At 47.2% G+C, this 566749-nt stretch overlaps 3 protein-coding genes and 1 pseudogene across 9 annotated transcripts in view; all 4 read right to left on the reverse strand.

Annotated features, from left to right (window-relative positions):
- Window positions 1-55562: 55562 nt before the first annotated feature.
- LIMK2 (LIM domain kinase 2) lies at window positions 55563-400593 on the reverse strand. 2 transcript variants are annotated; one of them, XM_086942843.1, is made up of 16 exons: window positions 400382-400593; window positions 372538-372640; window positions 245839-245974; window positions 219504-219613; window positions 209753-209941; window positions 191635-191740; window positions 189500-189702; window positions 187944-188130; window positions 163319-163405; window positions 163065-163196; window positions 136756-136812; window positions 136588-136653; window positions 128267-128438; window positions 116997-117052; window positions 103560-103717; window positions 55563-57645 (listed from the first exon to the last, which is right to left on the reverse strand). In XM_086942843.1, exons 1-16 carry the CDS (start codon window positions 400440-400442, stop codon window positions 57432-57434), a joined length of 2037 nt encoding a protein of 678 aa, XP_086798969.1. In that variant the 5' UTR covers window positions 400443-400593; the 3' UTR covers window positions 55563-57431. The 2 variants fall into 2 exon arrangements, with proteins under 2 accessions (XP_086798969.1, XP_086798970.1); XM_086942844.1 differs by lacking the exons at window positions 372538-372640; window positions 400382-400593 and adding an exon at window positions 299475-300077.
- On the reverse strand, window positions 58593-99802 carry LOC147679076 (uncharacterized). The gene is made up of 3 exons (XM_086944660.1): window positions 99740-99802; window positions 62669-63587; window positions 58593-58627 (listed from the first exon to the last, which is right to left on the reverse strand). The coding sequence occupies exons 1-3, from the start codon at window positions 99800-99802 to the stop codon at window positions 58593-58595; spliced, it is 1017 nt and encodes a 338-aa protein (XP_086800786.1).
- Window positions 400594-482216: 81623 nt separating the features above from the next.
- Window positions 482217-566749, reverse strand: part of RNF185 (ring finger protein 185) — a 121106-nt gene continuing 36573 nt past the window's right edge. For 4 of the 6 annotated variants that reach the window (XM_086942834.1, XM_086942836.1, XM_086942835.1 and 1 more), the window contains exons 2-7: window positions 512988-513202; window positions 508545-508563; window positions 504566-504678; window positions 504218-504272; window positions 490046-490163; window positions 482217-484651 (exon numbers count right to left, since the gene is read on the reverse strand). In XM_086942834.1, coding sequence (XP_086798960.1) covers window positions 484554-484651; window positions 490046-490163; window positions 504218-504272; window positions 504566-504678; window positions 508545-508563; window positions 512988-513157 — 573 coding nt within the window. In that variant the 5' untranslated portion in view covers window positions 513158-513202 and the 3' untranslated portion in view covers window positions 482217-484553. Of the gene's footprint in view, window positions 484652-490045; window positions 490164-504217; window positions 504273-504565; window positions 504679-508544; window positions 508564-512964; window positions 513203-566749 lie in introns of all 6 variants that reach the window. The other 2 variants (XM_086942838.1, XM_086942839.1) reach the window with 1 other exon arrangement.
- On the reverse strand, window positions 538854-543419 carry LOC147679078 (uncharacterized; annotated as a pseudogene).

The following is a 566749-nucleotide window of genomic DNA, read 5'->3' on the forward strand; positions in this document are numbered from 1 at the left end:
ATCACATGTCTGGGGTGGGTGACAACTGGGCTTTGTATTCAGACACACACACACACACAATAGGAGCTTAGGTGTGACTTGATGGGCCATCCTGGCAAGATGGGAGGAAGGAGCTGGATCAAGCCTCACCCGAATAGGCTATGTCCTGTCCCCACACAAAGGGATGCATAACCCCTGTAGGGAGTTTGGCACCATGGCAGTAATGGTAGAGCCTTTGTGCACTTCAAAGTCCTGTCTTTGAAGTCTTCGCCACTTTAATGGCACCACTTGGTATAAGTACTGGACCCCAGGCACCACCAAGACAGTACACTTCTGGGCTTGTGGATACTCTGCCAGGAAGCAGGCCTGCTGTGCTGCTGAAGGACTGACACTTTCCTGGACTGCTGCTTTGTAGGACTCCTGATTTGCTGTCCTGACCTGCTGCCCTATGTCTAGGGGAGAAGGACTGGACCTGCATCACTTGACCCCAGAACCCAGAGTGACTCCAATGGCTAGTTGGCTGGCCTCCTAAACTGAAGTCTCAGGGACATACAAGACTTCCAACCCCAACACCTGGACTCTGCCACCTGTGAGTCTACCCTGCCAAGTGGTGCCGCTCTAGTCCTAGACCCTTGGAAGTGGGCCTAAGATGCTTGCCAGCAGAACTTCTCAACGTGGATTTACACAACACGCAAAATTCGGCAGCAAGACTTCTTACGGGCACTAACAATCATTGCTCAGCAAAGCCTGCCCTACGTTCCCTCCACTGGCTCCCGATACAGGAGAGAATACATTTTAAGGCCCTCTGCATCAAGCATAAGGGCTTGCAAGGCAAAGTTCCTCCTAGCACCAAAAATCTGGTTAAACCATACAAGGCGACTCAAAATCTTCGCTCTGATGAGCTTCACTTGGCGGTGGTTCCCAGAATTAAGAAGGCTAGAACAGGCGGTCGCCTTTTCTCCTACAATGCCTCTAAGCTCTGGAACGCCTTACCTCTCCCTATCCGCAAGGAAGCTAACCATCTGTCTTTTCGCAAACATCTGAAAACCTGGCTATTCCCATAAACTGCCCCCCTCTCTAGCTACCCCTGCAGCGCTGGGATGCCTCTGGGTAGCCATGCGCTATACAAAAGCCTCTTTCATTTCATTTTCATTTCACTCTGAAAACAGGATTTATGGTACCTTGTTTTACTATTTGAAGTGTTACATAAATACTTTACACATTGCCTATAAAGTTAAGCCTGACTGCTCTGTGCCAAGCTACCAGAGAGTGAGCACAGGTTAATTTAGAGTTTGCCTGCCTCTTACCTGGACTAGGATTGCGGTTGTTGCTTGAACAGGGCTTACACCCCAGTCAAACAACAACCCAATTTCTAACACCAACTGTGGCACAGCCGAGGAGAGCGCATCAATAAGGCAAGACCAACTAGGGATGCTGGGCTGCAGCTGGGAGCGGCAAAATGACATGTCAAGTTGAAAGGTGCGTAATGGCCTTTTGTCTGAGACACTGAAAAGGTTTGAAATTCATTTGAGACAGTCACGTATCCGATTAACATTCGCTAATCATTAATGCACTACCAAAATGCAATGCTTCGATTCCAGTGAGGTGGTTGAAGTATTTGGGGACAGCCCTTTATATTTGCAAGTGTTCTCCCTCATTCCCCTTCTCTGAAATCTCCCCCCCCCCTTTTTCCTCTTCCCTTTCAGTGCTAGAGATAGCCTCTGAGCTTCATTCAGTGCTTCATAAGTACCAACTATGTACCCAAAGCGGGGTCTGTAGTCAGAGGAAGAGGTAGACTGTGTGTGGACTTTGGTGGCATGTTGCTGATGCTTCTGCGAGCGCGGTAACCCATAGGGGTGTTCTGAGATCACTAAGGGACATTAGACTGTGTAGAAGGTAGAGGAGCTGCAGAATCTGGCAGTGGGTGAAGGATGTCCAACTTGGTCTTCTTCATGGGTTTAGCTGATGCCATGATTATAAGTGAAGATATTCGCCAAGCCTAGGAACCAACCTTTCCACGATGGGGGACTGAGCCGAGAACAACTCTATTGGAGGTTCTCATTGATGAGTCTTTCCTGTAGTGTCATTTCTTGTGTGAATCATATCTATCTACCAACCCAGGAATCAACAAGCATTGGCATAGCCAATAGATAGCGCCTTTTGGACCTTATAAGTGTTTAGCCATGTAGACACAGCTCCCCACTGGCTGGTGTATTTTTTGTACTATATGGTTTGGCAAACATAGGCCTGGCTAAACAGCTAAAGCTGCCTTTGGGCCAGACCTAAAAAGATGGTAATTATGCACAGTGATTTGGAACCCTTTTAGCGCTTTGCTGTCCAAAGCAAGGATGTAACCAAAGTGTCTCTAGGGACGTGTGCCCACACAGGGAAAAAATTATAACAATGCAGTGGTTGGGCTTGTGGTCCAGATCAGCCTTAAACAGAACCACATTCCTAAATCCTACTTCTCATCCCTCCATTCTCTTCACTCACATGAGCAAAGAGAAGGAAATGGGAAGCAAAAGGGAACTGCACAGACTCAGGGGCATGTATGCACTTGTCAGTTTTTCATCAGAATATGTGCAAGGATTTTTAGTTCTATGTGTGAAATTACATTTTTGATGTTTAGAGGAGTGGACATCTTTTGCTCGCCTTCCGGAGGCAACAGTGGCAGCTCTCTGTGTTTTTTGTTAGGTCTTGCCTAGGCATCGCTTCAAGACATGCTGTATTCCGGATATGTGGATAAAGCTCTGCATACTTCCCACACCTCTTTTTGAATGGCTCTTGTCCTTTGTAAATGGTGGCTTTTCATTGGTCTTTAGACTTTGTATTCCCTCCTTAGTACCACCTTATCTCTTCTTGTAACCTCCATGAGGGCACCCTCTGTCACATGTGTTGTTACGCCCTAGGTTTTAATTACAGCCTCAAGACACTATTTTCTTAAAGGCCTTCAGACAGGACACTCACTTGGTCCTAAACTATGTTGGCAGTGGTTACTCTACTTGCTAGCATATCTTACATTTATATTAGACCTTCTATAAATTTCCCTTCATCAGCTCCACAGAGTACAACCTTATCTAGAATTAATATAATAATTATTGTCACATTTCAAAGCTACTAATTGTATACATGGACATGGCTATTTGAATGTAGTTGTGGTACTGTCTTGCATGCAATGCATTATGGATAGGGTGGATTTACCTTATCTTAAAAGTTTGTGATGCTCATTAGGGACCTCTAGGCACAGCTTGTGGTACTGCACCTAGACAAGCAGTGCTGATGCCTTGCTCACGAGGGATCTCTAGGAGGAGCTTCCGGTACTGCAACTAGACAATCAGTGCTGGTGCCTTGCTCACTAGGGACCTCTAGGAGTAGCTTGCAGTACTGCACCTATTCATGCAGTGCTGGTGCCTTGCTCACTAGGGACCTCTAGGAGCAGTTTGCGGTACTGCACTGAGACATACAATGCTTGTTCCTGGCTCACTACACTACCATTTGCAATGCACTAAATCTCGCCTAGCTGAAAGTATAAGCTATTGGTGTTGTATTATTATTTACAATGCCAATACCTCAAATTATCAGTAATGCGAGACCCATTGCATTGCAAATCCTGGTCTTAAACTGCAGTCTGCTCTGCTCTTTACCCCCCCCCCCCTGTCCATCTTTCATTTATTCAGTGCTAGGTGCAAACAGCTGTTTTAGAACAGTGAAGGATAATGAAAGTCTGGCTTGCATTTTAGCCTTGACTAAAGTATTGCAATAAAGATTGCTGCAGGGAAAAAACAAAACAGAAAAATTATTGTTTTATTTAGACAGTGCATCTGTGAGATACAAAAATGCAATGTGTAATGGCTGGGTTTACTTTTGAGGTGTATAAGTTCCTCGTGCATTCAAATGGCAGCAGGCGATTGGAGGTGAAATGATCCATCAAATATCTAATCATATCAGTAGGTGAGAGATCTGCTTCTCTGGTTGGACCCAAAGCCCACTCTATGTAGATGTTAAAAAACTGGTAACAGAAGGTCTTGTGGCCGGAATTATCAGATGTAGGCAGCTATAAATGTCTGTTGAGGCCGAGAAAGCTAAATGCATTATGGGAGGAGAGAAGAATGGAGGCGAGAGGAGAGGTGGAAGAGGGTGGTGGGTGGGGGGGTGGGGACATAGGAGAGGCGGAGGACAGCTTAACACGGGGCACTGTTTGGTGGAAGGACTCCAAGAGATGTTGCTGTTGGCTTTTACTATCTAATGGTGTTTTAACCATCATGAACCATTGTTTGGTGTTATCTGGCTGTGCTCTGAGAGATCTTCATGCCTTTGTTTCAACCAGACATAAAAAAAAATAGTTTAATCTGGGATTCCACACTGACAATGAACAAACTGCCCTTGTGTTTTCCAAAGAGCTGCCTTTCAGGGACTTAACGAGCCAGATTCTCTAATTGCGGTTTCATATTTATTTATTGTATTGCGTTTATTGTATTTTAGTGACTGTTTTGCATACTGCTAATGCTACAGCAAGAGGGCTTCATAACACCTATCTACACTAGCAACGCAACACACCACAGTAACCTTTTATACTGCAAGCCGCCGTCAATAAGATTTAGCTAGTTACTATTTCAGGTCGAATCCTGGTTTCAGGACATAATAATTTCAACCAGGAGCAGCCCGTGCAGGTAAGAGCGATGGGGCCGCGTTGAGGGGCGATTGGACTCACGCCCAGAAGGGAAAATTAAATAAATTATACATTTTCCCTTGTCTTCTGTGGAAATCCCCGCCCGCTCCCCACCTGGCCCCACCCCCTCACCTGCATAGGCCCTCCTGATTTCACCTTTCTTTTCTTTAAATGGCGGTATCCTTATGAATACAAAACCTGGGCAGATTCTGCAGAGCATGCCCGCACCATCTACTCATGGTCTCAAGCAGTCTGGCGTCAGAGACAGTCGGTCCTTGCATTTAACTTCTAGTAACCTCAAGTCAGCGGACTCTCCAGCAGAGGAAGGTGTTTGTCCTGGATCGAGCAGACACAAGCGAGGCTCCTGCACAGAGAGTAGTAGCCACTTGATCTGTCAGCAAATCCAAAACAAGATCAAAGCCTCCCCCTTACTGGACTAATGGACCAATCTTGGGTTTTGGAGCAGAGTGCTCTATAGTAGCGCTTAAATGACTTGTTAGAGGTAGTAAAGCGCCATATAAGTGCAATGAAATCCAATACAATACCACATTCTGGGAATTGCAATCTTGGAGCGCTTCTACTAAATTAAAGTACCTATTTATAGGGATTTCGAGGATTATAAATTTAGGTTTTGGATTTTGTAACATAGTAAACATAGCAGTGTGCAGAATTTTCAATTACGTGTGCGTGAGTAAAGGGGCCGCGACGGGGTGGGGGCACAGAGTCACATACAAGAGGTTGAAATTTCACACTTAACCAAGCAGAATTTAGAGATGTGACATTGCCAAATTCAAAACTTAACAGCTATGAGTATGAACTCACCTCTATATTCAAGTTATAAAATACAGAGGCGGGAACAACGAAGCGCATGCGCAGAGCAGCTGTATGTTCTTTGACTGAAAACCTCGACAGCAGGCCCTACCCTCTTATGGCATCAGGTATCAACACTTCCTCAGACGTCACTAAAGCCAGCGTTGCCAGTGCCACTGGGAGCCACTTTACTACTTGCACCCACATCACTCTGCCTTAGCCAGTGATCTCAGGGCAGCTGAACTGCTCCTCTTTGCTTGACGCGTTGATTTGATACTGAACTGGGAGAGGCGCAGCCCACTGTCCACATCTCAGACTCAAACCCGTGCCTCCTAATTGAAGCTAATCCATGTTCAGGAGAAATATTTGCACCTTTTAATACAGTTTCTGCTCTGCCCTTTTCAATTGTCCTAAGCATGCATGAGTCTGTAGTATTTCTAGTTCTCTGACCATGGAGAGATAGACTTGCTGTCACACAGCTTACCAATCAGTAATCAGGTTAGTATGCTCCTTTTAACCATGGCTGAGACTATTTGTAGCTCCCTACTCCTTGGGTAGCCCAAGGGCAGCCTATGCACAGTTCTGTGTACCTCCTCAAAACCCCTGGCTGTGTTTCCTTTGGAATAAAACCTATCCCTTAAAACCAGAGTATCAGCCAGGTGTAGTGTTCCAGTGCCCCCTACCACTGTCTGCATACAGTTGTGTTTCTAGGTCACCAGCAGTGCTCAGGCCCCCCTAACAGCCTACTAACCCAACAAGGACCGTCACTCCACCACACTGATCCATGAATGAGAGGATAAAGGGTGCTTAGGGGAAGGGCTCCTGTGTTCAGTCCTTCTAGAGTTCTACTCAAAGCTCAGGGCATAATGGAGGCCCCTGCAGCCCCCAGGGTGTGGTGGACCCCCAGAGTTTCTTGTTTTGGAGGAAACCCCCCTCACCCTCTAAGCCAAGCCTTTGAAAGCCTTACAGAATGTGTGCAACGGCATGGAATAAGAAATAGTTAAACACTTGGGAAAGCCACTTTGATTTTCTGATCAGGCCGCTGCAGTGCAGGGGAACCCAACCATTCAGGGGGGTCCCCATTAAGCCTATTCTGCAAGGGGCCCCCATCATTTTGCGTTACGCACCGTGGTTTGAGGCATGTAAATGCTTGCAGGAGGCCACCTCAGCAAGAAAAAGGTTAGTAGGGTTTGCACAGGGTTTGGTGCCCAGGACTGCCGGGCTTTACAAACACTACCATGGACGTGGCCGTGACCCAGCACAGATAATGTCGGTAGTGAGGCTGGGCTGACGACACCACTCAAAGTCCATGTCCACAAAAGACCCTTGCTCAGCAGAACATTTACTGACCTCTTACTACACATAGGAGGCAATCCGACTTGTGCAAACTCAATAGCAGACTCAGATGTTGGAGCGCCTGGCAGAAAGTGCCTTTAAACCGCAGTAGCTGGAACTGTTCTGCACTGTAGTACCCGGGGTCACTGCAGTGCAGGTTCAGGGGACCGGCAACATGTGAAGGTAGAAACAGCAGGTGTATTAAGCAGGTGTAGCCATGACAAAGGGCATAGCCATAAGCACATATGGTGAGCTTCACTCACATACTCCTCTGAATCTATAGTGTGTGTGAGTATAGTTCCCCTGTAGATCATACATAGACTGTCGCGTCTGTAAAAGAAAATACATCAACTAAAGCCTTCCCGGATAAGACACAATAGGGATTGTAGCTCCTCCAGAGGAACAAGCATGGACGGTAACTCCACCACAGTAACAAGAACGGATGCTTTCCCATGCAGAGGAACAGACACGAGTTCCAGCAGAGGAACAAGCACGGATGCTAACACCACCACAGGAAAATGCATGGATTGTAGCTCTTCGAGAGGAACAATGATGGATTGGAACTCCTCCAGTGGAACAATCATGGATTGTAGCTCCTCCAGAGGAACAGTCATGGATTGTAGCTCCTTCAGAGGAACAGTCATGGATTGTAGCTCCTTCAGAGGAACAGTCATGGATTGTAGCTCCGCCAGAGGAACAATCATGGATTGTAGCTCCTCCAGAGGAACAGTCATGTGCAAACTCCTCCCCTTAACTACTAACTTTCCACAAACTCCCATGGCCATCAACTCTACTCCCTCAGACACTTCCACCTCACCTCAGGTGGCCCAGTAAAGTCAATGACATTTTCCTCTCCCTCACCTCTAAACCCTTCCCTCATATCCCTCTCTTAGCCTACTACACCCTCTTGTGCACGTTCAGAAGTCCTCGCTTCCGAACCTGAAAATTCCTGAACGTTAGATTAATGAATAAAAATCATCTGAGAATCTAAGATCTTATACTGAAGTGCAGCCCTGATCAATTATTTATGACTGAAATGTGTTGAATTGATGATGTACCATATATTTAAAAAAACATCGTTATTGGATATAAGACCTACAGAAGAATTGTCTATCCAAAAAGACCCTAAGGGGATAGACTTTGTCCACAAAATTGACTTACAAACCGCAGATACAGAGCATTCAAACCTCCTATGGCGAATAATTATACATTCAATGCTTACCATCACAAACTTTCACTTGTCCTTACTCCATAGCAACAGACTCCCCCACCCCTCCATACAAGCCAGCATTCAGTGCATTCATGAACCCTTTCTAGACTTCCCAGCCAGGGCACCATCAAGGTGCAAAAAACAAGGCAACAGCTCTTCTTCATCTATGCACCCAAGATCAGCAACAGAGTCCCCATTTCTTTCAGGACCTCACAATCCTGCTCTAATTTAGGATATTGCTCAAGACCTGGCCAGGTTTGGAACAAGCTTTACAAAACATATAAGCAATATTACGTTTCGATGGAAAGAGCAACGGAGAAAATGATACGTCAAAAATCTGCACCTGTAATGACAGAGAATTGAGATCTACCAATTGATCTCTTATATATGCTGCTCTTGGGCAGTAAGCGGATATCCTGAATCACGTACAGCAAGGCAATAACCGTATTTCATCAGGAGCTCGACAATAATAGAAGTGACAAAATGCATAAAAGGGGTGGGGGGGGGGGGGGGGGAGGGAGCTGGTTCTCAAGCCCCAGATAAGCTATCCATTTATGTGATGAAATACAATACAATAGTAGATTGGGTTTAACACCATCGGTGCAGCGCATATTTCCGCTGTGCACTGAAGATTTAAAAATCCCGCGGTTCAGGACGAGCTCAGCTCGTCATGAGCGTACGAGAGGTGTACTTCATGACGAGCTGAGCTCATCATCAGCGTCAAAGGGGTTAACAACTGCAACCTGTATTTAAAAATACTACATTGTCAGCTACTATTCTCTATTCTTGGAAATAAAATTCAACATTGCTCGTGTTCAAAGAAGGGACCCGTCATGAACCTACAGCGTGATAGCTTTATGTGACAGTTTCATCATATTAATTCAGCAAATTATTTGCTAATGCAGCATTTGGGACCTGAGCCAATGCAAACATCTAATCAGGTTGAGGAGGCCAGGTGCAGACAAGTCCCATTTATTGGTGCTGAGTGCAGGAATATGTCCAAAGCTGAAATCAAGGCTGTGTCTGCCACATTTATTGACCTCTGAAACTACTTTAAAACGTTGATAGATACAGGCTAAGACTCGCCTTAAAAAGGATGGGCATACAACAGTAGCTGCTGAAGTTGTTTTTTGAATTACATCAAGAATTGCTGGGCCAAATTCAACTGAAGAACAGAAATTGATACACTCAGCAAATAAGAGTCTGAAAAAAGCCCGCAACCATGTTTGTGTATCGGCCCGCTCTTATTTATCTGCATGTGACCGATCTACCCCAGTATCTATTGAAAACACGGTTGTTCCCCCTGTTGGAGTCAGAGAAGAGGTCTCCCTGTTGATGTTTTCATATGATACGGTTATGCTAGATCTCCAGAGGAACCTAGCATTTTTCCAACAAATGGCATCTTATACAGTAGTTTTTTCCAAAGAATTTGCAAATGAAGAAGAAATAGCAGTTAAATGGTCAAATCCTGAAGGCCATGAAGGAATCTTGTTATTTAGGAATAGTGTAGAGGCAATTTCTGAGCTGAAAGGACCATGGACAAACAAGTTGCCAGAACAATAGGTTTGGAGAAAGGACTTTTTAATCTCTGGAATATATAACCCCTGCCTAGACAATGCTTACTCTAAGCCGCTACTCTCTATTTTCAAAACCTGGAGGGCGTTTAGACTACGCACTGCGTATACGGACGACGAATGGGTGGAACTCCTTCCAACCCATGACGAACACATCAAAGATGACAGGTTGGATCCAGTGTATTTTAAGCTTATACATAGGTGCCACTGGTCACCCAACAAACTTGTCAAAGCTAGGATATCACCCTCCCCCCTCTTTTGGAGGTGCAAGCAACCAGAAGAGGACATAGTTCATGTAATCTGGGAATGCTCAAATTTAAAACCATACTGGGATATGGTATGGAAGATATGAACAGCAGCCCTTTTGCATGACATAGCGTCATTCCACAAAATCACTCCACAGAGATCACAGTGGTTTGCCACAGCCTTAACAGGGGCCAAAATGGGAGTATTGCGCCACTGGAAAACAGCCCGGCTGACGATGACCGAAGGTTGGCTGGAAGAAATGTACCAGATAGCTACTTTTGAACAGTTGATATATAAATTAAATGACAAACCGAACAGTTTCAAAAATGTGTGGAAGGTTTCTCCACTGCTTCCTGAAAAAGTGATAATATTTTAGACATGCACAGATACAAGCGGAGAGAAGGTACATGAATAGAACAGCCTTAGTAGTTTTTTATGATTCCTATGAATTTAGAAGGACTGTGTTTTCATTTAGTCAACAAATCTTCACAATATAGAGACTGAGTCTTCATATATCATCATTATATGTTGGTTCAGCTGGCTCACAGTCCCACATCTAAACTCCTAAACCTTCAGAGTTGTAGATGCGATCTGTAACCTTGAACCTGACCACCGTGATTCCCAAGGATTTAGTGGAAATCCGTCTAAATCTTTCATTTGTCATTTTTGCATGTCAAAGGTTGTTACAAAGAAAAGATACAATAGTGCATTTTCAAATGTTTATTGAAAAAATCTAATCCTTGTAAATGAAACCATTTACACCTCCACAGTGGGTTTGGCGGTCCCATAGACTGCCCTTAGTCTCCACAGAGCCACGCCCCAAAGTGCTCAGCTCTCCAATCCCTGGACAATGGTAAACAGACCTGTTGGATTCACGTTGTTAGGTGCCAGTGGCAGCTTCTCTGTTAAGTTGGAGAAGTATTGCACACTTCTCTCTCAGCAGTGCAAACACATCTTCTTTTGAATCAGGACCTTAACTTCACCATTAACATCAAAGTAAACTCAATTGCAGACACTGAAAACAAAGCCAAAACTTGTCTATGGCAAGACCATTCGACTGACAGAAGTAGATAAGAGGAACAGAAGGCAGCGCATATGTGTGCATGTCGGTTTGGCCGGCTGTCTTAGGACGGCCAAACCGACATGCACACTTAGATTTCTCCAACCTGGGCACTGATGAACAGCCGGGTGAAGAACAGGCACAGGGTCCCAGGCGCTCACTAAAAGCGAAACCAGCCCACTCAGGAATAGTATTACCAGCATGACAGCAGCATCTGGATTGGCATAGGGGAGTCTAGGAGCTTGTGCCCCATACCAGGTTCTGCTGGGAGTCGACAGGGGCAAAAGAGCACAGAGGTGGTGGCTGGCAGGTAAATATTTATTTTTCTCCCCCGCGTTGACCCAACACTATTTTTCAACAGCAGCCGCCACAGTTTGGTGCGAGAGTAGAAATCTCTTGAAAAACGCTACATTTCCTTGCTTTTCTTCCATAGAGGGAGGTTTCACAGAGGGGGGGGGGAGGACTAAACCTGGTCAGACTGCCTCACCAAGGCGGAGTGAGCCTGGTAAGGCACCTGATGTCGGATTCTCCATACTCCCATCTTAGTTACTGTTCTTGATATTGACATGTCCCCTCTATTCGGCGTGCACCCCAGACTCTTCCTGTACGAGCTTGTACCAATTTTAGCCTAAAGAACATAGGTGTGTGCATCGTATGGTTGTTTGTAAAAATGACAGGGTATCGTAGGTCGAAGTGGGAGGGATCTCTTGGGCATGAAGTGCACATACTTTAAGAAAAAGAGCTCCCCTACTTTTTGCTAAAAGAAAACCGTCCGGGGACCATTAATTTCAACACTTGAGATGGCTCGGCTAAATAAAGTAGAAGGGTGGGAGTCTCCTGTGATGTGATCTCAGGGTGGGTCTGATTGGGAGAGGGGCAGACAGCTAGACAAGAAGCAAACCTTCTTGCCTTAAAGAAATTTAAATGTGGCCAATGGTAAACCTGCAAACATAAGGGCTGCTTACAATCCGGCATTGGCTTGAAGCTTCATGACAGAGAGGCATTTTTTAGAAGCATTGTAATAAGATCTCAACTGACCTGTGGAGTGTGTGTATTTAATGGACAGTTGTAAAAAATGTTTGTTCCAGGTACAGTCTACACATCACTAAAGTCTATATTTTGGAAGAACATTTTATCTTAAAACTCAATTTTTGTGGGCATTTTGTGGCAGCCTATCATTATACTGTGTGTAAAGCAAGTCTAAAATAATGACCTACATCAGTTGTTTCTTTTACAGACTGGGACCTCGCAGCATTAAAAATACACAAGTCACTATTTCCTACTACACCAACCAGGATTACATTCTATCGTTCTATGGTTACACAGACATCTGCTGTGATTCCATTAAACGATATAGGTATCATATCATAAAATAGTGCATTTGCCACTGGTTAGTTTAACTTCCATTTAATGTTAATTTCAGGTGTGTGTTACTTTAAATGCAGTTACTTGAAGGGAATATGCAAACAAAACAGGTGATGGACCGAATGTGGATCAATGTCACAAACTCACCCCAGTCCAAAGATCTGGGCCCAAATCCATCGTTTTTTTGCACTCCACACCACCCTGGGTTAGACAATGGCGATATGCAAATCAGCTCGGACCCTGTGCCCCATGGGAACAGTCCAGTCCGAACTACAAAAGCCATGTCCTTCCCAGAACGGAATCAAGCATCCGAGGACCGGACCGGTTTCGAGGTAACACCTCTCATCAGCCCGGCTAGCTTGACTCCAGTGGTGTGGAGTGCCTGGGACCCACGTCTGGGCATCCCCAGCGCACTTAGGGCGGAATATGCAAACAAAACAGGTGATGGACCGAATGTGGATCAATGTCACACACTCACCCCAGTCCAAATATCTGGGCCCAAATCCATCGTTTTTTTGCACTCCACACCACCCTGGGTTAGACAATGGCGATATGCAAATCAGCTCTGACCCTGTGCCCCATTGGAACAGTCCAGTCCGAACTACAAAAGCCATGTCATTACTTGAAGGGAAGACAAAAGAGAACAAAACAGCTACAGAATATGTAGTTCTGTTTAGCCGTGTTTTTGACCCCGCCCCCCGCTCACCGACTTTGTTCCCTGCACTCAAGGTCACTGTTCCCATACATTATTAATGCACTTAGACCGGTGCACGGTATGCCGATCAACTGTCCAAAGCTGTGGTAAAACACGAATGGGGTAATTCTGCAGCAACATTGAGATGCCAAGAAGTGCCGCAAATCACTCTCGTCCTCGAGGTCTGTAGCAGCTTTTGTCAACTACTAGGCCATGGCAAGTCATTTCCCAAGATTTCATTACAGCCTTATCAATGTTATGATTTCATTCTGGCAGTCTTACCAAGAGTGCGCACCTTTGGCCTATAAAGGATTACTAAACACAGCTCAATTGTCAAGAATCTTTTTGATATAAACATAGTTTGCTTACATGGTTTATTTAGAGGAATCAATATAGACCTATGTTCCCAGTTTACCTCAAAGTTTGGGCAAACTTAGTATGCTGCAGTAAAGGTTTTCTCAGCATTATCAACCAGTTATCACCTGGAAACCAATGGCCAAACAGAACGGGTCAATCAGGCTCCGAAAGAATATCTAAGTTGCTACGTTGCTATCTGGCAGATTCTCCTGGTTCTTGGGTTAATCTGATTTAGCTGCATGAATTAGAATACAACACATGTGATATCCAGATACTCATATCACTGTACCAGAAGTTTGTATATCCGACAAACCTTGTACAATAGTACCTGGTAACAGCTATAACTACCTTCTGAAACAGTAAGCAAGCAGATTGTAAATATCAACCTATAAACTTGGAGGTCTGGTATGGTTATCCACACATCTGACCTTCAGAAGAAACAGTTGATTTCATTAGTGATTTATTGGAATGTATGTAGTGAGTGAACAAATCAATTTAATCTTCTATGAGCTTCAGATACCCAAGTCACTTTATATCCAGCCAGTATTTCACACCGCACTTCTGAACCCAGCAATAACGAAAATACATACCCATCCAGTCCAGTACAAACTCAAGGTCATCCACAATATTAAGTACTGCAGATTTTAGCAGCTACAACTAAAGGAGGTGGTAAGATGCACATCCCTCACAAAGCACACTATTAAAATTCTGATTTGATCCGTTGTCATCCAATAAGTCTCCCTGTTTGTCTGGAGTGAATCTGTGTTGTCTGTCGTGGGTAGTCAGGCAGGCACTATGCGTTGGGGATGCTTTTTAGGTCTCGGGCCTGGCGTACACTGCGCAGCAGTGTCCCGCAGCCAGAGTCCTTTTCTCTGGGTTTTGAAAATGGACCTGGAAATTCCACGCAGCTCGTGCGTGTTATTTCCTAGGTCCATTTTCATTGGCCTTTGTGTGCGTGTGTTTTTAAAACAGAACACGCAATACACCATGGGTGGTTGCTTAGCTCCGCCCATGGCCTATTGGTGTCTTACGCACACCAAAGGCCATATATCTTCAATTATCCTGGCCAGACGCGGCCGTGATATTTGAAGACATATGCTGGCAGTGGCCCGCCCTCCCCGACATGTCCGCTCCGCTCGCTGCTGTGCCCGTCCCGCTGCAGCCTTTGTCTGCGTCTGTGGGCCGCTCCGGTGCTCGGTCTCTGCACCTCCTGGGAGAGGAGAAAGGATGCCAAGAAGTGCCACAAAGCTGACGTAAGTCATTAAGGTAGCTGACTCGCTGCCGTGCCCGTTCCGCTGCAGCCTTTGTCTGCTGATGTGGGCCGCTCCGGTGCTCGGAAACATGAAACATGTCGACCTAAATGGTTGTAAAACATGATGATGTCTTGCACATCCCATTTTCGTTTTGGTCATCCCCTCGCCACCGGTCTAGTGGGGTGCGCATTTCCTTTGTGAGGGGGACCGGGAGTTTGACATAGATTCACCTGTGACCGAGTCCCAAGATAGTCTTCTCGCCCTCTGGTCGTCAGTCTGGGCTGAAGGGTAAGTTGAAGATCTGTCTCCAGCTTTCCGCTCATTCAGTCAGTGCCAGGGCTGGCCGCGCATTATCACACACAATCAAATCTCTGTCAGATTGTATTTTGACTAAGTCTGCGGCTCATGCCATTCATTCTTAATTTCATAGCGAGTGTTCCGCAGCTAGGCATGTCAGGATAGGAGATGACAGCAGTTTGATGTCTGCATTATCAGCTCAACTTAAACAGGCAGCCCTGGGAAGGGCGCTTGAAATAAGCTGTGGGTATCAAAAGATGAAAAAAAACACACAATCAGGCTCACATTGAGAGCTTCACACACTTCTTGACTTTTCACAGGACTCGCCGTGATTTAAAGGTATAACTTCAAGGTGAAGTGAAGTTGAATACTGCATCTTTTTTTGATCTGCTTCAAATATTGAGACCAGGTCAGAACTGCTGTGAGAACACGCTAACCCCCCTCCTCTCCCCTCAGCAGTGACTACAGCCACCTTATTTCCCTCTCCTTCATGCCTGCGACCCACCCACCTAAGAATTGAACGCAGCCACAGTTCCTCCTCTCCTTTCTGACAATGCACCCTCTCCACATGATGCTTATTCATAGATGCTTTTTGGAGCAGGTAAAGTAGAACTACTAAGGTACTCTTTTATATATTCTTACTTGCCTTCTTGACTCGCTCCCAAAACATTTAAAATAAGAATAATATACGAATATTCACATAATATTTCTGTAAAACTGGCTCCAGTCGAAAAAAAGACTATGTACCCTTTGCACTTTTAATAATAGCGAGTGGATGGTTTTGGGGTGACGACCAAAGATTTGTAAGAACGTGTAGAACAGTACTCCTATAGTACTAGTACCTGTACTCATAAGTGCCTTTGTGAGTCACCCCAAACAATTGAATGCAGCAACACTAATCCTCCACTACTTTGTTATGGGGTACCGCAACAAAATATTGATTCCATCCAAGCTATATCCCTCTTTTTTAGAGCTCGCGCCCCCTTCATAAGATACAAACTAGGTGTTCGACAGCACAGGCAATGCGGATTTTTAGTACATTATACATGCATCAAATTAAAAAAGGCTGCTTTGATACGTGATTCATGAGTTAATTATGATCATGCAAAAGTATTTCTTGCTTCTCCTCCTAAAATCGGTTAATAAAGCTTGGAAATTAAAACGTGTGTTTTCCACCTTTTCTACATGATGTCCCTCGGTTCTGTGGACAATACATTGAAAAAGCCAGTATTTTAAAACCTTAGCTGTTTAGACACACAGCAGTGATACCAATATTTATAAATAAGCCATGTTGGGATATTTTCCACTGTAGAACATATTATTAAAGCCTTTGGTGCTCTTTTTAATTTTGATTGCATTTGCTACAACCTAAGAAAGCCTGATAATATGTTATTGTTTTACATAAATACATTGGTTGCACGTGCTCTTTATGCATATGCAACCTATCCTTTGGAAACAGGGATCCTCTTTCAGTGGTGAAATGAGCACCGACCTCAGTGGGACAATGCAAACTCCAGAAGGGGGCATCTGACTTAAAGAACAAGTTACTTACCTTCGGTAACGATATATCTGGAAGAAACAGTAGTTAGTATTAGATTCCTTACCTTAGAATATCCCCATGCGTCAGACTGGATCCGGAAAATTTTGCATAGCAGTACCCCTGCGTGTCGGTAGGCGTCGTGTGCGGCTCCGCGTCCATCGTCAGTGTCGTTTGCGCCGGGATGATGTCACCGGAGTACTTAGACGCCACCCTCGCGCGCTGACATCAGTTCTTATACACAGCTTTTCCACGCCAGAAACGCAGAGCCATGATAAAAACCAACACTGGTGCCATGAAACCAGGGCCCTGAAAGGGGATGACCTTAACCCTAGATATCAGCTTGCAGAATGGGGAGGATGGGTGTGGCGGTAAGGAATCTAAACCTAACTACTGTTTCTTACAGATATATTGTTACCGAAGGTAAGTAACTTGTTCATCTGAAAGAAACAGGTTAGTATTAGATTCCTTACCTTAGAATAGATACCCCAGCAATACCAACCCAGTGGTGGGTCTGCGAACCAATGATCACACCAGAAAGTCCGGGAGAACGGAACTGCCAAAGAAGCCATCTCTCCGGACTTGGCTGTCCAGGCAGTAGTGTCTTGCAAACGTGTGCAGCGAGGCCATGTAGCTGCCTGACAGATGTCCTGCAAGGGGACTCCCTGACCCAGGGCAGTAGTAGCCACCGTGGCCCGAGTGGAATGGGCCCTCAGCCCAACAGGAGGCTCCTTTTTAGCCAAAGAGTAGCATACCTTGATGCACAACACGACCCACGGAGAGATGGTCCGCTTGTGCACCACCCGACCTTTCTTAGCGCCCACGTAACCAAAAAAGAGTTTGTCATCCATCCGGAACTGGCGTGTGCGATCCAGATAGAAGGAGAGCGCACGTTTTGGGTCCAGGCGGTGGAGCCTCTCTTCCTCTGTCGAGGGATGCGGAGGCGGAAAGAAGGTGGGAAAGGTGATGGACTGCCCGATGTGGAAGGCTGTGACTACTTTGGGCATGAAAGAGGGTCGCTTCCGCAACACAACTTTGTCCGGATGGACAGAAAGGAAAGGAGGTTTAGAAGAAAGAGCCTGGAGCTCACTCACTCTCCTGGCAGAGGTGATGGCAACCAGGAATGCAGTCTTAAGAGTAAGGAGACGAAGAGGACAGTTATGAAGTGGCTCGAAGGGAGCGCACATCAGATATGTCAGAACAAGGTTCAAGTCCCACTGAGGCATCAAGAAAGGAACAGGAGGAAAAATATGATGCCCTTTTTGAAGGGCATCACAAACCTATTTACAACTGGGGACTTGAACAAAGAGGGCTGATCAGGTAGCCTTAAGAAGGTGGAAATGGCAGAGAGGTAGCCCTTGATAGTGCCCAGAGCAGAGCCCTGCTGGGCAAGAGAAAGAAGGAAGAGGAGAACCTCTGAAAGAGGGGCATAGAGTGGATCCACAGCCTTTGCTGTGCACCATGCCACAAATTTGTACCACCTGCAGGCGTATACCGATTTTGTGGAAGGATGCCTGGCTGCCAGAATCACATTACAGACTTCAGGAGGCAAGTCAAATGGCTTCAACTGCCGCCGCTCAACCTCCATGCATGTAAGTGGAGACTGGACAGGTTCGGGTGGAGAACCGTCCCCTGCTGCTGCGACAGAAGGTCCTCCTGAAGAGGCAGACGAATCGGGGGAATCGAGAGACATGCTGAGTAGCTCGGGATACCAGTATCTACGTGCCCAGTCGGAGACACAAGGATGACTTGGGCCCGGTCGCGCCTGATCTTCAGCACTCTGGGCAGAAGTGGTATAGGCGGAAAGGCATACAACAGACCGCAGCTCCACTCGCGATGAAAAGCGCTTTCGAGCGAGTGCCACCTTGGAAATTCCAATTCGCAGAACTGATGACATTGCACGTTCTCTTCTGTGGCGAATAGATCTAACCAAGGCTCTGCCCACTGCTGAAAGAGACCTTGCGCCACGTCCGAGTTCAGACGCCAATCGCGATCCATCATGCACCGACGGCTGAGTTTGTCCGCCCTGGCGTTCAGGGAACCTGCCAGGTGGTGAACCACCAGGGTCACACCCTGATGTTCCAGCCACTGCCAGAGGCGCATAGCCTCCTGGCAAAGGGTCCACGACCATACCCTGCCCTGTTTGTTGCAGTACCACATGGCGGTGGTGTTGTCCGTGAACACCTGCACTACACTCTCCCGAACAGAGGGGAGGAATGCCTTCAGTGCAAGCCGGATCGCACGCAGCTCCAGAAGGTTGATGTGGAGCCAGGATTCCGCCGGAGACCAGAGGCCTCTGATCTCCGCCTCTCCCATGTGGCCCCCCCAGCCCTGGAGGGACGCGTCTGTCACAACTACGTGCTCCAGTTGGGGTAGGGAGAGGGATCTGCCGCTGACCCAATCGCGGTCCGTGAGCCACAACTGCAACTGTCTTGCAGTGCCCTCCGAGATCAAGACATGGTCGGACAAGTTGCCCTGATGCTGGGCCCACTGAAACTTCAGGTCCCACTGCAGATCCCGCATCCGCCACCTGGCGGGATGCACCAGAAGGATGCAGGAGGCCATCAGCCCCAGAAGCCTCAGCGTCAACCTGACCGAGACTCGGGATAACGGCTGAAAGATCGGAATCAGAGCCTGAATATCCCGAACCCGCTGTTCGGGAGGATAAACCGAAACGGTGCAGAGTCTAGAACCGCTCCGATGAAAAGGAGCTTCTGAGAGGGACACAGGTGTGACTTCGGCACATTGATGGAGAACCCCAGCAGGTGCAGGAGGTCGGCCGTAGTCTGGAGGTGGTAACGACTGTCTGGGGCGAGCCCGTCTTCAACAACCAGTCGTCGAGGTAGGGGAAGACTGAAACCCCTAACCTGCGCAGATGAGCTGCGACCACCGCCATCACTTTCGTGAACACCCGTGGGACGCTGGTAAGGCCGAAGGGGAGCACGGTAAACTGAAAGTGCTCGTGGCCTACCGTGAACCACAGGTAACGCCAGTGTGCCGGCAGGACGGGGATGTGAAAATAAGCGTCCTGCAAGTCCAACGCTACCATCCAGTCTCCCAGGTCCAGGACAGCTAAGACCTGAGCCAAAGTCAGCATCTTGAACTTCTCCTTCCGGAGGAAGCCGTTGACGTTCCGCAGGTACAAGATAGGGCGTAGGCCCCCTTTGCCCTTCTTGGGAACCAGAAAGTAGTGGGAGTAACAACCACACCCTACTTCTGACCCAGGAATGCGCTCGATGGCCCCCTTGGCGAAGAGGGTCGTAACTTCCTCTCGCAGAAGACTCAAGTGATCCCCCGACACGCGGTGGTACTGCGGTGGCATGGCTGGAGGGGAGGGAGTAGCCCCTTCGGACGATTTGCAGCACCTACCTGATCAAACGGCATGTCCATAAGGGTGTTTTGGACATCAGCCGAAAAGTTGGCGGACCTCAGCCAGGCGTGGCGACGAATCGCCACAGTCGTTGCCATCGCCCTGCCCAGCGAGTCCGTGGTATCCAGCCCACACCGGATGGAATATCGTGCTGCATCTCGACCCTCCACAAGGGCTTGGGTGAGTTTAGTCCGGACCCCCTGCGGACATTGTGGCAGCACGTCTGAGACCATGTCCCACAGAGAGTGGGTGTAACGGCCTAAGAGGCACGCGGTGTTGACTGACCGCAACCCCAAACTAAGTGAGGAGAACATATTTTTACCATACTGTTTGTACCTCTTGGATTCCCGATCGGGGGAAGCTGTCGGGAATGCGGTCTGGGAATTAGAGGCCTGGATGACCAGGCTTTCGGGGGTTGGGTGGGGTGAGTGGACAGAAAGCAAGGGTCGCCGGAGCCGGGCCATGGCGCCTGGCCACGTTCCTATCTACAGGCGGACCTGTAGCGGGCTTGGACCAAGTGCCCAGAAGAACGTCTGACAAGGCCTCATTAAACGGCAGCAGAGGTCAGCCGAGCTTGCCTGCGGTTTAAGGTCCTCAGTGAGGAGGTTAGTCCTCACAGCCGCGACGGGGAGCTCAAGGCCCAAGGCCTTGGCAGCCCGTGTCAGCACCACACTATAGGCAGCCCCCTCCTCTGTAGCTACGGTAGGAGGGCAGACAAAACCAGTGTCGGGAGAAGTGTCCAGACCACTGGCCTCCCCTAGCTCACCTGCCTAGTCCTGAGAAGACTAGGCACTCACGTGCCAGAGGGTCCTCGGACCCCTCCCAATCCTCCTCGCCACCAATCTCCTGATACTCAGGTTCAAAGGATGGGGCTGGGTCGTAGAAGTAGAAATCACCTACCGGATTCGAATACGGCGTCGAGCGGCGCCGCTCTGACGCCGGACCCGAATCGAGGGTAGGACCGGGGACGGCGCCGGGGGCGACAACCTCGGGGACGGCGCCGGCGAAGTCGGGAGGTCGACCGGCGACGACCCAGATCCGGAGCCGGCGGGGCCCTGCGGCGTCGGGACCAAAGTCACGGACGGCGCCGGTGCCAAAGCACCAGACGGCGCCGGGGCCAAAGCACCCGGCCCGCTTGGGGACCCATTTGGGGCCGCTCTGCCCGAAGGCGCCACACGGAACCCGACGGAGAAGTGAGCGACCTCATGGCCATGAGGAAGGCCTCGATCTCCTCCGGCGTAGCGTTCTGCCGAGGGACTGGCTGGTATGGAGTAGCCCAAACCCCCGGCCGCGTCGGGGGGAGTCAGAAGAGCGATGTCGCCTCTTCGACTTCTTGTGCCTCTTACCTGAGGACTTCGAGCCTGAAGACTGATGACTACTCCCGGAACTGTGGGGACTCCGGCCCCGCGACCGGTCCCTCTACCTCCTTCTGAACCCAGGACCTGGAGCGGCGCGGGGCTGACTGCTGGATCTTGAGTCGCTTGCGGGACCGCTCCCGTCTAGCTTTGGACGTCAGGGCCCGGCAGTCGGAGCAGGACTTGTCATCTTGGTCAGGCCCAGACAGTGAAGGCACCGGCGATGGGGGTCGGTAACCGACATCAGTCGGCTGCAATCGACGCATGGTTTGAACCCGGGCATCCCTACCGGCACCGTCGGAGCAGAGTGACTTCGAAAGATGATCAAAAAGGATCAAAAAAGTTAGTGAAAAATTGACTAAGGGTACAACTTTTTGCAGATTGGCGCGGAAAAAAGAAGAACTGACGTCAGCGCGCGAGGGCAGCGTCTAAGTACTCCGGCGACATCATCCCGGCGCCGACGATGGACGCGGAGCCACAGACGACACCTACCGACGCGCAAGGGTACTGCTACGCAAAAGTTTCCGGATCCAGTCCGACGCCTGGGGATATTCGAAGGTAAGGAATCTAATACTAATCGGTTTCTTTCAGATTCAGCAATTAAGCTGCTCACAATGACCTCTACAGACCTTCGTTCCTTGGTAGCTTTATCACCAACACACCCATCCCTACAAAATGTGTTTCGAGGAGGAAATCTACCCTTGTGTGGGGAACTTCGCTAGATGAGCCACTGTGCGCTCTCAGACCAATAAATCAGTGAAAGGTGAGTTACACAAATACCCAAAATTATAATGTAACGATTTTCCTTAACCCTTTATTAATGCCCATAACGTTCTTGCCGTTTATTAACCATTTCCGTTGTACTATTATCCCGCCGGCTGCCCCACACATCACTCCCACCCTCTCCCCTATGCAACAGCACCTCGTCCCTCCCAAGGCCCACTGCTCCCCACAACCCCCCGACCCTCCCTCCACACCTCACACTCTGCAGCAACAACCCCAACATCACCCTTCTTTTGCTGGTCAGTGTTGCTTCTGCTCAACTTGCTCTCCTCACACAGCCTCTCATCTCCCCACCCCTCAACCATTCTCACCCACTTCACTTTCCGTTCTCTCCTGGCCTCGCCTGAGCGCCCCCAAGGGAGTTCCAATCTGGCGATTCCGACCACCATTAAACCTAATAATTAGGGGTTGGATCAGACTGCCGGTGTAGTCGTTGTCTTTTATAATAAACAGAGCATTTATTTAACACCTCTTCCTATTACCTCCAAAAATATTATTACCTTTCCCCTTGTTCTCCATATGCTGGTTCTCCAACTTTCTCTATGTATATATAACCCGGACAGTGTGTAAGCACTGAAGCTTCTGGTCTCCACAAACCTGGACCTATCAGAAGCACTTTGAGAGACTTCACACTGAACCTGCTGTCGTATCTAACTCCCCTAACCGAACTATGCACACAAGCTCAGCGTTCATTTTCGGTGGATCTGCATTAGCAGCACACCACAGTGCTCAGTCTGCACTCCCTGGAAACCGCTTCCAGAGGTCTTTGAGTATAGGCTGGTGTTACCATCCACTAAATCGCACCCCATCGGTAGTTCTTGACGTCGCACCCATGGTTCTGCAATTTGGCTGAAGCAATAACAGAATCCAACCCCTAAATCCGCACGAGATGCAAGGCATCCTCCCATCTAGGGGTTTGGCTTTGATTGATTGGGTGACAGAAATCCAATAAAGGAGAGGAAGAACCAATCTTGAATTTTTAGCCAGCATCACTTTGTTTAGTAATTTTAAATCCCGACACGTAGTGTTAAAAGTGATAGTGCTTACCTCAAAATGTTGGTACAGCCTACTTAGTTTTGTGAAAGAAGCTTGCCAAATAGTTGACCCTGCTGTAATACCCTGCGAGAAATCTATTAATCTGCTGCTATGGCGAGTCAGATTTGATCAAGGAGTACTGTTTTTAGGGCCTGCCGGTGGAAGAGGTCCGGTTGACAAAGAACAGGTGTTCTGTTCATTCAGAAAATTAATGAGAAATAAAGGTGTATTTTAGTTTTTATCTGGTCTCATTTGCTGTGCATTCAAAGGTGAGATGTCAACTTGAGTGGTGCTGTACACGGTGGGGGTTGAGTGGTGCTGTACGCGGTGGGGATTGAGTGGCGCTGTACGCATTGCAGGTTGAGTGGTAATGTAGGCGTTGCAGGTTGAGTGGTGATGAAGCCTTTGCAGGTTGAGTGGTGATGTAGGCGCTGCGGGTTGAGTGGTGCTGTACCCGGTGGGGATTGAGTGGCGCTGTACGCGGTGGTGGTTGAGCGGTGCTGAGAATTTGGGAGTTGAGCGGTGCTGTACACGGGGTGGGGGGGATTGAGTGGTGATGTAGGCGTTGGGGGTAGAGTGGTGCTGTAGGTGGTGCACGTTTTCAGCAGGCACACTCCTCCTGCCGTCAGTGCACACTTTCAACAGGCACACAATACTATCCGTCACTGCATGCTTTCACCAGACATACACACCACCAGTTGTCAGTGCACGCTTTCACCGGGCAGAAACACCACCACACGTCAGTGCACGCTTCCACTAGGCACACACCACCAGACGTCAGTGCACGCTTTCACCAGGCACACACACACTGCCAGCCGTCCGTGCACGCTTTCACCAGGCACACACACCACCAGCCGTAAGTGCACGCTTCCACCAGGCACACACCACCAGCCGGCAGTGCACACTTCCACCAGGCACACACACCACCAGCCATCAGTGCACAATTTCTACAGGCACACACACCACCAGCCATCAGTGCACACATCATTTGTTAACGCATCCACAATGAGCTATTGTAGCAATTGCAGTATGGTGCACTTTACTTTTAAACATATTCATCTAAAGTGCAGCATGCCACCATTGCTACAAAAAGAAATAAATACATTTTTGGCCTACAATTTATAGACTTTTGTTGCAGTTGGTGTTGCAATATTTAGCAATGCCAATAGCTCAAACTTAATTATCCCGAGACCTATTGCATTGTAAATGCTTGTTTAAAAGGTGCTAACATTAGGTGGCAACAGAGAGTACTGGGGAATAAGAGAACCAGAGGCAGTAACACAGCAGCAACAATGTTGGGCAGTTCTCTGGATGATAAGGGACATCCACACACACTCACTATTGATGAACGAGAGGCGGTTATAGTTTGCTGCGCTGCAGCCATTTTCCATCTAGTTGATAACTGCAGTATTTGGAGGAGCAAAGTCACCCTATATTCTCTTGGGATCTCAGAAAGATTGACAGAAACAGGCTGCATAAGCTGGAATGAATACAATGAAAAACATTGGGAGAAAAATAAGGAAACCATTATGGTGCATAACTTACGTGGTGCAATCAGTGGTTAATTTGTAAAATAAAAAGTGCCGGGGCTCTCCTCAAGAGGCAGCGCTAACAGGAGAAATAAGCTGGTGCAAACTGCCTCCTGACCAGAGCCCTGGCACTTATCATTCTGGAGAGGACTGGGCCCGAATAGCTAGAGCTGCTGATTTCGTAGCTGGGAAACCGGGTTCGAGTCTTGGCGTGGCTCAAAATCCTGTGATTATGGGGAAAATTGCCTGCCTTCCAAATGAGTGGGTCCTTTATTGGTGCTATAAGCACCAGTGCTGAGGATTAGGTGCCGGTGCTGAGCACCTAAAAGCCCCTGCTCAAATTAAGCACTGGGTGCAATTGTTTACTTTAATATATGGTTATGGTTCATCACAAGTCCGTCATAGGCATCAAAGAGGCTTTCTGTAGAGAAGACAGTCACGCTACCAGTCAGCAGGGGGAATCAAAGTGCATTCCTGCATTGGCATTCCTGCATATGCATTTCCCTCCAGTGCATTTCCATCCTTTGTCTTGATTTAACCTTTTTTTGGAATCTCCCATTTATTGGTTGACACAACTACCTGGATTCATAAAGTTGCGCCTTGACTTCTACAACTGGCCTTGTTCCTCATGGCCATTTGTCTATCCCCCAACAGCTAAGTACTATTTTTATTCCTTGATTGGCAAGTGCACTCAACTCCTTCATTTTATCCCTCACACTTGTTCTGAATAAGAATAATCCTGTACCTTACTCTGTAGTACCCATATTTGTTACATATAGCGGATCATAAGTGACAGACTCCTGTGTGTGCTCAAATTCTCATCTACGTCCTGACTATGACTCTATAAATGTATGCCATCGATATATAAGGCCATACAGAAATTTGTGAAAGTATTTCAGATGCAGAGTGCAAAACAATTGATTTATACAGACATGGTCTTTGCAGCTGTGAGAAGGTGGTTCTTACCATCTGAGCCGCCAGGATTTTTCACTTTTTGAACACCTGATTTTTGAGCTTTTATTGTGGGAGAGTCTCATAAGCTGGGACTCATAAAATGGACTGCATGTGGATTTCACTGGTGTCCGCCTTGTGATATAAGGCCTCTGCGCTGCAGCCAGGGTAAGGGGCACTGGACTGGTTACATGTGGACACGTGTGTGTACCCTTGTAAGGGCTGTGTGGGGGGGATTCCTGTCATGCGCAGCACAGGAGCTGGTACAAATAGAATGTTGTGGCAGGGATTATGCAGAGTTGGGTGGTGACATGGAATAGGCTTTATAATATGGGGAAACACATGTAAGGGATAGTCAGTGTGCTTTACTGTTTCACTGTAGGAGCACTCCCTTACTCCCCATTGGAGAAAGAGACCACAAGGGGCAGTTTCAGTTCCCTAGAGCCTACAAACTGCAGACACACACCAAAGTACACTTTAAGTTGTGTAAAAAGAATTATTCTGTTGAGTCTGTTCTGCTTATGGGTCATCCAGAAGTGTCATATTCCTCTGACTCAGCTCATAACCAAAGCATGTGACCCTGTCAGGCTGGATTAATTACCTACCTCCCCAAGCTGTAGTATCAGAGGCCTAGCCCTTCACTTCAAACAGTAACAAGGGCAAATGTCTTCTCTCCAGGAGGGAGAGATGGGGTGAATCTGCAGAAGGGGGGGGAAGGGGGTGGGGGGGGTAAGGGTGAAGGGGAAGGGAGAGGGGGGGGAGGGATAGGAGGGTTTTCAGAGACCAAGTGGCATGAGACCCTTGGACAATGCCATTTGAAGTATCCCAGAGGCCTGTGCAGGAAGAAGGGATCAGGGGCAGAGAGGTGATATGTAGCTGCAGGATAGTGCAGAAGTGCCTTCCAGCCAACCCCCCTACTACAATTTCTCTTAAAAGATCTTGCACAGGAAAAGGAGCTCTCTATTGGGTGCGGTCTTGCAGATGTAGACTGTTGCTAGAACAGACGCCATGGAAAGTTGGATGGAGGAACCCACTGACTGTCTAAGAACCCTGGACTGCGCCTTTGAGGGAGTTCAGAGCCAATAAAAGGAAGCCTGGGAATCTGCGCTAAGAGAAAAGCCAGGTGAAGGGCTGGCACAGGGAGCCAGTGAAGAGAGCTTCTTGCCGAGTCACCCTCTTGGAGCCAGGAGGGTGGTAAAAAGTGCTCCAGATGGCTAGGGATGGCCTCCAGGAGCAAGAAGAGGCCAAGATTGTAAAAATCGGCCACATTGGGGCCGAGATATGCCCCCAGAAGGTAGGCGACCTTTGCTGGGACCAACGACGAAGCATGTGGTGGCTCTGCCAGCAGTCTTTGATGTGCCCCCAGGGTGGGTCAGGTCCTGGGGGCAGCCCCCAGAGGAGGGAGATGTAGTTGCGCCCCCCTGAAGGTGCCTACAGGGACCAGGCTCTCCAACCTGGGCCCCCGTGAAGTCAAGTCGGGGAGCGGGCCCCCAGGGGCCCAGGAGCCGACCCTGGACCCAGCGTAAACCAAACCCGGGGAGCGTCATCGCGCACCCCCGCTGAGATTCCTGGGGCCTGGCCCCCACCGAAGAGGAAACTGGGGAGCGCTGTCGCGCCCCCCCCCCCCCCCCCACCTGTGAAGAGGTTTGAGGGACCCAGGACCCCATCTCCGGGCTGCCCAGAAGCAGTTGGGGAGTATAGTTGCGCTCCCCGTGAAGGTGGGTGGGCCCAGGACCGTTTCCTGGGACCCGCAGCGGGAGGAAGGAGGGGGGTAGTGCCATTGCACTCTCCAGAGGCCTTGCCCGGCCGGCTGTGACGTCTGTGTCTCCCCTCAGGAGCGGGCAGACCAAAATGAAAGGCCGGCTCCTGTGGCAGGACACAAGAGTGCTAGCCAGTCAGGGAGCCGGCGAGAGCCGCTGGGGGTCGGCTCCCTGAGCTGCTGTCCACCTTACTTGAACGTGGGCTTGCCGGGTGGGACGAGCCCCCGAGAAGTCGTGTCATTCCAAGTGATGCATAGACATATATTCTTGCTACTGCGTTAGTTGAACAACCAGACTGTCAGCCACTGTGATTTAAGTGTGTATCCTGTACGGTCAGTATGAGATGCTCTCAGTCAGGGTTATGTGTCACTATGGCAGGTGTTCCCATTATAAATGATTGTTGAAATAATGGGGTGTGTCGCCACTGGGAAGGGCAATCGCTCCAGGTTATGGTCTACCCACTGCATTGGGGGGCAAGATGATGATCAGAAATGTGAGTGGTGGTACTAGACCCCCACCCCCTGCGGGAGGGGTGGGAATGTTTAAGAAATGTCAAAAAGTATTTACAACAGCTTATGTATGTTACTACATTGATGCATAGTACGGAGTAGTGAAAGGGGGAATAAATGTACTTATCTTTTTATAAAGAAAAGTACAGACTGGACAATGAATTATTGAGTGTTATTTCTGCTTACCTGTAAATGGCTATTACCAGCCCACACCACCTCCCTTAAGGAAGTCCCATTATTTGTGCACGCCTCACAACTAATGCCTCGTTTTCCAACAGCGGCTCTCTGCAATTTCTCTGTATATAGCATGTGAACGTTATTTTTGGCTTGATCACTTCATTTTATTTACTAGCACTGAGTTCATCTTTTTCCACTAAGCAAATATTGGTATATTATTTTATTACCTAAACAACTGGTGTGTCTCATACTTTATGACAATCTCTACATACACGGTCCTAATATGAAAGTTTCTGCATCACGGATTGCATTTTGTTGCATACATAGTATACTTTGACCTGCTGCTTTTCTTTCATGAATGATAATTTTATGGGCATTCTTGTTTTAATTTTAGCAGTACCCACCTAACTCCCTGGTCGCACTCCTGTAGTTGATGCGCCCTCCAACATAAGCAGATTGGCATTACGTTCCAATTTGCATCAGCTCTGAAGGTAGCTCATTTATTGTCGCCTTTCTTGGGCAGATGCCCCACTCTTAGAAAGATCTTGTAGTTTATGGGCCCGTGACGCCGATGTTGGGCATCCATGGGTAGTGTTGGAGATCTGCTGTCGATGTGTTTGTTGATGTAATAGATAAACGTGTTGTCTGTTTGAAGTAAAACAGCCAACTTATGCTAACTCTGAAGGAAGTATTGAAGATCTCACCCGACAACTTATCTGTGGCATATTGATGAGTATTTGTTATGTTGGTCCTTTCTCACTTTTCTTAACCCTGCCCTGCGCGTGCCCTTTCCAGCGCGTAATAGGTCAGCCTCAGCTGGAATGTTGACAGCTGAGGGCTGTGTGACAGTTGAGATGAACGGGCGAACTGCATGCTGAGCAGACGTGCCCTTGGTGTGCTGTTGTGACTAAATAAAGTAATTGACGACCAGTTGTGTGAGCGGAGTCGTCTTTACAAAATTGGCGACGAGGTGACAGCACGCCAGCGAACCTACGATAAGCCGGTTTAAAATAAAATGAAATAAGAGAAATATTTGCGAGAAGAAAAACTGATGAAAAAAAAAACGGTACCGGAATGAGAAACGACTAATTGAAAAGAAAAAAGGTACTGTTTAAAGACTTATCGAAACCATATGAAGTAACTTAAAAATAAAATTTGAGTTCAAGAAACCGAGTTAACAGAAATGAAATCTTGGACCACTTAAACGTGCGCATTTTGAAGTTGAATACTTGGTGATAAGGAATTGAATTTAAAGTATACTTGACAGCGGTGGCATTTGCGCTGTATCGCTGGAGGAGGTCGTATCAAGCATTTCACTGTGCTGAAGGCTCTGGGCGAGACGACTGGTGGCAAGGGTCAGGCGTGGAGGAAACACTCTTTGAGGCATGTGCAGTGTGAGAGGGGAGAGTGCGCTGGGAGAAATACCTCACTTCTGACTGCATCGTGTCAAGAGTAATCTGAGGAGAAACGTTAGACACTTCAGCGCACGTGACGTCATCGCGCTAAGGCGCCATCTGGGGAGAGAAAAAGACGAAACCTGCACGCATAATCTAACGTGGATAATGAGCTAAGCAACGGAAAAAAAGAAGCTGCTTTTGGCATTGTATCCTTTAATGTGAAATATAAAAAAAAGGAAAATAATCTTCAAATAATAAGGTAAAGGAAAAAAAAAAAGAGCATGGCAAACAGCAATCTGTACAACCTTCAGCCACCAGAACCATTTTTGAAGGGGGAAGGTACGCCCACAATAAAATGGGAGGAATGGAAAGAACATTTTTGCAACTACATTAGTACTTTTGACAAGGAAGATGAGGCATTAAAACCTGAAGAGAAGAAAAAAATTTTGTTACACAGTTTAGGGGCTGGAGGATTAAAAGTATACAATAACATTGCTAAGAAGGTCCATGAAGGGGCTGACAGGAACGTTTTTGAGGATGTTATAGAGGATTTAGATGCATATTATAAGCCAGTGGTTTGTGTTGCTGTACACAGGTACAAATTTTACAGGAGAAAGCAGAGTAAAGAAGAAAGCATAGATGAGTATGTGGCAGCATTGAAAAATATCGCAATCACATGTAAGTTTGGGGGTTTACACGATGATCTGATTAGGGACCAAATAGTGATGTGTACTGCAAATCAGAATATACAAGATGCCTTGTGGGCCAAAGGCGAAAAACCCTTACAACAAGTTATAGAAATAGTTAAAAAAGCGGAACTCACAGGAAGATGTGCAAAGGAAGTGATCAGTGAGAACAAACAAAACAGAAGAGAAACAGAAGAGACCAGTGTAGTGGCTAGAGTAAGTGCTACAAGGAAAAAATCTAGCAACTTTAAAAGCAAGGAAATTGACAGTACAAGAAAATACAGTAAGGAAAGAACTCAAGGTGAGCTAAAATGTTATCGCTGTAACAGTAACAGGCATTTAGCAAATGACTGGAACTGTCCAGCGAGGAGCACTAAGTGTAGCAAATGCGGACTGGTAGGACACTTCCAGAAAGCATGTAAAAGAAGTGGTAAGATGAAAGTTAAGTATGTGCAGGAAGAAGAGGAGGAAGAAGAAGACTCATCAGACGAGTCAGAGTATAACTTTTGTGTATTAAACGTAAATGAAATAACTGGAAAAAGAGAAGACAGGGTAGGTCAAAAGAAGAAACCTGTTTGTGAAATAGCAATAGGAGGAGTGGAACTAAAAATAATCGCTGACTCAGGGTCACCCTACACCATAGTCAACCAGAAGGTGTGGAATGAGAAGTTTAAAAAGGTTCTGGGTAAAAAGTTGGAGGAACCAGACATTACACTAAAAACTTTTACTGGGGAAAAAATTGGACTTCTGGGGTACAGAGAGTTATCTTTCTTGTTCAAGGAGAGAGAAATGCACAGTAAACTGTATGTGGCAGAAAGGGGTCCATCAGTACTAGGATGGAGAGACCAGGGCAAGCTAGGCATAACCCTAGACCCCAACCGCTCTGAGCCGGTTCTTGTTGTACAACATGAAATAACAAGTGACAAGAACATAATAGAAAAATATCCTGGTGTATTTAGTGGACAAATTGGTAAGCTAAAGGGATTCCAACATAGAATAAAACTAAAGGAGAACGCAATTCCTTGCTTACACAAGGTACGACACATACCAATAACACTTAAGGATGAAGTTCAAAATGAAATCAACAAATTACTAGATGCTGACATTATTGAACCAACTGAATCAGCAGAGTGGGTCGCACCCTTAGTTGTCGCAAAAAGACCGAATGGCAGACTGAGATTGTGCATGGATCTTCGCGATCTTAATAAAAACATCTTAATTGATCAATACCCATTACCAAGGATAGGAGAGATGTTGTCACTCACTAAGGGTATGTGTGTGTTTTCTACCATTGATCTAGCAGCCGCATACCACCAGGTACAATTGCATCCTGAAAGTAGACATCTCACCACCTTTATATCACCCTTTGGATGTTTCAGATTTAAAAGAGTTCCTTTTGGCATAGCATCAGCTGCAGCTTTGTTCCAAAGGCTTATGCAAGAAATATTTAAAGGCGTCAAGAACATTCTCGTCTTCCAAGATGACATTTTGGTAATGGGAAAAAATCAGGAAGATCATGATAACAGACTCCACCAAGTACTCAAAAAATTAGAAAAGTGCGGCATGACCGCAGAGTACAAGAAGTGCAAATTCAACAGAAGTAGCGTAAACTATTTGGGACATGAAATTACGCATGAAGGAATTAAGCCAAAGAAGGAACTAATCAAGGCAATAAGTGACGCACCAATGCCAACTAACAAAGATGAGATAAGAGCATTCTTGGGACTAGTTGAGTACTATTCCAAGTTCGTAAAGGATTTCTCAACCAAAACCTACCAAATTAGGTCACTACTAAAGAACAAGAACAAATTTGAATGGACAACAGAATGCGAGGAATGTTTCAAGCAGCTAAAAAAAGAAATATGCGCAGCACCACCACTGCAAGGATTTGACAGAGATTTGGAGTGCATCATCACCACGGACGCAAGTGGAAGAGGAATTGGTGCAGTACTTACCCAAATGGAGATGACAGGAAAGGAAGTGACCATCGCATTCGCCTCACGTTCATTGACGGAAACGGAAGAGAGGTACTCAGTCATAGAGCGTGAGGCGCTAGCCTGTGTGTGGGGTATGGAGCACTTTCGTCAGTACATTTGGGGCAAGAAAATCATACTACGATGTGACCATAAACCTCTAACCAAAGTGTTAACGGTAAAAGGGTTGTACACAGCGTCACCCAGACTAGCTCGCCTTTCTATACGGCTTTTAGATTATAACTATGAGGTACAGTACTTGCCAGGTACAAAAAATGTGGTGGCAGACTTTTTGAGCAGGCTACCGTTAAAAAACAAAGAAAGAGTTGAGCAGGAAGAAGAGTTGTGCGTGGCAAGCGTATGTGAGGAATTTCCTACCATCGGTAAAGAGGAGTGGATTCTGAGTAGCAAAGAAGACAAAACCCTAAGGAAAGTACATGAACACATTATCAAGGGATGGCCAAAGAAGAAATGTTTGGAGGAGGAATTGAGAGCATTTTGGGAACTGAGAAACGAACTTACAACAGAAGACGAACTCATTTTCAGACAGGGGAAAATGATTCCACCAGAAAGCCTAAGGAAAAGAGTAATGGACATATGTCATGAAGGGCATTTAGGAGTAAACAAAACAAAACAGAGGATTAAAAGTTGGTATTGGTGGCCTGGGTGTGACACGGAGATAGAGAGAATGGTAAGACACTGTGTGACTTGCGAAAATGCTGACAAAACCCAGTCTACACTCAGACCAATGCTAAAACCTATAACGTGCCCCAACATGCCTTGGGAAAAGATTGGTGTGGACATAACTGGTCCCATAAAATGGCAAGGTGAACCGATGTATATAATTGTTATGGTGGACCATCTATCCAAATGGCCTGAAATTAAAGTATGCAAAAAAGTGGACACGAGTGACATAATAACATTCATGGATGACGTGTTCACCAGGGAAGGTATACCAAAAACCATCATTAGTGACAATGGCAGCCAATTTACCTCGGAGGCTTTCAAAAAGTTCATAGACAGGAATGGCATCAAACACAAAACAACATCAATATATCACCCTGCTGGAAATGGTGCCGTGGAAAGGTTCAATCGAGTAATAAAAGGAACCATCCAACTTGCCAACAAAAGTGGAAAATGTTGGAGAAAAGAAGTGAAAGAGATGATATGGGGGTACAGGATTACTCCAGGTGAAAAAACTTTAGCAAGTCCATTCGAAGTTATGAGAGGTAGAACACCCATGTCAAAAGACAATATTGGATGGCTTAAACAAGCGAGATCATCTAAATGGTCAGTGGAAACCATCAGGGAAAGAATAAGGAATGCACAAACTGTTCTCAAGGAGAAGCATGACAAGAGCAAGCACTGCAAGGAAGTGTGCATAAACGTTGGAGACAAGGTGAGGATAAAAAGAAGTGGACACATAGTAAAAGGGGAAGACAGATATTCCTCACCACTAGAGGTGGTAGAAGTATTTTGTAACTCAGCATTACTCAGTGATGGGAAAGTATGGCATGCTTCAAGGATGGCAATGTGTCACAATACAGAAGATAAGGAACATAAGGGTAAGAAAAGTAGAGCCAAACTAAACGGACACCATCTGGATAGTTCAGATGAAGAGGAGAATGCAGAGGACAACAACCTTGGTGCACCTGAAGGTCGTACAAGCACCACGACTCGGATAACCCAGAAAGGAATAGAATCGGTCGGAATGGATAGGACATACAACTCCGATGACTCTGTGGAACCACAGGACAGTGCAACTACAGGAAGCTCCGACTCGGAATATGAAACCAGCGATGAAGGAGAATTAGGGTGTCAGGCCAACTCAATGGGAACAAGTGACATTATAAATGCTGAACACATATCCACAAAATATAAGGGTAGTAGGCATACAGAAGACGTTGGCGAAGCTAGTGAGAACACCAGCAGTTTTGGCCGAGTTCTATTCAAACCTAACAAATATAAAGATTTCGTGTGTGACTGACAATTACGAAATGTTACTGTTGCGGGGGAGGAAATTTCTGCGTTTAACCTTCTTTTGCTTTCTAGGGAAAGAGATGTGTTATGTTGGTCCTTTCTCACTTTTCTTAACCCTGCCCTGCGCGTGCCCTTTCCAGCGCGTAATAGGTCAGCCTCAGCTGGAATGTTGACAGCTGAGGGCTGTGTGACAGTTGAGATGAACGGGCGAACTGCATGCTGAGCAGACGTGCCCTTGGTGTGCTGTTGTGACTAAATAAAGTAATTGACGACCAGTTGTGTGAGCGGAGTCGTCTTTACAGTATTTTAGCTTCCTTTGCCGACCACCACCTCTTGTCTGATAATTCCTGTAAATGGGTCCCCATCCCTCCATCCTCTCAGAACCAAACCCAAGCCACCCTAGACCGGCTTTAGCCTGTTTGGGCCTCTTCAGTCCGGTGAAACTTTAAGTGATATGGTGGGAAGGTTCAGAGAACACCTGGCTTGGCAGTTTGGGCTGGACTGTTCCTATTGCAGCAGCCAAAGGCTTATTTGCATATATCTGGATCTACTCTCAAGTGGCATGGAAGCCAAAGGAAAAACGATGGACTGTGATGCGCTTCAGAGAAATTACTCGTGGCTGAGATTATTGGAAGTATCCCACCCATCACTTTTTTGAATTCTTCATTGTGAGATTATAATAGTATGTTTACTACTGGGATTGTTGCAGCTGGTATGATCATTACATGTAATTTTGATAACCTCCATGAGTATGTGCACATTCTTCTTTTCACCCCTCTAAAATGCTTTGGGAAGTCAGTTTTGTAAATCACCTAGATATCTTGCAGTATCCATAACAGATGACATCAGTTTGAAACTTTGAAAAGCATCATGTATATGTTTTTCAAAAGAAAACCTCTCAATTGAATGGTATATCCGGAATTCTTTTCTTAATTTCCAGTCTAAAAGAAGGTTCTGTATGCCTAAAGAAAACAGCCACTCCTGCCAGCTGTTAGAAACCCAGATTCACCACATGTATTGCTGCATCTGTGGAGGATACTGAAGCCTTCTCTTGTTCATGGGGAATCACCAAAGTCTCTTGGCAAAAGCTGGATGTAGGCATCTATGGCTGACCATATCTGGTGATCATACCTGCCAAGAACGGCCATGGCATTAGTCTCTTTAATTGAAGAGGCTGCCGTTGAAGGAACCATCTTGCCGAGAGCATTCCTAGCTCCTGCTTTCGCTGTCCAGAGGTGCTGTACAGGAAGTACCTCGGTCTCTAAATCTTCTGTGGGTAGCTTGCATGACCAAAGCGTCCACTTTGGTCTGGCCTGCTGAACAAATCCCAGGTTTGTCAGGTGCTTTATAGTGCTCATCCGCGTTAATTTCTCTTGCCGCCAGAGGTGATTAACTATTGGTATAGCTCTGACGGTTTTCTGGGTGGTTCTGAAAAGTCGTAGTCAGATTCTTTACAACGGGAAGTTTCTTTACAATTGCAATCCCTTGAACACTTTGTATGATGATATAAAATATGGCAAGGTCATCCAGGGGTTAATCCGTAAATGGACGCAAGGTTGGTTCTGCCACTAGTACTATATAATCGTCCCTCTTGATTCCTCAAGCTCTAATGGATTCCGAAAGGTCCCTCTCCTCCATATCATCAGAATATTGATTTTCGTCATCCAACGTATCAACTTGCTTAGGTTCTTGTGATGTGCTGGCAAGATTGGAGTCTGAGGCATTGGAGTGGCCAGCAAGATTTGTGGGACCACAGTTGGTTGCAGATGCTCAGTCTGAGGCATAGCTGGCAATAGAGGAGCGATGTGGAGGGTTGGAGGGGGGCAGAGGCTGAGGTCAATGTGATGTCTGTTCTAACAGTATAGCTGGTCTTTTTTACGTTCAGTGTTTCAACGTTAACGGGCCAGTAATGGATAGTTCAATTGTCAATGGAATGCCTATCAACTGGAGTGTCTTTGCAGGGCTCTTCATTGACAGGACAGTTGTTGCAGAATTGGTCGGGGCCTGGCGTTTCTTCTTCATCAACATTGGAGTGTCAGTGGGACAGTGAGGTCTAGAACTTTTGTGCATCAGTTGAAGCAGTTGACAATTTTGATATTTTAAGTTCAAGTGAAGCTAGTGGTCACATTGAGGCTGATGGTCACCCTTTTCTTCACCTCACAAACGGGGAAAGGAGTACTGCTAGATTTAGCGAGGGCATTTTTAGGGACTTTTTCCTGAAGCTCATAAAAAGAGGACGGTTTATCTATAGAAGGTGAAGTTTTCATTGATTTGGCAATATCCAGATGGCATTTATCTCCTTTTCAGGTCTCGGCTAGCGTAGGCTGCGCACATGCACAGTCTCGCCAGCGAGACTTATTGACGGAGTAGTGAGGGGAAACCCCGCCCCTCTTCTCCAGTGGCTGGCCTCCTAAACGGCAGCCAGCCATTGGAGAAGAGGTCTCAGTGATGTCATTCTTTCCATCTCAGCCCCGTTCTTTTCGGATTGGGGGGGGCTTGTTTTTTAGGTTTGTTCTACCCTCTTCTCCATTGGCTGGAATGGTTAACAAGTCAAAAACACGCCCGTTGTTTACATTCCAGCCAATGGAGGGGAGAAAGAAAAACACAACCCCAGTCTGAAAAGGACGGGGCTTAGAGAAACTTCCATCTGTGCCTGCTACCTCGCTGTAACCCATGCACACTTGCAATTTTCTCCTCATGTAACATTACTGTTCCTATTTTGAAGTGCTACGACATCAGTTCGGGTAAAGTCCGCGCTATATAAAAACGCATAAATTAAAAAAATCCCCTTGTCATCGTAATACGTAAACGTAGCAGCCATCTTGATTAGGGAAACCTGTTTATTGGGAAAGATTTATACCATGAAGGTGGCCCGCCCTACTGAAATGACGGCAGTAAGCTTTTTTTTACGTCTAATACAAATTTTATATCGGGACCCTGGCTTCGCCCAGTCTATGATCGATCACAATTAGGACCAGTAGAAACATTAAATGATCATCGATATGTGCGTGTATACGTGTGTTCTACTGTCCAAGGCAGCTTAACGCAAAGGATGTGTCAGGGAGGCAGTAGCTGTTAATCTATATACACCCGGAAGCGGAAGACATGCTGTCTTCCTAGCCGTAGCAACTTCCGATGTCTGAGTGACGGTTTAGCCGAAGGAAGATGGCTGCGCCGCAGGAGCTGGATCTGACCCAGGAACAGACCAGGCGGCTTTTGCAGTTCCAGGTAAGGGGACTGGTGTTTACAGGCGGGTGAGTTTTAGAGAAAAAGGGAAGATTGGAAAATGGTTACGTGTTGAAGAAGAGTCTTACAGTGACGGGTTAGAGATGGACTGTCAATGACAGGATGAAGATTGGGCTCCCACAGTCCCTGGCTTCTTCCTTTTGAACCAAGGGTTGTCCTCTCAGAAAGAGAGCGCTCACATGGTAAGGGGCAGGCTGCTTTCAAGAGTGTGGTGGCTGCTATGTCCTATTCCATGATCACTTTCGCTTCGGAGGTGTCGTGTTCTGATGGTGCTGCTCTTTCTCTTCGACTGGCACTTCTGCCAATGGGAATGGGTTGGCGATAGTGCCTAAGGAAATAAGACGCCTAGTCAAGTCAAGTCAGAATTTATATAGCGCACTACATACCCAGAGGGTCTCAAGGCGCTTGAGGAAGGGCGGGGGGGGGGGGAGGATTACTTATCGAATATCCAGGTTTTAAGCTGTTTTCTGAAGGCTAGGTGGTTTTGAGTATGGCGGAGGTGGATGGGAAGGGAATTCCAGGTTTTGGCCGCTAAGTAGTAGAAGGATCTTCCCCCCATGGTGGCTTTGTGGATGCACGGAACAGCAGCGAGGGCTTGGTTGGACGAACGCAGCTGGCGGGTGGGGGTGTAAAATTAAAGGCGCGTGTTGAGACAATCAGGTCCAAGTTCGTATAGGGCTTTCTGTGCGTGGGTGAGGAGACGGAACGTTATTCTTTTGTTGACGGGGAGCCAGTGAAGGTCTTTCAGGTGAACGGAAATGTGGTCTGTGCGGGGGATGTCTAGTATGAGTCTGGCTGAAGCATTTTGGATGCGTTGGAGTTTTTTCTGCAGTTTTGGGGTGGTACCGGCATAAAGGGTGTTTCCGTAGTCCAGACGGCTTGTAACCAGTGCGTGGGTGACCGTTTTTCTTGTTTCGGTGGGGATCCAGCGAAATGTTTTTTGAGCATGCGTAGGATGTTGAAGCATGATGATGAGACGGCGTTGACTTGTCTGGTCATCGAGAGTGAGGAGTCCAGGATGATGCCCAGGTTCCGTGCGTGGTCCGTCGGTATGGGGGCTTTTCCTAGGGCCGTTGGCCACCAAGAGTCGTCCCAGGCAGAAGGGGATGAACCTAAGATGAGGACTTCCGTTTTGTCAGAGTTCAGTTTCAGACGGCTGTGCTTCATCCACTCGGCTACTTCTTTCATCCCTTCATGTAGGTTGGTTTTGGCGGTGGTTGGGTCTTTTGTGAGTGATAGGATCAGCTGAGTGTCATCAGCGTAGGAGATGATGTTGAGGTTGTGTTGACGTGCGATGGTTGCGAGGGGGCTCATGTAGACGTTGAAGAGGGTGGGGCTGAGTGATGATCCTTGTGGGACGCCGCAGATGACTTCGGTGGCCTCTGACTTAAAAGGGGGGAGGCGGACTCTGAGTTCTTCCAGCGAGGAACAAGATGATCCAGTCCGATGCTTTTCCTTGAATTCCGATGTTTCTGAGGCGTTGTATCAGGGTGCTATGGCAGACTGTGACGAAGGCTGCGGAGAGGTAAAGGAGGATGAGGGCGACTGTGTCTCCGTTGTCCAGTAGTGTTCGAATGTCGTCTGTTGCTGCGAAGAGGGCGGTCTCGGTGCTGTGTTTGGCTCGGAAGCCAGACTGTGAGGAGTCGAGTGATTTGTATGTTTCGAGGAAGGCGGCGAGCAGATTGTTGATGGCTTTCTCAATGACTTTGGCAGGGAATGGGAGGAACGAGATGGGGCGGTAGTTTTTGAGTTCGGTGGGGTTAGCTGTGGGTTTCTTCAGAAGGGCGCTGAGCTCGGCGTGTTTCCAGCTTTCTGGGAATGTGGCGGAGTTGAGGGAGCAGTTGATGACGTCTCGGAGATGGGGTGCGATAATGGAGTCTGCTTTGTTGAAGATGTGATGGGGGCATGGGTCTGTAGGGGATCCTGAGTGGATGGAGTTCATCAGGCGAATGGTGTCTTCTGTGGTGATTGGGTTCCAGTCGAAAAGGTTATTCGGAGGAGGTACAGGTTCGGAGGTGAGTGGGGTGGACTGGTTTACGGGTTGGTTGTCAAAGCTGTTATGAATGTCGGTGATTTTGTCATGGAAGAATGAGGCGAGGGAGTCGCAGAGGACTTGAGAGGGGGTGATGTCGTTAGAGCTGGCGGTGGGGTTGGTGAATTCTTTGATGATGTTGAAAAGATCCTTGCTGTTGTGGGCGTTGTGGTCTAGTCGGTCTTTGAGTGCTGATTTCTTGGCTGTCCGGATTAGTTGGTGGTGTTTGCGGGTGGCGTTTTTGAAGGCGGCTTGGATGATAGTGTTTGGGTCTTTTTTCCAAGTTTTCTCAAGGGAACGACAGAGCTTCTTGTATTTCTTAAGGTCATCGTTGAACCAGGGGGCGTTCTTGCTTCCTTGCTTGATTTGATGTTTTTTCAGGGGTGCTAGTTTGTCGGCGGTTTGGGTTAACCATTGTGTGAGGTTGATGGCAGCTTGGTTAGGGTTCGTTGAATAGGCAGGGGATTTTTGAAGAAGCGATGTGGAGATCTGGTCGATGGTGATTTTGTTCCAATTTCTTCGCAGAGTTGGTTGAGGGTGGTTGTGGATCGTGGTCTTATTGTAAATGAAGTGGATGCAACTGTGGTCCGTCCAGTGGAGGGGTGTGGTCTGAGTGAAGGAGATATGCTTGCTGGAAGTGAAGATAGGGTTGAGTGTGTGTCCTGCATAGTGTGTGGGGGTGTTAACAAGTTGTTTGAGTCCGAGATTGGCGAGATTGTCCAGAAGGGTGGTAGTGTTACTGTCTTTGCTCTTTTCCAGATGGAAATTGAGGTCTCCCAGTAGAATGTATTCTTCCGAGGGGAGGGCGTGTGGGGTGATGAAGTCAGTGATGTCTTCGCTGAATTTTGTATGGGGTCCTGGTGGTCTGTAGAGGAGGGTGCCTATGAGTGTGGTCTTGGGGTCGGTGTGGATCTGGAAGTAAAGGTGTTCGGCGATAGCGAGATTGTCTTCTGAGCTGGTTGAGACGCGGATGGTGTTCTTGTGGACGATGGCAATGCCTCCTCCTGTTTGAATGGTGCGGTCCTTACGGATGATCTTGTAGCCGTCCGGGATGGCTATGGTGATGTCTGGAGCTGAAGAGGCATTCATCCAGGTTTCTGTTAGGAAGGCGATGTCCGGAGAAATGGTGTCGAGTAGATTCCAAAGGTCGATGGCGTGTTTGTGAACAGAGCGGGTGTTGAGAAGGATGCATTTAAGGTGATTGGTGTTGTATCTCTGTTTGGTGTTTGTTGGTTTGGGGTGGGTCTAAATGCAGGTGAATTTGCAGGAGTGGCAGCTGAAGGGTACATGGGTGTGTCCTGGTGCTGCTTGGGCGCAGTTAGGGAGTCGGCTGGGGTTTAATGCTAAGAGGGTGGAGGCGTCGTATGTAATGCGGGAGGGATGGGTGAAGCGGGGACCAGGGGGTCTGGCGCTGGGCGCGGTCCAGGCGTGGATGGGCGTAGACGGGCTTACCTTTGGCGCACCTTCAGCGCGCTTAGGGCACGATCGCTGCGCGTAGGTCCATCTGTCAAATGGAGAGTTGAGGGGGCGGTGCGAGGGGGGGGGTCAGCTGGGAGGCGGGAGCGGGGTGGAGAGGCGGTGCTGGGAGGCAACAACAATCAACAAAATGGCAGCGACCCTAAAGCCAAACAGGACGAGGCTGGGATCACAATATTTGGTCAGAGAGGGAAGCGTCACCGGTTCAAATCGCAATAAGGAGCAAAATAAGTAAAACAGTAAAAGGCAGCAATGCACAGACGAAAATCAATGACAATTAAAGAGTACGCAGCTCAGCGTGTAATATAGCGCTACGATGCAGTTACAACCCGGTACAAATGAGGCACAAATGAATGCAGGGTCAATGCGAGCAATGGGCAGTTGTTTTAAAAATGCAAATGTCAGTCTGGCAGTATAGCGCTACGATACCAGCTTGGGAGCAGCTTGAGGAGCGACCGCTTCCAAGCAGACTTCTTTAAAAGAAGATGGGACACTCTCTACCCCTGCTTTGAGGCACGGACCTCCTCCGTTTGAGTGACGGGGAAGAGGGCCCTGTTTTGAAATGGAGCGACTTTGAAAACGTGTCAGGATCTGTCTCCATAAATAATCAGGTCTCTCTCTTGCTCTGAGGATAAGGCGAGCAGGGGGGTACTCTATGAAAATATGGCGAGCCAGGCCTTTTTCTGAGGGGAAAGGGTCCCACTCCGAGGATAAATAGCAAGTCCCCACATACCTCTGAGGATAGGGAATCTGTGAATCTTCACTGAAGAAGGATACTGGAGCCTGTCTGGTGACGCTGTATCTTAAATATTTAAGGAGGGAAGGATGGCATTTTGTGGCTGTGTATGTGTGTTTGGCTGTGTGTGTGTGTGTGTCTGTCTGTGTGTGTGGCTCTGTGAGTGTGTGTGGCTGTGTGGCTCTGTGTGTGTGTGTGTGGCGCTGTGTGCATGGGTCTGTGTTTGTGTGTGTGGCTGTGTGTGTGTGTCTCTGTGCGTGTGTCTCTGTGCGTGTGTGGCTCTGTGCGTGTGTGGCTCTGTGCGTGTGTGGCTCGGTGCGTGTGTGGCTCGGTGCGTGTGTGGCTCGGTGCGTGTGTGGCTCGGTGCGTGTGTGGCTCGGTGCGTGTGTGGCTCGGTGCGTGTGTGTGTGTGGCTCTGTGCGTGTGTGTGTGTGGCTCTGTGTTTGTGTGTGGCTCTGTGTGTGTGTGTGTGGCTCTGTGTGTGTGTGTGGCTGTGTGTGTGTGTGGCTGTGTGTGTGTGTGGCTGTGTGTGTGTGTGGCTGTGTGTGTGTGTGGCTGTGTGTGTGTGTGTGGCTGTGTGTGTGGCTCTGTCTGTGGCTGTGTGTGTGGCTGTGTGTGTGGCTCTGTGTGTGGCTGTGTGTGTGGCTCTGTGTGTGTGTGGCTCTGTGTGTGTGTGTGGCTCTATGTGTGTGTGTGGCTCTGTGTGTGTGTGTGGCTCTGTGTGTGTGGCTCTGTGTGTGTGTGGCTCTGTGTGTGTGTGGCTCTGTGTGTGTGTGGTTCTTTCTGTGTGGCTCTGTGTGAGAAAGTATGGCGAGCCTGACCTTTACCTGAGGGGAAAGGGTCCCACTCCGAGGATAAAAAGCAAGTCCCCACATACCTCTGAGGATAGGGAATCCGTTAATCTTCACTGAGGAAGGATACTGGAGCCTGTCTGGTGACAATGTATCTTAAATATTTAAGGAGGGAAGGATGGCAGTTTGTGGCTGTGTATGTGTGTTTGGCTGTGTGTGTGGCTCTGTGAGTGTGTGTGGCTCTGTGTGTGTGGCGCTGTGTGCGTGTGTCTCTGTGGGGTGCTGTGTGTGCGTGTGTGGCTCTGTGCGTGTGTGGCTCTGTGCATGCGTGTGGCTCTGTGCGTGCGTGTGGCTCTGTGCGTGTGTGTGGCTCTGTGTGTGTGTGTGGCTCTGTGCGTGTGTGTGGCTCTGTGCGTGTGTGTGGCTCTGTGCGCGTGTGTAGCTCTGTGCGTGTGCGTGGCTGTGTGTGTGTGGCTGTGTGTGTGGCTGTGTGTGTGGAGCTGTGTGTGTGGATCTGTGTGTGTGTGGCTGTGTGTGTGTGTGTGGCTCTGTGTGTGTGTGTGTGTGGCTCTGCGTGTGTATGTGTGTGGCTCTGCGTGTGTGTGTGTGTGTGTGGCTCTGCGTGTGTGTGTGTGTGGCTCTGTGTGTGTGTGTGGCTCTGCGTGTGTGTGTGTGTGGCTCTGTGTGTGTGGCTCTGTGTGTGTGTGGCTCTTTCTGTGTGAGAAAGTATGGCGAGCCTGACCTTTACCTGAGGGGAAAGGGTCCCACTCCGAGGATAAAAAGCAAGTCCCCACATACCTCTGAGGATAGGGAATCCGTTAATCTTCACTGAGGAAGGATACTGGAGCCTGTCTGGTGACGCCGTATCTTAAATATTTAAGGAGGGAAGGATTGCAGTTTGTGGCTGTGTATGTGTGTGTGGCTGTGTATGTGTGTGTGGCTCTGTGAGTGTGTGTGTGAGTTTGAGCGTGGCTCTGTGTGTGTGTCTGGCTCTGTGTGTGTGTGTGTGGCTCTGTGTGTGTGTGGCTCTGCGTGTGTGTGTGGCTCTGTGTGTGTGTGTGTGTGGCTCTGTGTGTGTGTGGCTCTGTTTGCGTGCATGTGGCTCTGTGTGTGCGTGTGGCTCTGTGTGTGCGTGTGGCTCTGTGTGTGGCTCTGTGTGTGTGGCTCTCTGTGTGTGTGGCTCAGTTTATAATACCCCACTCAAACTATTCTAAAAACTATATCTGCAAAAAACTACTCACTCATTACTACTCACTATAACACTCTGTATTATAACTATTGAATACTCTACTACACTTTACTAACTACTCAATCTACTACTACTACTGTAAGCTACTCACACATTACTCAATCTCTACTACTCTCTAATACTGTCAATTCACACTACTACTAACTCAACTAATCACACTAATAAACCCTCTAACTACTCTCTACTACATACAAGTCACACTCCTCACAACTCACTAAATAAAACTATCCACAATTTTATACTCACTCTCTACTACTATACTACTCTCTACTACACTCTAATACTAAAAAGTACTAACTACTGCTCTCTAATATATACTTATTTTAAAAGTCATTCGCTACTCACTCTACTAAATACATATACTACTCCATATACTATCTATAACTCACTACACTACATCTATTTCTATCTAGTACTTTTCATTACTCACTACTACTGTCTCTACTACTCACTAAATCCTACACGCTCCCTACACACTATCTACTACTCACTCTATACTACTCTCCACTAATCTACACTACTCACTAACTACTATTGCCTACAACTCACTCCTACTCTATACAAGTACCCTCTCTATTAATCAACTAGTCACTCTCTACTAACTATTAATAACTGCTAATACTCTCTACTAATCTCTAATGCTTACCTATTGCCATTGTAAATGACAATACCATATATGTATTGGTTTAAAAAAAGAATAAATGAAAACAATAACATTTGCAATGCCAATAGCTCTAACTTTAACAAAGACGAGACAATTGCATTGTAAGTGCTTGTTTTTCTCCTGCAGCAAGTGCTCAATACGTGCTAATTCCCAGATGATGAGGCCTTGTATTTCTGCAACAACTTGAAAAGTCTTCCCTCACAATCAAAGAGAGTCTTTGACAAGAATTTTCTACAAATGTTGCAAACTTAAGTCTTAGATTGGGGTACAGGCAGTAGACACTTCTCGTTTGACTGTTATGTGTATAAACTCTCATCTATCCACAAAACTCATTGGCTCTTAAGAGACATCTCTTTGAAGTGATTTTTTTTCAGGTTTTTCACCTAATCGGAAAGTGGTGGTGAATAATGAAGTGGTTTACCAGTATGAGTAGTTTTGCCGCTTTAAAGATTTTCTAGATTCACATGCTATGCATTACTCCGCTATCTACTGGTTGGGTCCGGAATGGTCTTTTTTTTTCAGCATCGACCACCATTTGGTAGTATGCCCGTCACACACACGCATCTAAACAAAAGGCTTTAAAACGCAATTCTAAGGTAAAAGTACACTCATCTGTTTGAAGAGAGAGAGCAAAGCTTCCTTTTCACACAATGTGCAGTAGAAATCTGCAGTGAGATGGCATCTGAGAAGGACAGTGAGAGGGAGCCAGGGAATACTCGCCCCATTGGTTGGACTTGATGTGTTTTCAATTTGTGTTAATTGGCTACTAACGGCTACTCCAGCACTGTACCCACCAGATTCACCAGATGACACCAGTTAGCCATTTCTCTATTTGAGCCCATTTACAGGAATTATCAGACAAGAGGCAGTGATCAGCAAAGGAAATGCCATTGCCATTTTTTGGAGCGCTAAATGGTATTGCTTTGGAGTTTGGTCCTGCTCCTGCGGGTACTGGTTTCTAGTAAGATGCTTTGCAACTGTGTATTCAGTGTAATCATACAACTCTGTGGGATTTCACCTTGTTTGTTCCAATATATTTCATGCTGCAGATCTCGATTCTGTCCCCAGTGCCAAGTTTCTTTGGGGCTTGTTTTCCTCTATCGCTCCAGTTTATTTCATATTAGCTTTTCTTCGAGCTATCTGCATTCTCGTACAGCTATCTACTGTAAGATGCTAGGAACTACACTAGTTATTTTCTGAAGACCTCTATGCTTCAGTAGGTTCCATCTCAGACGCCCTTGCTCCATTGAGACTTGCCTTGCCTGAAGTTTAATGTACAGTTACAGAAAGTTCCTTCAGTCAAGTTCCACATCTTGTATCTATCAGAGTTCTGATAATTCCCTTTAGATACTTCTTAGGTCTCGGCTAGCCAGAGCATGGGCTGTCTCAAGGAGACATGTTGTGTTCTATCAGTGTGCTTATGGGGCGCCTATCTCCTACCATTGGTAAACTTCAGTGTTGCCCTTATTTTCTTTGATGCCATTCATCATGGCATGCAGGCATCATGCCCTCTTCTTGTTTTTGGCCCTCCCATTGCGCATGGACCAAGTACATGTCTCCTTACACTGCTCCTGGTTTGAGGAGTGATTTGTTTCTTTGTTTTCAAGCACTCCATAGGAGTACTTGTGTTTTCAGGCCATCTCCCTTGTACACATACCACTAAAATGCATGCATCAGTCAATAAACAACCACATTCCTTAAAATGTTGTTTAAACACAAACCACACTTGTTTTTTTTTTTGCATAAGTCTATGGTACTGGATCCCCTGCTTCGTCATCAGTCTTGCCATAGTGAGAACACAAGCCAATGGTATTGGAGCTCTTCAAGTGCTCACCAATTCCAACATTCATTTTGTTTGCCGATTCTGCTTCAATTAAGGTTTTTTCCCCCCTGTAGTTAATTGCCCATCTCCCCATCCCCTCCTGACCTGTCCCCTGACTATCTCCCTCGTCACTACTGCTTTTTTTTTGCATGACCCAATGGTATTGGGTGTCCTCCATATCGCCACCATGCTAACACCAGCCGAGGGCATTGGAACACTATGTGCTCACAGATTACACTACATGATGACATTTTTGTTTGTGGTAGGCAGAACCACAAACTGTTCAGCTGACCCAGAGATTCGAACCTGGTTCCACAGTACCCGTTGGCAGCTCTAGCCGTTACAAAACATCCTTGCTTCACTTCAAAGCTCCTCAACGGTTTCTCACTATTACTTACACATTTGTTCAGCAAGACCCCATCAACACCGAACAAACATTGGCAAAGCCAATCAATCTTGGCAATGCCCAAGCAAATGGCCTTGTCAATGTGAATGTCTTTTAGCCATGGAGTCTAGAAGCTCATCTGCTGTTCAGCATGGCTGAAAGTCACTGAAAAAAAAAAAGCGCGATGGTGCGGCCTGCACAGGTCATGTCATAGTACTTTTTAGGTTTTGCCTGTCAAAAGCTGCACACTGCGCAGCCTTTCGCACAGGCGAAATCTTATGTTAGAACAGTGTGGCCTTCGTTCCGCCTTTCTCTTCCATTGGCTAGCTCCATAAATGGAGGCTAGCCATTGGAAGAGAGAACAGTCAGTCATTTCCCGAGGCGATTGGTGGGCGTTCCGCCGATTCTTTCCCTCTCCGCAACGTCATGAAGATGTGGCCACTGTGGGCGTGTACTTTTTTTTTTTTTTTTTACACCGATGTATGTGTTCATTGTTCGCCTTGTCCCTGTCCCGCTGGCTGTTTCCTGACCCCCCTCCCGCTATCCGTGTGCCCGCCCCCTCCCGCTGTCTGTGTGCCCGCCCCCCCTCCCGCTGTCCGTGTGCCCGCCCCCCCTCCCGCTGTCCGTGTGCCCGTTAACCCGCCCCCCTCCCGCTGTCTGTGAGCCCGTTCACCCGCCCCCCTACCGCTGTCCGTGAGCCCATTACCCCGCCCCCCCCCTCCCGCTGTCCGTGTGCCCGCCCCCCCCTCCCGCTGTCCGTGTGATATTTTCTTCTGTCCTCTCTCTGGTCCTTGATCTAGAATCTGAGCTCTTACCTGTCTCCTTGGGACCTGAACCCCTTCACTCTCATCTCTGCCCCCTAAACTCAGTACTGCCATTTTCAATTACTTGCTTGCCCTGTCCTGCGTGTGCGGCTCCCTCACATGTCCATAACATACTGTTCATTGTCCTCGTTACTGCCCTTCCTCCAACTTTCTTTGCTTGCTGCCCCTTGGTCTTTCTTTGCTGTTTCCTCATCTCCCCACTTCACCCTTCATGACCCCCCTCCCGCTATCCGTGTGCCCGCCCCCCCATCCCGCTGTCCGTGTGATATTTTCTTCTGCCCTCTATCTGGTCCTTGATCTAGAATCTGAGCTCTTACCTGTCTCCGTGGGGCCTGAACCCCTTCACTCTCATCGCTGGCCCCTAAACTCAGTACTGCCATTTTCAATTACTTGCTTGCCCTGTCCTGCGTGTGCGGCTCCCTCACATGTCCATAACATACTGTTCATTGTCCTCGTTACTGCCCTTCCTCCAACTTTCTTTGCTTGCTGCCCCTTGGTCTTCCTTTGCTGTTTCCTCATCTCCCCACTTCACCCTTCGATATCCTGTCACCACCTGCATGGGCTGCTACATGATATAGATTTCGCACCTGGCCTGCCTTTTGTTCCTTTCTTTGCAGTTTTATATAGCGCGAACTAGACATGACTGTATTAGAGCGCTTTACATGAGCATCAGTTGCACTACAGACGGACACGTTCATTTATAGGCACGGGTAAATTACATGATTTGCCCGGAATCACAGGATGCTTGAGCCCCCCCGCCAGTCTCGTCCCCCAGGGTCAAAGTCGGCCGCTCTAGCCGTTAATCCACATCCTCTCCTTGATTCGTTCGCGGCGATCCAGGATCTGCCTGACTGCCTCTACACTTTTCTGAGTTCTCTGATGCTCCCTCATTTGTTCCTACCCGTTCCTCCTGATCGATCTGTGATGCTCTCTGATCAGCCTCTAATAAATATTTCTAAATTGTCTGAATCTTTGCACGTGCTGCTCCTCGAGCTCACTTTCGAACTTCCGGGTCACTCTGTGCTCCTGCTCTTTTACCTATCTTTATTTCTTCCCCATCTGTTTGTAGTGATGTCTGCCGTTTCTACTTATTCTGCATGACTAGTATTTGCTGCTCTTTAGTTTGTCTCTATTTTCTTCTTTATCTGCCTGTGCTGGTCTCGGATTTTGATCTGTTGCTACCTCCCTCAATCACTCTCTACTTCCCCATAACTGTCTCTGCTTCTTCCTGGTCTGTCTCTATGTCCCTCTGATGTGTCTGCATGTCCCTCTTGTATGCCAGTGTTGCGCTTTGATCTGTCTTTATTCTCCCCTAATATGTTTCGACTCCCCCCACCACTCTGAACTGTCTGTTTTTCCGGGGTCTGCTTGTGCTGCTCTCATGTCTCTCTCTAATCTGTGATTTCTCTGTCTTTTTCCGCTCTTTCTCATCTCACTTTTGCCAGCCAACTCGGTCCTCTGTGTCTTCCCCGGCCTGTAGGTGATGCACCTATCATGGTGCTAAGAGGTCTATGTATGGCCCGGGACAGGACCCCTGAAGTTGAACACTAAATGCTGTACATAATGCCCAGGCGAGGCTGAGCAGCAAAGACCCTCGTTGCTGTTCCCCCGACTTGGGACTCCCTCACGAGGAATTAGGGGTGCTCCAGCAGGAGATTTTTAACCTAATCCCTCAGATAACTGCATTTATCCTTCCACCGACACCCATTTGCATTTACCCACCCTAGTCTCTTTCTTACATTTCCTCTTAGTGTTAGAGGTTCACAGCTCTCCTTTGTGCCTTTTGGTACCTTCAAATATGCACCGCAGGATAGATTTCTCTTTGCTTAATTTTCTTTTTTGTGTTCCTATTTTGTTTCAATGCAGCCAAACTCCCTCTAACCCCAAAGTGCTATCACTGACCTAAATATGAACTCCTTCTATACTCTATGGCCCACTCTCCGCAACTCTCTATGCCCTTATACTCCAGTTCTCTCCTCTCTGTTCCTTGGTCCCGGTCTCCCCTCTAGGGCATCAGTCTGCACACTGTGATTCATCCTCCAGTCTCACTATGCCCCTAGACTTTGTTCTACACTCCAGTTCTCTCCTCTGTTCCTTAGTCCCCTATGCACTCTGTACTCCGTCCAATCTATGCCCCTAGATTCCTTTCCCCGATGCATTCTGAGCTCCGTCCTCTCTATGCCCCTAGACTCTTTTCTACACTCCATTTCTCTCCTCTGTTCCTTAGTCCCCTATGCACGCTGTGCTTCATCCTCCAGTCGCTATGCCCCTAGATTCCTTTCTACACTCCAGTTCTCTCCTCTGTTCCTTAGTCCCCAATGCACTCTGTACTCCGGTCTCTCTGTGCCCCTAGATTCATTTCCCCTATGCATTCTGTGCTCCGTCCTCCGGCCTCTCTATGCCCCTAGACTCTTTTCTACACTCCATTTCTCTCCTCTGTTCCTTAGTCCCCTATGCACCCTGTGCTTCGTCCTCCAGTCTCTCAATGCCCCTAGACTCCTTTCTACACAATCTATGGCCCTAGACTCCATCCTACACTCCAGTTCTCTCCTCTGTTCCTTAGTCCCCTATGCACTCTGAGCTCCGTCCTTCACGCGCTGCTCTCGCCAATACGAGGGCCTTTTGGAATCGATACGGATTCCAAAACGTGCATGCGGAGAGACAGAAGAGACATTAGATGTGCATGCGGGGATTGGATACTTTACTGGCGGTGTGACACTCTGGGGACTTTTTTTTCACCACCAGTAAAAGCATCCAGTCCCCGCTGTTATGAACATTGCGCATTCCGGGCGCGGGCCGCCTGGGTCGCGCTTGTTAGGTTTCGCCTGTCGAAAGCTGCGCAGCAGCGTTTCGCGCAGGCGAAATCTTATGAGAATAGTATGTGGGCTTTGTCCCGCCTCTGTCTTTCATTGGCTAGCTCCATAAATGGAGGCTAGCCATTGGAAGAGAGGCGTTCCGTCGAATTTTTCTCATCCCGCCCCTTTGTGACGTCATTCCGGCGGTGGGCGGATGTTATTTTTTTTTTTGGGACGCCATGTTTTAATCATTTGCCGCCGGAAGATGTCCAGGTGAGTGCTATTTTACTTTTCGAGCCTTCTTGTGCCCGTTCCCGCCCCCTCCCGCTGTCAGTTTGCCCGTTCCAGCCCCCCTCCCGCTGTCCGTTTGCCGGTTCCCGCCCCCCCCCTCCCGCTGTCCGTGCTTAATGCTTGTTTTGGTGTCCGAGAGCTAAAGACCATAATAACGAGACTCATACCAAGAAAACCATAGCCTTCTTATTTCTGAGAGGGGAGATTGCAATGTGACATTAAGAGGAACAATTTGTCTAGAGATGGAGCATGCGATTTTGGGTTCCTGCCTCACAAAAACAAAGAAGCAATGGTACCATAAATCAGAAATGAAGTAAAAACGCTGTAATGTTTATCAATAAAGTAGTCGTCTTGGTTATGGATCTTACTTCAAATTGATCTCCTTTGAGCGCCACACAGAAGCATTGCCCCGGTCACCCTGCCTGTCGACGCACACGCTGCTCCACTGCCTGTCCCTCGCTAAGGTCTGCCTTCCACACTCGCTCTGGAGCGCCTTCTCTCTCCCTCCTTCCTCGCTCTCACCGCAGCCCTTCATGCCCACGCCTCATTGTTGCAGGCTGGCGCAGCTCGGCTGCCGACTTGTGCAGGCTCGCCCCGACTCAGCCCAGCTTCCAGCGGTGCCCCGGCACTCAGGTGGATGGGGTGGCCTGCCGCACTGCTTTCACTCTCCACTTGTTAAAGTGCCGGTGCTCGTGGCTTCTAAGGCGACCCCCTCCGGCCAGTTGCCCGGCGGACTGCCCTCAGCATGGCTCAGCCCATGGCTTGCTCCTGGGCGGCAACGCAGGACAGGCTGCTGTGTATTCCGCATCACCTTGCTGCAGGTACGTCGTGTGCGTCTGCACATGTTTGTGTGGTCCAGGGCTGCTTTACAGACATTCGCCGGCCCGCTGGTGAAACAGGAGTCTGTAGAACTGTGTGCCCTCTGCTATAATCGAAGCCACGGGAGGACACTGGCAGTGCTGGGTGTTGGTGGTAAGCATGCAGCTAGCTACGAGCGTACAATAACTCATAGTGCAGGCTGACTTGTCTCCAAATGCTTACATAGATTAATGCCACCCACCTTCTGTTTGGCACCCATTTTGTCGATATCAGAAAGAGGACAGTAAAGCTTTTGGGGTATAGACCCTGTTGGTGGGACCTGTCCTGGTAGAGACGTGAAGCATAGCAACGGATTGTGTACTTTTAAGATGTATGGAGAGATGCGAGACAATGAAAGAGCCTCCGAGGGGCAGCGGCAGCCGGCACTGCGCATGCGCACAGCGCAGGATTCGACCGGAGGGGCAAAACAAGCGCAGCGTGGGGGACAGACAATGATCCCCACACACCACATACAGCTCACCCCGCACAGCTCACAACACACTGAAGGATCACGAGATACAGCTCATCACACACAGCTCACCACACACTGCTCACGAGACACACTCACCACACACAGCTCACTATCATACATGCCAACATTTCAGAAGAGCAAAGTGGGTGTGGGTGTGGCTCTGGGTGTGGGTGTGTGGCTCTGGGTGGGTGTGTGTGGGGCTCTGGGTGGCTGTGTGTGTGGCTGTGTGTGTGTGTGTGTGTGGCTGTGTGTGTGTGGCTGGTGGGTGTGGCTGTGTGTGTCTCTGTGTGTGTGTCTCTGTGTGTGTGGCTCTAGATATGTGTGTGTGTGGCTCTGGGTGGGTGTGTCTGTGTGTGGGTGGCTCTGGGTGTGTGTGGTAGTAATTGCTGTCTGCTGAACTCGTCCGTAGGGTACAATAGGTCTCACATTTGCGAGAGATTAAGCTAATGACAATGTAAAGGACAATGCCATTTATTTATCTGTTTTAAAAACCAACACATAAATACAAAATTTGTCATTTACAATGCCAATAGCTCTAACTTTTGCAAAGGCGAAACCATTGCATTGTAAATGCTTGTTTGTGTTAGGAGGGGCAGGACAATAAATTCAACATATGGGGTGAAGAGACTCGGCGTCGGCCCAACATCCTGTGAACCTGGGCTTTCAGTAACTTTCAGCCATTCAGCTTTACCAATACTTGTTCTTTCAAAATTTGTACCCCTGCTCTCCTGCACATTTCTCCTTTACTGTATCCATAATATGATCTATCACTTAAACACAAAGACCAGTGAACTCATTTAAGGTCAATATCTCGAGCACACCACCACTGAACACTATGGCACAAATGGCTTACCACATGTCCCACAGATGTACAGGAATTTCAAAGGCACTACTGACCTGCAGAAGTGAACGGCCTGCCTGTCCTAGCACACTAAAGCATGGCGCCTGCTCTGCAAAGAGGACCCAAGGCCCGTACAAGTGCACAGGAATAATTCTCAGTGCCAGAACACCCGCAATAAAATAAGAGCTGTGCTATGTATGCATGAATGTGGATTTTTTTGAGTGCATGTTTAGGTCTCGGCTAAGCGCGCGGAAGCGGGTTCTCGCCGAGAACCTATTGTCGGCGTGTGTGCTTCCCAGGAGACAATCCTGGCCGCGCGCATTGCCTTGGAGGCGATTTCAAACTGACACGCACTCAAGTACGAGCGCTGTTGCCAGTTTCTTGCAATGCGCGCGTTGCTCCAGTACGAGCGCTGTTGCCAGTTTCTTGCAATGCGCGCCACTCCAATACAACACACTCATGCACAGAAACACACACACACAAGGGCACACACACGCATACACACATATAGAGACACCACCCCCCCACATACACACACGCGCGCACACACACACACACACACACACACACACGTGCACCGAGCCCCCACTGTCACCGTCGCACACATACATACATGAGCATACACACACGAGTGCACCAAGCCCCCCCAGCCCTTTGGGAACTTAACGGGCCAATGTCGCGCAGCCTCCTGCTGGCGGCACCGGGGCTCTCCACCGCTCACAGGAGCCCCGGGCCGCGAGACGCATTGACTCCGCCTGCCTCCTCTTCCGGTCCGGACCAGGCCCCGCCCCCGTCACAAGCGTCCTTGCCTGACTTCTGGTGCTGGCGCGGCGGGATTCCGGTGGTGTAGACTTTTTTTTTTGGAGGAAGTGAGTTTGTGTCAAAATATATTTAATGCTGATCCTGCTGAGCCGGGGAGACATACATCCGGTGTTATTTCATTAACCTCTTCAATGCTAATGACAAGGGTAACTCGTCATGCCCCTCCCATTAATTTCAATGGAAATCTCATTATATGGCACTAATTCCCTTAGCAGCCAAGTGGTTAATGCCACAGAGCACAGGAATTCGTTCTGTTTTTGTAAAGAGAACGGACAGATTCAAACATGCTCTCCGCAAGAGTTATAAAGCGTCCACAGCACGGACTTACACAACTTGAAGGAACAAACAATGAAGCGTATGTACTGGTATCCCCATGTTCATTAGAAAGCGCAGGATCCTTTTTTGCCCCGAATTGTGTAGCTAACAAACAGCTCTCTGATACATGGCGTTATTTTCGTTCTATTGGCAAATATCAATCTGTTAGGCCGGCTTTCTGAGACCATCAGAACTACAAGCCTGCTTCACCTCGCACTTGCCAATGATTGGGCAATTTCCATCCGCCTCCTGTCGAGTCTGTTCTCACGATGAGGGTCCTCCTGAGAGCTGGGGTGAGAGTACGGGCTGGAGAGAGGAGGTGCGTTTCATTGACATGAAAAAGAATTAGAGGGGTTCCTGTAAAGGTGTACGTAGAAACTGACAGATACAATTGAAAATGAGCAATAGGCGCAAAACGCAAATATGCCTGTGCACACAAGAGCTCTGCGCACCCGGCATTTATGAAAAATAACCACAAAAACTGCACATATAAAGGGAAGCCCTCGGCTTATATGCATCCCTTTTTGCACGACTCAACTGTCCATTCCACCTGTGCCTTCCAACATACCAGTTGTGTAGCCAGGCGTCCTTTTTATCGTTACCTCACTTGTAAGCACGCAGCCAAGCCTGTCTCTTTTGGGTCCCTTTTAGGAATAGCAACGGCGGGCACAGGGGGTGAGTGGCAGAAAACGTGAAAAGCCTTGGTGCAAGGTCATCGGTTTAGAGAGAAGAAACGTGACCGCACAGATCCAGCCCCGAGGGGACGCCGAGAGAATGTGTCCCTGTGTATCTAGGGTGCGTTTCCACCAGCTGCCCGGGGCCCAGCGCTGTTTGTTCAGCCTGGCTCTGCCGATAAGCCAGGATTCCAACTTGTGCAAGAGCTTTTGACTGGATTAATTATCCCCGCCTCTGAAAATCCAGTAAAAGTGGCGTTTTGTAAACAGAGCTAGATCTTGCAAATTGCGGGGGCGGGGCAGGGGTGACACGCTTGGGTGACTTTATTGGGCGGGCGTGTCAAGGCTTAAAGGGACTCAGCGAGGGCAAATCTGAGGGCTGACCTAGTAGCGCTCTTTACAGCACAACTATGTAAAACGGAGTCCCGTTGTGAGATGAGACGTGGCTGAGGAGCATCATCAGAGCTGTGTGAATAATAACAGCTGTGAGCCCGTGCCTGAGGTGCATCATCAGAGCTGTGTGAATAATAACTGCGTCAGCCCCGTGCGTGAGGTGCATCATCAGAGCTGTGTGAATAATAACAGCTGTGAGCAACAGAATACTCTTGCACACACTCTCACTGCTCACCAATTCAAAGTTTGCTAAAAAAATTTGTGCAACGCATTGTCATACACAATGCCAATAACTCAAACTTTAATGCTGCGAGACCTATTGCATTGTAAATGCTTGTTTTTTTTAGGCTGTGTTCTTGAAGTAGAGATGGACTGTTACTATGTTGTAAAGTGTTCTTTAAAGTGGTGTGTCATCAGCTTTTGGTATTTGGAGCGGAGTGGGGCAGTTCTGTTGGCTACAGGAATGTTGTGGCAGGTATTAGGTGCATAAATATTTTGTACTTCTTAGGCTCCAGTCTGATGGTGTCCTATTAGCCAGAGAGGTGGGGATGTGGAAGAGCGGGGAAGAGATGGAAAAGTGAGGGTGGCTGCCATGACGACGTAGATGTATTCGGTTGAAGGTGATGCGAGTCGACTAAGGCAACCAATGGAGATTCATAAGGCTGGGGTTGATGCAGTCATATTTCCTCATTCCCTTGTTGAGGCTTACTGCGGCATTTAGAATGCCATTAAGGTAGTCTAGTGTGGGAGCCCTGAAGCGGGCATTGCCACAATCCAGATGGGAATGTATCGTTTAACCAGATGTGATCCTCCATCAGTGCTAACAAGCCACAACCTGCTCAACACACACAAGTACTTACTTTGTTAGCAACCCTTCTGTCATACAAGCACCCTACTATAAGCTTGTTTACCCACAGAGCTTCCATTCATGTACAGGGAGGCAAGTTCAAGGCACCCTACAAACTCAGCAAGGTCAGACAGAGGCTTAATCTACCTTCAGAGTTTATTGATCGGTTATCAACATGATGTACAAAACAGAACTATGCCACCAAAATCTGTGTGAACTGATCTCAACACGCAGATGCACTCGTTCATTTCCTTGGAGAGGATCAAGGGAAATGTGCTAAAGAGAATGTCCTCTTTACCTTGATCAATAATCTACTTTAGTTCAACAAGCAGATCTATGGTTGATAGGTCAGAAAGCAGACTGGCCTGCAGGGAAATTGTGACATTTGTAAACAGATCTGTGCTGCAGAAAGGCTGACAGCGCGTGTTCAACTTACAACGGACTCTGCCCCATTGGCATTACTAAGGCACTGGCCAGCTAGGCAAAGAGTTTTCCCTAACAGGCAAGTCCACTGCAGCTAGGGGTCACAAAAGAACTACAGGGGTGAAGTTACCACTCCCTTCCACAACACCACAAAAGTACACATTCTTTTAGAGGTATCATAGGTACAAAATGTCACACGAACTCAAGTCTTTAAAAAAATCTGAAATTCATAATCTTACAAATATAAACAGCAGAAAATCACACTTTTCGCAATACTCTAAAAAGCAAACAAGTGCAGCTTTGTCACACGAAATTCTAGTCATTTTTGTCATTCCAACCCACCTTTTGAGAGACCCTTAGGTGTCATGGTGGATGCTGAGAATGGGTAGAAGGGTCCATGGCAATGCATGGTGGATTTGGCTAAATACCTCTAGTTGACCCATGGGCGAAAACAGCTCAATGAGATAGCAGCATTTTCTTGCAGTTTGGAGGCATCGATGTCCACCCTAGCCTCTGTACATTTTACAAGCTTTGAGGGAAATGCTTTTGGTTTCCATTTTGCTCAGTCGATAGACGCCACTCTACTTAGCAGGATATCTAACTGCTTTGGAAGACACCTAGCTGAAAGGGAAGACTTGCATTGGCTGTTCAGACAGACAGTGGGGCTTAGAGTAGCAAATGTGCGCCCACAGAGATATCTTTTCTTAAATTTAAGTTTAGGGCTTTCTGCACAAGTCCTTACACACCTCATAGAAGACAATATTATGAAAACATAATTATAAAAAAGTAATATGAGCAGAGAGAGAAGTTGGAAAGAGGACTAGCTGAGGAAGGGCAAAAAACAGGCAAAGAGTGGTCAATCTTAAGAGTATAGTCTAGAAATGGGGAAGTGAAGACAGCTAGAAGGAAAGGACAAAAAGTGGAAATGAATTTAGTAATGAGTGGCAAGGGAGAAAGATAAGCAGTTCCCACTAAGGGATCTGAGCTAACTACGTAGAATAAGATGAGGTCTTCATATTAAATCAGAGGTGTGTAGTGCTTTAGTTTGCCAGCTACTCGAGGTTGGTTTACATTGGGCTGGAACCTGCTGGTCTGCTGCACCCCTCTCCATGCAGCAGAGTATTGGCTAGGAGATGTCATCCCTGTGCCTCTCAAAGGAGTTTTGACTAGGGGACACCACTTATGTTGGCCAGAGGCCGAAATTTCAGTCTCTCAAAGTCATGGCAGGGCTAGGGCAGACGCCATTTTAGTCTAGTAGTGTTAGCCAGGAGGTGTTGTCGGTGTCTTTCTCAGTGTACTGTTGGCCAAGAGATGTTATCTGTCTCCATCTATGAAGAACTGGCCAGGAGAGGCCATCAGTCTCTTTCAATGAGCACTGCCCAGGAGGACAGCAGTTCCGCTGGTGTCAGCCAGAAGGTGCCATCTAAGTCTTTGAATGGTGTTTTAACACGCAGGTCACCATTTTAGCCCCGCTCAATGTAGTGTCGTCTCGGTGATGTCATCTCTTATTGCTCAATGAAGTGTCAGCAGCGGGTTTCCATTTCAGTCTCTCCCAGGGGAGTGTTTGCTGGAGTGCATTAGTATTTACAGGGACTCTCCAGGACTTGTAATGCCTGCAGGCTTGGCTGCAGGGCCCAGTGATGCTTCAGCAGTCTTCGCCAACTTGTCGCGGAGAAGGCTATACTTATTGTTCACATTTTGGTCCAGTTCCTCCAGTTCTGCAGGAAGAGGGATTGACAGCTCTCCCACATACAAGGAAAGTGCTTCAAAATAATCCTCCAGCTTGGAAGAAGGGGGTCTGTGAAGAAAAAGAGTGACACACATTAACAGAAATGAATGAAAGAAGATGCACACAAAAACTGAACTGAAGGGAAAAGTGGCATGCATTATTATGACCGATTAGAAGGAGCACAAATTAAAAGGACTAAAGGAGTGGTATAATTAAATGAAAGGAAGATGAAAATAGTAAACTGGAGGGATGTTACACATTATTAGGGCAAAGGGGCAACAGTGACATTAAAAATAATGATCATGTTGTGCTCAGTGTAAGTGTAAGTTTTGGTTTTATATTTAATAGCTCTTGATTACCTTAGAAAGTCATGCACCGCAAATGAAAGTGTGGGAGGGTAGAGCTAGATCAGAAAGCACCATCCAGAGTAACTCTTCTGATCACATCACCTCAGTGGGAAACTCAAATGACCACACATCACTGAAAAATGCAGATTGTGTGTCTTCAAGCATGAAAAACTGTATACATTACTGCTGAAAAGCAAATGCTTTGGGCCCAGATGCATGCACTGAAACAAGCTTTTAGCTACGTGTTACAACTCGTCAAGATGCCCTTTGAAGTCTTTCATAGCCTGTTGAAGATTTCGAGTAATAGAGCAATGAGGACCCTAGAGAGGAGGCTAATTCCAAAGACTGAGCTCTAGAATACTCTCACACTCAAGGCGCACAATGCCACCAGTCAACACAAGATTCAAGACAATCTAGGACTGATTTAGCCATCCAGATGGACTCCCAAATCCTTAAGGTTCCAAGAAGTTTTCCTAACGAAAGAGAACAATTTAACCCTCAGCAGAGACTCTCCCTCACGAATGTCAGCGTACTGATACCCAGTCACACTCGGTAACACTCCGGACAATGAAAAACTATTGTATGTGAGGACAAGTGGAATATGAAACTAGTCACTTACCTGTAAGAATAACGTAAGGCTTGAATATATTCTGACTCGCAGGCTGTGCATTATTCTGCCATCAACTGTTTAGGTCTGGAAATTTCTTATGAATAAAATGAAATTATTACTTACTGTGTAAGCATCTGCTCATGGCGTGTTGGGCTGTAGAATCACATGCTGTGCCTACACCTGCCATCCAAAGTTGGGCTTGAACATGTGCAACTATTTTGTCTTCTAATAAGTCTTTATGAGTCACGAGGTGAGGTGACTCTCCATATTGTAGGTAATGAGCATGGGCATCAGCTCCATAGTTAAACAGTTTTTTTTCTGTCCGGAAGTCGACAATGTAGATGGAGCATACACTTACAAAAAAAAATGACTGGGCAAAATAAAGAATTATGGTAAAAGTATCTGCAATGAACCACAGGTAGTAGAGGAGGAGGAGGGTGGGCACATATGAATCTACAGCGCTAAATGGCACAAACAGATGCTTAGAGGGAAAGTAACATTTTAAGTTTGTGGCATGTGTAGCTGTGCATATGCTGTAAAGCGGTCCTCCCGAAACGCAGTGGCTTAGCCTAAGGATGTTGCAGTGCCTAACCAACTCTAGCTTGCTAGCTAGCTAGGACATCCACCCAGTAATGTTTAGTAAAAAGTGTGAGGAGTGAACTAATGCAAATGCTACTTACCAGTATGCATCTGTTCTTGGCATGTAGGGCTGCTGACATTCATATCTGTGCATAGATCGCCGCCTAGTGTTGGGTCCGGATGATTGCACATTGTTGTCCTGGAAGAGTCTTCGAAGTATCACGAGATAGGTGGCTCCTCCCCTGGACTACAGTGCGCATGGGCATCGCCTCCATCCCCAGATTGTTTTTAGCCATTGGCAGAGACGGAGTGAAATATGTGAGTGATGCCCTATGCTAAGAGTATGAAAATATGTGTAAAGAAATACTGCAGCTGCTACAGGCGCCGGGGAGGAGGGCGGGCGATATGAATGTCAGCAGCCCTACATGCCAAGAACAGATGCATACTGGTAAGTAGCATTTGCAGTTCGAGGCATGTGGGCTGCTGAATTCATATCTGTGCATAGAATATATAGCAGTCCCTCCATTAGCGGCGGCCGCCCGTGCCAGCTGCAGCAGTTTGAAAAAGCGTTTTGAGAACAGCCTGACCAACAGCTGCCTGCTATTTAGAGTGCACATCTACACAGTAATGTGTGGTAGACCATGTGGCTGCTCTACAAATATCTTCTAAGGGAATGTTACCTAGGAAAGCCATAGAGCCCCCATCTTTCTGGTGGAGTGGGCTCTCGGTGGAATTGTGAGAGTGCGTTTAGCTTTAGTGTAACAGATCTGAATGCATTTCACTATCCACCTAGCGATCCCAGCTTTGGAGATAGCATTTCCCTTGTGGTGTGAGGCAAAAGCAACAAAGAGTTGCTTGGTCTTACGAAAATCTTTAGTCCTGTCAACGTAGTACATTAAGGCTCTTTTAACATCAAGGGTGTGGAGCATCCGCTCCGCCAGTGACTCTGGGTTTTGAAAAAACACTGGTAACTCAATTGTCTGATTCATGTGGAATTGAGATACAACCTTGGGTAAGAATTTAGGGTTAGTGCGGAGCACCACCCTGTTAGCGTGTACTTGGAAGAAAGGTTGCTGGATGGTGAGCGCCTGCAACTCGCTAACCCTCCGTAGCGATGTAATTGCTACTAAGAAAGCAACCTTCCAAGTCAGAAACTGAAGCTCACAAGAGTGCAGTGGCTCAAAGGGAGGACCCATCAGCCTTGTAAGGACCACATTGAGGTTCCATTCGGGAGCTGGTGGTGTCCGCGGTGGAATGACTCTCTTGAGTCCTTCCAGAAAAGCCTTGATAGCAGGGACCTTAAAAAGGGATAGGTGTTGCCTATTCTGAAGGTATGCTGCCATCGCAGACAAATGAATGCGGATGGAAGAGTACGCCAAATTGCATTGGTACAGGTGGAACAGGTAGCAAATAATGTTCTGAATGGAAGCGTCCAGTGGGTCAATATCGTGGTTTACACAGTACATGACAAAACGCTTCCACTTGGCCGCGTAACAAGCTCGAGTAGTGGGCTTCCTTGCCTCCCGAATGATGTCCATACAATCGGGGGGAAGATTGAGGTAGCCAAACTCTAGGACTTCAGGAGCCAGATCGCCAGGTTGAGCTGTTGCGGATCTGGGTGCTGAATGGCGCCATGGCTCTGCGTCAGAAGGCTGGGGGTGAGATGAAGCCTTTGATGCGGTACCACGGAGAGTTCCAGAAACGTGGTGTACCATGGTTGGCGAGCCCACGTTGGAGCAACCAGGATGAGAGTCATCGAGTGCTGCCTGAGTTTGCGTGCCACCAGCGGTATCAGAGGTGCTGGGGGAAAAGCATACGCAAATCTGCCTGACCAGTTCATCCACATCGCATTGCCCTGCGATTGCGGGTGTGGGAACCTGGCGGCGAAGCTTTGGCATTTTGCGTTCTCCTTTGTGGCGAACAGGTCTATCTCTGGATGACCCCACCTTTGGAAGTACGGTTGGAGTACTGATGGATGTATCTCCCACTCGTGCATTTGGTGGCTGTGCCTGCTGAGCAGGTCCGCCATCTGGTTGTCTTTGCCCGGGAGATGCTCCGCCATGAGGAAGATGTTCCTCTGAATGGCCCACTTCCACATGCTCTGAGCCAGATGAGACAGCTGCGGAGAGTGTGTTCCTCCCTGCTTCTGAATGTAGTACATGGCCGTCATGTTGTCCGTCCGGATCAACACGACCTTGTTGCACAGATGTACTTTGAATGCCTTTAAAGCCATGAAGATTGCCATCAGTTCCAGAACGTTGATGTGCATCTTCCTCTGCTGTAGTGTCCATAGTCCCTGCACCGTGTAATGGAGTACATGCGCTCCCCATCCCTGGAGAGAAGCGTCCGTTGTCAGGATGATCTGTGGCACAGGCTCCTGGAACGGTCGGCCCTTGCAAAGGTTTTGTGGATTCCACCAATGCAGAGAGTTGCACGCCCGACCGCTCACCAACACTAGGTCTGTCAGTTGCCCATGAGCCTGAGTCCACTGACGTGCCAAGCACTCCTGAAGCTGACGCATATGTAGTCTCGCGTGCGGGACGCTGGAGATGCAGGAGGCCATCATGCCTATCAACTGCATGAACACCTTCGCTGGAAGCGAGTGCTGAGGTCTGAATCGTTGGATCAGCATTTGGATGCTGGCGATTCTCACTGAGTTTGGCTGCGCAGTGGCTGCCAGTGTGTTTATCGTCGCGCCCAGATACTGCCGTACATGGGCAGGCTGGAGATGGGATTTTGGATAGTTCAGCGAGAATCCCAGATCGTGCAGGAGATGAATAGTGCGTGACACGTGGTCTGCGCACTGCTGTTCTGTTCTTGCCTGAATGAGCCAGTCGTCCAGATAAGGATAGACGTGGACGTTTTGGCGTCGCAGATGCGCCGCCACAGTCGCCAGGCACTTCGTAAAGACCCTTGGCGCTGTGGTGACCCCGAACGGCAGAACCCTGAACTGGTAGTGCTGGTCTTGGATTGTGAATCTGAGATACTTCCTGTGGGAAGGATGCAGGGGGATATGAAAGTATGCATCCTTTAGGTCCAGTGTAGCCAGGAAGTCCCCCTGTTGAAACAGAGGGAGTACCTGCTGTAACGTGAGCATATGGAAGTGCTCCGAGAGAATATACCAGTTGAGGGGCCTGAGGTCCAGGATGGGCCTGAGGGATCCGTCCTTTTTGGGGATTAAAAAATACAGGGAGTAAACCCCTGTTCCCCTTTCTTGCAGTGGAACGAGCTCTATTGCCCCTTTTTGCAGCATGACTGTGACCTCCTGCTGCAACAAGTGCAAGTGCTCGCCGGACATAGGGCGGCTTCTTGGAGGTATGTTTGGTGGAGTGGAAGTAAGTTCCAGACAGTAACCGTACTGGATAAGAGATCTCACCCACCTGTCCGTGGTGATGGATTTCCACGCGGGCAGGAACTGCTGGAGTCTCCCCCCGACCGGTGTTGTGTGGTCGGGGGGCAGTGACGAGACGTCACTGCTTGTTGGCGGTGGTGGACCTGGAGCTATTGTTTCCACGTCCCCTGCCCTTGACGTTGTTGCCTCTGTAGCCACCTCTACCCTTGTTGGTGTATGAGGTCTGGGTATTGCCCTTATAGTACTGTGTGGATTGCGATGCTTGACCCCTTGAAGTGCCTCTGGTATTGGAGCGGCGAAAGGAACCACCCCGAAACTGCTGAGATTGGAGGGCCCCCATAGACTTAGCAGTGTCTGTGTCTTTTTTCATTTTTTCCAGTGTCGCATCCACCTCGGGGCCAAACAGGTGGTCAGGATTAACTGTTTGGTTGAGTATGGTCGTTTGTATATCTGGTTTAAAGCCTGATATTCGAAGCCATGCATGTCTTCTCAGCAACACACTAGTGTTGATTGCCCTGGAGGCAGTGTCAGCCACATCTAGCGCACATTTGATGGAAGCGTTAGTGATTAGCTTGCCCTCCTGAATTAACATCTCCCCAGCCTCCTTGTACTGGTCAGGTAAGTGCTGCAACAGTGTTTCTAGGGTGTCATAGTGAGCCCTATCGTAGTGTGCAAGTAGGGCCTGCGTGTTTGAAATACGCCAGATGTTAGCTGCCTGCGCAGCAATCCTTTTTCCCGAGGCCTCGAATATTTTCGACTCTTTGTCTGGGGGAGGAGCGTCACCAGTTGTCTGTGAATTCGCCCTCTTCCGAGCGTTGGATACAACCAAAGAGTCCAGTGGCAAGTGTCCCTTGATGTATGTTGGATCCGAGGGCGCTGCCTTATACTTTTTATCAATTCGAGGATTGATGACACGCGCCCGAGTGGGCTCCTTGAAGACCTCCGGCGCGTGCTTTAGCACACCTTTGAGCATTGGCAATGTCTTGACTGACTTCTCGGCCACTGAGAAAGTGTCAAACAAAAAGTCCACATCCACAGGATCTGAGTGGAGCTCGACATCATGGTTAGCTGCGGCCCTCTCAATCAAGGCCTTGAAGGCTGCAGAGTCCTCCGTCGGTGAGGTCTTTGCCGCAAAGAGCTGCGGTTCCTGACCCGATTGCGGGTCGTCTGGGTCGGCTCCGGCCGACCAAGGTTCATGTTCCTCCTCCGGATCCGAGTACGCCGGATAGTTGTACTCGACCTCCTCTTCATCGTCACCTTCCCCCGCGTTTGAACGCGTTGGAGAATGTTCCACATGTTTTGGAGACGAAGGCTCCATAGGGGCCGAAGCGCCCGTCGAGTCCTTCTTGTTCTTAAGAGGAATCCGAAAATGTTCTAGCACCGGCTCCGTGGTGATTTTCCGCTTGAGGAGGGACAATTTCCCAGTATTGGCGACGATGATGACCTCTCGGCGCTCTTCCTCCGCGAGTGGCTGGAGCCGAAGCTTCGACACCACCAATGAGGCTTTGGACGTCGACATCTCCTTCGAGGGCACGTCCGCCCCCTGCTTCGGAGCGAAGGCTTTCGGCGTCGACTTTGGCGGCAGGGTGTAGCGAATAGGCGTTTGCACCTTTGCCGGCTTCGATGCGGTCTTCGGCTTCACGCCCTCCGGTTCGGGAACCACAGCGTCCTTCCGAATCCGTTGCAGGGACTCAGCGACCTTCTTCGTCAAGGTTGAAGAGGGCTTGACCGTCTCGAGCGATTTCCCCGAGTCGGGAGTCGAGTCTGCCGGGGGCAGCGTCTTCGGAGCCGACACCTTGCCATCCTTGGCCCCGACGGCCGGAGCCGGCGCAGCCGGAGCTTTGGAATCGCCTTGACGCTTCTTTGGAGCCTTTTTCGGGTCGTCGACCTCGACCATCTTCGGCGCCGACGCAGCCGCGTCGGCCGCCTTTGCCTTCGGCGTCGACCCCGAGGCCTTGGGGTCGGCCATCTTGGCGTGGCTCTTCAAGTCGGCCATCTTGACTTTCTTAGGTGTTGACGCCTCTAGAGCCTTCTGTCCCACCAGTGGAGCTTTCACTTTCGGTTTCGAAACCGATGGTGTGGATCCCGATGGCTTCACTTTCGTTTTCTTCAACGGGAGTGGCGCATCAGAAATGTCCGTGGCCGGGCCGAGAGGCGGGGCAGTTGGACTATTAGCAAGGTCTTGGGTAAGGCCCGAAGGCGATCCCTCGACCTGGGCCGTATGTTGGGGATTGACCCCTGAGTCAGTTTGGGGGTGCTCTTCCTCCGAGCTATCCCCCACGGTGGCAATGGCCCCATCGTCGTCCCCTACCTCGTCGCCGGCTTCATCAAACTCCTCATCTCCCGCGTCGTAGTCATCTCCCTCCGACGCAGGGCTAGAGTCCGAAACCTGAAAGACATTTTCGTCTTCTTCAAATTCTTCAAAGATGTTGTCCGGCGGGGGCGCAGGGGGTGCCGACAACTGGGCCTGGAGTCGAGCGGCCCGACGATGCTTTAGGGTCTTCTTGCACCGGAACTTTGAGCAGGCCATACACCTGGCCTCGTCATGGTCCGGTGATAAACACTTGTTGCACACAGGGTGCACGTCGAGGTGTGAATACTTGGAGGTGCACACCGGGCACCTCTTGAACGGAGTCCGTTCCATGTTCAGGAACTTGGAGCGTCGAGTAGGCCCGTCCGCGCCAACAGCATGCGGAGGGGCAGGAAGCGTTCGGAGCTGAGAAGGAAGACAAACCCGAACGAAAACAATACCGACGCCCAGCCTAAAGACCTTTTGGTCTCAAGTAGAAACGTAAACGACTATCGGTCCCGACAGAGGGAACCGAAAACACATCCGAACCCAATGGCGGAAAAAAACAATCTGGGGATGGAGGCGATGCCCATGCGCACTGTAGTCCAGGGGGGGAGCCACCTATCTCGTGATACTTCGAAGACTCTTCCAGGACAACAATGTGCAATCATCCGGACCCAACACTAGGCGGCGATCTATGTACAGATATGAATTCAGCAGCCCACATGCCTCGAACATAGCTGCTTTACAAATGTCAGCTGGTGGTATATTCCCTAAGAAAGCCATAGAAGCTCTTTTGTTGTGAGTGGAATGGGGTCAGGTAAGGACCTTTTAGAATTAGCATAACAAGTTTGAATACACTTGACAAGCAATCCCTGGTTTGCAAATGGGATGGCACCTGTGTAGCTTGGAGAGCTGTTGTGTCTTATGAAAAGGTTTTGTCTATTAATGCCCTTCTGACATCTAGGGTATGGAAGGCGTGTTCCTCTACAGTCTCTGGATATGGAGAAAAAAAAACCATGGCAATTCAATCGTTTGAGATAAAAACCATCTTGGGGAGAAGTTTGGGGTTGGTTCTAGGGACCATCTTCTCTGAATCAACCTGGAAGAAAGGATCCTCTAAAATGAGAGCTTGTACCTCATTGCCTCACCTAAGACATGTAATGGCTACAAGGAAGGCTACCTTCATTGAAAGAAACTGAAGTAGACAAAAGTAAAAGGGGTTCAAAAGGAGGTGCCTGGAGCCTTATTGTATTGTACTGTAATTGCATTTATATAGCGCTTACTACCCCTGAGGAGACATCCAAGTGCTTTTTTCGGTGAGTAGCGTGTTATTATGGGGCCAATAAAGGATTAGTGGTGAATTAGTATAGTGAAATATGAAAATAATTTTAGTGGTGGATATGTTAGTCAGTTATTTGGATTGAGAAGGATGGTGGAGTGATAGAAGCGGGAAAAAGGTTTGTATTTATATAACACTTGCTACCCCTGATGGCGTGTTGGAGTACTTTTCCAGCGAGTAGCACGCTACTACTGAACCCTTAAACTATTAGTGGTGAATTAATATAGTGTAATATAATATAAAAGTAATTTGAGTGGTGGAGCTGCTGTATACACATGTTAACCCGACAACGGAGAAAAACAATTTAGCTATGAAGCAGATGCCCAAGCGTATTACCTAAAATAGGTGGATTCACCACACCATGCAACTCGAAAAGACTTCTTCGATCAAAAAGAAGTTACACACGGCCGAGTCCAACTCTAGATGTCAGGAGTATGCACAGCACGAGTATCCAGAGCTTTACATGCAACAAATATAATGTTTTCTTTTGGGTGTCGACTATAGACAGAGTGAATATGACCGGCAATGATGCTGCCTGTAAGAACACCATCTTCAGATTGTGGTTTTCCCCTGCAAATGTGATGGTGCAAGTGCTAGCTCCCTTTCTAACCTCTATAATGCACCATTATAAATCTAGTATAATTTAAAGATGCAGAAGTTTTGTTACAAATAACAAAATGTTTTTCCATACCATGAAGCTATTCTAGATTCACATGCGGTCGCTTATACAGCAATACACACCCTTGAAGAAAAGAGTGGGAAGGGTGAGAAGGAGCATACAAATGGTTTAATTCAACCTGCCCTACTCCAGTTGAAACGGAACATCCAATAGGGTATTGTTTTGTGAATGTACATATGGATGGCTAAGTTGCAGCTGCAAACTTCACTTAGACACATTTCCAAATTAAATAAGTAGCTTCCCTTCGGTAACACTCTTTATAGTGGATACTCTACCTAACCACAGCTTCTTCATCTAGCAAATCTCCCCAGGTGCCAGACTAGATCTTTAAACATCATTCCCTGCCTGTAGACATGGCGAACTGGAACCAAATATTGGCACCACACTTGTGTGATGATTTCAGTTGTACTGTATTTTTTTCACACCCTCCGGTGCAGAGCAAGGAGTTTGTACTAGCAGTCGGTAAAAACTAACGTAGACCCTTAGCATTCCACAATAGTCCATTGCACAGAACGGGCCGGCTGGTGGGCAGTGAGGAATCTGCAGTCAAGAGTATTCACCAGGCAGCAGAGGCAGCCTTAGGCGTGGTGAAGCCCCAAGGCCCTCAGGTGGATTTTATTTTGGCTATGGCACAAAATAGGTTATTGCAGTGGACAATGCATAATATTAACATTAGTTTCTGGACCGCTTTTCCTTATTTTGCACCAGTGACCAATATTTGCTCTTTAATTTGATTGGTCAAAAAAAAAAAACTTTTGACAGGCCCAAACGCCCATTTTGAATATGAATACCTCACTTTTGTAATAAATAGTTTGGAAAATTTACTTTTAATAAATCATCTTTGCTCTGCTGGAAGTTCCAGAAACCAAATCAGAATTTTGCTCCATCCCTTCTGCCAGCCAGGAATTAACAATGCAATGAACTTCAATGAGGTGTGAATTTGCTGCTAGGACAAATGACAAAGGCCTTGGGTGCGGGGAGGTGTTGAGCCCTTGACAGGATGGTGTGCCCAAGGACTCGAACTTCAAAGAGGCCTACCTGTTACAAGCAAATGTAGCTAACACCCATGCCTGCACAGTTCTACTATCCTCCCGGCCAGACCGACCACCATCACAGGGGGCCGCTTGTTGACACTCAAGAAGGATTTCACACTATGATGTCAAGAAGGATTTCACACTATGATGTCAAGATCTACTTGAACGGTCTACTGAGGTTTTTCATAGAACAGTCAGGTGCACGTCAAAAAAGAGGGAAACAGAATGCCAAAACAATTTGTGTGTATCCACTATATAGTTGCTTAAGGCTTAGCTTTGTCCTACCTAACTTCTATCTCGGAGGTTGTTGTGGGTACAGGGACTCCCTTAAACTGGATTTTGGTGTTGTATGAGGAAGGACAGTGAGTTTACCACACACACTCCCCATGCACAACCCCAGTCCTCAGAGCCAAAGTTTAGTGTGGCAGAAGACTTCAGCTATCTTGAAAATACTGAAAGTAGGTAGACTTAGCCCCAGGAATCTGACATAAATGTGGCATCTCCAGGCACCCACTTTAGAGCACTACTGGACTTATAGAAGATCAGAAGAGTACTAAACCTGCGAAGAGACTGGAAGACTGGACCTGCCCTCCCTCTTGTACCCAGGACAAAGAAGTGGCTTCAAAGGGTAGTAAGGTTGACCTCCTCTTCAAGCTACTGGGAGACAACAAGCTACAAGAAGCCTTTTCTTGAGCTGCCCAGCTGATCAGTGGCAACAGGATCTGCTCAGGAGTCTACTGCCACCCTGTGAATCTCAAAACGATTCCCCTGAGGTCCTGGGGGACTTTAGAAGTGTACTCCTTGGGTGGTTTGAGACTTAAAGGACTATAGTACGAAGGTAAAATGGTTTGACCAGGACAAATCTGGTTAGTTTATCTGATACGTGCTTGGCGTCAAATGATGCCTAGGTCCTGTTCTACTGCAACTATCAACTATCATAGGACCTTTCGGCATCTTGCTGCTATTTCTACTTAAAACGTTAAAAATTTGTATCTCCGGCTACCCTTATTTGATTTTTCTCATTTTGTTAATTACATTTTAGTCTATTTTTTCATTAGTTTGGGGATTTTTATTGTTTTGCATTTCGACTTTGTTACTGTTTTAGTACTACATAAATACTTTATAGATTGCCTCGAATATTTAGGGTTTCTGCTCTGCGCCATACCTACCAGTGGTTTGAGCTCAGGATTAATTAGTGACGTTAGAGGTGCACCATGGCAAGGATGGCGATCATTATTTCAGGTAGGTTTTTACCGCCCTCAACTAATAATGGAATTTCTTACACCTCAGAATCATACTCACCTGGATCGAGAAGAAAGCCCAAAGCCTGAATGTCCCCGACATGTAGCTGTAGAGGGAAAGCATTGAACTCCATTGTATCCAGAATCACCGTCAGTGAATGTCAGCTTCTGACCGAGAATAATGTAGAACTTCGGCTTGTTGATGGTGAACCCCAGTGATGTCAGGAGGTGTGCGGTTGTTCACGACTAACCACGGCAAGCTTGCATTCAGTAGCCAGTTGTTCGGGTACAGAAATACAGTAATTTCCTGCCTCCAACGATGGATGGCACCCGCCGTCATCACTTTTGTTAACACTTGAGAGGCACCAGTGAGGCCGAAGGGGAACACTATGAACTGAAAATACCCCTTATCCACCATGAACTGCAGGTAACGTCTGTGGGACTGCAGGACCGGTGAATGAAAATAAGAGTCCTGCAAGTCCAAGGACCTCCTTCCATTGCCAGAGTCCAAGGCGGAGAGGATCTGGGCCAACATGAGCATTTTCAATCTGTCCTTCTGTAGGAAGGCATTGAGAGGGTGGCGGTGCAAGATAAGCCGGAGGTCCCCTCTTTTTCACAACAGAGAAATAGCAGGCGTAACAACCCCAGCTCTCTCCAAGTCCTGTACAATCTCTAATGGCACCGCTGGAAAGCAGCAGGAGAATGGGCAAGCGCTCCTCTGAAATCCGTTCCAGAATGGGAGGGATATTGGGAGGAAAGGAAAGAAAAGGGAGGGCAAAGTCAGCCTGAATAATCCGGCAAACCCCACCTGTTTGACGTGATGCATCGCTAACCTTCTCAAGTAGTCCCTAAATTTCCAAATCTGGTGTGGAAATTGTTCAGTAGGGACCAACAGCTCCAAGAAACATGCTGTAGCTCTACTAACATTAAAATGTTCCAAAGAGAAGTCTGCCTTAAAGAGGCAGGACCCATCAAAGAGCATGTAAATTAGCAAAATCGCCATACACCCAGTGAAACTCATTCAAGCGTTCATAAGAAGCTTAGCAGTGGAACCATGTGGTATCTAAACTTGCCAACATAACATAATTGAAAGCATCTTGTCCACCATGTATCATCTGGGCTAAAAATGCCCTCAGGTCTTCCGAGACGGTCTGCGAAATCTCTCTGGACATGACCCAAAGGCAGAGTGCAAGGAGAGACAGCAAGACAAACGAGCTGAAGAAAACATCCATCTGACAGAGGCATCAATCAAATTAGATTTCCTATCCAGAGGAGTAACAGAGAATTAACTGGAATTCACTTTATTTGTCAAGGTCTATACAATAAGACTCTCTGGAGTGGGATGTTTGGCAGGCAAATAAAGGTCAGCAGGCACTAGTTAACAGATAGGCAAGGACATGGTTTCAGACAGATCGCCATTGGAGTATCCATAACAGCATCTCTTAGAAGAAGAAAGGTCCCAGATGTTGCTGGCTTAGGCTATGGGATTTCAGTCAAAACATATGTTTTAGTCTCAGTGGTGGGCACCTGTAGCTCTACCACCTCGGCCGCCCTGCAAATCACCACTGCAAATGAGGCATGACCCATCACTGGTGACCCATGTGGTGAACCAAGCTCTGTCTCTGGGAAGGCTTGAAGCTCACTGGTGTTTTATAAATCTGCGCAGAAGGCATCCTCTGTGCAATGAGCAGGGAGCAAGCCATCCACCTAACCAACATCCTTCTCTGGCGCAGGATCAGAGTAAGAACCAAAAACGGTAATGGTGCCTCAATTGAGAGTTGTGATGAGACAGAAGAACAGGATTGGAGTTGAGCTACAAGACAATCTGTTGTGCCTGTGTTATTTCATAGCCTGATATTGGCCGAGCTCAGACCGACATTGGTTTGGGCTCTAATACAGACACCAGGTCATCTCCAGGCGCCCCTGGTGTCACAAACTGGCGTGGATTGTGAGGCCAATTTGGGGGTCTGTACCACATTTGGAACGGGCCCGGTGAAACGGTCCTCAGGGGACACACTGCACTGGGGGCAGGGGGGGGGGGGGGGGGGGGGAGGGCATCAGAAGATACCTGACTGGAGGCCCTTGGGGCCCAAAGGCGTGTCAGAGGTGCACTGAATATCTGGTGCATGTCTCTTTTATGGGCTCAATCCGCTGCAGGGTTGAAGATGGGCTCGAAAACTCAAATTAGGTCAGGAGAAACTGAAAAATTAGTACACTGACCAGCAACCTTGAAGAAATACGACACCACACAACCCACACATACACACAATCATTCACACCCTCGCCTTGGAGTAACAGTGGTGGGATGGGGTTGAGTCCACTTCACATTTTTAGGTCTTGCGCCTAGCGTTGCAGTGCGCAGCACTGCTTATGCAGTGAGAGACTTCATGTAGGGGTTTTTGAAATCTGCCCTCACACTCGCACACGCTCATGCTTTTTCTTTTGTCCTACACTATTGGCCTTTGCATGCGTCTTTTTAACAAAGAAATCACGCAATTGGCCTATTAGTGGCGGTTGCCCGCACGGCCACCATTTGGTTTCAATTATCGTGCCCAGACACGGCGCGATAATTGAAATCACATGTCTCGCTGTGGCGTGCGCGCACCACTCGCGGGCGTGTTTGCTTGTTGTTGTACCGCAATGCTGTTTCCATTCGCCGTGAGGGCTTGAGTAGAAAGGAGTGAGGGGTAGCCCATTTAACGCATATTCAGATGCCCTCGGTGTATGACATCACCGGACACCGAAGAAGGCGCAGAGAAGTCAGAACCGGGCCACAGAGAGCCTTCAGTAGACCAGGACCGGTAAATGTATATTTTTGTTTCTTTCCACAATATCTTTTTACTTTTCCTCTTTCTACTATTGTGTCAATATCTAGCATTTCTCTTTCCAGATATGCAACTTTGGCCAAATACGCCCCTTTCTCTCTGTCTGCTAAAACTTGCATTCAGAATCTTATTTCTTGCACTGCAGACCTCCTGTTTACCTTTCTAGATATTCTCTTCTTTTGTTTCTACTTAGTAAGTGGACCACCGTCGACTACTTAAACTGCTCTATGCCTCTCAAATTTCACCCACTGGTGCCCCTTTCCGGTAGCCACTGCTCTCCTGACGTTATACATTTATGTATTTTCTAATTAAATATACTCACCCGCTTCCGTGAAGCACTTGACCGTGAAGTGAAATGAAACCATGTTAAAGTGCTCTTCACTCATTCTTGGGCAGTTCGGGCTGGACTGTTCCCATGAGGCACAGGGTCAGACTGATTTGCATATGGCCATGTCTGAACTGGGGTGGCTGAGTGAGCTAAAGAATGGTGATGGATTTAACCCAGATCAGTTGACTGGGGGTGAGTGTTTGATTTGCTCAAATGCTCCGTCCATCATCCCCTTTTGTATCGCTTTGTTTGCCCTAAGTTGGCAGGGTATGCTTAGACATGAGTCCCTTGCTCACTTGGCCACTGGAGTCAAGATAGCCTGGCTGATGAGGATTATAAATCCAAAACCGGTCCCAGGATGCTTGTTTCCGGTCCAGGGAAGACATGGCTTGGCAGTTCAGGCTGGACTGTTCTCATGAGGCACAGCGTCAGACTGATTTGCATATGGCCATGTCTGAACTGGGGTGGCTGAGTGAGCTAAAGAATGGTGATGGATTTAACCCAGATCAGTTGACTGGGGGTGAGTGTTTGATTTGCTCAAACACTCCGTCCATCATCCCCTTTTGTATCGCTCTTCACTCAGACGCCACGTATTAAGTCAAGAAAGTTTTTTTAATATTTATTTTTTACTTTTTTCTCTATATGAGAGACAGGGTTTAGAGAATGAACAGATAGGCCTGTTCCCATGGCTTATTGGTAAATAAATGCATAAATAAAATTACAAAGTTAAGATCAATGGCCCTGCGCTTTTCTAAGCAACACGCCCCCAGCGCTGCTAAGAAGCCACTAGGTTGCTTCGCCTCGATTCCGCACCATGCCTTTTCTTCTTTGATCCTAAACTTCCTGTTTCTTTATCTCATATTTTCACTTCCTTTCTCGTTTTTATTTATATTGAGTTAATAAACTTTGTTCAAAAATATTTAGTTACTTTGAGCCTGTTTCACATGCTAAATATGCCCCCTGCACAGACGCAGCGGGAAGCGGGCGCTGTGGTAATGAGGGAAATCTCCTTGGATGCTTCTTCCATTGCCTCCCCCTCAGTGCCCTTTGTGTTGCTTGCGTATTTTAAGAGACACAGTATCAACTTCATGGTTCCTTAATATATCAGAGTTGGAAGTGACTATTCACTACTGAATGTTCGTCTCATAACAAATAATAACGGCATGTATGTTGTAAACCCTTAGTAGCTTGCCGGTTATGAAGGCTTCCACCCAGAATCACGCTGCATCAATATTTTGCAAAGCGACCCCCTCACAGGGCTGTGATTTGTGACTGCGTTCCAGATAATGGTTTTCTTCTTGTTAAAGCATTGCACGCCCCGGTTTAAAAAGATAACCTGAGCCCTCCATATTATGTGCAGAATGTCCACTCTCTGATGCGGCTGCCTACAGAATAAAGCATTTTCAATGCAGTGGTCTCGCATTTGCTGGAGTTGGAGCTATTGGCATTGTAAATGACAATGCATTTTATTTATGTTTTTCAAAACCGATAAATAAAAGGCACTCATTTACAATGCCAATACCTTAAACTCTCGCAAAAGCTTGTTATGCTTGCGTTGGAGCTGGACTTACCAGAAGGTTTTGATTGAGAAGTGGAATGGTTGCAGGAAAGACACAGTGATCGGTACAGAGTATGGGCTCCTGACTTGGAGGAGGGCGAGCGGAACTTAAGTGAAGGCTACAACTACTTCCTGTGTTTGCCAACAACTTCTCCTTCAAGTCTCAAATTTCCTCAGATGCATGACAGCACACTTTCACACGACTTAGAGTTTAGTGCCAAGCCAAAACACACCTTGTGCAGATCTGTGACCAACATCTACTTCCTGTAGTACAAGCAAAGTTTCTATCCTGACACTTTCTTTGGGGGCACTGTTCCCTAGCACACTGAATAAAAGGTGAAAGTCATTGGAAAACCAACAAATTAATGTGCAGACCTTCGGAACCGCATTAACAGGCATGGAACAATGACTCTGATGTTATGAAAAAGTTCTGAATCTAGTCCGAAGCCTGAGGTATACATAAGGTGAGGAATCTTAAGTTAGATGTCTCCATCAGAAACTGAACATCTTTTAGATGCTTTCGATATCTGTAGTCTTTCAAAGTCTAGCCTCATTTTTCAGAAACTGCGTTCTCAGTCTTTATCTTTCGACCTGAAGGCTTGGACCATTCAGTAAAGGAATATGTCTTTTCTTTCTTTCCTTTTTCAATCATAGTTTGTTTCGATGATAAAGATGCTACTTCATGAGTTTTACATTTTGTGCCGAAGTTTTTCAACTGCTACGACTATTCTAACAAGCAATACAAGCTTTGTTTTTTTTTGGCATCGACAAGATGTAATTTGGAACTGTTTGTTTTGCTCCTGTGTCCTGAAAAGGACTAGAATCCTAGACAGTGCAGTCAGTGAATTATTCTTCTTTTCGTCCTTTGCTCCTTCAACTTTGTCTGAGCGATCGAAGACCAGATCCATGTCTTGTACAGAACTTTGCATAGTGGCACAGACTAAAACGTCGAGTGTTTTTTTCTCATGTAATCTTTATGGTTTAAGTTTTGAATATGGTCCACACCTCAAATGATCAGAATGTACATATCGATTGCGGTCTTCTGTTTATCCAAATTTGCAAACAATTGGTGACATAAAGGGCATAACAAATCCTCGGTTGATCACTCCATTATCAAAAGTCCAAAAAGTCAGAAAATCCAGCAAAGTCAACACAGTCATTCTCCAACCTGGACCTCTTGTAGTTGAAGTATTAGAAGCTGGAGTCCAAAAACTCTTTCTACACATTTGATGTGGTCGCTGTGGACTATGATGTCTCGTGCCTTCTTTTCCCCAACCCAGCTACAGTCAGGAACAGAGTGTTGTTGCTGATGGCTGGAACCAAACAACAGAAGTAAGTCGTTCAGTACCTCACCTGTTTTCTTCCAAACCCATCAGCAGAAAAAGAATCCAATGATGGAGTTCATGGTATGCAGCCCTGTGGGCTTATGGCCAACATCACATTGGGTAAAAATGAGCTCCACCCATCGTCGATTGCCAAAAGATAAAACTTTTCTTCCTTTTTATTCACAGTAAATTTTGAACCTACCCCCTAGATGGTGTTTAAGCTGCAAAAGTATGATCAAATTCACCGGAAGAAGATCCAACAACTTAATTTTCTACCTTCTCTTCTATTGTATTTCTATCTAGGACCCTAATTCGATATTCCCGATTCATGCCCTTATGTGGTTATATTTAATAATATCCTTATAGAGGCATAAGAATCATATCCATATTCAGTAATAGCCCATGCAGTCCAAAGCACAGCACGGCTACTCCCATCGACTCCTAGAAAGCACAACGCGTTCTTTAAACAAACCAAGCCTCCAGCAGCCCGGGAAATCCCCCCCTGCTTTTGTTTTGATTTGAACAAGAACTCCTGGAGTCCAGAAAGAACTGTTAGTTCTTATTGACGTCTTATGTCCAACCTTCCGTCAACCTCGGCACCTTTCAGGTATAAATATACCAACAGTTGCCTTAAGCAAACACACAGTGGTTTGGAGCAGAGCGGCTATCTACTTGCCCGAGAGCCCAGCTGATACGAGAGCCCACGGAAGCCGCCCCTCCCGTTTTGACGCACTGAGAGAGACGCTGTCTTTTTCTCCAGCTGAGAAAATCCAGCTCTGGTGTTTCCAGCCACCCTTGCGGGTTGCTGGTAGATCGAGTCCTGAAGAAAGAGATACCAGATCTCCCACATTCTATTACCAAGGTACGGAGCGGACTAAACCCGTAAGAGAATTCTTGATTCAGATTCTTGGCAAAACAATCTTAACCAACTTAACTTAAACTGCTACTTACTTACTCCTTCCCAAGTATTTGGCTTAGGTCAGGTACACCGGGGTAGGCGAAGTTAGAAGCACCAGTTGAGTACGTTAGTCAATGTTTTTATGTATGTATATATTTATCCATTTTAAAGTACCATATGGCTAAGAAACCATATCAATGCTTTTACAGTATTATTTCATAATACTACTTTTACTGTACGCACTTTACTATATGATAAGTATTGCAATTGTGGCAATTCATTTCTCTTGCATGAGAAAGAAGACTGCTCAATAAATACCACCTTTTATTGAAAACGCCTGTCACTCTATTTCTCTGCACTCTGGTGAAACTAAGTATGCACGGTTGACTGAGTGAAATAGCTGCCTATTGTTTTCACACAACTCTAGAGATACACTCTTTTCTGAGGGAGCAAAGTTGTCATGTTGGTATCGTTGTCAGAAGCTAATCCCTTCTTGTCTTAATCCGGAGAGTTAACTCTTTCCTGAACATTCGAGAAAGTTTCTAGTGACCTCTGAGCTAGCTGGCAAAACTAATTAAGTCTAATATAGTCAGTAGAGAACTAGTCGACCTCAGTCCTACGTCTACACTGCTGTTTATATTATTCCAATGCGCAGAGCCTATTGGGAAAATAGGAACTACACTACATGGCACCCAACGTTTGGTAAGGCGATAATCTAACGCAAGGCACTACAGTAACTCAGTCGTGCTTTTTCACACAGAACCCTTTTCCCGTAAAACTCCAAAAGACGTCTGGAGTGGGTGAAAGGTTAATATCCGCCGGAACTTAGTAGGAAGAGATTCCTATGCATTAGTTTTTGGTTTAGTCAACGTTGAAGGATACAGTGTTCCAAAATATTGTGCACCTAATCTTTGTTTCCTTGAAACTTGATCTGCAACAAAAAATTTTCAGTCAATAAAAATGTCAGAAAGTGATAACAAAAGGGAAAAAGCTAGAATAGCAGCTCAACTCTTAGTGGATGACACAACCATCCAAGAAAATGACCCGAGTGCTATACTCATTCCGGTCAACGTAAGGAGAACTATCACTCTTAAACTTATAGAAAATGGACTGACATCACGAGGTGGTACAGTCAAATTCGTGGTAGAGGCCCATGAATATCGGCAGAGAGAGGTATTCTATTCATGGATACACTTTCCAGCAGCAAACGCTGTAACAAAAGAATTCCACTATTACAAAATAGAGGAACCTCCGGATATATACACTCCTTTCAAGGACGTTGAAATCCCACTAAATTACCAAGAGCACCTGCTCTGGTTTAATGGCGCCCTAAAACATCAAAATCACACCACCAGGCATGGCCCACTAGATAGACCAGCAACGTGGCCGGTTACACACCACATCCAGACATTGATAAAATGTCAGACCGGGAACTTTTAGCTCAGCTAAAACTTTTAATTAAAATACATAGACAATTGGTCCAATATGTCATGCGGACTTCAACAGTCCAACCCACAATTAATATTCCACAGCTGACCCCTCATCAGGGGAACACAAACAAAATTACACCACAGAACATACAATCATGTCTTGGTAAAGTACCCACAAAACGGGAACAAATTCCATTCTGGTTAGCACAAAAAATTACTCAAATAGAGGCAGTATTTCCAGATACTACTCCTACTGAGAAACACAGAATTCTTACTATCTGTCTTCCAATGGGGATCGCACCACATGCGGAAGACTGTGACACTTGGGGCATGATCTTTGCTTCCATCTACACAAAAACACGTGGTGTTCCGTCTATGGCGGTTATACCAGATGTACTAAGACAGATTCAAAATGAATACGGTCCAGAACCTGCTTTAACTCTGGGTATGAATTACTGAAAGACTTCAAGCAGGTCTCTGCTATATTATTAGCCAACATAAAAGGAGAAGCAGCATCTGTGGTGATCCGCCAGAAATTGAAGGAAACAGATATAGCAGACCAACCTTTTGAACTAGCCAGAATTATAGAAAAATCCTATGAAGAACTAGGAAGAGATAGTTTGGGTGGGAAACCGGTAAAACACCAACTAACTGAAAATCCTGAAAAAACATTTATTAAATATAATTTAAATACTCCAAAAAAGGGTTGGGAGGTTAATAAACAATCCACTCCCAGGGAAAAACGATTCCAGTCCAGAGGAAGGTCTCCTCAACGGAGAGAAAATTCTCCAGACTGAGGAAAATAGTCTCCCCAAAGGGAGCCCTCTGAGAAAAGATACAACTTTAGAAATAGGGATAATTTAAAAAAACCCGATATATATCAAGATGTTGATACACGTCCCTCTCAATCTTTTCAGACTTTCTCACAGAAATCGGAAAGAAGAGGACGGTCAGAATACAGAGAAGAGCACGTAAAGTCCAAAGACAAGGAACCTGCTCATCAAAGTAAAAAATTACAATATCCAAGAAAGAAGGTAGATAGTATTAAAGTTAAACATGCCGAGGATACTGAGGACACAACTGAAAAACGGAGAGTGGGCCCAAACAATGCTAGACAGAGCAGCAGAAGTGACCATAGCTCGCAAGATCCTGATGAATCTTCTGGAGACAGTGGACACGAATTAATACATTCAGGTGGAAACTGCAGACACACGAGTTAGTGTGCCCCATAAACTATATGAAATAACTTTACGTATAGAGGGAGATAAAACTAGGAAAATAAAAGGTCTCTTTTGGGAGAATTTATCGAAAGGCTATGACATCCTGTTAGCTGAAAAAGACTGGCTACCAGAGTTTGTCAGGGAGTGCCCTCATGGCGGAGAAATGATTATGCCTGCCTTCTCAAATCATATTCCGATTCATAAAAAATACACATTGGCAAGAAAATGGGCAGTGGCCCAAGCTCCTGCTTTATACATAAATCATGTAGGATGGGATGAGGATTCGCCTCACCACAAAATCCAGTTAAAACATTAGCCCACTGCACAAAGGCAGTACCCAGTTAAACAAGAAGCTAAAAAGCAAGTCAGGGAGATCTTAGATCAACTTGAATATCAAGGGGTGATTGAAACATGCACCTCACAAATGAGCTATCCTATGTTTCCTGTCTCCAAGCCAGACGATTCATATCATCTAGTTTTGGACTACAGACACCTTAACTCCTGTTGTAAAACATTTACAGTACAAAACTCACATAGTGCAGCACTAATGAATAACAGTGTGCGCAAAAAATATAAAACAACATTAGATATCTCTAATGGATTCTTCTGTCAAAACATTGCACCTGAAAGCAGGTATTTGACCGCTTTCTCAATAATGGGGTCACAAAAACACTTCTGTCGACTCCCACAGGGATTCAAGAATAGCCCAGGGTTATTCTCAGCAAGGGTAACAGAATTACTACAAATATATGATGATGAGGCATTATGCTATGTCGATGACATCTATCTCACAGATGATGACCTGGAGACTCACTTAAAAAGAGTGAACACCATAATACTTGGGTTCGCATCAGAGGGTTACAAATTCAACTTTAAAAAGTTACGAATTGCCTATGCTCTATGAATTAATAAGACCTGATTTCAAACCAATAAATTGGACTCAGAAACACACAGAAATTTTAAGATCACTACAAACAGACATGTTAACTAAAACAAAATTGCAAACTCGCGAAAACATACGCAATCTTGTAATCCGAGTCATCCCAGGAAGATGCGGATTCACATACCTGACCTCTAATGAGGGAGAAACGGTACCTATAGCTTACAAATCACATTTGTACACTCAAGCTGAAATGAAATTCAGCTCTACAGAGAAAATTCTGACAGCGGTTCAAACTGCTGTAGCAAAAGAAAGAGCCCTAGCCCAAGGCAAGAGAATATCTGTTTATACAGCGGAATCAGCCCTTGAGGCATTAACAAGTCCACGCAATCTGAATACAGTGGCATTAGATCCAAACTGGATACAATGGGAAAATTATTTTGCTACAGAAGACATGAAATACTATTTTGACCCGAAACTGAAAAAACTAGATGATCTAGAATATGAAAAAGAATATCCTCTGCCAATCGATATTCTGCCTCTGGAACAATGTACATGCGTAATCTATATGGACAGATTCGCACAACACTACAATGTAGATAAAAAATCCTACAATGCAGCGTGTGTGATTGTTAAAGGTCGCTGGCGCTCTGGTAAATTCAAACCGATAATTACCAAAACTGAATCACTCAGAAACTGTTCAGCTCAGCGAGCTGAAATAAGATCTTTAAAGATGGCGCTTGAAAATGCCGATCGCGAATTCCCCACACTAATAGTGTGTGATTCACATTTCTGCATCAAGTCATACAACAGTGACATGCAGACATGGAGTACAAACAGTTACAAAGATGACACAGGTGCCACAATAAAGCATAAAACGCTTTGGGAACAAGTAGTTCTTTTAAAGAAAGAACTACAAAAGACTCACGTGATACACGCACTGAGTCATCAACGTGATGGTGTTCACGTTGCAGGGAATTCATTGGCTAACACAGCCACAGCGGAAGCAGTTCAACCGGCTTCCGTAGCCACTAAAATGCGTTAAGAAAAACACATAGATGGGGAAACTATGCTGGCAGTAAAAGCCTCATTAAAAGGCGATTATGCAGCATTACCTCTCAACTATCCACTCAGTAATACATACATAATTGATGCAAACTCCGTTCCTTTTGCTCAAATCCCTGGAGTGGGGGATAGAGTAATTCCAAACACGAACCGGAGAGTTTTCTTGATTGAAAGCGCACACAGGGGACTGGGTCCGAGGCACCAACAGATCTTGAAATCTCTAATAGAATTACAATCAGAGTACTGGTGGCCGGGAATGAGCGTGCAAATTTACAAATTTGCAATGGATTGTCCAGACTGCAACATAGATCGCAGTTGTGAACCGGACCAGACTATTGCCAGGACATCTTTGTTAGAAAGCACCAGGCTATCTATAATGCAGAAATCCAACCGGAGAAATGCGTCCCCATAATTATTAAGACAAAATTAACTTAAAAATGTAGACCAGTAGCACCTGGCTAACGCCAGAACTGTTATAAAAAGATTTGCGAGTCTTTATCGGCACATACGTAATTGGCATGCTACATTCTGATCAGGGTCCTGCGTTTAGCTCTCGAGCTTACAAAGAGGCCATGAACAGCATGGGCATTGCATTGCGGTACTCTTCTCCCTTACATCCTGAGGGAAATGCGGTAGTGGAAAGAAGAAAACGGGACATAAGCAATCTATAACGGCGAGGGTATTAGGTTCGGGTGATGGGTGGGTCAAACATTTAACAAGTGTTCAACGTAGTTTTAATAATCTGCCAAGAAATTCTCTAAAAGGTCTCACTCCATACGAACTATTGTTCGGTACTAGAATGCACATTCAGGATCTTGATTGTCACACTTCAGTGGTAGAAGAAAAATCCTTTGATATCAAAGACCGTTTGGCTGTTTTACAGGATTTAAATGAAACAAGAAAAAGCCTGAGTAACAAATTTGAAACAACAGCCGACAGCCACTGAAGAAAAACCACCTGTCCCAGCAAGACCTGTCTGGATTCCAAAGATTGGGGATCTGGTCAGAGAGAAGATCGCGGTGAAGAAGGAATTTGGGCCTGCTTACAGAAAAGCAGTACCTGTCTTAGCTGTCAGCGGAACAAGATGAGTTGTACTACCGCCCCTTGCTGGTAAAAAGGAGAACAGAGTTGTATCCATCGACCTGGTAAAACCACAATCATGTGACCAATAATAAGTAGTAGGCCCAGTGGACTCCCAAGAAATAGCAGCATACCGATATTTGTTACAATCCAAGAGGCTCAAAATGAGAGACTAATCACATTTGATAAACCTGCAGTGAATAACAAAGGACTATGCAATAATGCCATGGAACTTGTGCCTCTTGAAACCCAAATTGCAACAGTTAGTCAAAAAACACCAGTCTACAATGATGTAGCCTCTGAATATGCTAATAAAACAAAGAAAAATGCAAAAGCAAATGAAAATCCGGAAATAATTCCAAAAATTGACAGAACTGCATCTGGCTACTTCATCAACTTCGACGACTTTTCTGAAGATCCAAGCGAGCATGAAGAAACGTTTGCAACAAAAACTTTCAAAGACAAAGTAATTGAACTTTTTCACCAACTAAAAGAAACATCTGATTTCACCATGGATTGAATTTTGGATTGTGTTAGGTGTACTTACTCTCCTGCTTTGGCTCATCATGGTTCTATGTTTGGGAAAATTCATTGATGGAAAATATAGTACAATGGGCACAGCAAGTCAGAACATCAACTTGGTCCTAAAGCCTCACACATCCTCCCACATCGAGAAAAGAGAACTGTCATCAGTAAACATCTCAGCCAATCCAATACCCGGTGGGGTAGCATGGGACAGAACTGATTATGACATTTTTGGCCCGGTTGAGCTCTTGAAATATCCACACCAGTTCAAAGTTTCATTAAGTGACTTTGTGACACCAAGTACCTTCTCTGATGATTGGGACTTTGAAAACATTAATAATATGATGTCAGATTTAGTGATGTCAGCCAAATTTACAGAACATGACTACTTACAGGGTTCATCGAATTATGAAGAGTTATACTGTTATAATCATTATGGTGATCACTATTTGCATAAAACATCTCAGCCTAGAAATGTTTTATCTTATAACCAATGGGAACACTGTCCAACTCCGCCAAAAGGCAGCTCGAAAACATTTTATGAGAAATTCCAGTACTTCTCAGGGTTTGACAACAGTGATCCAGAAACGTTTTATTTTAAAATGTTAATTAGAACAGGAATGAAAACAATGTTGACAAATACTAAATTGATTTTTTCTGAAAAATTTTATGACAAAATGTCTACATTTGGTTTCGAATTCTGGAAAAACAACATTGAAACAAAAACGATCTGGGGTACCAAAGATTGGCAAGTACAAGGCCTAGAAGCATTATTTAGGGCCTGCATGATCCCAGAACAAATGATATTCTTGAATGACACAATTCAACAAACTACTTGTCTTGGCCTAGCTAAGATAAAAGACTTAAATACAGTCTATTCCGAAACCCATAACTGATAGTGATAGCACTACAGATGTGGAGATAGACGTATCCCATATTTTACACCAAAACAGAACACATCCTGATTGGAAAAAGTGGTTGATCTGGCCAATAGACACAAATAACTGTCAAGATAGATTCCTGAACAAAACACAGGGGTTCAAAATGACCAGGCCAGACCCAAGATACTCCCAGAGACAACATCCAGGGACAGTTACAACATACAGTGTAGGGAAACTATGCCTTGAGTGGCTACAGAAATCCACACTGGCTGAAATTAAGCAACACTTGACTACACTTAAAGACGGTGCTGACTTGCGTGATTTCATACTGGGACCACGCAAACAGCGTCGAAAACGTTTCATAGCGGCCGGTATATACGCTGCGTACAACGAAGCTTGAAAAGTAATGCAAATTGAAACAGCAGAAAAAATACGAGAAATTGATCGTATAAATTTGGAAAAATCACTTTTTGTAGTGGACAATTTGTTAACGACTCTGTCCTCCAGAATATATTCACTGGGCAGCATTGTATCATCTGCTATTGATATAATAGAGCAGGACCTACTAATGTTATAACATGGTCAGTCTCAATTATGTTCTATTGCACAGCTTGGTTGGACGTTACAAAATCTGCGTTCAGGCTACGTACCATGGCTTTTAATCAACACAACGTCATTATTCAGTATCTTTAACCTTACTGATAAACAAATCAGTTTGGCACAAAAAGGAGCAGACTATACGATTCTGAGCATTGAAAAACTTGAGAGATTACCATTGACAATGTCAGAGAGACCGGTCATTGAATGGATAATACACAGAACAATTACAATTCTGATAACAACTTTCCAATTTAAATACTGCCAAGAGTACATACCTGCGGGCCAGTATGAAAGGTTGGGTAAAGAATACATCAAATCAACCTGGGGTTTACCTTATACACACAGATGTTATAGTGAAGGGAAAAAGGCGTTACACTTCTGTGTCAAGGTATTAACTTGCATGGAGCCTGCGAAGGGTCTTCAAATAACCTTTCATGTCACCTGCAAGGCACACCTGCAAAACAGATAGAGCCATTTTTTAGACAAATTTCTAACGGCAGTTACGTTTTAATAAGTGACCACAGCGGTTGTGGAATGGTGCCAGAGAAAGCCTATCTCGTGAGCGTAACTTCCAGGGTCGTTTGCTGTATGCAAGTATTGTATCGACACAGCAATCCAGATATGGGGGCTGCGTTATGGCCTTCCTTGAATATCTCTTCTATTCAAATTGATACTTTAAGCAGAATGAAGTCTATTCTTTTACAGACAACTGTGCCTTTAACGTCATCCAAAGAAACGTATGATCTGCACGTAGCAAGGACATCGGCAGAGATACATTCCCTTTTATCGACAAATTGCCCTGTGCATTTCGTAGAAATGTTAAGCTAAATCTTAAACATGTCTGATACCAGTGGCATCGCACATGTATTTAAGACAGTTTTTTTGGGACTGTTAGCACCCTTTGAAACAGTCTGGGCATCTTCCTGAATTTTGTCAGTTCTGTCTTTGGCGGCCTACCCTTAGTCATGGGACTCGTGGCAGGAATTGTATTTTTGTTCCTTCTGCTTCGATATGGCAAGCCAATCCACAGACAAGACTCCAGCAACGATGGAAGAAACGATCCTAGCAATACGATACCGAGACGTATCACTAAGGTCCTCGGATTGGCCCGGCTAAGAGATCTGAGTACAACCTGGTTTCTTTCATTCAGACCGATCTGGCAGGATTGCATCTTACCTGTGTTTCGATGTCTGCTATGCGGAGAAGAATGCGTGTTGGACGTCTGTCTTACACTACCATCAGCAGTACCAATGGATATCGATACTTTGCTAGGTCATGCATCGTGTTGTCCCCAGCGGCTACCTATTCTGATGACGGCATTCGTTGAGACTTCACCACTACGAGTAGGTGGCGGTGAGGTACAAGAGGAAAGCAGCACCAAACAGGTACAACCTTCTGTGAGCATTGCTCATCCAAACATCGATGATAGCAATCACGCTCCAAACTGCCCAATTACAGCTTTTTCGAACTTGGTTGAACTTTGACCTGATGTTGTAGACCAATTTTTTGCGAGACTGGTATGATGTTCTCTCCAGTCAACGAGAATAATTCTTAAAAAACAGTGATCACACAGCGTTCCATGAACTCTGAATTCGGCCTTCAGTTTTGATAAACGAAGCTACCGAAAATATTTGGAACTATTTTTTCCCCTGAAAGCGAAATAATTTTTTTCCATTTTTCAAAATATTTACTTTTTTTTGGCACATGGTACTCTGCTTAAAGTAGAACTATTCTTAGAGAACAGAGCTTCTATTTTTAGGATACTATAGAGACAATATTTTACCTCAGCCTCTAGCACATATACGATTTAGAAAAGGGGGTGGTGATGAACAGAGTGTCTGAGTTAAACAGACCACTCTTACCCAGTCCAAAGATCAGGGCTTGATCCATCACCGTTATTTATCTCACTGCCCCATCCCAGCTCAGAACCTGGCTATATGCAAAGCAGTCTGTCCCTGGCCCAGTGCATCATGGGAACAGGGCAGACTAAACTACCAAGCCAATTCTTCACCAGAAAGGAGACAAGCTACCGGGGACCGGTTTCTGGCATTTCAGCCTTCTTCGGCCCGGCTTGCTTGAATCCTGATGGAGCAGTGAGAAAGGGACTCATGTCTGAGTATACCCTGCCACACCTATAGTGGCCAAAAACGATTTAGAAAAGGGGGTGGTGATGAACAGAGTGTCTGAGTTAAACAGACCACTCTTACCCAGTCCAAAGATCAGGGCTTGATCCATCACCGTTATTTATCTCACTGCCCCATCCCAGCTCAGAACCTGGCTATATGCAAATCAGTCTGTCCCTGGCCCAGTGCATCATGGGAACAGGGCAGACTAAACTACCAAGCCAATTCTTCACCAGAAAGGAGACAAGCTACCGGGGACCGGTTTCTGGCATTTCAGCCTTCTTCGGCCCGGCTTGCTTGAATCCTGATGGAGCAGTGAGAAAGGGACTCATGTCTGAGTATACCCTGCCACACCTATAGTGGCCAAAAACGATTTAGAAAAGGGGGTGGTGATGAACAGAGTGTCTGAGTTAAACAGACCACTCTTACCCAGTCCAAAGATCAGGGCTTGATCCATCACCGTTATTTATCTCACTGCCCCATCCCAGCTCAGAACCTGGCTATATGCAAATCAGTCTGTCCCTGGCCCAGTGCATCTTGGGAACAGGGCAGACTAAACTACCAAGCCAATTCTTCACCAGAAAGGAGACAAGCTACCGGGGACCGGTTTCTGGCATTTCAGCCTTCTTCGGCCCGGCTTGCTTGAATCCTGATGGAGCAGTGAGAAAGGGACTCATGTCTGAGTATACCCTGCCACACCTATAGTGGCCAAAAACGATTTAGAAAAGGGGGTGGTGATGAACAGAGTGTCTGAGTTAAACAGACCACTCTTACCCAGTCCAAAGATCAGGGCTTGATCCATCACCGTTATTTATCTCACTGCCCCATCCCAGCTCAGAACCTGGCTATATGCAAATCAGTCTGTCCCTGGCCCAGTGCATCATGGGAACAGGGCAGACTAAACTACCAAGCCAATTCTTCACCAGAAAGGAGACAAGCTACCGGGGACCGGTTTCTGGCATTTCAGCCTTCTTCGGCCCGGCTTGCTTGAATCCTGATGGAGCAGTGAGAAAGGGACTCATGTCTGAGTATAACCTGCCACACCTATAGTGGCCAAAAACGATTTAGAAAAGGGGGTGGTGATGAACAGAGTGTCTGAGTTAAACAGACCACTCTTACCCAGTCCAAAGATCAGGGCTTGATCCATCACCGTTATTTATCTCACTGCCCCATCCCAGCTCAGAACCTGGCTATATGCAAATCAGTCTGTCCCTGGCCCAGTGCATCATGGGAACAGGGCAGACTAAACTACCAAGCCAATTCTTCACCAGAAAGGAGACAAGCTACCGGGGACCGGTTTCTGGCATTTCAGCCTTCTTCGGCCCGGCTTGCTTGAATCCTGATGGAGCAGTGAGAAAGGGACTCATGTCTGAGTATACCCTGCCACACCTATAGTGGCCAAAAACGATTTAGAAAAGGGGGTGGTGATGAACAGAGTGTCTGAGTTAAACAGACCACTCTTACCCAGTCCAAAGATCAGGGCTTGATCCATCACCGTTATTTATCTCACTGCCCCATCCCAGCTCAGAACCTGGCTATATGCAAATCAGTCTGTCCCTGGCCCAGTGCATCATGGGAACAGGGCAGACTAAACTACCAAGCCAATTCTTCACCAGAAAGGAGACAAGCTACCGGGGACCGGTTTCTGGCATTTCAGCCTTCTTCGGCCCGGCTTGCTTGAATCCTGATGGAGCAGTGAGAAAGGGACTCATGCCTGAGTATACCCTGCCACACCTATAGTGGCCAAAAACGATTTAGAAAAGGGGGTGGTGATGAACAGAGTGTCTGAGTTAAACAGACCACTCTTACCCAGTCCAAAGATCAGGGCTTGATCCATCACCGTTATTTATCTCACTGCCCCATCCCAGCTCAGAACCTGGCTATATGCAAATCAGTCTGTCCCTGGCCCAGTGCATCATGGGAACAGGGCAGACTAAACTACCAAGCCAATTCTTCACCAGAAAGGAGACAAGCTACCGGGACCGGTTTCTGGCATTTCAGCCTTCTTCGGCCCGGCTTGCTTGAATCCTGATGGAGCAGTGAGAAAGGGACTCATGTCTGAGTATACCCTGCCACACCTATAGTGGCCAAAAACGATTTAGAAAAGGGGGTGGTGATGAACAGAGTGTCTGAGTTAAACAGACCACTCTTACCCAGTCCAAAGATCAGGGCTTGATCCATCACCGTTATTTATCTCACTGCCCCATCCCAGCTCAGAACCTGGCTATATGCAAATCAGTCTGTCCACCCTAAGCGTGGAAGGGTATTCTCAGATGTGAGACCCTTGCTCATTGCACCATCAGGATTCAAGCAAACCGGGCCGAAGACGGCTGTAATGCCAGAAACCGGTCCCCGGGAGCTTGTTTCCTTCCCAGTGTAAGAATTGGCTTTTGTAGTTTGGTTTGCCCTGTTCCCATCATTCACTGGGACAGGAACAGACTAATTTGCATACAGCCAGGTTCTGAAACTGGGATGGTGCAGTGAGCTAAAAAACGGTGTTGGATCTAGCCCTGATCTCTTGACAGGGTGAGAGCTTTCTGCTTAATTCAGAGACTCTGTCCCTCACCACCCCTTGTTGTAAATATTTTTGTCCACCCTAAGCGTGGAAGGGTATTCTCAGATGTGAGACCCTTGCTCATTGCACCATCAGGATTCAAGCAAACCGGGCCGAAGACGGCTGTAATGCCAGAAACCGGTCCCCGGGAGCTTGTTTCCTTCCCAGTGTAAGAATTGGCTTTTGTAGTTTGGTTTGCCCTGTTCCCATCATTCACTGGGACAGGAACAGACTAATTTGCATACAGCCAGGTTCTGAAACTGGGATGGTGCAGTGAGCTAAAAAACGGTGTTGGATCTAGCCCTGATCTCTTGACAGGGTGAGAGCTTTCTGCTTAATTCAGAGACTCTGTCCCTCACCACCCCTTGTTGTAAATATTTTTGTCCACCCTAAGCGTGGAAGGGTATTCTCAGATGTGAGACCCTTGCTCATTGCCTCATCAGGATTCAAGCAAACCGGGCCGAAGACGGCTGTAATGCCAGAAACCGGTCCCCGGGAGCTTGTTTCCTTCCCAGTGTAAGAATTGGCTTTTGTAGTTTGGTTTGCCCTGTTCCCATCATTCACTGGGACAGGAACAGACTAATTTGCATACAGCCAGGTTCTGAAACTGGGATGGTGCAGTGAGCTAAAAAACGGTGTTGGATCTAGCCCTGATCTCTTGACAGGGTGAGAGCTTTCTGCTTAATTCAGAGACTCTGTCCCTCACCACCCCTTGTTGTAAATATTTTTGTCCACCCTAAGCGTGGAAGGGTATTCTCAGATGTGAGACCCTTGCTCATTGCACCATCAGGATTCAAGCAAACCGGGCCGAAGACGGCTGTAATGCCAGAAACCGGTCCCCGGGAGCTTGTTTCCTTCCCAGTGTAAGAATTGGCTTTTGTAGTTTGGTTTGCCCTGTTCCCATCATTCACTGGGACAGGAACAGACTAATTTGCATACAGCCAGGTTCTGAAACTGGGATGGTGCAGTGAGCTAAAAAACGGTGTTGGATCTAGCCCTGATCTCTTGACAGGGTGAGAGCTTTCTGCTTAATTCAGAGACTCTGTCCCTCACCACCCCTTGTTGTAAATATTTTTGTCCACCCTAAGCGTGGAAGGGTATTCTCAGATGTGAGACCCTTGCTCATTGCACCATCAGGATTCAAGCAAACCGGGCCGAAGACGGCTGTAATGCCAGAAACCGGTCCCCGGGAGCTTGTTTCCTTCCCAGTGTAAGAATTGGCTTTTGTAGTTTGGTTTGCCCTGTTCCCATCATTCACTGGGACAGGAACAGACTAATTTGCATACAGCCAGGTTCTGAAACTGGGATGGTGCAGTGAGCTAAAAAACGGTGTTGGATCTAGCCCTGATCTCTTGACAGGGTGAGAGCTTTCTGCTTAATTCAGAGACTCTGTCCCTCACCACCCCTTGTTGTAAATATTTTTGTCCACCCTAAGCGTGGAAGGGTATTCTCAGATGTGAGACCCTTGCTCATTGCACCATCAGGATTCAAGCAAACCGGGCCGAAGACGGCTGTAATGCCAGAAACCGGTCCCCGGGAGCTTGTTTCCTTCCCAGTGTAAGAATTGGCTTTTGTAGTTTGGTTTGCCCTGTTCCCATCATTCACTGGGACAGGAACAGACTAATTTGCATACAGCCAGGTTCTGAAACTGGGATGGTGCAGTGAGCTAAAAAACGGTGTTGGATCTAGCCCTGATCTCCTGACAGGGTGAGAGCTTTCTGCTTAATTCAGAGACTCTGTCCCTCACCACCCCTTGTTGTAAATATTTTTGTCCACCCTAAGCGTGGAAGGGTATTCTCAGATGTGAGACCCTTGCTCATTGCACCATCAGGATTCAAGCAAACCGGGCCGAAGACGGCTGTAATGCCAGAAACCGGTCCCCGGGAGCTTGTTTCCTTCCCAGTGTAAGAATTGGCTTTTGTAGTTTGGTTTGCCCTGTTCCCATCATTCACTGGGACAGGAACAGACTAATTTGCATACAGCCAGGTTCTGAAACTGGGATGGTGCAGTGAGCTAAAAAACGGTGTTGGATCTAGCCCTGATCTCTTGACAGGGTGAGAGCTTTCTGCTTAATTCAGAGACTCTGTCCCTCACCACCCCTTGTTGTAAATATTTTTGTCCACCCTAAGCGTGGAAGGGTATTCTCAGATGTGAGACCCTTGCTCATTGCACCATCAGGATTCAAGCAAACCGGGCCGAAGACGGCTGTAATGCCAGAAACCGGTCCCCGGGAGCTTGTTTCCTTCCCAGTGTAAGAATTGGCTTTTGTAGTTTGGTTTGCCCTGTTCCCATCATTCACTGGGACAGGAACAGACTAATTTGCATACAGCCAGGTTCTGAAACTGGGATGGTGCAGTGAGCTAAAAAACGGTGTTGGATCTAGCCCTGATCTCTTGACAGGGTGAGAGCTTTCTGCTTAATTCAGAGACTCTGTCCCTCACCACCCCTTGTTGTAAATATTTCTAGCACATATACAGCATTTTATATAAATATGTGATGGAATGGTCTCGACCTTCTTTTCTGTATTCAGAGCCATTTCATGTGTAATTTTCGCAATTAATTCAGCTGATATATATATGCATTTAACTGAATGATGACACTGCTTGAAAAGCGTACAGTACCAACACTCATTTTCGTGTATTTACCATATACCATTTCAAATGCGAAATATGTATTCTGGGGTGGGTTGGAAAACACACATGCATCGTTATATGTTTACTATTGCTTAATTTTTTAGTAATGATGGACATTAATCCGTGGAGCGGGTGTTGTATTACTACCTAGGACCCTAATTCGATATTCCCGATTCATGCCCTTATGTGGTTATAATTAATAATATCCTTATAAAGGCATAAGAATCATATCCATATTCGTTAATAGCCCATGCAGTCCAAAGCACAGCACGGCTACTCCCATCGACTCCTAGAAAGCACAACACGTTCTTTAAACAAACCAAGCCTCCAGCAGCCCGGGAAATCCCCCCCCCCGCTTTTGTTTTGATTTGAACAAGAACTCCTGGAGTCCAGAAAAAAATGTTATTTCTTAGTGACGTCTTATGTCCAACCTTACGTCAACCTCGGCACCTTTCAGGTATAAATATACCAACAGTTGCCTTAAGCAAACACACGGTGGTTTGGAGCAGAGCGGCTATCTACTTGCCCGAGAGCAACCAACCGAGAAAATCCAGCTCCAGTGTTTCCAGCCACCCTTGCGGGTTGCTGGGAGATCGAGTCCTGAAGAAAGAGATAACAGACCTCCCACATTCTATTACCAAGGTACGGAGCTGACTAAACCCGTAAGAGAATTCTTGATTCAGATTCTTGGCAAAACAATCTTAACCAACTTAACTTAAACTGCTACTTACTTACTCCTTCCCAAGTATTAGGCTTAGGTCAGGTACACCGGGGTAGGCGAAGTTAGAAGCACCAGTTGAGTACGCTAGTCAATGTTTTTATGTATGTATATATTTTATCCATTTTAAAGTACCATATGGCTAAGAAACCATATCAATGCTTTTACAGTATTATTTCATAATACTACTTTTACTGTACCCACTTTACTTTATGATAAGTATTGCAATTGTGGCAATTCATTTCTCTTGCATGAGAAAAAAGACTGCTCAATAAATACCACCTTTTATTGAAAACGCCCGTCTCTCTGCACTCTGGTGAAACTAAGTATGCACGTTGCCTGAGTGAAATAGCTGCCTACTGTTTTCACACGACTCTAGAGATACACTCTTTTCCGAGGGAGCAAAGTTGTCATGTTTGTATGGTTGTCAGAAGCTAATCCCTTCTTGTCTAAATCCGGAGAGTTAACTCTTTCCTGAACATTCGAGAAAGTTTCTAGTGACCTCTGAGCTAGCTGGCAAAACTAATTAAGTCTAATATAGTCAGTAGAGACCTAGTCGACCTCAGTCCTACGTCTACACTGCTGTTTATATTATTCCAATGCGCAGAGCCTATTGGGAATATAGGAACTACACTACACTTCTACACTAACCATGACAACTTCCAGACCTTTAACACAGCCACACAGGGCACCAAAGACCATATCCCAACCCACAATTCATAGGTTTTGAGTGAGATGCTTTTAACTCCCACATTGGGTAATCAGCAATTCGCTCTATATTGGCTCAAATGGCAAAACTGTCTAAAGAATGAGTTTGGTTATCCCTTTTCCTTTTGGGTAGATAATACAAGAACTGGCGAGATCCAAACCAGTTTCTCAGCGATTGTCTTATTAGAGACTAATTATATATCTATAGCTATATAATAGTAACAATAGCTAAGAAAAGGGCTGGAGCACATGAGAAAAATCAGGGGCACCAGCAGGTCACAAGAATGAGTGTTTAAAGGTGGTGGGCATACGTGATGGAATCAATGCAGCCAACAGCATGAGAACTTATTTGCTAGCTAGATATGACCGAAGACAACGAGAAGCTACTTGAGCAACTCCAAGAGCTTTACAGGAGCAAGTGCTGAGATCAGCCTACAACGGCAAACTGGTGCTAATACCACTGATAAGTCATGAACATACCAGGCAGCGATCTGGTCTAGACAGATACTTTAAGGAGTATTAAATGTGTGTCTGGATTTGGACAACAGGTACATGGCCACATACAAGACACTAACTTTGACAAAGTTGCTGTCTTTGGGAAGCAGAGAGAAGACATCCTGGAAAAAATAACAAAGGCGACCAAGTCAGCATACTCAATAGGTGCTCACAAACCCATGTTCATACTGCATGCCCTCTCCCACTCCCTTCTTTTTCTCAGAAGGAAACAGACACCAATTCAGTCCATTTTGTACACTGCCATATACAGGATACTTTTAACTGGCTGCACAACAGAGATAGCCCCAGCACCCATAAGTGGGGTCCAATCATGTGCCAAGGCAGGGATGGATCTACAAAAAGGTCTCATGTCTCAAAGCAAACAATGCATTATAAACTCCTGCCCCTTCACAGCACTTCAATCGGAGGAATCCTAAATTTCAATGCAAACCAGTGAGAGGTTCCGACAAATCAGAGCTGGATTTTCCAGAGAAAGGACATTGTTTTCCAATATTTGGAAAGACCAAATATCATAAAAATATACAGAGGCAGCCATCTAAAGAATACAGTTTGTGAGTGAATATATGTTTTCACCACATGCAGGACCTTATGGCAGGTGGTGTGGCCGGCACTCTTCAGCTGCTTTCTAATTTTCAGGCGAGTTTCCTATACAGCGCTGTTAAACATAGATTACCTTTATTTGCAGCATATATCAGAGCTCGCCACTATGCACAATTTTGAGTATACGGTCTACATCCCAGGAGAAGTTCCATAGGGCAGACTACATAGTCATGATACCAACATCATCCAGTTGCACAATACAGATCTGTGAATCTCTGCATGGATACCTTAGAGCTTTCAACTGTGCCTCTGTATTAATCATAATATTAATCATAGTGCAACATTTGCAATCTCAAAGTTCAGACATTCTCCTGCAATTCTAGTTGATGCCGGCAGGTTACCGAGAATTACCCTTTATTGCCTTTGCAATTATGCTAGTTTTAGAGCACAGGTCAAAGTCAAGTGAGGTCAGGGTACATATTAGGTTACACTATACTGTAGTCCATTATTTCTCATCATTTAGAGACTAGCTAGGGATGGCAGGCCATAGTTTAAATAAGTCAACTCATGATATTCTTGCCGACATTATATTGTTCAGTTTCGCCCACCAGTGCAGATGCAGCGATCACCAGAGACTAGCTCCAATTTCAGGGTAAAGTTTCCTAGTGAAAGCTGCCACATATTGTTGACGTAATCCAAGTCCAGCTTCAGTCACAACACCCTCTTTCCACAGGTACTATTTGGCAGACTCAGGCTAATATTCCAGACTTTTCAGCCTAGCTCTTCCATCCAAAGCAGATTGTTTCTGTCTTTCTGGGTCCAGAAATGTTAAATGCAGCTCCAGTCAGATTGTGATCCCAAACAGTCAACTCTGCAGTCCTCTCAAATCCTGCATGCCTCTTTGTGGACCACACTACTTCCAAGTGCCAATTATGTCAGGTGATGTCCCCCAGGACATCTTGACTAGCGTTTGAGAGAGAGAGGAGAGCGCAGGCCTCTGTTTTGGCTGGTAGCAGCATGGATCCCGGTCAAAGCAGCATCGCCAAAGTATGGGAAGTGACAATGGAATTCAGTCACCCACCTCTCTGTGACCTCTAGCATGGTGGTGGGGGGAGAGTGCAAATGCTACTTACCAGTATGCATCTGTTCTTGGCATGTAGGGCTGCTGATATTCATATCTGTGCATAGTCCGCCACCTAGTGTTGGGTCCGGATGATTGCACATTGTTGTCCTGGAAGAGTCTTCGAAGTATCACGAGATAGGTGGCTCCTCCCCTGGACTACAGTGCGCATGGGCATCGCCTCCATCCCCAGATTGTTTTTAGCCATTGGCAGAGATGGAGTGAAGAAAGTGAGTGATGACCATGCTATGAGCATATGTGTATATGAATGAATACTGCAGCTGCTACAGGCGCCGGGGAGGAGGGTGGGCGATATGAATATCAGCAGCCCTACATGCCAAGAACAGATGCATACTGGTAAGTAGCATTTGCAGTTCGAGGCATGTGGGCTGCTGAATTCATATCTGTGCATAGAATACATAGCAGTCCCTCCATTAACAGCGGCCGCCCGTGCCAGCTGCAGCAGTTCGAAAAAGCGTTTTTAGAACAGCCTGACCAACAGTTGCCTGCTGTCTGGAATGCACGTCTACACAGTAGTGCTTAGTGAAGGTATGTGTGGTAGACCATGTGGCTGCTCTACAGATGTCTTCCAAGGGAATGTTACCTAGGAAGGCCATAGAGGCCCCCAACTTCCTAGTGGAGTGGGCCCTTGGTGGGATAGTAAGAGTGCGCTTAGCTTTAGCATAACAGATCTGAATGCACTTTACTATCCATCGAGCAATCCCCGCTTTGGAGATTGCATTTCCCTTGTGTTGTGTGGCAAAAGCAACAAAGAGTTGTTTAGTTTTGCGGAAATCTTTTGTCCTGTCCACATAATACATCAAGGCCCTTTTCACATCAAGAGTGTGGAGCATGCGCTCCGCCAGCGTCTCTGGGTTTTGGAAAAACACTGGCAATTCAATTGTCTGGTTCATGTGGAACTGTGAGACTACTTTGGGTAAGAATTTAGGGTTAGTGCGGAGCACCACCCTGTTAGCATGTATTTGGAAGAAAGGTTCTTGGATGGTGAGCGCCTGCAGCTCGCTCACCCTCCGCAGCGATGTAATTGCTACTAGGAACGCAACCTTCCAAGTCAAGAACTGGAGCTCACAAGAGTGCAGTGGCTCAAAGGGAGGACCCATCAGCCTTGTAAGAACCACATTGAGGTTCCATTCTGGAGCTGGTGGGGTCCTTGGTGGAATGACCCTTTTGAGTCCTTCCAGAAAGGCCTTGATAGCAGGGACCTTAAAGAGTGACAGGTGCTGCCTATTCTGGAGGTATGCTGCCATGGCAGACAGGTGAATGCGGATGGAAGAGTACGCTAGATTACATCGATACAGGTGAAGGAGGTAACATATGATGTTCTGAATGGAAGCATCTAGCGGGTCAATGCTGTGGTTCGCACAGTAGATGACAAACCTCTTCCATTTAGCCGCATAACAAGCTCTCGTAGTGGGCTTCCTTGCCTCCCGAATGATGTCCATACAATCGGGGGGAAGATTGAGGTAGCCAAACTCTAGGACTTCAGGAGCCAGATCGCCAGGTTGAGCTGTTGCGGATCTGGGTGCTGAATGTCGCCATGGCTCTGCGTCAGAAGGCTGGGAGTGAGATGAAGCCTCTGATGCGGTACCACGGAGAGTTCCAGAAACGTGGTGTACCATGGTTGGCGAGCCCACGTTGGAGCAACCAGGATGAGCTTCATCGAGTGTTGCCTGAGCTTGCGTGCCACCAGCGGTATCAGAGGCGCTGGTGGAAAAGCGTACGCAAATCTGCCTGACCAGTTCATCCACATCGCATTGCCCTGTGATTGGGGGTGTGGGAACCTGGCGGCGAAGCTTTGGCATTTTGCGTTCTCCTTTGTGGCGAACAGGTCTATCTCTGGATGACCCCACCTTTGGAAGTACGGTTGGAGTACTGATGGATGTATCTCCCACTCGTGCATCTGATGGCTGTGCCTGCTGAGCAGATCTGCCATTTGATTGTCCTTGCCCGGGAGATGCTCTGCCATGAGGAAGATGTTCCTCTGAATGGCCCACTTCCACATGCTCTGAGCCAGGTGAGACAGCTGTGGAGAGTGTGTACCTCCCTGCTTCTGGATGTAGTACATGGCCGTCATGTTGTCCGTCCGGATCAACACGACCTTGTTGCACAGATGTACTTTGAACGCCTTTAGGGCCATGAAGATTGCCATCAGTTCCAACACATTGATGTGCATCTTCCTTTGCTGAAGTGTCCACAGTCCCTGCACAGTGTAGTGGAGTACATGGGCTCCCCATCCCTGGAGAGAGGCGTCCGTCGTCAGGATGATCTGTGGGACAGGCTCCTGGAATGGTCGGCCCTTGCAAAGGTTTTGTGGATTCCACCAATGCAGAGAGTTGTATGCCCGACCGCTCACCAACACTAGGTCTGTCAGTCGCCCATGAGCCTGAGTCCACTGACGTGCAAGGCACTCCTGAAGCGGACGCATATGTAGTCTCGCGTGCGGGACAATGGAGATGCAGGAGGCCATCATGCCTATCAACTGCATGAACACCCTCGCTGGAAGCGAGTGTTGGGGTCTGAATCGTTGGATCAGCGCCTGGATACTGGCGATTCTCACTGAATTTGGCTGCGCAGTGGCTGCCAGAGTGTTGATAGTCGCGCCCAGATACTGTCGCACGTGGGCGGGCTGGAGATGGGACTTTGGGTAGTTCAGAGAGAATCCCAGATCGTGCAGGAGGTGAATGGTGCGTGACACGTGGTCTACGCACTGCTGTTCCGTCTTTGCCTGAATAAGCCAATCGTCCAGGTATGGAAAGACATGGACGTGCTGGCGACGGAGATGCGCCGCCACCGTCGCTAGGCATTTTGTAAAAACTCTTGGTGCCGTGGTGACCCCGAACGGCAGGACCCTGAACTGGTAGTGCTGGTCTAAAATCCTGAATCTGAGAAACCTTCTGTGGGAAGGATGCAGGGGAATATGAAAATAGGCATCCTTCAGATCCAGCGTCGCTAGGAAGTCCCCCTGTTGAAGCAGGGGAAGCACCTGCTGCAATGTGAGCATATGGAAGTGCTCCGAGTTGATGTACCAGTTCAGTGGCCTGAGGTCCAGGATCGGCCTGAGTGATCCGTCCTTTTTGGGGATTAGGAAATACAGGGAGTAAACCCCCGTTCCCCGTTCTTGCAATGGAACGAGCTCTATTGCCCCTTTTTGCAGCATGACCAGAACTTCTTGCTGCAACAAGGTCAAGTGCTCGTCGGACATAGCACGGCTTCTTGGCGGTATGTCTGGTGGAATAGATGTAAGTTCTAGACAGTACCCGTACTGGATAAGAGACCTCACCCACCTGTCCGTGGTGATGGATCTCCACGCCGGCAGGAACTGTTGGAGTCTCCCCCCGACAGGTGTCGTGTGATCGGGGGGAAGTGACAAGACGTCACTGCTTGTTGGTGGTGGTGGACCTGGATGCATTGTTTCCACGTCCCCTGCCTTTGATATTGTTGCCTCTGTAGCCACCCCTGCCCTTGTTGTTGTTATACGAGGACTGGGAGCCACCCTTGTAGTATTGCGTGGATTGGGATGCCTGGCCCCTTGAGGTGCCTCTTGAGTAGGAGCGGCGAAAAGAACCACCCCGAAACTGCTGGCTTTGTAAAGCTCCCATAGATTTGGCAGTTTCAGTATCTTTTTTCATTTTTTCTAGGGAGGCATCCACCTCTGGGCCGAACAGATGGTCAGGATTCACTGTCTGCCCCAATATTGTGGTCTGTATGTCGGGTTTGAACCCTGAAATACGAAGCCAGGCATGACGTCTAAGTAGAACACTTGTATTGATGGCCCTTGAGGCAGTGTCAGCTACATCTAGGGCACACTTGATGGACGCATTTGTAATAAGTTTACCCTCCTGAATGAGCATCTCCCCCGCCTCCTTATACTGGTCAGGCAAGTGTTGAAGGATGGCCTCTAATGTGTCATAATGGGCCCTATCATAACGTGCGAGCAGGGCTTGAGTGTTAGAGATCCTCCAGATGTTTGCTGCCTGTGCAGCAATGCGTTTGCCTGATGCCTCAAAGATTTTGGACTCTTTGTCAGGGGGAGGAGCGTCACCAGTCGTTTGCGAATTTGCCCTTTTTCGAGCGTTGGAAACCACCAGGGAGTCCAATGGCAAGTGTCCCTTAATATAAGTGGGATCCGTGGGCGCCGCTTTATACTTCCTGTCGATGCGAGGATTGACCACCCGCGCCCGGGTGGGCTCCTTGAACACCTCCTGTGCATGCTTCAGCACTCCTTTAAGCATTGGAAGCGTCTTGACTTGCTTTTCGGCGACTGAGAAGGTGTCGACCAAAAAGTCCGCATCCACTGGATCCGAGTGGAGCTCGACGTCATGGTTCGCCGCAGCTCTCTCTATCAGTGCATTGAATGCCGCCGAGTCCTCCGTCGGGGACGTCTTTGCGGCGAAAAGTTGAGTGTCTTGCCCCGACTGCGGGTCGTTTGCGTCGTCGCCTGCTGTCCAGGGCACCTGCTCCTCGTCCGGATCCGAGTACGCCGGATAGGTGTACTCGGCCTCTTCCTCGTCGACGTCAGGCACGGGGGAATGGGCCGGCGAGTGTTCCAGGGCTTGTGGAGACAGTGGTTCCATCAGAGCCGAAGAGTCCGCAGAGTACTTTTTGCTCTTGAGCGGAATCTTAAAAGGTTCCAAGGTCGGCTCCGATGTAATCTTCCTCTTGAGGAGCGATAATTTTCCCGTGTTGGCGTCGATGTGCACCTCACGACGTTCTTCCGCCGCGAGCGGCTGGAGCCGAAGCTTCGACACCACCAAGGCAGCCTTCGGCGACAAGATGTCCTGAGAGTGTCTGCTCTGCTTAGGCGCGAAGGCTTTCGGCGCCGACTTGGGAGGAAGGGTAAAACGAATGGGCGTTTGCCCCTTGGCAGGCTTCGTCGTGGGCCTAGGCCCCGCAGGGTCCTGGCTGGGAACCACAGACTGCTGGATCCGCCGTAAGGATTCTCCCACCTTCTTGGTAAGGGACGCCGAGGGCTCAAACGACTCGAGCGACTCTTCGTCTTCGAGAGCGTGTTCGACGGTAAGCCTCTTCTTCGGCGCCGACGCCCCATGGCCTGGCGCACTGTCGGCGTGACGCTGTTTAGAAGCCGTCTTCGGGTCCGCGACCCCTTTCGGTGCCGACGCAGCCGCGTCGGATGTCTTCACCTTCGGCGCCGACCCAGATGACTTTGGGTCGGCCACTTTTGCGCGGCTCCTCTGGTCAGCCATTTTGGCGTGGCTCTTCAAGTCGGCCATTTTGGGTTTCGTGGAAGTTGACGCCTCCAGAACCTTTTTCACCAGCGCCACTTTTGGTTTCGGTTTCGCATCCGAGGGTGCGAGACCAGTTGGCTTCACTTTCGGTTTCTTGTGAGAAATGTCCGTGACCGGGCCCGGAGGCGGGGACGTAGGACTGGTCGTTAGATCTTGGGTAAGGCCCGAAGGCGATCCCTCGACCTGGGCCGTATAACGGGGAGTAACCCCGGAGTCTTGTTGGGGATGCTCTTCGTCCGAGCTATCACCCATTGCGGGACAAGCCCGGTCGTCGTCCCCTACCTCGTCGGAGACTTCGTCATAGGCCTCATCACCCGCGTCGCCGGTCTCTTCTTCGGACGCGGGGCCGGAGTCCGATTCTTGTACGTCGTCTTCTCCCTCAACCGATTCCTGGAAGATATCATCAGGTGGGGGTGCCGAAGCCGACAATTGAGCCTGGAGCCGATTAGCCCGGCGAATCTTCAAAGTTTTCTTGCTCCTAAATTTGGAACACGCCATGCAAGTGTCCTCACGATGATCCGGTGACAAGCATGTATTGCACACTGGGTGCACGTCAAGATGAGAATACTTTGAGTGACACAGCGGACACTTTTTGAATGGCGTCCGCTCCATAGCAAGAGTGTAGTGTAGGCCCGTCCGCGTCGAAGCACGTGGAGGGGCAGTAGGAGATCGGAGCTGAGAGTCAGTAAGTAAACCCGAACGCAACAATACCGACGCCCAGCCTAAAGACCTTTTGGTCTCGAGAAAAGTAGAACAAACTATCGGTCCCGAGAGAGGGTACCGAAACACATCCGAACCCGATGGCGGAAAAAAACAATCTGGGGATGGAGGCGATGCCCATGCGCACTGTAGTCCAGGGGAGGAGCCACCTATCTCGTGATACTTCGAAGACTCTTCCAGGACAACAATGTGCAATCATCCGGACCCAACACTAGGTGGCGGACTATGCACAGATATGAATTCAGCAGCCCACATGCCTCGAACAGTGTGTGATCACAATGGTGAAGCTTTGCAGATGCTTCTCCCACTACCAAAAGAGAATTACACCTTATGAAGAAAACACATGATATGCTACATAAGGGTGCTAAAACAAAATTCCCCAGTGGGCAATAAATCATTGGGTCTAATTAGAGCATTCCTGTGCTTAAGACTACTCTCAACATGGTTTATCATACTGGGGTTCAGGTGACAAAAAGATGTCATACTTGCAACTTTAGAAGGGAAGTTCCTCTGTATCAACAATGTGAAATGCACATGTTTCCCATCGTTCTAAACCCAAGAAGCAACACACAGTGTCTTGTATCCAAGGACACAGAAAACACTCCGTTCAAAGTTTTACTCTTTGGGAAAACACAGCAAATTATCAGTCAGAGGTTGCAGTGTACTTGCGAAGGGAGGGGATTCATGTGAACCCCTACTTAGAGGAATAGCTGGTAAAGGGAAATACCTAATATTCTTGTCTAGAAAACCTTTTACATTAATTGGATGTAAAAATACAAATGTGAATTTGATACCCAGCCAACACAAGAACTCTCTCAGGGTGATCACCTGAGAATGGAAGCCTTTACCACAGGAGAGGATTCTTTTATCTGTGCAGAAGGTTTACCTTTACTTGTCAACAAAAACTCCAACAGTAGGGAAGCGGATGAAAGAAGCTACAGTGTCTTGCAATTATAGAGCTCTGGCTGTCTGACTGAATCTGAGAGCGCAGCAAGAATGGCTTTACAATCAATGATGACAAAGTAGTATGGATTGGAAGGATCTAATGATGGTGACAAAGGAGTTAGAGAAGCCCTTACATGAACTGGTATACAGACAACATGAGGAGGCAGCGAACCTTGTAAGAATTAAAAACCCTGGTGATTATTACTACAGATACATCCCTGATAGGATAAGGAGGCAATATATTGGAGAGTTATTTTGAGTTATTTTGTCACCTCCAGCGACCAAGCTGACTTGGGATGTTTGTACAAGTTCTCAAGTTCTTTGCAACGGACGCAAAGGACAAGATGGTGCTGTTGCAGAACAAAAACATTACAACCATTTGCTGGATTGTAAAACAGGACAGAAAACATTTGCCCCAACTGTGCAGAAAGGTCAGAACTGCAGACACTGGGATCTGAAAATAAGGAAATAACTTAAGGCACAACACCCGGTGAGTGGAAAATGATCTGATGCACACACACTCAAAAAGAAAGAATTTTTTCCGTTCTAGCTATTTACAGGACTTGGCGCCAACCATACAGACTTAACAGCCACTGGAAACCGAAAATGCTACAATTATGAATCCAGGAATCCCGAAAGAGGGTCCATGGGGAATGCGCTATGAACACACTGGTAAAGTAAATTTGCTTATCCTTTTCCACCAATTCCAATGATACAGAACGTGATCAGAAAAATGGGATATCCTCGATGAGGAAGCAAATAGCAGCGCCCCATGAACAGAGGTATGATACTCATCTACTAGAAGCGTCTATATATGCTCCCTCTAAGCTTACAATTAGGGTATATCTCAGACAACTCCTAATGGAGCAGGGTGCAGTGACCTATGCTAACCAAGTATTAACAAACAAGTTACTTACCTTCCGTAACTGTAAGAGACAGATTAGTTATGGATTCCTCACCTTAGAAGTACCCCCAGACGTCAGACTGGATCCGGAGAATTTTTTCCCTCAGCAGTACATCTACGCGTCGATAGGTGGCATCAGTCTTCTCCGCATTTAACGTAACATAACATAACATAACATAACATACAAATGTGTTCTTAACTGCTTTAACCACTGACCCACAAGCCCACTAGGATACTACTCTCTACAAAATGTGAAACTATGAGATGTATGTCAAAGGAAACAAGTTACTCACCCTTAATCTTAGTTTTTCAGATAGAATCACATGCAAATTCTCTTTCCGTAGAGGTCAAAATACTAAACTATACATACACACACCCACAGAATTCGATCAAAAGAGGGCACAAAGCTTTAGACAAGGTGGAGCTGCATCTCAACGTTATACAGCAATTCAACTGCTCAAACTTCCTAGTCATTACCCACCTTGCCATGAAACATTTTTGTTAAAGGCAGCGGAAAAGAATTTTCGACTTCACCACTAGATGCTAATATGCATAACATATTAATCTATACCATCTCAAGCTCCAAAACGATTGTTATACACAAGTAACGAATTTCATATTAATTCAATGAACCATAGGATGAGTTTATGATGAGTGTGTTTGCATCAAAAAAATTCCTGTATAGGAAGTATAGAGGACCAGAGTATGCTGGCAATATACAGGGGACAAGTGCAGACTGTAATATAAAGAAGGCACATGCCTTCTGGGAAAGGACAGAGGATAAGAGCAAGGTGGAAAAGGGATGAGAAGGTATGTTGCGAGTGAACAAAGGCAAGTCTGATCTAGTGAATGGAAAAAAGATGCATGCTCAGAATAGGAACTGATGAGTGCATTCTAGGAACAGAGTGAAGATCAGAACATCCTGGGATTAGGCAAGTACGCACATCATAAAGAAGAAAGGACTAGTGAATGCTGGAATGGATAGCGGACAAGAGAAAACCTGGAAAGTTCACGGGCACACCACGTGCAATGGAAAAATGGCAAGCACATGCTTCAAAGTGATAAAGAACGAGGGTACGATGAGGTACACAAAGGATGTGGACATCAAGCTAGTGGACATCAAAAAAACTGTATGGGTATCCCTACCTGCTTTCAGGCTCCAAGTAGCAGCAGATCACAGCCAGGGGGAAGAAAGCAGGAGGACAGTCGCGGGGTACATACCGCTCCCAGAAAAGCCTGACATTGAGGCCAAAGTCCAGTGTGCGTGGCAAACAGTCCGGGTCGGCGTACACCTGCCCAATAATCTGAAAAAGGAACAGCATGATTAGGTAACATCTGACATGAGCTCTAATTGTGGTCTTCCAAGGTCGAGGCATGGGGGTAGTCTGACAAACCCTTCCCCATTACTCTGTTAGAGATGGCTACATTAAACAGTGAGAAATAAACAGCTAGATTGGTGAGTACACAAATACAGAGGTTAACAGTAGAACAAACACATTTGTGTTACATTGCTTCTTAAAGGTGTTGCGTCACTTGACCTGGGGTAAAATAAATGACAGCTTAGAATACAACTGAATGTAACCTGCAAGATAACTTCACATATTGTAGCAAAATAGTCCACTGTTCCCTGTTCTCATTTAAGTCTCATGGAATTTCCTAGGCTTTTGACTCACCCTCCCCCACTAATTGAATAAACTTCTACCCAGTGTTTGCAAATCACACTAATCCATCGGGAGGCCTCCTCACCCAATTGAGTAACTGAAGAACAAGTTACTTACCTTCAGTAAAGGTATATCTGTAAGAAACAGTTGTTAGTATTAGATTCCTTACCTTAGAATATCCCCAGGCGTCAGACTGGATCCGGAAACTTTTGCGTAGCAGTACCCTTGCGTGTCGGTAGGCGTCTTCTGCGGCTCCACGTCCGTCGTTGGTGCCGGGATGACGTCGCCGCAGTACATGGACGTCGCCCTCGCGCGCTGACGTCAGTTCTTATACACAACTTTTCCGCCCCAGAAACGCAGAGCCACGATAAAAACCAACACTGGTGCCAAGAAACTAGGGCCCTGAAAGGGGAAGACCTTAACCCTAGGTATTGGTTCGCAGAACGGGGAGGATGGGTGGGTCGGTAAGGCATCTAATACTAACTACTGTTTCTTACAGATATATCGTTACCAAAGGTAAGTAACTTGTTCATCTGAAAGAAACAGGTTAGTATTAGACTCCTTACCCTAGAATAGATACCCCAGCAATACCAACCCCAGTGGTGGGACTGCGAACCAATAATCACACCAGGAAGTCCTGGAGGACGGAACGACCAAAGAAGCCATCCCTCCGGACTTGGCTGTCCAGGCAGTAGTGTCTTGCGAATGTGTGCAGCGAGGCACACGTAGCTGCCTGACAGAGGTCCTGCAAGGAGACTCCCCGGCCCAGGGTAGTAGTAGCCGCCTTGGCCTGAGTGGAATGGGCCCTCAGCCCAACAGGAGGCTCCTTCTTAGCCAAAGAGTAGTAGGCCTTGATACGCAAGACGACCCACCGAGAGATGGTCCGCTTGTGCACTGCCCGTCCTTTCTTAGCGCCCACGTAACCAACAAAGAGTTGGTCATCCACCGGAACTGGCGTGTGCGATCCAAATAGAAAGAGAGCGAACGTTTTGGGGCCAGACGGTGGAGACGACCTTCTTCTTTAGAGGGATGCGGAGGCGGAAAGAAAGTGGGCAAGGTGATGGACTGCCCGATGTGGCAGGCTGTGACTTCCTTGGGCAGGAAAGAGGGTCTTGTCCGCAACACAACTTTGTCCGGATGGACAGAAAGGAAAGGAGACTTGGATGAAAGAGCCTGGAGCTTACTCACTTTCCTGGCAGAGGTGATGGCAACCAGGAAAGCAGTCTTAAGTGTAAGAAGACGGAGAGGACAGTTATGAAGTGGCTCGAAGGGAACACACATCACATAAGTTAGTACAAGGTTTAAGTCCCACTGAGGCATCACAAAAGGAACAGGGAGGAACATATGAGTGATGCCATTCAAAAACCTATTTACAATCGGGGACTTGAACAAAGAAGGCTGATCAGGTAGCATCAAGAAAGCGGAAAGGGCAGAAAGGAAGCCCTTGATAGTGCCCAGAGCAGAGCCCTGCTGGGCAAGAGAAAGAAGAAAGAGGAGAACCTCAGGAAGAGGGGCAGAAAGGGGATCCGCAGCCTTTGTTGTGCACCATGCCACAAATCTGTTCCACCTGCAGGTGTATACCGACCTTGTGGAGGGAAGCCTGGCTGCCAGAATCACATCACAAACTTCAGGAGGCAAGTCTAATGGCCTCAACTGTCGCAGATCAATCTCCAAGCCATACTTCTGGCCCAGGAACGCGCTCGATGGCCCCCTTGGCCAAGAGGGCCGTAACTTCCTCCTATACAAGTTGCAAGTGATCCCCCGACATGCGGTGTTACTGCGGTGGCATGGCTGGAGGGGTCGCCTCTAAGGGGAGGGAGTAGCCCCTTCTGACGATTTGCAGCACCCACTTGTCCGATGTGACAGTGCGCCAGTGGAAGTGGTGATGGCGAACCCTGCCCCAAACTGGCGTCACATGGGCCTGAAAGCTCGGACTAGGAGGGTTTTGAGGCAGATGCTGCAGGGACAGGTGTGGACTGGCCTCTCCGTTGCCCCCGACCGCCGCCACAGCGGTTTCCACGTCCGCCAATGCGCTGGATGGTAGTCTGCGGCCTGTGGCTGACTGGACGTGTGGGGGCGTCCCTTCCTTGGCCACGAAAGGAGCGAAAGGCAGCCGTTTGCTGACGCGGGCCGAGAGGCCCAAGGACTTGGCCGTAGCCCTGGAGTCCTTAAAGCGTTCAAGCGCATGGTCTGCCTTGTCGCCAAAGAGGCGATGGCCATCAAACGGCATACCCATAAGGGTGTTCTGGACATCAGCCAAAAAGTTGGCGGACCTCAACCAGGCATGGCGACGAATCGCCACCGTCGTTGCCATCGCTCTGCCCAGTGAGTCCGTGGTATCCAGCCCACACCAGATGGAATACCGTGCCTCATCTCGACCCTCTTGCTTGGGCGAGTTTAGTCCGGACCCCCTCTGGACATTGTGGCAGCACGTCCGCGACCGTGTCCCACAGAGAGTGGGTTTAACGGCCCAAGAGGCATGCGGTGTTGACTGACCGCAACCCCAAACTAAGGGAGGAGAATGCCTTTTTCCCGTATTGCTCATACCTCTTGGATTCCCGATCGGGGGGGAGCCGTCAGGAATGCGGTCTGGGAGTTAGAGGCCTGGATGACCAGGCTCTCTGGGAGGGGTGGGTGGACAGGAAGCAATGGTCGCCACGAGCCGGCCGGTGGCGTCTTGCCACGTTCCTATCTACAGGCTGACCTGTAGTGGGCCTGGACCAAGTGGCCATAAGAATGTCAGACAAGGCCTCATTAAACGGAAGCAGAGGCTCGGCTGAGCTTGCCTGTGGTTTAAGGACCTCAGTGAGGAGGGTAGTCCTTACGACCGCGACGGGGAGCTCCAGGCTGAAGACCTTGGCTGCCCGCGTCAACACCACACTATAGGCAGCCTCCTACTCCGGCGCCGGACCTGAATCAAGGGAGGGATCGGGGATGGCGCTGCCCGGAGGCGGCGCCGGAGGCGACACAATGGGGGCCGGCGTCGGCGAGGTCGTAAGGTCGACCGGCGACGATCCGGATCCTGCGGGGGCCTGCGGCGCCGGGACCGAAGTAGCCGGTGGCGTCGGGACTGAAGTAATCAACGGCGTCGGAGCCAAAGTACCCGACCGGCTGAAATCCCCAGTCGGGGCCGCTGGGCCCGAAGGCGCTGCGAAGCCCGACGGAGGAGTGAGCGACCTCATGGCCGTGAAGAAGGCCTTGATCTCCTCTGGCGTCGCGCTTTGCCCAGGGACCGACGGGTATGGAGCAGGCCGCGACGCCTGCGGCTCCGGTGGAGCCGCGAGGGCGGTGTCACCCGAACCCCCGGCTACGTCGCGCGAGCCTCGGGGGGGGGGCGGGAGTTGGAAGAGCGATGACGCCTCTTGTGCTTACCTGTGGACTTCGAGCCCGAAGACCGAGGACGACTCCCGGAGCTATGGTGGCTCCGACCCCGCGACCTGTCCCTCGACCTCCTTGCAGACCGGGACCTCGAGCGGCGCGGGGCCGACTGCCGGAGCTCAAGTCACTTGCGGGACCGCTCCAGTCTAGCTTTAGACGTCAGGGCCCGGCAGTTGGAGCAGGCCTTGTCGTTGTGGTCGAGGCCCAGACAGTGAAGGCATCGGCGATGGGGGTCGGTAACCGACATCAGTCGGTCGCAGTCGGAACAGGGTTTTAACCCGGGCATCCCTACAGGCACCGTCGGAGTGGATAGACTTCGAAAATGATCAAAAAATGATCGAAAAAGTTTAGTCAAAAATTTACTAAGGGTACCACTTTTACCAGATCGGCGTTTGCTGGTGCGGAAAAAAGAAGAACTGACGTCAGCCCGCGAGGGCGGCGTCCAAGTACTCCGGCAACGTCATCCCGGTGCCAACGACGGACGCGGAGCGCAGACAATGCCTACCGACGTGCAAGGGTACTGCTACGCAAAAGTTTCCGGATCCAGTCGGACGCCTGGGGATATTCTAAGGTAAGAAATCTAATACTAACCTGTTTCTTTCAGATACCCATTTACAATCGGGGACTTTAACAAAGAAGGCTGATCCGGTAGCCTTAAGAAGCAGGAAAGGGCAGAAAGGTAGCCCTTGATAGTGCCCAGAGCAGAGCCCTGCTGGGCAAGAGAAAGAAGAAAGAGGAGAACCTCAGAAAGAGGGGCAGAAAGGGGATCCACAGCCTTTGCTGTGCACCATGCCACAAATTTGTTCCACCTGCAGGCATATACCGACTTTGTGGAGGGACGCCTGGCTGCCAGAATCACATCACAAACTTCAGGAGGCAATTCAAATGGCCTCAACTGTCGCCACTCAATCTCCAAGCATGGAGGTGGAGACTGGACAGGTTCAGGTGGAAGACCGTCCCCTGCTGCTGCGACAGAAGGCCCTCCTGAAGAGGCAGACGAATCGGGGGATCGACAGACATGCTGAGTAGCTCGGGATACCAGTATCTTCGTGCCTAGTCAGGAGCCACAAGGATAACTTGGGCCCGGTCGCGCTTGATCTTTTTCAGCACTCTGGGCAGAAGTGGTATAGGCGGAAAGTCGTACAACAGACCACAGCTCCACTCGCGACAAAATGCGTCTCCGAGCAAGTGCCGCCTTGGAAATCCAACGCGCAGAACTGATGACATTGCGCGTTACTCTTCTGTGGCGAATAGATTTAACCAAGGCTCTCCCCACTGCTGAAAGAGGCCTTGCGCCACGTCCGACTTCAGACGCCATTCGTGATCCATCATGCACCGAAGGCTGAGTTTGTCCGCCCTGACATTCAGGGAACCTGCCAGGTGTTGTCCGGGGGCAGCGCCAGCACAAGACGCCGGAGACTCTCCAAACTGCGGCCTGCTTAAAACCCCGAGGAGGCCTGACCTAATGAGCAGCAAGGAAAAATATTCCTTGTTCAAATAACTGAGTGGATATAACAAAATCCACAACCACATACTACACAACTAGTGTAAGTATTCTTACTGTTGTTTTGTCCTGACGAAAGCTCCACAGACCCGGCTGGGTAAATACGGAGCTGAAACATGTCGACTATATGTTCTAAAAAATATACCTAGATCCAGTAACTCGATCTGAAAGTATACACCCAATTTTTATTACAAATCACACCCCCCTTTTCTCTTGAATAAAATGGTCACTTGGGTGAAGGTTTGCTTTTTAAAATAATTCTACCCTCCACATTCACCAAAAGTGGTAACAGCAAAATCCATTTCTGGACACTGCTACGCTGCTCCAGAGTGGTCCTCATGGTTTGAGGTTGGCATGCTACACGAATAGATTACCCAATGACGAATGCCAAACGTCTATGAGGGGCGGAGAACCAGAACATACCGCACTCACGAAAAATCATAGCGTTTATGAGGGTTTTCTATACCACTCCATGTAACGTAGTTACAAGTGTCCTAGTCTATTTCTTGATAATATATGTTGAACCACCAGGGTCACGCCCTGATGTTCCAGCCACTGCCAGAGGTGTAGAGCCTCCTGGCATAGGGACCACGACCCCACCCCACCCTGTTTCTTGCAGTACCACATGGCGGTGGTGTTGTCCGTGAACACCTGCACTACACTCCCCCGGACAGAGGGGAGGAATGCCTTCAGTGCAAGCCGGCAGCTCCAGAAGGTTGATGTGGAGCCAGGACTCCGCCAGAGACCAGAGGCCTCTGATCCCCACCTCTCCCATGTGGCCCCCCCAGCCCTGGAGGGACGCGTCCGTCACAACTACGTGCTCCGGTTGGGGTAGGGAGAGGGATCTGCCGCTGACCCAATCGCGGTCCGTGAACCACCACTGCAACTGTCTTGCAGAGCCCTCCGAGAAGAAGACATGGTCGGACAAGTTGCCCTGATGCTGGGCCCACTGAAACTTCAGGTCCCACTGCAGAGCCCGCATCCGTCACCTGGCGTGATGCACCAGAAGGATGCAGGAGGCCATCAGCCCCAGAAGCTGCAGCGTCAACCTGACCGAGACTCAGGATAACGGCTGAAAGATCGGAATCAGAGCCTGAATAGCCCGAACCCCCTGCTCGGGAGGATAAACCCGAAACTGCGCCGAGTTATGTTATGTTAATAACTATTCGAAAGCGCACGTACACCCATAGGTTTCATGGCCGAGTCTAGAACGGCTCAGATGAAGAAGAGCTTCTGAGAGGGACACAAGTGTGACTTCGGCACGTTGATGGAGAACCTCACCAGGTGCAGGAGGTCGGCCGTAGTCTGGAGGTGGCTGACGACTGTATGGGGCGAGCCCGCCTTCAACAACCAGTCGTCGAGGTAGGGGAAGATGGAAACCCCTAACCTCGCAGATGAGCTGCGACCACCGCCATCACTTTCGTGAACACCCGTGGGGCGCTGGTAAGGTCGAAGGGGAGCACGGTAAACTGAAAGTGCTTGTGGCCTACCGTGAACCGCAGGTAACGCCGGTGGGCCAGCAGGACGGGGATATGAAAATAGGCGTCCTGCAAGTCCAACGCTACCATCCAGTCTCCTGGGTTCAGGGCAGCTAAGACCTGAGCCAGTGTCAGCATCTTGATCTTCTCCAAAAGGCAGCCGTTTGCTGGCGCGGGGCCGAGAGACCGAGAGGCCCAAGGGCTTGGCCGCAGCCCTGGAGTCCTTAAAGCGCTCAAGCGCATGGTCTGCCTTGTCGCCAAAGAGGCGAAGGCCATCAAACGGCATGTCCATAAGGGTGTTCTGGACATCAGCCGAAAAGTTGGCGGCCCTCAACAACCAGGCGTGGCGACAAATCACCACTGTCGTTGCCATCGCTCTGCCCAGTGAGAGTCCGTGGTATCCAGGCCACACCGGATGGAATACTGTGCTGCATCTCAACCCTTCGCAAGGGCTTGGGCGAGTTTAGTCTGGATCCCTCTGGACATTGTGGCAGCACGTCTGCGACCGTGTCCCCCAGAGGGCGGGTGTAATGGCCCAAGAGGCAGGCGGTGTTGGCTGACCGCAACCCCAAACTCAGGGAGGAGAATACCTTTTTGCTCATACCTCTTGGATTCCTGATCAGATGGAGCCATCGGGAATGCGGTCTGGGCGTTAGAGGCCTGGATGACGAGGCTCTCGGGGGTGTGGTGGGTGGACAGGAAGAAAGGGTTGTCCGGAGTCGGGCAGTGGCGTCTGGCCACGTTCCTATCGACAGGCTGACCTGTAGTGGGCCTGGACCAAGTGCCCAGAAGAATGTCAGACAAGGCCTCATTAAACGGCAGCAGAGGCTCGGCCGAGCTTGCCTGCGGTTTAAGGACCTCAATGAGGAGGGTAGTCCTCACGAGCGGGACGGGGAGCTCTAGGCTCAAGTTCTTGGCCGCCCGAGTCAACACCACACTATAGGCAGCCCCCTCCTCCGTAGCCACGGTAGGAGGGGAGACAAAATCACTGTCCGGCGTGGTGTCCAGACCACTGGCCTCCCCTAGCTCACCTGCCCAGTCCTGATAAGACAGGCACTCCTGTGCCATAGGGTCCTCAGATCCCTCCCAATCCTCCTCGCCACCCATCTCCTGAAACTCAGGACTAAAGGATGGGGCTCCCATCGGCGTCGAGAGCAGCGCCGGACCTGAATCGAATTGAGGTCAGAGTCGATAGACTTCGAAAATGATCAAAAATGATCGAAAAAGTTTAGTCAAAAATTGACTAAGGGTACTACTTTTTCTGGATCGGCGCTTGCTGACGCGGAAAAAAAGAAGAACTGACGTCAGCGCGCGAGGGCGGCGTCTAAGTACTCCGGCGACGTCATCCCGGATGTTGGACAGGCCTCGTGAAGGGGCCGCTTCCTCCCCGCATCATAAAGACTCGGACACCGGCTCTCCCGGTGTCACCAGAAGAACCACCCCGGCAATCCCCAGAAGCAACCCGCAACCCGTCTCAAACGGGCCGCCTGCCGCCGAACACCCCGACATCGGCCGGCCCGGGCCACCACCGGCAGCATTGCCCCAGCCCAGCCGCCATCTTGGACACTGCACCACGAGGCCGCGTGGCCTCAGCTCGACCCCAACTCTGGGCCTGGCCAGGCCCCGACATCGAGGCACCACCATCCACCCAGGAGGTGAGCGGACCACTTGGCAGGTCAATGGGAGAAAGGAGTGTCGATGGCTCTCCCCCGCCAGGTGCCGATCACCCCCAGCCTCCCCGGGCACTGGCTCCACCCCCCTGCTGGGTGTCTGGACTCCCTCATGCCGGACCTCCCGACCTCCAAGAGCGAGGGTCCGGACATCAAAGGAGGCCAGACCTATAACTGGGGCAGCTCCAGAGCAGGAAGACAGTTGTATCCTGGAGTCGAGAGACACCTAGAAGAACTCATCCTTGACGGACTGCTGGCGCTGCCGCAGCCCTGCCTTGTGAATCAACGTCCTGCCTGCTGGCGCTGCCGCGGCCTTCTGCAACCTACATCTCCGTTGGGACCTGCTGGCGCTGCCGCGGCCCTCTGCAACCTACCTCTTCGTTGGGACCTGCTGGCGCTGCCGCGGCCCTCTGCAACCTACATCGTCGTCGGGACCTGCTGGCGCTGCCGCGGCCCATCCTTGTGTGAACCATCGCCTTTGCCGGCTGGCGCTGCCGCGGCCCTTCTCAAGTGAGACTTATCCACCGAGCCTGCTGACGCTGCCGCGGCCCGACCTTCCAGAACTCCGAGCTCGAGGATTGTGAGCTATCTATCGTACCACCTCAGTACCAGACCGGTACCAAGACTGTCCCGCTACCCTTTCCCTTCCAGAGACTAGAATTGAGAGGACCCTCGTGTCCCGATCTCCCTGTATCCCTGATATCCTTGCTTCAAGAATCGTATATAAAGAGAGTTAACCTCATCTTTGTGTGGTGTACATCTGTGGGGGGGAAGTTACCTGTCTGTACGATCGCTGGAGACGGCCCTCTCCGGAGGCCTCTCCCCTTGTCCTCGGCCGACCCTCCAGATCTCCGTCTAACACCGGATCCAACGACGACTGACGCGGAGCCGCAGACGACGCCTACCGTCGTGCAAGGGTACTGCAAAGCAAAAGTTTCCGGATCCAGTCTGACGCCTGGGGATATTCTAAGGTAAGGAATCTAATACTAACCTGTTTCTTTCAGATACATTAATAGATCCTACCTACCTCAGAAGAGTGTTCTAGATGTGCTCGTTAGAAGGCTGACAAGTTAGGAGTAGTAACTGTACATTGGGGTTCCTGTATGGGTTCCTGTATTTACAGGCAAATGGAGCCTTTGTACCTGGATTCCAATTATTGGTAAAATATGTAAATGACAGGATTTTCATTGGTATTCTCACTACTTAGAAAATGAATCATTGTCATAAATGGATATTAGGAGTGTGTCATACATACTTTCGCAGGATTGAAAGTTCTAATAAATTAATGACAAATATTTGTGAAGCGTACTGGTACACACAAAAGGGATGTCCTGGCACTGAGAACCAACAGATTAAATGCTTGAAAACAACCAGGACATTCATTTTTTTAATAACGCTAACATGGTCTGCAATAGTACAAATTATCAATGGAAAGAGTTTCAATGTTTCGTCACACGTATTGAGAAATATCTACATCTCTCAATCTGGCTGAAAGAAGATTGGCAGAGGCGGGACAAAGATCTTGGTATGGAGAAAAAAGCCTCTATAGACAGAAAGGACAGACAGTGTGTTAAATATGGACTGGATTCCAGCTTGAGAGATTACCAGTGGCTGAGTCTTCTTTAAGCATCCTATCCATCACCTCTGTGTTCCACTACCATGCCTCAAGTCCAAGAGGCATGCACAGATGAGGGTCCCATGCTCAGCGCCTCACCGATGAGGGTCGATGAGGATGGAGGCAATCTTTAGTTGTCTGTTTTCTTATAGGGTGCACCTGAATTTCAAGGAGGGACTGTTCCTATCTATGTTTGATGTGCATATGGAACGTTCCGGGTTAGAGTGGCATGGTGGGAAAACATGTATTGGCTGGCATGAGACCTGAATGACTCGCAGCAGCTGAGACTTCTGCAAGCATTGCACCCATCGCGTTTGAGCTTCAGTTTAGTTTCAAGTTTGCCAGCACAGGCAATATAATTAGGCCCGGACTATATCTCACACCCTGTTCCTAACACGAGCCAAGATTGTGAAATTTTGCAGTAATGGGAACAAACGGTCTGTGCAAAAAATCATGGTTTGGGTTCTATGAGAAGTCACTGTAGCATGACCAATTCGGAATAACACCCTCTTTCCTTAGCGTTCAAAAGTCAGAAACCCAATGTTTCTTGTGGGCATAGTGTCAAAAATCCCCATGAAAAGCCCTTTCACAAGTCTGCTCCTAGTGGTTCGAATCCTTGGCATGTCTCTTGGGTATCTCAAACAGTTCATTGCAGGGGTAAGCCTAAGTCGGCCGCCTATTTTATCCCTTCACAAGACATGCTTTCCATCCCTTGGTGAGGTCATTGTGCCTGCTCCCCTTCCTTCCTCCTAGTGCTGCAGCTGGCCAGCTTGTGTACCTCCGATTTCCATTCTGCAGACTGAATGTGCAAATGAGACCCAGCGGGCATCTTTTGCAATGAAAACGCAGGCTGGATATTATCTGCAAATTCTACCAAAATGAAGAGGTCGTCTACTCCTCTACAGTGCACTGTAATACTGGAATAACCAATTCAGAGACCTCAGCACTGTACTAGTGATTTAAAAAAAATCAGAGACCTTCACTGCACTGCACTGCACTGCACTACTGATATGAACAAACCTGAGACCCTCATTCCACTACACTACTGCTATGAACACAGAGACAGTCTTTGGACTGGACTACAAATATGAACAAATCGCATACCTTCTTTGCACTGAACATATCAGAAACCTTTGTGCTGCTCTACTAATATAAACAAGTCAGAGACCTTCTTTGCACTACCGAGATGAACAGATCAGGGACCTTCTTTGCACTGCAGTACTAATAGGAACAAATAAGAGACCTTCTTTGCACTGAAATACGGATCTGAACAAATAAGTGACCTTCACTGCACTACTGATACGAACAAATCGCACTGTAATACTGATACAAACAAATCAGTGACCTTCACTGCAGTACTGATACAACCAAACTGGGGACCTTTCTTGCACTGTACTACTGCTATGAATAAATCAGAGACCCTCTTCGCACTGCTCTGCTGGTATGAACTGAGCTGGTTAGCCCTTGGTGGAAGGCCGCAGGGGAGGGAGGGATGCGTGGGTATATGGGGAACGGGTCTTAGACCAGGATGCATCTGGAGAATCTCAAAAATTCATTTTCTTCTCGTTGTTATAGGAATTTTACATATCAGCTTTAGTTTCTCCTGTAGAAACATTCCGGAGCGAACCCCCACTCCCCACAACCCCTGTTAATGCACCTCCGACACAATCTCTTGCACTACACATCCCAAATCCAGCTGTATTTTAAATCTGCTTTTATTTGACTAGCATCTCAAACATAAGTGCTGAACAGGTGTTACATACAAAGCGATGCATGGGACAAATGCTTGAAATCAACAGGATGTGGGAAGGAGTTTGGCTTGTGAGGTAGAACAGGAGATACATTAGTTACACAGTGGTCCAGGAGTGGCACATGATGCTGGCAAACAAGTGAAGGGCAATACAGCATAAATCATTGGAATGCCCTACATGGACAATACACAAGATGCTGGGAGACAAAGGGGTCAGGAAGCTAAAGTTGCTGCAGGCAGGAAGACATCACCTATATGGATCTCACTGGGTCCAAGGAGGAGTTAGTGACCAGCACGTGCCACCATCCTAACCTAAAGAATAGAAGGTAAAGATAGAGAAAAGTAAAATCAGAGTTACAGAGCAGAACGAAATACAGGGAATAAGGAGAGACCAAAAGGATAAAAATTAAAAAAAGAAACACAAAGCCACAGAAATGAAGGATTTTTTTACTCATGTGAACTAAGCGTGCAAGAGAGGTTTGCACATGTCCCTTTCCAGTACCAGTTTAATAATGATATGTGTTCAAATTACGTTAGGATACAAATATTTAGAGGTAATTACATCAAAATAAAAAACCAAAGTTAGAATATCGAGGTGAAAGGTAAAAAGCTAGGGATAAGGAAATAAAGCAAACAGGGTAGACAGCAACGGATGAAAAGGTGAGTAAGGTATGGTTAAAAAGCAAAAGAGGGCTATGGGGCTTTGAGGTCGCCCCTCAAACACAAAAGACTTTTTTTTAACCAGGGTTAAAAAAGGGGATATTACCGGTAAAAAATATAAACACAGGTAAAGGTATACATTTAAAGCTTTTAAAAAACAGATAAATATAAATAGTGTCTCGTAATTACCACACAGAGATTAATCACCAGAGATGAATCCTGGAGTGCCGATGGAAACCAGTGGAAGCATAACCGGCTCTTAGGGTCTGTGGGCGGACGCTGGCTACGGCAGGGGATATTCGCTAAGTCCCCACAGCAGGACCTGGAGGTTTCTTGTTGCGCAGATAGAAGCCTTTGCCGCTGTGAGGGTGCCAGGATGGGTGAGCTGGCGCACTACGGTCACTGGTGTTGGACGGTTCCATGTGTTTACACCATGACCATTCACTAATATGGGATTAATCTCGGTTGATAAAATCTAAACATGCAGGACATTATCTACAAGATTTCCAAAACCTCTGTGCCTCTGTTATAGAGCAAAAGCTTCACTCTTGACAAACACCCCACAAATTAAATTACCCCCATTGCTTCTTCATACACTTTATATAGAGCTACAAATGAGCCAAGTTACACAGAAAACCTCCCCAGAGCATACTATTCACGGCTCCATGAATAGGTACAGGCTTGAACACAAACCTTGTAAATGCCGCTGCTACACAAAGACCAGTGACACCTACCCGCAAAACCTAGATTTATCTTTCGCACAAGCCCATCAAAAGGGCACAGACCTGGATGCATGACCCAACCTCAGCATGGGCACCAACCTGATCCACATGCAACCCCACCCTCCCCCGCCAACTCGTTACTCACCTCACATAAGACAATGCCGAAGGAGAAGATGTCGACTTTTTCATCATAACTTCTCCCTGGGGATGACAAAGCAAAATATGCCCTTTTAATTATAATAACAGCCTCCATCAATCTTTCGATTCGCAGGTCAACCAAACACACCCATTCATCGGCAATCGAACCTACTGAAATTGTGTCATCAAAACTGAAGTCGACTAACATTGTCGAATATCTCAAATAGAAGGGCAAATAAGGGGAAAGAGTCCATCTAGAGAAGCAAAGGAAAGACCTGAGCTGCTGGCATGACCAATCATGGATGAAGACCAGACCCGTGCATAGGTCCGGGCGGGAAAGGAGGGTTAGATATTCGAAGATCACAGTGAAACCAAAGTCAACCTCTGCAGGTAACCAAAAGTTTTGTCGGGCTCAAAGCAAAGAACTGTGTAAAAGAAAAACAGGTAGACAAGCCTATTCAAACAACATAACCAGAATCTGGAACTTCATCCCAAAAGCTCTTCAAACAGAATAGGCAAATCCAATAGGTCTTGCCTTTGGGACCTCTTGGCTTGGACAATGCCTTTTTGGCGATGCTATACAGCATTGAAGAAAACGCAAAATGCTTTTTCCCTCTGCTGTGCAGTATTGCCCAAAAATAAAAGCCAGCAGCAATGATCTCATTCGGCTGATGTGCATGTCACAATGCATACGCTCACTAGCAGAATGATGTGTGAACAATGTAATTTGCTTTTTTATTTATCGACCCAAAGTAAAGGCTGACACTTGGATCGGGAATTAATAATTAGGACATATTGAACGCAAAAGCACAAAATAAAAAAAAACAGGACCTCAGAGATAGGAAGACAACAAAGGAGAAGGTGGGCGGGGGTAGTGGGAGGAAGGGAAAAGCAGCGAACACGGGTGAGAGCAAAAGCGGATGAAAGTATGAAAGACCCAAAGTTGGAGAAGCACACAAAACAGTTAGTAAAATGAAGGTGAGAGAAGAAGCACACCAGGTTGAGAGATACACAAGAGCAGAAGAGAAGCACACAGAGTGCAGGAGTAAGGAGGTACAGGAGTGAGCTAGCAAGCACTTCACGTGAGAGAGCAACAGAGCACCTGGGTTTTGTGTACGTTTAGGATCACACGAGGGAGAGAGATGGAAAATAAGCGCACTCTCAAGGAGTACTTTACTAAAAAGAAAAACAAGTGAGCAGTGGAAGGACACAAGTCATCCAGTTAAAAGGGTGTTAACGAATTTGTTCTCCAGCGGAAGGACAAACACAAGATGGGACAAGGAAAGTCATTGAATAAGCCGCAAACAAACGGGTGACAATAAAGCCAAACAAAGGTAAGCATTGGGCAGGGTGTAAACCCCTGTAGGTATTTGGTAAGCCCACAATATTTATTTCGCAACCAGGAAGCTTGCGCCTTCTTGAAGGTGAAAATAAACAAGGAATTTAAAGCTCACCCTTTCAAGGAGCAACATAAATCACTGATTTTCTTGGCCCTTTGTACTCAAACTAAAGAGTGCTCCCACTCCCAATTCCCTGTGTCCAGACATATTGTAATTCTTTTGTACACAATCCAGAATGGTGCCTATTCTATTGTGGCGTGCTCCGTTGCATCCTAGGAAGGCTTGCACTTTAAAATACCAACACAAATGTAACTTTAAAACACCAATGTGCAGACTTAAAACCCTATGGGATTCGTTACTCATGTCCTTGGACGGTAGTGGTATTTCTACATCCCTGGAGTTCATGAAACAGGAGTACAATGAACTGCAGGGGAGTGGATTCAACAGATTCTGGGATGAACTCCAAGATCCCCAAAGGAATGAGGAATTACCTGGCAATTTGAACATTCCAGATGAGATTTCCCCAGTAATTCTACAAACTTCAGGAGCTGAAATCTCAGGGGGAAATATGGGCAGAATTCAAGATGGGCGGGTAACGGCATGACCAATCCCACACTAACAATTACCAGACTTTCCTAATAATGGCTTAAGAAACTACAATCTAGCAGCTTAGAGACTCCCCTTAAAGTGCTGGCGACAGCAGGTGATGGCTCTACAGTATGAAAAAATGTCCACTGCAATAGTTAGCTCAGAAAAGCGAGAAACGCTGTAGATTAAATGCTATATGATACACAATTAGTTAGCAGATGTGACCAGAGCGATCAGTTTGACCATAACTGTGCCTTGAAAATACATCACAATCAGACATACACACTTATTTCTCTTAGATGCAAAGATATACATAAGGAAAATGTTTCTTACCCTCTAAGCATCCCTTCGCAGCTTGCAGTGCTGTCGATTCACATGCTCTGTATAATCCTGACATCTAGTGTTGTGCTCAGACATTTGAAGCTTATTTGTCCTTAAATTATGCTTTCAAGTTACGAGGTATAGGGACTCCTCCCTAGGTTGACCAAGCAAATAGGATCCAACTCCATTGCCAATTGTCTTTTGCAGAGCAGCTGAGCATACTGATGTAGCAGTAGGTAGGTCAGTTTGCTGACCATGCGTGAAGATGTGTATAACAGGTTAAATATGTAAATTAAAGAGAAGAATATCTGTAGCAACCATTGGCTCCCAGGGAGGCGGGTGGGGGCATCTTAATCTACAGCACTGCATGCCACAAACAGATGGTTACAGAGTAAGGATAATGTTACTTACCCAGTAAGCATCTGTTCCTGGCACGTAAAGCTGTAAATTCAGATGCTTCAGTGCATACCCCTGCCATCTCGTGTTGGGCCCAGATGTTTGCAAGTTGTGTTTGTTCGCAGAAGTCTTTGCAGTCATGAGGTAAGGGGACTCCTCCTTTTGGTGATAGTTCGCACGGGCATAGACTCCATTGTTACAATGTTTTCCAGCAGAGGATGAGAATAGAGTTAGTAAGTGAAGAATAGAGATGTCCCTGTGTATAAATGTAAATTGAGAACTACAACTACAGGAGACCGGGGTGGCGGGTGGGCACATGTGAATCTTCGGCCCTACATGCTAAGAACAGATGCCTACTGGGTAAGTAACATCCGTTCGAGGCATGTGAGCTGTAGAACACATGCTTTGCATAGACTATATAGCAGTATACTCCCAAAGCTGTGGCTAACCTTTGGAGTTGTAGTTGTTTGAAACAGTGTTTTAAGTACTGCTTGGCCTACATTTGCTTGTTGTCTTGCTAACACATCTACACATCAGTGTTTGGTGAATGTGTTGGGTTTGGTAAATGTGTGGGGTATAATCCATGCTGCTGCTTTATAGAGGTCGGCTACGGAAATATTTCCTAAGAAGGCCATAGTAGCCCTCATTTTGCGAGTGGAATGCACTCTGGGGGTATTATCAAAGTTATTTTTGCTTTTGCATAACATGTTTGGATACATTTTACAATCCATCTTGCATTACCCGACTAGGATATGGGATTGCTTTTGTGTGGTGGAGAAAAAGCAACAAATAGCTGCTTTGTTTTTCGAAACTCTTTGGTTCTTTCTACGTAATGTGAGTGTGTGGAGAGCTCATTCTGCTACAGAATCAGATTGAGGAAAGAACACAGGTAACTCAACTGATTGAGTGATATGAAAGGCAGGAACTACTTTAGGGAGACATTTTGGATTAGTTTCCAAGAACCACTCTATCTTTGTAAAGTTGAAAGAAAGGCTCTTGTATAGTTCATGCCTGAAGTTCACCAACTCTCCTTAGTGAGGTTATCGCTATGAGGAAAGCAAATTTCAATGATAGAAATTGTAAGTGACATTTGTGATTTGGTTAAAAAGCTGAACCCATTAGCCTTGTAAGGACTACGTTTAAGTTCCACTCTAGAGCAGGGGGAATTTTTGGCAGTATCACCATTTTCAATCCTTCCATGAAGGCTTTAATCGCTGGTACTCTAAATAGAACTGTTGTTCATTTTGCAAGTATGCAGCTACCGCTGCTAGATGCAAACAAATGGATGTATAAGCTAATCCAGTTTGCTGTAAATTAAACATATACCAAATGATGTTCTGTAAAAAAGCATCAAGTGGATTGATATTGTTGTTAATACAATAGATAACAAACAGTTTCCATTTTGCTGTATAACATGCTCTAGTAGTAGGTTTTCTTGCCTCCTTGAGAATATTCATACAATCTGGTAGTAGTTGTAAGTACCCAAATATAATATGAGAGTGGCTAGAGCTTTGAGAGTGCGGAGGGAAGCTTCTAGATAAGACTTCACTTGTGCAGGGCACAGGTACTTTGCCCCAGCCGAGCGGGCACCGAGTACCCAAACTCAATGATTTCCGGAGCCAAATTGCTAGGTTGAATTATTTGGGATTTGGATGTCTGATTTCTCCATGGCTCTGAGTGAGGAGACAGGGTGTGAGATGTAGCTTTTGGTGAGGAACCACCGTCAGTTCTAACAGGGTGGTGTACCAAGGTTGACAAGCCAATGCAGGGGCTACTAAGATCAGTGTGAGGGATGTTTGTCTGAGCTTTCACACCAGTAATGGAATTAGTGGGAGAGGCCGAAAGCATAAGCAAATATCCCTGGCCAATTCATCCACAGAGCATTGCCTTTGGATGCATAGTGTGGGAGCCTGGATGCAAAGTTTGGGCATTTTGAGCTGTGTATTGTGGCAAACAGATCTATTTGTGTAAATCCCAATTTTTGAAAGTAGGGGAGGAGAACTTGGAGATGACGTTCACACTCGTGAAAGTGCTGCCTGTGTCCTCTAAGCAGGTCGGCAATCTGATTGTCTACTCCTGGAAGGTGTTCTGCTAGGAGATAAGATTTTTGATTAATTGCCCAATTCAAAATACTTTGTGCAAAACGCGACAGTTGGGGAGAGTGTGTCTCTCCTTATTTCCGTAGATAATACATTGATGTGATGTTGTCTGTGAGGACCAGCACAGTTTTGCCTACAAGGTGAGTGAGAAAAGCTTTGAGTGCTAACAACACTGCTAAAAGTTCTGGGTAGTTGATGTGGAGATGTTTGAATTGTACTACCACAGCCCTGTACTGTGTTATGTTGGAGATGGGCACCCTAACCAGTTAAAGATGCGTCTGTTGGCAGTCTGTGGAATCGGGTCTATAAAGGGCCGCCCTTTTGTTAAGTTTTGAGGGTTCCACCCCTGCAGAGACCGATGGTGACGCTTTCTACCAACACTAGATCGGTTAACTGACGTAGTGATTGACGTTCTAGACATTCTTTCAGAAGATGCATGTGAAGCCTTGCATGAAGTATGATTGCAATCCAGGATGCCATCATTCCCAGCAGTTGCATTAAGACTTTGGCTGGTAATGATTGATTGGGTTGAAAATTTAGTACTGTAGATTGAATATTGTGAATCCCGACTACATTGAGAGTGCGGAGGGAAGCTTCTAGATAAGACTTCACTTGTGCAGGGCACAGGTACTTTTTTGTGCATTTATTCTGAAACCCAAGGTGTACTGTTGTCTGAGTGTGTAGTATACAGTTCTGGTAAATGCTTGCTTTGATATGCCAGTTGTCCAGGTAAGGAAAGACATGTATCTGCAGTCTTCTGAGATGAGCTGCTACTACTGCGAGACATTTGGTGAACACTCTGGAGGCTGTGGTGACGTCAAACGGAATTACCTTGAACTGGTAATGTTTGCCTGCTATCACAAACCAGAGGCATTTGCGATGTGCAGGATGAATTGGAATGTGAAAGGAGGTGTCTTTTAGATCGAGTAGACAGAAAGTCGCCCTGCTGTAAAAGAGGAAGTACTTGTTGAAGACACCATGTGAAAGTGCTCTGACAATATGTATTTGTTTAACTCTCAGAGATCTAGAATAGGCCTTAACGAGCCGTCCTTTTTGGGAATCGGAAAGTAAAGGCAATAAACTGAACCTTGGTACTGAAGTGGGGCTGGTTCTATAGCCCCTTTGAGTAATAAATATTGCATTTCATATTGAAGCAAGTGCTGGTGGTCTGGTGACAATTTGTGACATCGAGGAGGAATGTTTGGAGGATTGTTGATAAGCTCCAGGCAATAACCAAGTTGGATAATTCCAAACACCCATTTGTCGGTTTTAATCGATTTCCAAATGAGGAGAAAATCTTGAAGTCTCCCTCCGATAGGTGTGGAATAGTAGGAGGGAAGTGTTGGGAAGCCACTGTTTATTTGGGGAAGGGGAATTGCGGGATGTGGTGGATTTTACCTCTGCCCCACGGACTATTTCCCCTATAACCTCATCTGAAAAATCCTCCTGTAAAAGATTATTGCGAATTAACTCTGTATGAGTATGTGTTTTGGTCTGTCCCTGTGGATTTGAACCCTCCCCTGTAAAATGAGCAGCAAAAGGAACCTCTATTTGAGGAAGATTGAAGTGCTCCCATCAATTTTGCTACATTGAAGTCTTTTTCATCTTTTGAGCGCTTGATCAACTTCAGGGCCAAAAAGATATTTCTGATCGAAAGGTATGTTAAGAATAGATTGTTGGACTGCAGGTTTGAAGCCTGACATTCGTAACCAGGCAGGTCTTTGGAGTAGGATGCTAGTATTTACCCCTCTAGTCGCAGTGTCAGCCACATCTTGAGCGCACCTAATAGAAGCGTTGGAAATGTGTTTATCTTTTTTTGAACTAAATCCTGAGCTTTTGCCTTATGCACGTCTGGGAGAAACTGTAGTAATTTTTCCATTTAGTCCCAGTGGGCCCTATCATATCTTGCAAGGAGGCCTTGATTATTAGCAATATGCCAATGATTGGCTGCCTGTGCAGCCAGATGTTTTCCAGAAGCATCAATACGCTTTGACTATCTGGGGGAGGGGCATCCCCAGATGCTTGAGAATTAGTTCTCTTTCAAGCATTGGATACTACTAAAGAGTCAAGTGGTAACTGACCTATAATGAAAAGAGGATTTGCTGGTGAAGATTATTATTTTTTTTTTATCAACACTAGGTGCGAGGATCCTACACGTACAGGATCTTTAAAAAATGTCTCCTGTGCGCCTCAACATACCCTTGGGCGTAGGCTAGACTTATGTGGTCCTAGACTATCAAAGAGAAAGACTTCCCCTAGGGATTCCTAATGTAGCTCTACCCCATGCTATTGTGCATCTCTAGCAATGAGCTCTTGATATGACAGATTGTCATCAGGTGGAGATGGCCTGGCAGGGTAAAGATATGTGTCTGTATCCTGTGGAGGATCAACAATATAATCGGTCCAAGGATCTAAAGGTAACTGTGTGTCATCATCATCAGTATCACCTACATCAAATTGAGGTAGAGGAGACTGACTAGATGTGATTTGTAAAGGATCAAGCTGTGGTGGAGGAGATGGTAATGCTTTAAAAGGACTAGTGCCCACGTTCTTCCTTTTCAGTGGAATTTTGTAACAGCTGTCATCATCAGGGAGCTTGTGCTTAGATGGCGGTTTAGCGTTGATATGTCCTGTTTCAGGATGAATATATAGCTTCTTCTGTTTCATATCCATAATATCCATGTCTGGATACGGCTGTATTGCAGGCATCTCTCTAGGTTTCGGCACCAAAGATTTCTGAGCCAAGCCAGAATGTCCTTTCGGCGCTGAAGATTTCTGTTCCGAGGAATGTTTCTTTGGTTTCGTGTCGAATAATAATCCACATTTGTAAAGCGCACAATCACCCGTTAGGGCCTCTAGGCGCTGGGGGCCGTCGGGAAGATTAAGCAAGCTATTGCCCAGAGTCACATGGTGCTGGGCTAATCTGCCGCCGGTGCCGGGGATCGAACCGTGATCCCCAGATTCCGGAGTCAGTCACCCTAGCCGCGGCGCCACACCTCTTCCCGGCTCTGAACCAATCTTGTGCTTAGAGCTTGGTTTCGGCTCTGAAGTGGGTTTTGGTCGACTCAGTCCTGAGCAGGAAGGCTTGGCAGAGTGTTTCGGTACCGAGCCAGAAGGCGGAGAGTGAAAATCTCTTCTCTGTGCTGACCTTGGCCTTGAGACAAAGGTGATGTCAAAGCCTTAGATTTATTTTAGAGATGGTGGGTGGGGGTTGTCGTCAAGGTCAATCTGTAACTGATCCGGAGTCAGACGCAGCCGAGGCCTGTTCTTCGGCCGCTGAGACCTCCTCTGGCTCGGAGTCTTCGTCAAAGAGATCCGGTGTGACATCTAACTGCTGTCGCTGCATCTCTAGACGTTGAACCCAACGATCGAGAGTTTTCTTCGATCTGAATGATCGGCACGTGTCGCAGTCTTGTTCCTTGTGCTCTGGAGATCAGCACAAATTACACATCTGATGCAAGTCCATACGTGAATATTTCGTGTGGCACACAGGGTAGAATTTAAATGGAGTCTGTTCCATCGACAAGGAGCGGAACGGATGCGGATGGTCCAGAAGGCTGCCCGGAAATCTTCCATTTCTTGATGATCAAGTCGAACCGCGGAGAAGGAAACACGTTCGAAGACAATACCGTCGAGAGTAGTGAATTGTGCAACTAGGGGAACTTGAGGAATGATTGCGAAGTGGAACAGAGCAATACACGTCCGAACCCGATGGTGGAAAAAAACAAGTAATTGAGTAATTGCCAGTGGCTGAGATTTCAAGCCTTCCATCCATAACTTTTTTGTATAGTTTTACTGCACAGACTGTAAAGTAGTACTCCCTTAAGCAGTGGTCAGCCAGTGGATGGTGCGGATGTTTTAAACAAAGTCCTTAAGACAGTCTGACCAACTCCACCTTGGTGGTGAGCTAGAATATCCCCCCAGTAACATTTAGTAAATGCCAGTAAAGGGGTCCATGTAGCTGCCTTATAAGTATAAGCTACAGAGATATTACCAAGTTAAGACTTAGTAGCCTCTTTCTTATGAGTGGAATGGGTCTTATAAAAGACAGGCAACATTCTCTTGGATTTGAGGTAGTGGATTTGGATGCACTTGACAATCCTCCTTGCTATACCCACCTCTAATAGTGGGTGACCTTTTTGAAGTTTAGTGTATGCAATGAAAACTTGCAGACTTTTACTGAAAGTTTTAGTCCAGTTGATGTAATACATAAGGGGCGTTTTACATCAGGAGTGTGAAGAGCCCTTTCTGCAACAGGGTCTGGTTAAGGGAAAAAGACAGGGAGCTCTATAGTTTGGTTAAGGTGAAAAGAGGATAGTAGCTTTTATGATGAATTTTGGGTTGGACTCTAGGACAATTATGTCAATTTGGACCTGGAAGATGGGCTCCTCTAAGTGAGGGCCTGTAGCTCACTAGCATGTCTTAGGGATGCAATAGCGACAAGGAAGACGACCTTTTACAAGAGGAATTGTAAAGGGCATGAGTGAAGTGGATCAAAAGGAGGGTCCATAAGTCTGGTAAGATTGACATTAAAGTTCCGGACCAAGGCAGGATGACCTGTTCGAGTCCTTCATAAAAGCCTTTATGACCGGGATTTGAAGCAATGAAGAGTGTTCCCTGTTCTGAATGTAGGGTGCAAAAGCTGCTGAGAGAAGCTGTATGGAATTGTAAGCTGGAAATGAATTCTGCAGGTGAAGGCGGTAACAGACAATATCCCCGACTGAAGGTCTGAGAGGCTCCAGGTGCTTTGAAATGCAGGAGTGAAAATAAACGTTTCCACTTGGCAGCATAATAGGCATGTGTAGTGGGTCTGTGTGCGTCTTTGAGATCACCCATGCATTCCTGAAGCAGGTGGAGGTAAATCAAACTCTGTAACCTCAGGAGCCATACAGCTAGAATGAGCTGCCTGAGACTGGAGTCTCAGATTCCGCCTTGGTTCTGCATGAGAAGGTTCTGCATGAGATGGTCTGGCCTGTTGGGGACCCTCTCTTGGGGAACAATAGGCATCTTGAGGGTTGAGGACCAGGGTTGTCTGGCCCATGTGGAAGCCAACACGAGGAGATAAAGGGAGGTGTGAAGAAGCTTCCTGTGAGGACGCAGAAAGCTCGAGGTGTATTGCACAGTGGCGCATAGGTTGACCTCAGGTAATGCCTCCCCACTCCCTCAAAAAGTGATGCGCGGGAGAAGGACTTGCCGGTGGAGTTCCTACTCATGGAGATGCTGCTGCATCCTGCTAAGCAGGTCTGCAGAATCATTGTTCACTACTGGAAGATACTCTGCCAGGGTTGCATTCCAGTTTTGGAAAAGGTGATGGACAGAGTTTCTGAATGATGCAGAATACTCCTACCCAGTCAAGAGATCAGGGCTTGATCCATTACCGTTTTTTAGCTCACTGCACCATCCCAGCTTCAGAACCTGGCTATATGCAAATTAGTCTGTTCCTGTCCCAGTGCATGATGGGAACAGGGCAAACCAAACTACCAAGCCAATTCTTATACTGGGAAGGAGACAAGCTACCGGGGACCGGTTTCTGGCATTTCAGCCGTCGTCAGCCCGGCTTGCTTGAATCCTGATGGTGCAATGAGCTAGGGACTCACGTCTGAGTATACCCTCCCACACATAGTGTGGATAAAATCAATTTTGGAAAAGGTGATGGACAGAGTTTCTGAATGATGCAGAATACTCCTACCCAGTCAAGAGATCAGGGCTTGATCCATCACCGTTTTTTAGCTCACTGCACCATCCCAGCTTCAGAACCTGGCTATATGCAAATTAGTCTGTTCCTGTCCCAGTGCATGATGGGAACAGGGCAAACCAAACTACCAAGCCAATTCTTATACTTGGGAAGGAGACAAGCTACCGGGGACCGGTTTCTGGCATTTCAGCCATCGTCGGCCCGGCTTGCTTGAATCCTGATGGTACAATGAGCTAGGGACTCACGTCTGAGTATACCCTCGCACACATAGTGTGGATAAAATCAATTTTGGAAAAGGTGATGGACAGAGTTTCTGAATGATGCAGAATAATCCTACCCAGTCAAGAGATCAGGGCTTGATCCATCACCGTTTTTTAGCTCACTGCACCATCCCAGCTTCAGAACCTGGCTATATGCAAATTAGTCTGTTCCTGTCCCAGTGCATGATGGGAACAGGGCAAACCAAACTACCAAGCCAATTCTTATACTTGGGAAGGAGACAAGCTACCGGGGACCGGTTTCTGGCATTTCAGCCGTCGTCGGCCCGGCTTGCTTGAATCCTGATGGTACAATGAGCTAGGGACTCACGTCTGAGTATACCCTCCCACACGTAGTGTGGATAAAATCAATTTTGGAAAAGGTGATGGACAGAGTTTCTGCATTCCAGTCCATGGTTTACTGTACCGCTCTCCCCAGAAAACTGCCATATATAAATCAGTCTCTTACCAAAGTCCTTGCCCTCTCAAACATGTTAAATCATTTCTTGTCCTGCACCAGCAGTAACGGAGGATGTGCAGCTCTGCAGATGAAAATGGGGAAGACAGAAACCTATCCTTACCATTAAGCATTTCTGGTGCCATCCAGTATGGATTTCCTACCACAGTGTAGCGCTTCTTGCGGTCACTCTTTCGGAGATTTCGCTGTAAGGTAGGTTTCACTGGGGGAGGTTTGGGCTTCTCCTCAACAATTAGGCGAGACAGACCGAAGTCGGCGACCACAATGGTACCATCCTGGGGGGACAAATAACTTTTGAGTCATGATTAGGTTAAAACTCTGTACAGAATACAAAAATGATCCCTTTCCTGCAACAACAGTTTTATATCACAGTTTTTTCACAGATTCATGTGCTGTGAACAATTCAACTTTTAAATTGGTTCGGAAGTTGCATTTAGTCTATTAAAAATCAAAACTGTGGTCATCGATCATGTATGTATAGATGGACTCTGACCCGAAGCCCATACACTCTTAATGACACCTGTTGACAGTCTACTTTGGACCTCCCCATTTAATGGGAAGGAAAAGTAGATCACATTGTAAATCTAGAATGGACACAAGCTACAAAACTACAGGTAACTATCTCTAGAATGAATACATTACAGAGTCTCAAACTACGGAGGTCACTTAAAAAACGGTGGTTTTGAGGGTAACAGGCTGAAATGTTAAGTGCTCACTAACAAGTGGTCTAGATTTCTGTTTGACATTAACATTAATACAACTGTGACATATAGAAGCCCACACTACAGTTCTGTATATGTCTGGTCTCTAAATAGCACTGATCAAGGGCATTTAATGACCTTCTTACAAGCTAAGCGTGCTCTTGGTCCTAACATGGAGCAGTTTGTAAGCATTTTTGTAACACTTCTGAATACCAGTTATCTTGCAGTTCCATCCTTTTATAAGTGATGTTGCAAACAAATTCGGTGGAAACTGGATTATCCTTTCCAAAATCTTAAATCATATTCATTTAATTTACAGATGCCCTATGAACAGATAATCCATGGTATGGCCTCTTCTGGTGGTAGTGGAATTGAGAACTGTAAGGAAATGGGGCGTATTATATGGTGTGTTTGTGCAACCTTACTGTGTAATACTCTTACCAACAACCCCTTTAGGACCAGTTGGTTTCGTTTGTTAAACCCTTAGCTCAACCCTGGGTAGCTATGGCTCTGAGCAGTCAGGCCTATGCACAGGAATATGCATTTAAACAGCACCAGAATATTTGCAGAAGAAATACACAAGACTCAGGAAAACCAACAATAATTTATAAAAATAGATTGTTTTGTAATGTAATAGTTCTTTTTTTCTTAACACAAACTGAAAAAGATCCACTGAGTGGTAACTTGTCTTTTGGGCAACTTGATTGCACTCCGAGAAGTCTCCCAGACCCAGCAGTCTTTGGGGCAACTTGTGAGCATAGTATCCTGTTTCTTGGTATTTCACAGCAGCCTTGAACGGCAATTTAAAGATATGGGCTACCAACTCACTCCAGCAGGCTTCTTCAGCTGCTGTGGGACTGTTTTGCGAAAAGGGCATTAGCTAACTGACCCTTGAAGCCTTTTTCTTCGGCCGGGCTCAAGAGTGGACTTCTCCACAAGCACAACACAGCAGGCACAGTCCCATCTCCTTTGCTAGTCACCAGATTCAGCCGGTGTGTTCTTTGAGGAGAGGCTGCACAGACAGTGCCCTTTGGGCAGCAGGGCAGTTCTTCAGTCCTCTTCTGCAGTTATACGACAACTCAGGTCTGATGCAAGGTAGTGCCCCTTTAATGCCCAGCAAAAGTACCCCACTGGAGATTATGGTTACTAGCCCATGGGCTGCCAGGTTTCCTTTCGCCTGATGACAGCTTCCTGTGAAGTGGGGTCTCTAGCTATCCCAGAAGCCACTCTTCACCCCTCTCTAAAGATGGCAGAACCCCTCTCTCGACGTGTACATCTCTCAGCCCACCCCAGACGTGTGGCTAACAAAAATGAAAATACAGTTTGCCAACTGGCTTACATTCTCAGTCCCTATTGCCAGCCTATCTGCCTAAACAATGAGCAGCCCCTCTCCCAAGTGTTTTCCATTTGCCCTTCAAACACAGCTTCACCTTTGAAGTCAACACCGAGTGGCTTACTGCCACAGAGAGGTAACACATGCTCTCCCACATGCAGGCTTCTATCTTATCTTTCCTGCGAGTCGTTCACACGTCTCCCCAGGAGGGCAGAAGTCGGTCTATGAAGACAGACCTTGTGCACAAACATAAATGGGCACTGGATACCCTGGGACAACTACCGTGGCAACTTATCAAGTTGCACTTTGTCGACCAGTGAGATAAATTCAATTTAACCCTTAAACCAGATTTAATGCATGAATTTTTTTGATAGCTTACAGTACTAACTTTAATAGTCATCATCAGGAGTTAGCAGGACTGAGGGGTCACTCTTTAACTCTGCACTTGCCAATGAAGCCACTGTCCTTTTCAATAGGAACAATGACAATTTAAGGTTTTTACTGTTGGACTATGTTAAAGTAAATATTTCATCTTTTAATATACAGCACCCTGCCTTCGGGCTCGACGGGCCTACTTCAGGAAGACCTCTATATTAAAAATGGAAGACTGGGCTTTGCCATGACCTTAAATCGCAAAGTAGAGTTAGTACTTTTAAACTGTCCTTCCAGTCTGTGGTGGCAGTCTAGGAGCCATGTTTTACATTATCCTACTCCGGCTGGCACAACAAGTGCTGCGGTACCGGAGGGGACACTAACTTATAGGACTGAGTACCCCTGGTACCATTTACTAGGTACTTACAATTGAGTTGGGTTATGCCAACTGGGTATAAACTAATCAACCATGTACATTTTTAATGTTTGGAGCCCATGCACTGAGTCCGGATCACGGCATTACAGAGACATTACACCAGTTCCTAGTAGTCCACATGGGGCAAACTTGCAAAAGCAGGTTTCATCACATAAAAAATCCAGGCAGACGGTTGTTTTGTTTATATTAAAAACAGCCAGTCAGTCACAAAATTGCCTAAATGTAAAACTAAACTAAATTAGAATAAAAGCAAGCTAAATCAATGAACTTAGCTAAATAGGTTGTCATTCGCACATATAAGCTGCTAAATGTCAATACAGCTTCTGAACTGCGTTATTTCTCAACATTCGTTAAACAAAGGTTTAATAATTTCTTTTTATCAGAGTCTAAAACAAGACAATTCCAAATAAAGTGAAGTAGCAAGTGTTACACTTACACAATCTGAAAGCAGCAGTAATTGTGTTAAAATCCACCCAGCCTGATGTGATTAAAATAAAGAATAAAAAGCTGCATACAACTATTTTCCATTTTATGCCATGATTGTTCAGGGGTAAATTTAAACAGGTAGAGAGACACATTTGTGATTCTCTTTGATGGGCTTAGTTCCCCTCCTAGTTATAAAATCATTCAAGCCCAGTTACTGTGAAGGTTGTGTCATCTGGTTTTTCATCAGTAAATGTTTTGACATCTGACACGGTATCTCAAAACTCTTGACATTGTAACTACAATAATGGAAAAGCTATGTGTGCCTAGGTCAGAGCGGGCATGAGCTTTAATTAAATCCCCAGGAAAGGTTTGAGAGTAGAAGTGTTTTATTATGGACTTCAATGAAGCATGATGTAAACTTCAACCTCCCCTTTCTTTGAACCGAAAGGCCAGACGTTCAAAGTTTGCATTTGCATAAAACTGTTGTAAAATGTGCACCAAATTTTTGAGAACCAATGTACTAATAGGTCAGTTCACAAAATAAAGAATCACAGGGATTGCAAAATTACCCACCCAATTAATATTCATTAGGTAGGTCAACATTTGGGACCCCCCTGTGATTGGCTGCAAACCCAGGGCTGGTGTCCTGCAAGGGACAGCAAACCACCATCTTTGTGACTCCTTAATGCAACGTGGGCTGTTATTTAGGAAAAAACTAAGTTTTCAGTTTTGGAAAATTTCAATGGGAGCAGATAATGGTTTCCTGGATATCTAACTATTCCTCCAAGTTAGCAGCCCAATTTAATTTGGATACTGATCACTGGTGTGCAACTGAATTATAGTTGCAAACCTTTGTGACATACCATACGTAATAACAATTTGGAAGGAATACCCCGTCCAAATTGCATCTATGGAGAGAACATGAACAGTCTTGGGAGTTTTATCACAGATGCGTCAGCTGCCTTGCTTCGTAAAGCCCAGCATTCTTTAGAGAAGGGATCATCTCACACTAGTCGAGGCAGTTTGGCACAGGGAACATGAGAAAACAAAATGACTAGTCTAACTATTAATTAATGTATGGCACTACAATGGGGGTGGGGGAGGTAATCAAGCAGGTCAACATAACGGAGTACAGATGCAACAGTGTTTTAAACAGTGTACACAGAAGGACTGGTCACCTGCTGGTGCTTGCAACTGTCCCACAATCATCTATAAACATGGCTGATTAGTCCCAAACACAAATTTTAGAATTTCTTTAACAACTGCATTGTATTTATTTGAAAATATTAAAACCACAGGTACAAGGCAGAAGTAAAAGTTAGAAAAAGTATCAGTTAAGAACTGAAAGAAATGAGATAAATTGTCTTTCAAAAGCGACAGGCGTGCATAGGAGCAGTATTACCACTCGTTTCTATTTTGAAGATCACCACAAATCATGCACCTAAAGCGTCTGCCACCCTCTCTTCTGGGCACTGGCATCGTCCTGAACATGTACATAAACAAAGTGGAATCCACTCAAGTGATAGTGATCCCTAGAGTGATGGGGAACACACAGTGTTGTTAAAATGCCCCTCACACACCAACAGGCCCCTTGGTGTCATGCTTCATCATCGGGGCCTTCGCACCCCTCTACGGGATGCGGCGTGCTACGACTCGCGAATACGCAGGAGCACTTGAAGTGAACTATGTGTGGGGGTGTGTGTTATATACCAAGATGTGAGTGAGGTGAGGTGAAAAAAGTGGATAAAAAATACCTGGCACGTGGGAAGAAAAAAACTTTATTAAATCCCCGGCTGGTATTGTTAAAATTAAAAGTGCAAGGCGTGGTTTCAAAAAGATACGTGTTAGGGTATCAAACCACTGTGTTAAAAGTCAACATGTTTCGGAGGTCAAAGCCCCCTTCTTCAGGACAAGGGTGAAAAGCACTTATCCTCGCCTTACTCACATGTAAGATGTAAAAGTGAAGCATAAAAATTACCACAATGTGTAATGTTCCTCACTATGTTTTTTATGTAAGTGAGTGTCGTTGCGCCCAGTTGGCGTAAGAACCTGTGAAAACAAAATCATAGATAAACATACAGGTCTAAAAATCACTGTTCTTAAGGAGAAGAATAATGCTTCTCTAGTGAAAACATCAGGTAGGACCCAAAAAATGATTGGAACCTGAAACAAAAATAAGGAAAAAGGACACTACAAACATACACACACGCAAACCAACACAACTCTCTGCTCAGATGGAATGAGAGCAGAGCAGTAAGGACAAAGAGATCTTACTTTAAGTTCCCAAATACAGGACTTCATGAGCCTTTAAACGTATATTGGGGAATCCTTCCTTTCTAATCAGAAACCTAAGGGATCAATATTAGGGTTTTAGTAGAGGAATATAATCAGCAGAGTGCTGAAGCCAAAAAAGGTACAGGTTTTTTCATGGTCTTATAACTCACGGTTACAGCAACAGCTAATCGCCTGCCTTCCCTCAACGCGGCTCCGATGAAGTGAGCTGCCAGAGGGTTAGGGCCCTTTTATATGCTTGCCTGTGGGTAATTAGTGGGAATTGATTGAATAATGCAAGCCGGTGTATGCCCAAATACGGAGAGAAATCTCCTCGCGTCCGGTAAAGACGCTAGCGATGTGCGCTGATCTCCCGCGCATGCGCATAGCAATGCCAGCTGGACGCATGCGCGACTCAGTCAGCAAACGCGCCTGCGCAGACGGAGACGCTTCGTGAACTGCACGAAGCTGCCGATGCCGAACTCAATGCCTGGTACAGAGTGGCAATCGGGATAGGAAAGTCCCGGGGACATGAATCCAAGTGCCCAGGATGCACTGGTAGGGCACAAAGGTGATTATAGGTCTGAGCCCCGATGTTGAAATAGAATAAAGTAGTAAACCAGGTGAATTGTGGAGATGTGCCTATAGTTATGACAGGCTACTCTCACGGATAAGGGGAGTAAATAATGAATGAATCAGAGGGAGTAACACATACCACATTCTGCTGATGAATAGACCCCTACAGTAACAGTAACAAGCATGAGACCATACGTGTACTGAAAAACGTTTTCACCTAAGGAGGTTCCAAGGAATGGAATCATTCAGTCCAGTGGTGTCGGTTCCCAACCGGAACACCCACCGTTGTTCTTTTTCAAGGAGACCAATCTCTGAGGACAATTGTTCAATTATTGTCCACTGCAACTCATTCACACAGTGTTGACTTTCAATGTAATGGGTTGACATTTTAGTAGTTTGTTTTCTACACCTGATGTTACTCTTGTGTTCGTTCAGCCTGACCCTGACAGGTCTGGTGGTCATGCCCACATATTCCTTTCCACATGGGCAGGTGATTAAGTAAACTACATTTTTACTATTACAGTTAGTAAAAGCTCGCTGTTCCCATGTAGTCCCATTGGAAAAAGTGAGCGTCTGTCTTTTTGGTGAGGTGGCAGTTATTGCAGTTGCCACATGGGTAATGCCCATGTATGCCTTGTAGCCTCGTCTGATCATTGACAGGAGGAGGAGGTCGAGTGTGAACGAGCATATCCCTCAAATTCATACCCCTTCTGTGTGCAAAGAGAGGTTTATCCAAAGTTAAGCCACCGCTTGTTAAAGTGCGCCAGTGTTTGTGGACCAACTTCGTCACTTGGTTGCTGACTGGACTGTATGTGGTGACACAGACAGTCCTGTTTGCGGCATCCTCCCTACGTGGGTTGTCCTCCAACAGGGCATCTCGGTTGTTGTTTCTTGCTCTGATAGAGGCTTTGCGGATCACAGTTTCCGGATACTTTCTCTGTCTAAGTTTTTCACTCAGATCCTTGGCTTGGGTCTTGTATCTGGCCACATCAGTACAGTTCCGCCGTAGGCGTAAGAACTGCCCATAAGGAAGGTTCTCTCTCAGATGACGAGGGTGAAAGCTGTCAAATCTGAGGAGACAATTCTTAGCCGTGGGTTTGAAGTGTGTTTCTGTTTTCAGTATGCCGGCTTCATGGTAGATATTTAAATCCAAGAACACCATGTTGGTATTCGATGCCTGGAAGGTGAATTTCAAAAAGGCATTCTGATTGTTGAGCCAATCAATAAAATCAGTTATCATGGTCGCATCTCCATCCCAGATAACCAGGATATCATCCATATACCTACGCCACATGCGAATCCTCGCCCTGTGGGGGTTATTGGGGTGCAAGATTTTCGTGGATTCCAAGTGATGGACATATAGTCCAGCCAAGCTCGGGGCAAAAGTACTGCCCATACTGGTCCCATGCTTCTGCCAGAAAAGGGTGCCCTCATACTCAAAAAAGTTCTTAGTGAGTGCCAGGGATATGCACTCCATCACTACATTACGTGGGGTGTGATATTCCCAGTTGGTAGAGTACAATACCTCTTCAATGATTTGGATGGTTTCATCATGGGGGAGACTCGTATAGAGGCTCTCCACGTCCAGGCTTAACAGCATCTGGGAAGTTGGATCAAAGGGCTGATCATTCAGCAGTTGTAATACTGCTTTAGTGTCTCGTAAATAGGTGTCCGTCGCCTGTACAAGGGGTCTCAAGAAAGCATCCGCAAACTTGGATAAAGGTTCCAGGATAGATGAAATTCCCGAATCAATGGGGCGACCGGGTGGGTTCGCCAGATTCTTGTGTACCTTCGGGATGGTATAAAAGTAAGGGGTGCGAGGGTTCCTCTGGGTCAGAAACTCGGACTCCTTTTTTGTAATCCAGTCATGTGTGAGTGCCTCTTCCACCATACCACCTATGTGAACTCTTAGAGATTCAGTGGGATCCTCCGTCAGGATCTGGTAGTTCCTATTGTCTGACAGAAGCCGCCTGCATTCTTGGTCATAGGCTGCAGTTGTTTGAATCACCACTGCGCCCCCCATCACTCTAGGGATCACTATCACTTGAGTGGATTCCACTTTGTTTATGTACATGACTCGGGAGACTGAATCCACTGACTCTCTCTCTCTCCCCCCTCTTGTTAAAAATCGTCCTGAACATATCAGTTTAAAGCGGTCTGACAGATGCGAATAAGATTGCCCACCCTGACCAGAGTCAATGTTCCTAAACATGAGTATATTGTTTCTGCAGCGTGGCTATGACCAACAGAATATAAATGGACAGACTTTGTTCACTTTGTACCAGTGTCCGCCCCAACGGTACTCTTACCAGTTTCAACAGGCAGTTGTGTGAGTTCAAGTCCCTGTGAATGATGGACATCGAGTGCAAGTACGCCTAAAAGAGGGCGACAAAACAAGAAAAAGAGGGAATAAGTCTGCATCAAAAGCACACGTTATCAGTGTGCTCCTCAAGTGGTCTTTAGGATAAGAATCTCACCATTCCAGAGGAGATGCCTTTTGCAAAGCAAATCTTCTGCTGCCAAGGACAAGGATCCTACAAGACAAAGCAGTAAATGTCAGATTATCTCGATTGCAGTGGGCCGACCTACTGTAACATATTTGACAGCGAAGAAATCACGCATTTGTTATCAATAAAACGATGCAAACAAGTAGTAATGAAGGCACAACCCCAAAGGCCCTAGGAGGAATTATTGCCACAAACTTTAGTGCTAAATAAGGAACCCAAAAAAAGGGCAATTTCCAGGGCCCGCAATATAAAATGTTTAATGTGTGGAGAAATCTTAAGATGGTTTCTGTGCAGGAGGCCTACATGGTGGTTTGAAATAGAAAGAACACTTGTGGCCGTAACACAAGGCAGGTGTTTGGTTGACCCATCCAACACCATTTGCATCAGTGTCAGATCCGCCAACTTAACCATCACAAACCACTAATTTTCCTAAATGGGTCAGTGGTTCTAATACGAGGATGGACAAGACAAATATTTAAAGAAAGCAAAATAGCCCAAAACCTGTTTAACACACTGCCAATACAAATGTAAAATAAATGAAAGAGGGCAGTCAGGCAGCAATGTTCTACAGAATGGACAATGCGCAGTCTCTAAGACAGTCTGAGCCTTCATCCCAGAGACGACGACAGTGATCAATCAAGGGAAAACAATAATCTAATAATTAAAAAATGGCGATAAGGAGCAGCTTTACTGCTCATTGGTCACTTCTAAAACACCACGTTTGGATAATTCTTTAAAGATAAAAGATAACAGAGCAAACCCTTCCTCGCTAAACCCTGGGGATTGCATACCAGCCATATTTGCTAAATCTGTAGGCATTGTATATTTTTCAAAATCATTTAGCAGAACATCATGTATTCAGTCACCAGATCCGATCTTGAATCAACAGTACATAATTGAATGCCCCTGCAATAAGTTTTACATTGGCAGTACCACAAGAAAACTAAACATTTGGACACAATTACTTTCAAAAGATTTTACAAACTCAACACTTCCATGCCTTTAAGCGAATATTTTCAGAAACATTGTGAGCACAAAAATAATAAAAATTTATTGGGCTGGAACAAACTCACAAACATCTAAGAGGAGACAATAGAGAACTTTAGCTGACCAAGCGAATAGATTCTGACACTAGACAGTCGGCAATGGACTACATAAAAAGGCTGAACTCTGTTACGGGCCTATTTCGTTTTACTTAACCCAATCCCCTCCAATTCCCTTTGTTCCAGTCCAGTATCTCACTTTCTTACTGACAACATAGAATTATCATTTCATTCCTCTGCAAATAACAATTACTGCCCAAGTCTTGCCTTCTCGGTCTAAAATGATATGAATGGCTTCCAATGAGTATTAGATCGAAATCGTTTCTGTTTATTGAGAATGATGAAATGTATCAATTGTTTTACTTTGTATGGTAAATAGCTTTAGTGTGGATTGGATAGAAACTATATTGATGTGCTTACTAACAATATTATCACATATTAGGTTACTTTGTGCACTTTTTCGTATGGACTAATATCATAGTCGCTTGTCTGCGTCGTTGATTAAGCTATGTCGTTAAGTGCAATATATTATTCCTCAATTGTATATCCTGCGATATGTCTAATAAGTGATGCTACTTGATTAACTTCTTTCATTTCTACTACAAAAGATTGCATTTTAAATCTTATAATCCGAATGCAGAATAGAAACTATTTGTATACGCTTCCTAGGAAAGATAACAATGCATATCTCGCAACACGACAAATTTATTCTACTTTACGTTGATTTTATTGTATAGGGCTCTTATATGCTCCCTGTGCAACCCTCGTTTTACAGTGTCTGGTAATCACTAGTGACAATTTCCCTTTACAGATTTCTTTAAAACCACCTACAGAAATATCTTTTCTTGGATAAGACTGTAGAAATTGAGAACACGATTTTGCATCCTACATAAACAAAATCCTAATTATTCAATCACTGATTACCCCAATATTTATGCCCACATATGATTACACTATCCCTGATTCACTTTAAGCGATTCGTGAAAAAATAATAAAACCTACTTTCAATCTCGTTCACACAACCAATCCTCATCGTATACGACAACCTGTCATACAGTCCGACAATGATGTAACAAATTGCTTCATGCCGCGACCAGAAACCGATTACTATTTAATTCATACTGCTACCAAATTAAGACTCTTACTCAATCCTCTCTTTTGCCCATCTACTATTCTCTGCCTAAGTGTCTATTCAACATACTCGCACTATTACTCTTTAACTATGACCATTTAAAAATGTCACCTTCCATCCTAGTCAATAGGCTACAAGGTGCAATGACAATGGATAATCATCTTCGGAGATGGTCTCACAAATTTGCTATAAAGTGCTTCCTTTCACATGCATGTTCACAGATCACAACTGACTGACCATTTCCTGCTAACAGACCCAAATCTCAATGACTAAAGCTATCTCCCATAGTAAGATTGTGTAACCTATGGATGACTCCTTTGCGTTCTGCTATATTTGCTTCCTTTCTGATCCATAATTATCTTACCAGCATACTTTTTTTGAGTTTCAAAAACCTTTATTGCTTTCTTGCACATTACAGCGTTGGAGAATACAACAACAATCGGATAAATCTCGCAGATTATCACATAGCTGAATGTTAGCCCAATAAGGTTCGAGAAATACAAACAACCTCCATCCCTCCACCAACCCCTAAACCAAATACCTTCCCCATACTATAGTTGGAAGTATAACAGTGTTTTGTAGGGCATAGCAGCACGTTTCCAGGAATCAGAATCTCTAACGTCCTTTGTTTAGAAAGTCCGCATTTAGAGCTGTTGGGTATATAGTTTAAGTTTAAGTTTATTAGCATAGTTAATTAAAACCATTGCAAAAGTAGCACTACAAAATTCGTGTAACGTGGTTAAATCATTTTAAGAATTAAAATTAAAAAAACATTGTAATAAAACATGATCGGATTACGGTATTTGGAACAGTCAATGGATCACGAGATATTGTGACTTTTATATGATTCGGAAAACTGGGCAGCGACCATGCATGCTCAGATATCGTAGCGAGATTGTCTCTGCTTGTTACAATTAAGTTACCGACATTTCTCCATGTCCACTTCCAATAGCTGTTTCACACAGTTGGCTTTCAGAGCAAAAAATGCAGCTAAAGTTTGCTCTGAAAGCCCAACTGTGTGAAACAGCTATTGGAAGTGAACAAGGGTATATAGGGTTACCATCACATTCACATGTTGATAGCGAGCTCTAGGCGCCCCCAGTCCATATCCTACTCCTATTCATCCCGTCCAGACGTCAGGTATCCAGGGCGGCGACTACTTCCAGAGGTACCTGAGGATGTTACTCTAACTCTACCTCCGTTCCTGCATCGGTTCCTTCTGTTTCCCAGACCCCTTCCATGTCAGACCCCTGTGTTAGTACATATGCATTCAGAGCCCCCCAAATATCTCTTGGCCGCGATTTCAGGGGTAGCAGTTCAGCATAACAACTCAAATGTTCTTGCCAAGTGGTTAAATCATGTAGCCAATCCTTAAACTTTGGCGCGCGGCCTCTCCCCCAACGACAGGCTATGCGGTGCTCTGCAAGAAATAAGCCCATTGCAAGATATTTTTGTGCACCGTACTTATATCTTGGATGTGGGGTCAGCTGTATCCTCACTCCAATCATATTTGACATGCCTTCACCAACATGTGCCCAGTATTCCCCCACCTGTGGGCATTGCCAAGCCAAATGAAGGAAATCTGCACCTTCCCTCCCGCACATTTCACATCTGTCATCCTCCCTCAACTTGAACTTATGTAGTTTAACTGGGGTATGGTATAATCTATGTAACATTTTCAAATGGATGAGTCGTAGTCGTCTATTAGCTGTGACTGCCTCAGTCTGTGTGCAACTGAACTCCAATTGCTCATCCGTAAGTGGGGTCAAAAGATCCGTATCCCACTCCTTCTGAGCATGCGGGACTTGGGAAGGTGGTGCGGCCTGTAAGTGTTTGTACAACAGGGACGTGATGAGCTTAGGGGCGTCGGTCTGTAACAATGCGTGTAGAGGTGGTAGCGTAATCGGTTCTGCAGGAAATGCCGGAGTCTCAGCTTTTATGCTTTGCCTAAGCCTTATATACATGAACAGGTCCGTAGTGGAAGGTGTGTGTATACCAAAAAAATTGTTCTTTGGTGCGAAACTGTCCCCCCACATATAGGTCCCCCCCAAGTGCTATAATGTAAACAATCAAGCAACCTACTACAAATCCCCTCGTATGTGATCTGCAGCAGGGGGTGGTGCAATAACGTCATCCTAGGGGAGTACATCATGGTGGTCTCCAATCTTTTAGCAATTCTACGCCATGCAGTAACAGTGCTGTCTACCGGGGATAGTTCGCGCTCTCGCTCCTTTACTGCAGTAAACAAGTAACCCGCTGGCTTTGTCGGAGCCATGTATCCGTCCTCTACTGCCAGGTGCGGCATAAACAGAGGTGGATAAAACCAATGGACAGCAAAGTGTGCCTGGGCACAGTGGAAGTAGTGTTCAAAATTAGGGACTTGGTACCCTCCTTGATGATACAGCAGCATCAGTGTTGCAAGAGTAGGCTGTGCCCGTTTCCCTCCCCATATTAGGCGCGGGAGTTGCATATTAACTGTGTTAAAAAAAAAATCTCCCCGGGTGATACGGTATGTTATTAAATAGATAAAAGAATTTTGGCAAGATTACCATCTTAATAAGGAATATCCTCCTTGCCACAGAGCAGTAGGCACACCCATTTGGATATATTGTCAGTCACCTTATCAATTGCGGCCCGATAGTTTGTACGCATTAGCGCAACAGTATGTCTAGTTATGGTTATACCTAGATATTTTAATTAGTCAGTCTGCCATACTAAGGGGTAGTCCAGTAGGTGCGGTATGGTCTTCTCCGTTAGATGACATATAGCAGACTTAGCCCAATTGATATGTATACCTGAAATGGCTCCAAATTTAGTTATTTCCCAGAGCACCAGGTTTAGGTTTTTTGGGGGCTTTTTTATATACAAAGTCATATCATCTGCATAATATGATATCAGCTGCCGAGATGGGTAAACCAGTGCCCTCTCTGTGATGCTGCTTAATTTTTGCAGCTAGGGGTTCAATCGCCAAAGCAAATAAAATTGGGGATAGCTGGCAGCCTTGCCTTGTGCCCCTCGAAATATCAAAGATGGTGGACTTGGCTCCATTCAGCAGTACTGTGACTACTGGCTGCTTAAACAGCAGTTGTATCCAGTTAAAAAAAAAAATCAAGGGCATCCCCATATACCCCAGAGTTCCCATCAAGTAGTCCCACTCTACTGAATCAAATGCCTTAGTGGTGTCAAGAAATACTGCTACCGCCGAACTGTTGGGGTATATGTCTTGCAGTGGTGTAGCTCACTGGTTAGAGGCGGCAGACCCATAGGCAGAGGACGGCCCGGGACCAGGGTACGATTCCAGACGCGGCAGGGTCGTGGACCAGGGTCAGCGGGCTCGATAATTCTCGCCTCGGTGCCTACTCCAGTCAGGGACCACACTCGGCAACTCTGGGCATTAGCTTGCCTCATCTTCACAACGGCCCCCCCAGACCGCCGGGGATGCTTGGTCGCACCTTAGAGATACCCATTAGGGACCATCTCTCAGGGTGAGCCAGGACGGGTTCCCCAGCAGTTGAAGCGCGGAGATACTCCTCCGGGAGTCAATTCTAGCGCTATATAAACCCGCAATTAAATTTGCATCACCGCTAAGAGTGTTCTGAGATTGTGTGATGTAGCACGATTTGGGATAAACCCCGCCTGATCCGGCAGCACCTGTCGTTCCATCAGGAGACTGAGACGAGTATCCAAAACTTTAGCAAGAATCTTCGTGTCGCAATTCAGTAATGAGAGGGGACGGTAAGAGTCACAGTGAAGTGGGGATTTGCCCGGTTTTAACAAAGAATCTATCTGGGCCTCACGCATAGTTTTCGGGAGGCAGCCCTCCTCCCCCGCCGCATAGAAGACCTCTTTCAGGACGGGGGCCAATTGTGTCACATACCTTTTGTAAATTTCTATTGGTAATCCATTCAATCCCGGCGCTCGGCCAGATTTCATGTGCATAATTGCGTCAGTGATTTCATCCACTTCTAATTCTAAGCTCAAAAATGTACGTTGAGTATCCCCTAGCCAGGCTAGAGCTGTGTCCTTAAAGTACTGCGTCAGGTCAAGCGTGGGCCCCCTTTGGGAGGTGTACAATTAACTAAAATATTCCACAAAAGTTGTCAATTGCTCTGAAAGGTTTCTGTGTATCGTGCCCTGTGAGTCCTGGATTTCTGTTATATAATTAGTAACCTTGAGAGGGTGCACTGCATTCACCAGGACTTTCCCCGGACGATCCCCCTGATCATACACTTTTGCCCTGTGGTGTTTTCCTCGAGATTTGCATTCTCTGTTCGAGGCGTCTTCATATTCTGTCATTACATCCAGCAGTTTGGCCCTGGTAACACTTTCATCTTTGCCTAAGGTAAGATCCCTCTCAAGAGCTTTAAAGTCCCCTTCTAATCTGTGTAGCTCTTTACGTATATCCCTAACTATGTCCCCCCCTAGAAATACACCACCCCCTGGCTGTGACTTTTAATGCCTCCCATCCAGTTGTGAGACTAGACACTGATGTTAAATTACGCGCAAAGAAGTCTTGTATTTCCTGTTTAATTTCGGTTTTGAAAACTAAGTCATGGAGGTGTAGGGGGTTAAGGTGCCAGTTAACATAGGGGGCCTGAGCTACCAGGGTTTGCGTGGCCATCATTACAGAGGAGTGATCGGAATACGTACGGGCTAGATGAGTCACTTTTTCTAGCCAGTGTGCCAGTCCCATGGATACAATCAAGTAGTCCAACCTAAACCATGTCGAGTGTACCGCTGAGTAATGCGTGCCTTCCTTCTGCATTGGATGTTTATATCTCCAAGTGTCGAACAAGTAATTAGTGTCAATCAGTTCCTTTAGTGATTTTTGCGCATTTGTGTAGTGTAAGGGAGACGCTGGATCTATCCATCTGTGGGCACATCACTGTATTAAAGTCCCCACCCCAGATAACATAAGTGGTGCCTATTGTTTGGATCTTACTCCACAACAGTAATAATGCCTGTGTATCATCAGTGTTAGGGCCATAATAGGAGGCAATCGTTACATCATGAGCATCTAGTCGCCCCCAAATCAGGCAAAACCTCCCATTGGTGTCCGTTTCCGAACCACCCATCACAAAGATCACTCCGCATTTGATGAGGATGACTACCCCCCTAGAATATCCGGAATACGATGCAGAGCAGCGTTGTGACGTCCATTTCGCCGCAAACTCGGGTATGGTTTCTGAGTTTAAGTGCATTTCTTGCAAGAGAACTATCTTAATGTGATGCCTATCTAGGTACCCCAATACCTGCCTTTTCTTCCTAGGATTGTTAAAGCCACAGACATTCCAGGATAATATGTTGAGTGTATCTATGTCATGTGAGGGGTCTGTTATTTCCCCATCTCGTATGGATTAAACTTAACCACATGTTGCTTCTATTTGCGTGCTGAGTGAAGTACAACCCAACCGACCCAGTACATCCTCGCCCCACCCACTCAGACATCTCCAACTTGTTGGGCATATATACCCTCCCAAACAGTTGGAAACTTAGTTCAAACAGTTGCTAATGCTCAGTGCAGGTAAATAGGGGGATCGCCCTCGTGGGAAAGTCACTAGGGGCTCACGACTTGCCCACTCCACTCCTCTATTGCAACCACACGCCACTCCACTTTTGGCGAGTGGACAGCTACTGCGGGATGGAGGAGAGTGTCCGGGTGTAACAGAATACAATGCAATGTAACAGCTAATACATCAACAGTCGGGAACCATTCGCTAAGTTTCTCGATACAAGAGCTACCGACTTCAGTCTGGGTTCGACAGCGGCGATTGGGATCTGGAGCATTGACGTGTCTCCGCTTCCTTGAATGATGCTCGGCGGTACTGCTTGAGGTAGTCCTCTTCCTGCTGTGGATTCTGGAAGAAATGTTGCTTCTCACGGTGTGTTATTCTTTAGTTTCGCCGGGTACATCAAGGCATATAGGATCTCCTGAGCTTTCAGTTTTTTCTTTACCGCTGCAGATTTGCGTCTTGCCTCTTGCACTGTCTGCGTGAAGTCCAGGAAGAACGCCAAGGTGGTATTTTCAAAGGGGACCTGTTTCTTCTCCCGGGCCAGGCGCAGAATCGTGTCCCTGTCCCGGTAGTTCAAAACGAGCACTATCAATGGTCGTTGAGGCGCTCCTGGGGAGGGCGGGCGGCTAGGAATCGGTGTGCTCTTCTCACTGTCAGGTGTGCTGAGAAGGAGTCTCTCCCGAACAGTTCGACAACAAGTTTTTCTATGAAGTCCTCCATACGGCATGTATTGGTCGATTCAGCCAGGCCAAGTATGCGGACGTTATTCCTTCTGGACTGAGCTTCCAAGTCCTCAATTCTGATCCGCTATTAGCCTCAGAATCTTGTCCATGTGTAAAACTCGCTCTTTATTTGTTATGGCCCCATCCTCAAGTTCCGCAATCCTTGATTCTGTCTCTTTGATGCGTTGATCATGCTGCTCTGGTTTGTTGACCACAGAGACCAACCGAGCCATCACTGTGTCCATTTTCGCATCTATGGACGATAGGCTTTGTTTCATACCAAGTAATAACGTTTTCCAACCTTCTTCCTGGTGTTCCGCTGTATCTGATTCTGTCTGCTCCACTGAGCTAGATTTTTGCGTTTTGCGTGATTCAAATGGGATTTTCATCTGCTTAGTGTCTGTCCGTCCCATGGTTCCTGGCAGGTGCGCGTAAGGTACTTTTAGGTGTGATTTATAGTCCCTCTCCCCCCTCCGCTCTTTGCCATGTAATTATCGTCTCTCGTGCCTGCTGTGGTCTCTTCGATTCCCTAAACGGACAGGCCTTTGTGCTCCAGAGACAGTCCCCGTAATTATACATTCAAATCTCAACCCCAGGAGTCCAATCCTCGTGATTGGTGGTAGCGTCTCTCTGATATCCCGCTGTGGCAGGTGTCAAGCCTTGCTGCACCGCTGCGGTGCCGTCCGGCCCCTCCGCCCGTGGCAGTAGCTGTAAGTTACTAGGCACTTTTATTATGGGATGTAATATCCTACGAGATTCCACAATATGCTGCTGCAAATTGCTCCCAGTGTCCAGACTAACCAGTTCACCGTCAGCATCATCATTATCTCCCCAGCACCATCGGGGCTCGCTCAGTGTCTAACTCCATTCAGCCGTCCGCTCAAGCATAGGCAGCTCTCCCCTTCTCACTGTATGTCTCAAAATGGTCCCCTCCAGTGCCAGCCACGTGTTCTCTCCTCCACTGCCACTAGCCGACAGAGCACGTTCAATTCCTCCCCAGCAGCAATAATTGTCCCTCTCAGTTTTGGTGGTTTAACAGATAGATCTGACAGCATAGATTGAAGCGGCAGCGGGCGGTGTCCCTGGCGGGCCCCTTATGCATCCCCAGCCGTGTCTGCCTACTAAAATGGCGGCCGGTCCTCCCGGTCCCGTTGAACGCAGTGCTGTGCTGTGTGCAACACCAACAAGGCACCCAGCGTTGTGCGATATCCCAATATGTTGCAATGACGCCCGCCTGCTAATTAACAGCGTCGATTTACGGATCACTCTCGCTTCAGCATTGGTCGTGAGTCGGGGCTCGGGCTATTCCTGCCAGCATATCTTTATTGAGCCTGCCCTGCTCTTCGTGTCAGCCGCCGGACGTTGTTTTCAGCACCAGAGTGGTGGCCCTTCACTCCTGTTCTCCTCTCACCTCAGGCGCATGTGGCAGGACGTTGTTGCGAATGCCGCAGCCGCTGCGGTTCAGCCTCGGCGCTTCCCGCACCTCCACCCTCACAATGGCCGGGCTTGAGAAGTGCCGCCGAACCCCGGACTTTCCTGGCTGCTGTCCCCGGTACTATGCACCGGACGCCTGACTCAGTGCTCAGTTCGGGTATCTTCGGTCACCGCTGCCCGACTGTCTGCTCCTCCCGTTGTGGACTTGCACCGCAGGTATCAGCAATATCCGCCGCCTACTTATGCACACTCTTGCCCTTATAATCATTTCAGGATGGGGAATATGAATATTAATCCACCTGGCTCGGCAGGAGCCTTACTGGTGATCGTCCATTTTGGTCGCGCACCACCTAGCGCCCCCTGGAACCAGCATACTTGACACTTCGTTGAGTTCTTGAATTTTTCAGGTAAGGAACGCTGGCCTTACTCTTGATATTTTAAACTTGTATCCACTATGGACTCTGTCTAAAAGAGACCTTTTACTTCCTATTTCCTTCTGTCAGCTTTTCTGATAGGCTTTCAATACCATAGTGGCCAGGGTTTGGGACCTATCAATTTTACCCACTGTAAAATCAAGAAACCCTTACAATTCATATTAACAGGTATGAAATATTACTTATTCTGTCTTCCTTCTTTATGTATGTATGCATGGTATGTCTGGCTGCTCACCCCTAAATGCAATATATATATCTTTTTGTTTTGATTTCTTTATTATCTTACCCAACATGTCCTTCCACTTTGAACTTCTTCTGTTGTCTGCTTGGTCGCAGAAAAGATTCTCAAGAAATCAATGAATATCTGTACTTTTGTATTTTATATTTCTCAAAGTAGTTTGCACCACATACTCCCATACTTTGGCTTATGCATACAATACCCCTATGTGTATCTTAATTTATGTGTCTGCATTTTACCATTACCCAAACACTGTCATGAATGCTGCATGTTTTTCTCCTAATAGAATTAGATTTTTTTTTAAACCTCTTCACATTTGTGGGGGTACTAGAATATGTGCTCACAGAGAAATAATTGTGTACAAGTTTTACTTAATAAATGTTATTTTTTGCTATTGACTCCCCATTTCATCCTTAAAAAGACTGCAACTCTGTGCCAAGTGAAAGACCAAACATATGTTGGCTGGCCTGAAGTGTGAAACAGAAGAAGAATAAAATATTGCAAAGTCTTTGTTGCTTTTAGAATGTTTGATTTATACTCTGGAGCAAAATTAATGTATGCCAGATATGATACTTTCCAGTTTTGGAGTGCTGCATTCACATTTCTAGCTATACCAAATAGGTTCAGTGGGTTAATGGGTCCTGCTCACAATATGATTGTAATCTTACACCTCCCTAACACTTTCTCTTCCAGTTATGAATGAAATAAGGTTGACAGGTTCTGCATCTTCTCACCAAAATTGGAATGAGTCCACAAACCATTTTTGGCACCGAAGAGTAATGGAATTAACATCCGTTGCCTCTCTCCTCGTAGACACCGTATCTCGCTCGGCCAGGAATGACTGAACTGTGGTTAGGATTCAAAAGAAAGAAGTAACCACAAAAGACAACCTGCGTGTCAGCTTGGCAGATAAAAACACGTATTCTGCCCCCAATGATTACTGGTTACTCCTCAAGGGGAAATGAGTGGTGTGGCAGTGTCTTGGGAAGAGGAAAAGTAAAACTAGCTATGTTGATTGTGTCCATGTCCTCTGTCACATTTATGCTTCCTAGAACCTAAAAGAACAAGTTACTTACTTTGAGTAACGCCTTATATGTTAGAGACTCGGCCGCATCGAAAATGATGTGTGGTGCGTATGTAGGTGCCACCCAAGAGCGCTGACAGATTTCTTCATGGGACTCTTTCCGTGCCAGAAGCACAGAGCCACATCAGAAGGCTGATTTATCAGTGAGCTGAAACTAAGGGCCTACAGGTACCTTTTTGGGTAGGAAGATCAGTTTGCAGAAACAAGGAGACTGGCACGGTCAGGTAAGGGATCTGTGGCTGGGTAGAGTACCTACTAGACAAGGCATTATCAACGGTAAGTAACTTGCTCATCTGAAAGTCTTCTAGCTGCAGATTCTTTATCTTAGAATGGATACCAAACCAATACCTCCCTGGAGGTGGATCTGCAAACTAATTCAGACCAAAAAGACTTTTGAGACCGAAAGGGAAAAATGTCCATCACGATGGACCAGACTGTCAAGGCAACAGTGTTTGGTGAAAGTGTGCAAGGATGTCCACATCGCAGCCTGGCAGATGTCCAGGAAAGGGGCTCTGCGAGCTCCTGCAGTGGACGCAGTTTTGGCTCTGGTGGAATGAACCCACAATCTCTGAGAGTTACTTTTTGGCCTGTTCATATTCGATCTTAATGTAGAGTATAATTCATCTGCAGGTGGTCAGTTTCTGCACTTCTTTACCTTTTTCGTGCCAGTAAACCAAACAAAGAGCTTATTGTCCACCTTGTGTTATTTGGTGCAATCAATTTAGAAAAAGAACACCCTTTTTGGGTAAGAGCAGTGGAATCTCTCCTCCTTCTTGGAAGGGTGAAGTGGAGTAAAAGAAGGTAGACTGTGTGATGCTTTAGCTGATATGGAAAGGTGTCTTCAAAATATGCATGGGTGTGAAGAACCAGTTTGGCTGGGAAGAAGTTGGTGTAAAGAGGGTTAGCAGAGAGCGCCTGCAGCTCGCTGACTCTCCAGTCCACTGTGATGGCCACCAAGTAGACTGTCTTGATAAGAGTGTAGTATGAAAAGGCAATTATGCATGGGTGCAAAGAGTGAACACATTAAGAACGTTAAATCCTAATTAAGGCCCCATCGGGACATAATGAAAGGTTGGAGGGGAACAGTTGTTGAAGACCATCCAGAAAGCGCGTCACAACAGGTGACTTAAACGGGGAGGGTTGATCCAGCAACCGCAAAAAAAGAGGATATGGCCAACAGATATCCCTTAACTGTGCCCAGATAGGGTCTTGCTGGGCTAACAACAAAACAAATATCAAATATTCGGAAAAGGATGCATAAACAGAATTAACATTTTTCAGGTAAACCAAACCTTAAACCTGTCCCAACAGCAGGCATATACAGTCATTTTGGAGGGACGCCTGCATTCCAAATTATCTCAGACTTCGGGAAGGATATCTCCAAGCATGAAGGGGACACCTGCGCAGATCTGAGTGTAGAACCCTGCCCTGTTGCTCAGACAGGAGATCATCTTCTTCAGAACTCATGGCAGAGGTACTATAGGTGGAAAGGCATACAAGAGTACTGAGTCTCACTTGGGATGGAATGAGTCTCAGAGCAAGAGCCGCATTGGAAAATCCAACACGCAGAAGTGCTGACATTGTACATTCTCGGATGCGATGAATAGATCCAACACAAGTTCTCCCCAGTACTGGAAGAAACCTTGCGCCACCTCTGGATGTAGATGCCATTCGTGATCTGAGAGGTATTGTTGACTGAGGTCCTCCACCGTGGCATTCAGAGATGCCGCCAAGAGTTGCTTTACCAGCAAAATGCCCTGCTGTCCCAGCCATGTCCTGAGGCGCAGTTTCCTGGCAGAGTGTCACACAACTCCACCCTGCCCTGTTTGTTGCAGTGCCACATAGCAGTGGTGTAGTCTGTGAATATCGGAACCAGATTTCCTTTGATGAAGGGGAGGAAGGCTTTTAGAGCCAAGCAAATCGCTCTCAACTCCAACAAGTTGATGTGGAGCTGAAACTCCGACTAAGGCCATTGTCCTTTGACATCAATCTCTCCCAGTGGATGCCCGAACCCAGAAGTAAGGCATCCATCATTAATGTGATATCTGGGTGGGGAAGTGAAAGAGGTCTGCCGTTGACTCAATCATAGTTCATTAGCCACCATTGCAAGTCTTTTCGCAGTTCCCTCAGATCTCTGGACCATATCTAAGATATTCCACTGATGCACAAGTGACTTACCTTCGGTAACGATATATCTGTAAGAGACATGTGTTAGTGATAGATTCCTTACCTTAGAATTACCCCCAGGCGTCAGACTGTATCCGGAAAGTTTGCGTCAGCAGTACCCTTACGCGTCGTACGGCTCCGCATCGGTCCTAGGCGTCGGGATAGCCGGGATGACGTTGCGGCAGCTACTTAGACACCGCCCTCGTGTGCTGATATCAGTTCTGCACACAACTTTCTGTGCCAGGAACGCAGAGCCATGAAAGATACTGACCCCTGGTGCATTGAAACTTGGGCCCTGAAAGGGATAACCTTAACCCTAGAAATCAGTTTGCAGAACGGGGAGGATGGGTGGTGCGGTAAGGAATCTATCACTAACTAATGTCTATTACAGATATATCGTTACCGAAAGTAACTTGTGCATCTGAAAGAGACAAGTTAGTGATAGATTCCTAACCTTAAAATAGATACCTCAGCAATACCAACCCCGTGGTGAGTCTGCGAACCAAGATCACACCAGAAAGTCACGGAGAACAGAGCGGCCAAAGAAGCGGTCTCTCCGGACTTGGCTGTCAAGCCAATAATGCTTAGTAAAAGTGTGCAGCAAGGCCCACGTGCTGCCTGACAGATGTCCTGCAGGGGGACACCACGTTACAATGCAGTAATAGCTGCTGAAGCCCTGGTAGCATTGGCGCGCAACCCCACCGGAGGTTCCTTTTTAGCCAGAGAATAACAGGCTTTTATACACAAGACGACAAAGGGGGAGATAGTTCGCTTGGGCACAGCCCTCCTTTCTTGGCGCCTACGTAGCCAACAAAGAGCTGGTCATCCACCCGGAACTGTTGTGTGCAATTGAGGTAAGATGAGAGCGCACGTTTTGGGTCTAGACGGTGGAGCCTCTCTTCCTCTCTGGAAGGGTGCGGAGGCGGAAAGAAAGTGGGCAAGGTGATAGTTTGCCCACTATGGAAGGCAGTAACAACCTTTGGCAAAAAGGAAGGACGAGTGTAGAGCACAACTTTGTCTGGATAAACAGACAGAAGAAGAGTTTTACAGGAAAGAGCCTGCAGCTCACTCACGCACCTAGTGGAGGTGATGGCAACCAGGAAAGCAGTCTTTAAAGTCAGTAATCGAAGAGGACAGTTGTGCAGCGGCTCAAAGGGAGCGCACATCAAATAAGTAAGAACCAGATACAAGTCCCATTGCGGCATTACAACTGGAATAGGAGGGAAAAGGTGAGTAATGCCTTTGAGAAACTATGTACAACAGGGGACTTAAAAAGAGAGGGCTAATCAGGTAGCCCAGGAAAAGGCTGAAATTGCAGAAAGGTAGCCCTAAATAGTGCCCAGAGCAGAGCCCTGCCGGGCTAAAGAAAGAAGGAACAAAAGGACTCCTGAAAGAGGGGCAGAAAGGTGATCCACCGCCCTGACTGTGCACCATGCCACAAATTTGTTCCACTTGCAGGCGTATACCGATTTGGTGGATGGACCCCAGGCTGCGAGAATGATATCAAAGCCTTCAGGAGGCACGTCAAATGGAATCAATTGTTGCCGCTCAATCTCTACGCAAGGAGGTGGAGGCTGGACAGGTTCAGGTGGAGGACCGTCCCCTGCTGCTGCGACAGAAAATCCTCCCAAGAGGCATTCGGATCAGGGGATCCACGCTCATACGGAGTAGCTCGGGATACCAAAATCTACGAGCCCAGTCCGGAGCCACAAATATGACTTGGGCCCGGTAGCGCTTGATCTTCTGCAGCACTCTGGGTAGAAGTGGAATAGGCGAAAAGGCGTACAATAGACCGCAACTCCACTCGCTTAGAAAAGCATCACCGAGCGAGTGCCGCCTTGGAAATTCCAATGCGCAGAACTGCTGACATTGGACGCTCTCTTCGGTGGCAAATAGAACCAAGGCTTTCCCCAATGTTTAAAAGCACCACCTCCGAGTGAAGACGCCATTCGTGAACCATCATGCACCTGTGGCTGAGTTTGTCCGCCCTGACGTTCAAAGAACCCGCCAAGTGTTGAACCACCAAGGATATACCTTGACGTTCTAGGCATGTCCAGAGATGCAGAGCCACCTGACATAGCCACCCCGCCTTGCTTGTTGCAGTACCACATGGCGGTGGTGTTGTGTGTGAACACCTGCACCACTCTCCCTTTGAGGCAGGGAAGGAATGCCTTCAGTGCAAGTAGGATCGCCCGGAGCTACAGAAGGTTGATATGGAGCCTGGACTCTGCCGGAGACCAGAGGCCTCTGATTTCCGCCTCTCCCATATGGTCTCCCCATCCCAGGAGGGACGCATCCGTCACCACTGCTCCGGTTGGGGAAGGGAGAGGGATCTGCCGCTGACCCAATGCTGGTTTGTGAGCCACCACTGTAATTGTCATGCAGAGCCCTCCGAGATCTGAACGTAGTCAGACAGGTTCCCCTGATGCTGCGCCCACTGGAGCTTCAAGTCCCACTGCAGAGCCCGCATATACCATCTGGCATGATTGATCTGCAGGATGCAGGAGGCCATGAAGCCCAGCAGCCTCAAGGTCATAGCCCAAATGTTCCGGACTCGCTGTTCGGCAGAAAAGGCCCGAAACTGCACTGTATCCAGAACTGCTCTGATGAAAAGGAGCTTCTGAGAGGCATTCAATTGTAACTTCAGCACATTAATAGTGAACCCCAGCGAGTACAAGAGGTCTGCCGTAGTCTAGAGGTGGGAGACGACAGCCTGGGCCGAGCGCCCCTTCAACATCTAGTCGTTGAGATAGGGGAAGACTGGAAACCCCTGATCTGCGCAGATGAGCTGCGACCACTGCCATCCCTTTCGTGAACCCAGAGGGGAGCTGGTAAGGATGACCGGGCTGATCGGAGGACGGGCGGACTATTCTTGTGCGGGCTACGATCCACGCTATAGGATGAAATTTACTGCCCAGAGTTGTGGGAGCAGGAGTTAACGTGGACGGTGTGATATATACATGGAGCTCAAAGATAAAGTGGACATTTATTGTCAAAGGACCCGATATGTACCTGGTGATTGAGAAGATGCTGTGATCAGTAATCTGGCATCTTACAAGTGACGTCGCCTTGCGAATATTTGAAACTTCTGATACATCAGGTATTTATATTTGTGAACTTTAGACTTCTGAAGTCTTACAAGTGACGTCGCCTTGCGAGTGTTTGAAACTTCTGATACATCACGTATTTATATTTGAGAAGTGAACTTCCGGCGCAATCTAGACTTCGGACAGGAGAGCAAAGCGTGGGATAGTGGCTATTTTTACGAGAAGCAACCTTATACTATCATCAGTCGTTTGCAGGAGAGTAGAGCTGTAGTTTGCGGCAATCTGTGTGAGAAGTGGCAGATCACTTATTCTCAGTTTGTGAGGACATGTGAAACAACCAAGTTTATCCTAATAGAAGTGGAATTTCATCACTAGTTGTGTCTTTGCTCCCCGGGTTGCGTGGCTCATTTTAAGGCTCTATATCTGGCAGGTCCTGAGGAAGGTGGCATTCCATCACTCTGCAGCCACAGAAACGCGTCGACCATTTGCCTTGTTAGATCCTGCTATATGCAGTTGTTGTACTTGGTCATCTACACTACAATGTTACTCTGTAGTTAAGCTCCCCAGATATATGTGTGAAGGTTGGTCTGGGACAGTGAGAGTGTGGTATGAATGGTGGGTTGTGAATCTGGTTTGTGTTTCTCTACCTGGGGATATTCTTTATTTACTGTGTGTCCACTGAGATATGATTAGAACATTTCGGTATGTTGAATTATTTAAATACAGATACAAAAGATTTATAAAGAGTATGATGATGATAACATTTTTGATATAAGACATGAAATAAAATATATTTTTTTGCTAATTATTTGAGTTTTTTGGTTAAGGATTTCTTTGAGCTCATGGTCTGTGCTTGTACCAGACTAAGTGAAAAAAATATATATAGGTCGAGAGGGAGACTTTTTTGTTGTGGTCTTATTTCCCCTCTTCTCCCTGACCTTGTAGGGTTTCCAGAGGGGGTCCTCATCATATTGCAAGGCCAAAGGGGAACACAGTAAACTGAAAATGCTTGTGGCCTACCATAAACCATAGGTAACGCTGTGGGCTGGCAGGACGGGGATGTGAAAGTAAGTGTCCTGCAAGTCCAACGACACCATCCAGTCTCCAGGGTCGAGGGCAGACAAAACCTGAGCCAATGTCAACATTTTGAACTCCTCCTTCCGGAGGAAGCAGTAGACATCCCTGCGATCCAAGAGGGGCACCAGAAAGTAGTGGGAATAACAACCACAACCTACTTCTGGCACAGGGACTCGCTCAATGGCTCCCCTGGCCAAGAGAGCTGCCACTTCCTGATGGAGAAAGGCCAAGTGATCCTCTGACATGCGATGAGTGTTGGTGGCATGAAGGGAAGGGTAGTCTTGAAGGGGAGGGAGTAGTCCCTTCGGACTATCTGCAAAACCCACCTGTCCGACGGGATGTTGTGCCAGTGGGGGAGGTGATGGCGAATCCTGTCACCCACTGGCAACTGGTGGCCCTGAAAGGACTGACTAGGAACGCTTGGAGGCTGATGCAGAGGGGGCACTGGTGGAGACTGGCCTGCCCATTGGCCCCCAGACCCATGCTGCAGGGTCCCACGTCCCTGGCCGCGCAGAGGCTGAGTAGCTTACGCCGGCCTGTGGCCCTGGGTGGAATATAGTGGCGCACCCCTTCTGTAGTCACTGAACAGGCCGACAGGTGGCAGCGAGGCCCAAGGATCTGGCAGTAGCTTGAGAGTCCTTGAAGTGCACAAGCGCATTGTCCGCCTTGTGGCCAAACAGGCTACGGACATCAAAGGGCATGTCCAAAAGGGTCAATTGGACATCCCCGGTGAAGCCAGTGGACCTCAGCCAGGCATAGCGTCTCAAGGCTACTGACGCAGAAATCGTTCTAACTAGCGAGTAGGCAGTATCCAGCCCACATTAAATGGCAATCTTCGCTGCGTCTCTACCCTCTGCAAATGCACAGGAGAGTACAGTGCGGGCCTCCTCCGCGCACTGTTGCAGCACTTGTGCAACCATGTCCCACACAGAGTAGGTGTAGCGTCCCAAGAAACATAAGGTGTTCACCGACCGCAGTCCTAAGCTAGCGGAAGAAAACATCTTCTTCCCAAGATGGTCCAGCTTCTTGGATTACCTACTTGGGGGAGCAGTAAGGAACTTGCCTTTGGATGTTGGGGCTTGGACTACCAAGCTTTTGGGGATAGGGAGTTTGGGAGAGGAAAATGGGGTCACCCGGGGCCGGCTGGTGGTGTCGGGCAATCATCCTATCCACAGGAGCCCCTGTGCTGGGCTTGGACGAACTGCCCAGAAGGATGCCGGTGAGGGCCTCATTGAATGACAGCAGGGGCTCCGAAGAGGCTGCTGCCGGCTGAAGCACCTCAGTCAGGAGGTTAGTCCCGACTGCCACCGTAGGAAGCTCAAGGACCAAGGCCTCAGCCGCCCTACACACCACCACAGTGTAGGAGGCTCCCGCCTCCATGGCCATGGTAGGGGGAGAAAGCATACCCAGGTCTGGGGAAGTGTCCAGACCACTGGCATCACCCAACTCCTTTCTCCAGTCCGGCTGTTCTAGCTGGTCTGCCAGAGTGTCCACAGACCCCTCCCAGTCCTTGTCACCCTCCTCTGGCTGACACTCAGGGCGAAAAGGAATGCCAGGACAGAACAGTGGTACAAAAGTACCGATCAATGCCGGTCCGGCTCTGTGTTCAAGTCAAGGGGGAGGCTGGGGACATTACCGGCATCAAAGGCGGAGGAGGTATTGTGAGGTCAACCAGCGCAGATCCGGATCCAGGCCTGGATCCCTGGGGGCCCTGCGGCGCCGGAGCCGGCGGCATCGAAGGCCTAGAACCCCCAGCTGAGTCCGTGGGGCCCAAAGCTGCGGAGTCGGGCTGCCCAAATATGGAGTGGAGGGCTTCATAAAATGCACAATGCTGGGCAGGGGATGCTCTGACTACCGGGAAGGGAGGGAAGCTCTGAGCCGTCCCAGCAGACTCCGTGGGCGGAGCCGAAGGAGGAAGCCCTTCAGTGTCGGCCGACAGACGGGGAGAAGGCTAAGAGTGACGGTGCTTTTTCGCCTTCTTCTTGTGCTTCGATTTACCAGAGGACAAAGACTTCGAAGATGAATGATGGTTGTCACTCCGTGACCGGTCCTGCGACCTCCCTCTCGACCTGGACAGCGAGGGGTTGCAGAGCTGACTGCCGGGCCTCCAGAAGCTTTCGGGACCACTCCTGCAAAGACTTCGGGTTCATGCACTGACAGTCGGAGCACGACTTGTGGTCGCGCTCCAGACACCAGGGGCACACAAGGTTTGTGTCCGGGACCGACATCAATTTGTGACAGGAGTCACAAGGCTTGAAGCCAGTAAGTCGATGGGACATCCCTACATGCACCAGAAGTCGAATGACTCAAAAAGAGGTCGACAAAAGTCTAAAAAACTTTGGCAAAAAGTGACTAAGGGTAGCGCTTTCTCCGGACCTGCGCTGGCTGGCACGGAAAAAAGAAAGAACTGACGTCAGCGCGTAGGTTCGGCGTATACGTAGATAATGCAACGTAATTCCGGCGATCATGACACCAACGAGGAATGCAGAGTTTACCGATGCCACCTACTGACTTGCAGGGGTACTGCTGAAGAAAATAATTCTCTGGATCCAGTGTGACGCATGGGGTAATTCTAAGGTAATGAATCTATCACTAATAGTCTCTTTCAGATAACTTGCACCAATATGGACCAGATCTTTGTGGCTGGCGTCTAGCTGTCTCCCTCCCATGCTTTTAAACCTCTCTCAAGTTCAAAGCCAGTTAAGGCGATCTGCCTTAAGCAGTGTCCTTCATCTTGGACCCATGTGGCTCTCTGGGCTTCACTTTGCCCTCCGGCATCTATGTTTATGACGTTACAGTCAGTTTTTGAGAGTCCGAAATTTTCAGCTCAATGGTGTCGCAACCCAAAGGGTTTACCCTCAGTCTGGGCTCCTCTCTCTGGGTGTTCTTGGGCCCTTTGCTAGTCTGGCCATTGAGGACTACCTCAAGGTCTGGTTCTTCTCCTCGGACCCTACTCAGTATTCTCCAGAATGCCCTTCTCAATTGACCACCTGTGTTTCTTTAGGGAATCCTGTTTTCTCTGTTGTGATGCCATCACTTAGTTTTCCCACCCTTGCTCCTTCCTTGCCCAGTTGGTCTTCAGCAAGAATACTCAACACGCCGCGCAGTCCTCCGAACTGTGGTTCTTTGGGAGGCAGAGGTAACAAACCATGTACCCTTGTTTTTGGGTGAATTTGTGGTGGTACTTTGGGCAAAACCAAAAAAGGGGTTATCCTCCACACGGTCTATGCGTCAATCCTCACCTCATTGTTTCTCTGTGGTTTTCAGTTTTCAGTGGTTTTCTCAGAGTCTTCCCCCAGTTTACCAGTCAGAGTTAATCCCCTTCCCTAGACAATTTTCCAATGAAAATTGACTTCTGCGCCCTTTTTTTCCTCTGCTCCAGAGCTCTCGCTTAAACTTCCATATTAAACTGCATAAAAAGATAATCTGAAGACAGCAAGTTTGTCGAGGGATTTCCAGAGCAAATGTCTGACGTCACTCAAGGATGGTCGACAATGCTTACGGAAAAGGAAAAAAAACACGAGAGAAGAGATACTACAGTAATTATGGACCCAACCACTAGACAGCGTAATAATGTACAACAAGTGAATACAGAAAAGTTTCACGCTGCAAAAACATTAACTGTGCACAGACTTTAAAGAACAGGCCTTGCCACCTTAAGTACACCCTGTGAAATAGAGTACCCATTTCTTTGCTGGTTTTAGGTCAATACTTGATCTTCATTCTTTCTAAAGGCTTAAACATTCATTCAATTGCAGCCTCTGCTGAGAAATTAAAAATTATCAAATGAGTATGTCCAGATGATACTGCTTGAACTTTGTGGGCAGGATGATATAAACAGAGATCTTAGGTTTTGATAGGGTCTTATGCTGCAAGTTCTCAAATATTAGAAATTACCTGGCTTGATGCACACCAAACTATTTGTTTAGTTCTGTTGCTCCCCTACTCAGAACTTAGTATAAAATGGCTCTCCACTAGCAAGACTTGAAGATGTAGATTTATATATATGTTTCGGGATAGGATAAAATGTAACATGTATATGGTCTCTAGAGAGATTCCATTGCTGGTACCAATTAATTAGTAGATGACTTTATAAACAGATGGGATGTCCCCACGGTATATTAAATTTCCAAACTACACAAATTCTGGCTGACAAACTCGCTGAGTATTATTTGGATTTGTTCCACAAGGGAATTTTTTCTTTTTTTTCTTTTTACACAAGATTAGAAAGTTCTGAAGAAGATCAACAAGTGTTGCCTGTTGTGTGAAGCTCTAATAAAGACTAATTTGACTTCAGTTTGGATCTGTGTGGAAGTTATTTTGTCACAAAGAAAACCCATTTAAGGAGTGCTGATGCCATTTAGAAATTCATGCATCTTCAAATAGGGTGATATAAGTTTATTTGATCTCAGACCATGGGATACGGTCTTGGAGGTATTTGCACTGGGCCTGTGATGCCTTAACCTCATTCTTTCTATTCGGTATTTGAATTAGCCTATATATATCAAAATGGAAAAGCTGGTACTCCAGATAAATGTGTGCATTTCAAACCACCTAATTCGATGTTTGAAGAAAATTGGTTGCATTTCCAAAATATTTATTTAACTTGATAGTGAAGTAATAAATCATGCGACACTGGGTAGACTTTTACTCCTATTATTTAATTTGTGCTAGAAGCATTGTAGCTTTTGATGTTATGTATTATCCACGGAGTGGCATTCCACCTTGGCAAAGCATTTATATTTTTAAATATTACTGTTGGCAACCCAGCCAGAAGCTGCTAGGTCATCACTACTGCTAATCTTGCATATGATGGGCACTAAAGTAATCTTGTCGGATGTTGTCACTTTTACAACACTAATAATGCGAGTAGCTCAAAATGATTTTCATCGAGCTGAACTAGTTCTTCTTGCAGAAAAGGTTAGAGACCCCTGGTCTACCACAGGCTTCCTGGATTCAAATTGAGGTCGTTTTTCTCAACTGGTCTACGAAGATAAGCTGAAACTCAACTCTACGTCCTGAAAGGTGTATTCCTCAATGATGATGGCCTTCATGACGATTGACAGTGGACACTTAGTAAGTTTGGATCTCCTGATGCCTAAGGGTTTTCCCGAGACGATACCTTGAGACATCTATAGGAAAAGAAGGGAATTAGGTTTATGCCTCTGCTTGCTTAAGCCCTCGCTAGGGACAGGAGGGATTGATTAAACAGTTGCTTGATAGAGGCTAAGCTGGAATCAGAAGCTCCCCTATGCTTTACGAACGTTTTAATTCTGCAGCAGACACTGAATATTTTCTTCAAAGTTCCCTCCCTCTGAACTAAATTTAATTCATCTTTTAGTGTCCTCGTGAATATTTTCTGGCACACAGGATATTCTGTGACACTGCCAAAATGTACAAGGTATGCCAAAATGTACAAGGTATGTGAATGTTACTCAATAAAGTTGTCCAAAAGAAAAAGATCTAATAGTTTGGGTTCAAGTCAAATGCTGACTGAAGGATTCAAAGTTGGTTAAAAATTGTAAACACTCAGCGTTTGTGGATTTTACTGTACACAGCTGAATAATGGTCTTCTCAAATGCGAGAACTATACTTTAGAGAGTCAGCCTGGATGGCATAAGGAAACAATGTAGATGCGTCCTCTCTAAAGCAATGCTCAATTTTGTTTTAGATAGAAGAGATGGGTGGCCGCTCATTCAGTGTTGCAGCGGCCAAACTTTGGAACTCCCTGCCACTCTCCTTGAGAAGCCACAGAGACTACCTTCCGTTCAGGAAAGCGTTAAAAACGCACTTGTTTCCTAAAATTGTTCTGTAAGTGAACAGTGCCACCGGTCAAGTTCAAGAGCCAGGATGCCCTTTGGGTGACAGGACTGCGCTTTATAAATACACTAAATAAATAAATAAATAAATAAATAGAACAGAAACGCTTAATTCTCAGAACTGGTTTTGACGAATTATTTTGCTATTTTTGTTTATGAAATGTGTATTTAGATATGCAGGATTAAAAATAGGAGAGCTCGCTTTCAAGTGTTTCAGAATCTCTTCACATAGGTGGAGATTATTGTATGTTTAGAAAAGGACTCCTCAGAAGAAGGAAACGGACGAAATTCATGAAAGAAGTAAGAGCAGGTTTATTTGCAAATTAACTCCAGCGATGCACCAGTTAAGATGAATCACAACCGCCAGTCATACTCTTTATATGAGGCGCACACATTCAAAAGACAACACGCACACGAGACACAAATGCACATGCACACAGAACCCACGCGAACAACAACCACGCGACATACACACATTTAAATCACAACACACGCATATTGTTTGTGGATGACGCGCGTGCGTTCACGCGCGTCATTCCAAACAATAACTTATACCACACACCTCCCTCCTTTTTTTTTTAAGTAAGAACAAAGTCTCTGAACCGTACCGGAGATCTGCGACTTCTTGAGCCGATCGTCGCCAGTATTGTATGTTTAGAAAAGGACTCCTCAAAAGAAGGAAACGGACGAAATTCATGAAAGAAGTAAGAGCAGGTTTATTTGCAAATTAACTCCAGCGATGCACCAGTTAAGATGAATCACAACCGCCAGTCATACTCTTTATATGAGGCGCACACATTCAAAAGACAACACGCACACGAGACACAAATGCACATGCACACAGAACGCACGCGAACAACAACCACGCGACATACACACATTTAAATCACAACACACGCATATTGTTTGTGGATGACGCGCGTGCATTCACGCGCGTCATTCCAAACAATAACTTATACCACAGAGATACTCGCCATTAATGGACATGTGAAGATACTAGAAGGAATAGTGTGCATTTCTGTAGATCCTGCATGACAAAGTTAAATAGTAGGTAGATGAGCATGATACAGTACTACCATAACTGACATCTTTAAGTTTCTTGCACATGTAGTCTGGAGAGACTGCAATAGTATAAAGATGGGAGTCAGAAATAATAAACATGAACAAGACTGTAATAGGTTTATCTAGATGTAGTACTTAAGGTAGACACTTGCAAATAGATACAGCACACACAGACACTAATACCACGTACTAGAGTAGTCAGATACCCCACTCATAACTGCATCAATTAAACAACAATGAAGTATCCTAATCTCAGGCGCTGTATTGTCCCTCCCTCCCATATGCCCCTGCAAAAAGGTAGAGGCAAGTAGAAGGGAAACAGGCCATTGGCTGAGATTGTGCTCTCCAAAAGCTTTCAATCTCCCTAAATTTAACAGCACATTTTCTTTTTTACAGTGTATTGTTTATCCTACCTACCTAGGGGTTTTAGGATTTCTGTGAGGATTAATAGAAATTAACATATATACCAGCTAAAGTACACACTGGAGTAGTGCTTTTATTGACTGAAAAAATTGCTGAGATTTTTTGAATCTTTTGATACCCTAGTATATCTCAATGCTATTAAATATTAATTCCAATAACACCGGGGGAGCATATATTCCTACCCAAAGTTAGTGAATCTCTTAGAAATGTTGCTTTAAGACATTTGATCATAAAAAACATGTGATTAGTGTCAGCTGTACAGAGTGGAGTGACGGTGTCAATCCACCATATCCGCCTATGCACTCTATTCTATCCATAATGATAAACAACCAACAGTTAACCACATACATGCTACTTAATGTAGATCACATCTGTTTTTACTTCCCCCAAGTAATACTTCACTTCTCAGTCTTATTAAAATGTGTTTCCATCCCTGCTCTACAAAAGTCTTGCTCCAATCCGCTACTGTATGCTTTTAACCACTACTACCTTCCAGGAGCCTCAAATAACCTCTTTCCTTTTCTCTGAGAGTTTATTTGGTTGCTACATTCTACTACTTTGCAGTCATTTCAGTTTTGACCATCAACTAGGATTTTTCATCCACTGTGCGTACTCTAGCTATTTTTATTCTTCTATAGACTTCTATCAAGCATGGCTGCCATCAGAACAGATCTCTTCTTCTGCTGCCTACCATTAACTAATGCAAAAAGAACAGATGATTGCTTGTATTTGCGATGGGACCTGGCCTGGCAGTTCGGGCTGAACTGTTTCCATGACGAGCAGGGTGAAGACTGATTTGCATATGGCTGGGTCCTGAGGCCTCATGGTTGGTGAAAAACAATGTATTGGGATGCAACCCGAGCGACTGTCAGTGGCTGAGATTATTTCAAGCATTCCATCCATCACCTTGTTGTTTTTACGAATACCATTACCTAGCCAGTGTCTACTCTCCAGTTGGTTCTCATAGACCATCTTCTAGTTTCTGATTTCAACTGTGGTTGTACTCAGGCTCAGCCCACCTCTACTCATAAGTTCTTGTCCTTTTCCTAATGCTCTGCCATGAGCAGAGTAACACGTAAACTCACCGAGCTCCGCAGAAAGTCCTTCAACGTGCCACACTCTATGAATTCAGTCAGAAGGTTCAACCTCTTGTCTTTGTACAGAACACCAATGAATTTGAGCACGTTGGGGTGATCAAGACAACGCATCACTTTTACCTGAGGGATGGAAAAAAAACTATGATGTATGAAAGAATGCCACAAGAGAAGGCACAGCATTTCGAAAATGCTGTGGCACCACCAGGCCAAGTAACTGCTCCATCATAAGCTCATACACCCACCTCAGTTAGAAATGTTTTCTGCGTCTCTTCATCACAGCGAATCAGCTCCTTCATCACCATCACCTTTCCAGTCTCTTTGTGAGTCACCTATGATACAAAGACAAGTTTCAGACTGGGCTCTACATGCACGATGAAGAACATTTCAGGGGAGGAATGAGAGTGGTCCGGAGGAGGGGAGCAAATTACAGCGGGTTTGCAACCACACACACGACATTCTATGAGTGTAGTGCAAATCTACTCGATAAAATTCTGATTCAAAGAGGACCTTGATGGAATCTTTGTGACTGGAGGAGCAGATGCTTATACTGAATGTTTAAAACATAGAAAGTCCACCCTTCACTCACGAAAATAGCTGTACTTCCAGTGATTGCTTTTAGTATGCTAAAGAAAACAATGAGATTTCTTAAAATAACCCTCACCCAACAAAAGGTCCCTTGGTGGTAAAGCTTCATCATCGGGTTCTTCCCGCCCAGCTGCTGGATGGGGCGTGCTAGGATCAACAAAGACGTGGGAGCACTTTTGTGAAGTAATGCCATGTGTTATTTGTGAAAGTGGAAGAGTCCGAAAAAATGTGAGTTAAAAAATACTTGGCTACGTTGAAACTATACTTCAATAATTCCTGTGGTTGGTATGGTTGAAAAGGGGGGGAATGTACACTATAATGAGTGGTTTTCTCCTTGGTCTACATGTTTCAAGCCTTCTCCTAGGCTTTTCTTCAGGACCAAAGCGATTGATCCCAGTCACCCCTCTTTTGTTAACCTAAATGGTCTACCTGATTAATATCAAGGTGTAATGTGTATTTAAACATGCATGAATACAATACCTAATTGGTATATTTCTTCAAAACAATACTTTTGGTGTCCAACTAAAGCCCGATTACTTAACACGGGAGGGGAGGGGCGCTTGTAGTCGAACAATCACCAAAGCTGCTATCTCACTCTAGCAATGCCTAACCGAGGCTCCGAGGAACACAGTGCACCTAATATCTTTTCTCCCTTCCTTATTCTTGGTTACTATATTGAATGTTTGTCAAAACTGGTGCCCACCAGCTTCTGTGAGCACTTAGTAACTAAGTGATCATCTCTCTCTTCCTTCTTGCTGGAGTTGGGTTTTAAACAGGTACTAATGAGGTGAAACCTTTGCCCAGACAGTGGGAACCAGTGTACAAATGACAACATAATGAAGTTGTACTATCATTACAGCACATAATTTGCCTTTTCTTCATATATAATTCTGTCTACCCTGCTGTATTATTCCAGTGGCTCTGACTATTTCCAGCGTCTGGGACAGGAGTCTCCAACCTTTTCTGTAGTGAGAGCTACTTCTGAACAGAGAAAGTCATTGTGAGCTACTGAAGACCATGTAAAATGCGCATTGTTACTGGACACCCCCACACCCAACTTCACTTCATTAGGGACCCTATGACAGGGCTGCCATGTGTGTCAGTCAGTGTGTGAGTTATGGGATAAATTAACAGGAGTGCACATGAAAGGAATATATGTGATGAGTGACAGAGTCTATGTTGTATGTATTTGTGGAACAGGACATGCCTTTCACCAAATGTGGTACCATTACATGTATAGCACAAACAGAACCATTTTTTTTAAATGGGAAAAATTTAACATGCATAAAGATGTTCTGCAAACATTTTCAAAATATAGAACATTTTCTGCCCTTAAAATGTCTCCCAATTTAAAAATGATTGTATTTTTCAGTTATACATATGGCATAGTGTCTACTGGCCATTAAAAGCAAGAGGCCCGCTGTTTGGAAATGAAACACTTTTTAATGAGAGAAAATTTAAATGAAAAGCTACCTTAATAAGGTAACACTTCAATTTTAGTTTCCTCCCACTGCTAAGTATTCAGAAACGTCATTTTGTTCTTGCGCTCCAATATTGAGTTGATAATAGCTGTTATTTAAAAGTTGAACACCTCAGTGCTTCAGTTCTTCACCAATGTGACCCAGTCTGTGGCATAAATCTGATTGAGCAATGCTCATCATCAGGCCCTGCTATCTTCAGCCTGCTAATAATGTAAAATAAACACAACCTTCCCTTAATTTTAAAAGAAAAATGTGACCATATGCTTACTTAGAAATTAACTCAAGGCTGCTAGGTGTCTGGGAGCTACTTGCAGCTCACAATGGACTAGTTGGAGACATCTGGTTAGGTCTTGGGCTCCTATTGGTTCTTACGTTTAGGGTTCACCTCATCTCTAGGGCTATTTAAACAGTCTTCAGTGTGTCAAGGTACACGTTGTCCGATGTAGCCCAGAAAGAGCAAAGGGCTTGAAAAATGCCTAAATTTCCATCCATAAGAGGTGAGCAGATATAAATGTACCGTATATACCGTCTCTACCTACAAGGCATGATAATAATCTACTCCTGCAGTAAAACCCTGCTCCCTGTACCACTCACAACCACTACACAACCACACCAACCCATCCCATTTCACTCTGATTTCTCCTCCACACAGTTTTAAACATCTTTCTACCTACTCCTTTAAACACACATCCTTTCCCACTGCTACCTCAAATAACTACTGTAATATCTATATCTTTCCCACTCACATTTTACCGAACCTACACCTACTTTCCACCACTAATACATCATAACTACCCGTCCATCCTCCAACTCTACTCCCATCGGTCTGCTACCTCTTCCTACACCCATCTCACATCAGTCCAACATTCAAAACAGCATTCTATCTCAACTTCCCCCACATCTCTTACCTATACTACCACACCTCAACTCACAACTCCCTTTCCTAAATAATCTAACACAGGGCCAGACTGGCCGCACCAGGAATCTTGAGTTTCCCCGGGAGGCTGGAAGGGTGTGGGCCACTTTTGTTACTGGGGGCCGGTTTTGTGACAGTGCTGCAATATCGGCCCCCAGTAACAAAAGCAGCAGTGCTTCACACATGCGCCCCCTCCGGGTCTGGCCCAACAAAATTGCCAGGGCTACCTGGAGTACCCAGTCCGGCCCTGATCCAACCTCTCCTACCTCCAACTTCTAAAACAATTCTGATACACAATAGTAACAACTCTTAATATTCTCCTACTCCAAACACACATCTCACTCTCAAACGCATTCAACACATACAAGCTGTCACTATCAATCCTCACCATAACCAACCCTACCAGCAGAAAAGATCACAACCCTTCCCCACCCTCTCCTCCTACAATCCTACCCCCACAATCTCCTTCTCCATACACCTTAATCACTCCACCAGTCCAATAGTCTGGTGGCGCTGAAGCGGGGAACAGCCACAGTGTCACATCACTTTAAGTGTTCTTATAGACGGTAGTAGCAAAGCAGACGGTAGTAACGCTGTTTGTACTTTGAATAGGAAGGTACTTCACCCAATATGGAATGACAGTAAATAAAATGATGCTCCTACTTAAGTGTGTGGTGGACACAGATGACCTGGAAGTTAAGAGGGAGATGCCCACACCTTTTGAATTGCTATGGCAGTTTATTGCAGGGTCTAAAGTAATATGTTACTTACCCAGTAGGCATCTGTTTTTGGCATGTAGAGCTGTAGATCCCTATGCTTTGCATACAACTGCCATCTAGTGTTGGGTCCGGATGTTTGCAAGTTACTTTTCTTTGAAGAAGTATTTCCAGTCAGGAGGTAAGGGGACTTCTCCTTTCGAGGATAGTGCACAGGAGCATGGACTCCATTGTTCGATTGTTTTACCGCAAGAGGGTGAGAATGGAGTAAGTGAGTGTAGTAAAGAGATGTTCATGCGTAAATAATGAGAACTGCAACAACCACAAGTGCCTGGGGATATGGGAGGGTGCAAGTGAATCTACAGCTCTACATGCCCAGAACAGACGCTTACTGGGTAAGTAACATGTACCCTGTAGATACACATGCTTTGCATAGCTTATATAGCACTATTCTCCCAAAGTAGTGGCTAACCAGTAGATGTTGCAGTTTTCTGAAAAGAGTCTTTAGCACTGCTTGCCCTACACTGGCTGGCGTACTAATACGTCCACACAATAGTGTTTGGTAAATATTGCTTTACAGGTGTCAGCTATCAGGAAGTTACCCAAAAAGGCCATAGATGCCCTTAATTTGCGAATGGAATGCGCTCTAGGGGTATAGATAAAGTTATTTTAACTTTTGCGTAGTAAGTTTGAATGCACTTAACAATCCATCTTGAAATGACAGATGTAGAAATAGGATTGCTTTTGTGAGGTGTTATAAAAGAATTGCTTTGTTTTACGAAAATCTTGTGTTCTTTCAATATAATACAACATGCTCTTCTTGACGTTGTGTGTGTGAAGAGCCAATTCTGCTACTGAATCAGGTTGAGGAAAGAACACAGGTATCTCAACTGGTTGGTTAATATGAAAAGCAGAAAGCACTTTGGGAAGGAATCCAGGATTGGTGCAAAGAACTATCCTATCTTTATGGAGTTGAAGGAAGGGTTCTTCTAAGGTTAACGCCTGTAGCTCACCAACTCTCCTTAATGAAGTGACTGCAATGAAGCATTGTTAGAAAGTGCCCTCTTTTTGCATGGTTGCAACCACATTTTGCTAAACTGCTGATGTACAGAGTGTGCCCTGGGTTCCTGCCAAACAGGTATCCAGGGCCTATGTTTGTTCCCTAAACTGCATTGAAAACAAAACCCAATTGGTACTATTTGGCCACAGGTCAGTCCCTCAGGTACCAAGGGCACTATGGCTAGGGAAGGCCTCCAAGGGCTGCAGCACTTATTGTGCCATCGAGGGAAAGAGAGTAAGTGAGTGAGTGAGTGAGTGAGTGAGTGAGTATATATTTCTGAATCTTATGGAGGGGGCATGACACGCTCTGGTGCGCACCACATGAAGGACTGCCGCAGGTATTGGTAGCGCTACCAAGAGAAAGGGAATAGGAGGGATGCTTCTCCTCTTGTAAGCTCTGCAGTAAAAACGCTTATCATGGATGGGGGCAGCATAACTGTGCATTTGCGATGAAATGTTATAGTGTGCACCCTACGCCTTGGATGATTGTTTGGACATTGCTTACATTACGCCACTTGGGCAAAAAATGAACTCTGTGCAATGCTCATTTCAAACCAAACAACCATGGTGCATGCTGGGGCCTGTAGTTGAGTTGCAAGGCTTCGTGACCACATGGAGGGAAACGTAACTCACCTGTGAGCAAGGCGTGGTGACGCCGAAACCGGTCAGGACTACGAGTTATTTAAATGCTGCCTCAGACGAATAAAGTCTTTTGTTTTATACAGAAGTCGGAGTGGGGCTCTGTTTCTTTGATAGAGATATATATATATATATATTCCAAAGAAATAGAGCCCCACTCCGACTTCCTTAGACCATGCCTCCTCAGACAGAAATTGACCAGAAGAAGAGAAGGAGGACCGAAGAACCAGTGTTGAACTAAGAGGAGGAGGAGGAGGAGGAGGAGGAGGAGGAGGAGGAGGAGAACGCCCACTGACTTGGCCCCAGCACTACTGGCCTGTCCCCACCTCAAACCTGCTCCAGCGAAATCCCTGTGTGTCCTGCAGCCAGCAACCTCAAGAACCCTGGGGACCTGCCCTGCCTTCCAAGTCAAAGACTTTGTTGCCCATGAGCACCAGATTTGCTCACCAACACGCTCTGGCAAGGTTCAAAAGAGTGAGTCTGCACCACTATGCACCAGACGCCTACGGCCAGAGTTTGAGTGGCCCAACACCACAAGGATGTCTCCTCGGTGATCCTGACTTAAGATCTGGTGATCTCCAACCTGCCTCGTACCTCTAAGCGGAGCCTGCAGCCTATTTCTGGAGGATCTCCCCTCTCCCGACCTGAGCTGGTAAGGAAAACCCACTGCCTTAAGACACCTCTGCACCCGGCGTCCCACGGCCTTCGGAGGCCCAATTGACGGTGTCTCAGCATCCCCAGGCATCCCAACGTACCTCTCCAACCGGGTGTCACTTCCAAAAGATCTTTGTTCCCGAGCCTGCAGTCTTTCTTGCAACTGGACAATCGCCACTGAAAACAACAGGGCACCAAACACCAAACACCAAACCTGCACCCAGCCGCCCCAGCGTCGCTGCAGGTGTACATTGGGTGCTAACTCGTATCCCGCTTTCCCTGAGCCAAACACCAGGAGCTTTGCTCCCACAACCTCGTGGCTTACTCGTGAGTAGTCACTGAGCGGAGGCCCAATATTCGCCACTGGATAAAACTGGGCCTCAGCACTCTGCACCCGGCCGCCCTAGTGCAGCTGAGAGGGCTTTAAGAGTGTATCCTTGACCCTGGAGGAACCCTGGTCCTACCCCCAGAATACGAACTCCCACAACCAAGTACTTACATGTTAACCGATAACCATATTTTCCCCAGAGGAATTCACTGACTGTTTGTCCTTGAACATTGTGGAGTTGATTTTGTATGAGAACTTGAAAAACTGCTAATAATTGAAAACTGCTTTACCTACATTTTTTCTAGGAAATGTCCCAGTGTGATACCTAGGTAGATCACATGGAGTACAAAAAGTAATCCATATAGTAATCTGAAAAGTAATCAAAAGTAATCTAATAGTAATCTTGAAGATGGCGGGACCCAGCCAAACAGAGTGAGGCATATGCCCCCTCCCACTGGAGGGTGGCATAATAGGGGGTGTACCCACCCCAAGGAAGGGACCCATTGGTCCCAACCTTTTACACACCTGTAACACGCCTAAATCTAGTATTTAGGGGCACCCCTGAACCTTGCCTCCTCAGACCAGCAACAACAAGAAAAAAAGAAGAAGGACCGAACAGCAGTGCTGAAGCTAAGAGGAGGACGCCCACTGACTTGGCCCCAGCCCTACCAGCCTGTCACCACCTCAAACCTGCAGAAGCAAAACTCTGGTTTGTCCTGCAGCCAGCAACCTCAAGAACCCGGAGGTCCAACCGTGCCTTAATAATAAAAGACCTTGTCTCCTGTGAACACCAGTTTAACAACCCACAGACTCCAGCTCCGGCTAAATCTGCACCATTCTGCACCCGTCCCCAAAGGCATGAGTTTGAGTGGCCCAACACCACAAGGAGGTACAACAGGGATCTGTGCACTCGTCAACTTATTGCAGTGTAAGTACTGTAGGTAATATTCCAACAAAAGAAAAAAACACAATAAATGCAGAGGAAGTCTTGATAGATGTATTCCTTCAATTCAGATTCTTCAATTCAGATTTTATTCACAACGCCCAGCCAAATCTGAATTGAAGAATCTGAATTGAAGGAATACATCTATCAAGACTTCCTCTGCATTGATTGTGTTTTTTTCTTTTGTTGGAATATTACCTACAGTATTTACACTGCAATAAGTTGAGGTTTGCACAGATCCCTGTTGTATCAATTGTGTAAGGATCTTTGTCCTAATTGGAGGTTATGGGTTCTCCTCCTTTCTGTGGCACCGTCACACATGGGAGGCGCCATTTTTGATCGACAACGAAAAACCACCTGTTCCGTTGACCACAAGGAGGTCTCCCCCACGGTCTGGTAATCTCTGGGAAGCCCGTTGTTGTAGCAGCGAGAGGGAGGGGGGGGACTGCAAACCCCAGCATTACCTGCGGCCCGAGGCCGACCAACATGACCTGTTGCCCGCGCCCGGAGGCACTCAAAAGGGGCCAGGGCCTCCTGCAGCGCGGGAGCTTGTTGTAGTGGCGAGAGGTGGTAATGCAAACCCCAGCATTACCTGCGGCCCGAGTGCTGCCAACATGACCTGCTGCCCGCGCCCGGAGGTGGTCAGAAGGGGCCAGGGCCTCCCGCAGGGCAGCCCCTTCTGCGACAGTCCGTGGCCGGGCTGACCTTACTCTCTTGGCTGGCTACTCTGGGAAGTGGAGGCAGAGTATACGACATAGCATCTGCCTTTACGGCTTAGGAACTACTAGCCAAACGCCACAAGACAGTTGAAGTTCGGGAAGACGCAGCAGTGTGGTGAGCACTCGTTTATTTGCTCTAATTGTGAATGACCTTTGCTCAGGCCCCATAGGATCAGTAGGAAGCATCTATATTGATCTATTTATTATAGGGTAAAGAAAAGCTGCTAACACCGACCATCTGACGAACAACAAAAGAGCTACTATTGATTAGTTTTTAGCAAATGCAGTGGGGGCCATTACTAAGGAGAGTATTAAAGCAGAGAGGAGACCATCCATGGGCTCGACCGGTCTCTCAGCGCCTGAAGTTTCACATGTTGACTTAACAGAAGTAATTACCATGAACCCTCAGATTGTTATTACCAATAGTCCGCAGGCTGCTGTCATAGGGGCTGTGGCACTAGGGGTAGGTGAGCAATGTGTTAGTGCACCTTCAGTGGGTGCCTCTGGGGAGGGCTGTGGGGTACCCCCAGCTAACAATGATAAGTGTATGGGGTCTGAGGCCTCATCGGTACAGAGGAGACTGAATGAGGCAAAGAAGAGAAAAGAGCCCTCACCAGCCATTAGCCTGACGGACATGGGGGAATTTTGGAATACTTTGAGGGAAATAGTTACGAATATGAGTTTTATCAGACTCCAAAGAAACATTTGGGAAAGTGGAAATTATGTTGAATACATTTCTAAAGTACCACCCCAACCAGTGCCCAGTCACCGGTAGTAGGTTCTAGCTTGTTGGGGCAAAATAAGCCACAAAGTCAAACATTAAATTATAATAGACCACAGGGTACCGGGCACAGAGTCACGGTATGGATCAGAATAACGCGGCTGGTAGAAGGCCTAATTCATAAACACTTGGTTTAGAGAGAGGAGTTGGGGGTGGCAGGGACCAACATTCTTCCCTGCGCAGGTATGAGGAAGTGAGGGCTAGGTCCAAGAATACAAACAGAGCAGGCCTCCCAGTAATCGTTTTGCCTTCGGCTTGTTGCCCTTATATTGTGGTTCTGGTTGTTGTTCAAAGCTAGGAAGTAGGCATTGAGGGATTCGCAGTCAATCTGATTAATAAAGTATCACATTGGTTGGGGAAACATAGCAGATTCAACGTAATGGATCATCCACACATTCCGATGGCAAGAAGGGTCTCATGGATTGGGCCATCCAAAAAACCTTTAACTGCAACGCCATGATTGTCATCTTTGGATTCCCAAAATTGGCACATAATATTTTAAGTCACTCGGCTGAGCTCCCTTTTATGCATCAGAAATTAGACCACTCCCACTAGGTTTTTTTCTACAGACCAAGTCCTACGGCCGTAGTAAATAATAATGCCCTTGATAGGGAGGGTGATCAACAAAACAAATGCCATTCCTGCTCAATTATTTGTACCGTAATCTGGGATGAGCACCCAATCTCTCATCTCTAAAGACCACTCGTACAGTCAAGAATTAATCTAAAAAATGATTCTTTATTTTAATTTTTGAATTGACTTCTTTTTAAATCGAAAAAACTTTTAGTGTTTGACGGATTTCTTTTGGTCAACACCTTCATTTTATATAGGAATGGAGGGAGAGTCCAAATATTAAAAACTGTGTGTAGATGTATTTACAAGGAAAGTGAAGACAAGCTATAAGTAACAAAAAAAATCATCTATCCATCGAGTCACAATTCACACATACATTTCATACAACGTTTCATACAGCATACATCCAAGAAGGAAAATGTGGAAAGAAAGGGAAGAGAATGTGTCAAATTCCAATCACCCTATACTATTTTTTGTATTCTAGGGGGAAACACAAGAAATGGCAGAATTATTTGACATATTTCTTATTCAAACACTTCATAAACCATTAAGCCATCATACATTTTTCAAATAATCGATTTTCAAATGATTGGCCTAAAAAAACAGAAAAAAGGTTGACGCGTTTCGAATCCCTGAGAGTAGTGGGATTCTCCTCAGGACCATATATGAAATAAATCTGATAAACTTCTGGTATCTTGTCCGTACACAAATGTTGTAGAAAGAAGACACTTGTAGAATTGATTTCCAATTCGTCAGGTAGACTGGTGGAGTAGTTTTCCAGTTAAATTTGGGAACTGATGGATATTTTCCATACTAACACATCTTAAAATCGATGCGTGGAGTCTCCTCGGGCATAGATTCGAACGCCGTCAACTCGAGAGGGAGGGGGCCGCCCATATTTAGGTGAGAATGGAGTTGGCCCTGAATACTTCCGCCCCCCTTGTCGGATATTAACGACCTGGATTGACAGGTTTTGGGAAGCGAACACAGCGTAGTACAGGAAACAGAGACTAACTCCCAAATGCAAGCTCTCCGGCTTAGTGAGTATTGGTAGAGAGAGAAGGTTTCCCACTCCCCAGATTATCCTAGACAGGACTGCCAGACAGGTAACCAGGGGAACAAGATAATATCTATTTTACCCAGAATCCAAGGGGTGTGAGAGGTCAATTTGATCATCTGGAATGTGGCAGGACTAGCTTCAAAATTTGAAGATGACATTTGGATTCAATTTTTAACTTCTTATAAGATCATTTGCCTGCAGGAGACCTGGGAGGCGAAAAATAAATTCTTCCTAGAAGGTTACAAATCATTCTTCCTCCCAGGGGAAGGCTCGGTCTGCGGGCGAGCGAAAAGGTGGGCTAATTATATTTAGTGCTCTAGAGATTTGTGGGTGTTTGAAATATTTGCTGTGGAATTCTGCTGTGGCACAAGGTTTGGAACTCGTGTTGGGGAGAACGTTACGGTTCACGATAGTTAATTTTTATAATGCTAAAAAATTAGTCTCCTTGAACAGCTACAGGGGGAGGATCTACCACAGGGTAACCTTATTCTGTTAGGCGATTTTAATAGTCCTTTGTGTGCAGACATCGGACAAAGCACGAGGGCCTCTCCTATATGTCCGGTAGTAGAAGACTGGCATATGGAGCATTCCACAGATGGTCACGATCCAACTGCTCTTTTAAATACTAATGATCTAATGTTTACCGTACAAATTGCAGTAAAGGCCCGCTCTACCCTCCTACTTATAAAGGAAGGGGCTGTGCTACGACAATTGATTTTATTTTTGTCATCCTCATTGGGCTCTACCATATTGTACTTCAGGACTCTAGACAGTCCGTACAGTGATCATAACCCTCTGACTCTGGGGCTGTGGGTTTAAGGCCCCAAATTTGTACAGTGTAGTAGGATGGTGGGGACAATTCTGCTAGCTGATCAGGGGAGGTGTCTGAGATGGTCATAGGTCGACATCAATGCTTTTAATTTTTCCCTTTTCAAAGGGAGGCTACAGGAGATCCAGAAGCGTTTAGATATATCACCCTCAGAGGAAGATGTAATTAGTGTCTTTGAGGCCATTGTATAGTCAGTGGCTGCACTCTTAACTGCCCGGCGGTCACTCCTCATGCATATAATCCAAGGGGGTTTGACAGTGGGCGTTCCTAGGCATTGAGGGAACTTAAAATGGCTTTAAAAGAGATCCCTCGTAATAGATATTTGGTAAGCACTTGCTGTAATAATTACAACCAAGAATTTGAAATGCAATAGGTCTCGCATTTACGCAACCTACCGCATGGAGAATAATTGGAATCACGACAACGGGAGGGCGGGCGGGGGAGGCACAGACAACGGGAGTTAGGTGGGGGAGAAGGCACTGATAACGGGGAAGGAGCGCGGGGGTATTTTGAAGACACGGACACAGAGGGTGTGGGTGGGGGAGAAGTCATGGACAATGGGGGGAGAAGGCACGGACAACGGGAGGGCAGTGAGGAGAAGGCACGAACAACGGGAGGGAGGGCAGGGGGAGAAGGCAGCAAAGCACGTTGTGCCTGTAGCAGGAGAACCTCTAACAAAAATAGTGCTCACAGTCTAAATACCACTACAGTGCAACACTCGATGTAAAGGGGCCAGTCGCCATGGGAGGTGACGCATGAAGAGGGGGCGTTACTAAGGAGGGACTAATGAGCCTATTGACAAATCAGAAACCAGCATTTAGGACAATGACAAACCAATCGCAAATATGGGTGGAGAGTGGATGGAGCTTTTATTAACCTACTCCTCTACAATAAGCCTTGCAGAGCAGCACATGCGCAGTGGCTCTAGGCTTGACCTAAAAAAGCACTCAAGGAACGTAGGTCTTCATTACAAAAACAGGCTTGGAAGGAACTAGTGCATGCCAGTGAACTAAAAGATAGTTTCCTATTCTGGAAAGTTATCAATAGACCTTGTTTCTCAGAACCTGACAAACCGTCCACGGGGCATCATATTACACAGGACCAGTGGAAGAATCACTTCCAGGAGGTTTACAATCATCGGGATGGAGATCATCATAATAAAGATTAGTAGCTCCTCCCATGCGACTCTCAGATTAATTTTCATATAGATGAGGTTAAAATTGGTATAGAGGGACTGACTAAGAATTAGGCCCCGGGCCAAGATGGGATTCTCCCGGACTTGTTCCGAAGTAATATAGACATGTGAGCCCTGATTTTGACTACAGTTTTTAAAGCGGCAGTGTTATCTGATATGCCCCAGTCCTGGTCCAATGCTATTATCGTCCCTATCTATAAGAAGGGAGATCAGGATAATCCGCATTGTTACCGACCCATATTCCTGATTGCTTCTACTGTTAAGGTTATGGGGCGGGTCTTACTAAATAGGTTAATGGAGTGGGCAGATAAAAACCAAATCATCTCAGAGGTCCAATATGGATTCCGAAAAGACATTCTTTTTTTTTTTTTTTAGACAAGAGTACATGGTCTGTGGCAATTTTAGTGTTTTATATAATGAAAAATGTTTTTATTTCCTTAATGGATTTGATGTTTGTAGGAAGGTACATCCTGACTATGGTTGCCCCCAACTTTTTTTTGCCCTGTGTTTTAGCTGGTTTTGGACATAGTCGACCTGGGACCCTGCCAATCAGGACCCCAGGCCTACTGCTCTCTCTTTAAAATGGATTCCATGTACCCTAGATACATTTCCAATTGGTACTGGGCCACCTTATCAGACCCCGTAACGCAGGGCATAGGTGTACCCAGGGCCGCCAGGGACTGCAGCATGTATTATGCCACCCCTGGCTGGCCTCCTAAATTTGACACAACTGGCTGCACGACAGCTGGGGCGAAGTCGTGTAATCACCCTTCGCTTTAGGTATAGTAGCTCTATATCTAACCATACAATGGACACCCGAGACCCTATCAGTCACTCCTATGGCAGGCCTTAACAATCCTGAAGGCAGAGTGAGTGGGCTCGTGTGAGCTAGGTTCAGGCCCGACCCGAGCCCGGTTGCAGCTTGCGGAATCAAGACCCAATGGCTGTTCCATGATAACGCGTACCACATCGGTAACTTCGGTGTCGCGTTATCAAAACATGTCGAGTAAGGTGTCATACGAATCGGGATGCGGCCCCCTCACCAATTCTGGCGACGAGGTTAGCATTCCGCCCTTCTAGAGGGACACGACATGTACGTAACTGTGAACCCCGGTTAAAGTTAACTAAAGCCTCAGCTCCACAAAATGGATGCTGCCACCACAGACACGAGTCTGACCTCCTGCTGCTGGGAGTCCTTCCAGCGGGGAGAGCTTGGACAAAGGGTTTCCTGTCGAGAGCGGTGTTCGCACCGTCCCAGACAGGGTTTGTGTATTCTGGGTAGGTAGGGCTTTTGCGAGAAGGTGACTGCGGAGTGGCACCCCGGTGCTCACTACGCATCTGCCGGTCAGAACCAGTTCCAGGGGCGCCAGCCCTGGCCTGGGGAAAGTCCGGCAGGGGAGAGGGGTGTAACTACCCCCCTTCTTGGTCCCACCCTTAGGGCAGGACCTAGTCATGTACCCACCCCTTTCTTTAGGATAAAGGCCGGAGCGGGGACCCTTCCAAATTAGATCATCTTTGAATCAAGAACTACTTTCTACGAAAGGACACTCAAGACTCTTCTCAAGATTTCTCCCTTGTGACTAAGGAGTAGTCACCCTGCATCAGCGGGCACCATCTAAGAACTCTGCGGTTTGCTGCAAGTCCTTCCTCAAGGATCCGACGGCCCAGCTCGACGAGAACCGGCTTCCCTGGCACCTCTGACCTCTACCCGCGTCATCAGCTCAGCTGTGATCTGTGGGTGCGACGAGACCTCGAGGGACCGGCCATCATCAGAACCTGCACGCTCTCAAACCAGCACGACCATCGAAGCGATTCCCTGGTGAGTGCTCTGGGGTCCGAGAAGCCCCGACCCTGAGCCGCTCTAGCACCGAAGTGCAGTCTCCCAGCATCTCCACGATCTGCGTGGGGCCCTTCTGCTCGCTGCTCAGCCCGTTGTCTGGTCACTAGCCGCTGGCTTGTGCCCTTCTGTGACGACATCCGACAATCAACACTGCTGGTCTGGTTGCTCCAGACTGGCCCTTGCTTCCATCTCTGCGAGAAGCACCCCGGACCCTCCTGGTCCACTCAAGACGCCATCTTAGGCCCACCACGTGGCCCTGAGATCTGCCAAGGCTTGTTGCCCCATCCTGGGCCCAGCGACGCCGACAGCATCATCCTTCGTGGGACAGCTCGCACCTCCGCCGTGGTCGCCGACAACGCCTCCTGGTCCGTGAGACTGCAGAGCCTAGCGTCGCCCACTCACCTGGTCGAGGTGACGGCCAACCGGTGCCATCCTGGTACCCTCTGACTACTGGCTAGTAGTACGAACTTGGTCCCCTCTGCTTTCAGGTATCCACAATCTCTGATCCAGGCTTGGATCTCTACGAACTATTCATCACTGGTCGCCGGCCAGCAACTCCTTTTCTTCCGGCTCCTGGCTCGTCAGCGAAGACCCCGACGCCTGTAAGACTTGTGCAGCCGCAGCCCTCGTGGCTAGGTAACTCGGCATTTCGGTGCCTGCATAGCCTCCTTACTCTAGGGTCCCGAGTCCCTCGCTTCCGACTTGCCTTATCGGGTCCGCCCGAGACCTTAAACTTTCCGTGTCCTCGGACACTTGTTTTAATTGTGCACTTGAAGTATTTTCCTAAGAGATTTGGTTTGTGCTTAGTACCCTGTCCTCATAAAGAGTCCAGGGCTGTTGTGAATCTTAATAAATATCCTGTTTATTTTCATAACACTTGTGTGGTCTCCTTTCACTGGGTGTTCAAGGGGTACATGTGTGGTAAACAGCTGGCTTAACGCGCCCTCTCGAGTCTTTAGCCTTAGACTGCTCGTATCCACGCTACTAGGATAGCTGGTCTATAGGTTGACTTACAACCAAACACCATAAGGGTCGTTGGAACGATACATAGCGGTCGCTAGAATAGCGAACGTTGCATATCGGGCCAACTTCTCACATTGGTGAGCAGCGGGTTGGGATTTGAGCTTGCTGTTGTTTTACCACACGTATCCTAAGAATATCTTGTTGAAAGATCGCATAAGTACTGTTAGTACATATAACTAAAGCTTAGAATACTCTGAGTTCTACTGAACCAGCTGTTGCAGCTCCTCAAGGCCTAGCACACCTTGGCTGCAACTCTTAGCAAGGGAACAGTAGGTAAACACATAGTGTAGGTAGGTGCATCACTTACACCACACTAGAAGCAGTATGTCGGACAAAGGAGGAAACTCTGAGTCTCCCCTTGTGTCAGTTGAGTCTCCCCTTGTGTCAGTTGACCCTCCACAGGTCATCCCTTCAAGATATACTGCGCTTAACTTCCATGAGTTACGACAAGTATGTACCTCTAGGAAGATTAAGCAAGGGGCTAACCCCACCACCTCCTTTCTGATTGGTCTCCTTGAGACTTATGATGCCAGAAAGGCTGAGAAGCTTCTTAGCCATTCTAATCCAGAAGGAGACATGCCTCCCCTCGAGGGAACCAGAGGTGACCCTGACCTAATCCTCCTCTCAACCGAGAATGAGAATGAGGAGGAGGATGAGGATGAGGATCCCTCTGGGGATGAGGTAGATAAGGGACAGGTAGAAGTCGGCAGACTAAGCAGGTCCAACTTAAGCAAACATGATAGCGGTACTGGGGGACCCCTGGGGCCACTATCAGGTCAGCTTAACATTGGGAATGGACGAGCCCGATCTCTGTCAAGAGACTCTGGCAGATCCCTTCAAACCAATGGCTCTCGCAACTCTTCTCAGAGAGGGATGACGTCCCCTCAGCGGAGAGTGTACGAAGCTAAGGAAAGGGCAGCTAATCTGAGGATCGAAAGGGAAGAACTTGCCCTGGCCAAAGAAAGGCTTGCCTTTGCGAGAGAGCAACAGTTAAGTGGGGTAGTCCCCACTGGTGGCAGCAATGTACCTAGCAATAGGGAAAAGAGTTTCGATACGAAACACCTTGGTAAGATAGTGCCCCCCTTTAAGCAAGGGGACGATATCCACAAATGGATTACTGCTTTGGAGAGGGCCTGCACTGTGCAAGGTGTTCCCCAGAGTCAGTGGGCAGCTATCTTGTGGCTCTCCTTTGAAGGTAAAGGAAGAGACAAGCTCCTCACCACAAGGGTGGAGGATGCGAACGATTACCAAGTCTTGAAAAATACACTCGTTGAAGGGTTCGGCCTAACCACTGAGCAGTACAGGGTGCTGTTCAGGGATACCCAGAAAACGCAGTCTCAAGACTGGTCTGACTTTGTCGATTGTGCCACTAAGGCTTTTGAGGGCTGGTTGCTGGGTAGTAAGGTTACTGATTTTAAAGGATTGTATAATCTAATTATGAGGGAGCAAATCTTAAATAATTGTCAGAACCAGTTATTACATCAGCACCTGGTAGACTCTGATCTGACCTCTCCACAGGAATTGGGTAAGAGGGCAGACAAATGGGTCAGAACCAGGGTTAGGCCTAAAAACCAGGGTGGTGACCAGAAAAAGGAATCAACCAAGCCTCAGGAGAAGGGTGGGGATAAATCCACAGAGAAGACTTCCCAAGGGCCCCAAAACTCCAACAAGGGTGGTGGGTCCCAGAACACTCCTTCAGAACAGAAGAAACCTTATTGCCATACCTGTAAACAGGTGGGTCATTACAAAAGTGATGCCAGTTGCCCTAAAAATGGTAATAAGGGAAACATACCCCCAGGTAATACTCCTAAACCTCCTGTTACCACTAGTGGTAATCCCCCAGGTGGTGGGAGTGCCCCCAAGAATGTGGTGGGCATTACTTTGGGCAATCAGGAGGACTATGGCCTAGCCAGGTTCCCTGACCACACTCTTGTCTGTGAGACTGGCATGGGGTTTGCCAACTTCACTACTGGACCCCACATTTTGGGAAAGTATAGACAAGAAGTTTTAGTGAATGGTCAGAAAGTTGAGGCATTCAGAGACACAGGGGCCAGCCTCACCATGGTGAGTGACCATCTGGTCCCCTCTGCTCAACTGACCCCTGGTTTTACTTATCAGGTGACAGACATTCATGGAGTGAAGAGAAGGCATCCCATGGCAGTAGTCAAGCTCAGCTGGGGTAATGTCACAGGGCCCATGAGAGTGGCAGTGACAGATAACCTACCTGTAGATTGCTTACTGGGGAATGACCTGGAACTCTCAGCATGGGCTGAGGTGGAGCAAGAAACTCACTCCAGAATGATAGGCCTATCCAGACAGGTTAGTGGGGCAGTAATAGCTACAGCCCCAGTCCAAGCACCATTCCTCCCTGAAAAGGTTGGAAGGGCAGTGGTAGCCACTGCCCAGGCTAAGACAGACTTTCCAGAGCAGGATAGGAGGGCTGTGACAGTCACAGCCCAAACACAAACTGAGTGCCCTCCTGAAAAGGTTGGCAAGGTTGAAATGGTCTCAGCCTCTACTCAAACAGATAGTGAGGTTGTGAAGCCTGAAACAATGGATCACTCCACTCAAACAGAGAGCATTGAGGAGGAAGAAGAGTCTTCCCCCTCCCAGACACTAGGTGAGAGCCAGCCTCCTCAGGGAACTGACTCTACCCCTGTTGAAGGAACTGCCCCAGAGGTAGTCAGGCCCAGCCTGGCAGAACCCCTGATGGCAGTGGACCCTTCCCAGGTGGGACCCAGTCTGGAGCAGGTAACCTGCACCTCTCTACCCTGCCTCAGTCAGCCCAGGGCTGAAGAGGACAGGGAGGCCAGTGGTGGACCCCAAAGGGCCCCCTGTCCAAAAGAACCCCTTAATCAGCAGATTAGGATCACTGAAGCTGGTAAACCTAGCCAAGTGAAAATAGAACAGACTCCTGAGGGATCCCCCTTAAAAGTAGTTAGGGAACTCCCACAGCTGGACACTGTTGGGCACAGCCAAACATGGGGCCTAAAAACCCCAGACCTGACCTGTCCCTCCAGTAAGCCAAACAGAGGGACTCAGCCTCCAGCTTTAGGTAGCCAGAGGCTGACCCTGAGAGCTCAGTGCATCTCAGCTAAAGAAAGAAAGGCACACATGATGGATGGTGATTGGAGGAAGTTGAGCCCAAAGGTAGAGGAGCCTCACTTCAGTACTCCATCCCAGCATCAGCCTACTTCTTTCCCAAGACACACCAGAGACAGAGATTCCCTATGGTGGAGACCCTCAGATACCCTTAGGGTGAGGGGTTGCCTAGTGGACCATGTCACAGGGGGAAACCAAGCCAGAGCTGGTCCTTCCTTATATGGCCACTTAGGTAATAGAGGCTTACCTGGACAAGGATAGCCTTATCTCCTTTCGTTTGGGGGGGGGTTGTGTAGGAAGGTACATCCTGACTATGGTTGCCCCCAACTTTTTTTTGCCCTGTGTTTTAGCTGGTTTTGGACATAGTCGACCTGGGACCCTGCCAATCAGGACCCCAGGCCTACTGCTCTCTCTTTAAAATGGATTCCATGTACCCTAGATACATTTCCAATTGGTACTGGGCCACCTTATCAGACCCCGTAACGCAGGGCATAGGTGTACCCAGGGCCGCCAGGGACTGCAGCATGTATTATGCCACCCCTGGCTGGCCTCCTAAATTTGACACAACTGGCTGCACAACAGCTGGGGCGAAGTCGTGTAATCACCCTTCGCTTTAGGTATAGTAGCTCTATATCTAACCATACAATGGACACCCGAGACCCTATCAGTCACTCCTATGGCAGGCCTTAACAATCCTGAAGGCAGAGTGCGTGGGCTCGTGTGAGCTAGGTTCAGGCCCGAGCCGAGCCCGGTTGCAGCTTGCGGAATCAAGACCCAATGGCTGTTCCATGATAACGCGTACCACATCGGTAACTTCGGTGTCGCGTTATCAAAACATGTCGAGTAAGGTGTCATACGAATCGGGATGCGGCCCCCTCACCAATTCTGGCGACGAGGTTAGCATTCCGCCCTTCTAGAGGGACACGACATGTACGTAACTGTGAACCCCGGTTAAAGTTAACTAAAGCCTCAGCTCCACAAAATGGATGCTGCCACCACAGACACGAGTCTGACCTCCTGCTGCTGGGAGTCCTTCCAGCGGGGAGAGCTTGGACAAAGGGTTTCCTGTCGAGAGCGGTGTTCGCACCGTCCCAGACAGGGTTTGTGTATTCTGGGTAGGTAGGGCTTTTGCGAGAAGGTGACTGCGGAGTGGCACCCCGGTGCTCACTACGCATCTGCCGGTCAGAACCAGTTCCAGGGGCGCCAGCCCTGGCCTGGGGAAAGTCCGGCAGGGGAGAGGGGTGTAACTACCCCCCTTCTTGGTCCCACCCTTAGGGCAGGACCTAGTCATGTACCCACCCCTTTCTTTAGGATAAAGGCCGGAGCGGGGACCCTTCCAAATTAGATCATCTTTGAATCAAGAACTACTTTCTACGAAAGGACACTCAAGACTCTTCTCAAGATTTCTCCCTTGTGACTAAGGAGTAGTCACCCTGCATCAGCGGGCACCATCTAAGAACTCTGCGGTTTGCTGCAAGTCCTTCCTCAAGGATCCGACGGCCCAGCTCGACGAGAACCGGCTTCCCTGGCACCTCTGACCTCTACCCGCGTCATCAGCTCAGCTGTGATCTGTGGGTGCGACGAGACCTCGAGGGACCGGCCATCATCAGAACCTGCACGCTCTCAAACCAGCACGACCATCGAAGCGATTCCCTGGTGAGTGCTCTGGGGTCCGAGAAGCCCCGACCCTGAGCCGCTCTAGCACCGAAGTGCAGTCTCCCAGCATCTCCACGATCTGCGTGGGGCCCTTCTGCTCGCTGCTCAGCCCGTTGTCTGGTCACTAGCCGCTGGCTTGTGCCCTTCTGTGACGACATCCGACAATCAACACTGCTGGTCTGGTTGCTCCAGACTGGCCCTTGCTTCCATCTCTGCGAGAAGCACCCCGGACCCTCCTGGTCCACTCAAGACGCCATCTTAGGCCCACCACGTGGCCCTGAGATCTGCCAAGGCTTGTTGCCCCATCCTGGGCCCAGCGACGCCGACAGCATCATCCTTCGTGGGACAGCTCGCACCTCCGCCGTGGTCGCCGACAACGCCTCCTGGTCCGTGAGACTGCAGAGCCTAGCGTCGCCCACTCACCTGGTCGAGGTGACGGCCAACCGGTGCCATCCTGGTACCCTCTGACTACTGGCTAGTAGTACGAACTTGGTCCCCTCTGCTTTCAGGTATCCACAATCTCTGATCCAGGCTTGGATCTCTACGAACTATTCATCACTGGTCGCCGGCCAGCAACTCCTTTTCTTCCGGCTCCTGGCTCGTCAGCGAAGACCCCGACGCCTGTAAGACTTGTGCAGCCGCAGCCCTCGTGGCTAGGTAACTCGGCATTTCGGTGCCTGCATAGCCTCCTTACTCTAGGGTCCCGAGTCCCTCGCTTCCGACTTGCCTTATCGGGTCCGCCCGAGACCTTAAACTTTCCGTGTCCTCGGACACTTGTTTTAATTGTGCACTTGAAGTATTTTCCTAAGAGATTTGGTTTGTGCTTAGTACCCTGTCCTCATAAAGAGTCCAGGGCTGTTGTGAATCTTAATAAATATCCTGTTTATTTTCATAACACTTGTGTGGTGTCCTTTCACTGGGTGTTCAAGGGGTACATGTGTGGTAAACAGCTGGCTTAACGCGCCCTCTCGAGTCTTTAGCCTTAGACTGCTCGTATCCACGCTACTAGGATAGCTAGTCTATAGGTTGACTTACAACCAAACACCATAAGGGTCGTTGGAACGATACATAGCGGTCGCTAGAATAGCGAACGTTGCATATCGGGCCAACTTCTCACAATGTTGTTTTTATGTATTGTTTCTTTTATGGCCGGGTTTACGGCCAAATAAAGATTGTTTAATAATAATAATAATAATGGTGATATCTGACCTGCCTCAACTCTCCCAGGGAAGGATGAAGCCTCTTTCTGGAGGATCCCTTCGACCGGAGCTGGTAAGAGAAATCAGACGCTTAAAGACACACCTGCACCGAAGCCCCTCAGGCCTTGGGTGGCCCAACCGACGGTGTCCCAGCATCCCAACTTACCTCTCCAACCGGTGGTCACCTCCAGAAGATCCGTCTCCGAGCCTGCAGTCTTTGTTGAAACCAGAGAATCCCCATTGCAATCAACAAGGCACCCGAAGCCAAAACAGCACCCTGCACCCAACCGCCCCTGCAGGTGTACTTTGGGTGCTAACTCGCATCCCCTTTTACCCTGAGCCTAACACCAGGAGCTTTGCTCCCACAACCCAGTGGCCTGCCTGTAAGCAGCCACCAACCGGATGCCCCCTATTCCGCATTGGATAACATTGGGCCTCAGCACTCTGCACCCAGCCCTAGTGCCGCTGAGGGTGTAACGACAAAATCGCCTTGTGTAGAAGTGGATGAGGCTGTTGAAGCGTTACCATATGGAAATGTACACCCCTGAACCTTGGTACTGAAAAGGAAGGGGTTCTATGGCTCCCTTTTCTAAGAGAGATTGCACCTCGTTTGAGTAACTGCAAATGGTCCGACCAGTTTGTGTACTAGAGGTGGAATGTTTGGTGGATTGGAGGTGAGCTCAAGGCAATAACCATATCGGATAAGGTCGAGCACCCAGTTGTCGGTTGGTATAGAATGCCAAATGAGGAGAAACAGTTGAAGGCTTGCCCCGACTGACTTTAAATGATCGAGGAGGAAGTGTGGGCAATAAACTGTTTGTTAGAGGAAGGGATGTTAAGTGGTGTGGCGCCTTTACCCCTGTCTTTGGAAAGGTTTTCTCTACATCCTCCACTGTAGACACCTCTATAGGAAAAGGATTGGTTGTTGCCTTTAGAAGAGAAAGCATTTGGGTCTGAGGAAGTTGTTTTGGAGCCTGCTCTGTAAAATGAGCAGCAAAAGGAGCCAATTGGATGGGGACTGGAAGGGTCCCATGGACTTCGCCACTTTGGTATCATTTTTCATCTTTTCTAAGGACTGGTCAACTACAGGATCAAACACGTGTTCCTTGTCAAAGGGGGTGTTTAAAATGGACTATTGAACTTCAGGCTTAACCTCTGAGATCCTAAGCCATGCATGCCATCCAACGAGAATGCTGGTATTTATCTCCTTAGCTGCGGTGTCAGCTGCATCCCAAGCACATCTGATTGAGGAGTTTTCCCTCTTCAACTAACTGCTGTGCCTTAGTTTTGTGTTTGTCTGGGGATATTGGAGCAGTTGCTCCATCTCATCCCCAGTGTGCCCTGTCATATCTAGCTAGTAGGCCCTGTGTGTTTGCAATGCACCAGTGGTTTGCGGCTTGAACAGCCACTCATTTTCCTGAGGCATCTATAAGTTTTGATTCCTTATCTGGGGAGGTGCATCCCCAGAGGTCTGAGAGTTCGCTCTTTTGCGAGCATTGGAGTCAAGAGGTAATTGTCCTTTGATAAACACAGTATCTGATGGTGAGGGTTTATATTTTATATCTACTCTTGGAGTTAAAACACGTGCTCGGACAGGGTCTTTAAAGACATCATCTGCATGCCTTTTCATGCCCTGCAGCATAGGAAGTGTTTGACTTGACCTGTGTGTCAACAAGTGTTTCAAATAAAAAGTCCTCTTCCAATGTCTCTTCATGTAAAGCCACCCATGATACTCTGCTGCTCTATCAATAAGCTGTTGGTAAGCCATATTATCGTCTAGTGGTGATGGCTTTGAAAGGTAAAGATCTGGGTCATTTTCTACTGGAGGGTCAATGTAGTTATCATTCCATGGGTCTACAGGCAAATTAGTATCACCACCACCATGATCCCCATCTGGATCTGTATGTGGAGATCCCTGAGGTGTTATGTGTAAGGGATCTTCAATTAGTAACTGTGGAGAAGATGGTGGAGGCAGAGTGGCTTGGGGGCAGGATAAACAGGGCTGGTAGTCATGTCTTTCTTCTTCAGAGGAATCTTGTTGACAGTGTCCCCTGAAGGAAGTTTGTGTTTTTCTGGTGTTTTAGCAGAAATATGTCCAGTATCAGGTTTAATAGAGATCTTTTTCTGTATAGGATCCAAATTGGCCTTAATAACATCTAAAATTGGTTCTGGAAGCTCAAAGACACTGTCCTTCGATTTCGGCATCGAAATAGACTTCTCTTTGGCAGTAGAAGGTTTCGGCTCCGTAGCGTGTTTTTGTTCAGAAGCCGAGGGTTTCGGCTATGAAGCATGCTTTTGTTTTGGAGCCGAGGGTTTCGGCTCCGAACTAGATTTGTCCTTGGAGCCTGATGGTTTCAGATATGAAGGTCATTTCAGTCAACTCGGTCCCGAGCTGGAAGGCTTGACGGTTTGTGTCGGTGCCGAGCCCAGAGGTGGGGTGTCAGAAACTTTGCCTCAGTGCCGACATTGGCCAGAAGGCAGAGGTGGTGCCGGAGCCTTATGTGTTTTGGAAGAGGATTTAAGGGACAAGGGGTCTCCGGTACTCACAGTACCTTGTCCCAGAGGCACATCTTCGGAATCTAGATCGATCTCAAGCTCTGAATAGGATTCTGGAACGGAGAAGGCCTTTTCTTCTGCGGTGGGCACTTTGATCTCTCTTGCTCGGATTCTTCCCTGAAGATATCCGGAGTGTGTAGGATGCTTTGACGTTGCAACTCTCGTTGTCAGGCCCGACGATCATGTAGAGTCTACTTGGACCAAAACAATTTACAAGCGTTGCAGTCTTACTCCCTGTGCTCCGTGTAGAGGCACAATTTACAAACTTGATGTAGGTCGGGCGAGGGTACTTGGCGCGACACCGAGAACATAATTAGAATGGAGTCCGTTCGATCGGCAGAAGGCTGGACTGACACGGTTAGGCCTGACGGTAGCCCACAATGTTTAATCGAGAATGGAGAATTTGTTGAGCGGTTCAATAAGCGGAGAACAGAGAAACGCATACGGAAACAATATTGTAGAGGGTAGAGTGGATTGCGCACTAAGGGGAACCTGAAGAACGCATTCGAACCGGAGCGCAGCAATACACGTCCGAACCTGATGGTGGAAAAAAATAATCTAACAATGGAGTTGATACCCAAATGCACCTTCACCGAAAGGAGAAGTCATCTTACCTCATATCTGGAAAGCCTTCTTCGGAAAAAAAAACCAACATGCAAACATCCGGACCCACCAGTAGATGGCAGGAGTATGCAAAGCAAGGGTATCTACAGCACATATGCCTCGAACATTCTGTTACTGCAGGGTCTAAAATTTTGAAAGTTTCTGCTGTGTTAGAAATGAAAAGAATTCAGACATCCAATTACCATCCTTTTGTGGAATACAGTAACTTGGATACTAACAACTATGATCACATATTAGAACTTAATTTTGAATGTACAAATCTTCTGAACAAGGTGCCTTTCTTGAGTATATATATATATCCTAGCTTCCTACCTTCTTACCACCCTCGTATCACCCTTCCTGGTATCACAATATCAGTCTATTCCTTCCTTTATAATGGGCCTTCTCACCTTAATGGCCTGACCAAAGAAGCCTTTACCAAGCACCTCTCCATGCACAAGGTCGCAGGGCCGGAATATCTGTTGTGAGTAGCTGCTGGAGGAGCGGAGAGACTCTGAGCGGCCAATGTCTCTGCTTGCTGCACTCTGCTCCTTTGGAGAGGATGGCCCTGGGGATTTGCTGATACTGTTACTGCGCCTGAAGAAAAGGAGAGGGCAAAAACAGCCATCATGAAACACATGCCTCTGCTCTCCGGCCACTTAACTGATGGCTTGCTCGGTTTAAACAAACTCATTACACAAGTTCTACAACCCTTGGGTTTTGTTTCTCGATAGGTCATTCTTCATTGCCTTTTACTTCCCACTCTCAACTTCCCTCACCCCTTCGAGGCAATTGTCTTGTTCCACACCTGCTTGCAGCTTCATTACCTACTCTTGCTGCCTCTCACTGTCCCCTCGTTCCTCTGTGCAATTTCTTGCCATATTGTTAACCTCCTTCTGCCCCTTCACTGTTCCGCTGTCATTGGTGCTCATCTTCTTTGTCCCTTTGCTTTCCACTCGCTCACACCTTCACTTGTCTTTCTATTTACCTTTACTACTTTCTTTTCACCAGAATTAACTTCAATTCAGGTTCTTTATTCTTATTCTCATCACCTTTTGTTCCTTTTCACTATTTGTTAGTTTATCTCTGACCTCCTTTACTCTGCTCTCCCTTTTCATCATCCTGTCACTTGATTCAAAATCCCCTGCGATGGCCTAACTTCTTACGACTCATATCCCAACCTCTTAATTTGATTTCAGTAGCACCGAACCATTGAGCCACTTCTGTAGACTCCTCTCCATTCACCTACTGTAATCCCTCTCAAAATAATGTTCCTTCCTGTTGGACCCCTGATTAATCCGCTTGAACACAGTTACTCCCTTTCCTCTTTAGTGTTCTCTGCCTACTCTTCTCTTTGACCTTTTACTCTGACTCTTGCCCATTCACCATCTGCCTATCCACGACCCTTTTACACACTCATCTTTCACTTGTGGCTTTTGCCCAACGTTGCTACTCCTCACACCAAGAAATTTCTCACTCCCAAACACCAATTAAAGCAGTTTGCATTTTAAACACTGCCACTAGAGTTGTGACAAGTTCAAGGACATTCCTGATACATGAAACAGAAAGGATTTTTTTCCGGTAAATTCCACCTGGAACAAAGGATTTTTGCTATTTTTTTATACCCTATTTTTTCAAAAAATGTTCCTCACACTAACCGCCTGCCCTTAATAAAATACTAAATTTTAACCGATTCAGCCTGCTTGTCTTTGTTCTCATGCTTTCTCTAACAGTCCCCCACCACTGTGCTTTGCCCCTGCTCCTTATCCACACTCTGCCCTTCTTTACACCACTTCTTTTACAGAGTCTGCTTTTCCCTACGTGCCACACATGGTCAAACCATAATGCCTGCAGTCCCATGCATTATAATTGCCACCGCTTGCCGCCTTCTCTCACACCCTTATGTGTGCTGCCTGACCCATCGTCCCTCAAACTGTATTCTCATATGCCGGGATTAAGGATGTACCGGAGTGAGCGTCGCCGGTGTGTGACATCAAGCACATCTTTGCTGTCCGGGCCGGAGATGGTGGGTGAGGAAGGTCTTGATGAAGGCTGTGATGAAGGCTGCAATCCAACCTCCGGCTGAGTTCGGATGCGCTGCTGTGACACAGGGTCATGTTCGACCAGCAGCTGCAGTTTCTGTCCAGCACGGTGAAGCAGATCTTGCACCTGAAAAAGAAAGCAGCAGAGATGAGAGCAACACCAGAAGTGCTGAGCACTTGATGGAGGAAGGGTTGTTGGGGTTTCCTTCATAGTCCGAAGAAGAGACAAGGTAAGAGCAATGAAGGAGGTAGGTCACGGCAAGGGAGTGAAGGTGGTGACAGCATTGCGGCAGATGAGAGGCAACCAGAAAATTATGTTTTACCTGGTAGACAGCAGATGGAGGATAATGCTCAGCAAGCAAATCAACAATATGTTTACATTGAAAAATCTGAGAGCAATGCAGTGGAAATACTGATAGTGCGCGAGAAAGATGGGAAGATCCCAGTGACAGCAATTAGGATAAAGCTTGATCAGGGAGAAGAGAGAAGATCTAAAATCATGCTATGGTAGAGCTGGGGAGGTGTTAGGAGTAGAAAATGAAAGGAGGGTTTAAGCACAATGATGCAACGTGAAATGGAGGAGGGGAGACTAGGAGCAGAGGAGAAAGCGGCTGGGAAATGGAGGGTGGGCCAGGGAACATTAGAGGTTTGAGGTAAGAGTATTACTTCGGATCAGCAAAAGAGGGAGGTTCTGTGAAAGAAAAAGAAACAAAGTGGTAATAGCACTGTAGGGGAAGGTATGGAGGTCTGGGGTAGTGACGCAGAGGAAGCGATGATGGGTGAAGGCTATAAAGGTATCACCAGACCAAGTGTAGAAGGAGGATAGTGTTCTGATATAGTAGGGCTCGGGAATCAGGTACAGAGAATGGGACATTACAGTAAGAGCTGTGGGATAGAGGAAAAGGGGCATGCCTCAGGTTATAGCTCGATACAGTGTAAATACAAGAGAGGAAGAGTTAGCTACAGATGGAATGAAGAACAATCAAGGGCACGAATGGGAAAGGGTAGAGGTCATAAGAATAGATAGTGTTTAGGAGGCAATACAATGCTAGAGAATGGTTTGGGTGAGGATTTGGGGATTATACAATAGAGGTCTAAGGGCAAGATGTCATTGGGGTTAGGGGTGGAATATTCCAGAGACGCGACATGGACGAGAATGCAGGTTTCTGGACGACAATAGTGAGACAGAGGTTAGAGTAGAGCTAGGGGTTAGGAAATGAGCCTGAAAACGAGAAGGTGCAGAAATAGCAGAGCTAGATAAGAGCAACAGGAAAAGAGGTAGAACACTTCTGGGGTAGGATTGGAGGTATTGGAGGCAAGGGAAAAGGGAGCCAGATGTCGTAGGAGCACTACTGGGAAACCACCATGGGCAAAGAAACAGAAAAGGAAGGGAAAGCATAGGGTCCTCAGAAATGTTTATCTTTCAGTAGTTCTTTTGCTTCTTCTGATATACAAGGGCTAATCCTCAGCTGTGTGGCAACAGCAGCTAGCCAATGCACTGCATTACAGTGGTAGGTTGTGCTGAAGTGGAGGACATCAAAAACAAGGTAATGGGTGGAATGCTTGAATACATTTCAGCCATTGGCCATCGCTCGGGCTGTATTCCAATCCGTCTATTCTCATGTGCCGAAGTTGAGGGCAATAAAGAAAGACTGGAGACAGCTGAAGAGCACTTGCTGGAAACGCTCGTTTCAAAATACAGATGGGAACGAGTGAGTGAGATTGCAGGTCAGAAAGTGCTTCAATGTGCAGGTCACAGCATGGAAATAAAAGTGCTTCATAGCACTGGACGGCACCGGTGGGAAAGCCTTTCATAGCAAAAGTCTTAAAGTGCTGTAGAGCACACATCAGACAGCACTTTACAGTACAGACCGGAGAAAGCTTGAATACAAATAGAGCACTTCAGAGCATAGCGGGAAGAGGGTTTAGGAAGGAAAGGCTGAAGAGAGTTGTAAAAGCACAACAGCTTTAGAAGAATAGGACGAAGACCACTTTAAACGCACAGCTCAAGAAGTACAGGCTGGAGAGTCTCTAAGGAACAGACTGGGGACAAAAATACCTCTTCCACCGGCAGTGAGCGCACTGGTTCACCATTGATCTCCAGGATATTGTCCCCAGGGTGGATTGTGTTGCGAACATCAGGGTTGATTAGCATTCGGCTCACCCTTGCAGCAATGAAAGAAATGGTAAATGAAACAAGAGGGCTAAACTTCATCAATAGCATTTTAAATCAGGTGCATCATGAAAGGAAGTCCTTTCAATTTGAAGCTAGATCAAGTTGCGAGCCTCTTGAAAATCACTACACCTGCTGTGCTCTCCAGCAGGAAGGTTAACAGCCACACATACCTTACAGAGTAAGCCTGCACAACCTGCATCTGGTCAGACCTGGGGAGCTAACGTCTACAATGGGAACTCCAAATACAAAAACCCTTCACTGCGACACCATTTTCACACCACCTATGGAAGTTCACAGTCCGTGTACCATCCCTTGAAGACTCTTGCCAGGTCAGTATGGAGCAAAGCTCCTAAAGAGACCATGCACAGCCTTTATATAATTTCCTGTTACATCTCCAGCACAGCTAAGCTCCATAACACATCTGCTTATCATCTGTTTGCTGTACCCAGTCACATGGTCATCTTGGTCAATCACAAAAAGCTCCAATCTATAAAGTTCACTTTAGTGTCTTTTATTCACCTATGCTCCCTGCACATACCATGCTGAGCCACCTTCTATTGTACTGGATGAAAGCCAGTGATTCTAGTGTCTGAGCAGATTTGCTCTTAATTCAGCTCTTCTTCAGGGCAACTGACGTAATGTGACTGTGGCCATCTTCTGCCTTTAACACAGAAGGGCACAAACAGTTGCATGACAATGCCTCTGGATGATGCGTAAGCTATGACCCTGGCGTAGCTCTCCATGGTTTGCTTTACCACCCGCAGGTGGCCTAAGTGAACTTAGTTCAATGCACCAGCGCTGAATGCGCAAGACAGGTTCTTGTAGTCCTGCGAAACTCCACTCAATAGGTGAAATTATTTGCTTTTGGGTTACTAACATTCTCTAAAAGGGAATTAGTGGCATTGTGGTTACAGAAAACCTATTTAATTATTCAAAGCTACACACACACACACACACACACACACACACAAAAATAGACACTTAACACCTTAGCTGCGTGTAAACATTTCTCCCCAGTGCTGCGCTGTCCATTAGAACTAGTGCTGAATGGACGTTCAATGGTCGTGCGCAGCACTGGGGAGGTAGCGCTGCTGACGACCATTGGCCGTCAGCAGCACTTGAGGGGTTAAATAAAAGTATTAACTACAAACAATCACACAGGATATCATAACTCCAAGAAGTAATGCTGCGAACAACGAGAATAAAATAAACATTTCTAACATGGTTAAAATGTCATATAAAAGCCCAACATCCAAAACCTACTACTATGTGGTATCCCAGGAGAGCGCAGAGTAGAGCAACTTGTGAACTAGAGTTTCTTGGGGGAAGTAGCGCACTATATTATCAGAAGAGCCACAGAGGAAGTGTTCCCTGCTAAAGGTAAACATGCGCTGCGGCAGCAGCTCTCCTCAATACTCGTCTCTTATCTGCTTCAGGCAGCAGCATCAACTTCTCTAAATGCCGCAGTAACCAAGATTGTCTTCAGACGGTATCTTGCGAGATAATCTCGGATGAAGGACCCCTCTAACCTAAGGGATCGAATGGTGGTGCTGCAATATGGAAAGGTGATCAGGGATGGAAACCTCTGGCATAGTTTTAGGAATGTTGTATATAGATTATGGGCACCAGAGAAGGGGTCCAAGACAGATCTTCAAGACTGCACCTCTGATAAATTATCTAGGGATGTTTCTTGATGGCCCGAACATATTCATAAAGGGACACTTGTTCCAGACTGTGTGTACCATCAAGTGTTCTATCGGAGTCATTATCAGAATGCTGTGACACTGTCCTCTTTTCAGTTCAATGAATTATAAGGGTAGACCACATTCATGGTAGTATTGTTTACAGCAGATACAACAGAATTTGGAAGGGGTGTAGTCAGAGATGGATCGGAGGGCAGGACTGGCATGGAGCTGGACATTAGGGGCTTTACGTCATCGTTGTACATATTGGCCTACCTGCACCCATAAGGCTCTCATGAAAGCTCACAGCTAGGTGCACAGTCACAGGAAAGATGCAAAAGGTATCACCTATTTGTGGCGCCGACTAGAGCTACAGGGCTTGCTTTTCTACACCACTACAACAGAGACAATCCCTTTCGAAAATTATAGTCAAATAAATGTTTCATTTACACTTACTGTGACTCAAAAGATGCAATGTATGCATATTTCCAAATGTCCACAGACACCATACCCCCCACTGCAAACAAAAACCACATCTACCCTCCAGTACATGGATTGTTCTAACTATCCATGTACTGGAGTCGAGGTCTGCTCCTACCCCTGTTGACATTATACTGCTGTGCTACGCTGCAGTCTGGGCGAGTTCTCACCCTCAGTAACTCTTTTGGAATCTCAGATCCTCCCATGCCTTGGATGCCTCAGACGCTCAGGTCTCCTAACGAACGTACAAAATCTTATTTGGAGGATTAAAGACCAGACCTCGGCTGGCCTGATCGGACACATAAGCCACATTGGAAGATAACATCATAATATACCATTATGCTGCTCCTAGATTACACGGCTAGACACTCTGTTTGCGGAAAGTGATTTTAGCAACTTCTATGGTAAGGGTTGGCCAGTGCTGAAAAGAGTGCAACAGCAGCATCTCAACGTCCATGGAAACCCAAGCCACTGCGCTTTACCCCACTAGGGTCCAAGGCGAGGGAGCGAATGACAGAGTAAAGGGAGCGGGACCAAAGAAGTGCCCTTTGCCAATCTCTGGCACTCTTTGACATCCCCACACAAGCCGACTGCCGGACCATATGATAATGGCACGGTTTACCCTGCAGGTTTAACTGCAGAACCGCAGCACTTTAGCGCTTCCTCTTTTCTTTGACCAGGGGAGGCATCAACGTGGAGGGTAATGGAAGGAACACTTTCAATTGAATGCTTTGCTCTGTATCTGAAGTACGCAGCTTACAGCCAGGAGATGTTCCCTAAATGTCTTCCTATCAAATCATTAAACAGAGTGTGGACTATGCACACCTTTTAACTGATACTTTAAACTTAAACCATGAGATTGATCATTGTGCTCTGCCTGACGGTGTATACCTATTAACACATGAATGCTACATATGAAGGGGGGACCAACCTAACAACCGGTCTGCTGGACTCAAGCATGCACAACTTTATGCGATATACATCCGATTAAATAATTTTTTCACAAACATTTAAATAATATTCATACAAAGACTCTTGTTTCTTTAAATATTCTATTTGTAGAACAAAGAATATCAATAGTAGCCATAAGTACTATTCGTACAATATATATAATTAATTACATGATACTTAAAAAACAATTTATGAGTAATCTCTTGATATCACAACATTTGTAAATCACAGATGACTTGTTGAGCCCAATGCATTTCGGGACTGAATTGTCCCTTCTTCAGGGGATTCATCAATGGAAATTTCCTATGTGTATAGGACAGTAGAAAGGTGGATTCTCGGGATCACGCTTCTGGTGTGAATAATGAATCTCATGATGAATATTCTGTCAGAAATAGTCAGCTGCGCGGTCTTTGCACAACACGGTATTCCGATTTCTGCCTTTCGTTCCACACTATGCCAAATCCTCTGCGTTCAATTCCGTAACTGAACCACACGCCTGAAGTCTGACTGAGATCCGATCACGTGACACGGAACGTCTTTTCCGTGAGATTCACTATTCACACCAGAAGTGTGATCCAGAGAATCCACATTTCTACTTTATGCGATGTATATCGCATAAAGCTGTGAATGCTTGAGTCCAGCAGACAGGTTTTCAGGTTGCGTCACCCCCCCCTCCCCCCGATTTCATTCTTATAAAATCACACACAAAATGCGACTTCATTTAACACGGAGCAGAGTTCAAAACCATGTACAGCGGACAAACTGATATTAAACCAGGTATCTTAAGGGCAAAAAAAAAAACTTGTGACATGATTAGATGAACGAGAACTGTTAAACACTAAACATTGCTCAAATCAGACCAAATAGATAGACTGGCACTAAACAAGCTGAAGCAAGGGGGTTGTATGTCGTTACAACGTATTCCGTTGCAACGCATACCTTTACCACGCTTACCCTTTACCACAAATATTCCTTTACCACGCATAGATTAAGAACTTTTTCGTTGTTAATTTATGCATGGTGAGGGCATGCGCGTGTTAAAGGTTATACCTCTCCCCTTATACCCCCCCAGCCTCCACTCCTTATAATTACCCCTGCCCTTAACCCTTTTTTATATTTTTTTTATTACATTTCCCCGTATTAGGGCTCGCCTATCCCGTTCCGCAAGGAATGGATAGGGGAGAATTTTAGTGGGCAAGATCGTTCTCAAACCATCGGGCGGATTTCTGAAAGTTCACGTGAACACAAGCACACGCTTTTCCCTCTGAGAGCTTCACTTCAAAGGGCTACCCCGTCCACTGCTTCACACTTCACGGCCGCTAGGCCGTGTCTCCCATTTCTCCTCTCCCCGCCCACTGCTTCACGGCCGCCAGGCCGCCAGGCCGCCAGGCCGTGTCTCGCATTTTTCCTCTCCCCCCTCCCCACAGCAATGCCAAGAGCTTGTTTTCTTTAAATTTATTCTCAATTGAGGTCTCTGCCGGTTCGCTTAAATTGATCCCTAGTGTTTCCTTAGATTTGCCAATCCTAAAATGTAGTTTAGGATAAAGTGCATAGCAAGTGGAACTAAGAGACCTAGGTTCTAATCCCAGTTTCACACTTTATCATGGATCCTGTAGTTCTGGGTAAAATCACTTGTCTTGCTGTGCCTTAGCTTAAAAATATGTACAGTTTCCTGTGAATGTTTAATTAGTATTCCAAGAATGTCAACTATGCTCTCTAGTAGTTTCTTAAACATATGTTCCACCTTGCATCATATTCTGTATTATTTTGGTAATCCGATTTCCGCTGCTCGCAACATGCCTTGTCCTGGTATACTGTCTTATGAATACTTCTGCTACAGTAAAAAAAAACATGTTGCTATCTAGCTTTTTGGATCCAGAGCTGCATCCATTCCGGAGACGAAGTGAAATATATAGCACATCACTAGTCAGTGGGAGCTGTAATGAAAATTCATGTCCGTTAGACCCCTAGGAGTCCTGCATTGATCTACATGCTGCTTTGAATGTGGGAACATCCATAAGAAATGTGGTATTTTTTTTGTTCTGAGATGTTTTCTTATGTTTTCTCACGTGTGGAGCTTTCAAATGGGGAAATGTATTGCAGTAGTAGTGGAAATGTGATCGAATGGCTTTCTTTGGTTTAACTTAGCTGTTTTGTGGCAGCCTGCCTTCAGCAAAATTATTTGCTGTTTAGTCGAACTGCCTGGACACATGGCTTTCTTCCATAAGCATTGTTCATAGCGTCTCTCGTTGTGTTCAGTTTTGCATCTAGGGACTTTCATGTTTTGTTCGTGTATGCTGATGTACTAATTAATGGCTGTGGTCCTCAAAGTGCCTACATGCGCATCCCCTCCGCTCCCCCATGTTGTCGTCACTTACTTTGTAGTGTTCTAACTTTCTGAATCCTTCTTTCTACCTTGATAGTTTCTCCTCCGCGATCTGTTGTCCGCCTGCTTCATTCTAAGCCTTGCACTGTACAGGGTGCAAAACCCCTTGCCGAAATATTCCCGCTCGGTTTTAATGTCTGCTTGAGTTTTCCTCGTGCTAATATGCAATTAGCGGCCAATGCGCTTTTTTTGCGCTGTAGTAATCTTCTTATTTCAATGTTGTCTTTAACGTTTTCTCCACGTTTATGGAGGTTACTATGGTTAAAAAAAAAATCCAACAAACCTACTGAGGTTTTCGTCCCCCGCCGCCCTACCCCCCTCTCAACCCCCCCAATAAAAAACTATTAACGCTGTCCATCTTGATGGATGGATGCGATCTACCTGCGTGTATGCCCGACTCGTGCACTGGGCGTAAATGATGGTCCTGAATTCAAAGCTAGCGCAACACTTGGACCAAGAAGCAATTTCAGTGCCAGAAACCTCCTAGGATGGTGTATCATAACATCCCTATAACCGGCCAAGTCTCTATCCGATCTTTCCTTTCTGTAGGTAAGTGACTCTGTGTCCGAGGAAGCCAGGCGGTTGCCGGGGGCTGGCCAGCACGTGCCCGGTGCGCCTTGCTTGTTCGCACCTGTATGGTGATCGTGGTGCATAATGAGCTGCTGTGTGGGGCACAAAGGCTGGCCTGTGTCGGGGCATTTTGCAGCTGGACTGCATCGCTTCCAGCCGCCGTGGCAACCGGCATACCTCACCCAAACCTCTGTAGCATCTACCCCGGGCCACTCCACTGTACCTGCTCAAACCAGTACTGAGAGGCCGCGCTGTGGGCAGGGGAGTCCCGCCCGCTCCCTTGGGCGTCGCTGGAACGCGTGAATCAGACTCAGTCTTTCACCTTCCATTGTCTATCGTGTCCCAGTATTGCTCTGGTGTGGAATGTGCTGGAAAGGACGAGGCTGAGTGTGGAAGTGAACTTTTGGAAGAGATTGAATGAGTGATTGGTGCTCTTGGTACTACTTGTGCCTTCGTGCCAGTCAATTTGCGTGAAGCTTGTGCGAAATGCAGCACAGCCAGTCTTATATTGCACTATTCTGTAACGTTACTGTCTTGTTTAACTAGTTTTTAGCAGTTGCTAGAGAATGTAAAAAAGAGAGTACTTACTACTTTCGTTGATAATTAAAAATGGCTGCTGGTCCATTGAAAACAATAAAGCCTACCATTCCCAATATTAAAGACTAGGGTACACTTCTGTGGGGGCAAGATAAAAACAAAACAATTTGCATGAGTAACTTTTTTAGGTTTTCCCTAGAAAGCGTATGCGCCATCTTTGCAAGGGGAAGTTCAAGTTTACCTAAGCAAAAGGAGATTACAAAAACAGTGGGTAAAATAAACAAAAATATGCTCCAATAAAGCCTAACTCCAATATTCACACAATGGTTTAACATTTTTCAAGAAGAAAAAAAAAAACACTGATTCATAAATTGTGTGATAATTCAGTCAACGTAATTCAGTCAACGACAACTCCTGCAATACTCCTGCAATATATCATGAGTAACAATAAAATGCAAGAAAGGTGGTAATGAGATATCGAAATGGAGACAAGGAATCTTACCCGTAGTTTGGCATAATATCAGTACTGGATCTAAGTAACACCCATCCACACCAGAGAACTACATTAGAATAGCTTGTTACAAGGAATTGTTCAGGTATTAATGTGATAACTAAACATCCATGGATTAACATGGATGGATGCAATTGTTGGCCAAGACAAACTTAACATAATACATTGAAAGTACAAAACTTTACACAAGAAAAAACAAACATTTATGACCTTTCTTGGATTGCAAATGAATGAATCAATGTCCAAATATAAGACAAAATGTTTCTAATCCAACGGAGCAATCAACCAAAAATAATTGACAAATTTAAATGATAGCAAAAGTAAATTCGGACTATCACAAAGCCAAAGTTTGGTTTCCTTATATTATTATGCTCCTTTATTGTGCCGACGCGTTTCGAATCCAGGGAAGTAAATACCCAGATTCTCATCAGGGCTTTCTTGATTTTCTGTACAAAATGTACAGGTTTGCTAGTTTTCCATGGGTGCAGACTGAACTAGGGCCCATAATCCACAACCACTTATATTGCAAAAAAAAAAAAAAGGGGGCCGCTTTCAGTGGAAAATGTGGTGTGTCCATGTAGCGTTTTAGGCCATTTCCGGGCACGAGCACTTGGCCTACCCACACAAGGAAGGTGTGATTTTCCATGTTGCGTTTTGGGCCATTTCCGGGCACGGGCACTAGGCCTACCCACACAAGGCAGGTACGATATTTACTGGAACACATGTAGGAACATAGAATAATAGGACATTTGTTATTATTTATTTTTTATTGCTATTTATTGTAGGACATTTGTTATTACAATTGAATTTCACTGCATATGTGTCTTCCAAATGTAAGCCAGCGTGTAAGAAAGAAGACATTTTGAGAAAAAAAAACATACCATCTGAATCACATGCCAAAATGGGTACCCACAAATTCAGAGATGTACAAATAACCACTGCTCCTAAACTCCATTTCTGGAATCAATTTCAGAAATACACAGGTTTCCTCGATACCCATTATTCAGTCTAAATATTTCACCATATGAATTGGTCTACACGCAGTAGATAATAAAAAATCATTGTAAGGTGTAGCACAGTTATTGGCTCAAGGTACCCTGGGTTCTTGGACAATTTAATCTCCCTATATGCCCACTACCAGAACAGTTTAGCGGACGTAATGGTATATTGGTTTTGTAAATCGGCCATCGTGACAAAAAGTTACAAATGAAAACAATGTCTAAAATGGTCAATTTTTTCCACTCTTTTTCAATATTCCTTTATTTCAAAAGTTATTTTTTTTTGGGAAAACCTGGCTGAAGTTACACATATGGCCCCTTGCTAAATTAATAATTTTGTCTTCTCTTCAGAAATATGTGGCTTTCTAGTCACCTATGGGTTTTACACCAGTTTCCACCACAACCTGAAATTAGGGTGAAAACACACAAAAATTGTAAAAATAGGCTATCACGTAGATAAATTTCAAAAACTGTAGCAACAAAAAAAAAAAATTTGATTCAGCTTTGCATGTTTCCTGGACCTGGGAAGACGGTAAGTTTAGCACTGCACGTCCAGCTACTTACACGCCAGCCGTGAGGGAAATGGCTTCCAAAATCAGCTCTCCTCCCTCCTGACACTCGCCGTGAGGGAAACGGCTCCAGTACCTGCCGCAAATCACCTGGTGCCACACGCAGCTGGGAAACTACATAACCCAGCTGCCCCGGGGGTCCACGCGGCAGGACTGACGCAGAACACGCGCCAGGTGGCGCCTTATCTTCAGGGAGCGCCGAAGCGCTCGGGGGCACGTCCAGCTATTTACACGCCAGCCGTGAGGGAAATGGCTTCGAAAATCAGCTCTCCTCCCTTCAGACACCCACCGTGAGGAAAACAGCTCCAGTACCTGCCGCATATCACCCGGTGCATCACGCAGCTGGGGAACTACATCACCCAGCTGCCCCGGGGGTCCACGCGGCAGGACTGACGCAACACACGTGCCAGGAAGCGCCTTATCTTCAGAGAGCGCCGAAGCGCTCAGGGGCATGTCCAGCTACTTACACGCAGCCGTGAAGGAAACGGCTTCGAAAATCAGCTCTCCTCCCTCCTGACACCCGCCGTGAGGGAAACGGCTCCAGTACCTGCCGCAAATCACCCGGTGCCACACACAGCTAGGGAACTACATCACCCAGCTGCCCCGGGGGTCCACGCGGCAGGACTGACGCAGCACACGCGCCAGGAGGCGTCTTATCTTCAGGGAACGCCTCTCGCCCCGCGAGAAGTCCGGGACAAGGGCGGGGCCATCTGTGGCCATTAGGGGCCAGAAGAGGCTGGGCACGGCCACCCCCCATAGCTGCTACAAAGGTGAGCCTATCATTAAATATGGGAAAACGTAACATTAATCCCACTTCCAGGCCTACTAAAGCCCCCTCTATTATACCTGCCTCAATCGAAAGCATGCTGGAAGATGCCTTTAACTTAGTCTCTACAGAGATAGCTAACACTGAAAGAAGAATGTCTATGGGATTGTCAAACTCGCATCGAGAACAACCAGAACCTCAGTCTATTTGTACGAATGATGTCTTGCCGCTCTCCCCAGTGGTTACAATTTTAAAAAACAGTTTTGCCGGCAATACCATCCGCTGTTTCACCAGTGGACTGTAATACAATCACCATCATAGACTCACAGCAAGATCTCACGGCCCTAACTGCTATTCCCACCCGACTCCTAGTGATAACACTGCTGGAGGGAAAAGGAAGAGAGGTCCCACTAAACCAACATTAAATAAAAGAAAACAACCACCTCGTAACAAAGGGCAACCAACTCCACAGAGTATGTGGTCCCGAAGGAAAACCACATCCAGCGGGGGACCAGACAGAGATTGTACCATCATGTGAGAGCGACACTGTCGCTGCCTCTAGAGGAAGAGAGATAAACTTTGCCTGTACACAGACTGAGCCTACAATGGGGAGTGTTCTACAGGACAAATTAAATGGGAACTTTATTGAGACCATAGTTGACTCCGTTTTTAAGCAAATGAAAAGTCAAATGGACAAACAGTTTAATATGATTTTTAAAAGATTGGATAGATTAGAAAGCCTGGTAAAAAAGGAAGATGTGAAAAGGAAAGGTGCCATTAGTATTGATCAGCTAAGGGGAGACAGATTCCTGAAAGACATGGAGGCTGTCATCAGGGGCATTATGGGGGGAAGGCCCACCTGCGGCGCATTAGGCACTAAGAGTGTAACCAGGGATAATGATACAGGGAAAAACCAGCTTCTGCCCTCACACAGTCATACTGCAGCTACACCATCCCAGATTGCTTTGCAGGCAGTAGATGGTGGGCTGATGGGAGCCCCAACGGGGGACTCCCAATCGGCCTCTGAGAAACCGGAAAAAGTAGCTTCCAAAAACGGTTCTATAGACGCTGCACGGCCCAAAAAACAACTAGGGCCAGTCCTCCATTTGCCCCCCGAAGCTTGCCCGTATGTCCTAATCCTAGCAGGTGTCCCCCCACTGAAAGATGATCAAAGTGAGTCTTGGGTTCAGCTAAAGAATAAGTGCATTGATTGGCTGTCCAGGCACAAAGGTGTTGGGATGCAGATCTCTCGGGAAATTCTGACAGTACGACGGGTAAGTTGGGTTGGTCCCACACCTAAGAATATTAATGGTGACTGTATAGTCATGAACTTTAGGAATCCCTTAACTGTAAAACATATATTAAAACTGCAACATACCCACTTTAGTCCTTCAACTGCTGTGACTCCATTACCTTTGGGTTATTTTTATAGACCTCCACAGAGATTATATAACCCAGTCACACCAATTTACCCATTATCTAACAGGTTTAGTGCCCTATCCGACCTAGAGAGTCAGAGTTGACCATCAACGGGTGCCCTTGATGCTATAGAAAGGTGCATGATCAACGACAATGGCCCCCTTGATAATAATAAACCAAGCACTACTACTATAGCTCCCATGGCCTGTGCGGGGGCAGCATCACTACGGGAATTAAATATAACTGATCCTGTCACTGTCATGGCTACCCCTACCGATAGGCTAACTATATTAAGCTGGAACATTGCTGGTCTAAAAGCAAAAATGGAATCTATAGACTGGACTGAATGGATTAATAATTTCGACATCCTAATGCTCCAGGAAACATGGTGCACCAGTAGTCTGCTTCTTGAAGGCTATATTTCCCATAATTCCTTTGTACCATGTCCGGCTGTGGGACGACCTAGTGGAGGTCTATCAATATGGGTAAAGATCACAGCAGGATGTCACACTAAAATCCTGGAGACTAATGATGAGAATTTCCAGGCCTTCATCTATTCAAGCAGGATAAAGTTGTGTCTAATTAATTTTTATAACAATGATTTTATATCACAACCGAATAATAATTTTATAAGGCTGTTCGATTTCATAGACAATATAGTGGTTGGACAAAGCTACGGTACATTAGATGGAAACATCTTGGGAGGGGACTTTAATGCCCATATTCACAAGGGTTATGCCAACACAGTTGCTCCTCTTGGCCGGATGTTACACTGTAAAAGAGGGGAGGAACTACTTAATCACTTAGCCACTCATGATTTAATCAATGTTATGGAGATAGCTAGTCGCATTACAGGCGAAGGCCCTTTGGCCACTTATATAGGGTGCAGCTGTTCTTCCACAATTGATTACGTATTTATATCCTCCCTACTTGTGGACTGTTTAATAAAGGCTGATGTTCCTAGTACTGCATATAGCGACCATAATCCCATTCTGACCACCTTTAAATCCATTAAAAGGTCGGATAAGCGACTGGAAATAGGGGCAACTAACCTGGCGGCATCAACTGACAAACTCAGGGGAAGGGGATAGACAATAAGGGGCTTTTAGCATGCATTATTAATAAGTACCCTCAATTGGTTAAAATCTGTTTATCCGGTTAACACCAAGGTCCTGAAATTATTGAGGCTTTTGCACGGCTATGTGTAGCTTTTAAAAAGGAGATTTCCAAACCAGTTATACGTCCTAAACAAGATCCTAGGTGGTTTGATAGCTCCTGCTCCAAAGCAAACTGGGAACTACGAGCAGCACTCTCAGCAGAACCACAGGATCAGCCCTGGAAAGACTACTGAGGATACACTATAAGCTCGCCACAAAAACTTGGGCTGAAGAGCTATTGAAGGACCAGTGGGAATCCCTTGCCCGCACAGCCGCACTGAAAGATGTTGCCGGGTTTTGGGGTGAGGTTAAATCTTTGAGGTCCATAGGATCAAATATCACCCCCATTAATTGTAACATAACAGGCAAAATGTGGGAAGATCATTTCACAAACATCTATGCTGCGTCTTGCGCATCAGCTAACATCATTTACCCAGTCATGGCACCTAATATTACGATAACGGAGGTAAAAGATGCCATAAATCAAAGCGCAGGCAACAAAGCACCCGGTCCTGACGGACTATCCATCAATCAAATCAAATCAGAGCCTGAATTCTGGTCACCTCTACTGTGCAACATTTTTAATAACCTGTCCCATACCCCTGCCCCGGAAACCTGGTCTAATAGCATCATTGTCCCCATCTTTAAGAAGGGTGACAGACTCAATCCTAATTGCTATCGTCCAATATCCTTAATCGACAACACCTTAAAGATTCTAGAAAGAGTCATTTTTAACTAGATTAGGTCTTGGGGGGAGGACAATAAGATTTTACATTCATGTCAGTTGGGTTTTAGAAGCAATGTGGGGACTGTGGAGCAATGTTTGAATTTAAACCTAATAATCGGCAAATACACTATAGCTAAAAAAGTTCCATTGTATCTGGGTTTTATGGATTTAAGTTCTGCTTTTGATTTTGTTAACCGTTCTTGATTATGGGTAATTCTTTTAAACTATGGATTGGATAAAGCACTTGTATATTTCCTGGCCCATTTGCACAGTGACTTGAAAGCCCGCGTTATGACAAACAATGAAGGGGAGGTTTATGGGGACATTTTAATAGGCAGTGGGGTCAGGCAAGGTTGTGTCTTGGCCCCCCTGCTTTTTATCTTGTATATAAATGAATTAAGTAACTTACTGTCCAAATTAACAAGTGATGTCCCCAACATCAATGGTACACTACTCCTTGTCCTTTTATACGTGGATGACGCTGTCCTTATGGGCCGCACACCCAATGCACTGCGCACTTTAATAAAGGGCTTTGTCTCGTATATGGCGGATCTTGGCCTGTGCACCAATTTTAATAAATCATACATAATGTCGTGCGGGCCCAAGAAACATAGCATCCAGCACATTGTGTCTGGGAGCGATACCCTAAAAAGCACTAGCACTTTCCCCTACCTAGGCCTGATGTTCTCAAATACAGGATCTTGGCAGCCTCATGTGGCGCATGGGAGTAATAAACTGGGTAAGGCAATAAATTCTATAATCAGCCTTTGACAGCCTAAACGTGCTGAGGTAGTAATTCCGCTACTACAAATCTATAGAACTCAATGCCTACCTACGGCAACCTATGGCGCAGAGGTGTGGGGGTACTCAAATAGCGCCAATATACAGAATGAAGAGAATAGATTTTGTATAAAAGCCTTGGGGGCGTGCATCTCAGCACCCACTTACGTTTGTCATAGGGAGCTGAATCTTTTTTACGTGGAGGATTTCATTAGGTCAAGGCCGGCATTATTTTGGTTAAAAATATGGCGGAATCCGGCCGCTCATTTGACCCAAGAAATAATTACGGATTGTTCCAGGTGCGACAAGGCAAATCACATACCTTGGCTAGGGGCAGTAAAAAGAAGACTGGCAAGTGTGGACATGGAGTATTTATTTTCCCCTGCCATAGTTACTGATCAATCACAACATAAGTTAGTAGGAGGGGCATTGTATAACTTATATCAGAAAGAAAGAGAAAGGTCTGAGTTTCAAAAACCGGCCATTATAAGATAAATCCCCCTTTTGGCACAGTGTGGCAGGCATAACAACATGCCGCAGGGATACCTCAGAAAAAACCTGGGGAGGTGGAACCGAAATTTGCTCTTTCGTCTTAGGGATGGGAGTATTAAATATTCCTGATCATTCCCATTGGGCTTTAATAAAAACCTGGGAAATTTGCAATGCCCCTGTAACCTAGGGTGTAAACAAACCTTGTTACACTTTTTGTTCTTTTGCGGTTTTTATGCTAGATACACAAAACATTATCTAATTCCCACTTTAAAGAGCATGCTGTGGTGGACTTTAATCTAGCATTTAATGAATTACTGTTGTTGAACTGTGATGAAATGATTTTTAGAGTAGGTTGCTTTCTCCAATCTGCGATACGTTCTCGAGCAACTATGGAAATGCCCTGATAAATTTGGATCATTTGCACATTACTGCGGTTTTAAATAAGAGCTTGCACATTTATTTATTGCATATTTACACTATGCAGCAGCCCCCACTGTTGATTTGATGATACGTATCATAAATGTTTGTTATATAAAGTTTGCACTAAAGTTAATTAGTTTACTCTGTGCCTACATCTAATGAACCCCAGCCTAGATTATAAAGTATGATGTATTTTTATACATGTTTTTTAACGGATTGCTCCCATCTAATATAGACTGTTAGGCTACCATTGTACTGATCGGCTGGGTTTTTAAATTGCTTTTAAAATGTTTTAAATTGTTTATAAAGAAATTGTCGTGATGAATATGTACTTTTATGGATGTTTTTTATGTCCGAATAAAGAGCCCTTTGACTTTGACAGCGAACCTTTTTATTGATGCCATTTTTTGGGAGGGTAAAACCAAGACACTTTTCTTGCAGTGCAATTTGATTCAAACTTCACATGGAAGCATCACTTTAAGGAACAAACAAATAAGTCTATGGACGTTCTAGTTCTATCAATCGATTTTCAAGGAAATTTGCAGGCAGGGCAATTGACCTATTTAATATGGCAATAACAAAAGCTTCCCGAATACTTCCATACAGCAGAGAGGTTTATAAACAACAAACACTAAAACTAGAGAAGGATAAAATGAAAACTTCAGTCAGAGTTGAATCCAAGATCAGCTACACCGCATTGAGGTACAAGACTTGAAATTGGTAAAACCTCAATGACCGCTTTAAATGAGGTGAATAAATAAACTTTTAGCAATTGCATCATCCCCAAGACAGAATCACAAACTTTATTAATCGAGAAGTAACTCACTTTGCAGGAAACTCATTATACTTAAAGAGTCGGGATATAACTGCACAGATTAGCATAAATCAACTACCTTCCTTGAAGTCCCTTCACACACACACACACACACACACACACACACACACGCACACACACGCACACGCACACATGCGAAAAAACAGCAGTTAGACAGTGCCATTTCAAGGAAGATATGTAACTTGAGAGTACAGAATTCGATAGATACACCTATGCAATAAACAACAAATGTATTTGGTTTCTGCTCTCGAATCACAAATGAAATTTTTTTTTACGATTATATTTATTATATATTCCAACTTGAAGGTGCTAGGAATGCAAGAGATCAAAAACAACAAACTATGTCAGGTATGTGGTTCAATCGATGAAACAACTGAGTACACGATTTGCCTAAGCCCCAATTTATTAGACCCAAGAAAGAAGTACTTACTACCTATATATCAACCTCTAAAAGCTAGAACTCTACGGAGGCTCTATCTTCCAGCTTCTCCGGCACAAATGCTACATAAATCAGTTCCACACTGCTATTTTTAAAATGAGGGTATAGTACGTTAACATAATGATATTATTATATTAACATTACAGGTTGACACATTTGAAAGTTAACTTGTACAAGCATGAGGGAGGAGATACTTTGCTACACGAGAATACTGTGCTAAATGCTGCTTCTGACAGCTCTTCCTGTGATCTTTTCCTTAGAAGGAAGTGATTAGCTAAACATTCATGTGCCTTGTATCGGGCTGGGTGACTCTGTCCCTCATTGAAGCACATATTTGCTGCTTCAGTCATGCCCTACGTAGTGTGTTCCCCAAAGCAGGTAGTGAACCTGCCAAACAATAAGCAAAAGGTTCAATGATGTTGCAGTCTGGCTGACATCAATTTGGGATCATCTGTCTGCTAAGGATAATTATATCCTACAGAGGATCTATTCTAATGATTTTAGTTGCATCATCTGTGAATGAGCTCAATGGAGGCCTGGTTTGAGGTGTCACAGAACCACTAAATCCTTAACCATAACAGCTTGAGTTTGAGCCAAGGTATAAGCAGTGTGACTTCTTCTTTTACCTATCAATGTTTATATCTGGTTTGCCCCGATTGCTAGCCTTCTCATAGTTAAGTGACAGGATGTGCTTTCCAAGATGTTTTATTCAACTTGAATTAGGTTCTAAATAGAGTCGGAAAATTAAGGCTGGTGTTGAGTGGAGACTTCCACATGTCCATGGGTAACAAAGGAAAAACAGTGTACCTACAGACCAGCCTCCGTGCAGGAATACTGAGGGAGTGAGGACCAATCAGATCGACTACGGTCATCCTACCAGAAGACATTTTTTGCTATTAGTTTTAAAGAAACTTGATCGGTAGAACACACTGTGTCCCGATGTCTCAAGATATTTCCTGGTAGCTATGTGGCAAGAAATACTGCATGTGGTCTTTTAAGAGCTAATATGCATCCTCTTTACTCAACCACCAAACACCATAATGACCCATTCCATCCTACTTGGCTGTCTGGTGTTGGATTCTTAGTCACGGATGCACAGTGATCTGCCATGTTAAAAGATTTTCATTTATTCTGATTCAGTTACTTCTAGACTGCAGGTTCACTCATTTTAATTATGTGGGCTCTTTGCCATCTTGTGATGGGACCGGTAGATGTTTCCATAACTGTTAATTTGGAGCTTGCATGTCCAGTACTAGTACTGTGGCTGCTCATTATATGCAACCAAACCTCTTACACCAGCATTTGTAAGAACTGCTAGAGGAACCAATTAGAATTCTGAGTTTAGTCTTCAACAGTAAGATGTAGATAATCTTATTCTCAATGGTAGATTTCACAGGGAGTACAATGAGAGGAGGAGAATGCAGCCGAAGTATTGGGTGTTTCATGCCTAAAACAAAGAGATTTTCCAAACCTTCCTGCACATATTTTGCACTGTTTAACAGTACGGGTACAAGGGCTCATCCACACAGACTGTGTAAAGAAGTCCAAGCGTGACCTACACTAAAGTTTTCACTGACAAATGCTTGGAGAAGACAACTGAAGCAGCCTCAGGTCAGCCAGAGTGGGTGCAGACATCAGAAAAATGGCCATCCCATGCAATGTATAGAAATCATTGCCATCAACAGATGCTCTACAAAATGCAGACCTGGCTTTAAGTGAGGTCTGCATACACAAAAGTTGTGGGCATGTCCTCAGTAAACAAAAGCATGCGGGCAGGCAGGTTAGAAAATATTTAGTGTGTATGTGGAATGTAGTAACGAAACTTGTTGAACAACTAGGGAACAAATGTAGAATCAGTCATATGCACAAATCATGTCCAGATGGTTCTGAGGTTCTCAAAGCGTGAATCTCATTCATGCGCCTAGTGGAAGTAATAGTGTCAGCAAAAGAAGTCTATCCGGAACAACCCTTATGTTGCAAGAGGCCATGGACTTGAAGAGTTTGTGCGTTCATCATGCCATAAACAGGTACAAATTCCTACTCAAAGCAAGATGCATCACAGGAAGAAATGAGTGCAGGTTGGTCAGATGCAGTTTCATGAACTACAAAAACAATGGAGAAGGGTCCATCTAGCCTGGTTCTGTAAGTGCCAAATCACTACAAGATATGTCTTACTGGTGTCTACCCAAATGCCATAGTTACTTAAGCTCCATCAGAACTACATGCATTCCCAACACACTAACCATTTAGGAAAGAGATCCCAGCAGTAGAATAATACTCACTCTTTCACCTGAACTCCAGTGCTGTTGCTGGACGAGGCTCCTTCGACAGATACTGAAAAGCCTCTATTGCCATTGGTCGCGGCAGGGATGGAGACCAGAGTAAGTGTGTACGGAAGCTGCTCATGCGGTGGGTTAGTGGACAGACGCTCGAACGTTGGTGCAAGAATTAACAGATTGTGGCATTTCCCACTGTGAAGACAAAGGAAAATATCCTTGGAGCTCAATCTTTGAGCGTAACATCACAGTCAATTAATAAGGGATTTGCATGTCTACACAGCCCTGATCGTACAAGTCCCCCTCAACCAAGAAGCATAGCTGCTAAAGTATTAAAATGCCATTTTAGGAGTTTTCCAATATGCAGTGTAAGAAAATGTTACCTACCTGCAATACTGGTTTTCAAACATAAAAACATTCTTTGAAGGACTTGCAATCTAAAAGGTGTCTTGGCGTAATGCAAAGGATCCAAGAATACTTTTTCAGCATCACTGCCCGTTTTACTCTATGGTGTCACTGGCATATTTATAAGTTTCTATTTCAAATTCCCTTGTGTAAAAGGAACAAGGATAAACCAGGAATGCTCCACAAAGATTAAGGTAGTAGAGCTTGAAACAGCCCATGCAAGAAACTCATGTTTCGAAGAAATAACACACGTGTATTCTTCAGCACACAATTTTTTGTAAAATGTGCAATATTTTACAACCTACAGAAAGAAACGATAAAGAAAGGCTGAGGAGGGTCTATAATGGATGAACATGTCATTTTAATGTTTTTGGGTGCTTTCCTGGTCCATTCTGGCGGGACGGTTATTGCTGTTAGGAGGAGTAACATTTTCGAAGTGAACATTCTAAACTGTATCCTGTTGCCAGACACATCTCTCCTATTGACAGATACTTCATTTACATACAAATGAGTCTGGATTTCAAAAAGCTTTTTTTGGCTGTTCAAGTCACATTTACTGGTCATACTAGGCTGGTTTGGCTCATTTATGTAAGATGACTCCTTACAGGACAACCAGGCTTTGAGTCCCGGTGCCTCTTCACATCAGTGTGATAAGTTCTGGAACACTATTATACTATCTGGTAACAAACCTCATGTCATCTTCCTGGTGTGGCAGCATCTCTTTAATGTCACATATGCTGTGCCAACAACACTAGTTTTCTTGCTTCTCCCCTTGGCCTGGACTCTTGAAGCATCAGACCAGGATTTAAATGTTGTAATGCGTAGAATTTGCTTTTTTCGCTCCAATTTCCAAGGAGAACTGGATAGCTACAGCAAAATGCTCCATGTTCTGCATGCACAGTTAATTCAGTGTGGACCCCTTAATGACCACTGTTTGCCCACTGGTGTTTGTTGTCTTAGGAATCGTCAATTCACAATGGCGGATGTAGTCAGCTGCAGAATATGAGTTTGCTCAGACAGTCATAAAGGTACATCCTTCCTCCGATTCAGCTAGCATTGCCACATGGGATAATATTTAATGTAGGAACCACAAAGCCATAGTGGTCTCCATTTCTTAACCTCTGCTTTCCATCCTTTTACCACCTTGTTTCTAGTAAAATGGATTGTAATCTAAAGGAAAGGTCAGCATTTGTGGCTGTATTAACCTCCAGGTACCTTCAGATTTTAAAGCTAAATACCAACCAGAAGTGCGGACTAATGTTGTGCATCGTGCTAGAGCTTTTTGCGCGCACAGGCAGGCCCCCAGATTACTCAAGTTGTTTAGGTTATTCACGTTCAAGGTTTGTTTGTTTTTGGAGATTGTTGAATATACCACTGAAGACTTTCATAAGCTTTGTTAAGATAAAGGCTGGAACACATGAGAATGCAGAAGGAACATGAAAACTCCTTTGCCTTTGGAATGCTTGCATGGAGAGTGGCCAATTCCAGTAAGTTTCCTTGGTGCAGAGGATAGGCCTCTCGGAACCTTCTAGTGTGTTTTAAGATTATAAAGCTGAGGCTTGCTGACTTGGAAACCAGGATTTGAGCCTGAACGGTGGACGCATCTTCAGTGCAGGAATCTGGTTGCGGAGTCTCCTGACCCCGGCTGTGAATCTCCCAGTCTGGAGTGGGCCAGGATGAAGTTTTCACCACGTGATGAGTTTTATTTTTGATTGTTAACATTGTGATGCGTAACTGTCAGTGTGCACATTCAGCATACAGTGGCTAGAACAGTCATGTTGATGTGTGAATCTCTGTGTGCAACTTCAGTTTCCAGTGGCTATAATCATATGAGATGTTTTCTTTGAGTATTGACTTTGTGATGTGTGAGTGTCTGTGTGCACATCCACGTTAAACATCTGATGTATTTGGTGTATATATCCTTCTGAATTCTTGCAGAACGTCCAGTATGATCTACTTGTGTTTCATTCCACATTATCCATGCATTTAACAGTTGCATTTGCCAAGTGTTTAATTATTGCTTGCACATATTTTATAAACATATATACACACATATACACACACATTTGAATGTTGTTCATTTGACATCTGGGAAAGCCTTTCCGTTAGAGAGCATTGCATAAATAACATCCCTAGCCTTATTCTGAAAATAGTCTTTGATGTGCGTCATTTTATAAAGTGAAATCCCTTTCCAGGTGGTGTTGTCTTTATTGCTTTGTCATGTTTGAGGCTCCTTGTGGGAGAGAGGTATTCTCCATTATCTGGGAGTGCGAAGCAATACAGTCGGCGGTGGCGGCGGTTTCTACTCCATGTCAACCCTGGCCGAGAAAAAACAAAGGGCGCCATAGAGGGCCCCCTGTGCTTCATCCCCTTGTGGAGGACTTTTTTAATGGCAGCCTTTGAAAGAGGTACCGCCCTGGGATCGCCACGCCACCCGGCAGACTACTTTAAAGTTGTAATTGGGTGGACGGCGACGAGTCTCGTGGTGCAGGGGCATGTCAATGGAATATCACCCGCCCCAGCACCGCCGAAAGTCATAAATCGGGCCCTTGGTTCTGCGAAAATTACTGTCTTCTCGCATTTCAAACTGTAAATACATGCAACGTAATACGAACATGTGATATAATTTGATACGGTGAACATAAGTAAAGCAAATATGTAAAGCAACCTGATCGTGGGCTGAATGGTACAATTCCACATGCACCACCACAATGCCTGCAAAACATGTTTTAGTTTATCCTGGTCTCAACCAAAATGGATTCACAAGAGGTCTATCCATAGCACCTCGTATTAGAGATGCTACTACCACATAAATATCTTCACTGTAAAATGGTTGGTCTGGGCTCCACCAAATATTATGTGTTTTCATTCTGTGTCGTTCACTCACCAATGTTTTTTTATTCATCATTAGCAAAGAACGTGTTTGTTTTCTCACATCGGGCTGCACAAGCAGTGCAGTTACAGCACTACCTGTCCTACTGGTTTGTTAAATTCAGGTGCTCAAACAGTAATGTTGAAATCAGCATTAGTGCAGTAACGTCAAATACAGAATACTTGGGGGGCGTGGCTAGCAGCCGATGATGGCAGCAGCAACCTAGAGAGGCTCCCGTAGCGCGGCGGCTTCCCGCATCAATCCGCATGCCTATCCGCTCAATAATCAACCCAGAAGGGGTGTCCTGGGTTCGGTGACCGAACGACGGCTGCAGGAGAAATTTGGGAGCGTTCCCGCCCCGGGAAGAGGAAGAAGGAACTACTTCGACTCATCACAGAAGTGCGGCCTGGTGGCGCGAGTGCAGCCGCGGTGGTTGAGTCGAGTTCTATCCGGGCGGAAGTGGACCTTCATCGGCGCGGCCGACCGGAAGTGCCTGCTGCGACCACAGATCGACACCAGCGGACCTCCGGACTGGCGGGTCCCTCTTGAACACTCAACTTCTAGCTCTACCTCTCCGGCGACAAGGCGGAGCAGTGGATTACGGCGGCGAACTGCCACAACTGAAGTTCGAAAATCACTGCCTAGTCGCCGCCATCTTGCACCTCGTCTGCCAGTGCTGATGCAGACTCACTGCCGAAGGGTCTAAAACGCCATTAGTGGTTTACAAACTGTGCCTGGCGTGACTATCCGTCAAGACGCCTTGGCGCCACTGGACAAAGGCGGCCTGCTTACCCTTCTACCGAGAGTGCCCCGACGTCGAGCCAAAATGGCGGGGAAGGGACTCCGACAAACCGCCGCTCAGGCGAAGCTCGACAAATTCGCCTACGACAAACAGGCACTTTCCCAGTCGGAGCAGCGCAAATCTCTGGGCAAAGGTGCAGACAGTGACGGGGCTAAAAAGGCTACCCTGGATGATGTCCTACACGCCCTGGAGCAGGTTCAGGCAACGGTGGGCGCAACTGCTACCGAGGTGACCCTGATACGAGCTGACCTCCAAAAGATGAGCGAAAGAGTAAAACAGGTGGAGGTGGTAGCCAAATCGCTGGTGGAAGATGTCTCGGATCTACAGGTAGCGATGGAAAAGTTGCAGGCTGATAATAAACTCCTGAAAGACAAGCTGGACGATCACGAGGGGCGCTCCAGGCGGAACAACGTCCGCATTTTGGGGGTCCCGGAATCTGAAACTAAAGGGGCCATGGACTTGTACGTGGAGGATTTGATCAAAAATCAGCTAGCCCCCAAGGGGCTCTCCAACTTTTTTACTGTAGAACGAGCCCATAGGGTACCCGGTGGAACACCTAAGCCGGGGGCTCTCCCTCGTCCTATCCTGGCGAGACTCTTCAACTTCAGGGATCGAGACACGATCCTCCAAGCGGCCAGGGTGGCACCACCTATCCAGATCCAAAACTCACGCGTTTCCTTTTTTCCGGATTACACAGCGGAGGTCACGAGAAGGAGGAGAACTTTTCTGGAGGTGAAGAAAACACTCCGCGAACAGGAATTGCCTTACTCCATGCTGTACCCGGCCCGGCTACGAGTGGTGGCCGACAAGAAGGTCTGGTTTTTTGACTCTCCTGAGACGGCAAGGGACTGGCTGGAGGGATGGCGCACAGTGGATCGCACGTCTGGCCAACAACGCAACAGGCCCCAGAACGACAGCCGGCCCGGCTCACAGACATCGGCTAGAAGGAGTGCGAGTGCATCGCCAACGCAAGACCTATCGGGGCTGCCGGGGGCGACTGAGATTCACAGGCCGCAAAATGGTTAGACTCTGACTTCCTCACACAATGGTTGCTTAACCACGTCGTTATTGGACACCGGCCTGGACGTCCCGAGGGCAGCAAGGGGGCCGCCTGCTTTGGGGGACACTCTCCCCCGACGCGCAAGTACTCTGTTTGTGGGATGGATTAAGGGCTCTGCTAAGTTGGGGTGGCGGGCAGTTGAGGGTCCGTTAAGCAGGGAGGCAGGGTGGGAAGGGGTGGGGAGGGGTTGGTTCTTTTTCATGGGAAATTCACTAAGTCGATCAAGAACTGTAAAGTGTGTTACTACTAAAATTGTGTTATTGCAGGTGCGAATGATTCCTTCTGGACGTTTTGTGTGTTGGGTGATTGAAGATGGCGGATGAACGACTCAATGCCGTGGGGCTGGATGGGGCGCGGACTAGTGGCTCCGCCCTCCGAATACTTTCCTGGAACGTGCGGGGCCTAGGAGACAAGGTGAAACGTGGCCTAGTTCTGTCTGAGCTAAAGCGCCATAAACCAGACATAGCACTCTTGCAAGAAACTCATTTGGTGGGAGGGGCTACCAAGGCCTTGGACAGGAGAGGGTATAGGATGATTGTACATTCGGAATTTTCAGCTGGTTCACGGGGCACGGGTGTCCTGATTAAAAAATCCTCACACTTCATCACACTGAGTACTAAAGCCGATAATCAGGGGTGTTTTGCGGCGGTGGTCGGGTAGTGGGACGGTCGACCGTTGACGGTGGTCTCGGTGTATGTTCCGCCGTCCCTACATTCAGTGATGCTACCAGCCCTGGGTGACTTCTTGTTATCTCTCCCGGACAGTGATGTGATCTTAGGAGGGGACTTTAATGCAGCTGCGGACCCGCAGCTTGACAGGTTTCCGGTAGCTGCTTTGCCGGGGGGACCCTCCCGGTTTCAGCGATTCCTAGAGGCACTGGGACTGATAGATATTTGGCGTCATGTTCACCCTCTGGTCAGACAATACACGTTCCACTCCACAGTCCATAACAGTCTCTCCCGCATTGATTATTTCTTAGCGTTGGGGGAGGGAATACAGCGAGTAGACACAGTAGACATACACCGAGGCATTTCAGATCACTCTCCGTTAACCCTCACCATTTCCACCCAGACAAAGTCTCGTCGCCGCATATACCCTATTCAGGCCTCTTACCTTAAAGTCCCGAAAATCAGGAGGGCTCTTCAAAGGGCCACGGAGCAATACTTTGTTGAGAACGAATTGACTCTGGCATCCGCCGAGGTTCTCTGGGAGGCCTATAAAACAGTGTTGAGGGGACAGGCTATAAGCTCCATATCGGCGCATAGGAAGGAACAGGCAGCTGAGCACTCTGCTCTCGAGCTCCAACTGCGCGCAGCCACAACCACGCACGAAGCTGACCCCACAGAGGACACAGCACACAATTTTGCACTCCAACAGCGACTATACACGGACCATGCACGCCTCACAGTACAGGGACATATTACTGAGACACAGAATCGGGTGTATGATGTAGGTGACAAGGCGGGAAAGATGTTAGCCTGGCTTGATAAGAGAGGGGGTAGCTCCAAGGGGATCTAGCAGGTGAAGGATGGGAATGGTACGATGCTGACTGACCCCGAACAGGTAGTGGAGGCGCTGGCGACCCACTTCGAAAAGGTGTATACTCCCGAAAGGGAGGTGACCGCGATTATGGCCCAGTGTGCGCTGAGCGACATAGATATCCCGACACTGCAACCGGAGGCTATGGCCGACCTGGATGCGGCACTGACCACCGACGAACTACGGATAGCCATAGGGGCGCTCAAACCCGGAAAAGCACTTGGTCCGAACGGCATTCCGGTCGAATGGTACCAGGCGCGCTCTGAGGACCTTTGTCCTTATCTACTTAAGATGTATGAAGAATGTCGCAAGAGGGGGCAGCTCCCACTGGACCAGCGAACAGCCACGATCGTGGCTATACCAAAGCCCGGCAAGCCTCAGGAAGAATGCTCATCCTACCGCCCCATCTCCCTGCTGAATGCAGAAAGTAAAATCTTGGCGAAGCTCCTGGCCAACCGACTGCTGGCTCACCTGCCTGATCTTATCCACCCAGATCAATCGGGGTTCATGCCTCATAGAAACACTGCACTTAATCTTCGTAGGGTTCATGGGGTGTTGGCGAGGGCAGACCAACTTAGTGATAGTGCAGTTATATTGGCCCTGGACGCGAAGATGGCTTTCGACTTGGTGGAGTGGGTCTACCTTTTCGAAGTACTGTCTCACATGGGCTTTGGCCCGAACTTCATATCTTGGATAAAGCTACTCTACGCGGCACCAGTGGCACACGTAGTTGCGAATGGCCACATTTCACGCACGTTTCCACTTGGAAGGGGCACCCGGCAGGGTTGCCCTCTGTCTCCCCTGCTCTTCGCACTCACCCTGGAACCTCTGGCTATTCGCATAAGACAAACTCCCTTGCTCAAGGGAATTCAATGGAAGGAGGGATGGGAAGACCGCTTGTCCCTCTATGCGGACAACATGCTGGTGTATCTGACGGATCCCGAGCGTGGAGTTCCGGCCCTTCTGCACTTATGCGACGAGCATGGCAAGGTTTCTGGTTACACCATAAATTGGAACAAGTCGGAGATGTACGTGTTGGCGGGTCAAACCCCGACACTCGGGCCAGACTGCCCTCTGAGACTGGCTGATTCCTCCTTTAAATACTTGGGCATCCATGTCACGGGGGACCCATTTGAATACAAGAGACTGAACTTGATACCACCGCTGGAGCGTCTCAAGCAGGACGCCAACTTTTGGGCAGGGTTGCCATTAACAATGCTGGGGAAAGCAGTGTTGTACAAAATGAAATCGCTGCCCCGCTTTCTGTACATCCTAGATAACACACCATTCCCGGTGGCAGCTGGATATTTCAGGAAGGTTGCAGCGGTGGTTTCCAGGCTGTTGTGGGGCAATCGGCCGGCGCGCATAGCTCAAGCTAAACTTTGCAGAGGCTGGTATGATGGGGGCATTGCACTTCCGAACTTGCACCTGTACTACTGGGCAGAACAACTTAGGCCCATTAATCAGTGGCTACACGCCCCACAGTCTGACCCGGCATTCCAAGCAGACAGGGCGCAGTTGGGCATCAATAACATACTTGCCCCACTTTATGATCGGAGAAAGTTGAGACTGCTCATAGGACCCACTAAACTCACTGTGGAAACCTGGCACGTGGCGACAGCTGCGCTAGGATGGAAGGGTAAAATCACCAAACTCACCCCGCTCTGGGACGCACGCGCTTTGGGCAATTTGAGAACCAGCAAGGGGTTTTCCCACTGGGACTCCATCGGCATCTCCACAGTGGGGGACATGTGGGAGCGGGGGGATGTTATTTCTTTCACCCGCCTGAGAGAAATATTTGACCTTGGGCCGCACGAATCATATCGATACGTGCAGATTCGCCATGCACTGCTCTCGGCCATCCCTTCCGGATCGACTCTCCCTGAGTCCTCCCCGCTGGAGGATCGCCTCCTGACCGACTTCATGGTGGAGAGAGCAACTTCCTTGACGTACCGTAAGCTCCTAAACAATTCGCCAGATCCTCTGGCTCCCCTCAAGGAAAGATGGGAACAGGAGGTAGGCGCCCTAGATGAGTAAGAGTGGAATGAGGCTCTGGCTTCCCCGAAAGAGGTGGGCATATCGGCTAGGATGAGGCTAGTCCAGCTAAAGGTCCTTCACAGGGTATATTACACGAGGACACTGCTACACCGCATCCACAGAACACCACACCCATTTTGCTTGCGTGGCTGCAGGGATGAAGGCACCTTCTTTCACACGTTTTGGGAATGCCCACGCATACAAAATTATTGGCGACAAATACTGCGTACTGTATCCCAGGTGCTAGAGATCTCGGTTCTCCCGGAGCCAAGGCGGTGTCTCCTTAACATATGGGAACCGACAGATCTGTTCCGGCATGGTCGACTCTGGGTGACACTGGGAATGATGGTAGCGAAGCGGGACATTGCGCAGCGTTGGGGGGCGACGGACCTTCCAACAACGTCACAGTGGTGCATGAATATGGACAGAACAATGGTAACTGAAAGGGCGGTGTACTTGAGTCGGGCTTGTCCAGGCAAGTGGAATAAGGTGTGGTCCCCATGGAATGTATACCGAGGCGACATCTGCGATCCACTGCCAGAAGACGATCCGCTGGACTCAGATGATGAGGGGGGGATGGAGTGAGGGGGAGCGGTTGAGGTAGAGGGACCTTCGGGAGGGAAGTGGGGGGGTGGTGGTTTCTACACATTCCACATTGGTTCCTAGATAATACACGGCACCTTATCCTGTCCTGGGGAATCTTCCTACAGCTATCCTGCAATGTTATTTATCAATGATCGCACTGTGATTTCCTGCTGTTCTTTTGTTTCCTTTTTTATTTTTCTTCAAAAAATGGAAAACGAAAACCTCATTTACTTTGTATGAAACGTGTACTAGTGACCTTCATTTATTTCTGTGGCGAGCCTTTCATTACAGTGGCTTCTTTACCACATGGACTTTAATTCCACAAGGCTGTCATTGCTATCTTTTTCCATTTAGCGGCCGGCCCCTCGGGGTTGTAGGCGACGTGCTGTGTAACTGTAAGAAGGTACAATAAAGGTTTAAAAAAAAAACAGAATACTTCTGCAAGTTTCACTCTTACCAGTAGAGTGTAGAGCGTTTTACTAGAGCGTACGTCTCACCATCTTCTATGATTACCTTACAGCTCATACAAGCAAAGCACTCAGGGTGATACTTGTAGTCTCCAGCAACCTGTGAAGACAGAAGATGAGAATGAGTAGAGTGGGGTGACACACCAGCAGAGGGCACAGATGTTACTGGCGTAAAGTTGCCAGTGAATAAACTACAAGGCTTTATCTGCAGAGTCTTTCTCCTGCCACACATTTTTATACCCTCCAGCTTCCCATCCTTTCTGGGAGTCATGAATAAAAATAGAGATCTAGAGTGTAACATTCATCTAACGGCTTCATCGCTATCCACAATTCATCCAAATTAAAAAATAGAAAATCACTAACATTTATGCGTCCCTGAAGACATTCAGATATTGTTCAATAACATATGCATTGAAAGAGGACAAAAGAACTCAAAAGGAGTGTAGGAAATCTGCTTTTTCTGTGTGCTCACCCCGTATTTCTAACCTTTAGAGGAACCCTATTTATTTGGTGGTTTTAGAAGCCTGTGCACTTTACCCCCGCTAAACAGTACTGAAGAGCCTGTGCACCCTCTTTCAAAATGGTGAAATTGCCATAAACCTAATTGGCATATTTAACTTACCAAAAAGTCCCCACTGTGTCATGCACTACAGTGACAGCGCAAACATGACTGCAGGCCAGCATTTGTAGTTTGGCCTTTTAAATATGTATAAGTCAACCTTATGTAGGCCTTTTGGCCCCTAAAGCAAGGTGCATGGTATTTATTATTATTTTTTTAAATTTTTGGCGAACCTTTATTGTTCTTTCAAACAAGTACAGGCAGAGGCCTACAACCACCCTGGCCGGCCACTAAATAAGTCATGAGTACCGCAAATCAATTACAAGAAAACAAGGCAACACGATGTCAGGAGTTCTAACAAAGGTTCAGGATATAGCATGTGTTCAGGTGTGCTTGTAGCCAATCAGGATCAAAGACGGTTCATTTTATAATATCAAAGTAACAGGATCAATGCCATACGATCATACCTGGTCCTACCAGTAGCAAACATAAAGCGGAAGGTCAACAAGCAATGCAATCACAGTAGGAGTGATGGAGATGAAGTATACAATCAGGATAAACGTCAACACAATCACGTATCAGAGCAAATCAGCGCCCCATCCCTCGAAGCTGGATACACTGCAAGACCCACAGGAGACTATAACACCACCACAGAAAAGAGAAAAAAAGGCCAATAGAACCAATGAGGAAACAAAAGAAATTAAAAGAAGAAAAGAACCCCCTCCCCCACCCCGCAACCCTGCAGAAGGCCAAGGCCTACCCCCCCCCCCAGCAGTGTGCCTGTCGCCCTAAATAAGAGACCCGAAATATAGCAATAAGAGAAGTAATGAAGACGGAGGAGGAGAAAAAAATCACTATAAGAGCTCCCAGCCACCGACCCCCCCAGAGCCCCGGACTGTCAAACCTACACAGAAGTAGAAAAGGAAATGGGAGAAAAGGAATCGTGGAGGAGAGCCGTCAAACAGGCTCTCGGCCTCTCCCTCCTGCAAACTACAAGCCTCCCCCGGTAGTCATCAATCTCGGGAATAATAGTCAATTAACATATAGTAATGCAAATCGTAATTTGCCACATGACGCTAGTCGTTATACTCGCTATAATGCGTGTCCCACTTTGTCACCAGCCAAACAAACACCAGAAAGCACCCAAACATCCTCAGCCCTGGCCCGTGCGATCAAGTGTACATACAGAGTTCAGCTGGCCAGCCGCCATTTTAGGTGGTTTGGGAGACCAGGGTGACCAGGATAATCCGTTGGACTGCCCATCAAAGCCGGCTGGAAACAACAGTGTGTAGTCAAAGTCAGTGCGGGAAAGTTCCATGCACGACCGTAAGTCCCCAATGCCTGTTATCTGGCTCAGTAATACCAATTACGGGAGAAGAGGGAGGGCCACCCGATCGATCCACAGCTGAAATGTCGGAAGCAGCATCCGGAGCCGAATCTCCACCCACGGTGCAGGTCCAAAACCCCCGGACCCCTCCTTACCGGCAGCAATCAGCCCAGTAGCTGTTGTGTGGTCCTGGTCCTCCAGCATCACCATGTCCGCCGGAGCAATCAATACACTCCGCTCGGGTGCAGGGTGTGGCCCAGTGCCCTGCACCTGAGAACAATCCCGTATAGCGCGTCCCGCAACATGAGTCATGGCGTCCAATCTTCTCCCCAGGTCGCGGGCGGTGCAATCCAGGGCAACATGTAGGGCATCAAGAGCCGCCATAACATCCCCGATCCCTGGCGTTGCCCCGTAGTCATGAGCCGCAGCACTCCTCCTCACAAGTAGCTCCCCGGCAGGCTGCGATTCAGTAGACAGGACGTTGCTCTCCCGAGCGTCCAGCCGGTCACCATCCTGCCGTCCACATAAATACGTTCGAGTCGTGACCAAAGGAGTGGCAGACTTCATGGCGTTGCATACATTAGCGTGGAAGCGGACTCGACAAGCGCCAGGACGGCTATCACCAACTAGAGCCTTCAGTGCCCAAGCATAGCTCACGTGATGCCAAAAATGTCGCCCACAATAACATCGGGAGAAAGAGAAAGAATGTCCGAGCGGCACACGGGCAGGGAAAAGATGAAATGTGAGCACCCGGGTCCACGGTGTTACGCAAGCCCTCGACCCGCTAGGTGAGCTGGATAGTTGCGGCAAAGGTGATTAATTCAATCGACTCGTTCTGGCAGGCCGACTCCTCCCCGCAGCAGATGGCCGCTGTTGTTGCGTCAGGGGCTGGCCGTCCCACTCACCCAAAGCCCCGGTTCCATGGCTGTTCGGGGCCGGAGACTGAGCGAGGACATTTCTCCAGTTCTACAGCTGGTAGAAATCTCGGGAGCACATTACCGGAGGCAGCATCATTTCTCCGTAACAAAGTTGTGGCTCGGGTTCAGGATAAGTTGCAGGATGAGTGTGCAGGACAAGAAGGTCGGCGGAGCTGAGAGCCTAAGCGGCCATTACGGTCGCTAGCTTGGCTCCTCCCTGAAGGTGCATGGTATTTAAAAAAGTAGGACATACAGAACTTGAATGTTAAAAATCCTTGCAGTGATAAAAGCCACAAAAGCTATTATGCACTTCAGCAATGTTGACTGCCATAGGAAAACACTTGGTTACATTTAGTAATTCTAATTGCAGTTGGGAAACAGCAAGAAAAATATGTAGCTATTTTTAATAGTTATAAAAAATCTGATTCAATGGTTAAGTCGGATTTTTGATAAATATTAAGCAAAGGTTACTTTTAGAAAGGTAGCCTGTCCTTGCCTAAAGCAACTTGAGGCTCATTTGCATTTTGCTCTCTTACTTCTGCCAGACCGAAATTACCATAGGTATGAATGGGTGTGAAATGAATCCCAGGAGCAAATGCTAGGCGGACATGAATGAGCAAAAATGACCCTCTGACCCGGACAGAATATGCAGGACAAGGCTTTGGCATACTTTTTGACATTACAGCGCCAAATCCTGCTCGACAAGTCTGCTGGGGTTTTACATATAAAATTATAGGGTGGTGGGGGGGCACCTTACCGGGTGGAAACAGGATGCCAAAACATTTCTTGTGTATCCACTGTCTGGTTGCTGGAAATCCCTGGTTTGAGCTACCATACTTCTGTCTCTTGGTTTACTGCCGTAGCATGGCTGCTTCAAATTAGATTTTGGTGTTAAATGGGGGTAGACACTAGCAGTGTAATAGTTCACTCCTCACAGTCCTTAGTACCCAAGTTTAGTGTGGCCATCTTACACCATCACATAAAAGGACAAAGTGGGTAGGGATGGACCGAGAACTTTTACCCCATTTGTTAGGGCTTGCCCAGAAGTCAATCCCACCCACTAGCTCGTGCCTGCCATAAATGTGGTATCTCCAGACACTCACTGCAGAAAACCTCTGGAACCGCGGAAGATGCGAAGCGGACTGAATGTGCAGACTGTGAATGGAGAGGACTACATCTGCTTATTCATGTACCCAGGACAAAGTGACCCTTCTGGTAAAGTAACAGGGACACAAAAAGCTACGACCAGCCTATTCCTGCAGCTGCCCAGCTGACCTGCGGCAACTGTAACTGGACTGGAAACTTATGTGTGGCCTCTGCCTGATAGCCTATAAGTCTATAAGTGCCTCTACTGAGATCTTTGGGGGGAGAAGGGGGACTTTACCAGTGTACTCCTCTGGTGGTTTGGGACTCAAAGGACTAAAGCCATGAGGTAAAATCTTTGGTAAGGACAAGCCTGGTTGGAGTATTCGATCAGGGCTGAATTGAGGTCAATCTCAAATTACGCCTAGGTGCCAGACTAAAATGCTTCCTTGGCACTTTATGCTTGTTGGTGCTATTCACTCGTTCCCCTTATTGGAATTTTGTTATTTTGGTGTCATTTTATTTATATTTTACTCTATTTTTCTTATTCAGTTTGGAGTCTTTGTTGTTTTGTATTTCAACCTCATTGCTTTTTTAGTACAGCATAAATAATTTATAAATTGCCCTAGTTAAGCCTGGCTGCTCTGTGCCATAGCTACGAAGGGGGTTGAGCTCAGGTTAATTTAGTGACTTTGACCTAAACCTGGAGCTGAACCACCTCCCTGGTACCATCGCGCTTATCTGGGTTCTACAAGTCTAAAACTCCTTTTGAGGTATTCCTGGTGGTACTGTTATCTGGATACCCTTGCAAAAATGACTTGAGTCATTTCATCTCTGGTCCGGTGGTACACCGCACAACACAAGGGTGTTAACTCACCTCTTGCTAAGTTGTTGCGTTGGTCTCTACTCACTAGACTAGAAATGCCCCTGCAATTCTGTTGTGAAATTGACTGTGCCGAGTTGGTTTGTGAACATTTCAAATCAATTCAGTTTCAGATGATTTACAGTCTGAGCCAAGCGAGCATGTCCCTTGAAAGTCAACCTACACCCACATCTGAGCAGAGACACTTTCTAGATGTTTGGCAAGCAGGACGGACCTTGGAGTACTGCCTTCTTACACGGAAGACAGTTCACCCTAATCAGGACTCTCTTGCCTGTGTCAGGTTCCAGCAACCTACTGCTAATACACAGGCTTTTGATGCAGGGTTGACTTCTGTGAAGTTGATACTATGTGGATATATTGCCTCCAACTAAAGGGAGACTGGGAGTTAATTCAGATGTAATAAGGCAATCATCCATAGCAGAAGAGGGAGGCTAAATGCCAGTCACCCAGAGGGAGGTTTCTGACATATGCATACATCTCTTCTTGAGATGAAGGCCAGGATGGCATGCCGATCCTACTGGACCGCTAAGCAGTGTTACACACCATAACATATAAAGTGCTGATAAAAATGACTTGCCTCATTTGCTGGACGTACTGGGACTGCACGGACATGCTTTTCATTGTTCATCTAAAAGTGTGTCAAACGAGCGATATTGGTTCATTTTTGCTAAAACCACTCCTATCGACTACAGAGTTCCCATGGGTTCAGCCCTCTCCCTGAGCTCACACCCCTGTAAGGCATCTCTGATCACTGTTCTAGATAGCGGTTATTTTTACGTGGATCACGCTTAGAAATACCTCAAGCACTAAAAGATACGTAAACGACAGGCAAACTGCCTGAAGAAAGTCCAGCAGTGGATGCAGTTTAATTGGCTTATTTTGTAATGGTTACATGACAGGTACTGCTCTGGAGTCCTGTAGGCCCTATACCTTCTGTTCTATTGAACTGCCGAAGCCTTCCAATGGCACGAGAGAACAGGATACTTACTGTGGGCATATTGATCTAAATTCAGCTCTTCTTTACTTTCCAAGTCAATGCCTTCAAAAAGTAGGCTTTCATCCATCTTGGACACATATATGGGGCACTGCAAATTCGACGTTATTGTTGCTAAATTACCTCGATGCATTGCATATTGACTTTTCGGCTTGATTACTACCTCATTCTTTTATGCTGGACTCCTGGAAACGGATCTCAATCATGTCTAAAGAGTACCGAACAATGCAGCTCGGGACACCTTTGTTGCTGCTCTGAAACCCCTTCACTGCCTTCCCATCAAGGTATGTAGTTCAACCCTTATCCTTCACTCAAGGGGCACTTCATGATCAAGCAGGTAGCATATATCTCCCACATATTTGCACATTAGTAACAATCTAGACACCCGAAGTCACTTACTCAAACTGGGCTCGTCATCCACCCAGCTACATTCACAAGATGTGGAGGGCTACGTTCTCTGGAATAACATCTATTCTCATCTAATATTAGAAAGAGACTTTCCAGAGTTTTGCAAGGGACCTGGCTTACGACTGTGGCACACCACTATTCAGTATTAACCATATTACTGGCACAAAGCTATACCAACACTCTCACAACAGAATATACTGATGACAAGTCAGATGTCTCACTTGATCTTGCATCTTCCATGAACTGCAGATCTGTTTGCTAAAATGTATAGTTCTCTCCACCAAGGCTCTATCATCTTGCTGCCTCCACCTCATGAGATCCATTCACTCAAATGCCCAGTGCATAGCAATAAATGCAACCTTACATTAAGCAGGATAAATAGAGTCGCTGACCCCAAAGTAAAGGAAACCAGCATTGGCAAAGCCAACATAACTGGAATGCCTGTAATACACCCAGTACATACAGGGTGGCATCACTGATTCATGGATGCAACTTTATGAAGACAACATGACGGGTTGCTTCAGCCACATGAAAAGGTCTCCATCCATGAAATGTCATGCCTTAATAAGTAAAGATCTCATTAGTACTGGCAACAGACAGCTAAGGCGTAGGCTTCTTTTTAGCATTTGGCTACAGACAGGTGGTTCTAATCCACCATGCACAGAGTTAAACCTAACTCAAGTGATAACGCCTGGTATGGATCAGAGTGGGTAAGGAAAGGCACATGGCAAGAATGTGCATGTGAAGGAACAACAGCCAACACATTTTTCTCCATTTGAATACGATGTTAAACACTTTCTTATCCTGCCAAAAAAAACAAAAGTTCATTTGTTTGGCAAAAGCAACAATCTGAGCAATAATACAGGCTTCTAATAAACAAACTGTTAAGATTAACAACAAGCATTTGCAATGCAATAGGTCTCGCATTAGGAAAGTTTGAGCTGTTGGTATTGTAAATGACAAATTTTATATTTATCTGTTGGTTTTGAAAATACCAAAATTAATAGCTTTGTCATTTACAATGCCAATAGTTTTAACTTTCGCAAATGTGACACCTATAGCATTTGTAATGCAATATGTGTTGTATTTACGTGACTTAGATGTTGAGTGCAGTGTAATTATGTGGCGTGTAATTATGTGGCACTGAGTGGTATTTGGAGTGCATGTTGCATTGAGTGCAGTGTAATTATGTGGCACTGAGTTGTATTTGGAGTGTATGTTGCATTGAGTGCAGTGTAATTATGTGGTGTGTAATTATGTGGCACTGAACTGTATTTGGAGTGTATGTTGCATTGAGCGCAGTCTAATCAGTAGAGTGTAATTATGTGGCGTGTAATTATGTGGCACTGAGTGGTATTTGGAGTGTATGTTGCATTGAGCGCAGTCTAATCAGTAGAGTGTAATTATGTGGCGTGTAATTATGTGGCACTGAGTGGTATTCGGAGTGTATTTTGCATTGAGTGCAATGTAATTATGTGGCACTGAGTGGTATTTGGAGTGTATGTTGCGTTGAGTGCAATGTAGTTATGAAGCATAATTATGTGGCACTGAGTGGTATTGTGTGGAGTGTGTTGCATTCAGTAGAGTATAATTATGTGGCGTGTAATTATGTGACACAGTGGTATTTGGAGTGTATGTTGCGTTGAGTGCAGTGTAATTATGTGGCGTGTAATTATGTGGAGTGTATGATGTATTCAGTAGAGTGTAATTGTGTGGCGTGTAATTATGTGGCACTGAGTGGTATTGTTTGGAGTGTATGTGGTTCTATGATAAATACAGATATACAGGATGTAAAGAAATCTCATTACTCAAAACCGGTCTGTCATCTGTGTGGAGAAGGTGAGGATGCGAAGGATTTGAGACTAAGCACGTGCCAGCGGTGCTATACAGGACATATATTATATTATATTCGAAATAGCCAGGGCATAACGGGGACGCACACTGCTAGCAGCAATAATGTTTTTTTCTAGTGTTCATTAATGATATGTTTTCTGCAGAACCTTCTGAGGGTTGCGGACTGGTGTTAGCGTGCCCGATGTAGAAAGTCTGTTTAGGGAAAAATAAATGGCAACGTTAATGGATACAAATAAGTTAACATGGGGGTTGAATTTTGAGGGACAACCACGCATGTGACAGGTTAATCTTGCATGAACCACATGACACTTCCTCAGTAGGAAGTGATGGAGAAAGCTACTTGGTTTATTAAAAGCTCCATTATCTGTGGACAGTATATATACTCAACCTGAGAAGTATGTTTGTAAATTATAGAGGTCCATCAAGCTAATAAAAAGAAATCCTCCACCCACTAGCTTAGAAGTAGGCCAGGGTGGTATTTTATAAACACAGGCATATTCTTGCAAAATTTCCAACACTAACGTTACAAATGCCTGAGATTACGCCAGTACGCCATGCTGTGAAATTGAGACTTCTTTCGAGTAAAAATCCTATCGCAGGAGTATGGGAAGAACAGAATAGAGGGTGCCTACCGCTGTTGCCCCCAAAAGAAATCACCGCCGCAGCCCTGCTCCGTGAAAACCGGAAGTCAGGCACTTCTGGCCGAGACGGGGGCGGGGCCTGCAATCCAGCAGGAAGTTCCGCCCGCCGCCGCCGAGGAAGCAGTGAAGCCGGCCAACTCCGACCAGCGCTGCAGAGGAGACACGCCGAAATAGCCCGGTGAGTGGGAGGGGAGGGGGGTGTATGCGTGTGTCTGTTCGAATGTGTCTGTGTGTGAGCGCGTGGGTCTGCGTGTGTGCGCGTGGGTCTGCGTGTGTGTATGCAGTGTGTGTGGCTGGGTATGTGCGCATGCGTGACTGTGGAGTGTGTTTGCGCAAGGGAATGAGACACGAGAGGGGCAAGGCGACGTGCGCGCTCACGAGGTGAAATCCGCGTCTGCGCTCGTGCCCCTCTCGTGTCCACTCTCCCAAATACGGGCAACATTAGTTGTCTTCGCTGACAGCTTGCAATGCTTCGCATTGCAAGCTAAGTCAGCTCGCCCTAAAAATGACATATATGGTGCTTTTTAGGTCTCGCCTGCCTATCGCGTAAGCGATGCTTTCGAGATATTTAGTGGGGCTTCTGAAAGTGCTCCCAAAGTCTGCAGGCGGATCAGGCACAGTGCATGTGCGCAGGGTGCGCGCACCATTTGTCAGCCTGCGTGATCACTCTCGCGGCCGCTTTGATGTTCTCAGTGAGTCGCGCGGCCACTGAGAACATCAAAGCGGCCACGAAAGTGATCACCATTTGCCATCCGAAGGATTAGTACAGACTCAGCCGTTACCAGGACTTTAAGATATGCACAGCCTTTGGCCAATGTATACTTTCTACAGTGCAACTGCAAGCAAAGCTGAGAACTGTACTGTACCCTGGCTACTCAGAAAGACAAATACCGGAATACTTGGGTTAATCACGCCCATTTATGTTTATACAATGAGACTTGAAAAACTGCACAGATCCGGTCGCTCTGAACTGGAAAAGCACGGTCTTTACAAAAGAACCACCATAAGAATCTTATTTCATTACAAATGACAATTCCTATTTTAGTATTCTACTCCATTATACCAGAGCGTCCTTGCTGACCGCTTGGCAGCGCTTTGTACTGGTATATACTGAACGCTTCAGCACTGGAATATACTGAAAGCTTGACAGCGCTTTGCACTGGCATATAGTGAGCGCTTTGCACTGGCATATGCTGAACACTTGGCAGCGTTTTGCAGTGGCACACTGAACGCTTGGCAGCGCTTTGCACTGACATATACTGAACACTTAGTAGCGCTTTACACTGACATATACTGAACACTTAGCAGCGCTTTGCAGTGGCACACTGAACGTTTAGCAGAGCTTTGCACTGATATTTACTGAACGCTTGGCAGCGCTTTGCACTTGCATATGCTTAACACTTGGCAGCGTTTTGCGGTGGCACACAGCGCCTTCCACTGACTGAGCGCTTGGCAGCGCTTTGCACTGGCATATACTGAACGCTTGGCAGCGCTTTGCACTGGCAAATACTGAAAACTTGGCAGCGCTTTGCACTGACATATACTGAACACATAGCAGCGCTTTGCAGTGGCACACACTGAACACTTAGCAGCTTTTTGCACTGACACACTGAACGCTTGTCAGCACTTTGCACTGGCACATATTGAACACTTAGCAGCGCTTGCACCTAAACAACTATTTGATGTTCTCAGTGAGTCGCGCGACCACTGAGAACATCAAAGCGGCTGCGAAACTGAATGCAGAGTGATGTTGCGCCCGCTTCTGGTAAGCTGCTGCATGATGATGTGCTCAGACACAAGCCTCATCACACAATTGAGTGAAAGGGGCCCTGGTTGGGAAGGGGCACGAGAAGGCCTGCTACGGACCAGATGTTTTCCTTACATTTAAGCCTTTAGATAGATTAGTCCGTTTAAAAGTCATTTACCGAAACGTCCCAGGTCTTTCCAATTAATTGTTAAACTCCTTCTTTTGACCGTCCTCAGTGGCGAGGTCATGTTTTGTCTTTGCACGCTCTTTAAGGGCTGGTTGGTTTAACTCTGTTTTCTGTTTCAGACACAGAGCCCCAGCCAGGCTGAACAATGGAACACATGGTGCTTGCAGGGTCAAGAGGAAAACGGATACTCCACGGAGGGGTTTTCACGAATTCATTGCACTTGACTCCCAAAAACCCAGCCCACAGGCTCTGTGCTCTCAAAAATAGGCTGTGTACAGTTTAATTATGGAACATTACATAAATATTTTTTAAATGATTGCTATGCAGGTTTAAACTTTTTTAATCATCAATAACTATTATAACAGAGGTCTTTCTTTAATCAAATTTGTGTTCATGGTGTCGCAAAAGTCGATCCTTAATTGTTTTTAGAATGCTATTTATGTCTTTTACTTATTCCAACTGAGGTAAACGCTGTCCTCGTACCGACCAAAATATCAAACATTCCCGCAGAAAAATGCCGCAGTTTGGCAGACATTTGACAGAATGACCCTAGTTAATGGTTTAATAATGAGTGATCTCTTCTCATGTCGGCGTCTGTGCAGTTACAGCGGTTCCTTTGCTTACGGACAGCACCCAGATCACCCATCACTTCGCATGTGCTGCTGATAGTTGAGTGATGGCTCCTGGGAGTGGAACATGTCATTTCCCTCATCTTTTGGGTCCGTGGGTGAACTTATCCGCCATTGTGAGAATGTGTGCTTAGCCATGCCTTGTTTGAGGGATCTGGAAAGAACAGTTTGGGTGACTAGTGGACGGGAAAGCGACACACACAACCACGTATACAACCACACAACCGCAACCACACACACCCACAAACACACACCCACAACCGCACCAACACACACACCCACAACCACACAACCACACAACCACACACACAACCACACCCACACCAATCAATCAATCAATCAATCAATCAATCAATCACGCCATTTGTAAAGCGCGCTACTCACCCGGGAGGGTCTCAAGGCGCTGGGGGAGAGGGGTATGTTACTGCTCGAACAGCCAGGTCTTGAGCTGCTTCCTGAAGGAGAGATGGTCTTGGGTTCGCCGAGGGTGGGTAGGGAGGGACTTCCAAGTCTTGGCTGCCAGGTAGGAGAAGGATCTTCCTCCGGCGGTGGCTCTGCGGATGCATGGCACGGTGGCGAGGGCATGGCTGGTCGATCGTAGCTGGCGGGTGGGCGTGTAGAAGGTCATGCGGTCGTTGAGGTACTTGGGGCCCAGGTCGTGGAGAGCCTTGTGTGCGTGGGTGAGGAGTCTGAACGCGATTCTCTTGCTGACGGGGAGCCAGTGCAGGTCTCTCAGGTGTCCGGTGATGTGGCTTTGTCGGGGGATGTCCAGGATGAGTCGTGCGGAGGCGTTCTGGATGCGTTGGAGTCTTTTTTGAAGTTTGGCTGTGGTTCCGGCGTAGAGGGTGTTCCCGTAGTCCAGTCGGCTGGTGACGAGTGCCTGGGTAACTGTCTTCCTGGTTTCTGTGGGGATCCATCTGAAGATCTTGCGGAGCATGCGCAGGGTGTTGAAGCATGATGCGGAAACGGCGTTGACTTGTCTAGTCATTGAGAGGGAGGAGTCCAGGATGAAGCCCAGGTTGCGTGCGTGGTCCGTTGGCTTGGGAGCGGTGCCCAGGGCAGGGGGCCACCAGGAGTCGTCCCAGGCGGAGGGTGAAGATCCCAGGATGAGGACTTCTGTCTTGTCTGAGTTCAGTTTCAGGCGGCTGTTCTTCATCCAGTCGGCGACGTCTTTCATCCCTTCGTGTAGGCTGGCGCTGGCGGGGTCATTGGTGAGGGAGAGGATCAGTTGGGTGTCGTCGGCGTAGGAGATGATGTTGAGGTTGTGTTGGCGTGCGATGGCTGCGAGGGGGCTCATGTAGACGTTGAAGAGGGTTGGGCTGAGTGAAGATCCTTGTCGTACGCCGCAGATGACTTCGGTGGCCTCGGATCTGAACGGGGGGAGGCGGACTCTCCGAGTTCTTCCGGCGAGGAACGAGATGATCCACTCCAGTGCTTTCTCTTGGATTCCGATGTTGCTGAGGCGCTGTACTAGGGTGCGGTGGCAGACAGTGTCGAACACCGCAGAGAGGTCCAGGAGGGTGAGGGCCGCTGTTTCCCCGTTGTCGATCAGGGCTCTGATGTCGTCGGTGGCTACGATTAGGGCGGTCTCGGTGCTGTGGTTGGCCCGAAACCCGGACTGCGAGGGGGTCGAGGGATCCGTTCATCTCGAGGAAAGCGGCGAGCTGTCTGTTGACGGTCTTCTCGATGACTTTGGCAGGAAAAGGAAGGAGCGAGATGGGACGGTAGTTCTTGAGGTCGGTGGGGTCCGCCGTTGGTTTCTTCAGGAGGGCGGTAAGCTCAGCGTGCTTCCAGCTCTCCGGGAAGGTGGCTGTTGGACCTGGCCTTGTGGCGTGGTTCCTCTCCCTGCGACATGGCTCCCCGGTAGCCCAGCTCCGTACCCAGAGACCCCTAGCTGCCCTGGCCATGTCCGGCCAAACGCCCACGACCCGCATTGGCCTGCCCCCGGCCACCTTCCCAGCCCGTGCGCCCTGAACCCGCAAGGCCCCCATAGCCCCCCTCAGCCATTTTCCCTTCCCAAGATCCCTGACTCCGTGGGCCTAGCATGACCCCAGCCCCAGCGCAGCGTAGGCTCCAGACGCGCCAGCCCTCGTTGGGAGGGTGAGGGCTACCCTACTGAGCGAAGACAAGGAGTTTCGGCGACACCTCCGGCCTACCCTGAGAGACTGGTTTCTGTCACACCTCTGGCCTTCCCCTGGGGGCCAGTTTCGATCACACCTCTGGCTTCCCCGAGTGCTGGCTCCAGACCTGCTGGCGTCTGGGAATTCCTGGACTCATCCTCAAAGGGATCAAAGGACCAACCGCCAGACCTCACCCACGGGCCGCCCCCAAAGCCTCGGACCTCCGCCTGTGAGGGTCCGGACATCAAAGGGCCACTGGACTATATCAAGGCCCACCCCTGAACTAGCTGTAGTGGTATCTTGGACAAGGAAGCCCTGCTGATCTGATCGCGGCTGAACTGAACCTCGTGAACTCTTGGAGCCCTGCTGACGCTGTCGCGGCTCGTTCTTAGAACTGAACCATCGGAGCCCTGCTGACCTCGTCGCGGCTCGAGCTTGAATCTTGAAGACCTCTACCGAACCTGCTGAGCCCTGCTGACGTGGTCGTGGCTCTCCCAGAACTTTCTCCAGAGCGAGCCCTGCTGACGTCGTCGCGGTTCGAGGAACACTTCAGTCCGGCTGGACTATCAACGCTACCAACTCGAGTTGAATCATCCTCAAGTGAGTAGGATCACCAGTGCGGTTACCATCTTCCGTATCTCCCCGGCTCAAGGATTGAGAGCTGTGCGCAGGGTACGCTCCGTACTGGCAGACGATACTAAGACTGTCCCGCTAACCCATTCCTAAAGACTTGAGACTTTCTGCGATCCCTCGATCATTGTATCTAAAAGTGATTATCCTTTTTATGTGCTTAAAAAGAAGTTGATAACAAAACCCACGTTGTGGTGTCTGTTCGTAAGTGTGGTGTGGTCCTCGTGTGTACGATTCGCTACCTGAGGTCTTCCCCTGTGGAGATCTCTCATAAGGCTCGGCATTATTGGTGGGAGAGGTGGGTCACGGAGGAGTCGGGTAGACATAACCTGGCCTCTGGGATCGCCCCTTCCAACATTGGTGGCAAGCGACGGGATAAGAGCCTACGTCTAGAATCGTACAGTAAAGCGACTGACACACCACCCGAACAAGGGCAACCATGAGTCTCACCGGAACCAGCGAGAAAACCTCATTTCAGAAAGAAAAACTGGAAGATTATACACACAAGGAATTAAAACAATTCTGTAAAGATTTCCACATCGCTACCACTGGACTGAGCACCAAAGATGACTTCCAGAAAGCCCTGACGGCCTGGGTAGAAGCCGGGGCTCCCCTCCCCGTGGCAGAAGGAAATGTGGAAGAGGGAGAGCCGCCAACGGAAACTGACGGCCCGAGGGACGAGGGATCCAAATCCCTACCAGGAAATACCAGCACAGAGAGAGGTCTGTCAATAGAAGAAATGGCAGACCGAGAGCGCAACCGAAACCACGAGCTAGAATTAGCCCGAATTAAAATCGAAGGAGAACTGAAGCTGGTGGAAAAGCAACTAGCCGTAAAGCAATTACGGCTGCAAGGGGAACTGGAAGAAAAGAAGCTCCAGCGGGAGCTGGAAGAAAAGAGGCTCCAGCGGGAGCTAGAAGAAAAGAAGCTCCAGCGGGAGCACGAAAGGAAGAAACTCCAACTCGAGCACGAGCGCAGCTTGAAAGAGCTCGAAATTAAAGCAGGAAATGAAGAGACCCGACCCCCGGGGAACAGTGACCCTGGACCCCCGGTCGAACCGAAGCTACACATCCCCAAGCATGTAGTAAAGGAATACTACAAGAAAGACGATATCCAACAGTGGTTTAAAGCTTACGAGGTCGCCATGACCGCCCACCGAGTACCTTAGAAGGATTGGGGGGCCGGATTGTGGGGCCGCTTCCTCAGCGAGGGAAGAGACACCCTGCTGGATCTGTCCTCCCCCGTCGTGAACTCCTATACCCATATGAAAGACGTCCTTATGACTCGCTATGGGCTCACCCCGGAGATGTACCGGCAGAGATTTCGAGACTGCAAAAAGATCTCCGGCACCACATGGGTAGAATATGTGAACTTCTACAGCCGGGCCTTGGAAGGGTGGATCAAGGGCAGCAAGGTGTCCACCTTCGAAGGACTTGTAGACCTCATCGCCTATGAACACCTATCCAACAATTGCTTTGTGGAACTGAGACAGCACCTCCTGGATAGCAAGTTGGCCGACCCCCGAAAGTTGGCTGTCGAGGCTGATCGGTGGATGAACACCGAGTCCCCCGCGGGCCCGTGGGGGACTATAACCGCAACGAACAAGGATCTTACCGCCAGAGAGGCGCAGGGAATCAGAATAGACAGAGGGGGTTCCCAGGCAGGGCCTCCCCGCAGTCCCCCTAGGAAACAGACAGGGACTCCCCCACGGACCCCAAGGCCGGGTTCCCCCCGTTAGATCAGGACCCAGAATCACCACAGCTTGCTACAGATGTAATCAGACAGGGCACTATGCCAATGATCCCAACTGCCCCCTGCTCAAGAAGAGCCCTGCTGCAGGTCCCCCTGCACGCCACCTCGCCAACGTAGCCCTAGAAGAGGAAGAAGAGGAGGTGGAGGACCCCGAGGGGTGGGAACCAACAGCCATGACCCTAGTTACCCTGGGGGATAGAGAATTGGTCCCCGGTACCTTCCTCCCTTAATTGCCAAATGGGGGGTCAAGGCGATTTCGTATGCTGATGATACGCAACTAGTCTTCCCCTACACTGAGGTGTCAGAAGCAGCGTTTAGCAAAATAAAAGGTTGTCTTAGAGATGTAGCCAGCTGGATGAACACTAACAAATTAAAATTGAATGCAAGCAAAACGGAGGTACTTTTCTTTGGGAAAAGTACTCACCCCACCCCAGATCTATGGTGGCCTTCTGAAATGGGCCCAGCACCTACCCCTGGCACCAATGCAAAAAATCTGGGTGTAAGGTGGGACGAGACGCTCTCCTTCTCCTCTCACATACAACAAGTCACCTCTGGCTGCCACCAAAAACTCCGTAACCTCCGAAAATTTCTCTCCCTTCTACCAACTGACTGTCGAAAAATGGTGGTCCATGCGACAGTCACATCCAGACTGGATTATTCCAACGGCCTTTATCTTGGCCTCCCGAAATATCTGATACAACGCCTGCAGAGCGTGCAGAATGCGGCTGCGAGATTGATTAAACACATTCCTTTTAAACATCATATCTCTCCGCATCTGCACGAGCTGCACTGGCTCCCAGTGGCGAGCAGAATAAAATTCAAAGCGCTCACCCTAGCGTTTAGAGCACAAAAAGGGACATGTCCCAATTATCTTAAACTCCGACTTCCCCGTTACCATCAAGAGAGACACCTGCGTTCGAACTCTCAGCTCCAACTGGCTGTACCACGAGTTAGAAGGGCGAGACTCGGGGGTAGGTCTTTTTCTGTAGGCACGGCAAAACTCTGGAACTCCCTCCCCTTTGCCATCCAATCTGCCACGTCAGAAGCTAATTTCAAGAAACTCCTAAAGACTTGGCTTTTTGGGCGGAAAGCTTAGTACTTCACCTTGCATTCCTCTCTGCTGCTGTGGTTTCTTTGCAGCGCCGGGACACCTCCTTGCGAGGTAGCTGTTCGCGCTATACAAGAATCTGTATTATTATTATAACACCGAGAAATACCGACAGCAGGTGACTGTCAACGGGTTCCGCATAGGAGCTCTCCGAGATACCGGAGCCAGTATCACTGCCGTAAAAGAACACCTAGTCACCCCAGACCAGATCGTACCCCGTGCCTCCTGCAGAGTGATCTCCGCGACAACTCTGTCCGCACCTGTAAGATAGCTCAGGTCCCATTCGAGTGGGAGGGTGTTTCCGGAGAGTTACGAGTTGCAGTCCGCACCGACATGCCTGTGGACTGTCTCCTCGGTAACGATCTAGAGAGCTCCCCCTGGAAGCAAGTAGAGCGCAAGACTCACCTCGAGATGGTGGGCCTACCCGAATGGGCCTGCGTGACCACCCGGTCCATGGCGGCCCGGGTGGCCACCCCGAGGAGGTGACTACCGAATTACCTCACCCCGTTCCCGCCAAACCAGAGGGTAGCGGGCAGACGGAAGGCCTTGACCTCTTTCCCGGTGAAAGCAGCGACCCCGACTCCAGTCCCTTGGACCAAGCTGGTGAGCCAGCCCCGAGCACGGACGATCTCCCTGAGTTGGCCCAGTGGCGCCAATAGGGGGGGCCCTCCGAGAGGAGTTCTGCCTGGAGCAGACTTCTTGCCCCTCTCTAGTGGGGCCGCGGCAGCAGGCCGCCGGTGACCAGTCCGGCTCCCACCACGTCTATTGGGAAAATGGCCTGCTATCTAGTGAACAGAAGTCCGCCGAACTAGGGTCAGCCAGAGTGCTGGTGGTACCCCTACGTTTCCGCGGATTCCTCCTGAACCTGGCCCACGATGTGCCCTTGGCGGGACAATTGGGTCAAGACAAAACGTACCACCGGTTGGTCACCCATTTCTACTGGCCACACAAGCACTCTGATGTGGAGGCCCACTGCAGGTCCTGTCCCACGTGTCAGGCCAGCGGGAAGAGCGGAGGGCGATGCAAGGCTCCTCTCCAACCCTTCCCTGTGGTCAGTACCCCATTAGGAACGGTTATGAATCGATATCGTGGGGCCTCTTGACCCCGAACGTCCTTAGGAAACCGGTTCATTCTGGTCCTGGTGGACCACGCCACCAGATACCCCGAGGCCATCCCCCTCCGAAGAGTGACAGCCCCCGTGGTGGGGCGGGCCCTCATGGGGATATTCTCCCGGGTGGGGTTCCCGCAAGAAGTAGTGAGCGACAGAGGAACGAACTTCATCTCCAAGTACATGAAGTCTCTCTGGCAACAGTGCGGGGTGACGTACAAGTTCACCACCCCGTACCACTCCCAAGGTAACGGCCTGGTCGAGCGGTTCAACCCCACCCTCAAGGGGATGATCATCGGCCTCGAAGAATCCCTGAGATGCAAGTGGGACGTTCTCCTCCCCTGCCTCCTGTTCGCGTACCGAGAAGTCCCCCAGAAGTCCCTAGGGTTCAGCCCCTTCGAGCTGCTCTACGGGCACCCCGTCCGAGGACCTCTCAGTCTGGTCAAGGAAGGGTGGGAGACGGCGTCCTTGGAACCCCCACCAGATGTATTTCGATACATTCTGGCTCTTCGCAACCAAACTCGGAAGTTCCGGGAGCTGGCCGAGGCAAACCTCAAGGCCAGTCAAGAGGAAATGAAAAGGTGGTATGACCAGAATGCCACTCTGGTCGAGTTTCAACCCAGACAGCAGGTCTGGGTGATGGCCCCTGTGGAACCCTGTGCCCTGCAGGACAAGTGGACAGGTCCCTTCAAGGTGTTGGAACGAAAAAGCCAGGTTACCTACCTCGTTGAAGTCCAGTCCGCGAGAAACCCCTTACGGGTTCTTCATGTGAACCGCCTGAAACCCCACTTCGTGTGGTCCGAGTTGAGTTTACTCCTCGCCACCGACGATGGGGCAGAAGAAGAGACGGATCCTCTCCCCGATCCCTTGTGTGTGAAGGAGAAAGACGGCTCCGTAGAGGGAGTGAGCCTCGCCCCCTCCCTCACCCCCGAGCAGCGCGAGGACTGTCGCCAGTTATTGGGACATTTCTCTGACCTCTTCTCCCTCATCCCCGGAGTCACAAGTTGGTGCGTCCACGATGTGGACACCGGGGACAGTCCTCCGGTACGGCACAGGGCCTACCCGTTCCCGACCGAGTGCGAGCCTGCATCAAGGCCGAAGTCTCCAAGATGCTAGCCCTGGGAGTGGTTGAAGCCTCCGACAGCCCATGGGCCAGCCCCTTGGTGCTGGTTCCCAAGGCCGCGGCCCCTGGCGCTGTTCCCGAGCTGAGATTCTGTGTGGACTACCGAGGGCTCAACGCGGTCACCAGAACCTAGGCTCACCCCATTCCCCGAGCAGACGAGCTCATTGACCGCCTCGGGTCTGCTCGTTACCTCAGCACCTTCGACCTGACCAGTGGGTACTGGCAGATCGCCCTGACCGAAGGAGCCCGAGAGAGATCCGCCTTTTCCACCCTGGATGGTCACTACCATTTCCGGGTGATGCCCTTCGGCATGAAAAACGCCCACGCCACCTTTAAGGACTGGTGAACCAGGTACTGGCTGGGTTGGAAGAATTCAGCGCCGCATATCTGGACGATATTGCGGTGTTCAGCTCCCACTGGTCTGAACATCTCCTCCATCTCCGGGAGGTCTTGTTAGCCCTACAGAGGGCGGGTCTCACCATTAAGGCCAGTAAGTGTCAAATCGGACAAGGGTCCGTGGTCTACCTGGGGCACTAGGTCGGCAGTGGCCTCGTATCTCTCCTCCAACCCAAGATCGATGCGATCGTGGCCTGGGAGGCCCACTCCACCCAAACGCAGGTGCGGGCATTCCTAGGGCTCACGGGGTACTACCAAAGATTCATAAAGGGGTATGGTAGCATCATAGTGCCCCTCACAGAATTGACCTCCAAAAACCAGCCGAAGAAAGTTAGCTGGACCCCCGCCTGCCAAGAGGCGTTTGAAGCCCTGAAGCACGCTATGTGCACTGCCACTGTTTTGAAGGCCCCCGACTACTCCAAAGAGTTCGTCGTCCAGACAGACGCGTCCGAGCATGGCATCGGGGCCGTCCTGCCCCTATTGAACGAGAAAGGCCTGGATCAGCCAGTGGCCTTCATTAGCCGGAGGTTACTCCCTCGAGAACAAAGGTGGAGCACCATCGAGCAGGAGGCCTTCGCGGTGGTTTGGGCCCTGAAGAAGCTGAGGCCCAACTTGTTCGGTACTCACTTCCGGGTCCAGACCGACCACCGACCCCTCCGTTGGCTAATGCAAATGACAGGGGAGAACCCCAAGTTGTTGCAATGGTCCATCTCCCTCCAGGGGATGGATTTCACTGTTGCGCACCGACCAGGTGTTGACCACGCCAACGCCGACGGCCTGTCCCGATTCTTCCACCTCAGTGTAGAGAACCCCCAAGGGGATGGGTAGTTCTCTCCACCTTTCAGCTGGGGGGGGGACGCGTGTTGGACCTGGCCTTGTGGCGTGGTTCCCCCAGAACTTTCTCCAGAGCGAGCCCTGCTGATGTCGTTGCGGCTCAAGGAACACTCCAGTCCGGCTGGACTATCAACTCTACCAACTCGAGTTGATTCATCCTCAAGTGAGTAGGATCACCAGTGCGGTTACCATCTTCCGTATCCCCCCGGCTCAAGGATTGAGAGCTGTGTGCAGGGTACGCTCCGTACTGGCCTACGATTCTAAGACTGTCCCGCTACCCCATCCCTAAAGACTGGAGACTTTCTGCGATCCCTCGATCATTGTATCTAAAAGTGATAATCCTTTTTATGTGCTTATAAAGAAGATGATAACGAAACCCACGTTGTGGTGTCTGTTCGTAAGTGTGGTGTGGTCCTCGTGTGTACGATTCGCTACCCGAGGTCTTCCCCTGTGGAGATCTCTCATAAGGCTCGGCATTATTGGTGGGAGAGGTGGGTCACGGAGGAGTCGGGTAGACATAACCTGGCCTCTGGGATCGCCCCTTTTAACAGTGGCGGTGTGGAAGGAGGTGTTGATGATGTCCCGGAGATGGGGTGCGATGATGGCGTCGGCTTTGTTGAAGACGTGGTGTGGGCAGGGGTCGGTTGGTGATCCGGAGTGGATGGAGTTCATTGTGCGGGTGGTGTCTTTGGTGCTGATCGGGGTCCAGTTGCAGAGGGTGGTGGTGGCGGGCGTTGGTTGGGTGGTAGGGTGCGTGGTCTGTGCGTCGAAGCTGTTGTGTATGTCGGCGATCTTGCGGTGGAAGAACGAGGCGAGTGAGTTGCAGAGGTCTTGCGAGGGAGTGATGTTGTTTCCGGCGCTGGGGTTGGAGAACTCTTTGACGATGCTGAAGAGTTCCTTCCTGTCGTGGGCGTTGTTGTCGTCCAGTCGTTCTTTGAGTGCCGTCTTCTTGGTGGCGCGGATCAGCTGATGGTGTTTGTGGGTGGCGTGCTTGAGGGCGGTCCTGTTGTCTGTGGTCCGGTCGAGCCGCCAGGCTTTCTCAAGGGTGCGGCAGTTCTTCTTGGAGTTCTTGAGTTCGTTGGTGAACGAGGGGGTTTTCTTGCTGCCGGGTCTGCTGGGAGGGTTCTTTAGTGGTGCGAGGTCATCGGCGCAGGCGGTCAGCCACTTGGTGAGGTTACTGGCTGCTTCGTTGGGGTCCGATGTGCTGGTGGGAGTGTTCTGGCTGAGGGAGGCGGTTAGCTGCTCGGCGGTGATCTTGCTCCAGCTCCGGCAGGGAACCTGTTGTGTGTGGTTGTGTGTGTGTGGTTGTGTGTGTGTGGTTGTGTGTGTGTGGTTGTGTGTGTGTGGTTGTGTGTGTGTGTGTGGTTGTGTGTGTGTGTGGTTGTGTGTGTGTGTGGTTGTGTGGTTGTGTGTGTGTGGTTGTGTGTGTGTGGTTGTGTGTGTGTGGTTGTGTGTGTGTGTGGTTGTGTGTGTGTGTGGTTGTGTGTGTGTGTGGTTGTGTGTGTGTGTGGTTGTGTGTGTGTGGCTGTGTGTGTGTGGCTGTGTGGGTGTGTGTGGTTGTGTGTGTGGTTGTGTGTGTGTGGTTGTGGTTGTGTGTGTGGTTGTGTGTGTATGTGGTGTGTGTGTATGTGGTGTGTGTGTATGTGGTTGTGTGGTTGTGTGTGTGTGTGTGTGGTTGTGTGTGTGTATGTGGTTGTGTGTGTGTATGTGGTTGTGTGTGTGTGTGTACGTGGTTGTGTGTGTGTGTATGTGGTTGTGTGTGTGTATGTGGTTGTGTGTGTATGTGGTTGTGTGTGTGTATGTGGTTGTGTGTGCTTCTGGGTGTGTGGGTGTGGTTGTGTGTGTGTGTGTGTGTGTGTGTGTGTCAACCACAACCACACACAACCACAACCACACACACACCCACAACCACACACGCACACAACACACACACACCCATCCACACACACACACACATCCACACCCATCCACACACATCCACACCCATCCACACACACACACATCCACACCCATCCACACACACACACATCCACACCCATCCACACACACACATCCACACCCATCCACACACACCCATCCACCCACACACACCCATCCACCCACACACACACACCCATACACACACACACACACCCATACACACACACACTCACCCATCCACACACACACACTCACCATCCACACACACACTCACCCATCCACACACACACACACACACACACACACACCCATCCACACACACACACACACACACACACCCATCCACACACACACACACACCCATCCACAGACAACCACACACACAACCACACACACAACCACACACACAACCACACACACACACATCCACACACAGACAGACACAACCACAAACACACACACACAGACACACACACACAGACACACAACCACACACACAACCACACACACAACCAAGTTCAAGTTCAGAGATTTGTATAGCGCACTACTCACCCAGAGGGTCTCAAGGCGCTTGGGGGAGGGGGTATTTTACTTATCGAATATCCAAGTTTTGAGTTGCTTTCTGAAGGAGAGGTGGTTCTGTACAAGGCGAAGGTGGGTGGGGAGAGAATTCCAGGTTTTGGCCGCTAAGTAGGAGAAGGTTCTTCCTCCCATGGTGGATCTATAGATGCGGGGGATTGCGGCGAGGGCTTGGTTGGATGATCGAAGTAGAAGGGTGGGGGTGTAGAAGGACAGTCATGTGTTGAGGCATTCGGGTCCTAAGTCGTAGAGGGCTTTGTGTGCGTGGGTGAGGAGACGGAACGTTATTTTCTTGTTGACGGGGAGCCAGTGGAGGTCTTTCAGGTTATGTTATGTTAAATAAACTTGTTGAGCGCAACTAACACCATTAGGTTCCTTGGCGCTTTGCTGAGGGAGCAGGGAAGAGAGACATAAAAATTTTTTAAAAAGCGGCTAATTATAAGACTCAGTGAAGAGGAATGTTTTGAGGGAGGATCTAAACTTAGGGTAAGAAGAGGACAACCTAAGAAGAAGGGGCAGGGAATTCCAAAAAGACGGGGCTAAAAAAGAAAACCTAAGGCCACCGTGTTTCTTACTCTTGAATCTAGGAACTGACAACAGAGCCATCTGGGATGATCGGAGGGTACGAAGAGGGGCATACCGATGGAGCAGGGAAGAGATGAAGAGGGCTGTGACCTGCAAGGGATTTAGAAATAATGCAGCCAAGCTTGAATTTGCATCGAGCAGTAACCGGAAGCCAGTGGAGACTTTTTAAAAGGGGGCGAACATGTTGATCTTTGGGTTGGTGATGAATCAGGCGGGCGGCCTGATTTTGGATCAACTGAAGTCTCCTAAATTGATAAGCAGGAATGCCTACATATTATGCATTTGCGTAGTCAAGCCTAGACATGACTAACGCAAGCAGAGCCAAAATAAGGGCATCAGTGGTGAGTAGGCAAGAGATTTTACGTATTTTCCTGAGTTGGAAATGGCTTAAGGATACTACGGCGCTGATCTGGGGTGTCATTGAATGGTCGCTGCTAAGGTGACCGGAAATGTGAGCTTGACGGGGGATGTCCAGTATGAGTCTAGCTGAGGCGTTTTGGATGCGTTGGAGTTTTTTCCTGTAGTTTGGCTGTGGTTCCGGCGTAAAGGGTGTTTCCGTAATCCAGACGGCTTGTGATCAGTGCGTGGGTGACAGTCTTTCTTGTTTCGGTGGGGATCCATCGGAAGATTTTTTTGAGCATGCGTAGGATGTTGAAGCAAGATGAGACGGCGTTGACTTGTCTGGCGATCGAGAGGGAGGAGTCCAGGATGAAGCCTAGGTTACGTGCGTGGTCTGTCGGAATAGGTGCGGTTCCCAGGGCCGGAGGCTACCATGAGTCGTCCCAGGCGGAGGGGGATGATCCTAAGATGAGGACTTCCGTTTTGTCCGAGTTCAGTTTTAGCCGGCTGTAACCGCACACACAACCACACATAACCACACACACACACATAACCACACCGTCAGTGCACACTTTCACCAGACACAGACACCATCAGTCGTCAAAGCACACTTTCACCGAGCACAAACACCACCAGTCATCAGTGCACGCATCCACCAGGCACACACCTCCAGACGTCAGTGCATGCTTTCACCAGGCACACACACACACTACCAGCCATCAGTGCATGCTTTCACCAGGCACACACCACCAGCTGTCAGTGCACGCTTCCACCAGGCACACACACCACCAGCCGGCAGTGCACACTTCCACCAGGCACACTCACCACCAGCCATCAGTGCACAATTTCTACAGGCACACACCACCAGCCATCAGTGCACACATCAATTGTTAACTAATCCACAATTAACTATTGTAGCAATCGCAGTATGGCGCACTTTACTTTTAAACATATTCATCTAAAGCGTAGTATGCCACCATTGCTACAAAAATAAATACACATTTTTTTGGCCTACAATTTATAGACTTTTGTTGCAATTGGTGTTGCAATATTTAGCAATGCCAATTACTCAAACTTAATTAATGCGAGACCTATTGCATTGCAAATGCTTGTTGAAGTAGCTAACTGGTTAACCTTATTCAGTGAAACTTAATTCAGTAAAGATTAAACCGACATTTATTTTCAATTACAATTAGGCACATTATTGGAGACCAGAACAACCCAGTGCAGTAATCAGCTAAGTGGACTATGAACATAAGAAATATTATAAAGAGACCAGCAGAGTTGCTTAAAGCTGCCAGCTTACTGAAAACCATAAAATGCACGCCTGTCTCTCATAATCCCTCATCCATCACATTGCTAAGCGTAATGCCCCATAACACGATAACCACACTTCGGAGGTCCTCACACACGACATTGAGACACTTCCCACACAGGGTCAAATTTAAAGGCAACACCCTTCTAACCACAGACCCCACATGGGAGCGTGCTACCCATGTAGGCAAGCGTTTCAGTGTCCCACACAGGAATAGTAAGTGCAATATAAATGTTGCAATACAATACAGAAAACCATAAAGATGAGAAGAGATCTCTGTCCAAGGTTGCATGTTGAATACAACCAGCATGGCTCACAGATGTGTTTATCTGGCTCATCATTGACTGACTGGTTGCATTTTATGAGACAAAGAATAATATCAAATTTTACCGAAAAAACAAATGTCGGGTTAGATGTACAAAGCAATGGGTGTAAACTCTCTGCTTGCACAGATTATGGCTTGCAGCATGACCAGATGTTTGTGGGCTGCTTTGAAGCACCAGTTCAGCACAATACAACCAGGCTGTTCTCAATGAGTCACATAACTCCGACTCATTATTATTCACAAGACAGGATTTATTCTGCAACTGCCTGCAAACAGTTACTAATGCTGAGATAGAGTCTTACAGCAGACAGCTGGCCCATCACGACATTTGCATCCAACATGTGCCAGAACTGCAACTCACTACAGAGTCGTAATGCCTATCACGTGGTGCTCCTCTTCCCACTTAGTGCTTAATGGCAGCTATCTGCACAGTTGATGCGGTCAGTGATGGACAGATGCCACTTTCCAAATAGGCTGCTAAATGCCACTGTGCATTTGCAAAGGAAACTGAATCACATGGTGTAATGGTTTAAAGGAAGTTTCATTACATATTCCCTACTACCCTTACTGTCCTCTAGCAATAGAATTTAGACCGACATAGGGGTCTTCCAGGTTTTGCTGCTGAGGCTGCACTTTGTTTTTGCTCTCCTACATCAAGATGTCTTCCTTCTTCACATTTACAGGTCAAAGAATGCACCTTTGCAGAGACCAACGTAACTGACCCAAAGCTGCGAAGATTCTGTCACTGCTTCGGTTAGCTTACAGGGCCCATGCATCAGTCGCAGTAGTGTGTACAATAGTAAATAGATAGACTGTCAGGATATTATAATTCAGACTATCATTTTGTCCGAGCAGATGGCAGTGAATTGTGGAACCGCAACACCTGGTATTCACAGTGCTAAAGAAGTGCAAGAGGCTAGAAGAACACAATACACAAAAAAAGGCTACTTAGCAGTGCTCACCATCACTGGGCCTGTCATCAGCAGAGAGCAGCCGTGGCACAGCTCGCCGAACTTTTCCCAGTAATCTTTGTGACAATACAGCTTACTGTCCTTTTCATAGTACAAACTCGTTAAGGCATCGCAGCACTCGGAGCACCTACAGGGGTGAGGGAGATAGAGAGACAATGCTTAGCCTGGCCTTCACAAAATAAACCTCAAGAAACACAGTATGTACATAATGATGGTCAGAAATGATCGGCCATAGGAATATGCCACAGAGTAATATCGCAGGGTGCTGGTACTTACGTTGCCAGGAGGAGGTTTGGGCGCCACTGTACCCACTCCCCCCCCCCCTCAATGAACCAATGTTCTCAATCCCACATCATTGTGGGGGTTCAACAAGAATCTTTTTGTAGAAAATGTTATTCGTGTAAACATGATGAAAATGATCATTTATCGCTCTTACTGATGTTAGTGGGGTTTTCAAACGTTAAATAAGGTTTATACTTAGAGTTCAAATATCCAAAGCAACTCATCACAATACACCAAATAAGCTTTTGACAAAACCACAATGCAATTTATAAGGACACAGATGGTGAGGTTATCAGTAACCCTGGGCGGTGAACTCCGCTCCGCGAGTTAGCGGAATTTTCGACACTCTGCGTTACGCGGAGATCCGAAAAACTCCACTCCGCGTAGCGCACCAGAGTTTTTATCCCCGCTCGAGCTCGTCAACATCAAAGTTGGCGAGCGCGAGCGAGGAAAATCCACCTCCTGGAGAGATTTTTCCAAATTCGCGCTTGTCAATGTCAAGTTGGCGAGAATGAGCGAGGGAAAAACAACCTCCCGGCGAGATTTCTCAATGCGGACGGTTTGTTTTCACAAAACAAGTGGTTCTGAATGCTTGCGACTGCTCGTGTTGAGAAACCACCCGTTCACGTTGAGAAAGCTGCCACTCGAGTAAAAAAACTACTTGAGTGGCAGAAAGGAAGCAGCGCCCACTTGCGCTGTGCATGGTGCCGTTCGCAATAATTTCACAGCGGCGCTGAAAATTACAGCAAACTCACTTTTCTAACGCACCCCGCTGCCTGCAGAGCTCCGCGCAGCAGTGGTTTTTTTTTTGCACTTTGCAGAATTTTGCAAACTCTGCCCCATGTTTAGTTATCAGCCCTTTCATTTGGTACAAGCATCTAACTTCACAATTAGCTGGCTGTTAAAGAGAGAAGTGAATAGTGAAAGAAATGTAAACCAGCTGAAGAAGGAGCCAGGTCGATGGTTATAATCATTGGTTTAATAAGGAATGTATAGAAATGAAAAGCGAAAAGAGGGAGAATGCATATTATTACAAAGCGGAGAGAGGAAAAATGTATAGTATAAAAAAAATTAGAAAGAGGAAGAATGTATAGTATAAAGAGGAAAGAGGAAGACTGTATAGTGTTTAAAAGCAGAAAAGGAAGAATGTATAGAATTTAAAAGCAGAAAGGGGAAGAATGTATAGTTTAAAAAGAGGAAGAATGTATAGTATTAAAAAGAGGAAGAATGTATAGTATTAAAAAGAGGAATAATATATAGTATTACAAAGAGTACTAAAGGCTTAAATAAGGGAAAAAGTAGCTGAATATCAGAACCTTTCAGGAAAAAGAGGATTATTATTAAATGACTGTAAAACAAATGAAGAAGGTTTTAGCGTAAGACCTGTAAAGAAATGCTCAACATCCTTCAGGCGGGGGGCTCTCAAATATTTTGGCGTGAGATAAACATGGGGATGCAGTCAATGTCCAAATGGCTGGTGTATAGTCTATTTCCCAAGTCAGATTGCCATCAATTAATGGGTTTGGGGCCCAGAGTAGATCGAGACTATTACTATTTATGAAGATGTCATGGAATAAATCATAGTGGAGACCATCTCTAGAACAAGTCAGCCTAATGAATAATTCTAGAGCAGCTGGTACCAACTAAATTCCAGTTTGTGTATATATGGCACCAAGTATATTTATATACTTAGAGATGGATTATTCTGAATGCTACAATTTTCCAATCCTGAAAGGGGGCCATACATGATCCCCTTTTTAAGTCTCTCGTCTGGCGTTGCAGTGCGCAGCACTGCTCTCGCAGCGCGAGACTTCATATAGGGGCTTTTGAAATCTGCCCTCACATTGGCCTTTGTGTGCGTCTTTTTAACAAAGACCGCACACAATTGGTCAAAGGCAGGCGCATTGCTCTGCCCATGGCCTATTGGTGGAGGTTACCCGCAGGGCCACCATTTGGTTTCAATTATCGTGCCCAGACACGGGTGCGATAATTGAAACCACATGTCTCGCTGTGGCGCACGCACGCGCACCACTCGCGGGTTTGTTAGTTTTACAATAGCGATCGCTTTCACTTTCGCGATCGCTTTCACTGCCGCTTGTTTTCTTTCCCAGCGGTATTGTCACAGGCCTCTTGTTCTCAATGAAAGGACGTATGGACATATCAGGAGCAGAGCACCACACAGCTTGGCACTGTTATCCCCCACAAAGCCCCTGTACTGCCTTTGCACCTGCCTGTCCAGCACTGGAAGCACATATTTCTCCCCATGGCTCCACGCCACGGACCCAGAGAGACGAAACTGAAAGCCAAGGGCTGGTAGCGGTGGGAGGAGCCGGGGAGGGGCGATAGCCAGATTGGGCTATGGACTTTGCTTTCCTCTGCCTTCCGACCAGGAAACTCTGTCCGTGGCCTAACATGCACCCCGCATCCCCGTACTCCAGTGACCACCGCGGCTGGCCCATTCAGCTCCAAGGCGTCCAGTGTCCGGCAATGCACCAAGGCGCAGAGAACGAGTTGCAGGTAGGGAGGCTGTAAAGTCGTGTAGTAAGGATTTGCGGCGTTGTCACTAGTTATATTTGATTAAGCCGAGTGGTAATTGGAAACAAGACCCTGCTTGCCTCCATCTCTGGCCGCCTGCACTTGACTTCATTATGTAATGCGGATGTGCGCGCGTCGCATTGACCAAGCGCTGCTGGGATATATTTAGTGTCATATTGTCTCCTTCTGAAAAGGAACAAACTAACAGTTTTCAAGACACATCTGTTAGAATCCAATGCATTAGAATAAAAGAAATGCAGGCCAACTCGTTCTGTACGCACATATTTACATGAATAATATAGAACTACACACAGGTAGTCCGTAGAGCTATTTGTAGTTATCCCACATCTTCTTGAGAATCCTAAATCTCCCCGGGTTTTTGTGTGTGCTTATTCTGCTGTTCTTTTTAGAGTGAACCATACAAAGCCAAATATCAGAGATGACTCTTTAGGACATGCTTACATTTACGTTCTGAGACCGTATCAGGTAGGGTGTCTTATCTGGTAACCCAGTTAGTATTGTTGGTCTTAACTAACTGTTACTGCTTTGGAGCAACTTGAATAGGTAGATTTGTATTCTTGTTTTGAAACGGACAAGTTTTTGGGACCGAGTAAAATGTGGGGTCTCCAGGCTAAGGTTACTGTTAATTAGCACTAATCCTAACTTTTTGGAAACTATCCGCTTTTTATCATAGGTTAACCTAAATTATTATTCTGTCTGCCAAGTAAACCATCTTAAAAGTATATCTGGTTTGTGGTGGGACCGAGTGTAGTGGCCATAGGATTAATGTGGTGTGGGTTGCCTTGTTGACTGGAAGAGAGATCCTGAACCATCGCTATGAGGAGGATCACATCGATTTGGTTATTTGCCTAGTCATTAAGGTTTTATCATATTGGATGCCGGACTCTGAAATACACTGCTGATGTCAGTGGCTGATGTGCATTTTTAGGTCTCGCCTAGGCAGCGCTTGCACTGTCTCTTTCAGACCTGCTGAATTCAGGTATGGCTTTTAGCTCTGCTCATTTTCCGCCGTTCTTTTCATTTTGCTCCTCTTAATGTCCTTTGTAAATGATGGCTTTTAATTCATGAATAGGCTTAGTAGACCCTCCTTAGGACCTCCCTCTCTTCTGTTACCTCCCATGAGGACAGCCCCTCTTAGATGTGTCCTAACTCTCTAGGTTTCACTAACTGTTAGTGTGCACTATTTAGTTAATTAATGTCTTGCTAAAACTGGCACGACATGCTGCATGGGCAGCCACCGCATTTCTTTTCCATTAATTTACTTTTGTAGTAATGACGGCACTGTGCGCTTTAGTTTTAAACTTCTGAAACTAAAGCGTGGCATGCCGCCATTGCTACAAAAGTCAATAAATAGAAAAAAAAGGCGGGGGGACTTCGCATTTGTTTTCCATTTATTTACTTTTATAGCAGTGGCAGTATGAAGCGCTTTAGTTTTAAACATCTTGAGCTAAAGTGCGGCGTTCCTCCACTTGTTACAAAAGTAAATAAATAGATTAAAAATACGGCAGCCCACAACATTTTTTTTAATTACTTTTTTTTTTAGCAATTACAACATGCCGTGCTTTAGCTTTAAACATCTGAAGCTAAAGCACGGCTGCCGCAATTGCTAAACAAGTAAATAAATAGGAAAAAAATGTGGACGGCAACTGCATTTCTTTTCTATTTATTTACTTCTGTACCAATCTTTTATTAGTTATGCTACTGCTAAAATATTTGAGAAAAAATTCTAACAAACATTCTAATTTGCAACGCCAGTAGCTCTAAATTTCATTAATGCAAGACCTATTGCATTGCAAATGCTTGTTAAAAAGGGAAGCATAGAAAATCCTGAATGTTAGCAATTCCTTTTCCCAAATGTACATGTATTTATACAAATGGATATGACTCTAAAGGTTTTCTTTACAAATGTGTTTTAAAGCGATTAAAAAGTTGGTACATTGAAGCGAACCCTTTATCTTTAAAATAAGCAGGGACAGAAAATGGACAGTCTACAGGGGATTAATGCGTTGCGATCAACAGTTGCCAAAAGATCTTTATTTTGTATTGTTGAGTAGAAATCCTCTTTCAACTCCATGACTACCAATTATGGTCTAAGTGAAAAGAAGGAAGGGCTCCTGTCGATCATACAACTGCTGTCGACCTGTAACTGTCCCAGAGTAGAGGCACTGATAAATGGTAGACTAACTAATAGAATGGCAAAAGGAAATGGCATAAGGCATGGCTGTTTATTGGCTTCAAAATGTATTTGGTTTCTTTTTGGGTGATAATCCGGCTACATATACAGCTTTTGTTCCTTTTTCCTCTAAAATAGGAAGTTGCCATATTGTTTTTTATCTTGCTGAAGACAGCCTCACTGGACCGAACTCCAACAGATAAGCAGAGGAAAATGAATGTCCTAAATACTCATTGAGAAACTAACGCATTAGGAATAAACACTGCTAAAACACAAGTTATCTGTTTTAGACATAATTAGACCGAGGCACATTTTAAATCGTGCCTGGCTAATTCATGAACTTTCGAGTTACACTTGTTACTCAAAACTCCTGAAATGACACTCCGTTGCGTAATTATGCACTGTTTGTGGCACAATTTACTGAGAGCTCATGGAAATAATGCGACTAGCAAGAATGGGAGCAGATGTTGCTCATGCTACTTGTGTTTTTGTGCTATTTTTTTCCTGCAAAATGCAAACACATTTGCATGCAGATTCTACCCTTATTGCTTTACCTATGGAACAGTATGTTCCAAGGAAGCTGTCTGGCACCCAAACCTTACCACATGCCACATACCACAGGAGCGCCTACTCAAAGGAGTGTTTCAGGGCAAGTGCAGGAAAGGTGGAGGGTGATAGGAGAGGATTCATCCGGGACATAAATGGCCTGCAGCAGGGGTGTAGTGAAACACCCCACCCATATCAGGTTAACCACAACTCAGAACACAGCCAGAAGGAAGCAGAGAGGGCTATCTCCTACTAACGAGTGCATGGCTGGATGACATGCATGGAGGATACAAAGAAACATCTGCCTGACATCACACAGTGGTACTTGCGTTTATAGTATATTATGATAATGGATAAACTGGCCTGGGGTCTAGAAGATTATACTACTGATCTTGAAGCAACATGGGACCCCATGCTGAGATATGGTTCAGGGGGGATATCTTCACTGACTTACCCGGCCTCCCTGAAGGCTCTACAGCTATTCGAGATGGTCTATCAAAGTTTAGGGCAAACTCCAAAACACAATTGGATACTTTGGATGGAAGTGGGAATTCTTGAGAATCAACAAAGGAAAGCAAACGAATGATAGAGAAAGAGGCAATTGCAATTGCACTGTGGGCAGGGAAGGAAAATGTGGGGTTATATTTAAAAATGTTTTAAAAATAAAAGAGGTGAACAGATAAAACCTGTATAACTGCAATCACAGACTACTTCTGCGGTTCCATGTGAAAACATCACAAAAACATCTACAAAAAAATACAGTCAAACTCTAGACCTTAAATCTCGCTCTACAAAAAGTCTGACATGTAATTCCTACATTCAGCCAACTCACTTTCCACATAATGTACTGGATAGTTTACTATTATAACTGCATTCTTTGTATATTTGTGTTTAATGGTGGAATTAGGAGAAAAAAATAATGGTATAAAGGGATGCACCTGAGGCCACAAGTAAACACATGGGATTGGCGAAAAGGCGTGATCTTGTTTTTAACATGTAGAAAGGACACAATGCAAAAGTCACACAAAGGCAGTGCATGCAAGGACACCTTGCAACAAATTATGAAGATGTGAGAAGAGAGCCACCACATGGTACACATAATGCAGATGTAAATCACAGGTCTGCACAAATACCTTTTCTATTGTGAGATCATCCCTTTAGCAAAACAAATTCAGAGATATCACGCATCCAGGGAAAACAATTTATGTAAAAGACAACAATCCGCACTAATCAGCCACTTACGTAAATAACATCCTCATTTATTTACAACATCTAGCTGATATCACCTGAGTGCTCCCTATCTTGTGCTTACCTTTTCTCCATCACACCGCTAAGTGCTACAAAAAGTGCACTGCACGGGTCACCCACGGATTAAATAAAAACACACTACACACAGGCTTATCGCAAGTACAACACCCTAAAAACGAATTCACATACGCTTATCGCAAGCACAATACAGCACTTCACATGATGCAGCCTCCCGCCCCTACGATAATGTGTTTCGGAGTTCCACATTTGGGTATGAAGCCCTGTATTAAAATGCAATTACAATACAATGAAAATTATTTTTTATAAACCTGATTGAGTCACATTTTGCTGGCAATGTGCCTCAGTGAGTTCAACAAATACAGTTGTCTTCAACTCTGATCTGTACGTCACATGTCAAATCCCCTGGCAAGGTAAGATCAGCCCTCCATGTCAAAGTCAGTAAATCAAGTATCATATCACTGGCTTATAGTAACAACTGTTCTTTTCAGTGCTAAGGAAAGGCAGAAGTGTGGTATGATTTATGTAGTGCTATATAAAACAACTAAAAAAAGCTACATCTGCAATATGTCACTGAATGATATTCGCTCAGCCGGAGCACACTTCTGATTAGGATGGGCTATTTACAGGTACAGTGAACAATTTTATTTTGTTTATGCCTCCTTCCTCCGTACTATTTGTGAGACAGGAAAAGACTGTGGACCATACATGCAAACACTGCCTTTGTTGGGACGGGAATGCCTCTGCATGGTAAAGGAAAGGAGTGTATTCCTGCCATGAGAAACCGAACAGCAAGTAACTCTAGAATCCGGACTACTTTAATCCTAAAAGCACCCTGCAAGCCTGTGCCAGAAATTGACATTGAGCCCATAGTCTGGACGCCAGGACATGGAGGGGTGCCAAAAGCATGCCCTTGGTTGGGCAAGAGATTACCCTGTCTCCCTGGCCAAGTACAGATAGTGAAAGTGGCAAACGTACCGTTTATTAGTGGCTGAACAGGCCTTTTTAGCTATTCAGGGATATGAACATGATGCCGACTAGCCAGCTTAAGTAAAGTTCCACTCACGTGTCATGATTAGACCCCTCACTGACATCAATGTGTGAATATGTATGTATAGTAGGGCTTCATACTGTTGCAGAGTCTGTATATATGCGGTTACCAGTGGGATCCATTTTGATTCGACCCAATTGCAATACTGTAGAAAAGGGAGGTTGCGGTAATGTATTAACTGCATCCCAGAGGATGAGAGTGTAATTCTAGATACAGAAGGATGGAGACAGGACTGCTTTTAGAAATGCTGTGAGCTCGGAGCACAGGATTGACATTTAGTCCTTCCTGGTGGAAGCAATGTTGTTAATAGGGAAATCGGGGTAAGTAAGCAGAAACAGTTGCTAGTGAAAGAAGTTTCCGAGGAGAGAGTGGGTCCTTTGTTTTCCTGAGTTGTCTAGCCTGGAAGGTTGACGAGAGCCTTGTGTACAGCTTCACAGCCATTGTGCCAGTTTTGTAGGTAATCCTGCTTGTCACTACCTACTCTAAGGTGCCCTCACTGTGTGCAAATAACCTATACGTCCTTTAGAGAAGAGCATAACTATGAAAAGAAAATTGAACCAAGACTATTTCTAAACTCAGACAGTGGATATCCATCCCCATATGAAAATATTTTTATAAAAATGGGTTCCAACTTCCCCAATTTCCAGTTCGAGCTGATTCACTGCCACAGGAGAAGAGCAGCTGTGTACCAAGACGGATATCGCTGATAGCTAGTCTCCTGAAGGTGAGAAAACACAACCCGATTTCTGGCAACCTTACTGGAAGATGTGGGTCCGCCAGTGACCCTGGGAGCTGCCTACTTGCTGACAGAGCAGTGCAAACAAAAGGCTGTCTAACTGTGAAGGAGAACTCGGCAGCAAAGCTTAGTTGTGAGGAGTGGCCCAGTGTGAGTAGATGAAGTGTAAGAGTGTAGATAAGACCAGTGAAGAGCCCAAGGTCCCTTCATGTCCCGGCCCAACTGCCAAGTCCTGCTAAAGAGGGGCCATTTTGGACTTGCTAGTGTCCACTGCAAATTAAAGACTGTCTTTCGCCACAGAGGCCTCCAAATTGGCCAGACGTCTTGTGCTGATTGTACTTTCATTGCACTACAGCGATTATACCAGCTCCCCAGGCCGAAAGAGGATGAGGTTTCCATCACAATCATTGGAGCAGACTGCTGAAGGTGTCTTGTGGACCTGCTGCTGTGTCACACAGTGGCCGCAGAGAGGAGACAACAGGGCTTCCAGAATGAGCCTTGGTGAGAACAAAAGCTTGCTTCGTGCCCAGTCACACTTGTGCTTGGTGATCCAGAGTCAGCATCACGTCAGTAATTACATACACCTGAGGGACAATGACTGAACTTTGTCTAATAAAGTTTGTTGGGTCGAATTAGAAAACAATCCTATCACTGTACAGAACTGAATAGTCAATAATATTTGGTATGTACTGACCTACTAGTTATGGAAGGTTAGGAAGCTGCTCCTCTGCAACATAGTGAGCCTGCGCCTAAACTTTAATCGTGGTGTTCTCATACGGGAATCCATGCAGTGCATCCCTCTAGCACGACTTACCCCATGAGTATAATTTTTTCATTAGATCTGTTTATTTGACATGTATGAGCTGTAAAACCTGGACATTAGTTGAATAACCAAGAAGAATGCGGCATATGGGGCCCTGAGCACTAGCTGGACAAGAGCAGCGTCTTTCCATGGATCCGTCAAAGTCGAACCTCTCCTGAAAGCTTGAGGCAGATTGCATTATTGGATGCAATTGGGAAATTGTTTGCTATGGACCAGTCTTCCAGCAGACAACGTCTGGTTGTTTCCACTATTCAGAGACAGGTGTGTTAAACTACAATCTAAGTGTCAGCCTTGATGAACCTATGAACAATAAACTAAACTGCACCCAATCTGTGTTTGTGAAATGTTGGATTGTCACCAGTATGCCCCCATGTGTATCATATTAAGCTGTGTTGATATTTAATACTTATTATTTTTGTTTCAAAAGCACGTTATCACCCGCAGTTTTCCTTGCAGCAGACCAGTCATAGAATAAAAATAAATTAAAAGGAACTCCTTATTAGAAGAGCAAAAAGATTTTCAGGGATCAGACATTAAAAGGAAAAGCCTCCTCAATGTCCCTTTTTAGATCGGAGCCTATCAGACAGCACAGCTGTCTGGTTTGCTGAAGACATCTTGGGGGCACTCGGAAAACTTACCTGGGAATGCATTCCGACCGCTGCTTACCAATGGCTTTGTGGTTTGTAACTCACATTTGCTTGATTTCCATTTGCTTGCTTTATTTGCTTTAGGCTGTCCTGCTTGAATTAGTCAATTTACTAGAGCATGCCCAGTTTACCAGGGCTCTTTGTATTCTTCCACGACAACTCGCTTTCTGTAAACAGACTTTTAAATCTTGTTCTTATCTTGGCACTTTTGCTGAGAATTCAAAGACACAGGTTACATGTCAGGCTCAGTGTTCGGAGGGAGTTTGGTGTTTACTTTTCTTTCTCTGACCTCAAAGTGAGATAATTTATGAGACAATCCTGCTGGGCGCTCATGTGAGACGAAAGACTATAGGATGTTATTTTTTCTAGCACACAACAAAATGTAAATGTCTGCAAATGAACTGCGAAAATATATCAGAATTTGCAAAGTACAAATGAAGCAATTTTTTTTTGTAATTCTGAAGGGTGGAGGAAACAAATATTTTAATACGATCAAAACACGTGGTGATGCTATTGCCACATCACACAACACTATACTTCCCTCCACGCCACACCACGCCAATTAACTCTGGCACTCTACTCCACGCTACTCTAATCCACTCCACTCCGACACTACTTTATTCCACTCTATGCCAATCTACAACACTCTGTGATACTCTATACCACTGCTTTCCATGACACTATGCCACTCCACACTACACCACTCTCCTCTACACCACTTAGTTTTAGCTATGCTGAACAGCAGTCATGCTGGTGTACAACATGGCTAAAACATTGGCAAAGCCAACAACAGATCTTGCATAGGCGAAACCGAATGGCTTTATAAATGCTGGTCTACTCTGGGGAATCTAAACAGTAGGTGATCTTTAGATGGGAGAAGGACAGCATTGGGTGAGGATAAGCAGTATATGGAATGAGGTCAGGCTGTGAGCGATTCAACTATGCTTATGTCTGCCTTTAAAAAGAGTGACAATTCGTAGCTTCTAAACAAAGCTTCACACTACAAGTTTAGTCTTTTAGGTATGTAGTTTATAAAGGTTAGGGACCTATGACAAATCCTAAACCATCTGGTAAATCGGAACCAACACATACCTCTCCTGATGACCCAAATCTCACTACCTGGAGGACACTCCCCTCATGGTCGATCTTCTCACTAGTTTCCTGCCTACCTAGTGGTCTCAGGTTCCCAGAAGACAATACTGAGGCTCTCTAGAAAACACCAACATAAATGAATATACAAACTGACAGATTTCCTACAGGTTACTAGCCTTGCACGTGTATCATGATCAAGGGTCAGCATCAATTCTGTTTTGACTAGTGTTCAGTACTGAACATGATCTGCTTACCTTTCTTTGTGCAACAACTCTGGGGATAGACTCCATCTCTTGTCGCTCAACATATGCTAAAAGATGTGCCTTTTTTTTTCTAGACCGCTTTAGCTTCCCGGATTCACCAAACTACTTTATAGATTAAATTTTTTTAATCATGTTGAGTCCCTTTATCTTTTGCAATATTTCTGCTGGCTAGTCCAGAAACAGAATATTACAGGGCTGGCTGGTGTAGGCTACTGGCAAGAATCCTTCATTATGCCACATACGATCTAGGCTACTGGCAAGAATCCTTCATTATGCCACATATCCAACAGCCTAAATACAAGGCAGGTAGGTACCAGTGTCGAACTTTTGTTCCTTTCTAGAGCTGCCCGTTTTTATTTTATTGCAGCAGTCCCTTTTTTATTCATTTTTACTGAGGAAATATAGGGAAAAAAGAACAAAATAAAAACCAAAGCTAGTACAAATATAGAGGAACCATGACAACAGTATTATCAGCGATTGCGAATACAAGCTTATAAATCACATCATCCATATTTCAATCCCAACGACAAAGCACATTTCATGATATTTAATTCTTTACTATAGAACACACTGCAGTATCCAACTACCTGTTCACTGCTGACCATAAAAAGCTCCTCTAGCTCTTGCTCCCGTACCTTTGCAGAGATACAAGCTCTCATCTAAGTAAAATATTGCAAAAAACCTAGAAAAACAACTGAAAAAAAGGGGTTCTGGCTCCAACCATGCTGCTGAAAAGCATATCCTTGCAACAGCTACAAAGAATGAATAAGCTATGAGTCCATCCCTCACATAATGATTATCCAATCCTAATAGCACTTGCTGGGGCATAAGATTAACCCGATTATTTAAAATCCCTTCTAAAAATGTACAGATTGTATCCCAGAGCTCGTCAAATTTCCCACAGGAAAAAAAAATTCACATTGCGGGCCTTTCAAGTCCGTTCTTTTACCCCAGCTATGCAATTTCAAAGGAGTATAATATAGATCATACAACATCTTGCAGTGCTCGCTTTTTAACCTGGCACTTAATACCTCATGCCCCAAACTTGAAGCTTGTTGAAAGCATATATATTAGGGATCAAGGCCAAATCTACTGCCCCATGTACCTTGTTGAGTGGCTAAGTAATCTGCATTAGATCCCATTAACAACCTGTTTATTCCGGATTGTAGTTCTGCCAGTAGCACTCAGATTCCACGACTGCTATTTTATCCAGCAATTTCGTTTTCTTATTCAATTTTACAATAGTCTCTTACCTGTAAATATTTAAAGAAACTTTGCTGCAGTATTCCGTATTTAGACAGTAGTCAATGTAAAGGGTCGTCTGCAATACCCAAATACAGATCCACATGCAAATCAAGATTGCAAAATCATCAACTGTGCACTGAAGGAGTTAAGGTTACTACAGCAAAGGGGAGTAAGTGTAGGATAAGAACAGCGTTGGAAGCTCTGTTTCCCTTCGCCTCCTAATCCCATGTTAGCTGGAAACTAAGTAGGAGTTTAAAGAAACCACACTGGCCAAGGTTTATTCCATTATCAAATCTATAAAAATTAATCGCCCTGAAGGGGATGGGATCCCTCCAAACCTTGACAGGGAATCCTTGGATGATATCCTGTTTATCATTTACTCCAGTGAATTTAGAATCAATAATTTTTATTGCATGGTAAAATATCTCACAACACAGCTCAGCTGCCTACATCCAATGGCCGGCAGAGCGTATTCTCTTGACAAAAGACACAGCGTACGAGTCTACAACCGAGAGGGCGACCCCGCAAAAGAAGTATCGGGCCATAACAAACAGCCAGAGCAGTTGCGTAGCTACCACTTTTAAAACAGAAAAAACAAACAAAAGAGACAAACACCCAACACCCCCCACCCTCCAAACCCCTGTACCACCACCCCCACCCTGCTCCGCATCAGCCTCTAATTCCACCGCCCACTCCCCACCACTCCCAGGCACGCCCCACCACTACTCAGACAACCTTAGTGACCCCCCGCCCCCCCACACCCCCACCCACCACTACTCAGACAACCTTAGTGACCCCCCGCGCCCCCCCCCCCAAGGCTCTAAAGGAACGAGCGGAAGAATTTATAGGTACTTCGGGCACGTGACCTCCCTCAGGTCTTTAGAAAGGAGTTGTAGGAATGGGCCCCATAGTTTCGCATATTCGGCACCCCTCCCATCCATGCCCAACGAAAGGCGTTCCATAGCCAAAAGGTGCCAAAGCCTTTGAATCGAATCCAATCCCGCAGGTCAGGTGAGGCCGAGGAACCCCATTGTGCCAAAAGAACTAGCCGCGCAGCCAGCAAAGCCAGTGCAATCGGTCTACCCCGCAGCGAGCGCAAAGGGAACGACTTAGGATGAGGAAGTCCCAACAGCGTATGCGCAGGTGCTCGGGGGAATGTGATCTGGAAGGCATCGTCTAAGTCATCAAGAATCGTTTTCCAATACCGCTCTAACTTCGGACAGTGCCACAGCAGATGCACCAAAGTACCCGAGAGGCCACACTCCGCCAACAAAGGCCCGACTTCGTTGCATCCCATGCCTTGATGCGTGCCGGAGTATAATACCAATAAGCGGCCACCTTATAGGCGGACTCAGTACCCGCTGTGTTAGAGGTGGTGTGATGTACGAGATAGAAAACGTGCTCTCACTCGTTAAGTGTCAGCGGGAGCCCCAGCTCCGTCTCCCAGCGAACCTGCGCCTTCGTACGCTGTGTTTTGGGATGAAACAGAATCATAGAATATAGGTCAGATATAAGCTTACAGTCATTTTTTTTGCAAACTAACCATTTTTCAAAGGCAGTCAAAGGGAAGGACATAGAAGTGCAATTATATGGCTGGGTCACCTAACGCGCTACCTGCAAGTAATGAAAAGCATCGGACTCTGGCAGAGAAAAATAGTCTTTACATAGCTGGGGAAAAGGAATCAGGCCTTCAAAGTCAAAGAGGGAACCCACCCTTTTACAGCCCTCCTCCCACCAGCGGTGGAAGACCGGAGACGCACACTCAACAGCAAATCTGGATTATCAACAATGGGAGTCATAGGGGAGGGATATGTAGTCCAACCCCTACGCTGCGCCAATTGATCCCAGGCTTTCAAAGTCTGCAAGGTCACCGGGGAAGAGTAGAGGCTCCATGCTTTAGGTTTACGAGGCAGCCATAACTCACGCCAAATGTTACACCCTGCTACCGTCTGATCCATAAAGTTCCAATGTTTTCTGGACCAGGGCCTATTCCACTCAATGATATATCAAAGAAAGGACGGCTGATAGTAGGCCATCAGCGAGGGGAAGCCCATCCCACCTGCAGACTTAGGAGCGGTAACAAGAGGCAAAGCAAGTCTTGGCCGTTTGTTGTTCCACAAAAATGTATTAAGGAGCCCCTGTAAATTCCGAAGAGTGCCCCGTGTGGGACTCGATGGTAGCATCGGAAAAAAGGTAAAAGATACACAGGAGCACCGTCACTTTTACTGCTGCCAGCCTCCCGTGCCCAGCCAAGTTGAGGCAGGCCCAATCAGAAGGCGACTTGGTAGTCTGATCCACCAGCAGCTTATAGTTAAGAGACCGTTTGAACTATAGAAGAGGTCAGCCGGATTCCCAGGTACTGAATATCAGAATGCACCCATAGGAAGGCAAAGTCCTGCCGCAAATCTTGCACCTCTGCATCGGGAAAAGAAATGTTAAGGATTTGCGATTTGGAGAAATGGACTTTAAAACCTGCAACCTTAACAAATTCGAGGAGCTCTGCTGATAGATACCCCAGGGAAGAGTGGGGCTGGGTAAGCGACAGGATAACATCATCAGCAAATAAACTAATTTTGTGCGTATCAGCACCAAACTTAATCCCCGCAATACCCATATTTGACCGTATGCGTTGGGCAAAGGGCTCCATATAGAGTGCAAAAAGAAACAGGGATAGGGAACACCGCTGGCGTGTTCCTCTACTGAAGGGGAAGAGGGCTGACTTGCACCCATTCAGTCACACCGTTGCTTTAGGGGCCGCATAGAGGCACCGAACCCAACGCACAAAGTTGTCGCCCATTCCGAAGGCCTTCAATACTCTAAACAGGTATTCCCAGTCCACGAGATTGAAGGCCTTCTCTGCATCAATGGAAAGAAAAAAAGGCCTGCGCCAGAGAACGGTGAACCAGGTCTACGAGGTGAAGAAGCCGTTTGGTATTATCCCCTCCCCTGTGGCGTTGGAATAAAGCCTGCCTGACCCGGATCTAAGATTCCATCCATCAGCGGGATGAGTCTCGCCGCTAAGATACTCGCAAAAAGTTTGGCGTCAATGTTAAGGAGAGAAATCGGCCTATACGAACACCCCTCTCTAGCATCCTTCCCAGGATTTAGAATAACTGTAATTACTGCTTCCGACATGGAGGGAGTCACCTCTCCCGTATCCAGAAATGAGTTGAAGAGGCGGGTTAAAAGAGGAGCCAGCTCCACACAGTAAGTTTTATAAAAGATGGCAGAAAAGCCATCCGGCCCCGGGGATTTGGCCACCTTCAGCCGAGCAATTGGGGATAGGACCTCCTCTATACAGAGCCCGGTATCTAGTGCGTCCGCCGAAGTCTTAAGGAGAGGCGTAATGTTACAGGACGCCAAATAGGCCGCTATTCCCCCAGAGTCTGATGCCTCCCCTCTGTAAAGGCCGTGGTAGAACTGCCCAAAAGAGTCCATAATAAGTGCATATGTGGTATGCTCGACTGCCTGAGAGTCCCTAATGGACTGGATGGCGTCAACTGCGCTCGCAACCTATGCGCCAACATCCTCCCCCCCTTTATCCCCACTGAGTTAGAATTTGTGCCGCAAGCGCAGGAGGGCGTGCTCTGCCCTATCTAAGTCGAGGTGTTTCAGCATGCGCCGCTTTGTCTCTAACTTCCTCAAAACTCTTAGGGCCCCAGTCCTCTTATGGATCGCTTCCAAGGTACCCACCTCCTTCTCTAGCTATGCGCGCTTTTCTTTGAGTATCCGCGTAAACGACGTCGCAAGCGCAATAATCCCCCCCCCGCACTACAAACTTCAGGGCCTCCCATACCGACACTAGGGATATACCATCCTGGTCATTGTCCGCGAGGTAGTGGGTGATAGTGTCCCTTATTCGTGTGACCGTGGACTCAGAGTGGAGCAGGGAGTCGCGGAGGCGCCAGCCAGACGGCAGCGGTCGCTTGCCATGGGAGGTGAGCAGTACCGAAATAAGGGCATGATCTGAGAGGGAGCGTGGGGTAATGGCTGCTGCTGACAAGTGAGGCAGGAGAGAGGATGTAGCTAAGAAGTGGTGCCACTGGATTCAAGCAAGCCCGGCTGAAGACTGCTGGAATGCCAGAAACCGGTCCCTGACATGACATACTGGCAAAAGGTTCGGAAGCTTGTTTCCGGTCAAGGGAAGACATGGCTTGGCAGTTCGGGCTGGACTGTTCCCATGAGGCACAGGGTCAGACTGATTTGCATATAGCCATGTCTGAACTGGGGTGGCAGAGTGGGCTAAAGAACGGTGATGGATAAAACCCAGATCTTTTGACTGGGTGTGAGTGTTTGATTGATTCAGATGCTCCGTCCATCACCAACCCCTTTTGTACCGCTAAGAAGTGGTCTAAGCGCTCATAAGTTTTGTGTGCTGCAGAGGAATAAGTGTAATTGCGCTTGAAGGGGTGATGGACGTGCCACACATCATGCAGCCCACCCTCTGACAACCACTGCCTCCACCCCTGCGACATTGCTTCTGTTTGGTCAAGTCAAGTCAAAAAGATTTGTATAGCGCGCTACATACCCAGAGGGTCTCAAGGCGCTTACGATGGGGTGGGGAATTACTTGTCGAATATCCAAGTTTTAAGTTGCTTTCTGAATGCTAGGTGGCTCTGAGTAAGGCGAAGGTGAGTGGGAAGGGAGTTCCAAGTCTTAGCTGCCAGGTAGGAGAAGGATCTGCCTCCCATGGTAGTTTTGTTGATGCGAGGTACAGCAGCAAGGGCTTGGTGGGAGGAGCGTAGCTGATGGGAGGGGGTGTAGAAGGACAGTCGTGTGTTGAGGCATTCAGGTCCAAGTTCGTAGAGTGCTTTGGGTGCGTGGGTTAGGAGGCGGAAAGTAATCCTTTTATTTACGGGGAGCCAGTGGAGGGTTTTCAGATGACCAGAGATGTGTTCATTACGCGGGATGTCTAGTATGAGCCTGGCAGAGGCGTTCTGGATGCGTTGGAGTTTTTTCTGGAGTTTTGCGGTGGTACCAGCGTAGAGGGTGTTTCCGTAGTCCAGGCGACTAGTGACCAGTGCGTGGGTGACCGTTTTACGAGTTTCGGTGGGGATCCAGCTAAATGTTTTTTTGAGCATGCGGAGAATGTTGAAACAAGACGATGAAACAGCGTTGACTTGTCTAGTCATCGAGAGTGAGGAGTCCAGGATGATGCCCAGGTTCCGTGCGTGGTCTGTCGGGATGGGTGCCTTTCCAAGGGCCTCTGGCCACCAAGAGTCATCCCAGGCGGAGGGGGAGGTGCCTAAGATGAGGACTTCTGTTTTGTCGGAGTTCAGTTTCAGACGGCTGTGCTTCATCCACTCGGCTACTTCTTTCATTCCTTCGGGTAAGTTGGTTTTGGCGGTGTTAGGGTCCTTGGTGAGTGAGAGGATCAGTTGAGTGTCGTCAGCGTAGGAGATGATGTTGAGGTTGTGTTGGCGAACGATGGTCGCAAGGGGGCTCATGTATACGTTGAAGAGGGTGGGGCTGAGAGAAGATCCCTGTGGCACGCCACAAATGACTTCAGTGGACTCTGACTTGAATGGTGGGAGGCGGACTCTCTGGGTTCTTCCGGTGAGGAACGAAGTGATCCATTCCAGTGCTTTACCTTGGATTCCGACGTTTCTGAGGCGCTGTAGAAGGGTGCTATGACAGACTGTGTCGAAGGCTGCGGAGAGGTCGAGGAGGATGAGGGCGACTGTGTCTCCGTTGTCCAGTAGAGATCGAATGTCGTCAGTTGCAGCGATGAGAGCGGTCTCAGTGCTGTGTTTGGCTCGGAAGCCGGACTGTGAGGAGTCGAGGGATTTGTTGGTTTCGAGGAAGGCGGCGAGTTGATTGTTGACAGCTTTCTCGATGACTTTGGCCGGGAATGGAAGGAGTGAGATAGGTCGGTAGTTTTTGAGTTCGGTGGGGTCAGCTGTGGGTTTCTTCAGAAGGGCGCTGAGTTCGGCATGTTTCCAGCTTTCCGGGAAGGTTGCGGAGTTGAGGGAGCAGTTGATGACGTCTCGGAGGTGCGGTGCTATAATGGAGTCTGCTTTGTTAAAGATGTGGTGAGGGCATGGGTCTGTGGGGGATCCTGAGTGGATAGAGTTCATCAGACGGATGGTGTCCTCCGTGGAGATAGGCTTCCAGTCGTTGAGGATGTTCAGGGGGGGTGGGGGTCCTGAAGGGGGTTGGGAGGGTTTGTCTTCGGGTCGGTTGTCGAAGCTGTTGTGGATGTCTGCAATTTTGTTGTGGAAGAATGAGGCTAGGGAGTCGCAGAGGGCTTGAGAGGGGGTGATGTCGTTGGAGTTGGCCGAGGGGTTGGAAAATTCCTTGACGATGTTGAATAATTCCTTACTGTTGTGGGCGTTGTTGTCTAGTCTGTCCTTGAAAGCGGCTTTTTTGGCGGTCCGGATCAGTTGGTGGTGTATGCGGGTGGCGTTTTTAAAGGTGTCCTTGGTGCTGGTGGTTGGGTCTTTTTTCCAGGCCTTCTCAAGGGAGCGGCAGAGTTTCTTGGATTTCTTAAGGTCATCGTTGAACCAGGAGGCCTTCTTGCTGCCTAGCTTGATTTGTCGTCTTTTCAGTGGTGCTAAGATGTCGGCGCTGTTGGATAACCATTGTGTGAGGTTGGTGGCTGCTTGGTCTGGGTTTGAAGAGTAGGCGGGGTGGTTTAGAAGAAGCGATGAGGAGATCTGGTCGATGGTGATTTTGTTCCAGTTTCTTTGCAGAGTGGGTTGGGGGTGGTTGTTGGAAGTGGGTTTGTTGTAGGTGAAGTGAACGCAGCTGTGGTCAGTCTAAAGGAGAGCTGTGGTGTGGCTGAAGGAGACATGTTTGCTGGAGGTGAAGATAGGGTCGAGTGTGTGACCTGCGATATGGGTGGAGGTGGTGACAAGTTGTTTAAGTCCGAGGTTGGCGAGGTTGTCCAAAAGGGTGGTGGTGTTGCGGTCGTTGTTCTTTTCAAGGTGAAAGTTGAGGTCGCCCAAAAGGATGTAATCGTCGGAGGGGAGCGCGTGTGGAGTGATGAAGTCCGTGATGTCTTCGCTAAACTTTGCGCGGGGTCCTGGTGGCCTGTAAAGGAGGGTGCCTCTGAGTGTGGTTTTGGGGTTGATGTGGATCTGGAAGTGAAGGTGTTCAGAGTTGGCGAGGTTGACATCTGAGCTGGTAGAGATGTGGATGGATTTCTTATGGACGATAGCGATACCTCCTCCTGTGTGGCTGGTACGGTCCTTGCGTATGATCTTATAGTCTTCTGGGATGGCAATGGTGATGTCTGGGGCAGAAGAGGCGTTCATCCATGTTTCTGTTAGGAAGGCGACGTCCGGAGAGATGGTGTCTAGTAGATTCCAGAGGTCAATGGCGTGTATGTGGACCGATCGGGTGTTGAGCAAGATGCATTGTAGGTGGTTGGGGTCGGATATCTGTTGTGTGATCGTAGCGGAGTTGTTGTCGGTGCCGTTTAATTTGCAGGAGTTGCATGAGAAAGGTCCGTGGGTGTGTCCAGGAGCGGCTTGGATGCAGTTGGGGGAGCGGCCGGGGTTAAGGGCTAGGAGGGTGGTGGCATCGTAAGTAATGCGGAAGGGGTGGGCATTACGAGGACCAGGGGGTCTGGCGCTAGGCGCGGTCCAGGCGTAGACGGGCTTACCTTTGGCGCACCTTCGGCGTGGCCGTAGCGCGTGGACGCTGCGCGTGGGGGCATTGGCCATAAATGGATGGTGGAGGGGGCGGAGCGTGGGAGGGTGAGCTGGGAGGCGTTAGCGAAGGGGGAGGGACGGGCTGCAGGAACAACAAAATGGAGGGCTTCCAAACAACAACACGACGCAATGCGAGGCCAAAGTAAATGCACAACAGCAGATACGATCAGTCAGAACGGCGGCGCTATGCACACAGGTAGTAAACAATATTAAAAATCCTGAGATGAATAACTGCAGTGACAGCACAATACGCCTAAGACAAAAACTGCAAAACTGCTATGAACTACGCAAATGCGGAGCGCTACGCTGGGGACTGGGCGCTTAAACACGAGTGAGAGAAATGCCAAATAGGAGATATTGCCAGTGAATGAAAAGTCAGCGCTACGATACCCCAATGGCGCTTGTAGGTCGGGAGGTGAACAAGGAGCAACCGCTTCACAGGGAGTTCAGCTGGTCACAGGGGCACCTCAGCCGAGTGCTTCCAAGTGCTTCGTGGGTGGGAGGGTGAGCTGGGAGGCGTTAGCGAAGGGGGAGGGACGAGCTGCAGGAACAACAAAATGGAGGGCTTCCGAACAACAACACGACGCAATGCGAGGCCAAAGTAAATGCACAACAGCAGATGCGATCAGTCAGAACGGCGGCGCTATGCACACAGGTAGTAAACAATATTAAAAATCCTGAGATGAATAACTGCAGTGACAGCACAATACGCCTAAGACAAAAACTGCAAAACTGCTATGAACTACGCAAATGCGGAGCGCTACGCTGGGGACTGGGCGCTTAAACACGAGTGAGAGAAATGCCAAATAGGAGATATTGCCAGTGAATGAAAAGTCAGCGCTACGATACCCCAATGGCGTTTGTAGGTCGGGAGGTGAGCAAGGAGCAACCGCTTCACAGGGAGTTCAGCTGGTCACAGGGGCACCTCAGCCGAGTGCTTCCAAGTGCTTCGTGGGTGGGAGGGTGAGCTGGGAGGCGTTAGCGAAGGGGGAGGGACGGGCTGCAGGAACAACAAAATGGAGGGCTTCCAAACAACAACACGACGCAATGCGAGGCCAAAGTAAATGCACAACAGCAGATGCGATCAGTCAGAACGGCGGCGCTATGCACACAGGTAGTAAACAATATTAAAAATCCTGAGATGAATAACTGCAGTGACAGCACAATACGCCTAAGACAAAAACTGCAAAACTGCTATGAACTACGCAAATGCAGAGCGCTACGCTGGGGACTGGGCGCTTAAACACGAGTGAGAGAAATGCCAAATAGGAGATATTGCCAGTGAATGAAAAGTCAGCGCTACGATACCCCAATGGCGCTTGTAGGTCGGGAGGTGAGCAAGGAGCAACCGCTTCACAGGGAGTTCAGCTGGTGAGACCGCTGCTAAGATCTATCCATCCCCGGATCCATTACTATATTCAGGTCCCCACCCACTAGCACCGATGAGTCTGGAGATGCCAAAACTTCTGAGAGGGCCGCCCGGAAGTAGGGCTCTTGTCGTTCATTCGGGGCATACAATGACCCCACCCTTAGCTGCGGGTCTCCCCACTGTACGCGGAAAGCCAGAAATCTCCCATCAATGTCAACCACCTGGGAAAGGATTTTGCATTGCGCGCGAGCACTAAAAAGGATCGTCACTCCATGCTTCTTCGCTGGACCCGAGGACCAAAGTTGTACGGGGAAGTGCCTATCTTTCATCCGCTTAGTATCCCTAGAGAGGAGGTGGGTCTCCTGCAACAAGCACACGTCGCCTTCAGCATTTTCCAATAGGGAAAGGATGGCCGAGCGCTTGATAGGGCGGTTCAAGCCCCGAACATTCAGGCTCACAATCTTTAGATCACTACCCATAACCCCCGGAGCGAAGGTAATAGACAGTGCGGTACCCAAGGACAACAGAACTAAGGGGACTACGGTGTTTGGCCTGCGGGCCGGACCTTCGCCTGTCTGTCTGGAGAACTGATGCAGAGCCCTAAAAACAACCCCAACCCCCAAACAAAACCCCAAACCCCGAACTACAATGCTGAACCACACAAAAAAGAAAGAAACTCAAGAGTCGCATGTAGTGACGATAGTCCGTCTGACAGAACCAACTGTTAGGGGACCATGGCGCCATCATGGAACTTTACACACTCCTGATATAGGGCACTTCCGACTCACAAGGACAGAAATAACAGAGGAAACACTCTCTCCTCCCAGAACATCCCACCTCCGGCGCCGCAGAAGGACCCAACCAGTGCCAAGCATGTGGATCTCAAGGGACCCCAGAGTTGTCAGTCACCAACGCCACCGAGGTAACAGCAGCTTCTCTCTCCAGCAGGCTCGTGGATAGGTCCGGTTTTGATAGTGGAGGAGACTTCCCACCTCGCTGCCATTCAGTGGAGCGTCTGCGCCGACGAGTAGGTGACCTGATGTTCCCGGGCAAAGACTCAGACCGCTCCAGACCCAGGATCTCGAAGGCAGCGTCCAGCGAGCGAACCTGCAGGAGCTTGCTCTTGTGCTTGAAGATAAGCCGAAACGGGTGGCCCCACGAATAGGGGATGCCCTGCTCCCGAAGGTAGTTAGTGATAGGCTCAATGTCTCTGCGCTTGATGAGGGTGGAGGCCGCCAAGTCCTGAAAAAGCGCCGGTTGATGGCCTAGAAATTGCACAGGATTGAGGTCACCGGCTTTCCGAAGAATTGTCTCTTTAATCTGAAAATGGTGCACACACACCAGTATATCCGGCGGCAGGGTTTTGGCACCCCTCGGCAAGCCAACTCTTTTAGACGCGATCCAACTTAATTTCCTGCTCGTCCCCTTCGTCAAGTATCTGTCGGAACAGCGCACCAACATACTCACGCAGATTATCTCCTTCCCCCTTCCACGGGACGGCCCGGGTTCTAATATTGTTCCGCCGGGATCAGTTCTCCAAATCGTCGGCGAGGACCTGGAGATCTAGATTTTGTACCTTGAGGTGAAGGACATCCTGCTGAAGTTGGAGGATGTCATCCGCGGTGCCCAAGTCATGTTCTTCCAAGGTCGCCACTCGCTCCCCAATGGCGTCAACATCCCGCCGCATCTCGCGTACATCCGAGGATAGCCGAGAGCGGAGTTCCAAGATGTCCTCCTTTATGGCCGATAATAGCTCTATCATAGCCCCACCCTCTTCAACGTCTACATGAGCCCCCTCGCAGCCATCGCACGCCAACGCAACCTAAACATCATTTCCTACGCGGACGACACCCAGCTGATCCTCTCCCTCACCAACGACCCCGCCCCCGCCAGAGCCAGCCTCCAGGAAGGAATGAAATACGTCGCGGAATGGATGAAGCTCAGCCGTCTGAAACCGAACTCAGACAAGACGGAAGTCCTCATCCTGGGACCATCCCCCTTCTGCCTGGGACGACTCCTGGTGGCCCCCTGCCCTGGGCACCGCCCCCCAAGCCAACTGACTATGCTCGCAACCTGGGCTTCATCCTGGACTCCTCCCTCAGGATGACCAAGCAAGTCAACGCCGTCTCGTCAACCTGTTTGAAAACCCTACGCATGCTCCGAAAGATCTTCCGGTGGATCCCCACCAAAACCAGGAAGACGGTCACCCAGGCCCTCGTCACCAGCGGACTGGACTACGGGAACACCCTCTACGCTGGAACCACAGCCAAACTCCAGAAAAGACTCCAGCGCATACAGACCGCTTCGGCACGACTCATCCTGGACATCCCCCATCACAACCACATCTCTGTCCATCTGAAAGACCTGCAATGGCTCCCCGTCAGCAAGAGGATCACGTTCAGACTCCTCACCCACGCACACAAGGCTCTCCACCACATGGGTCCCAAATACCTCAACAGCCACTTCACTTTCTACACACCCACCTGCCAGCTCCGATCCGCCAGCCTCGCCCTCGCCACCGACCCACGAATCCGCAAAGCCACCGCCGGAGGAAGATCCTTCTCCTACCTGGCGGCCAAGACATGGAACTCTCTCCCCACTCACCTACGGCTGACCTAGGACCATCTCTCCTTCAGGAAACAACTCAAGACCTGGCTGTTCGAACAGTAGCGGCGACTCCTCCTCCCAGCGCCTTGAGACCCTAATGGGCGAGTAGCGTGCTATACAAATTTGGTTGATTGATTGATTTAATCGCCGGAAGATCATTATCTTCAGGTTGCGAGGAATGGACATCCGACTGCGAGGCAGCATGGCCGCCGCCTTTTGGAGCAGGTCTTTCAGGGGTTTGTCCCTCCTATTCCTGGAGGTCGACATTGCGCCGCAGTCAGGGGCCCGAGCACGGGAAGGTTATAATCAGCTCCACAGGGATGCAACTGTAATTCACACCCATCGGGGCACAAGCCCAAATCGACAGCTCCTCACTCCACCACGCTACACGTCCCTTGTGGCAGTCCAGCAGAAGGAAGGCCAGAACCAGGCCAGGATCCAGCCCCTCAAAGTACCATAGACCTCCTGGACCAAAGTAGTGTCTCAACTAGAAGCAGAGGCCTCAACCAAGGGCCCGGATGCCAGCCACAGAAGACGTATACCAAGGGCGGCGGCACTCCACCCAACACACAGCGGTGACCCCCTCAGCCACTCTGTCTCCCACCACTGGGTCGCTCTGCCCCGCCGACCCCCGAAACACGAACCGAGCAGGCGGTCAAGAGGTACCACACTACACCAGGAACTGGAAACCCAGCTACAGCATGAGTCAGTTATTAACACAAAAGACTAAATGTTCAATCAGTGCTGTATCTTCAAAGAGGGATATGGCATATTTACAGGTGGGTAAATACAGCAGTAGAGATTTATCACATGGAAAATACCGGAAATTATTAGCACCACCTGGTCTCAGATAAGACCCAAATACTTTATAAATTGAATGAGCCAGGGCAATGTTCATCTAAGGGGTAGTGATTGGATTGAGCCTAGGAACTTGAAAGCTTGTCAGGTTTTTTTCTGATATAGTGATCCTCTGTGTAGTCTCCCTCCTTGCATTTCATGTTGGTCACTTACAGAACTCTCCATCTGATGCAAATCATACTATGGTTCTTCGTCTTCCCTTTGGGAAAAAATGGTTAAAAATTTTCTTGGATCGATCACTCATTTCATCAGTATTTGTATCAGCGTTGGAAGTGTTCTAAGTTAGCTGCATGACAAAAGTGGCAATGCAGTGGAGGCAAACTCAAGGTCTCTACTTCACAGGGCACAGGAGGTTCCATGAAACTCTGCTACATGTCTGTCAGTGAGCGTACATATCAGTACCTCCGTTGCCTCAGGGTAATGCTCAAATAATCAGATGCACATTGTTTTCCAGCAAATAACATAGAAAATGGCAGCCATCTTGACGGGTAATAAAATATAAAGTGACACCTGCATTAACCGAGGGGCAACAAGCTATCATAGGCTCGATATTTCGACCAATGGGAAATCTCAGCATGAACCAGACGATAAATAACTGAGCATTGCAGCCCTTTTCACTTTTGACAAACATGAAAAGGGTTGCCACTTCACTGTCAGAAGAGGGAGAAGAGATACATTAGAGAGTTGCAAATACATTAGAGCATGGAAGGCCAAAGTTGTGAAGTAAGACTACCCGAGAATTACAGAAGATGCTCTGTAAACCATAGAGGTTTCTACGAAAGGAGACTGCGAGCACATATGGATTGCAGAGAGCTAGCCAGGAGACCATACAGTTAAAACACAGGCTGTGAGTAAAGAGGGCATTCTGGGAAGAATCTGAATGCAAATGGCAGAGGAAACCAGAGAAAGGTTACTGGCAATACCTGGTTGAACAAATGAAAGGAATAGAAAAGGGGGTGACTTGAGGACAGCAGAGGGACTGAACCGCCAAGCACAGAGATGAACAGCAGCTCAAGTGTTAGTTAAGCACATTGTGGAGGGAACAGAAACATGCATAGTTTGAAAAGGAGTTATTCAGCTTTCTGCTCTCTTCTATTTCCCCATCTCCTCCTCTTCTAGATGTGGGAAAACGTGAAACCTGAAGAAGCAAGCAAGCCGTAATACAGCCGGGAAGAATACTCGTGGAAAGGCTGGACATGAGTGGAATTGTGCATTTTTCTCTTTTCTGTAATAAATGTATTTTGGCAGGAAAAGACGGAACGTTGGCAACATTTCTGAAAAGTGCCTGTGTTTGTGCGACTATTTGACGCGCTCCAGCAGAGCCAATTAGAAGGAGACAAAAGGCTGACAACATATACTGTAATAACTCCACAAAGTTAGCTTTTGTTTATTCATGAGGAAATAGATTCACTGGTTGTGGCCAAACGGCTAGAGCAGTCGACCTCGAAGCTGGCGAACAAGGTTCGAGTTACGGCAGGAAAGATCAACATCCTACGATTCTGGGCAAATCACTTAATCTTCCCGTGCCTAACAAAATGAATGTGTCCGTCTATAACGCAACTGGTGCTCATGTAGAGTGCTCGGAGGCCTTTGGGTCTAGTTCACGCTATATAAAACTCTCCCAAAAACACAAAACGTAAAGGTAATCGAAAAAGGTACAACATCCTTTGAACAGTGGTTCCTAACAGCTTATGGAAGCACAGAAGTGGGAACTGGAACTTACAAGTGTCAACTGGAGAATTGCCGCCTTCAGCTTGACTCCGTGATAGTCCAGTGAGTTTCTGCATATGGATATGTTTAATTTACCAACACTGAGCATATACATAAAAGACCTAAGATGTGACTCAAAGAATAAATTTTTAACATGAAGCGAACCCTTAGGTTGGACTAATGTCAATGGGAAAAACCTCAACTCTACCAAGGTCCATCCCCCTTCTCTCACTGGCCCTGTCGCATTGCACGTTTTGCTAGTGACACTGCCAGTGGCTAGCCCCATTACCCATTTCTTCTCTGTTTCCCACAGTACTGTGCGCTGCCTGTTGATTCTCTCAGTGTCCAGTTGGAATTCAAGGTGCCCTTCTTTTTCGGAGGACAAGTGAAATCTCACAGTGCATGGTGCAAAAATAAAATGTCTGCAATTGTGTGCTTGGTCATGGTACAGATCCATCCTTTCTTCCTTTTATCCCACTTCCAATTGAATGAATGAATGAATTCGCACTTGTATAGCGCATGGCTACCCAAGAGCATCCCATCACTTCCTGTGACTACTTATCATTCACCCCGATCATGGAAAGAGGAAAGTCTAAAACTGCTTCCTGAACCTAAGATAATCGGATTCAAGACGAATGTCGTCTGGAAGCTGGTTCCAGAACTTGGCCGCTTTGTATGGAAACCGTCGGCCTACAGTCCGTGACCGTTTGATCCAAGGGACCACAAGTAGTTGCTTATTGTTGGATCTGAGAGTCCTGTTGGTGCGATATAATTGCACCATGGACTGAATCAGAAGGGGGCCATTACCAGCAATGGACTTCTGAATGATACACATTGCCTTAAACCGGATTCTTTCCTTAACAGGAAGCCAATGCAGCTGCCTGAGGGCCAGCTTAGCATAATTAGGTTTTGGGACCTTCATTAAAAGACGTGCCGCGCAGTTTTGGACAATCTGCAGATCTTTGTAGTTCCTTGTGGTGCACCCAAGTAAACTGCATTCCCGTAGTCCAACCAGGATTGAATGAGAGCCTGGACCAACATGCGCCTGGCTTCAAACGGAAGAAGAGGAAGAATCCTCCTTATCAACCTGAGAAGACCATAGCAGCTAGCAGCAACTTTACGTGCTTGAACTGTTTCAGGTTACAATCAAACCAGACGCCCAGACTCTTAATCTGTTTTTTTCGGAATGGGAGGGGGACCAAGACAGCTAGGCCACATGGGATCTAAATTCCTGTGGGCCGCATGGCCCAGTATCATGTCTGACTAAATGTTCCCACTAGATGTTTATCTCTGGTCTCTCCTCTTAAGCAAGGAGGATTATATGACTATTTGCTAATAGTAAATACTCTGGCTCACTAGCAGATCTGCTCCCTTAAAGATGCATATTAATCTGCTACTTTTAGCACATTGCCTGCAGAGAGCACTTTTAAACACTCCCTTACCCCTCAGGTCTGTTCCCAAGAGATAAGTTTGTCAGCATTTCTCCCTTATTACAGCAACCTTTTCAAGAACTGGACAATTTGGCTGACTTTTGTCCCATATCCCAACTGCTGTATATCGCCAAATTGGTAGAAACAGCAGGTTTATATTCAACTGATATTGCCGACAGCAACAGCTCTTGCACCTTCACAAATGGACTTTATTCCAGGATATAATACCAAGAATGCCTGAAGTGGCACTTTTGATTTGCACATCTGCACTGATAATCTCCCAGACACCTTCATTTTATTAGTCCCCTCTCTGTGCTGTTCAATAGGCGAGCCTTCAACTCCTGTTGAGCAACCTCATGGGGTTGGGTGTCAAGGATACAGCAGTGTTCTGGTTTTCCAATTTTATGGCGGACAAGATGCAACAAGTGATGCTTGTGAGAAGTTGGCCCGATATGCAGCGTTCGCTATTCTAGCGACCGCTATGTATCGTTCCAAACGACCCTTATGGTGATTGGTTGTAAGTCAACCTATAGACCAGCTATCCTAGTAGCGTGGATACGAGCAGTCTAAGGCTAAAGACTCGAGAGGGCGTGTTAAGCCAGCTGTTTACCACACATGTACCCCTTGAACACCAAGTGAAAGGACACCACACAAGTGTTATGAAAATAAACAGGATATTTATTAAGATTCACAACAGCCCTGTACTCTTTATGAGGACAGGGTACTAAGCACAAACCAAATCTCTTAGGAAAATACTTCAAGTGCACAATTAAAACAAGTGCCCGAGGACACGGAAAGTTTAGCGGTCTCGGGCGGACCCGATAAGGCAAGTCGGAAGCGAGGGACTCAGGACCCTAGAGTAAAGAGGCTATGCGGGCACCGAAATGCCGAGTTACCTAGCCACGAGGGCTGCGGCTGCACAAGTCTTACAGGCGTCGGGGTCTTCGCTGACGAGCCAGGAGCCGGAAGAAAAAGGAGTTGCTGGCCGGCGACCAGTGCTGAATAGTTCGTAGAGATCCAAGCCTGGATCAGAGATCGTTGATACCTGAAAGCAGAGGGGACCAAGTTCGTACTACTAGCCAGTAGTCAGAGGGTACCCGGAGGGCACCGGTTGGCCGTCACCTCGACTAGGTGAGTGGGCGACGCTAGGCTCTGCAGTCTCACGGACCAGGAGGCGTTGTCGGCGACCAGGATGGAGGTGCGAGCTGTCCCACGAAGGATGATGCTGTCGGCGTCGCTGGGCCCAGGATTGGGGCAACAAGCCTTGGCAGATTTCAGGGCCACGTGGTGGGCCTAAAATGGCGTCTTGAGGGGACCAGGAGGGTCCGGGGTGCTTCCCGCAAAGATGGAAGCAAAGGCCAGTCTGGAGCAACCAGACCAGCAGCGTTGGTTGTCGGATGTCGTCACAGGAGGGCACAAGCCAGCGGCTAGTGACCGGACAACGTGCTGAGCAGCGAGCAGAAGGGCCCCACGCAGATCGTGGAGATACTGGGAGGCTGCGCTTCGGTGCTGGAGCGGCTCAGGGTCGGGGCTTCTCGGACCCCAGAGCACTCACCAGAGAATTACTTCGATGGTCGTGCTGATTAAGAAAGCGTGCAGGTTTTGATGATGGCCGGTCCCTCGAGGTCTCGTCGCACCCGCAGATCACAGCTGAGCTGATGACGTGGGTAGAGGTCAGAGGTGCCAGGGAAGCCGGTTCTCGTCGAGCTGGGCCGTCGGATTCCTTGAGGAAGGACTTGCAGCAAACCGCAGAGTTCTTAGATGGTGCCCGCTGATGCAGGGTGACTACTCCTTAGTCACAAGGGAGAAATCTTGAGAAGAGTCTCGAATGTCCTTTCGTAGAAAGTAGTTCTTGATTCAAAGATGATCTAATTTGGAAGGGTCCCCGCTCCGGCCTTTATTCTAAAGAAAGGGGTGGGTACATGACTAGGTCCTGCCCTAAGGGTGGGACCAGAAAGGGGGGTAGTTACACCCCTCTCCCCTGCCGGACCTTCCCCAGGCCAGGGCTGGCGCCCCTGGAACTGGTTCTGACCGGCAGATGCGTAGTGAGCCACTCCGCAGTCACCTTCTCGCAAAAGCCCTACCTACCCAGAATACACAAACCCTGTCTGGGACGGTGCGAACACCGCCCTCGACAGGAAACCCTTTGTCCAAGCGCTCCTCGCTGGAAGGACTCCCAGCAGCAGGAGGTCAGACTCGTGTCTGTGGTGGCAGCATCCATTTTGTGGAGCTGAGGCTTTAGTTAACTTTAACCGGGGTGGGGGCGCTAGAGGGCGCACTTGCGGAATGGCTGCCTAGGTGCGTAGCTCCCGCTCCTTGGTAAATAATCCTTAACAAATCCTGTGCCACGGAGTGCTGTATTGCCTCCACCTTTTGGACCCTGCTTCAGGTCATCGCCATAGACACTCGACCAAACTCTGAAGTCCCTACGTGCTCCAGGGCCGGAGTTACAGGCTGCTGGAGTTCTATCCGGTGCTCGCTCTGGAGCTGCTGTGAGCGTGTGGCCGGCCGCTGCTGCTGCGCGACCCCGGGGACTGCGGACACCGATCTCCTGCGGAGACATCGCGGGGGGGCTTCAACGGAGGTAAGCGGCTGCTGTCCTTTCTGCCGCGAGACCCCCCCACCCCCCTCCTGCTGGCTCCCGTTATCGGCGCTAGGAAAGGATTTCCTTCCCACTCGGCGGAGGAGCCTGCTGGGCCGGGCGGCCCCCACGAACCATCGCTCCGACTCTCTGCCCGCTGCAGCTCCTGTGCTAAGCAGCGCGAGCAATCGGAACCGCTGATCCAGGGTCGGGACTGGCCCCCTCGCACTCGGCGCTACCATCACGCGCCACTCCTGCTGCCATCAAGCTTCTGCACTAGCGGACGAGTGGGGGGGGGGGCTGTCGCCTGCTTGGTGGGTGCGTGGCTGTCACGTGGAGAGGCCCTGGACTGCCCCCCTGAGTGCTGCAACCCTTCACTGCGCACTACACAGTGGGGTCTTGCCATCCTTTGCCCTGCTTGATTGGATCACACTGCCTGCAGCAGCAATATATACCCGGGCCGCTTCCCTGCTGGCAGTGGGCGGGGAGCATCTATTACCACGATCCACTACTGTTGGCTGCTGGACCCCCTCACCATCACAGCGCTTGGTTGCCACGTAGCGCCGCTTGCAGATTGGGCCCCCCTCGCAGCCCCTTTGGCGGCCCTGCGTTTGCTCTCTCCTGTCCGCTGACAGCTGTGCACTCTCTGGGTGGACTGCACTCATCTATCCCACGGCCGCATATTCTACCACCACTCTGCTCCACGGCCCGGAAGCCATCCCCCGGACACCGCTATGGGACGGACTGAGAATCGTCAGCCTAAACTGAGCTTCGACAGTGTGAAAAAAGGCGCCAAATCGGTGCAGATGAATCCTGGGTCCAGCGCATCTTCTTCGCTGCCTACTCCGCCTCCTACTAATGATGTAGATCTTACCAGCCTGATTCAGGAGATGAGGCAGGGTTTCGCCACTGTCGTGGAGAAAGTGGACGGCGTCACGGCCCGGCTGGATGCTTTGGTACACAAGGTCGACCGCCATGAGGAGCGGATCACGACTGCGGAGCAGCGGATATCCGATAACGCCGATGTCGCCACGACCCATACGACGCAACTGGCCAGGATGGATAACTTACTCCGGATTATAGCGGCAAAGAACGAGGACCTGGAAGCGCGAAGCCGCCGGAACAACATACGCATCACGAATGTGCCGGAATCCACAGATACGGGTAGGATGGAACTATACGTTGAAAGATTGCTCAGAGGCTCGATAGGAGAGGATGCTTTCTCGCCTCAATTCATTGTGGAGAGGGCCCACCGCTCCCTGGCGCCTGTGCCCAAGCCTGGCCTTCCACCAAGGCCCATCATTGCGCGGCTTTTGAACTACCGTGATCGTGACACTGCTCTCAGGGCGGCCCGCACTCAAAAATCACTGCAGTTTAATGGAATTACCTTCTCTGTCTACCCGGACTTCACGCCGATGGTTCAGGATGAACGGCGAAAGTTTCTGCCGGTGAAGAAAAAGCTACGAGAGGCTCAGATAGACTATGCTCTCTTATACCCTGCGAAGCTTCGAGTGACCCACCAGGGTAAGCAGAGGTTTTTCACCAACCGCAAAAGGCAGAGGACTACCTAAAATCGATACGTAGGGCGCGCAGAGCAGACGGCGCTGCTGCTGATGAACAGGACGATGCCGACCTGTCACCAGCGCCACATGATGAATAGCTGTCCATGTGCACTACGGATCGAGTCTTCTCCACGGCAGCTGGCGTTCATCCAGCGGCTCGGACTTCGGACTTCGGGGCGATTCATGATCGATGGACCTGCATGGACTCTGCACCCCTGTGGTAACGTACACCAAGGACCACTTTCTCGTCCCTAGTCTCCACCGAGGGCGGTTACAGTTCTGGAGCTACGGACCGGGAAGTGGCTGTGCGCACTCTATGTTTTACCCCTACTGGGCGATCCCCACAGTCTTGTTGCTGTTATTGTTGTTCATACCACTACAGTTGGGGGGAGTTGGGAGGAGGGGCGGCTTCTGGGGGGGGGTTCCGCGGCCACTGGCATGATTGGGATGCTGGGGTGGGTGGGGGGAGGATGGACTCTGAGAGGCTTTCATTGACTGAACTGTGTATATCTGCAATAACCTGGTGTAAACGTTGGCACTGGCAAGGCGGGGGTGGTTACATTTTGCGGCCCTCTCGGGCACTACCTTATTCATTGTTGCTCTGTCCATGGCTGCTTTGACTGCGAATGCGCAACTGACATGCTTATCTTGGAATGTCCGCGGATTGAACAATGCTAAGAAATGCCGAAATGTTATTGCCTACCTTGATAGACATTGTATACGGGTGGCCATGTTGCAAGAAACTCATCTGCCCGCACAGGGTAGCGCCACTTTTGCGAAACGATGGGCCGGACACCGTATCTTTTCCTCTTATTCGACTTATGCCAGAGGAGTGGCAATTCTCGTTGCCCGCACTGTGCCTTTTCACAAATGTGGGAAAGTGGCAGACAGGGAGGGTCGTTATGCTCTGTTGTGGGGTAGAGTGGGCCGTGATCTGTACCTGTTTGTGTCCATATATGCGCCGAATGTTGACTCACCTGCCTTTTTCACCACTCTATGGGGTAGGATTGTGGCGGTTGGGGCACGACACATAGTATGGGGTGGGGATTTCAACCTTAGACAGGGCGGATGGTGTTGGCTCCTATAAGCCTAGGGCCAGGGAGGCACTGGAGGGAGTTGTGGAGGAGGGTGGTCTTTTAGATGCCTGGAGACACTTACATCCTCATGAAAGGGAGGGTACCCACTTCACTTCTCATACCGGGACATGGGCACGCTTGGATTACTTCTTAGTCACTAGGGGGGTTGCTGCGGAGCTGGTGGGAGTGACTCACCTACCGAGAACCTACTCTGACCACGGCCCTGTGCTTTTGCAGTTTCGTACTCCTGGGTGGGACAGTCCGCGACCGCAGTGGAGACTACGCCCTGACGTGCTTCTGGATAACCTGTTTCGCACTGAGCTGGGGGAGGAGATAGCGGATTTCTTTCCTAGAAACAAGGGGTCGGTTGAATCAGTCGAGCACATATGGGAGGCGTTCAAGGTCACTGTCAGGGGGTACTGCATATCTAAGAGCCATGGGGTACTTCGTGATATCTTACATTCCATCACCACACTTGAAAAGGAACTGCGGGCTCTGGAACTCCGCATGGTATCAGACACTGACCCAGAACTGCATGCTACCTTTAGGGAGACACTGTCACGGTATGAGGAGGAGGCTGCCAGGGAGGCGAAATACCGAGGCAAACACTGGATAGCCCGTAAATACTGTGAAGGAGATAGGCCGGGAAGGTACTGGCTACACTCACGCAACCCTCACGGGTACACCATACCATATTAGAACTCACTGATACCTCCGGTACCACTATCAGTGACTCAGAAGCGATACTGCACACATTCACAGCACATTACTCCTCACTGTACACTTCCACTGCGGAAGCGGACGCGCCATATGCTTCATACCTCAGCGATGTGGCGTTATGCTGGCTCAGCGATGGGGACAGGGAATTTCTTGCGGCGCCTTTTGAGCTCGATGAGGTGCGCGAGGCCATCATGTCCCTCAGAAACGGCAAGGCTCCGGGCCTCGATGGCATACCTGCCGAGTTTTACAAAGCCTACATCGATGTTATGGCGCCAGTGCTCCGTGAAGTGTTTACGGAATCTCTTGCTGACGGGATACTTCCCGGCTCTATGCGCGAGGTGGTGATCACCTCCCTCTTAAAGCCAGATAAGGATCCCACATCCTGCGATTCTTACCGTCCACTCTCCCTCTTAAACTGCGACGTCAAAATACTTGCTAAGGTACTGGCCACCCGGCTATCGCTATTGATGACCAGACTTGTATTGCCTGATCAGTCTGGCTTTGTGGCGGGCAGGTCTACGTCCCACAACCTTCGCACCCTCTTCTCCCTGCTCCGCACGGTTCACCCTGACATCCCTGTGGCAGCTGTATTCCTCGATGCCACCAAGGCGTTCGACTCGATTGAATGGCCTTACCTCTTTTCGGTACTTGCCAGCATGGGGTTCCCTAAATTGTTCCTGTCTTGGGTCCGCCTTCTATACACGGATCCCACGGCTAGGGTACTAATTAACGGACGACTGTCACAACCTATCGCGCTCACGAGAGGCACCCGTCAGGGATGCCCGCTCTCTCCCCTGTTATTCGCCATCGCGGTCGAGCCTCTTGCTTGTCGCTTACGACAGCTGCATCGTACTGGTGCTGTGCAATGCCTGCAGCGACAAATTGACGTATCCCTTTATGCAGGACGACATCACGCTGTACGTAAAATATCCTGAGACACATCTGAATCCCCTACTTCGGGAATTTATTTTATTTGGCGGGGTGTCAGGAGTCCACATCAACTGGGCCAAGTCGCAATTTTTCCCACTGACAGACGCGGTGCGCGACTTCCCCCTCGATTACCCATTGGAGTGGTGTAGTGCGGATCTCCGTTACTTGGGTATCCGCATCTCTCGCGACAAAGACGAGACGCTGCGATCCAATTATGGTGTGGCCATGACCAAATTAACTGCCTCCGTCGACAGATGGATCACGCTGCCACTTTCCATGGCCGGGAGGGCCTCGCTTATAAAAATGGTGGTACTACCCCGCTTTCTGTACCTTTTCCTCAATATTCCCTATTTCCCTGGCGCTTTCTTCTTCAAAACGCTCCGAACGGAGTTACGCAGGCTTTTCTGGGGAGGCAAAAAGCCCCAGCTAAAATGGTCGACGCTGACCCTTCCCTATGACAGGGGAGGTTTCGATGTTCCTGACTTTGAGGCATACTACCAGTGCGCACAGGCGCACTTCGCCTACCACTGGATGTCTCCTACCCCTTTTATGCCGCACATAGCAGTCGAAGACTGGATCGTGCACCCGGTCCCGCTCAATGGGCTGTTGCACTGTCCAGAGGCGTGCATAACCACGCCGAATACCTCAGTCTCCTGCACTTTGGATGCGTGGCGCCGCATAGCTAAAAGATTGTCGTGCCCATTGCTCTACTCACCCAGATTACCGCTTGTCTATCACCCAGAGCTTACATTGTTATCGGAAACGGGTTTCCGACATCTCTGTGATACATTACATGTCACCTGTTGGGGCGATTTGTTTCATGAAGGTCACTTCAAATCGGCGGACCTGTTTTTTAAAACACACGAGCGTACTCCCCTTGAGCTCTTTTATTATATTCGTTTGCGTGCAGGGATGAAAGACATCTTACCCGATTATCCTGATGAGCCCGAGGCCCTGCCTCCACTACACTTCCTATTAGGATCACAGGACGGGGCACACCTGGTCTCTGGACTCTACCGTCAGATCCGCAGTGCTGCTCCAGACCCAGACTCCACTGCTCGACTGCGTTGGTCTGCTGAGCTTGCGACTGATGTGTCGGACGACCAATGGCACTACTGCTGCGCGTTCACTGCTCGCATCTCTGCCAGTAGCAGGTTGAAAATTATCCACTATAAATTCCTTCAACGAGTGTACTACACGCCGGTGCGGAAACGTAGATTTGGGCTGGCGGATGATGACCGATGTGAGCGCTGTCGTGCTGCCCATGCCGACTTTCTTCATCTGGCGTGGGAATGTCCCCAGATTGCTCGCTACTGGCGGCAAGTGACGGAGGCTCTTGCTGAGATGGTGGGGGAGGTGGTCCCTGCGGACCCCTTGATGGCCCTCCTCGGGTATACGATGCAGATGCCTAGGGGTTGCAGGAAATTCATTGACACTGCCTTGCTCTTGGCCAAGCGGCGTGTCGCGTGCCGGTGGGGCAGAGGAAGGGCGCCCAAATTCAAGGACTGGCTCACAGACTTGATATACTGCCAAGATCAGCATACTACTTTTGCTGAATTGCTGCCTCCCTCGTGTCGTCCCAGTGACGTCTGGGAACCGCTTGTGCACTATCTGCTCACACGCCCGGACGACAGCGCTCGGTCGGAAAGTCAGCTTGTCATAACTTAGGACCCCAAGCTCTGTTCTGGTCCTAGCCTGAAATTACGACTGGGCTAACCGGATTCCCTCGTCCGTGCCCCCCTGTACCCCTGGGCAGTCACTGACATTACAGACTGTCCTGCTTTGGCCTGCACATCACTCCCCTCTCTCTGTACATGCCTACTCTATCCCATACTCACTTCACGCACTTACATCTTTAGCGGGCGGCACTCCAGGGCTTCCTACACCCTCCTACAACCGGCCAATATTGGTCTACTTTATGTTAGGTCAGGCATCCAGGACATGAGATTTCATACACACCTCTGCCTGCCTGGATCGCCACGCCAGAACACTATCAACTATCCTACCACACAGTCGAGAACTGCCTCTTCGTTGTTACCTAGTTTGGGTGTTTCTGTTACTGTTTTTGACCTTCGTCCAAAAAGGAGAGAATCTTCTCTCGCAAAAAACTCTGTTCAACTGCTGCTCATCCTTGCTCATCCTACACCACCAGCTGCCGAACAAGTTTACCATGCATGTATGACACGCCGCCGGGCCCCCGGGATGCCGGCTACAAGGCTGTGTATTGACCATTCCATCCTGCTGCCGGCCTCCGGGTTGTGGGCAAAACAAGCTGTGTACTGCACTTCGTCTTATGCAATAAAGCAGATTTGAACCCCAAAAAAAAAAAAAAAAAAACTTTAACCGGGGTTCACAGTTACGTACATGTCGTGTCCCTCTAGAAGGGCGGAATGCTAACCTCGTCGCCAGAATTGGTGAGGGGTTAGTATTCCAATTCGTATGACACCTTACTCGACATGTTTTGATAAAGCAATACCAAAGATAGCATTTAACCGCGAGGAGTATAATGCACTCAAGAGTATATGGTATGCGTTATCATGGAACAGCTATTAGGACTTGGTTCCGCAAGCTGCAGATAGGCTCAGCTCATGCCAGAGCACCATCTCACACGATTCCAAGCACTCTGCCTTCAGGATTGTCAAGGCCTGCCATAGGAGTGACTGATAGGAATCTGTGTGTCCATTTTAGGGTTAGGTATAGGTATACTACACCTACAGCAAAGGGTGATTACACGACTTTGCCCCAGCTGTCATGCAGCCAGTTGTGTCAAATTTAGGAGGCCAGCCAGGGGTGGCATAATACATGCTGCAGCCCCTGGCAGCCCTGGGTACACCCATGCCCTGAGTTACAGGGTCTGATAGGGTGGCCCAGTACCAATTGGAAATGTACCTAGGGTACATGGAATCCATTTTAAAGAGAGAGCAGTAGGCCTGGGGTCCTGATTGGCAGGATCCCAGGTCGACTATGTCCAAAACCAGCTAAAACACAGGGCAAAAAGTTGGGGGCAACCATAGTCAGGATGTACCTTCCTACAATGCTTACCCCAGTCACCATCTCTGGTAGAACAGCATCTTGTGGTATCTCTCACGATCTAGGTTATCTGTGTAGGAGAGTAGGGTCTGCTTTCCTATGGTCACCCCACTTTTTGCTTCACTGGTTTTCAAATTAATGTGGCTGTGGGCCTGCTAATCAGACCCACAGCCCAGCTGCTCTCTCTAAATTCACTACAATGTACTTTAGGTGCATTACCAATTGGATACTGGGTCACCTTATGAGCCCCTGTACAGTGTACTATAGGTACCCAGGGCATAGGTGCATCCAAGGCCTACCAGGGGCTGCAGCATGTATTATGCCACCCCTGGCTGGCCACTCACATTGGCACAGCTGGTTGATCACTCAGCTGGGGCAAGGTCGTGTAATCACCCCTTGCTTAGATATAGTATTCCTACATTTGACCTTATATCTAGAAACATAGACACCCATAAGTCACTCCTATGGCAGGCCTTAACAATCCTGGAGGCAGAGTGCTTGGTTTTATGTGAGATGGTGCTCTAGCATGAGCTGAGCCTGTCTGCAGCTTTCGGAACCATGTCCTTATAGCTGTTCTAGGATATTGCCATACCATACACTCTTAAGTGCATTATGAACCTCGCGTTAAATGCTAATTCTGGTTTGGCTTTATCAAAACATGTCGAGTAAGGGGTCATACGTTTTGGAATACTACCCCCTCGCCAGTTCTGGCAACGGGGGTAGCATTCCACCCTTCTAGAGGGAGAAGACATGTCGTTCCTACTAATCCCGGTTAAAGTTAACCAGAGCCTCAGCATCACAAAATGGATGCTGCTGCCACAGACACAAGTCTGACCTCCTGCTGCTGGGAGTCCTTCCAGCGAGGGAGGCTTGGACAATAGGTTTCCTGTCTTGGGAGGTGCTAGCACCACCCCAGACAGGCTCTTGTGTATTGGGGCAGGGAGGGCTGAAAGAAATGACACTGCCTGGGGCACACAAGGTGTCCCATGCATAGTCCAGTTCAACCGGTGCTGGGGCACTCCAGCACCAGCTCTGGCAGGAAACTGGACAAAAGGAAAGGGGTGTAACCACCCTCTTCCCTGGTCCAACCCATAGGAGGGACCTACCAGGTAATCCAGCCCCTATATTTGGTATATAGGTAGGAGCTGAGACCCAAGACTTTAGATTTATCCTGACAAACTTGAAACAAAACTCTGGACCTTCGACATTCTACCTGAAGATAGAAGACTGAAGAACCTCCCTTGTGGTCAAGGAGTGACCACCATGCACAAGCAGGCACCATCCAGCGATCAACGGCTTGCTTTGTTGACGCTCCCGCCAGAGCCCGAGCACAAAGCCTGACAAGAACCGGACTTCCAGACTTCCTTCAACCCTATCCACAGTCCCAGCAAAGCCGAGACCCGTGGAGGCGACGAGAGACGTTTGACCGGCCATCTTGAAAAGTCAGCGACTTGCTTTTTGTGCAGCACCCGAGGTACCCTCAAAGCTGTGCATTGGGGATTGAGAAGCCCCAGCCCCGAGCATCATCTGCACCGAAGATCAGCCCTGCACACTCCACGAGTTCTGCATTTTCCTGCTCGACACGTCTGCCTGGTCACTTGCCCGTTGGCTAGTGGCCATCTTGGCGACGAAACCTTGAATTTACACCGCTGGTCTAGTTTCTCCAGACTGGCCCTTGCTTTCCTGAAAGGAAGCAGCCCATCAGACCTTGCTTGTCTGATTAAAAAGCCAACTTCGATTCCTGCGTGGGTTGCCTTTGCCAAGGCTTGTTGACTCCAATCCGGAAGCCGACACCGCCGACAGGGAGTGCCTTCGTGGGACAGTCCGTGCCTGACTCCTGGTCATCGTCGACGTCTCATGGTCCACGTGGCTGCAGAGACAAGCTTCACAACATCACCTGATTGCTTCGCGACATCGCCTCCTGGTCCACGTGGCTGCAGAGACAAGCTTCACGACATCACCTGATTGCTTCGCGACATCACCTGGTTCCTTCCTGGTCACTGGCTAGTGACCCAGACTCTGTACCCTCTGCTTTCAGGTCCTCTTCATCCTCGATCCGCCCTTGGATCCAACCGGACACTTATCTCCTGGTTACCTGCAGCATCTTTCTTCAAGGCTCCATAGGATTCAGCAACGAAACCCGACACACTTTGACACCTATGCACCCGCGTCCTGTGGGTGAGGTAACGAGAGTACTCCGGTGCTCCTGTGGGTATTGACTATACAACTGTCTAGGTTTCAAGTAACTTTCATCAAGTCCAGTCAGAAGTGCCCTAAAAGAACTAGTTTCCATCTTTTACGTTCCCATTCATTCTCTATGGTAACTTGTGTGTGAGTAAAGACTCTGCACACGCCTCCCGTGGGTCTCCTGCTTCCTAACTCTTGGTAGTACATCGTAGCCCCAGCGATTCCCTAGGCCTATTCACTTTCCGTGTAGTGGTCCTTATACCACTATTTTAGTATATGGTTTAGCGGAGCCCTACTCTATTATGTGCAACTTATTGTATTTTAATTAAGTATCTTGTAATGTGCTTGTGCCTCTGACCTCAAAGAGTTCAGAGGGTTTGTCTAGAAATAAATACATATATATTTTATATATATCCTGTGTGGTGTCCTTTCATTTGGTATTAAAGGGGTTACATATGGTAAAACAGCTGGCTTCACATGCCCTCTTGAGTTTAGCCTAAGACTGCTTTGCCAATGCTACCACTAGGATAGCTGGTCTAGAAGGTTGACTTTACAACCATCACCATAAGGGTTGTTTGGACTGGGGCAAGGTGCTCACTAGAATAGTGACCATCAAATACCAGGCAAACTTCTCACAATCTCCACTTCTTTTTCATCTCAATATGAAATCCTTGGCTCATCTCAACCAATCCTTTGGCTTCAGACCAGTCTTATATGCTGACAACCCCCAAAATATTCCAAAGCTTTTTGGTGACAACGGCAGCATTGCCGCTCAGCTGTTTCTCTCTGAAGTCAAACTCTAGGAGCTATACCCAGCACAGATTATGAGGTGTCTAACCGGATTTTTTGCTCTGCCTGTCCTCCTCCAGTGTAGAGTTTCCCTCTCTGGGTTTGCCCGTGTAAGAAATGTGTGAGTTAAAAAGGATTCTGTGTTGACTATGGCAGATCAAGTAATTGTTGTAGTCAATGCTGGATTCTTTCAGCTGCATACTTTGAAACATCTTGCATTTGTTCTTAGTCACATGGTACACATTTTTTTTTGAAAACCTTTATTTATCAAATGCACATTACACAGCGTCTGCCTACAACCCTTTTGGGCCGGCCGCTATGACAAGCAGTCAAAAAGTAAAATATATTATACAGCGGAGAAGGCACATGGTACACATTTTTAATGCCTTCCTTGCTGCACAGATGGATTCTTGTACCTTAGCATACATGGATGTACCTTTCCCGCAGACTCCAGCTTATTCATAACTATGCCACCGAGCAAAACTTGGGTTTGAAGCCACGAGACTACATCTCCCAGCACATGCTAATTTGCACTTGGGACCAGTGACAGATCAAATTTAAATATGCCTAGTTCATGAAGCATTGTTCGACTCCAGCCTTTCTCCTTCAAGTCATCGTTTTGAGTGGTATAATCCAACCTGCTAACTGAGGTCCAAGAGTCCATTTCTTCTCATAATTCCCGGTTTTTAACAGAAAACTCTGGGTGGGCGTGAATTATCAGTTGCTGCAGCAACAAATGGGATTGTATGGGTTTGATACAATGTTGTATTTTACTGGCAGCACAAAGCCATCCCTCTGGGTAAACACTGTGCTTTATAATTACCGGACCATGACGAGGTTCCAGTACATGGACCTCTGTGTCCCAACCTCAAAAAATCTCTTCAGCCAACAAGGTTGACTGCAGCAATGCACACGCATGAAATGAGGTCCGAACAGGCATCCAGTAAGAATTCAAAACCAAGTACAACCCCCTTTAAAAGAAAATCAACACAAGTGTAGGACCCAACACAAGTCCAGTATACCTAACCTCAAATCAAAATATTTTTTTAAAACAAAGGGAAGATAAACAAAGGAGAATGAGGAATCAAAGGACAACTTACCCTAACACAGTTTTAAAAAGTTACCATGCTCATGATGAAAACGTAAGACCCTTCAGGAAAATCTGCATCAAAAAGGGCGAAGCGTCATTTGCTGCAATGCCTATCTCAACAGTAAAGTCAGCTCAAGAAGACTTAAAATGTTTCAAACTACACTCCGTCCCCAACTGAGACCATAAAGCCCAACCACCTGTTGGGAAGTAAAACCAAAGTTCAGAGAATGACTACAGCTCACCACATCAATCAATGAAACTGGATTTAAAAAACCTCCAATTACCAAATATTTAACCACAGGACTACACAGGCATCTGTCAATTGAGACACTAATTTTTCTCTTTCAATGGTAGAGCCCTTCCCCCCTAAGAAATAAATAAAAAACAAGGTACGCCATACACCTAAGGAGGACTATACCACACTAACGTTATTTTTCTTCAAGACACACTGAGGTCATATGCACATCAATTAACACGTGAACTAATAACCAACAAGCTTCGGCAAAGCCAATAGATATTGAGATCAATTGGCTTTGTCAATGTAAAACATTCTTTAGACATGATGCACAGAAGAAAGAGGCTGCTGTGCATCATACCTTAAAAAAAAAGTGCTATGACGTTGTCAACAAGGACTGTGTCATAGGTCTTTTTGTCTTAACTTTATGCCATGTTACAGAGCAGCTCGTACAGCTGTACATACATTAAAAAAAAGCGAGGTGAGAAGCAACACATGGAAGTCGTGGGAGCAGCAACATAGGGGGATGAAAAGCAACATGTGGGAGGAGGCACAACAACGGAAAGCGGGAACAGGGCGGTATGGAGGGGGAGAGAAGAAATAGTACCTCAATCACAGCGCAAGCTGCGGACAGGCTCGAATGAAGATAATCAATCTGTGCTTGGTCCATGCTGCACCGAAAGGAACAGAAGTTACATTTGGACAGAGCTAGACAATTTGGAGTAAAAAAAAAAGAATAGAAAAAAACAGGGTTTTATGCTCTTCGTTGGAAGTGCCTGACGATATACCAAATAATAGTTTCAAATAGCTCCTTCATCACAGAAATTTTATATGGATCTTCAAACTACAACTCCAGGAATTAACACTCCACTTTTCTGGCAAAGAAAACACGATCTCAGTCTGCATCCAACGATCTTATCCCACAAAATCCAGGAACAGGACAATAAATCCACTGACCGAAATCGCCAGAGTCTAAACCAGTATCAAATATTTTTGGAAACCTAAATGGTCCCTATTTCAGCCAAAGGGCCAATGGCCCTACAAACTTGGCAGGGCATTGTACCACATTTAGCATTCAAATAACACTAAACATAGTTATATGGTAACAGTCATGCTCTGTTCCTTTACATTTATTTATTTATTTGGAAGTCTTCTATAGCGCTAGCCAGACCCGAGGGTATCGGAGTGCTTTACAACATGATGAAAAAGGAGACCAAATACAGGGCAAAGGCATTAAAGGAGAAATACAGAAAAAGTTCAACAACAAAAAAATGGCGGCTTTACAGATTCTGCCGAGTGTCCGAGGTAAGCCGTTGAGGGAGAAAATGTTCAGAAAGGAGGCTTTACAGTTCTGCTGAGTGTTCGCGGTGAGCCGTTGGGGTAGAGAGGTCGAGGGGGACGAGGCGAGGCATTGCGGAGGAGGCGTCATGAGGTAGTTTCAAAGTCCTAGGGGAGGCACGACTAGAGCTGCCGTCTGGTGAATATGAGAGCATCACGTAATCGCGTTTGGGAAGGCGCGGTTGAGGTAGAGATATTTAAGGAGGCTTTTCAATTTTGTAAAGGAGGGGGTGGTTCTGATGTTGACTGGGATGGCATTCCAGATTTTCGGGGCGTTTCCTGCAAAAGAGCGGGCAGCAGTCTTATTTTTGCGCGTTTTTAAGGGAACGAGTAGGAGAGAGTTGGAACTCCTGAGGCTTCTCGCTTGTCCGGCTTTCTTGAGCTTGGAGGCGAAGTATTCTGGTTTCCCTGTGTGCAGGGCTTTGTGTAAGAGGCAGGCAGTTCTGAAACTGGCCCGCATTTCGACGGGGAGCCACTTTAGATCTCTGAGCGCAGAGGAAATGTGTTCAAAATTCTTGATTCCGGTGACCATTCTGGCTGCAACATTCAGGGTAGTTTTAAGCGGGGCTAGGCGAGAGTGAGCTGTCCCGGAGAGATCTGCGTTCCCATAGTCCAGTCTGGATAATACCGGGGCTTGGGTGGCTTGCTTGAGGTCAGAGGCAGGGATGAGGGGTTTGAATTTGTTAAGGAGCTTCAGATTGAGGAAGGCGCTCTTGGTGGAGTTCTTGATGTGATTGGACATGGAGAATTTGTGGTCAAGGGTGATTCCCTTTGATTTGACCGAGGTTGCCAGGGTGAGATTTCCATTGCGGGCATCAATAGCTTTCAGCCATTCCACGATTTTGCGGGTTTTCGTCCTTGTTGGAGATGAGGAGGATCTCGGTTTTGCCCTGATTGAGTTTGAGGTGGTTCTTTGATAGCCATTCTTGGACTTCATTGAGGGTATTGTTGAGTCTTTGAATGTCGTTAAAGGAGAAGGTTTCCAAGTAGATCCGAGTATCATCTGCACAGATATGAAAAGGGATATTCACTTTTTTCAGAATGGAGGTGAGATGCTCCATATATATGTTGAACAGTTAAGGGGAGAGAATGGAGCCTTGAGGGACGCCTCCTGTTAACGGGAACGAGATCGGAGGCAGAGTATTTGATTTTTACTCTTTGTGAGCGGTTTTGGATCGAGGAGAATCACTGAAGGGCCACTTTCTCTGCGTCTGCCCATTCTTTGAGAGCTTTGATGAGAAGACTGTGGTCTACAGTGTCAAAAGCGGCAGACTAGTCTAGGAGGCTGAGGAGACAGCAATGGCCAGCGTCGGGGGGAGTTGAAGATGTCGTTCATGATGTTGAGGATTGCAGTTTCGGTGCTGTATCCTTTCCTGAACCCAGATTGGTGTTGGTCGAGCAAGTTTATGTTGTCAATATGTTTGTTCAGTTGACAAAGGACACATTTTTCGAGGACTTTGGCAAGGAAAGGGAGATTGGAGACGGGTCTGAAATTATTCAGGTCGGTTGCGTCTAGGCCTGGCTTTTTCAGAAGAGGAGTTACTAGGCCGACTTTAAGGCAGTCTGGAATGGTGCCAGTTTTTAGAGAACTGTTCATGATTTCGCACCAAAGTGGAGCTAGGGAGAGTTTCTGCTCTTTGACCATTTGGGCTAGAATGGGATCGAGGATGTGCGAGGAAGGCTTGGAGGAGAAGATAAGTTTGAGGATTTCCGATTCTGAGATGGGGTCAAAGGAGGACCAGGTTGTTGCTGGGCTTTTTTTGTGGAGATTTCCCTTGTTGGAGAGCATGGATGACATGGTAACGTTGTAGTGGGTTGAGTGTTCTTCAGTGGAGAGGCCTACCGGGAAGATGGGCAGGCAGGACAATATTTTTTCTTCTAACTCCTCTGTGTTGATCTGCGATACGTTTCTTGAACATGAGGGGGGTTAGAGATGGATGGCAGAGGTAAGGTCTGATGGGGGAGGTGGAATAGGATATGGTGATGGTCTGACCAGCTGACGGGCAGGATGTGGTCTATGGTGATTGCGTCGTGATTGGCGATCATGGCGTCCAGGATAGCTCCTTTGTTGTGGGTTTCTTGAGAGCGGTGCTGGGTGAGGTTGTTGGAAATGAGAAGGTTACTTAAGCTTTGTACAGGAGCACTGTTCTCATCATTCCAGTGAAGGTTAAGGTCGCCTAGAATGCTATTGTTGGATTCTTGGAGCGAGCAATGTGTGATTAGGTCAGATAGGTGTTCTGTGAAAGTGACGGAGTTGCCAGGGGGTGGTATAGGAGGTGGAAGTGCACTAAGTTATTGTTGGTGGTTTTGATGTTGGCTGAGAGGCATTCGAATGAGTTGTAAGTGAAGTTATCAGTTTCGGACACCAATAGGTTTCAATACAAGGACTTGAAAGAGTAAGCACTTAAATGGAGCTTACAACAAAGTAAGTATAGACCCACAGAAGCAAAACATCAAATAAATGGTGCAACCAAGAACAGCACAACCTAAAAGAACTAATGAAACAATAGCGGAAACAGTAATCTGAACTGAAGAGGCAAGAAGACTACTCAATTAATAAAACTAAAAAAAAAAAAGGTTTTAAATCTTCAGCAGGAAATTACCAACACAGAAGTTAAAATTAAAAAAAAAAAAAAAAAAAAAAAAAAAAAAGTGCCACCTGGCCAGCCTGGGCTAAACGAACTTCAGAAGAACCTTGCAAACTTTGAAAGGTCTAGTCTAGGATTTCATCTTGTTTCATATGGCATGCTCACAGTGGCATATATCCTTGAAACTCATAATATCCCTTTTCAAATATACACTGATCACACTCGAATTCACAATCAACGCAACAAACGAGGCCCCGGATCAGGGAATGCTGAGAACGCACACCCACAGAGCAGTTGATGAAAGAAAACTCTTCCTTACAGAACGGAAACAGAAACAGTGATACTAGGAGTGTTGGGCCATAAAAGATTCTAAGCAAATGGCGTTCGAGCATGGGGGTTCACTTCAGACCACAAACAGCGTGCTCACTGGGTATTATTTTTGTACAAAACTTGATTTACATGATGCCAACAGAGTTACCAAGGTTGCCAATCTCCAACTCTGCTTACTCTGTGAATGCAAATGTTAACACAATGATAAACAAAACATTGCAATTACCCTTTCTCATATCGAATCTTGATACCAATTAAGGCCTCCTAAAAGAAGAATACGTGATTTGGTAGAGCCCTCCACTGTCACTCTTCAAGCACCTAGAATATTAATTTACAACTGTTTGGAGGGGACACATTCATCTAACATATGAACGTACTCGCAGACACTTCCGATAGTACATTCTTCTCAATTTAAATCAGATCCTAGAACAGTTTTAAAAATTGCCCCTGATCTACCAAAAGCATTGCAATGTAAAACTAATGGCACATTAAGTACAATACAAATGCCCATATGCCGCCCTATCTAATGAACAGGATCAGTCAGTCTCCTACTGCTCCGTCACTGCCATTCCAAACTCCAATACCAAAGAGGTTGCAGAACCATTTATCAGAGCAATGTCAAATGTGATTTCTCAGATTGGAGCACGTGAAGTAATACTTATAGGTCAAGAAACAGTCAAAACCCTTCACAAAAATGACTCATTGAACTTCTAGTTCATTATTCATTTGTTTTAAAACACCCAGCACTGGGGTGTATTTCTATATGCTACATGTGAGCCATTCAAGGCGCCCTTCCCTCCTCATCAAAACCTCCATGCTCATAAATTTCCAACAACAAGCATTTGCAATGCAATAGGTCTCGCATTTGCAAACGTTTGAGCTTTTGGTATTATAAATGACAAACCTTTTATCTATGTATTGGTTTTAAAAACAGATAAATGGTATTGTCATTTATAATGCCAATAGTTTAAAGTTTTGCATTGTAAATGACAATGCTTTTTATTTATTGTTTTAAAAAAACAAATAAAATGCATTGTCATTTATAAAAGCAATAGCTCAAACTTGTGTAAATGCGAGACCTATTGCATTGTAAATGCTTGTTGTTATAGGTTTCAAACACCAATGAAAGAAAACCAGCTTTGGCAAAGTCAATAGCCTGATTACCAACGCTTGCTCCTTCAGTAATTTGAGTGAGATTGTGTACCAATAGTTTTTTCCCCAATCTTGCCCATGCCTGAAGCAAATATTTCTTCATAATCCATTTTTAGGCAGGTTTCCCCAACTTCTTTGGTTGCTCAGGCTTCAAAGTATGCACTATCTGTGTATATGAGGGGATTTATTATGTTTTACCTGCAGTGGATGCAGAGATGAGGGATAAGGAAGTCAGACAGGAGGGAGGGATATTGAGGTCAGAGAGGAGGGAAGGATATGGAGGTCCGAGAGGAGGGAGGGATATGGAGGTCAGAGAGGAGGGAAGGATATGGAGGTCAGAGAGGAGGGAAGGTTATGGAGGTCCGAGAGGAGGGAAGGTTATGGAGGTCCGAGAGGAGGGAGGGATATGGAGGTCCGAGAGGCGGGAGGGATATGGAGGTCAGAGAGGAGGGAGGGATATGGAGGTCAGAGAGGAGGGAGGGATATGGAGGTCAGAGAGGAGGGAGGGATATGGAGGTCAGAGAGGAGGGAGGGATGTGGAGGTCAGAGAGGAGGGAGGGATGTGGAGGTCAGAGAGGAGGGACGTGGAGGTCAGAGAGGAGGGACGTGGAGGTCAGAGAGGAGGGACGTGGAGGTCAGAGAGGAGGGACGTGGAGGTCAGAGAGGAGGGACGTGGAGGTCAGAGAGGAGGGACGTGGAGGTCAGAGAGGAGGGACGTGGAGGTCAGAGAGGAGGGACGTGGAGGTCAGAGAGGAGGGACGTGGACGTCAGAGAGGAGGGACGTGGACGTCAGAGAGGAGGGACGTGGAGGTCAGAGAGGAGGGACGTGGAGGTCAGAGAGGAGGGACGTGGAGGTCAGAGAGGAGGGACGTGGAGGTCAGAGAGGAGGGACGTGGAGGTCAGAGAGGAGGGACGTGGAGGTCAGAGAGGAGGGACGTGGAGGTCAGAGAGGAGGGACGTGGAGGTCAGAGAGGAAGGACGTGGAGGTCAGAGAGGAAGGACGCGGAGGTCAGAGAGGAGGGACGTGGAGGTCAGAGAGGAGGGACGTGGAGGTCAGAGAGGAGGGACGTGGAGGTCAGAGAGGAGGGATGTGGAGGTCAGAGAGTAGAGATGTGGAGGTCACAGAGGAGGCATATGGGGGTCCGAGAGGAGGTATATGGGGGTCAGAGCTGAGATCAGATGGATATTGGGGTCAGAAAGGAAGGAGGGATATGAAACCTTTTCTTACGGACCGTTTTTGCTGCACAGGCTCTGTGTTGTGCGATAATCACTTCACATGCCAAATTCAAAGGGATACATTTTGTTGATAACACAGCGGCAGAAAGATGCATATTAAAATAACTTAATGCAGAAAGAAATAACGAAGTTGATTTCTTTTTTAATGCCATTCACATTTTAAGCATTTTCCTTGTACATACAACAGTATAACCTTTAACAGGTTGACACAGGAGGAAATCCGATATTAATATAAAATGTACAAAAGATTATTGATAGATTGCATTCCCCACATCCAGGAGCCCGCACGTCGAGACGGGAGCTTTGCTTTGACTGGAGGAAACAGATGAGCAAACGTACGTGTCAGCCCACTGACTGCAAGGAACAGCGATAACCTTGGCGCCCACACGCTGGCTCCCACTTAAAACGTCGCCTTCCTCCTATGTCCGTACAGCGTTTCACAGCATCCCCTGGGGCGGGACTTCCGCATTCTGCGGGAAGCCCGCGCCCACGGAGTGCCTGGCCGAGAGGAGCAGTGGTGACGCGGGGCTCCCATGCCTGAGGGAGAGCCCTGCGTTGGCTGCAGACGTAAAGAGGAGCAGAAGCGGCAGCTGAGGCCGCCAATGCAAGTGCGGAGCTCCCATGAGTGAGGGAAGCCCCGCGTGTGCCAGGTTATGTGGCGGAGATGACACCAGGGGAGTCCTGAGCGTGAGGGAGCCTGTAGCAGCGACAAAAGAGCCCGGTGAGTGGGGCGGCGGTGGTGGTGCGCGCGATTGCAGGAGGCTGACTTGCCACATAAGCGGGATAGGAGATTTGCACAGTGCATGGCTGCATGTGCGCGTACACCTGCTCAAATCGCCAAAAGGTCTGCGCATGCCCATATCATGTCCCACTTCCAAGGCAAGTACACAACAATAAGCCTCGCTGGCGACAGCGCTTTGTACGCCAGGCTCGGCCTAAAAACAGAAGCAGCACAGCCAGCAAGTGCCTCTAGTAAAATAAATTCCATTGCTAGTTTTTGGTAGAATATACACACATACATATACATATAAATATGTGATCAAGGTCACCGTGTAGTGACCGAAACGCGTCATGCTGGCGAGTTCGTGTGAATAAACCATTTGAATCTTACCATTGCGCTGTGGAGTGGTCTGTACCTGGTGTTTTCGTTGTGACAGATTGGATCTTGGTCCTGGTTTGAGGCAGCGGAACAGGACTGTGTAGTGTATACATATAAATATATATATATATATATATATATTCACTGAAAAAACATAGGTTTCAGGGACGTTATAGTTAGAAATTTTCATTTAAAAAACCTTTGAAATTTACTGAAAAACCATAAGTTTCAGGGATCTTATAGTTAGAAATTAACATTTAAAATGCTTAGAAATTCACCGAAAAAAACCATAGGTTTCAGGGAAGTTCTAGTTAGTTGGAGATTTCACTCATACAAAACCATAAAATTCCACCATTATAGTTAGTAGACCTAACTATAACTCACGCTCCCGCAATGCACTGCTGGTGTGTTTTGTATTTTGGGGAGCTGCCCATGGTCGGTTGCATGTCTTTCACTTGTTTTTAAATATTTTGCATCTTTTGGTGTATATGTGACTTTTATGGCTGATCAAAAATCGAATAAAATTTTATAAACTGAACATGTACGGTGGCAGCGGTTGAAGGAAACACTTGTGTGTAGCTGGAAGCGCAGCAGAAAGTGTCGAGGTGGTCAGGCTCCCCTAAGATGGAAAAAGGAAGAGACTCTGCAGCTCCACAACCTAAGCCACGTTCAGGTTCTGAGACTCTACCCAGGAGAGCAGTCTGCAGTGATGGCTAGGCTCATGGGCGATCTTTTGAGAAATCCTCCATCAAGGATCTGCCAGCCAGCTAGACCATGTGGAGATCTTCCAAGCAGCTGGAGGTCAGGTCAGCTCCTCTCCTTGTGGGACAGTCCAGCTCCTCTTACCCCGCGGGTCATTGCAGTGATACTCAAAGTACGGCCTGGGAGCCGCTTGCGGCCCTCCTGACATTTTCATGCGGTCCCTTGGTCCACAGCTGCACTGGGCTGCTATTAGCTCGTCTCAGCACTACCATTAAAAAGAATTTAAGTAAACAAGCATGCATGTATTTACAGGTTAAAGATAGGAAGTAACTAAGGAAGTAACTAGGGTATCCTGTACCCTTAACTTTGGGAACACCTTCATTTTTAAAGACATACTGCAACAAACGTGTAACAATATGATAGTCTCATCAAAATATGTATTGCATTAACATACATAACTGTTTCACCTTAGAACATCACATGATATCAGTGCATTGAGAAGAATTTCTTAAAAGTGATTTTTTCAAACCTTTATTCATAAACATTCATGGTAGTCAGTTATTGGCACCCTCTGGGTGGCCCGGGTTGCTTTTATACATTGGCAACATTGCAGTTCAGTGCTTCTCAACCTTTTGACTACTGGGGACCCCCTATTAATCATTATTAGAACACAGCACCCTCCCCGCCCCCGAATCATTATCAAAATCCAGGGACCCCTCACTGAGTCATGACTGCTAGCCAAGGGCCCCAGCCTAAGCACTGTTGAGGATTGGAACCACAAAACAATGCAGAACAAAACATTCAAACAAATACACAAAGGATGGCGAATATTCGCAAACACAGCTAAAAAAAATAATAATGTTAATATAAAGGTTAGAACTTTTCTAAATTCATTTGAAGCCAATCATCCATACTATATTGTATTTGATGCACCTGCACTGCTCCCACAAATCAATCGGAGGATACTAATTACATTTTTAGTCTCCAATTTCAAATTCCTTCACATGTACAATACATTTTACAGGTGTACATTTAGCTTCTTTATTTATATACACTGTATTAATCTGTTAATATTATTTCATTTTCAAAGCAGTTGTGGGCCCTCTGAGGAGGCTTTGCAGACCCCAAGTATGGGAGCCACTGTTGTAGTTTATTATATTAAGCACAGGAGAGGATTTCTTACAGCACATAACCTGAAGTCGCGTATTTCAAGGTCCTCGGATAGGTCAAAATGTAGGAAAAGGAGGGACCATAAAATACAACAATTGCCTCGGATCACACAAATTGGTCAATTGGGTAGGCCGGGATTGATCCCAGATGTTCTTGTTTTACATTGTGCAATTCAACCACTGGATGCACTTGCTTCGCTTCCCCTGCACCAACCGGACCCAACTCCCCACCCCACAACAACCACCCTACTGGCAGAAATGCAGCACTCGGTGACACCACAGAACAAATGTTGTGGCCCCTGGAAAAACGTTTGCTAGTACCCATGATTCATAGCAACGAGATATTTCCCGAGGGTCCAGCTTACCACAAGCAATAAGGGTAACATCCACAATTAAAGCGTCACCTCTAGGGAACATCTGTTCTACATTCACACAAATGATCTACTCGAAGTCAAGATACCTTTCAAATTACTGGCACGTGGGGGCATTATTACACCAATGTTGGGGGCAGAGACACGAATCCTGAGAGACATATGTCTGCGATGCTCGCAGGTCGCAGCCTTCCGCATATCAGGAGGAAGTACATCTCGTTTCTTTTCCAAGGGCACACCCCCTTCCCTCCCCCCTGGTGTAAGGGGGCAGTATCTCTAAAGCAATAACACTGATTGTTCACCTACTATTCTTGCGACTTGGCAAGTTGCCAGAAAGCGGATGGGCTGAACGGTCAGCACAGTTCCGATCAGAACTGTACAACTAGCGCTGCGATGCCATAGTAATGGGCAACTGTACGATATATAAACGGCAAACAACGAAAGGCAGCATCTCGGAATGAATGCTGTTGAACAGCAGCGCTGAGGTTGGAGTCTCTGCTGGGCGCTCCACATTTTGGCTAAATGGGGAACCGAGGTACAGCTGAGAGGTGTGCCACAGATCACACAATTTGGTTAAGTATGGAAGCTAGCCGGCATCGAAATGCTGCTGTGCTCATTCCTCCCAGCACTGACGAACAGTCTTCGACGGAAGATCGGCCTTGGGTAAGACTGGCAAGTCCCTCCATGGCACCAAGAACAAAAGGCTCCAGACCTGCGCTCCTGTGTTGTAAATCAGTGTGTGAGGTCAGCTGTATCAATTGAAATGAACTCGGACTACAACTCCCAGAACACATTCGTTTATTAAATGAAAACCAAGGACTGGCGCTGTGTTCCATTGGTGGCATGGCATCCCATGGAAACCACAATTTCAGCACTTATGCAACACGTAATCTTACACACTGATAAAAACGACACATTGTTCAGTTAGCCAGGCATTTCCTGTCGGTAATGTGGGTGTCACGCAGCACGGCGTACATTAACAGATGCAATCGCTTCGTAGCACTATGGCGCTACTCTCAAACCCCACACAACTCAGCCTTCAACAGGTAGCAAGTGGTGGAAAGGAGCCAGGGCGAGGCCGGGCGCTCCTCCCCCTGCACCGCTCGAGGGCTGGAAGTCATAACAAGGCTTACCGCAGAGAATCCTTGGAGGTGAAGTAAGCCGGAACCGTGAAGAGTCCGCCCATCCTATGCAGGCATGGGTCCCGGGGTCATCATGGCATCCACCGGGCTCTCCGTCCGGGTCATCTCACCGGGCCCAGGGTCAGGCAGCCTCCTGCTGTGCGCATCCGCTACACAGAAATCCGCCGTGCTGGGCTCGGCTCACCTGCCCCAGGTCACGCGCCCGGACAGACCTCACCTGGCCCGGGGCAGGCACTTCGCGGATGATAACTGAGCCACTCCAATGATGCCAAATGTACCAGGTCAGGCGCACAGTCACTGCTCCCGGCTCGGCCCAGGTCCGGCACTCGGGTGAGGTCACGTGACTCAGTCCCAGCTGATTCGGGTCCCGCGCCAGTCTCACCTGCCCCAGGTTAGAACCCCCGGGGGAAGTTACCTGCGCAGGCCAGTCACATCTGCCCCGGTCAGGCCCTCACACCGGCCACGGTCTCCCAGATCAGGCCTTCGGACTAGCCTCACCGTCTTGTTGCAGCCCTTGCACAGCAGGTACGGGCCCGCGGTGTGCCGGAGCCAGGGCATCTCCCCAGGTGCGTGTACAGAGGCGGGGCCTAACCCGGAGGAGGGAGGGGAGAGCCGAGACATACCTGCGGAAACACAATACCACCCGCAAACCCGACGAGCGAGACGGCCCAGCCGGGCTTACCCTGCGAGAGGACCCGCGGCCTCTCTCGGGAAGAGCAACCCGAGAAGGGCGACGAGGGATTAGGGCAGATCCGGCGAACACCTGGGAGAAGGCGCGGTACCCGCAACCCAGCGCCACGAGGGGTGGGAGAGGCGCTGCGCAGCGCAGCAAGGCATCCGAGACAACTGCACCAGGACTCTGCAGGGACCAGGTGACGCCGTCTCACCAGGATAACGAATCCCAGGCTTCATGGGAGCTGTTCACATTCTTTGACCAGCATTGACATATCCAATAGGTCTCCCCTCTGGGACCTTATACGTGTTTAGCCAAAGTGGTTGGCTTTGCCAGTGTCTTTAGGCCAGGGCCTTAAGCATTGTGGCAACTGTACATCATGTTGAAAAGTTACAATAAAAAAGTGTCATAAGCATTTTTGTTGAGCATTTTTGTTACCTTTATATAGAACTAAGAAGATATTATACACAACCGAACCACCAGATTAAAAAAATGAATGAACATAAAAAAATGACTTCTAGTTGTTTTGTCCGTGCATTGCTGGCAACTTCTTCCTGGCTTTTCTGATGCTCATTTGTTATACATTTTTTCTGTGAAATGGAGGGGGTGGGGCATAAACAACTGGGTAGTGGAGGTTGGGAAATAGTACCTGAATTACAACAGGCAGAGCAGATGGACACGAGGGGAGAATCAACAGATGCCCGATTCCGTGGGCGGACCAATATGTTGCTAAGTGATACCGAGGTAGTGGTGAGCTGGTGCAGGGGTGATGCTCAGACGATATGAAGTGATGCCGAGGTGGTGGTGGTGCTGAGACTGGGGTGGTGTTGAGCTGTTGTATTGTATTGTATATTGGATTTATATAGCGCATATCACCCAGGGGTCTCTAAGCGCTTGCCTTGGGAACCCGTCCAAGGCTTTTCCCTGTGAGATAGCCCCTACAGGGCATCCCCAAGGTGAAAGCCAGGCATCCCGCCGAGGGGTGCCGTTGTGGAGATTAAGCAAGCTTAATGCCCAGAGTTGCAGAGTGTGAACCCATGATTAGGTCAGGCAGCGAAGCGAGAATTATCGAGTCCGTGGACATTTGAGCTCAAGACCCTGCCCCGTCGGGAATTGAACCCTGGTCCCGGGTCTGACCTCTGCTTCAGGGTCTGCCTGCTCTAACCAGTGAGCCGCTGTTGCTGGAGTGGTGCTTCGTTGGTGCTAAATTGATGCAGAGGTGGGGCTGTGCTGGTGGTGGCGCACTGATGAGTTGGTAGTGCTGTGCTGATATGGTGCTGTGTGTATGCAGAGGTGGTATTAGGCTGATGCTGAAGTGGTAGTGCGGTGGTGCTGTGATATTTGGTGGTGCTGTGATGTTTGGTGGTGCTGTGACCGAGTGATGCAGAGTTGGTGCTGAGGTGATGCTGCACTAGTGTTGTTGAGTTGGTGCTGCACTAGTGTTGTTGAGTTGGTGCTGCGCTAATGCTAACATGGTGCAGAGTTGCTGATGAGGTGGTGCTGTGGTGGGGCTCGCTGATGCTGGAGTGGATGGTGGTGCACTGATACGGAGGTGGTGCTGTGGTGGTGTTGTATGATGCTGCACTGGTGTCGAGTGATGCTGTGGTGGTGCTGAGTCATGCGGAGATGTTAATGCTGCGCTGGTGCCAAGTTGGTGCTGTTCTGAGGTGATGCTGAAGTGGTGGTGTTGAGCTGCTGCTGTGCTGGTGGTGAACTGATCAATCAATCAATGAACTTGTAAAGCGCGCTACTTACCTGTGAGGGTCTCAAGGCGCTGAGGGGTGGAGTGCTGCTACTGCTCGAAGAGCCAGGTCTTGAGGAGCTTTCTGAAGGTGAGCAGGTCTTGGGTCTGCCGCAGATGGGTGGGGAGGGTGTTCCAGGTCTTGGCGGCGAGGAAGGAGAAGGATCTGCCGCCGGTGCTTGTTCGTTGGATGCGCGGGACGGAGGCAAGGGCGAGGCCGACGGAGCAGAGCTGGTGGGTGTGGGTGTAAAAGTTGAGTCTGTTGTTCAGGTAGGCTGGTCCGGTGTTGTGAAGTGCTTTGTGTGCGTGGGTGAGGAGCTTGAAGGTGATCCTCTTGTTGACGGGGAGCCAGTGCAGGTCTCTTAGGTGGGAGGTGATGTGGGTACGACGGGGGACGTTGAGTATTAGTCGGGCAGAGGAGTTTTGGATGCGTTGGAGTCGTCGCAGGTGTTTGGCCGGGATTCCTGCGTAGAGTGCGTTGCCGTAGTCCAGCCTGCTGCTGACGAGGGCTTGGGTCACTGTTCTTCTTGTTTCGGTCGGGATCCACTTGTAGATCCTGCAAAGCATGCAGAGGGTGTTGCAGCAGGAGGAGGAGATGGCGTTGACCTGCTTTGACATGGAGAGGGAGGAGTCTAGGATGAATCTGAGGTTGCGTGCGTGGTCCGTGGGGGTAGGAGCTGTTCCCAGTGTGGTCGGCCACCAGGAGTTGTCCCACGGTGAGGGGGTGAGGCCTAGGATGAAGACCTCCGTCTTGTCTAAGTTCAGTTTCAGATGGCTGCTCCTCATCCATTCGGTGACAGCCTTCATTCCTTCGTGGAGGTTGGTCCTGGCGGTGTGCTGGTGCATGGTTAGGGAGATGGTGAGCTGGGTGTCGTCGGCGTAGGAGATGATTTTCCGGACGTGCTGGCGGGCCACTTGTGCGAGGGGGGCCATGTAGATGTTGAACAGGGTCGGGCTGAGGTATGAGCCCTGGGGAACGCCGCAGATGATGTCGGTGGCTTCGGATCGAAAGGGCAGGAGTCTGACTCACTGGGTTCTGCCGGAGAGGAAGGATGTGGTCCAGTCCAGGGCCTTTTTCTGGATTCCGGCTTCCTGGAGGCGTGTTTTTAGTGTGCAGTGGCAGACCGTGTCGAAAGTGGCTGACCGGTCCAGGAGGATGAGGGCTGAAGTTTCGCCGTTGTCTAGCTGGTACCTGATGTCATCTGTGGCGGTGATGAGGGCAGTCTCGATGCTGTGGTTGTGTCTAAATCCGGACTGGGTTGGGTCTAGGACAGAGGTATTAAAACTTTTCCAGGTTGAGCCCCCCCAGCTGAATTCCCCCAGATGTTGGGCCCCCACCACCCGACCGAAACCTCGGGAATCCGGCACACCACATGATCGACTGCAACGCGCACACCACGGGCCATATCTGGCAAACAATGCTCAACACAACAAGAGTGCCTAGCAAACTGCAGGCCTGTGAGTGGGTGTGGCGAAACGACAGAGGCGTACCACACAGCTCAAAGCACAATCCTCCAAGGCAAAGGAAGTCATCACAACCCTCCCCATCCATCATGTACACCTTGTCATCCACCAACTCACCCACCATTCATTCCGTCCCTCCATCTGTGCCCCATCCACATCCAAACCCATCCACCATCCATCCATCATCTCACCCATCCATCCATCCCTCCATCCACCCCCTCACCCATCCATCCATCCATCCATTCATCCATCCATCCCTTCACCCAATCCATCCCCTTACCAATCCATCCACTCTTCCACCCATCCTTCCACCCATCCTTCCACCCATCCATCCACCCACTCATCCATCCACCCATTCACCCAAGCTATCCTCCCATTCATCCATCCACTCTTCCACCCATCCATCCACTCACTCATCCATCCATCCACCACCCACCCTCCCTCTCACCCATCCAGCCATCCCCCCACCCACTCATCCATCCACCCAGTCCCTCATCCATCCACCCACCCACTTAACCCCCCACTCATCCGTCCGTCCACCCATCCATCCCTCCCGCTCTCCACCCTCCCCCCACTCATGCATGCACTCTTTGACCCATCCATCTCCATGCTCCTCTCCTCACCCATCCATGCACACACCTGCCCATCCACTCTGCCAATCATTCATCCATGTCCTCACTCATCCACTCATCCATCCATCCATCCATCCATCCTCCCACTCTCTCTCCATTCCCCCCTCACCCAGCCACCCATCCCTCCATCCACCCTTCACCCATCCACCCACTCATCCACTCATGAATCTATCCATTGACCTCTCACCCACCCCTTCACTCCTCCATCCATCCCCCGTCCATCCACCCTCCTCAATCACCCATCCATCCCCACATCAACCCCTTCACTCATCCATCCATTCATTTTCACCCCTTCACCCATCAATGTATCAATCCATCCATCACCTCTCTCATCCATCCACCCACCGACTCGTCCATCATCCACCCCCCATCGATCCATCCACCATTTCACTGATCCATCCATCCACCCATTCATCCATTCATTCATCCATTCATTCATCCATCCATCCATCCATCCACCCTTCCAACCATACACACATCCATACACACATCCATCCACTCATCCATCCCTCCACTCATGCATCCATCCTCTCTCCCACCATCCATCCACCCACCCCTTCACCCATCCACTCATCCATCCATCCATCCCCTCACTCATCCATCCACCCCCCACCCATACATCCACTATTCCACCCATCACGCCTCCCATACATCCACCACTCCACCCATACATCTATTCACCCACATGGCAACATAACGGACGTCTGGTGGCCGGCTCCACCAGACATCCCTCACACATTTGATGATTCAAATTCGAATCTGCAGACCAACATCCCTGAACACAGACACTTCGGTGCCCCACACAAAGATCCTCATGAGTTGATGACCGATTCATGGCCCAAACCCGGATTGCAACCTCTCCCTCCCTTCCCAAAATAACTGAAGGACTCCCGCCCCCCCTTCCCCTCACTCCCACCCCCTTGAAAGGCTGGGGCCCTGGGCCAGAGCCCACCCCGCCCACCCCGCCCGTCCCTCAAACCCTCTCCGGAAACCTTCTCTCCCTTCTGGGAAGAGCTAACTCTCCCAGGAGGGGGCCAATTCACGGAGTTGACAGCTTCAGCTGCAGTGGGAGGCAAGGGGTCTCCTCTGCTAAAGCTGAAAGCGTGTCTGTTTGCTTTCGTTTTTAGCAGAGGAGACTCCTTGCCTGCATTGCAGCCGAAGCAAGCTATCGGCTCCATGAATTGGCCCCCTCCTGGGAGAATCCCCCAGACAAAGGAACGGGCACAAAGGGAAGATCGGAGTGGAGCGCGCGCGCCCCCCTGGGATGGTGCCGCGCCCCCCCCAGGAGGGCGCGCCCCACAGTTTGAAGAACCCTGGTCTAGGATGTTTTTTTCCTCGAGGTGGCGAGTCAGCTGTATGTTGGCGATTTTCTCGATGACCTTCGCCGGGAAGGGGGAGCAGGGAGATGGGCCTGAAGTTCTTGAGGTCTTTGGGGTCCACCTTGGGCTACTTGAGGAGGGCGTTGATTTGGGCGTGCTTCCAGCTTTCCGGGAATGTCGCTGGGTCGAAGGAGATGTTGATGACCTTCCATAGTTGGGGTGCGATGGTTGCGTCAGCTTTGTTGAAAATGTGGTGAGGGCAGGGGTCTGACAGAGATCCTGAGTGGAAGGAGTTCATGATCTTGCCTGTCTCTTCGTCGTCGACGTGGGACCAGGAGGTCAGCTGGTTGGTGCAGGTGGCGTTCGGGGTGGGGTCTGTTACCGTCGGGGCGGGCGAGGAGTTGAAGCGGTCGTGGATGTCGGCGATCTTGCTAGGGAAGAAGGTGGCTAGTGATTCGCACAGATCTTGTGAGGACGGGATGCCGTTGGTGTTAGCGCTGGTGTTGGAGAGTTCCTTCACAATGTTGAAAAGTTCTTTGCTGTTGTGTGCATTGTTTTCTAGTCAGGATGATCTCTTGTCTGTTCTTGGATGATAAGATAGTGCTGTGCTGATATTGAGGTAATGGCGTGCGGACGCTGAGGTGTACTGTGCTGATGCTCCAGTGGTGGTTCTCATGTGATGCTGAGGTGGTGCTGCTGCGCTGGTACTCCGGTGGTGTTGAGCTGATTCTCATATGGTGCTGAGTGATGCAGAGTTGGTGCTGTACCGAGGTGATGCTGCGGTGATGCTGAAGTGGTGTTGAATTGCTGCAGAGGGGGGCGGTGGTGGTGCACTGATGTACAGGTATTGCTGTGCTGATGTTGAGGTGGGCTGTGGTGGTGCTGAAATGATGTTGTGGTGGTGCTGAAATGATATTGCACTGGTGCTGATTCGGAGGTGACGCTGCACTGGTGCCAAGGTGGTGCGCTAATGCTGAAGTGAGGCTGCTTTGGTGTTGAGGTGCTGTCGCACTGGGACTGACATGGTGCTGCACAGATGTCGTGGTAGGGCTGTACTGGTGCCGAGGTGGTGCGCTAATGCTAAAGTGAGGCTGCTTTGGTATTAAGGTGCTGCTGCAGGTACTGAAATGGTGCTGTATTGATTCTATGCTAGGGCTGCACTGGTGCGGAATTGGTGGCGGTGCACTAGAGGTGCCAACAGCATGCTTAATTAGATGGGTGCTCTTATCAGGGTTAGCATTATGCCAGGGACGGGTAGTAGTAAGAAAATGGTACATAAATTATAGCCAGTATGGCTACTATGATGCTAGGAGCGGTCCCATTATGACGCAGATGACGTTGGCAGGACACTGGGATCTGAAATGAGACTATGGGCCAGGTGGCAACCGGGCAGGGATAAAGACAACAGTCAGCCCTAATCATACTCTCTCACACTTGCATAGCACCACATAAAAACATATGCACTAGCTGCATTATATTGACATCCACAAACACGTGCTCTTGTTACACTCAGAAGCAGTAAACATGTAATTACCTCCACCCCTTTGCTCCTTCACTTGGCCAGCACTCCTTCAGCTGCACGGGGAGGCTTCAAACACTCCAGAGTGGCATTATGGACATGCTTTAAAGACACTGCCATACCTCTCAGACGCAGTGTAACTGACAGACCTGAAACATGGCCAAGAACCATGCAGCTCTGCCAAATATGTCACTTAGTGACTGACTCTGGTACTAGCTCTGCACTGTCTGTCACAAACAGCCATGCTCTTGGCTGTCTGATAAAGCGCTACCTATACATGGGCAATGTCCTGTTGCCTGAAGATAATGGTCACAGGATGTGGCCCTTTTCCGACTGCTGGATTAAGATCTACAACTATGCAAAACTAGATGGCTTTCCACTCCGAATGGGTGATGCTTCCTTACATATACAATACGAGGAGCTGGAGGCAGAGGATGAACCACATCCTGAAAACCATTTAATGGTAAAATAAAACTTAATGGTGCTTATCTCCAAAAGCAAATTCCGAGTCAGGTCACAATGACTTTGTAAGATCCGTTAAACAAGGAAGAAGACTGCTGCAGAATTAAATAACACTTCAGAAGCAATGCACTACCAGAACGAAACAAGCATTTGCAATGCAATAGGTCTCGCAATAGGAAACTTTGAGCTATTGGTCTTGTAAATACCAATTTTTTTATTTATGTGTTGGTTTTGAAAATAGCTAAATTAATAGCTTTTTCATTTACAATGCCAATAGTTCTAACTTTCGCAAATGTGACACCTATAGCATTTGTAATGCAATGTGTGTTGTATTTACGTGACTTAGATGTATTGATATTACAAATAACAATGGCTTTTAATTTTTTTAATCAATACTTAAATAAAAGGTATTTTAATTTATAATGGCAATAGCTTTTGTAAATAACTTTTGTGAAGATTATGTTCATTGTATTTTATTGTGATGAAAATCCAAATTAACATCTTTTTGTAACATTTGTAATAAAGCTTGAAACATTGAGAGAACATATGTGAACCAGGTGTTGTTGAATGGTTGCAGATTGATGCTGTGGTGGCGCTGAGTGATGTTGTGGTGTTGACGAGTGAAGCTGTAGCGTTCAGTGATGCTGTGGTAGCGCATAGTGATGTTGTGGTGCGCCTGAGTGATGCTGTGGTGGTGCTGAGTGATGCTGTGGTGGTGCTGAGTGATGCTGTGGTGATGCAATAGATAGAGGGAGGGCAATAGATAGAGGGAGGGCAATAGATAGATAGAGGGAGGGCAATAGATAGATAGAGGGAGGGCAATAGATAGATAGAGGGAGGGCAATAGATAGATAGAGGGAGGGCAATAGATAGATAGATAGAGTGAGGGTGATAGATAGAGTGAGGGTGATAGATAGATAGAGTGAGGGCGAAAGATAGATAGAGTGAGTGTGATAGATAGAGGGAGGGCGATAGATAGATAGACAGAGAGAGAGATAGACAGAGAGAGAGATAGACAGAGAGAGAGATAGACAGAGAGAGAGATAGACAGAGAGAGAGATAGACAGAGAGACAGAGAGACAGAGTGAGGGCGATAGATCGACAGATAAAGTGTCTTTATGTTGCATTGAGTAGAGTGTAAGTATGTGGCATGTAATTATGTAGCACTGAGTGATAATATGGGGAGTGTATGTTGTATTCAGTAGAGTAATTTTGTGGCGTGTAATTATGTGGCACTGAGTGGTATTTGGAGTGTATGTTGCATGGAGTGCAGTGTAATTATGAAGCATATAATTATATGGCACTGAGTGGTATTGTTTGGAGTGTATGTTGCATTGAGTGCAGTGTAATTATGTAGCATATAATTATGTGGCACTGGGTGGTATTGTGTGGAGTGTGTGTTGCATTCAGTAGAGTGTAATTATGTGGTGTGTAATTATGTGGCACTGAGTGGTATTTGGGGTATATGTTCCATTGTAGAGTGTGTGAGGGTGCGGAGTGTGAGGGTGCAGAGTGTGAGGGTGCAGAGTGTGTGAGGGTGCAGAGTGTGTGAGGGTGCAGTGTGTGTGAGGGTGCAGAGTGTGTGAGGGTGCAGAGTATGTGAGGGTGCAGAGTGTGTGAGGGTGCAGAGTGTGTGAGGGTGCAGAGTGTGTGAGGGTGCAGTGTGTGTGAGGGTGCAGTGTGTGTGAGGGTGCAGTGTGTGTGAGGGTGCAGTGTGTGTGAGGGTGCAGTGTGTGTGAGGGTGCAGTGTGTGTGAGGGTGCAGTGTGTGTGAGGGTGCAGTGTGTGTGAGGGTGTGTGTGGGTTCTAATTTTGCACAAAAAAATATATAACAAGCATTTGCAATGCAATAGGTCTCGCATTAGGAAAGTTTGAGCTATTGGTATTGTAAATGACAATTCTTTAATTATAGGTTGGTTTTGAAAATAGCAAAATTAATAGCTTTGTCATTTACAATGCCAATAGTTATAACTTTGGCAAATGTGACACCTACTATAGCATTTGTAATGCAATACGTGTATTATTTACGTGACTTAGATGTATCGATATTACAAATAAAAATGGCTTTTAATTTTTTTAAATAATTAATACTTAAATAAAAGTTGTAATTTATAATGGCAATAATGTAAACTTTTGTAAATAACTTTTGTGAAGATTATGTTCAGTGTATTTTATTGTGATGAAAATCCAAGATCAGAAGTGAAATATTAACATCTTTTTGTGACATTTGTAATAAAGCTTGAAACATTGATAGAACATATTTGAACCAGTTGTTTTTTAATGGTTGCACAGATTGATGCTGTGGTGCCCTAAGTGATGCTGTGGTGCCCCTGAGTGATGCTGTGGTGATGCGATAGAGTGAGGGCGATAGATAGAGGGAGGGCAATAGATAGAGGGAGGGCGATAGATAGACAGAGAGTGAGGGCGATAGATTGATAGATGGAGGGCGATAGATAGATGGATAGAGTAATTATGTGGTGTGTAATTATGTGGCACGGAGTGGTATTTGGAGTGTATGTTGCATTGAGCGCAGTGTAAATATGTAGCATATAATTATGTGGCGCTGAGTGGTATTTGGAGTGTATGTTGCATAGAGTGCAGTGTAATTATGTGGCGTGTAATTGTAATTGTGAGCCCCCTGTGCAAGTTATACACTGTTGTTAGAGATAAACCGCATAGGTAACCAAAAGGTGTAAAAAGGACTTCAAAGGTGACAGACTGGGGAGAGAGATGATAATGTAGAAGTGAGAGAGAGAGGGATTGTGATTTCCTAACGTATGTATGTTGCTTTTTATTAATGTTAATCGGAGGAACCTGAGTAAGTAATGTAGATGCTGCAGAAATCATTGTGCACCCCAGGATCGAAAGCTGATAATATTTAAATATTCCAATTCTGACATCTCCGCCCAAGATTTGAGAATGATGGCCTTCGGGATGCTTTGAATGGCATGAAGGAAATGAAGCAAGTGGGGATCCATGTCACCTCATACTGTGTTCATGCCACTAAGAGCTTGTGAGGGACTAGTTTCAGATACCCAATCTAGTCCCTTTTTATGTATTTAAATATAACGTTCCTTACTTGTGTGGTATATTCAAAATATGTCCTGTGAATTTTCATCCAACTAATTTGTATGTCCAGATGCTCTTCTGTCCTTCTTTGATCACCTTGTCCCGCCTGCATGACCAGTCTAAACATCAGATTGCCAAAATTCTACAATAACTTCCACGTCACATTCTGCATTTGTCAATTGAGTGGTCTTTAAGGCGTTCACAGATTACAGATTTGTTGGTCCACCTCAATCAAATTTGAATCCAATAGTTGACTTTCCATTTTTTTTTTTTATTTATTTATTGCAAGCAGGTCAGGATAGGTTCGTGCCGACCACCCCTCCAGCCACCTACGAATGCACCGTGAATAATGGTGTTTGTGTATACACTTTTGAGCGTACGAATACATGTGTGTACATACTTATGTGTGTATGTACTATGTGTATGCGCATGTGTGTTTGTGCGCGTGTCTGTGCGGGTTTCTTCATGTGTGTACGTCTGTCTGCGCATTGTGTGGCTGAGTGAGTGTGCCTGTGCGTGTCAGCTCGTCCGTCTGCATGTCTCTCAGTCTCTGCATATGTGTCTACATGTTGAGTATCAGTGTGAGAGTGTATTGTGTGTGTGTGTCTGCCTGAGTGTGAAAAAATGTGCGTGCAGTGGGGCGGGCACACATTGCACAAGGGCTGTTGTGATGCCGTTGTGCCCCGAGAGGAGTGCACTATCCCAGGACACATTCAGTGTGTGTGGGGCTCGCAGTGTGTGGGGGGGGGCTCGCAGTGTGTGGGGGGGGGCTCGCAGTGTGTGGGGGGGGGGCTCGCAGTGTGTGGGGGGGGCTCGCAGTGTGTGGGGGGGGCTCGCAGTGTGTGGGGGGGCTCTGTGTGGGTGTGTGGGGGGGGGCTCTGTGTGGCTGTGTGTGTGGGGGGCTCTGTGGGTGTGTCTGTGGAGGGCTTTGTGTGTGTGTGGGGGGGCTCTGTGGGTGTTTGTGTGTGGCATTTGCGAGAGATTAAGCTATTGGCATTGTAAATGACAATGCCATTTATTTATGTTAAAAAAAACAAATAAAAATAATGTCAAGAGCAATGCCAATAGCTCTAACTTTAACAAAGGCAAAACCATTGCATTGTAAATGCTTGTTAAAAATTGGAACAATCTCAGCCCCCAACCAGGTCTCAGGTACTGGGGAGCCCCATAGGACAGCATTGAACAGAACCATCAGATATGGGGACCAGATCTTTGGCTGGGATCGGAAGAGATCTCCAGGGAGCTTATCCAGACCCGGGGCCTTATTCGGGAGCATTTTCTCAATTGCCAGTTCAACTTCCCTAAGTGTGATATTAACTGAGATATAAATGGGAGTTCCAGTAGGGGCATCATTTCTCACTATTACGGGACAGGGTCCGAGTCCAGGGCCCAAGGCCTCCGGCAGGGGGTCTGGGGCAACCGAAATCTCGGAGGCCTGATCAGAGCTAAGATTTTGACAAGGGAAAGGCCCAGCGCCCGGGGCCCTCAGCAATCGACGCTCATGCGTGAGGTCCCGGGCCGTACGGGCGCGTAGAACCAAACTCCCAGGTTGCGGGGCCCCCGGCAGTCGACTCTCGTGCCGGAGGTCCCGTGGCACACCATCCCGTGGCTCCAAAGCCAGTTCTGGCAGTTCCTCCTGGGGCTGGCACCCAGAATCCTCCAGCTCAGGGCTTGTATAGAGTGACTTAAAGTGTGTATGCATTTATTATGTAGGTCAACCTCCTGCTCTCTCTTTCCCTCGCCAAGGGGTGGGACTCCCACTAGGGCCACTACATACGGTTGTGCTTCTGGAGGCAGATTTATTGTCGGCAGTTGTTTAGAAGTTGCTGTAGGTGGGGGGGTCTTGATGTAGGTGTTACTTTTTTTGGTGCAATGTTTTTGCCCTCCTTAGGGTGTTGATTAGGTTTAGCAGTCTGACCCACAGCGAGAGGAATGGTAGGACCTGGTGGTTTTGCTGCAGGTGTAGGAGGGGGTACGAGGTTTGAAGATTTAGCAGCAGTAGTTGTTAGTCCTGGTTTTCTATTTGAAACTGCTGAAACAGTGGATTTAGCTACCTGGGACAGGGTACCTTTGTAGAGTCACCGACTGGAGCAGTGGATAAAAAATTTACCTTGGGAATTATGTAGTTTAGTTGTCCCCATAGTCTTATTATTTAACATGGAAGATAATCTATCAAGTTTTGAGACCAGGGGTTTAATGTGGGAGGCAATTATTTGCTCTAAACTGTTCTGGAGATCCGTCACCATGTTGGTGACCCAGCAAGGTATCCCTGTAGATAGGTGCCGGGGGTGGTCAAATGGGGTTACCAAATTATGATTAGGCTGTTTCTTTGTACCTGGTTTTTTTAGGGAGACTAACCTTTTTTGTCTTAGAGCCCACCCTGCCAGGGTCTGATTTGGCCACAGGGGGAGAAGAAGGCAGGATGCAAGGTTGGTCGTCATTGTTGGTGGAAGACTCAACTAAAGCCAAAGATGAGTCGTCCGCTGCTGGGGTCTCAGTCGGGATCTGTGCACAAGGGAGCTCGGCAAAGGTGGATGTTAAGTAAGAGTCCAGGATCGTGGGGTCCATAGGAATAGCCGAGCAATCTACGCCTTGGTCTCTAGAACTTATTGTGGGTGGGAAGGATAATCTTCTTTCAGTATTTTCTATTGCATTGGCAACCACCCCTATGGTCTGTTGAAGCATTTTATCAATTGCCGTCAGTGTTTGGAGGGACTGCGGCATTGTGGCCTGGAGTCTTGTATTTGGACGTGAAGCAGATGGTTTAACTTTCTTGCCCTGGATACTCATATTTACTGTGGGTTGCCTCATTAATTAACAGTAAGGTATGAGGGGAAGTATGATGGGCACAGTTGATCCAGCGCAGGAGTGGAATCTCCCTACTAACACAATAGGTCGCAATTAAAGGAAAAGGCGGGGAACAATACCTTATCGGTGAATGTCGGGTACTTCCAGGAATATATGCTACTGACAAGGGGGGTGGCCCGTCCCGGCCACAGACGGCCACAGACGGCCCGCCCTTTGCCCGGGCTTCGCCTGGCGTCCCGCGAGGCTGGGCTGACGCTGAACTTATGCACCTCCTGGCGCGGTCGTTTGCTGGGTGGGGACGCTAGGGCTTATGGGGGTTGGAGTCCCCTGGCCCGCTCTCGGCTCGGCGGTCGCGCTCCGAGATGGAGGAGGAGCGAGGCGGCGGGAGGCAGGCAGGCGGGAAGCAAGCGGATGGCTGGCAAAATGCTCCTCAAGTGAGTGCAGCTCTCTCCCCACAAGGCTCCTGGTAACTTTTGGCCGGTTCCTCCGCTCTGCCGCGCTGACGCTGAACTTATGCGCCTCCTGGCACGGTCGTTTGCTGGGTGGGGACGCTAGGGCTTCTGGGGGTTGGAGTCCCCTGGCCCGCTCTCGGCTCGGCGGTCGCGCTCCGAGATGGAGGAGGAGCGAGGCGGCGGGAGGCAGGCAGGCGGGAAGCAAGCGGATGGCTGGCAAAATGCTCCTCAAGTGAGTGCAGCTCTCTCCCCACAAGGCTCCTGGTAACTTTTGGCCGGTTTGGCATCTCTTTTCAAAGGTCCCGTGTGTTGACTCCTAAAGTACCTCCTGAGACCTGTACGTAACATATGAGATAAAGTTCCACTGACATACTGTTGCAGGGATTCTGCTCAGACACAGAACTGTGCACAGAGACTCAGGACCTCAGTGAATTAGGGTGTGCCAAAAACTCACATTAGTACCAGTATCAGAGGTGGCCACAACTGCATATGCGTCATGTCTATAACGTGCGCTGATCAGCTCGAACAACCACAGTGTAGAAATAACCTTGACAGCCTCGGCACTCACTGTACAGACTAAGCTAACAAACAAAGTCTAGCAATGTGAAAAACAAGTAATTCTCATGTGAAGCAAAACACTCAGCCTAACTCCAAACAATATTGAAAGTGTGTGCCATGTGCAAAGGACAGCAAGAAGGCAAAAGGCAAAATGGCGTTTAAACTTCTAATATGCTCATGCTAACTTAACACTGTGTGAATATAAGGTTCACCCCCACTACAGTACATTACAATATATATATTGCAAGTCACTGGGGCATTTCATGACCATGTAGAGAACAATGCAGAAGGCGGAGTTCCTTTGTAATATCATTGGGCCCAAGGTGACTAGCAATATCCTTTTAAAATGCAGTGTGTTTTGTTCCTCAATATATGGTCACAGCATCACCCGCCACCCCCTTTCCCCAAATAACCTGCTTAAATTCTTGGTGTTTTTCTCTTTTGCATTCCTTGCAGACACTAAGAATAAAACAGAATATGTAATCTTAGAAGAGGAAGCATTAACATATATAAAAGGCCTTAAAATGCTCAAGTTAACCCCAGAAGAAGCACAACTATTAGAAGGTGACCTCACGACGGATGAGGTGACACTAGCTATTAAAGCATTACAATCGGGCAAAGCGATGGGGCCCAACCGCATACCGATCGAATTATATAAAAAAATTACGGACTCACTTGTGCCACACATGTTAAATATGTTTAATGAAAGCCTAGAGACGGGAGAGCTTCCCCCGGATCAACGCACGGCCACCATTGTAGCCATTTTGAAATCTGGGAAGCCGGCGGATCAATGCACATCATATCGGACTATTTCACTCATGAATGCTGAGGCAAAAATACTTGCCAAACTGCTAGCGCGACGACTCACACCACACTTGTCCAAGCTCGTACACAGAGACCAATCTGGCTTCATGCCTAGCAGGAGCACAGCACTTAACTTAAGGAGACTGCATGGGGTAATGTCACGTGCAGACTCTCGGCAGGAACCGGCGGTGATACTTTCACTAGAGGCGCATATGGCGTTCGACATGGTTCACTGGCCGTTCCTCTTTGCAGTGCTGCGCCACTTGGGATTTGGACCACGGTTTTGTGCCTGGATCCGACTGTTGTACTCGAAACCCAGGGCACATATCACAGCTAATGGTCATATGTCGGCAGATTTTCCCCTGGCCAGGGGCACACGTCAGGGTTGCCCGTTAGCGCCACTATTGTTTGCCCTGGTTCTGGAGCCTCTGGCAGAGTGGATAAGATGGGAACCAACTATTAAGGGCCTCAAATGGACAGATGACTGGGAGGATAAAATCTCCCTGTATGTAGATGACATCCTGTTATACTTCTCTTCCACTAGGTGTTCCATTATCACCCTTTTGGATGCCTGAACGGCTTATGGGTGGGCATCTGGTTATTCTATTAATTGGTCTAAGTCCACCATGTACGTTCTTCATGGTCCACCCCGCGCCTGCCGGATGGCTGTCCGTTACAGACGGCAGACAACACGTTTAAATATTTGGGAGTTTACATCATAGCAAACTCAGCCGAATTCTATACACTAAATTTCCAGCCGCCACTCGACCGTCTCAAGAGAGACATTCAACACTGGGAATCGTTACCACTGACCTTGCTGGGCAAAGCAGCACTTTTCAAGATGATGGCTCTGCTGCGTTTTTTATATATTTTGGAAAATACGCCCTATCCAGTGCAACCCGCCTACTTTAAAACAATTGTGGCACAGGTCTCTGTTTTGTTATGGGGCAATAAGCCTGCGCGTATAGCACAGGCCAAGATGATAAGAGGCTAGTACCATGGTGGAATAGCACTCCCAAATACATGTCTTTATCACTGGGCAGCCCAATTAAAAGTAATTAATCGATGGTTGCATCTTCCACAGTCTGAGCCGGCACTGAAGGCAGACAGAGAACAGTTCGGATTGGCTGGTATATTGACTCCCCTTTAACCCCTTCAGTGCTCATGACGAGCCCAGGCTCGTCACGCAGCACGGTGCTCGTGTGCTCATGACGAGCCTGGGCTCGTCATGAGCCGTGGAACGCTCGCATGCGGGGCTAATTTCCCCGCTGTGCTGAGCGTTCCATTGCACGGGCGGGTTCATGACGAGCCCAGGCTCGTCATGAGCACACGAGCACCGTGCTGCATGACGAGCCTGGGCTCGTCATGAGCACAGCGGCGCTGTGCGCGGCCCCCGTGCCCCCGCACCGCGGGGAAATTAGCCCCGCAGTGAAGGGGTTAAGATAAAAAATTGGCTCTAACTAAGTTTGGATCACTGCAACACACACTTACGCTATGGCATGCAGCGCAGGCAAAGCTGGGGTGGCAAGGGGTCTTAACAGAGCTTACTCCACTGTGGGACACAAAGCGGCTGGGGAAACTTAGACGCACCAAGGGTTTTGACCGTTGGGATGATATAGGCATATCAACGATTGGGGATATGTGACAAAAAGGAGAAGTACTCTTGTTTGCTACCCTACAATAGCAATATGACCTAGCCCCCTCAGAACAGTTTAGGTATGTACAAATAAGACATGCATTAATGACAGCTCTGACGCCGACGTCCCGGAGGCATCCCCTCTGGAGGACAGGTTATTAACAGACTATATGCCAAAGAAAGAGACTTCTCTAATTTACCGTATTTTAGTAAACAATTTACCCGATCCGACGGGAACCCTACGAGAGAAATGGTCTCTTGACTGTGGGGAGATGGATGACTCAGAGTGGCAGGAGGCACTGGCGTCTTCGAAAGAAGTGGGCATTCCCTCACGTCTCCGGCTGGTACAATTGCGTATATTACATCGCTCCTATTACACTAGAAGTACCCTACACAAGATAGGGAGGATAGATCATCCCTACTGCCTGAGGGGATGTGGTGAGGAAGGGACTTTCTACCACAACATATGGGACTGCCCCAGGATAGCTGAATACTGGACCCAGGTTTTACGAACTTTATCACAGTCAGAGGGGGTCTCCCTGCTGCCTGAGCCCAGACGTTGTCTTTTAAATATATGGGAACCCAATGATCTTACACGGTCAGGACAAAGCTGGGCGACACTGGGTTTGATGGTTGCTAAGAGAAATATAGCGCAAAAATGGGGTGCGGCAGAGAAGCCTACCCTAGCTGCATGGAGGGGTGATATGGATGAGGCCATGATAACGGAGAGGGCAGTGTTTCGCAACAGGGGTTGCCCGAAAAAATGGAAGAAAATTTGGGGGGGCATGGAATACGTTTAGGGGGAATATTTGTGAACCACCAACAGATACTGAGGATACCACTTCAGACTCGGAATAGGCCCTTAGGAACCCGACAAGCAGTGAAAAGTCAGACCACAACTATAAAAATAATATATTATCGTGACTGTGTCGTAATTGAACATGTTCCTAACGAGAGAACACTGTGTGACTTTACTGTGTATGTTTACAGGAATTGTATTGTACTTTTTTTTCAGAAATGCAAATAAATATATTTAATCAAAAAAAAAAAAAAAACAGAATATGTACTGAAAAATTAAACAGACCAAAATGCAGTTCCCAATTTTTGCCAAAAGATTTTAGGGTTAGTGTCATGTAAATCAGATTAAAACAATGCTGTGGCCAAGGTGATGTTAGAACATGCAGGGAATCTACTTTCCTGTAATGACCAACAGAAAGGAAAATAATAAACATGTTGCCGTAAATATTTCCATTCTACTAATTGCTTTTCATTTTAGAAAAACACATCAGGAGGTGGAAACTACAGTTCCCGTTTTCTTTCTTTAGACATCATCTGCTATTATGCTCTGAGACCGGTCTTTACCCTGGGCTGCTGGCTTTGGCCGCAGGGACTGTGATACCACTACTCAGCTAAGCGATTACATCATTTATTTATTACAGGGCACAAGAGAAGTCACAACTCAAATGTAATAGGGAAACTAGTGATGGTATTTATTCAGGGATTACAGATTCCACCTAGGAATTATAAATGAAGTGTATAACACGGTTCTGCAGAGCCATGTTTAATGGCAGGGGGTACTGCACAATTGCAGCATAAACAGGTTGTATTTGCTGCATAATTTCACCCCCACTGCCACATAAATTAGTAACTGTAAACCAGGTTATAACTCAGCACTAGAGGCTGGTTAACAGTGGGAAAGGATACACAGGGAGATTTAGGGCAAGTATACAGCCTTCTGTAATGGTGTAAACAAGGCGCAAGGACATACACCCTCAACCACTAGTGTTAAAACGCCATCAAGATTCAGACACACTGAAGACAGGGTTTCCTCGCATGCGGACGCCCTACTCTGGTTTGTTCAGCACCCAGGGACATCCCTGGCCGGGGTCAGTCACATGTTCCAGGTTTACGGGGAAGCATCAAGCCTCAGGATCGACTTCTCAGCCACTGATTGGTGACCCCCGCCTATTACTTCTGCATTGCACCAGAGGATACCCGCAAACACTTCCAATACCTGTGCATGATGGTCACACCCGGCTCCCGACTGAGCTGGAGTCTCAATATCGCCCCATTACTAACAAGAGGTCAGCAAAATCTTGAGACTTGTGCAAAGTTATCGCTTTATTTATGGGGCGAGGAGCTCTATTTAAATTGAGTGCCCTATCATATCTTGGATATTACTCAGAATTACCCTCCTTTACTCCTGCAACATTTTTTACAAGACATTACATAATTCAATGGCGCGGTTCATAGGAGCAGGTGGAACGCCTCGTGTATCATTTGCAAAATGATCACAGGACCCAGTTGATGGTGGCCTGGGGCCTTCCAAACTCCCACACAACTATTGGGCCCCACAACCGTAGCCATTACATGACCGGATTTTAAGCGACTGGGGAGACACAGGGGTGCACACCTGGAGCTGGCGTAAAAGGGTGGAACTTACCACCATGTAATAAACATCAACATCTTTGAATCAGCATAAAACACAAGCCTGTAGTGAGACTGTCTAGATTTCGGACCTGGAAACTGACTGGCATCTCCATATTCTCCATATTTGGGCTCATCTGGGTGACCGGTGCCCTGAAGTCCTTTGTGCAGTTTGCCGCTGAGCAGACCCTCACCTACGGTCAGTTTTTCCGATACCTACAGCTCAGTCACGAGATGGTATGTCATGACTCAGACCTTGACTCAGTGCAAGAACGTCCCTCCCTAGAGGCAAAACTAACCATCTAATAAATAAGAAAGAAGGGTATATAACACAGATCTACAGGTCATTAGCCACTAACTCCACAGACCCACTCCAGAAGCTCAGAGAACGATGGGCGCAAGACCTTGTGTGCCCATAGATCATGAATGGATAGAGGCAAAAATCAACTCTAGGGTCCTGGCAACAGCCTCTCGTCTTCCGCTCATGGCATTTAAATGTCTTCACAGAGTGTATTATTGCCCCTCCGGACTGTCCGGATAGGCAGACCCTACCCCAACCCCGCCCTTGCATGCTGGCCGTGTAACTGCAAAGAGGGCATGTCACTTGCATGCATGTTAGTTACCTGGGACTGCCTGATCACAGCTGGTCAAGAGTGCATACTGGGCACAGTAACTGGACTTCCCCTCGACCCACAGTTTGCATTACTGGTTGGGACGGTGGCAGGAGTGCTCGCAAGTTGGTTGGATTGGGCTGACTCCTCACAAAAGAAAAAAGAGACATTGTCAGGAAATGGCAGAGTGCCCCTCCTCTCACTATAAGTGGATGACAGGTCGGGCGGTATGGACATAAGAGCAGCGCCGAAGAGCATGTGTACAAAGCAGAGGCTGCCCGGGCAAATATCAACGAATATGGCCCGGGCGGATTCAATACACAGACTCCTACGTGTCTGAACTATTGGTTTTGTATTGCGGTAGTGCGTCTGATGTTCGTTTTCTCATCTGTGCACCTGAATGGTTTAAAAAAAAAAAAAAGGAGGGGGGGTTGGGGCAGTTGGATAGCACTTGCTGAACCGGCTGGTTCAATCCATTAGGTTTACTATAAAAAGATCAATAACATGTTCTAGTAAATAAAAGATTCAAACAACACAACTAAACAAAGGAAGCGACCACGCAAACACCCGTCCACGTTGAGGGTCTTAGGGTTTAATACCCACTGGGCACTCCAGGCAGCAGCCTGTTGAAAACACTGAACATTGAGCTTTAAAAAACACATTTTGGCACAGTAATTCGCCCAGTGGCCACCAGAGGGCAGAGGTAATCCATTTAGTCTCCTCTTTTCAGCGCGATCAGTCAATGCAGAAGTTCACGAGCAATAATGAATTTGTCCCATTGCCAACCACATCACTGTCTCACCAGGGCATCCTCCTCCATCACAACTCAAATAACAGCAAATAATAATGAAAAAAGACACCCCCACACACACAAAATCAGGTAGGTATTACCTCTCAACTCATAGCATGCTAATTTTAAATATCTTCATTCTTCTCCTGCCTACGGGGGGCGGCCATGGGGGGCTGACCAGCATTCCTGAGGCGAATAGAAAAGCAACCAGGGGCCGCCTTTTCAGCGCAGAAACAGCAGAAACAAATACATATCTTGTTTCTCGCCCATTCAAGTAGAAGCATACGATTGTATTGCATTCCTCCCCAAAAGGCTACGTCGGAGAAATGATTGTGCTGCGTGAGCAGAAAACTGCGGTGGGTCGTCCAGGCCATAATTCTTTTTGAAAGGTTGTTTTCAAATTCTCCAGTGCTACAGCACGCAAAAGAAGAAATCCAAACTGACAGCTTGTGCTTTTTTCGAAGTGAAAAATGAGTTAATTCATTTTCCAACTCCCACTACTCCTCTATCGATCCTGGAAGGATGGAAGGATGAAAGGCTGATTCGGCTTCCCGTGAGTCAGGACTCATGACCTGCAGATCTCACAGATGTTCAGAGGGAGCTTAACTCCAACCACTCTTACACTCAGAATGGGTAACCACGTTACCCCCTTTAGACTTTCAAAGGGTAGCGGAGTCAGGCAATCGGGGCAGAGGAGGCGGTGGCAGGGGGTGCTAACCGAGATGTAGAAGGGGGCAGTAAATAACAAACAAGTGCAATGTACAGCCAGGGTTAAAGTTCACAGAGTAGAACTTTCACAGGTGAATATAACAAGTAATCATAACAGGGCGGTTAACATTAGGATATTCATGGCAGATGGCGAGCTGCAGGGGGACCAGTGGGTGGAACGGGATGGGTGGACGCCTGGAGGCGGCTTCACCCAGACTAACAAGGTTATACATGCTACTCACACATCCAGGACTCGTTCTCCCGTATCGACCGCATGTTTGTGCCCTCTAGCTGCCTCCACATATTGCCCAGGGGTCTGTCAGACCACTCTCCGGTGGCACTTGAACTTCGGGTAGGTGTTGACCACCCTCCCTTTCACTTTAAAATAAAATGTAAATCCAGTACTTGTATAGCGCACAAATCACCCCGAAGGGGCATCTCGGTGCTGGGGCCGTTGGGAAGATTAAGCGAGCTATTGCCCAGAGTCGCATGGTGCTGGGCAGACCCCTGCTGCCGGAGCAGGGAATGTAACCGTGATCCCCAGCGTCCAGCGTCAGTCGCCCTGGCCGCGGCGACACACCTCTCCCCAGTGGCATCTATCTCCCTAGCACTTACAGGACCAGCATTATAAGACGCATATGCACTGAGCTGTGGCCGAGTACTTTACCCATAACTCCGGGATGCTTGCCTCAGCTGAGACCTTGTGGGAGGCAATGAAGCCGACTCTGCGTGGCATGGACATCTCTTTCTCTGCTGCGAGGTGTAAACAACGCAGCGAGAAGCTTACTCAGATTGTGGCCCAAATTATAGACCGGGAACGACAGGGTCGGGGGGAAATGGGGGCTCGGCGTGTCATCAATTACTCCTCACGCAACAGCTTTATAATGGTGAATAATTGGAAGAGGCCCGGATGGCGTGGCTGGCCTCCAGTAGCCGGATATACCAATGGCAGGATAAATCCAGCACATTGTTGCACCGGTTATGTCCGCATACGGTACGACTGGTTCCTATTCCCATTATCCGCGACTCCGAGGACAATGTTCTCACTGAGCCGTCTGTGATTACGACCAGCTGCGCAGACTATTACAAGGAGCTCCATGCTGCACATGAGACATTGCCAGAAGCTCTAGTACAGCACTTTCTAGACTACTTACCCCGAGAACCCTATCAGACACAGCTAGATCGCTACTAGATACCCCCTTACGATTGAAGATGTGGGTGCCGCTCAGGCAGACTACGCTCGGGCAAAGCGCCAGGCACTAACGGCTTTCCTTGCGAGTTTTTTTTAAATATACCAATCACAACTCAGAGCCCATTATCTCAAGGTGGTTCACGTTGCGATAGAGGCAGGGCAGCTTCCTCCAGACTGGAGACACGCCAAAGTAGTATTTTATCTAAAACTGGGCCAGCCCCAAGTGGCACTCGTCGTATCGCCCAATCTCTCAAATATAAAAGCCAAATTACTTGCCAAAGCCCTGGCCAACCACCTCTTACCCCATATAACTGATCTAGCACATCCAGATCAGGCCTGCTTCATACCTTGCTGTGCTACTCGCCACAATATTCCGACACGCTCACAACGCCATAGCAACGGTGGACCATCTGGGAAGCCCCATAGCCCTATTACTGGCTGACAGAGACAAAGCCTTCGAGTCTGTCAGCTGGACCTCTCTCTTTACGCTCCTGCGATGACTAAATATAGTCCCCAGATTCCTACCTTATGTATAATTACTATATACTGATCTTACAGGCTCGGTGCGGGTGGCGGTCTCGATCTCTCCCGGGTTCCCTATTAGGCAAGACACCCATCAAGGATGTCCCCTATTCGCAAATCTATTTGCTTTAGCCGTTGAGCCGTTGGCGACAGGGGTCAGGGTAGACACTCTAGTCCGGTGATTCGAATGGTTGCTGAACGTTGCGGACTTCATAGCACTCTATGCTGACAATGTCCTATTTTTTCCTCACTGACCCAAATAGAACAGACCCTTGATTGCTCAAAATCATGCAAATATTTAGGGAGATGTCCAGTTTATATACGAATGCCCGCAAGTCCATCATGTGGCTGCTGCGGGAAGTAAGCAATCTGGGTGCGTGGTCCAAGGACTTCACCATAGCCACAGATGGGCTAAAATATCTAGGAGTCTTTCTGTCCACCTCCCAGTCCACATCGTATTCTGGCCCCGCTATCAGTGCAAATGGAAGAAGAGGTGAAGTCCTGGTCACATCTGCCCCAGTCTCTATTTGGACGATCTGTGATCTTCAAGATGGGGTCTTTCCCACAACTTGTGCCAATTGCAGTATCAGTCATACCTGGTATCGTCCACTTGGTTCCGGCAGATAACTGCAATATTGTGTTGATTCATGTGGGGTGGAGGCTCTGCCCGAGTAGCCCTACAAACATGTACCAATCTACATATTGTGAGGGCACTGCAGCCGTGAACATTCAATCCTCCCATGCAGCGTCCCATCGCCTGGTACTGAATGTATGGTGGTACGGTGACAAAAGAGACGCGACATTCGCAGTGGAACGCTGGTTGATGGGTGACACGTCTCTCAATACACATTTATACACCGGTTTGGCACTTTGGCCATACCACAGGTGACGGGCGTGGTGTTCGGAGTCTAGAGGCAGTCGTTGTGTCGTATGGGATGGGGGGGGGCGGTCGACTAGAGACACCCCTCTGTGGCATAATGGCCTCCTACCTCAGTTGGACCGGATTTCGAGGGTGGGACACTATCGGTATATCCACACTGCGAGTGGTCATGCATGGTCAGTCTCTCAACTCTTTTCAAGAGCTCCAGAGAGAATTTGTTTTGCCACACACTCACTTCTATAATATCTCCAATTCCGACATGCTCTGTCCCCGTACATTACAAACCTCAAGACCCTTCCAGAATTGAACCCATTAGAGGTCAAAGTATTTATGGGAGACTTAGGCGAACAGAACATTACTAAGATCTACCAATCTCTTGTGACTCATGGCTCTACTACACTGGACACTGTCAGAGGAACCTGGGAGTAGGATCTCGGCCGGTTGGAGGATGACGACTGTACCGAGGCCATGGAGTCCCCACGAGGTGCAGCTTTTGCCTCGCGCCTGCGCCTTATCCAGTTTAGATACTCATATTGTGTACATTTTACCAGGCGCAAGCTTTTTAGGGCTGGCCCAATAGCAGCCCCCACAACAAGAAAGGGGGGAACCTCTATTCTGACATATATTTCTTTACTCTTGAGCATTAAAGTTTCTTCAGAATTATATACAAGATGCTACTGAAAACAAGAAGTCATTCACTGAAACTTAGTATTTGTATTTTATTTCTTTCATTTATTTTCTATCATTTTCATAGCAATTTTGTTTTTTTTATTTTATTTTTATTTTTATATTTATTTTCATTACTAACACAACATACAACAGTGAAAAGAAGTGAAAAACAAATAATGTGTCCTCTAGTAGAGGGTCTCTGATGCTTAGGCCGTACGCATCAGAGACCCTCATACAAAATTAAATCGAACCCCGAAGAAAGAAAGGAAAGGATCACAAAAGACTATTAACCCTGAAAATAAAAAGGAAAGACTATTAACCCTGAGAATAAAAGGGAAGTTTTAAAAAATCACGGGTTGCAGTCACATCTTGAGGAGTCTACTAGAGGACACATTATTTGTTTTTCACTTCTTTTCACTGTTGTATGTTGTATTAGTAATGCCAGGACAATTAGTATGAAAGATTGAGTATGTATGAAAGATGGTATGAGTGAGAGTAAACTTATATGTATTATTTAGGGGTTTCTGTCAAGACAGGATTTAACCTTGCATTTTAAACTGATTTGTACATATGATGCCATGTCAGTGTATTGTAATTTTGATAAAACAATCACCAGAAAATAAAAAAAACAAAATTGCTATGAAAATGATAGAAAATAAATGAAAGAAATAAAATACAAATAATAAGTTTCAGTGAATGACTTCTTGTTTTCAGTAGCATCTTGTATATAATTCTGAAAAAACTTTAATGCTCAAGAGTAAAGAAATATAGGTCAGAATAGAGGTTCCCCCCTTTCTTGTTGTTGGTTTGCCACTCCCTCCTCTAGACCTACAAGTATCTTAGGGAGTACTCTGTTCACCCATGCCAATAGCATCCCCTACATGTCTACGATGTGGTAAAAGCAACTGTAAATGTATGCACACAATCTGGCTGTGTGATGCGCTCACTAGGTTTTGAAGGGGAGTCATGACATGCCTTTCCCAAGTGTTGGGCTGGAATCTCCCCATGTCACAGGGATTGGCCTTACTACACATCACAGATTAGATTGGGGGCAATAGGTATAAAGACCACTTACTGTTTTTGGGCCTCGCACTGGCAAAACAGGATATTGACAGACTTTGGAAGGATCCTCCTCCGCCCCACCCCCTCCCCCTGTTGGTAGTATGGAAAAAGGGTATGGACGTTCGCATGGGCATGAAAGTACCTATATTTAAAGCTAGAGGATGCCCATAGAAACGCTCCAAAATCTGGAAGAATACTGGGGCCTTTATTTAGAGCCTCCGACCCCAATGACAATAGCTATAGAGCATGAGGGTCGATAGCGATGTTATAGAGTGTACTACCACATGATTCTACAGCATTGGAGGCATTGAGGTGCGGGTGGGTGAACGCTGGGGAGCATAGCAAGGACATAGCACACTGTTGTATTGTGGAACATTATTTTATTTTTGGAAAGTATTGAGGTTGACACTATGGCTGTACTTTTATATGATGTTGTATACACCGAGAACCTTGGACTGATAAGCTGTATGTGGATGTCGGTACTAATAACACCTGTTTGGGGAAAAAAATATAGGATATAAAAAAAAAACGAAATACAAGCTGCTTATGAGTTATTACAAAATCAAGCGTAATTTTTGTGTTTACGCACAAGACCTTCTACATAACCATGGGCCACATGTAAAGGGGATGCCCAGGTCATTTCTAAAATATTTGTGAGACGTCATTTCTTCCCACGTTTGTAAAAAGGGCTCATCTGAGCTGGGAGACCGAAAGATATACGGAGGCAACTGAGCCTGAACAGTGTGTGGCTCCTCGGGCAAAACAGACAACTCCTTGGTTTTCAGTGAAGGCTGAACAAACAGGACCTGCATCAAGAAACTGCCCCCAGTGCAGAACAGGGGTCTCACCCAAGTCACCTAAGGTTATTTTTGGGTGACAAAGACAACACACAGTTTGTGTGCGGTTTAAAAAGGGCAGCCAAGAAAAGCCGGCACCAGCCAATGGAATTCAACCCCAATGGTATACAATGGACTACTTTGGGTCCGCCAAGGGCCAGATATGATGCTCTGAGGGTACTAGGTAGGTCTGTACAGTCCAGTCTCGCCCCAAGATTTTGAATAGAGGAGCTCTACAGCTGTATGACCCACAAAGGCATTATTCAGTTGTTTCTGTGACTCTTGCTAGCTAGGTTTCAAGGGTCTGGTTGCTACGGAGCCGCTTTTTCAGCTGACGCCTGAGGGGACATGCACACAGAGCCAAGCACTGCACAGGTTTTCCTGGTAGACAGCAAGTCGCTTACTTCCCACACTGTATAGTTCAACTTGTCTTCTTCTAATAAAGCGCAGCAGCAGCAAAAGTTCTTCAAAGGTAGAAAAGTCCTGCCTACCCATACGAAGGCCACCCGCCTGCAAAAGCGTCCAAGGTAAGCATATTTCACATCACTGATGCGAAGGGTCTTCTGGAAGGCCAGGTAAAGCATTAGATTCTGGCTTGAAAGAGGCAGTAATTATCCTATTTTAGATACTTAACTCAAAGTTTGTAATATTTCTCTAATCGTGAGGAAATGCATCTTCTGTGTTAATATGTTTTCGTATTTCTAAACCAAAAAAACTTGCTGGCTAGCAACGGAATGCTGGACATGGGGCAAACCACAGGGGGGTACATGGGTGGGGACACAGCTAATACAAGGGGTAAGAAGTTCACCTGAGGTAGTGTTGCCTGAAAAAGTGACTTTTCAATATCGTCCTGAATTGTAGGAGGGTTGTTGCTGTTCGAATGTCAGAAGGGATGTTGTTCCACATTGCTGGGGCATAGGGCAGGCGGTTTTTCTTCTTCCTGCAGTGCTTAGTCTCAAATACGAAGACGTTAGAACACCTCATCTGGCGCTGATCTTCACATACTATTAGTCTGTTAGCTAAAGAGATGGGTTCTTCATGTAGAGCACCTTGCAAGTGATACAGCTGACCCTGAAGCTGATGCGGGCCTGCAACTGGAGAGAGTGTATATCCTTCAGGTTCAAGTGTCAGAATTCTTCAGCCCCTTCATGAGCCATGCTCCTGTGTGAAGAAAGCTATACATGAGATCAAGGGGTCACTGGGATGCCTTTGAGCGGAGAACTACCTTCATTTAAGTAGGAGAGGACTGGGCATTGAACTGTCGCTCTAAAGCCTTCTCCTGGGACAAAAACTTTTAGGGATTTTTTCCCCAGGAAGATAATTGAAACCACACTTCTGTGGTCTTCTTATCAATGTGTTCTTTGAGTGAAGAGTACAAGCCTAGGGTGAATCCTAGGTAGTTGTCCTTTTCGATCAGCTGGATAGGAAGAACGTTGGGTTTAAGTTGAAGAACAATTTCTGAGTCAGAGAAGGTTTGGTGTTGTTCGCAAACAGGAGGTATTCAGTCTATGTGAATTTGGCATCAGGTGGTTTGCTGAGCGAGTTCAGAATGTTGAAGAGGTTGGTGTGGGAGACAGTGTTGAAGTATGGCCAGTTAGTAGTGTGGAGGATGGGTGTAGGTGATGGTCTGGATGATAAAAATAAATTTATGTTAGATCTGGTTTTGTTTCCGCATAAAGATGCAGATAGCATGGAATCTCTCAGCTAATGGAGGGATATTGGGCTTTTTCCTAATCGTAGCAGGCTTTTCCAAAGAGAAAGTTAGCTTGGACCATGGTCAATTGTTGAGCCAGTACTTTCTGGTCAAACCTTCTGTTGGTTGCCAGATGGCAGCCAGCAACAGAGGAGAAAAGTGAAATTTTTGCAGAGTTTTGGACAGCGGAAAGGATGGGTATTCTTCTATATAAAAGATTATGGTGGCTGCTGCTAATTATTTAGCAGGGATATGCATTATGCATTTCTCCACCTTTAGTGAAAATGATCTCCAAAGCAGTCCAATCTTAAAACATTGTCGACCTTTCGACTCACAATGGTGAGATACGTTTGTGGGGTCCTCCTCAGGACGAAGGTAAACATGACTAAGTCTCTCCAATAGATTCAGAAACTCAATATGGCAACAACCCATGCAGTCAATGTAACCTGGTTAGGGAAGTATACCGTGGTGTGCCAGACCCAGCTGGAGGAAGGTGAACAGCATGTGATGGAACTTTGTAGCAGATTAAAAGTGTTCATGACTCTAGAACTGTAGTAACAAGTGCACATTTTCAGTCTTCACACAGAGAGGGAGATGCAACAAACATTTGGGGACTTAGTACCCTCAAGGAAGATCAGTTTACTTCCTGGTCACCCAAGCATCAATTCTGAATGGGGGCCTCCATTTTGAGCACATAGCTTTCCAAAATGTAATTACCTGGGTTACATGTGGAACTTATTAACCACACACTACTAAAGTTCCCCACTACTGGTATCTACAACCCAGGTAGGGGATGCATTGCCCTTACAAGCAGTGTTTTAATTTCACTGCTGTTAAACAGCGGAGTAACAGATCAGCTCATGCCTTGTCAGGTGCAAGTGCATGTAGCTCGTGCCATTGAATGATATCAAAGTATCAGTGTTACTGCATCAAGAGAAATTCTGGATTCAGCTCGTGCCCTTACGGAATTTGAAAACATAGCAACATACCCAACTGATGACAGAGTTGCATGATGAATACAAATGGTGATGTGGCACAACTTAAGTTTTTTGTTGCTTATAATGGGTAATCCTAAATAGACTTTTAGCACGTTTCTGGGCGCCTCAGGAAAAGTCCCTTCTGGCTAAGGGACTCAGGGTTGAAAACTCGTGTAAAGGGAGTGGGAATTCCCACACTGAATCCTTTAGGTGCTCCTCTGGAGGTATAACAAACCTCTAAATCTTCAATAATATTAGAGTTCAAAAGTCAGTGAATTTCATCAGAATTTTATTCGTAGTCATATATTGTTTTCGTATAGACTTAAGTAGAGTTGTAGAATGTCTTATCCATCATAAACATTTTCATAAGTGCAGAAAATCCCTATGCATTTCGGGACAAAAGTCCCTTCATCAGGGGACTCGACTTTATCTAGAAAGGAAATAAACACTGTTTCAGGAAGGGGACTGGAACCTTAATCAAGTTATAGAATGACTGAAAAAAGGGTCAATTGGAGGGAATGGTTACAGGGAAAACAAATTTGCCAAACAAGAGTCACTGGGTGGGTCGAATACGCTAAAACAGTGCACCGGGGATGTGAAAAGGTAGGGAGAAAAACGGAAACTACAAGCAGTGGTTCATTGGTTAAAGGTGAACTCGTGCGAGAAAGCAGGTCAAAGTAAAGAAACCTGAGGAACCCACAATAAAAACACCGGTAATTGTGCGCATTACAGTGCGTGGCGGAAAATAGATTAAATCAAAGTGACCGCGTAAAAGATAAGAGCTTACCGAAACAAACGGGATATCGCGTTCAGAAGCTGGTGGCAGGAAACATGATGCGCGAGTGGGAGTGTGTTGAAGAAGATCGTGTGAGGTGAAAAGAGGACCGCGGTTCCGCTATCTGCATAGAAAGCAGACTGCGGGAAAGGGCAAGAACTTGCGTGTAAGAAGTTAGATAAACGTGCAAACCATATTCGGAAGCCCGAAACATATGTGTAAAGTTCAAAGTTGGAAGTGGTAACATGGAATATGATTGCTAAATGGGCAAAAATATTTAACAAAAGGTGAACAAGAAAACACAATTCCAACATATTTTTTAGGTTGTTTGCTCTTTGATAAGCGAATAGTGGAACACAATTGAACATGCCTTGAAAATCTGGTTCAAATTGTGCCAACCGAAAGGACTGAATGATCGTATCGAATATAGCTGTTATCTCTAAACATGTGTCTGGATATTCTCTGATTTTGTTTAGTTCTGTTTACTCCTCCACATTTACTCCTACTTTTTTCCTTTTTCCCCTTTTTGACTCCACTTTACCATCTCGACTTCGTGCCAACTATCTTTAATTTTCTTACATTTCGTTTTGCTCTTTCATCTGACCTTGCCCTCCACATGTTTTTTTTTACACTTTCAATATCTGTCAGAATGTTTTCCCTGAACTTCCTTCATACCTGACAATTGCATTTTTTGTTGTATCTGTTGTTTGCATTTCAGCGTTCGATCGACCTCCCCCACCTAAGATGGCCGACACCCAACAGTGTTTTCTTGTTCACCTTTTGTTAAATATTTTTGCCCATTTAGCAATCTTATTCCATGTTACCACTTCCAACTTTAAACTTTACACATATGTTTCGGGTTTCCGAATATGGTTTGCACGTTTATCTAACTTCTTACACGCAAGTTCTTGCCCTTTCCCGCAGTCTGCTTTCTATGCAGATAGCGGAACCGCGGTCCGCTTTTCACCTCACACGATCTTCTTCAACACACTCCCACTCGCGCATCACGTTTCCTGCCACCAGCTTCTGAACGCAATATCCCGTTTGTTTCGGTAAGCTCGTATCTTTTACGCAGTCACTTTGATTTAATCTATTTTCCGCCACACACTGTAACGCGCACAATTATGGGTGTTTTTATTGTGGGTTTCTCAGGTTTCTTTACTTTGACCTGCTTTCACGCACGAGTTCACCTTTAACCAACGAAACACTGCTTGTAGTTTCTGTTTTTCTCCCTACCTTTTCACATCCCCGGTGCACTGTTTTAGCGTATTCGACCCACCCAGTGACTCTTGTTTGGCACTTATGTTTTCCCTGTAACCATTCACTCCAATTGACCATTTTTTCAGTCATTCTATAACTTGATTGAGGTTCCAGTCCCCTTCCTGAAACAGTGTTTATTTCCTTTCTAGATAAAGTCGAGTCCCCTGATGAAGGGACTTTCGTCCCGAAATGCATAGGGATTTTCTGCACTTCTGAAAATGTTTATGATGGATAAGACATTCTACAACTCTACTTAAGTCTATATGAAAACAATATATGACTACTTGAATAAAATTCTGATTAAATTCACTGACTTTTTTACTCTAATATTATTGAAGATTTAGAGGTTTGTTATACCTCCAGAGGAGCACCTACAGGATTCAGTGTGGGAATTCCCACACTCCCTTTACAAGGAGTTGCATGATGGCCATCTTACCTTGCACCAACATACACAACCAGAGTGCGTAAAGCATTCCCTACAATTTATACCAGGCACAGTTCCATATAGGATTCATACTGTGACAGAATTTTTTGAATACATTTGATCATGTATACCAACTATAATTCGGAACACCAAGTATACATGATCAAATGTCCCTGTGGCCTACTTTATGTAGAAAAAACATTCGAAATAAAAACACCACATCACCTTTGGCATTACACTGGATTGAACAGCGGCATACAGTAGTCCAAATCAAGTTTCAAATAATAGAATTAGTTCCCAAAATTGAAGGCAAGGATAACTCAAAGATCCTCCTCCAGAGGGAAGTCTTCTGGATAAATAAACTCCAAACTCGGACGCCCTTCGGGCTCAATGATAAATTAGAAATGAGTTGTTTCTTATAAATAATTATGAACATCATAGCTGGCCAGCGACACACGTGGGAATCGAATACGCTAGAACAACCATATTAGCACACACTACACAATTACATTAAAAGTTAGACACCATATACAGTGTAGATGGTCACTGAAATTAAGTTCCCTGAATACTGTTTCATTTACAAAAATGTCATGATTTAATGCTATAATGAATGTGTAATTCAATCATGTTTATACAAACTGTTTGAGTATATTTATAAAAAAAACAGAATTTTATGTATAATTATGTCGTTTTGTTTATATCACTTTTGTTTGATTACTCAAGTCAAGGTGTGTTTCAGAGGCAATTGTGTCTAAAAAGTCGTCGTCAAAAGCGGAAAAGGATAGGTTGGGTTTCGTTCGTATTTCATTCATGTTACCGTCGAATAAAGTTGTATTGAAATAAGAAACTGGCCGGGGTTGACTTAGTCCTTTTTTAGTGTCTAAACTTTTAGGTCCCGTAAACACGCGATAAATAGGTCAGGGGATAACACAGAAATGTATCTCCTCCCGACCTGAGACGAAGGAATGGCGAGCTTTTGACAAGGCCGTGGTATCGGTGAGTTCAAAGATGAAACGCTTCAGCTTTTAAGATATACGCTGCACTCGTGCAAGTTTTAAAACGCATTTACTTTCTTGTTTTTTAGAGGACGCTCGTAGGACCCCCGTCCTTGCTATTTGGCAGAATACGCACAACTTGTGCAGGTGAGAGGCTTTATTTGTGAAAACGTTACGTGTTCGACTTTGCGAATAAGACGCCATGTTAGAACTTACAATTCTATTCGTTCTTGCCTTTTAGAATATTCTTCATATTTATATACATCGTGGCGAACACGCTCATAACAGGTGAGATTCTCTGTTTACTGTGAGATGCTTATCAGGCATTTAGACTGGAAATACAGATAGACTGACTGATGGTTTATGTACTTTTTGACAGGGCACTATATCGTGATTACACCACAGTTACATTTAGGTAAGCGAACTGTGGTTGTGTTTATTTGGTTTTTTGGTCACCTGAAAGACAATTTAAATGGTCATTGTAATTTAGTATTTTTCATGTTTTAGATTCGTCAGAGAGGCTTTTTTTTAGGCACTATAGGATTGAATTACCAGGATTTATTACGGTGAGAACAACAGCATGGACATTTGGATTAATGGTTCTAATTATATAGGGTGCTTCAGTTTAGTCTCAGTGTGCAGTGAAGATAATAGGTGATGCAATCATATTGTTATAAAGGATTGAATTCAGATTGAGGATTATAAAGTTGGTTTATGCAGTTGTAAATAGGCTTTAAAAATACGATTGGCATCGTATAAAATGTTTCCTTCATTTCCTTTTTCGTACAGGAATCCCTGACGAAGGGACAAGAGAGTCCCGAAATGCATTGGGTGCTCAAGAAATGTGGTTTCTTGTAAAATGGATTTATAATATAAATTGATGTATATATATATATATATATATATATATATATATATATATATATATATATATATATATATATAATCATGAACAGTGAAAACACAGAAAAATATGTTGATTGACATAACATATTAAATGTGATGATGAAAATGATTTAGAAATTGTTTTGATTGTTTGAAAATTATAAATTTACGTAGCTGCATGCTGTAGTCCTAGCTGCCAGTTTATGGGGTTAGGCCACTTTCACAGTATATACCAATGCTTAGCAGGCATTAATACAGCATAGCACACAAAGTGTCCTATCTGATTAAGTTGATTAATTGAGTGCAACTTCCACCTACATACATTGTATTTATCACTTCTGCTAAACTTGTGAAAGTTAGCATCAAAGAGTATCATTCAAAAATGTCTTTTGAATCAATCGCAAACATTACTGAGAATCGTGCTCCAACTAAATCTTATACAGCTGATGAAGCAACTGAAATTTATAATTTGATCAAGGAAACAAAGACATTCGATGCCCAAAGTGGATCAGTAACTCAACAGTTACGCCAAGTTGAATACCTCACACGTCGAGAACTCAATCAGTGATTGCATGTATCTACCTTGATCCAATATCATCGCGTAAAACGGATTCCACGTGGCCTAAGACTGGCTATAAGGCCTATGTTGTTCAAACTAAACAATAATCTAAAATTCATGGAGAAGTGGTACAGCATACTCAATAAGTGCTCCCTCGATTTAATTTTATTATTAATAGAAGAATTGTCAACTGCCATTAAAGATTTAGAGGAAGAAATTTATCATTTGAAAAATGATTTGTCTAAACGTATGGATGAAGAACCATGGGTCAAATTCTTGGAAGATTTAAATACCCGTCTAGATAAATATGGAAAAGGCCTTCAAGAAACTAAACTGAGGAAGTTTAAAAGAGACAGCATCGACTACAAGTTGAACGAGGCATACACATGGGCAGAGGTCTATGCCCAAAGACGGTATACACAGAAAAAAACTCAGCCAGCCTCCTCAGAGGAAAGCGTAATTTCTGACCGAGATACAGACACTTCCAGACCACCAGCTAGTCATTTACTTAGTCAGAAAACTACAGGTAAAACCAAAGAAGGAGGAGCCTCTGGTCCCAGTGAAAGTAGTTCTTCCTCTTTTTTAGAGAAAGGCACAGTGCAAAACAAACCTCCGGATCCAATTACCTCCAAACAACCCGAAAAAAAACAAGACGGGGAAAAGGAAAAGGAAATAGAAAAAAAGAAAGGTTTGAGGAGCCAAGGGAAAGTCTCTTAATAAATATTTCGCAGAAACAACTTACTCTGTTTGAAGAAAGATTGCTCAATAAAGGTACATCATTTGTGAGTACGTACCATACCACAGAACTTGAAACTGAAGTTTCTTTCTTCAAATATATGAGAACCCTGCGCTTAAGACATTTTGTTCACACATATTTGTTCCTCAACAGAGGAAGAAGATTCTATTTCAAAATTCAAACCGAAAAGTAAATTTCTAGCCCCAGTATCACACAAGACGCTAGACAATTTTGATATTTTGGTTAAAACAGATTTGCAAAAAATCAAATACAAGCGAAAGATCAGAAATTTATCTCGTGCAGAATTCAGCGCACTACAACAATTGGCAAAAGATGAAACAATTTCATTCCAGAAGGCAGACAAAGGAGGAGGATTAGTGATGATGGATTCAGAGTTTTATATTAACAAAGGCACTGAACATGTGATGGATCGAAATATATACATGAGACTTGAAAAATATCCTACTATGGATATAGCAAACACATTGAGCAAATTACTTGATCAAGCTGAAGAACTGAATTGGATTGACGGCAAAACAAAAACGCTATCTCTTGCAACCATTCCCAAGGAGACCAAAAATATATTTCCTGCCTAAGATTCATAAAAATCTTAAAAACCCACCATTCAGACCGATTGTATCTGGTCAATTTTTGAAACCCCAGGAATATTTATTGATCATTTCTTACAATCATTTGTTCGATGTTGGTCTACTTACATTGAGGATACATCCGACTTCTTGCTAAGTCTAGCTGAACTACCTTTGGAGTCAGTTGAAAATTGGATTTTGTGCACGATTGATGTCGTTGCACTGTACACCTCCATTCCACATAAATCTGGGCTGGAAGCTGTAGAGTGGGCATTGTTACAGGAAGAAGGACATGAAACCCTGAAATGTATGATCTTGCAGCTATTAGAATTCTGCTTGGAAAATAGCTTTTTTGAGTGGCAGAATAATGTCTTCAATCAAATGAATGAAACCTCTATGGGTTTTCCGGGAGCACCCATGTACGCGAAAACATTCATGGCGAAATTTGAACATGAATATATTTTATCTGATCAGACATGGAAGGATGGCCTTATTTTTTTCAGGCGATATATTGATATTTTCTTAATTTGGCAAAATTCAGAAACAATATTGAGTAATAACATTCGGAGTCTCAACTTAGTTGATCCAAGAATTCAGTTACAAACACGCTTGTTTAAAAAACCTACAGATAAGAACAATGGGTTGCAGTTCAAAAGCTTTCATCCAATGAATTTAATTGAAAATTTGCCAACATCTCAATTCATGCGGATTAAGCGAATATCATCTAATGAAATGGAATGTGATAAATCATTCAATGAGCAGAAATTGCATTATATCCAAAGAGGATATCCAGAAGCATATCTGGATAAACAAATAGCTAGAGTGAAGATTTTACTTAGATCTCAGCTTTTGATGAAGAAAAGCAAAAAGAACACTAAGAGAATGGTCTTCGTGTCAAAATTTTCGTCTGCATCTAGAGACATTAAAAACATCATCACTAGAAGATGGGAACTACTTGAGTCAGAACCAGATTTTGGGACACTTTTCAAAGAAAGACCTTTATTCGCCTATACGCGGGCACAAAATCTAAAAGAAATGCTGACTAAACGATCAAGGGCTATCACTACCAAAGGATAAGTGTCTCCCCGTGGGACTACAAAATGTTGGAATTGTAAAAACTGTAATAATGTGATTCTGGGGAATGTTTTAGCACATCCCAGAACTGGAGAAAGCATACCATTACATCATTCGACCAACTGCAATTCGGAACACCTAGTATACATGATCAAATGTCCCTGTGGCCTACTTTATGTAGGAAAAACAGAGCGGAAGATAAAGATACGCTTGTCAGAACATAAGAGCCGTATTCGAAATAAAAACACATCACCTTTGGCGTTACATTGGATTGAACGGCGGCATACAGTAGCCCAAATCAAGTTTCAAATAATTGAATTAGTTCCCAAAATTGAAGGCAAGGATAACTCAAAGATCCTCCTCCAGAGGGAAGTCTTCTGGATAAAAAAAACTCCAAACACGGACGCCCTTCGGGCTCAATGATAAAATAAAAAATAGGTTGTTTCTTATAAATAATTATGAACATCATAGCTGGCCAGCGACACATGTGGGAATAGAATACGCTAGAACAACCATATTAGCACACACTACACTATCACATTAAAAGTTAGACACCATATACAGTGTAGATGGTCACTGAAATTAAGTTCCCTTAATATTGTTTCATTTACAAAAATGTCATGATTCAATGCTATAATGAATGTGTAATTCAATCATGTTTATACAAACTGTGAGTATATTTATCAAAAAAGCTGAATTTTATGTATAATTATGTCGTTTTGTTGATATCACTTTTGTTAGATTACTCAAGGCAAGGTACGTTTCAGACGCAATTGTGTCTAAAAAGTCGTCGTCAAAAGCGGAAAAGGATAGGTTGGGTTTCGTTCGTACTTCATTCATGTTACCGTCGGATAAAGTTGTATTGAAATAAGAAACTGGCCGGGGTTGACTTAGTCCTAAACTTTTAGGTCCCGTAAACACGCGATAAATAGGTCGGGGGATAACACGGAAGTGTATCTCCTCCCGACCTGACACGAAGGAATGGCGAGCTTTTGACAAGGCGGAGGTATCGGTGAGTTCAAAGATGAAACGCTGCAGCTTTTAAGATATACGCTGCACTCCTGCAAGTTTTAAAACGCATTTACTTGCTTGTTTTTTAGAGGACGCTCGTAGGACCCTCGTCCTTGCTTTTTGGCAGAATACTCACAACTTGTGCGGGTGAGAGGCTTTATTTGTGAAAACGTTACGTGTTTGACTTCGCAAATAAGATGCCATGTTAGAACTTAAAATTCTATTCGTTCTTGCCTTTTAGAATATTCTTCATATTTATATACATCGTGGCGAACACGCTCATAACAGGTGAGATTATCTGTTTACTGTGAGATGCTTATCAGGCATTTAGACTGGAAATACAGATAGACTGACTGATGGTTTATATACTTTTTGACAGGGCACTATATCGTGATTACACCACAGTTACATTTAGGTAAGCGAATTGTGGTCGTGTTTATTTAGTTTTTTGGTCACCTGAATGACAATTTAAATGGTCATTGTAATTTAGTATTTTTCATGTTTTAGATTCGTCAGAGAGGCTTTTTTTTTAGGCACTACAGGATTGAATTACCAGGATTTATTACGGTGAGAACAACAGCATGGACATTTGGATTAATGGTTCTAATTATATAGGGTGCTTCAGTTTCGTCTCAGTGTACAGTGAAGATAATAGGTGATGCAATCATATTGTTATAAAGGATTGAATTCAGATTGATGATTATAAAGTTGGTTTATGCAATTGTAAATAGGCTTTAAAAATACGATTGGCATTGTACAAATTGTTTCCTTCTTCTTTTCCTTTTTTGTACAGGAACCCCTGACGAAGGGACAAGAGAGTCCCGAAATGCATTGGGTGCTCAAGAAATGTGGTTTCTTGTAAAATGGATGTATAATATGAATTGATGTATATATATATATATAATCATGAACAGTGAATAACACACAGAAAAATATGTTGATTGACATAACATATTAAATGTGATGATGAAAAGGATTTAGAAATTGTTTTGATTGTTTGAAAATTATAATAATTTACGTAGCTGCATGCTGTAGTCCTAGCTGCCAGTTTATGGGGTTAGGCCACTTTCACGTTCACGATTGGCTCCTTGTACTGCCCCAACGAGGGACAGGAACGATTCCTTCACTCAGCCCTCACCGACATCACAGCTACATCAGATAGGCATATCATACTGGGAGGAGACATGAATATGGTCTTTGACGCAGTCCTCAACAGGTCGGGCCAGCGCACCCATCAGGTAGGGACACTATCCATTACTTGCACAGAGAGACTGAAGGACCTCGGCCTTCACAATCTGTGGCGTCTAAGCCATCCGCAAGAGAGGGAGTACTCCTACTATTCCAATGCACACAAAACATGTGCCCGAATAGATCACTTTTTAGCAACAGGACCGGTGTGCACTCTTGCCACATCTACAGACATAGGGGTCATGTCGCTGTCGAACCACGCACCAGTCATCACAACAATTGCCATACCACCTACATCATTATCCCCCAGAGTGTGGCGGGTCCGCGATACACTACTACACAGGAAAGACGTAGTAAAACATATTCAGACAGCGATACAAGATTACCTGGCCCACAACACCAACTCCGACACCACTCTCGCGACCCAATGGGCTGCCTTAAAAGCAGTCCTCCGTGGGGAATTTTTCGTCCTCTCCTCCGCCGAGAACCGAGCTATGCAGGGCAAGCGGGAGGAGCTTACTCAAAGGGTGCAGAAACTAGAACAAATGCACCAACGAACAGGGGCCCCCAGAATCTGGAAACAACTTAAGGTGGCGCGGCAACTTCTAGCGGCTCTGGATATGGACCGCGCGGAATACGCTGCGCTGAGACTCAAACACGCCTAATATACCGGTGGTGATAGGTGCGGCCGCCTGCTGGCCAACCGGTTGCGGGTGGCGCGGCAACAACAGAAAGATGAAATCCCGACGAGACGGGTCCAAAGTGCCGGACGATGCGCAGAATGCGGATACATTCCGCAACTTCTATGCCGAGTTATACACTGGCAGCCCCCCGAATGTACTAGCTGCGGCGCATTACCTGGACTCGGTCATACTCCCTTTCCTCGCCCCGGTACAGACAGAGTATCTGGAGAGGGATATTCGCATCGAGGAAGTGGTTGCCGCAATTGCCCGGGTCAAAGTAGGGAAAGCACCAGGGTCGGATGGTTGTCAGACCTTCTGCACCACTCTAGCCCCACTACTCATCCGCCTTTTTAACACCTTCACAGAACCCGGTGCTATCCCGCCTGATCTCCTCCGTGCATCCCTCTCGGTTATTCCGAAACCTGGGAAGGACAGGACCAAATGCGGAGCCTACAGGCCGATCTCGCTCCTTAACGTCGACCTTAAACTATATACCGGCATTCTAGCGTCACGTCTAGCTCCCTATCTGCCAGGCCTCATTGACCCAGATCAGGCGAGCTTCATCCCAGAACGGCAGACAGTGGATAATACCAAGAGGGTGGTCCACCTAATCGAAAAAGCCTCCCGCATACCGTGGGAGCGCATGATACTAGCAGTCAACGCCGAGAAAGCGTTCGACCCTGTACACTGGCCCTATCTAGAACTGGTGCTGGCCAAGGTCGGGATAGGGGAGAAATTCTGAACCCTTATCTTCAATTGTTACAGATCACCCACGGCAGTGGTGTGGGTTAATGGCTACAGCTCGACCGGGTTTACAATTGAGAGAGGGACAAGGCAGGGATGCCCGTTGTCACCACTCCTCTTCGCCCTCTACATGGAACCCCTTGCTCAAAAAATTCGGCAAAATCAGGACGCAACCGGAATAATGTTCGGCGGGGACACACATACCATCAGTCTCTAGGCTGATGACATACTCATCTCCCTAGATCACCCGCGCTCTGCTCTTCCGGCGTGCATTGCCGAGTTGGACGCCTTTGCGGCGGTGGCCGGGTTCAAAATGAACACGGATAAGTCCACTGCGTTAGATTTGTCCCTCTCCGCTTCCACCAGGACTTACCTACAGAACCTCCTTCCCATCCAGTGGGCGTCTGACACGGTTCCTTATTTGGGGATCCAACTCGCCCCGACACTCGCCCGCATGACAACGGCGAACTACGTTACCCTTCGCAAACTGATCCGAGAGGAACTGAACCGGTGGAGACACCTTGCCCTCTCATGGCTGGGACGATTAGCAGCGGTCAAAATGACCATCCTGCCGCAAATACTCTACCTTTTTCGGGCCCTGCCGCTACGACCTCCCACCGGATGGATTCGGCAAACACAGGCGGACCTAGACCAGTTTATCTGGCAAGGCCGGAAGCCCAGACTAAAGAGGACAATTGCCATGCTGGCCCCGGAGGCCGGAGGGCTGGGCATCCCCGATCTGCATAAATTCTACCAGGCGGCTCAACTACGCAGAGTAACGCAAGTGGGAATCTAAAAAACACTGGCTCTTTCAGGACCAGGCAGTGGCAGGGCGTCCGCTACAGGAGATCCCCTCCCTTCCGAAGTCGCACAGACCTGCAAACCTTTACGCCTCCCTCAATACTCGAGTCCCCCTGGAGGTCTGGGATGCTACCAATAGTACTCACGAACTGACCACGTTTCCCTCCCCACTAACACCACTGGTAGTCAACCCGGACTTTACCCCGGGTATGGAGAAAGGGACGTTGGCACACTGGCGGCCAGCGGGTTGCCGGTTTTTATATCATATCTACAGCACGGACGGGGTGCTCCCTTTCCCACTCTTCAAACAGGAATACAGCTTCCCAGAGTCAGTACCCATGCAATACCTCCAGGTGAGGCACTGGGCGCTACAGCCGCAGGTCCGGGAGACCGCAGAGAGACGTTTCACACCGTACGAACAGTGGCTGCGGTCGTGCACCTCCGACACCAAACTTATCTCGGACATCTATAAGATGATCCAGACGCCACCTACACACATCCACAATCCAGGTCGGGAGCGTTGGGAGAGGGAACTGGGCAAGACCCTCAGTCACAAGGAATGGGGAGGGATTTCCTACAGGGCACGTCATTCTGTGTATCATACGGGACTCACTGAGACATTCACGAAAATCTCCACATACTGGTACTACACTCCGGAGCGGCTGTACGAGATGGATCACACCAAGGATAAGCTCTGTTGGAGAGGTTGTGGTCAAGTCGGCAACCTGGAGCACTTACTGTGGGAATGCCCTCACCTCCAATCATATTGGACACACATACTCGACGAAGTAGATAACCACTTCAAAACTGACATACCACGTTTCCCAGCTTATGTTCTGCTGGGCCTCCCCAATGCACTGACATACCCATTACGCTCTCTTAGGGGACGCCAAATAGCCATTGCATTAGGGTCAGCGCTGCAAAACATCCTCACACACTGGCGAACTACCACCACAATTTCCTCCACCACACGTTGGCTCCACAGGATGTGGCACGTGCTGGGTATGGAAAAATTGTCCCTCACTCTGGCAGGGGATAGAGACCAATTTGAAGAACTTTGGCAGCAATTCCGATCCCTGTTACTTACGGAATTCACAGAAATAACATGTCCCCGCTACCTTCGATTACTGCGTCTTACTGAGCCAACGGCCACAGACCATTGAGACATTCGCCACGGGCAGGACCTCTCCGGCTTGGGAATTTAGTCAGCCGGGTGATGACACAAGCACTGGACGGAGACCGGGGGGAGGGAGGGCTCAGAAGGAGGAGTGGGGTTCGAGGAGAAGGAGGGGGAGGGGGTTCCTTCGGGTTGTTACTGTTATGATGTTTCATATTGCATATTGCTGCTCTTTCCCAGACAGGTCGGACTTTGACAATATCGTCAGGGCCTTATCGAGCCCTTTGATCTACTTATGGAGGCCTATGGGCAACGACCTGCGTGGTAATTGTGAACAATGTACCCTATTGCACTGTCTTTCAATAAAAAGATTTAAACCTAAAATCCCTGGCAGGTGTTCTGCCTGCAGTGAAATCCCGTGAAGGATCGCCCATTCCCAGATTTCTTGAGCTTCCTGAGACAACGGGAGAGACCTGGTTCCCCCTTCCTCGTTTACGTAATGCATGGCCGTGGTGTTGTCTGTCCGGATGAGAACCTTTGAACCTCTTAGGCGAGGGAGAAAAGCTTGAAGAGCTAGTTTGATTGCCCTGAGCTCCAGGAGATTGATGTGGAGCCGACAGTTCTGAGGAGACCAATGTCCACTGACATGCAGGTCCTGCAGTACTGCTCCCCAACCATCCAACGATGCATCCATCGTCACCACCTGAGGAGACGGATCGCTTACGAAGGATAGACCTTGGGACAAGTTTTCCTGCTTTGTCCACCAAAGGCCGCTTTTTTCATTGCCACGGTGATGGTCACCTTGTCGTCGAACAACCCGTGAATCGGTTTCCATTGAATGTCCAGTTGCTCCTGAAGAGGACGCATTCTCAATCTGCAGTGTGGAATTAGAGGAATGCACAAAGAAATTACCCCAGAAGAGATTTGTAGCGGCGTACTGAAAGACACCTTCTTTGTAAGTCTAGCGCCATGGTCTGCAGTTTTTCCTGCCTCTCTAAGGTTGGGAAAGCTTTCTTTTTTTTTTTTTTTTTAAGACCTTTATTGTACCTCTAATACAGTATACAGTTTTCAGCCTACAGCCGTCTGTGATGTAATCATTAACCTTCTGCAATATTAGGATAACACAGCCTTTGTGCCGATAACCCAGGGGTACGGCGGCGTTCAGTAGCCATGTGGGTACACAATTTACAGCATGAGTAGAAATCTGGATAGGTCTTTGGTTTTCTCTTTTTTTAAACAAACTCGTTGAAATTGCATCAGACGGAATAAATGACAAGCAACCATGAATTTAAAATTCGCCTTACCTAATATGCCTAACACTTTGCATTTCTGTTAGCTATAGGTTACATGCAAAACTCCGTTGCAACAAACTTCCCGTTTCATATATCAATTAAACCTTGCTATTTTCTAGCTAGGATGAGAGGTTCTCTATCTTATCGGGCATGGGAAAGCTTTCTTGAGATTAGAGTCCAAGATGGCTCCCAGGAAGCGTGCTTTCCTGGACGGGACCAGAGATAACTTCTCCTTGTTTAAAGTGAGACCTAAATTCAGAAACAGGTTTGTACATGCATCGACCGCTGCCTCGTGGCCTTCCTGAACGGAGCTTTCAGCAACCAATCGTCCAGGTAAGGGAAAAATCTAAAAGTGATTCTTCCGTAGATACGCTGCACTGGTGCCAGCACCTTTGTGAAGATTCTCGGGGCTGAGCGAAGACCAAAGGGTAAAACCCTGAATTGAAAGAGGCTCTTGGATACTGTAAATCGTAGAAACCTTCTGTGTGCTGGGTGAATCGGCACATGAAAGTATACATCTTCGAGATAGAGCGTGGCCATGAAATCCCCTGGATTGATGAGACGTAGAATGTCTTGAAGAGAGACCATCCGGAAAGACAGGGAGATGAGATGGGTGTTGAGCTCCCTGAGATCTAAAATGGGGCGCCATTTCTCTAGCTTCTTCCTTACCAGGAAGTACCTGGAATAGAATTCTTCTCCTCTTTGGGCGGAGGGTACCGGCCCTATAGCACCTTTCAGGAACATCTGATGAACTTCGAGCCGCAGAAGACGCAGATGTTTTGATGGAATGGCAGCAGGGGGCTTGGATGGTGGGATTTGTGTGAATTCCAAAGTATGGCCCTTTCGAATGATGTTTAGCACCCATCGGTCTAATGTTATCTTGGACCAATTCTGAAGGTATTGTGACACCCTGCCTCCTACTGATGATCTTGCGGAGGTGGGCACAGTAGGAAGAGCCAGGAGGCCGCTATTGTCTCTTGGACGCATCACGTCCTTGGCGAGCCTGCTTCCCTCTGTTATTAGGTCTTGTGAAATCCGGGGACTGGCCTTGCCTTTGCTGATAAGGTTGGCGGTACTGTTGTGAACCTGAGCCATATGATGAGTACCTTTGCTGCTGGTAAGAGCCTCTGTAGGTGGTGCTTTTGCCTCTGGAACCTCTAAAAAGAGCTTTAGGGTACTGAAGCGTACCTAGAGACTTAGCAGTCTCAGAATCCTTATTAATATCTTGGAGAGTGTCATCTATCAATTTTCCAAATAATGCCTCTCCATCAAAAGGTAGATCCAGGATCTTATTCTGGATTTCAGGTCTGAACCAAGTCGCCTTAAGCCATCCCTGGCGACGAAGGACTGCGGCCCCAGCCAAAGACCGAAAAGCTGTTGTGGCAATGACCATGGCACAGTCTATGTTTTCCATGGATGTTGCTTCCCCTTCTTGCAAAATCTTTTTTGCTTCAGTCTTTGACTCTGGAGGAAGTTGATCTAAGTATGGCGAAACATCCCAGCATAGTTGGCGATCGTATCTGCCCAATATCGCCAATGCATTTGCTGCCCGCACTAGAAGACTCGGCATTGAAGAGAACCTCTTCCCGGCGTGGTCTAACCTCCTGCCCTCTTTATCTGGAGGAGTTGTCAAAGGAGCTGAGGGGTTGCGTGACTTCCTTTGTGCCGCTTGTGAAATTACCGAGTCCGGACTTGGGTGCCCCGTCAAAGACGCCGGACCATCCTCAGGCGCTTTGTATTATTTGTTGTGGCGCGATAGAACAGGGAACACCGTCGCAGGATTTTTCATTGCCTTAAGGCCTTCCCCCCAAAGATGCTGGACAATAGGGATAGATCTTGTGTTCTTCCTATAATGTTCTTTAAAATCATATAAGAAACATTCGGTGGCAACAGAAGGCATTGGTAGTTTGAATCTGCCAGCCGCTCCCTCCATTAGCTTATGAAACCCCCCCTATATCCGCTGGCGGGGAGTCCACCGGATCCGGACATGGAGATGCTGGGCCTGGGATGACATTCATCCCATTCTACACCTTGACCAGTCCTGTCATCAAAGTTTTGATCCTCATCCGAGGAATCATCATGGGTGTCCAATGGAATTGAAGGCTCCTGTGGAACCGGTGTCCACGGCCGAGATGACACCTGGGCTGGCAATTCGGGAGCAGCCATTGCTGGAGCCGCAGGGACAGGTATGGCTTGCGCAGTCAGAACAGCAGCAGATTGTTAACATCTAGACTTGTAATCCTGCAGCATGTTGTGAAGGTCCTGCAAGAAAAGTGATGGTACAGACACCATGTCTTGTCTCGAGTACTGTTGTGGCTCGGCAGAATGAGGATGATAACCACATTGCTGGTTGTACTCTCCGTCAGAATCCGTCTCTTGGCATTTAACCAGAAGCTGGGATGGACTGTTTGCATAGCCACATGAGTCCTGATCGTCATCCTCCGATTCATCCTCATCCTCCTCCAATAGCAGAGCTGGAGGCAAAGGGGTAACTCTCCTAGGAGAGGTCATGTCCGGTGTAATTCTCGTCATAGAAATCGTAATTCTTTCCTCCGACGACAAAATCGTCGCTGATCCCGTCGACAACAGTGCTGATAATACTGCCGTCTTAGTCGATGAAATAGGCGCGTCGACGAAAGAACACTAGACGACGAGATGGGTGTCGTCGATGCCGTCGACGAAGAGACAGTCGACGCTCCTACCGTCGTCATAGTCAATGTTGTCGTCGAAGCCCTCGACGTCGTCGTCACCACCGTCGACGAACACTTCGTCGTCGCTTTCACTGCCGTCGACGACTCAGTCTTCGTCGACAATCCCTTCGACGTAGATTGTCCGGTGGACGAGCCCGTCGACGGTACCATTTTAAGCTTAGGCTTCAATTCCTTCATTGACTGAGCCTTCGTCGACGACGCCTTCATCGTCGACGACTTGGAACTTCTGTCAGACTTTCCAGAAGACAGAGAAGAGGGTTTTTTGAAGGCTGGATCAGTCTTCATCCCCGAAGAAGGCGTAGATGGTCCTACCCTCTCCTTTTCACCATGGTGAGGAGATTCGACTGGACCTTGGCTCTCAGACTCTCTGGAGGTCTTTTTTGAGGCCTTAGAAGGAAGCTCCACAGAAGGAGAAGGGGAACCCCTACACCTTTTGACTGACCTTCTAGTTGATGACGCTGATAAAGAGTCCTCACTGTCACTGGAGACTGTCTTTTCTGGACTTCAACTTCTGGAGCCAGGTAAGAAGCCTACCCTCACAATCCCGGAGGGTCTTGGTTGAAAAGGTGCGGCAGATCTTGCAGTCCGCAGCCTTATTATCAGAATGGAGGCAGTAGATGGAATCTTTATGCTTATCCTCTATAAATTATCTTTTCTTGCCACAGGTGGAACATGGCTTGAAAAGGGCCTTCTTCTTTTCCTTATCAGACATCCTGGAAGGGACAGCTAACAATTTTGAAGAGAAATCCTGAAGAAAAACTTCTGTAAACGTAGAGATTGAGCAGAGCTCAAAGGAGACTCTCTAAGCACAAGGTGCGGTAGAAAATCTGAGGCTCTGAGGTTCCTTCAGGAGGGTTCTATGGGGTGAGGCTCTTCTGATTGGCTGATGCTTAGTTTGGTCTCTTTTACAAAAAGAGGCAGATATACTACAAAAGGGAATGAGGCCTTGGCCTTTTGCTTTCTCTTTTGTATCTACTGCTATGTTATTTTGTTACCGAGACTCCCATTCCGACGACGGGGAATGATGCAAAAGCATGGTAATCTATGAAAGTTCCTATACTGGGGCAAGGTTGCGGTTCTGGGCTTGGTCTAGATCAGAGAAGGCATAGGACTCTTTTGCGTGCAGCCAATATGAAGAGCTATAAAGAAAATGGCAATTGCCCTACTATTCCCTCTTCCTCTAACCAGCTCTTATAAGATGTATGGCTTATGTTATGTCACTGAAGGGTCCTGTAGGGAGTAGGGATGGGTACTAGCTATGTCCAAGAGCAAACACATCTACTTACCTTCTGGCCCATAAATGGCAAGAATTAGTTTGACATTCTGAAGCTGAAGGGCACTGAGGTGGAGTTTTCTGACAAACCTTTAGGCTGAAATAGATAGTCATGTTGAGGCACTTGAGATTGACAAAAACAGTGGCGGTGATGGTCAGAGGAGGGGTTATGTAAGGCATCTGCCTTTTCTATGTGGTCGCCATGGATTTTTCATGCTTTGCTGGAACCTATATTTTTGCTAGCTCTAGAACACTGTGCACTTTACTCCTGCTAACCAGAAGTAGAGTGCCTGTGCTCACTCTTTAACATGGTCAAATTGGCTTATTCTTAAGCCGGCAAGTCTCTAGTACAGGTGTTGAAAGTGCATCAAGGGCCTTGGAGTTAAATACCACCTGTGGGCTGCAGCATCTATTGTGCTATCTACTATAGCGGCAGTGTAAAAATGACTTCAGGTCTACACTGTGTAACCCGACTGCTGCAGATAAAACCCGCCTTGTGACTGGTCAAAATATCTCTTTTTGACAGGTAAAGATCTCCCTTTTAAAATATTAGTATGCCACCTTATGTGGGCCTTGTAGCCCACAAGGCAGGGTGTATGGCATTTAAAAGTAGGACATGTATAAAATGAATGTTACCATGTCCCTACAATGACAAGGGCTTAAAGCTATTTTTCATTCTGCCAGGTCTAGCTTTTCTTTGTATGAAACCAGGAGTACAGAATAAAATACTAATACTGTTTCTTGGGAATGGGACCAGCTAGAAAAATAATTAAGCTGCTTTTTTTAATAGTTATTAAAATCCAATTCAATGGTGAAGTCAGATGTTTAATAAATATTGAGCAAAAGTAACTTTCAGAAAGTTACCCTTAACAGGCCTGAACTGTCAGGAGGCTAATTTTTATTAGCTCTCCAGCATCTCCCAGCCTGTAATTGGCCTGAATAAGGTGTGAATGAGGTATAAAAAGCCTCCCAGGTGCAAACAGTAGTGTGAATGAGGTATAAAAAGCCTCCCAGGTGCAAACAGTAGGAAGATCTGAATGGTCACCATGGTCTCAGTCTACCACAATCTTGACTATCACTGGTGCTTTACTTTTTCATGGTGTGCATTTTTACTCTATTTTTCTAAATTACTCTGGGACTTTTATAGTTATGCATTTTGTTTTTTACGGTTTTGGCGCTGCTTACTTTATACATTGCCCTAAGTCAATCCAGTCAGCTCTCTACCATAGCTCAAGGTGGTTGACCTTAGACTGATTTAGAGACTTTGAAGGTTCACCCTGACAAGGGTTGAGATTATTCCTTCAGACGGGCAGTCACCCACTTCAAACAATAATCTATATTCTCACAGGTTATCTTAGTCAAAATCAGCCAAAGGGCACAGGCTCTGTTTAAGTTGCCATATCTGAACACACCACAAGAGTTTAGAGGCAGGGAAAACTAGCAATATGAAGCACATTATAGAATTGTGAATTTTCAAATGTATGTGGCATAAAGATGATGAGGCAAACCTCTTTCATCTAAGTTCCTATGTCAGGGCTTTTCAGGCCAAGGACTTTCAAGTTATCTCACCCAAGCTTCCCGGGAGGGGCTGGGGTCTGGCTGTGTCCATAGGTGGATACACCTACTACTTTGTGGTTATTTAGAGAATTGGCCTTATGGGCACAAGGCACTCCGGTAGGGACGTCCTCAGCAGGCATTCTATGAATACCAAACCTTAAACTGGACACGCTTGCTACCCTAGAGTCACGCCGAGAGTTCGGGAATGGCTGCAGCAATGAAGGAGTCAGTGAAGCTCAAAGGAATATTTGCTTACATCTGCCCCATTTAGCACCATCTCAATATGCTGTAGTTGACTTCTTGAGGAAGAAGTTCACATCTAGGGGAGCCAATGGGCACAGCAACTGTGAACTCAGAGACCTGTACAGATCTTGATGTTCATCGGTCATATTAGACCTAGGTATCGGAGTCAGTTCTTATATGACTGCAGCAGACATTGGAGAGAGGAACAGCATGGCAGCAGTAATCATGGCAGCAATAATCAATCTCATAAGTCTCACCTCTTAAAAAAAACTTCTACCTCATTAATTGCCTTTACCAGATCCCTCTTTTACTCTTCACCTCCCAGTGCTTAGAGTTTACCTCAAGGCTGCATTAAGGAATTAAGGATTAATGATTAGAAAATAACTTAATACAACAACAAACAATGTAAAGTAACACAACTTCATCCATAACCCATACCAAAATCTGTCTCCTACAGAGGTGCACTTCTTTTCAATCTGAAAGATCGATTTTTTCTGGAGTAAAGACGTCACCATGTTGGGGTCTATTTACAGCTATTGTTCTGGAGTAGAGACGTCATCCTGTCAGGATCTACTTACAGCTATGGTCACAAAATCACACAGCTCTATTAACTGGCAACAGATGCCTTCCCTTGTAGATCTTAAAGTTGGCACCTGGGATTTTAATCAAAATTTGTGCTAGTCTTGCTAGGTGTCAAGTCGTCAATTAAAAACATTAGGTTCTTACTAGACAGGAAAAGCAAGCCAATGTAGAAATGAGATCCTATCACATCATTGTCAGTAAAAATATTCTTTATTCAGCAATGAAGGCCTTACAAGCATGTGAATTAAAAAAACAAGCATTTGCAATGCAATAGGTCTCGCATTAGGAAAGTTTGAGCTATTGGTATTGTAAATGACAAATTTTGTATTTATGTGTTGCTTTTGAAAATAGCAAAATAGCTTTGTCATTTACAATGCCAATAGTTTTAAATTTCGCAAATGTGACACCTATATGATTTATAATGCAATATGTGTTGTATTTACCTGTCTTAGATGTATAGATATTACAAATAACAATGGCTTAATTTTTTTAAATAATTAGCAATGGCAATAGCTTAAACTTTTGAAATTTAACTTTTGTGAAGATTATGTTCAGTGTATTTTATTGTGACGAAAATCCAAGAACATAAGTGAAATATTAACATCTTTTTGTGACATTTGTAAGAAAGCTTGAAACATTGAGAGAACATATTTGAACCACTTGTTGTTGAATGGGTGCACAGATTGATGCTGTGGTGGCGCTGAGTGATGCTGTGGTGTTTAGTGATGCTGAGATAGCGCATAGTGATGTTGTGGTGCCCCTGAGTGATGCTGTGGTAGCGCATAGTGATGTTGTGGTGCCCCCGAGTGATGCTGTGGTGGTGCTGAGTGATGCTGTGGTGATGCTATAGATAGAGTGAGTGCTATAGATAGATAGATAGAGTGAGTGCTATAGATAGATAGAGTGAGGGCGATAGATCGATAGGGTGATAGATAGACAGATAAAGTGCTGGCGATAGATAGAGTGATGGCGATAGATAAAGTGATGGCGATAGAACGATAGATAGATAGAGTGAGGGTGATAGAAAGATTCACCAAGTACATAAATAGATATCCAGTACTAGATAAAACAGGGCACTATTTACACACCGAAATCTTACCACCGACAGATAACTGCACAGAAACGCCAAACACCCCCACGTGCATAAATTTCCAAAGCCACATAAAAATGCAACACCGGGGGGACGAGCTTCGCGGGCAAGCAAGATGGCCGCGTAAGCTCGGAGCTCCGCGGACCCTCCGACCCTCCGCAAAGATCCTGGAGGCTATCCTGTTCCACAGTTGTGGATTCCAATTGGCGAATGGTCGCAGACGCGGGAACCGCTTTCCGCTTCCAAATCCGACGTTTCTAGACAAAGTTACGCTGTGTTGAACTTTGTGCCAGGGTGCGCCATTGTCCTGTGGGCGGCTGATGGTCGTGCCGACGTGAAGCATGATTGAAATGCGAAGCGAGGACCTTCGATCTCGACTGGCGGAGTGTGCGTAGCTGCGGAGTCGCCTGCTGCTGGCTTGGCCTTTGTGGTAGCTTCGCCTCGGTCCTACGCAAGTGCCTACTTTGGTCTCGCTGGGTCGCCCTTTGTTCTCTTCTCACCCATCATGGCCGGCAGGGGTGACCCCGACAGGACGGCGAACAGGGGCGGTAAGAGGACGACTCAGCCGCAGTCAAATAAGATCGACCGCTATGCCCAGCAAAGGACCTCGCCTTCTGTGGTGGCTCAATCCAAAGACTCCCTACGTACGGGCTCGCCCGAAGGTTCGGAGCCCACTTTAAGAGACATCATGGGGGCCATCACAAGCATCAGGACTGAGATGCATAAACAGCACGAGGTCCTGGCAAATAAGGTGGACACCCTGGCCATTGATCTTAACCTGATCAGGGCCGATTTGGGCAAAACTAATGATTGGGTGAAATCCCTTGACATCAAGACCTCCAGCCTAACGACCGATGTCTCGGACCTGCAAGCGGAGGTTCGGACCCTACGATCGGTTAATGACCAGTTTTCCAGACGGCTGGAGGACTTCGAAGGGCGTGCTAGACGACAAAACGTCCGCATCATCGGAGTACAGGAGGGAGCGGAGGAAGCGGCTGTCGACCTCTTTGTGGAGGACTTGGTGCAGACTCATCTCGCACCAGCCGGACTCAGTAACTTTTTTTCGGTTGAACGGGCTCACAGGATACCTGGCGGCCCTCCGAAGACGGGTGTCGCACCAAGACCCATCATCGCCCGGCTCTTCAATTTTAGGGACCGTGATGTGATCCTTCAAGCTTCCAGGCGACATGGACCACTTAAATTCAAGAATGCTGAAGTGAACTTCTACCCGGACTTCACCAGGGCCGTTCAGAGACAGCGTCAGAGCTTTGCGGGGGTGAAACGGCGCCTCAGAGACATGGGGCTCAAGTACTCTATGCTGTTCCCCGCTAAACTGCGGGTCGAGCATGATGGCCGAGCCCTGTTCTTCGATATGCCTGAGTCTGCGAGCGACTGGCTGTACACTTTGCCGCAACGCCGAGAAGAGCATGAGAAACACTCCGAAGGCGCATCTGGGGGCCTTGATCTTCAAGAATAGTTCTTGTTGTGCTAGCTTAAGCGGTTGGTGTTCCCGATGACTGTGACTGCTGATGCCAAAGTTTTTGCACTTTTGTTTCTCCTATTTTTCATGGAGGGTGGCAGGGGGGGGGGGGCTGCGGGGATTCCTTACTCCTCTAGGGTCTTTCTTGTAGTTTAGTTTATGGGGCGACAGGCACACTGCTGGTTGGGGGGGCTTTTTAGTCTGCTGCAGGGGTGCAGGGTGGGGGGTGGTGGTGGGTTATGTTTATGTGTGTTTTCTTTGTTCTCTTCTTCTATCTCTCAGGCAATGGGTCGTATGTTCTGTTATGTTTCACTTGTTGTTGAGGCTTTTCGGGGTTGGGTGGGACCTGGGACACGACGATGGGGGGTAGGAAATTGCAAGTTCTCAGTTGGAATGTCAATGGCTTGGGTGACCGTATTAAGAAAGGGGTGGTGCTGTAGTTGCTTAAACGACATATGCCAGATATTGTTCTCTTGCAAGAAACGCATTTGGTTGGAAACACGTGTAGAGCGCTCAATCGTAAAGGGTTTAAAATGGTGGCCCATTCGGGGTTCTCTTCGGGATCTCGGGGGGCGGGTGTTCTGGTGCGTACGTCCCTTCCGTTTGAGATTGACTCTACTGTGATTGATGAGAGGGGGCGGTATGCCGCTGTTGCGGGACGATGGGAAGGGCGTGCCCTGACATTACTTTCAGTTTATGTTCCTCCGGGTTTGCAGACTAGCACCTTCCAGGACCTTGGTGGCGCCATTTTGAATCTGCCCGCGGGGCTGTTGATTGTGGGGGGTGATTTTAACTCGGTTTGCTCCGGATCCTTGGACCGACATCCGCCTAGAGACCTCCATAACACCCAACTGTGGTTGCCCACCTTCCTTGAGACACTGGGGCTGGTCGATGACTCCTGCATCCCACCCAAAGCCAATATTCCTTCCATTCTGGAGCTCACGGTAGCCATTCCAGAATCGACTACGTTCTTACCCTGGCGGCTCACGCGCTGGCGGTCTCCGAGGCCCGTTTTTTGGCACGGGGTATTTCTGACCATTCCCCGCTGTGGGTCTCATTCGACTTTAATATCGTTATGTCGGAACGACCGGTGGTAGTTAACCCATGGTACTTCCGGAACCCCAAGACTCGTAGTCTCCTGGCCAAAGCCATCGACCTCTATTTCACGGAAAACGTGGGGTCGGTTATGTCGGCCGCCACTCTGTGGGAAGCATTTAAAACAGTCTTGAGGGGAGAGGCCTTTACTCTCATAGCGGAGGCCCGTAGAATCAGAGATGCCGATATGGTGCGTGTCGAGGCGGAGATCCTGGAGTTGGACTCCCGGTTAGAGGCAGGTCCCGAGCCTGCCCTATTGCACAGTCTCTCCCTTAAACAATCGGAGTACCGTGATCTCGCTACTAACGCTGCTCTCGTCCTGGGTAAGGAACAGCAGGGTCAGATTTACGACGTCGGCGACAAGGCCGGGAAGTTGCTGGCCTGGCTGGACAAGAAGGAGAGGGCCAGCCGTGTCGTCCCTGAGATACTGGGAGGGGACGGAGTGGTGGTCACTGACCCGAGTGCCATTGCCGAGTCCTTTGCGGATTACTTTCGGGGTGTCTACGCCTCTGTCTCGGACCGGTCTGAGGCCGATTCGATTGCTTTCCTTTCCGACATCAATCTTCCGTGCTTGTCGGACGCGGAGCGGGATGATCTGGACAGGGACGTTTCCGTGGATGAGGTCGCACTTGCTATCCGTTCTTTGAGGTCTGGCAAGGCGCCTGGTCCCAACGGTATTCCGGTTTCAATTGTACAAGATTAGACCGGATGTGGTGTCCCCACACTTGCGCAATATGTTCCTGGAGGCACGGGAGAATGGTCTACTTCCCCTTGACCAGAGGTTGGCCACCATTGTGGTCATCCACAAGGAAGGGAAGCCGAGGGATTTGTGTCGGTCGTACCGTCCCATCTCTCTCTTTAACGCAGAGCCTAAGATTCTTGCCAAGATGCTCGCCAATCGTCTGATTGGCGTTATCGGCGACTTAGTGCACCCGGACCAGTCGGGCTTTATTCCACACCGCAACACTGCTCTTAACTTGCGTAGACTTCACGGTGCCCTGGCTAGGGCCCATACGCTCGAGGAGCCGGCTGTCCTGGCGTCCTTGGACGCCACGATCGCCTTTGACTCCCTCGAGTGGAGTTACCTGTGGGCAGTGTTGGCGAAGCTTGGTTTTGGCCCGGAATTCGTGGGATGGGTTAAACTTCTATATGCCGAACCGCTGGCTAACGTTGCCGTTAATGGCCGCGTTTCGGCGACTTTTGCTCTTCGTAGGGGCACCAGGCAGGGCTGTCCTTTGTCGCCTCTCCTGTTCGCACTTGCGCTTGAGCCACTCGCGGCCCTGTTGCGGACTCACCCGGATCTGCATGGTATCAGGTGGGCCCCTGGTTTTGAGGACAGAGTCTCTCTATACGCAGATGATATTCTGCTGTACCTCACCTCCCCCTGCACATCCCTTATTGTGGCCTGTGATGTGCTGCGGCTTTTTGGTCGGTACTCTGGCCTTGTTATCAACTGGGCCAAGTCGCACCTGTACGTCCTGAAAGGGGGAACACCGCGCCTCCCTAGGGGCTGCGGCATTCAGGTGGCGAGCCAGGGCTTCAGGTACTTGGGGATTTATATCTCCAGCAATGCGAAGGCGCGCTACGAGTACAATCTGCTTCCCCTTCTTCTCCGCCTTCGGCGAGACGTGGAGGGATGGCGCAAACTCCCGCTCTCTTTGCTTGGACGCGCGGCATTATTTAAAATGATGTCCTTGCCTAGGTTCCTTTATGCCCTGCAAAAGACTCAGGATCCGGTCCCAGCCCGGTAATTCCGGGAGATCGAGAGCCTGCAACGTGCCCTGCTTTGGGATGGCCGGCCCCGCATTGCTATCATGAAGCTCACGCTCCCGTGGTACGATGGGGGGATAGCGTTACCCGACGTGCGAAGGTACCATTGGGCTTCCCAGCTAGTGGCAATCAACCACGGTCTGTATGGTCCGGAAAACAACCCTGGATACGCCATGGATAGATGGCTTCTGGGCGGCGGGAATTACTACAGGGCGCTCTACTCGAGGTCTCTTGATAGGCGGATGTCGGGTCCAATGAAAACCGCGGTCCATATTTGGAGGGCAATTACCAAGGGTCAGGGATGGAAAGATAGACTGACTAAATTGACCCCATTATACGACTCTGACATCCTGGGCACACTGTGGCATACCAAGGGTTTTGACAAGTGGGACCTGATAGGCATTTCCAGGGTGGAAGACATGTTGTCGAGAGGCGAGATTAAGACCTTTGCCCAGTTACAGGAAGAATTTCAATTGGGTGACTCAGAATTTTTCCGGTATGCCCAGTTACGGCACGCATTGCTGTCTGCTAAACCGGAGGAGGGGGCGATCCCTGACAGCTCCCCATTGGAGGATAGGGTGCTGGACGGCCATATGCCGGACAGCGCCATCTCACTGTCCTATAAAAAACTCATAAATGTCCGTACCGACCTCCTCCTGTGTGTGAGGGACCGGTTGATGCGTGATGGGTTGGAAATTGATAATGAGGACTGGCAGAGTGCGGTATCCTCCCCTAAGGAGGTTGCCATCTCTTCCCGTCTCAGACTGGTGCAGCTTAAGATCCTGCACAGGGTTTATGTAACTGGTCCCCGACTCGTGCATATGGGCTACTCTGAGGATGGGCTTTGTCGTCGTGGCTGTGGTGCCCTTGCCACTTTCATGCACATCCTTTGGGAATGCCCCGCAATAGCTTCCTACTGGCGACGCGTGCATTCGATCATGGGTGAGGTGACTGGGGTAACGGTGAATGCGGAAGCCAGGAGATGCCTCCTTAACATCTGGGACCCGACGGACCACAACATGGCCCAGACTCAATGGGTAACCCTTGGCAACATGGTGGCTAAACGTGACATCGCGCAGAAATGAGGAGCTACGGCAGCTCCTAAGGTTGTACAATGGAAAGCCAATATGGATTGGTGTATGTTTAGGGAGAAGACCGTTTATGTTGCCAGGGGTAAACCTAAAAAGTGGCAGAAATTGTGGGGGGTTTGAATGCATACAGGGGGGACATCTGCATACCACCAGAACCCGCTCCGCTGGAGGAACATCTGTCGCCGTAGCCTGTGACACCAACTGTAATGCTGTATATATGCTATCCTGTGTTTTCCTCCCTCCCCGCTCATGGCTTTTTTCCTGTTTCATACTTGTGCTCCATATATCCCCCCGACCCCCCCACAACGCCTCACTGATCTTCATACTCCATTGCCTATGTCTTTGCGCCTGATCTGGCGCTTCTCTTCATTTCTTATTTCTCTGTGTTTCTCTTATAAAAGTAAAATCAACCTTCACTGTTCTGCTGTACTGATTCTTGCACTATTGTTTTTCTGATTCAAACTGCTGCCTTGCCTCCGGGATGTCAGGCTGAATAGCTGTGTGCACTGGTTTTGAATAAAGGTTTTAAAAACTTTAAAAAAAAAAAAAATGCAACACCTTTTACATGTACTCACCACAAATTGTGCAACCCAACAAATAACTGCACACATGATGCACTTAACATCACCACATGTATAAATACACAACAGGTGGTAAATAAAAACATGAGACCCTCTACAGGAACCCACCACAAAATCTGGGCACCGAGAAATGACTGCACATATACGTCAAACATCACCTGCGCATAAATAAACATCCGCTGCTACATAAAAACTTGACGCCTTTTGTGTGTGTAGGCACCACTAAATCTGGGCACCGACAGGAGAGCTCTGATGCCTCCGGGTCAAGTTCGCACTATATAAAACTCTACAAGTCATACAGATCCCTTTAAAGATACCCCTTCCCGTGCATATACAAACACCCCCGCTAGAAAAACTAGTGGAGCACCCCAGCCTCTGAAACCTCCTCTCATGGATACCAGTGCGAGCAGACTCCACCCCGGGACACTGGTGGTAGAAGCCTCCACCCAGGACACTGATGAGCCCCCTGCACAGTAGTACCAAAAGCCTGTGGGAGAAGCCTTCAGCTGCATAGCCGACGGAGCGTGTTTGAGACAGTTGACATCCGTGAATAGTGGGCGCCCCTTCCTTCGCAGTGCACGTGTTGGCGGGCATGTCCGTGCCTGACCTGGGGCAGAGGGCCAGCACGCAGCCCCCACCCTCAAGTGCACACGGTCTTAATTTGGAGCGGTGCCTGCAGGTGGGCTCCCCAGCACCTATTTCTCACTCATCAGACTGTGACCCAGAGCATGGGAGCAAAACACTAAAGGGAGAAAGACAAGAAGCAATGGCAAAGACAACAGGGACACAAAATAGCCTGAACGAGAGTGGTAATTGGACAGAGTGTGATTGACTGGTGGTGGATTAAAGAGGGACCAGATGAAATTAAGACCACACAGCCTTTGTAGTCAGGCAGCACTTGCTGCCGACTTCCAAAACTGAAGCCCGGCACGTATTCTTTTACAAATTAAACACTGCACGGGTCCTAAACCGAATGGTGAGGCGTCACCCAAAAGCAGCTGTTTATGCGTCGAATATGTGAAGGGCTCTCTCCATCCGCCTCTCGATGGGAGCCGCCAGTACCTCAAGGGGTCAACGGTCTGATGTCAGAGGGTGCAGGTGTCACTTCCTCTAACCCAGACTTTTGCCTCTCCGTTTACTGCACATGGGAGCTCTGAGTGAGCACCCATTTATACGTCGTCATATTGGGGGATCTATTTTTGGCTGCCTTCTCGAGCGCAAGGAGTTAGAAAGCTAAACCACAAGACGCACATTAACCAGCTGCTTCGTGGCGCTTTGCCCTGCCAAGCAAAATACTCCTCCTTAGTGCAGAGAGTTGTATAATAACAGCTAGTGTGTTATTAACTGCGTTCGAAGAATTTCTGATGTTCAGCAAACGAAATAAAGCGTGAATTATTTAGAATTGTAAAGTTATAGTTGTGCAGGTGATACAGGGTTAGTAATCAATCGTGTCCAGAATGGGGCGCTGCAGCCCGGTCGCTGAGGTGGCGCATCTGTGGGTCTACACGGGTTTCAGCCCTTGCGGAGTGGCGCCAGGCTTTAAACAAGGAAGGAGCGGGGCAGACAGGGAAGGATAAACTGCAATTGAGACAAATGGCAGGATCTCTCACCCGGCTCCAGCTCTTCAGTTGACAGCCGTCGCTATGGAGGCAGAACAGGAAGTCGTCACCGGAAGTGCTCCGAGACCGGTTGCTATGAAGTTGCGGGAAGACCGGCCCAGGGGGAATGGCTGGCCCAGAGGAGCAGCGGTGATGTGGGGCTCCCAGGCATGAGGGAAGCCCCGCGTGTGGTGATGCGGCGGAGAAAACACCAGGGGAGTGCGGAGCCTGTAGCAGCGCAGCGACGCGACAAAAGAGCCCGGTGAGTGGAGGGGGGGGGGGAATATATGTATGTATGTATGTATGTGTGTGTGTGTGTGTGTGTGTGTGTGTGTGCGCGCATGCGTGCATGCATGTCGTCGGCTGAGGCTTGCAAGGGAGACAGGAGATGAACAGCGCGTGACTAAGTCAAGTGGTGAACGAGCGCAACGCTATCCTGGCCTGGAGCCTGCGAGTGCCCATCTCCTGTCTCCTTGGAAGCAGAGCAGACAGCTATAGGTCCTCGCTGCAACATCGCTTCGCGATGGTTGCAGGTGAGACCTAAAATCTTTTAAAAAGACAAGCATTTACAATACAATAGGTCTCGCATTAATTAAGTTGGAGCTATTGGCATTGCTAAATATTGCAACACCAATTGCAACAAAAGTCTATAAATTGTAGGCCAAATTTTTTTTTTTTTTTTTGTAGTAATGGCGGCATGCTGCGCTTTCGATGATATGTTTAAAAGTAAAGAGCACCTTACTGTGATTGCTACAATAGTTAATTGTGGATGCGTTAACAATTGATGTGTGCACTGATGGCTGGTGGTGTGTGCGCCTGTAGAAATTGTGCACTGCCAGCTGGTGGTGTGTGTGCCTAGTGGAAAGCTTGCACTATTGGCTGGTAGTGTGTGTGCCTGGTGAAAGCGTGCACTGATGGCTGGTGGTGTGTGCCTGGTGAAAGCGTGCACTGATGGCTGGTGGTGTGTGCCTGGTGAAAAGCATGCACTGACAGCTGGTGGTGTGTGCCTGGTGAAAAGCATGCACTGACAGCTGGTGGTGTGTGTGTGCCTGGTGAGAAGCGTGCACTGATGACTGATGGTGTCTGTGCCTGTTGAAAGTGTGCACTGACGGTGTGGTCGTGTGTGTGTGTGTGTGTGGATGTTGTTGTGTGCACTGACGGTGTGGTTGTGTGTGTGGATGTTGTGTGCACTGACGGTGTGGTTGTGTGTGTGTGTGCGTGTGTGTGTGTGTGTGTGGATGTTGTGTGTGTGTGGATGTTGTGTGTGTGTGGATGTTGTGTGTGTGCGGTTGTGCGTGTGTGCGGTTGTGCGTGTGTGCGGTTGTGCGTGTGTGCGGTTGTGCGTGTGTGCGGTTGTGCGTGTGTGCGGTTGTGCGTGTGTGCGGTTGTGCGTGTGTGCGGTTGTGCGTGTGTGCGGTTGTGCGTGTGTGCGGTTGTGCGTGTGTGCGGTTGTGCGTGTGTGCGGTTGTGCGCGTGTGCGGTTGTGCGCGTGTCTGGTTGTGCGCGTGTCTGGTTGTGCGCGTGTCTGGTTGTGCGCGTGTCTGGTTGTGCGCGTGTCTGGTTGTGCGCGTGTCTGGTTGTGCGCGTGTCTGGTTGTGCGCGTGTCTGGTTGTGCGCGTGTCTGGTTGTGCGCGTGTCTGGTTGTGCGCGTGTCTGGTTGTGCGCGTGTCTGGTTGTGCGCGTGTCTGGCTGTGCGCGTGTCTGGCTGTGCGCGTGTCTGGCTGTGCGCGTGTGTAGTTGTGCGTCTGGCTGTGCGTCTGGCTGTGCGTCTGGCTGTGCATCTGGCTGTGCGTCTGGCTGTGTGTGTTCTGTGTCTGGTTGTGTGTGTTGTTTGTGGTTGTGTGTCTGGTTGTGTGGTTGTGTGTGTGGTTGGTTGTGTGGTTGGTTGTGTGTGTGTGTGGTTGTGTGTGTGTGGTTGTGTGTGTGTGGTTGTGTGCGTGGTTGTGTGTGCGTGGTTGTGTGTGCGTGGTTGTGTGTGTGGTGGATGTATGTGAGTGGTTGTGTGAGTGGTTGTGTGTGAGTGGTTGTGTGTGAGTGGTTGTGTGTGAGTGGTTGTGTGTGTGTGGTTGTGTGTATGTGTGGTTGTGTGTATGTGTGGTTGTGTGTGTGTGTGTGTGTGTGTGTGTGTGTGTGGTAGACCACTTAATCACACTTGTGCAGTTAACTGAAATAAGTCTGGCAGTGGGGCCTTTGTGTACTTGTGCCATCGCCTTCGGGACGTCCTCGGAGACGAGGAGTGCATGACAGCGGTGTGGGCTCCAAGGAGGCGGCGGTCATTAAAATATCTGGATCCCGACCCCTTCTTGTCCTGCTGTCCTTGAGCCCAGATGAGGACAGCAGGATGTGTAAAGTACATGTAATCCCTCAACGCCTAACACACACTTAGTTCTGCATGGATTTAAAGTAAGGAACTCTGTAGCCAGTGTGGCATATGCACCACCTTAATCCTGTGCCGCTTGTTTAGTCTCCAGTAATCTTTTAAGAACGGAACTACGTGTCCCATAATGCAAGTTTGATGTTGGCTGAAATTCCGAGTAATGTCTGAAGGTGTCACCCAATCATTTCTGCAATTTATCTAATTAATTGACCATTACTAGTAGTTGCCTCTACTTGTGCTAAATGGTCACTGCTAAAGCATGTGAATAGCACACACAAACACCGACGAATCATGGAAATGTCACACAAACAGTCTCAACACTTTGCACCAATGGAAAGTGTGGAGAGTGGAAGGGGAGTGAGAGAAGTCAGAGAAAGAGCTGGAGTGGAAGCAGAGAATGGGAATGGAGAAGTGGGAAATACTAAGACAGGTCAGAGAAAGAGGAGAGAAGCCCGGAGGCAGCGTAAAAGAGCCGGAGTGGGGATAAGTTAGAGACAGGCAACGGTAGAGGAGGAAGCAGGACTGTCGTATGAGACAGACACGATTTGGAGGAAGGGGAAGCCGTGCAGAGAGGTCACTTTCAGTCTGAGTGTCTCTATTGCAAAGAGGAAGGACGCAGAGTGCGGGATAGACTGTGGGATCCAGGGAGAGACAGCCGCTGCAGTGTACAGACTTTGATAGCTCTAGCGGTACAGAGACTGTGCCTGGAGCGGCACACAGGCTACTAGAGCCGACAAGAGCCTCCTGGACAGAGTGAGTCTCTGGAACCGTCGCACAAGAGAGAGAGGCAGGAAGCAAGAAGTGAGGACATATTCTGGTGCACGGGGTGTGAACAGCCCTGCGAACCATAAAGAGATGAGACGTGAAAAATAGACGAGTGATCCTTCGCCCGAAAGGCTAGTGCCACAGACGCCCATGGGTGTCAGTGACCTTGAACTCCAGGGAGTCAGTGACACTGGGGCCCAGAGAGGAGTAAAAAACCAGAGCCCAAAGGGTGAGGCGAGGAGATATAGAGCTGTCTCCTAAGTGACACACTCGGGAACAGATGGACAGAAGGGGTAACAGCACTGTGAGCTGAGGCGTCTGTGTGCCCCGAGTGGTGCGAGACAAGGCGGCTCAAGGGCTGAATGACACCGCGCTCGAGGAGGCAGCAGTAAATTTGTCAAAGTCAAATTATTAATGGGAATTAGTACTTTGCTGCTAGCTATAGTATACCGTGTTTTGTGGCAGTGGTGGAATTCATTCATAAGTTCTACATGTACTCTCTTCCTGGAGTGAGAACGCGAACAGCTTCTCGGCGCTAACACCGAAGATGGAACTTTACGGCAAGCTCCCGTACTGAGAGGTACACTGAGGGACAGCAATGAGGTTTGGGTTCTACAACGCTAAGTAGCATACCGGAGTGTTCTATCAGGTCAGACCTGCTGGATAGCAAGTTGCACCATATGGTACTCGCTCTGTCACACCAACCCCTGCGAGTGCAGAGAAGCATGGTTGGATGGATTAAAAGCGGGTTGGATGGATTAAAAGTGTTGTCAGTCTGGCGGTCGCAGCACGGGGACTATCACCGATGCAAAGGCTGCCTACCGACGAGGAAGCAACAGGTATAACTACGAGAAGCCGCTGTGATGAAAAGAAGCAATTTGCAAGATTGTTGCTGCAGCTGGCTCTAAAAAAAAAAAAATCACCTGTCGCTTTGAAAGATGTGACGTAGCCAGGAGCATATACTTTGAAGAGCACAGCCTCAACGAAGACAAAGAAGCTTTTTAAAAAGTGCTGGTCTGACAAAGGCTGTGAGCAAAACCGAAACCTATCGTGGGGCGGGACTTCCGTCTTCTGAAGCCCGCGCACACGGAGTGGCTGGCCCAGAGAGGAGCAGTGGTGACGCGGGGCTCCCATGCCCGAGGGAGAGCCCCGCGGAGGCTGCAGAGTCTGGACTGGCACCGATGCGGTAAGTGGGGTTAGTTGTACTGTGGGGTGGGGGGGAATCTCTGTATGTGTGCGCTCGTGTGTGTGCGTTTGTGTGTGTGTATGTGTGTGTGTGTGTGTATGTGTGTGTGTGTGTGTGTGTACTAAAGCAGGGGGAGGTGTACCTGTGTGTGTTGGAGGCTAAAGCAGACAGGAGATGGTGAACGCGCGCGACCTGATCCGATTACGGTGTGATGCGTGTCACCATCTCTTGTCTCCTTGGAAGCAGAGTGGACAGCTATAGGTCTCGTGGCGAGAGCGAGCTTTTCGCCAGGGCGAGACCTAAAAAGTGTACCAGAAGACACATATAATTACATAGAGCTTAAAAGAAATCATTAATGCATAAGCACCTCCAAATAACTTGAATAAAATCATTTAAGACAGTTTGCGCAAATGGGCAGATTGAGACTCAATGTAAAAAAGAAGGAATACAAAGCACATCATCGGGGGTAAAAAATTGGACATATAAAGAGCAAGTGCATCAGTACATTTACAGGATCAAGAGACATCAACTTCAGTGTGTAAAGTATACCGCCGTAGAATAAACACAGACATTGCCCATAAGGCTCAAATCAAATTCAAGCCTTCTAGTCCTTGAACAGCTTCTTCCCGAAACTTAGGGCTCCTGAAAAAACCTTGCGACCCCAAGGTAAACCATGAAACTAGGGGAGAGGAAAGCCTTTGTAAGTACAATACTGCAGGGCTTACGTGGACAAATTGACCATTTCTTAGCAGCAGAATGATAAATTGTTTCCGCAGGGTGCCATAGAATTCACAGAACAAGCATGCTATGGGTCTCGCAATTGTGAGTGTTTAAGCTATTGGCATTGCAACCGACAATGCCTTTTTATTTATGTGTTTTTAAAAGCAACACATATAAAAGGCACAAGCGTAATGAAACTTGACGGGGCCTCCCTGCAAGGTACGTGGATGAGCACCCTCCGGGCTGAAACAGGAGCTCTCCGGCCAGAGTGTTGTGCTGAGGGGGCCCCCTGGAGTTTGGGGGCACCCCGCACCGCGGGGGCTACGGGGCCTGTGTTACGCCCCTGATAAAAGGCATTGTTATTTTTAATGCCCATAGCTCAAACTCTCGCAAATGAGAGACCACTTTAATGGTAGCCGTGCCCCTTTTTTCAGATGCTGCTACCGTATTCAGGAAAAAGTGAGCAGCGTCTAAAGAAAGGGGCGCGCGGCCAACATTAAAGTGAAAGCGCGTCTGGCGGCGCTTGCAAAGTGAAAAAAAAACTTTTAGAAAGGTTCTGTAACGGGGCCGCTAAAGTGAAAGTGGCCCGCACTGTAAATTAAATAAATAAATAAGCACAGCCGCTAATGTGAATGCAGCCCCCTTTGTAAAATGAATATTTAAATAAGCGCGGCCACTAAAGTGAAAGCGGATCGCGCCGTAAATTAAATAAGCATGGCCGCTCTAGTTAAAGCGGACTAAGCTGTATTTTTAATAAATACATTACTAAAAGCAAGCAGCGTGCTGCAATTCCGTGGGTGGAATAGGGGAAGATCCTTAAAGAAAATAGTGCTCACCGACTTATAAATCAGAAAGTGTAATGACAAGTAAAAAGTCCAGTCGTTATGGGAGGTTACTAATGCAGACGGTACCAAGGAGGGACTATTAAGGCTATTTACAAATGAAAAGCAATGATTTCACAATGACAGTAACAGGAGACATCCGAAAAGATGGGAATGAAATGGGCAGAGCTTCTATGTCTACCCTCAATACAGCATGCCTTGCAGAGTAACGCATGCGCTGCCCAGGCTCGACCTAAAAATGCAAAGTGCAAAGTGTCGTGCTCTGAAAAATTGTTACAAGGACATGGCTTTAGGGCACCTACCTTTGGAAATCCTTTAGGGTAGGCTATTAACCAGTGTATAAAATGTAATCTGAATCTGGTTAACAGGAAGCAATGGTGAACATTGTTAACAAGTTACAGAGAAGACTGCTTAAGCTCAGTGTTATACATTTTCTCACTGAAGGCTTAGCAATATCCGTGCCCTCCCTTTCCCCCAACTGCCTGGCCAGAAACAACTGTTTGATGTTCCTCATGAAACTAGGATATAATAGTCTGGGGTTCATAAACAAATCAGGACAGCTTATCCTACTCAGCTGCTCCATAACATACCTTAACCAAGAGATATGCAAGGCCCCCTCAAGTGCAGTACAGTCCGCTAAGATATGTTGATTTAAAGGGGGAGCTGGACTTGACCAGATTCTCAGCCAGCGCACGATTGGTACGGCTGCAATATGATCTGAAATATAACCCAAGCCCAGCTTCTCATGCATCATGAAGGCAGGGGTGCAGGAGGGGAAAGCAAGGAGCCTATGCAAAAATGTGTTCTCTGCTACCTGCATGTCTCTTACATCCTTATACCCCCACACTCGCATCCATAAGTGGCGATGGAGATACATTTATCTCTATAAACCTTTATTAGGGGCGGATACAGACTTAGCCCCTAGTCTCTTTGTGAAGTCCACAGTTGCCCCCACTGCACTTGCCAGGATGTTCTTGTTATCTGCTCTTTGCGCAACCCACAACCCTCTGTCGTCAACCATCACTCCCAAATAGGGGAAAGTTGAAACTTTGGTAAGTTCTACCCCCCTGCAGAAGAACTTACAACCAGTATGCCTTTGGGGATCGATCGTCAAGGTGTGAGATTTGGAGAAATTGATTGCAAGATCTAGATAGTTCATAAAATCTATACAAGTATTTAAAAGATTTTGAAGACCTAAGGCAGTCCTGCAAACAACACTGCGTCATCTGCGTAGAGTAATGACGGAACAAGTTTTGAACCTGCCCTAGAGATGTCTTTATTGGATGCTGAAAATGCGTCCCAAATCACATCACTGGTCTTGGATCCATGAGTCGGGTGTTACCTACCTGGCTTAATTTCTTGGAAAATCAATTGTTCAGTTCTATTATTTTCATACAACATATTTCAGCTCAGAAAAGGTTTGGAAAATAGGCAGGGGAGCAGTCCACTTTGTATTCACTATAAATGGGGTAAAGGAACCTTCTTCTATCAGCTTATATGGGAATGCCCCACTATCCAGAGATACTGGCAGAATGTATACTATTCTCTGGTGGAGTGCATAAGTATCTTGCCCATCCCTGACCTCAAAATGGTGATTCTGGGGATTATGGAAGGTTGGGTAAACACAAGGGAACAAAGAACGCTGACTGAGGTCGGCTTCCTGGTTGCAAAGAGAGACATTGCGAGCTGTTGGCAAAGAGAGAGTCCCTCTAAAGTGAAAGACTGATATGGAGTCATGGACTACTGCGCAGCTGCGGAATGGATGGTATACAAATGGACGCGCTGGAAGGCCAAATAGCAGAAAATATGGGGTCAATGGCGGTCCAATTAGTCAGATGGGTAATTGATTATATGATTCCATCGGCATGTGGCTGCTGCAAGACTGTAAAAGATGTAACGAGATGTGGCTTGGAATCGAGACTCCATGTTACCTGCTGTATATCAGTTATATGTTGTGTTGTGAAGTTATAAAACCAATAAAAAGATATTAAATTAAAAAAAACATCTTGGAAAGGTATCTCTTCTCCAGGTGCCCTTATAACCATGTCTGCCACGTACCAGAGGCACTTAAAAATAATTTGTTTGACACACAGGGCTTATTGACTTGTGCAGATCAAGAGACAGTTTTATGGAAAAGACCACTATAATCTAGGAGTAAGGCTTGAGTTTGGAGAAACAAGATCAATGATGCCATGTTATACAACTCAGAGACGTAGCAAGATATTCATGAGAATAGCTCTATAAGATATGAAATAATACATTCAAAAAAATCATTGTGTGCAATAAAACTTTCTTTTTTATTTGAACCTTCTAAACGCCACAGGAGACGATCAACCAAAGGCCTGTGGTACATGTGTGGGACTATTCCCATGATTGAGAATAGCGGTTTCCCAATAATAAAAGGACTCCCACATCAATCCCTTGGAAAATACCTAAAAGCACTTTGCTCATTCTTGGAATATAGTAGTTATACATCCAGCAACATACAAACAGTACAAGAATATCCACCCATGCTGAATACTAGACACGAAGTATTGTGGAATACCTCCGAAGATGAAGGCCACCTTCAGGGTAGAAAGAAAAAGAAAAGTTAGTTGGGACCCTGAACACACAGACATCTAGCCCTTTTCCAGTGAGAGTGACTCTTAGAAGCTGTGGGAATTCAGCAGATAGAGACCCCCTTTGAGCCAAATAGCTGAGTGAAGAGTTGGTAAGGAATCACATCAGACCAGGGATGAAAGCCTAAAAATGCAATGCTCAAATATACTTCTGCATAATTTTAGTAACACCCAGGTTTATTTTGACAACACTTCCATGACTCAGTTTGCTGATAACCTAATTTCTATTTTATTGCATGGCAAATTGCCACTACCTGGTTGGTAAGGAAGGGAAGCAATCAATCACATAGCTTCTAAGCGGACCATAGTTTCCCAGCAAAAGCATTTTTTCTGTGGATTTTCAGTTGAGTAATAATACTCATAATACACTGAAGCTACGTGTTGCGAAGTTAACGATTACACCAACTATGTATTTGGTTAAGTGTGTACTAAAATATGCAACCAGCAGGACCTGACTGAGAACCCAAAGCAGCCCTGGCAATTTTCTAAGACAAGCCCCTGGGGAAGTAATTACTGGCACCGTTACAAACCCAGCCCTCAACAATGCAAAACTAGCCCCCACCTTTCCAGCCTCCTGGGGAAACACTCAATGCCCGGCACGGCCAGTCCAGGCCTGCCAACCTGATACTACATAAGTATATTAAATCAACTGTGGTCTAGCGCCTCGAGACCCTCAGGGTGAGTAGTGTGCTATATAAACCCCTGATTGATTGATAGGCTTGTATCTTGGTTAGTCTTGAATGAATCTAAACAGTGTACAAAGATTTTAACTACAAAAAGGTATGACAATTTATATCCATGTGCTCTTCCTGTATGACCTCAACTGTAGAAAGCAATAGAGGAAACCACTTCTGGATACTCACAGTCGAGTAAGAATCATCATACGTCACACAAGACAATGATTTTTAATGCAAAAAAGTCATTATAAATAATAGCAGGATTTTAAAAAGGTTGTAACGAGTGCTAGCGCCTATAAATAATTAACTACTTTAACTTCAGGAGTAAATCCATAACTCCAAGCTAAGAGTTATGCAACAATCTTTTATTAAAAGAGCTGTGAAAGTCGTACTGAAATGCCTCAAGAGGATTTTGCATTCGCTATTCACCCTGCATAAGCTAGAGACTCCGTGTACCAGACTCTACCTGTTTACTGCTGTCTGAAAGGAGGCAGGCTTCGGCCTAGACCTACATTACCACTGATCTAGTCAGAAGTTTTGAGCATCAGTTTTAATCCCTCTTTCAAAAGGACATTGCCATTAGCAGGCAATTTTATTGCCTTTGTTAAAAAAAAAAGTCACCTGGATTCTATAAAGCCACAAAACTCTGGATCTGTACCCCAATTACCTTTCATCGTTAAAATTAGAGACAGATTTTCTCGGTCATCTGCAAAGTCATTGGGACTAACTTGTTGCCATTAGACCCTCAAGCCTGGCTTCTGCTCTATCAGGGATATTGATAGTGTTGTGATGGATAAGACAGTGATTTATCAATGCAGGTCTGTGTTATGTTTGTCCTATCCACAGGTTTTAATACAGTGGGCTACATGTGTCACCCTGATCATCTGGATCAGATGTTGAAATTACAAAAGGATTAAGTTGCTTCTTTCAGGCAGAACACAAAATGTGCTCGACAGGGTTTCTCTTGTTTTTCCAGTGACTTGTGGTTTCAGGCAGGAGTCATCTATTCAAGAAGGCTCAAATGACTCCGGGTTATGGTCTTCAGTGTCTGCTTTGTGCGGATTACATGAAGATCCTGCTTGATCGCCAGAGGCGTACACTGGACTCCGTTCAGGGGTCAGTTTGTTTGAAGATGGTCCAGCGATGGGGGTGCAACAACTGCTTCACCTAAATGTCAACAAGATCAAAGGCCTGCTCCTTCACCGTGTAGGCCCCTCAACGCTACCTTTAGCTTAGCTTGGTATAAAGGGCTTTGCACAAACTTCGGTTTGAATCTTTTAGGAATGTTATTTTTGACAGTAGCCTCTTTCGAATCACAGGGTATGCTAGTGGTGAAATCAGGTCACTACTATTTCTGTAAACTCACTTGTACCCGGATGACATTTTTGCAAAGCAAACTTTGGATATGCCCACTGCGATGACACAATATTTCCAGATGGCCATATTTGGTTTGAAAGAGTCAGAACACTTCAAAGAAATTGTGCATCTGTCCTGGCTGCCAATCTCCAATCAGATTCCCTTCATGTTTCTGTGCATGATGTGAAACTAATCAAGGCTCCTGTGTCTACGTATCTAGCAGGTCTTGTCACAAATCAGACTTCCAGACTAAGTCATAAATCCGACTTACATGTGATGCCACCACACTTGCAACAATCTCAAGCTGCTGGAAGCAAGGTACTCAAGTGAAGAATTGGAATGTAGGTGCCTTAAAACCACTGGGCAACATCTGAAATCCCCTTAAGTTTAAGACATTTCTATTTCCACTCTCTTTCAAATTAGACTGACGTCCCACTTTTATTAAATGAAAATGGAGCTTGGTTGATAAGAATGATGGCTGTGAGAGAAGGTCGGATTTCTAATAGGCCATGGTGTTTTAAACTTTAGGTGGTGGCATTTATAGATTGATATATATATATAGATTGATATATATATATATATATATATTATATATATATATATATATATATATATATATATATATATATATATACACACATTCCACTTGCCACACAGAACTGGCGGTATACGTACTACGGTGCAGTTGCAACCTAGTGTACGTGGGCAGCACGAAGCTGGCAGTCCATGTCCGCATCTTGCAACATTTACGAGCGATAGTTAATGCGGACCAAAGCTACCCCGTAGCACGGCATTTTCAAACTACGCATGGTAAAGATGTATCACACCTCAAGTACTTCATGATCGATGCAGTAATTCTAAATAAGAAAGGAGGAGACAACGAAAAAACTCTAAGACAACTAGAGTCTAGGTACTTTGTCCAACTAAATAGTAAGACCCCAGGAGGCCTTAACATGGGGGAAGATCTACGCAACTTCTTATGAATAGTCTCAATGCAATGTAGTACGATAGTCCATTGGTATCAGATTAGATCAGGATGGACTGAGGGCTCCCAGTAACTAGTCTATAATTCCAATATGTATTTAACCTTGTATTCCCGGTTTCCCTCCCAGCAAATCTGAAAATCTTCTAACTTTGATAAAGTTATACAGAGCACTCTAGCACACTTTTTTCATTTTTTATTCACCTTTACACTATTTTTAGCACTGTTATTAATATTTTAGGATCAATATCCTTGCTTTGCCTTACACGAGGAGTATAACCATGCCCAGATCACCCATTAGGAACACCATAATGGTGTAGGTTACATTCGGAGTATATGATAGAAACAATAGGCAGTGGGAGGTCTTATGATGTTGTTTATAGGCTTAATGTACCTGAGGGTCTTAAACACTATGTATTTGTACAGTTAAGAAATGTTAAGGATGCATTTTGCATCTTTATGCATTAGGGCATGTTTTTCATAAGATACTCAATCAATTTGGCATATAAAATCGATTGTTGTACAATGATGGAGATTTAAAATGCTATTTGAGCCATGATTTTGCGATTTGCACACTAGCACTTTGTCAAATTGGCAAAGTGTCAGCTTCATCCTGTCGAGCACAATGTGTTTAGCTCATTTAAGGCTGGGTCCAATCATCTTTTCCAATGTAATGTATTTGTACAGACAATAGAGTGAAAAGATGTACGGTGTAAAATATATATACATTTGCGTATGTCTTGGGATCAGGATTTAACCAGCTCAGCATATGAGATCGATTGCTGTTAACATTTGACACATTAGCATATTTCGATTTTCGAAGCTATAATCTGCACATGAGCACTTTAATAAGTACATAACAATGTTTACAATAGTTAGCTATAACTTTAGCTTGATTGTTTGTTTAGAGTGTATGCTACGACTCTTTAATATATGCCCTTTAAAATGGCGCCTGCCTTAGCAATCACTATCTGGTACCTCTGTTGTACAGTCCTATTTCTGTGGCTATGCATGACTATTGTTTGGCCGGAAACGCATAGGAGATCTTTTTTAAATCACAGTGCTGTTTTACCGTTTGACATCAGTGAGCAAGGGCACGGACGTGCCCGAAACGCGTCTGACGACATGCACCATTTTATGCACAAATAAAAGCATTCACGAAGAAAAAGCCTAATTCTGGCCCATTATTGCTGTGTGCGTACCTGTCTGTGCTCGAGGCACTTTGGAGACAAGTTGGATCATATATATATATATATATAAGCTTATTTGTATTAAGAACGTAGTGAACTATTATTGTATGGGAAGTGCTATGTTGTCATTTGTATATACGCCTTGAAGTGTACCTCAATCTCCCCAGCTGTGCTTCATCAATAATAAACTAAACCAAGAACTTCACAAGCCGAGACTCTGAAGTCTATATAATAAAAATAAAGTACAAGTCCCAAAAGGCAGAGTACTTCCGGTTACATAGCCTGCATTTATTGAAGGTGTTACAGTAACCCCGGGCAAATTGGAGGTACTGCAGTCACTTGTACATATAGTTTCTGAAAAGACAGGCAGCTATGAAGCAGCAATGAAATCTCAGGATTACATCTGCAATATTGGCATTGGCCAGGTTTAGGAAAAGTAAGTCACATACCAGAAACTCCTGTATAAAGCAGTAGGGCTATTCAAAGTCTGTCTAGGTTATGGCAAAAGCCATCAGTGAGATTATATATATATATATATATATATATATATATATATATATATATATATATAACCTCGCAACTTGCCTCGTCGCAGGGGGAGCACTCAGGAGCTGGTGCCATCGCCGGGATCAAGGCAGTATCCCGTTTCAATATCCACACAGTTAGTTGTGTAATGGTGCTTGGTAATGAAGGTTTGGGACTGCCTCGGACTTGATTACGTTTATATACACAGTTGTGAAATAAAACTGTTAAAAATCCCCGAGTGGAGTGCCATCAATTTCGAATTTGCGTGTGGATATATATATATATATATATATATATATAAATAATCAAGTCAGAGGCAGTCCCAAACCAAGCACCATTACACAACTAACTGCCTTAAAACTACTGAACTACAGGATGAAAATAAAGTATGAAATAAGCTTAGCAAATTCAATTACTTTTGTTTGAAATGTACACTTGTTTTCTGAAACCAATGCTTAGATACTCTCAAGTCTGGTAACTTTAATAAGTTACTCAACCTACAGGACTAAGCCATTTGTGGATTTTTCAAGACCGACATGGGTACGCATCAATATTGTTAAGAAAACAATATTATTCTATACCAGTTCAGAACATATGCTACACAGATTACATTCCAAAAACAGGAAACAGTGTGCATGACCTAAAATTCCAGCATCTTACTACCACAGATAGCATAAACTCTTCAAATCAAGCAAAAAGGCTTACAACCACTCATCATTGCTTGCTGTATCTAAAAATAAGGGATTGACTCCTCGAGCAACAAGAAAAGTGCTTTCATCTTGTGGAGTACACCACCAGAGTGGTAGCAGTGGCAGTAGAACAGCTCAAGTATACAAGACCAGGTTCATTCACAGCCAGAGCCCGCTCTTTCCGCCTGACACATGATGAAACTGGAGGTAGCACATGTATAACTCAGCAGATAGCACCAATGACGTCAGCAGCGAGGAATCCCCTTTCTTCCAGGCATCAAGAGTGGAAGTAAGACTTATGGACCATCATTTAAAGGCAATAGTGACTGACCGGTCAATGCTTATAGCTCACTCATATAGGCAGGATCTGCATCCCAATAACTGATAAACTTGCATCACGGCAACGCAGCAAGTTCACTTACCGCAAGAAGCAAGGCCCATGCCAGGCCTCATTAAAGATTTTGATTGTAGGAACTCTCCCGGACGACGTGTCCTCACAGCCACGGCAACGCCAGATTTCGACACCTGCAAAGACATATAAGTGCAGCAGATTAAGGGACTAAACATATCAGATATTTGTAAACTGGGACAAAATGCTCTTCAATGATAAGCAGGCTTTGCTAAAAGTAGAGCGTTTTAATCAATGCAATTGACACTCTAGAAAGGGCCTTTGTTACCCAAACGCAAAATGTGTAATCCATATAGTTACACAGGGACCTTTAAGAAAAGAATGTAAAATGTGTCTGAAACACCATGAATATTTTCAAAGCAATGACTCAATAGCCACAATACCTCTGGATACCATGAGAGTTCAAATCATGAAACACATAGGGACCAAAACTAGTTTTAAGTCAATCAGTAGATCATAGGACCCCCCATCCTTTCTCCTCCTCTATGTAAACGTTGCATAACACGCTCATGAATGCCCTCGAAATACATTACATACCCCTGTATAATTGCACATAACAAATACTATTTTATATATTTGTAACCAGTGTTCTGGAAAGCACTCTGGTGCTATTTGGAGAGGAATGACATAATAAAATAAAAATCATAACAGAAGAGACAACTTAACTAGAATCCGCAACAGTCGAACTGCTTGACTTCCTGGTCTTTAGTTCAAACCAGGATGTTGCTCTCACCATCATGTTTTAATAACTTTTGAATCAACACACCACAACCAAATACATTAGAACATCAAGGACTGAACAAAAGCAAAATTAACGGACATCAAGCCCCTCTTGTGCTACCCACACAGCTGGAGTTTACTACAAAAGGAGGCATTGTTAGTGTTGATGCCAAAGTATTACTGAGGTCCCCCGAGATCCCACATAGTGACTGGATAAATAACCGCCGGTAAACAAAATGGCAAATCTGAATCCTGCATGATACGGTATATTATATACCCAAAAATTGAAGACTTTTTGCAGTCAATGTAACATTCTTCATTACAAGGATAATGAATGTACCAAGATGAACACTAGTGAAAATTAACTTTCTACGACCCATTGGTACTTCCAATACCATACCTATTGTTTTACTCACGTAACACAATAGGTGTTCTGTGGAAGTACAAAAAAAGTCACTGCATGGAAATTCCAGCCACAAATACAGGGGGGGTCACAATAATATATTTCTACCTCCCAAAAAAATCATTGACTTATTTAATTTGTTTTTATCACTAGATACCTCCTGCCCAGCACTATAGCCATCAACTTTCCTCAGTCTGGTTTTCCATCCCATAGGTCATTGTTTCCCAAACTGTGGGTCGCCCGCTGATATTTGACGAGTTGGGAAAATCCAAGCAAAAATAAAGATGCCTTTAAATTCTGTGTTTATCCTATCACATTTGCCGCTGATTAAAAGACATAGGTCAAATGTCAAGCTGCTTTATTCTTTTGAAATGGGGATTGGCGTTTACTTTTCTTTCTCGGACTGCAAAGTGAGAGGAGTGTTTAAAGCGAATTATGTGACTATGTAGGATGCAGTGTTTTTGCAACACAAACAAAATGGAAATACCTGGATATGAACTGTATGCATCCAGCAGTTAGGAAAGCAAAAATTAAGGACGTGTTTGAAATTCTGAAGTATGTTGGAAACAGAGATTTAAAGAGGATAAAACCAAATCAAAACACTTACTTTGTGATGCACAGATGATCAATATTCACAGAAATCCGATTAACACATTATCATTTGAGTGCTATATAGTTTTAGGAGTGAAACTGTATGTCTGTGCAAATTTAGTGGCCATTTCATTGGAAAGTGTGCTGTCTGTAAACAACAATGCGCTACCACATGACGCTTTAGTTACAACAAAAAATAAAAATAAAATCGCTCCACCTCATGTCCAGTTTGTTGAAACTGGGTCATGAAAGTTTGTTGCTCTAAAAAGTGATGGGTCATGGATCTAAAAGGTTTGGGAACCACTGACATAGGTAAATCACCTTATGTGTGCACATCGTGGGCCTCCTACAACTTCTCTCTATTTGTGGCAGCCACGGAGGGTCATCTTACTAACTTCCAGCTGTTTACTTTCCCTCTCATTCCACTCAGATCAATGAAAATGTATTGATGCACTGGTGCTAGACTATTGCAGAAGCCTCCTAATCTACTGACCGCAGTCCATTCCTCGACCATAGCAAAGTACTCAAATTCCCCACTCATTTTCTTTTCCACCAACCACTTCAGTCAACCAAGGATACATTCGGAGAACATATGTGTTCCATCTAGACCAAAACAGGCTCTATCCAAATTTTTCATCCACGTTTTCAAATTTATCCACAGCCTGGTTCAACTAGCTTACCTAGGACAATCTCTACCACAGGATCAACGAACACCCTCTGCATTTCCGGCCAACATTATTGAAAAAGCTTTTAACACACAACTTAGCGCATACCTCTCAAACAATAATCTGCTTGACCCCTCGCAATATGGATTTAGAGCAGACCACAGTACAGAGTTGGCTCTAACTCAATCCACTGAGGAGGTGAAGGAGGTGCTGGACAAAGGAGGAACAGCCATTCTGGTTCGGTTGGACCTGTCCGCGGCCTTTGACACGGTCCATCATGAGGTCTTGATGGGCAGACTGTCGAAAATTGTGGTTCAAGGAGCAGCCTGGAACTTATTGCGCTCATTCCTGTCAGATCGCTCACAAACGGTGAACCTTGACAACCACAGGTCTAAACCATTTACCCTTCCTTGTGGTGTACCTCAGGGTTCATCATTAAGCCCAACGCTATTTAATATTTATGTGCTCTGCTTGGCATCCCGATTAGATCACATGGGTTTCAAATAAGTTTATATGCAGACGGCACGCAAATTGTGCTTTCGATCGCACATGGTCAGGAGAAGGAAACTGGGGCTCGCTTTCATAACTGCATGAGTGCCATCTCCGAATGGATGGCAGCTAACTGCCTAAAATTAAACTCTGGAATAACAGAGGTCCTTATGTTCGGAAACAATCCCAAAATATGGATACCAGATTGGTGGCCTGACGAGCTAGGCCTGCGCCCATCACCCACTAGGAAAGCAAAAAACCTTGTGGTGATTATGGACAAGAGACTCTCGTATGGCGATCATGTAAGCATGGTGGTCTCAGCCTGCTTCCTTACCCTCAAGATAATAAGGAAAATAAAATTATTTCTACCGACAAATAGTCCAAGGACAGTGATCACCGCACTGATTATGGCAAGGATTGACTACTGCAATAGTCTTCTGCTAAACACTCAAAAGAGGCACATCAACAGACTCAAAATCGTCCAAAATGCGGCAGCACGATTATTCACAGGCACTTCTAAATTTGTCTTGGTAAAGAACGAGCTGGCTCAACTTCATTGGCTTCCTGTGAGTTCAAGAGTTCGTTTTAAGGCCCCCTGTATGACCTTCAAAGTCCTCAACAGACTTGGCCCTCCTCATTTGAGGCAGAAACTTAATTGGTATGTGCCCACCAGAAATCTTCGGTCCAAAGGATCCAAACTAGTTGTAACGCCTGTGATTAAAAAGGCCAGCAGAGGAGGTAGAAGCTTCATCGCATGCGCCTCCAAGGCATGGAATGAGCTCCCACTTTATCTAAGGGACTCCCCAGATCTTCTCTCTTTTAGGAGGCTGAAAATGTGGCTCTTCACCCAGTAATTCGTCCCGCTCATGGATTCCTAACAGGCATGCGCAGCGCCAGGACACCCCAAACGTGTGCTTTATAAGCTCCATTAACATAACATCACATCTTTGGTCTCCACAAAAACCATACTGTGAGGCATCTAAGTACAGATCATCCACCCAGTTTGTGCCCGCTACACGGGAAGGCACAGCTACTGACTGCACAAGCTGAACCTTCTGGCTGAAGTTTTACAGACATGGACCATAAATATTACGCACAGTAATCACTTATCCATGGTTGTCTGTTGGGCAGACATGGGGCCAGTCTCAATTCAATCAAAATATGTGTGCGATTGTCAGATCTCTACGAATGAGTATCAAAGAAGCATCTTCTGCTAGACAGACACCCAAAGATAATTGTATACAACAAGGAGCCTCTTTCAGCACACCTGTTGTATATCTGACACAAAGTACATCCCATATATCAGGATTAATAATAAACAGACCTCTTGACACCCATTTTGAATCAGTGGAGTTTACAGTCAACTTGATATGAGAAAGACGCCTTAAGTCACAGGCAGAGCTAGAAACATGTGACAAAATCACAGATTTACAGACACATGAGATTTTTAAAATGCAAGATGCTGACAAGATAACTCAATGGGCTATGCGCTCGCTGCAGAGATCGAGAGATCCGCAGGTCACAAGTTCATATCCTATCAAACTTTGAACCCAGAGGAAGCTAAAATGAGCGGCAATTATTTGGGCAATAGTAACAGATGCAATTTAAAAAACTTAGAAACGGCATTAGAGTTGGGTACAGAGAGTCCTATTTCATTAGAAAGAAGACACAGTTGAATAAGCACTGAATGTACAGTGTGGGTGTTAAAGAGGCTGTGGAGTCCGACTCTATTTCAACAACATCAGAGGATCTTCCTGTGGTAAATGGATTTTAACAGGTCGTTCACAGAGGGGAAAACTATGAAAAGTTTATTTTCAGTGATAAAATGTGGCTGGGCCGAGGCATGGTGGCAAGATTCTGGACCTAGAAGGGCATAGGTTATCAAGTCTAAGAAGAGAAAGATGTGCACGTTTGGTAACAACAGCCCTAATGGAAACTGTTTTGTCTGCAGATTCTTTGTTGTTAACACAGCATTGCAGGCAGGCTGGCATCTCTGATCCTTTTTTTTGCTGGCACAGCATCGCAAACCAGTCTGTGTCATGTGCCGATGCCCAGTGCATGTGGCTCCCGGCCATGCCCAAACCCCAATGGACACAGTTACGCCAAGCTATTACCACAGGCGGGGTACTGGGTATAGGACACAGGGCATGTTAAAATAAATAACCATGAAAAACTGCCTTGGTATAAACCATCCATGCCGATGAGTAGGGCATGCTATCCATTACCATTGCTGGGGAAGGAGAGGGGCATCATGACTGGCAGGGGGCATTGCCCCTTGGGAGTTACAGCTCCTCCCCACACTCACCGGTTATAAACGGTATATTACATTATCCACCTTTGCATACATACTACTATCCTCGCACTGTTAATATTTGTACATGTTTTACAGTTTTAAAAGGGGTGACTATAAGAACTGTTCAGTGTATTAATGTTTTTTTCTCTTCTAATATTGTTTACAGGATATTATAATGTTGTTTTACAATCCTCTGCGGAAGGTTTTTCTTTTTACACTATAAAACAAATAAATAGGTAAATAAATTTAAAAGAAACTAACATTTGCAATACACGTCTTCTTAATCCAATAAAAAACAAATTGTATTACAAAAAAACTAACAGGATATATGGATTGCGTTCTGGAGATATTTACAAGCTACTCGACCTTGAGGTTGATTGTTTTGCCACCAGGATGCCTCAACAGTATTTTATTATGGCTACCCAAAATGTGTACGATAAACTGGCTTCCTTCTCATTCATTAGAGTAGGCATGATGTACTCGTTGGGAAGTAAAAGTCAGATACTATTGCATCTGACACTCAGGGTAGAACATGATATAGTTTATTTCATCGCTTAATACTGCGAGTATGCTCTATTCCCAAGTAGCGTGCACACTAAAAAACACAGAGCAACGGTGTCAACAATTTGAGAAGAGAATGAAAAAAACACTGTAAACATGTTACAAGTCTATTCTGCAGTTTATCTGCACGCACAAGGAAGTCACATTCAGTGAGAATGGCGATTCGCAGATTAGCATGAATAGAAATCAGGATTTCATGAAAGAGGCGGAGGCTAACATTATGCAGCAACATTTTAACTGCCACTTTCATCACAATAAACAATGCAGAACTGGAACTTCAATAAACCATAAATAATACAATATACGAATGTTCATCCTTTTTTAAATGCAAAACAAAAAAAATCAAACACATTCAACTAAGCCAATACAACATGAGTTAATATCCAGACAATATGAAACATGCGTTACATAATGCAGCTGCTACTAAGCCCCCTTTATTAACTGCATGGAACACGTCAAATTAACCGAAACAAAAGCAGTGCCATTTTCGCCAACAAACACCCCAAAGAACTGCACTAAAAGTACCTTCAGACCAATGAGGACACATTCACAGAGCAAATGATCGATGCTGCACAACATACACATAAATTAACTAAACACGCAAGAAGACTACAGATCATAACAGCCGCAGGCACACAGGAACAAGCATTTACAATGCAATGGTTTCGCCTTTGGAAAAGTTAGAGTTATTGGCATTGCTCATGACATTTCTTTTTTTTTTTTAACTTATAAATAAATGGCATTGTTATTTACATTGCCAACAGCTCTCTCAGCCCACACAGCCCTCACAGCCCACACAGCTCTCACAGCGCACATAGCCCACACAGCCCACACAGCTCTCACAGCCCACACAGCTCTCACAGCCCACACAGCTCTCACAGCCCACACAGCTCTCACAGCCCACACAGCTCTCACAGCCCACACAGCTCTCACAGCCCACACAGCTCTCACAGCCCACACAGCTCTCACAGCCCACACAGCTCTCACAGCCCACACAGCTCTCACAGCCCACACAGCTCTCACATCCCTCACAGCTGTCACAGCCCTCACAGCTGTCACAGCCCTCACAGCTGTCACAGCCCTCACACTTAAGTTTTTAAGGCACTCCTGATGCAGCAATATTTTACCTGAAAATCCCGAAAGCATGGAGTGTGATAATTTCCGGTTATGGTGTTACCCTTCCATTAGGAGACTGCCCTGAGGGTTTTAGAGTTATTGCTGAAATTGTTATTTTTACATTTCAGCATTTGCCTTCGACACTCAGGGCTATATTACATGGACACACTTTGCCAGGTCTTACCTAGTGAAAAGTGTCCTTGAATAAGAATCAAGATTCCGCCTTTTAATTGTAGCTCTATATGTACATATTGTATTTCAATTTATTGCTCTCAATATCTTCCTGTATCTTTTTACTCGGCTGAGAGGATGTCATTATCAAACCTATGTAGAGACACAATGACTACAGCATTAGGAGTAACCTAAAAATCAAAAGAAAAGTTTGATTCGCTTTCTAAAAGTCAGTGTGTGAAACACAACAGGCCTGAAAGCACTCGTCTGTGAGGTCACTACCTCTTCCAGGCTCATCACAGGTGAGTAATGTTCAACACTGCCAACACTGCGAATGGAAGAAAATAGAAAACCCCTTCCACTCCTAAATCAAAGAACACATTCCTGAATTTCCGATTAAGGAAATTTCACCCGAAAATCAAGACAAGAGCTACACTGCTAAGGAGTACCCGCCTTTTAACTACAGTAAAATGAGCCCGAAATGTTGAGCTCTCAGGGCCATTATATTAAATGTGGCCTTACCAGGCACCTGTCAAAGATGATGAATGGATCAGTGTATTTTTGGAACCCGTCAAAGTTAGATTAATAAGAGAAAGAGTGCAGAGTGTTTGATTACCCATGCTGGCTGAGACACCACTTACATGTAAAATACAGCAGCAGTGGTTCCACACAGGCAGTGGTTCCAGGCAGCTTTGTGTCGGTCAGAATCTAAGAACGAAGCAAGATCGTTCTTAGGAGAGTCCAAGTCCACAAGGGAGGTGGCCAAGCTTGTTCAGCAAACAGCTGAACAAGCTAAACTGCAAGGGGCAGACGGATTGGGTGGTTAAAGGAGGGGAAAACATAATCAACACTTCACTTTTCTGAACAAACATGGATATCAGATACAGTAATTTACACCGGGCAGACAGTTTGGCCACAATGAGGCAAAGTGCAAAGCACACTGGGATAGGAGGTAGACACACACAAACTTCATTGTTTCAACAGAAACAAATAGCTATATAAACAACGCCTTATTCACGTCAAAGAGTTGAAAAAGCTGCAATATTTCATAATAACTAGGACAGCCACAAACACCAATAATGGGACAGTAAAAAGAGCATTAGTGGAGCGAAATGTTGCTGGAGCAGGCAGGCGTGATTTGGTTGAAGGAATACACTGAGAAAGACAAGCAATCAATAACACTCAAACAAATAATGCTTACAATAGGAAAGAGAACACAGTAAAGACACTGAGGCATTGTCTACAATGACAACCGAACAGGGATCATTCATGATGGGAAATTTACAACGAGGAAAACAAGTGAAATACAATTACACTAAAATATTCTGAATTAGGACAAGGAAACGCATACACCGGAGTAGGGAGACACAACACTGGACATAGACACACACAAGATTTGTCAATAAAGCATCACTGGGGCAATAATATACTAATAAAGTGACAAGAGACCTAACATTGGACACTGACACTTTTTAGAGTTGCCAGTACAGCAACAGAGGGGCAATGATATACTGATACCAGGATCAGGGGTACACTAACATGGAGACTAGGATAACAGGCATGCAGTTAACATTGGGACCGGACACAGGGATACACTTACACGTGATCAGGGAACAAATGGACAATGGCACATATAAGAGGGGATATGCCTACACTGGGAGAAGAAGCACATGGATTTATGTACAGGCAATACACAGACACACAGAAAGCAAAAGGTCCCGGGGTACACCCATCATAGAACAGGAGGCACATACTTTGCGTCAGAGAATGAGCAAGGACCTGACAAATCATTGAGAACACAACAGATAATACTGAATAGAAGTGTAGGATTTTGATTTGAGGCAAAAACACTAGAGCAACAAGACAATGGAGCAGAGAACACCAATACTTCAACTAGGGGACATGATATCCCTTTCCAAGCAAGACATGCATCAACTGTGGGCCAGGGAAAACACCACAACAGAATGGAAAAGAACCAACTCTATCACACGCAATGCACTAATAATGAAATAGGGACGGGACAGAAGGAAGCAGACATCCAAACAGTGCTCAACACTCGAGTGGCTGTTGGTAGGAGGATGCAAGACCAAACTGGCCTCCCCTTCCCCACCTCCCCTAACGGACCTGTGCTGGGGCGTTGGGAGCAGAACTACTCGTGGGAGCCTGCAGCCACGAGCCTTGGGGATTAGGAGATAGAGATGGTGCGGGTGCTCGAGGTGTCGGGATCTGGGGGTTCTGGTAAATTGGGGTTGAAAGTCCTCGAGGTTGCGTCCCTTGTGCACACTAGTGTCTCTCCCATGTTCGTGAGTCCAGCCCCGGGCTCTGGGTCATTGTCCGCTCCCCCCGGTCTGACTCGTGCTTCACACATCCCAGGACCCAAGAAAACTCCACACACATGCAGAGCAGAGATCTCACCTGGGCGGCATGGCGGAGGGAGGGCTGCGACCACGGCAGGTACGGAATGAGTGTGCCAGCCTGGGGCACCCTGGGCACAGCCGGAGCTCTGGGACCCGCCGAGGAGCCGACAATCCAGGAGAGGAAAGTGCTGAAGAGCCAGCGAAGTGCAACTGAGAGCAGCAACTGGAACCCGGAGGAATGCATCCCAGGGCAGTGAGCCGGCGGGTCCTAGCGCCAGACGGGTACCAGGCTAGAGACGGAAGCGGGAGGGGGGGACGACTGCCATGGTACAAGTGGGGCATACCGGTCACTGGAAGGGGTGGCAAGGCTGAAATAGAACCAGGGGTTAGAAGACTGGCACTGGAGCCTCGCTGCCCGTATCGGGCGCAGTGCTGGCTGGCGGGAAAGCATTGTCCGCTCCCCCCGGTCTGACTCGTGCTTCACACATCCCAGGACCCAAGAAAACTCCACACACATGCAGAGCAGAGATCTCACCTGGGCGGCATGGCGGAGGGAGGGCTGCGACCACGGCAGGTACGGAATGAGTGTGCCAGCCTGGGGCACCCTGGGCACAGCCGGAGCTCTGGGACCCGCCGAGGAGCCGACAATCCAGGAGAGGAAAGTGCTGAAGAGCCAGCGAAGTGCAACTGAGAGCAGCAACTGGAACCCGGCGGAATGCATCCCAGGGCAGTGAGCCGGCGGGTCCTAGCGCCAGACGGGTACCAGGCTAGACACGGAAGCGGGAGGGGGGGGCGGGAAAGACACGGAAGCGGGAGGGATTAAACAGCCTTGCGTGAGGGGGCTCCTTTACGGCTCTGCATTCCTCACACAGGACAAAAAGCCTTGCTGACGGGCACTCGACAGATTTCCTAAACTATTTCCAAAGGCCAACGCGGGAGAAGCCAAGAGTTCTCTCCTTTGGCTGCTAATACAGGCCACCCTTCTTCTCGCATCCGCGGCGGCTTCCCCAGCAGTTCCGGTCTCCCTCTCCACACGGGAGACCGGCAACGAACCACCAGCAGGCTTCCTCCGGGCAGGGGGAAGCGGAAATGGCCGCCTCGAGGCCCCGCCCACGTCGCACCACTGCGTGCCTGGCTTCCTGCGCTGAGGGCCGCCAATGGCAGCGCGGCCCTTGGCAGGGAGGCGGGCGCAGCTCCTCTTGCTCGATCTCCGGGCCAGCGGCGGTGAAATCAACACGGAGCAATGCCGGGTGGGCACCGGCCTCCAATAATTAAATAAAAACGGGGTGGCACCCGTAAATAAAAATATAACAAGCGGGAGGGGGCGGGAAAGGGGGAGGAGAGACGCTGACGACGGAAGGCGGGTGCCGGCAATGCCGGACCAGACACGGGGGCGTTCCCGGCGTCGCGTGACGTCGGCAAAAGCCAAAGAATCTCGGGAACGCCCCCGTGTCTGGTCCGGCATTGACGGACGCCTCTCTGTTCCAATGGCTAGCCTCCATTTATGGAGCTAGCCAATGAAGCAGAGAGGCGGGGTAAAGTCACCCATACTAGAAACTACAGATTTCGCTGGAGGAGGAGCCTAACGGCTCCGCCCCCCAGCGAAACCTAAAAATGTAATGCTGCATGCACAGCCATTCCACTAAAACATATGAAAAGGATACATATTCAGACAGGGCAGTTCTGTAGCTTGCAAAATACTTCCATTGACCTCTTGGCTGTTTTGTATTTTTTTTTTATGCTGTGGAAGTAAGCTTTCGGGAAGAAAAACAGTTGTACCAAAAACCCTTTTGGGTACTATTGCGTTTACATTTTTCTAAGAGGTAGTCTATTATTCCTAATTTTGTGGTTTCAACCTACTAGCAGTTTGTAGCAACAGCTGGAAAACAAATATATTCCAGGATTTTCTAGAGTTCAAAAACAATGGTTTAAAAAATAAATAGTTTTCAAATGTTTAAAAGAGCAAGTGAAGAACAGGCAACACATAAGAAAGTTAAAATTCATATTCATTCTCTCGATATATATATATATATACACACACACACACGTCAAAAACATTGTTGGACAAATTGTTCACATCCTTTCATAGCGAAGGTACTCCAAATAGATCTTGTGGCGAAGGTCAATCGAGATGAAGATTTGACACTTCAGTCCCATTAGGAAGCCAAAAGGACCATGCTCAGGACTAATGTGCCGACACAAAACATTCCTTGCCTCACTGTTATTTGCCATTCAGAGCAATCGGAAGATAAAGGCGGCGGGGCAGCTTATTTCTGTGAAACCGCAGAGCAAGGCAAGTCTCGAAAAATATTGCTGTTCTCTGTGTCCAACCACCAACATAGTATGTCTGAAGCCAAGACAGGAAGACTACGACAAGACCAGCTGTAGCTCAATTTTAATATCCAATGTTAGGGTCACATCCAACATGTGGTTATCACATCTATGCATGGAGCAAATGTAATATCCAATGTTAGGGTCACATTCAACACGTGGTTATCACATCTATGCATGGAGCAAAGCACTCACGATCAAAGCTACCGACTAGTAATACAACCTTTTGGCTTTGTCATGAATTTTGTAAACAAACATTTGCAATGCAATAGGTCTTGTATTTATGCAAGTTTAAGCTATTGGCATTGCAAATGACAATGCCATTCTAAAAACGAAAACAAAAATAAAAGGCATTGTTATTTGCAATGTTAATAGCTCAAACTCGCCTAAATGCGAGACCTATTGCATTGCAAATGCTGGTTATCTTTTTGTTGTGTAATAACCCGGCAACTGCATACTGCTAAGACACTTGCTTTTTTTGTTTAGTGGTCCCACACATATATTCATTAATATTAGTATATATTATTAAAGATTCTGTGTCTAGGAGGGTTAAAAAGACACCTGGGATAAGAACAAAAATCTACAAAGGGCTTGGGTGGTCTGCTATTTAGACGCTCCTTACAACTGCTCTGGTGTGAGATGCAATGATTATCACACCCAAAAATTCTGACGTAGAGGCGTGTTGAATTTCTGAGGTTCCATGATTATCGCCTGTTGCGGGATCGAAGATATACGATGGACAAAGGTAAGTAACCTGCAGCTTTATTTATACATAATTGAGATCACCGGGATAGCGTCAACCAGCGACTGCTGAGGTTGAGCCGCTCCTGTTCTTCCAACTGTCGATCAGACTGTTTTAGACTCCCCAGTCGAGCAGGCAGATGAGCAGTCTCAAGGAGTCCACTTGAGAAACACAGGGTGTGTCTCGTGGATTCCACAATACAGAACATATCTTTAATTTTTACAAAAAATAACAATAGAAAAGAACTCAAAGTAACTAAAGATAGACTTATGTCTATTTACCAGCTATTAATAACTAACATTTTAGTGAAATCACTTATATGTACTCTATTGGGTGAGCTATAAATTGTGACTTTACTTGTAGTCTTTCATCGTCACAGCAGGCGCCAGTTTGTGTTCCTCACACTTGGTGAGGACTGGTCCACCAATCCTGCACACTGAGTTCCTGGGGGCGTCACCGGCTGTGTCGCTGCTTGCTCCATGATACTTAATAAAGAGAAGTTAAAACAAGCTCCCCATGACTGGAGGCTCTCAGCACCCACACAGCAAGGACACCAGCGAACAAAGAAGTGTCAAAGAAAACACAAGGCAGCAGGTGTCTCTATTTGATTAGATAGGGTCTTGAACGTCGTCTGCCAGCGTGACCTGAGAAAGAAGGAGGAGGGGAGGAGAAGACAAGCTGTTGCCAGTGTGAAAAATATAGTGCATTCATCTCCCGCCGCAAGTAAAGCATCCAGTCCCCGCGTGCACATCTTCTGTCCGTCGTGTTCACATCTGGAATCCGTATTGATTCCAAAAGTCCCTCGCAAGACGAGAGCAACACACGTGTGCTGCTAACGCCAGGCGAGACCTAAAAAGCTTTCTTGTTGGGGGAGCTCATGGGTCCTGATAATATAAACATAAAACTGGCTAAAAAGATTTGCTTTGATTTCAAAAAGCACATATTGCCATTTAGGTGCCTGTCACTGGGAACTACTTTGTGTGCAGAGGTGCTCCTTGTGAAAGAGGTGAATGTTGTCACTTACATTGAAATGAGCCAGTGGGTGAAGTGAGTGACTCACTGTCCCAATTCGTATGCTTTAGTGGGCAGAAGAAAAATGGGTGAAAAAACATGAAAGAAACCCCTAAAAATAAATACAACATAATATGTACATTGCCAAAAACTTTTTTATTGCAGCACTGAACACCCACTGAGAACAAGCATTGCAAATGCAATAGGGCTCGCATTAGGAAAGTTTGAGCTATTGGTCTTCTAAATGTTTTTTTTTATTTATGTGTTATTTTTTCAAATAGTTAAATTAATAGCTTTGTCATTTACAATGGCAATAGTTATAACTTTCGCAAATGTGACACCTATAGCATTTGTAATGAAACATGTTTTGTATTTACGTGACTTAGATGTATTGATATTACAAATAACAATGCTTTTAATTTTTTTAAATAATTAATACTTAAATAATTTATTTAATTTGTAATGACAATAGCTTAAATTTTTGTAAATAACTTTTGTGAAGATTATGTTCAGTGTTTTTTATTGTGACGAAAATCCAAGAACAGAAGTGAAATATTAACATCTTTTTGTGATTTGTAATAAAGCGTGAAATCTTGAAAACAGCTTGAAACATTGAAAGAATATATTTGAACCAGGGATGCTGTGGTGGTGCTGAGTGGTGCTGTTGTTGCGCTGAGTGATGCTGGGGTGGCGCTGAGTGATGCTGGGGTGGCGCTGAGTGATGCTGGCGTGGCGCTGAGTGATGCTGGCGTGGCGCTGAGTGATGCTGGGGTGGCGCTGAGTGATGCTGGGGTGGCGCTGAGTGATGCTGGGGTGGTGCTGAGTGATAATGTGGTGGTGCGGAGTGATGCTGGGGTAGCGCTGAGTGATGATGTGGTGATGCTGAGTGGTGCTGTGGTGGTGCTGAGTGATGCTGGGGTGATGCTGAGTGATGATGTGGTGATGCTGGGGTGTTGCTGAGTGATGCTGTGGTGGTGCTGAGTGGTGCTGTGGTAGTGCTGAGTGGTGCTGTGGTAGTGCTGAGTGGTGCTGTGGTAGTGCTGAGTGGTGCTGTGGTAGTGCTGAGTGATGCTGTGGTAGTGCTGAGTGATGCTGTGGTGGTGCTGAGTGATGCTGTGGTGGTGCTGAGTGATGCTGTGGTGATGTTGAGTGATGCAGTGGTGGTGCTGAGGTGGAGATGGGGAGAGGGAGAAAAAGGAGAGGGTCAAGAGAGGGAGAGAGGGTCAAGAGGGGGAGAGAGGGTCAAGAGGGGGAGAGAGGAGAGAGGAGAGAGGAGAGATAGAGGGGGGAGAGAGAGGAGAGATAGAGGGAGAGAGGAGAGAGAGGGGGAGAGAGGGAGAGAGGAGAGAGAGACGGAGACGGGGAGAGAGGAGAGGGAAGAGAGGGAAAGGGGGAGAGGGAAGTGAGGGAAAAGGAGAGAGGGTAGAGGGAGAGAGGGAGAGTAAGAAGAGAGGGGGAGGACGAGAGCGAAGGACGGTGGGGAGAGAGAGAGGAGAGCAGGCAGAGGGGGAGATGGAGAAAAAGGAGAGCAGGGGGAAGGTAAGGAGAGGGGGAGGGGGAGAGAGAGAGAGAGGAGAGAGGGAGAGAGGAGAGAGGAGAGAGGAGAGAGAGGTATAGTGGCCTGGCTAAGGGTGCACCGAGAGCCACCAGAGATGGTGAGCTTTTCCACAAGTTAACGGGTGATAATCGTGATGATTTTATAAATGATGCAGCTGGTTTTGAATATTGTGTGGGCTGGCAAGGCGAGTTCTTGTAGTTCCATCAGTATAGGGGGGGTTTCTGCCCTAGTCCCTAGATGAGACATGTTGCACGGTTTGATGGGCGCAGGCAAGTCCCTGCACCCAACCCCACATTGTGCAAGGCCATATGCTGGGAGCAGCAGGGAGTTAGGCAACTAACCACATGCAGCACATGGTGATGGATATCTTAGTTTAAGGTTAAAAAATACAAATTCAAGGGGAGGGTTACCGTGATGTTACAATTAGAAATTGTAACAGGTTACCTTATATATTTTTTTTAAAACTACAAATTGACTCATGCCCTAAAGTAACTATACTCGCACTCTCGCTATGCATTTCTAATTACCTCACATTATATCACTCATGACATCCTTGGTAACATCACTACAACATCTGAAATTACATCACTGCCGGCAACACAGTGAATAGCAGGTGTTCGAGTTATAGTTACTTTAGATACCTATGACTGGTGAATTTCTGTGGGTTTATTTATTTAAAACAATACGTTTTAACGGACATTTTCACCCAACTAACACGTCCCTTTAACCGTTGTTTATTTCTAAGGTTTTTTTTTAATGTCATTTATCATTACAATGCGTAACAATAACATAATGAAAATATATATATACACATATACATATACAATTAATAGAAGCTAAGAAGAAGAGGATCATTTATCTTGAAGGATAAAAAAAATGAAAATGAACTGCAGCCAACACAATGTAGTAATCCTGAGGACAGTTAATCCTTAGTCATAATAAATCAGCAGGTGGATTGAGCCTCATTTGAACATTAATACTTGGGGAGAACCATAAAGACAACAGTTCAAACCTTCTCTATGTCCTGGTTGCAAAGAGGGACCTGGCCCGACAATGGCCAGACAAACACGTCCCTGCAGTTACTGAGAGATACGGGGTATGAATTGTGCCAAAGTTGAGTAACGTGTGCTTAAAGTCCCTGGGGTGTTTGATAAGCACTGTAAAGTGTTTGAGGCCCCGGGCTAAACTATGCTGTAACATAATGAATTTAGACCATATATCAACCTTTTCATTTTAATATTGGACCATGATAATACAAAGCATGGCCGATCCAGACACCACAATATAACAAGCATTTACAATGCAACGGTTTCGCCTTTGCAAAAGTTAGAACTATTGGCATTGTAAATGACAAACGTTTTATTTGTGTGTTGTTTTTGAAAATCGATAAATAAACGGCATTGTCATTTACAATGCCAATAGCTTAATCTCTCGCAAATGCGTGACCTATTACATTTGCACCCACACACACACAGAACCACACAGAGCCACACACACAGAGTGAAAGGACATTGAAGCCCGCGTGCCTATTAAGAGATGGGGTTCTCTCTGTAAGCCGGTAATAGTTAAATAGATTCTGAGGCACTAAAGGTGTTACTCACATCAATGCTGCTATACCATGGTAAAAAAAACGAAAACTGAACATTATCCTTTTAACTTTAGTAATACATTTTAGTAATACATTTATGAGGTGTTTATTACAACAACTGTGCGAGCACACAAAAGTCTCCGCTCCTCCCCACCCCTCCCCCGTGCTTCATTAAGATTCCTCACCCGGAGCGCTCCTTCTCCAATTACAGAAATTGTAGTGCAAGGATTAGGTGGAGGCGTGGGTGTCCACTGAACAGCCCTCTTTATTGTGGAAACGGACACTCGGGGCGCGAGGAAAGCGGGACCCCTAACTGCACTTTCGGTTTAACCGCCTCTCCAGTTACACGCCCCGATGCGAGGGGGCTGCCCACGCCACTTTTAGCTCAAATTAACGGTTCAGGTCTGGGTCTTAACGTCCGCTCTACCGCCTTATAATTTATTGTTCTTTCATCTCACCTGAACCCCCCGCATGCTTGTGACGGAACCGCTCCGTCACAAGCCTCGGGTGAGCTGTGCTTGTGACGGAACAGTTCCGTCACAGCCCGCTCGCCGCGCCTGCGCGGCGCGAATTCTGCGCCTGGGCTGACGAATTAATGGGCGGGCGGGTTCGTGACGGAACCGTTCCGTCACAAGCACACCTCACCCGCGAGCCGTGACGGAGAGGTTCCGTCACAAGCACGTAACCGCAGTGCAGCCGCCCCACCCCCTTAGCGCTGCGGCGGAATAGCCGCTGCAGCGAAGGGGTTAAAGATAATTACTATTTATATATCACGCATAACGAGCCAAGACGTGGACCCAATGCACGAGCATATTTTTTAAAACTAATTCTTTAATGTCATCGCTACAACATTTTATTTGGTTAATTAAATAATCCTACATGTCTGTATACTCGCAGCACCATTTATGATAAAGGGAGTTATGTTAGGTCGGTGGCTATTCACTTCACGCTGATGTTTACTGCACGTGGAGGGCTCGCATTCAGCACGATCGTGCATAAAACCCCGGCATCTGCCTCAGCGAAGTGCTGGGGGCAGGCTCGGGGCGCACAGCACTCTCCGGGGCTCTTGCACGTTTCACGAATCACGGCTCCGACCGGAATCAAGCCTTCTACATCCTTGTGCCTCTCGTGTCCCGATAATACACACACGTTTAAAGGGTAATATAGCAACATGTACTGGAACAAACATTCAGCGGTAAAATTAGCTGGACGGGAGGGTTAATTCATGGCCAACATGTAATTGTGGAGAGCGTGCACGTGTGATTAATTCACGCGCTTGCCTGTTAACACACGCATGCATCCTGGAGATGGCCTCCTCCACAGCGGCCTGCAGCCGGGCGGCGGTCTCTGGGCTCAGCCGGGCGCTCTCTGCCGGGACGTACCAGGCGCGAATGCGTATAGAGAGCAGTGAGTCCGGGCTGCTTGCCCGCCGTCCCCTGGGCGGGGGCAGCGCAGGAGGGGGTTCAAGGGTTGGGGCTCGGAGCACGGGTACTGCAGACTGAACGTCGTCATGTATGCAGCGAGCCCTACAGGGATGCCCAGCGAGAACAAGGGAACATGCCAGCAGGACTATCCAACCGGGCCGAGGCGTCACCATGGTACAATTGACAACAAGCATTCTTGACCACTTAGCCCATCTGTCGCTTTCATCCCCACATTTACAACTTCCCCTCGCACTCCAACACCATTACATCTCCGCCTTGATCTCGCGCCTGCACCCTGACCCCCTTAATCTGTCCCAATACTCTCACACTCTGACCTCTAACCCTGCATAGTAATTCAGGCGCCTGTGTCCCTGTGCATAGACCTCGCTACACTTCCAGCCCTGCTTGTACTCCCTTGCTCTCGGCCCCCTGATCAGTACTTTCTTTCACGCCTCTAACCTTCCGCCCCGGAGTTCACCCTTGCCATGTGCTGTGATCCTTTCACCTTTGCCCTTGACCCGTGCGCTCGTCACTGTTCAGTCCTGCACTCCATCTTGCCTGCTAGTCCTCCTCCTCCTGTCTCAGGTATGAGTTCGGTCTCGTATGTTGCACTTCTCCGCCCAGCGCCTTGCGGATTCCTCCGCCCCTGTCATTCCTCTAACCCCACCTGGCAGTCCCTCCCCGCTGAGTCTGTGTCCCTCTCTCCCGTTGCCCCGTACTCCCTCCCTCCTTGTGGTTGGCACCTCGGCCCTGCCTATCTCTCCATGGCAGGCTCGCCTGTTCTTTGGTGTCTCTCAGTCTCTCCCCGGCAGTCTCCCCTCTGGCAGCCTCTCTTTCCCTGAGCTCTCCTGGTCTCAGGTCAGCGGGCTGTCTCCCACCTCCTGGAGACATCTCTGGACACACGGCACAGAGGCAGGCAGCGTGAAGGGCAAGGAAGTTAATAATCAAAGGAGTGGGGATCGGTGGGCCTGCGTCCACCCCTCTCAGAGTGATCCTTAGCCAAGCAGGAAGTGGGGGTCCATGCTGATCACACCTTTCAACAACACGAGCGGGAACAGGTGCAGCTGAGCCGAAGGCTCTGAGCAAGCTTCAAAACAGAGTTAAAACTGTTTAAAGAGCGCATTTATAAAACATGCGTCAAAAGGCGCTTTTACACACTGCGGCAATACAAATAAAAACAAACACGGCAATCCAAGCATATGACAGTTATAATAAACGTATACAAACAGTTTCCAGGGCACGATCTGAAAGAACGACTTGCACACAAACTCGGTCTAAAAAAAAAAAAAAACAAGGTCATTTTGGGATTCGGGGGCGTGTTTGCGTGTTTTTCGTGCTCTCTCCTTCCCATTGGCTGGAAGGTAAAATTCCAGCCAATGGGAAGAGGAGAGGGTGGGACTTAAAAAAGACACGGAAACGCCCCCGAATCGCGTTCCGACAGAGAAATAGTGACTGACAGCCAATCTCTTCCAATGGCTAGCCTCCATTTATGGAGCTAGCCAATGGAAGACAGAGGCGGGACGAAGCCCCATACTGTAGGACATAAGTTTTCGCCCTGGGCGGAGCACTGCTTCGCAGTGCTACGGCCAGGCAGAAACCTAAAAAGATTGTAAACCGTTGTGTACATGTGCCTTTAGTTTGTATAACAGCCTGTTTATTGTTACTGATTCAATCTATAAAATCAGTAAAAAAAATAATGGAAATAGCACTGTTAGCCTAACCAGAAATGAAAGATACGCTATGATCAGCAATGAGAATAACTCAAGCTGAGAGGAAGTAAATGGTGTGATCTCAGCTCGAGAGCTTGCAAATATGTACATTCAGATCCAACAGGAAATCGATATTAGCCATGGTAAGAAAGATAAGAGTCCAAAGCTTTTAGATTTCACTGTGTGACTAAAGGAAAGGAGATTGGACAAGACAATAGTAACAACGCTGAGGCTGCAGAACACACAGGTCAATGATTGCCAACATGAGATTCCTGTGCCTGCATTACTGGCATAATTGCTCCTTGTCCTCACCATTTCTCTTAGACCTCCTTAAAATTCCTGAAATCCCCAACAAGTCAAACCGTCAAGAGACACAATTATGTTCACTTCTTACTGTGATTTCTGCTACAACGGACTGACCCCTTTTCAGTTATGCAGCGAAACACTGATCAACGTAATGTGACTGAGCTTCTGCAGGTTAATGTTTACCCTTAAGGACAGGATGGTTTACTAAAATAGAATGATTTTTAAAAAAGCTGATTTTCTGTTGCTGACAGTGCATAACAATAACCCAGGGCGCAACAGCCCAAGAACGAGAGTCACCATCATAAGTGTGCATAAACAAACCATCTTAAAGTCTTTAACAAAGGAAAAACATTATATTCACAACTCAAACAAACGCATTAATTTCCTATCAAAGCAATGCTGGAATACCCAATAGGCTGCCCAAACATTGTAATCTTTGATGTCATTCATCAAGGAAACCATTAATGCGCAAAGCGCTGCATTCTGACTGTTAATGCACAAAGCTGTCCCCTTTTAAGAGAGAAAAGATGTCCCACAATTGAAGTAGAGATGCAACCTCCTTTAGGGCTAAGACAAAATACTTCACTGTGCTAGCGACCCTTCAACGGTGAATTACATCTTAAGTGTTTTCTAAATTCATTACACTGTCTCTACAATATCTTTGTGCGCCATTTTAAAGTTATCTGCACTAAGGTTCTGGGGAGAATAGGCAATACTTGGTTCAAGGACTGAACAGCTGGCCCGTGCTCCCTAGACCCAAACTAGCGTTGCCACACGCCCCCTTAATACCTTCTGACACATAGGATCAATCTGCTTGAACGTTTACACAATTGAACAAAAGTGTATTGCTTTCTTATAGTTACATTTTTGTGCATGGTGCTTTTTCACTGGTGATTGCAATAAAACCATAGAAACAAAACCGCACCAGCTCCTCTGTAATAAAGTTATATACTTTGTTGTCTCAAGGTAGTGGCTGCTTGCTGTTTGCTGCATCTTATCTTACAGCCACAGCACGGGCCCGCAGTGGTAAAGGCAGCGTTTGAGAAGAATAGCAAAGTCAACATTTAAAGGATACGCAGTATAAGTGCTGTGCCTAGATGGGATTTGCATGCATTATGGCAACATTAAGCATTGGGGGAACAAATACAGTGATCAGCACAAAATAAACTCACTACATCTTCGACAATATAGCAGCAATAGCCAAAAAAACAACCATAAGAAAAAAAAGACACATGGCCTGAAACAACATCACAGACATTTTGAAATATTTGGACAATGAAAGTTTCTTGAAAATGAAGCAAGTTGACCTTGGTTGGAATCAAATTTCTAGCAGGAAAAAGCCTCCTCGAAAGCAAAGTTTTGTGGCGATTGTTTTAAATTGTAGTTGTTTGCAATACTCTGTCCTTGAATATCCTATTAAATCTAGACTCTAGATTTAAGGTGGCTCTAGATTCTAGAGCCACCTTATCAGCTAGTTAAGCTCCGTATTCTGACCAACATAATAAAAAGTCTTAAAATAACAGGCGTACGCTGAACTCTCTGCCTCGTATTGTGCACACTTATTTATGCTTTCTAGATACCCTGATTTACAGATAGATGTGCAACCCCTGCTGGATCAGTCCATAGCAGTCACCAAATATCTGAATATCACAGAGCAGCGAATACAAGGAAGTGGGCTCAAACTAAGTGATTATTATGGATGACCCTCTAAGTAGGCTGTGCCTATGCATTATCAACTCACCTGCCTTCAGCACCACCGCCTTCTTCTTCATACAGTGACATTTGATAGTTTAGTCTGTGGAATGAGCAATAGAATGTCACTTTTGTCCCTCTCCCTTCTCCCTACACTAAGACTCCTAGGGTTGTACTTGATCATGACAGAGGCAAACAATGAAATCAAGAAATTACTTTTTAAGCTTGGACAACATATAAGTAGTCACTCCTAAGCTGATGCTTTAAAAGTGCACAAGCACAGCACGCAGAGAAGTCCATGCCAAGACTCCCTCTAACTATGCCAACCAATACCTAAAAGATCGCTGCGTCTTGACTAAAAGCAGCTGGACAGAAAAAAGGTAACATAGCTTATGAGTGATAAAAACAGCACCTCCCTCAACAGCCAGAAAACTTTAAAATCCTTTACCTCGCATGATAATACCTAGTTAGAAAAGCTTAACTCAGCTTCGACACTAAATTCTCCTTCTCCTTTCCCAGCAAGATACTAGGCCTAAAAAAGTCTAAACATTCACCAACAGTGAGAGCCAATCAGCTGGCAATCAATTCATGTGCTTGGGGGCTACAAAATCTCTACAAACAAGGAAGCTAATTACTTCCATCTTTAATGATTGTTTTGTTGCTCGAAGGTATATTTCTCAAAGAAAAAAAAAGTAAGAGGCCACTACCGAGAAGCATTTACAGTGAATATCTATAGCACGCCTCACTTATACAACACAAAAACATTACTTCAAAAAAATACAAGCAGCACATTCTATTTGCTCAATGGGAGTGAAAAGTATGTGTTTTCATGTGCTAACAAAGGTTTTCAAATGTGTTCACTTTGAGTGCGATGTCGGCTGAAGCAGCCCATAAAATGTAAGATGTACATGCGACTTACATTAGGTGAAACAACTTCCATATGGTTTTTCCGCATTTATATGTGAGACTATATGTGTTACTTTCATACACTCACTCAGGAGGAGTGCTGGTTAAAACAGAACATGATCTAAAAGATCATAATCAGTGTTCGTGTTTCATAGGTATCAGGTTGATGGGCCTAAAACAATAAGTATACCAACCAACATAAAGAATTTATAACTTCTTAAAGCATTCACTTTCTTCATTAATCGCCACGGTTTTTTAGGTCGGGTTTACTCGAACCTATTGTTGTCAACCCAAAAGCTGACTTTTTACGATGCGGATTTTCAAAAGTTCACGTGAAATCACGTGACCACAAGCTCCTTCGTGCACAAGCTTGCATTTCCCCACAGGCTTCCCCCTGCCAGCAGCATTTGCAACATCAAAGGCTTCCGCTGCCCCGCCCCCCGCCCTCACTTATTCACGGCCGCAGACCGTGACTTCAAAGGGTTCCGCTGCCCCGCTCCCTGCTTCACGGCCATCTGTTCCCCAGCACCTCCCCTCTCTCTCCCCTAATTATTCACTGCTGGCCGGCCGGCACATCTAGTTTTCCACGGCTTTCGTTTTCCGCTTGATTGGTTGCTTTGCTAATGCTTGTTTACACTGTTCCTTGTCGTATTGTGCAGTTTTGTATTATTTCGTCGATGCACACCGCTTTATCATCCCACGTGGCAACAATGTTTATTGCGCTTTTCACAATGTAAAGAGTGCTTCATACAAACTTTCTCCATCTCGCCGAAGCGCACAGTTTTATTATTTTTTTTCGTAGCACTAATGTATTTAAATGTCGTCCAATTAGCACGGCTTTCTTAATATTCATGTGCATTGCACATTTATTCTCATCTTTATTCACATCTACCTGTTCATTTCATTTTGCTGGGGTTTGCATATATTTTTCTGGTTTAAAAACTTGTTTTTATTTGCTGCCTTAGGACCCTTTTTGTGCAGATGTGCTGGTGTCAGCGACCAAACATCCATAACCACAAGTAATGTTTGATAAAATCATCCTTACCTCTAGGTGGAGTTTCCCGTAGTCGGACGGAAGTTCTGCCTTTTCTTCATTGGGATCGCTCTGTTACTGTGTTATAACATTTGCGGTTCTCATGTGTGTCACGACAGGAGGCCATTTCACGGCTCTCGCACTATGACTTTTCACGCTGCCTCCAGCGAATCCACTACGTGCCATGTCACATTTCATAACGTCGGGCCATTGGTTGTGTTTGCCGTTTATATAGCAACGTCTCTCACAACCATTACTCGTTGCTGGCTTTTCCTGTTTAGTTTTACGCTGATGCGCACATCTTATTTGCAATTTAAAGGGCGCATTGTGCAATTCTACATGATTTCGCCGATGCATGTGGCTTTATCGACCCATCTGATGTTGATCACAACCATTACTCCATGGTGGGATTTCCTTGATTAGTGTTCAGCTGATGCGCACGATTTATGTACACTTTAAAGTGGCGCATCATATGGTTTTACATGATTGTGCTGACAATGATGTCTATTTTATTTTTTACACTGTTCCTTGTCGTATTGTGCAGTTTTGTATTATTTCGCTGATGCACACGGCTTTATCATCCCATGTGGTAACGATGTTTATTGCGCTTTTCACAATGTAAAGAGTGCTTCATACAAACTTTCTCCATCTCGCCGAAGCGCACAGCTTCATTATTTTTTTTCGTAGCACTAATGTATTTAAATGTCGTCCAATTAGCTCGGCTTTCTTAATATTCGTGTGCATTGCACATTTATTATCATCTTTATTCACATCTACCTGTTCATTTCATTTTGCTGGGGTTTGCATATATTTTTCTGGTTTAAAAACTTGTTTTTATTAGGTGTTATTAAGGAACATGCAATCTGTAAATCCTCCTCCTTCGTTTTTAGGTCACCCTCACACCCCCTCACCCTCCCAGCCCTCTCACCCTCACACACCATCACACCCTCGCCCTCACCCTCACACCCCCACTCACTCACCCTCATCAGCATAGCATAACAAAAAAAGCATAGGATACACATCCTCTCACCCTCACCCTAACACACTCACCCTCACTCATCCACCCACCCACCCCCACCCACCCTCACTCACTCACCCTCACTCACTCACCCACCCACACTCACCCTCACCCTCACTCACCCTCACCAGCATACCATAACAAAACATAGCATAGCATAACAAAACAAAGCATAACAAAACATAGCATAACAAAACATAGCATAACAAAACATAGCATAACAAAACATAGCGTAGCAAAACAAAACATAGAATAGTATAACATAGCATAGCAAAACAAAACATAGCAAAACACAACAAAGCATAGCATAACAAAGCATAGCATAACAAAGCATAGCATAACAAAGCATAGCATAACAAAACATAGCATAACAAAACATAGCATAACAAAACATAGCATAACAAAACATAGCATAACAAAACATAGCATAACAAAACATAGAAAAACAAAACAAACCATAGCATAACAAAACACAACAAAGCATAACAAAACACAGCAAACCATAGCATAGCATAACAAAACATAGCATAACAAAACATAGCATAACAAAACATAGCATAACAAAACAAAACATAGCATAACAAAATACAACAACACATAGCATAACAAAACACAACAAAACATAGCATGGCTTAACAAAACATATAGCAGAGCAAAACACAGCATAGCATACCAAACACAGCAAAACATAGCATAGCATAACAATGCATAGCATAATAAAACAAAGCATAGCATAATAAAACAAAGCATAGCATAATAAAACACAACAAAGCATAGCATAGCATAAAAACATAGCATAACAAAGCATAGCAGAGCAAAACATAGCATAGCATAACAAAACATAGCATAGCATAACAAAACATAGCATAGCATAACAAAACATAGCACAGCATAACAAAGCATAGCCTAGCAAAACACAACAAAACATAGCATAACAAAACAAAGCATAGGATAGCAAAACTAAACATAGCATAGCATAACAAAACAAAGCATAGGATAGCAAAACAAAACATAGCATAACATAAAACATAGCATAACATAACAAAACATAGCATAACATAACAAAACATAGAATAACAAAACACAACAAAACAGCATAGCTTAACAAAACAAAACATAGCATGGCTGAACAAAACATAACAAAACATAATAACATAGCAAAACACAACGTAGCATACCAATACAAAAAAACATAGCATAGCAAAACAAAGCTTAGCATAATAAAACACAAAACATAGCATAACAAAGCAGAGCAAAACATAACATAGCAAAGCATAGCAAAACATAGCATAGCATAACAAAACAAAGCATAGGATAGGAAAACATAACAAAGCATAACATAACAAAACACAACAAAACATACCATAGCATAACAAAACATAGCAAAACAAAACATAGCATAACAAAACAAAGCGTAGCAAAACAAAACATAGAATAGTATAACATAGCATAGCAAAACAAAACATAGGATAGGAAAACATAACAAAGCATAACATAACAAAACACAACAAAACATACCATAGCATAACAAAACATAGCATAACAAAACATAGCATAACAAAACAAAGCGTAGCAAAACAAAACATAGAATAGTATAACATAGCATAGCAAAACAAAACATAGGATAGGAAAACATAACAAAGCATAACATAACAAAACACAACAAAACATACCATAGCATAACAAAACATAGCATAACAAAACATAGCATAACAAAACATAGCATAACAAAACATAGCATAACAAAACAAAGCGTAGCAAAACAAAACATAGAATAGTATAACATAGCATAGCAAAACAAAACATAGGATAGCAAAACAAAACATAGAATAGCATACAGCATCACTCAGCACCACCACAGCATCACTAGTCGCCACCACAACATCACTGAGCTCCACCACAGCATCAATCTGTGCAACCATTCAACAACAACTGGTTCAAATATGTTATTTCAATGTTTCAAGCTTTATTACAAATGTAACAAAAAGATGTTAATATTTGACATATGTTCTTGGATTTTCGTCACAATAAAATACACTGAACATAATCTTCACAAATGTTATTTACAAAAGTTTAAGCTATTGCCATTATAAATTACAATAACTTATTTAAGTATTAATTATTAAATAAAATTAAAAAACATTGTTATTTGTAATATCAATACATGTAAGTCACGTAAATACAACGCATATTGCATTACAAATGCTATAGGTGTCACATTTGCGAGAGTTATAACTATTGGCATTGTAAATGACAAAGCTATTAATTTCGCAATAAATAAAAAATGTGTCATTTACAATACCAATAGCTCTAACTTTCCTAATACGAGACCTATTGCATTGCAAATGCTTGTCTTTGCCTGCCAGCTACATACAAGGGCGTGAGGTGGCTGCAGCAATAGTTTTACTTGTAACCTAGGAAGCTTGTATGTACATTGCTTATAGTCTAAGCTTATGGTTCATCGTATTTGTAAATAAACTAAACAAAAAGCTGATGTGTTTGTGTGTGTTTTGTGTGGGTGTAACAAGCCAGTGCCAGGAAGGATGAGTTATGAGAGGCGGTCATGGTGACAGTCTGTTACTGGCTTGGGCCATCATAACCAGAGTGAGTTCAGCATTAAGTATATTCCCTTCACAGTGTGAAATGCGGTACACTGGTAAGAGGGGGGGGGGGGAGCTGATTTAGGTTAAGTGGACATCTTGCCAAAGGGAATAGGGTATGCCGACGTAGACGAATGAAGAGTGGCATGGAGTCAGTCAATGGTCCATTCAAAGAATTTGTAATCCAGAAAAGAGGCGTGCGAACCCTAGTCAAATGTGGGGGTGAGTTTTACTTGTCCACGGAAGGACGGAGAGTGCTGCAAGGGGACTCCGGACCAGAGGTAGAGTTTCTGGTGCGGGCTGATGGTACGGGTGCAGGGGGTGGTAAAGGTGAGAGCCTGGGGCGTAGGTAAAGGCACTGGTCCAGGAGACCGGGACTAATTGTCCCTGATGGAGGGCTGCGCCAGGTATATGGTCAATAGGCGGTTGCTACTCACTCGCTACATCCCAACAGAATACCCTCCACCTCACTTAACGTTGCCCTCATCTACCCCCCCCCCCCCCCACATCACTTAAATGTTTCTTTTGCCCCCACTGCACCCCGTGGCGCCATTCTTCCCTCCCACCACTGACCTCCGGGATTTTCCGAGGCAGTCTCCTCAGCAGCCACCGTCCCCGGACTCGCTTCCTCCATGCCCAGTTACTCAGGACCGTTTACTCCCAAACTTCATGCTCCGCTGTCTACGCTGCCAAGGCTGCAGGGAGGTTCGTGACGTCATGCGGTGACATTCCAGTACGGAGCCCGGTGAGGATCAAACCACACCTGAGCGGGTAGGGGTGGGTCTGCGATAGCAGAAACCACGCCCTCTACTAGGGAAAATCACGCCTTTCAGGGAGAAGCCCGCCCCTTCCACACCACTACCTTAATGCACCGCCTTTCGTTTCGTGAATGGGCGTGTCTGAAGGGCTGCCATGTTTGAGTCAGGCGCGAATGGTAGGTGTTATTGACACTTTATCGCTATCTAAACTAGCTTGTTACATTTGTAAACCAGGCTGATTATAAGAAGGATAGAAGTCAGGACACCCCCCTGTATTACACAGGCTCGAGTTCCAGGATGTACCATTCCTACACACTCATTCAAGTTCATGCGTCTCAGTCTGGGCGACTGAAACAACGCAATAATACTTTGTGGTCATGGAACTCGGGCATGGTCCGGAGGCATCGGAGTGCTTTGAAGAAAACAGTTACCAAACAATCACAGCAGGAGTACTTATGGGATACAATCTCACTACGCCTATCGCCAGAGCCGTTTCTAGGTGTTTTGCCGCCCTAGGCGAGAATTAAAACATGCCGCCCCCTCCCTTTTTCTACCATCACTCTCTCCCCCGTCATCCAGGCTAGAAGAATAAATGCATTAGATATAAAATAACTTGTATTCAACATTTAACAATAAAACACATCAAACATTAAATAACTAAATAAGCACTGTTCATGATATTTGAAGGGGTGTCATTTCTGTCATTTATATATTTTTCTTGTTTTCATTGCTAGACTTTTCTCGTGAAAAAGTGTCCCTCATATTCATTGAAATGTCACTCATAATTACAATGAATTCAAGAAAATGTCACACATAGCATCCAATCTGAAACCTTGGCAGCTATTCCTCAGATGTAGGGAGATTCTATCACCTCACCTCAGTCACAGGCCGGAGGGAGGCCTGGACAACATGGGTCCGCCACCGCCCACCGCCATCTATGATCTTTAGCCACATCTCCCCCTGGCTGCCTCCCTTGGACAACAGAATTTAAATATTGGGAAACCCCAAGTTTGAAATTTGTAGTCCGTTGATATGCGTGCAGTGCAGCATGTTTCATAGCTCAACAGTTCAGGCAACATTTCTAAAATCATAGCTGTATGGCCCGTGTTCTGGGAAAAAACAAAAAAAAACAAAAGCGCGCACCGTGAAATCAGGTTAGGTATTTAATTGTTCTGTCACCCTTCTCCCAAATGTTGACTAATGTAACTTTGTGAAACTTTTACAAAGTACATTTGGCATTCACGTTCCCTAATCTCACAAACAGAACCCTCTATACACAGAAGGTTATATCTAATAAGGATCATTTTGACCAGTGACAGTCTCGTACTTAAAAATCAACACTCGCAACAGGTGCTCCAAAACATTTCTTCAAGAGAACCATAGCCAGCCTGCCTGGCCTGCTGCACCTCGCAACAAACAGACCCGCCCCGCCCGCGCCACCATCCAAACCTCACTCAACACCCGTCACCTCACCGCTCACAGTGCTGCTACCCAGCTCTCACTCAGTGTTTTTCGCCAGTCCGGCTGTGACCCCTGAGGACGAGCTCAGAGTCTCGCAGATAATAATTCACTCACAGGCCGCCGCCTCATTTTCATTTAACATTAGCAGGCCTGAGTGAACAACATTATTACATTTAGATTGCATCCGATTCAGCCGAAAAATAAATGTATATTTATTTTCGCAGCCAGCGGCCTTCGCTGAATCACCGGTGCACTGCTCAAGTCACGTACGTTCCCACGACCACCACGGCTGTGCTGTTTGCAGGCTTGTGGTGCTGGAGTCGGAGACAGTAAAAGAAGAGGGCCGGGAGTCGGGACCGGACGGGACAACAAGACTGTGTGGCACTGGTGGCAGCTGCAGTATTAGTAATTATTTAATTCAGGTTAATTCACGGCCATCACAGCAGCGCGCCAGCCGTCCCCCGCACGCGCCGAGAGAGATCGATGGTGAGACTGGTGGTGCGCTGTCGCAGGGCTTCCGGGTTCAGACAGAACTGTCCATAGAGGCTTGGAACCTCAGTGAATTAGGGTGTGCCAAAACTCACCTTAGTACCCAAAAATCCCCTACCAGACTAGCAATCAGTGTCTCATTGGTCATCATAAACTCCGAATGCTTAGACAAACCAGAACATGGACTTAGTACACCTCAGGTAACGTGGAAAACATGAACACTCTTTCGTTATACAATCATTTCAATCCAGAACAGGGAGTAAAAGAGGACACATGCATATTTGAAATGTTTATTCACTAATGCAGTGTTCTCAAACGCAGTATCTTAGCTAATACAAGCAAACATATTATAAGAAACAAAGTAATATGCATAGTCACTAGTCCATAGAACACAAACGGTGAAAGCATAGTATTATGCTAAAATGAATAGGGTTGAACAAAACCTAATTCTCACCCTCCCTAGCTAGTATATTATATTATATCTAAGAAGGTCTCTTGTGGGTTTTAGCAGAGCGGCCCCATACCTCAAGATCCTAGTGGTAAGGGATCACATCATCAGCAACCTTGTCTTCTGCATGCGAAGCACCATCAAGTGTGTTTGTATGCTCTTGTACAAAGCAATATAAAACGTGCCTAAAGCCAGAACTTGGCTGCAGCTGCATGTATGTTATGTCTAGGAACATGCGAAGATCAGTGCTCACAACAACCACTGTGTTGAGATATCCTTGAAGGTTTCAGCACTCACTGTACAGACACAGCTCGCCAAGCAAGGCAGATATCAGTGTAACAACATATTATTCTCGTATGAATCAAAAACATTCTACTAGGTTCAAAGCTAAAGCAACAACTATGTGTCGTGTGCAAAAAGCAGCAGATAGGTAAAATGGCGTTTAAACTCCTAAAAAGCTCATGCTTACTTAACACAGCATACATGCTATATATATCTATATATCAGCGCCGTGCGCGTCACGTGTCACCATCACTGGCTGTCCTCCATGGCTGAAGCACTGCTCACGGATTGGCCAAAAATGTTGCCCAGGACCGTCATTGGTAGCTCTATCCAGCGCTACAAGATTGACGGCCCTGGGGACCCACACTTAGCACTAGTGTGTCTGTCCCGCTCCACACACGCCACTAATCTAGGGTGCGCGCCGCCCCGCCACTAATCTAGGGTGTGCTGTGTGCGCTCGGCTCTAAAGTTTAAACTGCGCAACATGTCCACATGCAGCAGGTGCGCTTGCACAGTGCACTCTACTGCATGATTTTTTTTGCCGCAACACAATGTCGTCCTCACCATTTTGCCGCCCTAGGCGGCCGCCTAGTCCTGCCTAATGGCAGAAACGGCCCTGCCTATCGCGCTACTCACGGAAAAGCGTTTCAACAACTCAGGGGTAGCAAGCACTATATAAATGCAAAACCTATCCCTCTGCTATCTCGCCACTATCCTTCTAAATCCAACCAACTGACCAGTATACCCACCACTCAAATTACTTTCATATTTCACTATACTAATCCACCACTAATCCTTTATGGGTGCCGGAGTAGTGTACTGTTAATCGAAAAAGCGATTTGACGCCTCGTCAGGAGTAAGTGCTATGCAAATGCAATTACAATACAATACAACCTGGGAAAATTAATATTTTGTTACCTGTATTTTTTTAGCATGCTAATCACTTATGAGTGCATCCTAGCACTTTTAGCAAGGGTATGGGGCCAGCCAGGTGGCTAACTCGAATAGTCAATTCTATGTCAGGACAGGAGGCTCCGATTATGCGATCTCATTTCTTTATTAGAAATGCTCAGCAGCCAATAAAAAAACTGTAAAAAAAACTACAGTACCCATGAACACCAGGGTAAACAACCATAGATACCATAGTATAAAAGGTCATGTAGATAGTATCTCTTCCTCTTTCTTTGCTGCTCCGCAGCCAGTTAAGTGTACTTTAACTTTTCTTGAGCATATTTGCTGGTCGTTTGCAAGCCTATTGTATTATCTACGGTTGTTATTATTACCGCTATTGTTGTGCGCTCTATCTTTGTCTTACAGATTCGCTTTAACTACAACACATTGATGCCCACACACCTAGAAGAGAACTTAAGGTAACCAATTGGCTATGTCTTACCATCATTGACAGCCATTATAAAAAAAAATTGTTAGAATTCTGTACTGAATAGGTAGCCCTTGGTGTCCGTTATTTATACTCGAAAAAAGGGGTTAATTGCTTGTCTTGTTACCGGTTAGGCAGATGTCAGTACAGCGGAGCAGCGTATGGGGCAAGACGGAGGACGAGTAATCCTGAGTCCGTGAGTATAGGTCTTGAAACAAGCATTTACAAAGGCAACAAAAAGTGAGTAAAATAACACGCAAAAACCTCCATTAAAGACTGCAACCTTTTCTCTACTTTAGATTGCACATAGCAATCACCCCCAGACGTTTTTGAATGCTCATGAAGCAAGCACAGATTACCTGACAAGTATGACCAGAGCTTCTATAACATTTTTAAGGTTTTTTGTTTCTATGTTGTATATGTCTGTAAGTGTCCTTTCTTTCCGACAGGGCTATTAAGCGTCTGGTTCGTTCCAGGTGACTGCACCTGTTTGAACTACCCATACCCTGGCTGACCACTTTTTTCTTTTCTTTCTTTTTTCAGGTGATGCAATTCGCATTCACTTGAACAAATCCGCTGTAGGCACATAGTAGCCTTTAATTACATACACATGTGTAAACGAGTAGGAGAACATACCCCTCGGGAATGGTGGAGCCCGCGCCCTTCTGATTGTTCATTTCCAACTTCTCCACAGACTCACGAGTGGGAGCACGGAAACGAGACAGATAGCGAGTACGAGGAGAGCGGCCCCTTTAAGTGGGCGTCGACAACTACGGAGGAAGCCCCGGCACTACAGGACGTCACGGAGACCGCATTGGTGAAAAACCAGGAAATCCTGTATGCGGGGTGTGGGAACACCGCGGAGGAGAAGGCGGAAGCGGAAGAGCGGATGCCGAGTTGAGGAAGGCGACCGAGAGAACCGAACGGAAGATTGCGGAGGAGCAGACGGAGGGACCAAGTCCAGAGGCGAGCCAGGAGGCCAACGACCCCGCGAACCGAAATAGTGTGGCTGTCACAGGTACGGCGGCGTTGGGCAGCGTGGGTGGGAAGACGAAGTGCTAGCGAATAGTGTGTACATATCCCTGTTTGTCCATGCCCTTTAAACATTTCTACCCTTCCAATACCTTTCTCCTTCCCTCTTTCCCTACTCATACCCACCCCTCTATATGTCTTGCACGGAGCAATGTTAAACTGATAGCTTGAGACACCGGGTTTCTCCTCACACTCCCTGGGTCCCTTGGTGCAACCCTACTAAAGGACTGTGACCTAACAGCCTTCCTTCTTGTTGGTCTTTCTTTGCATGTGGCGAGCCCATCGGTAACTGGAGTGAAGACCCCTATTTCTGAGTGAAAGGAAACCGGTAGAAGACCAGCGCCACGGACCCCAGTACCTTTGCCCGGGAAAGACTGACCTTTAGGACCAGAAAGATGTTCATTTCAAAACCCATAAGAACCTTGAAAATAAAACCCTCTTTAAACCCTACACCTGGTGTCACGGTCGTCCCTTCACCCACGCCCACAACATGTATATAGAGTTTTTTCACTTTTGTTAAAATTAACATAAAATACACTTTTTTTCTATAACTATCGAAACGTGAGTAAGGTGGGGAAGTTGTACCCCCGTCCTGAAGAAGGAGCTTTGCCTCCGAAACATGTTGACGCACACCTGAGGTACTGCCCATAATCACGACAGGTTCACCTCGCACTGCACCACTTTTAACAGTACCAGCGGAGGAGCCAAGCTCGCGACCGTGATGGCCGCAATGTAGCTCGGCTCCGCTAGGCTTCCTGCCCAACACATATATCCTGCCACAGATCCTGCCCCGAGATTACATACTCGGGAAGACTCGGAAAGATGAAGGAAATCTTGTACTCACCATCTGTCCCGGGGGCTCCTGCGAGCGGCTGATCCGAAGTTACACCCCTGCTTGGTCTGGGGCCTCCGCGGCGTGGAGACCGGGGACTTGCCTCTGGAGGTCAGCCGGCGAGATGGTGTCGACGGCGGCCCCTGGTGGAGAGGAGAGGTCGGCCTGGAGAGGCCGTGGTGCGGTTATGCCGATGGCAACAGATCGGGACCGGTCCAGTGGCCGGAGGGCCCCGTGGTGAGGTGCGGCACGCCATGGACGGGGGAAGACCGTGTAGGAGGCTCCCCCCTTTGTTGCCTCGTCCGGCCATCTTGAAGCCCTGCGCCCGGATTCGGCGTGTGGCGCCCGCGGGGCGGTGGCGCTGACGGTCCCCCTTTTGGTGGCTCTCCTTTCTGCACCCAGATTGTCATTCCTGGGGCTCAGGGGGGCTTCCGCGGTGGCCTTGCTTGAGAGCCCGCTCCAGAAGTTGAGGCGCACGGGGACGCGACTGGATCTGCAAGATGGCGGCCGGCGCCCTTAGTCACGGACTGAACCAGGGCGGCGAATTTGTGTCGCTGAAGTGCACGGGGGTCTGGTCGTGTGAGCGTGAGCCCACGCTTGGTGATGTTCTTGATGCCTTATAGACTTTACGCGCGACCCTGGCCCTCGACACCCTTGTGCTGGATAGAAGGACGGCAGCCATTGCTGTCGGGCCATCCCTCATGGACGCGGCTCGACTCAGAGTGTGTGCTGTTTCGTCCCCCTCTGTTGACGTGAGGAGTGCTGTCAATGTGCATCGGCAAGACTACACACCAGTGGCCCCGGATTCCGGGGTCGCCTGGATCGTGGCGGGCCCGGGCGTGGGCACCGCGTCGGGGCCCGCTCCTGCTCGACCGATTGGGGAACAACGTAGATTGCCGATTCGAACTGCCCCTGCGAGACCCCAGTGCTATCCTGCGGGGACGACTTTACTTTCCTGGGCGGTGAGACTGTACCCATACTGTTTGTTGTTCCCGTTGTCGTTGCTGAAATGTTTAGACGGCCGCAAAAAGTTCTTGCTTGGCCGCTGGTTGCTGGAGTCCTCTGGTTTGCTCCCATGGTCTGTCCTGCTTCGACCATACGGCCTCTCCATTTTGATTTGTTTGCTGCCCACTACTCTACCACGTGCGGCAGCGATGGCTAGGAAAGGACAGGGGTGAGCCGGTTATGGACCCGGAGGACTAATGGTTGGCGGATGGAGATGAGGAGTGCCCTCAACCATGATACTATGGACGATTCCTTCGAAGGTTTATGATACCCGAGACTATGTCGATTTCGTTTTGATGTTGCATTAATGTGTGTGATGGCGGGGGTAGGGGCCGAATCGTTTGATATTTTTTTTTTTTTTAAAACCTTTATTTACAAATGCACAATACACAGCGTCTGCCTACAACCCCACAGGGCCGGCCGCTATGACAAAAACAGGCTGAGCGAGAAGTGCAATACGAGGCAGCACGTTGCTGGAGCAATCTATCACATCGACATTATCGGCAAGGGCGTAATATCATACAATTAGGATAAGAAAGGTTTAATTTTATGTTTTTGTCGAAGAGAACACAAACAACAAACACATGGTATCATAGTGGCAAGGGTTGCTGGAGGTGGGAGGGGGGGAATGGACGCTGGAGAAACAACGAGGGCATGGGGGGGGGTGGCGCACACAAGAGAGCAAAGAATGTGGTGAGTAGAGGAAAGGAACGTAAATCACGGAGAGGAGGGGAGAGGGACTTCGTAGTCAAGTGGAGGGGAACAAATGTCTCCACGATAAGTATTCCAGGGGGCCCAAACTCTGGACCACTTCCCCGGACGCCCCCGGGCCTCATATACCGTCTTCTCTCGGAACATGGACCAGTCCATGTTCTCTTTCCAGGCACTTAACACCGGCGGTCTAGGGGAGCCCCAGAGCTGTGCAATATCCCTCTTCGCAATCATATTGCCTAGGGTGACCCAAAGTGTCTGAGCAGCAGTGCAGTCAGTCGGTTCCCACACATTCAGCAGACAACGACGCGCCTCAGGAAGCAATGGGACCCCCATGACACGACCCATAACGTCATGCACCCTAGACCAGTACGCTACAATCATTGGACATTCCCACAGAACATGAAGAAAGGTACCATCCATCCCACACCCACGCTTGCAGCGTCCGTCAGTAACCAGGCCCATTCGCACCAGACGCATTCCAGTGAGATACACGCGATGGAGAATTTTCAGTTGGACAAAGCGGAGTCGTGCTGGAATAGCCACCTCCTTAGGGGAGGACACAGCGGACTGCCAGTCCTCGTCGTCCAATTCGAGTCCGTCGGCAGTCCAGGCAGCCCGTAGCTTCTCGAGCTGGTCAGCCCTGTTGTTAATAAGCTTCTTGTAAATCAGGGAGATGGTACTATCTGGGACGTGGCCATCTAGAACTCGATCCTCCAAGGGGGAGGACTGCGGAACGTCTGTACCGGAGGGGAAGACAGAAGACAAGGCATGTCTCACCTGCATATATCGGAAGTGCTCCCTATCATCGAGCCGGTATTCCAGCTTTAATGATTCAAAGGACTTAACCGCGCCACGCGTCCAAAGGTCCCCCACAGTACTTATCCCAATCATGTCCCATTTCTCAAACCCTTTCGTCTTCCACAGGTTGCCCAGTCGTTCCGAGTCATACAGTGGCGTCATCCGTGTCAATCTACCACCCCAGCCTGTGGCCACCGTAGCGTCTCGCCACGCCCGCACTGCACATTTCGTCGGCCCCGTAAGGAGTCGAAAGGGGGCCTTAGAATATAGCGCCCTATTAAAGTTACCACCGGGCAACAGCAGTTTATCTAAAGCAAAGGCAGGGGCGGGCTCCGGCGAGTATGTCGCATGGTTGATGGCGCTCAGGTGCGAGGCCCAGTAGTATCGTCTAATATCCGGCAGCGCAATACCTCCGTCGTACCAGGAGAGCGTGAGCTTAGATAAGGCAATGCGGGCACGGCCATCCCAGATAAGTTGCCGCTGCAAACTCTCAACTTCATGGAAATAGCGGGCTGGAACGGGGTCGAAGAAATTCTGCAGGGCATAGAGGAAGCGGGGAAGCGACATCATTTTGAAGAGCGCCGCCCGGCCCAATGGAGATAAGGGCAGGTCGCGCCATCGCCGAACATCCTGCTTCAGTCGGCGGAGCGGGGCATACAAGTTCCGCTCATAGCGGACAGAAGAGATCATGGATACATGGACCCCCAGATATTTAAAACCGTCAGTCGCTACCAGGATGGGAAATCTGCGCGGGAGAGGCGGTAGAGTACCAGCTATGGCATAGACACAGGACTTGGTCCAATTAATGACCAATCCCGAATTTTTACCGAAGGACGTGAGGACGTCGAATAGAACATTGAGTGACTTCTGAGGGGAAGTAAGATAAAGGAGGATGTCATCCGCATACAAGGAGACACGGTCCTCGAGGTCAGGGGACCATCGGATCCCTTTGATCGAGGGTTCCCACCGGAGCCACGCGGCAAGAGGTTCGAGTGCCAAAGCGAACAAAAGCGGAGAAAGGGGACATCCTTGACGCGTGCCACGGCCCAAGGGGAAGGGGTCCGAGCACCTTCCATTCACCGCGACCTGAGCTAGCGGCTGTTCATAAAGAAGCTTGACCCATGCGATGAAGTTAGGGCCGAAGCCAAATTTGGCGAGGGCTGCCCATAGGTAGGGCCATTCAATGGTGTCAAATGCCATCGTGGCGTCAAGGGAGGCGATCACTGCTGGCTCGGCGAGAATAGAAGCTCTCGCGAGAACACTGTGGAGCCTACGCAAATTAAGAGCAGTGTTCCTGTGAGGGATGAAACCGGATTGATCCGGGTGGATCAGGTCACAAATCACAGCAAGCATCCGATTGGCCAGCACCTTAGCGAGGATTTTGGGTTCCGCATTAAGGAGGGAGATGGGGCGGTACGAGGCACATTGGTCACGAGGTTTGCCATCCTTATGAATGACCACTATGGTAGCGAGGCGCTGCTCAAGGGGGAGGCATCCAGCCTCAACCGCCTCGAGAAACATGTGACGCAGGTGGGCGGCCATCTTGTCGGGACAAAGTTTATAAAGTTCAATGGGGAGTCCGTTAGGGCCCATTGCCTTACCCGAGCGAAGGGAACGAATTGCGAGGGCAATCTCGTCGACGGTAAAGGGGGCCTCCAGAGCGAGGCAATCCGTTTCAGACACAGTAGGCAAGGCTATGTCACGCAGGAGTAGCCTGGAGTCGGCCTCATCTCGATCACTAACAGGCGTATAAACCATACGGAAGTGGTCAACAAAACACTCAACAACCTCACCCGGATCAGAGACATTCACACCAGAATCAAGAACAATGGAGGGAACAACACGACTCGCACGCTCAGTCTTATCCAGCCACGCAAGAAGCTTACTAGCCTTGTCACCCACATCATACAGTCGACCAAGTTGATTGGACCGCATCAATTTAGCAGCGTCCGTGACACAGGCCTTATAGTCCGCTTGTTTCAATTCCAATTCATGCAGCAGTGCAGGCGTGTCATTCCCACCCAACTCACTTTCAAGCGCAGTGATTTCGGTTTCAAGAGCCACAACAGCCTCCCTCTTGACCCTACGCTCAGTGGCAATGAGTGACAAGGCGGAGCCCCGAATAACCGTCTTGAAGGCCTCCCAGAGAACAGTGGGGGAGGCGACTGAGCCCAGATTATCAGAAAAATAGCAATCTATTGCCTTAAGCACATCGGAGCGGAGCCGGGGGTTTTTAAAATGCCAGGGCGGGATCGGGGGAACTCTATTGCCAGGCAGACTACCCACAGAAATCGTAATCAGCAGGGGGGAGTGGTCCGAGATACCCCGGGGAAGATGCCGATTCTCACGAACAGTGGACAAAGTGGAGGCTAACATAAGAAAATAATCGATACGGGAGAGGCTGCCGTGCGCTCCAGAGTGAAAGGTGTATTGTTGGAGAGCGGGATGCAGTGAGCGCCAGACATCCACTAAACCAAAAGTGTCAGCCATTTCACTGAGCCACATCTGGGACTGTGGCAATACTCTGGGGGGTAGGCGGTCGCAGTCGCCGGACATGACAGAATTAAAGTCCCCGCCCAGGACCAACAAGCCATCTGGCAGCCCAAGGAGAGTCCTGCCTAAATCAGCATAAGTGGTAGCCTGCAGTCCCGGGGGGATATAGACAACAACAAACACTACCTGTTTACCCTCCCACCTCCCAGAGACAGCAGCATACCGCCCACGCCCGTCCAGGACAACATCATCAATAGCAAGAGCAAGGGAAGACTTCACCATAATACCCACACCCCGGGAACCCGAGGTGAAACCCGCATGTGCAACCAGTCGATAACCCCGGCGGTCTAAGGCCTTGCAGGCATTGCCAATCAAGTGGGTCTCCTGAAGGAAAACAACATCCGGGGCGTGGCGCCTCAAGAATTGCAGTACAATGCCCCGCTTAATCCTGTCGCCCAAACCATTTACGTTCCAAGAAAGAATCCGCATTTCACCCCCCCCCATTACGACAAAAACATTCCACACCCACCCCCCAGCAGCACCCACTATGAACAGTAATTGCAAGATATGAAATACCATGAAACAGAGAACAGAACAAAGTAAACGAAACACAACACAGTCCCCAAACACCAACCCCAGAACCCAAACCCGTTACAACACCCCCCTCCCTGCACCCCTGCTGACTAAAAAGCCACCCCCAACTGCAGTGTGCCTGTCGCCCCATACGTCTACACAAAGAACCCCCTGAGGAGGAAGGGAGAAATCACCCGTTACCGCACCGCCACGGGCAGAGTCATTAGAGAATAAGTCAATATGTACAATACGTTGCATAGTCTCAATCGAAACCTCCAGGGCATCTGTTACTCCTGGGTCGCTGCACCACCTTCCGCACCACCAGGGCCTCCGCTCCCAAAGTCATCTGCCGGCAACGAGTCCAACCAGTCGGCTGCACGTTCAGGTTGATCAAAGAAATAGGCACGTTCCCGATATTCGATCCGGAGCCGGGCTGGAAACAGCATGGCATATTTCAGACCCCGGTCCCTTAGGCGACGCTTCACTCCGAGGAAACCTGATCTTTGCCGCTGCACTTGAGGAGTGAAGTCAGGATATATTGAGACAGAGGCATTGTCATACTTTAGGGGACCATGTTTACGGGCGGCCTGGAGGATAGCATCTCTGTCCCGGTAGTGAAAGAGCCTGGCAATGATAGGCCTCGGCGAGTTCCCCGGCTTCACTTGGCCTCCGGGAAAACGATAGGCACGCTCTACGGCAAAGAACTTACTAAGTCCTGCCGGAGCCAGTTGGGCGACTATCAGTTCCTCGACCAAAAGGTCAGTCGCTACCGCACCATCGCCTTCCGGTACTCCGACAAGGCGTATGTTGTTTCGCCTGGCCCTGTTGTCATAGTCCTCCATCCGCCTGAGCAGTATGTCGTGCGATGCACGCAGGTTGCCAATTTCGGATTGCGCCTCAGCCATATCGTTCACCAGGCTCGACGTTTTAAGATCCAGTGCCTTCACCCGCTCATTCGTTTTGGCCAGGTCGGCCCGAATCAGAGTCACATCCACCGCCACCGTATCTATTTTGGTCACTACGGCTTCAAACTGTTGGCCCATGTCAGCCTTGAGTCCAGTAATGGCAGCCATAAGGTCTTGGAGCGACACTTCCGAGATCGACGATGTGTCCGTTTGAAGTCCTTCAGCACCCAAGCATACGGCCCCGGGGGAGCCTCTCGGCTGGGTGTAGCGTTCAATCATGTTCGTCTGGATCGTTCCCCCCCCGGGACGCAGCCTTCCGACGTCTTTCGGCCTCCGCTTTCGTCGCCATCTCGCAATCAGAGACTGCCGGTTAGCAAAGGAAGTGGCAGGCGGGTAGAAAAGTCTCGAAACTCCGATGCGCCACTGAGACAGAGGTGTCGCGGCCTCTTTACCAGTCCAACGGAGGAGCGTGTAGACTGAGAGGGCAGCAGGCAAGGCAGAGTAGGAGGAGACAGGAACAAAGGGAAGGAAACCGAAAGTGAAAGCAATACACCTCCGGCGGGCCAGATGCCAGGCAGCCATTGTTGTTCAATTACAGGTCGGCCACAGTGGGCAGCCGAGTCCCCGGTCGCGCCCGTGGGCAGGCCAGAAAGTTGCAAGTTGCAGAAAAGTGGTCCCCAAGGTCCGATTTCGACCGGAAAAGGATCGGTAGCATCAGCGAAGATAGCGCTGCAAAAGCCCGTCAAAATGACCAGGATAGGTGAAGGATAGATAAAGGAGGACGGCGCGGGTCTCGGGAGCTCTCTGCTCACGCGACCATCTTGGATGCCCGCGTAGCTCCTCCTCCCCGAATCGTTTGATTGATGGCTTTCCTCTCCCCTTGGTTCTTTTTCCTTTTTGACTCTATTGTTTCCTTTCCCTCTCTCTAACTTTTCCTATATTTCGGGTCTCTTATTTAGGGCGACAGGCACGCTGCTGGGGGGGTAGGCCGTAGCTTTCTGCAGGGGTGCAGGGTGGGGTGGGTGGGTTGGGGTCTTTTTCTGATCGTTTTTTAGTTTCTACGGCTCTTTTGTGTCACTTTCTTAGGACACTGTGGCTGTGCGTGTGTCCCACAGTGTGATTGCTTGTGGGGGGGGGGGGGGGCGAGGTATTCAAACTTTATACAATATTGATTGCACAGGTATCCTGACTTGAACGCCCCACCCCCAATAACGTGGTTCCCAGTCACTTTGCTCGCCCTTATCGCTGTGGGGGCGCGTACAGCAGCACAGCGCTCCTTCTTCTCTTTCTTTTTTAGCGTTCACCCTTTTTCTTATCTTCTAGGTCAGTATAGAGAATGACTGTAACTCCTTTTGCCGTTCTGTTTACTCAGTAATGTATAAGTATAACAATTTGGTGGTCTGTGTGCACGTGGCGGGCTACGATGGGTACTGATTGGGAATATGGCATTTATATTCTGATTGCTGTAGACTATTGCTGATAAACGTTTTTATTGCTACCTTGATGCTTTGCTGCTTGATTCGTGGCCCACTATGGGCACTCAGATGATTAAACTGCAACTGATCCTATAATTTCTATTATAAAATTAACCTTCTTTGATCCTGCATCCGGCGGTCACACTCAGCTCCTCTACGATTGAACTACTTGTTCGCAATATACTGGGTGACTGCCGTGAAACCTCTTTATTGATTTACGTGCTTTTCAGATTGTTTCGTGGCCGGCCTAATTGGTTGTAGGCCCGTATTTGTATGCTACTATCTGCACAATAAAGGTTTTCAAAAATTTAAATTAAAAAAAAAAAAAAAACAGTACCAGCCCGGGGTCTTGAATAAACTTTTTCTAGTCAACCCACGAGCCAGGTGCTTTTTAATTTTTTCACCTCAACCCACCACTCACATATATAATATACTCACTCACATACACCACATATAGTCATTACTATAAGTGCTCCTGCGTAGTCGTAGGTCGCAGCACGCCGCATCCCGTTAGAAGGGTGTGAAGACCCCAATGATGAAGCATGACACCAAGGGGCCTTTTGGTGTGTGTGAGGGGTATTTTATCAAACAGTGAGTGCTCCCACACGACCATGTTGGACACTCTTTCTTTACCCCAGTAGGATTCCTTTTGTTTATATGAATATGTGTGTGGAGTAAGAATCCTTCTGTGTTACTCTACCTCCCTTCTTTGTTAATTTAACCCTTTGCTATGCTGCACGCTCTGTTCGGGGCAACCAATATTTTGCATTGATTTATAAACTGAATCATGTATATATTCTTTGTTTGACGCTGAGACAATAGATTAAAATATTGTCCCTGAATTGGAAGTGGATGCTGTTGCCTTTATGTTTTTATGAATACATACATACATTGGTTGGAGCTGATTAATGTGTATATGCTCTAAATTTATAGGACTAGGGATTGATTATTGATTGACTCAAATTATTTAACTATAGAGGTCTTGGACCATTGTTGTTTAATATCGGCGTCTTTTTGCATTGCCGGTGCTTTTCTGCCCGGGTTTTGGCTGTTTGCTTTGCCGTCTTTCGTTCTTCTTTCGAGACTGTGTCGCTTCGTTGCCGGCGTTGTGGGGAACGTGTGATCACCTCCTTGAGTCAGGGCGCCTCGCGCCCGCGTCTTTTTGCATTTTGTGGAGTGGGAGACGGGGTTTGGAGCCTAGCTCATTGTTCGCGAGCGCTCCACTTTACATATTTCAGGCGGCCGTTACCAGACATGCGCGGCGGCCATATTTGTTGCTTTTTCTCCGTGTTTACACGGAATTGGTGACAGAGAAAGGTCGTTTTACGCGTCCAATGCCCACAGCCTGAATATTTTCCCCCTTCAACGCCCATTGCATGTATTTAAGCTTTGGGCTGTATAATTGAGCATAGGCTTTGCCTAGGGTGACTGTTTTTTCTGGCAGCAAGCCCTCCCTCCACGCTTTAATATTGAACTAGGTTCAGGTACTACCTGTCCTGTTGGCTTGTTGTGGGGTTTTTTGTCACTCCCCCTGCATTGTGCCTTTGGCCACAATTATTTTTAGTCATCTGGTGGGCATTATTGTTACACGTTGTGTGACCATGGAAGAATATTTTGACGAAGACGACTACTACTATGACGAGGATGCCTCTGGCTCTTTGGAGCATGATCTAGTTGAGGCTTTGGACCAGGGTGTGCAACACTCCGTAAATAAAGCGCTTGTGCGTGCCATTAATCCTTTGAAGCGCCATTTAAATCAATATGTGCAACAGCAAGGCTGGTTGCCTGCCTCACGTAAGTCCTCTAAATCCCCTGTAAATCCTCACAAATCAGATTTTCAAAAGTTGGCCAAGAGTCTGGCCTCTGACAAATCCAAGACCGCCGTAGGGGCTTCGTCAGCCGCCCCTCCTATTACTGATACCGACGACACGCGTTCTTCTAATTCCTCTGATCATGATGATCCTCCCCCTAGGAAGAAGGTGTGTAAGGAACATTTTGTGGATGCTCCCACGCATCCTCCTCTGCTGACTTTTGATCCTTCAGATATTGTTCATCCACACTCCACTTCGTGGCTTCCCTCCCCTGCTGTGGCAGAGTATGTCCAGACTCACATCCGCTAACCTTTTGAGAAGGATGTCAGGGCTCGACTTCGGTCCGAATGCCCTCGGCCGGACCTCGCAGACCATTTGGCGGAGACTCCAGAAGTTGACCCCACAATGGTCACCTATTTCAAGAAGTACGCCAAAGATCCGAAGAAGGGTCTAGACCGATCTTGACATTCCTGTCAGGACAAGGTGCTTGACTTATTGGGTCCTCTCACAAAAATCCTGGATCTTGGTTTTCTGGCAAGGAGGCTTCGGCCTTGGTTGACCCAGATGAACTTATTGAATGGGCGCAAAGGGCTTTTTGACAGTTGGGTAATGCCAACTGTGCGATTTCATGTGAAAGACGCCGTTCTATTCTTCTAAAACTGGATCTGAAGTTGGCAGAGCTTTCCTCCTCAGAATCTGGTCCTGCGGCTCAAGGTCTGCTATTTGGCCAGCCCTTTTTGAAGGAACTCACAAAGTTTGTGGCCACCTTCAGTGGCCTGGATAAGGCTTAAGCTTCGCTGCGGCAAGCATTTTGTCCGGTTTTTGCCAAGGCCGGACGACACAGGGGACGCTCGTTCGTCCGTGGCTCTCAACAACCTTCCCAAAGGGGGTTCCAGTCCCAAAGAGGCGGCGGTCAAGATACCGGCTACAATACCCGATCAAACTTCTATCCCTCTCGCAAAGGGAGAGGGCAATATAAAAAAGGACGTTCCGGCAGAAGCCACGGTGGCTACCAGGATTCCAACACTTCAGGTGAGCCTGATTCCTGCTTGTGTTGTGGTGCTGGGGGGCAGGATACCATTTTTTCTAGACAACTGGCGTTTAATCTCCAGCGATGCTTGGGTGCTGGAAACTGTTCAAGGTTACAGAATAGAGTTTTATCAGCCCCAGCATCAGCCCCACCCACCCACTCCTGTGTTTTTCCCTTCAAGATCAGGAATTAATTTCCGCAGAAATAAATTCACTCCTCGAAAAGGGGGCAATAATTCTGACTGTCCATCATCCCAATTGGTTTGCCAGCACAGTGTTTGTGGTCGAGAAGAAAGGGAGCGGATCGCGCCTAGTTCTCAATCTGAAGGACTTCAACGGAGGGGTCGTTTACAGGCATTTCAAGATGGAGGGAATCCATCTGTTGCGAGATCTTCTTCGGGAGGGGGACTGGATGGTTCGTCTCAATCTCAAAGATGCATACTTGTCAATTCCCGTCGTCGGTTCCTTCAATTCCATTGGCTGGGGACTTGGTTTGAGTACAAGGTTCTCCTGTTCGGCCTCTCGTCAGCACCTTGGTGCTTCACGAAACTTCTGAGGCCTGTCATGGAATGCTTGCGTGCTCAGGGTGTTCACCTGATTACTTACTTGGACGACATTCTGATTATGGCAGACTGTCCTCTCAAACTCCTAACTCATCTGGAGTGGTCTATCAACCTCTTACAATCTCTGGGGTTTCTGGTGAACATTCAGAAATCAGTCTTGACTCCGACGCAGGTGATAGAATTTCTGGGCTTCAAGGTCAATTCACTTTTGTGTCAACTTCTCTTACCCAATCAAAAGATTTGGTACATCAAGAGGGAATCGACTTCGGTTATTTCTAAACAGACTGTGTCATTTAGATCGTTAGCACGAGTTGTAGGTCTGTTGGCGTCTTCCATTCAGGCGATCTTCCCGGGTCCTCTGCATTACAGGGCACTTCAGCGTTTGAAGATCCGTCATCTCCAAAAAGGCCTTCGCTATTCGGATCTGATTCCTCTTTAAGAGGAAGCGAGGTGGGAGATGCAATGGTGGTTGGACCACATGGATGACTGGAATGGTCGAGCCCTGTTCGGCGCATCTCCGGAACTAGTGATGATTCCCAGAGTCTTGGCTTGCACGAAACGTTATCGGCCAGAATTGATTTTGATTGCTCCTCTGTGGAGGGCTCAAGCGTGGTTCCCGGTTCTCCTGGAGATGTGTTGTGCAGTGCCTCTCCTTCTTTCCCAGAAGTGGAATCTCTTGTTGGATCCTCTCGACAATAGGCATCCCCTGATTCTATCAGGCAATCTCCTTCTGCTGGCATGGCGAATTTCGGGGATCGCTGGACGATCCCAGGCCTTTCTCTAGACGCTTCCAAGTTTATCAGTGTAATGATTGAAAGCAGCGCAAGAATTCGCATGCGCCACTAACCTGAGTCCAATGCCCAGCAGGGACGACTGGATGATTGTCCTCACCACCTCCCGCTGCACGTCGCCCAACAATGGGACAATCACCGCTATTGGAGCGCGCACAGCCGGAGGCCGCAAGGAAAAAAGGTGGAGGGATGTGGGTGTCTCTGATCTCTTCAGTTCGGATTCTTGGGTTAGCGGCTTTACTGGGAAGACCTCCCTGGAGGTGGGTGAAAAGACAGAGAGAGGCAAATGTAATTCTGTACTGCCGCGAATAGCCCCACTTCCCCTGTGTTCCGGGACTTACCACTGTCGTGCAATGGGGACTCCGTGAATGAAGTCTGTAGGTTATATGGGTGAAGGTATGTCTGCTCCACAGGGTTCGAAAAGTTACATCACTTTTCAACCAGGTTCCAGCAAGGGAAATCAGAGAAGTCGTACTTTCCACGGTAAGTGTTTCTAAACCAGGCAATGAGTATCGAAAGACCCAAAATACACCTTTTGGGTAAGTATAGCAGTAGCGTTTCTGCAGGCTCAAACACGCTGGTAGTACTAGGATTCAAATAGGTAAAACTAAGAATGGTGCGACCTGCACCGGTAGCAATTTAGGCTTTGAAACGGACAAAAGGAAAAAAGATAGCGGAAGAGAGCGAGCCCGCTCTCCTCGAGGTTTCCAAACAAGCGCGGCTCTGTTGTACTCACAGGGACGCGTTGGGTATCTGACGATCTGACCGCGCAGGCACTTCGTCGTCGCGGCGGGTGTTTGTTCTTCTGACCACGCAGGCACTTCGTCGTCGCGGCGGGTGTTTGCTCTTCTGACCACGCAGGCACTTCGTCGTCGCGACGGGTGTCTGCGATCTTGACAAGACGGCTAGTCACGAATCTCCAAGGCAGAACTCCAGATGCACAAACATACAGGGAACGGACCAGGAACAGGATTGACAAGCCCCGTTTTGTTCCAGGGGTGGAGCTTAAGTAAGTTCTTCCCATTGTGCCTGATCCCAGCGCCGCTTGGCCTTCTGGGACTGGTAGTTTTTCCGGAGATGACCTAAAACATGATATCTGCGGCGACCTGCCGTTCTGCCGAGGGCGATCGCTACAATCAGTGAGGCCTGGTCACCCAATACTCAAACGCTACAGGGGGTCCTGGAAGCGATGGTGTGTTCAACGGGAGGTTGATCCCACTTCAGCGGATGTCTCCATGATCATTAATTTTTTGGCCTCTCTTGCTTCCTCCAGTTTGACTTATCCGACTGTCAACAATTTTCGTTCCGCCATTTCGGCGGGCCATCTGCATATTGCTGGTAAACCTGCGGGTGAACATCCTCTGATTGCCAAGTTACTTAAGGGTATCTGTCTGGCGAAGCCTCCATGTCCTAAGTACGTCTCTTTATGGTATGTTTCCATTGTTTTGAGATTTTTAGAGGCGTGGCCTCCCAATTCATTATTATCCCATAAACAGCTGTCAGCCAAACTGACAATGTTATTATGCCTTGTTTCCTGCAAACGGGTGTCTGATGTCCGTGCTTTGGATCTGGCGGGTCGCAGTTTTACACCGGAAGGTGACACATTTCTCCTTTCCAGACGTACCAAAATGAATACTACTTCGATTACCTATCCTTCCTTTCCTAATCATCCCAACCTTTGCGTTGTTCAATGTGTCAAGGATTATGAAGTAAGTACTGCTCCTTTACGTTCAGATATGCAAGGACAATTGTTGATTGCTTTGCAGAAGCCATTTCGCCCTGTTACCCCAGCAACATTAGCTCGCTGGGTTAGATGGCTCATGTCAGAGGCTGGCATTGATGTTTACATTTTTGGTGCACATTCAGCACGTGGGGCGATGGCTTCTAAAGCATTCTCGATGGGTGTCACTTTATTTGACATTATTAAGGCCGCAGATTGGTCTTCTGATTCAGTGTTCAAAACGTTTTATTACAAATTAATTGATCATATTGCTTCTGTAGTGGTGGATCAGCTTTAAACAAGCATAATCTGAGCCTCCTGTCCTGACATAGAATTCAAAATTTGCTAAAATACGTGACGAGAATTTTCAATTCTATTAAGGACAAGGAGGCGAGGATTATCCCACCCGTTGTTATGGTTTTCCTGCATATGTTGCTACTTTGAACAGATTCTGATATTTGCATATGAATTTCTTCAAATTCCTTGTTTCTTCTACCCCCCCTTATTTCTAATTTCATCGGGAAACATCCTTTACCACGCGGATTTTACTCCCCAAGGCTTTAACAACGCGTCCATTACAATGCCAGTCGTAACCACAACTTGCGCTGGAGGGCGCTAGAGGATTAGGAATAGTATATTTACTATTCCAACACCTTCCCTAGTGTTCACGGGAACTGGTGTTAGAATAGTAAATTATACTATGCTCAATCCGCGCCCCCAACGCAAGTCGTGGTAACGACTTGCGTAGTAAGGGACGCGTTGTTAAAGCACGCGTTGTGACGGTACGCATCGTACCGTCATACATCCAATTTCAACGTATATACTGGATGTGTATTACGCCTATATGTCTCTTTTCAGGTTCTGACCCGAAGTAGAGGTTTCCTGTGACACCTGGCTTCTCTTGCCTTTCGATGGACAGATGCCTGCATTCCTCGTTCAGCTGGACTTCTGCTGCGGCCGATGACTTCTTTCCTGATGTTCCACGTTTTGAACTTACTGTTTTGATTTGAACTGTTTTCCTCACCACAGAAAGAGGAAGAGATACTATCTACATGACCTTTTATACTATGGTCTCTATGGTTGTTTACCCTGGTATTCATGGGTACTGTAGTTTTTTACTGTTTGTTTATTGGCTGCTGAGCATTTCTAATAAAGAAATGAGATAGCATAATCCTCGCCTCCTTGTCCTTAATAGAATTGAAAATTCTTGTCACGTATGTCCGCAAATTTTGAAGTCTTCACCTTCTTGAAGTGTGCGCGCTTGTGTTTCAGGAGCCAGGGGAGCTAACTGAAGTGTTATGTGAAGTGGGAATTAAAAGCGGATAATCAAGAGTACATGGGAGATAAGCTGCAGACATTTAAGATTAAGTGAGAGAAAAGAAAGATTTAACATAAGAGTCTCACAAAGAGAAGAGCTCTAAGATACCTTTTTGGAGGTAGCACGGCAAGTGTTAAATACATGGTCGGAGGGAGGTACTTGGAAATTCTTGAGGCACTTCTCAATAATGGTTCATGAATCGCTCTCATTTAAAGGGGAGGGGGGGGCTCCAAGAACAGCTATTGTACCGTTCTTAAACCCCATTTTGGGCCCAAAATTTTCATTTTGTTCAAGTAGGTACGCAGGCAGAGAGGAGTGCAGTGCCTGGTGTGTGGTGTACGCAGTTTAAAATTGGTCTCTTGCCTTTACTGGCTGCTACTGAAGGGATAGCAGGATAGGAGTGACGCAGTCATATTTCTTGTAACAAAAGCAGCCTGCAAAACATAGAACTACTCTTGGTGCACTTCGGGGATGACTGAGAGGAGTAAGATCCGGTTAAATAGTGTGGAGAGAACCAATTCCTGAACAGCTTACTGCCCTTTACAGACTGTTTTTTAGGTCTCCGCTCCAGGCGGCGTACATGCCCTGCCTCAAAAAGAGACATGCTCTATGTACTTTGTCTGCTTCTGTCCGCCCCTAGGCTTGTCATTTGCTGGCTCCCTCATTACTCCATCATTCGTTCTCCCCATATGTCCATGGCATGCTTGCATCACGGCTCTTCCTGTGTTTAGACCTTTCCGAGAACAGGAACCAATTTCTACTATTCATACACAGCAGCCATTTAACCCTTTCGCTGCGGCGGCTATTCTGCCGCAGCGCTAACGGTCGCGGGGGGGGCGCGCGGGTGAGCTGCGCGGGTGACAGAACCGTTCCATCACGGCTCGTGGGTGAGCTGTGCTCATGACGGAACGGTTCCGTCACGGCCCCGCCTGCTCAATTTAACGCGCCGCGCAGGCGCGGCGGCCGGGCCCAGCTCACCTGCAAGCCGTGACGGAACCGTTCCGTCAATAGCCTCGAACGGGTTAAGGAAATGTTCTCGGGACTACTTTTTTATTTGGTTTGACAGCACTCTAGACAATGCTAGTGCTTTTCGCAGCTGTTCTTGCAAGGTAATGGTTTTTCGTTAATCATGGACTGCTCGCTAAACAATCACACGCCTGGTGCAACACAAAGTTCAAACATGCATTCGAAACAGCATTACAACTCCTCTCATTATTGTAATCAACAGAGTTTCACAGGGCTTTTCTGTAGCCTCCTACCAGCATTCTCCGTCTCTCACTCTCCAGTACGGTAGTATGTAAATGCATCCTGAGCTTGTTTTAAAATTGATTATTTCTCCCCCCTCAAACCTTCTCTTGGCTCATTCATATTTTGCTGGCACTTTTAAACCCACTTTAATCAGTAAAAGCTTCTGGCTGGCAGGCACCCCCTGGGAAGGCAGGAGTTCTCTGACCTGCAGCATATTCCATTAAGTTGTTTTTTTTGTAAGCTGAAAGCATTTTTCACCATTCTCTTTCCCCAAACCCCTCATCATCTTTTCATCAGCCTTTTTCCACAGACCAATAACAGGCGGGCTGCCCAGAAGACACCAGGGCTCTGGCAAAAATACAACCCCCTGGCAAATGCAATCATGCGCTCATGTGTTAAGTTGCCCAGAGCTCTGCTGTAAACAGGACTATACATATTTTTCACGTCTTGTCACAATTGCTGCAATGCCCTCACTCCTTCAAACATGCTTTTAAAACAGCAAAAGGCATTTTCAACGCATCGTTGTCTTCTGAAACGCATATGTGTATGTCTGAAAGAGTTCTTGTTCTGCCTGTTCAGAATAATAACTCCTAACAGCACACGCTGTGGACTCTCTTCTCCGTCCCAAGCCTCAGGCGCTGAGCAGCACAGCTCACCTGTGATCCCCCAGGGAACGAAGTCTTCGCCCCAAGCGCACACCGCAGGGGCGTGTGATGCCGTGAGGCACGAGCACCACGAGCCGAAGAACGGGCTCGCGGCCGCCGCACAGGACAGCAGGCACACACGCACCCCAGGCGAGGATTCGGCAGCCACCCTCGTCGCCAATTGTTGTGTTCTTGATGTGGGGAGTGGCAGCCTTAGGGGTATCACCTTGGGGCCTACACTCCGGGGCATCTAAGTCTAACTAGGCCTGACACGTGGCCCTAGAAATAACTGAGACGGACACTGGGAATAACTTCTTGGCTCTCCGTCCGCGCGTCTGACTGCGTACGTGCGTGCGGGGCCCCTCTTTATTATAACAAGTCACATGACTCAACGTTGCACGCTCATGGCGTCATGGGCGTGCCAGATCCAGGAACATAACAAGTGTCACTGGCTTCGAGCATTCCTCTTCTTACAAGTATAAGTTTTTACATGAGATCTGTAAACAGGAGACGTTTGTTTACATTTCTGGGCTTAACATTTCAGCACCCCCTATAGGCTGCAGAACTTCTCGCAGACATCAGTGGGTGTTTTCTGATGTTTTTCTGCAACATCTTTCCGTACACCCCTCTATTACTTGGTGGTTGAGTTGGCACTACATGCAGAAGTGGGATAAAGTCCTCACATTGCATTCTGGGACATGTAGTGTTTCTTTAACATGTATAGCTTGGGCTTATTATTTCCCTTTATGTGCATAAAAGGCATCACCAACTTAAGTAAATATAATGTGCACATCGATGTGCACATCAGCTTTACTTGGACAGTGCCAATGCTGCCACAGAGAGGTTCGGACAGGCTATAAAACATTCACATTAACAAATCCAATAGCTCAGGTATTGCCGTGGCCTATTGTCTTTGCCATTGCTTGTTTGGAATAGATAAATACAAAATTTCCCTTTGGAACAACTTGAATATTGTTTTTAGGAACTATTGCAGCTCTTTTCTCCCAAGTCAATCATACAACTTCATACCAGGACCCCAGCTCACATCTGCATACACAATAGAAGTGCTCTCCTCAGGATGTGAAAATACTTATGCACAAGTTTAAAAATCAAATCACAGTGAATTGCAATTAAAATACAATGACAATTATATAACATCATAAAAAATACATAGGCATCATTAAAACAATGCTAATTAATTCGATGAATACAAATTCATACAAAGACAAAGCCCCCTGGAAAGGAAAAGGATACACAAGACAGAAAGATTTTGTCTTCTAGATCGTTAATTTGAGTTTAACCTCAACAACAACCAGTGACGCAGAGGTTTTGTTAAATTTGATGCGAGGCAGCCGCCAATAAGACAGGGAAGTTTTTACCCTGGTGGTTGTACAATAGTTCCTAAAAATAATATTCAAGTTGTTCCAAAGTAAAAAAAATTATTTAACCATTCAGTTATTAGGTGCTCCATCCCTTTGGACTCAAAGAGCCCCTCTCCTTGGTTTCAAGGTGGTTTGGAATAGAGTCAAAACTATTGCAGGGGTGTATTTCAAGATGAAAAATTCATATAGGGAGGAACCCCTTTTATTGCGATGTACTACATAAGTTGAGAATGTGTTTAGGTTTAGATATCATATAGCTGTAAATTTGTTGATCTACTGTGAGACTCCACGTTATACCCTACTGGACTTCAATTTATTATTCATTCAAGACCTGTAGAGATTTTCTCCTTACGTATTAAGGAAAAGGGACACTTGTATGTGTATTTCAAGATGAACATTAGCCAGCAAAAAGTACTGACCTCTACCACTTCTAGCATTACCAAGAGACATGCCATTGCAGTGCAAGCATGCATACTGAAGTGTTCCCTTGGTGTAATGGTCGCATCACAATGCCACGTAAGTGGCAGCTTTGCTATTGTCGAGCAGTAGTTATACCTAAGTAGAGTTCCCACGTGGCTGTTTTTTTATGTCCAGGCCAGTAAAAAGTTTCAGAAAAGCAGTGAAATCTGGTATTTTGTCTGTTCAAAACATAAACCTAAAACAGAAAACACATATAGAACTCAGTTCTAAAAATATGTGAGACCTGTCTAATTTGGTTCAAAATGATGATTAGAGCAAACAGAGGAATAATTGACATGTTCCAAATAATCCTGACAATTTTACATGAACAATTTTTCCTCTACCAGCTCAACATAAACAGATGGCCAGTTTTTTTTCTAAGTACGGTGGAAACCTAAACAAATAGGATACGGAAGCTATTTCTATTGTAGTCCTGTCAGTCCAGAAATATTAAAACAAAAAAGCATTTCACTGGTGATCCAAGAGTCGCCTCTTTGCTTTTGCTATTCATTTAGTTATTTTTACTGGAGAGCATTACAAAATATGTATGTGGAAGAAGACTGTACCTACTTACCAGCATACGACCCAAGAGTCATCCTGTGAAGCAGCACCCAGAGCTTGAAGCAAGAGAAGCTGAAAACAAAGCAGGCCTGGAAATATGTAAAGCTTAGGCCAGTCCCTAAGGCTAAAGAGAAGGGAAAAATAAAGGTGCAAATTGAGATGAATGGGGATAGCCTGAGAATGACTTTTGCCAAGCATTGTCAACAAATTGTTTCCCGAGATTTATTTTCCTCACTTCCAATCTTATCTCAGAAGCACTAATCCTGAACGTACCCTCTACTATTCTTCACCCATAAGTGCCAGAACAACCACAAAGGGCCTATTCACCTTCCATGTCCCATATGTGAGAGTTTCCATGACTGCATCTTTCTAAACCCCTATTTATACTTCTTTCTATACTATTCTTTACACATTTAATTCTGCAGTACCAGTGGCTACAATGCTTACATCTCATTTCATGTTGACTTCTAACACTTCCTAGTGTAAGCAGCTTACCTCTATGAGAAGTAGAACTATTTCCACAGACCCTACACTTGTAGCCTGCAATCTCCTTAGATGAACCCTTGCTTCCTGATGCCCAATGTAAATTTCTGACAATGAGAAGCCTAGTCCCTCTGCTTGTGTCCAGTAAATCTTACTTGACAAACACCCGTTTCCCAATGCCAACAGTGTACCATTGACCTCAGAAAGTCACTGTAGGAAAGCAGAATCTGCTTTCATGGTTGACACCAATGTTTGCCTGGTGCTATGCTGTTTCTGACTCGTCTGACTGGAATTCTGCTAATCAGGACCCAGTCTCTGTGCTTTTCCCCCTAAATTGTTTATGGGGATTACTTAGGTACATACCAATTTGGCTACTGGTGTACCATTATAAGTCCTAGTATATTGTACTGAGGTACCCAGGGAATAGGTACACAAGGGGTCCCCCATGGGCTGAACATGTATTATGCCACCCATGGGAGACCACTGAAACTGTGACTACAGGCCTGCCATTGCAGCCTGTGTAAGCTGGTGTTGGCACCACTTACGACAGATATAAGTTTGCTTATATCTGAGGTCACTGCACTTAAAACCTATAAGTCGCCCCTAAGGCAGGCCTTTCAATCCTGAAGGCAGGGTGCTCGGTTCTAAGTGTGAGGGTGCCCCTGCATGAGCAGGAAACCCCTACAACTTTCAAAGTCCATTCTCCCAGGTTGTAAGTGGATCAGCCATTACGATATATGGAGGGGCCATGCGTCATTATCCGATGACCATCCCTAAGCTGGCTGTAATGACCCCTGACATGTTTGGAATCAAACATGTTGAAATCATAACTCCACACTGTAAATGGTGTGGGAGGTATGATTCCGTGCACTGTAAAGCTCCTCCGGGAGCCCCTCAATGCTCCCGGTACCAGTCTTCCAGAACCGGACAGCAAGCTAGGGCTACTGCCGACCAGAGACACGTTTCTGCCCTCCTGCTGCTAAGCCAAGTTTGAGCAGGGAAAGGCAGAACAATAGATATCCTGTCAAAGGGAGGTGTGACCACCTCCCAGACAGGGTTTAGTGTATTGGGGCAGGGTGGGTGCGCTTGCCAGCGCCACGGAGACTGCTTGAAGGGCACACTTGGTGCCCCCCTTGCAAAATCCAGTTCAGGGAGCCATTGGCTCCCACTCTGGCATGAAACTGGATAAAGGACATGGGAGTATCCTCCCCACTGTCTAGGCATCCTCTGGGAGGGACTCCTGAATCACCCCAACCCTCTCCTTAGGGTACTTAAGGGCTTACCTTTGGGTGGGTCCCTAGATTCGTCCTGAGACAAGATTCATATCAAGACACCACTTCATCTTCGACTGTCTGGGCACTCTGGACTTTGCTCTGGGCACCGAGTCTGCAACTGGGAAGACTTCTTCTGCTTCTGGTCTTGTCATCCTGCAAGTCTGCTGCAATGTCTTTGCCTGTGTTCCATACAGGATCCTTCCAAGGCATGTGGACATCCAATACACCTGAATGAATCTCCCTTGAAGTGAAGGAGTCACTTCCCTGCATCTGCAGGCACCGTAACGCAGCTGACCGGTTTGCTGATCCTGCGCTACAACGGACTCCGAAAGGCTCAACAATACAGGTGGTAGTTCTCCAACTCCCTCGAGGCCTGCACTGTTTTCTCACCGAGTTTGAGGCCAGTATCCCTAATGAAAACCGTAGGAACCAAACCCCTGTGCACTGCGCCGACTTGTCGTTACAATGGCTTGTTGGCTCTTTTCCTCAGAGATATTTGGTCTCCAAGTAGCTCCATCCACAAGCATTTCCTGTGACCAAGATCTTTGTCCTCACCACATCTCATGCATCGTGGGCCTGCATCTTTGGTGAGCTGCTTGAGGTCCTCGTGTGACTCCAGTGCCTCCGGCCTGTGGGTCCTCTTGAGGGTCTTCTTTTGCTTCAGTGGGCTCCCCTGATTGCTCGGGGCTTACCCTTGTTGTGAGTCTCTTGGACCTTGCTGGTCCCAACACTGCACCTTTTTTGTTTGTCACATTGTTCGCAATTGCCCTGGTTTGTTTTTACTCCCGACGAGCACCGACCCCTCAACTCTCAACATCTGACATGGGACAGCTTGTGAATGGCTCTTGGTGTTCCACAGTGTCGCCTGGTCCCCACAGCTGCAGCTCCAAGGTCACCGTCAACTCTCCTGCAACACCCAACATCGGTAGGCATTCATCTTCCGTGACTCCTGGTCACTCCTGACTTGCATAGACTCTGCCTCTGCCTCTGTACTCTCTGTCTCTGTACTCCTCATCTTGAATCCACCTTTGGGTTCCACCGGACACTTTCACCTTGTTCACCAGCAGCATCTTCCTGAAGTCCTCCATTGAGTTTGACGGCGGTTTTTGACACCACTTCGTACCTATGCACCCGGCTTTCCTGGTGTAGGTATCCTGGTCCCTAGGGTGTCCACGGGTGGGGTGGCTCTCCAACCTTTTGTCTTCCAATGGGTTTCTTCAGGGTCCACGGGGAAGGGTCCTTCTTCTTTAAAATTGCAACCGCAACTTACCCACTGACTTGAATTGAGCACGCTGTTGTGTTCCCACTCTGCACACAGCCTCCTTGGGGTTCCGGGTTACTTAATGTGGATGGTTCCTTGGGTCCCCAGCACTTCTACATCTTCTGGGTATAGTCTTGACTTGGGTCGTGGTTTGCATCCCAATATTTTAGTATATGGTTTGGTCCCCCCCTGGTGACCACTGGGTTTATTGTGCTACTTACCTGTTTTCTTTGCAAAGTACTGTGTGCATTGTGTATATCTCCGGGTAGGAAATATCTGTATGAGTTAGTGAGTGTCTTACAATAAATACCAATGTTTATAAATATATTGTGTGGTTCTTTTTCACTTAATCTATGCGAATATAATTTTTTCTGGTAAAACAATCTGCTTTATACTCCTTCTGGACTAAGCCTGAAGGCTACTCTCCACAGGTGCCAATCAGAGAGCTTTCTAATGTTGTCTAAGATCACTAAAATCACCACATGGGTTGTCTTGATTGGGGCAAGGTGTCCACTTACATAAGTGAGAACCATATACTAAGCCAGTCTCCTACAGTCACAGCAAACCGTCTCCTAGTACGCAAGGTAAACATGTATGCCAAACTACATTTTCTGTATTCGCTATGCATGAAAAAACAATTCATTCCAGGCCTGCTAACGAGTATGCTGCCCAGCATCGGGCATTTGTAGATGTCAATAGGAGGGTGTTCAAGGTGGTAGGTTCTCTAAGATCCCTCTGGGTACAGAAGGTGGCACCTCACCTTGAAAGTCTCCATATCTGAGTGCATTTGTCCAGCTGTGGTCAATCTTCTCTTCTAGCTGCTTTATTCCGGAACCCTTTGAGCCACATTCGATGGGTCACAGGACAGGAAATGGAACAGCCACGTCTTACCTTTTAAAATGGTTGCTTCTGATCAAACCTTCACACAATGTGTCAGTTAATTCCTTATGTCAAACAATCAATATGTTTTGCCCTTTCTCATAGGATAAACCCCAAATTTTGATGCACCCCTTAACATTGACGTGCCTTAACATTCATACTGTGTCCCATCAGTTTAAATTGCTAATAAATTCCCCACTGTATCGGCATATATTTTATACACAAGACAAGGCAACTCTGTGCGCCATGTGAAATCTGGGTATCTACAATTAGAGGAAATATGGTGCACCTAAGGGTAATTTTTTAACCAAATACTGTTTAGTATTAAAGATTGCCTTCTTCAGTGATTAATATTCAAATTGCAGAATTGTTTAACTACTGTCAAGCCAGCAGGACTCCTTTCTAAATAAAACGCTCTTTAAAATATACATTTTATTCCCTGTGACCCAAAAGGTAAACACATGATTCAATACTTCTTTGATAAATAAGGTGGATACGTGCATGTTTACAAAGGATTGAACATGGAAGAGCTGGTAAACAAAAAGAATGGAGAGCATTTACACCCTTCCTGGTTAAACAAGGACAAATAAATGCACAGGTTTAGGTGGTTTCACTTCAATGGTCAATGTTTTGACTATCAGGATAATAAATGAACGCTTTCCTCGGGATATCACAATTTTTGGCGATTGTATAAAATATTGATATAAGTGAAAATAACCGACCTCCTACTGGCCAGGATGGGATATACTGTTGTAACAGAGGGGAATTCTTCAGTTTAAGAATAGGGTTCCTGATAATGCTAGGGCCATTAGTGAGGACATACTAGTTTTTAATTTTTTAATATTTCAAGCAGGGCAATTACTGCTAAGTACGTACAGGACTTCAATAGATCCTATCTGGAGCTGTGCGGCATGTAAAGGCGGAAGGAGATGAAATGGCACCTCCTTCTGTGATTCATTCACATTTCTGGAAGCTTTGTCACCTTTATTGATTAATTTATAATTTACAAAGCAGTGGCTGTTCTAATGTTCTGTCCAGGGTCGTTAAGTGCAGCCCACGGATAAATGTTTTGTTGTGAGGAATGGGGTGTATTTTGAGTGTAATTTTGAGTTCTCGCCATTGAATACACTACCAACCATTCTTAGGACCTGTTAGGTTTTTTTCCTCAAATATTTAGCTCAACCCTGGTTAGTTGTGACTTCGAGCAGTCAGGCTTCAATAAAGGAACTAATGTAAAACTTTTAAACAGCACCAAATTAATTGAAGAAGAAGAAAGAAACACAAATCTCAAGAAATCTGACATCAATTTATAAAAATAGGTTAAATTTTTATGAATTTATGGATACCAAAATGAAAAAGATATACTACCACAGTGTTCTGGAGATATAGAGTTTACCAGGAACAAGAAATCAATACATTTCATCTAACGCAAACAACCCTTACTTAGAATGTTTTAGAAAAAAGTTGCAGTAAGGGTGGATGCGGGTACTTAGAAGAACTTTGGGTGACCAACTCCAGCGGGGGAATCAGCAATTTCTATAGAGAGTTACCTTGTCAAGAAAGGCAATCTTCAGTCCAGTTTCAGTGTCAGTGGCCCCTTGCTATTGACTTCTATGGAGTGGTCCAGATGTAAGGGATGCTGAAAATTCTGTGCGGATGACGGTGTGTCTTCCCTTGGCTAATCCTTGGTCCATGGTCCAGGTGAGATGACTTTGGCCCCAAAGATCATTGTCCCTTGAAGTCCGCTTTGGTCCAGCAAAAGTACAGTTGCCACTGGGCTACTGGTCACCAGATACAACAAAACCAGAGGCTCCCTTCTTTTGCCGATAATTCTCCTTCTGGGCAACCAAACTGCACTCTGGTGACTCTCCCAGATCCAGCAGACTCAGTTACAACTTTTGAACATTGGGACTTTATCTCCCAGACTGCAGTGTGACAAGGAAAGACTATCCGATGATCTGCGCTAATAACTCTCCAAGGCAGTCTTCCTCAGCCTTTTTGGCTCTGTGCAGCGAATAGGAAGTCAGCCAACGGACTCTTGGAGTTTCTGCTTCTGGTTGGGCTCAGGGGATGACTTCTCCATGAGCAGCACACAGCAGGCACAGTCCTTTCCTTTGCTAGCCCAAGGAGCAGAAGGTGCAATCCAGCATCGGTGTAGCCTCTTCTTTGCCAATTTCAAGGTCAGCAGGGCAATCCTTCTTCGGTCCTCTTCTCCAGTCCAAGCGAGTTATGGGTGCCAGAGGTTCCCCTTTTAAGCCCAGAAAGTGCCCTTAGGGGAGGTTGCGGTCAGAAGCCAATGGGCTACTTGGTTCCCTGTGAAGTGTGGCATCTAGCTACTCCAGAGTGCTATTTTCTTCCCACTACCAAGATGGCTGAACCCTTCTCTTTGTGTGTGGAGCTCATTAGCCCATCCTAGGTTTGTGGCTACCTTTGAGCTACACTCCCAGGCAACCCTGTTTGGCAACTGCTTTCCCTCTCTCTCCCCTCTGCCAACCTGTTTACCTAAACCATAGATCAGCCTCTCCTGTGTGTGTGCACCACTTGCCCTTCAAAGGTGTCTTAACATCTGAAACTTGCCTTTTGGGCCAACACCCCCTGTGGCTTCCTTCAAGGAGAAGGTAACACTGCCTTCAGTTGCAGGCCTCTATTTTGTCCTTTTTTTGAGTCATTCACCTGTCTCCCCAGGAGAGCAGAAGGCTGTCTGGAAGGACTGTTCTTGAGTGCAACCGTAAATGGGCACTAGAAAACTTGAGCAACCAAAGTGGCAACTTGCTTGAGTTGCACATTGTCGAACAGTGACCTTAAATTCGATCTCACCATTAAATTGAACTTAATGCATTGATTTGTTTGATACCTCGAAGTACCACATCAGTAGTCCCATCTAGAAGTTAGTAGGCATGAAGTACCAGCCTGTAACTCTGTATTTGCCAATGTGGCGACCAGTCACACTCACAGTAAAAATGCCAACTTAGGGTTTTTACTGTCAGAAACTATAAGGCAGGCTCTTCTCTCTAATATACTGCACCCTGCCTTATGTCTCGAGAGGCCTGCTGTAGGGGTGGCATATATATTACAAAGGGAGGTGCGGGGCCTTGACATTACGTTAAATGGAAAATTCGAATTAGCAGTTAACACTGCTAACTCTAGTCTAGGAGACATGTTTTACTTTGTCATGTTTGTGGTGGCACAACTAGGGCTGCAGTCCATGAGTGATGCTTTAACTCACAGGTCCTAGGTACCTCTGCTACCATAAACTACGATTTACAAATGAGTTAAGCTATGCCAATTGCGTACAAGCCAAACAACCGTACACTTTTACAAGGGTCAGAGCAAATGCACAGAGTCCTGGTTAGCAGGGCTCAAAACATTTCAGAGACATTACACCAGTGCCTAGTAGTCAAAATGGGGACAAAATGGGAGGTGAAACCTGTAAAATGCCTGTTTCCTCACATGTTCTTTTTCTAGTTACCCAGTTTTTCTTTCTTAATTAGTATATTTAAAGACACTTTATTTATGTTTTGTCAACATAATTAATAATATTCGCCCTATCTGTCAAGGAGGTAATAATTGTAATTGTATTTATACAGCACTTTATACCCCTTTATGAGGCACCAAAGCACATTATCGTTAGGCCTCGGCAGTAAAACCCATTCCGCTCATGGAATTTGCGGAATTCAGATAATTTTGCATTCTGCGGAGAATGCGGAATTGCCAAAAAAATCCACAATCCGTGGCTTCAATGGAATTTTTTTGCTTGTTCGCACTTTCAAAATGCGTGTTCGCGAGACATTTCTCCACGAGCATGCAAACAGCGTTCGCAAACAGGAAAAAGGCATAGCGAACAGGAGGAACAAGCAATTCCACATGTTCGCAGATCTTTTGCATGCTCACGGAGATTATTTACTGTTTCGCAGAGCTTTGCGTAGCGCAACTACGCAAATTCCACCCAGCCCTAATTATCGTACACGTTGCATGCTACACTGTGTTATGGCGCTTGGATCGAATGGTATTGAACTCACAATGACACCTATGTGGGAAGCATTTTTATGCATGAGTAGCCAGAAACATCCTCTTATTGGATCTTAAATCGCAAGGTGACAGAGGAAAGACGAAAGGTGCAGTATGTTATTAGCTTTTATAAAGCTCGTACTACCCCTAATGAAGTGGGGCAGAACTTTCTGGATGAGTAGCATGCTACTTCTCAGGATTCTTACGACATTAGAAAGGTAATCATGCATGTAGAATTACAGTTTGTCATGCTTCATTATGAATCAGTTATCATGCAATCATGCATTTTTTAAATACTCTGTCATTCTAATTTGTGCAGCACTTATTAAAGTTTGTCTAACTGGTTTTTCCATGCTTACATGGACTTCACATTACATATTGAATTATTTCATGGTCGACTAAATTATTGAGTAGAATTATTTCTTCCTCAACATCCAGCTATTCCCCTTGATTGGTTGTAGCATATTTAGCTCAGCCAGAAACATTACCCATCATTCGCCTGGTAGATGCGCCATTCTTGATTATATTTCATTTCTCATCTTCCTTCTTAATGTTTGGATTATTCAAACCTTGATATGTTTATGTTTATGTTTATTAGATTTGTATTGCGCACAAATACCCGAAGGTGTCTCGTCGCAGAGGATTGTACATTGACAAGTTTAATGCAGAATGGAATCATTGATCAAAGAGCCAAGTTTTCAGTTGTTTTCGGAAAATTAAAAGGGTTGGACTGGTCTTGATGTTAAAAGGGAGAGTATTCCAAAGCCTCGCAGTAGCTACTAGAAAGTGTCTATCTTCCCAAGCAACTGTTCTAGTGCGAGGAAGAGGAAGAAGGTAGTTGGATGCCGAGCGAAGAGACCTGCTCGGGGTGTAGATCTTAAAGGCCTTTATTAGAAATTGAGGGCCCGAGTTGTGGATGGCCTTATACGCAATACAGAGGGCCTTGAATTTTATGCGGCTTCTGACTCTAAGCCAGTGCAGTTGACGTATGGCCGCAGAAACAGAGTGATATTTGGGAATGGAAAGTAGTACCCTTGTCGCCGCATTTTGGACCGATTACAATTTGTCCAATACCTGCTGCTGGGCATTTAGCAGGAGGGCATTGCAATAGTCCAGTTTTGAGAATATTAAAGTTGTTATCAAAGTTTTTCCTCCTGCTGGAGGTAAATAGGGAAGTAATTTTTTGATTTTTCTGAGAGTGAAAAAGGAGGATGAGATCACAGTATTAACATGATGGAGAAATGTTAATTTGGTGTCAAATATGACCCCAAGATTTCTGACCTTGGCGACCGGTACTGGCGGGGGGCCAAAGTCAGTGGGCCACCAGCTGTCTGGCCATACCAGAGACAAGTTACCAAAAGTCATCACCTCTGTCTTGTCAGAGTTTAATTTTAAGCAGTTCATTGACATCCAGGAGCCTATGGCTAGCATAGCCTCCTGGAATCTCAATGCAACTGCCAATCCATTCTTATGAACAGCCAACACCAATTGGGTGTCATCTGCATAGGTGGTTAAACTGAGCCCATATGATTTAATGACCCTCGCCAAGTCCGACACATAGATGTTAAATATTGTCGGACTTAGCGATGATCCCTGGGGCACTCCGCACGGCAACGTGGATGTGGGTGAGTAGAAAGTGCCCAGTTTCACAGATTGGGAGCGGTTGGCCAAAAAAGAGGCTATGAGGTCTCTGGCTAGATGGTTAGCCCCCAGTGTTGAGACACGGTCGATCAAGATGGAATGATCGACGTGTCAAAGGCGGCGGAGAGATCTAGCAATATGAGTGCCGCCGCCCCACTATGGTCTAGAATGGTTCTGATCTCGTCAGCCGCCGTTATCAGTGCCGTTTCTGTCCCATGGCCTTGTCTAAACCCAAACTGGGTATCATCCAGCAAGTAATGTTGATCAATAAATTCCGAAAGCTGATGGTTTATAAGTGATTCGAAAATTTTTGCTGGGAAAGGAAGGCAGGCTATGGGTCTGTAACTGGCTAGCTCTAGAGGGTCCAGTGAAGGTTTTTAGGTCTCGCCTTTTCCAAATGGAGAGAATTCAAGTGCTCAAAATACTCATCAAACCAAGCGTTTTTTGGTGCGGTTTTCTTCGAGTTCACGTGGCCACAGGCACGCGCTTTTGGGCCATAAACTTTCACGGCCATCTGTTCCCCAGCTCCAGCACCTCCCCTCTCTCTCCCTGCACACAGCCTTACTTGGATTCCTCCTACCCCTCCCCAGCCAGCTTCCCCCAGGCCGTGTTCCCTCCCACCTTTCCTCCTCTCTGTCCCTTCTTTCATTCACAACTTGTGTTAATTGATCTTAAGTATGTGACATTGTCACTGTGTTGCGCCCCTTCCCCTCACGCATTCCCAGCCCTTTGATGCTTCCGCCGCACTCCAATTGCTCCCCTCTCCCGTGGCGTTTGTAATCCTACCCCCTGTGTTGCACCCTCACCCTCACACTGTGCTCGCATCTTTTTCTTCTTTTATGGGCTTGTTTTTAAAGAAGACTTGTTTGTACTTGAATGCAAACATGCCTTTCTAACTCTGCCTCATAGTTGACCATGTATCACTATTTTTTTGTTTAAAGTGATCTTTTCCTTTAGAAGAATTGCATTTCGATATTTACGAATTGTCCCACCTTCCCTGGGGCTATTGGTCTGCTCTGTATTTGTCTCAGAGTTCAGAATTATGTCAGCGTTTTGTGGTGAAAATTGTCATTTCGCTCTTTACCTGTTTCTAAAAGTTGGCAAAAATCCAACCATAGCACATTAGTTTGTTGATGTAACTAAAATAAAACGTGCCTGCTCTCAGCTTTCCCCATTTTCATGAAAAAATGCCTTTTTTCTTTGCCCCACTAAGGTCAAAACCTCAATACTTTTGTAATCTAGGGACATGTACAATCCTGCCGTGTTGGGGTAAATGGATGCATTTATATCATCTGTTGAAAAAACGCCATGAGGGCTTAAATTGCAAACTGTTTCGAATGTTAAAAAGGATTTTCACTGCAGGGAAAGAACTGCCAGCAGTTAAGGTATTAAATACTTTCCACAGAGCGGTGACGTAGCTGCTCAGGGAGGCCCTGCCATGCTTTAGGAAAGGGGTATGTTCTGTTAAAGGTCTGGTGTATGTTAAGTAACCATCTACTTTGTTCTGTGTTTTTGGTGCTGCTTATTTGAACTGGTGCTCCTGTATTGATTGTTAATGTGGCGTAGGGTCTAAGGAAGCATACCTTAAACCTCTCCCAGTTTGTTATTGCTTTTCCGTTGTACATGTACTCTTTAGAATGGTGCACAGATCCGCTTGCTCTCCATATTTTGTTTGTAATATTTATAGTAAGCCTTTCTGATTGCTAGCATTTTAATTTGAGCAGCGTCTGGTGTGGCGTTGATTTGAAGCAGGTCTCGCGCATCCCGTTGGGACCTTCAGTCGACAGCCTTGTATTTAGAGTTTGTCTTACGCATACACTGACCTTTGTGTGTTTCAATATCGTTTCCATAGCAAACAACTTGGCGGAGCTTCTTCAACAAAGCCGTGGGTAGTGTGTAACAGTATACGGTTACAAGAAGAGGAGCGATTTTAGGGGTCAGGCCTAGCACTCTTTCTTCAGCGTGTTCGTTAAAGAGAGCGCAGTTTTAATTACTTTAGGTAGCATTGGACCGATTACTCTGTCGTTTTATCCAAGCCGGTGAGCTGGAGCTCATTTATTTCCCCAAAGTATACGGGAGTAACAGAGATCTAAGTTAAATGTCATTCAGGTCCCTGTGTAACAGTGTACTAGCCCCTTTCTAGTCCAGCTCTTTTAACCATCTTTGTATAAAGAGCACGTGACTGCGGTGCGCGCGCCACTGTGTTGGTATTGATGTCAGAGAAGTGACCGTGTTGCACGCGACAGTTGGCGCTGGTCAGCTTTGCAGATCTGTTATCTGTGTAATGACTCCAGACGGCTCGCAATCCGTGTCGGCAGGAGTGGTCAGTTGGAGGAAGGACTGCATTTGTCTTCCGGGTTTATCTTTTCGCTATCATCACTGATGTAGGTCTTATAGAATATGTTTGTGCCATACTAATTTTTCTGTATTGGTGTGCTTTGAGTGCCTTCTTTGTTTCAAAGTACACTTCTGTTATCTCTGTCATGTTCGTGCCCCTTGAGCAGTGCGTTGTGAAATGTATTTTATCAGTGATCTCAAATCCGTGCCATTGTGTGGTAGGTTACTGAAATGGCTCATCCTCCCCTGGCAGTATTGTAAGAAAGGCAGCCTCTTGGGCTTCAGCCAATGCAGCTACCCTGCTGGGTAAGCTGCTAAACATCGACAATACATCACATACACTTGGAATTCAGAAACGCTTTCAAGGGTTTTGCTTAAGTCCTAACAGTGTGATGAATTATTTTTGTAAATGTGTGTTTTGAGAATTTTAGGGGAAGAAGCGTGTTTGCAGTGGGATCGGGCTGGAATAAGGACGCGTTAGCACCCTATCAAATAGGTTATAGTATGTAATGAGAGGCGCTCTCACTAACTCGCAGAGTCGATATCCCACAACTAGCAGAGGTTTCGTGCTGAAGCTGAACCCAGGTTAACTTTGTTTCTTTTACTTGAGCAAACAATATGCTCATCCCACTATAATGTCAACCTTCCTTCCTTCCTTCCTTCCACGTTTGTCTATATCCCCATGGAATCTGGCAATGATTACTACTTTTATGGCTCTAAGTCCCGCCCTTCTTCCAAGGTGTTGTTCCTTCTGCCCCCCGCCTCAAATTCTCATCTACGCTTTCTTCCTGCTCACCCTGATATTCCTCCTCTGATCACATGCGCTCTTTTAACCTTTGTTCTTCCTTCCCTCCCCCTCTCAACACGTCTTCCTTCCCTCGTTCGCCTCATCACCCCAACCCTCTGCTCGTCACCCCTTCCAAAATACCACGAGCTGCCCTGACCGGCCAGGCAGGTCTCATTTGCAAAGCCCATTTTCGAGATAAAGTTAGCAATTATTAGGTTTTCACTTTTGAAAAGTGGTGACCACGCACAGACCGTGCATATTTCAGACATAAAATTCAAATGAATGGGCTGCGCCCAGGTTTTTACTATATTACAGGGTTAGTTTTAAAGTTTATTTTATGTCAATAAATATGTTTTCACTGAACTACAAACTACGGGTATGTTGGACCAATGGATGGAGGGTATTTATTTCTATGGGGAGACATGTAGCGGATGGTCACCAAGGATGTCGTGTTACAATCCAGTGCATTCTGGGAGTACAGTGCAAAGGCATTGCGGTTCATATAACTGACCTAAATAACAGGAAAACATGGTCTATAAAAGAACATAGTTGTCAAGTTCTCAGTTTGCTTATGTGACATTTCCCTATTGACAGAGCTTTAAGTGGGATGAAAAAACTGGGGGGCGGGTATCAAAGAGGCATGTTCGATATAATGCAGGTCGTAGATTAGAAACACCAAAGCTAAAAATCTATGCTTAGCATAGTTTACCACTCTACTGGTATTTTGCTGCTCTGTCATTGCATCCAGACATATAATACAGGTATCATTACACCTACAATAAGCCTAGACTAATGGCTTTGTCAATGGGTATTAGTTGCATAAGATAAATAGGCAACAAATGTGGCTTCTCTGTATAGAATATTGGAAATGCTTCAATTATAAAATGATGAGACTGTGAAGGTACTATAACAAGTCTCTTTGTAGTTACATCAAAGCCAGTGGAGGGTGGAACTGCTGCAGAGTTCATTTTTTTTTTCACCCCGAGTGTGAGGGCAAAATTGGAAAGCCCATTATAAATAACAATAATATTTAAGTATTAATTATAAAAAAGCCATTGTTATTTGTAATATTAATACATCTAAGTCACGTAAATACAACACATATTGCATTACAAATGTTATAGGTGTCACATTTGCGAAAGTTATAACTATAGGCATTGTAAATGACAAAGCTATTAATTTCGCTATTCTCAAAACCAACACGTAATAATAAATGTGTCATTTACAATACCAATAGCTCAAACTTTCCTAATGCGAGCCCTATTGCATTGCAAATGCTTGTTTTAACAAAGGTTTAATTATTGTTTTTTCCATATCTCTGGATACTCACCGTGAGGAACATAGAATCACAGATATCAGTAAGAGGAGAAGTGATAATCCCACTAAACAGATTAAGTACCGATGGTGGACAAGGGTCTAGCGGGGAGCCTGAAGTAATGGTTACTGTATATTTATTGATCATATCGGCTAAGACAGGATGAAGCAGGGAGAAGGTTGGACCAACAGCCGGTGTAGGAACAGGTCGAGGGTCCAAACCTTGAGAATGGGTTAATGAAGAAATAGTTGCATAGATATTGGTGACTTTGCTAGTGAAGTAATCTGCTAAAGAATTACAGAGGTCTTGAGATGGCTCAATAGCTGAAACTGATGGGGGAGTCAATAAGGTGTTAACTGTTTGAAACTGTTTTCTGGAAGAATTTTGTGCCAGCTCTATTTGGGATAGATAGTAAGCCCTTTTATGAGAGATTATGGCACGCTTGTTTATGGCTATAGCAGCTTTATAGCATTGTTTATCATGAAGGTTGTAGTGTTTTAGCCAATGTCTCTCGAGGTTCCTGCAGTGCTGCCTCTGCAGTCTAAGTTCCTCCGAAAACCATCTCGCAGACTGAGTGGAACGATTAGGAAAAATTAATTTGGTGGGTACAGCCATACTAAATGCGTCCAGGAGCCAATCCTGGTACCTGGTAGACGCCTGATTAGGGTTAACAGAAGTCTCAAAAGGGGGGAGTTGTAACTAATTGAGTGAGAAGGGGGAGGTCTAGATTTTTCCAGTCGCGAATACTCTGCGCAGTTTGCGATTTAAATTGTGGTGGGTTAGGGTTATGTGCTTTTATACTAAAAATAACTGCTTCGTGATCTGACCAGGTCAGGGGCAGCACATTAGTTAGGGATATGGCTGAGTTGTTAGTGAACAGCCCATCCAAAGTGTGACCAGCTTGGTGGGTCGGGACTGAGACTAGCTGGTGTAGTCCTAGCGCTTCGAGGTCGGTGATAAGCTGAATCGTATCTTTGTCCACGGGGATTCAAGATGGAAGTAAAAATCTCCGACGATTCTGTGCAAGGTTGTAATATCTCATCAAGATTGGAGAGAAAATGAGTACGTGGGCCAGGAGGTCGATAAAGAAGAGTACCCTTAAATACTTGGTTGTTATTTAGTATGATGGAAAACTTAAGAGCCTCACAGTCCAAAGCGGACACTGGTTCAGCTTTTAAAAAGAACCTAGCTTTATGAACTATAGCAAGTCCCCCGCCCCTACCCAAGGGCCTGTCTAGTTTAGATACAAGAAAGCCCTCTGGAGTGGCTGAGCAGAAGTCAGGTCCCGAAGCCGCATCACCCCAAGTTTCTGTGATAAACAGAATGTCCAAATCTAGGCTTGTGATTAATTCCAGGATTTCCAAATTTTGGGTGTAAGCATAGCACAACGGTTCTTGGGATGCAAATGCGTGCTAAAACATCTTGAACGACAGCCTTCTTCCGTGCCCAGCCTGAGGTGTCTGTTGGGTTCATGTCCTTGCACTTGGAGTCTATCGTGAAGCTGGGAGAACCCCTTCTAGCCACAGTAATGGGTGGCGGCATCAGCCAGTGGGACACTCGTGCTGGAGGGACTCGTGTCTTCAATGGGTTCCAGGACCCCAATCTTTGCCACCCTGAGGCCTGCGACCCCTTAAGGCATTGGTGATCATGGGCTTCCCTCGCTGTGGGCTGGATGCTGCTCTTTATATGCAGGAGTGCAGTCTGCTCTCCAGCCCCTTGTTCACATCCCCATTGGCGTGCTTTCTAAATAGTATACCGTCCACTTACCTGTGGTGTGCGCTCTAGTCTACGAGCGTGAACGCGATGGCGCGTCACGCCGTAGACGAGAGCGGAAGGCGCGCGCATGCGCAAAGGAGACTGTAGCGAAGGCGCGAAACGGGGATTCGGCAGTTGGCGACCGGAGCTCACACTGATAAGACGCTCGGCGCTTTATGCTTGGAGTAGCTTTGTTAATTATAAATAAAGAAGTTCTTCACCTACAGAGGCTCATAGTATTCAGTGTGGGGGCAAGGAGACAACATTATATTGGCGACGAGGCTGAGACACGAACACCAACCGAGCACAGTGGAAAGGAGCAATCACCCTCCAACAGCCCTCCACCAGCCAGTAGGACAGAACAGCAACCTGCAACCAGCACAAGCATAGAGCGTGGCAGCAGCGCAACAGTACCACTTACCAGGATACAAGCCGCAAGGAACCAGGTCAGTGCTGCCCAAGGGACAAGAGCCTATAACCCAGCACCCTGGCAACCAAAGGCACCATCCCACAGCCAGAGGAGGGGGTGCAAACAGACAACCCCACGCAGGCAACAAGGGATAATACCCCAGGTAGTCCCAGAGGTCAAAGTGACACCGCAGGGAGTGCGGGAGCATCCAGCGTGCCCGACGAACCCAGAGCCCAAGCAAGAGATCCCAGAGGGGAGGCCAAGATGGCAAACCAAGCTTCAGCCCTGATGGCCCCCATCCCATTCCTACCCAGACCAGGGGAACCCCAGTTAAAATGGGAGGATTGGAGGGAGTACTTTAAGAACTACATAGAGGCACTAGAGGACGAAAATGGAGAGGAATACACCCCGGCAAGGAAAAGAGATTGTTACTCCACAATCTAGGCCCGGAGGGGGTGAGGGTGTTCGCAAACATCGTGCCCAAGGAAAGGGGTGCAACAGAGACGGATGTCTTCAAAAATGCACTGGAAGACCTGGATAACCACTACCGCCCAGCGGTGTGTGTTTCCATAGACCGTTACAATTTCCAACAAAGGAAGCAAGAGGCTGGAGAGTCCATAGACGACTACGTGGCTGCGCTCCAACGTCTGGCCATCACGTGCCAATATGGTGCTCTACAGGATGAGTACATCAAAGACCAGATAGTAATGCATACCACCAACAGGTCCGTCCAGGACAAACTATGGGCACAGAATGAGACCTCACTCAAGGAAGTCATAGCAATGGTGAAAAAGGCAGAAATGTCGAAACGCTGCGCAGACGCGGCCAAAAGAGAAAGCGCGCAGAAGCAGATGATTAACAAGATAGACAAGGCCTCAACATCCAACAAACAAAAAGGATCTTACGGAGAACAGAGGAAGGAGACCAAATGGACCGGGAAACAGACGGCCCGCCCCAGCACAGACAGCAAATTCTCTTGTTATAGATGTGGCAGCGCAGCGCACTCTGCTCAGGATAAACGTTGTCCTGCGTTTCGCGCCAGATGCGCGTTCTGCGGCCTGGTCGGCCATTTTGAAAAAGTGTGCCGCAAAAAAGGGAAAGAAGACCACTGTCAAGTGTGTGGAATCAGCGACGTCGGAAGTCAGCGAGGAAGACGACCAAGAAGACGGAGAAATGGTCCTGTGTATAGAGGATCAAGTATTGGAGGTGACAGGAAAACGCAGAGATAAGCCCCGCACGGACATGCTCATAGGGGGAGTGAAGGTACATGTGGCAGTCGACTCAGGTTCTCCTTGGACTATAGTACAAAGATCCATATGGGAAGAAGATTTCGCACCAGTAGTTGGACCAGATCTTCTTCCGCCGGACATCCGGCCCATCTCATACACAGAGAACGCCATTCCCTTGGTGGGCTGCAGAGACTTCACGTTCGAATTTAGAGGGAGGTCAGCCACCTGCACATTGTACGTTGCAGAGAAGGGCCCTTCGGTACTCGGATGGAGAGACGCAGGGGACCTAGGGATCATACTCAACCCTGGAGGGAAAGAACAGATACTCTTAACGGACGAGTGGCCCCTCGCCAAAGGAGAAGATTGGAAATCTGCCTACCCCAAGGTGTTCGATGGTACAGTGGAAAAACTGGACAAATTTGTCCACAAAATGGTCCTCAAGGAGGGGGCTATACCAGTGACGCACAAAGTCAGGAACATCCCCATATCCACCAGCGAAGCGGTGCAACAGGAACTTCAGAGACTGGAGAAACAAGGCATCATAGAGCCAGTGGACAGTTCGGAGTGGTTGTCCCCCTTGGTGGTGGCCAAGAAACCTAATGGGAAGGTTCGTCTCTGTGTGGACCTACGCGAGCTCAACAAATGCCTTATTGTTGAGAAGTTTCCCCTGCCCAGAATTGAGGAGATGCTGGCAAGAACAAAAGGTATCTCCCACTTCTCCACCATAGATCTCACGTCAGCATATCATCAAATCGAACTGCATCCGACGAGTAGAAAGTACACCTCCTTCATCATGCCCTTCGGGTGTTATCAATTCCGCAGGATGCCCTTTGGACTGGCGTCCGCAGCGGCGGTATTTCAAAAGTTGATGCATCGATTGTTTAAGGACATCTCAGGAGTGCAGTACTTCCAGGACGACATACTGGTAATGGGCTCCACCAAAAGGGATCATGACAGCAAACTAACCAGAGTCCTCGAAGTGTTACAAAACAAAGGCTTAACGGCGGAGTGGAGCAAATGTAAGATTGGGATGCCCTCAGTCACGTACTTGGGACACGAGATTGGAACACATGGAATTTCCCCGAAGGAACAAAATGTGAAAGCCATCAAGGATGCCAAGGCCCCGAGTACCAAGGAGGAAGTGCGGTCATTCCTCGGAATGGCCGAGTACTATAGTAAGTTCGTGAGACACTTTGCCACCAAAACGTACAGAATGAGACAACTCATCAGAGACAAGTCGAAGTTTGAATGGGACACGGAAGCGCAAAACGAATTTGAGATGGTAAAGGACTGCATCAGCCAAGCCGTTCCCTTGCAAGGATACGTCCCCTCAGGCAACACCATCCTGACGACGGATGCAAGCGGCAAAGGCTTAGGGGCAGTGTTGGCACAGGAGAGGGAGGATGGATCCATGGAAACCATCAGTTTCGCTTCACGTGCTCTCTCCCCGACGGAACAAAGGTACAGTGTCATTGAAAAAGAGATGCTGGCAGTCACTTGGGCCATGGGCAAGTTTCGACAGTTCATCTGGGGAACCAGGTTCAAGCTCCAAACGGATCACAAGCCCCTGGTCAAGGTCCTGACGTCTTCGGGCCACGACACAGCGACCCCAAGAATAGCAAAAATGACACTAAAACTGCTAGATTACACGTATGACGTGGAATATCTGCCTGGAACTCAAAACAGGGTGGCAGATTACCTCAGCCGAGCTTCAGCTATGGAGAAAGCGCCGGAGACGGCCCCGGACAATGAGGAGATGGTAGCCAGCATGGAAGATCATGAGGTGACGATTAGCCGTCAAGAATGGGCGGCTGCCTATGAACAAGATGTGGAGAAAGTAGAGATAAAACGACACCTCACGTCTGGATGGCCGGACAAGAAGAAGCTCACAGAGGGAGTGCGAAAGTACTACGAGATGAGAGAGGAACTGTCCTTGAGTGATTCAGGGGTCTTTCTCTACAGAGGAGAAAGCGTAGTGCCACCGGAAGGCCTGATACCCAGACTATTGAAAGAACTACATGAAGGACATCTGGGCATCGTAAAGACCAAGGCACGAGTCAAGCAAATGTATTGGTGGCCAGGCATGGATGCCCAAATAGAAAGGCAAGTGAGAGAATGCGGACAGTGCCAAGGAGCGGACAAAATACTACGACCCCTCAGACCTGCCTTGGGAAAGTTCGAGAACCCACAAAACCCCTGGGAGAACGTGGCCATTGACATACTTGGGCCCGTCCTGGATAGCAGAGGAGTGAACACATTTCTGTGTGTAGTCATAGACAAGTATTCGAAATGGCCTGAAGTTGATATACAAGAATCCATGGACACAGACACAGTGCTGAAGTTTTTGACGTCCTTGTTCTTAAGAGAAGGTATACCCAAATCCATACTTAGTGATAACGGACCGCAATTCGTCTTGGACAAGTGGATGCGATTCATGAAGAGGAATGGAATTGAGTCGAAACACACAGCCATCTACCACCCAGCATGTAACGGCCATGTAGAGCGGTTCAACCGCGTGCTAATGGGCTCCATACAAGCAGCCATCTCGCAAGGAAAAGACTGGGAGACCGAAGTAATGAGCATGCTATGGGCTTACAGGATCACCCCCACGGTGGTGGGTTACAGCCCCTTCCAAGTGTTGAGAGGCCGACTCCCGTTCACCCGGGACAACGTGGTGTGGAGGGAAAAAACCATCACCAGCAAGTGGTCCCCAGCGGTGGTTCAGCACAACCTTGAGAAGGCCCAGAAGATTTATGCTGCCCATTACGACAAACGACGCAACACGAAGGAAACAGAGCTGGAAGAAGGAGAATGGGTCAGGGTGAAGCTTCCCACCCTACAAAAGAAAGGAGAAAGCAAGTATAGTCAACCCTTACAGGTCAAAGAAGTGCGAGGCAGGGCGGCTCTCCTCAGCGACGGCAAAGTGTGGTCCCAAGACCGCATGGCCAGAGTCAACAAGATTGTAACGTGGCCCAAGTCAGAGGAGGAGGAGATACAAGTGGGGTCCGAAGAAATAAGGCCTCCCTTGGTGCATGACGCAAACGAACCTTCGGAAGGAGAAGGAGAGGACAGAGAAATGGAAACTCCTACCACAGAGCCTACCACCAGGGACTATACACCTGCCGGCGAAGTACGGAGAGCAGATCAGAGAGACGGTGAGAGATTACTCGGAGAGAGAGAGGTGGAAGAGAATATGCCGGTAAGGTACACCCGCAGCGGCAGGGCAGTCACAGTGCCCTCCAGATATAGAGACTTTGAAATGAGTGGACATTAGAACTGGGACTGATATGGTTATCTTTGTTAGTGTTAAAGGGGGGAGATATGTGGTGTGCGCTCTAGTCTACGAGCGTGAACGCGATGACGCGTCACGCCGTAGACGAGAGCGGAAGGCGCGCGCATGCGCAAAGGAGACTGTAGCGAAGGCGCGAAACGGGGATTCGGCAGTTGGCGACCGGAGCTCACACTGATAAGACGCTCGGCGCTTTATGCTTGGAGTAGCTTTGTTAATTATAAATAAAGAAGTTCTTCACCTACAGAGGCTCATAGTATTCAGTGTGGGGGCAAGGAGACAACATTATATTACCTTGCTCTCACTGTCGGGCCGTTCCGAAACACATCGCTGTAAGGCTTTCCTCATTGATCCTCTTCGAATTGCCATAGTTAGCTGGCTCCAGCAGCCATGGCTGAGGCATTCCTAGTAGAAGTTACAATTTCAGCGCGTGATAAAATCCGCCCGGGTCCGACAGACATGATCATTAAGCATTCGCAATCCCAGCAGCACCTGTAGTTCGCTAAACCTCGGGAAGTGGAGGAAAGGGAACATGGGCTAGGGATCGAAGACTTACCGATTGTACTGGAGGGACGAATGAGATGGCATCTGTCCATTTAAAATTCCGAACCACCATGCAGGCATTTTATGAACTCCTTTCCTTAAATACAACCAACACCAAATTGCAGTTGCACTTGGTCACCACCAGGCAAACAATGGCAGTGCGGGACAGTAAGATGCAAATAATGCCCCCCCCCCCCCCCACCGCCATGGGAAATAAATTCCATGGCAAGGGGAGCATTACTTTTCTTCCTTTCTTTTATTTATTTATTTAATTTTTTTTTCAATTGAGCCATAAATATAACGCAATACAGTACAATCAACAAAGAAAAAGACAGGGAAAAAAAGAAGAATAGCTGAAACATAGATTGTACATGAATTATACATTGACGTTAGAAATGTTAACTTCACATAGTTTCAATCCTTAGATGCTTCTGTCATTGTTGGAAAAATAGAAATGAAACCAGGTATCGGAGTAAAGATCAAATACAAAAGTACAAAACTACAAAGAATAACTACAAATTTCCATTTTTTAAGATTGACATATATAAAGTAACAGTGCACCTTTAATCCCATTGGAGGCTAGCCAAAATCCTATTGTATTTAATCCAGGAGCAAATTTCATCTCATACCCCTACCGGAGCAGAACCCAAACTTCGCTAACATTTGGACCAACATTGTTGATCCAGACTCTAGCTATACATAGTCGGGCACGTACTATGATTATAGTAGCTATAACACTTGCATACCTTGCATCATTACATTTGATCCCCAGGAATATTTTCTTTTCAGTAAGCTGAAGGTTTTGGCCGAGAAGTGAAATAAGAATATTAGAAACCTCACTCCCAAATATTTTAAGCCTGGGGCAATCAATAAACATGTGCCTTAAGTCTGCAGCGAAGAGCTGACATTTCGGACAGAGTAACTTAATTGAGGGTCGAGATACAGCCCATTTAGTAACAATCACTGGTGTGTAATTCAGCATGTATATTGTTCAATGCTGTTGTAATTTCAAACTGACAGAAGTTGCAGTCCAATCCAGTACACCCATTGACTTCTGTATTTCCTCAGCCGTTATATCAACCCTAGGAGTCTGACTTTGTCTGTATGCTATCATTAGCTGCAGCAAGAAATTTCTGATAAGCAGCATCAATTGAGCCTCAGCCGGAACTCATGTATATTCCCACAGTATTTCCGATGGTTTTGTCATGACTAATAGCTTTTCACCTCTGACAAAAAAATCCCTGATTTGCAAGTACTTAAAAAGGTATTCTGTAATAACCCAGACTCTGCTTTTAATGAGATGAAAGAACGAAACCCATGTGCATCGTACAGTTGTCTGGTCTGATTGATGCGGTTTCGTTGCCAGCTTTTTCCGATAGTATCTTGAAATATATCCGGCAGCATAGGATTGCCTCATAGCAGCGTATAATAATGAAGCTGGGGTAAAGAGTATTGCTTACATGTCTTGCCAATCCATGGTAATATCTCTAACTACCTTAAACTTAACTCGTTTGAAGTAGTTAGGATCAAAGGTCTTGTATAACATGAACCCAGCCGATGGACCTCAAGCTAACTGATAGGACAGCAGAGCCGGACCAGCATCCGGGCCCGAATCTAGCCAAGACAAGCAGCCCAGTAGTAGAGCTTGAAGTCTGGAAGCTTAAAACCCCCTTGTGTATAAGGTAATTTCATTAGCTGAAGAGCCTTCCTGGCGGGTCTATACCCTCCAAATAAAATTGCCTATAGCACGGTCTAATCGCCGGAAGAGGGACCGAGGGACCCGAAGAGGTATCAAACGATACAAGTTAAAAATTTAGGCAGTACATTCATTCTGATTACGTTGCACCTCCCATAGATGCCGAGAGGAAGCCGGTGCCAGCTGCATAATTTAGCAGAGAATGTTTTGAGTAACGGTTCGTAGTTCAAAGAAACAATGTTGTCGACCCGACTGCTAAGACAAACAACGAGATAGATAGCGGTTTGTTACCCCTAGTGCGAGAGTCAGGTTATCAGGTTGAACGTTTATAATTGTCTGAGTCTTAGCTAAGTTCAACTTATAGGCGGAAGAGCAACCAAATAACTCCGCCTCTCTCGTAATGTTAACTATAGCTTTGTTGTGTAACTATTTAGATTCCGTTTGCATTTTCCCGATTCATGCCCTTACATAGGTACAATTATCATTGCACAGACCCCATGCTACCCAAATACAGGCATGGCTACTTCCATCCGTTCATCTAAGTCACAACGATTGCTTGGAGAACCAGACTCTTAAGCTGAAGGGACTTCCCTTTGCCTGGATATTGATTTCTCCAAGAACTCATTTATTATGTATGAACATCTATTCCTTAGGGGTTCATTCATGACGTTCATATGCCCGACTTTTACGTCAATACTGGCATTCATAAACACCTTCAAGGCATAAATATAACTTCACTTGCTATCAATCAATCAATCAATCAATCACGGCATTTGTAAAGCGCTCTACTCACCCGGGAGGGTCTCAATGCGCTGGGGGAGAGGGGAATGTTACTGCTCGAACAGCCAGGTCTTGAGCTGCTTCCTGAAGGAGAGATGGTCTTGGGTTCGTCGAAGGTGGGTGGGGAGGGAGTTCCGGGTCTTGGCTGCCAGGTAGGAGAAGGATCTTCCTCTGGTGATGGCTCTGCGGATGCGTGGTACGGTGGCGAGGGCGTTGCTGGTTGATCGTAGCTGGCGGGTGGGCGTGTAGAAGGTCATGCAGTCGTTGAGGTACTTGGGGGCCCAGGTCGTGGAGAGCCTAGTGTGCGTGGGTGAGGAGTCTGAAAGTGATTCTCTTGCTGACGGGGAGCCAGTGCAGGTCTCTCAGGTGTCCGGTGATGTGGCTGTGTCGGGGGATGTCCAGGATGAGTCGTGCGGAGGCGTTCTGGATGCGTTGGAGTCTTTTCTGAAGTTTGGCTGTGGTTCCGGCGTATAGTGTGTTCCCGTAGTCCAGTCGGCTGGTGACGAGTGCCTGGGTGATGGTCATCCTGGTTTCAGTGGGGATCCATCTGAAGATCTTGCGGAGCATGCACAGGGTGTTGAAGCACGAAGATGAGACGGCGTTGACTTGTCTGGTCATCGACAGGGAGGAGTCCAGGATGAAGCCCAGGTTGCGTGCGTGGTCCGTAGGTTTGGGTGCGGTGCCCAGGGCCGGGGGCCACCAGGAGTCGTCCCAGGCGGAGGGTGATGATCCCAGGATGAGGACTTCCGTCTTGATGTTGAGGTTGTGTTGGCGTGCGATGGCTGCGAGGGGGCTCATGTAGACGTTGAAGAGGGTTGGACTGAGTGAAGATCCTTGTGGTACGCCGCAGATGACTTCGGTGGCCTCGGATCTGAACAGAGGGAGGCGGACTCTCTGGGTTCTTCCGGCGAGGAACGAGATGATCCACTCCAGTGCTTTCTCTCGGATTCCGATGTTGCTGAGGCGCTTCACTAGGGTGCGGTGGCAGACAGTGTCGAATGCCGCTGAGAGGTCCAGGAGGATGAGGGCCGCTGTTTCCCCCGTTGTCGATCAGGGTTCTGATGTCGTCGGTGGCTGCGATTAGGGCGGTCTCGGTGCTGTGGTTGGCCCGAAACCCGGACTGCGAGGGGGTAGAGGGATCCGTTCGTCTCGAGGAAGGCGGCAAGCTGTCTATTGACGTTCTTCTCGATGACTTTGGCCGGAAAAGGAAGGAGCGAGATGTGACGGTAGTTCTTGAGGTCGGTGGGGTCCGCCATTGGTTTCTTCAGGAGGGCGGTCAGCTCGGCGTGCTTCCAGCTCTCCGGGAAGGTGGCGGTGTGGAAGGAGGAGTTGATGATGTCTTGGAGTTGGGGTGCGATGATGGCGTCGGCTTTGTTGAAGACGTGGTGTGGGCATGGGTCGGTTGGTGATCCGGAGTGGATGGAGTTCATCGTGCGGGTGGTGTCTTCGGTGCTGATCGGGGTCCAGTTGCAGAGGGTGGTGGTGGCGGCCGTTGGTTCGGTGGTAGGGTGCGTGGTCTGTGTGTGGAAGCTGTTGTGTATGTCGGCGATCTTGCGGTGGAAGAACGAGGCGAGTGAGTTGCAGAGGTCTTGCGAGGGAGTGATGTCGTTGTTTCCGGCGCTGGGGTTGGAGAAGTCTTTGGCAATGCTGAAGAGTTCCTTGCTGTCGTGGGCGTTGTTGTCCAGTCGTTCTTTGAGTGCCGTCTTCTTGGTGGCGCGGATCAGTTGATGGTGTTTGCGGGTGGCGTGTTTGAGGGCGGTCCTGTTGTCTGTGGTCTGGTCGAGCCGCCAGGTTTTCTCGAGGGTACGGCAGTTCTTCTTGGATTCCTTGAGTTCGTCGGTGAACCAGGGGGTTTTCTTGCTGCCGGGTCTGTTGGGAGGGTTCTTTAGTGGTGCGAGGTCATCGGCGCAGGCGGTCAGCCACTTGGTGAGGTTGCTGGCTGCTTCGTTGGGGTTCGTTGTGCTGGTGGGAGTGTTCTGGCTGAGGGAGGCGGTGAGCTGCTCGGCGGTGATCTTGCTCCCTCTTCGGCGGGGAACCTGTTGCGGGTGGTGGTGGGTCATAGTTCTTCTGAAGCTGAAGTGGACGCAGCTGTGGTCGGTCTAGTGGAGTCCGGTAGCGTGGCTGAAGGATATGTGCTTGCTGGATGAGAAGACGGGGTCAAGCGTGTGGCCGGCGTAGTGGGTGGGGGTGTTCACCAGTTGCTTGAGTCCGAGGTTGGCGAGGTTGTCCAGCAGGGCGGTGGTGTTCCTGTCGTTGTTGTTCTCCAGGTGGAAGTTGAGGTCCCCTAGGAGGATGTAGTCGGCGGAGGGAAGGGCGTGTGGGCTGATGAAGTCTGCGATGTCTTCGCTGAATTGTGTGCGTGGTCCCGGTGGTCTGTAGATGAGGGTGCCTCGGAGGGTGGTCTTGGGGTCAGTGTGTATCTAGAAGTGCAGGTGTTCGGCGGCGGTGAAGCTTTCGTCGGAGTTAGTCGAGATACGGATGGTGTTCTCATGTATGATGGCGATGCCTCCTCCCGTCTGGTTGACTCGATCCTTCTGGGTGATCTTGTATCCGTCCGGGATGGCTATGACGATGTTGGGCGCTGAGGAGGCGTTCATCCAGGTTTCGGTGAGGAAGGCGACGTCCGGTGCTGTCGCGTCGATCAGGTTCCGGAGTTCCACGGCATGCCTGTGGACAGAGCGGGTGTTGAGCAGGATACACTTCAGGTGGTTGCTGCTGGTGCTTGACTTTGCGGGGGTGGTGGAGGTCCGGTAGCAGGCGAATCGGCAGGCTTGGCAGGCGAAGGGTCCGTTGGTGCGTCTCGGGGTGGCACGGTAGCAGGCAGGGTTCCAGCCGGCATTGAGTGGGTTGAGAGTGGCGGCATCGTAGGTCTGTCGGGTAGACTTGCATCGGCGGCGGGGGCCAGGGGTACAGGCGCTGGCCGCGGTCCAGGCGCGGACGGGCGCAGACGGGCTTGCCTTTAGCGCTCCTTCGGCGCACAATCGGCGCTCCCGCTGCGCGTATGCATGGGCGTCATAAGAAGGAGCCGGGAGGGAGGAGCAGCTGGGTGGCGGGAGCGGGGCTGCGAATAGGCAGGAGGGGGGCCGAGCCGCAGGGAGGCAGCGGCGTTAAAGGAGGGCAGGGGGCGGCTCAGCGGCGGCTGGGTCGCCCTGTGGAACAAAACCGGAAAAAACAAAGGCAGCGGAGAAGGCAAGGGAGGGCACAGCAGAAGGAAATGGGGCAGCAAGAAGGCAAAAACGAGTGCACAGAAGGCAGCAGAGAAGGCAAACGAGGGCACAGCAGAAGGAGACGAGGCAGCAAGAAGGCAAAAACGAGGGCACAGCAGGCAAACTCAAACAGGCAATTGAGGCAGTAGCAGGGGTGTGTGGGGGCGACCTCACCTGGTTACAGGCTCAGCGGTCGCTGAGCAAAGCACGGTGTGGTTCGGTGCAGTTCGACTACCTACTTGCACGACGCAGCTCGCTACAGCAAGTGCCGAAGGAAGCCAAACCTCTAGCTGACGCACTGACTAGAAGCTGACATCCTCCTGCCGAGAATTCAGCTCCAGTGTTTCTGACTCCACTTACGGGGTGTTGGGAAATCGAGTCCTGTGAAAAGAGATACCAACCTCTCTCATTCTAAGGTATGGAGCTGATTAGAACCTAGAGAAACCTTTGGCAATTCTTGGCAGAACTAAACTAAAGCTAAAGACATCACCTACTTCTTCCCTGGTACTAGACCTAGGTTAGGTACATTGGGGTAGGCGTATTTTAAAAGCACCAGTTTAGTATTTTAGCCTGTGTTATGTATGTATTTTTATATATGTTATAGCAACAGACAATGCTATTACAGTATTATTTTATATTACTGTTCACGCTGTACGAATTATACTTCGCATTCTGTCTAACGACTGTAGCAGTTCATATCTCTTGCATGAGAAATAAGACTGTTCAATAAATCCTTTTATTGAAACGCCTGTCTCACTATTTCTGTGCAACTCTGTAGAAACGAAGCATGCACGATTGACTGAGTGAAATAGTTATCTATTGTTTCCACGACTCTGAAGATATTGTTCCGGTCCTAGGGTAAACAAAGTTTTCATGTTTATGCGGTTGTCAGAGACTAATCCCTTCTTGTTTATTCGAGAAAGTTTCTAGTGACCTCGGAGTTAGCTGGCACACACAGAATTAAGTTTAATATACTCGATAGAGACATACTGACCTCAGTCCTATGTCAAATCTATAGTGTACATTATTCCAATGCGCAGAGCCTATTGGGAATATAGGAACTACACTACAGCTTCTCCGGGGTTAGCAGAGAAGACTGCAATATCGTCTGCGTATGCAGTAACCTTAAGTTCCATGCCATTGAGACACACTGGGGGTATCCCTCCATTCTGTGCAGATGCCTTATGAATGGCTCGATATAAAGTGCAAACAGTAAGGGGGACAATGGCAGCCCTGCCGTGTCCCCCATTGGACTGTGAAGAGGGCAGATGTCATGCCATTCAATTTGATTGCTGCTACCAGCTTCTTATAAAGCTTCTGCGCGGAGGAAATGGATCGAGAGCCAAGACCAAATGTTAGTATAGTCAGCCAGAGAGCTTCCCAAGCAACTCTGTCAAACACCTATTCTGCGTCCAGCATGACATTCCTTATCTGTTGATTAAGTTTGCCGGAAACATCAAAGGCAGATATGGTAGTGTTGATGTGAGCTGTTGCAACTCTGCCAGGGACAAAGCCATCCTGCTGCTCCGAGACTAACTTGTGAATAACAAGAGCAAGGCGTAAAGCTAGAAACTTAGAAAACATTTTGGCATCAGAATTAATCAGAGATATTGGACGATAAGAACCTCTGTCATCAATTGGCATCCCCTTCTTAGGGAATGTTAATGTTTGTTGTGACTTGTAGAGCGCTTAATACCTGAAGGTGTCTAAGCGCTGTGAGAAGAGTAGCTACAGTCCCCCAGAGTGAGACTATTATGCCCAGGCTTTGGTGAAGAGGAGAGTCTTCAGTTTCTTCCTAAATGGCAAGAGGGCTTTTTTAGAGCGAAGGTGGCATGGTAACATATTCTATAGTTGCAGGATGAGGACGGAGAAGGCTTGCCCTCCTTTGGCCGTGCAGTTAAACCGTGGGTATGTTAGTTGCCCCCACGGATGATCTTAGGGTGCGGCGAGGGACGTATTTCCTCAGGCGCTCTTTGATGTATTTTGGGGACTATCCATGCAGGGCCTTGTGGGCAATACAAAGGCCCTTGAATCTGGTCCTCTGTTTAATGGTGAGCCAGTGGAATTTTTGTAGCAGAGGAGAAGCCTGTGTGCGTCTGGGGAGCTTAAAGATCAACCTGGCAGCAATATTCATTACCACCTGAAGTTTGCCTAGTAACTTGCCCGGTAATTCAATGTAAAGCGAGTTACTATAATCTAGGTGTGACAAGATCAAGGCTGTCACCACAGTTCGCATGGTGGAGAATGAGAGGAGGGGTGATAGTTTCCTCAATTGCCTTAACAGGCCCACACAGGTCCCGAACACAGTGGCTACTTAGTTGGCCAGTGAGAGATTGGCATCTATTTTAATATCCAGGTTTTTTACCCCCGGTGCTGGAGACGGAGTGTCTCTCAGCTCTTGTGGCCAGAATTGGTTGGTCCAAGTGTTGCTGTCCGTAGTGATGGCCAATACATCAATTTTGTCTGGGTTAATCTTAAGTGAATTGACTGTCATTCAATTTACCACATATCTGAGGATGTCTTGCACCCGTGCATGGGCTTGAGGGGTGTCATCAGCGTAGTTAAACACCTGGCAGTCCACCCGGACCCAGTCTCTCACCAGAGGTCTGAGAAAGATGTTGAACAGAAGTGGGGACAGGGTAGACCCTTGCGGGACTCCACAGGTAATAGGCCCTCTGTCAGGCACACAATCACCCATCTTAATTTTTTGAGTGTGATCTGTCAGGAAGGAGGTAATCCACTGATGTATCGTCCCACAGATGCCTATGTCCCGGGTTCTTGCCAGGAGTTGATCATGGTTGACCATGTCAAACGCGGCCGACAGGTCTAGGAGGACCAGGGCACATGGTTTCTTGCTGTCAGCTGTGAGCCCAATTTCATCCAGTAGACAGCATCACCAACTCAGTGCTGTGGTGGGCTCTGAAGCCTGCCTGCCTGTCCCAGAGTAGGTGATGTTCTTTCATAAACATTGAGAAAGTTTTGAGGACTTGTTGTTCCAAAATTTTAGCCAGAAAAGGAAGTTGGGAGATGGGCCTGTGATTCTTCATGTTGGTGGTGTGTGCTTCCGTTTTTTTGAGTAGGGGTATCACTCTAGCTTCCTTAAAATTCCTGGGGACCTTCCCTGTTTCCAGAGAGAGGTTAATCATGGAGAGGACTTCTCCCTCAATCGCAGGGAGGGCTAATTTGAAAATCTTGGTGGGCAGGGGTCCGCGGTGAGCCAGACTTGATTCCGGTCACAATGTGGAGCAGAGATTCGTGGTCGAGCTTTGGGAAGGAGGTGATAGATACCGCCATGTTTTTGTGTGGCTCTGCTCTTACCAGGACCTGTTGGTTAATGGGGGTTTTCTGTGTGTCTACTAGGATATTTTAAACTTTATCTAGGAAGAAGGTCAGAAACCTGTTACATTGTTCCTGGCTGGTGCGAGATTCTTTCATCTGCTTCTGGCTAAGCTCCTTCAGGGTTTTGAAGGTTTCTTTCTGTTTATTGTCAGCTTCCATAATCCTGGATTCATAGAATTCGGCCTTTCCTCTAAGGATGGCTTTTTTTTGTAGCTGGTAAGTCTGGACCTATACTCTGTGAACGCCTGCAGCTCCTAGGCTTTGCGCAACTGTCTTTCGTGATGACGGAGGGTCCGCTTCCGTCCCCTAAGTTCTTCAGGGAACCAGGTGGCACCCTTCCCCTTGTTTTCCATTCTTACTCTACGGGCTGGCGCCAGCCTGCTGATAGCTGTTTCCAGTTGATTGGAGATAGATTCACTCCTTTCTTCGAGATCCTCTGTCCAAGTGTTCCTTGGTGCGCTATCTCGCAGAGTTTCCCCTAAGCTTTTTCCCATAGACCATCTCCAGCAGCAGAGTATGAAGCACACAGACCTCTATGGAGGAAGGCACTTCCTGCTCACCCACAGACCATCTTCAGCACCTGGGTACGAAGTAGACAGACCACTGTGGAGTTGGGCGCATCCTGCTCACCCACAGACCATCTCCAGCTCCTGAGTATGAAGCCCTCAGACGACTGTGGAACTGTGTCACCCCTGCTACTCACAAATCCTCAGGCACCTGATCAAAAATCCCAAGTCAACTATGGAGCTGCGCCAATCACGCTTAACCACAGACGTCTGTGGCGCTGGGGCATGAAGCTCTCAGACCTCTGTGGAGCCGTCTCTCCCCTACTTCCACAGACAGCTCTGGTCTGGTGTTGAGTAACAAGGGGTGTATAGGTTTGTCAATCAGAGCTGGAAATGTGGGGGATCCGGCTGGATTCTGGGTCTGGAAGTTATTGAACCGGACGTGGGCGGCCCCGGTGCATCTTAGCATGACCTGGTACAGAGTGAGACCCCAAACACAATGCAGAAGCTTTAGGGTGTGAGAGAGAACACCCCAACTTTTATCTAACTCGACCAGGTGCACTTAAAAGACAACCAATACCTCCATTTATCCGACGTGGCTGGGAGCAATCAGATGCCAATGGATCACAACTGGATTCCCAACACCATGATGCAAACTCAGACAGACCACCAGAGGAAAAACTAAAGTTCTGCAGCATGTCATTTCACAAGCTACTAATACAATCTGAAATCTGTAAACCCTGTTTATTACTCTCCATCTGTTTGTAAGAGGTGTAGGTCTGCGGAAGTGTATCAGCCTATGATGTAACTGGCCTAGGAACATAATATAAATACCTTTATAATAACGAAAGAGTGAGGAAAAAAAGGCTGTAACTCTAAATATAGGTCTTGCAGCTCGATGCAGCTTCGATGCAGGTGCATAACTCAGTACGAGAATTATACCACGTGATGTGCAGGTAACAGAAGGATCTCTGCTAACAACGCATTGACCCACTGAGCTATCTCACGTAAAATATAAATCTGTGGCCTATACATTTCACAGGTTACTCTGAAAGAAGTACACTTGTGCTGCTTCAGACCTGTGACCAGGATAAGCACAGACCTCTCCAGCAAGAGTATTGACCACTATTTTACCTTGAAAGTTGCAGGTACGCAAAGATGCCTCAACCCTAGAGTTTTCAGAGGCAGGTCCTGCCATTGCTCAGCACCAGCCAGGATAAAAAAAAAAGAGGTGCTGGGAGGGGTTTCTACTGGACTCTTGTTCTCTTCTCTGTGGCTACCCACCATCACTCGAAAATTCAGAAGATGCGAAAGAAATTGAGTTTTTGATTCTTTGAGGGGGTACCTGGCTGACCAGGGGGAAGTAAAGAGAACTGCCAACAGGAGGAAGAAGACCAGGAGCAGGATCACTAGGACAAAGAGGACTGGCAGGACCTGAACCATGAGGGTCAAGAGGACGAGGGAAAAATGCCCAGGAGATCCAAGAGCAAAAGCACCAGGACATGGAAGACAAGGACCGCAGGACCAGTGGCAGAAAGATGACGACTAAGAGGACACAAACCAGGGGACAAGGAAGACCAGTTCGACCAGGATGAAAGGGGGGTATAAGATGAGGACTGGTATCAGGAGGATTGAGACTAAAAGGATTAGGAGGAGAAAGAGGATCAGGCCTATGAAGGATGGGACTAGGGCCAGGAGAACTGATAATAGGATTGGGAGGCAGATCAAGACCAGGACCCCAGGGAGAACACAAGAACTAGGATCAAGAAGATCAGGATGACCATGACCAGGGGACAAATCAGAGCAGGAGAACCAGGATGGAACATCTGAGCACAGTGAGGACCTGAAAGACCAGGTCTAGCAACACCAGGACCAAAGGAACCAGGAGCAGAACTACAAGAACCAGGTCCCGGAGGAAGACAAAGGCCATGAGGACCAAGACAAGGAGGCGAGGAAACGGAGGCGTAGGACCAGAAGGACTGGCTCCGGAGTAAGAGCAGAGTAAGAGCAGAAGAGGAGGACCAGGAATACTGCCAGAAGGAAGAGGCCAACCAGGGGGCTGACCTGGAGGACGAAGAAGACATTGAACATGAAGAAGACGTTCAGAAGGAGAGGAATGTCCAGGGGGGGGGGGGCAGGAACAAGACTATTTGGTTCAAGACCAGTGCCCAGAAGATGAGCAGGAATGTGGAGAAGGCCAGGAGAAGGAAACTCAGGACAAGCCAAGGACCAGTGTGGGGAACAGGTCCAGGAAGAAGGCCAAGAGGGAGAGGACACCACAAGGAGAAGGAAGTGCAGTAGGATAATAATGAGAATAGGGCCAAGGAAGGGAAGGAGACCAGCAAGAGTTTGATGAAGGCAGGCAGAAGAACCAGGAGATGGGTGAGGCTCATGCGTGTCGAGGCCACATGTACAAGTGCAAACCCTTCGTTACAGAGGCCGCGCCTCTGACAAACTATTCTGAGCTGCTCGTCTTGGCCACAGATCCTTGAGTACCCCACTGTTTGCAGCCACCGGAAGGTACTGCTCAACTCACTGAGTTACCTTAAATGCACTTAAGATAGCTCAGTGGGTTAAGCAGTGTGTCCACCTAGGTAAACCAGAACAGCTCACTACGGTTTACCTTGTTTGTCAAGAACAATGAAGAGGCTGGATGTCATTGGCACCGCTGCTTATGACGCGGCTTTGCATGACTCTGCCCCTTTTCGGCTACACCTAGCTTATGGGATACCAGGGTATACCTATTCCATCCCCCACCACTAGTCTGAAGATGGTGTGGAGGCATCTTTGTAATATGAGCAAAGAGAATAAGGACTGAGGAAGCATAGAGGTTGAAATCTCCTCATCTCTAGACTGCGCCCGGCGCACATGGGCGGCTAGGGTGGTAAAGTACCACCATTCACAACCAGCACTGATACCCATTCAGTGCCCAACACGTGTAGCAAGGGGATGCCCCCAGAAGCACAACAAAATATGGAAAGACTGGCCCGAATTCCGAGGTGTCCAGCTGGAGCCTGGTCCAGACAGCTCATGGTCCCACAGCCAGGATGCTATTGTTTTAGAATTGGAAGGCGTAGTCAGGGCCCTGCCCAAAAGGTCGATGTTGTTCAATACTCGGTTTTCATGTCGTTTTATTGTGCTAATATTTGGCTTTTCTGAAGATGTGCCCTATGCTACAGCTGAATGCAATAGGGGTTCACCCATTATATTTGAAGAATCAATCAAAAGTTTTTATTAAAAAAAAATCCCGTTGGTAGTCCCAGTAGACACAAAGTATGGAACGGGCATTGAGCTCCAGCCTAGCCCTCTGGATAGGGATAACACACATTTGTGAAGTGCACGCATAGGTGGCCGTCTTCGAACATGTTTTGGTAAGTTTTAGTTAAAAACAATTCCATGTTGACCATCTGCGAGAGTGTACGCACAGCCAGCCATTTTTGTAATGCACTTTGTGACAAAAAAATAATAACAAAACAGTAAGAAAGATAACGAGCACTGGCAAAACAAATAATGTGGCAGCCAATGCCAGACCGACTGGCTTTGCTAATGCTTGTTAAAATTTGTGCTGACACAGAACCGAAGCGGTTCATGTTGTTCTCTCATTATACTGGGTAAATATTCCAGGGCTGTTTGTTTGTACCTCTTCTTTGTATTCACCAAAACAGTAGCAGGGACAAAAGGTTATATGGCTGGCCTCTGCCTCGCCCCATGCTTACGTCCCTTTAAAATGCGAAGCAGGTCTGGGACAGGCACAGCTTAAACTTCAAAGAAAGAGGACGAATCAGTCTATAGCATAAGTATAACATGACCAGTTGACGTGGTCTTTTTAATACCCATGCTTGTGTCATTAGACCAGATGGGAGATCTAGAGATTCAGGCAGACCTAAAAATAACAAAAATTAGTAAAGCCATAGGGTATGCCTTTATTGTGCTAATGGAGGCATTCACAAATGAGCACAAACCGTTAAGCCATACCTCTGTGCAACTTACCCCTTCCTAAGACTTTGATACTTGTATACTGTTTTTTTTATATCCCTCTAGATTTCAGAGAACTGCAATCTTGAAGAATAAAACAAGGCTAGCATAGGATGCACTGATAGATAGCGCTTGCACCAGTGTTCTGGGTGCTATTAGGCATCCTGGGTTGGCATAAGCTCTCACATTAAAGACAAACCTAAAGGCTTGGCTAATGCTTGGTGTATGGATACTGCACTGATACCAGGTAATAATGCTCACTTTACCAATTCAGTGCAGCAATGTATTTCGGAGGATAGTTTTAAAGAAGATACATGGCACATAGAGGAAAATGCGTATTAAAGACCGTTCCACCTGATATATGGAGGCTAGGAAACAAAAACTTCTCCATGTTATTATCTGTAATTATGAAAATATACATTTCTTCTTTTCTTGGTTACTGAGGTGAGAGTAATAAACCTAGAATGGCAGATGAAAACAATACACATAAAGGACTAGCACATCAGCCTTGGCACGGAACTGTACTCCTTTCCAGGCGCATATGCATAAAGTGACCAAGCAACATGCTATCATTCACCGGGCAAGATAGCCAATGGCAGAAGAGGGTGGACCTCTGCTTTATGCTGTTGGGGTGTAAGTAAAACATGAATATCACTTGAACAGACTAATAGTTTGTTGGGACAGAAAAGTCCCGGTCATGGTGACTGGCGTGTACCCCTGCCTGGAGTGCCCCTGCTGCAACGATATCTGGATCTCTGTTACTGATTTTTGTTGTCATGAGCAAACATGGATCATGCATTTGCGCCATGACAGACTCGTCTGACGGATCGCGGTCTAGTTGGACCGGGAGGGGTGTTTAAAGCGCTACCCTCATAGTGGGGTAAGGCTATTGGATTTGACCAGAGATCAGCGGCACGGGCGCTGTGGTGGCAGCATACTGTGCAGTGAGAAGTAGAAGTGAACAGGCCTTTTGACCTGTGTCCTTGGAGTGAGGCCTACTGGTTCACTCATGTCAAGTTCTGCAGCTATTTGTGTGATGCACCCTTAGCCTACATCAAGTTACTATGTAGTGCTGTGCAGAGCATGTGTCTTGTATGCATGTGTTGGGTGTAAGTGTGCCTGTGGGTAGTACAATACATAAAGGAGCTGGTGGAATATAAGTGGAATATAAGTAGGGGAACGAGAGGCCCCCAAAACTGCAACTGTCAAGCAACCTGTTGGGCTATCCAAGGAGCTCTGCAAGACTTCTGCCTGTGACCAAGGCTGAGGCGAAGACCGGCCTGGCACCCAGCTGGGTGAGGGGGGGACATTACCCAGAGATATCCAAGACCACCTGCCCCTGGAGCCTAGAGCACCAGTGCCTGCCTGCTTGTCAAGACAGGTGAGCCCTTTCAGTATGAGGAGAGCGCTGAAGGGAGCGAGGTCCGGTGGGGGGGGGGGATATCCTGGCTAGTGGATCCCTGTAGTGAGGTGTGAGAAGACCACTGCTAAACTGATCTGGTTGTAGCCCATGTGCAGGTTGGAGTAAGTGACCTGTATGCCAGAGAGGGCCACCATAAAGTTAACCTGTGCCTATGGGCTGTCTGCAGTATGCAAATCGGCAACCCCCTATGCCAGAAGAGGCCACATTGAAGTTAACCAAGCCATCGCCCATGTCCAGTGAGTAAGTCAGCGACCACAGATGCCAGAGGGGGCCACCATAAAGTTAACAGTGCCTATCGGGCTGTCTGCAGTGTGCAAGTCGGCAACCCCCTATGCCAGAATAGGCCACATTGAAGTTAACCAAGCGATCGCCCATGTCCAGTGTGTAAGTCAGCAACCCTGGATGTCATAGGGGGCCGCAGTGAAGTTAGCAGTGCCGATCAAGCCATCGCTCGTTTGAAAGTCAGCAATCCTGTGTGCCAGTGGGGCCTGCCGTGAAGAGAAAGATGCTACTGTGCCAATCGGACCGTTTCCCAAGTGGGAGCAGGTGTGGTGACCCTGTATGCCAAAGGGGGGCCACTGGAACAGACCAGGATCGTAGCCTGGGTAATGCCATCGTCACAAGGAGAGGCTGCTGTGGTAACCGATGTGGGCCTGATCCCCGAATGAGGCCCAGAACCAGAAGCTCCCCACCCCCATTTGTGGGAAAGACCAATGGAAACTTACAGTGGCATTGGAGGAGCACCAAGGGCACCCAGTCGCCGCACTTGTGAGAGGCACTATCGGAGACTCTGGTTGGAGTAAGACTGATTGAATGGCCAGAAGGCCCCGGGGGTACTTGTCTGCCAGATAGCACTTTGGTATTAGAACATTTTTGACATTTCTAACAGAGTGGGACCCCTGAGACTAGCACTGCTAGTAGGACTCAACCTTAATGTTGCCTACAGTGGATGAGGAATAACCACTACCGCTAGTGGGAGGGAAGTGGGAGTCAGCAGGCTGTGTGTATTATTCTTGTATGCTGTATTTCACTTCAACTTTGTAAATAAATACTACTTATGTCATACAAGACAATATTTTACTGGAAAATCGTTTATTGCTGCTGCTGAACGTACTTTGAACTGTGAGCCTGCGCTCACTCCCCTGTACCAACCTTTTCCCCCACCCTACCGGGAAGTCTTGGTCGGTGCAACCTGTGCTATCATGGAGAGTCCAGTGATGGAGTGGTACTTGGCCCAGTTGCTCAGGATCCATAGTAGATTGAGCCCCATGACATTAGGAGTAAAAGACCTCATCCCCACGGTAGGGCATATTCGTTCCTGCTTGCCCTGTGATCCTCTGAAAGTGGTCTGAAACAGATGAGGAGAGCCTGACCTAAAGTCTCTTACATATTGATATACGTTTGTATTTTTAATATAGACGTTTGAGTATTTGCAGCATACAAAAGAGCAAATTGGTCTTTAGGCAAGACCTAAAAAGCAGCAGAGGCCCACAGAGGATGGGACAGGCCATGTGAGTGTATCCTTATAATGTTGTCACATTATACTCCAATGTTTAGTGCCCCCGCCATTTCACGGCTCCTCGGTGGCAGACGGTCACCAGACAGCACACTAGTGGCGGCTCCTTCACTACGCTGGAGGAGTGCAGCCTCTCTGCTTTTAAGCAGTGGGAAGAAGAAACAGAGTGCTAATAACCTATGCTTCCTGCTGCTTTGCAGGGGCGTGGGTGCGGCTGCTCTGCTCTCGGAGCAGGGGAGGAGTGGTATGCCCACTCCTAAGTGCGCAGTGACTGTTTGGTCGGCCCTCTTGGGCCGTCCAAACCAGTCATGTGGACTTTCCCTGTTTGCAGCCTGCATGGAGAACAAGCCCAGACCCCCATTCCCTGGTTGAGCGTTGCACCAGGGCGCTCAAAACCAATCACAACGCTGCACTGCAGCGTTATTGGTCAGGGGAGCCTACATCCTATTCCTCGAGTTCCACAAGGAGAGCAAGAGCAGAGACCAGGACTCGGCGCAAAGGAACGCTTCTTATGTAATTCGTTTTTTTTCTTTAATATGCGGGATCCCCCTCTCCACCGATCACCCACTCGCCCCACCACCGACGAGCCATGCCAGCCACCACAGCAGCAAACTAGGGGCCCTACTCATCTCCTAAATAAGAGGAGTTTCAAAATGGACGGCGACATTTCAAACTACTTCGTCTACTTTGAGTGAACTAGGTTAACTTTTTTTTTGTCCAACCAGCAGTATTACATCAGAAGGACCCAGCATTTTGCATATTAGTGGTAAATAGTCTCCTGGCATTTCATACATGTATAATACACATAGCAATGAACACTTTACAGCAGTGCTACTGAGCAGAACAGAAACAGTTGTTGTGCCTTGGTCTGTTATAGTACATAATGCCTTTATTTCTTTTTATACATGATCTTCACCCACCATGTTTTGTATTGAAGATTGCATAGCTTGATTGATCCTTACGGTGTGTCAGAACTAGATTAACTTTGCAGCTCATAGTTTGAAAACTTCGATTGCAGCTGACGTTTGCAGCACAATAAAGGGTTTCCCCCTCTACCATTTTGCAGAGCCTTTATCTGGAGTTTTTTTTATTTTTATACAATAACCGCTAGGTTGCTAACTTTATTTAAAAAAAACTTCATAAGTTAGAAGGGAAACCTTACAAATACACACATCCCTAGTTTTAAAGATTCGGCTGCTGGAAAACTATACTTTGCTTCACAGCCCATTCAATCTCAGGGTTTGCAAACAAATGTAGCCTGCCAAGGTGAAGCCCCCTGTCCTGCATCTTTCTCGGTCGCCCGATTTTGAGAACTGGAAATAAGGGGCGTCTTTGTTCAGGAGCAAGTTGCAGATTTCACCCACTCACATTTTGCAAAGATTTTTTAAAGGGGCCCAATCCAAGGATTCGTGCCATCAGTATTAAAACACACTTGTCAATGGGTTGCATTTTATTTTAATGTAAGTCCTTTTTAAGAACAATGTACATCCGGGGGGTTCCTTGGTACTGAAAGAACTAGTAAAAACTTAAAGAAGAGAGGGGGGGGGGAATACTGAGTCAGGTCCTAAACAGTGTCCTAGCAAGAGTGCCATAGACCCCCACCCATGCTACTACGTTGCAGCAAATACTGTCACAACATCATAAATAGGGTCTAGAGGGCCCCCCTCACACCTGTGGATCCAGGGGTCACTGCACCTGCTGTGCTACTAATAGGCAACCCCCCCCCCTGGTCTTAAACGCCCAGTGGAACTAAAGGGTATCAGGCAGTGCCCACAAAACATGCAACCTGGCACCTCGTACTTGGTGCAACGCATGCAGGTGCCCAGAGCCCTAATCAAGCATATCCCCTGGGATTCAATCCATGCTTTGGATTGCTCACACAGGGTGTGGGATAAAGCTTCTTTGTAAAGCACAGCTGCAGAAAGGGAGGTCATCTACCCCACTACCTTCCCATCTGACTTCAGAAATTAAATCCCTTCCCGGCAGCAGTGACTGGCACTGGGGGAAGTGATTAATATGTCGAGAACTCAGAGCAGAAGGTTATCTGGCTATTTACATTCTGGGTGCAGGCCTTGGGTGTAGACAGCAACTGAGGACAAACATGTGATAAGGCTGCCTCGTGGAAGAAAACAGGGCTCTGCCAGCCTGGTAGTGAATCTAGCTCATAATAAGTTACAAAAAGTACGTCTCACAATGGTGAAAATACGAAATAAGAGTACTGTATTGAGAAGTCCTCAAATGAGGTGGACTGGGGGTACTGTGCACAGGGAGGAGACCTCTTCTAGGACAAGAACCCTCACTCACCCAAGGGTGACATGCTTCATCATGGGGGTTCCCTCCTCACGCCAGTGCCGGATGGCCACTGATGTGGGCTACAATTCTTTTGTGTTTGAAGAGGAGCTGAGGTGTTTTAAAGGGAGGGACCAGAGGACCAAATATATTTTATTCTGCGAACTCCTTGGGGCAGGGTTAAAAAAGAGAGGACTAGGGGTTATCAGCAAATATACCCCTAAAAAGATCAACATGTTTCTGCCCTAAGTGACCCCAACCGGGGTTCGCGGGCATTCTTCAGGACCAGGTGTCCCGTCACTCTGCTACAAAACCATAAGTATGAGCATTAATGTGAGGAAATAGTGTGTAAGTAAATATACTGGCCACCAACAGTAGGTAGCCTGCGCAGAAGAGCGATATCCCAGGAGAATGCAGGAGAAATGGGTCCAACGTCTCGTCTAAAATGTTTAGGCAAGGTACCTCTTTCCAGCCTTGTAGGTGACCCCACTACTTGCATGGCTGCAAAGCAGAGAGAGTGAGTGAGTGTGTCCCAGAGTGTGTCCCAGCGTGTGTCCCAGCGTGTGTGTTCCAGTGCAGGCTACCTGTTGGTGGCCAGTATATTTCCTTACACATTATTTTCTCACATTAATGGGGATACTTATGGAAAGGGGCGACCACTCGGTCCCCCCGAACGTATGGCAGAGTACCACGATCCCCCCGGGAAGCCATTTTGGGCGGGAGGCGCGTCTCGGCTGGTATGCCCGAAGCGGCGTAGCCGGGGCGCGCTCTTTCCCGCCCTAGAGTGGGCTGGCCTAGACACTGACGCGGCTGGCCACGCCCTCGGGGCAGGCAGGGGCGGGTTTACGCCCGCCCTGAAGACGGATAAAAAGGGACGCGAGACCGGAAGACATCCTCTTGTTCCTGTGCTCTGAAGCTGCACCTCCTCGCTGCACGTGAGCTCGAGACGGAACGAAGAGCCAATTTTGAGCGTTGTAATCTTTTCTTTTGTTTTACAGATACTCGGTCGGAGAAATGCCCAAGAAAGGCGGGAAGAAAATGACGACCGAACAGATGGTACAGGTTCTCATGAAGGAGATGACAGAGCTGAAGAGGCGGGTGGCGGAGAGAGACGGGGAAGGGGGGCCGGAGCGTCCGTCGGCTGGAGCAGCCCCAGGAGGAAGAGCCAAGAGGCCAAAGAGGGGACCAGCTGAGGGAGACGCCCCGGTTCCCTGTACCCCGCTCGAAGCGCCAACCCCAGTACCAGTGGAGGGGAATCCGATTCCCGTAGTGGTCACGCCGGTGTACAACAAGGATATGCCGCCCGAGCTAGCAGCACAACTTGCAGCGTGGTTGGGCGACAGTAGTGAGGGCGCCACGGCTGCCGAGGCCCAGGCGCTGATGAAGCAATTACGCGAGAAACGGGATGCAGCCAAGGCGTCCGCGCCGGTTGCAGTTGTTGACAACCCACAAGGGACGATCGCGACCGCAGATGCAGCGTCCGGTGCAGGTAAGCGGCCATTGCCGATTGCGAGGGATGAGTCAGCACCCTCTCGTAGAGAAAGGTTGGGTCAACACGTGCCTTTGGCAATTAAGGAGAAGATTTGGGCGGGGGAGTACGTGAACATCTTCTCGTTGCTTGTTGATCATTATGAGGTGGAGCATGTTAAGAGTCAGAAAGATCTTATGCATCCGAGTGTTTGGCGCGCAAAAATGGCCGCCTTTAAAGTAAATGAGACTATCGGCAATTGGGGCAATGCATGGGGAATTTTTACGTCAATCCTGGGGGAACGTAGGCCCGAGTTGCTTTCCGAGTTGCCGACCTATCAGTCGAGAATCATGGGGTACTCGACATCCCACCAGGGTAACCATTGGTTCTGCTACGATAATCTTTTTAGAAAAGCAAAAGAGCATAATAAAAGTTTAACCTGGGATTGTTATGATTCTTTGACATGGGATAAAATGAAGGAGACAGGTATGTTGAAAATGCCATTGGTAGGAAGTAATGTTGGTGAATCCACCCGCCATCATGGGGGGACGCCCTTTCGGTCAGGTGCGAGTACCGACGATTACTCGAGACCTGCCGGCAATACAGGAAAACGGGGGTTCTGCTTCAATTTCAACAAAGGTAAATGTACCAGGCCCCAGGGATCGTGTAAATTTAAACATGAATGTAGTGGGTGCGGGTCGTCCCATCCTGAGTCCACGTGCAGAGCCAAAACGGGTGAAAACGGGGGGAGAGGAGGCGCCAAACAGGTCTAACGTAGTCCGAGGGGCGCCTTTACCTACCCCGATTGATACCCTGGCGATGATTCCCTGGCTCAGTGAATACCCGGATCGTACTTCTGCTGGGGTGCTGCGGAACGGATTTTCGAACGGTTTCCGCATCCCGGTAGGGGACTTTCAGGGCGTAGAGAAGTGTAAAAATCAAATTTCCGTCCTGCAACATACGACCGTGGTTCAGGAAAAGATCCGGAAAGAGGTTACTCGGGGTCGGGTCGCCGGCCCATTTAGTGTACCCCCGGTGCAGAATTTTGTTTGTTCCCCTTTAGGGGTGGTCCCCAAGAAGGACCCGGGTGAGTTTCGTCTGATTCATAATTTATCAGCTCCACGTGGTCTCTCTGTAAACGATGCAATAGACCCAGAAGTGTGTTCGGTGCGGTACGCATCCTTCGATGAGGCCGTAGCCATTTTGAATCGCCTGGGGCCCGGGGCGCTGATGGCGAAATCAGATATCGAGTCAGCGTTCCGGTTGCTCCCGGTACACCCGGACGATCAGCGTCTCCTAGGTTTTATGTTTCAGGGTTCTTATTACATGGATAAGTGTATGCCGATGGGGTGCTCCATATCTTGTGCTTATTTTGAGAAATTTAGTAGTTTTCTACAATGGGTCTTCACAAAGAAGACGGGTTTCCAACATGTAATGCATTACCTTGATGATTTTCTGTTCCTTGGGGCAGCCGGGGATCTCGAATGTGGCCGGGCCTTGGCCGAATTTTGTGTGTTAATGAAGCAGTTTGGTGTGCCATTGGCACCAGGTAAGACAGTGGGTCCTGCGACTTGCCTCGAGTTTCTGGGGATCGAGTTAGACTCTAGAGAAGGTTGTTTTCGTTTGCCACCTGACAAAGTAGGGAAGTTCAGGGCAGCCCTGCAAGTGTGTCTAAATGGATCTAAAGTTACGCTGCATCAGTTACAGCAGCTGGTGGGACAGTTGAATTTTGCCCTGAGAGTTATACCGATGGCCCGCCCCTTTTCTCGCTCAATTGCCCAAGCTATGGTCGGCCTAAAGGAGGGCCATCATCGCACGAGACTATCGGCTGAGGTCCGCCAGGACGTGCGTATCTGGTTAACATTTCTGGCGGATTTCAATGGTCGAGTCATCTGGAACAAACCAGCCGTATCCTCTGAAGAGCTGGGGCTATGGACAGATGCAGCAGGTAGCATCGGTTTTGGAGCCATCTTCGGCACAAAATGGTCTGCACAAAGGTGGCCGACATGGTGGTATGACAATGGTCTGACAAGTAATATTGCTTTCCTGGAACTTTTTCCAATTTTGGTGGCCCTGAGAACCTGGCCGGAAGGGTTCAGAGATCACTCTGTGATATTTTGGTCCGACAATATGACCGTGGTCGAGTGCATCAATAGTCAGGCAGCACGATGTAAACTGATTTTAAGACTGCTCAAAGAGATTGTTTTACTGTGTATGCAACTGAATGTGCTGTTCAGAGCAAAACATGTCCCAGGGGTACTGAATCAGGCGGCTGATGCACTGTCTCGTTTCCATATGCAGGCTTTCTCGGGTTTCCTCCCCTCAGCGGACCCAGAGCCGGCACCCTTCCCCGAAGCTCTCTGGTCTCTCGGTGCCCCGAACTTCGTCACCTCGTGGGAGAGAGTCTAGCACCACGGACGAGGAAAGCATATGAAGGGGCGTTTAGGTCCTATTTAGCCTTTTTGGGGTCTGATAGAGAGAGGCTTTGGGGCCACGAGGAATGGGTAGTGGATTTTCTGATGTCCTTACGTAGGGCCGGGAAATCTGTGGCTACGGCCCAGAGGCATCGTGCTGCTATTGCTTTTGTTGCCAGGGCTCATAGTATCCAGGACCCGACAGCGTCTTTCGTTGTACAGAAAGCGCTGCGTGGGTGGCAACGCCTTGAGGGTCGCAGAGTAGATGAGAGGCGCCCGATAGGTTTGGATAGGTTGGCCCAGTTGTTGGCTACACTCCCTGCCACATGTTCATCTCAGTTTGAGGCGGCATTGTTCCGAGCCGCTTTTACACTAGCATTTCACGGGGCAATGCGAGTAAGCGAAATGGTGGCAAGGAACAAACAAGATGTGGCGGGGGGTTTGTGCCAAGAACACGTTCAGATCAGAGGAGAGGCAATGACGGTCTCCTTTGTCAGGTCCAAGACCGATCAAGACGGGATGGGTGACTGCATAATCATACGCAGGATTCCCGGGTCCTCCATGTGCCCGGTAAGGTGTTTGGAAGATTACCTAGCACGAAGGGTGGCATCATGGGGGGGGACCTTGTTGAGACACGCGGACGCCACCCCACTGACGAAGTTTCAGTTTCAGCGGGTGCTGGCGATGTCAATTGCCGCTGCGGGCTTGAACCCGGGCGAGTTTGGGACCCATTCCTTTCGGATAGGGTCTGCTACGGAAGCTACAGCCAGGGGTCTTAACGTTGAACAAGTGAAACGTGTGGGGCGTTGGTCCTCCAATTGTTATAAGAGGTATGTGCGGTTGCACATGTTGTAAAGCTGTAATGACGTACTCACGCCTCTTGTTTTTGTTTGGTTTTCAGTTGCGCAAGCCTACGAGGCGGGGCGGACTATGCAGTCGACCCAACACCGGGCCAGCGGTCAGACATCACCGGCTGTGAAAAAGGAGGTGTGGGTCGTGGGCCACTCATACGTGAGGCGTGCCGCGGACGTATTCAAAGCAGGTGACATGATTCACGTAGCTGGGGAATACGGGTACAGGGTGTCCTTCTACGGAAGAGGCGGTCTCTGTATTGACCAGTTTCAAGCATATTTTGAGGATTTGTTAGGGCGGACGAGGTCACCGCCGTCTATAGTCATAGTGCATTTAGGGGGCAATGATTTGGTCACCACCGGTAGACGACTTCTCCTCGAGGCAATGCTTTCCACAGTAAGTTGGTTGGCGAGGAGAGTTCCGGGGTGCAAAATTGCGTGGTCCCATATGATCCCACGAAAGGTGTGGCGGGGGGCTATTTCTATTCCTGCTTTGAATCAGTCTGTTAGAAAGCTTAACAACAAAGTGAGTAGGTTGTTCCGTTCTGGGACATTGCATTCTATTTCGCATGGCTGTATTAATGATGACAGTATGTATTCGGGGGATGGTGTGCATTTGTCTCGGGTGGGGAATGAGTTACTCATAGGAGACTTCTTAGCATGGTTAAAAACGTTAAAGCATGACCTTTAGGTAGGAGCTTTGTGGGGGGTCCGGATAGCCGGTCAACTATCCGGACCTGTGGCGGTAAGGTCATGATCGGTGAGCAGTAATTGGAAGATCCCTATGAGTGGGCGTCACCCAACACGGATGGGAGCGCTCGGGAGAGGTGGCCTTTGGCCCCTCAACGGTGAGGCGGTCCTGTCTAAGGAGAGGCCGCCGGAAGGAAAGGAAAGGCGGTCAAGGCCCCTTCCTGTGTAGGAGGGGTTACAGGCCCCTCCTGGGGAATTTCCCGGGGCCAGTGACGTCTGCGACGGCAGATGTGGTAAGTTGTGTGGGGTTTGGGGGGAGGTCTACGCTACCTTCTAGATACTCACACGAGTCCTCGAACGACCTTTAAGTGGCGTCGAGTTTATTGGGGCCCCCGTCAAGTCAAGGGAAATTGGTAGTTGCACTTGGGGTACGCCTCAGTGCTGTCGCCCCTCCCAAGGGGGGGGGTATTTCTGGTTAGGGATCTTGACACCGGTTACGACCTTGCCGTTGGCCCTTAAACGTTAGGATGTACAATTTCATTATTTCAAGAAAATGTTTTGTAGGTTGTTAGTTCGGCTAGGAGAACCTCTGTATTAGAGAATCTGTTAAGGTTAGCCAAACATCGCAATGTGGTTATGAAATTGTACATTAATATGAAACTGTTTAACGTTTAAATTTTTTGTTTTAATAAATACGGCCGGGGAGGGTCACTCCCTCCCTCTTCCAAAAACTTCAAGAACTGTTTCCGGTTTCCCTCCTTTGGGGATTGTGTTGAGAGGGGGTGGCGGGTATCTCAGCCATATGGAAAGGGGCGACCACTCGGTCCCCCCGAACGTATGGCAGAGTCCCACGATCCCCCCGGGAAGCCATTTTGGGCGGGAGGCGCGTCTCGGCTGGTATGCCCGAAGCGGCGTAGCCGGGGCGCGCTCTTTCCCGCCCTAGAGTGGGCTGGCCTAGACACTGACGCGGCTGGCCACGCCCTCGGGGCAGGCAGGGGCGGGTTTACGCCCGCCCTGAAGACGGATAAAAAGGGACGCGAGACCGGAAGACATCCTCTTGTTCCTGTGCTCTGAAGCTGCACCTCCTCGCTGCACGTGAGCTCGAGACGGAACGAAGAGCCAATTTTGACCCACCCACCAGCCCCTGAGGACAGCCAGTTGTTTTAAAATAAATCGATAATTGTATTTTCGTTTACAGGTTGTGGTATTATCATGTTGATATCGAGTGTGTAATAAAGTTGGTCGATTTTATGTATGTTTTATGATTAAAGATATTCGGTTTTTAGTGTCCGTTTATAAGCATGCTTATTCTGGTCATAGTGGCCAATGTATTGTTGGTTAGTTGGTCGATTTTATGTATGTTTTGTGATTAAAGATATTCGGTTTTTAGTGTCCGTTTATAAACATGCGTATTCTGGTCATAGTGGCCAATGTATTGTTGGTTTAGTTAGCATTGTCGTATTTATTTTGGTCGGGCGGTAAGGTCATGATCGGTGAGCAGTAATTGGAAGATCCCTATGAGTGGGATACTTATGATTTTGTAACTTATGAATTTGTAACTTATGAATGGGGATACTTATGATTTTGTAACAGAGTGAATGGACATCTGGTCCTGAAGAACGCCCACAAACCCTGTTTGAGGTCACTTAGGGCGGGAACATGTAGACCTTTATAGGGGTATATTTGCTAATAACCCCTAGTCTCCCTCTCTATTTTAACACTGCCCCAAGAGTCTGCAGAATTAAAATACATTTGGCCCGCTCTAGACAGTTTTAACTTCCTTTCTTTGCACTCTGCCCATCACCACCCTGACCTCTGGCCATCCCAGAAAAAAACCCTTCAGCTCCTCTTTAAACCCAAAAGAGTGGTACCCCACCTCAGTGGCTTTGTGGTCCTGGTGTGGAGGGAACCCCATGATGAAGCGTGTCGCCCTGGGTGAGTGAATATTCTAGTCCTAAAAGAAGTCTCCTTCCAGACACAGGATATTCCCTGTGCCCAGTAACCCTAGCCCACCTCATCTAAGGGCTCCTCAATAAAGTATTTTTGTTTCTTCTTTACACCATTGTGAGACATACTTTTAGTGAGTTATTATTCAGCTAGGGAGCAGCATGGTCTCCTAGCGGGGGCCTCTTCCCTGGATCCCTGGTGTGAATACAGTAAATCTAGCTCCCCATCCTGCTCTGGAAGCTTCTTTCTCTTCCAGGCAGGGTCTCCACAAGGGCCAGGCATGACAGCTGTTGGATGTGGGAGATGGTCACACTATCAACAAATGGGCCTACAGTGCCAGGGAATGGGAGGATGTACAATTGTTACTGTACATAAGGCAGCAATAAAACTTACACTGGCCCTTCCATAGGACTCTAGCTTCTCACCCACCATACGCCCAAAGGGGTGCCCTCCTTGCAGAGGAAGTTTCCTGCCCCTACAATACTATCTGTAATGGTTGGCACCAGGTGGATCTATGACCATTCTTAACTATCAACCATTCCAACTAATTACTACAGTGCTAACAGAACCACCATGTATTGTGGTTCATTATTTTAAAATAGAACCAGGCATTAATAACAGAAAAAGCCCTGTAACAGAATACCTGCGTATAAATAAGGAAGAGAGTAAAAAGCAGGATTTCAGTCTTCTACTTCACCCGCAAAACATGATCTTCTATGCGCCTTGCTTCTTAACAATCTGGTAATTGTTTCAATCTATTACATTTCCATAGAACTACCAGCGTGTGATAAGGTTACTATTGATTAAAAATTGCCAGCCTTAACAAAGAACCTTTTTTTTATGTCTGGTTACAGACCACTTTTGTTAGGATTACTTCACGTCATCTATGCCTCAAAATAGATATTAAAAGGAGTGGTACAGAGAGTAGGCTTTGGGTTAGCCCTCTTCAGCCATTGGCTTTCATGCGTTTATCATGCCTCACCATTGGCTGGATGGGTTTATCATTATGAACATAACATTTCGTTAAATTATCCCATTTGTGTTTCCAATATATTTTGTCTATGGGGCCTCAAGTAGTGCTTTTTAGGTATCGCCTAGCGACCGATCATCTCTCTGTTGTCAAAAGACATATTGTGTAGAGTCTCAATACATAGTGCCTTTTGGGTTGCTTATCCCTGGTTAGCTTTCCTGTCAATCTTATTATTTTTACTTCTTATTCAATAGTTCCCCTTCCTCTTTGTGTGTGTGTGTGTCCCTCCCACACAGCACGCCTCTCTCCACCATTCTACTCCTTGGATTACATGCATCCCTCCACAGCGGACACCTGGAATTTTTATTCTTTTTATTCTAGCACTCCAAGTAGGTACATATATTCATTGCTGTCTCCATGTGTGCCATTTCTCCCCGCACATCCTTGCCACCCGATGTTCTCTAGTGGCCACCATTCTCGCTTATCTAGGACTTTCCTCCATCATACCCCTGTTTCTTCTGCTCTCTGTCCATTTCTCCCAGACGCTGAGAAATGTTGACTTCTCCCTCTTAATGTTTTACATTATTTTTAATTTCATTTTTGGCAGGACCTGGGCACTGTAATTTGCAGCCAGACTGCTCCCATCCCTACTATGTGATCTTACACACTTTTCTTTTTTAATTTTACCACTCCTAGATTGCTGTGCAACAGCTTAGAACAGTAAATTAAATGTAAACAAAATAGCTGTCGCAGAAGCAGGACGCATCTGTCCACATACGTGGTGATGCACGCATGCACATATGTCCTGAACCCACTGCCAGCCATTTTTCCCTTTTTTTAGGTCTCGCCTGAGCCAGCGCATGCGCTGTCCTGGCGAGACATTTAGTGAGTGGGCTTTCAAAAGTCCGACCGGGTGGCATAGTTCGTGCGGTTACGCGCACAATGACTAGCAGAGGTGCCATCTGGCTTTCCTCTTTCGTCATGGTGCGTGCACATCACACACCACTCGCCAGCCTGTTTTCACATTTGCCGTTGCTCGCATGCTCCAGCCTGCTTTCGCTTTTGTCATCAAGCGTGCACTACTCGCGTGCATTTTTAAAAATTTTCTTTTAGCGCGCCACTCTCAGGACACCTTACTGCTTGAATGTGGGTCGACTCACTGGCTTAGCTTGCTAAATATGCCAAGTTCGGAAATCTGCATAAGCTAGAATCTGTGTGCAGGCCTTCATTCTCCTCTTGACGTACATGCCCTTGCCAGAATCTCCAGACATGCTTGAGTCCAGAGCCCCCCAGTATGCTCCATGCCAGTACCTGTACCACTGTACGGAAGCTGTCTGTGACCAGTGTATTCCTTATGCGTTTCTACAACAGCTCTACCAGCATCAAGCGTCTGCGCGCTCATAGAGCAAAGTGAAGCTTATAATCTTTACGCGGTAGCAGGTAGGGAAGAAAACAGCACAGGGAAAATGGACTATTTGAGTAAGTGATACATGCTTGCTTGTGCGTTATGGCGATCTTTGCCCATTCGTTATGCCAGTCCCAGTCATTCCTACTCCCTGTTCTCCTGCAGGTCCATCCATGGTGGGCCGTGTTTGCAGCCCCTGGTGAACGCCCCACACACCTCTGCTGGCACCGATGCGGACGGTATCACTCTCGGAGGTCTGTGCCTATTCTAGCTGTGCCTGTTCTCCACCCTTCTGTGGTTTCCTGTTCTGTGCTCCCCCATGCTGATAACCTCAGCGTGCTCTCCGTGGCCTCTTCCGCGCCCCTACTCTCTGGCGCTGCTTTCAGTCCCATCTGCTCCCACTGCTTCCGCTGTACCCATCCACTCTTCGGGCGCCTCTCTCCGATGAAGCTCAGTGTTTAGCGTCTGTGTTCATTCTGCATCCTTTCTCTCTGCCCCGGCCCGCTCGTTGTCCTTTCTCTTGCTTCCGCCACCCAGCCCTCTGCCCCCTCTACCCTACCGGCTCTGCGCCCCTTCCCAGTGGTCTCCCTAGCTGCGAAGCTTATCTCTGCCTCACTCCGGCGCCCATCCTCTCGGATCCTCCCGCTCAAGGCCCCATCTCGGTGGCCCCCCTTGATGGCTGGGCACTCTCAGCGCCCTGTTAGGAGCCTCTCTCGGTCCAGCTCTGCGCCCCCCCCACCGTGGACACCCACCTGCTGCCCACCACCTCCTCTTCTTGTTCTGCTTGCTGTAGCCCTTGGGAAGCGAGGGTTCGGATTACACACAGATCCAGTCAGGGTGGGCGTCGGGGGCTCTGTGGGGGAACAGCTGCTGCTTCCCAAACTTGGGGGCCGCACTTGCTGTAAAATCAAGCCTTGTTCTTGCACAATATTTAAATGCTCCCATGATTATGTTTTAACTTCACCCTGAGGCTGGCTCGACTATGGCAAATGGAAAGGCCGGTGGGTGACTCTGGAATCCGTGCAGGCCGCAGTTTAGTCACACTCTAGTGCCGTCGGTGGCCGCTGGGAGCGGTGTCTTTTTGCCCCTTTGGGGGCCCCCTGAGCTCTCTGAATTTCTGGGGCCACTGGGCGCTTTGCTGCTGTCGCTCTCGAGGTGACTGTCTTCTCTCCCCACCAAAAAATTACTCACTCCAATTTAATTAGTACGGCTAAATATTGTTGGGGAATATACCTCCATCTTGGTGGGGGTGCAAGGTCTAGGTCCTGGAGAAGCGTCTAGCATGCCTAATAGACTGGAACAATCCCAAAGACCGTATAAGTATTTAGACATGCAACAGTTTGTTGTTGCACTAAGGATATTGTGCTGCATAACTAAATACTTAAAAGGTCCCAACAGCGAGGCCTATTGGCTATGCCAATGCTTGTTTTCTCCTTGCTGCTTATACTGTTCAGCATCTGCAACAAAACGCATATTTTTCCTTGTGGCTAATGCTGTTCAGCACTGGCAAAGCCAAAAGGCTACCCAACACCTTTAAAAGGCGAGACGTATTGGCTTTGCCATTGCTTATGATAAACAGCAGAAGAAACTGGACTAGTGTTTGCAATGGAGAGCAATTGTATGTTCTTTCATGTATTTACCTTGCACAACAAATTAAATTCCATTTATGGGCATAGGAAGTGCCCGTTTGTATACCATATACTGTCATAAAGAGACAGTGCTATACACTTCTTGACCACAACCCTAGATTTGTTTCACTTTAGTGCCATGGTAACATGTTGGATTTTATGACCCTTCCCCTGCCACCAAGACATACCCACAATCAGATTTTTCTTCAAGTTCCAATGCAAGTACTGTCATTTTGCTGAGTAAGCCTTTTACGTTCAGCCCTTACAACATAATCTCATCTCCCGACTCCTTTTCATAACACTGGTCCCTGAAGGTAGGGCTTATCTTCGCTAATGAAGTTTGTTCAGCAAGGGGCCCTAATGCAAGGTTCAGCATTACTGTAACCCATGCATTCTGGGACAACAACGAAAAACACACAACATTGCCCTATTGGTGGAGCCCTGCATTTTCAACTCACAATAGAGGAATTATTAATTCCTAAATTTGATCGTTTAGATATTTTTTCATTAAATAATCTCGAGAAAAGAATGAATTCAAGCCTGATAGCTTAGCATTTATTGAGTCTGCACAATATATATCACAATGTTATAGTCTTATATAGAATGTTATGCATGTGGCTGGGGTGGCATGGTGGGCAAGAGAATGATGGTTAAACCCAGATCTGTGACTGGGGTGAGTGATTGAAAAGTTTCAGCACTCCGTCCATCATCTAGGTGTGTGTGTGTGCTATGTTCGCCCTAAGTGGCCAAGGGTATGTCCAGACGTGGATCCCTTGCTCACTGTGGCCTGGCTGATGAGGGGTAATACCCTAAAACCGATTTCAGGATTCTTGTTTCCGGTAAAGGGAGGACCTGGCCTGGCAGTTCGGGCTGGAGTGATACCATGACGAACAGGGTTGAGACTTTTTTTGCATATGGCTGGGTCCAACCTGGTGAGGTATAGTGAGCAAAAGAACGATGGATTAAACCCAAATCTGGGACTGGTTGACATGTTTCAGCTCTCCATCCATCATCTTGTGTTTTCCACGCTACCCTTTGTGCCACATTGTTGGGTTATTTTTAGGTTGTGTCGCTGTATTATTGCGGTAGTGTATTGATGTTGTGTATTATGTATATCCGCCACCCAGACTGAACCAGTTGCTGACCGCGCCCGCCTGTGCCTACCCTGCCACCCACCCGAGGGTCCTAACGGAGCCCCCTCCACCATATGAAAGTCCGGCTGGGGGAGTAGGGGGCACACAGCAGAGGGAACACCAGGGATCCGCCAGTCCCGGCAGCAGCTGGCAACTTTTGCCCAGGTAAGGGGACTGGAGTAATGGGGCAAAACTACAAAGAAAATGTGATTATATAGCTGTGTGCCTCCAAGGGAAGGTAGGGCTGGCGAGGGGAACGCGTGTGGGAAAGGGTATGGAACAATGGCACGAGAAGTCACCGGTATTGGGTAGGAGTTGGGGCTTGAAAGGGGTCCTATTCTTGGCATCTGGTTGTGATTCTAACGAAAGGACGGGCAAGCTGAGAATTCCAGGAATGTCTTGAAAATCTGTTACCTGGTATGTACGGGGTTCATGGTTATCAAGGGGACGGTCGTTCGAGCACACTGCCAGTTGGTTGTTTGTGCATACATGGTATCAAGTGGTGGTTGGGACCAACTATTTGGGTCTGGTATGCACTAACCTGAATATGCATTTTTGTTGCTCAAACGGTGAGCAGGTTTGGGGCACTGAGGCGTGTTTTCATAGAACAGGGTAGGCAGGGCATTTCTCCTAACTATACTGGGGTATTTATACTGCTATGTCCCTGTTAAGTTTAGGGTTTAATACTTTAAAACAACCACAAAACTGTAGCCTTTTGGTGCAGTTATGAGACTTTGAGATCAGGTGTCTGTATAGATAATAGTGGGAGTGATGGTCTTGGGGTAACCATGTACATAGGCCGGCACTCCTTCCTCCAGCTCTGTTTTCTGCTGTTGTGTTCTCTAAAATGTCTGCATGTGCCTTGTTCTCCCTCACTGTCCTCCAACTTCCACACTGACTCATCTCAAACCTAATTCTACTATTCTCGCCAATGCACTACCCTATTTCCCACCCTATACCACACTCAATCATCCCAACCCCTATACCACCACTATGATTCTCAAAATAATCCTTTCAACTCTTCCCTCCTCTATCTCTCCTTCCATCATCTCGTACCTCTTTTACTATTCAGATCTCCCAAACAAGCCTTTCTAAACCCTTCCCTCTGACTCTTCCTCCTCCACCCCGCCTTTACACATCCCAAATCCTCACCTACTGCTATGAACCCCCCTCAAAAAATAACTTCCTAAACCCTTCCCTCTTCTATCCTCCCACTATTCCCTTTCAATCCAAATAACTGACTAACATGTCCACCACTCAAATAAATTTTATATATCCCTATACTAATTCCCCTCTAATCCTGTTTGGGTTCCGGAGTAGCGTGCTACCCACCAAAAAAAGCTTCAACATCTCATCAGGGTGCAGCAAGCGCTATATCGATACAAACCCTTCCCTCTTCCATATCCTCCAATAACCTTTCAATCCAAATAACAGACTAAACTTGTCCACCGCTCAAATTATTTTCATATTTTCCTAGACTACTTCACCACTAATCCCCTTTGGGTTCCAGAGTTGTGTGCTGCCTGCCAAAAGAGAGCTTCAACAAATCATAAGGGGTAGCAAGAGCTATATAAATGTAAACCTTTAGCTGGTCTATCGCGCCACTTTCATTCTAAATCCAAATAACAGCCTAACATATCCAACGGTGCAATTAATTTCATATTTCACTGTACTAATTCACCGCTAATCATTTTGGGTTACAGAGTTGTGTGCTACTTGCCGAAAAAGCACTTCAACACCTCTCCACGGGTAGTAAGCGCTATATAAATGCAATTACAAAACAATAGTCTGATTAAAAATTCCACCTATCCCGCATGTATGAGGACCTGAGATTGCATGACAAGAATCAATAAAAATATTGTGTCCTGGTGAAGGTCTACGACTAACAAAATATGAAATGATCGACATTGCAATTACTGTTAGGCAGAATATTCCAGGAACCTTTCCTTTACATTATCTTATCCTATAAGATATTGTGTTTTGATTTGATCAAGGGTATGGTTACGATTTTGGTGTAAAGAGCAGGAAGAATTTCCTGAATGCAAATGACCCCCTAAATGTGAACACAGGTATATAATTAAAAAAAAGATTATGGTGTTTTCACCTTAAACAAAAAAGTGGTTTACGAGACAATAAAATACTTATGTTTCTATAAATGTAACTCTTGTGCCTATTAGGTTATGTTCTGTCCGACCCAATTAAGTCATTTGGTTGCAGGGCCTTATCTTCCAGTTCATAACCTGCTCATCATCAGGCTGGACGAACAGGCTCCTAGGCCATGCTGACTTCGAAGGAGTGTGTGGAGGCCATTCACTGATGGATGGGCCACAACTTCCTGAATCACACCGTTAGCAAGATCGAGCAGAGGGTCATTAGAAACAACTCGGATCACTGGAACAGTACACCGGGGCCCTCACCACAATTTGCCGCGAGTCAGGCTGGATCAGGAGGTTCTGTGAAAGTGTAGGCCACTTAATGGCCAGCTACGACTGAGGCTTTTGAAGTCCCTTCTGTTGCCCCATAAGGAACATCCTGATGCAGTAGTTGTCTAATGTAACTGACTACTATATCACCTTACACGTGTGTCTACCGGCTGATCTGCTCATCTGACAACTGGCACAGACCTTGCTTGTGAGGAATGTTCATGTGTCGGCAGCTTGGCAGGAGGTACACTGATTGACAGTGGAGAACGGAGCACTACTTAAGACCATGTGCCTGACCTACTAATCTTTCTACAGTGAGGAGAAATCTGAACAGGCAAATGTGCCAGTGATGGTTGAATGATTCAATGCAGGTCTTAAACTATGCGGTCTGAACCACGACCGCCTCTCATATTCCAGTCCACCACCCTGAGCCCTAAAACAAGATACCCCAGCCCTGCAATCCACTTCACCCCAGCCCAGCCCTAAAAACGACCTCAACTCCCCACTCTGAGCTCTAAAACCCAGCCCCCTGTCCAATAAACTACCCTGACCCCCAGCTACCCATGCCCTTCGCCCTAAAACTAACCCCTCAAAAACCCAGCCCCTGACCCACTTCCCAAGCTGCGTCTGGGTCCTTCTCCGGCTCCTTCCTGTTCCATACAAAGTACATGGAGGGGCCCCCCATCAGGACTCACTCAGGAGCTCTCGGGCCAGGGTATTGTGCTGAAGGGGTATGTTGGAGCACAGACCCCCTCCCCCCCCTTTTCAAGCACTGTGGGGACCCTTGTTACACCACTGACTGATTCGCAGTCTTTAACAACCAGTACAGCCCCCGGCCGAGGGCAATAAGGCTAAAGCACAGTGATTGTCAAATGCCGGCACCAGAAGCAGAGAAGTCAAATGCCAGCACCAGGCGCTCTGCGAGGAGAATGCTGCCACAAGGAACTTTGCGTTTACATTTCACAGGTGTGGTTCGCACTCTCACATGCTGAATTTTGTTATCTTGCACTGCACTATGGTAGACCCACCTCAGTTCACTCACCTCAGTCATTTGCAGCTCAGTTCACTCACATTACAGTTCTTTTACCAGTCAAGTCCGTGCTCCTTCCGTGCTGGAATCTCTTCAGTGTATTCGTTCTAGTCGGGGGTGCCTGCCAGCTGCTGCTGAAATATCAGAGCGTGGCGCCTTTCCCTCCTACACGTTGGTACTAAACCCGGTTTACCATGGCTGTATCCCAGCGCTCGTCTCCCAAAGACACAGTGGAATCACACAACCACACCAGCACCCCGATACTGTCAGGCAGAGATGCTACAAGTGCTACCGGAGGCCAAGAGCTTCCTGCATGCGGCAGAAAAGAATAAACACAGGCTTTTTAAATACGTGTTTTTATTGTAGTTCATTTGAAACTTCAAAATACTTGGCAAGTGAGGCAACTGAGCAGGTCAGACTGTGCCTAAAGTGTGTGATGCCACAGCAGACTTCCCCATGTGCAAAAAGGTCAACTCTTGCTCCTCGACAGACTAGAGGAGGCGGGCAAGGGCCACGTGAGGCGAGCAGGCACAAACGCAGGACCAAGACGTCCCACAGCACGCACGGAAAAGCAGCCACAGGGCTGGCTCAGAAATCCAGATCAGCACTCCTGCTCAGGTACAGTGTCCAGCCAATGATACTCCCAAGGTAGGGCATTAAAATAAAAAAAACACAACTGTAGGCCAGCGAAAGAAATGAAAGCACAGCCCTTTCTAAAAATCTGAATTTTGCAAATGTTAAAATATGGACAGCTGGGAAGGGAGTTCAAAGGAGAGCAGGCAAAGGCGATCAGAGTCCAGGCACAGAAATGCGCTGCCGTGGGAGTTGCCGAGAGGCAGGGACAGTGCTGTGGGGGCACAGAGTCAGCAAAATATGTAGAGGGAAGCAGGGCAAATGTGGATACAGTCGTGGCCGTCGGGAGGGCAGGCATTCCAGCAGAGTGACTCAGACAGGCAGGGCGCTGAATCACTGGAGCCACCAGGATTACAGCGCTTTGACGGCCACACCAGGCGCTTGCACCTCCCTGGGTCACCTCCTAGTGGCAGAGGCCGGCACAGCAGTAGCAGCAGCGAGCATCCCACACCTGGCGCCCCCTAGCGTCCCCTTTCTACCTAGAGGAGTTAGGGCAGTAGAAGATTTGAGCTGCAGTTCGTCGTCACCGGCCCGCACTCTTGCTGGTACATCTGCTGGGAGGAGGAAGGACAGGCTCACGTGCGGTCAATAGTTTAATGTCCTTTCATGTAATGCGTCCTGGCAGGCGGTCTGAGCTCCACGCACCTGCTCGGCAGCCCACCAAAGTAATTCTGATCACAAACGCTACATGGCGTGCAGGACTTGGGAGCACAAATACTGTGACATATCGCCTCGCTCCCGAGTACCTCCACGCTGCACAACACGTATGAGAACCATCCATGCCACCGGACTAGAGGCAGGGCCTGCAGAAAGGGCGACCCCTAATGCTTCAGGATTTCGTTGCACTCTTCCCCCACACTATTTGAGGTGTAGAACCGAGAAACACCACCCTGAACTGTGCAACAGCACCAGAGCAGGGTCCAGGAGGCAGCAACGCTGTTTGCATTGGAAGATGGGTCACAGAGCCGTCACCCTCGGCCCACTGCAGGACAACATTTGACAACTCTCAGTGGGGACTCTACAAACTTCTGCAAATTGCATCTGTGGTTCAGTTCCTGTGTAACGGGCTGCATTAACACACCGTTGTTGTCTCACAGGATACCACATATGAGCAAATCATTTTTGAGAGGGACGGAGAGAGCAAACATTTAAATGTATACAGGTTTTCACTCCCACAATAAGGAGCCAGAAACTCAAATACACCACATGTCTGCACAAGGCAAAAACCAGCAGGTCTACATGCAAAAGCAGAACGGCGTTATTCCACACCTGATCTACTTAGCATCACGCTGCTTCCAGACCACAGCGGCCTGGGCTGTTCTTCTCTAGGTTAGGTCTTTTCTGGTCGGGCCTACAGCCTGGCCCTGCAGTGCGGTTTCCAGTCTCTGCTGTATGTGCCTTCTATCATCCTACCCCAGACCTGGATGTGACCGTGCTACCTCGACCTTAAGTATTTCGCTCACTGAGTTGTGTAGATGTCCTATTCTGCCCGATTCCACACTCCGGCTGCATTGAGATTTTCACCAAGGTGCACGATCTTCCCATTCACTCTCCCAAGGAGTCCACCGTCGAGCTGGAGGTTTTCAGTACCAAGCATGGTGATTACGCAAAGTAACAACATCGGGCCAAGCATGAGCCCATTGATCATGGATTCCAGATTCCATTCCGAGGAGGTCTTTGCTGAACTGGTTGGTTTCTTATGCCAGAATTGAGCGTAGCGGTGTGCCTGGCTATTGGTCTATTCACCGTGGTTTTGTGCTGATGCGGGCGATCTCACCCACTGTATCCAGTTGTGTATCAGTGCCAAGCTTCGATGTATGTGATCATAAATCTCCACTAAGGAAGAAGTGTGTGTCAAAGTTGCTGCCTATGCCAAAAGCCTGGATACCAGGGTTTACAGCGGCATCTGACGAGAGCACGTAGAACGCGGGCGGGTGGGGGAACAGAAGAGACATGGGATGTGGAGGGAGTCCCAAGATATTGGCCAGCTTTTAGTCCAATGCCAACCTTGATATAGTTTACTCTCTCTTGGAAGAGATGCTGGCTACGCAATCAGCAGCCAGAACATGATCACCAATGCCACAAACAGGAAGAGCCGGGACAGGAACTGCTCATCAACATACTGTGGTGTTCCCGGGACAGCTGGAAAGCAAAGTAAGATCATGTCACTGCACATCTACACAGGAACTTAAGCTACAACACATACAACCAAACCCCTGAGACAGTTCCGATTGCACAAACATCCAACCAAGCATCAAGACTTCTTTCAGCACACAAGACCCTTAGACACAAGGTTTCACCTCAAGTATAGGAAGCAGGACTCGAGCCACACACATTTAGACACAAGTCGACCCCAACACACCAGAGCCAGGACGTCTCACATCACATAGAACCAATTACTTTCTGCACCTTCCTCACAAGAGCAGGGGAAATGACCTGCGTATATTCTATTTGGAGGTGGCGCAAATGACCAGGACCTCTTTCCAAACTAAGTAGAAACAACAAGTATGGCTTCATTTCATACAGTGATCCAACAATCTGGAGGGTGTTTTAAATGGGAAACATCCTTTACATCGCTGTGATTACACCGCAATGCAGTTAGAACGCAGCCCTTACAACGCAAGTCGTTACATCGACTTACGCTGGATGGCACTATAACCTAAGGAATAGTAAGATTCACTATTCCAACACCTTCCCTACTGTACGTAGACTGGTGTTGGAATATTAAATCTTACTATTCCTAAGTCCAGCGCCCTCCAGTGCAAATCGTTGTAACAACTTGCGTTGTAAAAACTGCGATGTTACATACTGCGATCATTTTGATCGCGTTGTAACAGCACATATTCGTTTTAAATGGATACAATGCCCATAACCTCATTTCACTTGAGAGAAGAACGAAGAACCTGCCAGTATCGTACCTACGAGGCAGCACCAACTACCGGGACCTTAATACATATGAAGGAAGAGTGACTGATCTGCACCTATGCCTCCCATCCTCACTCAAGGGGTCGAACTAATAGCCAAGAGCATATGCTTCATATAAAAGCCAAACACCTGGCCAGAAGCCCACATAAAGCCACAGCCAACAGACAAAGACCTTATCCAACACGGAGGTAGAAAGAACAGTAACAGATCGTGCCATCCTTCCACAATCGGTTCAAAAGAATGCGCCTGCCCGAGGCCACGCAGTGGCCATCAGGAGGGCGGGCTCCTAGTCACGGAGGGCTGTCCCGCCCCCGCATGACGCGGTAGTTCCTCTCCTGAGGCAGTCTCCCCTGGTTGGTGGAGACTGGTAGTGATGCACGTCCGGGGCGGTGGGGAGGAGTCGTCTGGAGTACATCAGACCCCTGCCCTGTTGGGGAGGCCTCTTTGCCGCCCCGGACGTCGCAGTTCCATGTTGGGACACTCTTTTCGTACTCGTCTCTCTGGTTAGATGGTCGTGCCGAGGAGTCGCCGTGAGATTAGGACGTCGGGTCCTTGGTTTGTCTCGTGCACGTGGTGAGTGGCGGGGGTCGGTGTTGTAAGCTCTTTGGTTTCATGTCGGCCGTGTCGTGCTTCACTTAGCTTGGGGGCATTTGGGGCCCGTCCGGTTTCTCGCATGCTGGGGAGCATAGTGAGTGTGTGGCAGAGGGAACGGAGAAATTTGTTAGGGGCATGTGCCCCCGGCGGTTGCAGAGAAGTATGGTACTCTGGTTTGAGCGGCGGTCTTCGAAACAGAGAATGGCCCGGTCCGGGGTTTAAGTAGCGGCGTGGCAGGGATAATTCTCACATTGGCCGGAGGTCCGTTTTGCGAACGAGATGTAAATCTACTTTACAAGCATATTTGATTGAGTGATCTCGTGAGTTATGCCCCAGTGTGAGCGTCTTTCGTTAAGTGTGCGCCTTTATGTGCTGCTGTGCGCAGAAGGAACTGTATTGTTTGGTGGGCACGACGGGGCGAGTTGGGGGTTAGAGTGCTGCTCTTTTGTGCAGCAGCGATTACAGTGGCCTTGTGCGCGGGGATTTGCTCACGTTTTTCTCCCCCCCCCCTCATCGGGCCCGGTGAAGCATGCAGTAGTTTTGAGACCAAGTGGCATAGCACAAGAGAGAAGCGGGTCATCCCCGAAGACTGAGGTCATGGGTTCGAGCCCAGACTCACACTAGAGAGAAAAATAGGTAGTTAAGGATATAAAAATAATTTGAACGTGCTGCGATTATCACTTTGGATACACTGGTCTTATAGGAAGTGTGACACAGGCAATTATGAATCCGACCACGGAAGCCTTTGTCCGCTTGTCAGAACCGCCCTGAAATGTTCCATTAGCAAGAGGCGCATACTTTCGGCTTGCTTGTTATATCTGCCTGCAATTGCTTTGTGGGCAAGGGCTCGATCCTGCACTGATTGTATTAATTGCCTGAATGGAGCCACGCAACCTGGAAATTAATCCATTCGTTCTGCTGGTTACGCATTCCTGGCTTATATGAAACGCGTAACTTTACTTAGGCTCTGCATGCGCGGAATACATCGCTTCCGGTTTCCAGCACATCATTTTAGGTTGTAAGGGAGTGCCTAGGCCTTGCTTCAGGGCTTTCTGTGGCTTTTCGTGAAGGGAGCGTGTGTTATGCCCGAGATGAACTGGAGTATTTCGAGCACTACAAGATGGCTTTCGGTATTCTTCATTGCACTCATTATTTCCTGCAAAGTCACGTTGCTTTCTTGCCTTCAATTGAGATTCCTCAAATCTGTCCCACCCCCCCCCATCCTCGCTGGTCGGGAGGAGCCTGGATCGTTTCTGTGGGTTGTACCTCGAGGCACTATAGGATGGCCTACTCAGGTTACACGTGGCATTGTAATCTTGGCGCGATGGGTAAGCTTAGTTCGCGCGCAAGCTGCGTGATGGTGTCCATATTTACTAATGGTGTTAGGTTCGTCAGGACATTGTATCTCGATGCACAATCATGTGACTTATGTCCCCGCTCATGGCTCCGTAGACTTCAGCGCGAGAGGTAAGCTGTTCAAGCGCGTACTTTGGGTTACCAGTGTCATTAATTAATATGGTGAAGAGTAATTGCACGCCATTTTATCTGAGGCCCGTGGCGCGGGTGTTAGGGCAGCTTTGCAATCGTGTTCAGGTCCTCGGGCAGATTCGTTGCGAGGTGCGTTCTGCGTTCGATTCTAGCTTTCTCTGCAGCTGTAAATGTAAATGTATTTGAATTGCTGTAGGCGATGGGCTCGGCAGCGTGACTGAGCATTCCTTGTTGCAGCAACTTAAGGTGATGCGTTGGCGGGTACCATTAAAAGCACATTCCTGCGACGCAGCTCAGGTCGCATAAAACAAGAGTCCTATGATGAGGCCTACTGCACATTTTCTGAGTCGGGTTTGCGGTTCGAATGTCGGCTCTTTCGCAGCACCGCATGTCTTAGATCGCCCGTTGTGCACCGTTTCACAGTCGTGCATTATGTGTATACTTCGTACTGTGTTATGTGTTGTAGCCCGGAGGTACTTCGGGGTACGTGAAACTTGCATGCGGGGAGCATGTAACCCCGGTGGTCGGTTGTTTTCAGCGAGTGGCTTGGCTCGACCTGGTCCGCTTCCTGCCTGACATGTCGGGGTATTTAGGAATGTTCTGGCTGCACATAGCGCTCATTGGCAAGCGAGGGGGGGTATGCATGTGAATGGTTGACATACTCTTGGAGTTGTGATGCGGTTTACGGCTGCACTGTAAATTAGTAAAGCTACCAAGGCAGTATCTAAACAGTCATGGTGCATAATTGCTATTTCTTATCACGTGCATCCAAAATCTTAAGACTAGGAAATAGTCGGTCCATGTATGTCATACCATGTATGTACCCTTGTGACTTTTGTTATCACGTATTTTACAGAAATGTTGCCAGTTACAAGTAGCGCTGCTTCCAGAAACTTAGACCTGATTAAGTGATTGTCTCCATACCTAGTTTCTTAGAGAATCCTTGTCGTCGGTGCAAGGTCCTGGCGCCCTCCCGGATTCTTGAAAATACTACATTACTTCATTTGTACAAGAACTACACTGGCGTTTGACGAGTATTGGGGGGAAGATTAGCGACACCGCAGCAGTGTGCAAGAGTCTGCCAGCACTAGGGGTAGTGTGCTTCTTTTCAACTACACATACCCCTTCTAGGGACAGGAACACACGGATGCCAGGTTTTGCTAGAAAAAGCTGCCCAGGGAATGCTCGGTGATGGGAGCGATCTGCCCACCCTGTATTCTGCTCCCGGCATAAGTCTCCCTGGTTCACGAGTTCGCACCTACAGTAGCGCCCAAATGTTACCATAACAGGCTATGACAAGCTCTCACAGAGGGCCTAATTAGATATATCACACAACCCTATTAATGTAAGAAGGCAGCTTATAGTGGATATGTGGCCAGTTTGACAGTACAACTCGCTGTAGCTAAAACCTACATGCTCTTTGCTTGTATCCATTCAATTGAAGTTGCTCAAAGCTGTATTGTGTGGTGGTGACTACTAAAAAGTATTTTGTTGTGTTATATCTTTTGTCCAAAATAGTCTCTTTTCGCATACATCGCTGTGGATGTTTCAGGTCTTTCCTAGCAGCACTTGCGCCCGTTTTCTGCCCATCTTTCTTTTAGTTGGATCGTGCATTTAGGGGTTTTTAGCATGAGTTGCCGTAGAGGTCCAAACTGGACCTGCACATTGTACTAGTTATTGAGTTTTAATGACTGATTTTCAACACGGAGGTAGAAAGAACAGTAACAGATCGCGCCATCCTTCCACAATCGGTTCAAAAGAATGAAAAAAAGACATCAGCATACTCTACATAGATTGATTAAGAAATAACTAGAGCTAATGGCAAAGTTACAAGTAGAGTCAATGACCAGCATCTCCTTACACACGTGCGTGGGTAGAGCGAATAGGACCGCACTCAAGGTAGGGAGAATGGCCTGGACTTCATGCAAAACGCAGATATAAAGCTACAACAACTAACGCCAGGGAAGCCCATGCCAAACATAGGTCCAGACAAATGGCAAGGAGGTCATGCAAAACAGTGGTATAGCCAACGACAAGAATCTTCTCATACACAAGAGATCATTTACTCCTTGCAGGATCAGTCCCTTTCACAGGCACTATTCTCCTCCCATTTCAATCGCCTATCCTTAGCCACTCCCTACTTCTTGCCGCTACTGTCCCTGCCTTACAAGATACCTTCTTGTCCCAACAACCAGGCGTCCGAGGTTGGCTATCCATTAAGCACCCCCACTCCTCCAGAAGGTGTGGTTGCTCTTCCTCAATCCCTTTGTACTCTCTAGCACTTTGAGGCGGCCTCAGGCTACACCAGGCACTTTACTAATAACATAATGCCAGGAGCACAATCCTCACATACGTGCAGCCAACAACCAGAGCTCCATTGCATGCAAATAAATACAATCACGCAGAGGGACTGTTACAAACAATAACAATAATGGACTAGACACACAAACTGAAAACGCAGGTGTGCATAAACACAATGAGCACAGGCACTCCAGGAACACCCCACGTCAACGTCAGCCCTTTCATTACCTGGAGGGGGCCGTCCATCATTGATATTGAAGGCGGTAGCAAAAATACCGAAGGGAAAAGCACCAATGCCGAAGGACATTTGGAAACCACCATCTCCGAAGCCGAAGCCCTGGAAGCCCTAAGAAGGAAGCAAAAAAAAAAGGTGAGAAAAGTAGAAATAAAAATGGCACCCCACCTCGGACAGCCCAAAACGTCACCCAAAGCGCACTCCAGTAGCAGATCACCTAGAGCAATCCCCACTGGGAGACCAGCAAGATGTTCACTTCAATGGCAGGCCACCCTGAGGCAAGCTCATTTGGCAGACTGCCAGAGGTATATGCATATAGCAAACTGTCAACTGGCAGACAGCCCCCACCCACTCCCACCCGAGCACACAGAGCTGACATACCACCTGCAGGCAGGCCTCACCAGAAGACCCATCAGAGACACCTCCCACTAGCAGACCACCCAGAGGCAAGCTCACGTGGCAGACCGCCAGAGGAAGGGCCCAATAGCAGATCATCAGATGCAAGCTCCAGGAGACGTTTATATCAGGATTAGAACACAAGTTTCCCACGCCAGTTCATCACATGCATCAACTCCTCAGCCTAACTACTACACTCTTGACAGAACGGAAGCCTACATCTCATGATAGTGAATTGGATTCTATCTAGTATCTTTTATTACTAATGTACTGTTAAATGCTCAAGACTCTGTTGCTAACGTTGCTGTAAAGCGCTGATCGTGCCAGCGCTATATAAAACTGCTAAAATCAAAATAAAATAAGAGGTACTGTTTCAAGGCGTACTATCAGAAGTATGCACTGGCTTCCACTGAGTTACAGGCTACATGCTGGGAGTCTATTAAAATAACTTCATTCACTTTCTATTAGCAATGTATTCACCGTGTCGTCTGACCTGCTATATAGAGGTCTATTCAATATTGCTATTTAAATGATGACTAAATAAATCAAAAGGGGAGGGTAGAGGTATGAATGATAGAATCATCCTCCAGTTCAAATGTTTCCAAACAATGAGATTCTATCAAATGGTGTAGGATTTTTATTTTATATATGTAGAGAAAAATAAGTACAGTGAGTGTTTCTAATCCTCGTGGTTGACAAGAAAGAGCACTATGTGTTTTTAAAATACCCCTCACACACTATGATTCCCATAGTGTCATGCTCCATCATTGGGGTCTTCCTGTCGCTCTAAGGGGCGGGGCGTGCTGCGACCTGCGAACTACGCGGGAGCACTTGTTATGACGATAGGCTATGTGTGGTGTTGGAGAATTTGTGTGAGTGGTAGGGGGTGAAAACGTTAACAATTTCCTGGCTAGTGGAAAAAATAATGTATTCGCTTCCCTAGCTGGAAATGTTAAAAAGGTTGTGGTAGGGTTATTTACTATGCCCTACTTAGTCGACATGTTTCGTAAGCAGACCCCCTCTGCTTACTCATCAGGACCTATGTTGATCCCTACTACACTCAAGAAACTAACTAATGTATAATATGCCCATTTTCCTAAAATAAACTAGCAAAAAGAAGCTACTTTATTTATTCCAGGGCTTGAGTAGGCCCTTGTGAGAAAAAAAGGTGACCCAGTTTGGTCTCTGTAAGGAAAAATAAACAAAGGAAAAATGGTGACCCAGTTTGGTCTCTAAGGAAAAAGAAACAAAGGAAAAGAAACCAGAAATAAAGGATAAAAAAACATTATTTCTGAAACTCATTTCACAATGACACATTATATTTATGTAGATCTCAGTTTGACCTGTAGAGAGAAGTGATATATTTTTCTCATAGTCTTTTTTCTTGTCATGGATTCTATATTTAGTGATCCATATGTTTAAACCGGCGAATATTGTCATTATTTGAGGTCATTTTGCAGTTTTTTCAGTGTCAAAGAACTCACACACACGCGCGTTTCATTCATACATCTACGAACAAGACACAATATTCAGGTTATTAGGTACTGTGGGCGCTCAGCAATTTGAACTGCTGCAGTTTCAATGGATTTTCAAAAACCGTATGTCAGTTGTTTACAAAAGAAAACAACTATTTGCGTGCTTTAGGATTGGTAAAGTAACTGGTAGATCTGTACCGTTAGTCACTCGTTGTCAAAGTAAAATGATATTAGCGAACGGCATACTTGTCTTAATACATTGGTATGATGTAATTTGTAAAGAAAAGTTTTTCAAGTATACATACATTTTTCAATTGTTATCGTGCCCCATGAGCTTGGCATCAGAGGTTTTGTTCATATAGTCACTGCGAAGAGTAAGCGTTGAAATAAGTCTAAGCTGCAGTGCAACATGGCCATAGATTACAGACTTTTGGCCGTAGTCTTACTCACTTTACCGCCGATAATACTCCTCCATTGCGCCTCCGTGCCGCTCCGTGGGTTAACTTTGTGTGTCTGACATCCTGGTATTTATCAGTCATTGAATGGTGAAAAAGACCGCGAAAAAGAGGCTTCATCGAGGGCTGGTCTGCTGCCTCTGCTTCCGTTGGGATGCGGAGGTGTACTTGGCAAACTTGAAAGCTGGAGCGTCTACAAAAATGGCCGCCAGTTACCGGCACTACGTGAAAAAATGACACCCTTGTGCTTTGGTAGTTATCTGTGGCTTAATATCTAGCTAGGTTATATGGCTGGACCCGCCGCATCTCCATGTGTTTAAAAATACGGATTTTACTTGGAAAAAGAAAACTTGGAGACATGGAGCGTGTTCGACGCAGACATATAGTCGGCACATTATTTTACATAATTTTATATAATCTCTTATGCTCCTTTATACATCTTGACCACCCCTGCTTTGTTTATATTTGTCTGTGATATATGGCTAATTCAATACAGCTGGTAGACTAGGTCAGCTGTCTCTTTTCTTATTAGAGAAACTGCGTTTTTTTAATGTAATGCTAGAAGAAATGGAGCGATAAGGGGGAACCACATACGATTGCAGTTGCAGCTTGTTGTCCTGAATCATTATGTGCTGGGCCAACTGTCTCTACCCATTAAAAAACGGCGGCGGTTTTTTAATTAGAAGAAAAAGAATTCCACATATAATTGCAGTTGCTGCTGTTAGTACTGATTCCTTAGGGGCTGGTTCAGGCTATTATTCCGGTTGGTCAGTCTTAATGTGGTTTTATAAAAATGTACCAAATGCCAATCTAATTGTTATTTGGTCCAGGTTGTTCTTATTGGACCAGTCCAATGCAGGTAATACACATAGTATAGAGTGTCAAATGTACCAATATGGTTAGAGTAGCGGGGTTGCACTGTTCTGTTGGAAGTCTATAGATTATACCAATCTGGTTAGAGTGCTTATTCGGTTGGAAGATTGTCAGTGTCCAACTGGTATCACAGTTGTCCCCACGGGATTTCATCGTTCAAGCCTTGGAGGTTAGTTTTGAGACGGAATACCCACCTCTGCTCTTTTTCAAATAGGTATTTGTCACTGTTCACTTGTTCAATGATTGTCCATGAGATGTCATCTGGTTTATGTCCTTTTTCTAGGAAATGAGAGGCCATTTTTGTACTCGTTTTTTTTACACTTGATGCTGCTTTTGTGTTCACCTATTCTTGTTTTCGCCGGTCTGGTGGTCATGCCAACATATTCTAGTTTGCATGGACATGTGATTAGGTAAACCACGTTTTGGCTGTAACATGTGGTGAACTTCCTTTGTTCCCACGCGGTGCCATTTTGGAATTTCAAATCCTTTCTTTTCTTAGTGAGATGGCAGACTTTACACCTACCGCATGAATGATGGCCTTGTAGGTTTCCCATACTGATGGATAGGTGTGATTCTTCCTTCCTTTGCGGTCTGGTATGGACTAGCATGTCTCGAATACTTTTGCCTCTTCTGTGCAATAACATTGGTTTTGGGATGTCTAGACCACCACTGTTTAAGATTTTCCAATGTTTTGTGAATATTTTGGTCACCTGATTAGAGTTGGATTGTATGTCGTTATACAAAATGGTTGTTTGTCTTCTTGTTTTGGCTGGGCCTTCGAGCAGGCTCTCCGTGCAGTTGTTGCGTGCCCTTTTATAAGCTTGATTTATGATTTTGTCCGGATATGGACGCATTTCGAGTTTTTTCCGCAGGTCTTTTGATTGGGACTTGAAATTTGCAATCTCTGTGCAGTTGCGTCTCAGTCGTAAAAACTGTCCACATGGAAGATTGTCTCTCAAATGTTTTGGGTGAAAACTTTGGTACCGGAGGAGACAGTTTATGGACGTGGTTTTGAAGGGAGTGGTTGTCATCAGTCTGCCTTCTTTTGGAAAAATATTGAGGTCTAGAAATACTAGGACTTCATTGGAAATAGTGCTGGTGAACTTGAGGAAGTCATCTTGATAGTTCAGCCAAGAGATGAATTGTTGTGCCATTTCTTCCTCTCCATCCCATATAGTTCAAGTTCAGAAATTTGTATAGTGCACTACTCACCCAGAGGGTCTCAAGGCGCTTGGGGAGGGGGGGGGAGGGGGTACTTTACTTATCGAATATCCAAGTTTTTAGTTGCTTTCTGAAGGAGAGGTGGTTCTGTACAAGGCGGAGGTGGGTGGGGAGAGAATTCCAGGTTTTGGCCGCTAAGTAGGAGAAGGTTCTCCCCCCCCCCATGGTGGATCTATGGATGCTCGGAATTGCGGCGAGGGCTTGATTGGATGATCGTAGTTGGCGGGTGGGGGTGTAGAAGGACAGTCGCGTGTAGAGGCATTCGGGTCCTAGGTCGTAGAGGGCTTTGTGTGCGTGGGTGAGGAGACGGAACGTTATTCTCTTGTTGACGGGGAGCCAGTGGAGGTCTTTCAGGTGACCGGAAATGTGAGCTTGACGGGGGATGTCCAGTATGAGTCTAGCTGAGGCGTTTTGGATGCGTTGGAGTTTTTTCTGTAGTTTGGCTGTGGTTCCGGCGTAAAGGGCGTTTCCGTAATCCAGTCGGCTTGTGACCAGTGCGTGGGTGACCGTCTTTCTTGTTTCGGTGGGGATCCAGCGGAAGATTTTTTTGAGCATACGTAGGATGTTGAAGCATGAGGATGAGACGGCGTTGACTTGTCTGGTCATCGACAGGGAGGAGCCCAGGTTACGTGCGTGGTCCGTAGGTATGGGTGCGGTTCCCAGGGCCCGTGGCCACCATGAGTCGTCCCAGGCGGAGGGGGATGATCCTAAGATGAGGACTTTTTTGTACGAGTTCAGTTTTAGACGGCTGTTCTTCATCCATTCGTCTACTTCTTTCATTCCTTCGTGTAAGTTGGTTTTGGCGGTGTTTGGGTCTTTGGTGAGGGAGAGGATCAGCTGGGTGTCGTCTGCGTAGGAGATGATGTTGAGGTTGTGTTGGCGTGCGATGGATGCGAGGGGACTCATGTATACGTTGAAGAGGGTGGGACTGAGTGATGATCCTTGTGGTACGCCGCAGATGACTTCGGTGGCCTCTGATCTAAAAGGGGGGAGGCGTACTCTCTGGGTTCTTCCGGCGAGGAACGAGATGATCCAGTCCAATGCTTTTCCTTGTATTCCGACGTTGCTGAGGCGTTGTATGAGGGGGCTATGACAGACTGTGTTGAAGGCTGCGGAGAGGTCAAGTAGGATGAGGGCAGCTGTTTCTCCGTTGTCCAGTAGAGTTCGAATGTCGTCTGTTGCTGCGATGAGGGCGGTTTCGGTGCTGTAATTGGCTCGGAAGCCGGACTGTGAGGGGTCGAGGGATTTGTTGGATTCGAGGAAGGCGGCGAGCTGACTGTTGGCGGCTTTCTCAATAACTTTGGCAGGAAATGGGAGGAGCGATATGGGGCGGTAGTTCTTAAGTTCAGTGGGGTCTGCTGTGGGTTTCTTCAGAAAGGCGCGGAGTTCGGCATGTTTCCAGCTGTCCGGGAAGGTAGCGGAGTTGAGGGAGCCGTTGATGACGTCTCGGAGATGGGGTTCGATGATGGAGTCTGCTTTGTTGAAAATGTGGTGGGGACATGGGTCGGTTGGCGATCCTGAGTGGATGGAGTTCATCAGGCGGATGGTGTCTTCAGTGGTGATTGGGTTCCAGGCGCAAAGGTTGATAGAGGGGGGTTTTGGTTTGGAGGTGGGTGGAGTGGACTGGTCTCCGGACTGGTTTTCAAAGCTGTTATGTATGTCGGCGATTTTGTTGTAGAAGAGGCTAGGGAGTCGCAGAGGTCTTGGGAGGGAGTGATGTTGTTGGTGCCGGCGGTGGGGTTGGTAAATTCTTTGACGATGTTGAATAGTTCCTTGCTGTTGTGGGCGTTGTTGTCAAGTCGATCCTTGAATGCTGATGATGATGATGAATGATGATGAATGATGCCGATGATGCTGAATGATGAAAATGTCCTCGATATACCTTTTCCAGATATTGATGTGTTTTCGGACGGGGTTGTTGGGGTGTAGTATTTTGGTTGTTTCCAGATGGTGCACATAGAGACCAGCTATGCTGGGAGCAAATGTGCTCACCATGCTGGTCCCATGTTTCTGAAGATACAAGGCGTTTTCGTATTGACATACATTTTCTTTTAGGGCCAAATTACAGCACCCCATGATAACATTTCTGGATGTTTGGTATTCCCAGTCGTCCTCAAAGAGTACATCTTCAATGATGTTCAGTGTCTCATTGTGTGAAAGGCTTGTGTATAAACTTTCGACATCACAACTTATTAGTAATTGATGGTTGGGGTCAAAAATGAGATTTTCCAGACTTCCAACAGAACAGTGCAACCCTGCTACTCTAACCATATTGGTACATTTGACACTCTGTACTTTGTGTATTACCTGCATTGGACTGGAATAAGAACCTGGACCAAATAATAATTAGATTGGCATTTGGTACATTTTTATAAAACCACATTAAGACTGACCAACCAGAATAATAGTACTGATTCCTTAGGGGCTGGTTCTGGCTAACGGCAGCAACTGCAATTATATGTGGATTTCTTTTTCTTCTAATTAAAAAACCGCCGCCGTTTTTAATGGGTAGAGACACAGTTAGCTCAGCACATAATGATTCAGGACAACAAGCTGCAACTGCAATCGTATGTGGTTCCCCCTTATCGCTCCATTTCTTTCAGCATTACATTGAAAAAACCCATTTCTCTAATGAGAAAAGATACAGCTGACCTAGTCTACCAGCCGTATTGAATTAGCCATATATCACAGACAAATATAAAGAAAGCAGGGGTGGTCAAGATGTATAAAGGAGCATAAGAGACTATGTAAAATTATGTAAAATAAAGTGCCGACTTTATGTCTGTTTCGAACACGCTCCATGTCTCCAAGTGTTCTTTTTCCAAGTAAAATCCTTATTTTCGAACACATGGAGATGCGACGGGTCCGGCCATATACCCTAGCTAGATATTAAGCCACAGATAACTACCAAAGCGCAAGAGTGTAATTTTTTCACGTAGTGCCGGTAACCGGCGGCCATTTTTGTCGACGCTCCAGCTTTCAAGTTTGCCGAATACACTTCTGCATCCCAACGGAAGCAGAGGCAGCAGACCAGCCCCCGATGAAGCCTCTTTTTCGCGGTCTTTTTCACCATTCAATGACCGATAAATACCAGGATGTCAGACACACAAAGGTAACCCACGGAGCGGCACGGAGGCGCAATGGAGGAGTATAATCAAAGGTAAAGTGAGTAAGACTACGGCCAAAAGTCTGTATTCTATGGCCGTGTTGCACTGCAGCTTAGACTTATTTCAACGCTTACTCTTCGCAGTGACTATATGAACAAAACCTCTGATGCCAAGCTCATGGGGCACAATTACAATTGAAAAATGTATGTATACTTGAAAAAGTTTTACAAATTACATCATACCAATGTATTAAGACAAGTATGCCGTTCGCTAATATCATTTTACTTTGACAACGAGTGGCTATCAGTACAGATCTACCAGTTACTTTACCAATCCTAAAGCACGCAAATAGTTGTTTTCTTTTGTAAACAACTGACATAAGTTTTTTGAAAATCCATTGAAACTGCAGCAGTTCAATTGCTGAGCGCCCACAGTACCTAATAACCTGAATATTGTGTCTTGTTCGTAGATGTATGAATGAAACGTGCGTGTGTGTGAGTTCTTTGATGAAACTGAAAAAACTGCAAAATGACCTCAAATAATGACAATTTTCGCCGGTTTAAACATAAGGATCACTAAATATAGAATCCATGACAAGAAAAAAAGACTATGAGAAAAATATATCACTTCTCTCTACAGGTCAAACTGAGATCTACATAAATATAATGTGTCATTGTGAAATGAGTTTCAGAAATAATGTTTTTTGATCCTTTATTTCTGGTTTCTTTTCCTTTGTTTATTTTTCCTTAGAGACCAAACTGGGTCACCATTTTTCCTTTGTTTATTTTTCCTTACAGAGACCAAACTGGGTCACCATTTTTTCTCACAAGGGCCTACTCAAGCCCTGGAATAAATAAAGTAGCTTATTTTAGCTAGTTTATTTTAGGAAAGTGGGCATATTATACATTAGTTAGTTTCTTGAGTGTAGTAGGGATCAACATAGGTCCTGATGAGTAAGCAGAGGGGGTCTGCTTACGAAACATGTCGACCAAGTAGGGCATAGTACTTAACCCTACCACAACCCCTTTTTAACATTTACAGCTAGGGAAGCAAAGAATTTATTTTTTTCCACTAGCCAGGGAATTTTTAAAGTTTTCACTTAATCCTTTCAACCCCTACCACTCACACAAATTCTCCAAAACCACACATAGCCAATCGTCATAACAACAAGTGCTCCCGCGTAGTTCGCAGGTCGCAGCACGCCCCGCCCCATAGAGGGACGGGAAGACCCCAATGATAAAGCATGACACTATGGGAGTCATAGTGTGTGAGGGGTATTTTAAAAACACATAACGCTTTTCCTTGTCAACCACAAGGATTAGAAACTCACTGTACTTATTTTTCACTACATATTTAAATGATAGACATTTAATAAGAGGGAACTGGTGCAGGCAACTCAAAGGCTACAGAGCGGCTGCACTCTGGCACTGACAGATACTTTAATGACCTCCTTCGGGACTCCTTAGTCTGAGGAACTGGAGGATTCCCAGAGGAACACTGGAGCAGTTACACCGCAAACTGCAATCGTTTCATCAGCTTATATTTCACTTTCTGGCCTCATTATTCTCCATATTTTCCTTGTTTCGATCTCATTTGCATTCTACGTGCAGGACAGCCCATTGACAAACATCCCAGACTTGTAAGGAAAGATCCCAAAAAGTTGGGTCAGAAAGCGAGCTTCACAGCTGTCAGTTTATTGACTTTTGTGAAACTGTCCTCATGTACCCGTGCACTGAAATAATTTACCGCCCAGTGCAAAAAACAAAGCAGGAACCTACATGAAGGCAGCTTTTATAATTCTTAAAGACAGCATGGTAATCAAACACAAGGAAAACATGCAATCATAATACACGCTCCATGTGGGATTAAACACTCATGCCAACCTATCGGACAATTCTTTTATGACTACACTGCCAGATCTTGGCTGACTTATTTGATTAGATACTTGAAACCCAATGCAGAGTGATTTAGGAAATAATTCAATGTTAAGTTTTAAGGTAATGATTTTTTATGAGAAATTCTTGAAGTGCATTAGGACTTAAAAAAGTAACTCTGAAGAAATATCTGGGTCTCAAGGGTACACCTGGATGACTACAGTATAACTGGGCCACATGCCGAACACAGGGCGAGATGGTGTCCATTTATTGTGAAATTATCAGTAACAAGGTCTGAGGCAGTGAATGCTCCCTTGTTGAGACTTCGGGCCAGGTGTACCATTTACTGGTTGCTCAAAAACTGGCCCAATTTATGATCAGTATTTTTCAAATCAGTAAAGAATTTTACTGACCAAAATAGATGCTAATGAGATGATTTGTCAAATTCTGTTTTAGAGTGGGTCGTAATTAAACCTCCCTCATTAATATTGATGAATTAAGTCGCAAATTGTGTTTAGAGGCTGTAAGAGTGATGGTGACCAGCTAATTAATGGTAGCAGACCACCAAGTATGTGAATGACTTTCAAAAAACTTTCTTTTCATTGTACCTAATTTTACTTCAAGGAATCCGGGATATATTTCATGTTTGAGACATGGCAGGCGTTCCCTGCACTACTGCCTAATCCCCAACATACAAAGGACGAATTAGTTAATATTTCCAACACAGGAGTTAGTAACATTTCAAGGTCTGTGACCGGATTTTATCAGGAAAACACTGATACATTGCATTAAAAAAACTGCATTTGTAAGGGACACCTACAGCACACTTCTTCTAAATTTCGATTCGCTATGGGGTCGGAATTGGAATGGAATAAGTTTTTATATAGCGTGATAGCTACCCGCAGGCGTCCTAGCGCTTTAACAGAATACAGGTGGGTGAGGCGGGTCAAGATTGTGGGCGATCCGACGTCATGTTGACTGACATGATTGTCAGAAATGGGGCAGGCAGCACAACACAAGTGCGCATGAGTGGGGACGGAGGTCGAATTTTTCCTCCGTGCCCACTCATGCGCACTATTGTCTGTCCTGCTGGCGCATGCCCATTAGGAGAGCGAGGGTTGAGCAAAGGCTCAAACCTCGGTCTCCTAATGGGCAGGTGCAGGGCGGTGAACAGCCCTGCTCTAAGAGGGTTTGCCAGCAGTGACGTTGCATTTGTTTGTAGGCGCCAACCAACAGGACACTGGGGCCAGAGCAGAGGCGACATTGACCCGGTCCGGTAAGTTTTTTATTTTATTTTAAATCTCCCCCCGGCCCGGCCCCCACCCCTGCGTGGTCCACTGGTGACACTGGTGTCGTAGACACTTTAAATTGCTTGCCTGAAGTCCCGACACTTTGAACAAGATGCTATCGTTTCAGAGTCTGTACCGCTGCTGCTCATTTCTGCTTTATCCTTTTTCTGTATTTTCTAAGCCCTTATTTCAAGCACAGTGAACCCTCACCGAGGCCAGCAGCCCTCAGAGTTAGAGCACACATTCCTCTCCCTAAGGCTACATGCTAATTGCATCTTAGACCAAAGGAGTGTCCAACTGTAATCGCTTGTGTAAAAAAAAAAAAAAAAAAACAGTGACGACAGGTAGATGGGGGCCATACAACAGGTCCCCATGGCACGACTCTGCTCATAGTAAATACCGTAAACTATTTCTGCACACGCTGAGTGCATTATATTCAATTTAAGTTATTTTAGCTCTGACAGTACATTTAAAGACGGTTTGTTTCCTATACTATTCATGGACCGGCGCCCACTGACAGCATTATAACTGGCGACCAAGACAAGTAAAGGGCTTACTCGAAAAGTTTCCAAAGCTGCCTGGAATGCTGCACATAAGAGCCTCGACCTGCTGGCCACACGGCTCGACACTCAGCTTGCTGCGGCTGTAGGTGGCACCTGCGTCCGCCTGGGCGGCGTAAGCCAGAACTGCTCGACTTCACATGCACACAATCCAGACTGGTGCATCCAAAAATACCAAAAGCAGTTTTCAGATTTGCCTGGATATTCCTGTGTTAAAGAAAGATAAAGCCAGCGAAGAAATCTTCCTTCTGCGATCCCTCAAAAACAATCAATTAACCTGGTGGTGTAACGTGAAACACTAAAGACTAATTTGTTCTCTTTTGAACCTGCTCAACTAGTGAATGGCGCCTGCCTCCCCTTTCTCTGATCCCTCTAGACTCTTTTCGTCTCTGACCGACTTGTTATTGTCCTTCTCGGTCATATTGTTATGAGCCGGTATGGTCAATGTAGAGCACGCCAATAACCATTACCTGAGATCTCTCTTCCTTAAATACTTCAGAAGAGAATTAAATGAATAAACACATCTGCGTTGCATGTCAATGCGTGTCTTTAAATCCGAGATGTGAATTCTGAAGGCCAGTTTATTATCTAATGTAATGGTCGGCCTGATTTAGTGTTGTGCCGATGAGCACAGGTCCTGATAAAGCACTATTTTGAAGTTGAGCGCTATCGTCACTTATGCGGACTCCCGGAGAGTGATTTGGGTGCTATCTGCAACTTCCACAAAGGTTACACATATTACGCATGCAAAAATGACGCAATGTTACCCATGCAGAATTATGGTCATTGCTTAGACCAGTTATCTTTTGGCACTAGGATTCCACGCACAGACGGGTCACGCCACATTGCATGACCAGCTATGTGTCACTGCACGGATGTGTTTGTGCTGTTCCAAGTCCTAGGGGGGTGTTTGTGCTGTTCCTAGGGGTGTTTGTGCTGTTCCTGGGGGTGTTTGTGCTGTTCCTGGGGGTGTTTGTGCTGTTCCTGGGGGTGTTTGTGCTGTTCCTGGGGGTGTTTGTGCTGTTCCTAGGAGTGTGTGTGCTGTTCGTAGGTGTGTTTGTGCTGTTCGTAGGTGTGTTTGTGCTGTTCCTAGGAGTGTTTGTGCTGTTCCTAGGAGTGTTTGTGCTGTTCCTAGGAGTGTTTGTGCTGTTCCTAGGAGTGTTTGTGCTGTTCCTAGTAGTGTTTGTGCTGTTCCTAGGAGTGTTTGTGCTGTTCCTAGGAGTGTTTGTGCTGTTCCTAGGAGTGTTTGTGCTGTTCCTAGGAGTGTTTGTGCTGTTCCTAGAGATGTTTGTGCTGTTCCTAGAGATGTTTGTGCTGTTCCTACGAGCGATTGTGCTGTTCCTGGGGGTGTTTGTGCTGCTCCTAGGAGTGTTTGTGCTGTTCACTAGAAAGCAATTGCAGTTTTTAATCGGTCAATGATCTGCGTGTTTTTTGGATCCATCCCTGGGGGTGAACCCCTGGAACCCCCGTAGGATGTTCAGGCTCGCTCGCCACAGTGAAGTACGACAATTGTTTTACGCCCCGCCACTTTCAAATGTCACCAGCCGCCACTGTACAGGGGAGCGCCAAACACAAGAGGTAGTCAAGCTGACACATACTGACCAAAAAGCAAGCAAATGAACTACGATTAAGCCAACCTATGGTAAGCAATGGACAGGCTTTAAGTCCCCTGTAAGTAAACAAAATGTCTCGGTGTGTCCCAAGTGTAACCTACATACTGTACAACATATGCCCATCTTCGAGAAATGGAATGGTGGCCAATCCAGACTTCTTACCAACAAAGCTAACCCCATTCTCTGGCCCCGATAGCGCATGGGCAAAGGAGGCTGGCTGCGTTTCAATAGAAAGGGCAAAGTATAAGTAATCTGGCCTTGTCTGCATCACAGTAGATGGCTGACACAGGAAGGTGTAAGTCAAAAGCGCTGGACTAGGTTGGTTTGGCTACATATGGATTTGATGCAGCGTAATTGCAGTAGCAAGGTTTGATGTAACAGACTGTGCTTGAGTAAAGTACCCCTGTTAAGTGAGCATCATAGAACGATTAATGTGGCCTGACTAGATACAAATCAGACAGTGTTGCGGCACAGAGACCTAGCATGGTAAGTTTTAGACAAAGTTGCATTAAGAGGTCCTGGCTGGGTCCGTCTCACATAAGGCTTGACCCAGTGTGAATCGGAGAGGTGGAGCATGTTGTCCTGGTTAGGTATGGATCACAGAGAGTTCTAGTCAGCGGTCTGGGTAGAAGGGATCTGTACAGTGGTCTGGCTAGGAGGACTGTGCAGTGGTCTTGTTCAGAAAGTTTCAGATTGTGCTCTTTACGGTGGTCTGGTTAGCCAAACAGGTCAGAATTGAGAAGTCTAGCTGAGCAATAAATCTTCTAGGATCAGTATAGGCCTATTTTATAGACAGACCATGAATGTTTATTTTAAAGGCAGCTGCAGATACACTGACCTTCACTGAAGGGTGCGCCTGCCAAACAAACAAACTCAACTAACTAACCCAACCCTTCCTATCCCCCAACAGCCTTAGGTACAACATTTACAAAATTCCTCATATGAGCATTGACTGCCAATGTTGAGACATCGAGGACAGTCAGTCCCACCCTACACAAAAAATATTTGATGGAGGTCACGGTCCTTCAGTAACTGCTCTGAAGGTGGTCTCTTGGCACGATTTACACTGATATTAACATTCAGTTCACTCCAATTTGACATTGGCATAGAGTTCCGCCTACCCGGTCCACTCCCTAATATTATAACCTTCTACAGAGATTAAGCGCTACATCTAATCTCTTACCATACTGCAGGCAAAGTTCGACAGCCGAGAACTCCTGCCCCACAACTTCAAGCACACAGAGAAACAATCAAACCATCTGTTACGGGGGAACCCCAACCACCCCCTAGTCCCCTACTTACCCCTCTATTCTCAGGCTCCGGCCTCTGTCCTTGTGGCCGAGGAGGGGTTTTCTCTCTGTGGAGGAAGAAGCATTGAAATTAGAGGTCAGCTGTGCTGCAAAGTATTTCTCTTCACACCAAACCATTCATAAAACACATGCTCCCGCAAACAGGTCATGCTTTTTCGCACTCATCACCACCTCCTTTTCACTGCCAAAGAGAACACATTCAAGTGCATTACATGAACACCCTTAAAAGTAAGTGAACCCAGTACAGTTTCACCACTCTATAAATAGATCCTCCCCTTTTCCTGTGCTTTCCCTCTCACAGTCCTATTCATATACTCCAGCCAAGCTGCCCATGGCTTACCTGGGGTCCTGCTGTCCAGTACTACCTCTCCCATACAGTGGAATAACTTTTTCTCTGCTTATGCCGGCTTTACATACAGGACAGACTTGCCGGTTGGGTCGGGTCTCCAGCCACTGAAATTACGAAAACAACAAAGAGGAAGGAATTCAGTAGAACGGACACTACAAGCAGCTAAGAGATAAACAGCACTTTCACAACAGCAGCAGAAGCAACAAGCCTGAGCAATAGCACCACAAAAGAACCGATGACAGGGGAAGGCATGAAGGAACGTGAACTGCAGAAACAGCGGCTATTACAATTAGGTTAAAATCTGTGTTTCATCACTTCTTGCCCAGGGGATTAGATTTATTATCTCAGAATACAGCGAATGGTTAGCCACACACGTTTTACCACTAAGAGATTTTTATACACAAGCATGCCATGCAGGACCCCTTTCGTTTCTATATGCACTTCCTGAAGGAGAGTTGATTGTAGCAAATAGGTTAGAAGGTGAAAAGGAGATTATATAAAACTCGGGGAACAAAATAGGAGGATTTTTTTTCATCACAACGTAATCATATTATACCGCTTGTTTTTGTCCCTTAATTTCTTTAATTGCTTCTTCGCTTTATCATTTCTACACATGAAAAGTAAAGCTCACTGAGCTGTTGAGAAATGGGGAGGTTTCTCTGAAAGGCCAGTGGGGACTGATGAGGGTCAGTCGAATGTCACATCTCACTATACCAGCCTTTCAGAGGAACCTTGTGTGCCTGTTGGAGAAATCTGCCACTTTAGCTTAGGAACGTACAAGTTTCGCTACTAGGTTCGAAGACCTATAAATAAAATTGCCATTCTTTCAGGCAAGAAATAGATCCGTACAATTTCCCTCTTCTATCACCATTTATTTATACATATTCTACAAGCCCTTCTGGGTGCAAATGATCACATTTTGCACAATGCTTCACATTAACGGGAAGAAGCATCACCAAAAACCTCTGTGCCAGAAGCTAATAGCTGAGGGAACCTGGTCAAGAAGCCAATGAAGTAGAGACTGAGTCACAGGACATTCCATGCTCAGTCACTCTCTTCTCCAAGCCTATAAAGGAGAGTGTGATGCAGTGCACCGCCACTCTGCTCACCAAGCCGATGAAAGAGAGAGTCAAAGGACAACCATGCCCGGTCTTCCCCATGACTATGAAGGAAAGTCAGGCGTGCAACACCCATTGGGCTCACGGGGCTTCACCCCGCCCACGCCCACCCCCACCCCCCTCCCCCCCCCCCCCCCCCCACCCCCCTCCGTTGTGTGTGTCAGCCCGGGTGGAGACAGCTTCGCGGGCTGGCGAGCATCTAATTGCAGCTGCACCCGAGTACTTAACAGGTCTCGTAAAGACCATTTACTTGTAAACGAGGCTTTTGTTGTGTGTCACCCCTTCTTACAGCCACTCTGTCCGTGGTTGGAAGAATTAGCCCCCCCAAGAAAATATTATCCAGCCGCCCCGAAATTTGGCTCTAGTTGCCCGCCTGAGGAGAGTGCCACTGGACATCCGATGCACTGTCAGGCTCCTCTCTAAGCCAGTGAGCCAAAGTGCTATATGACATTCAATACATTGTAACTCACCTCTCCAAGACAATGAGCAAGAGCAGTGCTTCCCAAACATTTTAGAACCAGGACCCAATTTTTAGAATGACAAATGTTCGCAACCTACCAAGCTTTAATGGACATGAGACGGGTGATTATTTTTAATGTAAGTAATGCATCATGTGGTAGCGCACTGCCAATTACAGATAGCAAATGGTCTATTGAAATGGGCATTACATTTGCACCGACATGCAGTTTTACTAATATAATTGTGTTATACATAAATGATAATGTATAGAAATCAGGTTTCAGTGAATATCGTAAGTGTGTTGATTTGTTTTGATCCTATGAAAATCTTTGTTGCCATCACACATGAGATTACAAAAGAGGGCTTCATTTCTTAACTGCTGGTTTTATACACTATATCTAAAGGTATTTACATGTTGTGTATTACAAAACATTACATCCAACAGCCTTTCCTCTCACACTCCCCAAAAAGATTGTCAAATAATCCTCTTTACTTTTCTTTCTCAGACTGCAAAGTGAGAGAAATTTGTACAACCCAATCCCCATGCTAAAAAAATGAGCAGCAATTAGTCAACAGCTGTAGCCTGGCATTTGACCTCTGGTTTTGAAGCACCGGCAAATGTAACCAGATAAATACAGAATTTAAAGGCATCTTTATTTAGTGCTTGGACATTCGGGACTCACCGAAAAGATCGGTGGGTTGCAACCCACTGTTAGGGAACAAAGAGCTAGAGTGCTACAGGATATCTGATGCACTGTCACTCTCCTCTCCAAGCCAATGAGAGAAAGTCAGAGGGCATCCGATGCTCTCGCACTCACTTCTCCAAGCGAAAGAGAGAGAGAGAGAGAGTCATAGAGGGCATCCAATGCACTCTCACTCACCTCTCCAAGCCAAAGAGAGAGTCATAGAGTTCATCCGATGTACCCTCACTCACCTCTCGAAGCCAAAGAGAGAGTTGTAGAGGGCATCCGATGTACTCTCACTCACCTCTCGAAGCCAAAGAGAGAGTCATAGAGGGAGTCTGATGCACTCTCATTCACCTCTCCAAGCCAAAGTGAGTGTCAGAGGACATCCGATGCACTCTCACACCTCAAGAAGCCAAAGAAAGAGAGTATAGAGGGCATCCGATGCACTCTCACTCACCTCTCCAAGCCAAAGAGAGAGTCATAGAGGGCATCCGATGCACTCTCACTTGCCTCGCCAAGCCAAAGAGAGGGAGTCACAGAGGGGATCTGATGCACTCCCACTCACCTCTCGAAGCCAAAGAGAGAGAGTCATAGAGGGCATCCGATGCACTCTCACTCACCTCTCCAAGCCAAAGAGAGGGAGTCACAGAGAGCATCCGATGCACTCCCACTCACCTCTCGAAGCCAAAGAGAGTCATAGAGTGCATCCGATGCACTCTCACTCACCTCTCGAAGCCAAAGAGAGACAGTCATAGAAGGCGTTCGATGCACTGTAACTCTCCTCTCCAAGCCAAAGAGAGTCATAGAGGGCATCCGATGCACTCCCACTCACCTCTCAAAGCCAAAGAGAGGGAGTCACAGAGTGTATTCGATACACTGGCAATCTCCTCTCCAAGCAAAAGAGAGAGAGTCAGAGGGCATCCGATGCACTCTCACTCTCGTCAAACAATTAAGTGAGATTCCTACTCGGTATCCTTGGTGGCATCACTTTCCTCTTTCCCCAACAAACATTATGTGGCCGTGACATAGGCTGTAGATTCTCCCCTGACTGCAATACCAAATCCAGCCACTAGAGGTCAGTATTGCGCTGTAGAGTGCCGTGCTCACTCTTCCACAGGTAGTGAAAGAGGCAGTTTCCGATAATTCACGGCCTCCAAGCAAAGTGCAAGGCAGCCACAACGTCAGCACACATGGGAGGGACTCCGTGCAAGGGTCAGCTGTGAGAGGACACTGTGCAGAGAGTGAGGCTGTGCATGGGTCAGCTCAGAGGCGCAACGAGAGTCAAATTTGGAAGGCTGATTCTGGCTGCAGGGGCTCTAAGGAGGGGCGAGGGCGACATCAAAGCCTCATTAACAAGCAAAAGTTCGTTTAAAGACCTGTGAAGTGCTCGGGTGCGGCTGTGTGTGTGCCCGAGAACGAGAAGAGGTCTCATCCCGGGCTGACACACACGACGAGGGGGCTGAAACCCTTTGAGTCCAATGGGCGTTGCGCGCCTGGGTCAGCTATGTGTGCACATTATTCTGAGAGTGAAACTGTGCAAGGGTGAGCTGGGAGTGAGACTGTGCAAGGGTCAGCTGGGAGTGAGACTGTGCAAGGGTCAGCTGTGTGTGGACACTGCTGCGCGCTGGAGCACCCTGTGGGAAAAGAACGCACAGGCGCAGCAGGGCAAAATATTTTTTTTTTAAACCACACATTTCGACATCTTACCTGATGCAAACAAGGCCAACTGTCAGCGTTCCCAGGAGAGCAAGCACAAAAGAGAGAGGGGGAGGGGAGGAGAGAAAGAGAGAAAAAAACATGTTAGCATTGTACAATATACTTTCCTGCAGCAACAACACCCCAAGACAGGAAAACGGGTCGAAGCGGCTGGGGCCATGAGGTTCAACACCAGAATAGCCACGAAAAAGAAGAGTCATGAATGTAGCACGTTGAAAGAAAGTAGAAGCGACCCAGGGGACACAAAACCAGATTAATAACTTAAAAAGAAGTGATGCTGGGGTTAGAAGATCTAAAACCGGAGTAAAGACAGCAGAGAAAGCTTAGCCATCCCGGACTGACAACAACAGCCAGGTAAGAACCGGAAAAGAGGGGGAAACCGGCCAAGAGACAGTACCAGACTAGGACGACAGAGTCCCAAAACTTGACATCATTGAAAACCACGCAAAGGGGACAGAGGCAACTTCTCAAGTATGGCATTGGTGTAAGACGCCACCAATCTGGGACTGAGGACCCAAGAAACACTTCCAATGTTTCACTGTGATGGGTTACGTCAGAGGGGGTAAGGAGAAGAAGAAAGGAGTCATGCAAAATACAAGATATAAAACATGAAGATTCATGAGGAAACAAGCCAAAAGCAGTAAAGTGAGATGGGATACTTGCCATCTGCATTGCCAGTGAGAGGGCCCCAGGCTTCACTAGCACTTAACAAGTAAGGTATTGTCTCCCAGGAAGTGAACAGTTCTAACCTCCCTAGCTGAAGAAAGCAGGGCCTTCCGAGGTCCGCACCTTCCACGTCTCCTGTGGGGTGGCCACTCCTTTCAAACACAGTTGTGGCATCTATATTGTCCAGTGAAAGATCTTTCCGCCCCTCACCCTTTCCTCAGTGGGAACACTGAAGGTTACTTTAAGCACCGCAAACACATTTGAACACAGGATTTGAAACCTATCCCTTGCGCACTTAAGAGGACGCAATCGTGAACCTCAAATGCTGTTTTGCACAGTTGTTACTGAAAATAGGCTGCATGAATGTCTGTACCCTACAATCCACCAAGACATACACCGTCCTTTTCTGAATTAACTAATGAAGTGCCTCCATTAGCTCCGTCACCATCTTGTCCAAAACTAGTTTTTTGCCACAACACAAACTGAAGTCTGACCAGACCAGTTTCCCAAACCCACTCTCAATGTGGCTATTTTGGCCATTCTTCCCAGTCGAGTAATTCTGAGAAGGCGCACCGAGCAGTGGCCAATGTGCCAAGTTCTTGAATAGCAACTGGGAATAAAGCGGTTCTTCTTGCTCTGCTTCTTGGATTATGACACAGAAGGATGGCTGAGAGATCTTGGACTGGACACAGAAACCTTTGCAGCTCGAGCAGACGATTAATCAATCATTCATCCCAGTGACAACTGGTTGCCCAACACAGGAGATTCCTTGCCCTGCAGAAAGGTTACATCTCGAAATCGATGCTGTGTGCCCTACAGAGTCGCAAACACAAACTCCCTGCTGCACTACAGGCTTTCCTTGGCAGGAACGGCAAACTGCAGATTACAGTACAAACATATTGGGCACATGGGGCATCGGTCTTGTAAAGACCAGCCAAGTCTACATTTCTTTCTCAGTTCAGCATTTCATATATAGGTACACTACATTCCCAACCATACCCTAACTTCAGCTCGTTTTATTCTCTTACATTTCAGTTACTGGCCTGAGTTTGCCTGGAAAACAAGAGCATCCTTTTAAATCTTTGCCATAAACGGCGTCGTCCAGTGCTGGAGCCTCTCTCGCCAGTCCAATCTCAATTCATGGCCGCCCTGTTTACAACGACATGCTTGCCTGTCCGGCTGTACCCTTACAGTAGTAAAATATCTCTGACCAGTTATACGCTGACCCTACTCTTCTGGAGAGTAAACAGACAGAATCCCTCGACTCTCTATAGGACTTCCAGGAACAACTTGTACTTTTTTGGGAGCTTACACCTGAAATTGCAACTGCTGACACCTCCTTTGAGGAGGGTGGATTATCTTTGTTGGCTAGCTCATCTGCCGTTTAATTGCTCCACTAGAGTGTCGTGACACCCAGGACTCTGCTCTACTGCCCCTGAACAATCGCACCTGTAGGTCTTATTGGCTCCAAGGAGTCGGCAGACAAAAGCTGGGCAACCGGTCACCACTACAGTGCACTAACTGAAGATCATTCAGTCAAAACTTAAAGTGGCAACGTAGGTTCCCTGCACGCTCTCTGGAATTCAGCCATGTTTTTTTGACCCAGGGTGCAGCCCCTCTCTCCAGTCACAGAGGGAAATCAACTGGCAGTTCTATTTCCTCAAGAGGCCCCTTTAGACCTGCAGGTTTGTCGTGGTCAAGGCTAATTTCACATATGGTCTCTACGGAAATGATTTCCGGACTAAGTCTATCCGCAAAAGACCTGTGCCACCAGCATCATTGTCCTGTCCCACCTTAACTAAGCAAATTGCATATTTAATGCATTACCTAAATGTGGGCTCCCTCGACTTGAAAGATTACAGGATTTCTGCAGCCAGGCCAGGCGCGTACTCGCAAACATATAGGTTGAGGCTTCAAAAAAGGGGACTCATACGTATTACTGGCAACCACACAGCCCTGAAATTCTCCTGTGAGCTACTCCTGAGAGTACTTCAATAACAGAAAAATGGACAGGAGTCAGGGGGAAGGCGGCATACCTTTGTACTCACTGATGAAGACAGAAAAGGATGGGCCCTGTCAATAAGTGGGCAGGCGCCCAAAATCCACCCCATCCCTAGAGGACACCATTCACCACCAGGGTTTAATTTGTAAACAAATGAGTGCCACGGCTCAAAGTTTTGCTCAGAAGCTCTTTGTTAGTACTGTTGACTGTCAGAGTGCCAAATACCAAGGTTGAGTAGCCTCAATTCCACATCATGGCTCTTTAATCCACCACCAGACACTCCATGTCCCTTGATGTCACTCTTGCAGGTTCATTCTTACTACCGTTGTCACTTTTTTTGACTTTGTCTTCTGTGTTTTTCGGTCTCTTGCTCGGAGTCAGTCTGATGAGCTAAAATAAATGCTGGTTCCCAAAAATGAGTGCCGGTGTACCCCACCTGCAACCACCGGCTCAAATTAAGCACTATTCACCACTGCCCTTTATCTTGTGTTAAGCAGTCCGTTCCTCGCCCGCACCGAGACCACTTCAGTTGCATAAGTCCTAAACTGAGATTGCAACTTGTTAACACGTTTAGAAGCAGCCAAGCGGAAAACAGCATCTGACAGGGAGGTGCAATCATTACTATGGCTGCGCCCAGAATAAAAGATGCACATCTTTCTACCCACCTGAGAGTTTATTTTTTAAGAAGTGAAAGGCACCTGGCAAAAAATGTAAACTGGCGAAGTTCAAACAAGAGAAAAGGGAAATGGACATGAATTGAGAAGGCTGAATAAGTAGTGTTGCTTGAACTCTACATGATGTAGGTGCTGTCCTGCTTGTAAAAGAGGGATACCCCCCCCCCCCCCCCCTTCCCCAGTCGCAACCCGTGGGGCCGTCACCTGCCACTGCTTTCCCTCCCCCTTCTCAGCCAGGTGCAGCTTATGTTACTTCCTTTGGTTTAGTGAAGCACGAGCGATCCCCGCCCCCTGAAGGGTACCACTGAGACAAGCCGAGCGAAAGGGTGCTCTGCGCTTGCAGAGGAAGGAGAGAAGTGCAGGCACTCTGTATCAAGAAGTACCTGCTTGCCACCAGTGCCTGTACTACACTATTTAACATTGAAAGAACCGAACTATGAACACATCTTGGCTTCAGAGGAGCACCTGTGATTCCCTTAGTAAGGAAACGTGATTCTTCACGTCCCCAAAGGAATAAGGATGTGGGTTCCTGCCCCTTCACTACTTCCGACGGGAAACAGCGTTTACAACGTATGCTTTAGATCGCATGCCATTACAACGCGCACCATTAGATCGCAAGTCGTTCCAATTGCTGTAGGGGGCAGAAGGAGCTGGATTTACAATCCAACACCTTACCTGCTGTTGCACAAACTGGAGTAGGAATAGTAAATTATACTATTCCTAAGTCCAGCAGCCCCCTATATATAGCAAGTCATTGTAACGACTTTCGATGTAATGGTTCGTGTTGTAACGACCAAGTTGTAATGGCACGTGATCTAAAGCATGCGTTGTAAAGAGATATATTCCTTCCGACAGACCCCTGGGCTTGGACCCATGATTCAGCCTTTGAAAGCAGACTGGAGGATCGCAGAGTCGCTCTTTCAAAATAAAGCACAGATACTTCAACCAGACAGTACCCTCGCATTTAAAACAGTAGAGGTTTAAGCCCAAATATGACAAGGAACATGTGAAGGACACATCCCTTGACCCACCCCTGCCCGCCTGTCCACCAAAACCTTTGTGCACATACTCTTAATTTGCCAAAATACGCACCAGAAAAGATGCCCACAGAGACTGATAACTGCATCTTTGGCGGTGTCCAGGCAGATGTTACACTCGAAGGTGCTGTCCTGATTGGAGCTCTCGGCGGAGCCATTGCTGCTGGTGCCCCCTGTATTGGAGCTGTCAGCCGCCGCTGAAGTGCTAGGCCCTGCGCTCGCCATCCTCAGTGGTCAGGACCAAGGACAGGAAAGAGATGGCTGATCCCCCTGGAAAACAAACAGGAAGAGTGTATGAGCAGACTGGCTTCAATACTTTGACAACTTAAACATTCGAGACCCACGCCAGGAAGGCGTAACCTCCCTCCCTCCCTCACCTGCAAACGCCCACCCAGGGAATTTACAGAGATAGTGATCAGAAAGTAGACCTATACTGTAATGAAGCAATGCTTCCTGGTTTATTGTACACTTTAGAATGCAGAACGATGATGCTGGGCGTTCAACATGCAGTTTCACCCATGCTGTGGGATATCAAGGTTCCCAGGACATAGGCTGCTGACAGGGGCCAGACAGTATTTGTGCAAACCAAGCTACGAGCATGTGCTAGCTGGTGAGGAAGAGAAGGCTTTGCTCAGCCTTCTAAATTCCTCTACATTTTTCATGGCTGCATCACTTATTCTACTATCTTTTGCTCCACCAGGGATAAGCTTCAGGCAGGCAATAGTTTTTCAATAGGTCACAAAGTTTGCAAACCACTTAAAGCGCTGCACAGAGAGTCTAGATATTTGGATTCTAGTCCGGCTTATCCACTTCACGCACAACACTAGAGGCACACCATCACATACGTCTGTTTTACTACACCTCGTAGGTGGTGGGATAACAAGCAGGATATAAATGCATAAATAGCCTCATAAAATGATCAATTATTATTACAGTAACAGCAATGAGCCTTTCGTCGTATAACCTAGCAATCTTTCAAAGAGGTGCCTCCCAGTCTAACTACCATAGACCCCACCACATGAAAGGGATTAGGAGCTGCAGCATTGACAAGAGCTTACAAACCTGCAGGCAAAAGCGTGTTCCAGGCAGGCAGAAAGGATGAAGCAGACCAATGGATTCCTGCGTCCTGAAGTCAGTGAGCAGTACTTGGAGGGTGCTGGGGTGAGGGCCCCAGGTCAGTGAGATCCAACCACCTGCACCCAAACGTAAGACCGTGTCCTTGTGACACCTGAAGTCAGTGCTGTCACACTGTTAATAGTTCCCTTGCGTCACCTGAAGCCCGTGCAATCATCTGTAGAGAGGTAAGGCGAAGGTTCCCTTGTAAGTCCTAAAGACTGCAGAATCATCTGCAGTGAAACTGGCGACAGCTCCCTTGTATCTCCTGAAGCCGGCGCAATCATATGCATTGAAGTGGTGCGATGGCTCCCTTCTATGCCTTTTAGACGACTCAATCATGTGCAATAAAATGGTCAACAGCTTCCTTGCAGCTCCTGAAGCCAGCGCAATCAAGGTGGGGGAGAGCTCCCTTGCAGCTCTTGAAGCCAGTGCGCTAGCCTGCAGTCAAATGGACCAGATATCCCTTCTATGTCCTGAAGTTGGTGTGATCGCCTGTAGTGGAGTCAGTGAGGGCTCCCTTGTATGTCCAGAGTACAACGCAATCACTTGTAGTGGAGTCGGTGAGGTCTCCCTTGTATGTCCAGAGTACAACGCAATCACCTGTAGTGGAGTTGGTGAGGGCTCCCTTGTACGTCCTGAATACAACGCGATCCCTTGTTGTGGAGTCGGTGAGAGCTTTCTTGTATGTCCAGAGTACAACGCAATCACCTGTAGTGGAGTCGGTGAGGGCTGCCTTGTAAGTCCTGGATACAATGCGGTCACCTGTAGTGGAGTCGGTGAGGGCTCCCTTGTACGTCCTGAATACAACACAATCACCTGTAGTAGAGTCTGTGAGGGCTCCCTTGTATGTCCAGAGTACAACGCAATCACCTGTAGTGGAGTTGGTTAGGGCTCCCTTGTTCGTCCTGAATACAACACAATCACCTGTAGTGGAGTCGGCGAGGGCTCCCTTGTACGTCCGGAAGACAACGCGATCACCTGTGGTGGAGTCGCGGAGGGATCCTTGTATGTCCTGGATACAATGCGAACACCTGTAGTGGAGTCAGGTAAGCGAGGAAGGTAGCATTTATTGCTGCAGACCTTTTCATTCAGTTACATCATGTTGCCTCGTGTCCCTGAAGGGCTGCCGTAATTCGACAGCTGCTCAGCACTTCAGAAGACTGCATAAGACGGGGGCAGGTTACAGACAGTCCTGGGGCGAACCTAAAAGGGCATCCTGCACACACCCGCATATACAAGCTTCTTGGGATTTTGTTGCAAGATCCTTAGCGATTAAGTTTTAATCTTTAGAAAGCTGGCTGACCCGGTCTCGGTGAGGCTCTGAAGTGCTTAGTGACGACCTCGGGGGCCGAGAGGAGGTGATTATGTACATCTAAATAGTAGTATTAAAAAAAAAGGCAGAGCATCCAACAGGCTCATTTCCGAGTCAACCACAAAATGAATCTAACTTTAGAAACCCGGAAAGTAACGCACAAGCAAACGAATATGAAGTCAAATAAAGGTTCATAAATATGTACACAAAAATAAAAAAGGGACTTTGAAAAGCTTTGCACATCTTTGTTTCCATAGCGATTTAGGTTAGAGACTACGGGCATGTTTTCCAACCCAATTTGAAATTTGAGCAAACATTCTCAGGTTACTCACACATCTCGGTTTTAGGTGCATACAAGCACTGACCTGTTTGAAAGTCCACCACATTCAAACCATAAGATAACCGAATTTGGGGTTAGAACATTTAAATTCCACAAATATATAAAAATGGTGAAAAAAGCCCGCTACAGATTACTACCCCGTTGGCGGCAATCACCAAAATTAAATTAACTAAATTGAATCTCCCCAAAAAATGCCTTTTAAAAAAGACTGTAGTGCTGTAAAAACACTAAATTTGCAAATTGCCTCAGAGTGCAGCCCCTGCAAAACATTCTAATGTAATGTTATTTTAAGTCCTACAACAAGATTTGTAACTATTGAAATTCGTTCAGCCCTGTGGATGTGACCCCCAGGTTGTCCACTACACTAGATATATAAAAATATTTGTTTTGAAGGGAACCAATGAACTCTACAGGAATGTAAAATCAAAAAAAAAATCTGAAGCGATTTTAGAAAATATTCACCTAACAGTTGCATGTAGATCATACAAGTCAAGTGCACTAATTTTCACAGAATTAGAACTGAAAAAAGACAAGGGGAATAGGTCCGGGGAAATTGATTGGGTGACAAACTTGAATACATGCCCTCCAGCCTAACCAATAGTCACCTCTCATTCTCCCCTTTAATGTCTCCTATTCTCAACCTTTTGATAATACCTTCATGTTCACATCTCAGCTCCCTCTTCGGTGGTACCATCTGAATTTCCGTTTTTTCCATCACTCCTCCACTCCACATAACCCCACATCTTTTTCTTTAAAAATGGCAAACATGCAACTGAGCTAAACTAAATCTGGTGGGATTGCATCGCCTCCTGTAGTCTACATTTGCCAGTGCTTCGACCGTTAAGGAACTATTCGCCCAAAGTTTGTTACCAGCTAACAGTGTGATCAAGGGATGACCTCAGTCTTTTTCTCACATGGCAGGTATCACAAAAGACACACTTTTGGCAGTCTCTATGGAGAAAAAGTAACCTGCCAGGACACCAAACTAATTCTTCTAGACCTTGTCTATACCAGGCCGCTCGCCATGTGGGAAAGGAGCTCCGCGTTAAGATCACTCAGTCAGACCGGACACCATTCACGAAAGTTGCTCAAAAGTTAACTGGATGGAGTGGAGACGAATCAGGTGTACGACAGTCTGTACAGCTGGCTTACCAGTATGATGCACACATTGAAAAGGCAAATTGAAAGGGTGAGCGTAGGTAAGTAATGGTTTTGATCTATGATTTTCTTTCTTTGAAATTTGATGGAAAGATCAATTGAAATTAGTAGGTATGGAACTCGAATTACCTGTACAAACATTTAAGCTATTTTAATGCAAAATTCTGGACAGGGCAAGATCCTCGCACTGCAGTAACAGCCTTCACATTGTATGCACTCGATTTTGTGATATTTCGTCACCAGACCTTCACCACCCACCCAAAGTGTATAGAGCAGGTTTCTCCAACGAGTAGCTCGTGAGCTACCAATAGCTCTCAATCTACCTGAAAGTACTCTCCTGTGTGCAACCCAGCTTATTAAATTAGAAGCTTTTGCTTTGCTGAAATAATGTATGTATACCAAATTTAAGGGTGTATATTTGAGATAAAAATGTGAGTATTATCAGAATTTATAAGCTGACGTTTGGAGAAAAACTAATTAATTTCCCAAAAATATTTAAGATTTGAGTGATAAATCAGGTGACTTTGGGAGACTCATCACTAATATTAGTATATTGGTACCAGGGGCTTTGAAGCTACAGCTGTTTTACCCGCATAAAGGAATTTCAGATTGGCCAAGCTTTATTTTTTACATTACTGCTACCAACCTCTGCCTGATTCACGGATGTGTTTAAATAAAACAATAGTTCATGCCAGGCCAAACAAGTCCTAGAGCAGCAAGAGCAGTTGACTCAAGGAAGTGTTACTCAATATGCATATAGAATCGGGCACATGCAGTCAATTCATGCCAGGAGGAGCAACAATAGTGAAGACAAGCATGATGTGGCGAGGTCTTTGTTGTATAGACCTCTATACAACCAAAAACTCATTTACTGTTAAAAATACAAATCAGGAGTTTGTGTTTATGTTGTCAATGCGATGTAGATAATTTAAATGTCACTTTACCTCGCCACATCACGCTTGTCTTCACATGTTTGTGAGCACCTCAACTATATATATATCTTTCAAAAAAAGCTTGGCTACATTAATTTATAAATCAATCTTCTACTATGCGAAAGCCCATCTGTGTCCCTGCATATATTCAGTAAATGACCTATTGTTGCTCCTCCTGGCATTAATTGAGTGCATATGCCTGATGCTAAATGCATATTGAGTAACACTTCCTTAAGTCAACAGCTCTTGCTGCTCTAGGACATGTTTGGCCTTGCATGAACTATTGTTTTATTTGAATACCATTTACCACCCCAGGTTCAAATCTTGGGGTCCCCTTGTTTTTCAATACATGATTTACTGAGGTGATCACAGCTAGTTAGGGTGGCCACTAATATAATCTTATCAGGTGTGGTCACTATTACAACACTAATAGTAGCTCGGAATCATTTTTTTTTTAACATAAGCGGCTCCTATTAAAGAAAATGGTGGAGACTCTTTCAGTTCATACTTGGTGCAATATGCTACACATCACACCCACTCACCTCACACTATAAGGCCCGCAGTGTGGCTGTTCAACAGCCTGAGTTCGAAAGGTAACGCCAAAGGACAAATCAATTGAGTAAAACGAACCTTGGTGGCAACCCCCAGCCCAGCGCATTCTAAAGGACACCATACTCTTAGAGGCAGAAAGAAAAGTGAAATATACTGGTGTGAGGTAGCATGAAACGACCATTGGCTGGCTGGGCAACCACTTGATCTCTCGCCCACCACTGCCAACCCACATACCCGCTCAAAGCATGCACATACCTGCAACTAGTCCCTAAACATCTTCCGAATACTATCCATAGATAAGCATATATTGCACACAGGGGGCAGTGCTCCGTTCTGAAAAAAAAGAACCTCATTCTGCTGCTACACGATGACGAAAGACAGCTCTTTTCAGTGCGATGGATAGAGGCGAGAGGAATGAGGGCTCGGCAAGGACGGCTGATCCCTCTCCTTAATATCAAACACCTGCAACAGTTAATATCCCAGAAGAAAAGTGAAATGATGAGTAGGTTTGGAGAAAAAAACCACTGTGTGGTAGACAGGACAACCGTAATGCATGCCTCTGGAACAGAGAACACCCAGGAATCAGTGAAAAATTACAGAAAGGGTCTCAATAGCCGGTCACAGCAGCCAGGTGTGAAAACATGCCTATGCAAGGAGGAAGCTCATGGAAGAAAGAAGCCCGAGGGAGCAATGCAAAACCTGGATAGAGTACAGGAAGCAACTTCTGGAAGCCACATACCACGTCATACCTTCAGAGGGGAGGACGCACATGGAAGAAAGAAGCCAGAGGGAGCAATGCAAAACCTGGATAGAGTACAGGAAGCTACTTCTGGAAGCCACGTACCACGTCATACCTTCAGAGAGGAGGACGCACATGGGAGGAAGAAGCCCGAGGGAGCAATGCAAAAACTGAATGGAGTCCAGGAAGCAACTTCTGGAAGCCACATACCACGTCATACCTTCAGAGAGGAGGACGCACATGGAAGAAAGAAGCCAGAGGGAGCAATGTAAAACCTGGATAGAGTACAGGAAGCTACTTCTGGAAGCCACATACCACGTCATACCTTCAGAGAGGAGGACGCACATGGAAGAAAGAAGCCAGAGGGAGCAATGTAAAACCTGGATAGAGTACAGGAAGCTACTTCTGGAAGCCACATACCAAGCCATACCTTCAGAGAGGAGGACGCACATGGAATAAAGAAGCCAGAGGGAGCAGTGTAAAACCTGGATAGAGTACAGGAAGCTACTTCTGGAAGCCACATACCAAGCCATACCTTCAGAGAGGAGGACGCACATGGGAGAAAGAAGCCAGAGGGAGCAGTGCAAAAACTGAATGGAGTTAAGGAAGCAACTTCTGGAAGCCACATACCAAGCCATACCTTCAGAGCGGAGAACGCACATGGGAGGAAGACGCCAGAGGGAGCAGTGCAAAACCTGGATAGAGTACAGGAAGCAACTTCTGGAAGTCACATACCAAGCCATACCTTCAGAGCGGAGAACGCACATGGGAGGAAGACGCCAGAGGGAGCAGTGCAAAACCTGGATAGAGTACAGGAAGCAACTTCTGGAAGCCACATACCAAGCCATACCTTCAGAGCGGAGAACGCACATGGGAGGAAGACGTCCGAGGGAGCAGTGCAAAACCTGGATAGAGTACAGGAAGCAACTTCTGGAAGCCACATACCAAGCCATACCTTCAGAGCGGAGAACGCACATGGGAGGAAGACGCCAGAGGGAGCAGTGCAAAACCTGGATAGAGTACAGGAAGCAACTTCTGGAAGCCACATACCAAGCCATACCTTCAGAGCGGAGAACGCACATGGGAGGAAGACGTCCGAGGGAGCAGTGCAAAACCTGGATAGAGTACAGGAAGCAACTTCTGGAAGCCACATACCAAGCCATACCTTCAGAGCGGAGAACGCACATGGGAGGAAGACGTCCAAGGGAGCAGTGCAAAACCTGGATAGAGTACAGGAAGCAACTTCTGGAAGCCACATACCAAGCCATACCTTCAGAGCGGTGAACGCACATGGGAGGAAGACGCCAGAGGGAGCAGTGCAAAACCTGGATAGAGTACAGGAAGCAACTTCTGGAAGCCACATACCAAGCCATACCTTCAGAGCGGAGAACGCACATGGGAGAAAGAAGCCCGAGGGAGCAATGCAAAAACTGGATGGAGTCCAGGAAGCAACTTCAGGAAGCCACATACCACGTCATACCTTCAGAGAGGAGGACGCACATGGGAGGAAGAAGCCCGAGGGAGCAATGCAAAACCTGGATAGAGTACAGGAAGCAACTTCTGGAAGCCACATACCAAGCCATACCTTCAGAGGCGAGGACGCACATGGGAGAAAGACGCCAGAGGGAGCAGTGCAAAACCTGGATAGAGTACAGGAAGCAACTTCTGGAAGCCACATACCAAGCCATACCTTCAGAGCGGAGAACGCACATGGGAGAAAGAAGCCCGAGGGAGCAATGCAAAAACTGGATGGAGTCCAGGAAGCAACTTCTGGAAGCCACATACCACGTCATACCTTCAGAGAGGAGGACGCACATGGGAGGAAGACGTCCGAGGGAGCAGTGCAAAAACTGAATGGAGTCCAGGAAGCAACTTCTGGAAGCCACATACCAAGCCATACCTTCAGAGCGGAGAACGCACATGGGAGGAAGAAGTCCGAGGGAGCAGTGCAAAAACTGAATGGAGTCCAGGAAGCAACTTCTGGAAGCCACATACCAAGCCATACCTTCAGAGCGGAGAACGCACATGGGAGGAAGAAGCCCGAGGGAGCAATGCAAAACCTGGATAGAGTACAGGAAGCAACTTCTGGAAGCCACATACCACGTCATACCTTCAGAGGGGAGGACGCACATGGGAGGAAGAAGCCCGAGGGAGCAGTGCAAAACCTGGATAGAGTACAGGAAGCAACTTCTGGAAGCCACATACCAAGTCATAACTTTTTTTTGTATTTCTGTTTAAATGGATACAAGCAGGATATTATGGCAGAGCGCTCTCATTTGTTCACTAAGAAAGGAGCCGGAACTCCATACAACATGTACAGATCTTCTAGTGCAGGAGCCCATCATTGTCATGTCATACAGTTGAACACCGAGTTCCAGGTTACAGCACTTAGAGCTTCAAGTATAAAGGAAAATAAATCAGGGGGGATTGAAGCGTTTGTGGGTGGCCTACTCATGTTGTGCCCTGTCGTCATTACGTTTCTAACTGCCATCAGTCTGATCCTTTTCCCTCAGACATATCTGGCAACTAAAGGAGCATGGAAGAGAGATCGGCTTTCATCCTTCGCACTCAGCCACAGGTAAGTCTGTAGCAGCTCCCAGATATCTAGGGGGTGATTCAGGACAGACATGAGGTTCCAGTAGGCAGACAATTGCCAATGGCAAAACGCCAAGTCACTGAGCCAGTCCTCCCGACGAGAAACCTGGCTGCGGCCCCAGCACATAGATATACGTCGTTTGGCAAGCAGCAATAGCATGGAAATTATTTTCCTGTTACCTATGGGTGCATTCACCACATATCCCAGCAGCACAATCAAGGGGGAGCGTTCTATATGTAGATCAAACATTGCATCAAAGAGGTCACCCAGTAGTGGCTGATGCCAGGGCAGTCCAAGGCCAGGTGCAGGAAGGTCGCGCTAGGCTCATGCACCTCACATATCGCACTTAATCAATAAGGCCTACCTTGTGTAGCCATTCTGGTGTCCTATATAATCCGTTTAAGAATTTAAAATGAATTAGACGCAGCCTATAGTTAGGGGACAGTTCTCTTGCCTGCACGTAACAGAATGTCAGTTTGAGAAAAGGTGAGTGTGTGTTTCGTGAAGTCAGTATTGTACTTATTGGATGAATGCCCGTTCTTTCAGATTTGCATATAGAGGACACGACTACTTCAAGTTGCAGTGTGACATCTTTATTGTTGTGTTGTGAGACAGAGACAGCCGACACGTGTTTCGCCCCCTATTGGCGAATTGCGCCGGGGCTTTCTCAAGGCTATTTACACAAATGCAGCGTATAATACAACTGTTTCCATATTGTCAAGATTCCAAAGACAAGAGTTTCAATACACTTTATTAGGACTATTTTTTATGTCTGAAAAAAAACCAATGTTTTCTAAATAATTTTTGCTGTGGGACAATGTTGATATATACTCAATGAAGAATATACTACCAATATATTAATGTGATACCTAGGAGAGGTTTGTTCTTGTCCTATCAGGGACAAAGCCAGACTGATCAGGTCGCATCAAAAGGGGCAGCTAGGAAAGAAGGCTTGATGCAATGAGCTTTGACATAATTTGGCTGTCTAGATTAATCATGGACAGAGGCCTGTAGGAATCGTGCCTCTGTGGGTCTTTAACAGGTTTTAGGATTGTAATGATGGCGTTGATCGATGAAGGGGGGTGCGGCGGTTGAGGGTGGAGTTAAGGATACCATTCACTGCAGCCAGATGCAAAGTCAAGTGCTTGGGTAAGAGACGGCCAGAAGAGCAGTACAAATATCAGGACCATAAGAGCTATTATCTGCTATTTTAGAAGAGAAGAACCCTCTGGAGCATGGGTACTCGCAAATATTTTCGCAAGGGCCACACAGTTTGGTCTGTGATGTGACCGAGGGCCTAATCAATGCTAGCAGGGTGGCAAACTGGGGGTGAGGGGCACTTCTGATGCAAGATGGCTTTGAAAATGAAGGTGCTTCTAGGTTAAGTGATGCAGGACAACCTAGTTAGTTCCCATCTTTAACTTCAATGAACCTTTAAATAAAGACTTGCCTGTATATTTAACATCTTTTTAATGATAGTGCAGAGTTGAGTGAACAGCAGCCCAGTGCTGTTGTTGATCAAGGGCCTACATGTAAAGATCAGGAGGGTCGCATGCAGCCCCCGGGCTGTACTTTGAGTATCACTGCACTGAAGCAATAAAAAAATCAGGCAAAGTTTCAGAAGCCAATAAACCAGAGGGCTGCATAGAACTTAAGGTTATCTCATCCCAAAGAGTGTAAGATGCATTAATGAACTGGGAGGTTTAACCAGTAGAAAAGGGAGATATTAATTCAAAACGACTACAGAGAATCAGTACCAGAAGTCATACAAAGCGAGACCCAAGAATTTCATCTTCACACTCCGAGGAAAGGCAGCTGTAATTTAGACAATTAAACATATAAATAAAGCAGAGTTTATTCCGAAAGAGACAACAATCAGGATTTGTCCGACTGGAGGCCCAAAAGTTCCAAGAGAAGTAATTCACAAATAGGTCAATAAGCATGTTAGAAATTGGTCACTGAAACACTCGCCAACAGAATACTCCAAGCATAGGTAAACCTACATAGCGTTGGCTGCAGACCTTTACTGGCTTTGCCAATGCATATATTCTTTGGAAATTGTTTCTGTAAAATGTGTCACAAAAACTAATAAACGATGGCTTTGCATCTGCCCACATGCATACACAGCCATCTTTGCATGCTTTTTGTAATACTTCTATAAACACCATTCAATGTGCCTGCCACTGAATGGACATAAACAGACTGCAAACTTTGAATGGTTTTAAATCAATTGAACTGGGACACCAAGGGTGGCCGTTACTGAATGTCTTCTAAGTTCATTTATAGATGGCTACTGTTTTCAGAATCCGCACAGGATGAGAAGTAATTTAAGCAGAAGCGAGGGCCCCATTGTCTGGGAGCTGCTGGTCTCACAAAAAAAAAGGTAACCTATAAATTGGAAAAAAGATATTTAAAAAAGAAATCTCACATTGGCCCACAAATCTCTGGAACTGCTGTTTCTGAAGGGGACTATTTTGTTGGTGGGTGACAAGATTGTGATTGGGCAAAATGTATTCATTCATACCGAAGAGAACCAATGGCTTTAGTTGGCTGACTTTTTCCCCATTGTGGCTGTATGCCATTATGCATGTGTATGAATTTTTACAAAAAGGTATCGGCCAGATCACATAGCTCTGAGAGAGGCAAAGGGAAGCAATGAAAGTGAAACCGCCAAGAAGAAGCTGGAGACTACCGCCTAAAGTTACAGCAAGCAGAAACACCCTCAGACTATACGGGTCTGTTCTTTCCTGCCACAAAAGCTTTGCAATCTATTACACCACAAGACTGAAACGTCATTCTCACATCCAATGAGTGAGATGCCTAGTGTACAGATCTCGTGTCGAAAATGGGGTAAGTTACTTCATCCATGGGTCAACAAGCCATGTAGGAACCCCTTGTGGCAGAGTGCCAGCAGAGATCTATCAGGTAGGAAATAGGGAAGTATGGATGCATGAACTTGCATCCGCATATAAAAAAAACACAAGTCCGTTATGGATTTTCTTTTCTAAGTAAATTAACTTGGTGTAAGGAAGTCTCCACTGTGAGCCAAACTAAACAGTAAAGAGAAACACTAGGCTCTGTAGTCAAATTTACAGCGCTGGTGGGGCCAAACCAGGCAAGCAGGTTGAGTAACAACACCAAGACCTATATCCTACACAGACAGAATGAACTGCGTCGCTTTGCTCTGGTCTTATAAACACCATTTAATTTCTCTATCAAAGCAACAAGCATTGGCAAAGCCAATATGTGTTGCCCACAAGAGCTATTGGCTTTGGCAAGGTTTTGAAGCCATGCTGGACAGCAGCGAGGATGCTTTGTAGTGTGGCTAACACTAATTTTAAAAAGTGCTATGGCTCAGCCAGGACAAATGTACTTTAAAAAAATAATTTTTTTAAAAGAGCATTAGCGCTAGATGCCTCACAGTCCTTCCTTTATAATTATTTTTTGCTATGCTGCAGAGCAGGCATGTGCCTATACATAATGGCTACAAATTATTGCTGACGTCGGCAATGCCATACTGTACAGCAGGAACAAAAGGCAATGTCAGAGTCAATAGTCCCAAAAGGTGAAATCCACTGGCTTTCCCAAGGTTTGTTTGGTCTCAGCACAACACCCCTGTGATCATGAGCAAATCAGTCCATCTCCACATGTGTGAAAAATACCAAAATTACATTTGCCAAGAATACTATCACATAAAGAAAGCAATTGCACCAATGTCCATATCTTAGTGAAAATACTTTTGGAAGCAGATAACATCTGCTGTCACAATAAAAGCAAATAGCATCTGTTGTCATAATAAACATCCACTTCAAAAGAAAACAAGCATTGGCATAGCCAACAGGTCTTGCTATTTGGTTCTTACAAGTGTTTAGCCATGCATCACAATATTCAGGGTACTGTACCCCCAGGAATTGAAGAGCTATAGCAAAGCTGTACAGGTCACCTGTTTGCTTTTTATTACTACATTTGGGTGTTACACTGGTGTAATGAGGTGCAACCAATGTCCATTCAGTGTTACCAAGTTTAACAAGCATTGGCATAGCCAATAGGTCTCGCATTTGGGTCCTTATATGTGTTTAGCCATGCAACAGTTGGGGTTGTTGCACCAAGGATATTCTGCTGCATAACTAAATACTTATAGGGTCCAAAAAACGAGACCTATTGGCTATGCCATTGCTTGTTTATTTTTTGTTGCTGTTTTGTTTGAGTTGCCAGATCTACAATGGCCTGACATGGTTTTTGTTGACAGTTCTTTGCGTCAAATGAACTTGATTTCATTGCTCTGAATGTGGTTTCCATACTGGTTGTAGGAAGCAGTAATTCCTGGGGGTGTGGGGGCTGCCCATGCGCTGAACTTTGCAAATGAGAAAAAGCCTGGTGCAGGGGCAATTTACAAGTGTGGCATGTGTGAGCCCCAGGCAGCATGCCTCACTCACACAGGAGTTCATGCACTGCACCTGCATACTCAGCATGGTTTAAGGAAACTCGACCCACTCCATCCCAGGCATCGAACACATATTTACCAAGAAACTCTGAGAAGAGCCTGCCTGCTGCACTGATGGCTATTGGTGTGTGTGCCTGGTGAAAGCGTGCACTGACGGCTGGTGGTGTGTGTGTGCCTGGTGAAAGTGTGCACTGACGGCTGGTGGTGTGTGTGCCTGGTGGAAGCAGGCACTGACGGCTGGTGGTGTGTGTGCCTGGTGGAAACGTGCACTGGTGGTGTGTGTGCCTGGTGGGAGCGTGCACTGACGGCTGGTGGTGTGTATGCCTGGGGAAAGCATGCACTGACGGCTGGTGGTGTGTGTGCCTGGTGAAAGCGTGCACTGACGGCTGGTGGTGTGTGTGTGCCTGGTCGAAGCAGGCACTGACGGCTAGTGGTGTGTGTGCCTGGTGGAAGTGTGCACTGCTAGTGTGTGTGTCTGGTGGGAGCATGCACTGATGGCTGGTGGTGTGTATGCCTGGTGGAAGTGTGCACTGACGGCTGGTGGTGGTTGTGCCTGGTGGAAGCCTGCACTGATGGCTGGTGGTGTGTGTGCCTGGTGAAAGCGTGCACTGACGACTGATGGTGTGCGTGCCTGGTGGAAGCAGGAGCATTCACAGCAGGAGAAGACACAAATGAAACTGAGGAAGAGTGAGGGGGAAATGCAAGCAGAGGAGCCTGATTACAGCAATAAAAACACAGATGGCAGCTGTGCACGTGCTCGTGAACGCAAGCTGTAGGCCAGCAAAAGCCTCTGGTGGCACTTTTAAAAGCCACTTACTAAATGTTTCGAAGAGACAGCATGCGCCGTCTCAAGCGAGACCTAAAAAGGACGAAATAATGAATAAGTAAAAAAATAAAAAATTGAAGTGAACCGATCGCAATGCTGCTTGCGTGTGGCATCACTTGCCTGAATGCTGATGTAAGCCTCTGCCTGAACTCCCGGGCTCATCTCTTCGTCATCTCCGCAATGAGGAAGCACCCGCCGTTGCTTCCCAGGTGTTACTAATAGCTTTTTCGATTGAATCATCAAGCGTGCGCTTTGCATGTCGGTAGATGTAGTTCTAAAGTATGGTAAAATACATTGAAAGAGTAAGCAGCTCAAGGAGCGGTAAAGTTTGCAAACACAAACAACGACAGAGTTCTGCACTCCACGAGAGGTTCACTAAAACAACAAGCCCAGTGAAGCACTCGTGCTGGCATCCACGAGAGGAAGCAGCGGAGAGCAGGCCATCTGTTTAAGGAGCACGCGTGCCGCTGCTCGCTCCCGCAAGGTGGGTGCCAGCACAAGCACGAGTGCTTTAAAAGAGCTGACCAATTTCAAAAGGTCATCTCCTAGAGCAGTGCATGCGCACTGCCTAGGCGAGACCTAAAAAGGGCAGGGATGCGGATTTCGTTTATCCAGACGCCCAGGACATATTGTTTGGGGTCAAGGGCAAAAAGTTTTAATGTGTATTTTGTCTTTGGAACAAGTAGGCCCAACCCCCTACAGAACTCACTCTTTGGCAGCCAGTTTACAGTAACACATTATGGATCAGGGAAGAGCATTGTCTGCAGTTAAGGTAATGTGTGTGTACATGTGTTAATGCCTTTTAAACTTGCATTTATGGTTCATTAATGCAACGCCGTTTTTATTATTATTGCGAGTGCTCTAAGTAAATGTAAGCTCGGACTGCACAACGGATAGTGGTTCCAGTATATAAAATGTGTTCACACGTTTTAGCAATATGAGGCTATGTATAATGCTCCCAGAATGTTCTGATTAGATGTAAATATGTGCAGAAGCTTGAAAGCAGGCTTGAGGAGTCTTTGCTTTCAAAATAAAATGTTCACAAAAAAAAGCAAGTAGCAAAAAAAAACATTTGGCTAAACGACTGTAAAGTTTCATGTACCATTACTTTGCAACATCATTTAGTAAAATGAGTAGATGTATGGTAGCATTTCCCAAAGATATTTATAATGGAAAATCAGTGTAACCAGTTTTAATAAGATTGCGGGCAACAAAAACAAACTAGCATCGGCAAAGCCAGCGGGTCTGAAATTGATGGTCAGCGTTTTGTTTTTTGTGTGACTTGTTTTGGTATGGTTTTTGTAAAACATTATTGGTGTGGAAGCTGCCGGGCCCTCACCATTATAACAAACATTGGCAAAAACAGTGTTTTGCCTCAAAAAGCACACATGCCACAGTAGTTCCAAGAACTGAACACAACTAGTTTGTGTGCCTAAATGCTCCTTGTGAAAGGGCAGAATGGTTGTCACTCTCAGTGAAGCCAGTCAATAGACAGGATTTTAATAAACACAAAAGGTCATGATTAATGCCAGACCTAATTAGTGGCTTAATTATTAAAGAATGTCTCAAAAGTGCACCCAAGGTATATGTCCTTGCATTAAGTGTAGATATACAACTTTCGTGAATTCACAAAAATGTAGATTAGTAGGCCAAGAAATATTTGTGAACTGCATTTTAGCATGAGCAAATATTCATGTGTAGATTTGCTCATGCAAAAATCGGAGTGTTTGCAAGTTCACTTTCCCTCCAACCACTTTTTTTCCCCCAAACTTGGAAGAAATTTCACATCTGTCATTGTCAGGAGTAAAGTGCCAACCTTTCTCAGTATGGGAAAAGATTAGAGAAGAGTTGGTGAAAATATTTAAAACATTCAAGTTAGTAGGTTTGCACAGACTCAAAAGGGCATTCCAACCCTATAACTATTGCTTACCACTACCTTCAGCCCCAGTATGTAGATCTGCAGAAACGTGGCAACATAAGGGAATAGCTAGTAATCAAAACCTACTATGGAACAAGCCTGGCATAATCAGAGAGGTTATATCAGAGCTCTAATAAAATTAGATTGCTGCCATAATTTGTTACCGCATTACATGGCACATAAGGGACACATGGATTTCGTTACAGGACTAAGATTTATGAAGCGACCTGCCCCATGGACAAGTAGATATTTTATTAAATTCCACACTCCTGAAAGGGCTTCTTTGAAGGTCGTGTGGCATAGTAAAACCTAGCTAAAAATGGCAAGAGGCTCAACAAGGACGACAAGGAAGTATAAAATAAAGTAAAAAGGGAACGTAGTACCTCAATCACATCGTGATCAGAGGATGGACAGCAATCAAGCTGAAGTAATCAGTACTTGGTACATGCTCCAGACAAAAGAATAGGATGTGAAGCCAGCATGTGCTGCCCAATTAAAAGGCAGCAAATAAGAGGTACAATGAAACAAACTAATGTTGAGCAATGGGCATGGTGCAAGCCACTTGTTGTATTTAATATGTCTTGCAAAAGAGAGAGCATGAAGCGCAAGCACGGTTGCAAGAGACGTAAAGAGGCCAGAATTATAACAACCTGCCCGTTGGGTCAGTTTTCCCACACATTCAGTTAATTTGTAGCTTCAAATTGCAATCTATTCTGTTTGCAGCAACTTTTATCCATGGGAGCAAGCAAACCGGCCTAATCTTCGTACCATTTATCAGTCATTTGGACAATACTGGTATCCTGTAGAATTAATAAAAGTTTGAAACTCACTACTCTCAGACGAAGCTCTTAGCCAAAACTCACTTAAGTGGACGCACCACAATGCATCTGGTCATAAATGCTGAATGTCTACCCGGGTATGTACCAAGGTGAATGTATCTGTGGACTGAAATTCAAGAATTTTGAGGGAATTAGCTCTGGTTTGGGGTCCTCTGAAGGTCAACCCTTTTAGTTATTATGGTAGGATGCCAGATCCAGAAGCCATAGCAGTGAATACATTCATTCAGAGTTGAAAGAGAATGAACGGTTACGAGTTTCCACCCTTCGTAATAACTGAGAGGGTCCATCAGAAAGTGAGACAAGAGAGATGCTCATCAATACTGATAATCCAGTTTTGGACTCCTCGTGCATGGTTTCAAACAATTTTATAACACGGATGTGGCATTCCACTTTTCTTCTTTCTGCTATTGAGGGTCTGTTGAAAGACGTAGATGGAGAGGAATGTCCTCTGGTACAGTCAGGGACTTTGAACTATCCTGCATGAAAAGCATCAGGCGATCTGCCCAGATGTCAGAGTCCAGGAACACTTTACTGGTATATAGTAATTTGAAGAATGTGGTTACCTTGGCACATGAAAAGGAATGTGGATCCCATGGAAGGTCCTATAGCTGAAGTAGATCTCTTCTTGGTAGATCAGTTATAAGGGGCCTTAGTTATAGAGCTTTTATCTACTACAGATCAGCAGGCTCTGCGGGTCACAGTCTGATTAATGGCAAGAGTGTAGGGTATTATGTTTTTGTTTGCAGAGTCCATTAGAGCGTCAGATTAAGAAGATCCCCTCTCCACCTAGACCAAGATATAAAACCCTGTGGGATATCAATTTGGTTCTTGTCCTTATTTACTAGATGGCTTGGTAAAAAAATTTAGATTAGAAAAAAAATACTGTAACACTCGCCGTTTATATGTTCAACCTCTTGTCGTTGAGCTTCAGAAATGTAGGCATTGGAGGTAATAACAGGTACTATGACCCGTTCAGGATAACTTTATTCAAGCCCCGTGGCCCCGTGGTTCTCAGAAGCCTTAAGAAAGCAAAAACAGGTCTGTAGGAACCATGAAAGAAATTGGCGAAAGACTTACGATAGTAAAAGTAAATCTATATACAAAGAAACATTAGCGGTCTATAAAAACATGATTCAGGAGGCAAAAAAGAAATATTTTGAGGAACAAATTGAAAATTCTAAAAACTCCAGTAGGCAACTGTATGAGGTGGTAAAATCATTGGCTGGGAAAATCTGCAGACCTGGGTCCTCCGCTTTCGCTGGAATTTTGTGATGCACTGGCAAACTTTTTCTATTCTAAAGTAAATGATATTTACTCTGAGTTTTCAGTAATGACAACCCCTATTAAACTGAAATCCACCTCCTCATGCAAACCTCTCGAGTGCTCACTTTCCCAATTCAAAGAGATAAAGGAGGAGCAGACAGCTGATATCATCAGGCTTATAAAAACGGGCTCAGCACTAGACCCCTGCCCCCCCCCCCCCAAAAACTTTCCCCCAGTTATTGATGTAATTAGTGAAGTCATAACACGCGTCTAATGGGATGTTCAAATCAGGGGTCTTTCCGGATAGGTTAAAGAATATCCTACTGAAACCTCTCCTTAAAAAATCTGGTCTGGAAAAAACTACGCTGAAAAACTATAGACCTATCGCTAGCTTTCCGTTCTTAGCTAAAGTAGCCGAGAAAGCAATGAACAAGCAACTGTCGGAATATATTGAACAAAACACTCTACTTGACGACTCTCAATTTGGGTTTCGCAAAATGTATGGGACCGAGACCGCACTTATCAAGGCCGCTGATGACATCAGGACCATCAGGGACCAAGGGGGTACAGCGGTATTGGTTCTGTTGGATTTATCTGTGGCCTTCGACACGGTCAATCACTCCATCTTGATTGACCGTGTCGAAGAATTGGGCATCCATTCTATGGCTAGGGCCCTGATTGCCTCTTTTTTGTCGGGCAGAACCCAGGCAGTAACACTGGGATCTTTTAAATCTGCTGACCATGCCCTACCATGTGGTGTTCCTCAAGGCTCATCTCTAAGTCTGACACTTTTCAATATCTACGTGTCGGACTTAGCTAGGGTTATTAAAAAACTACCGGATGAGCCTTACCACATATGCCGACGACACCCAGTTGGTGCTTGCCATCAAGAACGATGGAGAAGAGGTGGCGGCTCGGTTTCAGGAAGGCATGTTGGCAATCAAGGAGTGGATGGCTGGAAACTGCCTAAGACTCAACTCAGAGAAGACTGAGGTAATTATCTTCGGAAAGTTATCTCCTTTGTGGTCTTCTGTCTGGTGGCCCACATCACTAGGATCCCTACCAACCCCTGTTCATAAGGTTAGGAATTTAGGGATAATTTTCGACGAAAAGCTAAATTTTGCTAACCATGCCCATCAGATAGCATCTTCTGCCTTCCACAAACTCAGACTCCTTAGAAAAATCTTACCATTTCTTCCAGATAATGCAAGGAAAACGGTGGTGAGCTCCTTGGTACTTTCATCCTTGGATTACTGCAATGGATTATTTGCGAATGCTCAATCTCGGGTGGTGGCCAAATTACAACTTATCCAAGACGCAGCAGCAAGGCTACTGTCTGGCACCCCCAAATTTAAACCCATTAAGCAAGTAATCAGGAACTACCACTGGCTAACTGTCAGAAATCGGATCAGATTTAAAACTTTATGCCTCACCTTTAAAGCATTACATGGTCTCGGCCCGGTGTTTCTCAAACTGAAGCTTATCTTCTATCAACCCAATAGATCACTTAGATCTGAACATCTGCACCAACTGACAGTGCCACGGACCAGGACGGTCACTTGGGGCGACAGATGTTTCAAAAACACCGCCGCCAGACTCTGGAATACTCTTCCGATGGTGATAAGATCTACCACCATCATTGTTTAAGTTTAGAAAGCTGCTGAAAACTTGGTTGTTTGACCAATAACCTCTCTGTTCACTGTACCACTTTTGAAGCTTGATAAGGTTCTCACTGAGAGAATAAGCTGAGTCACAGCGCCAAGACACCCACGGGTAAAAGTCGCGCTTTACAAATTTTAAAAATAAATAAATAAATAAATTTGTGCAAAAAATTAAATGTAGTGGATTGCAAGAGAGAATAGGATTCTCTAATGAGTGGGTTTCGACCGGATGGTGTTATTTTTTATTTCATTTCTGAAACCTTTTTAAAGCAGTTAGGTTCTATCACAAGATGGGTAAAATGTTCCATGTAGCAGACTAGTTTCAATTAGCAAAAGTTTAACAATCATTCTCTTGGCCTACTCAAACCTTCTGAAGAGGTAGAAGTCTAGAAGAGATTATGAGAACAGATTGGTTTAATGCCAGTTGTGGTATTAGAGGTCTACCAACATGCATAATGGCAGCCTCAGGTCTTTTAATGAAACAGTGATTCTCCAAATACAATGTTAAGAGAATCTGAATTTCATTAAAAACACGAGGCTAACATTACCCCACCTTTCCATCCCAATCTGGTGGGATCTTTTTTCTTGATTATATAAAAAAGAAGAAAAAACTAATTGGTAAAGAAAGTTTTTTAGAAATTGATTTATTGGTGTGTTTAAGTGATTATCTTTACATTTTAATGTTTTTATTGAAAGCTACATTTAGAATGAGACTTTAACAATTCTTAATCGTATCAGATAATACTCAATGGCTCAGTTCCTGTAATTAGTTACACAACAGTAGTAAAAAGTTACACCATTGCGGTTTACTCAATCCTCTTTCAACAAGAAAGGAGGGTACAAGTTTAGTATTTTAAACAGGAAGATTGTTCAGTACATGGACTACTCATACTGTGTGGATGTTCTTTTCTAGATTGCTTTTGTTTTAGAGTGTCATGTTCTTTCAAGTGCTACGTGGAGTGTCATTAAAGGAATAATGCATAATGTTAGCCCCTGTGTCTAATGAAATTCAGATTCTCTTGGCATTTTATCCAGAGAATCGCTACTCTTACAAACTTTAATCTAAATGTTTTATAGACTAATGACAGCAGGGTAATAACGGTGCGTTAAGACATTTGGATTTGGTAATATATGTACGATAAAAAAAAAGTGGCCTGTATTTTGATCCAGTGACACAAACAAACCATAGCAGCGGAACAATTGGGTTTAAAAACTCCTGGTGGCACACGTCATATCTAAATAAGGTGGGCTGTGTTGTGACATGGTATCACTTACTGACAGCAGGTGAATAACGGTTTAAAAACGTCTGGTGACATAGGTCATATTTGAAGATGGTGGGCTGAGTTGTAATAAGTGGTCATGCTCCAGCTGTAAGGGGAGGAGGGGTAAGGCATTCTGTATTGAAGACGGTGGGCCGGGGTGTAATAATGGGTCATGCTCCAGCTGTAAGGGGTGGTAAGGTATACTGCATTGAAGGTGGTGGGCTGAGGTGTAATAAGGGGTCATGCTCCAGCTGTAAGGGGTGGTAAGGTATACTGCATTGAAGGTGGTGGGCTGAGGTGTAATAAGGTGTCATGCACCAGCTGTAAGGGGAGGGGTGGTTAGGTATGTTGTTTTGAAGACAGTGGGTTAGGGTTTATTAAGAAGTAAGTCGCCAACTGTAAGGGGAGGGGTGGTAAAGTATGTTGTATTGAAAACTGTGTCCTGTGTGGAGATATTGCGCCTGCAATCTGTGTGTTTAAAGCTGCAATCTCCCATTACAAGCTGAAAACTGATGCAAGCCTATTCAAAGGATGTGTGATGCAATCTGGTCTCAATACTTCTCCAGCAACAACATGGGCACTAGCTAAACAAGGCCGCTGCAGCAGCGTCCAAATGGTTAACTCATTAGTGACAGTGAACGAGCTTTTCGGCCGAGCACCAGTGATATGACAGAAACACCTGTCCTCAGAGGTCTGGCACAGAGCCCTGTGCCACACTGCAACCCCAAGACAATCCGACTGTAAGAACACGGGGGAGGGGGGGTGGTATTCGTGTGTGTGTGTGTGTGTTCGTGTTCATCCTCCTTAAATTCCTAGTACCTTTGGAAATTCTGGTTCAGTTTCCAAATGAAGCCAGACTTTCGAAGGCTGCTTAGTGTGCTAGAAGATAACTTGGTGGGTTGAGAGGGTGCTGCAGACATCTATATGCAACGTGCAGCAAGTCACAGCTTCAAACTCCCGCAGGACCCCACCATTCATCCGATGAACTGACTGCCATTCGTCTGCAGTAATAAACACCTTTAATTAAACGCAGCTGAAAGCTTAATACTGTGGGAGGAAGAACTAGATATCAGATTACTATTATTATTGGCCTGCTTCTGAAGAGGGGGGAGCAAGTTAATCTGGGATACCCGAGCCAAGCAGTAAAAGGTGACGCCACAATAGTGCATGGTAACACTTCTCACCTTAAATTAAGGATTTCTTTAAACAGGTCTTTTCAAAGCCCGAGGAAACGTCACAGTCCTAGGCATTGTCGCCACTTACTGGTTTTATAGCCGAGGTTGCCCCTTTAAGGCCCTAAAGAGTAATCCTCACTAAATCAATGATATCTGGTTGGAGCAGAGAGGAAAAAAGGCATCAGCCGCGCAAATCCTTACATGGAAAGAGAACAGAAATAAACTTCAGCCAGGAGACAGGGACAGGATGGAAAGAAGACAGGGAAGCTTGAAGGACCTGAACCACTTGGATGTTTAGCCTCCCACCAAGCCCACATGCTAAGCTCTTTTTCAGATGTTTAGGGTGACTTGCACTACAATTTTTATAACTTTTTTTTCTACAAAGTGAATCCATATCAAATTTCAAGCCTTTTTATCCCTAACTTTCTGGTGCTTCTAAAGGTAGCTAGGGTTTGTGGATTGCCCTTGAGGGAACTGAGAAAACAGCCAAAATATAGTTTATTTTATTTTAAGAAAAATAGGAAACAAGTGCTGTGCACGAAAGTGTATGTTTTATAAATTTGGGCTCAACAAAACGCTTGCTGTGCTAGATACATTTTCCCAGCCTTCAGGAAAAAGCACAGTTGTTTAAAAAAAAAAATAAAAAAAATATATATATATATATATATATATATATATATATACACACACACATTTTTCTTTACAAAGGTTTTGGTAGTCGGTCCATTCGGACTCATTTTTGTGGTTTTTAACCTACTTGCAGCTTGTGTTGCAAACGGGTGTTATACAAGGGGGATCCCAGAAAGCGGCACATTTCTGAAAAGTAGATAAAATTCTGTATTCAGAAAGGGATCATTTGATCAGATCCCTCAGAAGAAACCAATGAAAATGTGCAGGAAAAAATAGCCACTGGTAACTTTTTCATAAGTAATTTTTTTGTCCATATGGCAGATTTACAAAAGCAATATACTGTTACATCCAAATAGACCATGCTTCTCCAACAAGTTGCTTGTGAGCTACTGGTAGGTCTCCAGCTATGAGTAACTCCCCTCTGTGCAGCCCATTCTACTAAATTAGAAGCTTTTGCGCGATTACATTTTTAGAGCTATATACAATTTCAGAAATGTATGTATTTTCAGAACTCATGAGCTGACATTTGTTGAAACATGGTTGAATTTCCAAAATAGGTTTAAAGAGCTTGATAACTCATGCTGCATTAGGAAGATTTACTATGATTTACTACTAAATGTTATTACCCTGATGCTACGGGCTTTACAGCTATGGCTTATGTAATCTCGTCTGATATGGTCTCTATTAATACCCTAAAAAAATTGTTAGTAGCTTGGGAAGATTTCTATTGAACATAAGTAGTTTTCATTACGGAAAAAGTTGGAGACCCCTGCAATAGACTCTTCTGGTCGCGGGCATACATAGGGTGTGTGAGTTTTCCAAAAACATGTGATACCCATACCAACCACTGGCTGTAGCTCTATATGGTTTTCGATTGTATACTAGCCATGAAACAATTTCTATGGTAGAATATAAGGAATGAAAAATGGGTTTGAAGGAAACCTATATATTTCTGAAATGTGCATAAGATACTAAATTTAGGAACAGTGGTTGTTGTACATCTCTGAATTTGATGTTACCCGTACTATCATGTGATTCAGAGGCCATTTTGCAAAACATCTTTCTTGCACACTGGCTTATATTTGGAAGCCAAAAAGGCATAGAAATCCAGTTGGTAATAACAAATGTTCTACTATTCTGTATTCTCACATGTCTACTAAAAAAAACAGTATCCCACTTGTGTGGCTGAACCTAGCAGCTATGACACAAACTACGACCTAGAAACATCAAATTCACACAGCAAAATCAATGTGTTTTTTTTTATTTTAAAAATTTACAATGTGGGTGGCTGTAGATTTTGGGATCGAGCTCAGCTGCTACCAAGGAAACCTACCAAAACTACAAGTCATAAAAATAGACATGCAGGGGAGTACAGGGTGTTGAGACTTTTTTATTTATTTTTATTTTTTCCATTTGTATGGCGCACAGCTACCCAAAAAGGGTTTCCCGGCGCCGACAACAGGTTTGCTGACCACAAAATTTCGCTTAAGGGTTACAGAGAGTTATTTGTTAAAGAGCCAGGTCTTAAGGCTCTTTCTGAAACTAGCATAATTGGCCTCAGTCCTGATGTTAACTGGGAGGGAGTTTCAAAGAGTGGGTCCCAGGACAAAAGACCCTCTCTTTGGAAAGATCTCATCTTTTTATCAGACCAGAAGTACTTGCAAACCTCAAACTTTACATTTCTGGGAGAGAAAGTGCCAGAATCTGTGAGGATCCACAAATGTCATAACACCCAGCATTCCCACATATGACCCAATAAAAAAAACAGTACCCACTTGGAAACGCCTAGGAAAGGTCCCGAAATGAAACACTGGATAAATCTAATTTTCCCACTCTAAAAAATTACCTTTTCACAATGTGGGTAGCTGTGGTATTTGGGCCTAAAGTTTTTAAATCACCTCAGTGCTCATCCACTAAATTACAATCCTACCTGCAGCCAGCACCAAATAGATCAGCCTTCTTTTACACTTTGTGTTTCATGTGGAAAGGCGATACACACAAAAAGGTGGTCCTATGCATTTGGCGGTATTTGTACCTCGGAGTATTTGCTCCCAGAATACTAGGATCTTTCACTTAATAGATGACCAAATGCGGCAACTGAACATCACATTTTGGGCACTCGCACCTTTCTGTTGTGGTATACTCTGTGTAGTATTAAAAACGTGTCATAATTTCAGTGAAATAAACAAAACTGTACCAACTTCAACAAGGCGTTGCTTGAGGATTTTGGGAAAATGTTTAAACACTTTGGGGCGTTCTTCAGTGGTCATTAACGTTTCACCACATGTCCCCCATTTTTCTTTCAGGTTTAGTATCTTTCACAGACTGGTACAGTTGGGAAATCACATTGTCTAAAAGTTTAAAATAGTAGCCCAAGTGTTGCACTCTTCTCTTCTGGGGCTAATAATTTTTTTTTACCAGGTGTCTCTTACAGGCGTAACTAGTCTGCTGAATTGGAGGAACGTCGATTGCGCGACACAATGTCAGCTGAGCATCTCGGCAGAACAAACATTTTGTTGTTCATGAACGTACCTTAAATGCATACACACAAACCTCCCCTCAAGATTGAGATGTTAATTTCAGCTGTGGCCTTTTGAAAATGAGGGAGCCCCCACAGAGGGAATCTTTTGAATGTGGTGCATTGAGAGAAAGTTTTTTAGCCATTTGTTTCAAAGAAAATCTATTTAGAGACGGTTACAGATGTGAGAAGAGAGTCACTGAGCCCAGTGCATACCAGTGAAAAGTTCCCTATCTTGTTCAAGACTGGATAAAGTAGCAGGCCACAAACTGCATTTGAGTTGCCAGATAATTGCACAACAGATCAGGTAGCCATAACCAACCCTCATCACTATAAACATTCAAAGTTTCTAACTTACTTTTTCTTGTCTTACATTCCTATGTGATAAAATACTGGCCAGCTCTCTTTAACGATTACCTAGGACACAGAAACAAGCAGTGCAGTAATTCTACCATCTTGGCCAGACCCACATGGCTCAGAGACTGTGGGTGAATCGAAATTTGCCTAGCAGTGTAACGGTAAGTTTCAATTCTATTAAGGACACGGAGGCGAGGATTATCTTTTTTACCTTCTTCGCTGTTTTATTCACAAAAGTCACAGCAGCCAAAAATACACAAACAACAACAGTCCTATCCCCGAACAAGGGTATGGGCAAACAAATGAGAACGTTTTTTGTCCATCAACTACAACTCCCATGAGTATCATTAGGCAGTCCATAACATAGTCCTTTCTCAGTATTCACTGCAGCTAGATAGGGCGTCCCCTTCATGACCACTTCCTCTTTCTTCGCGCGAGGCACGCTATGTTCTTATTGGTCCTGCTTGGCGCCATCATTTCCTACGAAAGATATCACAGCGTCAGCAGTGAAAGGGAAAAACTGTCAATGTACCGTAATCATATAATGCACTATGTACAACTGTCACAATCACAGAACTGGAAAACCTAAGTACTTACTGCCGTACGGGTGGGAACAAAACTCCCCAGGAAGTCCGGGAGGGATAATCCTCGCCTTCGTGTCCTTAATAGAATTGAAACTTACCGTTACACTGCTAGGCAAATTTCGATTCTATGTCAGGACCGGAGGCTTCAGATTATGCTAGTTCAAAGCTTACTCACCACCAAATGAGCAATATCAATCACCGGTTTGAAATAAAACCTTTTAAAGGTGGAGTCCGAAGACCAATCTGCAGCTCGCATCAGATCCTCCAATCTGGCACCTAAAGAGAAAGCCTTCGAGGCCATGGCCCCTCTAGCCGAATGAGCACCTAACTGTTTCGTGTCAATGCCTGCTTCCTGCATTACCCACCGAACCCATCTGGCGATGGTGGGAGAAGAGAGCCTTGTGCGGCTTGCGCAGCGCGATTAGCAGCTGTCGTTCGCCCGGAGGACGAAGTTCCAAGGTCAATTCCTCATAAGCTTTTAAACACTGTACCACGCACAACTTGGGGGTGTCCACGAAGTATGGGTAGGAAATCGTCCTTGAAGCACACTTCGTGCGACGCCCCAACGTGAAAATCACCCCATCCGGGGAAAAAACTCTCGCCGCGACATCCAAAGCGCGCACATCTGACACTTGCCTGCATGAAACCAGACATAGAAGCATAGCCAACTTTGCTGAAAGCTCTTTCAAGGACAGATACTTATTCGGAGGCCATGACAAAAAAAGATTGAGAACCAGGTTAACATCCCAAAGAACCGAATAACGCGGTTCTGGAGGCAGGGACAGTCGAACTCCTCGCCGGAGGCGACACACAAAGGAATGCTCTCCAAGTGGTACTCCAGCCACCGGTTGATGGCCCGCCGAAATCGCCGACCGCATCGCATTGATAGTGCGGTAGGCCAGGCCAGCCGAAGCGGACTCCGCCAAGTAATTTAACGCAGGAACGACGCCTGCGACCACGGGATCCAGGTCCCGTCGAAGACACCAACGTGACCATTTATTCCAGGCAGAGCGATAACGTTTCGTCGTGCTGCCTGCCCAGGCCTTTGAGAGGAAGCTCTCAGCTGGTCTCGAAAGGCCCGGGAGCGACCAACATCGCCCGAAAGCCTCCACGCCATGAGGTGAAGCGAGCTCTGAGTGAGCAGGTGATGGAGTTCCCCGTCCGCGCTGAGAAGCCGCGGAAACCGGGGGAGTAGGATTGGAGAATCCCAAGAAAGTTCCAGAAGAACCGGAAACCAGACTTGTGACCTCCACCATGGAGTTATCAAGACCACGTCCGCTTGTTGGCGGCGAAGATGGGCAGCCGCCCTCAGGATCATTGAGAACGGGGGAAAACTGTAAGACCTCTCCCCGCTCCAATCTTGGAGAAAAGCGTCCGTGGCTTCCGCCATGGGATCCGGCCTCCAGCTGAAGAAACGAGGGAGCTGGAAGTCCAGGCGGGACGCAAAAAAGTCCACCGAGAACGGGCCCCAGGTGCTGCTCAGCCACCTGAACACTTGTGGGTCCAGTTTCCACTGGCTGGAGTCTCGCAGATGTCGAGAGTGCCAGTCCGCCACCTGATTGTCCTGACCCGGTAAATATTCCGCCGTCACTGAAACCTGATGTTCCAGGCAGTAATTCCAAAAATCTTTCGCCAAATCTGAAAGAGCCTTGGAACGAGGCCCTCCTAAATGATTGACGTAGCGTACAGCCGAGATATTGTCCATGCGAAGCAAAACGCAGGACCGAACCGTGTCCTTGGTCCAACAACGAACCGCGAAGGACCCGGCCAGCAATTCCAGGCAGTTTATATGAAGTTCCTGTTCCCCGGACGACCAAGCGCCGCCTGTGGAAAACTCTCCACAGCGGGCGCCCCAACCTGCTCGGCTGGCGTCTGACTATCACCAGGTCGGGGACAGGACCGAAAATCGCTCGGCCATTCCAGGCCTCCATATGTGTCAGCCACCAATTCATCTCTTCCCTGACTTCTTGCGACAGGGGAACCACCTGATCGTAAGACAGACCGCAACGAAGGTGATGCGCCTTGAGGCGCTGCAGGGCGCGGTAATGTAGGTGCCCCGGAAAGATTGCCTGGATGGAGGAAGAGAGTAGACCTACCACCCGGGCAATCTGACGGAGGGAGGTATGCGACCGAGAGATCGTCTGCCGTAGGATGTGGCGAATCTTCCCTAGTTTCTTGGAGGGAAGGCTCAGAGTGCATCGCACTGAATCCACGGTAAACCGGAGAAACACCACCAACTGAGATGGGACCAGTACGGATTTCCCGCTGTTGATAACAAACCCCAGATCCTGGAGTAAGGATATCGTCTGGCGAAGCTGAATATCCAATTGTACCGGGCACTGCACCATCAACAGGATGTCGTCCAGATAGACTATCATTCGGATACCTTGGCTCCGCAAAAATTCCACCACCGGCCTGAGGAGCTTGTTGAAGCACCAAGGGGCCGAGGAAAGACCGAATGGAAGGGCGGTAAACTCGAACACCTGACCTCGCCACCGGAACTGCAGGAAATGCCGGTGTGGTGGACGAATTGGGACCACCAAATAAGCGTCTTTGAGGTACAACCGCACCATCCAATCGTTGGGAAGCAAAATGTCTCGTAAAAGATGGATACCTTCCATCTTGAAGTGCTGGTAGATCAACCATCCGTTGAACTCTTTGAGATTGATTACCGGTGGCTTCCCCCCATCGGTTTTGTCCACTAGGAACAAGTTGCTCAGAAACCCAGCCGGGTGTTGAACCGAGCAGCAAATGGCGCCCTTGCGAAGCAGGTCTGAAACCTCTTTGTCGATCAAGAGGGCGTCCGCACGAGAGAAAACGATAGGGGGTGGCGGTTTGCCCTGGCGGGGCTGATCGTAAAATTGTACATGAAAACCCCTTATGGTTTGCAAAACCCATGCGTCTGCCGTGATAGCGGCCCATGCATCTGGAAACAAAGCCAACCGTCCCCCCACCCGGACTTGGTCCGCAGGTATAACACTCACCTTTGGAGGCGTTGCCTGCAGCATTCTTGTCCATGGAAACGTTATCCTTTGGTGGGGTAGAAGGTGTTGTAGTTCTGTGACGAGGTATATTGTCCTCTTCTGGGGCCTTGATTTCTGTTGGTTGCCTGTTGACCACCACGGCCGGTCGCGCTGCCCCCTCCACGACCGGCCCCCTGGAGAAACGTTGATGGAACACCTTCTTAATACTCGACTGGGCCCTATCCAAGGACGTAAAGGTATTAACGAACTTCCCCAGTTCTTTAATGAAGGGCTCTCCAAAGAGGCCGCCCTGGGCTACAGCCCCCACCTCAGAAGAGGCCGGATCCCCCAGCTTAGGATCTAATTTAATTAAGAGGGATCTCCTCCGCTCTGTCGACAGAGCGCAATTCGCATTCCCCAGGAACACAACTACTCTCTGCGCCCAGTTGGAGAGGACTTCAGGAGATATGGTTGTCCCGGCCTCCTTGGCCTCCTCTGCCATGTCCAAGATCTTGGTAATGGGACCTATGGCGTCCAAGAGCTTATCTTGGCACGAGCGCCATGAGCGGTCAATGCCCTTGCGTCGATCTTTGACAAATTTCGCCAAAAACTTGGCCATCTTCGGATCTAACTCCGGGGTCTGGGCAACCTTCCCTTCCAACGTGGGTCTGGGGCATTCCCCGCGCAAGCAACTCCTCGCCTCCTTTTCCAAGGGCTTGCGGAGGCGGCCAGCGACAAACTTCGCCACCTTCTCCCCAGGGGTCCAGGCCGCGGACCACGGATGCATTATCTCATTCGGGTCCAGCATACCCGAATCGTCCGGTGGAAGTTCGGCGGCAGAGCTCGAAGGCCGCCAAGAACGCTCTGACCCATCCTCATCGTCATCTGTGTCCACCGGGGAGGTCGGTCCAGGAGACAAAGGAGCTGACTCTGCAGAGTCCGAAGGGCCCGGGGCCGGTGAGGACGCAGGGGCAGGATCCGTCGCCTTGGCCAAGAATGCGTCACGCAATCTCTCAAAGGCGTCCTTGTCCACACCTAGTGTCCCACTCGTTGCCCCCTCCTTACAGGGTCTCTCAGGGGCTGGGGGGGTATTCCCCGTAGGTATTGTTGGACCAGCAGAAGCCCCTAAGTGTGCCTGAGTCACCCTCTCGCACTCCTGGTAATGCGTGTTGAGAGGCGCTCTTCCATAGGCCCTACGATCTCTGTGACGCATCTGTAAATCGAGCTATCCACAGCCTGGTAGAACTCGTCGTCATTAAGGTAGCCCTGCGACTCCTCTTCTTCGTAGTACCCGTCCCCCATCTTCACCTGGCACCTAGTGCAAAATCCAACGTAGGAATCCAAGGCGTCTCGAGTCAAAAGGGATGTTGGCTATAGCCAGTGCAGAAATTTTGGGGCAGAGCGAAACTGCCAGCATGTAGTGCCCAGTGGAACCGGGAATAATGGGGGGCACTCACCCCACTAGCGCGCAGGCCCTCCTAACAGGACCGGGCCTTCGTCACCTCCCCGGGCGCTAGGCCAATGAGTGGAAGCACTCGGCTCAGAGTGCCCTCATACGCCCGCAGGCGGCAACGCGGCCAAGCCGCAATACAGACCCCCACCGGGGCGTTTGAAACAATTGTGGGGCAATACAGACTCGAATTTGAGCGTCTGGGTGAGGTGACAGGTGAAGGCTCTGCAGAAACGGTCTCCTCAGTGCAATTCCCTGACGGAAATCGCGCCAAGGAGAACGAGACGCACCAGCACCCCCTAGCGGCCGGAGACTGACGAATAACGGGTAAAGTCACGTAGGAACGTAAAAAAGTTCCCGCGACCTGAAAGGACTCTGTAAAGAAAAACAGAGCATTAAAGTAAACCCCACAATAATGAAGACACGAAAACCGACATCTTCAAATCCATCAAACTCCAACCAATGAAGAAAAGTGAGGAGAGAGGTATAAAAACCACTTAACTGGCTGCGAAGAAAGAGGAAGTGGTAAAGAAGGGGACGCCCTATCTAGCTGCAGTGGATACTGAGAAAGGACTATGTTATGGACTGCCTAATGATACTCATGGGAGTTGTAGTTGATGGACAAAAATGTTTCTCATTTGTTTGCCCATACCCTTGTTCGGGGATAGGGCTGTTATTTGTGTATTTTTGGCTGCTGTGACTTTTGTGAATAAAACAGCGAAGAAGGTACAAAAGCATAATCTGAAGCCTCCGGTCCTGACATAGAATCACCCAGACACCTACAGATTTCTTCACATTATTACCATACCAAGTTTCAGCATGCCCTTCAATTTTCAAGAGTTGGCTTTCAGCCCCCATAGGCTAACAGTGCAGTATACTATAATGTAGTAAAGTTCTCAGCCTAGTACTAATTCTATTCTTAAGTGAGTGCAATAGGAACAAAGCCAACTTTTTCCTAGATCATTCTGATTCTAACTACCATTATATAAAAGTCGGCTCATCATAACACTAGGACCATTGTTTAGACTAGGTGCCACATGTACATCAACAAAGCATCGAGGTACATTGATAAAATATTTTCTCTGCCGCCTATTTGGTTGCCTGCACCCATCAAGATAAGGAAGTGGCCCCACTACTGAAGAGAATAGGAGCAGTCCTATTTTATACCTCGTCCCAGCTCCAAACTGTCTGAGAGTTATAAGTTAGTTCAAGTTCGGGCTAAAAGTTTGGCATCAGTCAGACAAAATGTGATGGGAGGAATGCTTTCATAAAGTCTAACCACAATTGCTCAGGGTGCATAGCACTCTAACCTATCGTTTTTCGCACACTGTGCCACTCTAGACAAAGGCAGGTCTTATGCAAATCAGTACTGACCCTTCCCTTCATAGGAACTCCCAAACTGCCAGGAGACGCCACCACCAGAAAGGAACAAAAGCAAAAGCAGTCCTTTTATCAATCCCATGCACACTCTGCCAAAGTTCAACCAACATAATACTTTCAAAGTTATTTTTAATCCACCAATTGTGCCATAGAGCGGCACAGACTAGAAACGTGCTTCTAATGGTACATTAGTTGCATCCCCATAGGCACACTCTTTCTCCTCTGTCAAAAATGAGGATTTCACACTGGTTTATGCTCATATTTCTTTGTGTTTTTATTGTTCATATTTTCTTTGAATTTCTTTTTCATTCAACGGTTCAAATGTATTCAAACATCATTACTGAAGCATATTCCACTCCAATGCATTTCGGGTATAATGACAGCCCTTCTTGGAGCAGTACTGAGGAGCAAATAATAAAACATAATATGATCTGATGCAATAATCAACCAAATGTAACAGATGTAACCATGTAATTATGTGATTTTAGAGTGCTCAGCACACGTGTAAAAGGAAAATCAGACCGTTGTGTTCAATGTGTCATGATTCAGTGAATCTAAACAACACCTTTTCACCATGATGCTCTGAGAAAACGCTAAAAAAACGCTAAGAAAAAACACCTACATAACATCCATCAATAGCTTATAGCGATCTGCGTTAAAAGAAAAAACACGAGCGTTATACATCACGTTTTCATCCCTCTAATGGCGCATTGCCGATGGCCTCTAAATCCGTTACAGAACTGACCTGTGAATAAGATAATCCAAATCTTCATGCCAACAAGCTTCACAATATGTTTACCACAACCGGCACGCCAAGCGCGTTTCCGTATTTGAAGCTACTTGCACTGTGATTGGTTAGTAACGCGGTCATGTGACAAACTACATCATCAGTAAAACGAAAAATAGACTATCCGACGCGAGACATCAGCCAAAGCAATGTTCAATAATCTAGTAGTATCTCCTTCACAAATAACACTAACATTTTAACTAAGAGAGTATTATCAATTTACAAAAACAAAAATAAAAACAAAAACTTGCACCAATAAAAAAGCAACCCCTAATCAATGATGTAGGGTGTGTATGTGCCCGTGTATGTTAATGACATTCATGGCGATCATGGTCTATTTGAAACATATGTACAGTAAAACAATAACAGGGATCCCACGTGTTACCAAGGATGTACCAGTCCTTACATGCAAACTCATTATAGGTAACAGGACAGTTCAATACGGTCATTGAGACCATTCGGTTTGTGTGAACACTATTTTTGAATCCATACATTTTCTCTTTGTAGTAAGTACTTAGTATTATCCCTTCCTTCTCTTTTTTCAACGCAGTCCAAAATCAACAAGCATTTGCAATGCAATACGTCTCGAATTAGGAAAGTTTGAGCTATTGGTATTGTAAATGACACATTTTTTATTTATGTTTTGCTTTTGAAAATAGCGAAATTAATAGCTTAGTCATTTACAATGCCAATAGTTATAACTTTAGCAAATGTGACACTGTTGGACAGGCCTCGTGGCATGCCCGACCCCTCCCCGCATGGCGGGTCGCAAACCCCTGCTACCCCTGTTCCCCGGACCAGAACCACATCGGCAGCCCGCCGGGTCAACACCCAGCTCTTCCCTGACGGAACCTTGGCTCATGATCATAACAGTCTCAGCTGGCCCGGGTCCCTTCTCAAACCACTGTCTCCGGCCCAGCTGCCATTTTGGACCCTCCACGACCAGACCTCGTGGCCTCGGGTCGGCCGCGGCCTCAACCCAGCCAAGCCCCGACATCGAGGCACCACCATCCACCCAGGGGGTGGTGAGACCACTTGGCGGGTCAATGGGAGAAGGAGTGTCGATGGCTCCCCTCCGCCAGGTTTCGATCGCCCCCAGCCTCCCTGGGCGCTGGCTCCACCCCCCTGCTGGGTGTCTGGACTCCCTCATCCCGGACCTCCCGACCTCCAAGTGCGAGAGTCCAGACATCAAAGGGCGCCAGACCTATAACTGGGGGAGCTCCAGAGCAGGAAGGCAGTTGTATCCTGGAGTCGAGAGACACCGAGACGAACTCATCCTTGGAGGCCTGCTGGCGCTGCCGCGGCTCCTCTTCGTGAACTATCTTTGAAGGCCTGCTGGCGCTGCCGGGGCTCATCCTCTTCGTGAACTATCTTTGAAGGCCTGCTGGCGCTGCTGCGGCCCATCCTCTTCGTGAACCATCTTGAAGGCCTGCTGGTGCTGCCGCGGCTCATCCTCGTCGTGAACCATCGTGAAGGCCTGCTGGCGCTGCCGCGGCTCATCCTCGCCGTGAACCACCTTGAAGGCCTGATGGCGCTGCCGCGGCTCATCCTCGTCGTGAACCCTCTTGAAGGCCTGCTGGCGCTGCCGCGGCCCCTCCTTGCGAACCCTCCAGCTCGAGGATTGTGAGCTCCACACCTGCTACCCCTGTACCGGACCGGTACTAAGACTGTCCCGCTACCCCCTTCTCCAAAGAGACTAGAATTGACAGGATCCTCGTATCCTGGTCCCCACTGTATCGTCAAGTTAACCTGCTTAAGAATACCTATAAACGTGTACGTAACCTATCTTGGTGTGGTGTCCATCTGTGGGGGGGGAAGTTGCTCGTCCGTACGATTACAGGAGAGGGCCCTCGCCAGGAGACCTCTCCCCCTTGCTCGGCCGACCCTCCGGGTCCTCGACTAACATTGGTGGCCAGCGGCGCGATCTGCGCCGACGCATAATCGTACAGAGAATAACTCGCCCCACGACACACAGCAGCAATGACGACAAAAGAGAGTGGAACAACCGAAAAAATTTCAGATGGAACGGCTGGAAGAATACAGTCACAAAGAACTAAAACAATTCTGCATAGATTTGGGCATCGCTACCACGGGACTGAGCACGAAGGATGACCTCAAGCACGCCTTGGAATCTTGGGTGGAGACGGAAGTGTCCCCACCCCAAAATCAAAACATTGAGACCGCAGAAACAAGTACCACCCCCGTAGAAGAAAGAAGAGCGGGCCTCTCGTCCGAAGAGGCCCGAGAACGGGAGAAAAGCCGGCTCCACGAGTTGGAGCTGGCTCGACTCCGCTTAGACGGAGAACTAAAACTGGCAGAACAAAAGATAACACTCGAACACTTACGGCTCCGGGAAGAACGAGAAGAGAAAAAGAGCCAGAGGGAGCTGGAGGAAAAGAGACTAGCATACGAGCATGAGCGCAATTTGAAAGAGCTAGAAATTCAACGACAAAACAAAGACCTCGGCGTCCCCGAGAACCAGAGCTCCACTCCCCCTACGGACCCCAAGGTCCGCATCCCCAAGGACGTCGTCCGAGAATACTACCGGAACGACGATATCCAGCAATGGTTTAAGGCCTACGAGGTAGCCATGACCTCCCACCGAATCCCGCGGAGAGACAGGGGAGACGGGTTATGGGGAAGATTCGTCAACGAAGGAAGAGCTGCCCTGCTGCAACTCCCCGACCACGAGATAACATCCTACGTACACATGAGGGCCGCCCTCCTCACTCGCTATGGGCTCACGCCCGAGATGTACCGGCAGCGATTTCGAGACTGTAAAAAAAATCCCTGGTACCACCTGGGTGGAGTACGTGAACTTTTTTAGCCGAGCCTTCGAGGGATGGATCAAAGGCAGCCAGGTCACCACCTACGAGCAATTATTCGACCTTATTGTGTGGGAGCACCTCTCCAATAATTGTTTCGTAGAACTAAGGCAGCACCTCCTCGATAGCAAGCTGACCGAACCTCGGAAACTCGCCATCGAAGCAGACCGATGGGAGAGCACATGGGTCCCTCGGAGCTGGCCAAGCGAACAGAACAGAGCCTCCCAAGGGCCCCACCGCCCACGGAGGGGGGGGGGGGAGGAGGAGGCCAGGGTCGGGGCCGGGACACCGTCACGGTGCCCCCCACTAGCAACCCCCCGGCCGGAAGAGGAAGCCCTCCGACGCGACCAGGATTCCGCTCCAACGTGGTCTGCCACAAATGCCAGCGACCCGGCCACTACGCCAATGATCCAAACTGCCCAAAAAACCAGAGTCCAGTGAACCGCCAGATCACTGCCGTTGCCCTAGGAGAGGAGCAGGGCCACGAAGAAGCCGAAGAGTGCGAACAATACCAGCCCGATTGGGAACCGGCCGCCATGTCCCTGGTCTGTCTAGGGGAAAGGGACACGGTCCCGCGGGCTCCCATCCCCGCCAACACGCAGAAATACAGCCAGTGGGTCACCATCAATGGACGCCGGGCTGAAGCCCTCCGTGACACAGGGGCCAGTGTGAGTTTGAGGAAAGACCGAATGGAAGGGCGGTAAACTCGAACACCTGACCTCGCCACCGGAACTGCAGGAAACGCCGGTGTGGTGGACGAATTGGGACCACCAAATAAGCGTCTTTGAGGTCCAACCGCACCATCCAATCGTTGGGAAGCAAAATGTCTCGTAAAAGATGGATACCTTCCATCTTGAAGTGCCGGTAGATCAACCATCCGTTGAACTCTTTGAGATTGATTACCGGTGGCTTCCCCCCATCGGTTTTGTCCACTAGGAACAAGTTGCTCAGAAACCCAGCCGGGTGTTGAACCGAGCAGCAAATGGCGCCCTTGCGAAGCAGGTCTGAAACCTCTTTGTCGATCAAGAGGGCGTCCGCACGAGAGAAAACGATAGGGGGTGGCGGTTTGCCCTGGCGGGGCTGATCGTAAAATTGTACATGAAAACCCCTTATGGTTTGCAAAACCCATGCGTCTGCCGTGATAGCGGCCCATGCATCTGGAAACAAAGCCAACCGTCCCCCCACCCGGACTTGGTCCGCAGGTATAACACTCACCATTGGAGGCGTTGCCTGCAGCATTCTTGTCCATGGAAACGTTATCCTTTGGTGGGGTAGAAGGTGTTGTAGTTCTGTGACTAGGTATATTGTCCTCTTCTGGGGCCTTGATTTCTGTTGGTTGCCTGTTGACCACCACGGACGGTCGCGCTGCCCCCTCCACGACCGCCCCCCCTGGAGAAACGTTGATGGAACACCTTCTTAATACTCGACTGGGCCCTATCCAAGGACGTAAAAGGTATTAACGAACTTCCCCAGTTCTTTTATGAAGGGCTCTCCAAAGAGGCCGCCCTGGGCTACAGCCCCCACCTCAGAAGAGGCCGGATCCCCCAGCTTAGGATCTAATTTAATTAAGAGGGATCTCCTCCGCTCTGTCGACAGAGCGCAATTTGCATTCCCCAGGAACACCACTACTCTCTGCGCCCAGTTGGAGAGGACTTCAGGAGATATGGTTGTCCCGGCCTCCTTGGCCTCCTCTGCCATGTCCAAGATCTTGGTAATGGGACCTATGGCGTCCAAGAGCTTATCTTGGCACGAGCGCCATGAGCGGTCAATGCCCTTGCGTGGATCTTTGACAAATTTCGCCAAAAACTTGGCCATCTTCGGATCTAACTCCGGGGTCTGGGCAACCTTCCCTTCCAACATGGTTCTGGGGCATTCCCCGCGCAAGCAACTCCTCGCCTCCTTTTCCAAGGGCTTGCGGAGGCGGCCAGCGACAAACTTCGCCACCTTCTCCCCAGGGGTCCAGGCCGCGGACCACAGATGCATTATCTCATTCGGGTCCAGCATACCCGAATCATCCCGTGGAAGTTCGGCGGCAGAGCTCGAAGGCCGCCAAGAATGCTCTGACCCATCCTCATCGTCATCTGTGTCCACCGGGGAGGTCGGTCCAGGAGACAAAGGAGCTGACTCTGCAGAGCCCCAAGGGCCCGGGGCCGGTGAGGACGCAGGGGCAGGATCCGTCGCCTTGGCCAAGAATGCGTCACGCAATCTCGCAAAGGCGTCCTTGTCCACACCTAGTGTCCCACTCATTGCCCCCTCCTTACAGGGTCTCTCAGGGGCTGGGGGGTATTCCCCGTAGGTATTGTTGGACCAGCAGAAGCCCCTAAGTGTGCCTGAGCCACCCTCTCGCACTCCTGGATAATGCGTGTTGAGAGGCGCTCTTCCATAGGCCCTACGATCTCTGTGTCGCATCTGTAAATCGAGCTATCCACAGCCTGGTAGAACTCGTCGTCATTAAGGTAGCTCTGCGACTCCTCTTCTTCGTAGTACCCGTCCCCCATTTTCACCTGGCACCTAGTGCAAAATCCAACGTAGGAATCCAAGGGGTCTCGAGTCAAAAGGGATGTTGGCTATAGCCAGTGCAGAAATTTTGGGGCAGAGCGAAACTGCCAGCATGTAGTGCCCAGTGGAACCGGGAATAATGGGGGGCACTCACCCCACTAGCGCGCAGGCCCTCCTAACAGGACCGGGCCTTCGTCACCTCCCCGGGCGCTAGGCCAATGAGTGGACGCAATCGGCTCAGAGTGCCCTCATACGCCCGCAGGTGGCAACGCGGCCAAGCCGCAATACAGACCCCCACCGGGGCGTTTGAAACAATTGTGGGGCAATACAGACTCGAATTTGAGCGTCTGGTTGAGGTGACAGGGGAAGACTCTGCAGAAACGGTCTCCTCAGTGCAATTCCCTGACGGAAATCGCACCAAGGAGAACGAGACGCACCAGCACCCCCTAGCGGCCGGAGGCTGCCGAATAACGGGTAAAGTCACGTAGGAACGTAAAAAAGTTCCCGCGACCAGAAAGGGCTCTGTAAAGAAAAACGGAGCATTAAAGTAAACTCCACAATAATGAAGACACGAAAACCGACAACTTCAAATCCATCAAACCCCAACCAATGAAGAAAAGTGAGGAGAGAGGAATAAAAACCACTTAACTGGCTGCAAAGAAAGAGGAAGTGGTAATGAAGGGGACGCCCTATCTACCTGAAGTGGATACTGAGAAAGGACTATGTTATGGACTGCCTAATGATACTCATGGGAGTTGTAGTTGATGGACAAAAATGTTTCTCATTTGTTTGCCCATACCCTTGTTCGGGGATAGGGCTGTTATTTGTGTATTTTTGGCTGCTGTGACTTTTGTGAATAAAACAGCGAAGAAGGTACAAAAGCATAATCTGAAGCCTCCGGTCCTGACATAGAATCACCCAGACACCTACAGATTTCTTCACATTATTACCATACCAAGTTTCAGCATGCCCTTCAATTTTCAAGAGTTGGCTTTCAACCCCCATAGGCTAACAGTGCAGTATACTATAATGTAGTAAAGTTCTCAGACTAGTACTAATTCTATTTTTAAGTGAGTGCAATAGGAACAAAGCCAACTTTTTCCTAGATCATTCTGATTCTAACTACCATTATATAAAAGTCGGCTCTTCATAACACTAGGACCATTGTTTAGACTAGGTGCCACATGTACATTAACAAAGCATCGAGGTACATTGATAAAATATTTTCTCTGCCGCCTATTTGGTTGCCTGCACCCTTCAAGATAAGGAAGTGGCCCCACTACTGAAGAGAACAGGAGCAGTCCTGTTTTATACCTCGTCCCAGCCCCAAACTTTCTGAGAGTTATAAGTTAGTTCCAGTTCGGGCTAAAAGTTTGGCATCAGTCAGACAAAATGTGAGGGGAGGAATGCTTTCATAAAGTCTAACCACAATTGCTCAGGGTGCATAGCACTCTAACCTATCGTTTTTCGCACACTGTGCCACTCTAGACAAAGGCAGGTCTTATGCAAATCAGTACTGACCCTTCCCTTCATAGGAACTCCCAAACTGCCAGGAGACGCCACCACCAGAAAGGAACAAAAGCAAAAGCAGTCCTTTTATCAATCCCATGCACACTCTGCCAAAGTTCAACCAACATAATACTTTCAAAGTTATTTTTAATCCACCAATTGTGCCATAGAGCGGCACAGACTAGAAACGTGCTTCTAATGGTACATTAGTTGCATCCCCATAGGCACACTCTTTCTCCTCTGTCAAAAATGAGGATTTCACACTGGTTTATGCTCATATTTCTTTGTGTTTTTATTGTTCATATTTTCTTTGAATTTCTTTTTCATTCAACGGTTCAAATGTATTCAAACATCATTACTGAAGCATATTCCACTCCAATGCATTTCGGGTATAATGACAGCCCTTCTTGGAGCAGTACTAAGGAGCAAATAATAAAACATAATATGATCTGATGCAATAATCAACCAAATGTAACAGATGTGACCATGTAATTATGTGATTTTAGAGTGCTCAGCACACGTGTAAAAGGAAAATCAGACCGTTGTGTTCAATGTGTCATGATTCAGTGAATCTAAACAACACCTTTTCACCATGATGCTCTGAAAAAACGCTAAGAAAAAACACCTACATAGCATCCATCAATAGCTTATAGCGATCTGCGTTAAAAGAAAAAAAACAAGCGTTATACATCACGTTTTCATCCCATTAATGGCGCATTGCCGATGGCCTCTAAATCCGTTACAGAACTGACCTGTGAATACGATAATCCAAATCTTCATGCCAACAAGCTTCACAATATGTTTACCACAACCGGCACGCCAAGCGAGTTTCCGTATTTGAAGATACTTGCACTGTGATTGGTTAGTAACGCGGTCATGTGACAAACTACATCATCAGTAAAACGAAAAACAGACTATCCGACGCGAGACATCAGCCAAAGCAATGTTCAATAATCTAGTAGTATCTCCTTCACAAATAACACTAACATTTTAACTAAGAGAGTATTATCAATTTACAAAAACAAAAATAAAAACAAAAACTTGCACCAATAAAAAAGCAACCCCTAATCAATGATGTAGGGTGTGTATGTGCCCGTGTATGTTGATGACATTCATGGCGATCATGGTCTATTTGAAACATATGTACAGTAAAACAATAACAGGGATCCCACGTGTTACCAAGGATGTACCAGTCCTTACATGCAAACTCATTATAGGTAACAGGACAGTTCAATACGGTCATTGAGACCATTCGGTTTGTGTGAACACTATTTTTGAATCCATACATTTTCTCTTTGTAGTAAGTACTTATTATTATCCCTTCCTTCTCTTTTTTCAACGCATTCCAAAATCAACAAGCATTTGCAATGCAATACGTCTCGAATTAGGAAAGTTTGAGCTATTGGTATTGTAAATGACATTTTTTATTTATGTTTTGCTTTTGAAAATAGCGAAATTAATAGCTTAGTCATTTACAATGCCAATAGTTATAACTTTAGCAAATGTGACACTGTTGGACAGGCCTCGTGGCATGCCCGACCCCTCCCCGCATGGCGGGTCGCAGACCCCTGCTACCCCTGTTCCCCGGACCAGAACCACACCGGCAGCCCGCCGGGTCAACACCCAGCTCTTCCCCGACGGAACCTTGGCTCATGATCATAACAGTCTCGGCTGGCCCGGGTCCCTTCTCGAACCCCTGTCTCCGGCCCAGCCGCCATTTTGGACCCTCCACGACCAGGCCTCGTGGCCTCGGGTCGACATCTGCCTCAGGCCCAGCCAAGCCCCGACATCGAGGCACCACCATCCACCCAGGGGGTGGAGAGACCACTTGGCGGGTCAATGGGAGAAGGAGTGTCGATGGCTTCCCTCCGCCAGGTTTCGATCGCCCCCAGCCTCCCTGGGCGCTGGCTCCACCCCCCTGCTGGGTGTCTGGACTCCCTCATCCCGGACCTCCCGCCCTCCAAGTGCGAGAGTCCGGACATCAAAGGACGCCAGACCTATAACTGGGGGAGCTCCAGAGCAGGAAGGCAGTTGTATCTTGGAGTCGAGAGACACCGAGACAAACTCATCCTTGGAGGGCTGCTGGCGCTGCCGCGGCTCCTCTTCGTGAACTATCTTTGAAGGCCTGCTGGCGCTGGCGCTGCAGCGGCCCATCCTCTTCGTGAACCATCTTGAAGGCCTGCTGGCGCTGCCCCGGCTCATCCTCGTCGTGAACCATCGTGAAGGCCTGCTGGCGCTGCCGCGGCTCATCCTCGTCGTGAACCACCTTGAAGGCCTGTTGGCGCTGCCGCGGCCCCTCCTTGCGAACCCTCCAGCTCGATGATTGTGAGCTCCACACCTGCTACCCCCGTACCGGACCGGTACTAAGACTGTCCCGCTACCCCCTTCCCCAAAGAGACTAGAATTGACGGGATCCTCGTATCCTGGTCCCCACTGTATCGTCAAGTTAACCTGCTTAAGAATACCTATAAACGTGTACGTAACCTATCTTGGTGTGGTGTCCATCTGTGGGGGGGGATGTTGCTCGTCCGTACGATTACAGGAGAGGGCCCTCGCCAGGAGACCTCTCCCCCTTGCTCGGCCGACCCTCCGGGTCCCTGACTAACATTGGTGGCCAGCGGCGCGATCCGAGCCGACGCATAATCGTACAGAGAGTAACTCGCCCCACGACACACAGCAGCAATGACGACAAAAGAGAGTGGAACAACCGAAAAATTTCAGATGGAACGGCTGGAAGAATACAGCCACAAAGAACTAAAACAATTCTGCATAGATTTGGGCATCGCTACCACGGGACTGAGCACGAAGGATGACCTCAAGCACGCCTTGGAATCTTGGGTGGAGACTGAAGCGTCCCCACCCCAAAATCAAAACATTGAGACCGCAGAAACAAGTACCACCCCCGTAGAAGAAAGAAGAGCGGGCCTCTCGTCCGAAGAGGCCCGAGAACGGGAGAAAAGCCGGCTCCACGAGTTGGAGCTGGCTCGACTCCGCTTAGACGGAGAACTAAAACTGGCAGAACAAAAGATAACACTCGAACACTTACGGCTCCGGGAAGAACGAGAAGAGAAAAAGAGCCAGAGGGAGCTGGAGGAAAAGAGACTAGCATACGAGCATGAGCGCAATTTGAAAGAGCTAGAAATTCGACGACAAAACAAAGACCTCGGCGTCCCCGAGAACCAGAGCTCCACTCCCCCTACGGACCCCAAGGTCCGCATCTCCAAGGACGTTGTCCGAGAATACTACCGGAACGACGATATCCATGGTTTAAGGCCTACAAGGTAGCCATGACCTCCCACCGAATCCCGCGAAGAGACTGGGGAGCCGGGTTATGGGGAAGATTCGTCAACAAAGGAAGAGATGCCCTGCTGCAACTCCCCGACCACGAGATGACATCCTACGAACACATGAAGGCCGCCCTCCTCACTCGCTATGGGCTCACGCCCGAGATGTACCGGCAGCGATTTCGAGACTGTAAAAAAAATCCCTGGTACCACCTGGGTGGAGTACGTGAACTTTTTTAGCCGAGCCTTCGAGGGATGGATCAAAGGCAGCCAGGTCACCATATACGAGCAATTATTCGACCTTATTGTGTGGGAGCACCTCTCCAATAATTGTTTCATAGAACCAAGGCAGCACCTCCTCGATAGCAAGCTGACCGAACCTCGGAAACTCGCCATCGAAGCAGACCGATGGGAGAGCACACGGGTCCCTCGGAGCTGGCCAAGCGAACAGAACAGAGCCTCCCAAGGGCCCCACCGCCACGGGGGGGAGGAGGAGGCCAGGGTCGGCCGGGACACCGTCACGGTGCCCCCCACTAGCACCCCCCGCCCCCGGCCGGAAGAGGAAGCCCTCCGACGTGACCAGGATTCCGCTCCAACGTTCTCTGCCACAAATGCCAGCGACCCGGCCACTACGCCAATGATCCAAACTGCCCGAAAAACCAGAGTCCAGTGAACCGCCAGATCACTGCCGTTGCCCTAGGAGAGGAGCAGGGCCACGAAGAAGCCGAAGAGTGCGAACAATACCAGCCCGAGTTGGAACCGGCCGCCATGCCCCTGGTCTGTCTAGGGGAAAGGGACATGGTCCCGCGGGCTCCCATCCCCGCCAACACGCAGAAATACAGCCAGTGGGTCACCATCAATGGATGCCGGGCTGAAGCCCTCCGTGACACAGGGGTCAGTGTGACCGCAGTCCGCTGCCATCTGGTGACCCCCGACCAAATCCTACCCAATGTACTTTGTCCAGTACGGTCGGCAGACAACTCCGAAAGCCTGTGCCAGATGGCCCGCGTTCCCTTCGAGTGTCAGGCATGCTGAAAGTGACCGTCCGCGACGAGGCCCCTGTGGTCTGCCTTCTGGGGAACGATCTCGAGAGCTCCCCCTGGGCAACCGTTGAGCGGAGAGAGCACCTGGGGATGCTTGGTCTCCCTGAATGGGTCTGTGCAACGACCCGATCCATGGCTGCCCGTGCCATCCCCAGCACGGAGGAACCAGAGTGGCCCGAACCTCCTCCGCCGATCATCGCAGAAGAAACCACCCCTGAGCCTGGTCCTCCGGGGCTCAACAACGAAGAACCCGACCAACTCCAAGACCTCCCGGAGCTGGCCCAGTGGCGCCAAGAGGGTGGTCCCACTCAGGAACAGTTCCGCCAAGAACAAAGAGAGTGTCCCTCCCTCGAGGGGCTCCGACAACAAGCCATAGCCCAGAGCGCAGGGGATGCCTCGGGGGCCCACTGGATCTACTGAGACAACGGGCTGCTCTACAGTGAGCAAAAGATTGCCGAGCTGGGAGCCAGCCGGGTGCTGGTGGTCCCCCTCCGATTCAGAGACTTCCTCTTGAACCTGGCACACGATGTGCCTCTTGCCGGGCACCTGGGGCAGGACAAGACGTACAGCCGCCTGGTGACCCATTTCTACTGGCCGAAAATGCGGAACGATGTAATGAACCACTGCCGGGCCTGCCCCACCTGCCAGGCCAGTGGGAAGAGCGGCCAGAAACTAAAAGTCCCTCTGCAACCCTTTCCCATCGTCACCACTCCCTTTGAGCGGTGGGAATCGACATTGTGGGGCCCCTGGAGCCCCGGACAGCGCAAGGTCACCGGTTCATACTTGTCCTGGTGGACCATGCCACCCGCTATCCCGAAGCCATACCTCTCCGGACCGTGACAGCGCCCGTGGTGGGCCGAGCCTTGATGGGGATCTTCTCGCGGGTGGGCTTCCCCCGAGAGGTCGTCAGTGATCGGGGCACAAACTTTATCTCCAGATACATGAAGTCCCTATGGCAACAGTGCGGGGTCACCTACAAATTTACGACCCCCTATCACCCGCAAGGGAACGGACTAGTAGAACGATTCAATCGCACCCTCAAGGGGATGATCATGGGTCTGGAAGAGCCCCTACGTCGCCAATGGGACGTGCTGCTCCCTTGCCTCCTGTTCGCCTACAGGGAGGTCCCCCAGAAATCCCTGGGTTTCAGCCCGTTCGAACTCTTGTATGGGCACCCCGTCCGGGGCCCCCTCAGCCTGGTCAAAGAAGGGTGGGAGGTGACCCCTGATGTGTACAAGTACCTCTTGACCCTACGGAACCAGACCCGGCGGTTCAGGGAACTCGCCAAGGCCAACCTCGAAGCCAGCCAAGAAGACATGAAGCGCTGGTATGATCAAAATGCCTTGTCCATCGAGTTCGAGCCAGGACAACAGGTTTGGGTGATGTCCCCGGTCGAACCTTGCGCCCTCCAGGACAAATGGACGGGACCCTTCAAGGTGGTGGAGCGCAAGGGCCCCGTCATCTACCTGGTGGACCTGGAGTCACCCCGGAACCCTCTCCGTGTCCTCCACGCCAACAGACTTAAGCCACACTTTGTACGCTCTGAACTTAGCCTCCTGATGGCTACCGACAGTGGGGCTGAAGAGGACTCCGAGCCCCTCCCCGATCTCCTGAGGAACCTCGAAAAAGACGGCTCCGTGGAAGGAGTCCACCTCTCCGATGCCTTGTCCCCAGCGCAACGCCAAGACTTCCAAGACTTGCTACAACAATTTGCCGACCTATTCTCCCTCATCCCTGGGGTCACCCCCTGGTGCCTCCAAGATGTTGACACCGGGGATAGCCCCCCTATCCGGCACCGGGCCTACAGGGTACCTGATAGAGTACGCGCCTGCATCCAGTCGGAGGTATCCAAGATGCTGGCTCTAGGAGTGATCGAGCCCTCCGACAGCCCCTGGGCTAGCCCAGTCGTGCTGGTCCCCAAGGCCGCCGCCCCTGGCGTCGCCCCAGAGCTCAGGTTTTGTGTAGACTATCGGGGTCTGAACGCCGTCACCAGGACAGACGCTCACCCCATTCCCCAAGCAGATGAACTGATCGACCGCATGGGGGCCGCCCGCTACCTGAGCATCTTCGATTTGACAGCGGGCTATTGGCAGATCGGCCTCACTCCCGGTGCCCAGGAGCGATCCGCCTTCTCCACCCCGGATGGCCACTACCACTTCAAAGTGATGCCCTTCGGAATGAAAAACACACCCGCCACCTTCCAGAGGCTCGTAAACAAAGTCTTGGCGGGACTGGAGGAGTTCAGTGCCGCCTATCTGGACGATATTGCCGTGTACAGCCGCCAATAGGCAGAACACCTCCAACACCTCCGGGAGGTCCTGAACGCCCTCCGGCAGGCAGGGCTAACCTTCAAGGCCAGCAAGTGCCAAATCGGCCAAGGGTCCGTGACCTACCTGGGGCACCAGGTGGGAAGTGGCCTGGTGGCCCCCCTCCAACTCAAGATCGCCGCCATTCAGGCGTGGGAGCCCCCGGTAACACAAACAGAGGTCCGAGCCTTCCTGGGGCTCACCGGATACTACCGGCGCTTCGTAAAAGACTATGGCAGCATTGTGGGGCCCCTCACAGAACTCACGTCCAAAAAGAACCCCCAGAAAGTACACTGGACTCCTGAGTGTCAGGCTGCCTTTGAGAAACTCAAATCCGCCATGTGCACCGCCCTGTGCTCCAAGCCCCCGACTACAGCCGAGAATTCATAGTACAGACGGACGCCTCCGATCATGGCGTTGGGGCCGTCCTCTCCCAACTCAACACTGAGGGAGTTGACCAGCCAGTGGCCTTCATCAGCCGACACCTGCTGGCCCGAGAACAGCGCCGGAGCACCATAGAGCGAGAGGCCTTCGCCGTGGTGTGGGCCCTCAAGAAGCTCCGGCCCTATCTCTTCCGTACCCACTTCCGAGTGCAAACAGACCACCGACCACTGCAATCGCTGATGCAGATGCGGGGAGAGAATCCGAAGCTGTTACGTTGGTCCATCTCCCTGCAAGGGATGGACTTCACTGTGGAGCATCGCCTAGGCCAAGATCACGCCAACGCAGATGGCCTGTCCCGCTTCTTCCGCCTCGGCGAGGAGATTACCCAAGAGGATGGGTGACTCTCCCTGCCTTCAGCTGGGGGGGGGCGCATGTTGGACAGGCCTCGTGGCATGCCCGACCCCTCCCCGCATGGCAGGTCGCGGACCCCTGCTTCCCCTGTTCCCCGGCCAGAACCACACAGGCAGCCCACCGGGTCAACACCCAGCTCTTCCCCGACGGAACCTTGGCTCATGATCATAACAGTCTCGGCTGGCCCGGGTCCCTTCTCGAACCACTGTCTCCGGCCCAGTGTATTTTATTGTGACAAAAATCCAAGAACAGAAGTGAAATATTAACATCTTTTTGTTACATTTGTAATATAGCTTGAAACGTTGAGAGAACATATTTGAACCAGGTGTTGTTGAATGGTTACACAGATTGATGCTGTGGTGGCGCGGAGTGATGTTGTGGTGGTGAACGAGTGGTGCTGTGGCGTTCAGTGATGCTGTGATAGGGCACAGTGATGTTGTGGTGCCCCCGAGTGATGCTGTGGTGGTGCGGAATGATGCTGTATGCTATGCTATGCTTTGTTTTGCTATCCTATGTTTTGTTTTGCTATGCTATGCTTTGCTATGCTATGCTATGATTTGCTATGCTATGCTTTGTTATGCTATGTTTTGTTATGCTATGCTATGCTTTGTTGTGTTTTGTATGCTATGTTTTGCTATGCTATTATATGTTTTGTTTTGCTATGCTATGTTTTGTTGTTTTGTTGTTTTGTTAAGCTATACTATGTTCTGTTGTGTTTTGCTATGTTTTGTTATGCTATGTGTTGTGTTTTGTTATGCTATGTTTTGTTATGTTATGCTATGTTTTGTTATATTTTGCTATCCTATGCTTTGTTTTGTTATGCTATGCTATGCTTAGTTTTGCTATCCTATGCTTTGTTATGCTTATGCTTTGTTATGCTATGCTATGTGTTTTATGCTTTGTTATGCTATGTTTTGTTATGCTATGCTAAGCTTTGTTTTGTTATGCTATGCTATGCTGTGTTTTGGTATGCTATGCTATGATTTGTTGTGTTTTGTTATGCTATGCTATGCTGTGTTTTGGTATGCTATGCTATGATTTGTTGTGTTTTGTTATGCTATGCTTTGCAATGCTATGTTTTGTTATGTATGCTATGTTCTGTTGCGTTTTGTTATGCTTTGCTAGGCTTTGTTGTGTTTTGCTATGTTTTGTTATGCTATGTTTTGTTATGCTATGTTTTGTTATGCTATGCTATGCTCTATGTTATGCTATGTTTTGTTGTGTTTTGTTATGCTATGCTATGCTTTGTTATGCTATGCTTTGTTTTGCTATGCTATGTTTTGTTATGCTATGTTTTGTTATGCTATGCTATGCTTTGTTGTGTTTTGCTATGCTATGTTTTGTTTTGTTATTCTGTTTTGTTTTGCTATCCTATGCTTTGTTTTGTTATGCTATGCTATGTTTTGCTATCCTGTGCTTTTTTGTTATGCTATGCTATGTTTTGTTAAGCTATGTTTTGTTATGCTATGCTGGTGAGGGTGAGTGAGGGTGAGTGAGGGTGAGTGAGGGTGGGGGGTGAGGGAGTGTGAGGGTAAGGGTGGGTGAGGGTGAGGGGGTGTGAGGGGTGTGAGGGTGAGGGGGTGTGAGGGTGAGGGGGTGTGAGGGTGATGGGGTGTGAAGGCGAGAGGGTGTGTGAGGGAGGTGAGGGTGTGAGGGTGAAGGGGGTGAGGGTGTGTGAGGGTGAGTGAGGGTGAGTGAGGGGGTATGAGGGTGAGGGGGCGTGAGGGGGCGTGAGGGGGCGTGAGGGGGTGTGAGGGGGTGTGAGGGGGTGTGAGGGTGAGTGAGTGAGGGTGAGTGAGTGAGGGTGAGTGAGTGAGGGTGAGTGAGTGAGGGTGAGTGAGTGAGGGTGAGTGAGTGAGGGTGAGTGAGTGAGGGTGAGTGAGTGAGGGTGAGTGAGTGAGGGTGAGTGAGGGTGAGTGAGTGAGGGTGAGTGAGGGTGTGGTTGGGTGAGGGTGGGTGAGGGTGTGGGTGTGTGAGGATGAGGGGGTGTGAGGGTGAGGGGGGTGTGAGTGAGGGGGTGTGAGGGTAAGGGGGTGAGGGTGAGGGGGTGTGAGTGTGAGGGGTTGTGGGGGTGAGGGTGAGTGAGGGTGAAAGGGTTGTGAGGGGTGAGGGTGAGTTAAGGTGGGTGAGGGTGAGTGAGGGTGAGTGAGGGGGTGAGGGTGAGGGTGTGTGAGGGTGAGGATGAGGTGGTGTGAGGGTGAGGGGGTGTGAGGGTGGGTGAGGGTGAGAGGGTGTGTGTGAGGGTGCGTGAGGGTGAGAGGGTGAATGAGGGTGAGAGGGTGAATGAGGGTGAGAGGGTGAATGAGGGTGAGGGTGTGTGAGGGGGAGGATGAGGTGTGTGAGGGTGAGGGGTGTGAGAGTGAGGGGGTGTGAGGGGGTGTGTGAGGGTGTGAGGGTGTGTGAAGATGAGAGGGTGTGTGAGGGTGAGTGAGGGTGGGTGAGATGATTTGTGTTTGAGGGTGAGTGATGGTGAGGGTGTGTGAGGGTGGGTGAGGATGAGGTGGTGTGAGGGTGAGGGCATGTGAGGGTGAGGGGGTGTAAGGGGGTGTGTGAGGGTGAGGGGGTGTGTGAGGGTGTGAGTGTGTGGGGTGTGGGGGTGTGAGGGGTGTGGGGGTGTGAGGGGTGTGGGGGTGTGAGGGGTGTGGGGGTGTGAGGGGTGTGGGATGTGAGGGGTGTGGGATGTGAGGGGTGTGGGATGTGAGGGGTGTGGGATGTGAGGGGGTGGGGGTGGGGGTGGGGGTGGGTGAGGGTGGGTGAGAGGGTGTGTGAGGGTGAGAGGGTGTGTGAGGTGGTCTGTGAGGGTGAGGTGGTCTGTGAGGGTGAGGTGGTCTGTGAGGGTGAGGTGGTCTGTGAGGGTGATGGGGTGTGAAGGTGAGGGGATGTGAGGGTGAGGGGATGTGAGGGTGAGGGGATGTGAGGGTGAGGGGATGTGAGGGTGAGGGGGTGTGGGGTTGTGAGGGTGAGGGGGTGTGAGGGTGAGGGGGTGTGAGGGTGAGGGGGTGTGAGGGTGAGGGGGTGTGAGGGTGAGGGGGTGTGAGGGTGAGGGGGTGTGTGAGGGTGAGCGGGTGTGTGAGGGTGAGCGGGTGTGTGAGGGTGAGCGGGTGTGTGAGGGTGAGAGGGTGGGTGAGAGTGTGAGGGTGTGTGAGGGTGAGGATGAGGGGGTGTGAGAGTGAGGGGGTATGAGGGTGACGAGGTGGGTGAGGAGGTGAGGGGGTGTGAGGGTGAGGGGTGTGAGGGTCAGGGTGTGTGGGGGTGTGAGGGTGAGGATGTGAGGGTGAGTGAGGGTGTGTGAGGGTGTGAGGGTGAGTGAGGGTGGGTGAGGGTGAGAGGGTGAGTGAGGATGAGGGTGTATGAGGGTGTGTGAGGGAGGGTGAGGGACGGTGAGGGGGAGTGCAGGTGAGGGGGTGTGAGGGAGGGTGAGGGGATGTGAGGGTGAGGGGATGTGAGGGTGAGGGGGTGTGAGGGTGAGGGTGAGCGGGTGTGTGAGAGGGTGAGGGTGTGTGAGGGTGAGGGTGTGTGAGGATGAGGGGGTGTGAGAGTGAGGGGGTATGAGGGTGACTAGGTGTGTGAGGGTGAGGGGTGTGAGGGTCAGGGTGTGTGGGGGTGTGAGGGGATGAGGGTGAGTGAGGGTGAGAGGGTTGTGAGGGTGAGGGGTTGTGAGGGTGAGGGGGTGTGAGGGTGAGTGAGGGTGTGTGAGGGTGGCTGAGGGTGTGAGGGTGAGTGAGGGTGGGTGAGGGTGAGAGGGTGAGTGAGGATGAGGGTGTATGAGGGTGTGTGAGGGAGGGTGAGGTGGAGTGCAGGTGAGGGGGTGTGAGAGTTAGACGGTGTGAGGGTGAGGAGGTGTGTGAGGGTGAGGGGGTGAGGGGCTGTGAAGGTGAGGGTGAGGGGCTGTGAGGGTGAGGGGGTGTGAGGGTGAGGGGTGTGGGGGTGTGAGGGGGTAAGGGTGAGGGTGAGTGAGGGTGAGGGGGGTGAGGGTGTGTAAAGGTGTGGCAGCATTTCCTGGAGCCCCTACATAAGTCTCACCAGAGCAATGTGCAAGCGTATTGGCTCAGGTAGATCTAAAAACGGACCGCTTGTGCCAGACACAAAACAGAGCCCGATGGAGACCCGTTTCGAGGCCCCCTTTAAAACACTGCTGGTGCCCAGCACCAGTGAGACCCGGCCCACTTAAAGCCCTGATTAGAAGTATTTATGCAGAGTGGGCCATGTCCGGAACCAGCAAAGAGCTTTAACAGGACAGGACTATGTGCCGGAGCCCGCTGAGCGCGGTCAGACGTCTGGAGAAATTTGGCAGGGGAGAGGGTAATAAGACCATTGTTGGGCAACACTAGATTTGCACTAAATAAGTTACAATACATACAAACCGATGCATTAACCCACTGAGCCAATTTTACTGGTTGCGCCTGACAATTTGCACTGGAAAATTCCAACTGCACTTTGTTGTGCAGGCTGGCGAAACCACGGCCACTGGAGCTATGCATGTGAAATAAGCCTCGGGGTCGCGTCCACATCCTGTGATTCTGGGCAAATCACTTAATCTCCTGGTGCCTGAATGTGTCCTTGTGTAACGTAACCAGCGCTGATGTAAAGCGCTCTGATACCTAAGGGTTGAATTTGCCCTATATAAATCTACAATAAAAACAAGCATTTGCTATGCAATAGGTTATTTTCGTTTTAAATGATTAAGTGCCTGCTCTGTTTCTCTCATTCAACATCGAACCCAGCTGAACGGGGTCCCATGTTTTTTTCCGGCACAGTCCACTTAAACATTCTGGACTGTTAAAACTCTGAAAACTCCTCTGAGGCGGAAAGCCGGAGGACGGTACTCTGACGCCATTTTAAAAATTCACTTGTATTTTGTGTATAATACTTTTAAACGCACCTGCACTAAAGCGCTGCCTCACGCGCCAGCAGACCTTCTTGCACTCCTGAGACAGCGGCAACTCAGCGCTGAGACAGGAATCTGAAATCACCCGCCATCGCGGTTCGAAGGCGAGCCACGCCCCCTGCGAGGCCACGCCCACCAAGGAGCTTATATAAACGCTGCCTGCAGCGCGACTAAACCTTACTCTGAAAACTCCTCTGAGGCGGAAAGCCGGAGGACGGTACTCTGACGCCATTTTAAAAATTCACTTGTATTTTGTGTATAATACTTTTAAACGCACCTGCACTAAAGCGCTGCCTCACGCGCCAGCAGACCTTCTTGCACTCCTGAGACAGCGGCAACTCAGCGCTGAGACAGGAATCTGAAATCACCCGCCATCGCGGTTCGAAGGCGAGCCACGCCCCCTGCGAGGCCACGCCCACCAAGGAGCTTATATAAACGCTGCCTGCAGCGCGACTAAACCTTACTCTGAAAACTCCTCTGAGGCGGAAAGCCGGAGGACGGTACTCTGACGCCATTTTAAAAATTCACTTGTATTTTGTGTATAATACTTTTAAACGCACCTGCACTAAAGCGCTGCCTCACGCGCCAGCAGACCTTCTTGCACTCCTGAGACAGCGGCAACTCAGCGCTGAGACAGGAATCTGAAATCACCCGCCATCGCGGTTCGAAGGCGAGCCACGCCCCCTGCGAGGCCACGCCCACAACATCGCCATAAATGTGTCGGCCACACAAGCGCAGCGGTCGAGCGCAGCGGGAGCGCCGTTTGCGCGCCGAAGGCGCGCTTAAGGCAAGCTCGTCTGCGCTCGTCCGCGCCTCGGCAGCGCCTGGTGAGCCACTTACGGCCCTGATATCCCCGTCCACCAGCAACACACCTCACTTGACGCGCGAGGCCCTACTCCTCCGTAGAGACTTTGCCCATGAGGGGCACTTGACCTTCCAAGACACCGCCTATCCTCTGCACGACTTCGCGCGCAAGGGCCTAATCACAGCCGGCCTGCTGAATGTAAGGTCCTTGCCCAAACACTCCCACGAAATCGCCCTGCTCATAGACAATCATCATCTTGACGTCCTATTCCTCACGGAAACATGGACCCACTCCGACTGCAACATAGATCTGGACTGGGCCTGTCCACAAGACTTCAAGATCCTGCATCTCCCTCGACCCAAAGGGCGGGGCGGTGGTGTCGGCGCTATCTACAGAGCATCTTGGTCAGTCAAAACTATTGCCATGGACCCAGTGGTCGGGACCGAAATATTCGGCCTCTCAATGGACTGTCATCTTGGTACTACCTTCACAGCGGTGATCTGCTACCGTCCGCCGGGAACGTTTAACGCTACTCAGCAGCAGTCGCTTCTCACCACCATCACCAATATGGCTACTTCCCACAACAACTTGATTGTCCTAGGCGATTTTAACCTTTGGCCCAACGGCAGCCTAGTTTCCGCCCTCAACAATCTGCTAGTGTCTTGCGAAGGACTGAAACTCTCCCAGCTAGTGGACAAACCCACTCACATAGCAGGGCACCAGTTAGATTTAATTTTTTCCTCCCCACAACTGGCTATTCTGAGTGACATTCTACCAATGTGTTGGACTGATCATGCCCTGATCAAATTTCACATAGTAGGCAGCAGGTATGGCAAACCGGTTTTCCACGGTCACATACCTCCTTACAGAGACTGGAAGGTCCTAGACAAACTTAGGCTGAATGGCCCAGTGTTTGAGGTAGAGGACACTTTCTCTACTACTCAATCGGTGGAGGCTAACTATCTATCCCTATGTTCTAGGATTTCCAGTACTACGGATCACCTCGTCCCACTGAAAAAGGGTAAACCCCAGAGACGAGCTCCCGCCCCCTGGTTTGATGA

This window comes from Lissotriton vulgaris, chromosome 11, assembly GCF_964263255.1.
Source record: "Lissotriton vulgaris chromosome 11, aLisVul1.2, whole genome shotgun sequence".
NCBI lineage: Eukaryota > Metazoa > Chordata > Amphibia > Caudata > Salamandridae > Lissotriton > Lissotriton vulgaris.

Excerpts from the sequence above, each read along its gene's own strand:
- LIMK2 (XM_086942843.1), bottom strand. The coding sequence starts at position 400,442 with ATGGAGGAAGCGAGTCCGGGGACGGTGGCTGCTGAGGAGACTGCCTCG. Across the intron at positions 163,406-187,943 it reads TCTTTGGTCAGGCCATTAAG|GTGACTCACAAAGAGACTGG; the intron begins GTGAGAAGGCCC and ends TTTGTATCATAG. Across the intron at positions 117,053-128,266 it reads GGCACCAGAAATGCTTAATG|GGAGAAGTTATGATGAAAAA; the intron begins GTAAGGATAGGT and ends TGTCATCCCCAG.
- LOC147679076 (XM_086944660.1), bottom strand. The coding sequence starts at position 99,802 with ATGGCTGACCAGAGGAGCCGCGCAAAAGTGGCCGACCCAAAGTCATCT. Across the intron at positions 63,588-99,739 it reads CATCTGGGTCGGCGCCGAAG|ACCTCACCGACGGAGGACTC; the intron begins GTGAAGACATCC and ends TTTGCGGCAAAG. Across the intron at positions 58,628-62,668 it reads GACCTCATACACCAACAAGG|AAATTTCCAGACCTAAACAG; the intron begins GTAGAGGTGGCT and ends TTTATTCATAAG.